At 42.3% G+C, this 576,716-nt stretch overlaps 1 protein-coding gene across 1 annotated transcript; it reads right to left on the reverse strand.

Moving 5' to 3' along the window:
- Nucleotides 1-2,143: 2,143 nt before the first annotated feature.
- LOC126470802 (uncharacterized) lies at nt 2,144-475,468 on the reverse strand. Its single transcript, XM_050098815.1, has 4 exons — nt 475,400-475,468; nt 459,478-459,630; nt 18,014-18,223; nt 2,144-2,467 (listed from the first exon to the last, which is right to left on the reverse strand). The coding sequence occupies exons 3-4, from the start codon at nt 18,218-18,220 to the stop codon at nt 2,144-2,146; spliced, it is 531 nt and encodes a 176-aa protein (XP_049954772.1). The 5' UTR covers nt 18,221-18,223; nt 459,478-459,630; nt 475,400-475,468.
- Nucleotides 475,469-576,716: the final 101,248 nt, after the last annotated feature.

Genomic DNA, 576,716 nt, shown 5'->3' on the forward strand with positions numbered 1-576,716 from the left:
CTAGATACTTCTCTACATAGCCGCCGCTCCGACTTAGAGATTTGTCGTAGCGTTGTACCAACTTTCCAATGCCCTCGTCATAGAAGGCAGCCGACTGTGCTTTCCGCAACTTGACTGCACTGGTGCAGTTTGTTGTCAGTGCGAAAATATTGTCTTCATAGCCAGCAGTTCATGTGAGCAGAGATGAACATCTGAGCTAGCCAAGTCCCAGTTGCACGGTGGGTGACGAAGCACCTTCCGTGTAAACACTGCAGTGACTTCCTCATTGCCTCTCCAGTGTGCGGCCGTGAACTGTCATGACAGCGCAATGCATGACAGTACATCATGTGGGGTTGCATGAAATCAGGCGAAACCTAGCAGCGGGCACCCATACTTAGCGGGAAACACTATTGTTTGAGGCATCTTTACGTGCTCACTGTGTGCTCAGATCTGGAATGAGCGACGTGACGCGATCGACAAACATACTAGAGACGCTGTCCAACAAATCTGTGCAAAGCTTCATCGGATTTTCGCTGTCGTTTCACTTTGGCGACCTATCAGACCTTACTTTTCGAATATCTCTCGTATAAGCACCGACGTACAGGCAAGGGGTTAAGACGTCGGCACACGGACCATGCATCCGAACGTTGAGCGTTGAGAGTGCCGAATTTCTGACGTCATAGCGTGGAAGAGCACGTTCTGGAGTGTTTCCGAACGTGCTTAGGAATGAATATCTGGCATGTCAGATATTCTGAGCGTGCGTCTGAGCGTTGACCAATGAGGTGGAACAACGCCACCTACATCACACGCACGCCATCTCCCTTCAGTACAGAGTTGTAAGGAGCCATATTGACAGTCATTTCAAGCCTATATGTATATATGCCGTTTCTGAGCACCAGCAAATTGAGAAGCACTGGAAAATCCGTTGTTAACTGTGTGATTCATTCCAATAAAATAATGAGAAACATCATATTCGTGGCAAAAGAATTATTGTAACTTGCGTATTATGAGAGTAGGCTATTTGAAGACAGCCACACACTGAAGATCCACCCAAAACGCATTGTTCTTGGTACAATTTGTCATAATTAAATATCAATTAGTAACATATCTACGATTAAGGTTTCCAGCAAGGGTAACATAATATGATTAGCTCCTCAGGGTTTGATGTTGGTTTAGCGTGCCGGCACGGTAGCTCAGGGTTTTCGGTCAGAGGGCTACGTGCCCTCTGAAAAAAAAACGAACTGAGTTAATCGATCATCAACGAACATAAACGGATGTCTTACGACGTCCGCCCCGAGCAGATGCAACGAACAAAACGAGATTTAAAAAAAAGCGTAGCGAGCAGCGTTACTATCCCACAATAAAATGTTTGTTGGGGCGGTGGTTCGCGTCTTGACATTGCCCATTTTTTTGCGTTTTTATTAGATTCTGATACTTTATTATTAGTTTAATATAAGTATATACTATAATATTTGATGTTATGTAAATATTAGTTCACCTCTTTTTGAGGGGTGACTTAGTTCGATTGGCTTAATTTACAGGAGAGCTTGCGCTATTTGTACAAAGATATTTTGATCCTTTTTCTTTTACGCTTCGTAATTCACATGTTGCAAAGATCCTGCTACTGGGCGGGAACAGTGATCAAGTACGCGGAGAAGTATTCCAAATTTGTACCGCACTGTTTCTAACGGAACTTTTGTAGGGCTGTGTCCTTATTGATTGGACATGGTACTTTCCTTTTCGTGGACGATAACGGAAATGTGCGTTTTAATAGAGCTAACGTGGGAATTTTACTCTCGCCCCTCGAGTAAACAGTGTGATTTACGAACTAGAAACATCCCTCAACTGCAGCTGGAGTGCGTTGCGATCGCGTATACCACGTTCGGGCCCACGTACCGTATGAACAAGTCGTATCGTTCCTGAACGTTCAGCAGCACGTTGAACTTGGCGCGCTCAACGTTCACGTTCGACAGCACAGTCCGTGTGCCGACGGCTTTAGTGCGGCCTTGGAATGGGAACGTTTTGATCACCCCATAGAACCAAAGGTTTCGTTAAGTCGTACATCGATGGAAAAAATGAGTCGCATTGAAGGATGAATATGAAGAGTTCAATTTCGCCTCACAGTATTTAATACAAAGAAATATGTCGATAGTGTGACATCAACTTACGAGAAGTCTGCTGCTGCGACGCAGTCACCGTTGAAGGAGCACTCGAGCGCGTTGCAGGTGTGCGCGTGGACGGGTGCTCCGACCTCGAACGTAATGTTGAAACCGTAGACGTCGAGCAGCGTGTCGAGCACGCGCAGGTGGTGGCCTTCGAGTGCGTCGAGCTGGAAGTCGATGATGAGCGCGGGGTAGCCGGACCACAGCCACTTGGTCTCCGTCACGTTTTGGTCCGTGACGCGGTGTACCACTTTGCGCCCGTAGTTGTACGACTCGCTCTCGTAGTAGCTGTATTCCGTCACACTCAGCCCCGACGTCACGTACACCTGGTAAAAGCATTCACTGTCAACAACTTAATAGTGCTAATAACCATCTTCGGCGATTTTATTTCAGATGTGTAACTAGACTGAACTTAACCCTTTAATGCGCTACTTTCCACATCTGCAAAGCATAATTTGAACTGATTTTTCTCTGCTGTGGGTCAGAATTTCACATTGAAGATTCTTTTGATTATTGTAACTGACGATGCCCTAAACTGGTACTGCTAAATGTGACCACCTACACGTAGTTTCGCAGATACGAAAAATTATTTTAAATAAAGTGAAACATTGTCGATAATTTTTCCTATATTCCTTGGTAATCCTGCACGTTCTAACAATACCACCACTTGCAAAATTGTTAGAAATCAGATTAATAATGTTGCTCACGCAGCATATGTTCGCTTTATCGGGCAGCAACAAAGTTATTGACTGTGAATGGAATCGTCAAAATGGAAATAATGAAGTCACTATAAAAGTCATTAATTTTGGCACTTATCTTGAATGGATTCCCACGTAGATTTCGTCGAAGTTGTTATGGCTCATGTTGTTGATTCTAGGGTGATTCCACTTTGACTGCTAAAAGGTTCAGATCTGTATTTTAGCAATATTTGAAGACCTAACAAATGCGGTTTTCAGGAAATTATTAATGTCCAAACAATCCCAGATCAGAACAATCGCATGGTAGAAATAATTTTCGACTTGGTGTTCACGATCCACATTTATATTAAAATTCTTGTAAATTCACATATACTTCTTCTTAATTGTCACATCATCAAGAAAAGTTTTGTATTAATCTTCATTATTTAATTTCCACTTTTACCAAACACAAGACTTGACTGTGCTTTTACAACGCGAAATAACAACTTAACTTCTGCAAAGTGAAACAAAGACTGCTCTGTGCTCATTCGCGCCAAAACGGTTACAAGTAAGCCAAAGATTATGACAGTCTCACAGAAATGAATATACACAAGAACCATATCACTCTAATATATCGATACATCGGAGTACCTATACATTAATAAAACCAAATGTGAATATTGTCACAAAAATATATCTGTTACTTCGCAGAAAAGTAGTACGATATTACTGGTATCGTGAACTGGGGTTGGAGTGCCGTAATGGTAACGTAAATAAAGAACCATTACAACGTGAAAATAATTATTAACGGTCATTTAAAGAAAATGCAGAATAAAGGGTTAAACGAGCTTTCATCTTCCAAACTTTATAAATGAAATGACAATTTCTGTCTTTATGAAGTAAGTAGCATTATCGTTAGATAACAACCGTTAATAGATCTTATCATACAGTTCAACTTTATTCAGACAAATGATGTAGCGAGCGAGACAACATTCCTGGATTCATCAGATGCTGTCGATACATTACAATGAACTTAGATTTCACTCTTGTGCACCACGGACCGTTACTTGGGACGAAAAATTACAATAGTGTCTAGGTGGAGAACCTGAAATGTTGGCAGATGCCTAGAGTGCTGCATTTGTGCCATTTGGATTAATAAATCGTCGTTTCCTTAGCTGGAAGGTGCTCCCACCGTTCACATAGTCTCTTTATAAGCTATTTTCGATATTTTTCTTTCTTAAGCAATATCAGAAACATCAGGTCTGTGGTATTACTTCTTGTAATACGGTTTTTGCTTTGGAAGCAAGTAATGGTCGTGTGACTACATACTGTGATCTCTTAACTGATATAGCCGTTTATAAACTGTAGAACACATTACCTGATCAGATGTATTTGGACACCTATATGTAGTGCGGAATCGACCACTACACGTTACGAGAGGCGGAACCGACCGTCTAAAAGGAGTCAGGGACTACTGTGTTATCAGCAGAAATGCAGTAACAGCAAAATGGCTGTATCAAGAGAGCTCGGTGACTTCGAACGTGGAATAGTAATTGGATGTCACCTGAGTAACAGATCCATCAGGGACATTTTATTCCTTCCATAAATGTCATTGTGAAATGAAAAGGTTAATGAAAAGTTAAACCAAGGCCAGGCAGACCTCATGTGTTGACGGAAAGGGACCATAGAGCACTGTGCAAGGTGGTAGTACAAAATCGCATGAAAAAAGCTGAAGGAACAACTCGTGAGTTTCAGAATGCTACTAGAAGTCCAGCTTGTACAATGACTATAGGAATACATTGGTCGAGGAGCTCCTTGTAAGTCACCCAGTTACGTAGTCAATGCTGGGCAACGCATCGGGTGCTATGGAGGGCGTCGTCCTTGGACAGTACATGACTGGAAACGGGTGATTTGTAGGGACGAATCACGCCATGCCCTGTGGAAGGGTTTAGTGTTAGTGAATGCCTCGAGTAAGTTTCTTGCCAGCAGTGAAATATGGAGGAGGGGGTGTTTCGTAGGTTTTCGTGGTTTGTACACTACTGGCCATTAAAATTGCTACACCAAGAAGAAACGAAGATGATAAACGGGTATTCATTGGACAAATACATTATACTAGAACTGACATGTGATTACATTTTCAAGCGATTTGCGTGCATAGGTCCTGAGAAATCAGTACCCAGAACATCCACCTCTGGCAGTAATAACGGCCTTGGTACACCTGGGCATTGAGTTAAACAGAGCTTGGCTGGCGTGTACAGGTACAGCTGCCCATGCAGCTTCAACACGATACCACAGTACATCAAGAGTAGTGACTGGCGTATTGTGACGAGCCAGTTGCTCGGCCACCATTGACCAGACGTTTTCAATTGGTGAGAGATCTGGAGAATGTGCTGGCCAGGGCAGCAGTCGAACATTTTCTGTATCCAGAAAGGCCCGTACAGGACCTGCAACAAGCGGTCGTGCATTATCCTGCTGAAATATAGGGTTTCGCACGGATCAATGCGAACAAGAGGTGACCGAGAAGTGTAACCAATGGCACCCCATACCATCACGCTACGTGATACACCAGTATGGCGATGACGAATACATGCTTACAACGTGCGTTCACCGCGATGTCGCCAAACACGGATGCGACCATCATGATGCTGTAAATAGAACCTGGATTCATCCGAAAAAATGACGTTTTGCCATTCCTGCACCCAGTTCGTCGTTGAGTACACCATCGCAGGCGCTCCTGTCTGTGATGCAGCGTCAAGGGTAACCGCAGCCATGGTCTCCGAGCTGATAGTCCATGCTGCTGCAAACGTCGTCGAACTGTTCGTGCAGGTGGTTGCTGTCTTGCAAACGTCCCCATCTGTTGACTCAGGGATCGAGACGTGGCTGCACGATCCCTTACAGCCATGCGGATAAGATGCCTGTCATCACGACTGCTAGTGATACGAGGCCGTTGGGATCCAGCACGGCGTTCCGTATCACCCTCCTGAACCCACCGATTCCATATTCTGCTAACAGTCATTGGATCTCCACCAACGCGAGCAGCAATGTCACGATACGATAAACCGCAATTGCGATAGGCTACAATCCGACATTTATCAAAGTCGGAAACGTGATGGTATGCATTTCTCCTCATTACACGAAGCATCACAACGACGTTTCACCAGGCAACGCCGGTCAACTGCTGTTTGTGTATGAATAATCGGTTGGAAACTTTCCTCATGTCAGCACGTTGTAGGCGGCGCCAACCTTGTGTGAATGCTCTGTAAAGCTAATCATTTGCATATCAAAGCATCTTTTTCCTGTCGGATAAATTTCGCTTCTGTAGCACGTCAACCTCGTGGTGTAGCAATTTTAATGGCCAGTAGTGTATATGGATTCCTGGCTGTGTTTAAAAATTATTGAATGCAGAAGGATATCAACAGATTTTATACGATAGAGACATTTCGGAGACGACAACTGTACCAGCACCAAGTGATTTGTGGTCCATAACATCCTTGAATGTAGGTGCCTCCCCAGAGTCCTGACCTGTACCTAATGGAACATCTTTGAGATAAGTTAAAACGTTGACTTCGCTCCGGACTCTAACGTCCAAAATCACTACCTTCTCTGGTTTAAGTCTTGAGGAACAAATGACAGCCAATCCTCCAGAAACATTCAGAAACCCAACTCAAAAGTGCCCATAGCAGAGTTAATGCCATCATAGAGGCGAAGAGTGGACACACCACATATTAATGTCCACTGATAGGTATCCGGATACTTTTGATCAGATGATTTATAAGCACAATTACTAGATACGGAAATCTTAACGGGTAGCATTTGTTGGTGTTTCTTTTTTTTATTTAACTTGTAGAGCAGCCCTGCTTTGACCTTCGTCAATGTGAAAGCCAGCCTCAAAACTAGGTTATTACTGTAAATAGTCTTCACGGGTTTGCCGCCGGATCACGTTGTGAAAATTTCACAATCAACTGTCCAACATCTTCAGGTGGTTCAACCCTGCTCGTGGCTAGGTACGACTGACGGTATCCACACACCGACGTCCCGTTTTTAGAACGCGCAAGAAGAATGCGCAGCCACGGACATCGCATATGCGCAGTGATTTGCCATATTCAAACTCCCTCTGCCGAATATCGCAGAGCGGCTCTCCCGCGCGTGCGCTCTGCGCTGCGTTTGTCAAGAGTGCGGCCAGACGTTACTCACCAACGGCCGTACTAGGCCAGTGTTATAATGGGCCTGTTATCGAATAATCTTGATCTTCGCGTCGTGATTTAATAGCAGCCAACGCAGAGTTCCAGGCTGTGCTAACCTGAAATCCGGTATCCTTGTTGATGAGTTTATGGGCTGTACGGATATATATTGCTTCCTTAACGACGCAGTCCCAGAAATATGATGCCGTTGAAAAAACTTCCGTCTTTTCATAAGTCATACAATGTTCTGTATTCAGGCAGTGTTCCGTAATTGCCGACTTATTATTATCAGTAATTGCCTTCACTTAACGAGTCCACATCGTGATTGTGGATTTACAGCGTTCAATAGCGAGGTGACTGGTGATCTTACTAAAATAGTCTGAGACGAATGAAATAAAAACATGTGAAACTATAAGTATACAAAGCACTAACCATCTTACCGAAATTAGTTTCGCATTCTCCTCTCACATTGACCTACGCAGTCAAGCCCAATAGCACAGATTGTAAAAATATGCAAAACATGTTGTTAAGATCTTAATTTACATAAAAAGTAAAAGCTAAACTAATAACTCATTACTAGCTTATCACATTCATCTCATCGTTTAATAAACTAGAGAGCAGGTCACACGGTAAATTAGCCTTTGTCCTTCGCAAACTGAAGAATCCTTTCGTCGGTGCAGAAAGAAATGTTTCGTTGGTCTGTGCACTACCTGCAGTTGAGTGAGAAGAATTTCTTCGTCTCGCCTCAGTGGCTGGAATGAACTAGCCATAGCTGTGTAGTTGATTTTACTACCTGCAGATTTTTGTCTCACTTCCAGCCACTCTGCTTCCCACCGCCATAAGGCTCGGTACCTCAACACGATTGTGTTGGGTATAGAGGGACGACACACTGATGCACGGAGGTTTTCGTACAAGGTTCCTTACCTGCCACGACCGCTATTAATTTCTCTGAATTTTTACGTGCCCAGATATTCAGCAGAATGACACCTCCTTTCTCAGTAATTGTGGGGGGGGGGGGGGGGGGAGAGGGAGGAGGGGGAGGGTGTTAGGCAGATATGTTCAAATGGCTCTGAGCACTATGGGACTTAACTTCTGTGGTCATCAGTCCCCTAGAACTTAGAACTACTTAAACCGAACTAACCTAAGGACATCACACACATCCATGCCCGAGGCAGGATTCGAACCTGCGACCGTAGCAGTCGCGGGCAGATATGTTCTAAAAGTATTTTTTTTTATGGCTGCCTGCAATGTGTAGACTAAAGGACACATAGATGGTCAAAGCAGACGACGAATCTCACAGTGCAAATACTTCCACCTTCAACAATCCCCTCAAGCTTGTATGTAATGACGACTACGGTAAACTAGTTTGGTAGACGAATTTTGAGGCCACACTCAGGGAAAGCAGCCAGGAGCGCCTCCCTTCTTAGACCTATCTTCGAATATTACCGTATAATAGTGGTACTGTTTTAGAATGTCTTGAAACACTCAGTTAAAAACAAACGCAGCAAGTCCAATCTTTATTGCAGCACAGTAATTAAAAAAAGACATGGGCAGCCAGACTTCCAGGTTTTTCCAACCCTAGATTTGGGTTGCTTTTTATCCTGAATCAAATGCCACTACTGGGTGCCTAGCATTGATCTCAAACACCCTCGTCACTCGCAATTTCCTTTGTCGAAATGTGCATTGATAACGGGTGAGCACAGGTTTAGTGTGATACTTTTTCTGGAAGAGCAAAATCCAATAAAATTGAGGCATCAATACTAGCTTACGCCAGACGGAAAGTGACGGCTTCGCAGTCTCATAAGTCACAAAACATACCTGGTTAGTCCTAAACGCCAACGTAATTCACGTGTGATGGACAGCGATTAATACTCTTGTGATACGTAGGTGTCGCTGATACATAAACCACGTGTCCATAATCTAGCCAGTACCTTATGAAAACTTTATAAAACTGAAGCAGACGCATCTTGGCTGCTCTCCGGGACCTATGTCTAATTTACGTCGAGATATCTGCTGCAACTCGTAAGTCATTATTTCAACAACTCGATGTAAACGAAAAGTTTGGACAGAAAAAACCATGTCACATTGATGAAGAATATTGTGATTTCGTACGCCTTTCCTGCGTGAAAAAATATTATGTGATATCTTCCAGAACAACATATTTCGGAGTAATCTCCGACAGAATCAGGGCATGGTTAATGCAGGGAGACATCCTGAGTCCGCAGTGATAGGAACTAAGGAGTTTGTGGTCATTAGGATCAGGACCTGGCAACGGTTTAGCATGTGTTCCAACGAAGGAAGATAGGGTTTAGCATCCCGTCTACATAGAGGTCATTAAAGACGGAACAAAAGCTCGGATTGTGTCCAGGATGGTAATGCATATCGGGTGTGCCATTTAGAAGACCCAACCAGGCATTTGCCATTGCGATTTAGGTAAATCATGGAAAATCTGGATGGCCGGATGTGGTCTGGAACCAATGTATTCTCGAACGTGAGTCCAGTGTGCTAACCACTGCACTGCCTCTCTCGGTCATATGCTCCAAGATCTTTCCTGCCCATCTAGTTAAGGCAACACTTCACAAGCAACAGGTGCATGTAACGTACTTCACTGATTTCAAGAAGGAAAGCAAAATTGCATTCTCTATTAGCGCACTACAACACAGACTTAAAAAGTTCGGATTCACTGGTGTGAGCAGTGGAGCTATTAATACTGTGAATGTAAACACCAATAGTAGGGCAACAAGGACGCCAGCGCGTTTTGTTAGTGTGGTTGCCTGTATCAGGGGCAGGTATGCACTCAGGGGCTAACTTATTGTTCTGCTTTGATTGACAGGTCATTAACCTATTGTTCACCTTTGATTGACAGGTCCTTAACCTATTGTTCCTCTGCCCCCTCACCCTCCCCCACCCTCAGGAAACCTCCAACCCTCCCAATCCCCTCACAGCTAAAGCCACACTTTCAGGTCTGAGTTATTGGAATAGCCCCTCTTATCAATTTAATTGACAACTTGATTAAACTGATCAATTAATTAACACCTCCCTATCTGGTAAATAGCCCCTCCCTGAAATTGGCAGGAAAAAGACTCAGTTGATCAGTCATTTGGAGGGAATTCGATCGCAGTGTATGGAATATTGTTTAAACAATTTAGACAATGTGTGGAATATTGTTTAATTAAAAAATTTATGGGTTTCAAAGCAGTGTATGGAATAAATGGAAATTGATGGCTCTGTGGTGGAGAGGATGGATCTCGTAATAGGAAATCCAAGGGTATATTGTTTCCTTATAAAAAATTCAGTTTGCGGGGGTTAGATATATCTTGCTCATCATTCTCTGCTGTTTGGAATGATTTAGGGCTTGTATGAAGAAAGTATATGGGAAAAACATGTTGCATAACCTAATGTTTGTCACTGTAGTCTGGGTGTCTTAACCTAATGTTTGGCCCTTTGTCGGCAATTTACGTATTGTTCTGTTAAGTGGTTTTCAACGTCACCCCCATCCATTTAATCTATTTAACCGCCTTTGATACCAAATTAAGTAACTAGTTATGTCCTCCAACCATTTTCTAGTACATTTCTTGAATTTCAAACGTTTTAGAACGCCATTTCTGGCGCACTCTTCTTTGTCACCCACCCACATCCCCTTAAATTGTTGTACTGTGTTTTACAAAAAAGCTTTTGCAAATTAATTATGCAGAGTAATCTATTGTTCTGCACTTAGTCTGCTCTTCTGCTCCTTTTCACCCACCCTCCCACCCCACCCCTCAACTACTGTACCACTAACACCGTACTGATATAAAAAATTTATGCGAATTAATTAAATCGATGTCCTTGACATGTGTGGGGTACTTTTTATAATTCCCAACATCCTATTGGTGAGGGAAATCGATGGAATATAGTGTAAACAAAAGATCGCTAAAAAAACATCCTGCCACCCAACACTTGACCCCGCCGAAACGCCGGACCACGACCCACCACTCTCAGGCCACTGCCATCTGCCACCAGCAGATGAAAGTCGCGTCTATTTTCAGCTATACAGTTTGAATTCTTCGAGTGTTATACTGATGTCACGTTTCTATGTAAATAACAGCCATGTCCCCCTCTGTATGCGCTATCAAAATACGGGTCATTCCGTCTCACAAGAGAGACACGTCGGCCGCGCCCACGTGTTTACCTGCTCTGTATGGCTGACGCATAGAAGCGAGATGTGTGCACAGTGTGGCTGTAATTTTCGTGGTTCTACAGCTACTGGTCTGGAGTAGCCCTAATGCCACAGTGTCAGATGAGGGACAGCATCACGCCAGAGATGGATGCTCTGCCTCAACTTGTCTTTGAACACATGAACAAAGAATACATCATATAGGTCCAAAAAGAGGGTCACTATTCTTCCAACTGTCTAGTTTAAACTACTTTTCTAGGTTATCCAACTACCCACTTTCCACAACCGAAATACATGCCCATGGATCATTGTATATAGGACTTGTCAGAAGATTTTTGGTAGATTAGCGAAGAAGACAAACAAATACTCTAATACCAAATCTTTATTAATTTTTGCATTTACATTTACGTACAGATAACAACTCTTTCCTTAGTTTTGTTAGGTGTAGTTTTAATAATATTCAATTTCATTTTTAAATTATCAGTTAAATTCACGTCTGAATCATCTGTTTCTTTATCGAGCCACTAATTTGACAAATACGAGGAAGGTATGTTTTGGAGCTCCAATATATATCTAACTTTTTTCCTGCTAATTATCTCTTTTATGGCTTTGCCAATTAGTTATTTTCCATTCGGCAGTTTTTCTAGACTAGAGCATTAGGGACCTTTAATTTTTCCTCTTATTTTATCCATGACACTGTTGTTATAACACTCCACATCCTCCTGGGTGTAAGCTGCAAGTTCTTCTGCTGCACATTCTTGCTTAATTTCGGGATGGAACTGTAAGTTTACAACTTTTGCAAACGAATTGGCATTAAAAGAAGTTATTCCGTTCGTTTTAAGCTCAGCAAATGGTTGTTCTGTAGCTGTGTGTATGACATTGAGCTCATCACATTTAGCCAGCCGAAGTGGCCGAGCGGTTCTAGGCGCTACAGTCTGGAACCGCGCGACCGCTACTGTCGCAGGTTCGAATCCTGCCTTGGGCAGGGATGTGTGTGATGTCCTTAGGTTAGTTAGGTTTAAGTAGTTCTAAGTTCTAGGGGGCTGATGACCTCAAAAGTTAAGTCCCATAGTGTTTAGAGCCGTTTGAACCATTTGAATCATCACATTTCAATGTAATGTATTCGCCCTTTTCAGCAGCTCCAAGGAGGAATGGAGATTGATAAAGATATATGGGAAATGGTATAAGTCTGTGTGATACATGTACTATTTTCCTTAGGACTTGTGGAATGAGGTTGTTCATGTCAAACAATCCCAGTTCTTCAATACCTACATTGGCCGGTACTGTGGAGAACAGTGTTCTGGACTGAGAAAAATAATTTACTCCTGCTTTAACATAACATTTTTGTATATTCCTTATATGGTCTTTATTCGAGTCAGAGTTAAGAATGTCCACGTAGTTTATAGGTAGATAATAAAAACTGTATGCAGACAGAACATAGCTGATAAGCTTTTCCCTGTCTGGAGTATCTGGAAGACTTACTTGTACACCTGTCAATTTTCGGGTGTTCGTGTTACCCCACTACACAAACTGTAGAACGTTATTAGACACAACACAACAGTTATTCTGTACGTTACAGGTTAAATGACACCACATGGAAGCAAGTGCCACAGAGTAAAGTTGAGCAAATTGTAAATACTGTTCATTGGTGTCTAATACACTTGAACACTCTTGCACAGGGTCGAATACACAATCCATTCTGTAGTTGTATATTGTAGCCTCCAACATAGAAATGTCAAGCTGTTTTGACAAGGAAGATCTAAAAGTTTCTCGCGGTCCCATGTGTGGACACTTTATAAAATTTACAATTTCCCATTGTTGCTGTACTGGCAAGCAGTGCTGACTCAAAGCTGATTTATTGCAATTTATGCTACTCAGAATTCATCATTGAACTCCTGCTGCGACGGGGAAGCTATTTCAGATACGTAGGCCAGCTTAAGAATCTCGCTAATTGTGGGTCTGACGATCCCAGTGCCAAACTTAAACTCTTTGTCCGGAGCCAGTCTGACGAGTACGTGTCTAATTAGTGTCTTGATAAATGAAGTGTTGCAAGATTTACACAAAAATATACTGAGCTGTGAGAGACCTTGCAAATCTGTGGCCCACGCTGCGCAAGACTGGCCATACTTAATTGCACATGGTTTAAAGTTGAACCTTGCAGTCACAATGCTGAGTGAAATGTTCGCTCAGCAAATCACATAATTCTTCGAACGGAAGACTGTATGATATAACTGCTTAAGACAATAAGAAGGAAGTTTGATATTCACGATCCGAAATGTTACTAACATTGCAATAGAGAAGGAAAAGACCGAGATAGATCTCCTGGTGCTTCCATACGTTCACATATCTTTTATCCAACGTTTCTACGTATCTATTACAGTGTGGGTAAGGTCCTTTTCCACAGTTTAGCAGCGCAGTAGAGCGCAAACGCACTCGTAAACTTTCAGATTCACAGGCGAGAGCAGCGGAGCTGCGAACACTGCGAACGTAAACACCCGCCTAGCAGGCTGGCTGTTCAGGCTGTGATCAGAGCAGCATACGGAGAACCAGTAATAGAAGTCGTAGTTGTCGTATACCAGACATAAAATTCCAATAGCAGACAACAAGAAAAACAAATAAAATATCCCAGTCGATGTAACAGGTCTAATATGACGCGTAACTATAAGCTTCATTCAGAGCTTTAGTGCGCCGTGAAGCCGGCTTTATATCCTTGTCTCCAGCAAAGAACGTAGCTAATGCAACCGCTTCTTGCACCTCCCTGTGAAACAGGCCTCAATCCTAGATCGCTATAGCTTGCAGACGTTGTCAGTATCTTCTGTATGACACTGAGGTGTCACAAGTTCCCCCTTTACGAGTTGGGCAGCTAACTACTCTGTCATATCTTACTAAAAAAATTTGTAGAAGCATTTTCTTTGATATCTCTCCAAGGTACCGCAATTTGCTGTACTTTATTGGGTTATGACTAGGCATTTTCTGCAGACGTTGTCAGTATCTTCTGTATGACACTGAGGTGTCACAAGTTCCCCCTTTACGAGTTGGGCAGCTAACTACTCTGTCATATCTTACTAAAAAAATTTGTAGAAGCATTTTCTTTGATATCTCTCAGCTCCCACATTAGTAGCCGGCAATTGCGTGCCTCAGTTATACTTGACTTGAGATCCACTTGACCTACTTCTACCATCGCTTGATATTGACAGGATGTTGGATCCAGAATGGCAGTAACTATTTTCATAGTGAAATGCTGCGCATTGTCTGGGCGATGTGTCTGGGTGTTGTCTGACGACATAGCTCATTCATTACAGCTGTTGTACATGTCTCACTGGGTTTTCCGGATATTCTAATTATGGGTTTCCATACTTGAGCCGAGTTAGTGGAAAGATTTAAATAGTTTGGGAATTCTTGCTACTTCCCCTTCTTGATTTCCTGAGTGCTTGAAAAATTAGGTAGAATTTGGTCCTTGACGTTAGAAATGTTTGGGGATCTTTGCAGTTGGTCTGCAACTGAACCCGCAGAGAATCACCTGCTATAACTTGATCACAGTGCAGCACTTCTCATTCCAAAAGAGTACGGGAGGTGTCCATAAGCAACCAGAAGACTTTGGGGGCGATACACTAATCGTTTAATAAATCACCACCGTACTCTGTGTCGATGCTCGAACAGCCATTTGGCTGTGCAGCATCCAGTGACTCTTACTGAGCATCCAATTTGGCGCCTTATTGTCAGACACTGCTTGTATACCATAAGCATTCATATGTGGAAACTACCATTGGAGTAGAAAACATTTTCCGTTTCCCATTAAGCAGGGTTGACCAGAGTACGAGATCTATTTTAGTGACGGACCCAATAACAGTTCTGAATTGCGTGCTCTATTCTTTGCTCATGAGGCGCAACACTTCCAAGCAATAAGACATGCGTCAAGTGATGGAAGTATTGTGGTAGATTTTATAGCACACAACTTGGATTTAGATCCAAACACAAGAGCAGTGGGTGGGGGAGCTGTGCGCCAGATCCCTAACGCAGCCAAGAGAGGCAATTCCCTGAGAATGATAGGAAGGGTCATATGAAGCTTCAAGGAAGCGTTAAGGAATCGGCGAGGATTAATCCTAGTCTTCTTTGGGTGTATTTAATTCATTAAATCTGCTTGACAACCACTGGTGACCACAGTCAATAACACAGGTTCGCTGAAGTCACTCAGAGCTCGTTTTGGGCTACACCCATTTTTATAATTCAAAGAAAATAGTGAGAACAACGCACTATTTTGTTCGTTATACGATCGCATGAGGTGAAATGCACATTTATTAGATTTTTGTACATTGAAGTCGTGACAGCGAGAATAGTTCTTCACTTTCCGTGATTCAAGTAACTGTACAAAGCATTATTTTTATCACGGACAGCAGGAAAATGACTCGTATTCAGAAAGGCTCGAATTGAAGTAATTAAATTATGTGCGAAGGAAAGATGTGATGAACTTCTTCTTTACGGGGGATATGAAAACTGTGAATGAAGCGCTTTAATTGGAGTATGATTTAGCTGGAAGATGATGACCGCCAGACAATAAGGCCCGTAAGCTTTTCATTGGATGCATACAGTCTCTGGCATAGGGAAATATCCACTATGTTTTGAGACTAAGTTTCTGGTGTAACTGCTAGCAATCGAGTTAGTGTTAATGCTGAAACAGGACAGAGACAACCAGAAAAATTTTCATGATGAAATTTCAGAACTGACTTGTCACATTTTCTGGAAAGTGACCGATAATCAGCGCTAAGAGCTACAGACAGACAGAGCACGTTCATTTATCTTCTTAGGTTATTTGACGAATGTGGTGATGTGATGGGCATCTCACAACCAAGTAAAATAAAACAGGTCTACCAAATCATGAAAAACAGAGGACACCGTACAACGGAATAAACCCTATAAAAGAGAGAACGTGAGACCGACAACGTTTTATGTCGAAAAAAAGGCTGCATCTGTCTAGTTAGTTTAATGAGGTCTCTGGAAACGTATTCTGTTCGAGAGTAATCTTGAAGGAAAGTGCCGATACGACTTTAAGAAAGATAAAAGTAAATGATCAAATACCTCCTGGATCACCATTTCTTTTATTAATGACACCGATTTTGAGCTGCACTGTAGATCAGATTTGAGGCCTTAAAGGTGCGCTTTGTCAACAGTGGGATGAATGATATTCATATTAGCGTTGACAAACTGCACCTTGCGGTGCCAGATCTTAAGATAATCTGCAATGGAGATCAAAAGTGGCAGCTGTTAATAAAAGAAACTGTGATCCTGGCGGTGTTTGTTGATTTATTATAACCACTGAGATCACAGACCCTGAGTCATAGCCTCAATTACGAAAGATAACAGAACTTATTTTAATGGAAATAAGTACTGTATACTACTATTCTAGATTACTGCTTGCATTCTTCAGACCCTTTTCAAAGATGTGAAAAATTTTTAATAGTACCGCTGTGAAAAGTTTCCACGTGTAACGATAATCACATGGTGATGGCTACTGCCTTCGAAGAACGGTTAATAAAGGAACGATTTAATATGGAGAAACAGGATAAAATTACTGAGAGACTATCCATCGCCGTAGAGACGGCGAGGTAACTGTTTTTCAGCCAAATCTATGCTCTTTACTGTACAAATCCTTGCATCTTGAACTGAATCACAATTTTTTTCGACATCCTATCCTTATGAACCTAGTACAATTTAGAGGCGAATACAGTTCAAGCTGTTTTTAGAACAAAATCACGTTAAGAGCGCAGTGTCTTTAGTAGTCGCGAACGAATCACACACTGTAAAGAAAAAAAGAAAAAAAAGTCAGCTTCCTGTTTGGATATACGAAAGCCAAACAAGTCTATAGTTTACACCACTGCTCGTTAAAGTAATAACGCTTGTGTTCGTAATTGTTGCTCATGGTATTAACCAATCTTAAAAAATACTAAAGTAAAATCAGTTCCTTCTAAATCCTAAGACTATCTAAACTCTTTTTTATCATTTCTCCGTCTTCCACTCCACCTGATCACATTAAGTGACTAGAAAAAATAGTTTCAGTACCAGTAAGGTAGTCGACAGAAACTGTAGCCGTTTGATTGTGTCATTGTGACTGACAAGTGGAAATAATTTATAAATAAAGATTGTTTCATGTTGCAGCTGATTTTGCAAAGTATACCGTAGTTTGATTAATGGCGCTAATGTTTTGATCAAACAAACTTGTCATTTCAGTAGAGTGGAAAATCTTGTACAGTAACAGAAATTCTACAGCAAATACTTTGAAATTCAGAGGTAATACCAACAGGCAAAATAAAAATTTTATTGTGTATAGCCAGTGATGTGATGAAGCATTCATAGAAAGACATAGAATTCCTTTAGGGTAGAAGTTTTGCGGGAATATTCATATTTTCACCAATATTAGGTGCTTCAGCTGAGTCACCGAGCGAGGTGGCGCAATGATTAGCACACTGGAATCGCATTCTGAAGGACGACGGTTCAAATCCGCGTCCGGCCATCCAGATTTAGGTTTCCCACGATTTCCCTAAATTTCTCCGGAATGGTTCCTTTGAAAGGGTACGGCTGATTTCTTTCCCCGTCCTTGACAGAATCCGAGCTTGTGCTCCGTTTATAATGACCTCGATGTCGACGAGACGTTAAACCCAATATTCCTCATTCTGCAGCTGAGTCTGCTCTTTGTGTTGTGCCGAAGAGCCGTTACCAGTTAGGAAATTCTAAACATCTATTAAGAAACAAAATGTACGTCCAGAGCAATTTTAACGACAAGTTCGCATTAATTTACAGTTATACCATTCATCAAAGCGTCTGTGGTCAGAGTGCTAACACTATAAACGCATTGATTATTACCTGAGTGAGATAGACGACAATGCTGGGCGAAGGCGAGTTTGTGAGGATGATCCAGCGGCAGCGGATCGGCACGGGGAAGGGGCGCGGGAAGTTGGGCGTGTGGATGACCCCGCGCGCGGAGCTGTTGAAGAGGCCGCCGCACGCCTCCTCCGCCCCCACCGCCGCCGCACCCAGCCACGCTGCCCACACCAGCATCGCCGTCCTCATTTCCTGCGCAGACAAAGCCCTCTGCAGGTATGTGCGGCTCCGGGGCGAGGAGCAGCGCGCGTTCCGCCTTACGGTAACACTGCACACACAGACGAACCGCCTCGGCACCTCTCCAATGCGACAGCTGTCTCATTCACTGCGTCAGCCATTGTGTGCTAAAATAATTCATTAAGAGGTGTGTGGATAAGGAAATAACTGCTTAACAACTTGTTTGTTGACGCAGCCAACGCTGTTACAGATGTTATACTACTGTCAAAGTTAAAGAGGTAAATGCTCCACAAGGTTATCTAGTTCCTACAGCCCTAGAACTATCTATATCTACATCTACATCACTACTCTGCAATTTACACTTAAGTGCCTCCAGAGGGTTCACGGAAACATCTTCACACAACTTCTCTACCCTTCCGTTCTCGAACATTTCGCGAGAAAAACGAGCACTTCAATGTTTCCGGGCGCGCACTGGTTTCTGTTATTTCATTACGATAATCATTTCGCCCTATGTAGTTTGGCGTCGGCAACGTATTTAGACATTCGGAGGACAATTCTGGCATTAAAATTTCATCCAAAGATCTCAGTGGAACGAAAACCGCCTTGTTCTACACTGAGTTGGCGAAAACCATGGAATGCCTACTAATATCGTGTCGGATCTCTTTCCGCCAGACGTAGTGCAGCAGTTCGACGTGTTGTGGACTCAATAAGTCGTTGGAAGTCCTTGCAGAAATACTGAGCCATGTCACCTCTACAGCCGATCCTAATTGCGGACCTTCTGATGGTGCAGAACGTTGTGCACCAACTGGCCTCTCGATTATGTTCCATATATGTTCGGTGGGATTCGCGTCAGGCGATGTGGGTGGCCAAATCATTTGCTCGAACTGTCCAGAATTTTCATCAAACCAATCGAGAACATTTGTGGTCCAGTCACATAACGCATTGTCATTCACAATAATTCCATGGTTGTTTGGCAACGTAAAGTCCATGAATGGCTGCAAAAAGTCTCCAAGTAACCGAACATAATCATTTTCAATAAATGACCTGTTCAGTTTCACCAGAGGATCCAGTTCATTTCACGTAAAAACAACCCACACCATTATGGAGCCATCACCAGCGTGCACAGTCCCTTGTTGACATCTTAGGTGCATGGATCCATGGGATCTGGCTACACTCGAACCATAACATCAGCTCTTACCAACTGAAGTTGGGACTCATCTGACCAGAAGACGGTTTTCCAGTCGTCTAGGGTCCAAAAGATAAGGCCACGAGCCCACGAAAGGTGCTGCAGGCGATGTCGTGCTGTTAGAAAAGGCACTCGCGTCTATCGTCTGCTGCCATAGCCAATTAAAGCTAAATTTCGCGTCACTGTCTTAACGGATACGTTTGTCGTTCGCCCCGCATTGATTTCTGCGGTTATTTCACGCAGTGTTGCTTGTCTGATAGCACTAACAACTATAAACAAACGTCGCTGCTCTCTGCTGTTAAGTGAAGGCCATCGGCCACTGCGTTGTCCGTAGTGAGAGGTAATGCCTGAAATTGGGTTTTCTCGGAACACTCTTGACACTGTGGATCTTGGAATATTGAATACTCTAAATATTTCGGAAATGGAATGTCCCATGTGTCTTGCAGCAACTACAATTCCATGTTCAGACTCCGTTAATACCCGGCGTAAGGCCATAATCACGTCGGAAACCTTTTCACGTGTATCACCGGAGAAAAGCTCCGCCAATGCACTTCCCTTTTATACGCGATGATACCGTCAGCTGTATATGTGCATGTCGCCATCCTATGGCTTTGGTCGCCTCAGTGTAATTGTTGCCACCCAACCTCTTTTTTCACGTCTGTGATGCTCTCCTCCGTATTTCACGATAATAGAAAACGATCTACCCTTTTTCGATCACTTTCGATGTTCTCCACCAATTATATCCGGTGCGGATTCCATAGCACGCAGCATTACTGCGTAAGACTGATGAAAAGCGTAGTGTAGACCCGCTGCATCTTCGAAGTGTTCTGATAGCGAAACGCAGTCTTTGGTTCGCCTTCCCCACAACGGTGTCTATGCGATCGCTCCACTTTAGGTTGTTCGCCACTATACTACCTAGGTATTTAGTTGAGCTTGTAAGTGACGTGCACTTAGGTGGTGTTTATGAAGTGAGTGGAGCCCTGAGCCATATTCTGATGGCTATGAAAGCCACACGCAAATGGAGACACTAGCTGACATTAAAATCACAGTAAAAGACTGGGTCGCCACAAACTCTAGCCACACGATAAACAAGAGGTTCGATTGAGTTGGAAAATTAATTAATTTAGTCATTAGAAAAAAACTCATAAAAGAACATTCGTTGTAATGTCATAAAAATTGAACGCAATTATTAATATGATCCAGGGACTGTTCACATACGTCAAATATTAAATTAAAGTAAAAAGTGCGTGAACGCTGTGAATAAGAGCAGCTTGCAGCAACATTCCTGAAAACAAGATCTATTCTAAAGAATTTGTTTTAAATAAAAAGGAACACTAATTATTGGACCTGTGCCCATGGAAAAGCTATGTATGGGCTAACAAGGAAACTACAAGGTGAATGGCGTAGGTAAAAAGAGACGTAACATCGGCACACTGGATAAGACTTGAAACAAAATTATATATTTCTTAAGACAATGATATAAGACATCTATATAGCTGCTGTTGCCTGGTAACTATGTACGATTGCTTGTGAAACGCTATACAATTTACAACAGAATTTCTTAATTTAGAATCGCGGTCGGAATTAGAGGGTGGCAGGAAAGGTTTAATATTCGCATTCAGACCCTCGGAGAGCTAGAAGTAGACAGCCCATCTCACACTAAAGCTTCTCCCACGAAACCCCGTGGCCACGAAGCCCAGAGATGAGGCTTCCGCCACCAACCTAACCCCGGTAACTTTCACACTAGGGGAACAAACCTCTTTTTGCCTACCTTAAAACTACAAGGGTAGGCCATTCTATAAGACTACCGCTGATTCTCTGCAGCAGACAAAACCACCGTAAAGTAAAATGAAACACACCCACATTCATTTACTCACGCATACCAGAGAGATCTGGAATAGGAGAACAAGGGGTAAACATTTTATGGAAGCATAGTCGTGAGTTGGGTTACATATAAGAACATGGAAGACTTATAATTTCATACTACCGTGTAACCTAAATTTAACGGAGTCCTGTTAGTACTCACGCCGATGACATCTCACTTTTCATTATTTAGAATCAATTGTCACTTTTCGCACCACTCAGATATCTTGTCTAAATCATTTAGCAGTTGGTTTTGAGGTTCTGTAGACTTTACGAGGCGGTAAATGACAGCATTATCTGCAGGCAGCCTAAGAGGTCTCCTCAATTTACCTGCTAAGTCGTTTATATAGATAAGGGGCAACAGAGGGCCGGTAACACTTCCCGGGGGAACGCCACATATCACTTCTGTCTTATTAAACGAATTTTCATCAATTTCTATGAACTGTGATCTTTTTAATTGGAAATCACGAATAGAGTCACACAACTCAGAAGATACTCCACAGTCAAGCAATTTGATTAGTAGTCGCTTGTGAGAAACGGTGTCAAAAGCATTCTGAAATTCTATAGATATACAGGGTGTCCCAGCTATCTTGTCCACCCAAAATATCTTTGGAACAATAACAGCTATTGGAAAACGACTTTCACCGTTATCAATGTAGGGCTGGGGTCCATGAATGTACATATTTGGAAACATTCTAAAACGAAAGCATATGTGTTTTTTAACAGAAATTTATGGTTTTTTTTTAAATGGATCTCCTATATTTTTTCTTCAGCAATATATAGCATGACAAAGCACATACACAATGGCTTTGATTGCATCGCAATATTCCCATTACATCCCGAGATATTAAGACGCGAATTTGACGCTTGAAACACCCGACATGCGCTGCTAGCGCACGTCCTGAGGCTCAGGCGTGAACCCCATGCTGCCCGTAATCGCGATGTGATTGACATGTGTAGTCACACCTCCATACTTATCAAGAGGTCCGAAACGAATAATACGGTCTGCTGCCATCAACTCTAATAAGCACATAATGGTTTACCTCTTGCACGTATTATGTATCTACGTACACAATATGAACCAGTACCGATAGGTGTACACCCGTCAGGTTGTCTTATTTATCCTGCACACCCAAAATAAGGTTTATCTAATGCGTTGTATGACCCATTGTGCCTGTCGCGCAGGGCCTGGCTCTACCTAGTCAAGTGTCCAACGTAGTTCCCACTACTGCCACAGTTACCACTTCGCCTTGTTTATGATTTGCGACCCATGCAAAGCCTGTACTCCACCACCCTCCGAGCATCCCATTTATTGTTGCTTTGGCGTGCAGTACACCGCTTGCCAGTGTAGTCGTGCATCAGAGTAATCTAGTGACGGCACGGAGGTAGTACACATTGTGAATAAACGTTGTGTTGTGGAACTTATACGGTATAGTATAATGTACACACATGAAGATATGGTAGAAATGCTGCTGATCTATGCAGAATGTACATTGACGAGAAATACGTTGTGAGATTGCTTGTTTGTTGATAGTACTGTTAGCGAACATTATGATTATTACGTTAGTACGTCTGTTTTCTACCCTACTCTACATACCTGTACTGTACCCTGTTGTAGGTGGACGAAATGCTGTTCAGGCAGAACGACTGTACAGAAGACGATTCCCTGACAAGCCATCGCCTTCGCGCCGGATGTTTGGTCGTCTCACATCTCGTCTACGTGAAACGGGAAGCTTAAATCCAAGACCTCGACATCGTCCTAGAACACGCACAGATGAACGTGCTGAAGTTGCTGTGCTCGCTACCATAGCTGTGAATCCTCAAATCAGCACACGTCAAATTGAACGTGAAGTTGGTGTGTCGAAATGAAGTGCACAGCGTATTCTTAAACGTCATAAATTTCATCCTTACCATGTTCATTTACACCAGGATCTTCATGGAAATGACTTCCGCAATAGGGTAACATTTTGTCGGTGGGCTCAGCAAAAACTTCTGACTAATCCAAATTTTTTTGCAGACTTTCTCTTTACCGACGAGGCATCATTCTCCAACAAAGAAATTGTCAATATGAGGAATATGCTTTATTGGTCCGCAGACAATCCAAAATGGCTCCGTCAGGTAGAGCATCAACGTCCGTGGAAAGTTAATGTTTGGTGTGCGATTATTGGAGATACCATTATCGGACCTTTCTTTATAAATGGCATCCAAAATGGCAGACAATACTCCAGATTTATCCGACACAATCTTCCTGCTCTCTTAGACACCGTATCTCTGAACCAGGGAATGGTCATGTGGTATCAGCATGACGGATGCCCTGCACATAACGCCTTACGAGCACGACGACTTCTGAACCGTAAGTTCCCTGGTAGGTGAATTGGACGAGGTGGCCCAGTTAGGTGGCCTGCCCGATCTCCGGACCTTACACCGCTGGATTATTTTCTTTGGGGAGCAGTGAAGGACGCTGTTTACCAACGTGAATCAACAACACCAGAGGGCATGAAGCAACGCATTATTGATGCTTGTACAGCCATCAAAGAGGAAACAGTAGCACGAAGTAGGGCATCCTTCATCCGCAGAGTGACCCTATATATGCAAGCCAATGGGCATCACTTTGAGCATGAGATGTGAACGCTATGTTTAGTATGTAGTGCTGGTATCACAGTGGAAGTTTCTACAAAGGGCCATTTTACCCAGTGATGTTAAGAAACATTTGTTTGCAACAGTTTGTCATTTAACGCATTAGATGAACATAACATTGATAATTATGTGATAATAAAACTAATTGGTTAAACATGTTTGCATTCATCTTCTATGTCCTACCTGAACTTCCCAAATCAAAACATTTTTACCTAAACAACGGTAAAAATTTTAGTCCACTTGCTCGTTTCACTAAAACCATCAACATGAATTTTACTATTACGAGTGAATGATTAACTGTCACTTGCGCTAGATCTACAGTAAAGTAAAGTTTTAACGTTGAACGGCATTACCTTTTTAGTAACGGATTAACGAGAAGCGAAGTTAACTTTGTGAGTAACGTTGCGGTACACAGATATGTTACAGAACCGCATCACCCGTAGCCTATGGGATAAATTCCTGCTGGAATGTACGACGTTAATGCAGGATGGCAGCAGACCATATTATTCGTTTCGGACCTGTTGATAAGTATGGAAGTGTGATTACGCATGTCAATCACATCGCGATTACGGGCAGCATGGGGTTCGCGCCTGAGCCTCAGGACGTGCGCTAGCAGCGCATGTCGGGTGTTTCAAGCGTCAACTTCGCGTCTTAATATCGCGGGATGTAATGGGAATATTTGGATGCAATCAACGCCATTGTGTATGTGCTTTGTCATGCTATGGATTGCTGAAGAAAAAATATAGGAGATCCATTTAAAAAAAACATAAGTTTGTGATAAAAAACACATATGCTTTCGTTTTAGAATGTTTCCCAATATGTACATTCATGGGCCCCAGCCCTACATTGATACCGGTGAAAGTCGTTTTCCAATAGCTGTTATTGTTCCAAAGATATTTTGGATGGACGAGATAGCTGGGACACCCTGTAGAATCAATTTGCGAAATCACTAATTAGCTGGGGCAACCGGCTTCGCTCAGGGAGCTGATAGTTGGAGTAAAAGGATGAACTTTAAAGTATAAGACATAAAAAATTACTGAAAATATATTCTAACTGCTTACAATACTTGTTTCTAAACAACATTCTTCATTTTGTTATACGAGATACATACATTTAAAAAAGTTTTACATCACCCCGGTTCCCAGAACTCCTGAAGATAGACGTTGAATGTTGATATTGTATCACAGACACAGTCCCTTTGACTGCTCGGAGGTGTCACTAAACACGCCAAAAGATGTAAACAACTATGCATGAGCAGCGCCTATTAGACGGAAGGCGCTCGACAGCCGATCAGTTCCAGTCATTCCACCAGGAAGGAGGTACACGGCTCGTGTTGTCTGTAATTCAAGCATGACTAGACGATTAATACCGTCCGCGTCCGCATTGTTACTTTGTGTCAGGATCGGCTCTCGACAAGGGAAGTGTCCAGGCGTCTCGGAGTGAACCAAAGCGATGGTGTCAGGATATGAAGGAGCTACAGAGAGACAGAAACTGTCGATGACATGCCTGGCTCAGGTTGCCCAAGGGCTACCATTGCTGTGGATGACCGCTACCTACGGATTATGGATCGGGGGAACCATGACATCAACGCCACCATGTTGAATAATGCTTTTCGTGCAGCCACAGGACGTCGTGTTCGACTCAAACTGTGCGCATTTGGCTGCATGATGCGCAACTTCACTCCCGACGTCCATGGTGAGGTCCATCTTTGCAACGAAGACACCATGCAGCGCGGTACAGATGGGCCCAACAACATGCCGAATGGACCGCTCAGGAAAGGCATCATGTTCTCTTCGCCGATTAGTGTCGCATATTCCTTCAACCAGAAAATCGTCGGAGGCGTGTTTGGAGGCAACCCGGTCAGGCTGAACGCCTTAGATGCATTGTCCAGTGAGCGCAGGAAGATGGAGGTTCTCTGCCACTTTGAGGTGGCATTATGTGTGGCCGACGAACGCCGCTGGTAGTCGTGGAAGGCGTCGTAACGGCTCTACGATACGTGATTGCCATCCTACGACCGATAGTGCAACCATATCGGCAGCATGCTGGCGAGGCACTCGTTTTCTTGGACGACAATTCGCGCCCCCATCGTGCACATCTTGTGAATGACTTCCTTCAGGATAACGAAATCGCTTGACTAAAGTGGTCAGCAAGTTATCCAGACATGAACCCTATCGAACATGCCTGGCACAGATTGAAAAGGGCTGTTTACGGATGACGTGACCCACCAACCACTCCGAGGGACCTATGCCGAATCACCGTTGAGGAGAGGCACGATCTGGCCCAACAGTGCCTTGATGAACTTATGGATAGTATGCCACAACGAATACAGGCATGCATCAATGCAAGAGGACGTGCTAGTGGATATTAGAGATTTCATGAGAAAGAAGAGGGCGGAAATCATTTTTAAGTTGATCTCTATTCCAATTTTCTGTAAAGGTTCCGGAACTCTCGGAACTGAGATGATGCCAAACCTTTTTTGATGTGTACAAATATGAACAAATTATTCGAATATTGGAGAGGAAGCCACGTATAGGTAACCGTGAGAAAAGCAGTAGTCTTTGAGGCTGATGCCGCAATGTTTTAAAGGTAACCTTTCATTTTGATAATTGTAAAACTGTAAGCTAATTTGATTGGAAATTGCAGTCCTTCAAATAAGAATGCCTGTTTAGTAGAGCTTGCTGGTATTTTGGAAATAAACAGTGTGTTCTTTTTTCTTTCCAGATGTTGTTAGACTGCTGATTGACGATCATCCTTGTTCCATTACATAGTTTTGGTGAGATGAGATTTTTAAGTAGTATGATCGGAAATCTAATTTTAGTCGAAGACCGTGTAATGGAATTCCTGGTACCTGCAAAGATTTTAGAAATTCTGGTCAACAGTTACATCGTGTAGATCGATATGTATATTCTCCCTTCACCGGGAATTTTCTTTTGACTATTAAGATGTAGTGAAAGCTAGAGGTGATTATCCTCATGACTAAGAGCCAATTTTCATTTATAAATAGTAAGTAAATTAATCTTCAGACATACTCCTAATTACATATGAGACCCTCTCAGTACTCCAGTATTATGTCGTATTTGGACCACAATTTTGCAGTTAATATTAGATAGACAATTAATATATTAAAGAGATATGAATCACTTCGTACATTATCGTCTTTGCAACAAATGACCGTTCAGTGATGCGGTTTGCGCCAACAAGGGTATCATAAGTATGATGGCACAGTGTTGGGGCGTATGCGATTAACCTCGTTCATCTGAAATCACAAAAGACTAAATAAAGCGTTTAGGAATATTTAATATGACTTGTGACATTTTAATAATATTTGTTTTTCCGTTACAAAATGGTAGAAAGTTTGAATTTTGACTCACAAGGCTAATAGTGATTTTATCGCGTCGCTTTGACGGCTTATAATCATGTTAACTACTAAAACAATAACAAACAGAAATGTGGAACACAAACAGGGAAAACAATTTCTCTCTCCCCCTCTCTCTATCTCTCTCTCTCTCTCCCTCTCTCTCTCTCTCTCTCTCTCTCTATCTCTCTCTGCCCCCTGCCTCTCTCTTCCTCCCTCTCTCCCTCGCTCCCTCACACTCACAAACAAACACAAATACACACACACACACACACACACACACACACACACACACAGAGCAAATCAATAAATATCAAACCACACACAACACAAAGAAAAGACGAAAGATAAACGCACAGTGACCGTTGCCAACACTACATACTGCACACACACACACACAAACACACACACACACACACACACACACACACACGTTCAACACACAATGAAAAGTGCAAGTGAGATGTTGTAATAACTGCCGGTGAAAAAACGCCAGAAATCGGCCATCTGGAGTATAGGGACTGAGAAAATATATCTCCAAGACCACACACATGGACCAGCAACATTGGAAATCGTATATAACACCAAACGGTAATTTAACCTCACGAAACTTGTCCTGCAAAAGTTTCTTCTAACCTGCAAAACAATCCTACCACATAATGCATATACTAAACATATTAAAACCGGCCACTGAAGATGCTTTAGAAGTTAAATAAGGGAAACGAGTTTTGTAAAAAACAAAATGCCTTTCATTTAACTGCAAAGACGGAACATTCCTCCATCAATTTTGAAGCGAGTAAGGAACGACGGAAAACTGCAGAAATGATAACTTCTACAATGCATACAATGGAAGCATTTATGGAAAGTGATTGAAGGACGATGACACCACAAGCAGGCGACAAGGTGTTGGATGTCAACACCTCATCACAAATTGTGGAGGCTGGAGGCTTGCCCGCTCTGTAAATTAGGATAGACGGCGATCTGCGGCAGACGCAATAGCAGACTAGAATGTGGGCACAAGAGTTGCGGATCACCGTTATGTACAAGTTGTTGAACATAGAGCTCCACAACAGACAATCCCCATGTGTTCCCATGCTGACCTAATGGCATCGTCAATTACGACTGCAAAGGGTATCGATCATCGATACTGGGCCCTGGATCAATGGAAATGTGTCGCCGGTTTCCATGATTTACGTTTCTCGTTACACCACATCGATGGCCGTGTCCGGATGCGACGACATCCACACGAACGCCTATCGAAACATTCACTGCGCCACGCATATAGGCAGGTGGCAGCTGTATTATCCTATGGGAGACGTTAGCTTGGGCTATCATGGGACCTTTGGTAGTAATTGACTACACTGTGACGATTGCGGACCATGCAAACGTTAATGATTAGCACCTGTATCTCTTCATGCTTTATGTCTTCTCCAATGGCGATGGCATCTACCGAGAGGTTAACAGTCCCTTCTACAAAGCCAGAATCGTACTAAAGTGGTTTGGGGAGCTTAATAGCGAACTCATGTTTATGTTTTGGCCATCACATTCACCTAATCTGAACTCAATGGAACGTATCTGGGACGCTTTCGTGCCCCAGCTCCTCACCAAAATACCACCGACCAGTAATACACGGGAACTGCCCAACCTGTGCGTAGACACATGGTACCAGATACTACCTGAAACCGACCAAGGAGTAGTCGAATGGATGGCACGTAGAATCTCTACAGCACTGCGTTCCAAAGGTCGACCAATACGCTATTAAGCAGATGGTCATAGTGCTATGGCTTGAGGGTCGTCAGGGCGTTGTCAAAAAATGGTTCAAATGGCTCTGAGCACTATGGGACTTAACATCTGTGGTCATCAGTCCCCTAGAACTTAGAACTACTTAAACCTAACTAACCTAAAGACATCACACACATCCATGCCCGAGGCAGGATTCGAACCTGCGACCGTAGCAGTCGCGCGGTTCCGGACTGAGCGCCTGAACCGCTAGACCACCGCGGCCGGCAGTGCGTTGTCCATCAGATGGTTATTTTACTGCCTAAATGTTGGAAGTGGTCTGTTAAACAAAGTAACAAAGATTTTTTGTTAAGTTAAAAAGAATAAATAATTGTACGTCTTTAGAGTTTTACTTTCAATCGAAGTAAATCGAGGCCTTAGCAGGTACTGATATTTTCTAGATAGTAAATATGGTGCAAGCGGATTTATTGTAAATCCTACCTTTAAGAAAAAGAACATTTCTGTAACCTTATGAATGTTGTAGTTCGGAGGATGAAAAGTATGACATCAAACGCAACTGAATTGCATTCAAGAAGAGCCAATATTTACAACGACAAAGTCACTGTAGTTGAGATAGAGCCGCAGTGCCATGTACTGCACACAGACCAATTATATCCTCAATGATAGCACAAAACAGAAATACTCACAAATGGTTAAAATGGCTCTAAGCACTATGGGACTTAACATCTGTGGTCATCAGTCCCCTAGAACTTAGAACTACTTAAACCTAAGTAACCTAAAGACATCACACACATCCATGCCCGAGGCAGGATTCGAACCTGCGACCGTAGCGGACTGAAGCGCCTAGAACCGCTCGGCCACAGCGAATACCCACAAATTTCAGGTCACATGAGCTGCTTCATATATTTCATGACGAAGCAAGTTGTGTCGAAGTCCATATATTGTCAACCACCACAGAAACGATGATTCAAATGCTATAAGGAAATGGACATCCAGAAAAAACAAGAAGCCATTTGCTGTAGTATATGATCAACATAATTGAAAAATGATGTAAGAATCTAGAGAAAAATCCGGTGATGTTGACGTTTGGTATTTAAAATAACTCCGCCCGGACAGGTGATGAAGGAACAATGGTACCGACCGACTGCCGCGCCATCCTCAGTCTACAGGCGTCATTGGATGCCGATATGGAGGGGCATGTGCTCAACACACCGCTCTCCCAGTCGTTGTCAGCTTCCGTGACCGCAGCCACTACTACTCAGTCAAGTAGCTCCCAAATTTGCTTCACAAGGGCTGAGTACACCGCACTTGCCACCAGCGCTCGGTATACCGGACGGTCATCTAGCCAAGTGCTATCCAAGCCCGACAGCGCTTAACTGCGGGACCTGACGGGAAACGGTATTACCACGGCGGCGAGACCGTAGGCGACTGCCGATATTTACATGACGTTACTCGTCACGAATTTCCCCTGTGTGACCTTCTACGATGACACCGTTGTATTGCAGCTATCAGCGTTGATTGTGGTTTGTGCACCTATCTGTGCTGGACTTAGGTTTTTATCTTAAGAATCGAACTGAGATTCGATTTCTTTTCTACTTCCTCCAAATGAGGCACTTACGGCTGGAAATACCTGAATGTGTATTAGCTCTTATGGCGTGGGTTAGGAGGTAGAAAAAGAGGTACGCCGGTCGCTGTGGCCGAGCGGTTGTAAGCGCTTCAGTCTGGAACCGCGTGACCGCTACGGTCGCAGCTTCGAATCCTGCCTCAGGCATGGATGTGTGTGATGTCCTTAGGTTAGTTAGGCTTAAGTATTTCTAAGGTATAGGGGGTTGGTGACCTCAGATGTTAAGTCCCATAGTGCTCAGAGCCATTTGAATCATTTGAAAAGAGGTACCATCTTCCTACAAGGGACATTTCATAAATAATGCACACAAATATTTTTGAATATCTGTTTACATTGCTTCAGTATAGTCTACTAACTTTTCTATGACTGAATCGTAACGTCTCGGAAGCTCTGTTATTCCATCCAGGACATCACTTCTGTTCATTTGTCGAATGGCTCGGGTATCGGCGATAGAAAGCTCTTCTGGAGAAACATAATGACGCCCACGCATAGGTTCTTTCAACTTCGGGAGCAAGACGAAGTCTGGTGGACTCATTTCCGAGCTATACATAGAATGCGGCAACACTTAACACTAAGTATTTGCGCAGTTTTTGGGCCAGAACATTGTGGGATAGCATTGTCGTGGAGAATGAGTGACCCAGCTTCGAGTAATTGAGATCGGGTGTTGTGCATTTTTCTGCGCAGGCTTTGCATGAAGTTATGATAATACACTGGTGTGACACTTGTTCCACCTAGGGCTCTATCTGTCATGATAATTCGTTGGTAATCATAATCAAAAATCATCATTTGCTTGAGCTTTGATTGGGAAGATTGACTTTATTTTATTTATTTATTTATTTATTTTTGACGTCGAGGACCTGCAGCTCTCCACTCATTAGACTGTGATTTCCACTCTGGTTCAATGTCTTTACTCCACATTTCATGAATAGCGACAATTCGACACTAGAATGCTTGATCTATACAGTCGAATCATTTTTTGAGCAAAGTTGCAATGTCCAGGCGTTTCTGCTTCTCTTCAGCTATCAAACAGTGTGGGCCCCACCTCGCAGAAATTTTTCCCTTCTTCAAATCTATTTTCAGAATAAGGAATAATGATGTTGGGAGAATTCCCGTGGCTTCAGAGAGTTCCTCACAAGTGGTACTGCGCTCTTCTTCAAGGGCATCTGCCACAAGTTTCACACTTCGTTCATTGTTGACGTTCTTGGCCTTCGCTGTCTCGGATTATTGCTTGTGCTCATACGATCGGCACGAAAACGATTAGCCCAACGTGAAACTGTACTATAGCCCTCTGTAAACTCGCCACAAGCTTCACTTAACACGCTGGATTTCTGTCGGGTTCTTGCCGCGAAGGTTTGGATCTTGATATACGACCTCTATTCTTCAGCAGTCACAATACCCGAGACCCTTGTAGGGTCCAGTTCTTCTCACCAATTTTATGTTAGAGTACATAGAGTAAAAACAAAAACAGATGCTTCTTCCTCAAGCTCCCAACTACATCTGACATAATTTTCATTGTTGTTGCATTAGACAATCCAAAGTAATACTAACCTGTGAATTATTTACGAAATGTCCCCCGTACAAACTGTTGGGGAGATATGGATGTCTGTCTGCGTCGAAATCTGTCAAGGTCGGCGTTGTCGACGAGGAGCAGCTTAAACTGGTGGTTTTGGTAGTGTCTTCTATGAAGACCCCGGGCAGAATAAGGCCCAGTAATGTTCCCAAACTAGGAAGTGGAAGAGCTGAAGCTGCCTCTGTTCTGGCCATGGTCTAGTTGCGGTAGGCACTGGTTGTAACTAGAAGGTGTAGGGAGTTGGCGGTGGTGTTGTCTAGTGGGTTGCAAAATGTTCAAATGTGTGTGAAATCTTATGGGACTTAACTGCTAAGGTCATCAGTCCCTAAGCTTACACACTACTTAACCTAAATTTTCCTAAGGACAAACACACACACCCATGCCCGAGGGAGGAGACGAACCTCCGCCAGGATCATCCGCACAGTCCATGACTGCAGCGCCTGAGACCGCTCGGCTAATCCCGCGCGGCTCTAGTGGGTTGCGTTGTGGTCGTTTGTTCTAGGCTACGGTGCCCGCCGGGTAATAACTGCTGGCGACTAAGGCTGCGGTTGTCGCTGGAGTGGGTACAGCGTCTACCGCTGATTGAGGCGGAAATTTGGAAATTTATGGTAAGGTCTTATGGGTCAAAATTGCTGAGGTCATCGGCCCCTAAGCTTGCACACTATTTAATCTAACTGAAACTAACTTACGCTAAGGACGACTCCCACACACCCATGCCCAAGGGAGGACTCGAACCTCCGACGCGGGGAGCTGCGCGGGCCGTGATGTGACGCTCAGACCGCGCGGCTGATTGAGATGGTGGCAGAGTTGGCTGCCCTCAGTGGAGACCACCAACATGTGGCGTCCGCGGGACTGAGTAACGGTGGCGGGCGTCCAAACACATCTGTGCCCAAATGTGTGAGCTCAGAGTGGCGGGAACAGTGTTGTACCTTGTAATGCTGGACAGGTTCCAGCGGCGTCGGATACAGTAGACAGAAGAAGGAGTAATGTGGCCAAGAGTGGACAGTTTCAGTCGGGTTTCTTTGCCAGTGTAAAGGTGTGTAAGAGAAATATAAGAGCACTCTTTCATGTGAAACGTTATACTACCTTGAATATGTGTGCGTAAAAGGATTACACTATATGCTGTTACATGAGCTGTAACATTGCGAGTGTAATGAGTAGTTTTGTGATACAAACTGATGGCCTTTGTGGATCATGACAATTAGAGAAAAGTACTCAGTTGTGTAGCATTTCATCAACGTGGTTATTATTCCCTATAACGTGATGGAAGCCTCACAGGTGTAACAAGGGCTCTTCAATAGTGTGGTGACGACAGCAAGGTACATAGCGTTGAGTGGTGGCCACACGTGGTCTTAATGGGCGTGGTGTAATGTTTCACCGAAGATAGGCCACAGTGAACAAGACTGCGACGCTGTTACTAGCCGTGTTGCGCACTACGTGCACGCCTTAGCGATAATTTCAGTTTCAGTGCACACGCATTAAGTTTTTCCCTGATCATCCTCTAGTTGCTACAGACAACCAATCCATGTACACAAAGTCGGAGGGATGACTAGTCAGTGTTTTGCATGTACCGCCCTCAGAAACAGGATCCATTGCCATTCGGTGCGAAGGGTACAGTAGTTGTGCAGGACTGGGTTGCTTGCTGTCGAGATCTCTCATTATGTTCTTAAACGTCATGCGGACACTTATTAGCGGGATAAAATTAACGATTTACGCTTCAGGGAACACTGCCCAATCGAGGTTCACGTGGCAGGTAGAATAGCGACACAAAGAAAACCATCAGAATGCAAGCTCACAATGGCTACCTACATGCAGTACTGCCAGCTGGCTATATTTAAACATCGCGACAGCGTTCAGGAATGGGGAAATCACATTACGAAAGTGATCCATTTCGCCTCTGAGGCATTCATTCTATAGTCTTCAGGCCAACTACAGAGGCAGACTGTTTCTGAAGGAACGACCAGCGTCGAATTGCTAACAGGGGTCGGCGTCCAACTCTGCAAAGGTAATATTGCCGACCAACTTCAGAAACCTCGTTGCGTATCGAGTTGCGATGGCAACAGTCGATGTAGAATAAAGACAGCTGAAACGGGTTGTCGCAGATGCTCCTGGACAAAATTAGCAGTTCCACTACATCAGTAAAAGTATGGGAGGCCCTCAGGAAACACAGACTGTCAAGAGAAGCTGAACTGCGGAAGGAGGGCTTCGAAACAAAACATGTAGATATCAGAAACCAGGAGAGCATTTCACTGCCATTGTCGATGTGGATCTGCCAACTGTGTCTTCTATGTGATGGCGGTTGGTCACGAAATCTAACAATCCTGAGACCTACAACAGCCCCTTCACCATTTGGGAGATGGATCGGTAACATTCGACGCTCGCGTTTCTGCACATGATCACGACATAATAACCGTTTTTAATATAATACACCGGTGTACAAAATTTAAAGACGAAAGAAACTTTTCCAAAATGTGTCACTACCAAGTAACATATGTCAATGAAACTTGGACCATACGTAGAACGAACTGCTTCAGTATAATACAGATGGAGCTGAAAGAAAGTGGTATTTAGTCGGCTGAACGACTAGTCCCTTCCATTCGCCGAGTGAGCTGTCGTTCCAAAAACTCCTCCAGTTCCGCTGTTTGATGTGGTCATGTATTGTCGTCCATAAAAATAAAGTCATGGCCGTATGTACCCCTGAAAAGACGCACATGGGGAGGAATAAAATGTCAGAATAACGTTGACTGGTGAGAGTACCGTATCCAAAGATTTCAACTGAAAGACTTAGTTTCTATTTTGAAAGTGCAGTTTCGTAAACACAGGTTGCTGTTTTTGGACGAATGAAGACCATATAAACGACAATGAATAAATCGCAGGACTTCAGTCATTCAAGAACGTTAGTCAAGTTTCCCGTAGGAAAGGCTTTGGCAATAATGCGAGTGCTTGCTGAAAAGTAATGCCTCCGAATTTGAATGCGAAAAGTCTTAAAGCGTTTTAAATAAAACAAATGTTATTAACATCGTACAACTTTATTCTTCATGTCTATTTATTTGCGACACTCTGTCACTCCGAAATGTAGGATGTAACATGGCGGTGTGTAATGTAATTACATCGGTGCGTGAAATGCAGCATGCTGTAAACGGGTTCCGAATTCAAGGGGTCGTCCACACATGGAGCACCCTCTCCTTGAGCGTCAAAACACCAGACCACACATGAGAGCTGCAACATCTGCAACAACCCGACGTCTTGTGTTCCCTGTCGATCATAATTCATACAGTTCCGAATTGGCCCACCAGACTTTCAAGTATTTCCAAAACGTAAATAACACCTTCGAGGACCTCTTTTTGATAGTGATGAAGTGGTTCAAGCAGAGGTGAGGTTCTGGCTCCGTGAACAAAGGCAAACATTCTACAGTGATGGTATCAACGGGGGAGAAATGTGTTTGTCACCAGAGAGACTTCGTTAAGAAATAAATATGTAGACATGAACAATAAAGATGTAGAATGCTAATAACATTTGTTGTATTTCAAATGGTTTAAGAGCTTTCACGTAAAATATCCGAAGACATCTCTTTTCAGCACCTCCTCGTAGTTTCCTCTCTCACATATGACAACAGGGAAGTTCTTCGTGGCAATACCGTAAGTAGAAACGTGCGCTGTTTGTGCAATAACGTATGTTTTATTTCATATGCTTTAAGAGTTTTCATATAAAAAATCCGGAGACATTTCTTTCCAGCACGTACTCGTAGTTTTCTCTCTTACACATGACATACACAGAAGTTCTATGCGGCAATTCTGTTAGTAGAAACGTGCGTACTGTGTGTTTTTGACGTCTTCGTTCATAGCGAAAGACTGTATACTGCCTAAATTCACCTTACACATGTCGTTAATGAGTGTACACCTGCAGCAGGAGACATATCGATGTTAAGTAATTTAATGGTTGTAAGGAACTCGACGATGGGCAAGTAGTAGAAAATTTTGATTAACTTTCACAGTAAACATTTTATATCCACTTTCAGGTGGACACAGATGCGTCGCTTCAAAGTTGCACTCTCAATTGTTAAAAGACAGTGACTAGCAGATTCCTAGAAGCTTGCTATTTTATTCACCGGTCCCTTTTAAAAGAACTACTGGTGCACTATCAAACTTGTTACTCACACAACGAGTTTCAGAAAATACCTGAATATCATTTCTGCCCTCGGGTGATCTGTGTCGCACACTTGGAGAGATTCTTCTGCACGAATGAGCTCGGGTAGCAACATTTGTATCTCATATCAAGCTACAGTCACAGGTGGCAATATCTCCTTTTATCTGCACTCTATCCATCCCATGTACCATTAAAAAAGACATGAAGTCAAAATTTGACCATTGCTCTAGCTTGGCATACTGGAGTTCATAATCTCTGTCACGCTGATTGCTCCTCTTCATCTTTAAAAGAAATGCAGTGGGGATTTACAACCGTGTAGACGTGAAACCTACCATTAAGACGCTTGCAGTAATCGGCTCTTATCCCATTTCGAGGCCTTATGAGCTGTTTGTCACGTTAAAGGGAAGCATAGTTGTGCAGAAGTGGAATTATCGGATGCACCCAACGCGAAGGATCTGAAAACCGTTATGAGGGTTAACATGCCACGCCACTGTCGCTATCGACGTTCGCAACTCTGGATGACCATCATACCCCTCATACTCTAAAGACTGTTTGAACAACTGTAGGGCACATACTGGCCTGAGTGAACGATGAGCAGCAGGAAGATATTGTAATGAAGAGCACTCCAAAGCAATAACTCACACAAAATTTGGATACACTGTTTTTCACAACTGCGAGTCGCCAGGGTGATGTAATATTAACAAAATACAACTTTTTTCATCATACTGTTGAATGGCTTGGTTTCTTCCAGCGACTGTAGAGGATACAAGATGACTTAGAAGAAAATTCTAGCCGGTTTGATGAATGACAGATAGCTCTAAATGTAGAAAAATATAATTTTACGCGTAATGTTAGAATACAGCATTATTACTGTGCTGCTTGACACAGTCACGTCGATTAAACATTTAGGCGCAGCGTTCCAAAGCGATATGTAATGGAACGAGCATGTAAGAATCGTAGTAGGGAAGGCGAATGATCGACTTCGGTTTATTGGGAGAAATTTAGAAAAGTGTGGTTCATCGATAAAGGGGACACTAGTAAAAGCCATTCTTGAATACTACTTGAGTGATTGGGATCCGTTCCAGTTCGGATTAAACGAAGGCATCGCAGCAATTCAGAGGTCGGCTGCTATACTTGTTGTGGTGTCACCGCCAGACACCACACTTGCTAGGTGGTAGCCTTTAAATCGGCCGCGGTCCGTTAGTATACGTTGGACCCGTGTGTCGCCACTATCAGTGATTGCAGACCGAGCGCCACCACACGGCAGGTCTAGTCTAGAGAGACTCCCTAGCACTCGCCCCAGTTGTACAGCCGACTTTGCTCGCGATGGCTCACTGTCTGCATACGCTCTCATTTGCAGAGACGACAGTTTAGCATAGCCTTCAGCTACGTCATTTGCTACGACCTAGCAAGGCGCCATATTCAGTTACTATCATTACTATCTTCAAGAATGTATTATGAACAGATAATACAGGGTGATTCAAAAAGAAAAGCACAACTTTAGGAATTTAAAACTCTGCAACGACAAAAGGCAGAGCTAAGCACTATCTGTCGGCGAATTAAGGGAGCTATAAAGTTTCATTTAGTTGTACATTTGTTCGCCATTTCAGCCAATAAAGTTTTTGGTCCCTTTTTCTTCGAAGGTGCTACTGTAACTGGACTACAGTATCTGGAGATGTTAGAGAATTGGCTGTTCCCTCAGCTCGAACAAGAAGCACAACAATTCATATATCAGCAGGATGGAGCGCCACCACATTGGCACTTATCTGTCCGTAACTACCTGAACGTCAACTACCCGAGGCGATGGATCAACAGCCAGGCAGCCCGTGACAGAGCACTTCATCACTGGCCTCCAAGAAGCCCTGATCTTACCCCCTGCGATTTTTTCTTATGGGGGTATGTTAAGGATATGATGTTTCGGCCACCTCTCCCAGTCACCACTGATGATTTGAAACGAGAAATAACAGCAGCTATCCAAACTGTTACGCCTGATATGCTACAGAGAGTGTGGAACGAGTTGGAGTATCGGGTTGATATTGCTCGAGTGTCTGGAGGGGGCCATATTGAACATCTCTGAACTTGTTTTTGAGTGAAAAAAAACCTTTTTAAATACTCTTTGTAATGATGTATAACAGAAGGTTATATTATGTTTCTTTCATTAAATACACATTTTTAAAGTTGTGATATTCTTTTTGAATCACCCTGTATTGTGAATCATGTACTATCAAGAGCGACGTTCATCATTAATGGATTAAAGTTAAGAATCAAACTAATTACGTCCGCTTTCTGAATTCTCATTCCTTGTCAAGTTCTAGACCTCACGTCAGTATAGTTCATCCCTCCTCACGCCAGCCTGCGTGATCTAAAACGCGTGCATTTCGGCCTCCACTCGTAACAAGGTGTTGGCTCTTCTGCTAACACAAACCTTGTTACCGGTATGCTTGAACAACACGCCATTATTACAGTAATTCTTCTCGAAGTCAATGCGAAGTTCTTTCCACGGGGCACTTTTGAGGAAATGTAGAGGACCAGCGTCTGAGGCTGACTGCAGAAGGATTCTACTGCCACCGACGTAGATTTTGTGTACGGATAACGAAGATAAGATATGAGAAATTAGGGCCCTCGCGGAGGGGTATAGATAATAGTTTTTCTCTCGCTCTACTTGCGAGTGGAACATTAATAGAAATGACTAGTAGTCGTATAAGATACCCTCCGCTACAAACCTGACTGTGGCTTGCGGTGTATGTTTGAATATGTAGATGTAGAAAGTAGGGTATAAAGCCAATCAACTACATCTTGTAGCAACAGGCTTTCTACCAAAATCCTATCGGCGGAAATGATTACTGAATCTTCCGCCTATAATAAAATAACATGTGGGCGGCTACTTTTAAATTCCGCGACCTGTGTTTGAGTGTCACTTTCATTATCTTGTGTCGAAATCAACATTCACATATAAATCAGCGTGCACTTTCTATTTCCCACTTAACGGAAATTTTACGTAATATCAAAGCACTGCGGAAAAGAAGCACATTCAATTTGGATGTCAGGATTCGATGGGGATGTTCAGTTACTGAAAGACAGATTAGGTAACCCGTTCTATGCTTTAAGCCGATCTACTAATATGTGAACCCAGGTGCTCTTTTACTCTTTCCCGTGGGCCCTGATCGGGAATTCGATTCTTCGGAGGTGTTCTGCTTCCTGATAGTTGCTAAAGCTTTTGTACTATCAAGAGCTTTCTAAAAGACGGAAGCCACGGACAATGGTAACGCTTCACGGGAAATCCAGCTACTGGGTGTTTGTAAAAGTACGTCTGAAAGGAAGGGGGTTAGCCGGCCAGTGTGGTCGAGCTGTTTCAGCCGGCACGGTAGCTCAGCCTGTTCGGTCAGAGGGCTAGCTGCACTCTATAATAAAAAAAAACTGAGTTAATGGATCAACAACGAACTGAAACGGGTGTCTTTCGACGTCCGCCCAGAGCAGATACAACGAACGAAAAAACGAACAAAATGAGAATTAAAAAAAAAAAAGTGTTTCTAGGCGCTTCAGTGTGGAACCGGGCGACCGCTACGGTCGCAGTTTCGAATCCTGCCTCAGGCATGGATGTGTGTGATGTCCTTAGGTTAGTTAGATTTAAGTAGTTCTAAGTTGTAGGGGATTGATGACCTCAGATGTTAAGTACCATAGTGCTCAGAGCCATTGACGGGTGTTAAGACCCACCTTTGTCAACATATATCGTTTTGCGCTAGACCTTTCATCGTAATAGCAAGTGATACTGATAGAAATTACTGTGGCTACTTCTCACTTTTCTCTTTGTTATGTGGTACACGCTACGCCACTTTGCCCGTAGAAGAAGAATATCCAATACTTAACCTATACAGTCTCGGCTGCTGATGGCATGGTTCTCGTCACAAATTAACACTTTATGCTAGGGATTTGCGTGTGATGCAAGTTTTATGGGCGGCTTTGGCACTGTTCCGCAATTTTCCTGGCCATTAAATGCTAGCACAGCGTGTCGGAAAACACTCGTTCCTAAAATATCATGAAGTATTTGGTGTATAGGACTGGTTTTTTAAGCTGATTATGTCTGCTTTCTTAACACATATAGCAGATCTTGAAAGCTGCTATAATATTGCTTCTAGAGTTCACAGTTGACTTTTTAATAATACTTCGTTAGTCAGTAATCCTTTGGCTCTCTATGTAATTCGTTAGAGGACGAGTGATGGGCACGTGAAGGTTTTTTAGGTTAGAGAAACGTATCTGTATACCGGATTCGCAGTTGGAAACAGTATGCCACAGAGAAAATATCGGTAAACCGATTAGTGGACATTTATAATGGGTGTGGCTACCCTTCGTCTTCATGGCGCCTTGAATAGAATCTTACCTGTCAAGATTTCAAAAACCTTAAAACGTTTTAGTCACGCGTAAAGTCAGTAAGTGGACCAATGTCTTTTGTTTAGCTACTCGTCGATCATGGAGACACCAAAACGAAGACATTGACATTGAGGCCAAAATAATAACTGTGGTTGACGAAACTGCTTCACAGACAAAGATCACAAAGCAGTCTCGACCTTCGGCAGCCTCACTGGTCTAAAAATGACACATATACAAGTATAAACGTGCATACCACGAAATCAGAAAGACTCACTCAATACAGGAAAGGCGACTCAGTTTGATACAGTGCTCGTTAAATTCTATATGGAAGATGTGAGAAACTGTAAAGCTATCATACTAACGTCAATATACCAAAGACTTATGGAAACATTCTGTGCTCCTATACAGTAGATTTACTATAATAATGCACTTAATTTCCGAAAGCTCATACATTTCCTTTACGATCTTCATATTGCAGTGGGTAACGAAGCGCAGATTCATAAGGTGATACTTGAATCTAGAAAACAAACGAAACAGAAGTAGCTCCTGACCGTCAACCACTAAACAAAATACGTGTGTACAGGATATTCGATTACTTGTGCGATTGGGTTGAGGGCATCGTGGCGAGCACCACCAGACTTATTTATCGTAATAGGGAGATATCCTCACTGGCGGAAACAGCGTCCTGCATACCTCAAATTAGTCTTAAATTGGTGTCAAATTGAGAATCAATTTTTCAAACTTCGATAAATGTAAAAAAATAAATTTTTGAGGAAACGCATTTTTAAATATCATACGCAAATACTATTTATATATACGAGACAATTAAACATTTACAACGCATTCGTAGGCACAAGTCTGATTGTGCGTTTGATTACTCTAAAAGTTTCATTTTTCATACCAGAGTATCAGAGTTTTTTAAAAGTCAATAAATTCAAAGATGGAAGTTACGGATTTTGTTAATATACACATTCAAGGTTTTTTCTTTATCATTTTTATTTTCAACATTAATTAGAGAGAAGGCTACATTACTGTTAAATTAGCATAGACATACAATAATACATGGATATCATATTTTTCCGTAAATTTTTAATAAGCACAACTGCAAAACAGCAATAAACGTTGTTGAAATACAACACAGACTACTGGTTATAAGAATACTAAACTGGAAATCTATTAATGACTTTAGAGCACTGTACTTCCCTATTTTTATTAGTATGCCATGTTGTTCCAACACTTTATAGTATTCAGTCGGTGAAAGAATGTATTCCATTCTTTGGTAGCCTTTCCCCACTCTACCAAACACGTTGGTAGGAGGCCTATAGCTGTGACCATGAATAGGGAAATAATACCCCAGCTAATTAAATTTCCAGCTTTCTTCTAAGGCCGTTAGTAGGCACATCATTACTGCGTTTTCATTCTGAATTCCTTTGTCTGTGCTCAGGAATGAATCGTAATGCACAAATAGTATAGCCAAATCTGTCTCGAATACAATATTTCACCTCAGGAGAGCTTTGGTATTGGCTGATTCTCTTGCATATCAATATATACTTGAATCAGATTTGGATTTTTGCATAGAATTTTTTTACATGAAGTTGTGCAACCAGTGGTGTGTTATTAATTTTTTCTTTTTCTCCAGATTAAGTTCCTTTTTTAATGTCAGTAGACCAATCCAACTTATTGAGTATGTATCTGTATGGGGAGTTTCAAGTCACAAATTAAGGCAGTGACAAAAAATATGTCTGTACATCAAGGAAGAGCAGGTGGCAAGGCCTGGTGAGTCCCTCTTTTTTCAGAAATGTTTCCACGTTTTTATTGTATTCAGCTCAGATGGTAAACACCCTCATTTCAACTGTTTCTTGAATAAGGGCTACCTCTTTACCTATATGTTTCTATATAATCTTTTATAGCTTCTATAATTTTCTTAACTTTATTATTGGTGTAGTCTCCCCCATAGTTTTCAGTCAGTAACTTCTCTATTAAATGAACTTTATTGGCCAAATCTGAGAGTCTGTTTTAAGACATCCCTGATGTTGCTTGAAATGTTGCGGCACATACGGGTACTACTCTCTGGCCATTTTCTTTCCTTATATCGTACTTCATCGAAACAAAATTCTTCCTTTTGGCTTCCTTCTTGATGTCTTGCAGTTTGGTGATGTGATTAACAGGTATTTTAGAAATAATTCATCCTGGACTGTTTTGCTAAAACTGTTCACATGATAACGAACAGTTGTGATATTATCGTAAGTGAGATCAGCTGCTCTATATTCTTCTCTTCTTAAGGATTTTCAGTTAGCTTGTATATCTGGTATCCCATGTGGACAGGCAATAGCTGGCGTTTTCTTCTTCTTCTTGGATGCTTTCACTCTCGACCTGTACCTCCTACCACCTGAGCACCCAGTTACATGCAATTAACCTCCATTTTATAGTTTAACAGCCTCCTCTTTTAGTGCAAACCTCTCTCTGACAAAGCTGGCTGATGGGACTTAACGTAGTTGTGTATATATATTGTTGGTTCTGGTGGCACGAGCTTGGCCACAGTTTATGCTTCTTTCCGGGAGACTCTCTCAAATCATCATTGACGATGGTGTCCTACATTGTTATTCTTCCTTCTGTCTTCAGAAGCAAAGCACAGATTGCACTTATCTACTTTTGCTTTTACTAGCTGCGAGACAATGTAGGGTTTTTCCAGAGTCGTAGTTTTCAACACTCTATAACAACATCAGGTATTAAATTTTGACCAGACCGTTTCAATAGATCTCGCATGGCTACAAACTTGATTTGTAAGTACAAAAATATGAATTTTGAAAACCTGAACATTTATCGGCTTTTGAAAAAACGCTCTTCAACTGTTAAGAACTGCAGAGAGACTTGTTGATAATAGACGTGTACCGCAAAAACTAGCAGCTGACTGTCAACATACGTAAATACAGAGTTATTTATGAAATTACACAGGAAATAAAGATTCTATCATATTTGAATACATAATCACTTAAAGTAATCTGTCGCAACAGTCAATGTCTAGATGCATACATCTGGATTTAAGATGAAACGACCGCATAAACCTTGTCGTGAGGAAAACCGGATATATTAGAATAATCCTGCGTACGTATAACGGTCGTGTGAAGGCACTCATATACAGCACCTTCGTCTGGCATGTTCTTAGTATTTTCTGACCGTCTGTAACGCTCATCAAGTTGAATTAATCGTGTTCATATAAGGTGACAAGATTTGGCACCTTACAGTGCTTTCGAACCACATTGTGACAGGTGACATCATTTGACAGGCCTGGTGCCGTTTTATTATGAAAATAGACTATCATTGACATAGTCAAGTACACCTTGGTACTAATAACTGAATTTCACTTGTATGTTGGGTGATTGGATTTAATGTAGCGTGGCTTTGTAAAACTCAGTGGAGAGAAGCGAAACTGGTTTCACCGTCGCCGTGCGGCGAGGCGTTGGGGCAACAGAAGGCACAGTCGGGAGTCGGATGGCGACAGGCGCTCAAAAGCCATTTCTGCGGAGGAACTCAACTCCAAGAGATCTCTAGGGACAAGCAGCCGACCCGGGTGCCACCGAAGGCGCCAACTTTCGCGAGGATACGACCATAGCTAAATCCGAAGGCAGTATACACTCAATGACTGCCAGTGGTTGGTTGATGCCGAGAAGTCTGGACACAAACCTTTTAAACAAAGCAGAAGCAGTCCGGAATGTGTCGAGCAGCACTACGGCGTCACCAACCGTTAGCACGCTAGCACATCCGCCAGCCTGTTTCCACTATTTTATCGCGAACGTCTTCGAGTACTGTATTTGTATGACTAAATGGAAGAAGGAGTTCGTCACAGAAGGTTCAACTGGAGAAACAAAACTTGAGTAAGTGGTTGGCTGGAGCTTTTTAGAGTGAGAAGAGTGGAAGTACGAACTGGGGGTACTGAGAGTGTGATTCTCCCGTCCTTACTTAGGGAAGAGATAGCGTGAGGTGAGCTGGAAAATGGTTCAAATGGCTCTGAGCACTATGGGACTTAACAGCTGAGGTCATCAGTCCCCTAGAACTTAGAACTACTTAGACCTAACTAACCTAAGGACATCACACACATCCATGTCCGAGGCAGGATTCGAACCTAAGACCGTAGCGGTCGCATGGTTCCAGACTGATGAGCTGAAAGCCAGCAGTTATAGAGAAGAGGACTTCTGTCTGAGCCTCCAAACTGGGAGGACGTCTGTTAGCGGAGTGGCCGCGCGATTTGAGGCCCCATGTCACGGATTGCGTGGCCCCTTCCGCAGGAGGCTCGAGTCCTCTCTCGGTCATGGGTGTATGTGTTGATCTTAGCGTAAGTTAGTTTAAGTAGTGTGTAAGAGTCTAGGGACCCATGACCTTATCAGATTGGTCCCTTAGGAATTCACACCCATTTGACATTTGAACATGTGAACACTTCTGTAAGAGCCCCCCCCCTTCCCCCGCCCCCATTCCCGAGCTAAAGAGGACTTCTGTTTTCTCTTCCAGCTTTCACCATACAGTTATCGGCGTAGCCCTTTTTTGTCTATACACTTGTGTGTGAGAGGTTCCTGGATTCCGACTTCGGCTGGGAGTTCCCGTCTTACGTTTGTTGTTGACAATGAAGAGATTTAGACAGAATTTGGACTTAGCGGTTTGTGGACAGTGGTCTGCTGTATGACGGTTTAGGTTTCAGTGCACTGAAAACATTGCGAGACTGCAGCCTTGTCTCACAGTGCACGATACCTCAAGAGTTGTCACTGTGTGCTGTTTTAGACAGTGAAATAGGAACCCACTCCGGCATTCAGGGAAGACAGTGTAAACTGCTGGGATCAACTGCAAAAGTTTTTTCACTAAGGTTTTAAGTCAACTGATTACAGTAATACAGAAGCGAGGTCAGTCAATCCATGTAGTGTCTCAGATCACATTATTCACAACTGAGCAGAATTAGGTAGCAGAGAGCCACTATCAATTTATTGCAGTCACTTAATGTTTTTTTGTGTTCGATGGATATTTTGTAACTTGTTTATTGTTCATGTTGACTGAACTGGTTTATTTTCAAATAAATTGTATAGTCAAGAGTAGAATTTGTTCATTCAGTAGAAGCATAGTTTACCATTCGTCATTTGATGTGCTGTTATTGCGCTTACCAAGTAACGTTCAAAGGAAGTAGTTGATTTGTATCAGTAGGGCATGAAACTGAGCATTTGGCATTTGATTATCCTCACATTAATTGGGACAATCCACAAGATAATTTCGTTTTGCAAGGTACTCATATTGTGGAACAATTAATGTTTTATATATGCACTAGACCAGGGCCGACCACAGCGTGCCAAGCTTCACACGTGCCGTTTGTGCGTGCCACGGACGGGTCAAGGCACGGCCATTCACTCGGCTTTACTCGATGCTTCTCGGAAGTACGCCGTACAGCGCGACATTTCATGTAGCATTACGGTGCGGCATATTTCAGATGGCACAGCTCTCTGAGTTCAGCAGAATCTTGCTGTCAGCGCCGTTTACCCTTCGCTATTTGTTCGTGATACGAACGACGTTCGCAGGCTCAGTGGCTATTTGCACAAAAAGTGAAGAGACTTAGAGTTTAGCGGTTTGTGGGCAGTTGTCTGCTCTCTGACGGTTTAGGGTTCAGTGCACTGAAAACATGGCGGGGCTGCAGCCTTGTTCACAGTGCACGATACCTCAAGACTTGTCACTGCATTCCGGCAACACACAAAAAGAGGCAGTCCTACAGATCTGTCGTCGCAATCCTTTAAAACGAGTGGAAATGACACAAGAGAGGAATGAGAATTCTCAGTACTGCTGATTTGCTATGAAATGAAATTACAATACCATGCAGAAAGAATTTAAATATTTAGCTGATAATGAAAGAGCAAAAGATTACAACGATCGGCAGACGGGATTCATTGTTCTGTATATCAACAAGCACACTGTGTTAATTTTGCAGACCTAGCATACGTGAAGTATTTAGTGGTAGAAATACTAAAATTTCTGAAGTCAGACGCATTGTATCATTCTCAGTTGCAACCGTTTCCAATGGAACTGACCGATGAGTTTATATATTCATATATTCTGCAAAGTACATTGGTTAAGTCAGAAATTATGCCTGGAACGATTTTTCGATTTAAAACTCGCTGTTGTTGAATTTACGAAGGAAAAAGAAGTACAAGAACGAAAACTAGAAAATCCAGAATGGAGTGCAGAATTTGCATTTAAGTGGACTTGACTGCACACTGCCCGCACCGTTTGCCGTTTCAGTTGAAAGCACCCCAGTGCATGTGCAGATGTAACTGATCTGCAAGGTAATACCAGTTTTAACGACAAACTTTTTTACGTTAAAACTGTCCACGCCGTCTACAATTCTTTCGTCAGGCAGCGTTCCAAAATCTCTATAATGAGGTTGAAAAAGTTATACAATATTTCGATCTACATATTTGTGTGAAAGACCTTTTTTTAAGTGTGAAACCAAGTTAGTCACGCTTACGTGGTAACGTGAGACGAAACTATGAAATGGTCCATTTGCTGACAGTTAGTACCAGATAAAAATTATACTCGTTTTTAGCGCACCAAAGGTAATGAAATAATTCCGGAAGCGTTTTTTGTTTGTGGTCTGCAGGGTGCAATGCTTAAATCCGGACAAACCTCAATTTGAATTTCCCGCCATATCGTTGTTCCACCAGAGGTCGCGACTGGCGTTCTTGAAAGCCATAGGCATATAGTAAACAGCCAAAACCTCAGAATGGCCGAGATGTTAAGGACAAGTGCGGAGTACAACTGAAGAGCTGCGATTATCGAGAACATTCACGCTTGGTGTTCGCGCACTGAAATAGTTCGATTCTTCGGGTGCATGAGATCAACTGTTTATGATATAGCGGTCAAGTGTAATGCTTCGGAGAAGTGTGGGAAAGAAAATCTCATTCGAGGAAACGCGTGTCACGAACTGCTGTAGTCATCAGGCGCTGATCTCGGAGGACCCGGGGCAACAGCTGAGGATATTGGCGTCAGTATTGAATGTCAGCGAGCGAACAATGCGTCGGGTGCCAGAGGAGAACCTCATATGAGCCATTTAGTCCAAAACTGGCTCTCGGCTAACGTTGACATATTCTGGTCAAAGGAGTTCTGACCTACGAATAGCCCGGATCTGAACACCCTCGACTCTATGTTTGGAGGTTCTAGGCGCGACAGTCTGGAACCGCGCGACCGCTACGGTCGCAGGTTCGAATCCTGCATCGGGAATGGATGTGTGTGATGTCCTTAGGTTAGTTAGGTTTAAGTAGTTCTAAGTTCTAGGGGACTGATGACCTCAGGAGTTAAGTCCCATAGTGATCAGAGCCATTTTCTATGTTTGAAGCGTAGTCGAAAGAGTTACCAATAAGACGAGGCACCCTAATATTGTATCTCTACTTACCGCTACCGATGCAGCAAACACGAATATGGACAGCGCTGTTTTTATGAGTTCGTGCGATCGCTTCAGGACAAGATTGGAGGCGGTCTGGCAGAAGGGGTTACATCGAATAATGTTACTCTTGAAAGATACCGCTACTAATATGTAAGAAGATTTTCATTTTCATTTGGATTTTGTTTTAATAAATTTGCTTTCAAGGAAAGTTTCATTTTTCCAGATTGAAGTGCCGCACCCTATATGTTGATGCAAAATGTGAAATATAAAACCATGCACTTCGCAGTGCGACTGCACTGCCATTTTAATGTGGCACAGTTTCCCCCTCTTCCCAATCCTCATAATCACACAGCGTGGCGTGGCGGTGGGGGAAATGCGCCAGCCAGGTTGAGCGCTTTGGCACTCTTGCAGTGGCACAGCCGGGAGCCAAAATCTTACCACCTCTGCTCTAAACATCTCCTCCAGAGAGTATTTATGGGTGACAGGGCCACTCTGGTAGTAGGCTAAACGATGTTCTACACCACTTTTGATATAAAATTGATATGCAAATTAATTAGATTGTTACAGCTGATTGATTTATGACCATAAACTACTTTTCTGCTGAGTGGATTTTCATGTAAAACTCCCCCTTCCCCTCCCCTTAACCTATTGTTGTGTTAATTGATTTATGACCCCTGCGGATTATCCGTCCTTTTGAGAAACCCCCACCTCTTCCCCTCCCCCTCCTCCTTATTTCCTCCCCCCTAGGAAATGTCTAGCCCCTTTCCCATCCCTCTCGCCAATAGATGCACACTCTTGATGTCAAATGCATTGACTAATTAATTAAATCGATCAATTAAGTAACCATTAACCCTCTGGGAAATCTCTCATCCATCCCCTCCGATACTTCAGCCACCCTCCCCTTCCCATATGAAAATTGGTGGCAAAAGGACTCATTCTGTGATAGAGGGGAAGGATCTCAAGGTACAAAATTGAAGTCATTGTCAATTACATAGCAGAGGATACACAGTTTATTTATGAAATTCTTCTTCCAGTGGCTGAATCTCTTTATTTGGTGGGGAAAGATCACATCTAGCAACTACATGTCCTAATTATATAATTACACTGCTAGACATTCGAGGTGTTGTCTTGTTGGAAAATTTTTGTGTGTGTTACCACGTTGACATGCAGGGATCAACTGAGCTAGTTCACAATGCCACCACCAGAGGATGTCCCATCCCTAACCCTTACACCCTCCCTCTGCACCTCTTCAAGGAAAAACTGATAGGAAAAAAGATGGAGTCTGTGCTGGAGAGGAAGTATCTCACAACACAAAACGCAAATCAATGTCCACAATATATTTATGCAGATTTTTTATTTAAGCAGTTTGCGAAAGAGAGGGCTCCCCCACATGGATAGAGCTCATGTCGACAACACCCACCCCCACTTCTTATGATGTAATAACTGTAAGCATCGAGGAATGGAATGAAGTACAGTGTAGTCGCCGCCGTTTGAGGTCCCCCTGTGCATGTATCTGTCGTCTGTTTGTCATCACAGAGGTTACACATTGTCCTAATTACAGATCACAATACTGAATACCACCAACCATAGACCGAATGTTGGCCTCCTTTGATCTTGCGACCACAAAACAATTTTAAAGTGGCGGCATTCTAATGATTGGAAAATTCCAAACTCGCTTCCTGTTGGTGTCTCTATCACTATAAAAAAAAAAAAAAAGTGTCTCTCTCAAGTGACTACTCCCTGTTTGTGTGTGTGAACTAACGTCTCCAAATACACAGACGGAGATTCTCATCTTTCCTCAGAATACGTCTACATCTACATCTACATACATACTCCGAAATCCACCATACGGTGCGTGGTGGAGGGTACCTCGTACCACAACTAGTATCTTCTCTCCCTGTTCCACTCCCAAACAGAACGAGGGAAAAATGACTGCCTATATGCCTCTGTACGAGCCCTAATCTCTCTTATCTTATCTTTGTGGTCTTACCGCGAAATGTAATTGGTGGCAATAAAATTGTACTGCAGCCAGCCTCAAATGCTGGTTCTCTAAGTTTCCTCAGTAGCGATTCACGAAAAGAACGCCTCCTTTCCTCTAGAGACTCCCACCCTAGTTCCTGAAGCGTTTCCGTAACACTCGCGTGATGATCAAACCTACCAGTCACAAATCTGGCAGCCCGCCTCTGAATTGCCTCTATGTCCTCCCTCAATCTGACCTGATAGGGATCCCAAACGCTGGAGCAGTACTCAAGAAAAGGTCGTATTAGTGTTTTATAAGCGGTCTCCTTTACAGATGAACCACATCTTCCCAAAATTATACCAATGAACCGAAGACGACTATCCGCCTTCCCCACAACTGCCATTACATGCTTGTCCCACTTCATATCGCTCTGCAATGTTACGCACAAATATTTAATCGACGTGACTGTGTCAAGCGCTACACTACTAATGGAGTCTTCAAACATTACAGGATTCTTTTTCCTATTCATCTGCATTAATTTACGTTTATCTATATTTAGAGTTAGCTGCCATTCTTTACACCAATCAAAAATCCTGTCCAAGTCATCTTGTATCCTCCTACAGTCACTCAACGACGACACCTTCCCGTACACCACAGCATTATCAGCAAACAGCCGCACATTGCTATCCACCCTATCCAAAAGATCATTTATGTAGATAGAAAACAACAGCGGACCTACCACACTTCCCTGGGGCACTCCAAATGATAACCTCACCTCCGATGAACACTCACCATCGAGGACAACGTACTGGGTTCTATTACTTAAGAAGTCTTAGAGCCACTCGCATACTTGGGAACGAATCCCCTATGCTCGTACCTTAGTTAGGAGTCTGCAGCGGGGCACTGAGTCAAACGCTTTCCGGAAGTCAAGGAATATGGCATCTGTCTGATACCCTCCATCCATGGTTCGCAAGATATCATGTGAAAAAAGGGCGAGCTGCGTTTCGTAGGAGCGGTGTTTCTAAAGCCGTGCTGATGCTTGGACAGTAACTTCTCTGTCTCAAGGAAATTCATTATATTCGAACTGAGAATATATTCGAGAATTCTGTAACAAACCGATGTTAAGGATATTGGTCTGTAATTTTCAGGATCTGTCCTTCTGCACTTCTTATATACAGGCGTCACCTGTGCTTTTCTCCAGTCGCTCGGGACTTTACGTTTGGCAAGGGATTCGCGATAAATGCAAGGTAAGTAAGGAGCCAATGCAGTAGAGTACTCTCTGTAAAACCGAATTGGAATCCCATCAGGACTTGGCTATTTATTTATTTTCAACCCATTCAGCTGCTTCACAACCCAAGGGATGTCTATTACTATGTCCTCTATACGGGAATCTGTACGAGACTCAAACGGCGGTATGTTTGTACGATGCTCCTGCGTGAAAGATTTCTCAAATGCTAAATTTAAAATTTCAGCTGTCGTTTTGCTGTCTTCCGTTGCCAGTGTGTGACTGGATGGAAGCCTTCGACCTGCTTACCGATTTTACGTAAGACCAGAATTTCCTTGGGTTTTCAGCAAGATCTTTTGCTAAGGTATGACGGTGGTAGTGGTTGAATGCTTCGCGCATCGCTCTTTTTACAGCAGCACGAATCTCTACTAACTTTTGCCTGTCCTCATTCTCCCGATCTTCCTTGTACCGCGAGTGCAACTGCCTTTGCTTCCTGAGCATTCTCCGAATTGCGCTGTTAAACCACGCTGGGTCTTTTCCGTCCGTAACCCACTTTTACGGCACATACTTGTCCAATGCGTGATTTACAATGTGTTTAAAATTTGCCCATAATTCTTCCACCTCCATCGTACCGGAAGTAAATGAAGTCGATTCATTTACTAAGTGGGATGCTAACAACTGCTTATCTGCTCTTTCTAGTAAGAATACTCTCCTAGCCTTCTTGACCGACTTTTTAACTTTCGTAACCATAGTCGTAATGACAACATCATGATCACTAATCCCTGTCTCAACACTGACACCGTTGATGAGGTCTGGTCTGTTCGTGGCTACCGTGTTCCTATTGGCTAATCCTGGGGACAAAGGGAGACCTGATGCCATCTGATATCAAAAACAGAGGGAAATATTCCATTTGCACTAACCTACCCAAGTAATTGTATAATAATTGACAGGAGCCAAAAAGATCGCATAAAATACTCACCACCATGTTACGATGACCCTTATTTATAATAAAAACATATTCTTAACGTTTGAGTATCACACACAAACATTATGAAGATCAACTAATTTAATTTCCGCCACAAATGGATCTGAGCGCTAGATATATGTGAGGTCCTGTATGCACCAACAGTTTAGGACACAAGCATCCTGCTTCGCCACAACATTGCTACTACACATATCTGGCGAAAACATCCTACCGTTCACACACATTAGCGATCGCAAAGAGTGTGCTGTCTGCCAACTGCTAAGAGCAATGGCCGAGCAGCTGACAGGGACATTGCATATTCTCACGGAAGCTGCTCAGGAAAGACCCACACATGCATTGGCCACGCCGACAGTTGCAGGGCCATCTCCTGGCGTCAATTCACTGACCCTGCTGAACACTCAGAGGTCGGAGGGACTGTCAACATCAATCTGCTTGGAGGGAATTATCGTCCAGCTCAAACACCCATCATAGTGAACCTTCTCCTGCAACACACGTCCGCTTCTGTCGCCTCTCATCCAGCATGCTACACACTTTGCTAGTCAGTCATCCAGGGAACGCTGCCACCAGGACTTGTCCCCACTGCCACGGGCAAGAGTCGAAATATCGGCGCATTCTTTGGAGCTAATTTGTGGCTTCAGGTCGACCGAAGCCCTGTCCACATTCTTGCCGCCGGCAACGTTGCACTGTGAGACAAGCAGCAGCAGCTTGGATGTACACCCCTTATTGCAGTTCCACCCAACGCAGACTCTCCCCAGTTTTAAAAAGCCACTTTACTCAATCCGAGACAGGGATGTCGTTGACCATAAACCTTGAATTTTTCACGTGAAATGTAGATTCCTCTCTTTTATACAAGTTATTTTCGAAGGCAGAAGTAATCATCAGGGCTTACATGCATTTCCTTAGGCTATATTTCCACTAAGTATTCTCTCACAAGGTAAAAAAAAAAAACACTATTCGAATTAGCTTAATATCTGTTATGTCCTGCATCACAGAACTGGAATATTAATCTCATTTTTGACTCATGACGGAGAGCTAAGATCTACCTCTGTCACAGGATGCTCCCTCACTTCCGAACTCTCTTAAAATAATCAAATGCTTTGTCACATAAGAAGTCTCACAAGGTAACATGGCAGAAAATTGTAAAAATCAGGGTTATACTATGTACCACATTGTAAATTCAGTAATACAGACAAATTAGGGCTCATAAAGAGGCATATATTTAGTCTGTGCACTCGCTCTATCTGCGAGAGGAGTAGGAAAGGGAATGACTAATAGTGGTACAGGGTACCCTCCGCCACACACCGTATGATGACTTGCGAAGTAAGCGTATAGATATAAATGTACTCTACACATTAAGATTACATTCCATCCAGCTGTAGGCCCATAAACCTCACAGAATAATGTTGCCTCCTATTAATCGAAGAAACAGAAGATGGAGCCTCTGCATGTAACCTCCTTCATCCTAATCGGCCTACTGGATTGTAATATAACTGACCATGATCACATTTGCCTAATGAAACTTTACACTGAATAAGGCTTTTGTTACCGAAACAAATAACGGCAGGTAGTAGGACAAATGTACAACAGACCCTTCTGAAGGAAGAATCTATTGTAAACGTAATCTAAATACTGACGATAATTTTGAAATGGGTGGAATACAGTGCAATCGCTCATGAACCTCACAGGGGGAAAAGTGTACCACGTAATATTTACTATAAAAATACTGGTGAAACAAAGAATACTGATTAGCTAAAAAGAGGATAATTAAACAGTCGCCAGCCCACTAAGGCAATGAATCGCCAGAATCTTAAGAAGGGTAATGGCAAAGAAATTTGAGGAAAGAATCAGTGGCATGGCAATAGAAGGTTGTCACACTTTTCCACAACGCAACAGTTTATGAGAAAATAAATGAGTGAGAAATCACTGAGTTTACAGTTACTTATTCTGAAATACTAAGTTTTTAAAGTAAAGTTAAATGAAGTTATTGGTTAAATAAATGACTGGCAACAACTTAAATTTTGTTACATAAAAAATGACTTTCAGTAACCTCAGCGTAACTTAATACAGAATTTAGAAGAAAGGCAAACAATTTACTTTTGGCTATTGAAAAACTGAATTGAATTTACTTTAAGTAAATGGCCAACAGATTATTTTTAATATAACAACTGTAAAATGCATACCAAGCCAGCAGAAGTCACTCGCTAAGCTACGTACAGAATAAATGAAACTGTGCACTCTTAATGTGTGTTGCCGGCCAGAGTGGCCGTGCGGTTCTAGGCGCTACAGTCTGGAACCGAGCGACCGCGACGGTCGCAGGTTCGAATCCTGCCTCGGCCATGGATGTGTGTGGTGTCCTTAGGTTAGTTAGGTTTAATTAGTTCTAAGTTCTAGGCGACTGATGACCTCAGAAGTTAAGTCGCATAGTGCTCAGAGCCATTTGAACCATTTTTAATGTGTGCTGTATTATGTTATTAGTTTGGGCAATGAATTTTTATGTTACTTTAAGCGAATGAAGTTAATACTAAATACTGCAAAGTAGTTAAGCCTCTGTTATGTAAGAGAAGAATGAACAGTTACTGGTGTACAAAATTTAGACTGAAACTGGTCATTAACAAACAAACAACACTGGTAGTAAACAGTGAATCAATTTTCATAATCTTACAATAGTCCGTGATTGCATGGAAAGGAAAGGACCCTGCTTGGTAATGCTGTCTGAGGACAGTGACAACACAGGTGTCCTACAAGTTTTAACTATTGCAGGTTATTATTCAAGTTAGTCACACTTTGTGAAAGAAATGCGACAGCATAATGCATCCACAATGTTACTTACATTTTCTCACTTAACAATCTTATGACGCTGTAGCAGTTAGGATGATGAAGAACGTGGCCAATGACAATGCTGAGCTGCTGCTGTTGTTGCTCCAGCTGCTGGTTAAGAACCCGAATTGCCTTCAGAGTCATGGATAATTATGGCACAGGCAACAGTTAAAACTGAAACTTCCTCTGCCTGTCCACTCCAACCGTGCTCTCAATACTCGCTGGTAATGAATTAGGTGCGCCTACACTGCTGCAATCATAGCTGAACATCGCATCTGTGGTAGCTCCCAACAACCAATTCCTCAATCTTTCATGACTCAAGCTGCTCTGGTTCCTCTGTGCTCATAGTGTGACACAAACACTCCATACCATCAACTTCGTCGATGCTATCGACACAGTAAAAATAAAGTTCCCTTGGCTATTACCCAGCAATTAACGTTATTTACGATATACTTTCAATCAATTATACATATTCAGAAATACATACACTACTATACCCATTACCTATTAAATATAGTTTCTGTAAGAAGGCATACAGATTCAGAATTAGAAGAACAGTAAAAGTTTTCAATGGATATTCAACGCCGAAAATTTCTGGATGGTACAGAAAGTATTTTATCTATGTATTCGGTATTACATGCTGCTGATTGTCTTTCAGTAAAAATCTTCTTATTAGCTCCCTGTTTTCTCACTATGGTCACTTCTTCAGACATATCTGAGCGTTTGTAACGCAGGTGCCCACAACACGTAGAAGAACCGAGACAGAGCTCACCTCAAACCTCCCCTTTCGTCAGTGTATCATTATCTGATGTATCTCACGAATCTTCCAGTCTTTGATACATAGCATTTGAATCCACATGATTTAAATGAATAAGAGATGTGCCCCGCCAAGTCTCAGACCCCTACTAATCCTCTTGAAATCCCATCACATTCTGAGAGCACTGTTACATTTCCGTTAGCTAATAAGCTGTCTAGTCCTCCACCTGTCACTGACTGGCAGAGAGCTATCACACCAAGAAAAATAGCACATTAACGTACAGGAGGAAATCCACAACCACGCTGAGTACACACGGATTGCATAAAGAAATTCAGAAGCGAAACACCTACAATTCATAGATATCGAATGACGGTTTATAAATATCACCTTGTGAATGTCCTGACCTCCTTTATCATATTCCTATGATTACTACATTGGAAATACAGCAATGCAATGGTGTCAGAGACTTCGTTGACAGCACAGTATCTCTCTCTCTCTCTCTCTCTCTCTATCTCTTTCTCCCTCTCTCCCCCCTCCCTCTCTCTCTCACTCTTCTCGTTATTTTTATAACATCCAATGGAGTAAAACTATGAACTATAAAGCTTCACTAACATCACCCAGTAGAGAACTCTATGAGGTATTAACACGTATCTGTCTTCCGACATATCAAGTGCCCTTTAAGCCACAAAAATGAATGGTGGTGTCCAAAGATTTGGTGGTCAGGATGACTGCCAACTAGGACCCCGAAACAGCAATCTTATACCTTGGTGCGACAGGCCCCACCGGTTCCAAAAATGGAACAAATATTTGTCGATAAGAACCACCGCCTATGTTGTTGGAGCAGCTCAACTTACACCATGTGATGTCCAGCTTTCTATGAGAGCCGATGGTTTGAAATGTGTTAATGCAGGTGTAGCACTTGATGCAGACCTCAAAGTCATGGTGGAAATACAAAAGTATGGCTTTGTACAAAGCTGGAATCACACACTGCCTGGATGTTTTACAGAAGAAAAACATTGTATCAAACTGTGTAGGAAATAATGACATAGGAACCCTCTCTTGTGACTGATGGTCTGTGGAATACGGCCGACAGAGCTTTACGCAAGTCTGTGCAAGCGATGTCGAGCATTGGCCACATGCTCCAATGGACCAATAAATTTATATTTGATGTGCTTGACGTCAACATACAAATGGTGCTTGTTTCTGACATATCGGAAGAGAGAGATGTGTTAATATATCATCGACTTCTCTACTGTGTGACATTAGGGAAGTTTTTATAGTTGATAGTTTATCTCCGTTGGATGTTATAAAAATAATGAGCAGAAGAGAGAGAGGAAAAGAGAGAAAGAGAAAGATAGAGAGAGAGAGAGAGAGAGAGAGAGAGAGATTGCTGTCAACGAATTTCCTGATGCCATTACACTGTCGTATTTCTAACGTAGCAATCATAGGAGTACAACAAAGGAGATCAGAACATGTACAGGGTGATGTTTATAGAACCCCATTCGATATCTATGAATTGTAGGCATTTTGCTTCTGAATTTCTTTGGTCAGTCCGTGTATGCTCTGTATTGTTGTGAACTTCCCCATATACGTTAGGGTGCCATTTTTCTCTTTGTGCTGGCTCGCTGTCTACTCAGTGATGGGTAGAGGACTAGATAACCTTTTAACTAATGGAAATAGAAAAGTGCTGTCAGAATGTGATTGGATTTCGAGAGAATTAGCAGGGGTCTGGGATTTAGCTGCGGACATCACTTACCCGTGGAAATCGTGTGGATTCAAATACTGTATATCGAAGACTGGAAGATTCGTGAGAGTATGGCAGATAAGCGGTACACTGACGAAAGGGGAGGTAAGAGGTGAGCTCACTATCGATTTATCTAAGTGTTGTGGACACACATATAACAACATCTCACATACATATCGCAAAGTGATCGCAATGAGCCAACTGGAATCTAATACGAGGATTTTTACTTAGGGACAATGACCAGCAGAAGTTCCATCTTTTGTTTTATCAATAACTAGAAGACAACTTTTTTCTGTGATGTTTGTGTGCCTATAAACGGATGGAATAACATCTTAATAGGCAGAGTAAATTTACATTTACATCTATATGCTTACTTCGCAAGCCTTTGTCTGGTATGTGGCTGAGGGTTTCCTTTACCACTACTAGTTATTCCCTCTCCTATTCCACTCACTCCTTATGGACACTAATTTCTTGTATTTTAAGTTCGTAGTCATTATATTGGCGGTGGTAGATTCATTCTGCAGTGAGCTTTAAATGTCGGTTCTCCGTAGTGTTCCTTGATAAGAACATCTCCTTCCCTCCAGGCATTTCCATTTGAGCTACTGGCGACTGTAATCAGACAACTGGAAAAGAATTATTCACCATGCAAAATGACTCTCATGATCAGATTAATTAACTAGACTATCAATTTGATACCATTGATGTGGCGTCAGGTTGGTGGAGGCGAGGGCTAGAGTACCACCGACATGAGTCGTGAGCTGGAGTGATAATCAGGCGATTTTTCGTTTTAGCGAGATCTTTTAACGAAATTTCAATTTCCCATTTACACAGGAAAAGATCCATATTACCGAATGTTTAATGTGATATGAAGTAGAAACCCTATATTCACAACTTCTCTGTGCTGTTACTTAAGGGATTTCATATGTGACAAAGCATTTGATTACTTTCAGAGAGTTTGAAAGTGAGGAAGCATCCTGTGACAGAGGTAGATCTTAAAACTTCATCGTGAGCGAAAAGTGAGTTTAACACTCTAGTCCTGTGATGCAAGACGTACCGGATATCAAGCTGATTACAACATTTTTCTTTTTAACCCTATGAGTGAATAACTAGAGGAAATATGGCCTCTGCCATATTGTTACAGGATTTTCATAACAAGTAACGGTACTTTAGCAATATGAAAAGGCGTGTAAGCCCTGATTTCTTCTGTCTCCAAAAATAGCTCGTATGATAGTGAGAGAACTACATGTCGCATGAGAAATTCAACGTGTATTGTCAACAACATCCCTGTCTCGGATTGCGCCAAGTGGATCTTTTAAACTGGGGAGTGTCTATTTTGGGGTGGAATTGCAACTAGAACTATACATCCAAGCTGCTACTCCATGTCCTATACTGCGCCTCATCTGGTGACAGAAGTGGCCAAGATGCTTTGGTCGACCAGAAATCACTGATTAGTTAAAAATTGTGCGCCAATCTGTTGGCTCTTGCACGCGGCAGCAAGGACAAGTCCCAGTGGCGGCATTCACTAGATGACTGACTGGCAAACAGATTAGTATGGCCGGTGAGTGGCAACACAAGCAGACGTGAGTGTTGTGTGGGAACATTCAATATGATGGGTGTTTGTGCTGGACGGTTATTCCCCTATGTAGACTGATCAGTTTACCGCTTGGTGACAGTCTCTCTGACCTCAGAGCATTCGGTAGGGCTGGCGTGTGGATGCTAAGGGACGGGTGTGGAGCTGCCAGCATGGCTGATAGGTGTGCGGGACTCTGCTGACTGCCACCCATGAGACATTACGAAATCTCTGGCGATGGCGCGGCCACAGTTATCAGGAGTCAGCAAGGGTATGAATGCTCTTCTGAATCACGAGTGTGTGTGATCGGAAGTATTTTTCACCAGATATGTTTAGTGGAAAAATTACGGTGGTGGAGGGTGCTTGTGTTCTGAAACATCAATGCATACAAGACCTCAGAAATATTTGATATATATTGAGGTGGAAATTGTATTACTTGATTTGCATAATGTTTGCATGTGATACTGAAACAATCAAAATATGTTTTTATTAGGAAGAAGGATCATCATAAGGTGGTTTTCAGTTTCTTATGTGATCTGTTTGACTCCTGTAAATTGTTAAACAATTATTCTGATAGGGTAGTGCAAGTGGAATATTTCCCTCTATTTTTGGTATCAAAATTGCATCAGTTTTCCCTTTGTCCCGAGATTTAGCCATGGGAACACAGTATTCTTCTTGCTTCTTTGCATATGTTGGTTCATACACATAAGCAGGAAGCAGCTGCTTGAGAGAGACAGGAACAGGAAGCGAGTCTGGAATTTTCCAATCAACAGGATGCTGCCACTTGATGCCTTGTTCGGGGTCGTGAGGTCAAAGAAGGCCGACATCCGGTCCGTTGTCGGTGGTATTTAGTACCACTATCTGTAATTAGGGCACTGGCTGCTTTTGACCTCTGTGGCAGCGCCTCACAACAGACTCACATGTGGGTGACCCCAAACAGCGGATACTATACCGCACTTCATTCAATTTCTCGGTGCTTACAGTTATTACACCACTGGCCATTAAAATTGCTACACCAAGAAGAAATCCAGATGATAAAGGGGTATTCAATGGACAAATACATTATACTAGAACTGACATGTGATTACATTTTCACGCAATTTTGGTGCATAGATCATAAGAAATCAGTACCCAGAACAACCACCTCTGGCTGTAATAACGGCCTTGATATGCCTGGGCATTGAGTCAGACAGAGCTTGGATGGCGTGTACAGGTACAGCTGCCCATGCAGCTTCAACACGATTCCACAGTTCATCAAGAGTAGTGACTGGCGTATTGTGACGAGCCGGTTGCTCGGCCACCATTGACCAGACGTTTCCAATTGGTGAGAGATCAGGAGAATGTGCGGGCCAGGGCAGCAGTCGAACATTTTCTGTATCCAGAAAGGCCCGTACAGGACGTGCAACATGCGGTCGTGCATTATCCTGCTGAAATGTAGGGTTTCGCAGGGATAGCATGAAGGGTAGAGCCACGGGTCGTAACACATCTGAAATGTAACGTACACTGTTCAAAGTGCCGTCAATGCGAACAAGAGGTGACCGAGACATGTAACCAATGGCACCTCATACCATCACGCCGTGTGATACGCCAGTATGTCGATGACGAATACACGCTTCCAATGTGCGATCACCGCGATGTCGCCAAGCACGGATGCGACCATCATGATGCTGGAAACAGAACCTGGATTCATCCGAAAAAATGACGTTTTGCCATTCGTGCACCCAGGTTCGTCGTTGAGTACAGCATCGCAGGCGCTCCTGTCTGTGATGCAGAGTCAAGGGTAACCGCCGCCATGGTCTCCGAGCTGATAGTCCATGCTGCTGCAAACGTCGTCGAACTGTTCGTGCAGATGGTTGTTGTCTTGCAGACATCCCCATCTGTCGAGTCAGGGATCGAGACGTGGCTGCACGATCCGTTACAGCCATGTGGATGCCTGCCATAACGACTGCTGGTGATAGGAGGCCGTTGGAATCCAGGAGGGCGTTCCGTATTGCCCTCCTGAACCCACCGATTCCATATTCTGCTAACAGTCATTGTATCTCGACCAACGCGAGCAGCAATGTCGCGATACGATAAACCGCAATCGCCATAGGCTACAATCAGACCTTTATCAAAGTCGGAAACGTGATGGTACGCATTTGTCCTCCTTACACGAGGCATCACAACAACGTTTCACCAGGCAACGCCGGTCAGCTGCTGTTTGTGTATTAGAAATCGTTTGGAAACCTTTCTCATGTCAGCACCTTGTAGGTGTCGCCACCGGCGCCAAACGTGTGTGAATGATCTGAGAAGCTAATCATTTGCATATCACAGCATCTTCTTCCTGTCGGTTAAATTTCGCGTCTGTAGCACGTCATCTTCGTGGTGTAGCAATTTTAATGGCCAGTAGTGTACATAATGGGAAATGAGGATGGAGGGATATCTACGCAAGAGGGGGAGCCCTGTCTCCCAGTAACTGATTAAATAAAGAACGTACATAAATATATTATTGACACTGATTTGAATTTTGTGTTGTGAGATGTTCCCTCTCCATCACAGAGTGAGTCTTTTTCCAGCCAATTTTTTCTGTGAGGGGTGGAGAGGGATGGGGTGAGGGGTGGGGGGTTGGTCATGGTCTGGTGCCGGCATTGTACACTAGCTCAGTCAACCCCTGCATGTCAGCGTGAGCACACTTACACAAACTTTCCAACAAGACAACACCTCCAATTTGTAGCAGTTTAATTACGTAATTAGGACATGAAGTTGCTTGCTGTGAGCTTTCTCTACCAAATAAGGAGAATCAACCCCTGGATATCGAATTTTATAAGTAGAGAGTATAGCCTCTGCTCTTTAATTGACACTGACTTCAATTTCATATCATGAGATCCTTCTTCTCCAGCACAGACTGAGTCCTTTTCCCGTCAATTTCCAGAAGGGAGAAGCAAGGGGGAATCAGGCATTGGAGGGGATTGCTGTGGGATTTCGCAGGAGAGAAGGGGTTGATTAACTGATCGATTTAAATAATTAACCAATTATTTTGATATCAGAATTGGGCTTGTAGCGGCGAGGGGGAGGGAAGAGTAGTTCGAGCTTCCCAAGAAGGGTGGGAGAGGAGGAAAGAGAAGGGAAGGAGTGAGGGGTTTCTGGGGGTCATAAATCAATTAACAAAACAATAGCTTAAGAGGAGTTGGATAGGGAGAATTACATGAAAAGTCACTTACCAGAACAATAGGTTATGGTCATAAATCAATCAGCTGTTACAATTTGATTAATAATATCAGTTTAATATAAAAAATTTTCGTAGAAAATTATTTACCCTACCACTCACCCTTAAATATGCCATTTAAAATTACGTTGCGTAATGAATACACCGACAGATACCCTTAGTTTGCATAGCTAGATACTGCTCATCAGAGAGGTATAAAATTGCACACTCAAGTTTGTTACGTCTGCATGTAAGTGAGAGACACTACTAGGGAGACATTGCCTATCACGTTGAGTATTACATTACAAAAGGAGTTACTATGTATAATAATTTATCCATAATATATCGCTTGTAATTACCAAGACCGTAAAATTAAAGAAGTAGGTGCCTGTAGGTAACGGTATCGACAGTCTCTTTCCCTGCTTACTATTGGCAACAAAGTACCGCCCGATAGCTAAGCGCGTTTAAGTGATCGCTAAGGGGAGGCGCGCCGACCCTGGATCGAATCAGTCCGGCGGATAAACAACAAGAGCCAATGTGCCGGCACCTTTAAAGTGGGTTTTCGGCCGATTCCCAGGTAGGTGAACAGTGGGGTGATAAGCACATCGCGCCTCAGGTACACGATTCGTAAACACTTAAAAAACGTTCTTACACTTGCAGATGATGTAACACCTGACACAGACAGATGGGGTATCAAATTTCGTTTCGGAGGGATGTGGTGGTGTCAGGGTGGGCGTTTGGGCACCCACTTTCACAAACAATGTCAAACGTAAAACATCATAGCGACCCTGTGTAGACACGGGATAAGGTCAACAGGAGGAAAAATCCGCAAACGCATCATACCCTAGGAGAAATCATTCTGGGTACACAGGGCGCTATCCACCGCACGCCATATGGTTGTCGACAGTGTAAAGATGTAGCTGTGGATGTGGGTGTAATTAAATTATATTCCCGCAAGTCAGGTCTCCTAGTTAAAATTATCTAGCTAAATACAAGGCTGTTATGGAGCTCCGTCAGTCTGCGGTACGCACCGGGCCGTTTATCATTATACACCAGTGTAGATCCTACAGCTACACACCGCAAGACATCTTATGGTGTGTGGAGGAGGTTATTTTGTTTTCCACTGTAAGTTCTTTCCTTTCCTGTTCCAGTCGTGAATAGTGCGCTGGACGAACTACTGTTGCCAAGTCTCGGTGTTAGGTCGAATCTTTCTAATTTCATTTAAACTTAACTCGCAGTGACACCACTGTGTCCCTCTTGTAATGTTTGCCACTGGAGTTGGATGCGTATGTCCGTGATACTTTCGCCATTAGTAAACGATTCTGTGACGGGATGCACCGGTCTATTCTCTGTTTTCCTGGTCCCAGACTGACGAGCAATATTCTAGCATCATTGGAACGAGGCTTTTGTTAAATTATCTCCTTCGCGGCTGGACTAAACTTTCTCAGAATACTTTAAACGAATCTCAGTCTGGCATCTACCTTATTTTCGATTGGTTTTGTGTGGTCGTTTCTCTTTAAATCACTCTGTACGCATACTCGCATTTCTTTAACAACTGTGATTGCTTCCAGTGATCGTTCTGCAGTCCTATAATGATACAATAACCTTTCTTTCAGTCTATACGTTATATTCGTATATGTTGAAGGTTGGCTTCCAACACCTGTTCTTCCTCAGTATTCTTGCGTTGCTACTTAGCTATATATAAAAGCATCATCCGCGAACAGTCTCATGGGGCTTACGACGCTATCTGCTTGCTCATTTTTATCCAGGGTATTCCATTTATCTTGGATTCCCACCATAACATCTTATCCACAAGCAAAATAAAAATAAATGTATTGATTAAATAATGTTCAGCTTACAGCCAGTCATTGGCAAGCAAGATTATCTTTTTTGTATCCTTGTTCGTTACGAAGATATGAACATCAGTATCTCTGTTTAAATAGCACCCTATAATTTTTATTCTGTAATCCACTTCCTCTCCTCAAGACCTTTTCTATAGTACTGCAATCCATTCTGAGCACAAAAATACGTAGAACGTCCGTAGGTGTTGAAAGTGGTGATCATGGACAGTGATATATTCATCCATGCGTTGGATGAAAGAATTCATCGTTGCTCCCAGTGTTGCCTCTTGAAGTGAATTACAAGCAAGCACTATACGTTGTTGCATGTAGTTTGGGTTGTTGAAATATCGAGAAAGATAACGTCCTTTATGCATACCCAAAGAGTAAAATGAAAAGTACCTAAGTCAGGAGACCGAGAAGCCGATGCACTGTTAGTCAACGACCAGCCCATGTGGCAGGATATCTCAGATTCAGAACATGACGTGCACGCAAGGCATAACGTGCTGAACATCCATCGTGCTGGTACCACACAAGCATCTTGGTTCATAGCGGCACTTAATCTACAAGACGGCGAAGAGTTCTCATAAGGAAATTGGCATATTTCCTGCCATTTAGGTTACCATTAATGAAGTAAGGGCCAATAATTGTATTACCAATCATCCAACACCAGACAATAACTCTCAACTGACGCTGATGTTCCACCTGTCTAAGGCATCGTGGGATTCCGCTGTACCAATAATGCATATTCTCTGTATTTACCTGTATTTTGTTTGAGAAGGAACATTCATCGGTAAAAAGAACATCAGAGAAAAACTTCTGATTGGTGAGGATTTGATGCCGTGCCCACTAACAGAACTGTACACTATCCTAGAAATCATTGCCATGAAATTCTTTGTTTAAATGTACATGTTAAAAATGGAACTGGTGACATGTTAGAGTGCTATGTACACCGATTTTAAGAATGCTAATCGCCTGTCCTAGCTTTCGTGTGCTAATATGTAGATTCATCGTAACAGAAGCGAGAACATTAAATTCAGCGGCTTCGTCTGAGGGAGCTCTACATCAGCGATGCCTTGGACTGAAACCACCCGTTTCGTAAAATGTTGCAAAAAGAAGAAAAAAAATCCGTCAGGAGGTAATGCCTGAAATTCGGCATTCTCGGCACACTCTTGACACTGCGAATCTCAGAAGACTGAATTCCGTAACGATTTCTGAAATGAAATACCTCAGGCGTCTAGCTCCAACTACCATTCTGCGTTCGAAATCTGTTTATTGCCATCGTGCCGCCATAGTCACATCGGAAACCTTTTCACATGAATCATCTGAGCACAAATGATATCTCCGCCAATGCATTGCCCTTTTATACTTTGTGTACAAGACTAGCACCATCTGTATGCGTACATATCGCTATCCCATGACTTATGTCAGCTCAGTGTATTTTCGTTTGTTTGCTGTTAAGTCCAACAAGTGGACGAGTTACGTTGCCCTGGGTATCTGCACTGTGTGCAGGCTAGATTGGCCGTGTGGTTCTAGGCGCTACAGTCTGGAGCCGAGCGACCGCTACGGTCGGAGGTTCGAATCCAGCCCCGGGCATAGATGTGTGTGATGTACTTAGGTTAGTTAGGTTTAATTAGTTCTAAATTCTAGGTGACTGATGACCTCAGATGTTAAGTCGTATAGTGCTCAGAGCCATTTGAACCATTTTTTTGCACAGTGTGCTAGTACTGGAGGTTCAGACTACGTTTTCTGTTACGTTTTCAATAACATCATGTTTACATGAATCATACACAGTGATACATTTTTGAATAAATCTTGAGGAGAGAATATGGGTTATCGAATAAAAAATACGTGGTGACCTTTAAAAAAGACCTACTGCTGTTCATATCTCCGTAATGTACAAAGTTATAAGTCAGGCAGTCACGTTTGGTTGACATCCCTCTGGTAGATAACAGCGTTTGGGCTATAGATTCTTTTACTTTTCTTCTGGACAAAAAACTTAATTTGGGGTGGTCAGAGGTAACTGGGAACCCTGTATGGCTCGATAACACACCATTGAGGTAAGCTAGAAGTTAATTTGAGATCTGTATATTTCTCTCCACTAAGGATGGCGTGAGGTGTGTAGCTTTCCAGAAAAGTAGTACCTCTTTGGAGACGTTTCACTGACTTCAGAGTACCTGGTACCCCACACAGCGCTTTCAGTGTATAGGAAGGTTACAGAGACCCTAACCCACTCTGTAGCTCAGGTCGCTGACGCTTGCGTGACCAGTGGTTGTCGACTGAGAGACAGCCAGTTCGGACCCTTGTGATGGCAGTAGTTTTCACTATCTGCATTTGACAGGCAAACGGACAACAGCTGGTGGCGCGAAGCTCCCGATCACCAGACTTAGCGCCAATGTCGTCAGTTAAATTCCAAACAACTTCACATTTTCTAATCGAACGAGGGTAGGTGAGACTTTTGATGGTGATCCATCAGTCGGTTAGGGTCGTTAAGCCTGGTGGTCAGCTTGGTGCTACAGGAGAGGAGTAGGCTACGTGCCGCTAACGCGTTTCATCCTCTCCCTTCCCTCATCGTTATACAACGTAAAAATCACACTACATCACGTACCCGCTCAACAGTCGCTTACACACAACAGATAAACTTAATAACTTTCAAATGTCTTGACCACACTTTTATTATTTCCAAAATTGCCTTACGCGTTTCGTCATTCCGTTATTTTCAAGGACTATGAAATACAATACAATGATAATATCAAAATATATGATAAATATGTTACATTTAAACCTTGATTGGAGACATACAGGGGCTATTCGGAAAGTAAGGTCCGACCGGTCGCGAAATTGTAACCACAGTGAAAAAATAGTTGTTTTATTTGCAACAGTTTGCATCACCTTCCAGCTGCTTCTCGATGTAGTCGCAGCTCCGACTTAGACGTTTGTTGTGGCGTTGTACCAAACTTCCAATACCCGCGTCTCAAAAGGCAACCGTCCGTGCTTTCTGCCACTTCTCTGTGCCGGTCTGCAATTCGTTAGCTGAGCCAAAATGTTGTCTTCATATCCAACGGTTCATGTGAACAGAGGCGAACATCAGGGCGAAACAATTTCAGGCTGTATGGTGAATCATCAGACACATTGCCCCTGCAGTGTGGTCTGAGAATTGTGATGAAGAAGGAAACGCATGATAGGTACATTATGTGGGGTTTCCTGAATTCGGGCGAAACCTCTCAGCAGGTACCCACACTTGGAGGGAGACGTGCTCCAGTCGACTGCGCGATGCCACGCAGGACAGACCGAGTCACGCGCGCAGTCGAGCACACTGTCCGCCGCCGGCACCATCGGCCGCTCCAATTAACATCCGAGGCAGCGGCGGACTAACAACAGGTTATGAAGTCAGGCCTCGCCCTCTCAGGCAGGTCGCACTCGGGAGCCCAGCATGCGGAATCAGGCAGAATGGTTGGACTACAATCACACACTACTCCTTCCCAATTCAATAGCTGTCGACGACACCAGACCTCCGTATCACTGGACAGGACACAAGACTCTGAGATGAACGTGGTATAGGACTCGCCAGCCAGATACAAAATGATGCCGTTTACTTTGTCAAATGGGAGGACATAGCACTTAATGCAGCGGAATCGCCAAGGTACAAGGTTCATCATATTCTGAGCCATCAAACATGTCGTAAAACGACGATTCTCAACCACCCAATCAGGACGAAGACCAAGAGTTACAATTTATTGTCCGTCAACAATCTGGAAGAAAACGGGAAAACTTGTATGAAGAGGAGGACATCGATAAACGACAGCACCCTCTGCCCACTTCACACAAATACGCACCGCTATAGCCTGACAACATTCATCAGATGGACATGTCAACAGAAAAGAACACAGGTGGAAAGAGAAACGACTCAAACCCCGCACCCTCGCAAAACCCTCCCGTACCACCAGCGAGGATACCATCAATTACCAATGAATACTCAGGGCAATACCTACTCCTTGTAAGTAGGCTGTTTATGTTTTCTTATTGGCAACGTAACGTAGCGCTCTGTATGAAAATCACTGGCTGTGCTGTGTGCAGTCTGTGGCTAGTTTACATTGTTGTCTGCCATTGTAGTGTTGGGCAGCGGCAGCTGGATGTGAACAGCGCGTAGCGTTGCGCAGTTGGAGGTGAGCCGCCAGCAGTGGTGGATGTGGGGAGAGAGATGACGGAGTTTTGAAATTTGTCATGAACTGCTATATATATACATATGATGATATTAAGGTAAATATATTGTTTGTTCTCTATTAATATCTTTCATTTGCTAACTATTCCTATCAGTAGTTAGTGCCTTCCATAGTTTGAATCTTTTATTTAGCTGGCAGTAGTGGCGCTTGCTGTATTGCAGTAGTTCGAGTAACCAAGATTTTTGTGAGGTAAGCGATTTGTGAAACCCATAGGTTAATGTTAGTCAGGGTCATTTTTTTGTAGGGATTTTTGAAAGTCAGATTGCGTTGCGCTAAAAAAATATTGTGTATCAGTTTAAGCACAGTCCTGTATAAATTGTTCTAAGGGGACGTTTCATATGTCGACCCTTAGCCGAGGATACCTCACTGGAATCTTCTGATTTTTTTCTTGTAGTTTGTGTAATTAGTGTAGCTATTGTTTATTGCTAGCGCGTAATTGTAGAGAGAATTTCCTTTGTAGTTGTAGTTTTTCATTCTTGTACAGTAAAACAGTTGTGGCATGCATGTAGATTTGCACCAAGTATTTCGCAGCTGCGCTTGCAATTAACTAGATATTATTTTCAGTGCTATGTTAATGTGTTCTCTTATTTTTGCTCTTCAAATTGTGTTTTTCTGTGTTGTCGTGTGAAATATTGTGACAATAATGGCGTGTGAAAAACGTAATACTAGGCTCCAAAGTAAACTGAGAAATAACAGTGAAGACGAAAGCAGTGTGTTAACGCCACGATGTAATGAATTAACAAATATTCAAAGTAGTAATTTGGGAACTGTGCATAGGGAAATGGAGCGGGCGTCAAATAATGGTGTAGGCAGTGAAACAATTAGTGAACAGGGAAGCATTATCGACCCATCGGTCGGCAACAGCTCGCCTCAGTGTTCCGAAATGACAGGACACAATCTGGTAAATACTGTAGATCCAGGTTTTGCGTCCTCACCCTTTTCTCAAATAAGTCAAGACACATTTTCTGCTTTTCAAACTGCGAATATTGCCGGTTCAAATGCATTGCCGAATAGCACTGAGGAACATGTTTCAGACACCAGTGCATTGTTTTTACAATTAAAGCAACAAATGGGACAAAAGCTTCAAAAGTTAGACACAATGGAACAAAATCAGACACAAACACAGCAAAAGTTAGACACAGTGGAACAAAATCTCAAAAAGTTAGACACAGTGGAATAAAATCTCAAAAAGTTAGACACAGTGGAACAAAATCTCAAAAAGTTAGACACAGTGGAACAAAATCTCAAAAAGTTAGACACAATGGAACAAAATCTTCAAAAGTTAGACATCACACTTGAACAAACACGTGAAGATTTAACTACTGAGTTACATAACATTGAATCGAAATGTCAAAAAGTCTGTAATGACGTAAAAACACAAATTTGTGAGCATTTTCAACCTATTTTTTCGCGGCATGAAAATGCATTACAGAATCACGAAGCAGCCATAAAAGAACTGCAAACCATTGTTCATGAAAATCATGAGACCTTGTGGGCTAAAATTGACTCAGTTGCATCTACCGATTCGGTTATGCGACTTGCAAAAACTCAGGAAATCATGAAGGACACAGTAGATTCGATTTCAACACAAATGGACGCTCTGAAACTTGGTTCAGAAAAACACACTGAGGAAATGTGTTCACTATCGAAGAAAGTAGCCGAACTTTCGGATCAGGTCACTAACTTATCTACAAAGGTAGATGATGATCTGAATGACACAAGACCTGTAGCCTTCACTGACACAGAAGAGTATGAACAAATTAGAAAATTCAAACAAAATCAACATCAAATCAATACACAGTACAAAAGAGAAATCCGGGAAGTACAAGATCAGTTGACGCAGGTAATACAAGAATTACATATTTCAGAGGACACTCGCGCTCCAGTACGGGAAGAGGGACATAGAAATACGGAACAACCACAAAATAATAACACAGTACACTTCGGAAATTATGAAAGAAATTGACAAGGCGCATTGGATTTTGAGATGGAACCGCCGACACGACGTAACAATGACCGATATGCGACTCGCCGACATGATGATTCTGACTATAAGCTGTTCATTACTACACGTAAATTCAAAACATTTAAGAATTCTGGCAACGACATTCATCCACAAGCATGGCTGCATCAATTCTCTCATTGTTTTCCTCCCAACTGGTCGTTAGAACACAGATTAGAATTTATGTGTGGCTACTTAGAGAATGAACCAGCTGTAAGAATGCGATCGGTCATTCACGATTGCCACAGTGAAGGAGAATTTTACCATGCCTTCCTCTCAGCATATTGGTCTCAAGCCACACAAGACCGAGTAAAACATGGCATCATAATGATGAAACATTTCGAACAATCTGAATTCTCCAGTCTTGTGAAATATTTTGAAGACATGTTTCACAACAATCAGTACCAGTCAAACCCATACAGCCCCTCAGAACTCATCTGCATTTGCTTAATCAAATTACCTGAACATTTACGACATATTATTTTAGCAGGACGTTGCAAAGAAGACATTGAGATTTTTCAGGGACTGTTACAAGAACTGGAAATTGACACTGACAATCGGGGAACGCGGAAACAGGAGCACAACAATTACAGGTCACATCTGTCACAATTCCGCGATGAAAGAAATAATAACTGGACACGACAAGGCTATTCTCACAACACATATCGTGACCAAAACAGACACCACCTGTATGACAACCGTTGGCAGAGTAGTAATAATTACAGGGAAAGATCACCTCTCCGCGGTAGTGACTATCACAGAAACAATCAAAGAAACAGACAATTTGGGAACCAAAATAATTATTATCAAGGCAGACAGAATAACTTTAGACGCAACGGTCCAGCGCGCAGTTACGATTCAGGGAGAAATTCTCCACCATTTAACCGACAAGAAAGAAACTACAGGAACTACCGACATGACGACAGATGATGTGATCGTAACGACAGATCTGAATTGCATCAGAACTGGCGGGATTTAAACAGGGCAGGACCCTCTCATTACCTTTATCTGCATTGTTGTCTTTAGTGTACTATTTTTTCTGCTTGAGCTTTGTCATGCTTAGGTATACGTTATAGCATTTACTGCTCCTGCTTGCCAGGCATAGTGCTACTGAATTTTAATTTGTGATACTCTGCTAAGCCAGTTTACTACTGATTTATTTTTCTTGTTTGCTGCTCATTGCCTTGTATTAGTTGTAATATTGTTGCTTACTTTGCCAATTTGATTTTTTTTGTCATTGCTGTTTGTGTTAATTGTTTTGGGCTGCTGCATTGCCTCGTCCCTTAGTTTAGCATCTGAGCTCAGTAGAGTTAAGTTAGCTTAAGAGGGGATAGCCTATAAGAGAATGAGTTGCGATGAATTTGAAGAAATGCACTGAGAGGTTATACGAGAAAAATACAGAAAGCATGCTTGGATAGGATTTTTTTGGCTGGAGCAAATATCGGAATAAGACGAAAGATCTATGGAATGAAGTTTTGGGTTGGACTGCAGTACCAAATGTTACACTGAAAACGAACCCTGTCCTTTCCTTTTGTGTTATCCCACTATGTGTTTGTGTACCATTGTGTATTTGTTTTCTTCCTGTCTCTGTGTAGTTTCATAGAATTTTTTCTTCTTCTAATACTAAGCTACATTCACTATGATGAGGAATACTGTTATCCTCATATATAATTGGCATTAATAATATGTTATTTACCTTGTAAATATGCTTAGACATTATTTATTCTGTTTTGTTTTAATGCTCATGTGTAAAGTTGATGTTCCAAAAGTTATTCTGATCTTTTATGTTTTTACTTATGTCATAATTCCTGTAACACTGATGTATATGTTAGTTCGATTCTTTTGTAAAGCCTGTACTACAAATATTATCTGTATCGTTATGTTCTTTAATGATGTATTTTGTACCTTTGTAATTGTATTCTTATGTTATAATATTGTAATTGACACCAGTTCATCAAATTAAGTAACTTGTAAGTTACATTTCACTGCACACGTTTCTGTTGGTCATAGTATATGGACAATATGTGAGAAGTAGGGACTGATAGTGTTTGCACATGTGTTAATAATTCAGCAAGGGACTGGTTAACAGCATGGCTGGTTCTAAGGACAATTCCAAAAACTTTGTGAGTGCACAAGTGGTGGTTATGGACTTGCTATATTATCCGCAAGACTCTTCAATGGTGTTTGTGCACCTGCACAGTCACAACAGATGGCTGCTGGCCATTTCTACAAGGACTACAGTGGGTCTACACCTTTGCTGACTCACCAGTACCATTATTTCTACAAGGACTGCAGTGGGTCTGCACCTCTGGTAGCCCACCAATACTGTAATCTCTACCAGGACTACAGTGGGTCTGCTCTGTGATGACCTACCTACCAATACTCTTCAAAAGTTCGACTGACTCTGCTGTGGGTTTGCTCTGTTGTGGCCCATTACCTGTCTGCATGTCAAGAGTCAGCACTGTCTTTCCATTGGAAGGACAACACTACTTCTTCAAGACAGCATGGAAATCCACTACTTCTGTGTGCATTTTCTTTTACTGCTCAGACTTTGAGAAAAACACTGCTATTTTACTGTGATGACCGATCAGGACTGTTTTTATGGACTGTGCGAAAATTTTAGCTTTTGACCAACATTGTATTAATAAGTGTGTGCATTTGATATCTTTCTTACTGTAATTATGAAAAATTTTATCAAATAATTATTGGCCACTGCCCAAAACAATTTGTAAAATTTTTTGTGGGGAGCATGGGGGCTATGTAAGTAGGCTGTTTATGTTTTCTTATTGGCAACGTTACGTAGCGCTCTGTATGAAAATCACTGGCTGTGCTGTGTGCAGTCTGTGGCTAGTTTGCATTGTTGTCTGCCATTGTAGTGTTGGGCAGCAGCAGCTGGATGTGAACAGCGCGTAGCGTTGCGCAGTTGGAGGTGAGCCGCCAGCAGTGGTGGATGTGGTTAGAGAGATGGCGGAGTTTTGAAATTTGCCATGAACTGCTATATATATATATATATATATATATATATATATATATATATATATATATATATATATATATGATATTAAGGTAAATACATTGTTTGTTCTCTATTAATATCTTTCATTTGCTAACTATTCCTATCAGTAGTTAGTGCCTTCCATAGTTTGAATCTTTTATTTAGCTGGCAGTAGTGGCGCTTGCTGTATTGCAGTAGTTCGAGTAACCAAGATTTTTGTGAGGTAAGCGATTTGTGTAACGCATAGGTTAATGTTAGTCAGGGCCATTTTTTTGTAGGGATTTTTGAAAGTCAGAATGCGTTGCGCTAAAAAAATATTGTGTTCCAGTTTAAGCACAGTCCTGTATAAATTGTTCTAAGGGGACGTTTCATCCTCAACTATGAACTGAAGAAACATGTCGAGAGACCCATAAGGGTGATTTATAAGGACGACACAATAAAGTATCACTTCTCAAATACCAGTTTTTACACACTAATCGCCAACCGACAAGTCTCTCAAAGTCATTATCAAGTATCTTCCCGCCGTAATCACAGAAGAGGAGGTAGCACAATATCTGTACGACACTGGTTTTCAACAAGCCAGGATCCATCAGTTTAAATCGAGAGACGACAAAACCAGCAAGCCAATAGCACAGTCAGTCCACTGTGTGACTCTGCCAGAAGGCCCAACCAGCGAGTCAGTATATGATGTCAAACATCTTCTCGATACCAAAGCGGTAATTGAAGCATACCGATTAAAAGAGGGCCTCCACAACGCAGAAGATGTCAAAGTTTCTTACACGGCCAGTCATTTCCACCTGTTACCTCAGTGTGTGACGTGGATGAGCCATCACCCGTCCAAGCCTTGCCAAAAACCTCCAAACCAAAACCCAAAATGTGTAAATTGTGAAGCAAACATCATGCTACATGGAGAGGATTCCCAAAGTTCGAAGAGGCACTGCGGATTTACACTGCGCAGGGACAAGCAGCACAGACCAGATAACAACCGCTTGCTACCCCACTCACCTGACTATTGCCAACGAAAATTAATCCCTGTCCTTGCTCGGAAAATGAGAAAGTCCACAGCCGCCTGGCCCATTTCAATTGGCAACAGAGGAAAACAACCTAGCGCGTATACAACGGACGCACATTCCCAGTTCTACTTCTCGGAAGCCATGAAGATGGTTACTGACGCAACAGAATTTTTAACGACTCTTCGCCACAAGAACATTTTTTATCGTCATTCAAGAGAAGCACCAGACTTCCTACAAAAACTAGTCACCCTAGCAAATGGAGCCATGAGGATATTCGCTCCAAGTAATGGCCCGCTGACCGACGAGGCTGGATAAGCTTTCGCTTTTTATATTCAACGCAAGCGGCGCCCACACCAAAAAGGTGGAACTCGGGGATTTCCTTACGCATTTTGTGTGTGTGTGTGTGTGTGTGTGTGTGTGTGTGTGTGTGTGTGTGTGTGTGTGGTTTCCTAAGGGACCAAACTGCTTAGGTCATCGGTCCCTAGACTTACACAGTAATTAAACTAACTTAAACTAACTTATGCTAAGAACAACACACACACTAATGCCCGAGGGAGGAGTCGAACCTCCGGTGGAAGGGCCGCGTAGTCCGTGGCATGACGCCACAAACTGGGCGCGTTTTAAGATCGACTTTCTCTTCCTGACGAAAATGCTCCTCCCTCTCACCTAACCTTTCAACTCACGCAAAATGGTGGACCAATAGACGAGGGGGCGGCATGACCTTATATAGCAAGAGATCGATTACACACAGTCCTCTCGCACTGCCACAGATTTGCATCTCTGGAAGCAGTTAATATCTCCACCTGTTTTGGCGTCATTTCATTGGTTGCGGCGTATCTTAGCCTTCAGAGGCCTTTCGTCGAGTTTGACTCTTTGCTACTATTTGCTCGAACCAAGAGAATTATACTGTGTGGGGATCTGAACGCCAAGCATTTCGCGTTGAATTCGCGTAGTACCACTCCACGAGGGAGTCAGCTGTATGGCTTGAGGAAACGACTGGAAGCCATCACATATGGGTCGGACGATCCAGCTCACGTTCCAAACAATCTGGCCCACAGACCCAATGTGTTGGACGTAGCTACCGTGAAAAATCTGACTCGATCTGCGCCTCGAAACCATTAACGATCTGACGTCCGACCACAATCTGTTGGTCAGTATTGTCGCAGAGGTACCAGCACACCTACACACTCCAGTATAGTAGACTACGATCTAGGACCAGTACTAGACGTTCCTTAGCAACGATGTTCTTCCCACAACAGACGTATAGACAACAGTCCTCATAGAGGAGGCCGTCTTTGCACGGACCGGAAAGAATCGAAGGGCCTAGCGTCAATCTACAGTCACAACTGTTTGGCGCACTTTCTAAAATGGAAAGTTTTCACCACTGCTCCAAGACTTGAAGAACCCTAAAAACAACGTGCGAAACTGATGGTAGTGGTACCGTAACCCCTAGGACCGATAAGAGCTTAAACATCTCTCTCGGGAGTTACATTATAGAGCCGTAGAATTCTGCCAAAGAAGCTAGGAAAGTAAGATGGCTATTCTCACCTTATACACCAGGGATGATTGGAGCTTGGTCTAGGGGTCCGAAAGTGGTGCTTCTGGGACCAGTTTGATTCACTGAGCAATGCTGAAGTTTTTACCACGACGTATGCGGCTCGAAATATCTTAGCACATGAAGATGCCGCCGCAGAGGAGAGGATAACAATATGACGACAGGCAGAAGGCATACGACGACTAGGCAACCACTCTGTCCATGGTCTGGACGATATAACGAATGAACAGCTGAATAACTGCCCCACAAACTACTGGTATTGATAATCCTCATCTTTAATAGTGGCCTCCCACTACAATACTTGCTATTCCACTGTAAGATTGCTCGCATAGTACCACTACCAAAGCCAGGGAAGGCCATCTCCAACTCAAAACCATCGGTCCACGAGCCTCCTGCCAGCACTCTCCAAAGTACTCGTACCCGGATTTCTTGATTATAGCGAACGTTCGCCTTACCATCAGGCTATCTGAGCACGACTCACGTCGAGTCCCAAACTTCCATATATTGTCAATCATTTACTATTATTTATCTGCAGACTCCGGGCAAGCGACTTTCATGTAAAATGTCTCACTGGTATGCCAATATACGTAATGGATGTACGAGTACAAGTTGTAGACAAATGGAAGTTTAGGTCTGGTCGCGAGTCGTGCTCGGACAGCCTAATAGTAAGGCGACCACTAGCGATAGTCGGGAAATGCAGGTTCGAGTCCCGGACCAGCACAAATTTTCATCGTCGTCATTCCATTATGCAGCTGATGGTTGTTCGTATTCGCAATTACGAATAATTTCATGCATTTCATAAAGGCTGTAGTCGCCACAGTGCCTATTCCTTTGATCATGCATGCATATCCGAAGGAACATAGTATCGTAATTCGGAATATTACAGGCACTGCAATATAGTATTTATCTGCTGACACTGGGCATTTTGGACAAATGATTGACGACATATGGAAGTTTGGGTCTGGCCGTGTATCGTGCTAAGATAGAATAATGCATACGCCGAGGAATAGAGGCGGAAGATGTGGAACACTAACCATCGACCCAGAGTGTTGCCCTCACTGTAGGGGATGTCCTATTGGTGAATGTTTACGGAACGTCTGGCTCGACGAGCAGACACGAACCCACAACCTTTTACACAGAGGAAGTGTCACCGCTATTTCGAGGACGCCAGAAGAATTATATTGTCAAAAAATGGTTCAAATGGCTCTGAGCACTATGGGACTTAACATATGTGGTCATCAGTCCTCTAGAACTTAGAACTACTTAAACCTAACTAACCTAAGGATATCACACACATCCATGCCCGAGGCAGGATTCGAACCTGCGACCGTAGCAGTCGCGCGGTTCCGGACTGAGCGCCTAGAACCGCGAGACCACCGCGGCCGGCAATTATATTGTCGGCGGTGCTTTTAACTGCCTTCCGAGGAACGTGAACCAATGCCCAGACTTACGATTCAACGCCTAAATGGTAGCTCTGCTATGTGAAACAAGCTTTACAAATAACGTTCACACGATATGGCCAAGATAAGTCACACTGGCAACGGGCGACTTCCCAATTTTATTTCACAGTCCTACGTGGGTTGGCGACGCAACCACCTTCTCCCAACCGTCGGCAGGCTGTCCAACGTATCGAAGCTCAACTGCTGCGTCTTACGGCAGTGAAGATGGAAGGAGTTAAAGTAACTGCGGGGATGATCGATGGATTACACACCGAAGGGCCGTCATTACACTATATAATGAGAGAAACGAGGCAGCGACTACGTACACTCATTCGGGATGTCGCTGATGGATCGTGGGGTACATTACAAAATGGTTAAAATGGCTCTGAGCACTATGGGACTTAACAGCTGGGGTCATCAGTCCCCTAGAACTTAGAACTACTTAAACCTAACTAACCTAAGGACATCACACACATTCATGCCCGAGGCAGGATTCGAACCTGCGACCGTAGCAGTCGCGCGGTTCCTGACTGCGCGCGTAGAACCGCGAGACCACCGCGGCCGGCGGGTACATTACAGAAGGATATTGCACGTGCTCTCGCTCACCACTATCGCAGTTTCTATGTGGAGGACCAACTGGACAGAGCAGTACTCGCTGACGTGCTTCGCGAAATGCCAGTGGCCGAGCATCCCATTGAAGTGGACGGCCTTATGGCTGAAATCACCATAGATGATCTGGACGCTGCCCTAAAGTCTGGTGCGTTAAACAAATCTCTTGGGCTAGATGGGCTCCCTCTTTAGTCCTACCGCACCTTTACTCCTCTGATGGAGCCGTCGTGCGTACAAATGTACAACGAACTCTCAACACCTACCTGATGGGTCTCTACCGAGTTCACGGAGTGTATCATGAGAAGCGTTCCAAAACCAAGTGGTGGTCGTAGACCACAAGACAACTAGCCTTTGACATTACTGAACGTAGACCACAAAATCTTTGTACGTATCCTTCTTGCCCGCCTTCAAGCGGCGATAAAGGGCAAAATACATTTAGATCAAAGGTGTCGAGATGGGAAGAGCAATGTACATACAGTTCTAGGGGATTACAGGGATGTCATAGCACTGATGTCGGCATGTAGATTACGAGGAGCCCTAGTGGCGATCACACTTTCGACCGAGCGGACCATGTGTTCCTAGGTGCAGTCATGCAAGGGGTGAGAATCCCCTTTATGTTTGTGGACACGACCTTTAGGTTGATTCACGGCGAGCATTCCATAGCATTAGTGAACGGAGCCAGCTCAGAACCTATCACGATCCAGTACTCAGTGCGGCAATATTTTCCCCTTTCGGACATTTTATTTGCAGTCGCTCTTCAGACTGCACTACACGGCCTCCGACGACGCCCTGAAGGTGTCCCACGACGGACCGCATCTTTCCAATGCCGCGTTTATGCCGAAGACGTTGTTCTTTTGGTCAAGTCAGGAGATGAAATCCAGGTGGCGCTAGAAAGGCTTCAGCAGTATGGAATGGTGGCGGGTAGTGTCATTAACCTACGAAAGACCCACTGTATGGAAGTGGGCAGAAGGCTGTCACCAGGGACAGCAGTGTCCAGCACCAAGGTCGCATCTCTCACGTGTCTGGGAGTGGTGTACCACGAAAACATACGACGTACAGCAGCTGGTAATTATAGAGGACTACTGTGACAGATTCGTGCATTAGTACAACACGCACTGTGCGCCACAGATGTATTCCAGCGCACACATTATGTCAACGTCTATTTGGCGCCAAAAATCAGTCACTCGACACACATACTGCCGTTGCCCACCACGGTCGAGTCAAGACTGTAGTCGCCCTTCGGACATTTGGTGAGTGCTGACCTCCTCTTTAAAATTCTCTACGATACCTTGACGAAGCCACCGAGAGGGGGAGGCATCGAACTCGTAGACGTGAGTAACATGGCGCGAGCGTTGTTTCTTAGTAGGACGCAACGATATTGGAGAACCGAGCACGTCACCTTAATGGGCTCTGTGAGCAACGAAGTGGCCCCCCCTATTGACTCCGTTCACCAGCCAATGTTGGCCACATCACGGCATCACTCGCACACCTTCGGGACTTCTTCGTCAAGTATAGTTACGTTCAGGACAGTCTGCCAGAGACCAGACTGTCCACAACGAATGACGTATATCGAAGCTCCCTTCGGCAACAGTCTCGCAATCTGGTCGAACAGAAATACCCGGCGATGCAGTGGCAGTGGCCGAGGTAAGTGCGTTGTGGTATGTAGTGGTGAACGGCAAATCCCGAACCGTCAACGATTACACTCTATTCATCTGAGCGGCAGGACGATATTGCTCCGTCGCGCGATCGTCGACTCGGACGAGCATCGTTTGGTTTTTTGGCAAGGAAATCGACTGTTGGCTTCTAACGAGAAAAATGCTGGCCCTTTTACTCCGTACGGCGCACACGGTCATCAAAGCTGACGACCTACTGTTCCCAGACAAAGTATACTTTCCCACCGCCAGGACAAACGTCGTAAACTGGATAAAGGGGATGGCGACGTATTTTCTGTATCGCACCGATTACAAGAATGTCATAGACCTTGCGGCGACACGTGACATATAGAACGTGTTTTCCAACTACTTTTGGGTTCGTTATTCACGGACTCTCCGGCTAGCTGGGGTGTTCTTGGTGTCCGGATGTGAGAACTGAAATGAGTCGATAGCTCAACGCTCAGGAACTTACGTTCATGTCTGATATTGTTTCTCAGTTAGCGAGAAGCCGACCTGGGTCTTTGCAGGGTCCCGTTTTTCCTTTGTTAGTGAATTCTTTAAATCTAAACGGCGCTGGGATCCGGGTTACGTTTGACTGTGTAGAATTACACCTTCAGTTTCTGTATTTTATGTTTTGCACCTACACAAAGCAAAAAAATAACCAAACAATCAATTAAAAATGAAATAAAAATTTAAAAATAAATAGAACACATTTCATCCCTTGGACCACATCCCCAGGAAAGGGAGAGAGGAGACATTGTGACCATGCTTCTGGTTGCGGCCCCTGACCACCCTGCCTTCGCCAACCCAAAAGAAAAAAAAATGGTAAGGCAACCGCACGCGATAAGCGGGAAATCCGAGTTCGAGTCCCCGTCAAGAACAAATTTTGACTGTCGTCATTCCACTATGCAGCTGGTGGTTATTGATATTCGATAACTGCAAATACATGTCATATATTTCATAACGTCTGTAGTCGCCGCAGTCCCGTTCCTTCGGACATGCATGCATGTCCCAAGGAACATCGCATCGTAATTCGTAATAACACAGGCATCGGAATACCGTATCGTATCGCCCAGCAATGACCGAATGGGATGTTGTACGCCCAGACCAGTTCGCCTTCCAGCCACGCCTGTCGGTCGAACTCTAGCTCCTCCGCGTTACGGAGTAGACAGCATATAATGTGAACCAAGGGAACTACACAGCGGTGGCGTTTCTCGATGCTGAAAAGCCATATGATCGAATATGGGAAAATAAGCTACTCACCAGACTGCATGTCGTTCTCACCTACCTGGACTACTGCATGAATATTATTGACAGCTGTCTTCAGTATAGGCGATGCTTTGTCCGAATTGATGGTCAGCGGTACAGCGTTCAATAGCTGCCGCAGGGCATCCCTCGAGGCTCAGTTATGTTCCCGATTCCACATGAACTGCCGTTACTTCCACAATCTGACCTTGGGGAAATCGCGGACGATACAGCGACCCTTACCAGTAGCAGGAGCGATAGGGGGCCTCGTACGTCAGCTTACAGTTACTCAATTATGGACTGCAGCAAATAGCATAACCCTGAATGAAGAGAAGACACAGGGCATTATGTTTACTCGGCGTCAGCCAGAACTCGCAGAGCGTCTTACATTACACAACATCGCATTCACTTGGACAAATTGGGTGAAATTCCTGGTAGTGGTATTGGAAAGGAGACTCCTCTTGAAGGACCATGTTGAGGGAAAACACAACTGCTCCATGCGCCTGTTTCACCAATTATACCCACTGCTATCGCTTCAATATCTCAACGTGAATACCAATCGACACCTTTACCGAACAACGATCCTGTCGTCAATCTTATATGGATACTCCTCCTGGGGGATAACCCCTCACAGCAATCTCAAACCGCTGCAAACCCTACAAAACCGATGCCTAAGGTTAACCCTTGGAGCATCGAGATGTGCAGGGACCTCCATCAGGAACTACACATGGAAACCATCATGGACGTAATCATATCATCCACACAAAAAGAGCCCTCTACCATTGAATCACGAAAGCCCACTACAAGATATCCCGATTGTGTGGGGTCTGTCGCATCTGAGAGGTAGCATCGCATCATAGTTTCCCGCACCATCATCGAGTCACCCCAAGGACATATCAATGTAATGCACGTTTATAAACAGAAAAAGGAGAAAAAATAATGTAACGTTGTGTGACAGAAATGTAAAGTCAACTGGAACAGTATGTAACCTTAAGTGAAATTTAATAAAAAATGGTTCAAATGGCTCTGAGCACTATGGGACTTAACATCTATGGTCATCAGTCCCCTAGAACTTAGAACTACTTAAACCTAACTAACCTAAGGACAGCACACAACACCAAGTCATGACGAGGTAGAGAAAATCCCTGGCCCCGCCGTGAAATTTAATAAAGTGACCAACACCTTAGATGGGTCAAAGGACCTAGTACCCAATACCCTTCTCACATGGAAATAAAGAGCAAATTATCCCTTCACTCTTTGCACCCAGGAAACCCAACCACGAGGTGGGAGTACCTCTGTGATACCATCTTTACGTGCCCACTGTGTGCCCAGAACTGAAAAGAGCGACACGAGTCGATCTAAAGGTATACTGGAGACACTACCAACGTATTTGTGCGGAGCTTCATCGGATCTTCACTGTTGTTTCCATTTCGCGACATGTTGTAGCTTACTTTGCGAATAGTCCTCGTAATATAGTGAGTAGAATATATTTTTTTAGCTTACTAATGTTACGAAAACTGTAGAAAACTGTTCAATAGATGCATTTTATCTCGTCAACAAGGATAAAATTAGAAACCAAGTGGACTAAATCGCTAGGTGGCGCCTGATAAGAGGTACGATGCTGCATTTGTTTGTTCACAACGTGTCGTGTCGTTCCCCTTCATGACATCTTATTAACTATTTAATCAGTGAACAGTTCATGGAAATCAGCTTTCATTGTTTTACGATGTGTGTGTATATATATATATATATATATATATATATGGTTGTTGACATTTCTGAAAACTTACAGCGTATAAATTAATAGCATCAGTAAAAGTTCATAAATATATTTCTATAATTACTTACAAAATAAAGAAACATCAGTTGAGGCATGCATCACTCAATTCTGAATAACAAGCGGCGCCTACGCATAGCCATATCCGACAGTGGGAGCAAATGCTTATGCGCCGTACAGGAAATTCAAACAATTTGAGATGGCACAGTCTTTGAACTCCATACATCAGTGTCATCAATAGTATATGGTGTCTATCCCAGAATGCCTTTTCTATTCTTAACCCTCAAACATCAGTTTAACTAAAACACAACTTCTAAACACCGCGTGGTAAGGGGTTTTGCGCATGGAGGAAGGAAACTCTTCCCGATTACGTGACTGAATCTATGCTTCAGGATCTCCCAGTAAGTAAATCCATACGACTCTTCATTTCTATCTTCGTGATTGTGTGGCCGTTTTTCTTCATTGTCTCATATATGATAAAAATCTCATTTTCTTGGAGCTATTACGCGATGTATGCTTACATAGCACACCACTCCAGTGCAGTTAATACAGACTATGTTGTAACGTTTGCCTTTAGAAAAGTAGTCATGAACCTTTTCCAGGGCCGTTGCTATATGTTTTGTCACCCTAGGTGAGAATTGAAATATGGTCTCCCCATTAACTCTCCCCCTATACCACCACCAACATGCAACGGCAAATCTCCTATTATACTATTAACCATTAGACTAACGTGACCAGACGTCCTCATTTTCTGGGGACAGTCCTCAGCTCAACTGACGCATGACATATGATATGCAGGGACAAAAACAAGAAGAGGAACTGAGGAAGATATGGTATCTAGTAGTGACAAGCCAGTGCACGAGCCCCGCTTCAGTGCTCGCCAGAGATGAACCAGGTCATGTATGTTTCCGTTTTGTGCTCAGTAGGGGCTGCTTTAGTTTCGAGGTAGGTAGAGGCAATGTGTTTACTTTCGTGAAAGTAAATAGATTTATTAAGTGGCTGTTCCGCACATTTTTGAGAAAAATTCGTCGTTTTAGTTGTTCTTCTATTTAATTTTTTTTCCTCGTTAACTCACTTTTATCGCTGTCTGATTTTAATTTTCCACTCTTTGCCAATCCTAAAATTTTGCCACCCTCGTCGTCTGGCTAGTTTCGCCTAATGGCAGAAACAGTCCTGATCCTGTTCCATAAATGCTTCGTAAATAAAGTTATAAATTTGTAGTCTGGCGCTTTTGTACCAGTAGAATATGTACAACGTAGCTGTCTCAGCACGTAAGGTTTCAACTTTTGACTCGAACTTCACTTTTACCACCAATCAAGTTGTCGCGTTCACTGCAGGGGTCATGGCATCGGGTATTGCCTCTGCAAGCCTCGCGGCCGTCTCTGTTTGTGTGCGGGCACTGCACCAGTGAGCAGCGGCCGGTGGCGGCGGCTGGGTGCGGGGCTCCCCGCAGGCCGCAACGCCGCCGTGGGAGCGCGCAGCTGTCGAGGCGGCCCGAGACGCAACTTCCGCTGCGGCCACCGCCAATGCCCTCACAACTTGCCCGCGCTACGGATGCGGTACAAATTACTCCCCAAGAAACCCAACGAGCGTCAGTGACAACAGCAATTATTTCCAATACACTGCAAACTAAATGATTTAATTTCACTTATTTTTCCCCAAAGGAAACCTCCTAGTAGATTAAAACTCGAGGCTCGAGCCCGGAACGTAGAACTTACTGTTCAAGCTATCCAGGCACGATTCACAGCGTCAGTTCTGCCATTACTGCTCTCCTACTTCCAGGCTCTCTAGAGTGCATTGCAGGGCCAAAACCACAATAAAAAATGATATCGCGAAGAAAGTGGCCAGCCACAGCCTGAGGAAAGTTTCCAGAATGAATTTGCTACTCCGACGAAGAGTGCAGAAAGGCTGATGTGCCAGGAAGCTTCAGTTACTGTTGTTTTACGTTTAAATCTCCGTTAACTAGTACGTAAAACGCGCTGATGTCGACTGTCCTTCTGCACTGCCTTGGTATTTATTACGTCACGGTTTATATTTGGCCCCTACACCTATTGATCCACACCTAACCTGGTCGCTTAGCCTGGTGCGCTAACTGGAGGGGCGCAGAGCCGGAGCCAAACAGGATCGAATCCGTGCGCTCTACTAGGTATCGTTGTTTCCACAAAGATTGCATTGGTTTCCGGTGGTGGAAGGTTTGGCCGTTGTCCGATTGGGCAACTTTTCCGGGGAGCGCTGGAATTTTACTTTCTTCTGTGTAGCATATAAGTAAAATGCACACGTGGAGGCACCAGATAAGCTGTCCAATAGCAAATGGGGTGCCAAACCTACCGTGGTCAGAACTTCAGCCCAAGCTTTGTGCTTCTCAACTGCCGAATATGCCTGCCCGGTATGGTGCAGATCCGCCCACGCAAGAAAGGTAGATATTAGCTTGAATGAAACATGCAGGATAGTGACAGGCTGCATGAAACCAACCCCCATAGAAAATCGTCACAGGGCCGCAGGTTTCACAAACCCTGACTCACGTAGGAAAGCCCATGAACATACAGGGAAACTAAAACAAACTTTTGAAGCCCGTCACTCAATATTTGGCCTAGAGTGTAGCCCCAGAAGACTCTAATCCAGACGCCGTTTCCTAAGTTGCGCCTTAGATGATCCCCCCATCCACTATCCACTAAGAGAGGATCCACCAGGCGGCGTTTCTGGTGATTGGAAAACCTGGAGAATGCTTAACCGCATCATAACTGGGGTGGCTCCTGTGAAATCTAATCTGATCAAATGAGGTTTGTTGGACGAAATTGACGACAAATGCGACTGCGGCACTCGACAGGACATGGAACATCTTCTACAATGCCCTGCCTGCCCCCACAGATGCACCCTCGACGATCTATGGCTGGCTAAGGAAGAAGCATTGCACATTGCCCAATACTGGGCAAACAAATTGTAGTTTCCGGACACGAAAAAGTAAAAGTAAGTCCACAAACATGTAGCTCATGTGTCTAGGAAATTATCCTCCTGAAGTAAAAACTCATAACACACTGAAAACACTAATACATTTCACAAATGGACGAAGTACCCGTAGTATCCGATTTACCCCCTCCTCTACTTAATCGTGACTTACTCTGGACGCTGAAAGGAACATAACTATTATGGAGAATCTTCTCAGACCGCCTTGTTATTTATTAAAACCACTGTTTCGCTAAATACATTTTTTGTTAGTTCCTGTTGTTCATTTCACTTTTTGTATATAGGCCTTATGGGAATCTGAATTTGCACGAGTTAAAACACTTTTACAACTGAAAGACAACAAAATTTGAGTATATTCTTATTTCATGTGTTACTAAAATAAAAGTAAATAGTTACCTCTCTACTCATTAGCAGATCATCATCAGAGAGATAATATTACAGATTCACAATATAACTCCATGGAAAAATACATTTCAGTTATGAGGAATTGTATGTGAAATTAACTTTGAATTTACTACTCATTGCTTCAGCGTACAGCGGCTATTGCATTCAACAATACTATGAAGTGAGAAAGTTTGTCACATTTTAATTTTAAAAGATGAAAGTAATTATGCTGCAAGAGGCTGTGAATCATATTTGAATCACTTTCAGGCTGTAAGCGTTTCCTGCAGACTTTCCTACAATATTCCAGACAAATCGGAACATCACAACTACACACGGATATCTTGTTTTGCGTTTCAAACGAGGACGGCAAAAGGCACAAGTTTTTCGTTTTCAAATAATTCTTTCTGTGTTTGAGCGTCATACTACCAAACCAGAAAGGCTTTCTCCGTATATATTACTTTTTTCTCCTAGATTGTCTTCCAGATAGTATTTTTCTACTTTTTTTCGCCCAGAAAAGTCTTTCAGGCTTTCCAGTGAATGTCATTAGGCTTGCTTGGCTTTGAAGTATTGTAAGTAGGCTGTTTAGGTTTTCTTGCCCGTAACGCCACGTAGCGCTCTGTATGAAAATCACTGGCTGTGCTGTGTGCAGTCTGTGGCTAGTTTGCATTGTTGTCTGCCATTGTAGTGTTGCGCAGCTGGATATTAACAGCGCGTAGCGTTGCGCAGTTGGAGGCAAGCCGCCAGCAGTGGTGGATGTGGGGAGAGAAATGGCGGCGTTTTGAAATTTGTAAGACTGGATATCATGAACTGCTATGTATATTATGATTTTTCAACACTATTAAGGTAAATACATTGTTTTTTCTCTATTAAAATCTTTCATTTGCTAACTATGCCTATCAGTAGTTAGTGCCTTCCGTAGTTTGAATCTTTTATTTAGCTGGCAGTAGTGGCGCTCGCTGTATTGCAGTAGTTCGAGTAACCAAGATTTTTGTGAGGTAAGTGATTTGTGAAACGTATAGGTTAATGTTAGTCAGGGCCATTCTTTTGTAGGGATTTTTGAAAGTCAGATTGTGTTGCGCTAAAAATATTGTATGTCAGTTTAAGCACAGTCATGTATAATTTTTCTAAGGGGACGTTTCATATGTCGACCCCTAGCCGAGGATACCTCACTGGAATCTTCTGATTTTTTTCTTGTAGTTTGTGTAAGTAGTGTAGCTATTGTTTATTGCTAGCGCGTAACTGTAGAGAGAATCTCCTTTGTAGTTGCAGTCTTTCATTGTTGTACAGTAAAAGTTGTGGCATGCATGTAGATTTGCACCAAGTATTTCGCAGCTGCGCTTGCAATTAACTAGATATTATTTTCAGTGCTATGTTAATGTGTTCTCTTATTTTTGCTCTTCAAATTGTGTTTTTCTGTGTTGTCGTGTGAAATATTGTGACAATAGTGGCGTGTGAAAAACGTAATACTAGGCTCCAAAGTAAACTGAGAAATGACAGTGAAGACGAAAGCAGTGTGTTAGCGCCACCATGTAATGAATTAACTAATGTTCAAAGTAGTAATTTGGTAATTGTGCATAGGGAAATGGAACGGGCTGCAAATAATGGTGTAGGCAGTGAAACAATTAGTGAACAGGGAAGCATTATCGATCGATCGGTCGGCAACAGCTTGCCTCAGGATTCCGAAATGACAGGACACAGTCTTGCAAATACTGTAGATTCAGGTTTCGCGTCCTCACTGTTTTCTCAAATAAGTCAAGACACATTTTCTGTTTTTCTAAATGCGAATATTGCCGGTTCAAATGCACTGCCGAATAGCACTGAGGAACATGTTTCAGACACCAGTGCACTGTTATTACAGTTAATGCAACAAATGGGACAAAGGCTACAAAAGTTAGACACAATGGAACAACACCAGATACAAACACAGCAACAGTTAGACACAATGGAACAAAATCAGAGACAAACACAGCAAAAGCTTCAAAAGTTAGACACAACTGAACAAAATCTTCGGAAGTTAGACACCACACTTGAACAAACACGTGAAGATTTAACAACTGAGTTACGTAACATTGAATCGAAATGTCAAAAAGTCTGTAATGACGTAAAAACACAAATTTGTGAGCATTTCCAACCTTTTTTTTCGCGTCATGAAAATGCATTACAGAATCAAGAAGCAGCCATTAAAGAACTGCAAACTATTGTTCATGAAAATCACGACACCTTGCAAGCTAAAATTGACTCAGTTGCATCTACCGATTCGGTTACGCACTTGCAAAAACTCAGGAAAACTTAAAGGACACAGTAGATACGATTTCAACACAAATGGACACTCTGAAACTTGGTTCAGAAAAACACACAGAGGAAATAATTTAACTATTGGTTAAAGTAGCAGAACTTTCAGATCAGTTCACTAACTTATCTACAAAGGTAGATGATGATCTGAATGACACAAGACCTGTAGCCATCACTGACACAGAAGAGTATGAACAAATTAAGAAATTCAAACAAAATCAGAATCAAATGGTTGGCTCTGAGCACTATGGGACTTAACATCTGAGGTCATCAGTCCCCTAGAACGTAGAACTACCTAAACCTAACTAACCTAAGGACATCACACACATCCATGCCCGAGGCAGGATTCGAACCTGCAACCGTAGCGGTCCCGCGGTTCCAGACTGTAGCGCCTAGAACCGCACGGCCACAGCGGCCGGCTAAATCAGAATCAAATTAATACGCAATACAAAAGAGAAATCCGGGAAGTACAAGATCAGTTGACACAAGTAATACAAAAATTACATATTTCAGAGGACACTCGCGCTCCAGCACTGGATGAGGAACTTAGAAATACGGAAAAGCCACAAAATAATAACACAGGGCATTTCGGAAATTATGAAACAAATTGGCAAAGTGTACTGAATTTTGAGATGGAACCGCCGACACGACGTAACAATGACCGATATCCTACTCGTCGACACGATGATTTGGACTATAAACTGTTCACTACTACACGTAAATTCAAAACATTCAAGAATTCTCGCAACGACATTCATCCACAAGCGTGGCTCCATCAATTCTCTCATTGTTTTCCTCCCAACTGGTCATTAGAGCACAGATTAGAATTTATGTGTGGCTACTTAGAGAATGAACCAGCTGAAAGAATGCGATCGGTCATTCACGATTGTCACAGTGAAGGAGAATTTTATCATGCCTTCCTCTCAGCATATTCGTCTCAAGCTACACATGACTGAGTAAAACATAGAATCAGAATGATAAAACATTTCGAACAATCTGAATTTTCCAGTCTTGTGAAATATTTTGAAGACATGTTGCACAAGAATCAGTACCTGTCAAACACATACAGCCCCTCAGAACTCATCCGCATTTGTTTAATCAAACTACCTCAACATTTACGACATATTATTTTGGCAGGACGTTGAAAAGATGACATTGAAGCTTTTCAGGGACTGTTACAAGAATTGGAAATTGACGCTGACAATCGCGGAACGCGAAAACAGGAACACAACAATTACAGGTCACATGCGTCACAATTCCGTGATGAAAGAAATAATAACTGGACACGACAAAGCTATTTTTACAACGTAAATCGTGACCAAAACAGACACCACCCGTATGACAACCGTTGGCAGAATAATAGTTACAGAGAAAGATCGCATTTCCATAGTAATGAATATGACAGAGATAACCGCAGAAACAGACAATATGGGAACCAAAACAATTGTTACCATGGGAGACAGAATAACTTCAGACGCAACAGTTCAGAGCGCAGTTACGATTCAGGGAGACATTCTCCACCATATGACCAACAAGAAAGAAATTATGGAATCTACCGACATGACGACAGACGATATAATCGTAACGACAAACCTGAATTGCATCAGAACTGGCGAGATTCAAACAGAGCAGGGCACTCTCGACAAGGTGAATTTGTAGAAGTTAGGTCTCCTAATCCCAATAACGACGCGCGCCAACAAAGGAACAGACAATGACTCGCACCGCAGGCAGCCGCGTGCGCCGGCTGGCTCAGAGAAAGATAACATAGACGCTAACCTTAAGAAAAATTTTAGCATTCCTTACCGACATATACAACATGATAATTGCTTGAAGCTGAAACTCTGCGTACTAGGAAGAGTAAAGATTTACACCAAATTTCACATGTAAAACAGTTTATTGATAGATAATCTGCTTTTTAACTTTGTCTTTGCCATAAAATTTTTCACTTCACGCAACTTGTACAATTTGTCACACTGAGAAACTGTTAACATGTAACTATGTTTTAAAGTTAACTATCCAGTCAAGAACCAAGAGAACTTATTTAAACAAAATTACGAATGCATTGTTATAGTGGAAAGACGACACAGTGTTATTGTGTGTACACATTCTTGCTTGTTCGTGGCACGATTACATAACGACCATAAGGCTCACATACTTAGAACATGTACCGGTACTGCTAATGAGATTTTAATGCAACATTTTGGTTTACTTGAAAATACATTCTGGATTTAAAGTACTTTCTGAGAGATATCAGATGACACAGTGGTTAGTTAATTTGACAGCTACACGCTTATATCACGACACTACTAATGAGTGACACAATTTATATTATTGCTTTTGCGCTATATCTGCTTTATATCTGCACAGTTTTTCTGTATTATTCTGGAAAGTAAAACACGTTTTAGTAGTAACTTTTGTGGTATAGCTACAATGACACGGCCTTTTCCGTAGCACAACAATACGTTACATTATAGTACTTTCTTGATCACGTTACGGTACGTAATAACTACGATACCTATACGGAAAGAATTTCACTTTCGTTTATGATGAGGTAAGTACATTGACTTCAGCAGAACTTTGCTTGCAGAGGATGATAACTACGACACTCCCACAGAATTATCTTACAACAAGACGCACATTTAGCGCTACAGGACACGTATTTGAGTGATTAATTTTGTACTTAAATCATATATTTTTAAAGATGTTTGAAGTACAATGATACAAAGGTTTTCCGTGATACATTTCATTCCATTGCTGTAATCTGTAACACCTGAGGGTATAATTACATTAATCCTCAGGGGCGTACATGCTTACTTTGTGTACCATGTGTTTGGCAAGCACAAGGAGCCCTAGCTAATATGGTATTTGCTTATACAACTTTACACATCGGTACCATATTTCTCTAACACACAAGTTACACAGCTATCTGATCATTTAACTGAGAGATAAACATTTTTTACTACATCAGTGACACATGTTAATGCAATTACACAGTTGGGTAATTTCGCACTTATGAAATTGTATTTTGTCTGTACTTTGTGAACTGTTCATATTTTTTCGGAACCATTGTGATACTATGAGAGCTTTGAATGATGTATTTGGTAAGGGAGCATGATTTTAAAGTACATTTGAGGTAGATGACACTATTGAAATGAGCAGAGAATTTTTTTTTAGGTTTTGACATTATTGGAGAAAGCTACGACGTTTTTGAGATTTGACTGTGGTGTTATGATGTTATTTTTATGACGACGATGTGTATTATGCTTTTGGGGTATGTTTATGATCAATAAGATGATGCTACCGTATATGAGGAATTTGATTATGTCACGTATTTATTATGATGAAATATTGAAGAAGTGTCGACGAATACGTATATCAATAATGAGTAGTGGTTAGGGACTCTGATTTGTGTAAAAGGATGTTGGAAACCAAGAATCGTGCTTTAAGAGTTATGAAATGCGTGTAAATGCGTGAATGTATCACAATGCCGACGAAAACGTTTTGAACACTGTTATATTCATAGGATTTTGTTTCTACACATTTGCAACGCAAATTCTCGATCTGTGAAATTTTTTATATGAGACTGACACTCTAATGCAAACTGGTGTCGTAAATATTTCAGTAAGAAAGTTAAGTGACCACCTTCACGTAATGAGTCATGGGCAGCCAGCTGCGCGACAGTCGCCTGGAAAAAAGCCATTAGTGTGTGCCTTTCAGAGGCGCAGGTGGAGAAAAAAAAAGGGGCAATTATCCTCGCTATTGACATTCCTTTGTACAAAGCATCGCAAATACGACACGCTCAAACTTGAAAACATATGGTAACACTGTGGAGCTCTGGTGGCCCACCAACACCATAATCTCTACCAGCACTACAGTGGGTCTGCTCTGTGATGACCTACCTACCAGTATTCTTCAAAACATCGAATGACTCTGCTGTGGGTTTGCTCTATTGTGGCCCATTACCTGTCTGCATGTCGAAAGTCAGCACTGTCTTTCCGTTGGAAGGACAACACTACTTCTTCAAGACTGCATGGAAATCCACTACTTCCGTGTGCATTTTCTTTTACTGCTCAGCCTTTCAGAAAAACACTGCAATTTTACTGTGATGAATGATCAGGACTGTCTTTATGGACTGTAAGAAAATTTTAGCTGTTGACCAACATTGTATCAATAAGTGTGCATTCGATATCTTTGTTATTGTAATTATGAAAAATTTTATCAAATCATTATTGGCCACTGCCCAAAACAATTTGTAAAATTTTTTGTGGGGAGCATGGGGGCTGTGTAAGTAGGCTGTTTAGGTTTTCTTATTGGTAACGCCACGTAGCGCTCTGTATGAAAATCACTGGCTGTGCTGTGTGCAGTCTGTGGCTAGTTTGCATTGTTGTCTGCCATTGTAGTTTTGTGCAGCTGGATGTTTTGAAATTTGTAAGACTGGATATCATGAACTGCTATGTATATTATGATTTTTCAACACTATTAAGGTAAATACATTGTTTGTTCTCTATTAAAATCTTTCATTTGCTAACTATGCCTATCAGTAGTTAGTGCCTTCCGTAGTTTGAATCTTTTATTTAGCTGGCAGTAGTGGCGCTTGCTGTATTGCAGTAGTTCGAGTAACCAAGATTTTTGTGAGGTAAGTGATTTGTGGAACGTGTAGGTTAATGTTAGTCAGGGCCATTCTTTTGTAGGGATTTTTGAAAGTCAGATTGCGTTGCGCTAAAAATATTGTATGTCAGTTTAAGCACAGTCATGTATAATTTTTCTAAGGGGACGTTTCAGTATCTCCCAATAATCTATGTAGTTTGACGGCATCAATGATTTCTCTCGCTGCTAATATTTGCGGCCTCAAAGACCTCACCTTTGCATATCTATCCCACTAAAATACCACTCGATCCGATGTCCGTCGAGGAGAGAGTTATGTACACAGTCTCATGTAACGCTTTCATCCATCCTGTACAAATGTACAGCATAGAGACACTGGCAATAGCGAAGTGCAAGTATAAGGGACAGAGCCCTATAATTAGTCATTACAATCAGCAGAAGTTCGCAGTGCCATACTATTACCATTTTTTCAACAGGATATTCTTCTTTTCCGTTTGGTATATGATAACGGAACAAGTATCGATCTAATCTTATTTAACCAACTAAAGCTATAGCTCTGCAATTACGGATCCTGAGTCAGCAGAAAATCTAATTGCCTAAATTATCTCAGAGCTATATCGAATATAGTTCTACAGAAGAGACTAGCAACATAGTTTGATGACTTCAGTTGCTCATCACGGAAACGGTTAATTTTTGTATCGCGTTTCATAAATATCTCTTTTCGACGGTGTATGACTACCGTTGGTACGCGTTTTTCTCTTTCTGTCACGCGTATTTCGAATGTGTCTAGCCACAGTAACATATAATATACAGAGATCTCTCCCTTTCTCGCTTTCCTACACCCACATACACACAAAAAACACGGTGACACAAAGTTATAAGTTTGGTAACGCCCAGATGTAAGTACTAGTACCACGTAGCAGAGTAACAAGTGCTTTGTATTACAGGAGCACAGCCTATTCATCACTAAAATGTCAGTAAAACAATTTGCACGAAACAGAATAAACAAGAATGGTTCTGTATACACGTCCGAAAGAAAGTAGGTTGAAATAATGCCACAAAATGTCAGTAGAACGCTAAATATATGTTGCTCGTCAAGATGAACTGGTTACCCGGCGGGAAATAGCTTGCTCATGTGGCGAGGCACAGTCACGTTAATGTTAAAGGTAGGGTACTTTGTTACCTCGCAGTGTCAGTTCGAAAAGAATTCGTGGATAAAAAGGTCACGGGAAGCCGTAACAGCTTTCTTTTAACCTCATTAATTTCACTGACAATGTAAACGAGAAAGGTGTGATAGTGCCGACTGAATGGGCAACGGGATGTGCAAGCAGAAGTTCAGTAAGTCATTCGTACTCGAATTATGGAAAGAGGGTTGCGGTACCTAGTAGAACAGGGTTCAAATACCTGCCCCATAGCCGAATAAGTAAAATGCACACAATAAATTTTTATCGATGATGTAGATAAATCTTCGTCAAAAATACAAGGAAATGCCATTTTTGCAAAAATTTCACAGATTTTGCCGAACAAAACTGGACGTAAGGGGCTAAAAAGAAAAAAAAAAAACACTCCAAGAAAAACCTTTCTATCTATGGCATGCGGACGACAGCCCATACTTGCGAAAAGGATGTACTACATTAGATTTTCTACGAAAAAAATAAGGCATCAAAATTAAAATGTGTCCAGTGATTTATATGAACGTACCATTGATTCAGATACACTACACTATGAATAAATGTAGCAAAGTGACAGTGTGCGAAGATTATTGTCAAAAACTTGTTTCAGGCAACATTTCATTCTTATGAATAGACCGTTTCATTTCATGATCACTTCTTCTCTGTGATTATAACAGGGAAACTTCGGACTACCATGCAGAATTTCGTTGGAGCAGCACCAGAGGTCAATAGTGGCAACAAGATCGTTGCAGTTATGCACAATACATCTATTTAAAAGAAACACAGGTACATATTCGCTTGATGCCTTCCTAAGAGACCTAAGAGACAGTCTCCACACTTACCAAATTAACTACGTAAGTAGAGAACTGATATGGCTTAAATGTAAAGAATTAGTATCGCCGGCAATTGAGAGATTTATGCAAAATAAATTAACAAGAGACGTAATTCATACCAAATGGTACACTAAACACGTCAGGCCAACGTTGCAGAAACAACAAGAATGGATATCACATTTAAAAGAACACAGAATCTCCAAGTTTAGTGATGCTTTACAGAATTTTCAGATTTAGCACGGCCACAATGCCAGATGCTTTTAATAGTTTCCACAACGAACCTCTGTCTGTACATCTGTCAGAAAATCCAACGAGATTCTGCTCGTTTGTTAATTATGTCAGCGGCAAGACGCTATCAATATTTTCATTTTGCCATAGCAAAGGATATGTTAGTGATGTTTTCAGTGCTTCTTAAGTGGAGTTACTGAAAGCGGTTTCCATTAAAAAAAGAAGCATTTTTTAGATTTTTTTGCAGATGATTCAGGCATTTACCGTCTAGTAAAGTAATCATAACATGAAAACCACTTGCAAAATCATATATACAAGATATGTGAACGGTCTGAAAAGGTGCAATTGATTCTAAATAACGAAAAGTGCGAGTACTAAAAGGAAACCGTTAAATTTTGGTTGCACGACAAATGATACAAATCTAAAGTCTGTCAATTAAACTAAATACCCTCGGATTAAAATTACATATAAAATGTGGGAAAGGTGAACCAAACACTGCGTTTTATAGGCAGAACACTCAGAAGATGCAACATATCTATCGATAACACGCTCATTCGTTCTCTTCTGGAATATTTCCGCGTGGTATGGGAACCTTACCAGACAGGATTGACGGTGTACATACAAAAAATTCAAAGGGCAACTCATTTCGTATCGTCTCGAAATAGGGGATACAGTGTCACGGATATGCTACGCAAGTTGGGGTGGCAATCATTAAAACAAAGTCGTTTTTCGTTGCGGCGATATCATTTGACAATATATCAATCACCAACTTTTTCCACCTACCGCGACATTTTTTTGATGCCCGCTTACATTTGGAAAAATTATCATCGTAATAAAACAGGAAAAGTCAGAGCTCGCTCGAAACATTCAAGTGTTCGTTTTCCCCGCGCGCTATTGGAGAGTGGAACGGTAGAGGAATAGTCTGAAGGTGGTTCGATGAACTGTCTGCCAAGCACTTAAGTGTGAATTGCAGAGTAGTCATGGAGATTAGTTTGAAAGTACGTAGACGCAAAGCAAACTTTACTTTTGGCATTAAGCAAAGAGCACCAACAGTCTCCTCTTTATTCCACTGACAAAACTTTGCAAGACCGTGTTTCATTTCCTACTTCCGCCGTACTACTTAGAATTAAATCCAACAGAACTTGGCTGGAATCTCAGACATAATAAGACGCGAGGCCGTAATACGTCAAGCATCTCGCTGTTTAACGTGAAAAATAACTGGTAATGCTTTTGCTGCTAATAAATAAACGTCTTGTGTCAGCTAACCTGCTGCAAGGCTTTCGACGTAATGCTTCTTAGGCGACTTACACTTCAGTTTTGTTGCCTTTGTATACAAGCAGCTTCAGTTGGGTTCAGAAGGCTGAATGGACCTCCTTCCAGACCTTTCAACCGGACAAAAATTGAGGTGGCCACCAGTAGTCGAACCTGGACCTCGTCAATACCAACAAAAAATGTTAACAACTTTTTTGTTTCTTTCCTTTAACGGTATTAGTAAATTAGTGAAACACTTCTTCAGGAGGGGAGGGTGAGGGGAGAATTTAAAAGTGTAATATGAAAACTAAAATCCTTTTTCTTTTTGGAGTGACAATTTCATCATAAAAGGAAACATGAAATGAATCATTTTTATCAGTGGAAAATAAATAAGAAATCTCAATTTCCCATAAGAACGAGGGTCTTCACTTATAGCAAATAAAAGAGTACAAGAGAGATAATGACAAAATATCGTTTTCTAAAACGGATAAGGCTAATAATTATATAACTGATCAAACTCCGCCTAAGCCGGTCCCAAGCCCGGTTGTAAAAGGAGGAGGGGGAGGAGTAACACCTCGTAAAAAAACCTTGGTTCACCTGGCCCGGGTGATAGTACCTTGTGAGGGTCCCTTGCCAGGGATACGGCGAAGACCTCAACGGTAGTGAAGACGGAGATGAAGATCATCGGTACGGCGGAACTGGCGGAAGAGGCAAGCATTATCAACAAGATAAAGCATATTGAAAAGCCCAGACACGTCTGTGTGGCAACCACCGGTACTCTGGCCAGCGTCTGTTCACCATGTGAGGTGCGGCTGAACACCAAGCTCCAGGAACTAACAATCCCTGGTTCTAACTACCCAGCATTAGCTGGAACTTAATTACAAGCAGTATGATTCGTACACGTAAAATTAATATTACCCCAGGTGGCCAATCCACTCGCCCTGTGGCGACAACCAAGCTATCGGATTCTGGGGAGCTTGGGCTCGTACGACAGAGAAAGTCGGAGTTCTCTAGTAAACGTCCACGAAAGTCCCATACATTTATTGGCACTTTTAACATTCAGACACTAATTCAGACAGGCAAACTTCATAATCTTACAACAGAACTCAACAAACAGAAAATTCAAATCCTTGCTCTCCAAGAGACCAGATTCACTGATTCAGAAACAATAGACTACAACAATTACCGTATCTTTAAAAGTAAAACAGACAAGAAAATTGGCAAAGGAGCTGCAATATTTGGCATGGCTTTTATTGTAAATAAGGACACCCTTGACTCTGTTATAGACATGAATCAAATCAGTAACAGACTAATGACCATGCGAATCAAGCACACCAACAAAATATATACATTTATTAATGTTCATGCACCTACCAACATTGCCAACAAAAAAGAACCGGAGAAGACGGAAAAATTTTGGGAAAAACTCGAAACTGAAATGTCCAAAATTCCAAAGGAGGATGTAAAAATTCTTCTAGGGGATTTCAACGCGCAAATTGGCAAAGAGAGGAAATATAAAAAAACAGTCGGTAATTACCCTGCACACAAATTCACAAACAAGAACGGCATGAGACTCATCGAGTTATGTCAGCAAAACAACCTAAAAATCGTGACAACATCACTTCGAAAAGACCCCAAGAAACAAAAAACATGGAGATCACCAAACCTTCAGCTTGGTGAATTTCAAATAGACCATGTTGCGATCTCCTATGACTTCCAGAAAGAAATACACGACGTTCAAGTCCGCAGAGGGGCAAATATAGATTCTGACCACTACCTTACCAGAGTTAAAATTAAATTCACTCCAAAAAGGAAACGCCAAAGGAAATCACCACTAATTCCCAAATTTGACTTGAAAAATATCAAGGAATCAGAAATTACAGAAGCATGGGATAAACAACCAACAAACAACTGGAAAGATTTCCGAACGAAAATTATACAGAAAGCAAGAGATTTGATTCCGTTAAAGAAAATATCCAAGCATCCATGGTGGAATTCGAATTGTGATAACGCATTAGAAGAGAGACAACAAGCCTTTTTAAATTACAATTGTGACAAATCAGAAACCACACAACAAACATTTTTCAAAGTGAGAAAACAAACAGCTAAAATACTTAGACAAACTAAAAGAAAATACCTTAATGAACAGCTAAACACAATTGAAGAAAACTTTAAGAACCACAACACTCAAGATTTTTATAAAATATTCGCAAATCAAATCAAAGGATACACTCCACAAAATCTCTGCTTCCGGAAACAGAATGGAAAATTGGCACTAACTAACAAAGAAAATTGCCAAGAACTAGCTAAATATTTCTCACAACTCCTAAATTGCCCACAACCAAGTACAAGATTCCCCAGATTACAACCAGAACACACGAATGAGACTTCACTACCACCATCTCAAGAAGAAATTTATAGTCACATTAGAAAACTCAAAAATAATAAATCATCGGGAGAAGATGGAATTGTAGCTGAACTACTGAAAAACCTTGGTCCAAATTCGTTAAAAGAGATCACTAGCATCATCAAAGAAATTTGGCAGACAGAAAATATCCCAGAGGAGTGGAAGTGTGCACTAATTCACCCATTGCACAAAAAGGGAGAGAGATCAGACGTAAACAACTACAGAGGCATTTCACTTTTACCAGTTACCTACAAAATTCTATCTGCATGTCTCCTAAAGAGGGCACAAGAACAACTAGAACATACAATTTCAGACTACCAAGCAGGCTTTCGTCCTAATAGATCATGCCCGGAACAGATATTCAACCTTAAAACTATTTTAAAGATTAAAGCAATCAGGTCAAAACCAATAATCTGCACATTCGTTGATTTCAAAAAGGCATACGATTCCATAGACAGACAGTCTCTATGTCACATTCTCGAAGAACGAGGCCTAGACACTAAAACCCGAAAACTAATTGAACAAACACTAACAGAAACCAAATCAAAAATTAAATTCAGAGGGGAAATTTCGGAGCCATTCTCAATTAAAACAGGAGTAAGACAAGGAGATGGGATCTCACCACTATTATTCAATATAGTTTTGGACAAAGTTATGAAAGAGTGGGAAGTAACACTAAGGAAACAAAGCTTTTGGAAGCCAATTGAACTAGGAAGAGGTAAAGGAAAATTGAACATCCCTTATTTAGCGTTTGCAGATGACTTGGCAATTATAACTGACAGTGAAGAAACAGCAGTAAAACAAATTGAGACACTTAAAGAATGTGCTGAGAAGGTTGGCCTGCAAATCTCCTTTGAGAAGACAGAATTCATCTGCTCAAAATTAGATATTTCGAAACTAAAAACAAAGTATGGTGAAATAACTAGAGTCAAGCACTTTAAGTATCTCGGTGAAGTTATTGAACCAACAGGACTTGAGAAAATAGCACAAAAAAACGATTACAGAAAATCAAGAAAGTATTCGGACTTATTCAAAATATATATAACAAGAAATGTCTATCAAAAGGCACTAAAATCAGACACTACAACACAGTCATCAAACCAACAGTCACATATGCAAGTGAAACACTCTCCCTGAATAGAAAATTAGATTTACACGAAATTAAGAAAGTAGAGAGAAAAATTATTAGAAAAATCCTAGGACCACGATACACACAAGATGGATACAGGCTGCAGACTACCGAGACAACCGAAAAAATATCAAACATCGAGGCAGATATCAGGAAGAGGCGCATGAAGTTTTATGGACATATAGACAGATTACCTGGAAACAGGTTAACTAAACGTCTATTGGACTATATGACATCACTTAAGGCAACAATACCCTGGGTAACTGAAGTTAAGAAGGATTTGAAAAAGGCAAAAATTGACATAACAAACACATCAGACCGGGATACATTCAGAAGAAAAATCGACAAGTGGAAGTTTACTCCAGAGACGGAATCTAAACCTTTCCGACCAAAGTGGACCGAAGAAAGGAAGAAGGCCTTTGGGGAGGCAATGAAGAAATACTGGGGAAATAAGAAGAACATTAAGAAATGTTAATCACCTGCTTATCGTTCTCCCATGGGGACATTCGCTAATAATAATAATAATAATAATAATAATATAACTGATCAAGAAATAACATACTGCGGATTAAAATATTTAAAATAACTTAGAAAAGTAGCTGCATCCTTATGACCATACTCCTGTACCTCAGTACAGCACTTCGCATATAATCATTGAACTTTTTGCCTGCCTGTAATTTCTAGAATCTTTGTTTACCTTTTTTGTACCTTTGCTTGATGTTGTTTGGTAAGATACGTCCGTAATTTGCTTGGGTTTCTTTCTGTCTTTCTTCATAAAATACGTTATGCTTCCTTTAATTGAATTATTAGTATTCCTTTTTTAAGTGTGGGCAACGTATTACTTCTGGATTTGCGAAACATACTGGCTTTACAACGTTTTGGGACGTTCTGTCAATGCCGCCAATTTTTTGTATGGCGGGGTGTCACATTTCTTCCAAGCTTTTGGATACAAATATCTTTTCTTCAATATTTACTTAGTTTCGAGGGCGTGCTAAACCGTAATGTTTCCGAATTTTTAATGTGAAAACACTTAAAGTTTTTTGAATAAAACAAGCGATATTAACATTCTACATCTTTATTCTCCATGTCTACATATTTCAGTCCCTCTGCTACTAAAGGGCTCCGAATTTTAGCGCGTAACATAGCGGCGTGTAACGTAACTATATCGGTGCTTGAGAAACAGCATGATGTAATTCAATTTCGAATTGGAAGACTTCTGCCACACACGGAGCACCCTCTCCTTCAGCATGACAATGCCAGAACACACACGAGCACTGAGAAATCTGCAACAATCTGACGCCTTGGCTTCACGGTCATCGATCATTCTCCATACAGTCCCGATCTGGCCCCATCCGATTTTTATGTGTTTCCAGAACTTAAAGAACACTTTTGAGGACTTCACTATGATAATGATGAGGCGGCGAAGCAGAGGTGAGGCTGTGGTCCCGTCAACAAAATCAAACATTCTCCCTCGACGGTATCAACAAACCGGTCTCTCACTGGGAGAAATGTGTTTGTCACCAGAGTGTCTGTGTTGAGAAATAAATATGTAGAAATGAATAATGAAGATGTAGAATGTTAATAATGTACGAGATGTGATTAAAAAGTGTTATGAATGGGATTGTAATTGTACAATGGTGGTACTTACATGCTGCTGTGATGCATCTCCTTCAAAATAGTCCCTTTCTGACTGAACACACCGACTCCAACGGTGTTTCCACTTTTGGAAACATTCCTGGATTTTTTTTCCTGGAGTGTGTTAAGGACGCTCTCCGTATTTGCCTGGATGTCTTCAGTTGAGTCAAATCGCTTCCCTTTCAGTGAAAATTTCAGTTTAGGAAACAGGTAGAAGTCCGCTGGGGCCATATCAGGTGAATATGGCGGTTGTTGAAGCACAGGAATTTTGAATTTGGTCAAAAATTCAACGATGCAAAAGGCACGATGCGCCGGAGCATTGTCATGGTGTAGTATCCAACTTCTGTCTCTCCACAATGCATTCTAGGCGCGTCAGTCCGGAACCGCGCGACTGCTACGGTCGCAGGTTCGAATCCTGCCTCGGGCATGGATGTGTGTGATGGCCTTAAGTTAGTTAGGCTTAAGTAGTTCTAAGTTCTATGGGACTGATGATCTCAGAAGTTAAGTCGCATAGTGCTCAGAGCCATTTGAAACATTTCCACAATGCGGGTCTTTTCTTCCGCACCTTTTCGCGCAAACGCTCAAGGACACATTTGTAGTACTCCTGGTTCATTGTTTGTCCTGCAGGGGTAAATTCATGATACACAATACCGGCAGAATGAAAAAAAAATCAGCAACATTGTCTTCACCATCGACCAGCTTTGCCGTGCCTTTTTTGGTCGTGGTGAACCTGGAATCTTTACTGTAAAGAATGTACTTTGGTTTCAGGATGATACCCATATATCCACGTTTCGTCACCTGTAATTACCCTATTTAACAAATGCGGGTCATGTTTAGCCCGATTAATCAGTTCTTGGCACACTTCAAGCTGGTATTGTCTCTGGTCACATGACAACACTTTTGGAATGAATATTGCGCACACTCGACACATGTTCAGATCTTCAGTTAAAATTGACTGAACTGCATAGAAACATAAATTAAGTTTGTCAGCAATCTCCCTAATTGTAAGTCTACGATTAGAAAGCACTAAGTCGCGAACTTTCAGAACATTTTCATTTGTCTTTTGAGGTTGGAGGACAGCCTGACCGTGGTTCATCTTCAAATGATTCGCAATGATTTTTAAATCTGTTGAGCCTGACAAAAACATTTGACTGGCTCATACAATTACCTCCAAAAGCTGTTTTTAATATTTCGTAAGTCTCAGAAGCAGATTTCCTGGTTTTAAAACAAAATTTCACACGAACTCGTTGCTCCATTTTTGCATCCATTTTCACACAGACAGAATCGGGCAACAAGCCCTAACAGACCCGCACTCAACCAGCGACCCCAACGAACTAAATAAAGGAAACGCAGTTTCCTGTAAGAGGGCGTTCAAGGACAAGGCAATGACTCACTCCCCAGCCTCGATGTACCTGCCCGCCGAACCAGTAAGCCTATTGAAGACATCAGTGAATCATATTGTGTAGTTCTGAGTTCGTAGCTATTTTCCTCTTAACAGAGATATACCTGGTAGATTTCACTTTATACTGTGGGTCACGGCTGTTGGCGTTCCTCCACGTTGAAAACAATAAAAGATTTGGTATTTCTATGCAGTTATATTGCCATCCTTGCCTTCCATTGCGTTCTTGTGTACATCTTTCACTTTGGTCCTGTCCTTTCCTTGAATTTTTAGCTGAAAGTAACCATAGTGTATTAAAAGATATGTTAGGTAATAAGTACTCTGCGACAAAAATTTTACTCAGGAAATCTAGGAAATCAAGTTCTCGTACATATTATTCTTTCATATAGAGATAAGGGTAGCTATAGATCTCCTCCAGTGGCGAACAGGTCTGTTCGAAAATGGCATTAAAAGTCGGAGTCCAGGTCTAGGAGCCAGTTAATATCAACATCCCGAACATCGGTTTTGGTTCTGCAGTGACGACGATCCTAAGAGACAAAAATCGCTTTGTACGAGACCATGGCTTTACGAGGGGAATTATAACGCAGTAAATCTGAAACGTCAATTCAAATCATGCGAAACCTAGACCGTTTACGGTCGGGCGGTGTACTGCAATAACATGACATCAGTATAAAGTAGTTCCACCAAATATGCTCCTGCAACAATTCCAGCTTAGCGCATTAGCTGGCAGCTGGCACGTTTATCCATGTATAAGGAAATAGAGTAGCACCACACCATGCATGTTCTAAAACATTTTGGTTTTAAATGTCTTCCTGGTTGCCTTGTTTTCAACTGTAAAGGGCGACCGAAAAGGTGGAGGGCTTTACTGCATCTTATATGCAACGTAGCGCGACCTCTACCCGTATATACACAGATGAACCAAAATATTATGACCATTATGACCAATGCCCACTGCGTGGTTGTATGCAGCTTGGAGGCGCTGAGAGTTCGTGACGCGGTAAGTGAAGTATATGAGCGGAGCAGACACTAATGAGGAATCATTCTAGGGACGATACGTGGCGAAAAGGCGGGAATTCGCCGACTTAAGCGACTTTGACGAATGGAAGCGAGCATCTCGGAAACGGCGAAAGTTTTCGGCTGTTCGCGTGCTACTTTCGTGAGCATCTACGGAAAGTGGTTGAAGAACCCTGAAACCACGAATAGGTGACAAGAAGTTGGACGTCCATAATTCATCACAGAACATAGGGATCGGAGGCTTGCCCGCTATCTACAGCAGGATAGGCGGCGATATGTGGCAGATCTGCCGACAGAGTACAGTGCTGGCGCAGGTACAAGTGTTTTGAAGCACACCGTTCAGTGCACATTGTGTTCCGCAGCAGAGGACTCCCTCGTGTTCCCATGCTGACCCAACGACATCTTCAATTACGATTACAGTGGGCGCGGAATCATCGATATTGAACCGCAGATCCATGGAATGATATCGCCTGGTCGGGTGACTCCCGTTTATTTTTCAACAGATCGATGGTCGTGTCCAGATGCGCTGTCATCAAGGCGAACGGCTGCTTGAAACATGCAGTGCGCCACGGATGCGGGCCGGTGGGAGCAGTATTGTGTTATGGGGGACATCACCTAAGCTTCCACAGTACCTGCGGTAGTCATCGAAGGCACCACGAGAGCTGTGGCCTATGTGAACATTATTAGGGACCACTTGTAAGCCAGCCGGGGTGGCCGAGCGGGTCTAGGCGCTACAGTCTGGAACCGCGCGACCGCTACGGTCGCAGATTTGAATCCAACCTCGGACGTGGATGTGTGTGCTGTCCTTAGGTTAGTTAGGTTTAAGTACTACGTTCTAGGGGACTGATGACCTCAGAAGTTAAGTCCCATAGTGCTCAGAGCCATTTGAACCATTTTGATCCACTTGTAACCCCTTATGCTTGATGTCTTTCTCAACAACGATGGCGTCTTCCAGCAGGATAACTATCCGTGTCACAAGGCCTGAGTCGTGCTGCGACGGTTTGTGGAGCATAATTGTGAACTCACGGTGATGTCCCGTCCATCAAATTCGAATTACCTGAATCCGATGAAACCCTGCTAGGACGCTGTTGGACGTCAGCTCCGCATTAAGAAACAAACTGCCCGTGAATTACCTGTCTGTAGGCGTCTGGTGTCACGAACCTCTCGAAACTTATCAAGTACCCTTAGAATTCATGGCACGCAAAATTACTGCTGAATGAAATGAAGTAACACGCTTTTAAGTAAGTGGTCATAATGTTTTGGCTCATTAGTGTATACTCTGAGGTGACAAAGTCATGAAATAGCGATATAAACATGTACAGATGAAGGTAGTATCGCGTACACAAGGTATAAAATGGCAGTGCATTGTCAGAGCAGTTATTTGTGATCGGGTGATTCAGGTGAAAAGGTTTCCGGACTGATTATGCCTGCAGGACGGGAATTAACAGACTTTAAATCCTGAATGGTAGTTAAAGCTAAGCACATGGGACATATCATTTCGAAAATCGTAAAGGAATTAAATATTTCGAATCCACAGTGTCAACAGTGTGCCGAGAACACCAAATTTCCGGCGTTAACACTTACCACATAAAACGTAGTGGCGACGGCCTCCACTCAACGACCGAGGGCAGCGGCGTTAGTGTGGAGTTGTCTGTGCTAACAGACAAGCAACCGTGTGTGAAATAACCACAGAAATCAATGTGGAACATACGACTAGCGTATTTTGACGTTAATGGGCTATGGCAGCAGAAGACGACTGTAAAACCATGGTATTGTCAGATGACCCCTGATTTCAATTGGTTAGAGGTGATGGTAGGGGTCGAGTGTAGCGTAGACCCCACGAAGCCATGGACCCAAGTTGTCAACAAGGCATTGTGGGACGGGGCCATCTCGTCAAGCTAAAACGATCATTGACTGGAAATGGTTATGTTCGGCTACATGGAGACCATAATATGTAGCCATTCATGGTCTTCATGGTCTTCATGTTCCGAAACAACGATGGAGCTTTTATTGGGCCACAGTTGTTGGCGAATGGTTTGAAGAACATTCTGAACAATTTGAGCGAATGATTTGTCCACCCAGATCACATGATATGAATCTCACTGAACATTATGGAATATAATCGAGAGGTCAGATCGTGCACAAATTCCTGCACCGCCACCACTTTCGCAATTATGGGCCTCTATAGCGGCAGCATGGCTCAATATTTCTGCAGAGCACTTCCTACGACTTGTTGAGTCCATCTACTTCGAGTTACTTCACTTCACCGGGAAGGAGGAGTTCGGACATAATACTGGGTGGTATCCCACGACTTTTGTCACCTCAGTGTAAGCACCGACGTGAAGGCAAGGGATTAGTATCACATTCGTGTCTTTCCGCTGTGCGTGCGGTAAATGCAGTAAAGTGAACTGTAGTGACATTATAACCAAATACACTCAAATAGGACCAAGATGGTGCTACTCTTTTGTCACCCGGGGTGGTCGAGCGGTTCTAGGCGCTGCGTCTGGAACCACGCGACCGCTACGGTCGCAGGTTCGAATCCTGCCTCGGGCATGGGTGTGTGTGATGTCCTTAGGTTAGTTAGGTTTAAGCAGTTCTAAGTTCTAGGGGACTGATGACCACAGATGTTAAGTCCCATAGTGCTCAGAGCCATTTGAACCTTTTTTTTTGTTACTCTTCTCTTGATTATCGAAATACAAACACCGTTACACATCCGTCGGAGAATGAAGAATGTGTATGTGACAGTACATGCGTCGAAAACCAGCAGCGTAAAAAGCCCCCGATGAGCAGTTTGATACGACACACTTGTTATTGGTCAGCTGTATTGCAATGCAAATTTCGTTCAATGAAGTTCATTAATGTATTGAAACACTTTTTTGCGGCGTAGCGCAGTGTACTGTGTCAGGTGAGGCCGGGATGAGTCGCTCACATTGACGCTGGTGTAATAGTTCACTGTCCAGTCACATTAATGTGACCATCTGTAAAAAGATCGAATAACCACATCTTGCAGCGTATATCGCTGCAAGACGAGCAGGAAGAGAGCCAATGAGGTTTTGAATGGTACCGAAACGGATGTGGAGCCATACGGGCCCCACTGATATTGCCATCTGCACTAGATTTCTCAGTTGAGGATCCATAGCGTGATCGAAGTGATCCCACAGATTCTAGATTGTGTTTACACCTGGGAATTTGGTAAAGTCATCCTGGTGCTTTTTGAAAGATGCCAATAGTCTGCCAGCTGTGTGGCACGTCACTTTTTTCCTGTTGACAGATGCCGTAATGGGGATGAAATATGGCTTCAAATGGTTCAAATGGCTCTGAGCACTATGGGACTCAACTGCTGAGGTCATTAGTCCCCTAGAACTTAGAACTAGTTAAACCTAACTAACCTAAGGACATCACACACATCCATGCCCGAGGCAGGATTCGAACCTGCGACCGTAGCGGTCTCGCGGTTCCAGACTGCAGCGCCAGAACCGCGCGGCCACTTCGGCCGGCGGGATGAAATATAAACCGGACGTAGGGGTGGACATGTTCCCCAGGGATAGATGGATACATTTACTTGTATTGATCCATTGTGCTTTCCAGAAAGATGAGATCACCCAGGGAATGCTACCAAAATATCCCCCCAGACCAATCGCCCCCTCCTCTGGTCTGGACCTCCACGACGGTTGTTTTTGATGATGTTTACTTTCAGTCCGATGGAGCATAAAACGTGATTCATCAGAAAAGGCCACTTTTCGCCACTCAGTGGACGTCCAGTAGCGGTACTGGGACGGAAATTCGAGCTTTTGTCACCGATCAGCAGCAGTCAGCATGGGTGCATGAACCAGGAGCCTGTAGCGGAGGCCCATATGCAGGAACGTGTGCTGCATGGTCATTGAGGAGACACTGTTGGTAGCCCCTTGGTTTATCTGGTTGGTCAGTCGCTCAACACGTGCACGTCTTTCTTCCATACACATATAATAGCCGTTTTTCACACCTGTGTTGACTCACTGTTGCCTCAGCACCGGTTTTTGTATAGCGCTATTTTACCATGTACGGCGGAGAAGACGAAACTGACAGTTTTGTTGACTCTCATATTATCTATATACAGAGTCTTCCTTAATTTTTTGTTAAAGATTACCCACTAGTGGTTGCCAATATATGAAGTACCTGTAGGCGTTTTACTTCTTGAGAATTACATTTGGCTAGTCTGCCAGTTTCACTGACAGACACCAGATCAAAGCGGGCCAAAGGACACCATTAAATTAATGCCGTTTGTAAAAGGTGACAGCAACGCCAGGTAGGACAGCATTCGCTAAAAGACTGTTGTTTGTATTGGATAGGAGGAAGGGACGCTCCCTGTGAGTTGACACCATGTGGACAGCGGGTAATGCCACGTCCATCTGCCTGCAGCTACTACATTCCTAAAGCGTTGTGAATTACAGTTAAGGTCCCGGAAGGAGGGCAACAATAGACACTGGGTAGAGATTGCAGAGAAGATGGCTCCAGTCTGCCGATAGGAGAGCAATGAACTGGTGGACACTTTGCAGGCTCTGTGAAAGCTACAGGTATCTATGGCTCTATGCTCTCAGCAGAACACGGCAGGAAAGGTTCAAATGGCTCTGAGCACTATGGGACTTAACTTATACGGTCATCAGTCCCCTAGAACTTAGAACTACTTAAACCTAAGTAACATAAGGACACCACACACACATCCATGCCCGAGTCAGGATTCTAACCTACGTCCGTAGCGGTCGCGCGGTACCAGACTGTAGCGCCTAGAACCGCTCGGCCACCCCGGCCGTCGGCAGGAAAGGTGTGAGACTAACTTTCTCACCCAGTAAATACCCGTAGCTGGCCAGTCATGTTTGTAAAGCAGATAGGAACCTTAGGAGGGTCATAGGAAATAACATGCTAACACGCTCCTTTGAGGCACTGACAGGACTGAGCCAAAGCACATTCCTTTCTTTAGATGCAGGCCTCTGGGCGCGAAACTGCAGGAATTTCACTGGTCAGCCTGGTCTGACATAGCAGTTTTGGAAAATTATTGAGAAGTACGAGGACGCTGCAGGAAAATTAACAGTTGTCATTGAATTACTGCTAGTGAGAGACTAGGATTGGCTCTCGAAGAAGGGACGAATCTTATGAAGGAAGACAGGAGGAAATAAGGTGACATTTCGTCCACTGCTAGTGAGAGAATCGCTTTGAACTCTGAATGCAGAATTCGGTGTGAGAAGTAGTAATTTCACTTTGCAGCCCCAACTGGAGCATGATGTAAAGTTTGCGTTAGGTTTCTTTTCGAGATTCACACGCATTGTCCAACACAGTGGCTGCCAACAGCAGCACTGACGGACAACACAACGATCTACATCTACATCTACATCTACATCTACATCCATACTCCGCAAGCCACCTGACGGTGTGTGGCGAAGGGTACCTTGAGTACCTCTATCGGTTCTCCCTTCTATTCCAGTCTCGTATTGTTCGTGGAAAGAACGATGCTGTTAAATAAAACTTGTAAGATCGTGCAATGAGCTTCAGCGTACATAGGTCGCTACGTACTCTGTAAACGGTAGACTGTTAATGAGTAGGAAGAAGACGCCCTTCTGGGATGCATAATTTTACGGACTCAAATTCTGGCAGTCAGTGTCGTCAGATCGCGGAAATAGATCAGTGTGCTATTAATGTAGCAACCTACCTATCGGTTCCTTGTCTTGAATCTCCGCCAATCTTAGTTACTTGTAACTGTTTCATGTTCTTGTGATAATTTGTCAATGAATAGGATGTTATTAAGCATGTTTATGTTACACTTCAGTGCAACTAATGCACTCGTTTTGTGTGAGGATTTATGATAAACAATAGAACTTTTGAATTTCTATACATACGTGTCTTACCTTTTCACAAAATTGAATTACAGTGTCACTATTCCACTACCCTTTTGAAGTCTGTAGCGCCATAATTAAGTGTTAATAAAAATTCTAGCATAAAAATGATTGTGTAAAGTCTTCATTGGGCATCTACAAACCGATACAGGTTAATTGACTAAAGGTGTAGGCGGTTGGGTAGTACAACAGTATACATACTTTAACCTCTGAGGCAGGCAAACAGTTTACAAACTTAACCGTTTCGGAAATGTTTCCACCCTTCGCCCATAAGCCGATGATCATGCACATTTGGACGTAAGATAAATCTCTCTGTTATTTATTATACGACAACGACTGCATGTTGCCTGTGTCCCCAATCCCCCCCCCCCCTTTCCCCTTGCCCTTACACGCTTTCTGTACCATCTACTACTAGTGGTGCCAGTTGCTGTCTGTGTGTGGTTACTGCACGTTGACATCAACACAGGCGTTGCTCACATTAATGTGACTGGGCTGTGTAACACATACCAAAGAGCTTGTCTGAAACACTTGGGCGAGGCGAACGCAAATTATTGAGACACGTGCATTGTAGAAAAAGGGATCAACTTCATAGATGTACGTTTTTGTTACTTTCGACAACTCAGACTTCAAAAATAATTGACGCTAACTAAAAATGTCAAGTATTCACGTTCTGCTAGACGATTAGTTCTCATTAGTGTAAGCTGTTGTCAGTTACACACAAATGACGAAAACAGTAATTATTTTTTTAGAAATGGCTTTATACAGGATTACGACACAGAAGATCTTACTTACAGTTTCGTGCTTCGTTTATAAGTTTCTTATACATAAATGTTGCTTATTTGGAAATCTAAAACACGTTCACCTTTGGAAGCATTTCTCCTGAAATATATTTAGAATGCATGACTTTTTATAACAACACTACAACAGTTGCCACGTGTATTGCTTTCCTGAGGTCAAAAGATTATTGAGAAACAAATTTTTGATAAAGAAAAATCTGTGCAAGTCATGAGTGTGGTGCAAAATTCCGTATGAGTGGTTTATATACAGGTTGGAGTCTCAGACCTACGACACAAAACTTTTTCTCGGAAAGGAAATGTGTGTGGTTAAATAGTGCTCTCAAATTTCAACGTGTTTTCTTCAGACTGCTCTTTGATATCTCGCACCAGTTCCAAGAGAGACTGTGTGGTGTTGACAGATTTAGAAACGCTTGAGATAAGAAAAAAAAAAGTTGTGTGTGACTTGACGTATGTTTTTCAGGTGCAGCGAATGAAAGACGTTCTACCGTAATTCATAATTTGGACACACTTAATGTCTCGCATTTTAAATTCAATATATTCTCTCTTGATTTTAGAGGTACTATTCATGTTTATAAATTACATTTACAATTTTTAGTTTTCGCTAAGACCATTTCAAAAAGTTTTTCACCTTCTTGTAAACAGAACCACCACACTCCAACGTGTATGTAAAAGAGACATCGAAGCAGGCAACGATTAATAAAACTACCAATTCCATTTCTACTTTTGCTTGAAGATTCTGTTGTGCTCTTCAGTCTGAACACTGATTTGATGCAATCCTCAACGCTCGTCTGTACTCACGGAAAAAAGTCTCAGCACCAAGGAGGAGTCGTAAGACATAAACGAAAGCTGATAAGCGTGTTTCTACATTTTAAATATGAGGTCTATTCAAATTTCGTGCCAGACGCATAAGAGTTAGGTTGTTTTGGGGGGAGGAGACCAAACAGCGAAGTCGTCGGTCTCATCGGGTTAGGGAGGGACGGGGAAGGATGTCGGCTGTGCCCTTCGAAAGGAACCATACCAGCATTTGCCTGGAGCGATTTAGGAAACTCTCAGTAAACCTAAATCAGGATGGCCGGACCCGGAGATTGAACCGTCGTCTTCTCGAATGCGAGCCCAGTGTGGTAGCCACTGCACCACCTCGCTCGGTCCCAGACGCATAAGAGTGGCGCTAGTAGCGCCATTATGAGGATGCAAATCAGATTTGCTTTATATACAGGCTGTAAGGATCGTGAGCGTTAGTTACCTTTGAGACTGGACGTGGTGAGTTGATGTTAGTCAATAATTTCCCTCAGGGTAACAAAAATGCCATTATCAACACCTCAATGAGATAGAATGAGGTCGTGTAATAGCGCTACAAGAAGCTGGATGTTCTTTCTGCTACATGCCGGGAAGACTTGACAGGAATGTAGCCACTGCACACAATTACTGGCATCGGTGGTCAGTAGAATGTACGGTTGCAAGAAGACTGGGCTCCGGACGGCCACGTGGCACTTCCAAGAGGAAAGACTGTTATGTTCGGCGTATGGCTCTGGCGCACCATATTGCATCTGATGCAGCAATTTGAACAGCATTTGGAATCACAGTGACAGAACGAAATGTTAGAAATCGGTTACTTCAAGGACAGCTCCAGGCCAGAGGCCCTGTAGCGTGCATTCCACTGACCCCAAACCACCATCATTTGCGACTTCAGTGGTGTCAAACGAGAGCTTATTGGAGGGTAGGGTGGCGGTCTGTTGTGTTCTCTGCTGAAAGCTGGTTGTGCCTCAGAGCCAGTGACGGCCGTGTGTTGGTTAGAAGGAGGTCAGTTGAAGGCTTGAAACCAACTTTTCTGCGTGCCAGACACACTAAACTTGCAACTGGAGTTATGATCTGGGGTGCGATTTCGTATGACAGCACACTGACTGCAAAACCGTACATCAATCTAGTGATTCGAGCTGTTGTGCTGTCATTCATGAACAGCATTCCAGGTGGTGTTTTCCAACAAGATAACGCTCACCCACGTACCGCTGTTGAAATTCAACATGCTCTACAGAGTGTCGACATGTTGCCTTGGCGTGCTCTATCACCAGATCTGTGTGATATAGAGCACAGGTGAGACATCATCGGACGACAACTACAGCGATATCCAAAAACAGCATTAAACGTCCCTGTATTAACCGACTAAGTGCAAAAGGCGTGGTGCTGCATTCCACAAACTAACATCCGGCACCTGTAGAGCACGATTCATTCACGTTTGCAGGCTTGCATTCAACATTCTGACGGTTACAACGATTATTAATGCAGTGGCTAATCTGGGGCTTACATTAACGAGTGATCTTGCAATGTTAATCACTTACATACGTAACCTAGGCAAATGTATTCATAGAATTTAATTACTATACATTAATTATTTTTTTGGTGTTGTGATCAGAGTCTATACAGGGTGAGTCGCGTAAGATGTAACACCCCGTTTATTCCGGGGGCGATTGCACGTATCGGCATGCGGTTTTCGGTGAATCATAGCGGACTATGGGGCACATACGTTGGTACATGCACAATAATCACAACGTTTATATTGACCAAGATAATGAGGCAAGTGCATGTTTTTTAAATGGGACGCAATACATTTTTACCATCATTCGAACGCTCTCTAAAAGCCGCGCATAGTGATGTAACGCATGTTGCTATTGTGATTCAAACTTTGCTTAAAAGAGGGCGGATGAGGATTTACCTACGTAGCGGAGGCCGTGCATGCTGCATAGAGCACGGCAACTCGGCCTGCGGGTCGCGCGATGCGTGTTTACGGTCTGCAGCCGCTTCCGACCGCCTCGACCTTCAATCGTACAATATTTCCCAGCGTCTTTTAAGCGAAGTTTTAATCACAATAGCAACATGCGTTACATCACTATACGCGTATTTCCCAGAGCGTTCGAATGATGGTAAAAAAAGTATAGCATCCCATTTAAAAACATGTACTTGCCTCATTATCTCCATCAATATAAACGTTGTGATTATTGTGCATGTACCAAAGTATGTGCCCCATAGTCGGCTATGATTCGCCGAACACCGCTTGTCGATAGGTGCAATCGCCAACGGAATAATGGGGGTGTTACGTCTTACGCGACTCACCCTGTATATGGTTTCCGTTTTTTCTGACATGCCCGAAACAACAGAAACCACATATGATTCTGCTGCCTTTGTATGATAATTAATCAAAGGAATAATGACATTACCTGCTACTGGGCACTGAATTAAATCAGTCGGAAAAGTTGAAAATTTGTGCTGAACCGGGAATCGAAGCAGGTTTTACCGTCTCTTACGAACGGTCGCCTTGACCGTCTATTCTATTTTTTTTATCTCATTTCGTTCATTATTAGTCGTCGTATTTGTTCCGGGCGGACGTCCCAAGACGCTTGGTCAAGTTCATCGTTGATCCATTCTCCCAGGTTTTTTTGTTACAGAGGGCACCGAACACACTGAACTACCGTGCCGGTGCCGTTTTGCTATCCGGACACGGTCCCTGACCGACAGTAATACCCAACCTATCCACACACTGCTGACGTACGACCGCTACCCATTACTTCACTAGTCGCAGCAATCGCTGATTTTGGCAGGAATTCGGGATTGGTTGTGCATCGACAGCGAAAGGATGATTGGGCGTCGTTGCGAGTAATGGGAAGGGGCACTATGTAAGTAGAGTATGGATATGAACGAAATTTAGGTCTGTCAAGATTCGTGTCCGATAGCGAAGGCGTTCAAGGCGGCCGTTCGCGAGAAACGGAATAATCCTGCTTCGGCCATCATCAGCTACTTTGCTGCCAAAACATCGAAAATCATCAACTGCTCTTAGTCTCATTTCGTAATCTGATCTCTTCAGCATCGTTTATTTAATGCGACAGCGTTCCATGACCCTTGTTGTACTTTTGTTGATGTTCATCTTATAACCTCTTTCGGTTCCGTCCAGCTGCTCTTACAGGTCCTTTGCTGGCTATGACAGAATTACGATGTTACCTTATTCCCAAATTCTCACTGGTCTCTTTTACTGCTTATTCAGTACACAGATTAAATAATGTCCACGATACACTGCAACCTCGTCTTACTTCCTTCTGAGCTATTGTTTTCTTTCCATGTCCTTCCACTATTACAACTGCAGTATGGTTTGTTTACAAACTGTATATAACCTTACGCTACCCGAATTTCTTTCCTTCTGAGTTCATAATTTCAAAGAGGTTAGCGCATCAGCACTGTCAGAAGCTTAAGAATACAAATGCTATAAATGCACGTTTTTCTTTCTTTAATCGATCTTCTAAGATAAGTCGTAGCGTTAGTATTGCCTCACGTGGTCCACTATTTCTCCATAAACCAATCTTATGTTTCCCGAGGTCTGCTACTACCTGCTCTTCCATTCTTCTGTAAGTAACATGTGTCAGTATTTTGTAACCACGATTTATTACGATAACTATTAGGTAATTTTCATACCTGTCAGCCCCTGCTTTCTTTGAAACTGGAATTATTACATCCTTCCTGAAATGTGGGTGTATTTTGACTTTCTCATATATCTTGTACACCAGGTAGAATAGTTTTGTCATGGCTGGCTCTCTCAGGGATATACATAATTCTGAGGGACTGTTGTCTAATCCAGGGTTTGGTTTCTATTTAGATCTCTCAGTGTCCTATCAGATTCTTCTTTCAGAATTATAGCTGTCTTCTGATCCTCGTCTACGTCTTCTTCCCTTTGTATAATATTGTCTTCAAATTAATTTCCGTTGTAGATCCCCTCTATACATTCCTTCCTCTTTTCAGCTTTTCCTTCTTTGCTTAGTACTGGCTTGCCATTTGAGCTCTTAATATTCATGCAGTTGCTTCTCTTTCCTCAGAAGGTCTCTTTAATCTCCTTATAGGCATTAATTAGTTTTCCCTTAGTTATATATGCTTCTACAGCATTACATTTGTCCTCTAGCCGTGCATATTTAGCCATTTTGCACTATCTACCAATCTCATTTTCAAGACTTCTGCACTCCATTTCGCCTGCTTCATTCGTTGTATCTTTTATAAATTTGGCTTTCATCAATTAAATCAAATATCTCCTGTGTTATGTAAGGATTTGTTCTAGGCCTTGTATCTTTACTTACTTGATCGTATTTGCTCATCTGCTGTTTTCATTATTTCGTCTTTCAAAGCTACGCATTCGTTTTCTGATATATGAGGGTTGTCCAGAAAGTAAGTTTCAATGGGTCGCAAAATGGACACCATAGTGAAAACCCGATGAAGCTTTGAACAGATGTGTTGGGTAGTGTCTCTACTATGACCGTCGATCGCATCAAGACGTTATTTTCAGTTGTGAGCCCCCTGTGAGCGAAAAAAGGTGCCTAGAACAACTATGTCTCCCGTCAAGTTGGAGAGCCCACTGAGAGGTTTCGCCTTAATGAATGCAGCCCACCTAACACATCTGCCACGCACTTCCTTCTTCGTGGCAATTCTCAGTAGCACTCTGCAGGGGCAGTGAAGACGCTCCTGCAGCCTTTTCCATGGGAAGTGTTCGATCACAGCCCTAATTGGCTCGTCCTGAGTATCATTCTCTTCACATGAAATGCTGGATACGAAGACAACACTTGGGCGCAGGTTAAGCGCTATAGACCAGCGCAGAGAATTATCGGAAAGCACAGGCGGCTGCCTTCTTGACGATGGTGTTGTATCTGGAAAGTGTAGCTAACTCTTGCAAATAAAATGTTTCTGATTTTCACTGCGGTTTCCATTTATCGACCGATTGGAACTTACTTTCTGGACAACCCTCGTATTCCCCTCCCCTGTTTCAGCCAAACGTTTCGTAATGTTCTCCTTGAAACTCCCAATAATGTCTGGTTCTTTCAATTTATCCAGATCCCATAACCTTAATTTCGTACCTTTCTGCTGTTTCTTAAGTTTCATAACGAATAAATTGTAGTCAGACATGACATCAGCCCCTGGAAATGTCTCACAGTTTTAAGTCTGATTTAGAAATCTCTGCCTTATCACTATGCAATCAGTCTGAAACCTTCCAGTGTCTTCAGGTCTCCACCACGTGTACAGACTTCTTACCTCATTCGTAATAAAAGTCTTAGTAGCGACTAAATTATGCTCTGTACAGAATTCTAGCAGGAAAGTTCCTCTTTCTTTCATCTCCTCTAGTCCATATTTTCCCACTGTTTATCCTCCTCTTCCATTTCCTGCTACAGAATTCCGGTCCTTTTCACAATTATATTTCTCTCTCCCTTAGCTTCCTTTTATCTCATCACACATTCTTTCCATCTCTTCGTCAGATGTTTGACGCACGAATTTGTTCTACAGTGACGGTTGTTGGCTTCGTGTCTGTCTTGGCTACGATAGTGCATTGACTATGCTGTTCACAGCAGCTTGCTCATATTCCTATTTTCTTATTCATTATTAGACCTACCACTGCATTACTCCATTTGATTTTGTATTTATAAACGTGTACCAGCCTGACAGGAGTCCAGATCTTCCTGTCATTGCACTTCACTAATTACATTACATTTAACTTCAACCTATACATTTACGTTTTCAAATTCTCTAATCTACCTACTGAATTAAGGGATCTCATAGAATACCAGTTTTTTTTCGAGATGACGATACCTTCTGAGGAGCCCCGTCAAAGAGATCCAAGTGGAGGAATATTTTACCCAAGAGGTTGCCATCATAACATAACCACAACGAAGAGTTAGAAGAGATGCACTTCTTCGGAAAAAATAACGGCTGTAGGTTACCCATAAAAGCCGTTAGCAGTACGAGAAAAACAAGGCTACGTAGGCTAAAGTTACAAGGCCAGATAAGTTAGTCATGCAGATTGTTGATCCTGCGCTACTGGAAAGTCTATTGCCCTCTTCAGAAACCAAATGCTTGTCTGGTCACTCCACCTATACCCCTCTGTTGTAATTGCATCTACGGTATGGATATCTGTAGCGTTGAGGCCCTCAAGCCATCCCGCTTCAGCGAGGTCCACGGTTCCTGGGGAAGGGGGGCTTGGTGGTTTAAGGTATCGAAGAAATACAGTGTCTTCCATACATCACCGACAAAAGTAATCCACCAAAGTTAAGTTCATTCCTTCCCTTGCTCAATCCATCTCTTAGATAATAAGTTTGATCAGAGTATGTGAGACTACCAAGGAACAATAAGCAGGGCCTTCTGTATCGAAAAAGACACGTTATTATACTGCAATAATTTTGAAACGCAACAGCTGCAGAATCGTCAACTTCTTAAAGAAAAAAACTTTGACCATGTTGTTCAGGCCCATGAGAAAGCAGATTGTGAATCATTTAAAGAAGTGAACGGTTTCCTCGGAAATCGAAGAGTTAAAAACTACTTTGGGACTCCGAATTACCTTCTAGAAAAATACCATCAATTAGGCTGCAAATTGTCACTTAAAATCCATTTCCTACATCCGGACTTCTTCCCTGATATCTGCAGTGCTGTAAGTGACAAACATAGAGAGCGATTCCATCAGAACATTTCGCAAATGAAACGTAGGTATCGGGCAAAATGTGGACAGTCTAGGACACTGACTAGAAAAGACCCAGAAAAGGAGTACAAACAATTAGCAAATAGAAGACGTACACATAAATGAGTCCTTATATTTGAAGTTAGTGAAGCCGTAAGACCAGAGTTAGACTTACTACAAAATATCTAATATCGCATTTATTTTCTCGAACACGAATTTGGGTAGTTTAGCTATTTGCAGAAGGGAAAGGATTTTGAAATGTTGGTGATAATTCATCCGGTCGTGAAAGCCTTCATTGTATGATTTTGAAATGTATTTTTAGTATTTCTTCTTGAAATTAGTGTATCTAAAATACTGCAGCTAAAAAGGAAAATATTACGTCACAGTCGTTTTTCTCGATCCAAAATTAAGGTAATTTCGATGTTTTTAGGATGTCAAGAATTCCAGAGTGCATTTTTGATTAACACTGTTATCGGTAATAGGCACACATCATATATTGATAGTTTTTGTTTGGCCTGGAGCCACAGTCACGGTAAATATTTTGAATGATGCTGCTATCATTTGTTTCTCATTAGTGTGTCTCGATAGCTCAGCGTATACCTATTTATTGGTTAACAGTTTTATATAACAGTTGTGCTTTAGGGTCCAGAAGGGAAAGTCTGTAACATAGTTAAGCGTTTTAGAGATGTTCGCACTTTTTATAATGACAGATCTGGGCTATATGACAAGATACACTTTTTTGACAAGGATTTGTACTTCGTGACAGTTTGATGTCTTCTGACGTATAAAAAAGTTTTTGTGCTTGAAAACGGCATAAGGCCGAAGTCTGGATAGAGAATAATAAAATAAAAATTATTACAGTCAACTGGCGGCAGCATCATTTAAAAAAAGTAAAAACCCTCTTCATACATCTTGACATCTTATCTGTTCTTCAGTATGTTCCTGGGTAGCAAACTTATGGTTGGAAGTTGACGCTGCAATTCCTGAACAACATAAAGACGAACATTTAGCCACGTGATAACTACAGCGGGCGTTTAAAATGTCGACAGTCCGTTAATGACGATCCATTGCTGTACGTCAGTTAAATGATGCCGACATGCCATTGTCTGCTATTTCCGCTGCCTTCTTTCTCACCCACAGCATAAATTGCGATCTTACTCTTAAACATGTAGTTCTCTGCTAAGGCAAAATACTGAAAGCGATTCCTTACACTCTGCTTGCAGTGTTGTGTGTTTCAGCAAACTAAATGTGATAACAAGGTGCCTCTGGTAAAGAAATAAATTCACTCAAGAATGAGGCACACACTACGTCGACAATGACCAATCTAAGAATTAAACACTTACTTGTAAGAGCGGTTATGATATTTTTTACTGCTATTAGTCTATCTCAGGGACATTTATCATTACGTCATTCTTAAACATACATGGAAAAGACGCATATAATGTGACAGAAACGTGTATCAGTTTCCTCACTAAGTAGCTGCCTCAAAGTATAGTATCACTGAATTAGAAAGTGAACGAGAATTTGCAATTATCTTCTTTCAATCAGCAAATAAATGACATCTAAACGACTCCATGAGATTGGTACGTCATTAGCGGCACGTAATAGTATTACTGTCATTGCTAAATACAGTACTATTCAGTCTCCTGTCCCCACATATAACGGCGAATATAATACGCTGTTATGACGTTAGTCATGCTCTGATTACATGATATTTTCATATCTAGAAATCTCGTAGTCAGTGAGTTCATTCTGGGTGTGCCAGGAGGAGGTTCAAAAACTACACAGCCATTAGAAACAGAACGTACAGTTGCTCTGTTGTTGACTCATTACATGTAACACAAATGTAAGCGTAACAAATGGACTTATTCAAGTAAATTTCGTCCCATATGAACGAAGATAATGACTACTACATGTGTCTAAATATGAACTGATAAAGTATTATTTCCTTAAATCATCATCCGTCTGTCCTCAAGTAGCTTTTTATGTTGTACTACTACACAGTTTTGTGAAATACAAGTCGTTGTAATTACTCCTCGCCGTCATTTGCGTAGTTCGATCTTCATCCTCAGCAGACTCCCTCTTTTTTCTTCTTTAATGCAAGATATGGTGTACCACTATCTGTTCCATTTAATGTTAACAGATGGTTCAAATGGCTCTGAGCACTATGGGACTTAACTTCGAAGGTCATCAGTCCCCTAGAACTTAGAACTACTTAAACCTAACTAACCTAAGAACATCGCACACATCCATGCCCGAGGTAGGATTCGAACCTGCGACCGTAGCGGCCGTGCGGTTCCAGACTGTAACGCCTTTAACCGCTTGGCCATCCCGGCCGGCCTAATGTTAACAGCATGCAATAGATGTCGTTACAGTGACTATTACTTACGTTCGTTAATCATGTGTAAAATAGTTTATGGTTATCCGCCAGTGACTGAAAACGAGCATCTAAACGATACAGATAACTACTTGAAGATCATATGTGCAGCACAAATTCTATGGAGAATCTCAAGTCAACAAAACAATACGGCAACCCATTGCTTCCAGATTCTGGTAGATGCGGCACTCCATGAGGATGAAGGTACATTTAATGAGTCCGTCCATCTTCAATCAGAGTTTTCAAATGAATTTTCCGAAAATCGGCCTGACTGCAATAAGATACCTCAATTCCAACTAATATGATTAAAAACTTTTGATAAGTTAAAGATCATCACCCTGTCTAAATGGCAGGGTACAGCCTGTGACTATGTACAGACACTAAGCATTTCAGTTCTGTTACAGCTAAACACAACTACTTCCAGATACCATAACGGAAGCGAAAAGTTTGGGAAGTAACATATTGCTGAGTGTGAAGACACAGGAGACCACTACTTACCATAGGAGAATGATGATGGATTTCTGCCACTGCCACGCTTACATACTCGTAGTTACTGTGACAGCGAAAATCCTGTACATCGGCAAATGTTTTACCAAATAATGATGTTACATGTTACTGGCGTAAAACTTTACCTGCACTAATTGGTGTTTTATATGAATTACGCCACGCGGGATTAGCCGAGGGATCTAAGGCGCTGCAGTCATGGACTGTGCGGCTGGTCCCGGCGGAGTTCGAGTTCTCCCTCGGGCATGGGTGTGTGTGTTTGTCCTTAGGATAATTTAGGTTTAGTAGTGTGTAAGCTTAGGGACTGATGACCTTAGCAGTTAAGTCCCAAAAGATTTCACACACATATCACTGTCAAGAGAGTAGCGTTAAATCAGACAGTGAGACGGAATACAGCCTTTTACACCATGAGCATGTCACCCATGTAATGCATACTACTGACGTAATTGGGAGAAGCAATATTCTCCACAGGAGTTAAGCTTGATCTTTCTACTGTTCATATATCCCACGTCTGCCTAACGGTTTTATCTTTGACATCCAGACAACAATTGCAATGGAGTGCTGCAGAAGTAAATGAGACGATTTGCAGAAAATGGGACACTGGAAGTAGTAGGCTGTTGAGACAGCAAAATAAGGGACGATGGCGAGAGTAGAAAGTTGTAAAATGTAGATGGCATCAGCAAGTAAAGCATTTCTCGAAAGAGAAATTTGTCAACATCTGAAATAAATGTAAACGTTAGGAATTTAAGAAGCAGGCATTTTTCTGGAAGATAGCCTTGTAAAGCAGTGTAACGTGTGACATAAAGAGTTCAGACGAGGAGAGAATAGAGGTTTTTAAAATATGGTGCTACAGACGAATGCTAAAGATGATACCTGGTCACCAACGAGGAAGTAACGAGTGGAATTACACAGGAATGAATCTTAAGGCACAGCTTGACTAAAAGAGAGTATCGGTTAATACAACAAGGAATCGGTAATATGATAATGAAGGGAAATGTGTGGGGTAAAAACTGCAGAGGGAGACCAAGCAGTTTCAAATAGGTACATGTCGCACTAATTGTGCAGGGACGAAAAAGCTTGCACAAGATAGTCTAGCGGAGAGAGCAGTATGAAACTAAACTTCACAATGACGACCACAACCAACATTATTTTCTGCAAACAACTATTTCAAATATAAAACTAATGTTTTCAACTATATCTCACACCAATCACTCTCAAATGACTGTGTTATCTATTTTCTACCACTGGTTAAGGCAGAGTCATCTCGTCAAACAAATTTCTACTAGCATCTTGTTGTTCTAATTATTGCGAAGTAATACGAAGGTCCTTAGTAGAAAACTGGATTCAAAATCTCATCTTTAGTAGACCTAGCATTAAGGACAGGGCAGTTGATGTAATTTCTCTGTATGAACCTTATGAAGGCTATACTTGTGTTTATGATATAGATACTCTTCGCGTATTTGCTGCTCTAAATAATTATAAAAAGAGTTGTTATTAGGTTATTTTTAAACATTTACAGGTGTTATAAATATAATATAAGCGTTGTTAAATTAGTGGAAATGTTAGTGAAGTATAAAATAAGATTAAACGGGGTAAGAAGCCTATTTTTCTTCTCGCGCCTGCACCCCGAATCCTAGGCCTAATTTCACGCGCGCGAATCGTAAGTAAACAGTGAATTAAACTTATATGTAATCATTAGTTTTTTTATTCAGTACTCTTTCAATTTATTTATATCTGTCCTGAATAGTTCCTAGGGTCCTTTGTTTACGTTTTAGTCAGTACTTAAATCAGTTTATACGATTTTTGTTTTTACCGTGAGTGAGAAGAGTGTGACATGCCGTAGGATCGTTAATTCCGGGGTATGGTGTGATGGGTGCTGTAATTTCTTTCATTGGGGCGAATGTAGTGGCGTGGGAAATGGGGACATAAATGAGGCTCACCAGTGGTATTGTAGTATCTGCAGTAGAGATAGGAAAATACTGGAACAGGAAGGGAAAATTGCAGCTCTTCAAGCTGACCTTGACAAGGCAAGGGAGGATCTGGACAGGCTAAAGAAGGAGAAGGGTGAACAGAGGTGGGAAGTGGCAACAGGTAATAGGGGGAACAGGCAAAAGAGAACATCAGACAGCTTTGTCATAAATCTTGAAATTAGATTTGACCTGTTGCCTCAGTCAGAATCGGATGAGCCTCATTTAGCTGAGGCTGTAGAAAGGGCACAACAAGCTTTCAAGAACTTGAAAAAGGTAGGGAAATTTGTAAAGAGAAAGAAAGTTCTGTTGTTAGGTAGTTCCCATGGTAGAGGTGTTGGCCAACTACTGCAGGAAAATCTAAGTCCAGAGTACCAGGTCACAAACTTTTTCAAGCCTAGTGCTGATCTGGGTCAGGTAACAGAGGATTTAGGTACTTTATGCAAGAATTTCACAAAGGAGGATGACGTGGTTATAGTGGGTGGTCCGGGAAATAGCACTGACAGAGACTCTGAATATTCCATAGAGAGTGACCTGGTGAAGATAGCATCAGCAACGAAGCATACGAGTATGGGATTTGTGTCTGTGTTGAGACGCCATGCTCGGCCTCATTTGAACTCTTCCGTCGGGAGAGTGAATTTGGAGTGGGAGTGGCTGCTTAGGACGGATATAGGGTCCCATATTGGTTTGATTCCTGTGGATGCTATCGATCGGTGGCACTACACTAGGCATGGCCTTCACCTCAGTAGGAAATGGAAGGGAAAACTGTCTGGGTTGATTGGAGGAAACGTAAGGGGGGACACTGTCACAAGTGGTAAAATACCAGTGGTCACAGGTGTCAGAGGGATGCCTTTTTTATGATAGGGAAGGGGGAAAGAAAACGATTTTCAAGAGAGATTGGCAAACACGCGCAGTTTGAGGAAACAGACGAACAGGAGTCAGTTTTTAGCATACAGCCTCCATTTAAACAATGTTTAACAGAAAGTAATCAGAACCTGCCAGGTCATCTTCGCCAAAGGATGCAGTATCAGTATGCAGTATCAGTTATCTTTATTACACCAGAACATTCCGGGACTCAGAAATAAAGTTGATGAACTAGTCACTTGCATCGATGAAATGAATTCATCTAACCAAATTGACATAATCTGCCTCTCTGAACATCAAGTGACCACTGGTATAGATATGTTAAACATTTCAGGATTTAAGCTAGCTTCCTACTTCTGCAGATTAGATATGGATGGAGGAGGAGTTGCCACATTTATTAAAAACTGACATCAATTCAAGAACATTGACATTATTAAATTTTGTTTAGAGCAGCATCTAGAAGCATGTGCAACAGAACTAGAGTTCCATAACAGATCCTATATAATAGTAACTATTTACCGAGCACCTGCAGGAAATTATAATCTATTCCTAAATCATCTAGAAGCTCTTTTGGGTTATTTAACAGGAAGAAACAAAGAAATTTTGATTGCTGGTGACTTTAATACAGATTCTCGAATGTAATCTTCCAGTAAACATTTACTGCAGTTAGTAATGTTGTCTTTCAATCTAACTCACACTGTAAACTTTCCAATTAGGATCACTAAATCCTCAAGGACAGCCATAGATAACACTTTTATAGACAAATCAAAGGAACAAAATCGTATCATAAAATCTGGAATAAATGGACTATCAGATCATGACATGCAGCTCCTTGTTTTAGATGTAAATTCTAAGCAGATTATCAAGACTGCTAAATCTGAGTTCAGGAGAGTAGTCAATCAACCAAAAATTGAGTGTTTTAGAAAACTGCTGAAAGATATTAACTGGAAGGATGTTTATAGTGCTCATGACATGAATGAAAAATATAACACATTCATGAACAATGTCAGTACCATGTTTTATAACGGTTTTCCTCTAAAAGTTACTCAAATTAAACAGAAGTCTATAATAAAACCATGGATTACACATGGAATAAAGATTTCCTGTAAGACAAAAAGGAAAATGTATCCATCGACCAAGAATAGCTCCAATGCTGACGATTTAGCGAAATACAAGGATTACTGTAAAATATTAAAAAAAGTAATTCAGACATCTAAACAAATGCACTACGAGAAGAAGATAGCAATGTGAGGGAACAAAATAAAAACAATATGGGATATATTGAAACAGGAGACTGGTAGAACCAGAAAGGAACAGGAGCAAATAGCACTAAGGGTAGATGACACATTAGTAACTGATGGGCATAGTGTGGCAAATCTATTTAACAAGTACTTTATATCTGTTACTGATAGAATGGGATTGTCAGGATCAGTAAATAATGCCCTTGAATATCTGAAACTAGCCTTTACAAATAGCTTCAGGTACATGAAGATGTCACTCACTTCACCAAAAGAAATAACTTCCATAATAAAGTCTTTAAAAACAAAGCATTCCAGTGGTTACGATGAAATATCGACAAAGTTAATTAAGGCATGTTCTTGTGAATTTAGTACAATTCTAAGTTACTTGTATAACCAGTCAATTATAACTGGGAAATTTCCTGACTGGCTAAAATAGGCAGATGTTAAGCCTCTATTGAAGAAAGGGGATAAAGAGATACCATCAAACTACAGACCGATTTCACTTTTGCCAGCATTCTCAAAAATGTTAGAAAAAGTAATGTACAGGCAGCTTCTCAACCATCTGACCACAAATAACATATTATCAAGAACACAGTTTGGATTTCTGAAGGGTTTGATATCGAGAAGGCTATTTACACCTACAGTGAAAATGTACTTAATTCGTTAAATAACAGGTTACAAGCAGCAGGTATATTCTGTGATTTGTCAAAGGCATTCGATTGTGTGAACCACAACGTCCTTTTAAATAAATTAGAATTCTATGGTGTCAAAATGGTTCAAGTCATACCTCACCAACAGGAAACAAAGGGTGTCAGGGCACGGGACTAATGAATTAAGTCATCAGTCATCATCAGAATGGGAAGAAATTACATGTGGTGTCCCACAAGGATCCATCTTAGGGCCATTGCTTTTTCTTGTGTACATTAATGATGTCCATCAGTTACACTGCCAGAAGCAGAGTTCGTTTTGTTTGCAGATGACACAAGTACTGCAATAAATAGTATGTCGAGTGTAGTTCTAGAACGATCTGCTAATAATATTTTCATGGATATTAATAAATGGTTTAAAGCCAACTCACTGACATTAAACTTCGAAAAGACTCACTATATGCAATTCAGAACCTGTAAGAGGTTTCCACCCAGCATATACATAAAGTATGAAGAAGAGCAGATAGAAGAGGTCGACAGTCTTAAATTCCTGGGACTACAACTTGATAATAAATTGAGTTGGGAGGAGCACACCACAGAACTGCCTTTACAAATCTGTATTTGCAATTCGAGTGTTAGCAGACATAGGCGACATAAAAATGAAAAAGCTTGCATACTTTGTCTACTTTCATTCCATAATATCATATGGTATAATATTTTGGTGTAGCTCTTCAAGTCAAACAAAAGTTTTCAGAGTCCAAAAGCGTGTAATACGTATTATTTGTGGAGTAAATTCACGGACGTCCTGTAGAAACCTCGTCCAAGAACTGAGTATACTAACTACTGCCTCTCAGTATATTTACTCCCTAATGAAATTTGACCTAAATAATATATCTCTTTTTCCAACAAACAGCTCAGTTAATACATAAAATACCCGGAACAAAAATGATCTGCACAATGGCTTAAAACCACTTACTTTAGTTCAAAAAGGGGTTCACTACTCAGGAACATTCATCTTCAAAATTTTGTCAGCAAACATAAAAAATTTAGTTACAAATAAAGATCAGTTTAAAAGGAGCCTGAAAGACTTACTAGTGGCCAACTCCTTCTACTCCATTGACGAATTTTTTAATAGAAACAAATGATGTATTGTATATATTCATACTATTAGTATTGTTATTTCAGCTTTTAAAAAAATAGACATGTTCCACATCCACAAGGATCTCCTCAGCACGGATCTATGGAACGAAAAACTAATCTAATCTAATCTAATCAAAGAATATCTAAAACTCACAGTGATATTATGTATTTTTAAGAGTGTTTAACGAAGAGATTAATGGAGAAAGTGAATTTGCGCGATTCTTGACAAACGGCTAGGTGAGTGTTTCAAGGTAATCACCTTCAACGGAAATGAAGATGAGCAAATTAGAATTTTATTACGTTACTTCCCGAAAAACCTAGTGATAGAGGTGGCACAGTGCCTAAGGCAATGGATTTGCGTCCTTAAGGAAGGGGTTAAAATACCAGATTGACAATAAACATTTCGATCCTCATGGTTCTCTAACTAGATTAATGCGAATACGGTGACGGTTCAGCTGCAATGAGACTCGGATGCTCTGGCTTGGTCGAAAGTGCAATATCTTTCGACAATCCTCCTCTAGGTCCTGGTAAGTTCACTGACTATCCAACACCCTGTCGTTCAGATACTGTTACCCCTACAAAACCGATGTAATGTGCTCAGTTGACTGTCGCATGGATTTATTTTTCTTGTGTTGTTACAGAGAAAATCATGAGTGGAATATGATAGGCACTCACATTTGACACGTGCATTTGAGAGGTGCAAACAATAAATTGAAATTGTTGAGAAATGATGATGCTTTACAACTGCATCCAAAGAAAGTCAGTTTGAAATATAGTTTCAAGTTCTGGTTAAGAAAAACAAAACAAAAAAAAAAAACAAATTACATATCTAGTTTCAAACATTGACAACCAATCTATTTAAAGTGAGAACATGTTGTCATAGGTGGAGTGGCGCATCTCTGTTTTGAGTGCAAATTATTTCATAGGTATTATTTGTTTTCTTCCATTCACAATCCGTTATGCTTGCGTGTAAACAGAGCTATATTTATGTTCGACAACCAGAGATTATTTCCAATTTTTACCACAAATGCAGAAATTGGGTAGTTGTCTATGGCTATTTTAGGTTAAACGTAGTTTTATAAAACACAGAAGATAAGTAAAAGCGAACAAGGTGATGTACTAAGCTTAGAGATGGTTGGTCATCGGAGAAAAAAAGTTGTTTTGAACGCACCCCTCAATGTCTAGGTCGTATCAAAGCAATTTGCCAACAATTAATTAGAGTCATTGTTTTATCACCCATTATTTTCTACTCATTTATTTCTAGTTCAATTAGCAACTCCACTAACCAAATATATTTCCAGTTATGTATTTATGTGGAACATGCCAACGAAAATCGTGTTACAGTAAAGAGAAGTATAAGAGGAACGTAATTAAGAATATGTTACTAACGTCTGAATTCCTTCTGGAAGCAACTTTACGGAAATATTATGTGCTTTAGATTGGAAAACTTTATCGCATTTGCTTTGGAACTCGTTTGTAAGAGACGCTCGTTAACAAAAGCTACAAAAGACGTTCGCTTAATAGACACAGCTTTTTTAGTAGAGAAACATCGTTGCTCTTACTGTTTCACTGAAATGATGGTATCACATTTAGCATGCTGACTGACCTTTGGCAGTTATAGAGGAGATAACGTAATTATCAATACACAACCAAACTGTTACTATTACATTACTTATTTCAGTATAGAAGCTTTTTGGAATTTAAAAACTACGTTGCGTATTAATTTTTCTGAATAATTACACTTTAGGTAGTGCCAAATACTGCACACCATTGCTTAATCTCTAAGGAAATACTGGAGAGTGTGGGACCACTTCGAAAGAGACATTATAAGCTGTAAATATGTTACTTTCATTTGACTCAGTAATTCAGCAACATTCTGGATGGTATTAGTGATCGAAACTGAATTTCAATAACTTAGATGTTTTTTTAAGCAACGTTTAGTTCGTTGTCTTGACCTTAGCAGCACCACGATACGTCTTTATGGCAGATATAATGCAAATTACATGTACAGGTATTAGTGCCGGGCGCTGTGGTCGAGAAGCTCTAGGCGCTTCAGTCCGGAACCACTCGGCTGCTAAGGTCGCAGGTTCGAATCCTGCCTCGGGCATGGATGTGTGTGATCTCCTTAGGTTAGTTAGGTTTAAGTAGTTCTAAGTGTATGGGACTGATGACCTCAGATTTTAAGTTTCACAGTGCGCAGAGCCATTTGAAAACAGGTATTAGAGGCTATAGAACAGATTTTCGTATACGTGAGAGACAGAAGATGCAACATTTTTAGCCCACGATTGTGATGGTTGCACTTCATTTATGGAATGCTCAGGAATACCCAGGTACCTCTGTCGAAGGGCAAACATTAACAACTAAAAATGTCAGTGAAATAGCCATCACTGGAGTATACAGACCAAAAAGTCGAGAAATATCTTGTTATGTACGGAAAGAAAGTGAAATGGTTGTAAGTTGAATTAATTTAATCCGCTGACTGTACAACGTAGCTCCGCGCAACGCCACGAATGGGACAGTCGACCGGCAGTCTGGAGCCACAAGATGCGGGTGGACGAAGCAGCCGCTGTGGCGTGGCGACAAGTGTGTCAGCTTCTTCTGATAATGTAATGGAGACTGCAGGAGCACTAAAGCTATTCTACTTTTAAACGTTTGTTCAGCCATAAACTTAATTTCTTCCTGAGTTGTTCAGTAAAAAATGTACCAGTACTAGATGACAATGGGAGCTTCCTGCTATTTTCTCGGTATCGACATGATGCATGGCGAAGTGGCCCTATATGCAGTTATATAGATAGATATGGGCTGGAAGTAACTGCTACAGGAACACTGATATAAAACCACATTTTCTTAAAACTAACATTGTAGAATTTTGGGACAATCGCAGACACAGCTTCTGTTAATGACTGAATGACGGGCTCACGTCTAGTAACAAAGGAGATTAATGACTTTCTTAATTCCACGAATCAGAGTGAAACGTTAATAGTGCTCGTGTTTCAGAGGTAGTTTTGCTTTTGTTACCGTACGATAAAGAAGATAACTGATTACGTTTGTCACAAAACGAAAACTGAATTTAGTTATTTGAAAAATTTATCGCTTTTTTTGAGTTCAAATAGGGGCTATTAAATCTGTAAAAGACTTGGAAATGCGGCACTTTGATAGAGACATCAATACTTGACATGTGCTTGAAATTTATCGTATTACCGCAAGTTCTCAACGCCATTAATTTTCTTCAGAGTGTTGCTTTTTGCAGAACTGCATTGAATATAAAGATTTAGGAGCCTAAAGCAAAAGGAAAATGAGAAGGAATCTACTGACAAGAGGAAATGCTGAACCATAAGAAACTTCCGCTTTTATATTCACATTTACGTCTCTGAAGCTACCAGAATGTTGGATCTATTTTCATCACTATTTATGTGTGTAAGGGCTCCCAGAATCATAATCTTCATAGTGGAGCCTGTGAAGCATATACTGAGGAAAAGAAAATATAGGAAATTAAGTTGCTGACTCTTGTACCTCAAATCTCTCCTGCAGTTAAAGGAACTACACACAGGAAAAAAACTCGTATCTAGATCGTTCAGCTGACAGTAACACATACACATACGTAGGCATATTCCCCTGCAATCGTGGACCTGCTGCCGTTCAAAGTGGGATCTCTGTAGAAAATAACATCTCACGTCTCATGGAACATTTCGAGCAGGAAGAAAGGTATATAATCTCATTCAGAAAGGAAACTGTTTTTTTCTTGAAAGAAAAACGGACTATAAAATGAAAGTAATAATAAGGCAATTAAATTGTAGAGCTCGATTACATTGGTACTATCTGATGTGTTAGAAGCTGATCGTTTCAGGGGCAATCTATCAGTTGAGATCCTCTTCTGGATGAGGTATCGAATATATTGCTTGCCCCTACTTATACCTCCCGAGGAGATCACGAATGTAAAATTAGAGAGATTCGAGCGCACACGAAAGCTTTCCGGTAGTCGTTCTTCCCGCGAACCATACGCGACTGGAACAGGAAAGGGAGGTAATGACATTGGCACGTAAAGTGCCCTCCGCCACACACCGTTGGGTTGCTTACGGAGTATAAATGTAAATGTAAATGTAAATATAAGGCAATCGACGAGTCCCTCAGCTACCCCTCCTGTATCACAGGGTTCCAATTCGCAGAAAACAGCGAAAGAAAGAGAAAAGTCTCACCACTAAGAGTACATTCATTTATCACAGACAATGCACATAAAGTGCACTTTGGACGTACATATTAGGAATATGCATAGTGATAGGTTTTGGCACACTTATCAGCTCATTCTGTTCCCTTCATCTACTGCATCTGCATTTTTACTCCTATTTCACTTGCTGATGCAGCGAGGAAGAATGCTAGATATAGATCTCTGTACGCCACTTAATCTCTCTAATCTTATAATCTTACTCCCATGTTCCCCCTCCGAGATGTACAAAGAAGGCAGGGGTCTTTCTCCAACACCGTTCATCTAAATTTATCTAATAGGAACATTCTATCGCAGTTTCAACAGCAAATTTCTGAATTAGTGCAAAGAGAGCTGCCATTCATTAGACCAACTGGATGTACTGTCCAAGGCCTTCATAATTTTCTTATGATCGACTAGTGATGATAGTTTCTAATTTTTTCAACACAACCGTCGGCGAACAGACTGATTGTGATGCTGGTCCTTTGTGATAAATTACTTAGACTATCTGAAAATGGTTCAAATGGCTCTGAGCACTATGGGACTTAACAGCTGTGGTCATCAGTCCCCTAGAACTTAGAACCACTTAAACCTAACTAACCTAAGAACATCATACACATCCATGCCCGAGGCAGGATTCGAACCTGCGACCATAGCAGTCGCGCGGTTCCGGACTGCGCGCCTAGAACCGCGAGACCACCGCGGCCGGCCACCCTATCTGACCGAAAGTATCTAGACACGTGTTATTCGACATTAATATGGGGTGTGTCCATCCATCACCTTCTGACTCCTTGAACTCTGAATGGGATACTTTCAGTGAGATTTCTTAATGCCTGTGAAGGAATAACAGCGCATTCTTCAGAAAGAGCCGAAACCAGATAAAGTAGTGATGCCAGACTGTGGGATCTGGAGCGAAGCTGGCTTCTTGACTCATCCCAAGCGTGTTGAATTGGATTCAGGGCAAGACTCTGGAGAGTCCAGTACATTTTAAAAATGTTATTGTCTATAAGCCATTGCTTCACAGACACTGTTTTGTGACTGGGTGTATTGTCATGCTGATATAAGCAAACATCGAATCCGAGCTGTTCCTCTTACTGTATGCGTTACATATGGTGTGAAATGTCATCATATATTTCCGTATTTAGCTTTTTCTTAAGCGCTACAACCTAACCACGTATCATAACACTATGTTCTCCATACTTCCATGTTGGTAATACGTATGATGGCAGGTAAGAATCTCCAGGAATTCGACATACCCAAACCTTCCCATCGGATTCCTACAGGTTATGTACCATGATTCATACTCCAAATCACTCGTTTCTAGTCATCCAGTGACCAATGAAGTCGCTCCTTACACCATCTGCAGCGTCACTTAGCACTGACTACAGAAATGTGTGTGTTATGAGAAGTTACTCAATATTCTAACCCATTATCCTTTTACTTCCTATGCATAGTCATTGTGCTTGTTGGACTGCTGTTAGCAGCTCGGAATCCAAGAGTGATTTCTTCCGCTGATTTAAAGCGATTTTTTACAACTACACTATGCAATGCTCAACGCTTCCTGTCTGTCTGTACAAGAGGTCAGCCTGGTACTGATTCAGCTGTGTTTGTTCCCTCACGTTTCCACATCACAGCTACGTCACCAATTGTCTACCTGAAGAGTTTAGAAGGGTTGAAATGTCCCTGATTAATTTGATACTCAGGTGATATCCAATGACTCGTCCACATTCGAGATCACTGAGCTCTCCTGACCGACCCATTTTGCTGTTACTGCACTTCTACTGACAACACAATACACCCCCCAGTCTCCTTTTACACTGGCGGTCATCTGCCCTGGCATCCAGTGGACAGTTCTACATTAAATAGCGTGTACGAATACTTCTGATCAGATAATGCTCGTATCATGAGAAAATCAATGATGCCATTATAATTCCATAGTTTACACCCAATGTTTCACTTCCAATGAACATTCGCCGTAAGACATAACGTGTGAGTTCTGTTAGTTCCTCCAGTCCACAGCCGGCCACGGCGTTCCAAACTTAACGCGTGCAGTGTATGCGGGCAAAGGCCCGGCCTGTCACCCGGCTTTGCTCGGTCCTTCTCTGAAGTCCCTGAAACAGTGCATAAGGTGCTGACGATCTAACCAAGAAATCACCAAATGCTGTACATGGATGGGCACCTAAAGTAGTTAATACGTAGGATTAGTAATAAATAGGATAAGCAACATAATTTATCTACTAATAACCATTTGAGTGTGTGTGTGTGTGTGACTGGCGGTCAACGGCTGGAAGAAACGATTCCGAGGTATTCAACGTCAGTCACATTCGGTGGTGGTACTAACAAATCTCTCCTCTATCCCATCTTCGGTTTATATTCTTCTTAAGAAACAACAAAATTTTATTGATATTTCAACCTTAAATTATTGTTATTTTGAAAAGCATCATACTTTGTAAATCTTGTAGATAAAACAAAAGAAAAGAAAACTGTAAAAAGATGAAAAATGAAAATTGTAAGATGTACGACCTGTTTTAAACATCAGGTAACAGGTCTATAGTTCGGAAATAAAGAAACAAATAAAAAAAACAGCGCGACGTTTTATTTAGCCATTTAGCATTGCGGTGCGGCATCTTGCGGTCCGCATAACTCTGAGTTCGACAGAATCGTGATGTCGGCGCTGTTTACCATTCGCTACTTGTTCGTGGTATCAAAGGACGTTCACAAGTCCAGTGGAGTTTGCATGGAAAGAGGCAGTCTAGCGATCTCTTGTCAGAAGCCTTTAAAATGCATGGGAATGACAGAAGAGAAGGATGAGAATTCTCAATTTGCACAAGCTACGGGTACTATTTATTCGCTGCGAAGTGACATTATGGTACCATGCAGAAAGAATTTAAACATTCAAATTACAGTGAAAGAAAAAAAAAAACATTATAATTATCGACAGATTGGATTCAGCGTTCTGTACATGAAGCACTTTGTGCTACATCTACGGACATGGAGCACTTGAAAAAATTGTAGGTACGAATACCTTAAATTTCTGAATTCACTCCTATTATTCCATTTTCAGTTGCAACAGTTTTCAGTGGAATTGAACGAAGAGCATGGAGACTTCATTCATTAGAGCAAAGTCCGCTGATTAAGGCAAGGGGCATGCCTAGAACGATTTTTCGATTTAAATCTCCCTATTGTTGAATTTATGAACGGAAAAGGAGCGCAGGAACGAAAATTATAAGATCTGGAATGGATTGCAGACTTCGCATTTTAAGTGGACTTGACTGCACTTTGCCCACGGTAAGACATTACGAGGTAACTTCTTTCTGATTTGATGGGGTTGTATTTAAAAGGAAAATCGCGTTGTAGAAGGGACACATTCTGACAAAGACACTCCACTTCCCGTAAGCTCACTGGTGTTAAAGAAAAGATGAGATTTGAAGAATCCATTGTGGTCTTGCAAGAACTACAACGGTAATTTTATAGAGGTTTGAGGAGACCGTCACTCTTACATATATTTTCGAGACCATTTGCCGTTTCAGTTAAAAGCGCCCTGTGCACGTGCAGATGTAACTGACTGACCTGCAAGGTAGTGCCAGTTTTAATGACAAATATTTTTACGTTAAAACTGTCCAGGACGTCAACACCGCTTTCTTCATGTAACTTTTCCGTCTCCGTAACACGGTTCCAAAAGTGCTACAATAAGTCACGATTCTGTGCAACTTTAGTGCTTTTCAGTATGTCTCATTTGTGGGAACATGCAGGAGTTAAATATTGGTATGGAAGTATCTTCATATCCAAAGAAATTTTTAATGCCTCTTTCTGTGTATTATTTTCAGTTACAAGGTAAGATGGATTCTCAAGAGACAGGATTTAAGTTTTGAATCAGTTCACTGATTTTATAGATAACGAGAGCCTGCTAGACATTCTGGTAGATTTTCCACCAGGAGCTGATATTGAAACTGTAGGTTTCTTTCATAGGTTTTCTTACGGAAGTTACCATTAAGTTCCAACAGTCTAGCTCCCTACACTCCCTTTTGAGACAGGAGTGTTACTATATCTGTTTTTCGTAATATTCTTCGAATTTTATCGTTAGATCATGGAGGTTCTTCACCATGTTTCATTATTTTACGTAGCATGAACTCATCTAGAACGCGATTTATGATACATTTTAGCTCTAGCGACAATTCTTTCGCGTTTGTCGGATTTGAAATATATGTTTTGAGTATATGTTTGAAGTAGGTTGTTAGTAACTATGCATCTGCTCCAACAAATTTTAAGACTCTTCTAGTGTAGGCTGATGTGGGCTGATATCCATAGAAAAGGGAACGAACTACACTCATTCGTTCCTTTATGATTTCTTTGGCTGTACTCTTGCAAAATTTTTTCAAGTATACCCAAAGTTGCCCTTGTAAGAGATACTAGGGCCCTTATAAAACTGGTATATGTTAGAACTCTGTTACGTTATCGGTTTGCTGAAATTAGAACGACTTTAGTAAGTAACGAAGCAGCAAATACTTCAGTTCTTAGGGGGAAGCTCCGATGACTGGTCCTCCTCCATTGTCTCAACGTCGTAAGTAGCTACCTGAAACCCGTTACGTATTTTCGAGCCATCTTTGAACATTTTGTTTCAACAAGTCCAATAACAGTATAATAAAGGCCAGTTTGCTAAATTTAAACAATTCGCAGATAGCGTCACATTAGTAACTTGACTACCATTCGCTGAATAATGAATCATTTTTTGGGACCATCTTTCTCTAGCAAACTTGAAATTTACTTTTGACTGAGAATTTATTACGACCACATCGTACACTATGACATTAGTATTAAAGGCCTGGATTTCTTCCTCTGAATCGCAATGTCTTACATATGATATTTTGATGAACGTGTTTTCCATTGTTATGGATGATTATTCGTGTAGTAGCTGGTGCGAGAATCACCAGTTCCTTGTTTGTGACTGAAGTAGCTATCATCCTAAGAAAGACTCTAGTGACGTGTAGGATATGGGATTCTAGGCCATCTAAAACTTTCAGTCGAGACAAAGAAGCAGAGCTGTGCAGCGCGCAACCAAATTTCGTTACGTTACGCGTTAAAAGTTTTTAAAGTTGTAAACTGATTTCAGCATCAACTGATCTAGTTAGAAAAAGCTAGAACCCAGAAGATCTGATTTCTCTTGTGGATTTTGGGCTGGAGCTTTCCAATATGTCTCTGCCACCAAGGCGAATATGATGCCAGTTTTGTTTGTTGAATTACTGGGACTGCTGAAAGGAAAATACATCTAAAGCTATCTTGTGCCTGATGAAAACGATCCGTTCTCTTCTACTCGTTATTACTTTCGTGTATGTATCGTTGATATTCTACATCTCCTCGTTGACAGGATAAAGTAATCACTCTCTAATATTTGAAGGGTCAAGCTGAAAAGTAAAATGCTGAGGGATATAGTTTTCCTTTGGGAAAGATTCCACTAAATATCTGACCATCCGCAGTGTGTGTCGTACTTGTATTGCGTAGGTAATGGTAGTAACATTTGCCCATTTTACAAGTAATGCTCTTGTCACGTAAGTCCTGTCGAGCAGTAGAATTTGAACTTTATTATAGGCATCTTTAACATCCAAAAAGGCTGAAAGTATGGGCAAATTAAAAGCCTGATTCAGCTGTGTGTATATTAGAAATCGTAGAGCTTTTTTTCTGCAAATAAATAAATAAATAAATAAATAAATAAAATAAAAAATAAAAATAATGAACATAATATATTATATAGTCTGTAACAGCGCTGTACAGATCGTTTTAAACTATCGTGTTCCGCAAAATCTTGCAGAGACTAGACATTAAACGTTAGACGTGAATGCTGATTACGAGCACTGTTTTCTCATTCTGTTTTGGCAGGGATGCGATATGAAATATCCTCCACTGTTTAGGTACCTGAGCCTTTCGTGATAAATCACTACACAGCTCAAGAAGTACAGGTTCCAGAGCAAAGGAAAGTGGAGATCCATAGCACAGCTAAACTTACTTGGGCGGTTTCTATTTCAGGCATTTAAGAATTTAATACATTCTAAAAGATATGTCTAACTATAAAGCAAAATTGGAATCCTAACGCCGCAAAAAAATTTGCGATTCATTCATACAATGTGATATGTAAGCCACCACAAATTGATCCATGAACGTCTCTGTATATTTTTAGCATGATTGTATTATATTTTTATCATGGGTGTTGTACTGTGCGTTCATACAGCGCGGTGGTCGCACGTAAGACGCAGCCACCGCCTTCTCGAGCACCGTGTGCCAACGCTCCAGTGGCAGCAGCGCGGCATACCTCAAAGGGCTCACAGTGGGGACGCCACAAGAGATGCAGCAGTCATTCCGCTGGAGTTGACGGAGCCAATCAGGATGCAGGCCCATGTGATTAAGTCGCGTCGTCGCGGCCCGGAAGGGGCGTCGTCTGGGGGGCTTCCTGGAGTACAGAGTAGGTCACCTCTCAGTCGAAGGGCTGTTGCTGTGATAGAGTTTACGGGAGATGAACTTTGGCTGTGGACTTGGACACGAGTGGTTGCGCTGAGTTACGTTTCACCTTGTTTTCAGAATAAATCTTCTAAGCTCTAATTAATTCCAACTTTTCATTCGGCAGTTTATACTTGGGACACAACAACGAGTATGCTCAGCAAACAATCTATTTTTATATAATACTTGTGAGAAAATATGAGATTTCGGGACACCGGATTAACTACGATCGCCTTTATTGCAAATCGTATCCTTCCTAAACGTGAAAACGTTTTCATCTCAACTGTGGATTGAGATAATGATACCTAAGAATAACTGGCATAATCACAGAGTGTTGCATAGACTTTCTCAAACTGCGTGTAGGTTCTACTTAAGGTGGCACAAGGTCCCATGATTCGAAAAGCTTGTTGCCTGACAGCCTCATAAATCGGTATGCTTGCTACAACAAGAGGAACCACCAAACAGAGAAGGGCAGAAAAGGTGACAGAAATTTAAATGAAAAATTGTCATATCTCAACGGTGTCTGAAAGAGGCACCCTAATATATCAGTTAAAAGACAGCCGCTGAAATGAAAAACATAATCAACACTGCACAACACAGTGAAAGGGTCACGTTTTGGAAACCCCGTAATTTTCTCCCTTTGCGAAGTAGGAGTTCGAAGTTTGGTTTACCTTTGTAATGGCCCAAAAGCGTGGCTCCCTGCGAAATCACCCTCAGGTTCGGCAACGCATCAAACAGCCAGGCATCGACACATGCGGAAAAAGGTCAGAGCTCAGAAGTTCATGCGAGGTGTAAGGTGTATTAATGATGTCACATTGGTACCAAATTTCACCACAATTCTGTACAACGCCACCGCGGACGAGGTTCACGATATCTTTCCTATATCTCACCCACACTCTTTACGTGTTTGCTGTGGAGTTCAGAATCGCGACACCCAGCGCCGAAATAAAGCGGTTTTCCTACGTGTGGCCGAGGAAATCTTTTCAGACACATTGCCGTTCAGAATCGACAAAAAACGCCTTGGGAGGTGGAATAGAGGGCGTCAATGACACCACCCATTTTCTTGGGTCGTTCCTTTACACACATTTTGGGGTCGGAAATGGCAGTTTGTAGTGCGATTTGCAGCATAACGGCGTTCTTGAGAACCTTAGACACTGCTGACGTCCCCCAGACGATTCAACCCTAAGGCCATCTTGGGACTGCAACAGGACTGAACGAGATGTGATCTCTTTGGAGCATAGCGCGACATTTTTTCTCCTGGGTAAAGAGTGGAACCGTTAAGGTCCATTCAAAACCATTAAATCCTTTCGACGAAATCTGTATGTGATCTGAAGCGGGAAGGAGCCTTTATCGGCCCTCATGTTTCGCGCCCTTCTGTGGGATGATCACGGTGGGAGTGGGGTGGGGGTGTTGAAACATTGGTACGAGCGTGAATTAAACGGCAAAGACTCCCTCCGAAACACATCGTTTCAGAGACACCGTCGATGACGCCCACTTCCCTTTGCTGAGCACTTTAAAAATGTTCCTGTACAGAGACACAGGACACAGCACTCACTGTTGACGGTGGGATAGGCAACAGCTACGACATTCCTCACGTTTTGAACGCAGCGAGCAGGCTCCATGGCAGCAATAAAGCGACAATCCGTTGGGGTTGTGTCGACTGGTTACCAACCCTGCAGTCACACAGTCATCGATAAATGCATGTCTCTGTACAGAGAAATTTGTAAAATGACCATCAAAGGTGCATGGGTGGCACTCAAGGTGTCGCCAGACTGGGAGGTCTTAGAGGGACCCTTTGCTATTTTGCTCATATACTTGTCAATATCGCTGTCTCCCGTGATCATGCCACAAGAACTCGCAAAACGGGAGTGCTGAAAAAGTGTGAACACACTTCGATGCCTCGGATCACATTAAAATTTCGTCAAATGGTTTTGAGCCCCTTTATACCAAAACAAATCTGGAGTCGCAAACTTCTCCAAAGGGTGTTTACTGGGGCTGCAGCCCCACGATATCATTAGAGAGGGTTTGAATCGTCCGGAAAGTGTAGGCAGTGAAAAAGGTCATCAAGAACGTCCTTTCGCTGCACATCGCATTTCTATCACTAAATGTGTGTAAATGAACATTCCAGAGCAAGGAACGGTTTATTCCCGATGATTTTTTGTGTCGATTATGAACGATGATGTGTCTGAAATGTTTTCCTAGGTCATTCATAAGAAAACCCCGCGAATTCAACGCTGGACGTCTTGTTTCTGATCTCCGTAGCAGATGTGTCAAGAGAAGGAGTGAGATGCGTGCAAGGGAGAGGGGGTTGACCGTCACATCGTGTGAGACGCCCACTGTGATATCTACATCTACATCTACATTGATACTCCGCAAGCCACCCAACGGTGTGTGGCGAAGGGCACTTTACGTGCCACTGTCATTACCTCCCTTTCCTGTTCCAGTCGCGTATGGTTCGCGGGAAGAACGACTGTCTGAAAGCCTCCGTGCGCGCTCTAATGTCTCTGATCTTACATTCGTGATCTCCTCGGGAGGTATAAGTAGGGGGAAGCAATATATTCGATACCTCATCCAGAAACGCACCCTCTCGAAACCTGGCGAGCAAGCTACACCGCGATGCAGAGCGCCTCTCTTGCAGAGTCTGCCACTTGAGTTTGCTAAACATCTCCGTAACGCTATCACGGTTACCAAATAACCCTGTGACGAAACGCGCCGCTCTTCTTTGGATCTTCTCTATCTCCTCCGTCAGACCGATCTGGTACGGATCCCACACTGATGAGCAATACTCAAGTATAGGTCGAACGAGTGTTTTGTAAGCCACCTCCTTTGTTGATGGACTACATTTTCTAAGCACTCTCCCAATGAATCTCAACCTGGTACCCGCCTTACCAACAATTAATTTTATATAATCATTCCACTTCAAATCGTTCCGCACGCATACTCCCAGATATTTTAGAGAAGTAACTGCTACCAGTGTTTGTTCCGCTATCATATAATCATACAATAAAGGATCCTTCTTTCTATGTATTCGCAATACATTACATTTGTCTATGTTAAGGGATAGAAGGAAGTATGGTGAAATTTGGTGCCAATGCGACGTTATTAACCCATCTCACACTTCACATGATATTCTGAACACTAGCCTTTTTTCAACATGTGTCAACTCCTTGCTGTTCGAATTATTGATGGGTCCGACGGTGACGTCGCTGACCGCCACGCTTATTCACCTTTACATAAATCAGCTGTAGGCACATTCGAGCCAATTTCCAAACTTCTGAGTCCCAATGGGAGGAAATGACGGGGTTTCAAAAAGATAAACCTCTAACTGTGTTGCGTAGTGTACTTGTACTTGTCTGTTATATGTTTAGCAAAACTAGATTTGAAAGACCGATTGATTCCGTTAAAATCATTTACCCATTCAATAACCAGTCAATTTCGTGAGTTCAGATCGCCAGCAAGGTTGTTTATATCTGGAACTGTGTGAACAAGCTTGACAATTGAATGGCTGTAATAATCTAAATATCTAGTAATATCGTAATATCGAGTGGTAGCATATCAATAAATCTCGCCATCCTGATCTCTCTCTCCCTCTCTCTCTCTTCCTTGGGAGGCAAAATTGTGCCTGAAACAAGCATAGATAAAGGAAGACCGATGGAAGATTAACGTCATCTTAAAAGCCTTTTTCCAACAAACCCGGGGAGTACCACATAAGGGGCCTTTTTCAAAGCTAAAGTGAGGACTGCAATTATCTGTGAGTCGAATGGAATCAGGCGACCGCCAACAAAGCTCGAAGAGCTCCTCTGTGGGTTATGGTTGGTACACAGTGAAACTTGCTTCAAATTGCAGACAGTCAGAAAATTTTGAAGATGTCGCAGGCGATGGATAAATGGTATGGCAACTTTGATGCTACCTTCAGGCATGACTGGGATGATTTTAGTGACTACAGTACAGAGATATGGAACTTGACAAACCAATACCACAGTTTCTCTGGTTACTAAATGCAGTTCTATATTAAAATTCAATAGTTTCTTTCTCTCTTCTGGAGGTAAAATAGTTCTCCCATTCGAGTCTCCGAATGGGGTCGTCAGAGAAGAAATACTGCTGATTAGAACGGACACGTGGTAAGCTAGAACGCCGAGGTAATACAGGAAACTAACGAATCTAGAGGTATTAATCGAAAGGGTACAGACTGAAATTTAACGAATCAGTGAAATGGGATGGCCAAAATAGAAGGATGTTGTTAAATGGGAATTATAGGATTAATCACACTAAGTTAGATAAAGACAGAATGAAGAGACATAAGAAGGTTAAGATTTAACATCCCGTCGTCGACTAGGTTACCAGAATATGAATGGCCAGACAAGGATTTCTACCTCAATCCTCCGTTCTTCCAAATGCGATTCCAGTGACTTCCATTGCACGATTTCGCTCGGGAGACAATGGGAAAGCATGAGTAGGAATAATAATGAACAGTGAAACTATCAATCAAGCAGACTGTTGTCTCCAGGTAACAGACAAACCAAATATAGTGAAACTGAATTTATGCCCCACCAAACTTTGTAATCGGTTAAGTGCACATGTTAATCGCAGATGTGGATGGCAAAGTGAAGAAGTGTGCTAATCGTAAAATATGTCAAATGTTAAGATAACTTAAGTCATTAAGTGAAAAATATTTTTTCCAGTACACAATGAAATAAATTTCAGCATTAGATCATGTTCTCTTTGGGAACATTAATGAATAAAGCTGCTCAATTTAATATTCATTTCTAGGACGACCATGAGATATAGAGTGGTAAATATTCCTAACAATGAATCAGGAGGAAAACAACTATGCATGGTAGATCCATGGTAATTATAGCAGTGTATACTGAGTGGTAAGAAACAGGCTGAAAAGTCTGTAAAGGTGTTACTAGTTATTTAGTTAGTTAGTTACACGTTACATAGATATTTTAACGACACCATCATCAAAATGGTCTGGAACGAATCAGTATGCAGAATACGCACATATGATTAATGTTATCATTAATGAACACAGTTTTTTTTGTCTTACTCATTCATCGTACAACTGCACACAATTTCTTTCTTACTGGCTACCAGTTTTTAAGTAGAAATTCGTCAGTGGAATGGAAGTTTTCCAAGAGGAATGGCTTCAATTGGATTTAAAACTTGCTTCGTTACCTGTCAGGTATTTTAGGTTACTGGACTAAACAACAAAAATTTCTGTTGATGCACATTGAACTCCTTTATGAGTCACTGTCTGTGTTAACAATTGGCAATAAAGATCATTTATCTCTCTAGTGTTGTAGACAACACTGTTCTTCTCAAATTGTGATGGATTATTTATGACGTATTTCGTTAGCAAATAAATGTATCATGACAGTGCAGTTTAAATGCCTAGCCCCTTGAAGGGATGACTACAGGACGCCTGTCAGTGAACAGCACATATTATTCTTACTGTTCATTTGTGTGCAATCAATACTTCCTATCTAAGTGATGAACTACCCCAGAAAATTATTCTGTAAGATATTGTACAATAGAAATATGCAAAATATGTCAGGAGGCTGATACATTTGTATCCAAGATTAGCAATTATATTAAGAGCAAAAGTAGCTCAGATCAATTATTTGAGAAGTTCAATTTCTTCCACTACAAGTTTTCATCAACATATACACCCAAAAATTCGGAACATTCCACCCTATTTACTGACTCCTGGTCATGTGCTACATTAACTGTTGCTATGTCTATTTCCTATACAGAACTGAACGTAGTGTGTTTGTTTACAATTTAGGGAGATCCAATTTTCAGAGAACTATCTAATAATTTGTTGGAAAATATCACTTACCAACTCTTCTGTTGCTTTCTCTCTAATGTGATTTACTATAACACTAGTATTATCTGCTAAAACCATCAATTTTGCTTGATGAATGTTAAGTGGAAGATCACTCACATATAAAAGGAATAGGAATGGACCCAAAATTGAACCTTGTGGGACTCCCTCAGTGAATTTTCTATTTTTCCGACATTGTCTAAATTATTCAGCACAACAGTTTGAATTTTGTTTGTATTAATTACGCCAGTTGTGCATAAAGTCATCAATTACATAAAACTTCAGTTATTTCAAGAGAGTAAAGCGATCTAACAATCAAATACATAGGAATGATCCCAAAAAATACTGACTGGCGATATATTATTACTTGCTGTTTGATGAGTGAATGTATAAATAGCATTCTCAGTAGAGTAAATGTGGTGTCATCGCCAGACACCCCACTTGCTAGGTGGTAGCCTTTAAATCGGCCGCGGTCCGTTAGTATACGTCGGACCCGCGTGTCGCCACTATCAGTGATTGCAGACCGAGCGCCGCCACACGGCAGGTCTAGAGAGACTTCCTAGCACTCGCTCCAGTTGTACAGCCGACTTTGCTAGCGATGGTTCACTGACAAATTACGCTCTCATTTGCCGAGACGATAGTTAGCATAGGCTTCAGCTACGTCATTTGCTACGACCTAGCAAGGCGCCATTATCATTTGCTATTTATCTTGTGATGCATGTACCGTCAGACCGATGTTCACCAATTATGGATAAAAGTTAAGTATTCCAGAAGCTACGTACTTTTTTTACTAGACTCAACTCCTTTAACTGTTCCAGACCTCACGCCAGCCTCCGTGAGCTTAAATGCGTGCCTTTTGGCTTCCTCTCCTAGTGGCTTGGCTGTCTTGCTAAGTCACAACAGTAACACTTCTTAAATCCAAACTGTGTTAAGCTAAGTAAATTATTTCCACTTAAGCATGCAAATAATCACGAGTACATTACTTTATCGAATATTTTGGAAAATGATATCAACAAGGAAATTAGATAATTGTTTATGTCTGTCTTGTCACCTTTCTAAGTAATATATTTAACAACTGCATATTTTAACCTGTCTGCAAAACTTCCCTGTGCTTTGTATAAATTACTAAGTACATTACTTATTATGTTGGAACAATTTTTCCATCAATGAGATACGAACTTTCGTGTTTTAGAATTTTTATAATTGTGTGAATTTCAGTGAAGAATGTTGGTGCTACTTCTAGTTGCTTAAAGTTGCGTGGAATAACATTTTTCATAGATTTTCTTGCTATGGTAATAAGAAAAAGGTTTGGTGTTCACCCACAGACATCATGTAAGTATCTCTTCAAGGAGCTAGACATTTAAACTGAACCGTTTAATCGTATACTTGCTGCTGCATTTAGAAAGTGCTTGCTAAAAGTACTTGAAAATTGTGAATTATCAGTCACAACATTCTCATTTCGTTTACTTACTATGGACTCTTGCACATTAATGGGCAGTCCTGTCTTCTGTTTGACAAAGTCGCATATACACTCCCGGAAATGGAAAAAAGAACACATTGACACCGGTGTGTCAGACCTACCATACTTGCTCCGGACACTGCGAGAGGGCTGTACAAGCAATGATCACACGCACGGCACAGCGGACACACCAGGAACCGCGGTGTTGGCCGTCGAATGGCGCTAGCTGCGCAGCATTTGTGCACCGCCGCCGTCAGTGTCAGCCAGTTTGCCGTGGCATACGGAGCTCCATCGCAGTCTTTAACACTGGTAGCATGCCGCGACAGCGTGGACGTGAACCGTATGTGCAGTTGACGGACTTTGAGCGAGGGCGTATAGTGGGCATGCGGGAGGCCGGGTGGACGTACCGCCGAATTGCTCAACACTTGGGGCGTGAGGTCTCCACAGTACATCGATGTTGTCGCCAGTGGTCGGCGGAAGGTGCACGTGCCCGTCGACCTGGGACCGGACCGCAGCAACGCACGGATGCACGCCAAGACCGTAGGATCCTACGCAGTGCCGTAGGGGACCGCACCGCCACTTCCCAGCAAATTAGGGACACTGTAGCTCCTGGGGTATCGGCGAGGACCATTCGCAACCGTCTCCATGAAGCTGGGCTACGGTCCCGCACACCGTTAGGCCGTCTTCCGCTCACGCCGCAACATCGTGCAGCCCGCCTCCAGTGGTGTCGCGACAGTCGTGAATGGAGGGACGAATGGAGACGTGTCGTCTTCAGCGATGAGAGTCGCTTCTGCCTTGGTGCCAATGATGGTCGTATGCGTGTTTGGCGCCGTGCAGGTGAGCGCCACAATCAGGCCTGCATACGACCGAGGCACAGAGGGCCAACACCCGGCGTCATGGTGTGGGGAGCGATCTCCTACACTGGCCGTACACCACTGGTGATCGTCGAGGGGACACTGAATAGTGCACGGTATATCCAAACCGTCATCGAACCCATCGTTCTACCATTCCTAGACCGGCAAGGGAACTTGCTGTTCCAACAGGACAATGCACGTCCGCATGTATCCCGTGCCACCCAACGTGCTCTAGAAGGTGTAAGTCAACTACCCTGGCCAGCAAGATCACCGGATCTGTCCCCCATTGAGCATGTTTGGGACTGGATGAAGCGTCGTCTCACGCGGTCTGCACGTCCAGCACGAACGCTGGTCCAACTGAGGCGCCAGGTGGAAATGGCATGGCAAGCCGTTCCACAGGACTACATCAAGCATCTCTACGATCGTCTCCATGGGAGAATAGCAGCCTGCATTGCTGCGAAAGGTGGATATACACTGTACTAGTGCCGACATTGTGCATGCTCTGTTGCCTGTGTCTATGTGCCTGTGGTTCTGTCAGTGTGATCATGTGATGTATCTGACCCCAGGAATGTGTCAATAAAGTTTCCCCTTCCTGGGACAATGAATTCACGGTGTTCTTATTTCAATTTCCAGGAGTGTAGTTTTAACGTTGTCATTTGCACTATTTATTACTGTCAGCACATGCATACTTTAAAGAAAGTCATTAAAATATTAAAATATTTTTTGCAGCAGGCAAGTAATGTCGGATCTTGACTTACTCAGGCCTTTACATAAATTTCCCTCTTTCTCTTGCATGAAATTTTAATTCCTTTAGTTATCCACAGCCTATTTGTTTTGTTAATGGATCTTCTGTATAACATATTAGGAAAACAATTTTCAAATATTGACACAAATTCACTGTGAAATAATGTAGTTGATATTAGCATGTCTTTCTTCATATACCTCATCTCTCACAGCTCCTTTTAGCTTACTCTAAAATTCAATGTACCATGTTCTCATTAATAAGCCTCACTGCTTTGTATCAACCTTCCTCACGCTCGTAAGGTGCCATACTGTTCATTTTCAGTAACTATGAATCATGCTGAGGAACTCCATTCACAAGTGGTTACTCGTTAATGGCTTCAGCCTGAGCACTATCTACAAGAATGTTATTCGTCAGTGTCCTACTATTTTGCGGCATACAAGTTGAAAACTGACTACTGAAATTAGATTGAAACGCCCAAATAATAATTTCAGTTCATCCTTCCTGTCTGTATCTTTTAAGAAATTTACACTGAAATCTCCAAGACTACTAACTATTTCTTCATTTCTGACAGGTAGCTCAATAATGCATCCAAATTTCTCATAAATATCTGAAAGTATCCCATAGGTGATCTGTGGACTGTTACAATTATCAGAGTAGTATTCTGCAGTAACAACTCACAAGCACATGCTTCTTGGTTCTGATCAACATGGAAGCTATTTGTTTCGATATTTCTGGCCTTTTGCATAAGTTCCAACTCCTCCTTCTTCAATGTTAACCCTACTCGAAAATTTTGCTAGTCTTTAACCCCTGATATTTAACTTCTCCATCCCTGTGATTACGTGGTATTTACAGAGACATAGAACATCTATTATTTCATAATTTTCCGCATCTTCTAGCCATAAAATAAGCCCAGGTATTTTGTTTTCCAACCCTCTAACGTTGTGATGAAAGAAATTAATTTTATTCTTCTGGAAACTATCGTACATATTATTTTACTGCTCTAATTTCTTTAAATACTCCCTGTCTGTATCCTGACTCTAATATAAACAATGTGCCGCTATTGATTCCAACAATCACAGGGATTTCGTCTTGTGTGCTTGTGGCCTCTCTTACACTTGCTGCAAGTTGCCCAGCTAACCTTTCCCTCCCTCTTCTAGTCAGGTGTAGGCCACGATCAGTGTATTCCTATCTCCCAATCGCAGCAATGGAGACAGCACAGATATAAGACTTTGTTTCAGTCAAAAAAACTCGCTCAGCTCTTTGTTCACATGGCTAACAGATGTTTTAACGCAGGGCTGGTCGTGTCGCTGCAAAAACTAGACAAATCGCACTCGAGTGTGTGCTGTAGCTGCTCCTATTTTCTCTAGGTCACCTCAATACTATAAGGGCTATTCGATGATAAGGTACGATCGGGTGGGAATGGAAACCATGGTGAAAGTTCGATGAAGCTTTGGACAAAGTCCCCAGTATGCCCATCGAATGCACCACATCACTCTTTTTAATTCTGAGCACAGAATTAGAACGTAAAGATGCCTAGAAAGTAGTGTCTCCCGCCAAGTGTGGGGGCATGATGAGAGATTTCGCTTGACGCCATGCAGCCCACGTAACACAGGTGTTTTGCGTTTCTTTCTTCAAGACAATTCTCGGAAGCCCTCCGTAAGGACAGTGAAGATGTTCTTGCAGTGTTTTCGATAGGAAGTGTTTGATCACCCACGATACAACCTGTAACTGGCTCCCCCTGAGCTTCACCTCTGCCCACATGAAGCACTGGCTATGAAAAAGACATTTTGGCCTAGAAGCTGCAGACCAGTGTAGAGAATTGGCTGCAAGCACAGGCGGCTTCTTCCTATGACGAAGGTACTGGAAAGTTGGTACAACGCTGCAACGGAGGTCTAAGTCGAAGCGGTGACTATATTCAGAAGTAGCTGGAAGATGTAGCTAGTTGCTACAAATAAAACATTTTAGATTTTCACTGTGGTGTCCATTTCGTGACCAATGAGACCTCACTTTTCGAGTGGCCCTCGTATATTCTAAGTTGGTAGCCGATCTGTTTCCTGTTCCTCCTAATATGTGTATCTTATTGTCACCATCAAAATCTCTGCCCAAGGCCCGTATGTTCTTTGTCACCTGGCTAAGCTTGGTACTAGGTTTCACGATGCTTCTGGCCTTGTATCCTGCACATCGCTTTTCCTGTAGTTCCATAGTAGCAAGCCAGGTATTTTTTTCCAACGTAACTTTTCTTCTGAACTAGACTTAAAGTCGTTCCTACGAGTCTGTTGCACCCTATTAATCTCAAAAACTGGTTGAGGCTCTTGTCCTACTTTAGATAACAAGTCAAACGGATTGTAGTGTAGGCTGTGCTGCACCATTTCCGAGTTACTTTGCACCAAAATTTGCCATTCAGGCTGTTGCGCGCGTAAATTCAAGCGGCCAACCAGATACAATTGGTGTCAGTCGTTCTCATAAGGTGGGTGGTAGCGCACAAACAGCTCTGCCCTTGGCTCGAATTCGATCCTTAACTACCGTCCCATGTCTCATTGTATCGTTCTCTTATTCGATTTCAGAAAATCAAATGAAGAACACGTTTCGAGACACCGTCTCTGAGGGGCCGCTTGAACTTTCCCTCGTAACGGTCTGATTAGTTAATTTCAATGCTCATTAACTCGGAAACGGCGCAACGTATCAATTTTTCTCTTAACAATTATTTCTCAGCACAAACTACTATGCAACACCCTTACAAGCTTTCGAGACTGTTTCTGACCACCCTGAATGTCAAATCATATTGTAAAGCTCTAATGCAGTCGTCGCTGAACACAGGGAGCAGAAAACAAATAAAATGTTTCGTCATGGGAAGCGAAATTAGAGGGAAGAACGAAGAAATTTATTCCAGGCAAAAGTCAACCGCTGCAAACACTATCTTCGAGAGCCCTTGAGAATGATCTACATATAAGAACAAGGAGATAGAAGAAAACATCAGACTTACTATATTTTGCTGAAACAAAAATTCAGGATCAAATTATAGACAGCAAGATTGTTCAGGTGCTGAGAATAACAGTGACTATAACACAGTATTAATAATCTGTCAGTTGAAATTTGCGAAATTAATGAAAAGGAATGTGATACGTTGGAAATCAGACAATCTGAAGGCAATGAGATATCAGACTGCCTTCCAAGAACTTGTCACATAACAAATAATGGCCCTTCTGGGAATTACTGTTAGGGAAAATCAGTGTAATGTCCATAAATGATGAGTAGTAAATGTAATAGAAAAAGTTCTGGGACTGAAAAAACTCCGAAAATAATACCAATGGGCAAAAGATGAGATACTGGAATTAATAGTGGTGGATGCAACGGTACTGCGCGCTGCCTTCTAGAAGACAACTGGGAGATCTCTGTTGACCACACGGTAAGCAGCTGGGTAAACATTATTAATTTGGATACTAGGGTTCCATTACGAACAACAATGCAAGTCTCTAGCACTGTGACGAGTTCGAAATGTGGCCAAGAGAAAACGTGAAACGATGCCTGTATCAATGACATCTGCTCTTCCATGTGTGCGGTCCCATACTGGGAAGTGGGTCAATCACGTTTTGAGTTTTGAGCCAATATTATATGTATCGCCATATCATAGGTCTGTATGTCGCCGTCTTGGGAAAGGTAACGATTGTAAACTGACGGAATAAAAGCCTTCCAGATACTGGTCAGCCCTATAGGCTACATTTCTGTGATGGGCTCGTCTTTCAAAACGAAAACGCCGAACCATGTCGTGTCCACTCCCTGAATACCTTCCGCCATGGGCAAGTATCAGCTGAATGGAATTACATGCGATACATGCTGACATGAACCAGACTGAGAGGCATTGGGACCAGACGGAGATTGTACTGTTTCGTCACAGGAACCTTAAGGTACATTCGATAACTTCAGGAGGATAGCTTCCAATCGTATTGAAGGCTTCGGCAGTAGTATCTCGACCACATTGCGGGCGATACGCCAAGGAGGATCCAAGTATGGTACAGTGCAGAATGCGGAACAACACGGTATGGCATGTTACCAGGAGCAGATTTTGATTTCGCAAGTGTGAAACGATGAGCACTTCTGAAGATAAAGCTTTATTTCGTCACTTCAAGTGTCCTCCTGAAAAATATTTCCTTCCCGCAGTGTTGGTAACTAAAATGAAAAGACGGTCATTCAAAACCAACTGCCGACCTACTGAATGATATACAAACGAAATGCTAAACAGTGAGACTACATTGCCTCACGCTGTGAAATCTCCAGTCACAATGATTAATTTTATTTGGTTATACGATTTCTATTGATTATCCCTTAAAAATACACAGTCAGTTAACCAGGTTTTGCTCGAATGCAATTCGACCTTCTGTTCATTATGTCATTCCATTTCTTTTTGTAGTTACGCGCAGCTCATTCGAAATTAATGAATGGTACGTTTTTACGTTTAATATTGTGTCCACTGCATGTCATTGTTCATTTGGCTTTATAGACGTTTCGTACTGATTTTGATTGCTGATACCCCTGGATGCCAGTTCTCGCACGACGTGCGTGAATGTTGCACTTGACGCTTCTGCATCTGAGTGTAAGTTGTTATTTTCTTAAAGTAAAAACCCTCTCACATCTTAATCCTCACCAGAATGTAATATATTCTCCAGAAACCTGGCTCAGTAAATTATCTGATATAATGCAAAACAGTAAGAGTCATTTACCTCTCGCATTCTCTAAGGCACATCCGAAATCACTTTGTGTGAGTGTATAATTTCTATGCAGACTAACTAGCACTGCAACAAAGAACACTGTACCTTCAGTTTACCCTAGGCATACTTCGAAGAATGAGGAGAGCATGCTCAAAATGTCTTCCTCACTCCAAGTGTCCTCCTGAACAATATTTCCTTGACAGACTGTTTGGAACTAAAATGAGAAGACGTTCATTCAAAGTGAAGAGTTCACCTGCTGAATGATCCACAAACGGAACTGTTAACAGTGAGACCACTTTCCCTCACCCTGTGGTATCTCTAGTCACAATGATTAATTTTATTTTGTTGTATGATTTTGGAGACAATATATACTGATTCCCTCACAACCTGCGTGGGGAACGATACTAGCATCACACCCATTACGACTGACGGCCAGGTACCTCCAGCTACCACCGAAGTCGTTGCACTCGTCGTGAAAATCACACCCGCAATGGCGATGTATCAGTAATTTAAATGTGGACGCACTCCGCTGAGTCACCAATACTTCTACGCATTCTCATTCCCACTTTCAAGTCCGTCAGCGAATAATGAGAAGCCAATTAAGCAGTGTGGAAGCCAGCCCCCAGTTGGGTTTATCGATACATGTCGCGGATCACGCCGGACAGCCGTAGTGCCAACGAGGTGTTTATTTTCTTACTGGCGCCACCGGCTTACGGCACGCTTAGCAGATACGGTGTGCAAACATCGTGCCGAACCTGTATCAACGTTGTACTGTTCTAAGACAGATTATTTAGTTAAGGGCTTAGACTTCCTATGTACCTGATAAAATAACTAAATGTTGACCAACAATATGAGATTGTGGGTCCGATTTGATGCAAAACACTTTTGTTTTTTATTTCTTTACTTCCCAAACTAGTTTCATCGGCAATATCGCCATGATCATTGAGGTCTTTAATTCTAAAACATTCAGAAAAGCATAGTTACAAACATTCTAAAACATGACTTGGGTACTGTTTGGTTCCAAACATTTTGTTCTGGGAACAGTTTCTGAACGCCTTATTTACTCTAGGTCACAGCATGGTTTTTACATTTCTTGATGCTGTTTCCAGCATATTTTCTGTGTTTCTTCGACATACAGCATGTCATCTGCAAATGTGTGAGTGGCTGTCAGCAAACAAATATGAAAAGTGAACTTAGGTATTGTCAGCGTTATAATCCTAGGATTGAAATAGTGTTAGAGATACGGCTGTGTTGTGTGCTAGGTTGTTACGTAGTTTCTCATGTACTCAGATTTGTTGGGCGGCTTGAATCTGCTTTTAAATATACAAAAAACATAACTTTTGCACTTTGTTCGTAATCCGAAATCATTGTGCCATCTCGCTGTTCGCGCGTGTCACGTGAATGTGTCGCATAATCTGAGAAGGTTACGAAAATTGTAGCGGGTGTTTCTGACGAATTCTGTTCCTGGTTGTGGCTTTTATTTACTACCGTCCTGGAAAAGTGGAAAGTGTTGCTGTCACCCTTCAGAGCTCTCATGTTCTCTGTGTACCCTGTTCGGAAGTTTCCGCTTGTTTGCCTTATGCACTGGGCCTGACAGGCGTTACATTTGAGTTGTTGTGTTCTAGAACAGATGAATTTGTCTGAGGTTGTTTTGTCTGCTCTTACAAGGGAACCTCCCCAACGCACCCCCCTCAGATTTAGTTATAAGTTGACGCAGCGGATAGGCTTGAAAAACTGAACACAGATCAATCGAGAAAACAGGAAGAAGTTGTGGGGAACTATGAAAAAATAAGCAAAATATACAAACTGAGTAGTCCATGCGCAACATAAGCAACATTATGGACAACATGAACTGAGGGGCGCCATGGTCCCGTGGTTAGAGTGAGCAGCTGCGGAGCCAGAGGTCCTTGGTTTGAGTCTTCCCTCGAGTGAAAATTTTACTTTCTTAATTTTCGCAAAGTTACGATCTGTCCGTTCATTCATTGATGTCTCTGTTCACTGTAATAAGTTTACTGTCTGTGTTTTGCGACCGCACCGCAAAACCGTGCGATTAGTAGACGAAAGGACGGGCCTCTCCAATAGGAACCGAAAACATTTGATCGCAAGGTCATAGGTCAACCGATTCCTCCACAGGAAAACACGTCTGATATATTCTATACGACACTGGTGACGGCATGTGCGTCACATGACGGGAATATGTTGTCGATCCACCTAACTTGCACACTTGGCGAATGGGTAAAAAGATTCTTCTACCTTGCCCGATTTAGGTTTTCTTGTGGATGTGATAAACACTCCCAAAAAAGTGATGAAAACATAAGAGTTTGTCACATAAACTGCAACAAATAAATGCAACAGTTTCACAGTCGCACAGTTTTCCCTGTGCTCTGTCAAAACACGTTTTTTACGTTTTCAAATGTTTCCGTCTGTAGACCGTCAAATCCTGCATATGTCCAAGCAAATCTAAACATGTCCTGGAATTTTGGAGAGCGAAGTTGATTAAGTGTGAGTGCCTGAACTTTGAGAATTGTCTTAAAATAAAAAATTAAAGTTTTCACTCGAGAGAAGGCTTGAACCAAGAACCACTCGTTCCGCAGCTGTTCACGCTAACCACGGGACCACGGCGCTCGTAAGCTTACACTTTCCTTGATGTTGCGTATCTTGCACATGGACTACTCAGTTTGTATATTTTGATTATTTTTTTCATAGTTCCACACAACCTCTTCCTGCTTTCTCGATTGATCTGTGTTCCGTTTTACAAGGCCTATGCCTGGGCCAACTTATAACTATATCTGAGGGGGGTGCGACGGGGAGGTTCCCTTGTTAGCCTTTGTTGAACTGTGTTCTTTGTACCGAATGTTGCTGGGATCCCTTGCTTTTTCAATATGTTCCAAATTCTATGTGCTATTTTATTACTGTATTAGTGTGTACCATCCGTCTCTGATTCAGGGTGTGGTCCGGTCTGCTATTTTGTGAGCGTGTTCTGCCTCGGTGTTTTCAGAACCTTTGGTTGTGCTCTTGAGTGGGGGGCACTATTATTATCTTTCACTTTTACGTTGTTGTTGAGCTTGTCTGTGGTGTCTGTTCTGTAATCATTTTCAACAGCAATATGTCTGATTACATTTAATTGGTCCGCAGCTCGTGGTCGTGCGGTAGCGTTCTCGCGTCCCGCGCCCGGGTTCCCGGGTTCGATTCCCGGCGGGGTCAGGGATTTTCTCTGCCTCGTGATGACTGGGTGTTGTGTGATGTCCTTAGGTTAGTTAGGTTTAAGTAGTTCTAAGTTCTTGGAGACTGATAACCATAGATGTTAAGTCCCATAGTGCTCAGAGCCACATTTAATTGCTGTGTGTAGTTTACTGGCTTAAGAGGTGTTCTGTTTATCCTGAGGAGCTTGTGTGTGAAACTGGCATAGTTCTGAGGTTTAGAGTGGCTGGATGAGCTATGGATTACAGTATGTGTGTATGTAGATTTTCTGTACACGGTAAATTTATAATGATTGGGTGTTACTTGTAACTGTAAGATCCAGTAAATTTACTTTCTTTCTTTTTCTTTTTTTCGGTTTCGAATGTAAAGTGGGTTTGTGGGTGTGCTGTGTTGATGTTAGCTCGTCTACCGTGCCTTGTGTTTCATATATAAGACAGATTATGCCGTGCGCGTACCGGTAGCAGTATATTATTTTGTAACCTTCTTGTTTTAAAATGCTGTTGAATAATGTGCTCTCTATCTGATCCAACAAAATGTTGGCTAAAGTAGCACTGATGGGGGACGCAGTGACTAGGTCCTCTCGTTGCAAATAAAAGTTACTTCACTTTCAACAATTACTTTTATTTGCAACAAGTCGGGCTACCCATCGGGTCCCCCATCTGTGGAACCTTAGCCAATATATTCTTGGATCGTATAGAGAACACAATACTCAAAAACACTGTAAAACAAGAAGGGTACTAAATAATATACTGCTACCGATATGTTGATGGCATAATCTGTCTCATAGATGAAACACAAAGTAGAGTAGAGGAGCTACATAGTAATATCAACACAGTACACCCACATGCTGTATGCCAAAGAAACGGCAAAAAAAAGCACAGAAAATATGACGGAAACAGCGGCAAGAAATTAATAACCATACTGCCACATACTGCCAAATAAGGCATTTTCAGACTGTTCACAGAACACAATATTTGGAACCAAAGGGTACTCATATAATAATGATCTACAATGTTTGTAGGTATGTTAATTTTTCTTTTTTTGCATGTTTTAGAATCAAAGAACCCACTGATTATGGCGATAGATACTAATTTAGGGAATAAATAAATAAAAAAGGTTTTTTGAGTCAAAGTGACCCACAGTGCCATATTGTCGTTTTTTATGCAAATATGGACCAATGGTAGAGTTTAAAGATGAAATGATTGTAACTAAATGTTTCCGTACATCTAGGGCTAAGACGCTATGATGTAAGACAAATATTTTTGTTGTAAGATAATACAATCTGAATTCATTATCACTGCTCGGGTGAAGGCTTCAAGGAGAACGAACTTTACCAGAATGTATTCATCAGCGGCATATGGCCCAGAACCTCGCTTGGCGGTATGTGGTGCCACTGGATACACAGCACCAGTACAACTGGTTCCCTATGGCACTCTAAAAAACGATAATGTATATCTTACAACAAGTTGTGTTGACTGATGTTAAAAAACAGAATCCCGCTCAGCAAGAGAACCTATGAAAAAGAAATGAGTAGAGTCATGCAAATAGCTAGGAACAATGGGTATGACACACATGGAGTACACAGGCTCAATCAAAAAAGAAAAACACAAATACAAAACAAACACAACACTTCCAGAACACAAGAGAACTCACAAGCTGCAAACCTACAAACACACACGATGACACCACCACACAGAAAAGAACCAGATGGTACACTGTGACTTACACATATAAATTAACACACAGAGTTTCGAACATCCTAAAGAGACAGGGCTTCCAAATAGCATATAAGACTGAGCAAACCCTGCAATCACACCTAAGCCAATCAGCTACTAAGAGGTAAAATTACAACGATCAGGAATATATAAACGTGAATGTTGAAGTTGTGATGCAGTATACATAGGCATGACATGCAGGAATTTTAAAACACGATACAAAGAACATATCACGTGTTGGAAGTACGAAACAAACATAGAACAAGAAATGAAAATAATGAGAATAAGCAACCATGACTAACATCTTATACAAATGCAAGAAAACTTCCACATTCAGAAAGCCATCGCTGAAAACATACATGTGATAAATAAACAAACACACATCAGTACAGGCTCCCTACTACACTTAATAAAAGAAATGAATAGATAAAAATCGTCCCTCTCACGCAGGCAGGAAAAAAAACCGTATCTCCTCCTTTTCGCCTTCTGGACACACACACAAACACACACACACACACGAGCGCAAAAGAAAATGCGTACACCAAATACAGATCACAGATACACTCGAAAGTTGGCAATAACATTCGATCTTTGGCAATAACATTCGACAGTCGGCAACACAAACCAAAATATTGCATCAAAACAAGTGCTCAGTTCCTAGCGCTGTGAAATGTGGGAAAAAAAGCGCAAGTTGCATTTATAAGAAGGGGAACCGCACCAAAAATTGAACAGAAGCGTAATATGAAGTAAATCGTCCGCGAAACATGTAAGTACAGCTCAAAATACTACTACATAATAACAAAAACCAACCACCAGAACTGTTTATAACCTATAGGTACATTGCCAAAAATGAAAACTAAATAGTAAAAATATGTACATATTCCAGGCCAATGAAGATGACTTGCAGATAATAAAGGTGAACTCGTATGGCGCCGGCCGGTGTGGCCGTGCGGTTAAAGGCGCTTCAGTCTGGAACCGCGTGACCGCTACGGTCGCAGGTTCGAATCCTGCCTCGGGCATGGATGTGTGTGATATCCTTAGGTTAGTTAGGTTTAATTAGTTCTAAGTTCTAGGCGACTGATGACCTTAGAAGTTAAGTCGCATAGTGCTCAGAGCCATTTGAACCATTTTGAACTCGTATGGCACGAAAATTGTGTTTCATTCAGTTGTACTCAGACGGTCCAAAAAGTAAAAATTATGAATATACCGTAAAATTTGGAAATTTCTGTATGCAAAAATATAAACTCTTTGCACAAAATGTTATTTGGCCTCATGAACACTATATCCCTCCCTTGAATATGTGACTTCAGGAAAGAAAGGGTCGCTCACGTATCTGCAGGTTGGATGTGAGGACATTTACCTGAGTATCACCGCTGGAGGCGCATGTGCTGCATTAACGGTGAACTGGATGCACATATTCCCTAAATTTTTAAACTGATTCAGCAGAGGGCGTTACTTGAACTCCTACAAGCAGACTTAAGTGTTCATTACTGCACAACGGTAGCACGAATCCTGAGCACTTAGCCAGATGTTCCAATCACCAACAGTCAATGGGTGATTTCAACTGCAAAGTAATTGTTTGAAAAAATTAATACAACACCTTTTAAATTCGACTACAAGGTGCAAAATAATTCTCCAATACGAATGCAAATCCCCAAACCTATTCAGACTGCCCGGTTAACTCGTGTTTGTAAATTTTTAATAGCTACGAAACTGTTTCTAAGGTTTCAAATAGAAAACGTGGGGTACATGTAGTGCAAAGCTGATGCACGAACAGTTCATTATCAACTGCATGCTCCCCACATTTTTGTGCTAAATCTTACAAGTATTTCGCAGGATTATCTGTGTGGGGTTAGGAATTTGTATGGACTAAGAGAAATTATTTTATAATTTTTAGTCCAATTTAAAAACGTGTTATATTAAAAATTAATATTCGTTTAAGCAATTATTTTCTGCTTCTTAGTCTTGTTGGTTTGACGTTTCTAAATGGATTTTAAAAGTTTTGACGAGATTATAAGAACTAAAACTGTTAAATTTCACAGGGAGAATGACTTTTTATTTAAATTTTTATAAGACTTTAATTTGAAAGCTAGCTTTATATCTGCAGCTTCGCCATTGTAAGTGAATGTCAAATGTATGGTACACATCTCCTCCTCCCTCTCTTTCTGTCCATCTTCTCCTACTCACTCTCTCTACCAACCTCCTCCTCCCCCTCTCTCCTCTCTGTCTCTCTCTCTCTCTCTCTGTCCATCTCCTCCACCTCCTCCCACTATTTCTATCCACCTCATCCATCCCCTCTCTCATCATCCATTTCCACCTCTTCCCCTCTCTGGTCAGCCCATCTGCACATATACTCCCGGAATCACATTCCAATACAATATGCACAACATCCCAGTTGTGCAAGGCAGTCTAGATGTGAGGTGTTACCAACTGTTATCACGCACGTACCTTCGCCTACCAAAGAACTCAACAGATCGACCAGAAAAGGAGCTAATATTGCGTTGTCACAAAGCTGTAAGCATTGTTAAGAATATCAGGTCCCTAGCTCGTAGAAAGGTTAATTTAATTTGTACCAAACAGACAGACAAACAAGAACGCGGCCTAATAAAAATGAATTAATAACTTGTATTGATTTGTGAACTCTTGTGTTCACCTGTGTTATCTGGCAGTTGTGCCTGCCTATAACATTTCACTAGCTTAACGTTATGGACAGTGGATAATTAATGAATAGAATAATGAACGTTATGCAGGGATTCATACTAACACCAGGCGGCAGGATTCTTGATGTTAAGGGAACAGGCTGTCATGGAACTTATCTCTCAAAGGTTTGTGTATGGTGATGTTGAATCTGAAAATTATATTCAGTGTTGATCAAAAGGGTTATTTTGTTTCTTAGTATGTTTACATTAATTTACACATATTTGAAATTTCTTCGCATCAACTGTGAGTTAGTTTGTGACAAACTCTAATTTCGCAACCTTTCTCATGCTGTGATTACAGTAAAACAGTCTTTGTAACAGCAGTTTAATTTCAGGTTTATTTGTGTTGAGAGCGTGAAAAATACTATCGTACCTAACGTGATGCCTGTGTACACAGGGAAACATGAGAGGCGATGGGGAGCAGCCTTTATGTCCAGTGGAAGCGTTCTCTGCTCTCCAGACTTCGCAACGCCTAAGGTCGCCGTTACCCGGTACAAAGGGGCTCGGCTGCGCCGTTGGCGTGCGAGCAAGTTTGTCCGCCTGAAATCAAGCGAGAGGGCGCTGGACGAATATGACACCAATAGTTACAGCACATTGGTATTTGAAATGTTGTTATATAGTATTTATATCACAAAATAAAGCTCAATGATGAGAGATTCTTCCTTATTCATAAAGACGTAGTGAGACTATGCAGCAAACGAAGTATTAAAATAACCACGATCGGGAAACGAAAACGTACTTGCTGGCTAGCTCAACCTCTCTTCATATGGACTGCAGACTACACTGTCTACTGTCCTGTAATGTTACACCGTGTGTCTTTTCATGTAATGTGTAAGACGTTTGCTCTGCAGCTTATGGTAATAGTAATATACTTAACCAATAATGGTCTTTCTGAGTTCCTGTAGTGAAGTACATATTTATGTGAATATTTAAATGGAATGTTGATGCACTAGCTGAGTATATTTAGAGTGATCTCTAACCATCGGTGATACATTAGGTTCTAGAATATTTCAGTTACACCCAGGGAACATGACACGTTCTCCTTGTTTCATATTTTCAAATTTCATGAGCGCTAATGTTTGTAGTATATTCACACCTATTAATTCGTGCTTAGAAAAAACAACAAGTTGTTCCTGGTGCTTACGTCCACGTTTATCATGTTCGCGCTACTGAAATTTAAGGAGGAATTTGGTTGTCTGATCTTGGATGTTTTTAACTCCAGACAGGTTATGAAGGCGTTCTCATTCTTGCTGTCAGAAATAAACCAGAAGTTATGGATCGTTTTGTGTTCAGTTCACTACAAGACTTAGGGTAATATTTTCGATATTGTGCATACAATGGTGCGGACATGACCCTGTATCTACATCTACACCTACATCTACACTCTGCAAGCCACCCGTACAATGGGTGAAGAATAAGGATCAAATTTGTGGAATTCCTAAGGGACAAAACTGCTGAGGTCATCGGTCCCTTGAATTACACACTACTTAAACTAACTTATGCTAAGAACAATACACACACCTATGCCCGAGGGAGGACTCGAACCAAGGTGGGAGTGACCGCAGAATCTGTGACATGGCGCCTCTAACTGCCCAGTCACTCCGTACGGCTAATGGATAGATAAGAGTAGTATGTATAACACTGTCACGCTTCCCTTTCCTCACCGAGTGAGGTGGCGACTGGACTCGTATTCGGAAGGACGACGGTTCAAACCAGCATCTGGCCCTCCCGATTTAGGTTTCCCGTGATTTTCCCATATCGCTGAAGGCAAATGGTGGGATGGTACCTTTGAAAGGGAACGGCCGTATTCCTTCTCCATCCTTCCATGGTCTGAGCTTGTGGTTCAAATGGTTCAAATGGTTCTGAGCACTATGGGACGTATCATCTTAGGTCATCAGTCCCCTAGAACTTAGAAATACTTAAACCTAACTAACCTAAGGACATCACACACATCCATGCCCGAGGCACGATTCGAACCTGAGACAGTAGCAGTCCCGCGGTTCCGGAGTGCAGCGCCTAGAACCGCACGACCACCGCGGGCGGCATCTCAGCTTATGATCCCTCTTTAATTACCTCATTGTCGACGGGACATTAAACACTAATCTCGTCCTCCTGTTATTCTCTCCCTGTAACACTATTACTGATGCAATCTATAACTACCTTATTTAACTTATTTGTCTGTTTTTACTTAGTGTGACTTCTGTATAACTGTGCTATTTGATGTAGCACACATGTAAATGTTTTATTCATTATTCATGATAATTTTTGTAATTGTAATTAATCTATGGAACTAATTTGAAAAGTAATGTACTGTAAAAGAATGGAAATGTTAAAACGTTGCTAGTAATATTGGTTCACGCATAGGGCAAGTACGTTTGTAATCATGTAAAACATGGAGGGAAGCCCCTCTGCAACGAAACTGGCTTGGCAGGAACAGAAAAGGTGGATTGGTAAGGTAAGGTCTTTTGGGACCAAACTACTGGGGTCATCAGTCCCTAAGATTACGCATTACTTAAGCTAACTGAAACTAACTTACGCTATGGATAACACACACACGCACACACCCATGCCAAAGGAAGGACTCGAACCTCCGACGGAGGGAGCCGCGCGGACCGTGAAAAGGTGCTCTGGACCGTGACAAGGTGCCCCAGACCGTGCGGTTACCCCACAAGGTGGATCTGGCGGTCGAGCCGTGAGGTTCTTTTGTGGAAAGACCTAGTCCGTAGCTAGCAGGTTAAGTGTTCGCATTTTGTGAACTGAAGAAAGCAATAAGAACAGCAAAATTATAAAAGATACATCGGATGTGGGAGTAATTTGGCTTATTGTTCATGGCGTACATTTGCTAGCTCTGTACTACGACAATCCGACGCTAAGAAAAGAATTTTCAGAGCAAGAAGTAAGAGCCATGGATACTTTTGCCGCCTGTTTTGAATAGCCACAGAAGATCGACACTGCCACCACCTTCGTCTCAAATTATCAGTTGAGTACTGTATAACTGTGAGAACCAGTTATGTGGTTTCTTTTTCAATAACAAATTTATGTCCTTCCTTAGTCACTTACCTAGACAGGGTACAATCACTAGTACAAAGATATTTCCGAGTATTCTAATTTATTGAACTGGAAAGTCATGTCAGAAAACTTTATATTAAACTGAATGGAAGTCCAAATACGCAATAGCTCCCCGTTACAGAGCTGGCCACACACTGAATCTATTTGACGCTTGCCAATACATTGTAGAATGTTGGCAACACCCACGGATTGTGTGCCTCTTAAGTCTTTTTTTGTCCCGCGGATTTTGACGACGATTTTATGCTATGCTATCCGAGCACGTCTTTTGACAGAGTTTTAGAGATGTTTTACTGATCATGCACGGTTCGGATCGGATGTCCATCTGCCGGTTCACCCATGGTTTTACCAAGGAGTGACATGTTTTTATACGCACTTGCACCTCGGAAGTCGTGGAACATAAAGTATTAGTTTTATATGACCTGGAGATATACCTACAGGGTATGAAACCGATCGTCATACAGAGAGAAACACATTTATACAGCTATTGCGTATTTGGACTTTCACTCAGTTGAATATAAACAAATTTAGAATCTTTTATTTTAAATTGTTTGATTGTCCTTCAGATTATGTACATTTAATATACTTTGTGGAGTTGTAAGTTTCATAATTACTCATTGCGTGTAAGTTTGGATGTACACCACGTGGTTTTCATAAAATGATAGTTAAAGTTTCACCAAAGTTCAGTTGCAGGAAAATATTTATAAAATTCAACTTAAACATTGCTCTTATTGAAATTTCTGTACAGAATTACATGTACATGAAAAAACGGTGATGATCTAGAACTGTTACTGGTTAGTAGACTTTGAAGGTCCAGCATAAGAATTAATTATTATGCAGCTTTGGAAGTAATAGTGTTTATAATTTCGTGTGTGTATTGTTAACAGTTTTTCTCATATTGTGTTTTGACTAAAATATTCATCCTTGATCTAAGGCTACTGATAGATTAGTTTCTGGGTCCCCTAGCTAACTGTTGAGCCGGATTTAAGTTTATTTAAGTTTTATATTACAATTACAGCATTAATGATGTTCACTTGTCAGCTCTGTAACATCTGTGTGCTATATTAAGTAGCTGACTACGTCTACTCAAACTATACTGGATCAAGGTATCACATGTTCCATTTGACCTAAATGGTAAATGATCCTTTAGAATACAAATAATAATAAGGATATAGAACGTAGTTACCTGACAACCATTTCAAGGACAGTCTTTTCCAATACGTAAGCTGATAAAAGAACCTCTTGTAAAAGACAATATTGCTCCACCATTAGTAGTTACCTAAAATACTCAGTATCTTTCTGCTTTAATATACAGATAGCGTCACTGAGAGCCAGTTATACAAAAAATGGTTAATATTCCTTCTGTGTTATTTATGCCAGTCATGATGCTTGATGAATTGCGCTAGTAATTGGGATCTTGTTTGCAAAACATAATTTCCGTATGAAGTAAAGTCAGTCCAAATAGTTATATTATACGCATGATTACGGTCAAATTAAAATCCTTTGGCAGGAGTAGCATTATCGGTGTGTTGCTAATTTAGTAGCAGCCGGTAGTGTATAATTCCCCTCCCCCTACTTTTTTTTGTTCTTTCTTGTTCCAGTCGCGATGGTTCGCTGGAAGATAGATGCTGGTAACCCTCCGCGTGAACACGAATATCTTACGTTTTACCTTAATGGTCTTTTCGCTAGATATACCCAGGAGAGTAAAGTAGTGTGATTGTGACTGACTCTAGCAGGAAAATACGCTTACGGATTTTAACGGTTAACCGCACAACGATGTACAGCACTTCTCTTGTAAGTGTGTCACTGTAGTTGACTGAGCGCCAGCGTGACGCTTTTGTGTTTTTGCGAGAAGAATCTGTGTAGATATACACTTCTCTTATTTGGATCTTCTCTATTTAGTCTATCAATCCTTTCTTGTACGCGTCCCAAACTGACGACCAGTATTCGAGTTTCGGTCGGACGAGGGTTATGTAAGCTACCTCCTTCGTGAGTGAATCAAACTTCCTGAGAATTCTTCCAATGAATTCCAGTCTTTCATCTGCATGTCCTGAGATTTGTTGCATGCTATTCTTCCACTTCAAGCCACTAGCGGGCGCGTGCATTCCTCCAACATTAGTGGGTACGCGGCGTACTTTGTACTCCATACGAATACAGCACTACGGTGCAGCCGTGTTTAAGGAGTACCTCATTTATTAGTACTCTTATTATTCCGAGTTGTTTAATTCATAGTATTTGTTATAAGTGGCTTCCCTGTAGTAGAATTATGTATAGGGGTTCTCAACATTCAATCCGTAAACCGGTTTTGTTTTACTATTTAACTTAAATGGCTTCTCTCGTTAAGATTCACAGTTTCTAACCTTATTGTAATAAACCAATGTGCTTTCAGAATATTTTTTTTTGTTTACCTTTTATTGACATTGCAGATTTTCTTCGGTTTACTCTGTCTCCTCCTATGAAATACATCTCATTTGCAAGCCCATTATATCTTCACTATAATCATCTTCAGGATAGCATTCCTGCTCAATTTGTGAATAATGTTCGTTATAGTCAATGGCTTCATCTTCTTATTCAGAAATGTATTCATCCCCATCTGAAGAGGTCTACTCTATTTCAGCATCGAGAATCGTATTGGATAGCTCATAAACTTCGTCAGCTGTTATGTTTTTACACGATCAGAACGAAAAATCATCTTTTGTACTTTATAGGACACGTGCATACAAAATCAGACACAAAACACTAGCTATATTAGTGAAAGGAGAAAAAATAAGCAGTAGAAATTTTACTTACATGATCAGGCTCGTAGTGCATTTTTTACGTCAAACGTGACACAATCAACTTTAAACTTCTGACAGACGTGCTGTAGTTGACCAACAGTGGAAAGAAACTTATCAGTACTTTATCAGAAGGAATGATGAAGGAAGAGCTGTTTGCCCAGGCCCAAAAACGATGTAAACTTTCAAAAATTAAATTTTATTAGCGTTTTTTATACGCCAGCGCGTCCGCTGGAGAGTTGAATCACTCCATACACATACTGCCAGATATTTGATGGGTCTTGCAGCTTCCAGTGCTTTTTTGGCAATCGTGTAGTCATACAATAACGGGTCATTCCGCTCATTTATATGAAAAACGTCATATTGGTTTATGATGAGGTTACTCTGCAATTTCTTGCCATTGCGACTTCTCTGAAAAAAGAAAGGAAGAAAGAGTACGGTTTAACGTCCCGTCGAAATTGAGGTCATTAGAGACGTAGCACAAGCTCGGACTGTGCCGAATATGGGGAAGGAAGGTGGCCGAGCCCTTTCTAAGGAACCATCCCAGCATCTGCCTTCAACGACTTACGGGTATCACGAAAACCACTAAATCTGGAATGCCGGACGAGGATTTGAACCGTCTTCCTCCCGAATGCGAGTCCAGTGTGATAATCTTTGCGCCTCCTATCTCGGTAATTTCTCTGCAAAAACAAGCAAAATCCGCGGACTGCCTCATGCAGCTACCGTTGTTATCCACTAGGCCACTTACTTGTGAAAAGTAATAGTCTTGTAACATTCCCTTGTGGAAAGCTCGAAGTTACCTTTGCATCTGAAGATTCCTCTTCGTTAAGAATGACGTGCTGTGTTGTATTTGTTAGGAATTCCTTCGTTCAGTCACAAAGCCGATTTTATATTCCGTACTTTCCCTTCTTGTTCGTAAGGCGACAGTGTGATACTGTATCGAGCGCCTTCCGGAATTCAAGAACACGGCATCAGCCTGGGCGCCGAAATACACCGCCACCTGGGTCTTGGGGAGAAACAGATCGAGCTGTGTTTCACACGATCATTGTTTACGGACTTTATGTTGATTCCTACAGAGGATACTTTCAGCCAAATGAAAAGCCGTAATAAGCGAGCATAAAACGATTTATACAAGTTCTGTGCACATGTTCGACAATCTTTCTTGGAACGAGAATGGCCAGTACTTTTTTCTTAGGAACGCTTCGTTTTCCTACCTATGCTAGGTTACTATGCAAACACTTTTGGATTGAAGGACACACATACACACACACTCACACACACACACACACACACACACACACACACGCACACACGCCTATGCCCTTCCAGCCAACACCATGTAGGGGCGCCTGCGCACGTGCGTGCGTGTGTGTGTGTGTGTGTGTGTGTGTGTGTGTGTGTGCGTGTGTGTCTGTTTCACTCTAGCTCGTCAACGGATAACTGCGAAGCTAGCAAGTTTTCTTTCTTTCGTGTGTGCTTATCGACAATTCAACGCTTATGTTATTCGGTGAGTGGTCTCCTTTAATCCAAAAGTATTTACATTCTAAAGAACTTTCCTACAACGCTTCTGCATTTCGTTGAGTAGTGTCCTTTAATCCAAACGTATTTTTATGGTAGGTTACTGCTAGAACAGGAACCTGAAAGCCTTAATTCGTATGCTGCTTGAACCTAAGACCAAAACGTTTTAGCATTTTACACCAGTTTGCTAGTCAGAATAGTAGTTTCGTATTCGTTGAGAGCTTAGAACATGTTTCTCCTTGCCCTAAATTTTAGCTTCGTTCTTCTTTTGTTTGGCTGCGAGATTTAATCGTACAATGAAGCCGTCTTTGATTTTGTAGCAGCTGTTTAGCATGTCTGTCTAGCCACTCCAAATCGTTCCCATCCCTTACGATTTTGCTGGATAAATACTTCTTTAAGGAGTTTTGTCCAATACTCTTCATCTTTGTCCATTTATTCTCAACATTTTCGGACTCAGAGACGAATGTTTCTTGTTGACTACTCAGGTAATTTGAACTCTGTTCTTTGGTTGGTTGATTCAGGGTAGGGGAGCAAACAGCGAGGTCATCGGTCACGTCGCTTTAGGAAGGATGGGCAAGGAAGTTATTGGCGCGGTTTTAAAGGAACTATCGCGGCATTTGCCTAAACCGAGTTAGAGAAGTCAAGGAAAACCTAGCTCAGGATGCCTAGACGCGGGTTTGAACCGTCGTCCTCCCAGATGCGAATTCATATGCTAACCATTGCGCCACCTCTCTCGGTAACTCTGTTCTTTGTCACATTTAGTAAGCAGAAGTATTCTCCGAATTTTCCTTACATTCCTTTTGAAACCAGAAGTCAGTGACGCTATAACTATACTACGATATGTAATCACCTGCCCTACGTTAACTGAATCGAAACACTGAGACCTATTTCTAGCCAGTAAATGTAAGATTTTACCCTCACTAGTCGGACGCTTGTTAATTCTCAAGAGAATTTCCGGAAAAGGCATTCTGAACAATCCCATGCGATTTCCTGTCCCTACTACTCGTCCTAATTATTCGAATCTCCCGCTCTAGAGCTGGTAAGTTGAAGTATCGCAGTAATACAATAATGTGATCAGGAAATTTTCCCTGAAAATTTCCATCCTACTGCTCCTGAAGTACGGCGTCTATAAATGCATCTTACTACCATGTTTGACTAACCTTAAACGCTAACTTCATCCAAATATTAAACTAGTCGGATTCCGTACAAATTTCACTAGATAATATCGTATGGTTACATTAACCACCGGCCAACACCCTATCATTGCGGTATATACTTCTCGACAAAATAAAAAAAAGAAGGTACACACGGAATGGGTGGAGGAAACGAATTTATTTTATTTTATTTATCTATTGCTGTTAATCTGACTCCGCCATCGTCTGTTCCTAAGGCAGATCGTTATAGCCTACAGGGTGTTACAAAAGGTACGGCCAAACTTTCAGGAAATAGTCCTCAAACACAAATAAAGAAAAGATGTTATGTGGACATGTGTCCGGAAACACTTAATTTCCACGTCAGAGCTCATTTTAGTTTCGTCAGTATGTACTGTATTTCCTCGATTCACCGCCAGTTGACCCAACTGAAGGAAGGTAATGCTGACTTCGGTGCTTGTGTTGACATGCGACTCATTGCTCTACAGTACTAGCATCAAGCACATCAGTACGTAGCATCAACAGGTTAGTGTTCATCACGAACGTGGTTTTGCAGTCAGTGCAATGTTTACAAATGCGGAGTTGGCAGATGCCCATTTGATGTATGGATTAGCACGGGGCAATAGCTGTGGCGCGGTACGTTTGTATCGAGACAGATTTCCAGAACGCAGGTGACCCGACTGGAAGACGTTCGAAGCAATTGAGCACGGAACATTCCAGCCTATGACTCGCGACTGGGGTAGACCTAGAACGACGAGGACACCTGCAATGGACGAGGCAATTCTCCGTGCAGTTGACGATAACCCTAATGTCAGCGTCAGAGAAGTTGCTGCTGTACAAGGTAACGTTGACCAAGTCACTGTATGGAGAATGCTACGGGAGAACCAGTTGTTTCCGTACCATGTACAGCGTGTGGAGGCACTATCAGCAGCTGATTGGCCTCCACGGGTACACTTCTGCGAATGGTTCATCCAACAATGTGTCAATCCTCATTTCTACATCTACATCTACATTTATACTCCGCAAGCCACCCGTCGGTGTGTGGCGGAGGGCACTTTACGTGCCACTGTCATTACCTTCCTTTCCTGTTCCAGTCGCGTATGGTTCGCGGGAAAACGACTGTCGGAAAGCCTCCGTGCGCGCTCGAATCTCTATAATTTTACATTCGTGATCTCCTCGGGAGGTATAAGTAGGGGAAGCAATATATTCGATACCTCATCCAGAAACGCACCCTCTCGAAATCTGGCGAGCAAGCTACACCGCGATGCAGAGCGCCTCTCTTGCAGAGCCTGCCACTTGAGTTTGCTAAATATCTCCGTAACGCTACCACGGTTACCAAATAACGCTGTGACGAAACGCGCTGCTCTTCTTTGGATCTTCTCTATCTCCTCCGTCAACCCGATCTGGTGCGGATCCCACACTGATGAGCAATACACAAGTATAGGTCGAAAGAGTGTTTTGTAAGCCACCTCCTTTGTTGATAGACTACATTTTCTAAGGACTCTCCCAATGAATCTCAACCTGGTACCCACCTTAGCAACAATTAATTTTATATGATCATTCCACTTCAAATCGTTCCGAATGCATACTCCCAGATATTTTACAGAAGTAACTGCTACCAGTGTTTGTTCCTCTATCATATAATCATACAATAAAGGATCCTTCTTCCTATGTATTCGCAATACATTACATTTGTCTATGTTAAGGGTCAGTTGCCACTCCCTGCACCTAGTGCCTATCTGCTGCAGATCTTCCTGCATTTCGCTACAATTTTCTAATGCTGCAACTTCTCTGTATACTACAACATCATCCGCGAAAAGCCGCATGGAACTTCCGACACTATCTACTAGGTCATTTATATATATTGTGAAAAGCAATGTGGCCGTGCGTTTCTAGGCGCTGCAGTCTGGAACCGCGAGAACGCTACGGTCGCAGGTTCGAATCCTGCCTCGGGCATGGATGTGTGTGATGTCCTTAGGTTAGTTAGGTTTAACTAGTTCTACGTTCTAGGGGACTAATGACCTCAGAAGTTGAGTCCCATAGTGCTCAGAGCCATTTTGAAAAGCAATGGTACCATAACACTCCCCTATGGCACGCCAGAAGTTACTTTAACGTCTGTAGACGTCTCTCCATTGATAACAACATGCTATGTTCTGTTTGCTAAAAACTCTTCAATCCAGCCACACAGCTGGTCTGATATTCCGTAGGCTCTTCCTTTGTTTATCAGGCGACAGTGCGGAACCGTATCGAATGCCTTCCGGAAGTCAAGGAAAATAGCATGTACCTGGGAGCCTGTATCTAATATTTTCTGGGTCTCATGAACAAATAAAGCGAGTTGGGTCTCACACGATCGCTGTTTCCGGAATCCATGTTGAGTCCTACAGAGTAGATTCTGGGTTTCCAAAAACGACATGATACGCGAGCAAAAAACATGTTCTAAAATTCTACAACAGATCGATGTCAAAGATATAGGTCTATTGTTTTGCGCATCTGCTTGACGATCCTTCTTGAAGACTGGGACTACCTGTGCTCTTTTCCAATCATTTGGAACCTTCCGTTCCTCTAGAGACTTGCGGTACACGGCTGTTAGAAGGGGGGCAAGTTCTTTCGCGTACTCTGTGTAGAATCGAATTGGTATCCCGTCATGTCCAGTGGACTTTCCTCTGTTGAGTGATTCCAGTTGCTTTTCTATTCCTTGGACACTTATTTCGATGTCAGCCATTTTTTCGTTTGTGCGAGGATTTAGAGAAGGAACTGCAGTGCGGTCTTCCTCTGTGAAACAGCCCTGGAAAAAGGTGTTTAGTATTTCAGCTTTACGCGTGTCATCCTGTGTTTCAATGCCATCATCATCCCAGAGTGTCTGGATATGGTGTTTCGAGCCACTTATTGATTTAACGTAAGACCAGAACTTCCTAGGATTTCCTGTCAAGTCGGTACATAGAATTTTACATTCGAATTCACTGAACGCTTCACGCATAGCCCTCCTTACGCTAACTTTGACTTCGTTTAGCTTCTGTTTGTCTGAGAGGTTTTGGCTGCGGTTAAACTTGGAGTGAAGCTCTCTCTGCTTTCGCAGTAGTTTCCTAACCTTGTTGTTGAACCACGGTGGGTTTTTCCCGTCCCTCACAGTTTTACTCGGCACGTATCCGTCTAAAACGCATTTTACGATTGCTCTCTTTACAGATGAGGCTTCATTCCAACGTGATCAAATTGTAAATTTTCACAATCAACATGTGTGGGCTGACGAGAATCCGCAGGCAACTGTGCAATCACGTCATCAACACAGATTTTCTGTGAACGTTTGGGCAGGCATTGTTGGTGATGTTTTGATTGTGCCCCATGTTCTTCCGCCTACGCTCAATGGAGCACGTTATCATGATTTCATACGGGATACTCTACCTGTGCTGCTAGAACATGTGCCTTCACAGGTACGACACAACATGTGGTTGATGCACGATGGAGCTCCTGCACATTTCAGTCGAAGTGTTCGTACGCTTCTCAACAACAGATTCGGTGACCGATGGATTCGTAGAGGCGGGCCAAATCCATGGCCTCCACGCTCTCCTGACCTCAACCCTCTTGACTTTCATCTATGGGTGCATTTGAAAGCTCTTGTCTACTCAACCCCGGTACCAAATGCAGAAACTCTTCGTGCTCGTATTGTGGACGGCTGTGATACAATACGCCATTCTCCAGGGCTGCATCAGCGCATCAGGGATTCCATGCGACGGAGGGTGGATGCATGTATCCTCGCTAACGGAGGACATTTTGAACGTTTCCTGTAACAAAGTGTTTGAAGTCACGCTGGTACGTTCTGTTGCTGTGTGTTTCCATTCCATGATTCATGTGATTTGAAGAGAAGTAATAAAATGAGCTCTAACATGGAAAGTAAGCGTTTCCGGACACATGTCCACATAACATATTTTATTTCTTTGTGTGTGAGGAATGTTTCCTGAAAGTTTGGCCGTACCTTTTTGTAACACCCTGTATAGCACACACTTGTAAAACCAAACCCCCTTGTATTGTAGAAGCTCTTGGTCATAATTTGGAAAGTGCCGAAATAATTATATTCAAATTTGTCACTGATCATAGTTTGTCACTAACTCACACTTGTGTGACAAGTAACATCGCTGTTACGAGTACCTCATTAACAACGTGTTAATACACATTTTGAACCCAATATAGCAGCAATTCTGCGTGGATTCGGCAAGTTTTCGGAAGTATGTGGTAAGTGGGAACAGAAGTTCTGTTGCTGTGTGTTTCCATTCCATGATTAATGTGATTTGAAGAGAAGTAATAAAACGAACTCTAACATGGAAAGTAAGCGTTTCCGGACACATGTCCACATAACAAATTTTCTTTCTTTGTGTGTGAGGAATGATTCCTGAAAGTTTGGACGTACCTTTTTGTAACACCCTGTATACATTGCCGTTTGACAGTGAATATGCAACATTAATAGAAAACGAAATGGAACTTCTTAGGTTGAGCGGGTGTGTGATGTTATTTCAGTGATTACAATGTCATGTCAAGATTACAAACAACTTGGCAGTATGGAATAACCCAACACGCCCAATGGCCTGGATGATGCATTCGGTTTGAAGGGAGACATAAAGCCATTGTATTCTCTCCTGAGGCCACCTGTCCCAGAAAATGGTCCTTGATATCCTCGGTATTGGTAGTGGAGTTTACGTCCGCGCTGGTTCCACACATGCTCTATCGAGGACATATCTTTGGATCATGCTGGCCATCGGAGTACCTCAGAGTCACGCAGACAGTTCACAGAGACAGGTATCACGGGGGAACTAGCATTGTCCTGTAGATAAATGGCACCACGGTACTGTCGCATCGGAGGTAACACATTAGGACAGAGATTGCCCGTGACTTGCATTCGGCCGTCAGTTTTGCCTCAGTCACTACCAACTGTGACCAGTAGTAAAACACCCGATGACTTTTCACACCATGACGCCACACCAGCCGGCCGAAGTGGCCGTGCGGTTAAAGGCGCTGCAGTCTGGAACCACAAGACCGCTACGGTCGCAGGTTCGAATCCTGCCTCGGGCATGGATGTTTGTGATGTCCTTAGGTTAGTTAGGTTTAACTAGTTCTAAGTTCTAGGGGACTAATGACCTCAGCAGTTGAGTCCCTTAGTGCTCAGAGACATTTGAACCATGACGCCAGTAGTAACACCGCCGTGCATCTCCGAAACAATGGAAGAGTACACTCTCTATCCAGGTCGCCGTCATACTCGCCGACGTTGATTACCCTGGCTAGAACAGAACTGTAATTCGCCGCTGATCACAGTGCGACGCCATTCGTGAGCAGTTCATGATTTCCAGTCACGGCACCACTCTAAATCCATCCGTTTGTGTTGTGATGTTAACGGCAGCCTACCTAATGGGCGGTAAATCCCTAGTCCAGCTACATTTAGCCTCCGACCAATGGTGTAGGATGACACGGAATGTTACAGGAAATGAATTACTTGTTCTCGGATGACAGGCGCAGATGTGAAGAGGTTACAATTTGGTTTATGCACAACATGGCTATCCTCCCTTGTGATACACAAATGTCATCGAACATGACTAGTAGATGAAAATGCCTGCACTCACCTTACCATACAGTCCAACATCTGACGACTGTCACTTTACAATGCCTCACATATCAGATACTGCACGACAATCCGGCGAAATGCAGAGTCACAGTGAGGCCCCTTAAAAACTCTGTTTGGTGCTGATAACACTGTCTCGCACGATTGCGCGCCGTGTCCATCTAATGTAGCACTCTACATGTGACCCAGCACAAGTTGATTATACAATGAGGTGAAAAAAGTAAGCCGGCCGCGGTGGTCTCGCGGCTCTAGGCGCGCAGTCCGGAACTGTGCGACTGCTACGGTTGCAGGTTCGAATCCTGCCTCGGGCATGGATGTGTGTGATGTCCTTAGGTTAGTTAGGTTTAAGTAGTTCTAAGTTCTAGGGGACTGATGACCCCAGCTGTTAAGTCCCATAGTGCTCAGAGCCATTTGAACCATTTTTTGAAAAAAGTAATTAGGCAGCGATGTGCACATAGACAGATGGCGATAGTATCGCGTACACAAAGTGTAAAACGGTAGTACATTGGGGGAGTTGTCATTTGTACTCAGGTGATTCATGCGAAAAGATTTCCGACATGATTGTAGCCGCACGATGGGAATTAACAGACTTTGAACGCAGAATGGTAGCTGCCGCTAGAGGCACGGGACATTCCTTTCGGAAATCGTTAGGGAATTTAATATTCCGAGATGCACGGTGTCAAGAGTTTCCTGAGAAAACAAAATTTCAGGAATTAGTCTCACCACGAGCAACTCAATGGCCGACGGCTTTCGGTTAACGACGGCGTTTGAACAGAGTAATAAGTGCTAACTGATAAGCAACACTAAGTGAAACAACCGCAGAAATCAATGAGGGACGTACCATGAAAGTATCAGTTAGGACAGTGCGTCGAAATTTGGAGTTAATGAGCTATGGCAGCAGATGACTGACGCGATTGCTGTTGCTAACAGCACGGCATCGCCTACAGTGCCTCTCCTGGGGTCTTGACAATATTGGTTGCCACCAAGACGACTGTAAAACTGTCAGGCGAGTCCCAATTTCCATTGATAGGACGTGATACTAGGGTTACACTGTGCCACAGAACCCACGAAGCCATGGAACAAAGTTGTCCACAAGGCACTGTGCAACGAGGCGGTGTCTCCATAACGGTGTGGGCTGTGTTCGCTTGCAATGGACTGGGTTTTTCGGTCAATCTGAACCGATTATTGACTGTAAAAGATTATGTTCGGCTACTTGGAGACCATTTGCAACAATCGATGGACTTCATGTTCACAACCAAAGATGCAATTTTTATGGATGAAATTGCGCCATGTCACCAGGCCACAATTTTTGCGATTGGTTTTTTAAGAACATTCTGGACAGTTCGAGCGAATGGTTTGGCCACCCGTGTCACCCGACATGAATCCCATCGAACATTTACAGGGTATAATTGAGAGGTATGTGTGTTGACAAAATCCTGCACCGCCTACACTTTCGCAGTTATGGACGGCTAGAGAAGTAACATGTCTCAGCAGTTCTGCAGGGGACTTCCAACAACTTATAGAGTCCTTTCCACGTTGATTTGCTACTCTATGCCGGGCAAAGGGAGGTCCGACACGATATTAAGAGGTATCCCATGATTTTGTCACCTCAATGTGTACGCTACCATGCCTGATAACAACACTAAACACGAACAACACTAATGCACTCTGCTGGCCATTTTACCTACCACAGAAACTTGCACCTTTAATCATTTACATGTGCGCCGTTTGTGTATACTCATACGAAGTAAGAATGACATGTGACCATGTCTTTAGGGTGCTTCAATTTTTCTTGTCAGGCAGCGTACATTCCAGTGGAAATTCAGAATTTTATTGCTATCTAGGCGCCTTACCAGGACAGCTGGTTTGTATCTTGGGTTATTCCCTGGTCTTACACTAGTAATTACTGCCCAACGCACTTCGGTGGCGGCTCGGGATAATGAAACCAATAGAAGTCTTATTTTCCCATTTGTTGCCCCTGCGTCCTCTTTTTGCGTTTACTGTGGCACGAAACCACGTGGAGGGAAAGAAATGAGTCGAAGAAAGCTCCCACCCCTCCCCCAATCACCTGTAGAACGCCAGAAACATCAGTAGTTGTGTGGTCAAAGCTGCGAGTTGATTCTGAAAATACATGTCCCTTAAAACATTGTTAACAAGTACAAGTGGATACTATTTAGTACAGATGTGCTGCACCGAGATTTTCTATCGTAGTTGGCATGTAAGAAACAAAAATTCTTCATTATAAAGTGGCTGCTGCATATCTCGTCTGGAACAATTGAAGTCACCGAAGTAAAAGATCATAATCAATTTCAGTACAACATACTCATCGCTAAAACTGTCGAGATGGTGCGGTGGTTAAGGCATTAGATTAACATGGGGCCGAGTGTGGCTCAAATTTAGATTTTCCGTGCTTTCCCTGAAGTGCTTAAGGTAAATGACGGTATTATTTATTCGAAATGGAAAAATAATACGTCCGATCGCCTTCTGCATCCTTGTCGTATCCGAACTTGTGCTTCATCTCTAATAACCTCAAAGTCGACAGGATGTGAAACCAGAATCGTCACTCCTTTCCTCCCTTTTCATAAGTTGTCAATGATGCTGTTCTTCTTGCGCTAATCTTTGCATTTTGGCCTGCCCAGGGATATTCCTAGAATGATATCACTACATACACTTATTCTGGCTTTAGCTCTAAGCCGGTACAGCAGTCGCACTACACGTACAAGCTTTATGAAGAAGTGCGTTTGTGGCAGGTGTGCGGCCGGCCGTGTGTGGGCCTGGGCGCGTATTTGCGTCGCGCAGCGCAGCTGGCGTTTTTGCGCCTGCCTTGCGGCGGCCGCTGCGTTATCAAAGCCCACTGGCCGCGTCTGTAAACATCCCAGTAATGTTGCCACCGTACAAACATCAACACGCGTCCGAAATTTCCAGCTTGACACTCACCCTTTGCTTTCATTTTTGCTGACCGGAGGTAAAATACCACAGCACACAGATATTCATTTATTAATTGTCTTAGTAGCACCTGCATAGTCGTACGTAGTTTGGCATGTTTATTTTCAAATAAGAGCATCTTCAGTATGAAAACAGTTTGTATAAGGTTTGTGTTTATAGTTTTGAACCACGAGAGTCGGATTCATTACGAAAAGAAGAACCTCCCGACAGTAATTTATTTAGTTTATACAACCAGGAAAACGAAAACTCAGCCCCTTTAATACTACACTACTGGCCATTAAAATAGATACACCACGAAGATGACGTGCTACAGACGCGAAATTTAACCGCCAGGAAGAAGATGCTGTGATATGAAAATGATTAGCTTTTCAGAGCAATCACACAACGTTGGCGCCGGTGGCGCCACCTACAACGTGCTGACATGAGGAAAGTTGCCAACCGATTTCTCATACACGAACAGCACTTGTCCGGGGTTGCCTGTTGGAAAGTTGTTGTGATGCCTCGTGTAAGGAGGAGAAATGCGTACCATCACGTTTCCGACTTTGACAAAATTCGGATTGAAGCCTATCGCGACTGCGGTTTATCGTATCGCGACATTGCTGCTCGCGTTGGTCGAGATCTAACGACTGTTAGCAGAATATGGAATCGGTGGGTTCAGGAGGGTAATACGGAACACCGTGCTGGAGCCGAACGGCCTCGTATCACTAGCAGTCGAGATGACCGGCATCTCATCCGCATGGTTGTAACGGACCGTGCAGCTACGTCTCGATTCCTGAGTCACCAGATGGGGACGTTGCAAGACAACAACCATCTGCACAAACAGTTCGACGACGTTTGCAGCAGCATGGACTATCAGCTCGGAGACCGTAATTGTGGTTTCCCTTGACACTGCATCACAGACAGGAGCGCCTGCGATGGTGTACTCAACGACGAACCTGGGTGCACGAATAGCAAACCGTCATTTTTTCGGATGAATCCAGCTTCTTTTTACAGCATCATGATGGTCGCATCCGCGTTTGGCGACATCGCGGTGAACGCACATTGGAAGCGTGTATTCGTCATCGCCATATTGGAATAAAACCTGGCGTGATGATACGGAGTGCCATTGGTTACACGTCTCGGTCACCACTTGTTCGCATTGACGGAACTGTGGACGTTGCATTTCAGGAGTGTTATGACCCGTGGCTCTACCCTTCATTCAGTCCCTGCGAAACCCTACATTTCAGCAGGATAATGCACGACCGCATGTTGCAGGTCCTATACTGGCCTTTCTGGATACAGAAAATGTTCGACTGCTGCCCTGGGCAGCACATTCTCCAGATCTCTCACCAATTGAAAACGTCTGGTCAGTGGTGGCCAAGCAACTGGCTCGTCACAATTTGCCAGTCACTACTCTTGATGAACTGTGGTATCGTGTTGAAGCTGCATGGGCAGCTGTACCTGTACACACCATCCAAGCTCTGTTTGACTCAATGCCCAGGCGTATCAAGACCGTTTTTACGGCCAGAGGTGGTTGTTCTGGGTACTGATTTCTCAGGATCTATGCACCCAAAGTGCGTGAAAAAGTAATCGCATGTCGGTTCCAGTATACTATATTTGTTCAATTAATACCCGTTTATCATCTGCATTTCTTCTTGGTGTAGCAATTTTAATGGCCAGTAGTGTATTTATCAATAGAAACCCATTAATAATTACAAATATTCAAATTCCAGGAAAAATAATCGAATTATAGAACAAATGTTACGTAACGCATTACTTGTTTCATACATACGTTTTTGATACATATTTATTACCGCACTTAGATCTACCATAAAATAGTTTTATTTATCCGCTGTTGAATACTGAACTTCGACATACTGTTGTTGTGGTCTTCAGTCCTGAGACTGGTTTGATGCAGCTCTCCATGCTACTCTATCCTGTGCAAGCTTCTTCATCTCCCAGTACCTACTGCAACCTACATCCTTCTGAATCTGCTTGGTGTATTCATCTCTTGGTCTCCCTCTACGATTTCTACCCTCCACGCTGCCCTCCAATACTAAATTGGTGATCCCTTGATGCCTCAGAACATGTCCTACCAACCGATCCCTTCTTCTAGTCAAGTTGTGCCACAAACTTTTCTTCTCCCCAATCCTATTCAACACCTCCTCATTAGTTATGTGATCTACCCATTTTATCTTCAGCATTCTTCTGTAGCACCACATTTCGAAAGATTCTATTCTCTTCTTGTCTAAACTGTTTATCGTCCATGTTTCACTTCCATACATGGCTACACAACATACAAATACTTTCAGAAACGACTTCCTAACACTTAAATCTATACTCGATGTTAACAAATTACTCTTCTTCAGAAACGCTTTCCTTCCCATTGCCAGTCTACATTTTATATCCTCTCTACTTCGACCATCATCAGTTATTTTGCTCCCCAAATAGCAAAAATCCTTTACCACTTTAAATGTCTCATTTCCTAATCTAATTCCCTCAGCATCACCCGACTTAATTCGACTACATTCCATTATCGTCGTTTTGCTTTTGTTGATGTTCATCTTATATCCTCCCTTCAAGACACCATCCATTCCGTTCAACTGCTCTTCCAAGTCCTTTGCTGTCTCTGACAGAATTACAATGTCATCGGCGAACCTCAAAGTTTTTATTTCTTCTCCATGGATTTTAATACCTCCTCCGAAGTTTTCTTTTGTTTCCTTCATTGCTTGCTCAATATACAGATTGAATAACATCGGCGAGAGGCTACAACCCTGTCTCACTCCCTTCCCAACCACTGCTTCCCTTTAATGCCCCTCAACTCTTATAACTGCCATTTGGTTTCTATACAAATTGTAAATAGCCTTTCGCTCCCTATATTTTACCCCTGCCACCTTCAGAATTTGAAAGACAGTATTCCTGTCAACATTGTCAAAAGCTTTCTCTAAGTCTAAAAATGCTAGAAACGTAGGTTTGCCTTTCCTTAATCTAGCTTCTAAGATAAGCCGTAGGGTCAGTATTGCCTCACGTGACCAATATTTCTACGGAATCCAAACTGATCTTCCCCAAGGTCGGCTTCTACTAATTTTTCCATTCGTCTGTAAAGAATTCGCGTTAGTATTTTGCAGCCGTGACTTATTAAGCTGATAGTTCTGTAATTTTCACATCTGTCAACACCTGCTTTCTTTGGGATTGGGATTATTATATTCTTCTTGAAGTCTGAGGGTATTTCGCCTGTCTCATACATCCTGCTCACCAGATGGTAGAGTTTTGTCAGGACTGGCTCTCCCAAGGCCGTCAGTAGCTCTAATGGAATGTTGTCTTCTCCCGGGGCCTTGTTTCGCCTCAGGTCTTTCAGTGCTCTGTCGAACTTTTCACGCAGTATCATATCTCCCATTTCATCTTCATCTACATCCTCTTCCATTTCCATAATATTGTCCCTTGTATAGACCCTCTATATACTCCTTCCACCTTTCTGCATTCCCTTCTTTGCTTATAAATGGGTTTCCATCCGAGCTCTTGATATTCATACAAGTGGTTCTCTTTTCTCCAAAGGTCTCTTTAATTTTCTTGTAGGCAGTATCTAACTTACCCCTAGTGATATATGCCTCTACATCCTTACATCTATCCTCTAGCCATCCCTGCTTAGCCATTTTGCACTTCCTGTCGATCTCATTTTTGAGACGTTTGTATTCCTTTTTGCTTGCTTCATTTACTGCATTTTTATATTTTCTCCTTTCATCAATTAAATTCAATATTTCTTCTGTTACCCAAGGATTTCTACTAGCCCTCGTCTTTTTACCTACTTGATCCTCTGCTGCCTTCACTACTTCATCCCTCAAAGCTACCCATTCTTCTTCTACTGTATTTCTTTCCCCCATCCCAGCCATTTGTTCCCATACACTATACTATACTATAATGATGAATTACAATTATAGGTGATGGCCTTTAAAAGCCACTCTCTGATACGAGCATGTCTGCACGAGAATGTAAATATTCGTAGAGGACCATTTACAGAAGAAATTAAACGCCTCACTGTATGCTAGAATTGTCGAATAGTCAAACAGCGCGGAACGAATAAATATATACGCTTTTTCTTTTGCCCTCACACCACAGCATTTGTGTAACTGCACAAGGACCATAACTGGCCACAATGACAGTTAACACTTCATCATTCACGCTTTTCAGGTGTTTCGTCAGACCTTAGTAGCATCATCCGAGACAAACTCCGTCAGAACAGCCCTTGAAAGCCCTACGGTATCGAACAACCACCGTGTCATCCTCAGCCCATAGCCACTTTCAAAATAGACTATCACATTTCCACTGTTCTTGTCATGATAAACCGACGAGACAACTGCGTTATTTCCTTCTGTTGTTGGTACTGATTGGAGGAACACTCATCGTAAAGCACTACGATTAAGTCCTCCGACTGCCAAATCAACAAAGTATTGCCGGCCGCGGTGGTCTAGCGGTTCTGGCGCTGCAGTCCGGAACCGCGGGACTGCTACGGTCGCAGGTTCGAATCCTGCCTCGGGCATGGGTGTGTGTGATGTCCTTAGGTTAGTTAGGTTTAAGTAGTTCTAAGTTCTAGGGGACTTATGACCTAAGATGTTGAGTCCCATAGTGCTCAGAGCCATTTTCAACAAGGTGTTCAGAAGTTGCTTTCCAGGGAGACAACATTGGAGGATACAAACGCCGCCCCACAACTACGAATATAATTTTACAAGACGTCTTGGGTTACATGGTTCTTCTCTTCAATCGAACATTCTGGTTATCTAATGACATACTCTCATTCCAAATATTACCACCACAACATTAGGAACTGTTAATGCGTCGATTTGAAGTAAAACTGTAAATACGTTCCAATATTTCTGTTTTGAAATTTCAGAGTAAGTTTCCTCGCTAAAGAGACAAGCTCGTATGGGCTGACAATGAAACTATCACATGATGGAGATACAATCAAGAACCACAACAACACAATTATCTGCTTAAAAGCGCGTTTGTGCGCATTTAGAACGCTGTGATGCAATTAATCTGATTCGCATGGATGTGGCAGATTCTTGGTGGGTTTCCGGATGCATATGTCACCAAAAATTCAAATACAGTTCACGCGATTCCCCGTAAATTATAGTCCTGTGGTTTGTGGATGCAGAGATAACACCAGATAGCGCCCCAGATGTGCTACATGGCTTTCGGATCAGGTTTATTTGATGGGCAATGTCAACGAAAGTCCACTGTCTTGCTTTTCAATCCACTGTAGCACGATTCTTGCCTTGTGTTACGAGCAGTTATCCTGCTGGGAAATGTCATCATCGTTGAGGGAGACTTCAAGCATGGAGGGATGCAGGTGAAAAAAATAGATGATTAGGGTCTAACGCCACTTTAAGGTCTTTAGAGACAGAGCACATGCTCGAACTGTTTAAAAGGCTGGGGATGGAAATCTTCCATTCCCTTTGGAAGTAACCATCACAGCATTTCCCTGGAGCGATTTAGGGAAATTGCGGAAATACTCAATCTGCAAGGCCGCTGTCCTCCGGAATAGGTATGCAGGTGGCCAGCCATAATATTCACGTAATCTACAGCTATTATAGTGCTTTCAGTTACTACCATAGCTTCCATGGCCGACCAGATGAATGCTCCCCATAGCGTAGTACTTCTTCCACCAGCCTGCAACCGTGGCACGGTGCATGTTACCAACAGCCATTCACCTTGATATGACGTATTCACACACGATCTCTGAAGTGGTGTAGCAAGAAACGTGATCATTCGACCAGATCATGTTTCCATTGATCTAGGGTCACACTTCGAGGGTCACGCGCCCACTGCAACTGTAACAGACGATTTCATTGGGTCAACACTGCAATACGTAAGGGTCGTTTGCTGTGGAGCCTCATATTCAACGATGTGCGTTGAATGGCGTGCCCTGAAACACTTGAGCCTACACCAGCGTTGTACTGTGTTGTCGGGTCCGTTTGACAGAGTGGGCAAACCCTCTCACCTCTACTGTCTGTAATGGGGCGTGGCCGTCCAACAACGTGTCGCCTACACGTGGTGTCACTGTCCTTCAACCACTATCCATATACGATCTCGACAGTTGTGTACGAACAGCCATCTAGCCTCCCCATTTCAGAGATGCTTGCTTACACGTGTCTGGTCATAGCTGTGTGTTCTTTGTTAATTTCGCTTTGGCAGTGATTTTTCCCATGTGCGACCTGTATCGTTGCACGAACGATTTCTCTCTCGTCTCTTCCCAGATTACATACTTTCGTTAATGTCACCAGGAGGCATTCAGTCTCGCGGTGGGCATCTGTCATAACACTTTTGATCACTGGTGATTTAAGTCACTAAAACTACGACATAGCATTAATCTGAAACATTGGTGGGGAAAGGAAAAATTTGTGCAGCATATCTTACCCACTCTTTGTTTGTAAGCTTTATTACGATGTGCATAAAAAATAATAACAGTATCGCAGTGCCGCTATATACAGCTAGTTAGCTAGTTAGTTTCATGTTCCATGGATAATTTACATGATAAATTGAGAGAGGACAAGTCACTCTCTCACTTAGGTTCCTGTTCAATGCAACACTTTAATCACTTTAATGTTGTTATTAGAACCTAGACATCAGTTTTGTGAGATATCAGGAAGTTATCAACATTAGCAAACTTTGATGTGAGCATGTACATTGTTAATGAATGTGGGATCTTTATAGTAGCTCTCCTTCGAGTAGCATCGTCTGGAGTTAAGAACAAGTGGGTAGTTTGTTTATCCAACAGTAAATCTTACCCTGGACATTTGGGGCTGGGAAGCTACGTGCAGCTATTAGGGAGAGGAACATCTTGAAGTAGTTACTGGTGACAGAACGCTGATCCCAAGAATTTCTTCCACCAGTGGGAGGAGAATGCTTTCGGCCAAAGAGCCGAAAAATAGCCTACCTAGGTCTACCTATTACGTGTTTCTGACCATGTCAGGGAGATGGAGGCAGAAGAGAAAATGATTGCCCATTCAAGGCATTTTAACAGTGTCGTAAATGCCCATTGTGTAAAGGGATGGTCACCATAAAAAATCTACGAGTTTCCATGTTCAAACTTGGACTGGACACAGTCGATGGAGACATCAGGTGGTGTAATCCCTCTGCCAGCCGAGTTTTTAGAGAAGCCTCAGGCCTTTGGAGGAATTTTAGGATACAACGCAACATTTATAGTGGCAGTGAAATAGTCTGTGTTGGGACACAAAAGCACTTCTCTTAGTTTAGCCAAGGCCTCTGGCCGGACATGCTGTAATGTTCAGCCAGTCCAGATAATGATCTCTGGGATAAATGTGTTTTTCACTTTAGGCTTAAATGGAAACTCAAAACACGCTGCCTACGGTGGCCGTGGAAACACAATTTTGAAACTTACCGTCTTCTCCTCCCTGTGTGGGAATTTACGAGTCAGGGAATGGCTGTCTCTCCAGCAGAAAGAGGAAGTAATTAACTTTGTTTTGGATTGGCCAGAGGGCAGAGCAGACAAACGAGAGGAAAGACATGGCATTTGTGGAGCCTGGTAGCTGGCACGAAACCCTTGTGGGGACGTTTGCGTGGGTGTCTTTTCGAGTTTAGTAAGGTTTTACGGAGAGGGAGGAGAGGAGAAACGGGACTGCCGATTGAAACTCCAGTCTGGAGAGGAGATTCTGGTCCAAATGGTTCAAATGGCTCTGAGCATTATGGGACTTAACTTCTGAGGTCATCAGTCCCCTAGAACTTAGAACTACTTAAACCTAGCTAACCTAAGGACATTACACACATCCATGCCCGAGGCTGGATTCGAACCTGCGACCGTAGCGGTCGCGCGGTTCCAGACTGTAGCGCTTAGAAGCGCTCGGCCAATCCGGCCCGCAGGAGATTCTGGACTTGATTCTTGTTATGAGTGGGTAGCTCTTGGGACACTCGTTCTGAGCATGACTTCACACTTGCGTTGGTCTTGAACGGGCAACCTGTGGTGAAGCCTAAGCTTTACTGACAGTTAAGGCCTCAGTAATCTCGGACACCTCATGGTGCTAAGGAGTCTTATTTGTATCAGGTCTGCTACCTTGATGTTTGATCTCCTTGTGTGCACCGCCATATGAGTGTGTCAAACCGGTCCATGGTATGACTTGCGAACAGGAGTGTCACACTCTGGAATCAGCCAAGATATCAGGGCTCCTTCAGAGATTAATTGCAATGCATCAATCAGATCACCAGCCCATGACTTTGCATATTTCGTGCAGGCCATAATGAATTACAGGCGACACATATCACCACTCTGCAGACGCTTGCACCACAACTATCACCTGAGACAGCACTATACACTGAGAAAGAGTTATAGCATTGCTGCTCCAGCTTATTCGGGCAAACAGAATCACAGTCTTGCCACTTATTCTCAGCTGCACTAATGCTGTATAACTTCTGTTTAGAATAGATCCATCAAAGTCTACTCAGTGTTTGAAAATTTCAGATTGCTTTATCCACGTTTTGAGCCAGATGAACCTTAGTCTTTGCCAACCAAACGCTATCCAGTGGAGTGCTAATTATTTGTGGTTTCTATTTGTATTGCCAACACTTCATGATTTATTTGTCAATTCACTGATTTGTGTTGTTCATCCTATTTTATGATCGATAAACTTTTGCCACTTTTATAAAAAAAAATTAATGCTCCGTTGATACATTATTCAGCAATCAATAATTGACTACAATAATGACATGGCCACCATTTCATTAAATTGTTTCAGCATTGAAGGTTTATTTAAGTGATAAAAGTGATAACCTCCAATGCAGACTAGAAACAACTACCACTGTCAGAGGGCAAAATCAGTTTAGCAACTGTATGGTCAGGTAGACACATGGAAGACTTACAAGACAAAATGATTGCCATCAGGCAACTTACAGTTGCGTGTAGCCTTCCAAGTCAAACCGCAAGACCAGTGTAGTCCTCCATAATCTTAACGATGTGGAACAAATCGCTTTACATTAATATCGCAAATTAATTTTTAAATATCGCAACATGTTGATATTTATAAGTTTTATTTGTTTTTTATGGTTTTGAAAAATCTTGCGTGTGTTTAAAATGGTTACCCTAACAAAAAAAAATAATTAAAAGCTGAACACACCTTTAAGACTCAAGTTTAATCACTGTACAGAAACTGATTACCTAACATAATGAATTTTTGGCCTTAGCTGTGGATCCTGAAAAGGAGAATTGCATAACTTTAAAATGAGGTTAAGTGAAGGTGTTATGAGAGACAAGTTTTAAATGAACACATGAATTTATTAAAAAAAACCAAACATGAAATGCATCTGACTATCTAGCAACTTCAGTTAATATTACATAGCTGCGCTACATGGATTACATCGCTTGAATCTACTGGTTCTCAGAGTTACTTGAAAGTTTTGAGTAATTGCCCATTAGATGCAAGTGACATTCTAAAAATGCCCCTCCAGCTTCTAACTGAACGGACACAGTGACTGTTGGACTGACAGCCAGACTGAGCAATACAGGCATTTACCCAAAACACCGCTAGACTTCAGACAGATATCTGCATTGATCTGACGAAATTCTGACCAAGGGTTGTCGTAATGTGCTAGTCTTTCTCATAATGCTCGCATGAACTACCAGCATGAGGCGTGCAGAGCATTTCCGGCGTGACTGTCCCTCTGAAGTATAGGGTGAGGGACATGGTTCCGCCGATACGAACTCTGAACCTTGGATGAACTCCTAGATTCACTCTTGTCTCTGCCTCTTGACAAACTCTTCGATGTCCACTCGCCCCTGTCCCAAAGCAAACTCCTAATTTTGGTCTGAATTGTACAGCTTGCTCTTTCCTCCCGCTAAAAGAACACTCATCTGCCAGTGCTTTGACTGATTCCTGTCCAAAAATCCCACAAAAAAAAAAAAAAAAAATACACGTCACGTTAAAACTCCAGTGACGTTTCTATCCACCACTCCTTTCCAAAAAATTTCTCCCTCTGATCCATCTTTCTGATGTCATAAGTTTTTTTACAATCATGTGCTTTCACATCCAGAAGTTAGCCCCACATCAGAGACGCTCAGGAAGCAACAAATTGCGCTAAATGCTAGTCTCTTATTTTGTGGCATGCTACCGCATTCCTTTAGGAAAGTGCTAGATTGATGTCTGCTGAAGTCACTCTTCAGAACACGGTAGAGTTCCCGTCTCCCGCTGACAAAAGGGCCTCCCCTCTGCACTGCTCGGCCGTCAGGCTGGGGACTAGTCATAAATGAACGATATCACTGTTCCCCCAGGGCTCGCTCGGCGCTGCTGCTTTCACAGAGACAACACCTTCTGTTACCTGCTCTGTGCGAATGCCAGAGTCCCTGTTGGCTGCTTGGGCCCACTTTTTTGTTACTTTAGACGAAGCGTTGCTTCTCTCAGATCCAGCGTACACCCTGTTTCCAAGCACTCCGAGAGAGCAAAGGAAAAGAAGACCTGCACCATATAAAATGTAGTTAAGACGTGACATTACTTGGAGATCAGTACATACAATAAATGCAATCAAATTCGCTTTTATAAGCCTTTGTTGTTATGTTGTGCCTCCTTGTTATCCTCTTAGTACAGTGTAATTCTGATATTAAATGAAAAGGGACATGCCAAATGGCTTACTGCTTTTCAGTTTTATTATTGTTTTTATTGTTATTATTATCATTATTATTATTAAATACGGAGAAGTGAGTCAGTAATTCCTAGCCACTACTTTTTACACGGTACGCTAGTAGTAATTCTTCAACTGTATAGAAGGAGTTGTCAAACAGAAACTATTTCAGTTTGTTTTCAAATTTTACTTTGCTGTATGTAAGACATTTTATATCACTGGGTAAGTTATCAAAATTTTAGTCACAGCATTGCAAGCCCCATTTAGTGCTAAATACATTCTTAATGTGGAGTAGTGAATATCATTTTTCGTTCAGGTATTGTAATTATGTACATTATTGTTCCTTTTGATCTGCAATGGGTTATTAAAAACGAATTTCATGCTGGAATAAATGTACTGTGAAGCAGTAGTCAGAATGCCCAACACCTTAAACAGATCTCTACAAGATGATGATGGATGAGCATGACATATTAGTTTCACAGCAAGTTTTTGAGCAATGAAGTCTTTCTTTCTGACAGATGAGTTACAGAAATGGCTCCCTTTTGTTTACATTGTCTAAATATTGTACACTTTGAATACAATGATTCCAACCTGGTGACCAAATTTTTACGGCAATGGTTGTAGTGTTAACTGCGTGAAAGATTTACCTGTTTCTAAAATGTTAGAGGCATCATATCAAGAAAACTCTGGACGAACTCACCGAGGGGTATCAAAAATAAGTCGGAAAGCACTAGTTAATAGAAACCTACTGTAAGTCGCAATTTTAACCGCGAGCTTGTGTTATTCAGTTGCCATGTTAATTAATACCAATCTCTGGCTCGATGTTTTCAATATTACCTTCCCTTTCTGTGCATTAAAAGTAACAATTACCTGCTATAGCTGTTCCGTTTCGAACTTTCTACTAACAGACCTGTGTATGATACCAGTGAACGTTCCTGTACAGTGTAGCGTTCCCAAAGTAATACCAATCTCTGGCTCGAAGTAGATCCTTATGTTTTCAATATTACCTTCCCTTTCTGTGCATTAAAAGTAACAATTACCTGCTATAGCTGTTCCGTTTCGAACCTTCTACTAACAGACCTGTGTATGATACCAGTGAACGTTCCTGTACAGTGTAGCGTTCCCAAAGTAAGGCTTTATTTTCACTTTTCGAAGTCCTATTGACATTGTGTTGCGTTAAGTTGCATCACTAAATCAACTGAGAAAAGACCGGGTAAGGAAATGTCGACAGCCTGCCGAGGCATCCATGCTGTCGTTCGCCAGTGATGATTTACGGACAGAATTGCTATAAGAAATGAGGACTCGACAATGTTACAAAAACAATAACTCCCGAGTAAACGCTCAGTGTGACATTTCACTTAATACAAGGCATTTTAAACGAGTACTCTCACTTCATTATTCACATATCAAATAGCATGTTATTCTGAAACTTCCTGGCAGATTAAAACTGTGTACCGGGCCGAGACTCGAACTCGGGGCCTTAGCCTTTCGCGGACAAGTGCTCTACAATCTGAGCTACCCAAGCACGACTCATGACCCGTCCTCACAGCTTCAATTCTGCCAGTACCTCGTCTCCTACCTTCCAAACTGCTCTTCTGCGAACATTGCAGGGCTAGCACTCCTGGAAGAAAGGATATTAAGGAGACATGGCATAGCCACAGTCTAGGGTATGTTTCAGAATGAGATTTTCACTCTGCAGCGGAGTGTGCGCTGATATGAAACTTTCTGGCAGATCAAAACTGTGTGCCGGACCGAGACTCGAATTCGGGACCTTTGCCTTTCGTGGGCAAGTTCTCTACCATCTGAGCTACCCAAGCACGACTCACGACCCGTCCTCACTGGCAGAACTGAAGCGTCCCGAGTTCGACTCTCGGTACGGACACAGTTTTAATCTGCCACGAAGTTTCATATCAGCGCACACTCCGCTGCAGAGTGAAAATCTAATTCTAGTATGTAATTCTCTTCATGTCCGAGTCTAACTTTGAAATCTTCACCGATGACATTGAATAACTTTTAGGGTGTATCAATAATATGTTTAAATTCTTCGTCCTGCAGTGAACACCGTGTTGTAGTAAATCGTCTTGCAAGGTTAGAGTTGTGTTCGACTCTTGCAGTTCACGATTAATGATCTCACCAGAAGGAGCACTCGAATACAACCAGCAACCCGCCAATATATCAGCAGAGAAGTACCTGCAGACTGGAGCTGTGGGCGTAAGATGTGAGTAATCGTATCTGGATAATTCATCCAGTGCTGTGTCAGATGTTCTCAGTCTGTTGTTTCTTTAACCATCACGTATACAATAATTATCATAAATGTCCATTGTTGGGCGTTCCATTGTTGCGCTGTGTAAGGACATCGCTCAGCGATAAACTTTTACGCTAATTGACGATGGGTACTACTATGGCTGACAGATCAATGCTCTCGGATATTCTAAATGTGTGAATGGTTGATAAAGTCTTTTCCGTCATTACTCCGCTCGTTTATGTGAATAATGCAACCATGTATCGATATCAGTTGCGATATATCTTAAAATAATTGGTTTCGGCTGACATATTTTTTCAGGAAAGACATAGCAACATCATTTCTGAAAATAATTATTTCGAAATTTTTTCTTGTGATACTTTGTATAGTCCTAAGTAGTTAACGAACGATTAGTTCGGAAACATGGACTACGTAACTACCGCAGCATGCATTAATTTATATTACGTCGCTACCACACGTTTAGTGGGCCTTTTTTTCCCCTATCATTGAAGTATTTTAGGTCAACGACGACAGACCAGTTTAGGTGTGGCCATGCGGCGTATTTTAAACTCAGTGTACAGATTCCTTAAGGTCTACCACGTCGTCATACTATTGATATTGTTTGTCATTCGTAGAACTTCACCAAATAACACTGAATTTTCAAATCCACAGGCATCTAGTAAAGTATTTGACTTTTCCGTTATCGGATGTGCAATTGGCGAAAGTATATTTGACTTCCTTATCGATAAATCAAGCAGGAAATTTCGAAATTCCATATAGATTAATGTAATGTCGCCAAAACGTGCAGTTCATCGCTGTGATGCGAGCATGTGGAAGTTGCTACCAAGTTTACGCACACGTACGAACAACTTGCTGTCTTTACGTGAAACATTTCGCTGCCGCAGTGGTACCAAACTTCAGTGTTTTAGGAAAGAACCCAATGAAGGCTTTGCAGAAATTCCTCTTGCCAGACCTTAATATACATGTTAACGATGTACAAAATGGAAATTTGTCTCACTTTACGCCTCTTAAGATTGAAACATTGCGGTGTTGAATTGTAAAATACCGTCAACGCTCTTTTTGACTGATCGCTTTTGGCTTGTGCTTGTGAGTAAAAAATTACACAAAATTATTTGAAAACTCTCAGTTATAGAGTACATAATATTTGTGACTGTGGTAGACATGATGGCATTGATTACTTAGTTTAACTACAGGGAAAAATGGAAATTTGTGGAAGTACTACGAGACCAAACTGCTGAGGTCATCGGTCCCTAGGCTTACCCACTACTTAATCTAGCTTAAACTAACTTACGCTAAGAACTAAGGACAACACACACACACACACACACACACACACACACACACACACACACACACACACACACACACACACACATGCCCAAAGGAGGACTCGAACCTCCGAAGGGAGGAGCCACGCGAATAACTACAGGAAATTCCTAGTCCTGAGAAGTAGAACTCAGCCAGTTCGATGAAATGGAGGAACCCATGTCAGTTTTTTAAAATTTTTCTCCAACTGAATGCCTTTCATTCCTTTGGAACAGATTTATTGCCAGTCTCTGACGAAAATTTCGCTAAGCAAAGTTATTTTGGCTGAAAACCAACTGTCATCTCATATATTCCAGTTTTACGACCATGAAGAAGCATCAAATGCCTTTGTAAAGTGTCAGAACATTCTCATCTTTGAAGATTAGTCGGTAATAGTCAAAGTCTAACGCGCAACTAAAGGCGAAGTGTATCCCAGTATGCACAGATCTAAGACACTAGTACACAATGATTGTGTGTCTTTAACACTCAATACACACTTACGAAGCCCGTTCATTTATGTATGAGCCAGTGATGTGATTCCCCAGCCTTTCTCAACACCTTCAAAGATAGTCATACATTATTTGCACCAGCTTACTAACCTTTGTGCTCATATTATGCAACTTGACATTACTTCAAATGATATATGAGGATTATTCCACAACTGGAGTAGGTCTTCATAAATGAAGTGTTTTCACATGTGATGTCAGTCTGCCAGTCAACGACCGGTTTACTGTCCTATCGGCAAGCACTGACATACGTACTTCTTTTTAAACAAAGTCGCAAAACATATTACACTGCAGTTATTAGACGCATGTGTGTTTATGTGAATATCAATTGACAAACTGGCTGTATATCCCAATGATACAAATTTTACGTTAGTTAAAAGTAAACGTATTTTCTCCGTAAGTATATAGATTCATGGGTGGAGCTGACGAAATACAGGCTGCCTGCTGTCTCCACGTTTTCATGCGAACTAACTTATGGTGCATAAATGAGTGTGGAATCTGAACTGCGCAACGAATGTAGAGGGAACATAACTTATCAAATTTTGAGGCTTACGGAACGTTACATATTAACACAGCTTTACGTCTTTTGGGGAAGTGTTGGAGCTATTCGGACACGCCCATTACGCAACACACACCCTAGAGCCTCTCTCCTATCTCATCACACATAGATTAGCGACAGATAAGAGTCTCAGCATCATGGATGTTTACTTGGTACGGGGCGGCTTACAGGGCAATCGAATCGATAAGCCACACCTGTCTCCTGAGTCCTGCAAAATGGAAAGTACCTAAGGGAATTCGGCTACGCTTGGCATTTACGAGTTTCTGGGGGCTCCTGGGCGCCGCAAGTACTCTATGCATGTTTCGGAAACTGTCATGTGACGTGGTGTGTTTTTCATAGGCAATAGTTGCCTTGGCTTAAGAATCTGTAACACGAGGATGGTACAAAGTCTACAGAAAATCTCTTGGCTTCAGAACGTGCAGTAACCTAAGCACAAAAGCAAGGCTTTGCCTCGAGTGATCTTTATTTCACTGGAAACACCTCGTTTTCAATTCCTCCAATGGATGGGTACACTGCCAAGAAGCATTAAATACTCGGTCAGCTACACAAACACAGATAGTTCTTGAGGGAATCTTACCAAACTAAATTACAGTTACGTTGTTGAACTGTGGGCGACCCAATGTTACAAATGGACTCCAAAACATTCCGAAATTTGAATTTTGCACGCGCATAAACTGGTGTGCAAAACTTAAGTTTGAAAATAATTTTCGTTTGATTTCCTTTTGCCATTTCAGTGGTTCAACATGCTCCATTACAGTATTTGTAATGTTAAATGTTTAGATACCAAGATGCATTAAGAGAAAGTCTAATTATAACGAGTTATAATAGTATGGATGAAAAGTATTCGAAACAGAAAACGTACAAAATTTTCGGGTATAACATGATAAAAATATACTAATACGAGGGGCGTTCAGAAAGTAAGCTCCAATCGGTCGCGAAATGGAAACGACTATGAAAATCCGATAAAGCTTTGCACAGATGTGTTGGGTAGTGTCTCTGGTATAACCCCAGTTAGCATCACGTCGCCCTTCTCATTTCTGAGCTCGCAATGAGTGCGTAAAGATGTCTAGAAAATAGTGTCTGCCGCCAAGTACGAGGGCCTGGTGAGAAATTTCGCCTGAAGCTATGCAGCTAACATTACATAACTGTCGTGCTGTTTCGTCTTCACGACAATTCTCAGCCGCATTCTGCAGGGGCAATGAAGATGCTCGTGCATCGTTTTCAAATGGAAATGTTAGATTACCCACAATACAGTCCGCAAATGTCTCCCCCTGAGTTTCATCTCTGGTCACATGAACCGCTGTCTTTGAAGACAACATTTTGACACAGACAACGAGGTGTAGGCCAGCGTGGAGAATTGGCGGAAAGCACTGGCGGCTGCCTTCTATGATGAGGCTATTGAAAAGTTGATACAACGCTATGACAAAAGTCTAAGTCAGAACGGCGACTACGTAGAGAAGTAGCTGAAAGGTGTAGCTAATTGTTACAAGTAAAACATTTCTGATGTTCACTGTGGTTTCAATTTGGCAATCAATCGGAGCTTACTTTCTGAATAGGCCTCGTAATTACATTCAAAACAGCAAACTTCTTTATGATCGATATGAAGTTTCCAGGTAATTTTCAATTGATGTGACACTGATACCTCCTGCTGTAGGTTCGAGTCCTCCCTCGGGCATGGGTGTGTGTGTTGTTTGGCCGATCGGTTCTAGGCGCTACAGTTTGGAGCCGCGCGACCGCTACGGTCGCAGGTTCGAATCCTGCCTCGGGCATGGATGTGTGTGATGTCCTTAGATTAGTTAGGTTTGAGTAGTTCTAAGTTCTACGGGACTGATGACCTCAGACGTTAAGTCCCATAGTACTCAGAACCATTTGTGTGTTGTTCTTAGCATAATTTAGTTTAAGTGTGTAAGACTAGGGACCGATGACCTCAGCAGTTTGGTCCCTTAGGATTTCACACACATTTGAACATTTTGACACTGATAAGTAACGCAACTCGATGAAACTTGGACCATACATGGTAAGAATTGCTACAGGGCAGTAAAGAAGATAAATGCAAAAAATACGGAATGAAACGAACATAAATGACCCTTTAATTCAAAGACAATAATTTAACAGAAATCACCGCATTTTGCGATGGTCCCCCTGACATTACAAACAGCCAGACAGGATTCTGAATAGGGAGTTTGATCACTATGGTGAAAGTGCATGCTGTGCAACGTGCTCCAACGCTGGCCACAAGATTGGAAAGGAGTTCTTGTCTTAAGGAGCCCTACTCCTCCAGCACCGTGGTTCACAACTACTGGACGGTTGTTGATGCATATCGACCTGTTACACTACGTCTTCCCAATGCATGAAGTTGGGGGAAATGGCATGCCAGTCCACTGGCTCGAAGAGCTCCTCCACCTGCGCTGTTTAATGCAGTTGCACGTTGTCATCAATAAAAAGGAAGTCAGGGCCGAATGCACCGCTCAAAAGGCACACATGGGGATAAAGTATAGGGTCACAATAACGTTGACCGATGTGTGTACTATGTTCAAAGATTTGCGATAGTGCCAAGAGCTTATGGACTGGATCAACGAGGAGTGCGGTCGTCGTCTCGGATATTTACATCTACATGTACATCTACATCTACATCCATACTCCGCAAGCCACCTGACGGTGTGTGGCGGAGGGTACCTTGAGTGCCTCTATCGGTTCTCCCTTCTATTCCAGTCTCGTATTGTTCGTGGAAAGAAGGATTGTCGGTATGCCTCTGTGTGGGCTCTAATCTCTCTGATTTTATCCTCATGGTCTCTTCACGAGATATACGTAGGAGGGAGCAATATACTGCTTGACTCTTCGGTGAAGGTATGTTCTCGAAACTTTGACAAAAGCCCGTACCGAGCTACTGAGCGTCCCTCCTGCAGAGTCTTCCACTGGAGTTTATCTATCATCTCCGTAACGCTTTCGCGATTACTAAATGATCCTGTAACGAAGCGCGCTGCTCTCCGTTGGATCTTCTCTATATCTTCTATCAACCCTACCTGGTACGGATCCCACACTGCTGAGCAGTATTCAAGCAGTGGGCGAACAAGCGTACTGTAACCTACTTCCTTTGTTTTCGGATTGCATTTCCTTAGGATTCTTCCAATGAATCTCAGTCTGGCATCTGCTTTACCGACGATCAACATTATATGATCATTCCATTTTAAATCACTCCTAATGCGTACTCCCAGATAATTTATGGTATTAACTGCTTCCAGTAGCTGACCTGCTATTTTGTAGCTAAATGATAAGGGATCTATCTTTCTGTGTATTCGCAGCACATTACACTTGTCTACATTGAGATTCAATTGCCATTCCCTGCACCATGCGTCAATTCGCTGCAGATCTTCCTGCATTTCAGTACAATTTTCCATTGTTACAACCTCTCGATACACCACAGCATCATCTGCAAAAAGCCTCAGTGAACTTCCGATGTCATCCACAAGGTCATTTGTGAATAGCAACGGTCCTATGACACTCCCCTGCGGCACACCTGAAATCACTCTTACTTCGGAAGACTTCTCTCCATTGAGAATGACATGCTGCGTCCTGTTATCTAGGAACTCCTCAATCCAATCACACAATTGGTCTGATAGTTCATATGCTCTTACTTTGTTCATTAAACGACTGTGGTGAACTGCATCGAACGCCTTGCGGAAGTCAAGAAACACGGCATCTACCTGTGAACCCGTGTCTATGGCCCTCTGAGTCTCGTGGACGAATAGCGCGAGCTGGGTTTCACATGACCGTCTTTTTCGAAACCCATGCTGATTCCTACAGAGTAGATTTCTAGTCTCCAGAAAAGTCATTATACTCGAACACAATACGTGTTCCAAAATTCTACAACTGATCGACGTTAGAGATATAGGTCTATAGTTCTGCACATCTGCTCGACGTCCCTTCTTGAAAACGGGGATGACCTGTGCCCTTTTCCAATGCTTTGGAACGCTACGCTCTTCTAGAGACCTACGGTACACCGCTGCAAGAAGGGGGGCAAGTTCCTTCCCGTACTCTGTGTAAAATTGAACTGGTATCCCATCAGGTCCAGCGGCCTTTCCTCTTTTGAGCGATTTTAATTGTTTCTCTATCCCTCTGTCGTCTATTTCGATATCTACCATTTTGTCATCTGTGCGACAATCTAGAGAAGGAACTACAGTGCAGTCTTCCTCTGTGAAACAGCTTTGGAAAAAGACATTTAGTATTTCGGCCTTTAGTCTGTCATCCTCTGTTTCAGTACCATTTTGGTCACAGAGTGTCTGGACATTTTGTTTTGATCCACCTACCGCTTTGACATAAGACCAAAATTTCTTAGAATTTTCTGCCAAGTCAGTACATAGAACTTTACTTTCGAATTCATTGAACGCCTCTCGCATAGCCCTCCTCACACTACATTTCGCTTCGCGTAATTTTTGTTTGTCTGCAAGGCTTTGGCTATGTTTATGTTTGCTGTGAAGTTCCCTTTGCTTCCGCAGCAGTTTTCTAACTCGGTTGTTGTACCACGGTGGCTCTTTTCCATCTCTTACGATCTTGCTTGGCACATACTCATCGAACGCATTATGTACGACGGTTTTGAACTTTGTCCACTGATCCTCAACACTATCTGTACTTGAGAAAAAACTTTTGTGTTGAGCCAACAGATACTCTGAAATTTGCTTTTTGTCACTTTTTCTAAACAGAAAAATCTTCCTACCCTTTTTAATATTCCTATTTAGGGCTGAAATCATCGATGCCGTAACCGCTTTATGATCGCTGATTCCCTGTTCTGCGTTAACTTTTTCAAATAGTTCGGGTCTGTTTGTCACCAGAAGGTCTAATATGTTATCGCCACGAGTCGGTTCTCTGTTTAACTGCTCAAGGTAGTTTTCAGATAAAGCACTTAAAAAAATTTCACTGGATTCTTTGTCCCTGCCACCCGTTATGAACGTCTGAGTCTCCCAGTCTATATCCGGCAAATTAAAATCTCCACCCAGAACTATAACATGGTGGGGAAATCTACTCGAATTATTTTCCAAATTATCCTTCAGGTGCTGAGCCACAACAGCTGCTGAGCCAGGGGGCCTATAGAGACATCCAATTACCATGTCTGAGCCTGCTTTAACCGTGACCTTCACCCAAATCATTTCACATTTCGGATCTCCGTCAATTTCCTTCGATACTATTGCACTTCTTATCGCTATAAACACGCCTCCCCCTTCACTGTCCAGCCTGTCTCTGCGGTATACATTCCAACCTGAGTTTAGGATTTCATTACTGTTTACGTCTGGTTTCAGCCAACTTTCTGTCCCTAGTACTATATGAGCGTTGTGACCGTTTATTAATGAGAGCAGTTCTGGGACCTTTCTGTAGACGCTCCTGCAGTTTACTATAAGAGGAGATTCAGTCTGTGTAGTGATTCTGGCCATACCCTCATACGGCGAGAGTTGTGAAGACGTAGTCCACCCATTTATATTGCCGAACATAATAGTTTTGGTGGACCACGTGGGGAGGCATAATGTTGTATCGATATATTGACCCCCAAAGACGTGAACAGAGTGCACTCATCAGTAAAAGTTATTGAGATACTGTTCTCCTTCACCATGTGCGCTTTTTGACGGGTTCATTGAGCCCTGAAGTCATTGGTTGGGTTCCGTATCTCAACAGGAAACACGGAACCGTCACACGATCACTTTGTTGTCTGTCTATCTGTCCATATGTCCGACTGTTAAGACCCTTTTTTCTCAGGAACGGGTAGAGGTAACAAGTAGTAATTTGTGTTCGCATTGTAAAAAATTGAAGCTTTTATGTCAATGCAATGAAAAGATGCAGCTTTTATGTCATGTATTTCGATACTTACAAACTCACCCACCAAAACCCATAGCGCATTTGCCGTTGACCTAGAATCATGAAATTTGACAAGAAACAAGATTTCACAGTACACATAAAGGAAAATAACAGAACATTGTTGATTTATAATTCTATCACATGAAAAACAGCCGGCCGCTGTGGCCGAACGTTTCTAGGCACTTCAGTCCGGAGCTGCGTGGCTGCTATGGCCGCAGGTTCGAATCCTGCCTCGGGCATGGATATGTGTGATGTCTTTAGGTTAGTTCAGTTTCAGTAGTTCTAAGTGTAGGGGACTGATGATATCAGATGTTAAGCCCCATTGTGCTTAGAGGCATTTGAATTTGAAAAGCAAATTTGCCATTTGTTGTCCGTCCGTCTTTCTGTCGTCTGTTAAGACCCTTTCTTCCGAGGCACAGGTAAAGGTATCAAGCTGAAATTTGTTGCGGGTACTAGCGTCTACGGACCCTTGGCAGCGTGAAAAATGTAAGCTTCTAAGTCAAAGCAGTCAAAAGATATGGCCGTGTATGGCACATATTTTGATATTCGCAAACTCACTTATAGCGCCTAGAGTGCACTATTTAAATACACGTCGTGTTTAGTAGTATAGTGGTACAGAGCGTGCCTGGGAATCGAGCGGTCATGGGATAGAACCTCCGTAGGAACATGGATTTTTCAGTCTTCGTTTTAACTTACCCTCACCTCTGAACGATGTGACGTATCGCCAGAAACAAAACGTGGTTCGGATTTCACGTTAAACTCTAGGTCCCCTATCCGTAAGTGAGATCGGTCAGCAACGCGCAAGTCGCCGAAGTAGCGTCCAATAGAAAGACTTACACCAAGCCTATTCAGAGAGTGAGCCCAACTGCAATTGTCCGGTTTTTGTGGATGACTGTACGTGACCGCATCGAACAGCGCAGGTGGAATAGTTCTTGGAACGAGAGGATAGTCGGTGAATGGACTGGCCTGCCCTTTCCCATAGACTACGTGAGGGATGCGCCAGGGATACGCAAACACGCAGCAACAATCATCCAAAGGTGATGCTGGAGGATTGGAACGCCCTTCTGCAAGAACTTCTTACCAACTTTGTGGGCACCGTGGGGGCACGTTGCAGAGTATGCACTGCTGTTCTTGGAGATCATATACCCTATTAAGAACCATGTGTCGCCTTCTGAAATGTCCAGGGGGTCATAATGAGCCGCGGCGAATTCAGTGTGACTATTGTCTTTTAGTAGAAATGTCATTTCTTCTCGTCTTATTGCGTATTTCTTTGAATTACCTTGTGTGTTGTACTGTAGCCGTTTCATCTATGCATAGTCCAATTTTCATGGTTCAAATGGCTCTGAGCACTATGGGACTTAACATCTGTGGTAATCAGTCCCCTAGAACTTAGAACTACTTAAACCTAACTAACCTAAGGACAGCACACAACACCCAGTCATCACTAGGCAGATACACTTTTCATCTATCTCTGTTACTTCGCAGTCACACATCATCAGAAAGTTAACTTCGTCCTTAAATTTTGCACACCAGTGAATTTAAGAGTACACTGAAATACCACTAGGTGTCTATCGATTCAGCCATCTTGCGTCGGTGTCCCTAGTCTCTGCGAGCTAAGTGGTTTGGTTGATTTTTGGTGAGAATATTTCCTTTGGCTGACTTGAAAGAGCAGCGGAATTGTATAAAGTTTAGTTTTAAACTCCCGTGGGAGAGGGAGGAAGGGGTGGTGATTACATAAGACGTGCTCAGAAGAGTACAATTAAGTCATCAGGACCACCTGAAGATGGTAACAAATGAGCTCGCCGGAATATCGCACAATTTGAACGACGCCTTCCGGCTAAAAAACGCCATCACTCCGATGTTAATTAAATCATCTGCGGTATAGCCCAGCCTGACGAGAAATAAAAACAGTAACACAACCACCATACTGAGGCTTAATACAAAAGCTACCGACTGATAGCACTGTTCCTATCGTAGTGATATGTAATTACGGTGGCAGAACACCAGCGTACTTGGAGACAGTCGCCAAGTGTCGTAATTGCATACACACCTTACAGGAAAAAATTTAATAAAAAATAATAATATTGATGACAGCTATAAAACAGGGTCTGAAATGTACGGTATTAAAGATCCAGACAAATTATTAAAATGTTATATAAGGAGACATAGCCCGCCTCTCGTGGTCGTGCGGTAGCGTTCTCGCTTCCCACGCCCGGGTTCCCGGGTTCGATTCCCGGCGGGGTCAGGGATTTTCTCTGCCTCGTGATGGCTGGGTGTTGTGTGATGTCCTTAAGTTAGTTAGGTTTAAGTAGTTCTAAGTTCTAGGGGACTGATGACCATAGATGTTAAGTCCCATAGTGCTCAGAGCCATTTGAACCATTTGAACCATATAAGGAGACATAAAGTGTTATACGAATGTAATTGGGCAAATAACTCTTAAAATAAAAATCAGTCGTGGTGTAACGAACACTAAAATAGGTGACGTGAAGGCATAGTCATCACTTAAATTAACAATATACAATACAAAGTTTTAAAGCAAAGAGAATCTAATGTATGTAAAACAGAACAGGAATTTCTTAGTCTTCGAGAAGAGGATAAATAACAGACTATGCTTAACTTGCCAAATAGGCGTTCTACCAAGACGCTCGCTAGTAGAAAAATATGATAGTTAATATCCGGCACTTGTTGGCACGAATCACAAAAAGGAAGCGGCAGTTATAATACAATGAGGTGACAAAGCTCGTGGACAACCTCTTAATCTCGTGTCGGATCTTATTTTTCCCGGTGTAGTGCAACAACTCGACCTGGCATGGACTCAACAAGTCCTTGGAAGCCCCGGCACAAATATTGAGCCATGCTGCTTCCATGGCCGTCCATAACTGCAGAAGTTGCCGGTACAGGATTTTCTGCACAACTGACCTATGTACTAAGATCCATAAATGTTATATGGAATTCAAGTCAGGCGATCTGAGTGGCCAAAGTCATTCGATGGCATTATCCAGAATGTTCTGACATGGCGCATTGTCATCCACAAAAATTCCAACGTTGTTTGGGAACATTAATTCCATGAATGGCTGCAAATGGTCTCCAAGTAGCCGAATATAACCATTTACAGACAATGTTCGGTTCAGTTGGACCAGAGGACTCGGTCCATTTCATATAAATACAGCTCACACCATTGTGGAGCCAATACCAGTTCGCAAGTGCTCTGTTGACAACATGGATTCATGGCTTCGTGGTGTCTCCACCACACTCGAACACTACCATCAGCTCTTACTAAGTGATATCGGGACTCACCAAACCTTGCCGGCCGCGGTGGTCTAGCAGTTCTAGGCGCGCAGTCCGGAACCGCGCGACTGCTACGGTCGCAGGTTCGAATCCTGCCTCGGGCATGGATGTGTGTGATGTCCTTAGGTTAGTTAGGTTTAAGTAGTTCTAAGTTCTAGGGGACTGATGACCACAGTAGTTAAGTCCCATAGTGCCCAGAGCCATTTGAACTCACCAAACCAGACCATGGTTTTCCAATGGTCTTGAATCCAATCGATATGGTCACTATCCCAGGAGAGGCGCTGGAGGCGATATCGTGCTGTTACGAAAGGCATTCTCGCCGGTCGTCTGTTGTCGTAACCCATTAACGCCAGATTTCGCCACACTGTCCTAACGGATACGCTCGTCGTACGTCCCACATTGACTACTGTGCTTACTTCACATAGTGTTGCTAGTCTGTTAGAACTGACAACTCTAGGCAAACGCCACTGCCCTCGATCGGTAAGTGAAGGCCGTCGGCCACTCGGTCGTCCGTAGTGAGAGGTAATACCTGAAATTTGGTTTTCTCGGCACACTCCGAATAATGAATTCGTTAATGATTTCCGAAGAGGAATGTCCCATGCATCTAGCTCCAGAAAATATTCATAGTTCAAAGTCTGTTAATTCCCGTCTTGACTACAAATGAACTACCCTTTTATAACTTGTGAATTTGGTACTAGCGCCATCTGTATATGTGCATAGCGCTATCCCATGACTTTTGCCACCTCCGTGTTCATTGTCGTATGGCGAAAGACATGTACTTAGAACAATGTCACTGTGTCCAGTAAGAATCCTTTTGGTTTTTCTTGGATTTCAACGAATATCAAGACATCTTTGTGCTATACCTTGGGTTTTGTATGACTTCACATTTGTTTTGAGAGTACATTGTTACTATTGGTTTTAGTCTTTGATTTCATGAACTTTAATGTAGCTGTCAAAGGGACATCGTATGCTAAGTCAGTAATCATTGACGTCCTGCGTCTACCGCAGTAGCCGAGAGGAGCGTCGCATCAGATGAGTGGAGCAGGGCGCTGCCAGACGCCAGGCGATACAGAAGCTCAACCCGCTGACTACGCGAGTCGCTCAGCGGATGCTGACGGTGCGCACAGAACACAAGGCACAGTCCACTGCTGTGCCTTGAGTCGGCGACGCACATCCTCACGCTGATAACTGTGTCCTCGTTGTAACACACGTAGTCCTGTGACTGATGCCAGCTGCCATTAATACACTGGTGGAAATGTAGTGTTCCACCATGAGGAACCATTTGGATACTTATCCAACTTTGAGGACATATTCATCACACACCAGGTATTATTCGATTACACAATAATTCCACTTTGAACTAACATCCGTATGAACGTTAGTATGAGGCGTAATAGGGATGGTGAAGAACATACGGTTTTTTTCGTGTGGAATGGAAGTAAATAGCCTGTGAATGTCATCTTCAGGAATTTCATGACATTCATGAAACAAATGTTGCGTCAGCTCATCAAGATTGCTCGCTGAAGGCTGATCCCTGCCGTCTCTTACAAAAATCAATATAAATCTGCGAAACAACGTCCGTTGCTGCTGATCAGTTTTGTGGAACTGCTGATTACGGGTGATATGGAAGGGATGAAACGTATGTTCACGCAGTATTCGAAGGACGCTTAATTGACAAATTTCATGTTGAGATATCTAGATATCTTTATTTCGGTTGATTTAGTATTTAGTGTTTAGATATCTTTATTTAGTAGTAGTAGTAGTTGTTGTTGTTGTTGCGCTTTCACTCCAAGGACTGGTTTAGTGGAACTCTCAATGTTATTCTGTCCTGTGCAAGTCTCTGCAGCTCAGTAACGATTGCAATCTACATCCTTTTGAATCTGCGTATTGTATTCATCTTTTGGCTTCCCACTACTATTTTTGCCCACCACATTTTACTCCAGTATTAAACTGGTCATCTCTTGATGTCACAAAATTTTTTCTATCGACCAATCTCTTCTTTTAGTCAACTGTTGCAACAAATTCCTTTTCTTCACAATTTTGTTTAGTATTTCATTAGTTTCAGGTTCTAACCAACTAACCTTCAGCATTCATTTTTAGCACCAAATTTATAATTTTTTCTGTTCTTCTCTTGTCTGAACTGTTTACAGTCCACGTTCCACCTCCATATAAGACTGCAGTCCAGACAAATACACACATCAAAAAGTTTTGCATTACCCCGGTTCCCAGAACTCCTGAAGGTAGACGTTGACTGTGGATATTGGATCACAGGCACAGTCTCTTTGACTGCTCAGAGATGCAACTAAACCCACCCAAAGATGTAAATAACCATGCATGAACAGCGCCTATTAGACGGAGGGGGTCCGACAGCCGACCAATTCCCGTCATTCCACCAGGAAGGAGGTACACGGCTCGTGTTGATTGTAGTTCAGCCATACCTAGACGGTCAATACCACGGTTCGATCGCATCCACATTCTAACTTTGTGCCAGGAAGGGGGGAAGTGTCCAGGCGTCTCGGAGTGAACCAAAGTGATGTTGTCCGGGAATGGAGGCGTACAGAGAGACAGAAACTGTTAATGACATCCCTCACTCAGGCCGCCCAAGGTCTACTACTGCAAGGGATGACCACTACCTACGGATTATGGCTCGGAGAAACCCTGACAGCAACGCCACCATGTCGGATTATTCGTAGCCACAGAACGTCGTGTTACGACTCAACCTGTGCGCAATAGGCTGCATGATGCACAAATTCACTCCCGACGTCCATGGCGAGGTCCATCTTTGGAACCACACCAGGCAGCGCGTTGCAGAATGGCCCAACAACATGCCATATGGACCACTCAGTGTTGGCATCACGTTCACTTCACTGATGAGTGTCGCATATGCGTTCAACCATACAAACATCGGAGACGTGTTTTGAGGCAACCCGGTCAGGCTGAACGCTTTAGGGACACTGTCCCGCTAGTGCAACAAGGTGGAGGTTCCCTGATGTTTTGGGGTGGCATTATGTAGGGCCGACGTACGCCGCTGGTGGTCATGGAAGGCGCCGTAAAGGCTGAACAATACGTGAATGCCATCCTCCGACCAATAGTTCAACCTTATCGGCAGCATATTGGTGAGGCGTTCGTCTTCGTGGACGACAATTCGCGCCGACATCGTGCACATCTTATCTTTCAGGATAACGACATCGCCCGACTAAAATGGCCAGTATGTTCTCCAGACATGCACCCTATCAAACATGCCTGTGGTGGATTGAACAGGGCTGTTTGTGAACGACCAAACATTCTGAGGGATCTACGTTGAATCGCCGTTGAGGAGTGGGATAATGTGGACCGACAGTGCCTTGATGAACTTGTGGATAGTATGCCACGACGAATACAGGCATGCATCAGTGCAAGAGGACGTGCTACTGGGTATTAGAGTTACCGATGTGTACAGCAATCTGGACCACCACCTCTGAAGGTCTCGCTGTATTGTGGTACAGCATGAAATGTGTGGTTTTCATGAACAATGAAAAGGGTGGAAATGATGTTTATGTTGGTCACTATTGGCGTTTTCTGTACAGGTTCGGTGAACTCTCCGAACCAACGTGATGCAAAACTTTTTTTGATGTGTGTACCTTCAGAAAAGAATTCCTAACACTGAAATCTATATTCTGCCTTAATAAATTTCTTGTCTTCAGAAATGCTTTTCTTGCCAATCTACATTTCATATTCTCTCTGCTTTGGCCACCATCAGTTATTTTACTGCCCAAATGTCCATTCTCATCTACTACTTTTACTGTATCGTTTTATAATCTATTTTCCTCAGCATTTTATAGCGATAAACTATGAAACTGATAGTCCGGTAATGTACAAACCGGATTTCTTTGGAATTGGAATTACTACAGTCTTCTTGACAACAGGTTCGCTATGCCATTCGTAGCACGTAAACCGCATTCCTATTTTCTTATACATTATGAAACCCACTCCTGCATTACCCCCACTTTGATTCTGTGACTTTTATGTGCTATAAATTGCTATTATTTGCTGTGAATTTTAAATAAAAAGGCATATAGCTACCAGTAACAAATTATTGGAAGTAATTTTCTTCTAATGTAAATGTCAAAAAAACATTACAGTGTATAACTGTAACTAGGGCCTATACATGGCAGAAAAACTGCTAGTAATTATTTGTCTCCTGCTTTTTGTAAGTTACTTATTGCCGACATAAACGTCCTCGCACGATGTATGAGGATGTGAAATGTGATCCATCTGTCTTTGCCAAAAGGACAGTGAATTAGCCTACCTACAGATCTTTGCTGAACTTGTTTTGGCATCCTGCCTTTTGGCCTCATTTCTGAGTCCCTACGTCTCATGCATATTAAAAGGTTGGAATCCTGGAGGCGGAAACAAACGTAGACTTACAGGGAACACTCCTTCGGCTACATCATTGCCAAGACGGAGACTAGATGACGACATGTAGGAGAAACAGTCTTACCTTGAAGGGAGTACACGAGAGAGAAACCGCATAGTACTCCTGTTATATCCTACAGTAAATATATCGATTTACGAGATTGCAAATCTGCGTAAATGTTTTGGCACTGTTCTTGACGTTAAAGAATGGAGAAGCAACAATAGAAATTTTCATTATTCTCATTTAAGGGAACATATTAAATCTAACTGATTAGTTAGAGCCGAACGATACTGAGAATACCTAAATGCAGTAGGCTACAAAACTACCTGTAGCGTGAGCGGGATTATTCATTTTGACATATCACATGTCGTCTATCCTTCACAATTGTATGTTGACATAAATAGTTTGCGGCTATTATTTTAATGAACTCCTGATTATAAATGGAGTCGCTCTGGGGACCACAAGTCACTAAATCATCTTTCTACTTTGCCACGTACAATCCAGTGTCTTATCTTGGTCAGATCAGATGAGAAATTTCTTATCACAGCTGAACTTCACAATAACTGGAAAGAATGAACTAAAGAAATACTGGAGTACTGATTTGCAAGCTACTTATATCGAATAGCTATTAAACCAAGATGTGAGCTCTGTATTAGCAAGCGACTATAATGGAATCCAGAACCTAAGTCCAATTGCAGTTTGCCTATCTAAAGGTTTCCTGGGGCAACAAAAATTCGATTATCATATATCTCGCATAATTACTGACCGAATTTTAAAAATTTAAAATGGCGTGTTTATCTGCTCATTAAGATGTATGATCTTATGTTGAACGTTTAACACAAGACAAGTACTACAGTTAGAAACTGTTTGTGTGTCTTGAGGTAGCGTAATTGACAGCGTATAGATACCCGGATTATATTCATGCAGTATTTGAGAATGAGGGCATTTAGCCACTTCCGACAACTTTACACACAATTTCAAATCTTTATGAAACTTTTCATGACTGACACAGCCCCATCGCATCCCCCCACAAAAAACATACACACACCATTTCAGAAGTGTACCGCGAGTATCAAGGATCTGTTAAAACATCAAATCTCCGACATTGCTGCGGCCGGAAAAAGATCCTTTAAGAGCGGGACCAACGACGACTGAAGAGAATCGTTCAACGTGACAGAAGTGCAACCGTTCCGCAAATTGCTACAGATTTCAATGCTGAGCCGTCAAAAACTGCAGCGGGCGAACTATTTAACGAAACATCATCGATATGGGCTTTCGGAGCCGAAGACCCACTCGTGTACCCTTGATGACTGCAGAAAGCTTTACGCCTCAGCTGGGCCCCTCAACACCGACATTGGACTGGAAACATGTCGCCTGGTCGGACGAGTCTCGTTTCAAATTGTATCGAGTGGATGGACGTGTACGGGTATGGAAACAAGCTCATGAATTAAAGGAGCCTGCATATCGGCAGGGGACTATTCAAGCTGATGGAAGCTCTGCAATGGTGTGGGGCGTGTGCAGTTGGAATGATATGGGACCGCTGATGCATCTAGGTACGACTCTGACAGGTGACACGACCGTAAGCATCCTGTCTGATCACCTGCATCCATTCATGTCCATTGTGCATTCCGACGGACTTGGTCAATTCCAGCAGGAATTGCTACAGGGTGCCTCCATGAACACTCTTCTGAGTTTAAATACTTCCGCTGACCACAAAACACCCCAGACAGGAACATTACTGAACATATCTGGGATGCCTTGCAACGTTCTTTTCTAAATAGGTCTCCGCCTCCTCGTACTCTTACGGATTTATGTACAGCCCTGCAGGATTCGTGATATCAAGTCCCTCCAGCACTACTTCAGACATTACTTGCGTCCACGCCACGTCGTGTTGCTGCACTTCTGCGTGCTAAAGGAGGCCCTACACGATATTAAGGAGGTGTACCGCCGGCCGGGGTGGCCGAGCGGTTCTAGGCGCTACAGTCTGGAACCGTGTGACAGCTATGGTCGCAGGTTAGAATCCTGCCTCGGGCATGGATGTGTGTGATGTCCTTGGGTTAGTTAAGTTTAAGTAGTTAAGAGTTCTAGGGGACTGATGACCTTAGAAGTTAAGTCCCATGAAGTCCCATACTGCTCAGAGCCATTTGAACCATTTTTTTCTTCCAGGTGTACCAGTGTCTTTGTCTCTTAAGTGTTAGAGCTCTTAGCAACTTACAAAAAAATTTATACTTAATTTTCTATACTTTTTCTCGCTTACATGTTTATCGTCAACTATTTAACCCATATACATTACAAATAAGTTATTAGACGTTTTAAGCTATTTTTGCTTTCATGTTACCATCGTTAACTTATAGTTTTGGGAAGATGAGTGTACTCACTCCGCGCCACGAGAAAACACTTCTTACGAATACAGAGTTTTGTAGAGGTGGCACAGTGCCGTGTTGACGCCAGCCTCTGTGCGAATGAAAGGCCACCGGATCTGATGGGGTCCTTTCTCAACAACCTGAAGCGTTGCTCTCATGAGGCGCTGTGAGTCCCATGCAAACCGAAAGTAAACACAGATGGTTCCTGTTCTTAGGAACGGTTCAAGGAAATATCCATTAAACCTTAGACCATATCTCTGACGTGTATTGGTGGCGCTTTCGTAAGATGACACTTATCGAAGACCAAACAACAACTATGCATGATCTATGTAAATTTCGCAAGCATGGATCGTGTGAAACTCTACTGGCTTTTTTTGTCCGGTGCCTTCTTTTTACTTAAGAAAAGTCCTTGATACAGTTCCGCATTGTTGAGTAGTAAACAAAATGTATATTTACGGAGTTTTATATCATATATTTAATTAGACTTTTAGCCTTTGAACAAACAGTACTCGCTGCGACGTTCTTCACTTAGAGATATAGTCAAAACTGAGTATTGCATCACAATTAAAAACGATTACACCTAAGTCTAACACACCACACTATCACGCCGAAGATTGTCAGAGATAAACAAAGTAATAAGTGGAAAAAAAATTATACTTATGGCCACAAACACATTTCAGTTTTCTCTGTTTCACTTGGAAGCGACTACTGTACGTCGACTGGATCAACACGCTATTACAGGGTCTGAAAGGTGAATGTGACCAGATCAACAGCTTCAGTCGTATAAAATATGAAGAAATACAAGACACGTTTTATGAATTCATCGACGTTGAGTAGGAAGTAGAAAATGTTATACCTCATGACAGCGACTCCGTGTAAAATCAAAGAACATAACTACTGGTAGCACTTATTATTTTAAGGCAAAAATCAGAGAAAGACTGAGTTTTAGAACAGATATTGATTTTATTTTTGACGTGGTTTAATTGTACGCTGATACGCTATCACCATCTTCTGTTAAAGTTAGCCTCTATATTGTATCTCTGGACTGTTTTCTGGAGGGTACGCAAAATAACAATCTGTTACAAACATAATTCCATTACTGAACTCAAAACTTTCCCATGTAAAACTTTCGTCTGTTGTGGAAATCGATGGATGTGACAGAGTGCCAAATATAGTGAATATTTCGGGTTTTTCACCTTTCCTACTTCAAATATCTCAGTTTCGCGGTTGCCAAAGACCTTTCCGGGACAGATGTATTATCTTGACAAAACATGAATTTTTATTATGGAGTTCAGTCCTCTTCTCACACAGATTTTCATCTACAAGGTATTTTGTATTCTTCATAAACTAATCAATAAGTAGATTTCATTTCATTTCAGTAAACACTGGCCACAACAGTTCAGTTTCACTCATTTTGCAAGTCCACCAGCTTTCACCCATTCTTTTGGTTGCCGTTTCGTTCCTTACGTGGAGTAGTTGATCCACTTCATATGTACGGTAACAAATCGGTGCAAGAAGCTTAAATTATTTCTTAAATCGACCGAAACGTACGTAGAAATTTTACCAGCTTTCAACAAACGCAGCACCCAATTTTCACAAAACTTCATATTCTTTCTGATATGCCTTTGGCGTAGGCAATTCTATACGTCTATAATCTCGTATCGTCCAGTACGATATTGTGTGTTTCCTCTGTTTTCATCTGGGGATACCAGTGTCTGACGAATTGTTACAAGCGTGGGCTGGCTGAATAAACAAGGCAGACACGAGCCAAGGCAGCAGCTCTGCGACGTATACAGCATCTTATCTGGGGCTGGAGGGACAGAAGGACCGCAGCTCGTAAACAGTGCTGTCACGCAACGCGGTGCGGTATCTACAGCAGGGAGCAGGGAGCACGTCTCCGTAAGCAAATACACGTGGCATCCAGGGGGCTCAGCTCAGACGCACGCGGGCCTCGGACGACGGAATGGACCGGCCAGCCTCCAAGGCCGCCCCAGTGAACCGACAAAAATACAGATTCTTTGTGAAATCGTAGGAGCCAGCAGGTTGGAAATTTATACGCCTTCAATTTATAATCATCCCTAATAATCCCCTTCTGTTCTATAACATTAAATTTCGATCTGAACTGTACGAATGCTCTTAAAGATATTCACATATCTATCGTGACATTTTGTTGTCTAATACTGAACTGTTATCGAAAGCATTGCTGTTTTCTTTCTACAGATTTATAAATGCTATTACAGACACGAAACAAACACTACTGGCCATTAAAATTGCTACACCACGAATATGACGTGCTGCAGACGCGAAATTTAACCGACAGGAAGAAGATGCTGTGATATGCAAATGATTAGCTTTTCAGAGCATTCACACAAGGATGGCACCAGTGGTGACACCTACAACGTGCTGACATGAGGAAAGTTTCCAACCGATTTCTCATACACAAACAGCAGTTGACCGGCGTTGTCTGGTGAAACGTTGTTGTAATGCCTCGTGTAAGGGGGGAAATGCGTACCATCATGTTTCCGACTTTGATAAAGGTCGGATTGTAGCATATTGCGATTGCGGTTTATCGTATCGCGACATTGCTGCTCGCGTTGGTCGAGATCCAGTGACTGTTAGCAGAATATGGAATCGGTGGGTTCAGGAGGGTAATACAGAACGCCGTTCTGGATCCCAACGGCCACGTATAACTAGCAGTCGAGATGACAGGCATCTTATCCTCATGGCTGTAACGGACCGTGTAGCCACGTCTCGATCCCTGAGTCAACAGATGGGGACGTTTGCAAGACAACAACCATCTGCACGAACAGTTCGACGACGTTTGCAGCAGCATGGACTATCAGCTCGGAGACGAAGGCTGCGGTTACTCTTGACGCTGCATCACAGACAGGAGCGCCTGCGATGGTGTACGCAACGACGAAACTGGGTGCACGAATGGCAAAACGTCATTTTTTTTCGGATGAATCCAGGTTCTGTTTACAGCATCATGACGGTCGCATCCGCGTTTGGCTATATCGCGGTGAACGCACATTGGAAGCGTGTATTCGTCATTGACATACTGGCGTGTCACCTGGCGTGATGGTATGGGGTGCCATTGGTTACACGTCTCGGTCACCTCTCGTTTGCATTGACGGCACTATGAACAGTGGACGTTACATTTCAGATGTGTTACGACCCGTGGCTCTACCCTTCATTCGATCCCTGCGAAACCCTACATTTCAGCAGGATAATGCACGATCGCATGTTGCAGGTCCTGTACGGGCCTTTCTGGATACAGAAAATGTTCAACTGCTGCCCTGGGCAGCACATTCTCCAGATCTTTCACCAACTGAAAACGTGTGGTCAATGGTGGCCGAGCAACTGGCTCGTTACAATACGCCAGTCACTACTCTTGATGAACTGTGGTATCGTGTTGAAGCTGCATGGGCCGCTGTACCTGTACACGCCAGCCAAGCTCTGTTTGACTCAATGCCCAGGCGTATCAAGGCCGTTATTACGGCCAGAGGTGGTTGTTCTGGGTGCTGATTTCTCAGGATCTATGCACCCAAATTGCGTGAAAATGTAATCACATGTCAGTTCTAGTATAATATATTTGTCCAATGAATACCCGTTTATCATCTGCATTTCTTCTTCGTGTAGCAATTTTAATGGCCAGTAGTGTATCACTGCCATTTCTCTCATACCCCCTGAAAATCTAATATAAAATACATAGCTACTTCTCTTTTGTTAATGCCATTGGCAAGCTGAAAAACTATAGTAATGTACAGTGATATTTTCAATACACATTGTTTACAGTTTTCAGGTAAATGACATTTTTTTTCTCAGTCTTATTTCACTTGTGTGACTACATGCATTCCACATCCTTTAAATAACTTCTTTTAGGTTATAACGAACTTTTAAAAGATTGGTAGCTAGCCACTTTAAGCTACACAGTCTAGTCACGCAATCGTTGTGCTCGTCCCAGATTACAGATGAGACTAAGAGGAATTTTTCCACTTTGAATACGTAAATTTTTTACCCCTTTGAATTTCTGATGAAGCCAGTGACTGTTATAAATGATCATATGTCCCTTTTTTTGAGTTATCAGTCTCCGAGAGATCTGATGCCGCCCGCCACGAATTCCTCTTCTGCGCCTACCTTTTCGTCTGAGAGTAGCAACTGCAACCTACGTCTTCAACTATTTGCAGGATGTATTCCAATTTCTGTCTCCCTCTACAGTTTTTACCATTTGCAGCTGTCTCTACTATCATGGAAGTTATTCCCTGACGCCTTAACCGATGTCCTTTCATCCAGTCCCTTCTTCTTGTCAGTGTTTTCCATATGTTCCTTTCCTCGCAGACTCTGCGGAGAACCTCCTCACCCCGTACCTTATCTGTCCACCTGCTTTTCAACATTTTTCTGTAACATCACATCTCATATGCTTTGATTATCTTCTGTTCCACTTTTCCCAAGGTCAATATTTCACTACCATAAAATGCTGTGCTTTAACCGTCCATTAACAGGAATTTCTTTCTCAAATTAAGGTCTATGTTTGATACTAGCAGGAATTCCCTTTTTGCCAGAGCTTTATTGTTCCCCTTGCTCATCCGTCGTGGGTTATTTTGCTCCCTAGGTTGCAGAGTCCCTTAACATCATATAATCGTTTTCATCAATTCTGATGTTAAGTTTCTCGATATTCTCATTTCTGCTACTTCCCATTACTTTCATTGTTCTTCGATTTACTCTCAGTCCGTATTCTTGTACTAATGAGACTGTTTATTCCAGTCAACGAATCCTGTGGAGGGTGGCAGTGGCTTGCTGCGAACTGCGTCTCCCATTCTCCGCGCTACCACTGCCGGGAACGAACCTTACTGTACAGGAACACTTTACATTTTCTCGTTTCTGTGAAGTGTTACACACCTGACTCATTTGTTGGCCACCGTCTTTGTCAATTAGACCATCTCGTACCTTAATTTCAACTGCCTCTTTAATGACACAATCGCAGAAGTAGGAAAACTGCCAAAGTACCTTGGATCTGTTGTAATCGAAACTATGGTCGGATTTTACACTATGGTCTGCCACAGCTGATTTGGTGGTCTGGCGTATTCAGCGTCGTGTCTCTCTTCTACCGTGCATATACACTGTCCAGTCACATCAGTGTGACCATCTGTCAAAAATCCGAAAATCACCTTTTGCAGCGTGGACAGCTGTGAAAAGTGTAGAAAGAGCGTCAGAGAGGTTCTGGAAGCTACTGACAGGGATGTGGAGCCATGGAGACTCAGCACCGAGGTCAGCTGCGCTAGGTTTCTCGGTTGAGGATGCATGGCACCAGCAGCCCTATTCTCGATTGGGTTTAAATCCGTGGAGTCTGGTGACCAGGGAGTACAGTAAACTCATACTGGTGCTTTTCGAACCACGCGTGTACACTGTGAGCTGTCTGACATCTTGTATTTTCCTGTTGGTAGATGTCATCGTGCCGCGGAAAAGAAACTCCCGGTAGGGATTGACATGGCCCCCAAGGATGGGAGGATACTCTTGTTCATCCAGTGTGACTTCCAGAATTACGAGACCTCTCAGGACGGCCACAAAACAATTCCCCATACCGTAACGGTCCCTCGATTGTTGCAGTGTGTTTCCTCTCAGACGTTTCACGCCGTACGCGCCAAGAACCATTTGACCAATGAAGCACAAAACATGATCCATCTGAAACTGCCACCTGTCACCACATAGCAGACATTCAGTTGCGATACTGGACTGCAAATTCCAACCTTCGTCGCCGATGAACAGCAGTCAGCGTAAGTGCATGAACCGGGCTCCTCCTGCGTAGGCTCACACTCATTAGCTGAGCGGTCAGATGCTCATCAGTTGCACGTCTATTCGCCTGTAAAAATCTCCTCAGCCACCGTTCGTCCCTCTCATCTATGGCCTGTGGAGCAACAGAGTTGTCACAGGGACAATTCTGGATAGCGTCATACGGAGGCATCTGAACAATTTGCTGACATAGCCGTTTCGGAAATGCTTCCACCTTTGCCTCGAAAGCCAATGATCATGCCCTTTTGGGCGTCCGATAAATCGCTCCGTTTCCGCATTACGACAATGCGTGTTCCTCCTGACACACTTCGTTCACCCTGCACTACTAGTGCTGCCACCTGTCGCCTGTTGGTGGTTATTTCACGATGACGTCGATTCGAGCCGGTGGTCACAGTAACGTATCTGGACAATGTGGTTACTCGAACATATGCCTTGCCGCGGGGGATTTGTAGACCTTGGTTTGATAAGGCTTATACATATTTGACACTATGTCCCTCTAAGATTTTGCTGAATTTTCTTGTCACCGTAAATTTATACAAATGGCATGTGATTTGTGCTAATCTTTGTTTCCAGCTGCGGTCTATCTAAAACCTGTCTACATGCGCTTCCTATCTGCTTGCTCGCAATGTTGTGACCAGGTAGTTCAACTTAGTTGGAAGGCTATCTTGATCTCAGATCGACTGCGCCATGCGCATAAAATGGCTTCCCGCTGGGAGCTGCGGTGACTACTTGGGTTGCATAAATAAACATCAGTGGGAGTAGGTTTTCTGTACACACAGTGTTCCAGCTTGCCATCTGGTTTCCGTTTCACCAGGATATCAAGACACGGGAGGACAACATACTTTGCATCTCAATTGGAAACATACATGTTGCAGTGGAGCGAGTTGAGGTGATTGAAAAACTCACCTAATCTGTCTTGTTCAGATGGCCAAATGACGAATGTGTATTTCTAGTAACGGTAGATAAAGGTTGCTTTTAGATAGGTTTGCTCCAGGACCTTCTCCTCGAAATTTTTCATGGATTAATTCGCTATAACCGTCTCCGAGTTCATAATAGTTTCCATCGAACAAGAAGCAAGTTGATATGATCACACTCTCGCAGTCTGAAATATCTTGCTTGTCAGTCCCATCGGACACTGAATAGAACTACAAATATGTCTGTTGTCATTCCGCCACAAATGGACGCAGGATATCAGCAAGGTATTTGGCCTAACTTTATGTAGCTGCTCCCATATTTCCGACTATAGGCCATATCCCATACAGTCGTGGCACACCTGCTGATCATGGTCAAGGTTTCTTGACAATATTAGCGCCGAAGTGACCGTGAAAAAGTTCGTTGGAGTTTGTTTGAAGGTTACTTGTCAGAAATCCTCCTGTTTTCGTGTACTGTATATCACCAAGACCCATATACCTTCTGTCCGTATTCTGAGTGCAAGAGCAACGCCGTAGCGCTCCCCAATGTTAGTGGGCAGGACGACCAAATTTGGATCATCATATAACTTAACTTGGGGATGGCCGTTCTTTCAGCCTTTGAAATGTTGCTCTTCGGCGGTGCGGCTCTGGTAATCGCCGGCGTGTTTCACTGAGCGGACACAAAGCAAAGCGTTTCCGTAGAGTGAGACCCGCGTGCGGTGGCGGTAGAGTGAAGACTGGGGACCACAATTCGCTGCCCACCATCGCTATGCTCCACCGAGGCTAACGGACGGACAGCGTGAGGAGCAGAGTGGTGATGGGAGGAACGGACAAAGTATATATAGGACTCCAGCACAAACAGAGCAGCAGTCGTCTGGAACCAACTGAGGATGGCATCAATTCTGTTTCCCAAAATATCGTGCAGAACTTACGACGTGACCCGGAACGGCACCTGAGATTTTTACAAGTTAGAAAGAGGTCACAGAAAAATTTCGTTTCTAGAATTAACTTTAACCATTTAAAGCTATTTTTTGCACCAAATAATATCGATATGAATAAATAATAATGACGTAGTCCAACACTACTTAATTGAGATTACTAAAAAAATGGAAGCAAAATGATACAATAAAAATATATTTCGATGTTCGTAATAAATTAATAAGCTGCAGAAGCCTCAGAATATATCGAATTATTCTGATTTACCCATCGTGCGTGTTTCCCGAGTTCTATGTTAGAGGGAGTACTGTATTTTATCTCTCTTCTTGGAATGAACATTCTAGAATTTTAAAAGTTAGTATGCCGACGATGTTATAAACTATTTCACTGTCGCGAAGACGCGCTTTCACAGAAACGAAAGTCAGTGGTGATATCCACTCGTACTTCTCTGTAACGGTCCACGAAAGACAACGGGTTCCTTAAGCCAAAATACTCAGAATGTATTCCAAACCATCCTCTGAGATACTGTGATAGAGCTCGGGTTCACTGTGTATATTAATCCTATCTGGTAAGTGTCTTACACAGACGAACGATACTTAAGAATCTGTCAAATGTTTCGTAAGCCACCTCTTTCTTCCGTGAGTAACACTTGCTTAGGATTCATGCAGTGGGTCTCAGTTTGATTTGTGCTTTTTCTGCCATTAAATTTATGTGGCAGTTCCGCTTTAGGTCGCTTCGAGCAATTGCTCCCTGATATTATATGGCTGTTTCTGGTTACAGTAATTTGTCACAAATAGCGTACTCACACAGTTGTGGAACATTGGACTTATTCATGCGTTACGTTTATACTATTTGATCAGAAGTATCCGGATACCTATTACTGGATATTAATATGGAGTTTGTCGATCTTTCACCTTTATGACGGTTAACTCTACACGGGACACTTGCAGTGAGTTGTCTCAAAGTGTGTGGAGGAATGGAAGCCCATTCCTTCTCAAGAGACGAAATCAGAGATGGTAGTCATGTTGGAAGTTGGAGTGCGGAGTGAAGTCTACGTTGTAACTCGTTCCAAAGTTGTTGAATTGGGTTCAGGTCGGTAACCTGGCCAGGCTAGTCCATTTAAGGAACGTTAGTGTCCACAAACTGCTGCCTCACTGATACTGTTATGATAGTGAGTTATGCAATGCTGTTAAAAATAATCATCGTCTCCGAACACTTCTATTTTTATGCAGTGCTCAATGTTGTAAACTGTGTTCATATCCTTCTGGATGTAGTGTTTCCCTAAGCACAATATTTGGACCAGACCCTAACCAAGAAAAACACCCCAATGCCGTAACATCACTTCTTACGTACTTCGCTGTTGGCGTTATAATTGATGGCAGATAACGTTCTCCAGGCATTCGCCAAACTGAAACCCTTCCGTCGGACTGCGTCAGGGTACAGCGTGATTCAGTATTCCAAATCACTCGTTTACAGTCATAAAGTCCAGTGAAGGTGCTGTTAACACCACCTCAAGCGTTGTTTAGCACTAACTACAAATATGTGTGGAGTATAAGGTGTTCCACGACCACTGCATTTAAATCTTTTTAACTCCCTAAGCACAGTCATTGTACTAGCTTCATGGCTGGTAGCACTTGGGAACTCACGAATCATTGCTTTCACTGATTTCATGCGATCTGTTACAACCACCGCCGGCCGGAGTGGCCGTGCGGTTCTAGGCGCTACAGTTTGGAACCGCGAGACCGCTACGGTCGCAGGTTCGAATCCTGCCTCGGGCATGGATGTGTGTGATGTCCTTAGGTTAGTTAGGTTTAAGCAGTTTTAAGTTCTAGGGGACTGATGACCTCAGAAGTTGAGTCCCATAGTGCTCAGAGCCACTTGAACCATTTTTGTTACAACCACCCACCTCAATGTTCGACGGTCTCTGTCCTTCAGTACATAAGGTAGGTCAGTTCTTCTTTTAACTGGGATGTTTCTTCACGTTTTTACTTTACAATTACATCGCCAATAGTCGAATTGGGCTGTTTAGAAGGGTTGTGCTTACCCTGATGGATTGGTTGCTCATGTGTCATCTAATGACTAGTGCACTTTTGAAATTCCTGAGTTCTCTTGAACGACTCATTCATCTGTTACTACTACTCTGCTGATGACACAATACTGCCCACCTCCCTTAATAGTGGCGGGTCTGCGTCTGAAGGCATCTGCTGATCAATTCTGCATTACATGGAAATGTCTCTACACTTTTAGCCCGTTAGTACCTTTTCGTTGAAGGTTAAATGGGCTGGCCGATGTGGTCGAGCGGTTCTAGGTGGTTCTAGGCGCTTCATTCTGGAACCGCGCGACCTCTACGGTCGCAGCTTCGAATCCTGCCTCGGGGATGGATGTGTGTGATGTCCTTAGGTTAGTTAGGTTTAAGCAGTTCTAAGTTCTAGGGAACTGATGACGTCAGATGTTAAGTCCCATAGTGCTCACAGCCATTTGAACCATTTTTTAGGGTCAAATGGCATTCCCATACACTGACGTTCCGATGGTATCCAGCATTCCTGGATCCAGCCACAAAGGTAGTCCGATATTCTGTATGCTCGTATCATGTTTACTAAAGACAGTGCGGAACTCTGTCGAATGCCATACGAATGTTAAGAAAACGCCGTCAACCAAGTGCAACCCTCTATTTTCATACACAATAAAGTTGCGGGTCATGGGAGAAATTTATTAATCTTAAATGAAAAGCGTATCTGTCTACTTCCAACAAGCGATGTGTTTACCTTTATCAGATCACAGGTCTAGGCGTCTGCTGTTAATAAAGTCGTAAAGCAACTTCATTTTGACCTACTTCTATAGCCTCGTGTGGCTCTTGGTGTCATGGAACATCAGACAGGGAGCTCTGCAGACGGCGATAATAATACTGTCCGAATCGTCGAACATAATGATTTAAGTCGACACAATGGAGTACATAATAAATCACTCGAAATAATGCTAATCAGCCAGAACATTATGACCACCGACCTACTATCGATATAAACTCGTCCAGGAGAGCAGCGTAACCTGTCAAGGAGTGACTGCTAGTCAGACACACGCACGGTGCGTATGGTATCTGTGAGCTTGCTGTCCGTGTGTAGAATGGGGAATGCTCGCGATCTATCTGAGTTTTACCGATGGAAAATTGTGATGTCCCGGAGACTCAGCACGACCATTTCGGAAAGTGCACGACTTATCGGGTATTCGAGGAGTGCTGTGGTGAGTGTCTTCAACACGCGGCGAAACCAAGGTGAAACTACGTCCAGGCGTCGTGGGGTTGTGCGGCCACACCTCATTACAGATGTCGGACGCCATAGGTTGGGCAGACTGGAAACACGGGACAGGCGGCGAACTGTGGCGGAACTAACATCAGGCTTTAATACTTGACAGAGTACAAGTCTGTCTGAACACACAGTGCACCGAAGACTGCTAACCATGGGCCACCGCAGCGGACAATCCATGCATGTCTCACTGTTAACACCATAACATCGGCAACTGCGGCTGAAATGTGTACGTGAACATCGGCACTGGACGTTGGCGCAGTGGCAGAACGGTTCATGATCTGATGAGTCTCGATACCTTCTTCATCACGCCGATGGAAGGGCGCGATTCCGTCGTCTTCAAGGGGAACAGCTCCTTGACACCTGTACTGCAGGAAGGAGACAAGAAGGCGGCGGCTCCATTATGCTCTGGGGAACACTCACGTGGGCATCCATGGATACAGTGAAGCTCGTGCAAGGCACTGGTTGCAGTCCACGTACACCCCTTCATGACGATCATGTTCCCGACGACACTGGCATTTTTCAATAAGATAATGCGCCATGTCACAAGACCAGGAGTGTTATAGAGTGGTGCAAGGACCACAGTGACGAGTCCCAATTGATCTGCTGGCCCTTCAACTCACCAGGTCTGAACACGATCGAACACATCTGTAATGTTATTGAACGTGGCGTCAGAGCACATCGTCCCCCCCCCCCCCCCTTCCTCCACGTAATTTACGGGATTTAGGTAACTTGTGCGTGCGGATGTGGTACCAACTCTCTCCGGCGACCTACAAAGGCCTCATTACTTCCATGCCACTACGCGTTGCCGCTGTTATCCGTGCCGGAGGTGGACATACCGGTTATTAGGTAGGTGGACGTAATATTCTGGCTGATCGGTGTATATCCAGAACTGTCCTTTGCAACAACGTACAGCACTTAAAATACCACAATTTCGGGCAAATCAGTAAACGCATAATTATTGTCTATGAAAAAGTGATGTTAATTTTGATGAGATCTGTGTACTGCTAGTATTTCCAAAGCACTTACTAGTAGGATGTGATCAAATTGTACATAGTGCAACATATATTAACAATTGATACCAGACGGTTCAAAGTGATGTTTTGTTTAATTAATCAATTCCTTCTTAAAAATCCAAACATAACAGAAATAATTTTCTATTGAATCAGTTCTTACTGACGCAACTAAAGTAGAACGGCATCTTATTACTCCCGCTGTTCAACATTGCCGAAAGGGGGAGGGGGGTGATATGATACAAGGCGACATTTAGTTGGTAACCGTCATTCAGTTCCGATATGGCTTAGTGTTTGTGGATAACTCCCTCAGTCGCGTGGACAACATACCACAGTTTTCTTACTTGTTAATTAATAAGTATATACAGTATTTATTTGAATAACATTGGAAGGCTCCTTGTTTAATGTACATAATGTGTACAGTACGAAATTTAAAGACAAATATGAAAAGGAGTGAAGTTCGCAGTTCATAACTGCTACAAATGTTGTTAGGATTTCTTAGTGCTAGGAGAAGAACAAGCGCCATAAAAAGGCGTCAAATACATCATTGCGATATTTTTGCTAACTTGCAAATTCTCAACTCAGACATTCAGGACGGCATGTGTCCCTGCTACTGGTATAGGGGTCACTTTCTTATAGCGGTCTGAGAACCGTGCTTAACCACACTTGCAGCCAAAATTAACATTTACCTATACAGCTATTTTGAGCTGGAGGTTCCGTTTCTTAGAGCACTTACTTTAAGGAAATGATTGTCGATGCGGTCTGCAACAGAACTAGTCGAGACATTTGGTTTTAACTGGAAATTCTTACGCCTTGTAAAACCATCCTAGGAGGAATTTTAAGCTATCTCGCTCCATTCGAAGGCCTTTGGACAGTTTGATATTTTGTGATTGTGTTCGGTTGCTGTTACCCAAGCTGTTTAGAGTTGGTCAGTTGTATAGTTTTCAGTCACTAACCACTAACATAACGGATCAGTTACCCAGAGTTCTGCGTCTCTGACGAGAACGTGGAAAATCCAGCGCTACAAGTCTATAATTCAACAGCATTTGACGTCGATCACATAGTCATTGTTTTATATCACGGTTCACATTAGCACAGCTTATTTTAATTATTTTATATTTTCCAAGCTAATCGACTATTTATTCACTATTTTATGAAGTTCAGAGCTTAACAATTGCATACATTTACAATTCTTATGTTGTAGTACACCGAAATAAACTGTGCAGACACAAAATTAGGGATTGTATGCAACGTATACAATTCCATTTCCTTTTCAAAAACAGAATTGTCTGTTTTGTGTACGATACACCAATGTTCGGAAAAATAAATGACAGCTTATTTCAGCAGCTGATATATTGCACTACTTAAAGAAGTGTTTGACGTTAGATCTGCACGTTGTACCTAATCTGGAAAATTACGTTATTCAGACACTTTACTAGCTTAACTTTGAAATATCGTATATTCCGCAAACTGAAACGGGACATGACCAGATGAGGAAGCATGACGTGTGCTATAATATGATGAAACACTCATTTACAAAGTACAAGAAAAATATTAATTTTAGTTACCCAGATAACGAATTATGGGACGTGAATTAACGTCACAAAAGAAACAGATTTAAATTTGCGTGTCTCATTTGGAGTATCCCCACTACTAGGAAAGCATTTTGTGTGCTATTTTATGAAAAGACAAAACAAGATGGTCAAAAGAAGTTCAGAAAGAGGACGAATATGAAGGAGTTCAGTACTTAAGTATCTAGGCAATTGTAGGTGACGAAAAATCTTACCATAATATCAGACGGAATAAAGGTGAATTTCTAAGGAAGACCGCTATAGTGAGTTAAAATATGCATATGTATAATGTTTACTAGAATTTACAGCTACAGTGGTATTTACCATAATATCAGACGGAATAATTGTAAATTTCCAAGGAAGACCGTTATACTGAGTTAATATATGCTTACGTGTAATGTTTACTAGCATTTACAGCTCAGTGGTATACAGAAGGAAAGATGGGAAAGGTTTGCCTCATCCAAAAAGTTATTCTTGGTTAATTAATTAATTAACTGACGGATTTTGGCAAAGTAAAATAGAACACGGCGGTTTCCATCACCATTTTTATGCAATTCGAGGGTGTACTTGGTGTTAAATGAACCTCTTGCCGACGTAACGATAAACCCTAATTTTCCCTCAGTTTTTAGTTTTACTTTTTCTTCAAGCCATGTTATGGGGCAAAGTGAACGTGTCCAAGATCTACGCAGCCTATACAAATATCCTGCACTTTATGTATGGAACATACTCACTAGAAACTAAATAATTTGTCCAAAGTTGTCTGTAACTGGTTAAACTTTTAGGATATACAATCATAAATAGGAAAATGCCACATTCCATCGGGTAGCCGTCATATAAACAGTAATCTTGAAGTTCTTATTAAATGGGCTACTAGGATGATCATGCACTGAAGGAATTCCCTAACTTCATATTCAAAAGCAAACAGGAATAGAAAAATGGCTCTGAGCACTATGGGACTCAACTTCTTAGGTCAAAAGTCCCCTAGAACTTAGAACTACTTAAACCTAACTAACCTAAGGACATCACACACACCCATGCCCGAGGCAGGATTCGAACCTGCGACCGTAGCAGTCCCGCGGTTCCGGACTGCAGCGCCAGAACCGCTAGACCACCGCGGCCGGCACAGGAATAGAATTCAGTGGGCTGTCCAGGACTAGACATACTGGATACGCTTCTATGTGCCATAATTTAAGGAAGGCTGGTTGGTCTAAGTTTATTGATATGTTGAATTTTGAGGTCTATACTAAATCCACAACAAGATTACCACAATAAATTAGTTTCAGCCGTCAATAACTGTTCAAGAATTTCCATAAATTGCAATTGTCCCTCTTCATGTAGCCCAAGGTTCGGACACTCCACTACACGTGGTAGACGTAATGCTACTCTATTCTTTGGAAGATATATAATTAGAGACACTGTTCATCAATAGTACAGGTATATTATTTGTCAAAATTAGTAAACGAAAGGAATTTAGTACCTTTTAATGTGGTGCGATTGTGGGACTTCTAAAGTTCGGACATTTCGCCAGAAAAATTTCGCAAGTGTTAAGGGTGTTTCTTTCATTTGGAAACGTTCTGGAAATACAAAACCATTCATAGTCCTGGTATGCTTAGGAGGTTAACTGACAAGGACCACTAAACACTAAGGTGCGAACCATTCTTGTCAAATATTCCACATAACTTCCGTCACAGCTATGGTACTGAGGTTGTTAATTGAAGGATCTGTCGAGCTGCGGTAATACTTATTTTCACTGCAGTGTTGTTGTGAAGACGCCACAAAGCAGGACTTCCTTTATAGTGGTACAAACAACCTCTGTACCGAGTCTTCGCTGAGAAGAGAGGCTGTGACTTTAGTTTCACAATGAATGCAGTTAACAACTTGCCAGAAGTGACTCCGACTCGTGATACGTTACTAAGTCGTAACGTAATCAATTACAGCATTTTACGGCACGTCATTCCTATCATAGGCTCCGACTCGCGATACGTTACGAAGTCGCAATATAATCAATTACAGCATTTTACGGCACGTCAGTTCCTATCAGACGGAGATCCAGACCAGGCTGGTGGGTTGGAACTTCTTGAAGAGTTCAGGAATATACATCACGATCTCTTTTCCCTCTCCTCGGTGACTCCGGAACATTTGGCTCTTGCTACCCCGCATGCAGCGAGATTCTCAACAATTGCTTGGTGTTGGAAACTATGTAGAGTCGCTTGCCTTTTCCTGATTGCAGAACTCCACTCCACCGTAACAGGTACAGCCGTCGTAGCCGTTCTCAAAAAGTTGGACTGTATCAATCAGCTGGTAGGCGTATCACAATAGTTACGTGACCCATCTGTTCTTGGATGCTGCCTAGATGTTCAAATGCAGCCATTATGCCAACGATAATGCATACCTTGATAGGTTGTGAATAGAAACCAGTAGGCAATCACCATTTTCAACATGCCAAATCAAATGTGCACGCTTGAAAAATTATGTGATTTCTTAATTATCGGCAGCAGTAATGATCAGGCAAGTAGTTCATTACGTATTTAAAATGTTATACTATGTCTTGCAAAATAATCATATTATTGAAATCCACAGCGTTCATTTAAGTCGATTGAAAATTACACGGCATGAAAAAACGAGACAAAAGAGAAGAGAAACATTCAAAATGAAAAACAATAGATTCTTTTTCTCATATTTTGTGCAGGAACATCCACAGCAGTCAGATTTATTCTCGGAGAAGACGACACCTGGCGGGACTGTTACGTGTACAGTAACATCTGCACGTTGTAAAGACCTTGTTCTGTAACGCGCGTTTCCAGCTTTGCAAGAACGCAAATGTGTCCACATTATTATTTTCATGGAAGATGGGGCGACCCTACATATCGCTTGGCAGGTGAAAAATTTGCGTTGAGAAACCTTCAGTAACGACCACATCGTCTCTATGCAATTACAAGACGTGTGGTCTTCCAGATCCGCCGGCCTAATTCCATGATATCGGAAAGAGATAGATCCGGACACATACTGATCTGAAGGATACCATGCCCACCACATATCACTCTGATTACACCGAACATGCTGCGAACAACTGTATCCATGCCATGTTGCGGATGCAGCATGCTGCTGAGTCGGGAGATCATATTGGTACATCCTAATAAACGTGCTAGAACCATCGTAATCATGTGTTTCACCGTACCTCCCATTTTTCTGCATCCACACGAAATTCTGACTGCTTAGAGCGCCATATTTTCACCTGATAGCAAAAAGTGGAACTATAATTCTTTCAGCGTACTCCACGAGTACGCCGATTAATGAACATACTATAAGTACTCGACTCATACAACTAAGGTTAGTGATAACTTCAATTTACCCTCGATACGTCGGCGAAAATGTATGTTTAAATCAGGAGGTAAGCATGCAACATCATCAGAAATTGTGCTAAACACGTTCTTTGAAAATTATTTCGAGCATTTAGTTCATGAGCACATTTGAATAGTAGATGTTTGTGAAAACATATTGGACCTCTTAGCAACAAATAATCCTGAGCTAAAAACGAGCTTCAAAGTGGATACAGGGATTAGTGATCGCAAGGTTGTCGTATCGAGACTAAATATCGTAAATCCAAATTCTCCAAAAATAAACGAAAAATATACCTATTCAAGACAGTAGATAAAAATTCACTTGATAAATTTCTGGCACACAATCTCCACTCCTTCCACACTAACGGTGTAAGTGTAGACCAGATATGCCTTGAATTGGAAAATTGTATCGATAGCAATTGAAAGCTTTATACCAAACAAATCCAAAAACGACGGAGTTGATACCCTATGGCACACAAAACAGGTCAGAACACTGTTACAGAAACAACGAAAAAAGCATGCCAAATTTAAACGAACGCAAAATCCCCAAGGCTGACGATCTTTTCACGAACTCGAAATTTAGTGCGGACGTCAATGCCAGATGCTTATAATAGTTTCCACAACGAAATTTTGTCTCTAATCCCGGCAGAAAATCCAGAGAGATTTTGGTCGTATGTAAAGTATGCTATAGGTAAGACACAATCAAGTCTTCTCCGCGCGACAGCAATGGAAATATTATCGATGACAGTGCAGCTAAAGCAGAGTTACTAAACACATTCTTCCGAAATTCCTTCAAGAAAGAAGACGAAGTAAACCATACAGAATTCGAATCAAAACATGTGCCTACATGAAGTACATACCCTCAGAGTAGTGAAGGAACTTAAATACCTTAATAAAAGTAAATCTTCCTGTCCAGACGGCATACCAATCAGGTTCCTTTCAGAATATGTTCATACAATATCTCGATACTTAACTATCATATACAACAGCTCGCTCGATGAAAGATCCGTACGCAAAGGCTGGAAAGCTGCACAGGTCACACCAATATTCAAGAAAGGCAATAGGAATAATCCACTAAATTGCAGGCCTATATCATTATCGTCGATATGCAGCAGGATTTTGAAACATACATCAAAAAGTTTTGCACTACCCCGGTTCCCTGAAAATAGACGTTGAATGAGGATATTGTATCACAGACACAGTCTCTTTGACTGTTCAGAGGTGTTCACTAAACCCGCCCAAAGATGTAAACAACAATGAATGAGCAGTTCCAGTCGTTCCACCAGGAAGGAGGTACATGGCTTGTGTTGTCTGTAGTTCAACTATGGCTAGACGGTCAGCACCGCGGTTCGAACGCATCCGCATTGTTACTTTGCGCCACGAAGGGCTCTAAACGAGAGAAGTGTTCAGACGTCTCGGAGTGAACCAAAACGATGTTTGGGCATAGAGAAGATGCCGAGTCCAGTGGATGACCGCTACCTACGGATTATGGTTCAGAGGAACACTGACAGCAACGCCACTATGTTGAATAATGCTTCTCGTGCAGCTACAGGACGTCGTGTTACGACTCAAACTGGCGCGCAATACGCTGCATGATGCACAAATTCACTCCCGACGTCCATAGCGAGGTCCATCTTTGCAACCACGACACAGTGCAGAGCGGTACAGAAGGATCCAACAAGATGCCGTATTGGCCGCTCAGGATTGGCATCACGTTCTCTTCACCGATGAGTGCCGCTTATGCCTTCAACCAGACAGTCGTCGGAGACGTGTTTGGTGACAACCCGGTCTGAACGCCTTAGACACACCGTTCAACCAGTGCAGCAAGGTGGAGGTTCCCTGCTGTTTTGGGGTGGCATTCTGTAGGGCCGACGTACGCAGCTGTTGGTCATGGAAGGCGCCGTAAAGGCTGTACGATACGTGAATGCCATCCTCCAACCGATAGTACAACCATATCGCCAGCATATTGGCGAGGCATTAGTCTTCATGGATGACAATTCGCGCCCCCATCGTGCACATCTTATCCTTCAGGATAACGATATCGCTCGACTAGAGGGGCCAGCATGTTATCCAGACATGAACCCTATTGAACATGCCTGGGATACACTGAAAAGAGCTGTTTATGGACCACGTGACCCACCAACCACTCTGAGGGATCTACGCCGAATCGCCATTAAGGAGTGAGACAATCTCGACCAACAGTACCTTGATGAACTTGTGGATAGTATGCCATGACGAATGCAAACCTGCATCAATGCAATAGGACGTGCTACTAGGTATTAGAGGTACCAGTGTGTACAGCAACCTGGACCACTGCCTCTGAAGGTCTCGCTGTATGGTGGTCCAACATGCAAAGCGTGGTTTTCATGAGCAATAAAAATGGCGGAAATTATGTTTATGTTGATCTCTCTTCCAATTTCCTGTACAGGTTCCGGAACTCTTGGAACCGAGGCAATGCAAAACTTTTTTGATGTGTGTATATTGTATTCGAACATTATGAACTACCTCGAAGAGAACGGTCTATTGACATATAACAATACGGATTTGGAAAACACCACGCTTGTGAATCACAACTAGCTGTTTACTCACACGAAGTGTTGAGTGCTGCCGGCCGGAGTGGCCGAGCGGTTCTAGGCGCTACAGTCTGGAAAGGCGCGACCGCAACGGTCGCAGGTTCGAATCCTGCCTCGGGCATGGATGTGTGTGATGACCTTAGGTTAGTTAGGTTTAAGTAGCTGATGACCTCAGCAGTTAAGTCCCATAGTGCTCAGAGCCATTTGAACCATTTGTTGAGTGCTGTTGACAGGAGACTTCAAAATGATTCCGTATTATTTTTCCAGAAGGTTTGTGACGCTGTACCTCATAAGCGACTTGCAACAAAATTGCATGCTTATGTAATATCATCTCGGTTATGCGACTGACTTCGTGATTTTCTGTCAGAGAGGTCACAGTTCGTAGTAACTGACGGAAAGTCATCGAGTAAGAAAGAAGTGATTTCCGGCGTTCCCCAAGGCCGTACCTCATCTATATAAACTACTTACGAGACAATCTGAGCAGCCGTCTTATGTTGTTTGCAGATGGTGCTATCATTTACCGTCTAGTAAAGTCATCAGAAGATAAAAAAAAATTACGGAACTATTAAGAAAATGATATCTGTATGGTGCAAAAATTGGCAGTTGACATTAAATAATCAAATGTGTGAGATCATCCACATACGTGCTAAAAAGAATCCCTTAAACTTTGATTACACGATTAATCATACATAAGGGCCGTAAATTCAACTAAATACGTGGTAATTACAATTACGAACAACTCAAGTTGGAAAGAACATATTGTGCGGAAGGTGAAGCAAAAATGCCTTTTTAATGTCAGAACCCTTAGAAGATGCAACATGACTAGTATAGAGACTGCATACACTGCACTTGTCCGTCCTCTCATGGAGTACTGCTGCGCTGTCTCGGATCCTTCTCAGATAGGATTAACAGAGCACTTAGAAAATTTTTTAGGAAAGGCATCACCTTTTGAATGATCGAGAAATAGGGGAGAGAGTGCCATGGACATGATAGTGGCTTTTGGGTGGACATAATTAAAACAAAGGCGAGATATTCTCATGAAATTTCAGTGGCCAACTTTCTCCTCCTAACGAGAAAATATTTTGTTGACGGCAACCTATATAGGGAGAAGGGATCATCATAATAAAATGAGGGAAATCAGAGCTCACACGGAAGGATATATATGTTCGTTTTTCCCACGCGCTGTTAGAGTGTGGAATTACAGAGTGTTATTGTGAAGCTAGTTCGATGAACCCTTTTCTAGGCACTTAAGTGTGATTTGTAGAGTATCCATGTAGATGTAGGTGTAGACGTAGATATTTCAGAGTCCTGCAATGTATACAGCCTGCAATGTACACATCCTGCACTGCAGCATTCACAACATTGCAGTTTCAAAATGTTCAAATGTGTGTGAAATTTTATGGGACTTAACTGCTAAAATCATAAATCCCTAAGCTTACACACTACTTAACCTAAATTATCCTAAGGACAAACACACACACCCATGCCCGAGGGAGGCCTCGAACCTCCGCCGGGACCAGACGCACAGTCCAGGACTGCAGCGCCTAAGACCGCTCGGCTAATCCCGCGCGGCTGCAATTTCATTACAACCATTCTATATGAAGGAGTGATCAGCAGGAGGTCACTGCAGGCTCTGGCCTAAGAGCTGATGGTTTCAACTTCAGCATTACTTGATTCGCTGACTTCACCATCGTCACTCCCGGAATTTCCTCCTGCTCCCCCATTCCCGTGTATCAATCACCCTCCCCCATATCCCCATGGCCAATGGCATTATGCTTATGCAGCGTTGTCATCATGTTGCCGGCCAGTCACTATCGGTCCCCAGAGCACGAACGGCGTGCAAGCTCAGTACCGCATTCCTTAACCGATTTTAATTTTTGTAATTCGATTGCCTGAGTGTCATCATTCGCTACCTGAACTTCGTAGTTACATGACTACTATTACGTGCCAGAAGCAATCACTTGGGAAGAAGAAGATAATCGATAATAATTTATCAGTTCTGTGTGTTTCAACAATATGGTTACTATTAACAAAGTCAATCTGTATGAGGGCAGCACCTAACGCTGTGTTGCTTCCATGCAAGACGTAGAGGAGTACAGAATTTGTTTTTGGTAGTGTATGTGTATTTTACAGACTTGATGACCTATTGTGATAAATTAATAACGTCATAGCAGTATCTGTGTGCGCTATGTATTTAATGTTTATATTTAGGTTTGGTTGTTATTGTTACAGGGACCGGTCTGGTGCTGGCAGAGCCACAACAATCTCCATAGGCAAGACTGAATTTAGAAGTAATTCAAGCGAAGTGACAGTGGGCTGCGTGCCATCAGATGTATGCAATGCAATTTAATCAGCCACCATACCCAAAGAGCAGCCAATAGCATATTATTTTATTATTATTATTGTTATTATTATTATCATTATTCAAATTACGTGACACTCTATAGAAGAGCAGAGTAAAAAAATCCGGATGTAAGATACTTTGTCAGCATAAAATTATGACCTCATAGTGAAGTGTGCAAAATGTTAGTCGAGTGGTACCAAACCTGGAAAATCGTAGTATTGGCTGTACTATTGGCAGAGTGGTAGGAGACTAAATCTGGAAACTAGATGTAAAATTGGAAAATTTGGAAGGACGCGAAATCTGGAAATTGGTAAAACTTGTAGGATAGGTCAATATGCAGATGCATCTACCAAAAGAACTCTCTCGGATACGTAAATGCGTCAGTTCCTGCAGATGCGCATTTACGTGGCATAGTCAAGTGCTATTCATTAATGATTGCTGCAGACAGACTAAACAGCTGGTGTCTCCATATTAGAGTACGACTTTCTAAAGTATTCGTTTAACACACGTGCCACTTAGGCAGCAGCAGCAGACCTGAATTCGCATTGTTGCAAGCCTCAACCTACCCCTACACACACACATTTCTACCAAGCCGGTAACTGCTAATAATACTAAGTATTTTTGTAAGATGCAGCTTGTCAGGACTAATTGCAGACTAATATTCTGTCTTCTGCAGTGTTTAAACCAGCACATTTGAAGCTATGCAAGTTTTATGCAGAAGCAGCAGGATAAAAATATTTTTTCACCACAGTGATCTCGAATGAAGATTTTACTGAATTATAACAGAATCCTACCAGCAATATTATTTCGTAGATCAGAAAAAGAACCAGTGTATCTAATACAAACTATTATCTATGTATCTACTGTCTTATTATTTAACAAGGAAATCGAGACACTGTTATACAGGCAGCTAACACCACGACTTGTAGCATACGGTTGACCTATTTTTTGTGTTAAGCATCGGATTGCGATGTTTGCCTTTCACGTACGAAGAAGATATTAATTGAGAAATCTTATCCTTACGCCCTTTCTTAGATATTATACTACTGAAGTGCGGGGACACTGAAAATGATGTTAACATATCCACGCGTCGTCCTGTCCAAGTGTGATTAGCCATAAAAAGTAGTGGTTACCTTTAACATGAACAGGGGCCTTGCCTCCAATAGAAAGAAAGAAGAGCGTTTACTGCTTACCAAAGCGTTGACGTGATGTACCAGCCCAATGCAAGACAGTCACCTAGTGACTACTTTGAATGAGGGATGTTTCTGCGTAAGCATACCCCAACCTCTCTAGCCAGTCTAGTATTAAGATATAAGCGGAATATGTACGAAGTATGTACTTCCTACACATGGGTAGCAGACTTTCTGCGCATAATTACAAATGCGTCACCACAACGTTGCGCTGAAACCGCGGACAGACACCATTGCCCCACTGGTCCGCTTCTGGCAGATGCACTGTGAGCCAACACTGAGCAGCGGTACGTGGCCATGAGAGGTATCCAGCATCCCACATGTGTCCTATATGCAGCTTTTCTCGCTAAATGACATGCTCCTCCCAAAAAAGGCCACAGCTACGTCTTCTGACAGATGTGACGCACGAAATCAGAACCACATCACAGCACATATCAGCCACTTAGAATATTTTCCTGCTTTAAAATGTAAAATCAGTAACACAAATGGAATTACGTAGTTTATTATAAAAATATATATAACCACTAGAGCGTACACCAGTGTAGTGAGGGTAATATACTTACTGCCCTCGAGCTAATTTACAACGGACATTGTGTTTATAGAGTTTATTGCGTTGAAATTTTATACCGAATACTAAATATGGTATTTAACGTTATATATGAACACTGACAGAAAGAAATCGCAACACCGAGAAGGAGTTGTGCGATGTAAACGACAGTCGGTAACTGTGTTCCACAACTGAAAGATGATGTCTACTTAAATTTCATAACAGTCGAATAAGAGTGAGCCTGGTAGCAGCAAGGTGGGAATGCAAATCAAGTTTGCTTTAAATACACACGGTAAATGTCGTGAGAGTCAGTTACCTCTGAGACTGGACGTGGTGAGTTCATGTAAATCAAGATTGCTTTAAAGGCGACAAAGACGCCATACAACTCACTGAGTTTGAATGAGGACATGTAATGAGGCTACGAGAAGCTGGATGTACCTTTTGTGATATTCCACAAAGACTTGGCAGGAATGTAGCCACTGTATATAATTGCTGGTAGCGGTGGTCACTGAAATGTACGGTCGCCAGAAGACCAGATTCCGTATGGCCACGTGGCACTACCGAGAGGAAAGAACATCGAGCTCGACGTTTGGCACCGGCGCATCATACCGTATCGTCAGCAGCAATTTAAGCAACGTTTGTCGCCACAGTGACACAAAGAACTGTTACAAATCAGTTATTTCAAAGTCAACGCTGAGCCAGAGGTCATGTAGCGTGCATTCCATTGACCTCAAACCACCGCCATATGCTATTTCAGTACTGTTAAGAGAGAGCTCATTGGAGGGCAGAGTGAAGGTCTGTTGAGTTTTCTGATGAAACCTGGTTCTGCCTCAGTATGAGTGATGGCCGTATGTTGGTTAGAAGGAGGCCAGCAGAGTGCCTGCAACCAACCTCTCTGCATGCTAGACACGCTGGCAATATACTTGGAGTTATCGTCTAGAATGTGATTATTTCGTATGACAGCAGGAGCACTTTCGTGGCTATCTCACGCACCCTGACTGCAAATCTGTACGTCAGTCTGGTGACTCGACCGACTTGTTGTCCTGCCATTCATGAACAGCGTTCCAGATGTGATTTCCAACAGGATAACGCTCGCCCACACACACCGCTGTTCTAACCTAACATGTTCCCAGAGTGTCAACAAGTTTCCTCGCCTGCTCGATCATCAGATCTATCTGCAGTGGAGCACACATGGGACATCATCGGACGACAACTCCAGTGACATCCACAGCCAGCATTAACAGTCCCTCCATTGTCCGATCAAGTGCAGCTTACATGGAACTCTATCCCACAAACTGACATCCGGCACCTGTGAAACACACTGTATGCACGTTTGTATGCTTGCATTCAACATTCTGGTGGTTACACCGTTTATTAATGTACCAGCATTTCACATTTGCAATTCCTTATCTCGCACTTACATTAAACTGTGATTTTGCAACGTTAACTACTAACATATGCTACCTAGACAAATGTATTCCCGAAATTTCATTACTCTGCGTTAAGTATTTTTTATCGTTACGTTTTTTTCTTTGAGTGTATTAAAAATAGTCGATAAAGTCACTTCCAGGGAACACGCGATCAGTACTGCGGAGTTGCGTGTGTGAGTTTTTTTTTCTTTCAGGGCCCCCTGATCGACTCGAAATGTTTTGCTGTTGAACTGTTTAAGTTAACATCTAATTATAACAATGCAGACGAAGTGGGACGATCTATAGTGGGACATTTTACGTAGAAACGTGTTCTGTGACGCATTTCCTACCCATGAAAAACACTTCGAACAACTCTTGCGCTACTATGCGTCAAACCATCTTTTGAAACATTGTCGATGAAAGCATATCTCCTTCTTTCAATGTATAAACGCTGAGCCTGAGAACTAGGTAACCTGGAACATATCCTAGTTGTACAGAGTGGCCCTTTGTACACATTCTGGAGTGGCATTGGTTCGAAGCCATATAATGATACCACCAGTCTTATTCTAGAACTGCATTAAAAACAACCGCCGATTGTGGCAGGCAATGTTCCCGCAGCTTGCGTTTTTCTCGCCAGGCATAGAACGTATGTGTGGCTGCTCTAGCAGCTGAAGATAGGCAAACACTATTTGCAGGTGACGAGGGATGTGCCTGACCACCATGTGCTAGAGCAACCTCGTGGCCGAACTTGTGTCGAAGTTTCTGCTGGGTACAAATTTAACGTGCTTAAGAAAGATGTGCGGGCGACATCGAGGATGTTGCTGAACTTTGTGATCTTAGAGGGTCACTCTTTCATTTCATTCACGTGTATTACAATATCGATTCCTCCCGTTATCACGACACAGGAGGGCGTGAAAAAAATTGATGGAAAAGCACAAAAACACGTTACTGCTTCGGATCACGTTCAGCTTTCATAGAATGGTTTTGGATGGAGTCTAGTGATTCCACCCCGTATAGCACAGAAAAAATTACTGTCACTGTACATTTCAAAGGGGTGAGATCACGTTAAGTGGAGTTTCAGACACGCTATGTTTATAGAGAAGAGTTGAAACGCCCAAGCGGTGGTAGCAGTGGCCAGATTTGTTAAGAACATCGTCATGTTGCTCATCGCACTGCGAGCTGCCGTTCTCGACCGCGAAATGTGTGGGAATCAACGCGCCAAGGGAAGGAGTGGTGTTACTGACGACCTTTATGCAGCTCTCAGAGGACTTTTCGTGTCTATTCTGAGCGGCGGTCTGTCTCAAATGTTTTTCTCTGCCACCCATATGAAAACCGCGTGATTTCAACGCTGGATATCACGGTTCTGACATCCATCGCAGAGACGTAAATAAAAGTAGTGAAATGTGGGTAAGAGAAGTTGTGACGACCTTCTAATCGTGTGACACCTCCATCGTGGCACTGGGCAGAATTGTGACAAAATTTAGTGGCAACATAGCATCATCAACTCATCTTTCAGCTCGTGTGAACGTCGGAGTCGTTGCCTTTTTTCGCATGTGTCGACTCCTTGCTGGTTGGAGCGTCATCGAGCCCGAGGGTAACGTCGTACGGTAACATCCTTTTAGGCCGTTACAGAGGAAAGTTGTAAGCAGCTTAGGATCAAAATTCAAATTTATGCCTTATAATGAGAGACAATTACGAGATTTCGAAAACGTGATCATTTAATTTAATTGCGGCGTGTCTTAATGTAAGGTGCAGTGATATTACAGTGTGTGTGTATTCTACAGAACTTTGAGTCCTCTAGTGGATTTTCTGCGACTGAAACTAAAAATGTTATCCAATACTACCATAATTAATCTCTCTTGCCCCTTAATTAACACAATTAGCAACAAAATATTGAAAATTTTCTTTAAATACTCCGCAAGTATCCTTTCTAAGTACGAGACCGTCTAATGCATTTATATTAAATATTCGGGTGCTGTGAATATGCCTTAGTCATCAGTTACGTTATAATTATTATTATTTATTTATTGGTGTCACCTTCTAAGGAGCACGTGGAACCATTAATTAGCGCTGGCCCTCTTAGCTTTCTTGTTCTTCTTTTCTTCCCAAAACTTCCTCATTCTTTCACTATGGGCCTGTCTTCTTTCTTCTGTGTACGCGTTTTTCAATTTCAGATTCTTTTCCATCGGGTTTTTGGTTGTGAACTTACGAGAGTTGATTTTCTGTCTGTACGCAGTCCGTGTGCTTTCTAATGGGTCAATACTGAGTTCCGTAAGATCATTTTGGGTTTCTGTTAGCCAGCGTACCCTGGTTTGTCGAGTTCCTCTGATGATAAGGAAGATTTTCTTCGTCATTCTAGAGGCGTCCATTCTTGCTAAATGTCCGTGTTCAGTCTTTGAGTACAGTTCTTCAGAGCTTTTGCCCATCCAGATACCATCTTGAATCTTGGGTCCAAATATTTTCCTGAGTATTTGCCTTTCCATTTTCTCAGTGTCTTAAATGTTGATGGTTAATGTAGATGTTTCAGTTGCGTATAGCGCTTCTGGAAGAGTGACTGTATGATAGTGGTGAAGTGTAGCTTGGGTGGATAGCGATATCTTATTGTATGTGTTCCAGGAAATTGTATAAGCTTTACGTAATTTTTCTGTTTGTGTTTTGTGAGCTACGTTTTCGTTGCCATTGTTGCTGATCATTTCAACCAAGTAAATGAAGTACTTAACTTGTTTGATGTCACCATGTTTTGTAGCAAGTGGTTTCAGATTTGAACTTTCGTAGTCCATGAATTGTGTTTCTTCGTAAGAAATTTCGAGTCCAGTTTTGATGGCAGCCTCATGAAGTTTCTCGATGGCATGTTTGGCTTCCTCGGGAGTCCGCGTGATTATTGCTAAGTCATCAGCAAATGCAAGGCATTTTATGTTGATTCGTTTGTCCCTTGTTCCCATATTTATTCCAGGTATTTCTTTCTCCCACGTCTTGATAATCTTGTCCTGTACCAGGTTAACGAGGAATAGGGACATCCCATCACTCTACCCTGTCTCACTCCTGTCCTAATTTTAAAAGGTTCAGAATTTTACTTTTGAGGTTGTGTCTGTTAAAGTCTGCTGAATTAATGAAGTAGTTTTATTATCTACACCATATTCACGAAGTGCACTGAACAAACTGGTGCGATGAATCGAGTCGTATGCGTTCTTTAAATCTACGAAGCTGACTACTGTGCAGTATGACTGGCGGTGTTTCAGTATCATCTTCAGGTTCCAGATCTGTTCTGCGCACGATCAATGTGGGTGGAACACTACCTGATATTCACCGACCATATGTTCTGTCTGTTGTTCTAATCTGGTGAGAAGAGCATGTGAGAGCACTCTGTAAGCGACTGGTAGGAGGGCAATGCCTCGACAGTTGTTGATCGGTCTTGTCGCCCTTTTTGTGTAGAGGGTGAATCAAAGCAGTTTTCCAATCTGCTGGTATGACTCCACCTTCCCATATACTTGCTATGATAGTTTTTAGTCTGTCAATCAAGAGTTCGCTTACGTTATAATATTTGTTCGACAATTAGGTCACTGCAAGCGTGAATTCACTTTTTTTTAAAGTCTCAGCCCGTCCTAAATATGAATTTTTTCAAGCCCCAGCATGTCAGGATTTGATGTAGATGAATATTCAAACTACTGTCGTGTGTAAATCGGTGCCATTGGGCTCCTAGCATCAGTTAAGTTGTACCAGAAGCCTGCTATTCGTCAACACATAATGTCATAATGTAACTGCTAGCGACTGGCAGTGTTAGTCCATGGACTCATCTAGGCGTGCTACTTAAAAATGGTCAGCAATTTTGCTAGAATTAATGGCTACATTCAAGTTTCGTATCTAGCAGCAAAGTATTAGGCACTTTACTTTAAGCACGTCCCTAATATATAAACTAAATGGCAAATAAGCAACTACTAAGAGCAGACACATCCTCAAACGTATAAACCAGTAAACGACAATTATGTCAATAACGCAATAGTGTACGTTAAAACGGGTGTGGTGTCCTATCGCCAGAATTATGAACTATGACCACCGCCCGTCTTTTTCTTCTACATATTCGTGCGTTAAAGTGACACCCATGTTACATCCTAACGCAGTAAGACGATATCTACAACAAAATTTCCATTTATCTGCAACGTTTTGATGACTGTTTTTCGTTCTACCACGTGAAATCCCCATCAACACATAAGACACACGTTCTCGACGTCACGATCATCTCGCCCGCCAAAACTGTTAGCTGAGCTACCCACTGTAGACAGCCTTCAAGCTGGGTAAGAGAAACGTCATTTCATAATAGTTACGTTGTTCACATTCTTAATGAGCTATTCGAGTGTGTAATGACATTAGTGCACAAATGTAAACTTGTTTTCTAGAAGCGCGCTCTGCCAAAAGAAATACTGGGGCGTTTCCATAGCGCTGTGCTGGCTACGAGTGTGTAAAGCGGCGTGGTAAATTAATGTCGTTCGCGATAATAACGTTTCGGAACACTGGAATAAAACGCGTCCTGCATCCATGTATGTGTCAGAACCATATGTTAACGCACGGAACCTCTCGTACAGCAACTCGTCGCCATGCCACACACACACACACACACACACACACACACACACACACACACACACACACACCTAGAGATTTCACTGGTCTTGATGATACGCGTGAAATATAATGGGTGGCCGGCAAGCATCTTGAGTAATTGCATACTCATTCCAATTTACCGATGTAAAAACCGCATAAACAGTGTGTATCGCACATGTATATGAACTGGAAGGCCTCTTGAGACACAGCCACACTTTCAAAATATTGAACAGCTACCGTTCGCAACAGTGTAACCTACCGGCTTAGTCAGCAAGCATTCCTCGTGGCTTTTTTGTCCGGCCCTCTATACATGGTGGTTAGTAGTCAATAAACAGCAGGCGCTCTCCCAAACGTATATCCATGTAAGCAACAAACTCAGCAGTTTCTCATTCACATCAAAGTCCAAGGCATTATATGCGTTTCGACAACTCCAGTACATTCATACTGTCGATGCAACAACCGACCGTGAATAATGGTTAGTACAACGTTGTCGTGATGACGCTGCATCCCCTCTAACATTACAATACACGTAAAACACGAAGGATCGGCGACATGTGTGCAGAATTAGCTAGAGCTATAGTCTGATAATTGTTCAGATGTAGTAATGTGTAAACATTGGTCTGGTTTATCATCACCACAATAAAACAGGTTCTCATGGAAGAGTTACAACATATTTTTCGCGACAATTATACATACATTAATCGAACGTGGTAAGTGTCCCGGGATGATGGACCAACCCAGCCCAGTATTTTGTACATAACGCACCACGAAAATCCGAAACATGTTTTGCAGGTGATAAACAATTATAGATTGGATCGAACAGGACAGGTAACTGGGGGAATTTCATTACTGGATATTAACATTGGTACAGTGTGGTGGAACTGTAACACGTTTACACATACAGTGTTACCTGTTGAATCATTAGAGAACTAAAATGATGTCATGATCATGTGACAAACTTATAAGCTTTTAGTAGGTGATGCTGTAAGTCTGCTCGGAGAGATGTATACCTATTTTTTGTATTCCCGTAGTTACTGACATGATGGAGGCAATGTCTCATATTAGATATTTTTAATTCTTGCCACTAGCAATAAAAGTCCGGAAAGGTAGTTCTTCTGCCTGCCATAGTAACCAAAAATAACAGTTATATTCCCAAGTGTCATCATCTTTCCCCCTCTTGAATCTGTAGCTCGTATCCCACCTAGTAACGCATCTGTCTAATCAACCTTCTGCCACTAGCAATATTCCGTTAAATGCTGCCAGTCTTGTACAGCGTGCATAAGTGGCAGTAGAATGAAAACGAGACCGATGGGAAAAAAGTGAGTACTTATTATATCACAGGTAATCGCCATAGCTGTTAATACAGTCATCCTGCTGTGTGGCAAGACAGTCTTTATGGATAAATCTTAGCTCTTGACCACGGAACAATGACAGTACCTTGGCGTACACCTCTTCCTCCAAGACCAATATACTTCATGAATATCTTCGTCAGGGCTTGAAAAACATCGAAATCGCATGGGGGAGAGATTGAGACTGTATGGAGCAAGTGTCAGGGCTTCCCAACAAAACTTCTTTAACGTAGTCGAAACACCTTGGTAACATGTGTGGAACCACATGTTGCGAAGGCTGTACCGAGCACGCTACAGTAAGTTTCGCTGGGAAGGCCTTACACATCCTCCATACAATTCCGATCTCTTCACATGCATGTACCATATATTTCGAGTCCTATTTGCTTTGGACGTAGTGACGCGTGCCTGGGTATAATCATGGTTCGATAGGCAACCGCAAACATTTTCCCATGAAGGCTTTGACTGTCTTCACTCACAGTGCCACAGAAGTATTAACGGTTATGGCGATTACGTTTGAAATAATAAAGAGTTTAGTTAATTTTTTCCCATCTCTATTTTTTTTATTTTTCTGTACCTTATACATCTCATATTGAATTTCAAATGTAATTTGCTTATGACAGACAGACAGTCATCCGGCAGAGAAACAAAGAATATCATCAAGAAACTGTCTACAACGCGACTACCTGTATCTATGTTAAAAAATGACTAAATTCCTCCAGCTGTATTAAGGTGTTAGTTTTATTAGCAACTCGTTTCGATGTTGTTACATCATCATCTTCAGTCCCTAAATACAAGATACCATAGCTAAACAACCAATGCAACAACAGTAATTTATGAGATATTATACAAATCAATTCTATTATAATCATATTGCATAATGGATAATTTTAATGAAACTGATTATATTTTTGGACATTTCCGTTAAAATGCCATCACTCTGGACATTAGCCATTTACGTGGTATTACTAAATGCAAATGAAGCTGTATATGCACGATAGTTATATTATAGGTTAATATCAGGTATTAAACAATGGGAGTATACAAAAGCTTAAGCGACAAGCCGTTATTCTAATGGATAATAATATAGGCGTGGAACATTGCATTTTAAAAAAAAATAATGAACTATAAAAAGGAGAACATACGCATTTATATTTCATTATTAAAAAAGAAATACAATGTTCCACATCTATATTACGAACATATTGCGACTATAAATTGACTCAGCTGTTCGCGCCACATTAAAACTTGTGTCACAATACAATGTCCTTCAGACATTCATGAATATCTGAAGGAACAGAGACTGTCACTGACGACTACAGTTGTGATAAACATTACGAAATAGATCCGCATACTACGATTATACAATGAAGTTAGCCGTTGGTGACTCATGATAATTTGTGCCAGACTCGGACTTCAACTAAAATTTCCCGCTTATTCCGAGCAGTCGCCTTAACAACTTCAGCTGCCCAAGCATGCCTCCAGGACACAACCAATCTTCCATATGTCACGTAGTCGCAACACTTACACTCGCACAAGTCATGAATCTCACACAGGGAGAAAAATCATATTATAAATGATGACAGTGTCTGTGTTCATGTAACAACGGCATTTATTCCAATATAATGTCCTTCAGACATAAGTGAATGTCTGATGGACACTTTACAATGAAGATAGAGACACTCTACAAACACAGACATTGTAACCATAAATGAATTGTTTTTTTAAGTACAGTTATATACCAACATTACTCTAAGAGAATATAACTGGTCGAATATAACTGTTCGAAAGCTGTTGCCAGGAACTAGGAACTACTGTTTGACATGAAGATGCGGGAAAGCCTTTTGATGCCTAAAATTCTGGACCAGGGCATTGAGGGTGCTGTAATTGATGGTGGACTGCATGCTGACCACATATAGGTAGTTAGAATAAGCGTCCATAATAATGAACCACATGTAACCACAAAGGGGTTACAGAGTCAAGGTGAATGTAGTCCAAGGGGCGACGGGGGGTGGGGCGGGAAATGAAAGACTGGAGAGGGACAGCTTGGTTTTGGGCACATGCAGAACAGCATCATACCATGGCCCCCACGTCTTTGTTCAGGCCCAGCTAGTAGCACGCCGACTTGCAACTTGCAAGGCCTTGCGTCAGTGACATATCTCAACACCTACAATGTAGGAGTTGCAAAATGTGAGGGTGCAGGGAAGATGGGCTAACTACACAACGAGCATACACCTCCGCATCAAGCGGGAGAACATTGGAGACGACCGACAAACTGTGGGAAAAGCGACCCTAGGCCCAGAGTTCTGGATGTGGGACTTGTAAAAATAAGGGGACCACCTATACAGCACATAGTGCATGATGCACCAAATGACATGGCCGTGGCATGTGTCTGTAGCAGTGCAAGTACTTGTAATGGGAATCGCATCCAAAGCTTCTGTCGTTCGATGTCAGTGCAAAAACAGGATATTTTCCTGTTGGTAAAATGCTGGGCAAAGCCACAAAGGAAGATGAGAAACAGCACCCGCATTTGCGTGTTGCATCGTTGGCTTGTATATAAAGTTACAACTGTAGGAGCTGAGGAAACGTGCCCAATGTTGGAGCCATTGTGCTGTGTGCCGGAAGTGGGGTACAAGGAGTACTGCCAGTGGTTCATAGTCTGTAATGAGGGTAAACTCTGTCGTGAATAGATAACCACGGAACTCTTTAATGGCATAGATATTGCCAAGGCCTCTTTTCCGATTTATGAGCAGTTCTTTTTTGCGGATGCGAGCGGTTTCAACACATAGGCAATCAGCTACTCAGTACCGTCATTGATTCTATGATCCAGCACTGCACCAATGCCATATGGAGAAACAACAGGAGCCAAAATCAGTGGATGTGACGTAGAAAAGGGCGTAACACAACAGACACTTCAGCTGTGTGAAAGTGTGCTCTCAGTCAGCTGTCCATCTGCACTGAATGCCATTCTTTCACAACTAGTTGAGGGGATGTATAACGTGGACGGCTTGTGGAAGGAACTTAGAATAATAATTCACCTTTCCCAGAAACGCCTGCAGCTCCTGCAAGTTTGGGGGGTGGCGTGGAGTGTCAGTGGCAGTAATTTTGTGATCAGTGGACTGGATCCCTTCACAATTGAATTAGTGTCGAGCTTTCCCACATGCTCCTGAAAAAACTGGAATTTGTATAAGTGGCCCTTCGTATGCAACACTGTAATGAGGGCACTAAGGTTGTGCAGGTGGTCACGGCAGGAAGCGTCCATGACAGTTAAATACAAGCAGGGAAGGACGTGACTAACTGTTCCACGTATCTGTGGAAAATTGCCAGTGTGGAAGACATTCAAAAGGACAATCTATCGTATTTGGATAAGCCAAATGGAGTGTTTATAACTATAATGTGATGTGATTCCTCATCCGGTGGGCATGCAAGAGTGTATCGGCAAGGTCAGACTTAGAAAAATATTGACCCCGAACAAGCTTCATGACGAGGTCCTCTGCATGTGGAATGGGGTAAGTTTCCACTCTTGCCTGGGCATGGATTGCCGATTTCAAATCTCCACATATCTGGAGGGAGCCGTTGGGTTTCGCGGCCACCAACAGCGGAGCGGCCCATGCATTTGTTTTGACAGATTCAGTTACTCTTAGTTTGTGGAAGCGATCAAGTCCATGCTTAACAGCTGCCTTTAAGATGCACCTGGAATACACCTGGCAGAAATTGGGCACTGGGTCTGTACGTAAAGAGATATGAGCCTGGAAATCTGTGGTGCATTCCAGACCAGGTTCGAACAGAGCCGCAAGGGTGGTACATAGATCATCGCACTCTTGGAGGGGAAACATATCTGAAACTACCTGAACCAAATTGTGGATGGAACTCGAAAGAGTGAGAAAGCATCCTGACGGAAAATGTTGGCAGCTGAGCGAAAATCGACAGCAGAGTTTTCAGACGTATGGCCTTTTCATATGGAGAATTGATTGTGAATTGACAGTGGAATGGAATCAAGCTTTCACCATGCACGATCAACGTATGGGAAGGCAGGGCCAGTGCGGGGAAATAAAGACGAGCACGGATTTAGATGTGAATCAAGGAAACGGTAACCCTGTGTCAGCGTCTAAACGGACATCCTGATCAGATCAACAGCATAGGGAACTCATTACCGACTGCAGAGATGCTGCGCCACTGGCTTTGAAGAGCAGGCATGTCCTCCCCTTGGTGCTTGCAGCGGAGATGGTAGCTCTCACAGACTGCAGAAGTGCCGTCTATCGGCCGTGATCGAGGTCCATGCCTGCCGGTGGGATTTCATACTCGCCAGGCAGGGATAACTGAATATGCTTTACAGAGCTAGCGAACAATAGGTGGATAATATACAGTACGTGGACAGTGCACCTCGTGCTGCTGTAAGCATATTATTATTAAAATATGACATCGGATCGAAAAATCTCATTAATTTGCTATTCTGCATACTGCTGTAGATTAACTTCACTACCCTACTGGCTGTTGTTTGATACAAGTGCAAATTGTGGTATCGGTGCATCGCTATGGGAACAACTACACAACTTGTATCCATACCTCTGTGTATAGCTGTGAATGCAGGCTTGAGGACTGACACTGACTGCATTTCCCCGGGAATGTGCTATGGTGCGCATAGTAATAGTATTAAATAACACTGTGCTTTAGCTAAATATTTTTAACAACAAAATGCTTCCCATACTGAGTACATCTGTAAAGCATACAATTTAAATAGCGAGAGGAGGAGCCTATGTAAAAGATTAATTACGCTAAGATGTGCAGCGAAACGAACCATCGTTTTTTATTAATGCCTGCTAACAGAACAGTTGTGGCGGTGGGACCCATGTTGTACAATATCTTTCTTCCTCCTCACTGGCACACAAAATCACTGCTTCCTAAAGGCGTTGTATGGTGGTTAGTAGAATCAATGAGCACCCATGTATTAGCACGAAAATATTTTCTGCTGAATTAGTGAGAAAACAAATGTATCTGACAGCAGATGTTACTGCATATAGACATTCATTTCTCCCTCGCTCTATTTGATGGTGGGAGGGGAAAGGAAATGACTAGTAGTTGTACAGGGTACAGGGTAGCTGTAAATGTAGACGCTGCTGGTCAGTGCTGGCGCATCTCTCCTATGAGTCTCGCAACTGTTGTAGGTGTAGCAAGTGTCACGTTCGTGCATTACTGGTGTCATCTCAGTGACGCAACGGCGTCACATCGGCGTCGCACCAGTGTCATGATGGCGTCATGTCAGAGTCACACCAGCATCGTGTTAGTGCACTGCTGCCATGAAATCTGAAGCCGATAGTATTTCATCATCGTAAGTTCCAAGACCATAGCATTGTGTGTGTCTGCTACCACCAGAAGCTAGCAGTTACAGATAAGTATCATCAAAACACATTTTCATATGGGTTCATCACTGACAGTCTACCCACTGCAATGTGTATCAGTTTGATAAGCTGAGATTTCTAGCTATGCATGTTTACATGCCAACAACACAGTATTTACAATAGGCTCACTGTACTCTGTACCAATCAATCCCATGTTGTGCTATAAATTGTAATACAGATTCCAACAAACACGTATAGTAAAGTGTGTGTTTCTACTAATAACTCACAAAGTAATTAGTTAAGATGGAGCTGAACTGCTGACACCTAGGTTCACTGGTGACCAGAAATAAATGTATTAGGTAGCTGGAGAGGACATGGGGGAAATGACAACAATTTTTGTAGGGAATATATTTTGGTTCATTTAAACATACACATTTATTTACAATCATTGCATTGTAGCACAGTATTTCACACAAAGTTGTCACCCATAATCCTTAAATTTAGCCTTTATTGCACTGAAAAAAATCAGGCATGAGTACATACATTGGGATACCACCTGTGAACTCAGCCTCTAAGAACTTAATAGGTTTGACACACAGTTTGGTACAGGGGGACTGTAGGAATTGAGACTTTGCTCCACTTGATCCATGTTATGCTATTGTTGTGTAGATACTCAACAAATTCATAGTACACTCCTCCGTACATATGGCACAAAGGGCACAGCCGACCTGTGGCAACTGATTATGGACGATACAAGCCTTTATGTTTAACAACACCTGAATGTTTCACATACATGTTCATGTGTCATGAAGTTCATTAAAACATTACCTCATGAAACATGTCTACCACAGACACCTCACGACCAAACTCACGAATGTCAATCAGAGTATGAGATGGATCATGCTCGTCTGTCATCTTCCTCTCTCTATATTACATCATACCACTAATATAGTCCCACTTGTGCCATGAATACTGAACTTTAGCATGAACTATTTGTGTATTTTCCACTCCTATTCCCAAGCCAAAAGCACAGTCCAGTGATATTCCCACATTAATGAGTTCAGGCCCACTGGTTGTCACATTATATGTGTCAATGGAAAGCATCACTCTTGAGAGGCTGCCTGTGCGTTGGTGAGCTGTGTTGCTTCCAGAGGCAATTGCTGCTGCTGTGGCTGTGACGAATACTTGAATGACACTGGGTTTGTTAGATCCTGTAGGGAGTGATTGTTGCTACTGTGATTATAGTAGGTTGTGGAAAACATGAACGTCCTCGTTCAGTATCAGATGGTAGTCTATAACAATAATAAAAATAAAAAGTTAGTGTAACGAAACACATATACAACAATAATAATAATTAGATGTGGATGGGCAAAATACTTAGTGATGGTCTTCTTCTTTCCAGCTGATCACTGATGCTGGTATTTCATAGTGGTCATCTGATTGCAAAATGTAGACAGCAAATGATGGCGTTCACGCAATTGAATTATAAACATCAAAACTGCTAAAGGGGTGGGGGCTGAGCTTACACGCCACTAGCACAAACGTCAGTGTTCTTAAGGCCCTCCAGTGATTGGCTGACAGCATGATGAGGCCAAGGCACATATATAATCCCGCTGTCCACGGCGGAAGGAGGGAGGAGAAGGGCGAGGAATATCTGAGAATGTTGATGCTCAGGTCAGAAATTCCAGGAATACTGATGCTGACATCAGCAACTATTGGGCCAGATGTTATTATCATTCCCTTTGCAGCCCTAAAGCCAGCCGGGGTGGCAGAGCGGATCTGGGCGCTACAGTCTGGAACCGCGCGACCGCTACGGCCGCAGGTTCGAATCCTGCCTCGGACATGGATGTGTGTGATGTCCTTAGGTTAGTTAGGTTTAAGTAGTTGTAAGTTCTAGGGGACTGATGACCTTAGAAGTTTAGTCCCATAGTGCTCAGAGCCATTTGAACCATTTTTTGCAACACTAAATATATGCCTGGGCACAAATACGCTCTGTTTGCTTTTGATTCTTAGGCTGCTGTAGCTGAATAACAACTGGAGCTCTCTTTTACGGAACGGCTTGAGTCTTTTTTCAGAAAAAAATCATGATACCAAAAAATAATTAATGCAGAGTAATGAAATTTCAGGTCTAGGTACATATGTAACTGATTAACATTGCAAGATCACAGGCTAATGTAAGAACAAGACAAACCATTATAAATGTGAAACACTGCCACATTATCAACCGGTGTAACAGCTAGCATGTTGAATGCAAGCATCTAAACGTGCATGCATTGTGTTGTACGTGTGTCGGATGTCAGTCTGTGGGATGGTGTTCCATGTCTGTTGGAACAAGTCGGTCAATACAGGGACAGTTAACACTGTTTGTGGATGATGCTGGCATTGTCGTACGATGATGTCCCATATGCCCTCAGTTGGAGACAGATTTGTGGTCGAGCAGCCAAGGCAAATGTCGGCACTCTGTAGAGCATGCTGGGTTACAACAGCGGTACGTGTGCGAGCGTTATTCTGCTGGAAAACACCCCCTGGAATGCTTTTCATGTATGGCAGCACAACGGGTCGAATCATCAGACTGAGGTACAATTTTGCAGTCAGTGTGCATGGGATAATCACGAGAGTGCTCATGCTGTCATACGAAATCGCACCCGAGACCATATCTCCAGGTGTAGGTCCAGTGTGTCTAGCACGCAGACACATTGGTTGCAGGCCCTCAAGTGGCCACCATCTAATCAACACACGGCCATATCAGGTACCGAAGCAGAACCAGTTTTTATCAGGAAACACGACAAACCTCCACACACACTGCCCTCCAATGAGCTGTCTCTTAACTCCACTGAAGTCGCAAACGGCTGTGTTGTGGCGTCAGTGAAATGCACGCTAGAGTGAGTTTGGTTCGGAACTGTCCTCGAAGTAGGCGATTTGGAACAGTACGTTGTGTCACAGTGACGCCAAACCGTGCTCAAATTGTTGCTGCCGATACAGTACGATGCGCCAGAGCCGCACGTCGAACACGATGGTCATCCCTCTAGGTAGTGCCACGTGGCCATCCGGACACAATCTTCTTGCAACCGTACATTCCCGTGACCACCGCTGTCAGCAATCATGTACTGTGGCTACATTCCTGCCAAGTCTTTCTGGAATATTGCAAAAAGAACATCCAGTTTCTCGTAGCCCTACTACACGACCTCGTCCAAACTCGGTGAGGGGTTGATAATGGCGTCTTTTTAGCTTAAGAGACAGTCTTGCCTAACGTCAACTTACGGGGTCTATTCTCAAAGGTAACTAAGCTCCCGACCGTTACAGTGTGTGTTTAAAGCAAACCTGGTATGCATAAATATACATGACTGGGAGAGAATTTGAATATACAACTTTCAGATGTACAAACACGCCTACCAACTTTCATGTATGTCGCACAACACCTCCTTGGTGTTCCGATTTTTTCCGTGAGTGTGTATTCATAACTTTGAATATCAAATTTTGTTTTTGGTGCTAAAGGTTAACGCAATAATCTGCATAAATACAACGCCCATTGTCAACTTGCATAAGAGCTGTGGGTTTCTACGTCCCACGACGTTGGTGTATGCTCCAGTGGCTATACCTTGTTACATAGTAAATTATACAATTCCATTGGTGTTACAGATTTTACGTTTTAAGGCCGGAAAATATTCTAGTTGGCTGATTTGTGCTTTGCAGTGGTGCTGACATTATCTTTGTGATGTAGAAACACGCTTACCAACTTCCGTTTTTCTCGCAAAACCCCTTCTTGTTGTTGTGGTATATTTTCCGTCAGTGTGATATTAGAAAGTACATGATGTGCTTGGGACTTAAAAGTATATTCAAGAAAAGCTCTGCTTCCATGAACAACTGAATTGTCGTAGGTAACTCATAATTTGACCACTATTGTCTGTTTTGCCTTAACAGCTAACGCCCGACTGACATGTAGCTTTTCTAGACGCTAACAGTTTTTTTTTTCTTTTTTTTTTTTTTTGTGGAAGTCTCTAGGAAAATGCATGTGTACTTCAGGCGGGACGAGTTCCTTGAGGGGCTCGCCGTTTACGCTTCCCACAATCTAAGAGAATGTTACAAGTATTACCACACACCCTCCTCCTTTTTCACCAAGATACTGAGGATATCAATAAAGCACAATGTACAATATTTCTGACCTTTTTTATTGCCTGAACGTGTGAGTTTTAGGTCTGTATCCAGATCCCGACACAAATAGGCAAACTGGCATCTGCGGAGGGCGTTTGAATTTTGGCGTTGGATACTGTGTTTGGATGACATTGCATAGCCTTAAACACTTTCCTCGTCTATGTGTTAGGTAATCTGCCTGTAAGACCTAGTTCATTACTCTGTGAGTCTTCCAATTAGACTGAGCAGTTCTTACTTCACACCGCTTGTTGAACTGAACAGTCGACATGTCACTGCAGTAAGTCTGACTCGTTTGCATGCATCCCACATTTTTAAAAGTTTACTCACTGTTATAGGGCTGGTATATGTATGAAGATAACAGAAACGTGAAGCGATTCAATTCATTTTGTACCTACTAGTGGATTTCTAGATCTATGCAATTAGTCTTGAGATAATCAAGAAAACTTGTTAATTGACCGAATGTATCGAGACAATTGTCTTTTTAGTCTCCAGTTACTTACCTTACATTGCTGTTTTGGATCTGCATTCATAAAGCGAAAGCTTATCGAAATACTCTTGCTTTATATGAGTGCGTTATGCATGTAATATTTACTGTACAATCGGCAAGTTCTTCGCTCTAGGAAAGTTGCAGCAATTGACCGTATGTCACTGCATATATCACCAGAACGTCAGTGCGTGATTTTTGATTTAGAAGATTAATCAAATCTATCCGCACCCATCAACACGTAAAACTGAGACGTTTCAGTAAATATGCCCTTTCCTGTTCTCAGGTGTAAAGCCAGGTAACGTATTCGTCTTGACACAATATTTCAACGGACTAACTGGCTGGCATCTTCAGTTGTGTATGCTCATGCATAATCTCGCCGGAACTCAGTTTCCAATGGAATCGGCGACTTCTTTATGAAACGCGGCACCGCTGCTGCCCTTAAGCACAGCTGAGCTAGTAGGGCACTGGTGGAAGAAATAAGCGAAACGACACATCGCTAGCAGAACACTATTTAAAAGAATTCACTGGTCGAGATGAAGACCGTTGTTAAATATCAGATAAAGCTCGGATTCCACGTCTTACTTAAAGGGAAACCCTTATCCCTATTAAAAATAATATCAGATAATCGAAATTCAATAGATTCCGTTGGAACACATTCCCATTAGCGGGAAGCAGGTGTGGTCATATGAGTCTGATTATACATCTTATGTCCTCAATTAAGACAGTGTTGTGCCACATCGTATTTCTCCGGCTTGAGCAAATGAGTGAGACGATAGAGATTATACAACGGTGGTGAATGGTATCCCACAACGACAAGGAATTTTGTTTACTCCTGGTTTCCTCAGTCCCAATTCAACTTTTGCAGATCCAAGAAGCGCTCTACTCTAAACCGGTGCCATAAACACGCTTTTGATGTTATATCTTCTTTAAATTCTTGAAATTTTCGAGGCTATATTCCCAGAAAAAGTTAAAAACAAGCAACAGGTTTACAAGTATCATCTTATGGTTTTCCCAGCGGTCCTAACAGAAGAGCACGACGTATTTCTTGCTCAACAGAAACATTTTGGTTAATAACAACTTTAAGAAGATCCATATCCACTATCAAATTTTCTGAGTCAGAAATGGCATAGGTTCTGCGCGCATTCCTTTGATTAGTATTCTGCTAGCGACATATCGTTTTGCCTATTTCTTCCACCGGTGCGCTTCTATCTTACTTGCGCTTGAGGGCTGCAGCGCTGCTGCTCGAGCTCACGCTGTGGTCCAGTCGCTCATTCTGTCGGAAATTCAGTTCCGGCGAGAATGTGCTTGAGCATACTCACCTTAAGATGGCGGCCTGTTGGTCCACTGAAATATTGTGTTCATCCTGAGACCAACCCCAGTAACAAACGTAAATCAGGCAAAGTCAGACCTCTGACGTTCAATGGCGCATACCTAAAGGTTTCGGTGACTAGCGGCAGACTGGTTAGCAACAACCGAGCCCCAGCATTTAGCGCTAAACAGTCGTCAGAGGCCGGTGCCACCTCAGTGCTGCCGCGGTGGACGCGTCTGGCGCGGGAGCAAACTACGGTTATTACCTGGAGCCCGATTACTACTGACGTGTTCTCCCTTCAGAGCCTTGAGTCACGAAATGTGCTTGTTTGCATCAAAAGATATCCACACGTACAGTCTGACGACTTCCGGAGCACTAGGGTCTGGCAGCACAGTGAGCATTGTTGCGGCTTCCCTTGATGCGGAAGCAGAGTGTGTTGCGTTGAGCCTGCCGGAGTGGCCATGCGGTTCTAGGCGCTACAGCCTGGAGCCCAGCGACCGCTGCGGTCGCAGGTTCGAATCCTGCTTCGGGCATGGATGTGTGTGATGTCCTTAGGTTAGTTAGGTTTAATTAGTTCTAAGTTCTAGGCGACTGATGACCTCAGAAGGTAAGTCGCATAGTGCTCAGAGCTATTTGTTGCGTTGATAGTGGTGCGCCAAATGACAACAAGGAGCCACACCACGTCATCTATACAGATTGATCCTCGTTCTACTTACAGCACCACGACGGAAGAATCCATGAGTGGAAAATCCATGGAAAACTGATATTGGTAGATTGCACTGCTAATCGTCAAACGGGTTCAACTTCTGGCGAAATGGTAAGGGTTAGCAACTGGATACACAAGACGAGCACCACTGGTTCATATAGACGGCGATTCGGACAGGAGGCGCTAAATCTCTGACGCGTTAGCGCCGGTGCCTGTGTTGCATTTTCGAGTACTTCACAACGTTATATTTCAAAAATACAGCACAAGACCTCATGTTGCCCGTCCTGTTATGACTAGCTCGATACAGTGGAGTTTCGATTAATGTAGTGGCCTGAAAGCTGTCCAGATCTCGCACTCATTGAAATCATCTGGTCATGGATTGCCGCGATACGGGATTCGCATCCTGTTTTCCCCCAAATCACTTAAAAATTTAATAGTGTCTTCTTATTATATTTTACAGGCACAAGCGACATTTCGTTATCTGCTATCTTTCTTGGTGCTGCAGTTTTAAATGTCCACAGTGTACTGACTTCGGGATGAGTGTTAGATCGATGCCTCCTTGTGACGTTGCTGTTGAAACCAACTGTAGCCGAGCCCTTCGGCTAGTATGTGACTGGTCAGAAATATCGAGAGCCATTTGCGTTCTTGCCATAATCAGTGTAAAAGGAGAGAGTATCTAGATAAAGCTACCGTTATCCGAGTAACTATGAAACAACTGGGCTTCATGAAATGTCCCATGCATTGCCACTAAATTACTTCAATACCCATACATCCCATTAGTACTCAAGTCAACTTTTTGAGAATTTTGTGCATTTGTCTCGATTCATGGTGTTAAGCAAAGGTCATTTCACTCCGAGACATGTAATGTCGCATTTTTGCGCACGATGGTGATCTCTGAAGCTTAAGCAGTGCTTACGCACTAAAGGACTGGGAGCTTTTACGGCAAGGCACTGAGCCACAAATTCCTTACGCACAAATCCCACGACTGTCAGGCGATGGCTGTACGGCTTGACCCCGAGGGCAGTGGAGACTATTGAATGCTTTGGACTCGACATTTATTTTCTCGCGCCCTCCCTTCGAAGTTGAATATCTAAAAAACTTATAATAATGTTTAGATTAAGGTTTCTGCGAGAGCGTCTATGTATTTACGAATTAGGAACCTAGTAAGGTTGCGCATGCATTCTGACTACATAAAATATGAAGACAGGCAGATGGTGGTACTTAAACTCTCGTGGTAACACCTGGTTTGAAGACATTTCAGAATACCATTAAATAATGTATTTCGGCAGCGTTGGACGATTATCTGATCAGCGTAGATTAACAGATATAGGAAATGGACATCAAAGTAATTAATGAAAATTACGGCTCTTTAAAAAACGGCAAGAATGGTTGTCAAATAGCGAACGTTACGCTTCAGAGAAAACAATGCGCATTACCGAAATCGGACACTGCTTGCGTGCATGTTCAAAAATGGCTCTGAGCACTATGGGACATAACTGCTGTGCTCATCAGTCCCCTAGAACTTAGAACTACTCAAACCTAACTAACCTAAGGACATCACACACATCCATGCCCGAGGCATGATTCGAACCTGCGATCGTAGCGGTCACGCGGTTCCAGACTGTAGCGCCTAGAACCGCACGGCCACTCCGGCCGGCTTGCGTGTATGTGTGTGTGTGTGTGTGTGTGTGTGTGTGTGTGTGTGTGTGTGTGTGTGCGCGCGCGCGTGTGTGTGTGTGTGTGTGTGCGTGTGTGTGTGTGTGTGTGTGTGTGTGTGTGTGTGTGTGTGTGTGTGTGTGAGAGAGAGAGAGAGAGAGAGAGAGAGAGAGAGAGAGAGATGGCAGAAAATTGCAATTTACTTCCACTTGTCGATGAGGTCATTAGAGACGGGCATTAGCTCGGAGAAGTCAATGTTAGGCTTGGAAATCAACCGCTTCATTTTCAGAGGAAAAACTCCTGCAGTCACTTGCTGTAAACAATTTAAAGAAACCAAATGGTTCAAATGGCTCTGAGCACTATGGGACTCAACGTCTGAGGTCATCAGTCCCCTAGAAATTAGAGCTAGTTAAACGTAACTAATCTAAGGACATCACACATACCCAAGCCCGAGGCTGGATTCGAACCTGCGACTGTAGCGGTCACGCGGTTCCAAACTGTAGCCCCTAGAACCCCTCGGCCACCCCGGCCGGCCAAAAGGAACTACAACATGCGTAAATTTTGATGTCTGTTCATAGTTGTGAGAAACAGCATGAATTATGAGGTATCTTTACTGCAATAGCGGTGAATGAAAGTTGACTCCTCGAACCAAATTGTACGTTCCTTTCGTTGGGTGTCCCGGCCTCTGTGATTCTTGCCCCACTGTAGCTTATTCTTTGCATCCACCAGGTTGAAGATCGGCAACACTAGCTCTAGCACAGATGTTTTCGTCTTGTAATTCGCATCCCAATGTTCTCGCTCACACTGTGTTCTAGATTACATTCAAGTCCACGATCACTTCCGTGGCAGTAGTAGAAGGAACGAGAGTAAACCAGAATATTGCTACTTTTTCCCACGATTTATGGTTTTTCTTAGAGTTTCAAAGGCGCACGGTCAAGTAATAGGACACTTGTTTCCTTTCTCGATATGCGACCTTCGAAAGTATAAGACTGTGCGACCATTGGAAGTCGAGGCAGTTGGGCTACAAAATAAGCACCTGTTTTAAAGGATTGGTGTATTTCTTTGCGCTTAACTGCGTCCTGTTATACGTTAAGTTACGCTGTATGCACTTTCTTATCAGTGCTGTTGACGATCTGGTCTTGCCTAGCCATTTCGCTGGCTGCGCGGTACGATTTCCCCAAACCGCGTGCGATCAGGACGCTATACACTGACGAGCCAAGATATAATGACCACTGTCCACCGCGAGACTGAATATCGCCGGGAGGCGTTTCTACGTATAATGTGACGCGGAAAGAGAAATATGTAAGCGGAGCAGAGGCGAATGGACAACCATTCTACTGACGATACGGGCGCAAATGCAGAGACCAAATGACGTAGCGACTTTTGATATAGGACACACTGCTATGGCCAGGCGCCTGGGAACGAGCATCTTGGAAACGGTGAAGCTGTTCGGCTGTTCGTGTCCTCCTGTCTTCAGCATATATGGAAAGTGGTTGAAGGACAGTGAAAGCACGACTAAGCAGCAAGTTATCAGATGTCCACACCTTTTCACAGAACGTGGAGGTCGGAAGCCTGCTCCCTCTGTAAAGCAAGGTAGTCGGCGATTTGTGGCAGATCTAACTACAGAATATAATGCTGGTGCGAGCGCAGTTGTTTCGGAGCACACTGTTAAGCACGCGTTGTTGAAGATGTTGCTCTGCAATAGCGCCCCCGTGTGTTCCCAGCTTGACTCAAAGACATCGTTAATTACGATTGCAGTAGGAATTAGATCATTGACACTGGGCAGTGCACCAACGAAAATGTGTCACCTACTCGGACGAATCTCATTTCCTGTTATACCACGTCGATGGTCGTGTCTCGATATGCCGTCAACCAAGCGAACAGCTTCCTAATCATACACTGTGCCATGGACGCAGGCTGGAGGGGAGTGTTATCCTGTGCGGGATATTCAGCTAGGTATGCACTGGACCTGCGTTAATAATCGAAAGCATAATGGCAGCTGTTGCTTACATGAATACTACTACTGCCCATCTGCATCTCTTCAAACTTGACGTCTTCCTCGACAGAGATGCCATACTCCAGTAGGATAATTGTCCGTGTCACAAGGCCAGAATCATGCTATACTGCTTTGTGGATCATGATGGTGCCCTGATATCGATTGCTTGGGTATCGAATACGCCAGATCTGAACACGGTTGAACATCTTCGACGCTATCAGGTGCCAGCTCCACGCCCACCATCCATTGGTCTGTAATTTACGGGAACTGCATGAGCTGTGAATAGACATCTTTTGCCATATGTTTCAAGAAGCCTAACGAGGAATAAATGTTGTACTGTGTTCCAAAGCAGGTTGTCATAACGTTTTGTTCGATCACTGTACATGGCCGTACCGGCCCTACTGGGCACAATATGGTGCTGAGAACTGCAGCGCCGTCTGCGCTGAGTCGTTGTCATCACAGTCTCTTCTGCATTTATTCTCATCAATAAATTATTAAAATAAACTGTACTATGATTAATCTTTGTCGTTGAAATTCCTAAAACTGGATAACAATACAAAGAGCGCATTTCAAAACAGTTTTTTTTTTTTTTTTTTTTTGTGACACTTTCGAAACAAGGCAGAACAATTTGTTCCACAGAACATTGTTTGCAGCTGTAACGCGATTCCATTCTATTTTATTGTTGCCATATATGATGCAACTCCTTACATGTCAATTTTTTGCGATACAACGGTGATTGGAAAGTACCTTTGAACAATCTGCAATGGTTTTTCTCGTCTGATCGACGAATTTCTGATACTTTTCTCACTTTGTTATATGTTTCTATAATGTCACTAATAAGGCTGAAATGAAATTCGACGACTGAAGAATACTTTCCGGTATGAACCTTGTAAACAGTGTGGGAATTCAGCATGCACATGTTCAAGGAATGGTTATAATTATAGGTACTGAAATCTGGCTAAAGCCGGAGATAAGTTCAGCCGAAATTTTTTTTCGAAGAACCTAACGGTGTTCCGAAAGGATAGGCTAAACACAGTTGGCGGTGGAGCGTTTTTTGCTGTTAGAAGTAGTTTATTCTGTAGCGAAATTGAAGTAGATAGTTCCTGCGAGTTACTATAGGCAGAAGTCATTCTTGACAACCGGAACTAAATAGTAATTGGATCGTTTTACAGACCTCCCAACTCAGATGATGCAATTTACGAAACGTTCAAAGGAAACTTGAGTTTAATCTCAAACACGTACCCGACTCATACAATTTCAGTTGGTGTTGACTTTAATTTACCCTCTATATATTGGTGAAAATACATATTTAAATCCGGAGGTGCGCATAAAACATCATCCAAAATTGTGCTGAACGCATTTTCTGAATATTATTTCGAGCAGTTAGTGCATAATCCCACGTGAAGAGTAAGAGTAAACAGTAGGAAAAACACACTTGAACTCTAAGCAACAAATAATCCTGAGCTAATAATAAGTATTAAAACGAATACAGGGATTAGTGACCACAGGGTTATCGTAGCGAGACAGAATATCGAAATGTTGTAAACCCATAATCCTCCAAAAGTAAAAGAAAAATATACATATTCAAAAAAGCAGATAAAAATTCACTTCACACCTTCCTGAGAGACAATCTCCACTCCTTCCAAATTATCAAAGTAAGTGTAGACTAGATGTCGCTTGAATTCAAAGAAATAGTATTTACAGCAATTGTGAGATTTATAACAAATAAATTAACTAACAACGAAGCTCATCCTCCTTGGCACACAGAACGGGTCAGAACACTGTTGCAGAATCAACGAAAAACGCATGCCAAATTTAAACGAACGGAAAATCTGGAAGACTGGCGATCTTTTACAGAAGCTTCAAATTTATCGCGGACATCAAGGTGAGATGCTTTCAATAGTTTCCACAACGAAACTTTGTCTCGAAAACTGGTAGAAAATCCAAAGAGATTCTCGTCGTGTGTAAAGCACGCTAGCGGCAAGACACGATCAATGCCTTCTCTGCGCGATAGCAATGGAAATACTATCTGAAAAAGCAGCGTTACTAAACACAACCTTCCGAAATTCGTTCACCAAAGAAGACGAAGTAAATATTCCAGAATTCGAATCAAAAGCCCCTGCCAACATGAGTAACGTAGAAGTAGATATCCTCGCCAAATCTTCCGGTGCATACTGTATACCAATTAGGTTCCTTTCAGAGTATGCTGATACAATAGCTCCATACTTAACAATCATATACAACCGTACCCAAAGACTGGAAAGTTGCACAGGTCACACCTGTATTCAAGAAAAGTAGTAGGAGTAATCTACTAAATGGAATGCAAATATTATTAACGTCGACATGCAGCAGGATTTTGGAACATATATTTTTTCGAACAATATGAATTACTTCGAAGAGAACAGTCTATTGACACACACACTCAACACGGATTTAGAAAACATCGCTCTTGTGAAACACAAATGGTCCAATGGCTTTAAGCACTATGGGACTTAACATCTGAGGTCATCAGTCCCCTAAACTCAGAACTACTGAAACCTAACTAACCTAAGAACATCACACACATCCATGCCCGAGGCAGGATTCGAACCTACGACCGCAGCAACAGCGTGGTTCCGGACAGAAGCGCCTAGAACCGCTCGGTCACAGCGGCCGGCTTGTGAAACACAACTAGCTCTTTTCTCACACGAAGTGTTGATTGCTATTGAAAAAGGATTTCCAATTGCTTTTGTGTTTCTAGATTTTCAGAAGGGTTTTGACACTGTACCACACAAGCAGTTTGCAGTGAAATTGCGTGCTTATGGAATATCGTATCAGTTATGTGACTGGATTTATGATTTTCTGTCAGATAGGCCGCAGTTTGTAGTAACTGACGGAAAGTCATCCAGTAAAACACAAGTGATTTCTGGCGTTCCACGAGGTAGTGTTCAGGTCCTCTACTGTTCCTTATCCATGTAAACTATTTACGAGACAATCTCAGCAGCCGTGTTATGTTATTTGCAGATGATGCTGTAGTTTATTGTCTAGTTAAGTTATCAAAAGATCAAAACACATTACAAAAAAAATTTGGGAAAGGTATCTGTATGGAGCAAAAATCGGCAATTGACCCTAAATATCGAAATGTGTGAGGTCATCTACATCAGTTCTAAATGAATCCGCTAAACTTCGGTTACACGACAAATCAGTCAAACCTAAAGTCCGTAAATTCAACAAAATACCTAGGAATTACAATGACAACAAGTTAAACTGGAAAGAACGCATAGAAAATGTGTGGAAGGAAAACCAAAGGCTACATTTTACTGGGAAGACACTTAGAAAATGTAACAGATCTACTGAAGACACTGCTAACACTACGCTTGTCGACGCTCTTTTCGAGTACTGCTGCGCGATGTGGGATACTTAACAGATAGGATTAACGGAATACATAGAGAAAGTTCCAAGAAGGGCATACGTTTTGTATTATAGTGAAATAGGGGCAGAGTGTTACTAATACGATATAGGATTTGGGGTGGACATCATTAAAATACACGCGTTTTCCGTTGCGGCGATATCTTCTCGCGAAATTTCAATCACCAACTTTTTCCTCCGATTGCAAAAATATTTTGTTGACGCCGACCTACATAGGGAGAAACGATCTTCATAATAAAATAAGAAAGTCAGAGTTCGGTCGGAAAGATATAGGTGTCCGTTTTTTCCGCGCGATGTACCAGATTGGAATAATAAAGAATTATTGTGAAGGTGGTTAGGTGAACCCTCTGCCAGGCACTTGAAATGTGATTTTCAGATTATCCACGTAGGTGTGCCATTTCAATGCTTTGTGAACACATTCCGTTGAGCTAGTTAGCATGTCGTATTTGTCGACTGTATCCGTCATACTCGTTATAATTCAACACACATTTTAGTTTCAATTTTTCGGTATTAGTTTGGCGGTCCATTTACATAAGTGATAACTGCAGCTGTATGTTAAGTCGTCAGCATACATATGTCTTTTTTTGTCACGTCACTTCAAAGGCATCATAATGTCTGTTGTCCTACATTCCATCTCATCTCTTTACACTTTGGCATCACGTTTCGGCGTACCTTTCCTGTTCATGCGAACTCTACCTACGGTATTTGCTCTTCTTTCATGCAAGTAGTGGAAGAGCATGCCTCGGGCATGGATGTGTGTGATGTCCTTAGGTTAGTTAGGTTTAATTAGTTCTAAGTTCTAGGCGACTGATGACCTCAGAAGTTAAGTCGCATAGTGCTCAGAGCCATTTGAACCATTTTTGTGTGGACAATGGAATAGAACAATATGGCCACCCAAAATATCATCGAATCCCTCCATCTTTCTCTCTTACCACGTTAGAAACACTGTGAAAAAAGACTCATCTGACCAAAAGACATTCTTTCATTGCTTCACAGTCCAGGTTTTATGGCTTTGGTACCACGTTTTGCTGCTACGGGCATTTGCATCATTGACGTGCTATTTTGCTCAGTTCGCGCTGTGTTGTTGCTGACACGTTTTGTGAGTCCGAAATTAAGTTCTGCAGTCACTTTTTTCAGCAGTTGTCCTCTTAGTTTTCGTCACAATCCTCTTCACTGACCGCCTCTCATGATCACTCAACACGCGCTTTTGTCCGTATTGTGACTTAATGGATCATGCTTTTCCGCTTTCGCTCTATGCGGTATATATCTTGGATACGGTGCCTCTAGAAATAGCAAACACGTCGGCTCATTTGGTTACCTACACAGCCGCCATACGAGCGCCAACAGTTGGCTCGCATTCAAATTCTCCTAGCTGTGACGTGATGCATTCGCGACTACACAGCACACTGTAATGATCACGACAGACATATGCAACATGTTAAGGATACTGCATAGTGCCGTTCGTGGTCAAATACAACAGCGTAACCTGCAAGTTTGGCTAACATCTGTATTGATGTTCAAGAATACATTTCTCTCGGTGCTTCCATTTCTTTTTCCAGCCTCTGTACGTCATTAGCACTGGAGGTACAACAAATGTACACGGATGTATACGTCCCTCGCTGTTAACAGATTAATTGAGAATGTATGATACACGATCCCATAGAAATGGTATGAGACACTGAAACCGGGTATGGAGTTAAAAATAAATATATTATGTGTCCGAGGTGGCAAGAATGATCCTCTCACTACGTTGTTTATGTTTCTTTTACTTTAGCTTTCAGTGCTGCCAGTAGTGCACCGCTTTCCGTTTTTCTGAGAATGAAACTTACTTTACTTGAATTTTTACACTAAACTTTGTCACAACTACGTTAACTAAAAATAATGGCACGAATAAACTTAAGCTAAAACGATGAGTAAAACAGAGTAGCGGCAATGTGTAAGTAACATTGCAAAGCTGTTAAATATATACAAGCGTACATATGGCCCGTTCTCGTGTGTCATCGGAATGGTTAGTGTTACATTAACATCGGAAGTGGATGTGCGTCAGACGAAGTAGAAACTTGAAAGCAAGTACCACGATGCCGCGGAGTCACGTCAAAGAGGACAATAGAAGCCTTTGATTGAGTTCAGTCTGCGCACAGTGATTGGTTTCCAGTAAATGGATTTGAGTGCATTTCGGCTCTTGCAGTGTATAGAAGAGGGATGCACTTGGAGAGGGAATACTAGACAATGAAATGCTCGACGCTGGGCACTGCAACGAATGAAAACGCGTCGGCTATGACGTCTGCTGCAGGCCCAATTGCTGGCAGCCCTTTCGTTGCGATGGATTCCATTCTCGTGAAACTACAATCGCCTCAGACTGCAATTGGCACGTCAGCGACAAGCAAAGCGACAAAATCAAGTGTTTTCGAATTCACTTTACCTGTTTTGTAATGATGGTCAACGCATTCACTCTCGGTCACAAAATATGACAACCCCTGCTGTTGAGTGACTTAGCGGACAAACACCAACAGGAATAGTATGGGGCAGATTTTTACCTCGACTACTAATTTATGGAGGAAAATCTGAATAGCAGTCATTATATCAGAATAAGTGTTAGTGTGCGAACTACTATTCCGGTTTGAGACAACTTTGCATACCTAGTTTATCACCGGGATATTAAAGTTCCTGGAAACTCTTCGCGTCCTTATACAAAGTGTTACAAAAAGGTACGGCCAAACTTTCAGGGAACATTCCTCACACACAAAGAAAGAAAATATGTTATGTGGAGATGAGTCCGGAAACGCTTCCTTTCCATGTTAGAGCTCATTTTATTACTTCTCTTCAAATCACATTAATCATGGAATGGAGACACACAGCAACAGAACGTACCAGCGTGACTTCAAACACTTTGTTACAGGAAATGTTCAAAATGTCCTCCGTTAGCGAGGATACATGCATCCACTCTCCGTCGCATGGAACCCTGATGCGCTGATGCAGCCCTGGAGAATGGCGTATTGTATCACAGCCGTCCACAATACGAGCACGAAGAGTCTCTGCATTTGGTACCGGGGTTGCGTAGACAAGAGTTTTCAAATGCCCCATAAATGAAAGTCAAGAGGGTTGAGGTCAGGAGAGCGTGGAGGCCATGGAATTGATCCGCCTCTACCAATCCATCGGTCACCGAATCTGTTATTGAGAAGCGTACGAACACTTCGACTGAAATGTGCAGGAGCTCCATTGTGCCTGAACCACATGTTGTGTCGTACTTGTAAAGGCATATGGCCGGCCGGAGTGGCCGTGCGGTTCTAGGCGCTACAGTCTGGAGCCGAGTGACCGCTACGGTCGCAGGTTCGAATCCTGCCTCGGGCATGGATATGTGTGATGTCCTTAGGTTAGTTAGGTTTAATTTGTTCTAAGTTCTAGGCGACTGGTGACCTCAGAAGTTAAGTCGCATAGTGCCCAGAGCCATTTGAACCATTTTTTTAAAGGCATATGTTCTAGCAGCACAGGTAGAGTATCCCGTATGAAAGCATAGCGGTGAATCGAGGAAGTACAGAACATACTGACGAAACTAAAATGAGCTCTAACATGGAAATTAAGCGTTTCCGGACACATGTCGACATAACATCTTTTCTTTATCTGTGTGTGAGGAATGTTTCCTGAAAGTTTGGCCCTACCTTTTTGTAACACCTTGTATATCACGGTTCAAAAATGGTTCCAATGGCTCTAAGCACTATGGGACTGAGGTCATCAGTCCTCTGGACTTAGAAATACTTAAACCTAACTAACTTAAGGACATCACACACATCCATGCCCGAGGCAGGATTCGAACCTGCGACCGTAGCAGCAGCGCGGTTCCGGACTGAAGCGCCTAGGACCGCTCTGCCACAGCGGCCGGCATATATCACGGTAATGTTCCTCCTTTAGGCAAATTTCAGTTGAACAATGTGCAGCCACAAGTGGCGTTGTATTTGCAAGCCTTGTTCTCAGAGCGTTTGAGGTACCACTTTGGCCTACGGATCTTAGTGGGGAACTTTTTTATGCGTTTCATTTCCTCCTTTAGGCAAATTTCAGTTGAACAATGTGCAGCCACAAGTGGCGTTGTATTTGCAAGCCTTGTTCTCAGAGGGTTTGAGATACCACTTTGGCCTACGGATCTTAGTGGGGAACTTTTTTATGCGTTTCAACTAAACGTTAAGATATTTTTATGTGAGGCTTTAAGTAAATTTCGAAATGTTATACTGAAACGTAGATCAGTAGCGACTATAATAGACGTTCCAGTCTCAGTGTGAATACCGTTTAAATTCGACGCCAGCGTGTAATAACCACTTACAGACGGTAGGTGGCAGCACTGGAGGGCACTGGAGGATACATAAAGTGTATAGGGGCAATGTGGTGAAGAGTGCAGACGTTGTATTGCGGAAACGAAGCGATTGATCTGACATCCAAAAGGGCATAATCATTGGCTTTCGGACCAAGGGTGGAAGCATATCCGAAACGGCAAGGTTTGTAAACTGCTCGCGTGCTGCCACGGTTAAAGTATACCGTGCATGGCAGAATGGCACTATCCAAAACCGGCGCTGACGCAAATGTGGTGCATCACGGACCATAGATGACAGGGATGAACGGCGGCTGCTGAGATTTATGTGTGTGAATATACCTGCTACTGTTGAGCCACTGGCCGCCCAGATTCACCATGGGGCTACCCACAATGTCTCCTCGACGGCCGGTCGGTGAAAGCTTGTAGCATACGGGCCTCAGCATCAGGCGCCTTGTTCATGCAGCCATGTTGACTGCTGTTCATCTGCGACGAAAGCAGACATTTACACACCAGTACTACAACTGGACGTCCACTGAGTGGCAATAGGTGGCCTTCTAAGATGACTCACTGTCTATTCTCCATCAGAGAACAATTGACGGAAGGGTCCAGGCCGGAGCAGGGAGCGTTATGGTCTGGGGAACGTTTCCGTGGCATTCCCTGGATGATGATCGTGGAATCCATCAACACACGTATACACCTGTTCGTGGGAACCATGTCCACCAGTGCATGCAGTTTATTTTATCTCGGCACCACAGTATCTACCATCAGCACAATGTAGCGTGTCACAGCTTGCAGTGTACGTGTGTGGCACGAAGAGCACCAGGATGAGTTTACCGTACACCACTGGCTACCATACACCGCGGATTTAACCCAAATCGAGTATCTGCGGGACCATCTCGATCGTGCTGTTCGCGCAATGGATGCTCAACCGAGTAATTTAGCGCATCTGGCCACAGCACTGGCGTCAGCATGGCTGCACGTGCCTGTCAGTACCTCCCAGAAACTCACTGACTTTCTTCGTGCACGCCTCGCCGCGGTCCGACCTGCAAAGGTGGTTGTTCAGGTTTTTGACAGCTGACCACATTAAAGTGACGGGGCAGTGCAGTTATACACTCAGTAAACTGGGAGAAATAAAAAAGTATAGCAAAAAATACATATACTTCACATTATCACGATACAAAGTAAATCGTCTACTATGACGCATGAGAGAGCAGAGGCGAGTGTACAGAAATAGTGTGAGAACACTAAGAATATGGACTGCAGATGCTGTTGTACGCCAACCCAAGACACGACAGAGCCAGAACAGCTGCAGCTGAGCTGACCGCTAAAACTAAAGTCCATGATTGTAATAAATATTGTGAAGAGTCAAACCACTTCTCCTTGGTCCGTTTTAGAGATTATGCGATACGGTTTTTTTAGAGTTTTGCCTGATCCAACACATCAAGCAACCTAATGAATGAGGATCTGGACTTTTATATTACAAAGCAACATTGTATGCGATGGAGCATACTTTCAACCTCTGATGTTGACGTAGGTGCTAGAGTCTAATTTGTAACATATTATTGAAAGTAACAGTAGTAGAGTCAGTGTGCAGGTAAGGAGGCAATCCGTTAAAGGTGATAAAAGCTTTTGTTTGTCTTGTAGGAATAAAATAGGTAAGACCGAGTAGTATTTCTTTCGATTTTCCTTTTGAGCAGGAGGGATAGGATGACGATAACTAGAGAATTACTGGAATTTCGAGTTTTTTCCAATGACTCAACACCATGCCAGCCAGTGTTTTAATTTGAAGGAATAAATGAACACTGGTCCAGTTTGCCTGTTGCTTATTTGGTATGTACATTTAAAAAGAGTGAATGTACAATAATTAAAATTTTATAACTGAATAAGAGAAATATGACCACTCTAAAACTAAATTTTTGATGAAAAAATAACTTCACTGAAAGTAGATTGCTAGGTATGTATGCTAACTTATTTTTACCAATAGTCCAGTTTCGTTATTCAGTGTCACAGTTTCAATTAACTCAGAATAATCAGATGCGACTCAGTTTTAAATTATAAATTAAAATATTTATATTCTTTTACATGAAATAAAAAAGTTTTTGTCTTTTTTCTGTGAAAACAACTGCACTGTAATATCGCTCAAACAGAGATAGCATTCTGGCAGCTACTGGCACATTACGAATTATTACGATCCAAAGTAGGATTAGGCATCATTCATGTTAAAACTATAATCTATTGGTCATTAATAAGATAGTTCAGTCGTGGTGGTATAGTTTTGGTGAAACTGTTTAATACGAGGTCGCACTGCTGTTGACGTATCTCGTAAATAAATAACAAAAAATCCGAATGATACATCGTAGTGGCATTGGGCGATTATTGCTCGACGCTTCTGCCTGTGTACAGTCATATTGGTCCCCCCCCCCCCCCCCTGGGCGTACTAGATATCACCTTATTACAAATAAATAGCAAAATATTAAAAACGCTATTGCGACGAAATTAATATTAGTCGTCACTGTCACGTTACGGAGCAACAGCAAAAAAGAAACGTTATCTGCCAAACGACGAACACGTCCCCTTATTATGTCACCTGTTAGCAGGTTTTGGATATAACAGGACGAAAACATGATCGTTGCGATCTTTCAGCAACGATTAAGATGCTTTGTTTGTCGGTTACTGTATTCTTCTACTCGGAGATCGCGTACATTTCTGAAGTCGGGGAGAGTTTTGTACCTTGGAGCACTCTTCAGACTTTCGTCTCAAGCCATCCCTGTAATAGAGGTTTAATATATTTTCTTATTCTATTTTGAAACACGAGTATTCGTTTTATGTCTACTGCTATCTTTTTCTGAAATTACAAAAAACAGACCGGAAAAGTAAAGTTTTTCAAATGTGAAAAACTATTCCAAGGTACAACTGATCATTTACCTAGGTACAAATAGTGTATTCAAATTTAAAGTATTGCAATGGAGGAAATTTTATTAATACTGTATTTATTAGTCCATGCGTTACTTTATAACTATACTTCACAGCAATAACTAGTAATTTAAATCAGATTAAGAAGAAGTATTATCAAAAAGCGATTATTGTTAGAAACAACTGGAAAGAGAAGCTGTAAGAGCTAACACAAATTTCCATTTTCATGGGGGAAATTACTAAGACATTAAAGAAACTCAGTTCATTTGCAAATGTCACGTCTCTCATGGTAGATGACCTCCTTCCTTTTCAAGGTACAGGATGGTGGAAGACCGTGGAAGTAAGATTTAATCGTTTATACATTATGTATCCTGTTTTAAGAAATTACAGAACTTTGCATACCACAAAACTCTCTAATTAAAGAATTAACAACATCTTCTAAATAACTTTAATATATTATACGTCATTCGAACACGTAGCGCTCGTAATATTAACAAAATCTGCAAAAAACATAACCTCTTATCTCACAACGACATAAATAATAGAAAATGCCAGAAACTGCTTCTCGAGTTTCATGTGATTCTAAAATAAATTACTAGATCAAAACAAGGCCCAGGCAACTTCATTTGTTCCTAAGTACACTAACCTTCAGCTACAAGTCTCTCCCATATTGATAACTTCTATGTTATCTTGAAACCAATAGGTCGCATCAGTCACATGCATTCTTCTTTGGACTGCAGTTTTCACTACCTTCACTGTGTGTTATATGGGGCATCACCTCATAAAATGCCTTACGTCCTTGAAGAAATGCCAATCATGTTTCATTTGGAAGGGAAACAACGGTCTCATCGTTAGGGAGCACAGTATTTAAGAAGAGAATATAACTTTTGCCATTCTCTGAGACTTATTTTCTTCGTCTCGTTTGTATATTCATGTTTTACGTGCAGAATGTGAACATATTAAATAATTTCCTAAGCTTTTTGTCATGTTTCTTCATATTGTTTCCAAACTCTCCAGTGCTGCTCTATGTTGGTGGAAATCCGTGTGTAAGCTGTGCGAGAACGAGATTTCCCTGCCTTTTTAGAGGATTTTTATAAGCTGAGAATGATCGACCTCCATGTTGTTTTCTCTCTGCGTTTGACACAGAAAGAAGAACCTACCTCGAACACCTAAAACCGAATAAAAAATTTATTTCATCCATTGGAAGTAGTTGATGAAAACCTGCGACTGTTAAAATAATAGTCTTGTTTATGAAAACACTTTTCTGCTACCAGAAATGAATTTATTTTTAGTTACATTTTGCGAGACGCGTTTCAGAAAATCGTCCCATTTTCATGCTACGCCACTTATTCGTGGTGTTTTCGATGCATGATCTGTGGCATTGTTCTATTAGGCCAGACAACAGTACCATGTAGCACCTAACATTTCGAAAACATCATGAATAAATTGTAGAGTACACAGGAAACGCAGGCGCAAATGGGAATCATTTCACTAAACGCGTCTTGCAAAATATAAATAAAAAGAAAGTCGTGACTTGTGGCAGAGAAGTTATTTCGTACACAAACTCACCGAATAAAAAGAATTTCAAAATACGAATATACGTCTGTTATACCAGCCATAAAGTTCATTTGGCTGTAAAGCCCTGCTTTTGTATACACTCGTTATTGAAGGCTACTGGATGTAAGGGCTACATAAGCACATGTCGCTGAAGAGACTAACATGTAAGAGACATTCATAGGTCTTTTAGAACGTACAAGTTCTAGGTTCTGCGTCTTGTAGATTTTGTACACTTGCTAACCGAGAAACAGTAGCTCGCGATAGATAATCGATATTCCGTTTTCTTACGTCACTCTATTATCTACACCCAGATTCCTGCTCGGCTGTACCGGTTACGTTAACATATGCATGCTAAATATCTGGCTATGAACTGGTATTCATGTTCGGTCATTTAATAATGTGGTCACTGTTATTGCTAATACTGGACTACAGCAGTGTACATTACATACACCGAGGATGAATTAGCACGTCAACGTCTTTCCCTTATCAAGTGGACACACTGTTCCATTCCTCTTTGTTTTAATCACTTATTTGAAAGTTCACATTTTCACTTTGATGACGAATAAGGGACGAACATACGCCAGCACCGAAACCTCTATTTTGATAAATAATAATGTGCAAGTACTGCATATGCCACCATATAATGTTTGAAGTAGATATTTAGTTTTAAAAAAAAAATAATATTTCATTTATGACTGTTGTGAATCTTGCGGTCACAATCATCTCTTTCACGACGTTATTTAGTGACTTGCGCTTATTTAGCGATTTACATTTCTGTTGTCCCTAGACTCGTTGACCTTCCGAGATCAACTTTTCACAAATACAGAGTTTTGTAGATTGGTGTTAGAACATACATAACTCCGTATTTTATAATAATTTTTATGTGAGCTGCAAGAAAGGTGTAATTGTCAGTACCCCGCGATAAGAGAATAAGATTCATTTAACCAGAATAGCATTTTGATGCCGAACGCCTAAGCATGGTAAATTTCGAGCAAAACTGTAAAAGATATAATCAGTGTCTTCGTCCCAAAGTGCGAGCAGTAATAATGACAAAAAACAATGTACTACATATTTTGTGTCGTGCAAGATGTCATTTTCACCTCGCTCGTTATTACCTAGATAAGTGTAGTGAAACGTTACTACTCTCCGAATACTGGTGTATTTAGACGAATGGCTGTAATATCCAAATCTGGTTCTTGTATACTGTTATGACGTTCTGTTCAAAAAAATGGCTCTGAGCACTATGGGACTTAACATCTATGGTCATCAGTCCCCTAGAACTTAGAACTACTTAAACCTAACTAACCTAAGGACATCACACAACACCCAGTCATCACGAGGCAAGACGTTCCGTGTGTATGGTACTTACAGACCTGTCAAATATTCAATTCTCTATCCGCAGCTTTTGAGACAATTCTTACCGGACATACAAAAGTACATTTTTTAACTAATTTAGATATACAGTCATTAATCTAGGATGAATTGGGAGGATCCTTAATGTGTTACCAGCAGGCTTTTTGTAGTATAGCTCTGCGTACACTGTTTTACATTTTAGTCTCGTTTACTCGTTTCACTATACCGTGTATGTAAAATTTGTTTTACGTCGGAAACTGTCTTTTGTTAAGCCTATGTAACTTCGTACCAGGATACGACTTAAACTAAAGTATACTCTGAATTGTGAAAACAAACTGTATTATAACATTTCCAGTGTTGAGATTGCTGTATGAGCACGTTCCGAAAGCCAATAAATGAAGAAATTAATACCCTAAATTTCTAGTATTTAACCCAATAATGTAGAAAAAGAAAAAGGCAGCAAAAGAATTATGTAGCGTATTTGAACGTAACTAATATTAGAAGAGAAAACTTGTGGTTGTACTGTTTTAGGCAGTATTAGATCCTTTGCGTGTGTGAAGATACGGCGATACTTATTACAACTGTAACTGGAAGCACTACATAACTTCCTGGTAATGATTTTTTCCATTTCGAAATCAGTGTCTTTTTCCGATTCACGAAGCACATTTACACGCGGTCAACTTTAATAGCCCATCAGCGAGGGAGGGCTACATATGTACGCAACAAAATCGATATCAAAAGAGCCATTAAATGGAAAACAATAATGAGTAAGCCATTCCGATAACTGTAGAACAGTGCGTTTTGGAGAGACGGGTTTAATTACCGGTAAAGTCATGTGACACTGGCAGGTGTGACACGAAATGATGTGATTGGGTACCAGAATTGCAAAATGTTTTCTGTCACCCGCGCTATTGCAACGATTAATCGCGAAATATCGGTTAGCGTCGATATGTGAAATTGCTCAAAGTGGATTACTGCCGAGTGTGTGGAACCTAATGTTCCTTTTCTGTGCTATTTTTGGAGATACAGGTGATAACAGTGGACGGTATCAGTTTCTAGACAGATCTGACATATTAAACCTGGGGTTTCAATCCTGAACCTTGGCTTTATTCGGTGAGTCTACAACCAAATAATATCTGCAGGGACAATCTACAAATGAGCCGAGGACTTTGGCCTATTAGTATTTATCTCCTCCGGCCGCGGTGGTCTAGCGGTTCTAGGCGCGCAGTCCGGAACCGCGCGACTGCTACAGTCGCAGGTTCGAATCCTGCCTCGGGCATGGATGTGTGTGATGTCTTTAGGTTCGTTAGGTTTAAGTAGTTCTAAGTTCTAGGGGACTGATGATCATAGTAGTCAAGTCCCATAGTGCTCAGAGCCATTTGAACCATTTTTTATTTATCTCCTCTTATCCGAGTTCCAGGAACATCCTTCAAAAGTTTCTCCCAAGATCGTAAGTTCTAAATGGCGTAGAGATTGGAAAGCGGTTTAGAGATGCTGATACACTGGCTGAATGTTTGACATGGGTCACTATTCGTACAGGGAGAACTGCAGAGTAATCATGTAGATGTAAACGTAGATGTAGAAAGTTATTTTCCCTGTTATCAATTATTTAGAAAATTGTGCACGAAGTAAATCCACGGGAAACAAATGAAGACTGTGATCACAAGAACGTCAGTGGTTAGCACGTAGGTCAGTTTCAGAAATAAAATGCGTTCATTGGGAAAGTATACAACAAATTATTTAATCTAGGAAAATCATAGTTTTCTGTCTAAAATTCTTACTGGTCTGTTGATATTTCAGCTAGTGCAGTCAACAGGTATAATCCTCATTGGGGTGTCCTCTGACTATTACCCAAAACTGGTGGGCAATGGAAGAATAGAGGCTTATACCTAGAGGCTGGACGAAATATTTGCACCTTTTTGAAGGAGCAGTGGGAAAAGTATAGAAATATTTCTGCATCTCTCAAATGGTAAAATGAGTCTAACGCTCAGTTTTCATATCATTACACACGATCATGATAAACATTTGGGAACTGTATAATAAACTTAATTAGGCACACATATAAGATACGGCGCTGTATTTGTAAAACCCCTGAAGCATTAATTAATTACTTGCTTACCATGCAATTTCTATTCTAGTTCTAGTTTTATTAATCTTTACTGCTGACGGGGCACCGACGGAAGAAAATTCTAAATGAGAACTAACTCGCATTGGCCAGTTGATAACAGGTTTAACACACAGACAGGCTAAGGAAGAAGCGTCTCTTGCTGTGCTGAGTTGAATGAGATAGAGTGAACTTTCGACAAAAAACGTTTGAGGATAGTGTAGTTGCCTTGTAAAGTGGAGTTCTCGGGTTCGTTTTCAGGCTTGGACACAGATATAGATTTCAGAAACGCCAACGTATTCTACAAGCTATATTTTAATGTAAATAGAAGCTTTTTTTAGTGGCACGCATTCAGCTAACATAGTTTCATTCTTCCAGAATGAAGTTCAAGTCTGCATCGGAGTCTGGGCTGATACGAAACTACATGGCAGATTAAAACTTTGTGCCGGATCGAGAACCGAATCCGGGACCTTACTCTTTCATCGGTAAGTGCATTACGAACTGAGCTACGAGAGCGTGCTCCTAGGTTTAGTTACACCAGTACATCATTTACTACTTTTCACATTTCACAGAAATTCTCCTGCATAATTTGCGGGACTGGCGCACCTGGAAGAAATGATACTGCTGAGACATGGCATAGCCGCAGCCTCAGCGTTGTTTCCTAGATTTGAGTCTCTGTCCGACACATAGTTTTAATCTCGCTGTAAGTATCTGTTTCACACTTGTTTCAGGCAGTACTCTGTGTCTCACCAAATGACACAAGTCCGAAAAAGTCTGTGTTGGACGTTTGACAATATAAGGAAAGCTTCTATTCCTCTTTAGAAAAAAAGGAAGCTTGTGCAATAGGTCGTATTTGAATCCAACTTGTAGATACTGACTGAATAGAAAATGCCCCAAGAATAATTGAAACTAGAATGTATACTCCCCAGTTGGTAGTTGTCTCATTGGAATGATGTAATGGTAGCACCGTACGTGAAGCTCTCGCGACTACAGCCCAACTGAGGACGCAGTTTTGCGAGATCTATCTGGAATAGGAATCATGATCATCAATTACGAGGCATTGTGTCCCACAGCATCCTTCAAACAGCTCTAATACGCATGCTGGGACATGGTTGTGAATTGTTTCCATTTGATGCCTGACTTGATGGGTTCTTTCTGTGAGATTTCTCAGTCATCTTGACATAATATCGTTTTCCCGTATGTATCAACTAGCAGCAGTATGTTATTCCATCGTAATAGCTCAATACTGGAGGAACAGCTGTGTACTAAGGGTACTGTGAACTCTACTACACACTGGTAACTTTCATGTATGGATTGTAGCAAAGACTGTTGATTTCTTACCTCCATCATGCTACTGAACCTTATATAACAACAGGGTTCCCATATTCAAGAACATACATTTTCATAAATTGCCAGCAACCATTAAAAACTTGGTTTCAGATAAAGCGTAGTTTAAAAAGAGTTTCAAACATTTTTTGGTGGGAAATTCCTTCAACTCTATAGATGAATATCTTAACAGGGACTGTTAAACCAGCTTAAGTAAAAATGTCTGCGGCCCCTCCCGTCGGAGGTTCGAGTCCTCTCTTGGGCATGGGTGTATATGTTGTTCTTAGCATAAGTTAGTACAAGTTAGTTCAAGTAGTGTGTAAGTCTAAGGACCGATGACCTCAGCATTTTGGTCCCTTAGGATTTCACACACACACACACACACACACACACACACACACACACACACACACACACACACAGACACAGTACTTGATCAGAACAGTCAAGATTAGGTATTTTTTGTATGATAAACTTATTAAAAGGGCATAAGTGTGTTTCATTCTGACAGTGTATTAATTCTGTAAATATTAGCAGTTCCAGTTTACTGTGAAGTATTCACATATTTTGACGATCTCCTGACAAATAATCAGAGACGTGATTATTACGTTAAAATCAAAAATGGCTCTGAGCACTATGGGACTTAACATCTTAGGTCATCATTCCCCTAGAACGTAGAACTACTTAAACCTAACTAACCTAAGGACATCACACACATCCATGCCCGAGGAAGGATTCGAACCTGCGACCGTAGCAGTCCCGCGGTTCCGGACTGCAGCGCCTAGAACCGCACGACCACCGCGGCCGGCTACGTTAAAATGTTCTATATTTTTATGTTATACTTTCTGAGATATCCATCCCCACGAGAATCATTTCATTTATGTGTGCATGGAACGCAAACTGAAACTGATCTAACCTCTCTAAAGGATATCACATATCGTCTAGAATTTGAAAGATTTTATATCCTCCTAAGCGAGAAGTTAACGTTAGGATAAAAATTATGCTACAAATTCCATGCGTTGCCGAGCTAATAAGTTTCTCGAACGTCACGCTAGGTCCGGACCAGGCTACATGGCGCAGGTCTCATGGGATGCGTCCGAGGCAGTAGCCTCACAACTGACCGAGACGTTTCGAAGACCACCCACTACCCATACCAATGTAAAGACTGGAGATGCCAGAAACGCACCATCAGCTTCATCATCCGTTCTCAGGAGCGTCACAGAAATACGTTACGCATGTCCATACACATCCAGGGCTCCTGATGGAGACTAGGAGTTGATGTGGAATCTCATAGAAACTCAACCACTCTCTCCAACTATGGAGGTCTCCAGCCAGACATCTCCAGCTAACAGTACCCAGCGCCTCTGATATCCCAGCCTTGGCCGGAGATCTGCTTCATTACAAGCCGGAAATGGTCATGTCAGTCAAAACAACTCCAGCGGCCTATTCCCTTTGCTATCGACCCCCCACTGCCCTCATCGGTTAGGTAAACGGGGAAATGTTCTCGTCTCATCTCCCATTGACGACGAGGCCAGTGGAGACTGAATACAAGCTCCGACTGGACAGGGAGAGGGAATAAACGTGGAATTTCCTGTTAGCGATTTAAGGAAACCAGCGAAAACCTGACTTTCGGCGGCTGCGGAATTGCCCTACGCATCCACATGATGGCAATTTTACGAGTATCTTGTATCTCTCATACCTTGCAAGGTGTATTGGTTTATACACTGTCCTAAAATTGGAGTACCACTCTGACATATAATTTCTGTGACTTTCTTAAATGATTAATTTGGAAATAACGTGGTTGAATACCTTTGTAGTCCTCCGCTATTCATTTACACAGGTACAAAAGTCTTGCATCACCCCGATGGGTTGTGCAGGCGTGCTGCTACTGTAACTGTTCCTGTACCGACCAGAAAGTCACCCCTGTCGTTGTTCATAAACGTAAAGACAGTTAGCAATGAGTACTAGTTACGTGTGTGCCGCACTCTAGTGGACTGCAGCATTTCAGTTGAAAATAAAGCACGAGAGTTATAGACATTTGTGAAACAGTAGGGTGAACATCCATCACGCCACGAACTACAATCGCGACCAATGATCGGGTCCGCATCATCACGTTACGTGCAGAAGGCTTGTCCACCACGAAAGGTGCTCGACGAGTGCACGGGAGTCAGTCATGTAGAGCGCATATAGCAGCTATTCCGACTGACAAGTACTTTTGAGGACTTACTCCACACAGGTAGCCTACGTTCGACAGGTGCACATCATGATCGATATGTACGGTTTTTGAGTCAAATAACCGTGGACTAAGTTCACCAGAACTGAGGCCAGAATTCGAAGAGGCTATACGACGTGTTGTATCACATCGGATTGTTAGGAGACGACTGAGTGACGCAGATCTCCGTTGCCAACGACCATGGAGAGTACCACATAGTACACCATAATATGAATTCAGTTACAGATGGACAACAAATCATGCAAAATGGAAGCCACTCGATTGGCGTCGAGGGTTGTTTACGGGTGAAAAATGATTCAAATGGCTCTGAGCACTATGGGACTTAACATCTGAGGTCATCAGTCCCCTAGAACTTAGAACTACTTAAACCTAACTAATATAAGGACATCACACACATCCATGCCCGAGGCAGGATTCGAACCTGAGACCGTAGCAGACGTGGGTTCCGGACTGAAGCGCCTAGAACCGCTCTGCCACAGCGGCCGGGTTTTATGGGCGAAACTCGGATCTGTTTGTACCCTGATAATCAAAGGTCACATGTTTGGAGACAACCCGGTTATACTGAACGCCTTCAACACTGTGTCCTACATACGCAACAAGGTGGTGATAGAGCGACGACAGGGGTTGGCATTAAATGTAGCCGCTGTACACATCTCACTACTCTACAGTACAGGATGAGATTCTAGAACCAGTAGTGGGATCGTGTTGTCAACATTTTGGTTACAATTCCATCTTGACGGATGATACCCTACGTGCTCATTGTGCTGTTTTCATGAATACGTTCCTTCAACATGCCAGTGCTACATGCCAGGTTATTGCTAAAATTGTCTCCCAACGTATTTCAGGATATTACACGCTGATCCCCTTGATAAATGTAGTCATTCTCTTACGCTACTTCATAATTGCAGCCAATATTCACTACCACGGGTGACAGTAAAATCTACTGCTTTCTTTTATTTTTTTATGTGAGGAAATGCACAGTTGAAAACCTTCGAATTGGCTGGGAAGAGATACGACTTCTCTTAAAACGAACAGGCTGGACCATAAATTCATTAAGAGTCCAAAGATGAGTTAAGCCCAGGTAGCCAAGATGGCAATCGCGCCACCCAACCCCCGCACTCCTGGCAGGGTAAGAGACAGTTATCAGCTGAAAAAATAGCATTGTTCAAAGCATCATGTAAAAAGATCTAGCCAGGTGTCACTTTCCAAAGGCCAGTGTGAGAAATGTCATTGCCTCTGAGGCCATACTATGGAAGAACAGTCCTTTTAAACTTTTACAATCAAGCGTTCCCGCTGTTCATAGTGTTACGTTCTGTAGAACCAGTACTTTCTTGTGCGTGCCTACATGGGAGCCTTTCAACAGGTCCACTTCATAATCACATTATGGAGTGGGAGAAGTCCCCTAGCCGGCCGCTGTGGTCGAGTGGTTCCAGGCGCTTCAGTCTGGAACTGCGCTGCTGCTACGGTCGCAGGTTCGAATCCTGCCTCGGGCATGGATGTGTGTGATGTCTTTAGGTTAGTTAGGTTTAAGTAGTTCTAAGTCTAGGGAACTGATGACCTCAGATGTTGAGTCCCTTAGTGCTTAGAGCCATTTGAAGCATTTGAAGAAGTCCCCTGCTTCCTCCCAACGCCACAGCGGTACTGGTTAATAATAACGAAATCCACAAGAGGAGGTGCCTGTTTAACATTATTACTAAATGTTCACTGGGTGGAACTCGGAACGTCTGCCACAACTGGATGGCGAGATTGTTGCTCTATCATAAACAGCTAAGTGTGCGAGAGGTAAGTTAGAGCACACTTGCTGCTAAACCACAAAGAGTAATGACTTGGTGCAGAGAAATCGTGGAGTTCGTTTCTGTCATATTGAAGGGTGTCTCCACTTTAGCGCTGAGTACAGAGGGTGAACTGAAGTCTATCCCGGGCCACTACCGTCGCTGCCTTCCACAAACACGCGAGACTAGTTTGGGAAGATGGGCCAACATTGCAAACACCAAAACAACAGATACAGAATGTTAGTAAATTCCCCTCGAGTGTCAACTGCACATTTTTAATGTCTCATAGTAATTAGCTGTTTTCAATATGCACTTTCGCAATCTTACTAATGTTTGCACTTACTTTTCCATGGTGTTTCTATAATCAACTAACCACTCTTTAAATCACCGGTCATGTCCATGAAATACTTTCATAATTATGCTTTCATCATGCCCACCCACCTTTTCCAAGGTTAGATTTTACCATTACAGTCCCTTGTCCAACTGTTAAATGTTCAATCAGCTATATTAGCTCGTAATTCAGATCTTGAAGTTTTACATTAATAATCAGATTGTTATAATGACAATTTGTTTCCGTTACATACGGATGATCTCTTCTCTCATTAATGTGTCTCTGTGTGTAGTGTGGTATCCATAGTCTAATGCCTGACTGGGCAACACCTACTAAATATTTCAGTAAGACATTTTGTCGCGAAACAAGCGCAGTATTATTGTGAGACATACAGTGGCGAGCGAGTGTGCCGGGACTTATCCCAGTTCACTACTACAAGTGCCATGCCATCAAACGTGCCTGCGCGTAGCATAAAAAGTACTGCGGCATAATCTAAGAATGGCATTAAAAATTAAAATAACTTTTATAAAATTTGTTAGTGTATGCTTCATTATATTAATGTTAACATTGTGAAGTCACAGAATGTTGTAAAGAATATGTTTAGCTAAATATATTATTTTAAGAGAAAATATGTGGCGCTGAATAATGAAGCTAGAAAGCCAGAATAGTTCAGAATGTGCAATTGTCTGTCGCAATTAAAAGTTACAAGTCGCAATTTGATCAGTGTATCATTTTGGTCGAAATGGCGTTTTATGGAAACTTGAAGGCGCTAAGTATTATTGCCGGCCGAAGTGGCCGTGCGGTTAAAGGCGCTGCAGTCTGGAACCGCAAGACGGCTACGGTCGCAGGTTCAAATCCTGCCTCGGGCATGGATGTTTGTGATGTCCTTAGGTTAGTTAGGTTTAACTAGTTCTAAGTTCTAGGGGACTAATGACCTCAGCAGTTGAGTCCCCTAGTGCTCAGAGCCAAAAAAGCGCTAAGTATTATATTCAGAAACATTATATTCGTATACCGCCTCAGTTTGATATAAAACCGCGAAATATGTAACGCCAATAAGCTACCTCTATTAGTTTTCAATTTATTTATTGAAAGCAAATTTTGGAACGAAAACGGCCCTATTCATAATAGCTTAAGTATAATTTGTATTTGTTATAGAAAGTTCTAATTACAGAATTCGATTACTCTGATGAAATAGTACAGCTGTATCAAGTTTCAAAACTTTTGTGTAAATAACAATCATTACAAGGAATCTAAAAGAGGTTTTTCAGAGGTCTTGTTCTGCTGTCGGTTCCGCTCTAAAAATTCGAGCTGGCAAAGTTTACTTGCAGTCGAGCCAAAACTGTAACTGAAGCCAACTTAACTCCATTCATATAAAAATTAAGAAGGTTCTAAATTGTTACACAACAGAGGTATTAATTATTACGTGTCCAAGAAAGATGCCATTTTGATGCTGCTGCATGTGCCTAGAGCGGTTGATAGCAGACGTTCTGTTCGGCAGTTTACTGCGCCCATATATAAATATGGACGGAGAGGCAGTAGAGGAGACACTTCCCACAGAGCTATCAATCTCTCCGTGTTAGTCAAACGCCGGCATACACTGCCCCTCGGGTGACGTGAGAACTAGGCACCTACCAAACGCATGTTTTCTTGTAAATGTAGGAAGTGAATTCGCGAGGACTGCACACCATCCTGGATCGCTTATATATCCCGGAAGCAACTGTGTGTGTGCAGCTGTAATGTTGACAAAACCGCGTGGCAAGTGGCGAGATTATTTTTCACTTTTAAGGCGAGCAATTAACTTCTGGTGATTAGAAGTCAGGGCGATGGACCATTTTACCTGTAACTTACTGTAGAGGTCGCCTCTGAACGGCTAATAGTGCTATTCCTAACAGGGACATTATTACTGTTATTGTTATTATTATTATTAGAGATATTATTATATATTGTATGTGTAAACGTTTACTGAATATATCAATCAGTTAAAACTCTAAACATTTATTTATAGTGGTCGTTTCCTGATACTGTTGAGTAAATAGCAAAAGGAACATTTTCTTTCAGTGAGTACGAAGATAAATGTGGATTTGCAGACTGACACTTACGGTCAGTATGTTCGCCATCGCTTTCAGGCTATAGTAAACAGCCACTGCCCTACAATTTCTCTTTATGTGACCCTATCATTTCATTTAAACTCATCTTAGCGGTCTTATCGGCTTCTTCCCTAAGTCACCATAGATCGGACTACAGCATCTATGGTAAGTTGAACCGCACAAATTTCAGCCCACACTACGCTCAACAGAATGGAGTGGTCTGCCTTTTTCCCACGCGTGAATCCAGTCGAACAAGTCTGGGACAAAAAACCATGTGAAACAAACGAATTTTTCATTACACATTTTTTTAATTTACTTTAAATTTTTTATTAGATTGTCTGTATACTTTGCAAACGAATAAATACGTATATGTCAGTCATTGTTTTTGTTTTCTGTGCCTTTAATTTCGAAATAAATGGGTGATGGAAAACTTTGATGGATAACTGTATTTACATCTCTGTCTCTAATAGCCTTGTCAGCTCTCACCTTTCTCTCCAGACCAGCGCCACGTCTATTGTGTCATACCATACAAGACTTTGGTCCACAACTGAGGAGTCTCATTTAGACTCGACTCTTCTCGACTCAGTGATTCTTTGTGGAATATCAGCGTTCATCACGTATAACTCTCAGATCAGCTAACTATTATGTAGCACACGCACCCATGCACAGTGTATTCCGTGCACTATGTGCAATTTTCTTGTTTATTAACTTTTTTGACGCTAGGACTGTGAGTAGGTTCCTCTGTTGAACTTAATAATGATAATCTCCAGAGCTTGTAAATGCGTGTACACATGTATAGCATATGCATTAGGTTTCAGTATTAAAAAATGATAGCAATAGTAGTAACAGATATCTCGCAGTATAGTGGAGAAGATACAGTATGACCGTGAACTTTATTAAATATCTACTAACTACTTACTTTTCATCTGGGAGGTCACTGCCAGTAACGAAAAATGCATGCAAAACCAACCTGCACTCCTCGCCATTTACACTGCGCTCAAAATGCACTAAATTAGTGTCTATTTCTGATAATACAATCATCCCGCAGCTGTATTAAAATCAGCCCGTTGTGTTACCAACACCACAGAATGCACAAACGACTGAACGTCCTGGTGTTCACGACCGCAACAGAAAACACATAGTTACGTATTCGGATTTCAATTATCGCACATTCAGAAATGAGTCCGCTGTGTTACACCCACTGTGAGAAGCTGATTAAGGTAGCTTATGGAACGAGTTCAAATATTCATCGTCTGGCTGTGCTACGTGCACACGCTTCTGCTGTACTTAGCCATATGCTTTTGCTAATATTTACTTAATGTTGCTCCGAGCGCCAAGTTTACCAGTAAAATATATATCGTTATATGTTTATGATACTATACAAATTAGATATACACAGAGAGATATGATAAACATGGAGCCAATCACGTTTAATTTGTATTTACTGTACTTTCTAAAAAAACATGTAAAACTTTACGGAGAGATATCTTGATTTAATACGACAAAAAAGTGATTAGTTCGATAGCATCTATATAGCCTTCTTATGCAGACTTCCTGTTGTATAACAGGAGACTGTAAATGAGTCACAGAATATAAAGTAATGAATTGCAGATACAGATTGTCCTATCACAAACAACTCATAAAAACTTTGCAGACATAGCGAAATTGACAGGAACGCTTGGAACCCACATACTGAACGCAGAGTGTCCTACGACGATTTGGTTGCTTTCAATCTACTCCTTGGTAAAAGAAGATGAAAATAAAATTATACCAAAATAATACGTCTAGAAACCCGTTCTTACACTGTTTTTTAGTAAAAATACATCAGTATTCAGGTATACACATACCATACTTCTCTACTGAAAAGTAATTTCATCCCTTTTCGTAACACAATCGAGCGATTAATAATTCCTATAGTTTTCGTACCGTTCATGAATCATTGTCGCCAAGGAGAAGGACATTCGGAGAAAAGGCATACCCAGTAGCGACTAGTCTTCTGGAAGATTTATGTTTTCTTTCATAATCCTGTCGTTACCGATTCCACTGAAAATTGACGAGGAGATAAACTTGCGACGGAAAAAGTGTGGTTGAAGAATGTTTCTCTGTGTGTTATGTGTCATGCTGGAGACAACACTGCAACAATAGACTAATTTTAAAGGAGTAATTTGAATGAACTGTGATGTGGAACTGCTGCTTCTCTCGAGCAAAAAGTCAAAATTCGAAATAAAATTAATAAAACAGTCCGCCACACAACTTGAGAAATTAATCCTGGTAGAAGTAGTGACTGTAGTGTGTGTGTGTGTGTGTGTGTGTGTGTGTGTGTGTGTGTGTGTGTGTGTGTGTGCGTGCTTGAGAGAGAGATAGAGAGAGACAGAGAGCTAGTCAGTATTTAATTTTCTACTTACTAACACACCAGAAAATCTTGTTCTGGACTTCTGTTTCTGAAAGTAATTAAGCTTTTTTCCTAATACTTTCAAAGTTATTCATCTCGAATTTGAGTGAAGAAAATGTACCATTCACTGATGCTAAAAGAAACTCTGAATTAGCAACTCAAGGGAATGTGTTCATCAGGTTTTTGAGCAGCACGTTTCGAACAAACAGTTCTCCCGGTTGGTGAGCGAGAGTTAGTTATATACTATGTTACTGACTTACCACTGTATATGTTCCCGTGTAGATCGTATTACTAGTGAAGAAGCACTGAATGGGAGTTTATGGCACAACATGACACACTTCCCAATCTTCAGTCAATTGATGGAGGGAAGAGTGGCAATATAAAATTTTAAGTGAAAACTAAGGTTTGACTTGAGTAACCACATTCAAACGGATGCAAGTTATAGAAATTAAGCAGAAGATGAAGAACCTTGTACTGGATTCACTACTGTAAATACCAGAATGAAACCAGTCTTAGGACAAGAGAAATGCAACGTGTTTCAGCTTTATAGCGCTCAGCGCGCTTGAAAAGTATCCAAGTATGGCTACAAACGATGAAAGAAATCTAGCCCGTTTGAGAAAGGAAGGTACCCAGTCAAGGGTACAGACGAAGAAGAGCAATGACTTCGACATTGGATTTTGAAGGCAGTCTCATCGGTGAAGGTGGTAGAAAAGTCTTTCTTCCTTCCGAACATAAGTTCAGCCACACCTCTTCCCCAATCAAACATTTTTGTGGTCAGCGTCAGTGGATCCTGTTTGAACTTCTGAAACAAAGTACTTGGTTAACTTCATCAAACTTAGCCGTCAAACAATTATTCACGATGCAAATATTCAGTGGGAAAGTACTCCCAGTGGTGAATATAAAGGAAGGTCGGTCATTATCATAGGGAATGCAGCTGGACTTAAAAAAAGATCCAGGACAGCCGAAAACACCATCCGAAGATATGTGGAGAATCTCGAAATACAAAGCAAAAATCATGAAAAGTGTGGAGCATTAAACTTCAACTCGATACTAAACTCCGATAGATTAAAACAGCTAAACTAAATCTAGGGAAAAGGAAAAGAAACTCATAGTTATCGCATTATAAGAAAAAAATTGATTGATGAAAATACAATTGACGCGGAGAAGTATAGGTTCTCCAAAGAAAACCCAGGCAGAAGAATCGTGAGGAATATGTCTCGTCCTGGAAATGCATGGAAATGCATTTTGCAGAAAGAGGTACATATTATGCTCCATTACAAAATTTTAGTACCGATGTAAGAGACTAAATTTTAAATACGAAGAAACTTTAACTTATAATCAACTACACAGTCTCCTTCAAAGAAGAGAGAAGAAAAATGCCAGAAGAAATATAATAAATCAAGAACCAGTTGGAAGACGAAATAAGTAATATTTAGAAAGCCAGTGTCAAAATGATAGTGGGGGACTTGCATAAGTAGGGCACAATCCATCACTCATAAGAACTGATAAAACTGAAATAAGATAGGAAGAATTTTGCAAGGCCTTCAGTCTAAAATTTGTGTCTACGTGCTTCAGTAACCCATTCCTGAAAGAAGACCTGGGCATCACCAAAATGGAACTTAGAAGGTGTTAAATACATAAAGAGGTAATACCCAGACAATACCAGAGTAACACTAAAGATGCCAAACAGTAGGAGGGAACCCCTATTGAAACAGATTACTGTCTGTCGAAAATAAAAATTCGAATAACCCCTCAAGGAACCATGAAGAAGGAAACTGATATTCACAACTTCAGCTCAAACAGTTAAGACTGGAAAAACAAAATAACCCAAAATATCACTAAAACAGCCAAAGAAGTATTTCCTCTATGAAGATCTATAATACACAGATGGTGAAACACAACCTCTGTCAAAGCCCTGAATAACAAAATCCAATCGTAGAAAAGGTGGTTCTCTGATAAATCCCATAGAAGTGTACAGAATACCGAGAAATAAAATAATAAAAAAGAAAAACTGCAAAAGCATTAAGAAATGCCGAGAAGGAAATTCAAAAAGGGGCAACTCTAACGTATCAAAGAATCTTTTAAAAAGAACAATGCAACAGATTCCACGAAACTTAAAAAAGAAACTGCAGAAATATTAGTCCCCAAACCTGCACTTTAGAAACGGTTCAAAAGGCTCTGAGCACTATGGGACTTAACTTCTGAAGTCATCAGTCCCCTAGAACTTAGAACTACTTAAATCTAACTAACCTAAGGACACCACACACATCCATGCCCGAGGCAGGATTCGAACCTGCGACCGTAGCGGTAGCGCGGTTCCGGACTGTAGCGCCTAGAACCGCTCGGCCACTACGGCCGGCTTTAGAAACAGTACTGGAGTCCTGTCACTCAGCAACAAATAGAGCTGTGCACTACTAGTGAGGTACATTGAAAAACTTCTGATCTATGAAAACAACGATAAATCTTTATCTTACGAGAATCTGAAAACCTGTATCCCTCACCCTTGATTTCAAAGAATTGCAAACAATAACACTAGGTATTAGGAGAAGATGAAATATTAGCAAAATACTGAAATTAACTAGTCCAAACTTGAAAATAGTCCTACACAAGCCAGCTCCAAATATGCAGAAAAAGAAGAATGGAAATCTGCTTTACTCTATCACTTTACAAGAAAAGTGACAAAATATGTAGAAATATCTATAGAATTATCTTTCTCCTGCCACTAAGTTTTAATTTTGTTGTTGTTGTGGTATTAATCAGATAGGAAAAGCAAGTCAATAAACACACAGGGAGATATGAGGCAAAATTCCGGGACGGAAAATAGTGTGTAGAAAAAAATTATATCCTCAACTCAGTCAGCTCCAACACAACTCAGTATCAAAACAGTAACTTCGGATGACTTTACAAAGGCCTATTCTTCTCCCGACAGATCAACGCTGCTCTGCACACACCACGAAACCAGTGTAGATGATAAAACGAAAAATTTTATTAATCAGTCTCTCACAAGCACTAAATTTGAAGTGAAATTCCTCGGTGTACCTCAGAACCATTCTAAACAGGAATTGGGGCCCGATATGAGGAAGTAATATCAAGCGTTGCCTTTCATTTTGTCTCGAAAAAAAAATTCCAGGAATGGCAAAGGCACTACAAAAAGCTGACATAGATCATTAAGTAAGACTAGGACAAAAATCTAAACGTACCAAAACAACTGTCTTGCAATTGCAGATGACATAGCGATCTTCGCTAAAGATAGAAATTGAGCCATAATTCTACTAAACCTTTTCGGAAAACAGGTGAGAAAAGAGGCTGAGATATCTATACGCAAAACTAAATACATATGTAACATCTGCGATACTCCGAAATCACTAGAAACAGACTCTGAAAGGTCCGAAAAAGTACAGGATTCAAAATATTAAATAAATCATTCAGACCAGTTACTTACATAAGGAAGCAAACGGCATCGGTGCAGGAAAGGCTGAGACAGCGCAACAACTCTCCAAGACATCGATACAAATTATAAAAACTGATGTACGAACCTATGTAAGCATGTTTGTACGTTCCACATCTCCTCCTAAATCACTAGGCCGATTTCAGCTGAACTTGGCGCACACATCATTTACTGTCTGGGTAGAATCACTGTGGGATAAGAATCATTCACGTATCAAAGGGGTGAGGGTGGGTGTGAAAAAATAGTGTAAACAACGACGCGGGAATACCCACCCTTTACCCATCTAGGTTTTAAGAATGAGAGCACGTAGAGAATTGCAAGAAACTTTACATAAATTAGTAAGCTATACGAAACTTTTCGTCTCTGACGACCCACACAAATTACGAAAAGAAAGAAGTTTATCGCTTGCAGTAAAACATTTTCACTGTTCATGCAGAAAAACTGCAACATGAGACAGACGTTTTATTTTATTAATTATTAACTACCACCTTTAAGCGAGACACATTTACTGTATTCACATATAGCACTGAATGTACCAGAGAAATTGCATCATTTTATGACTCTTAGGTCACGAGATATGACGTCATAAACACTGAGATGCCTGAGAAACCACCGCGTCATGCAAGATTTTTAAATTTATTATTTCGTTGCTACTACTCTATTCGCAACACTTTTCTCAGAGGGTACCCGCATTTGCCACTTTCTATGCCAACAAAACTATATCATACGACACATGGCTCAAATACTGAGATGCATGACAAATTGCCGCATTATGCACGACGTTTTAAATTTATTAATTCTTTGTTGCTAACTCTATTCACTACACATTTCACAGATAGAGTAGCCACATATACTACTGGATGTACCTGCAAAATTATGTCACTGCACAGCACATAGTTCAGAAGATTCGACGTCATAAACCTTGAGCTGTGTGAAAATGAAACTGCAGAGCGAAATTCGCTAGACGTACAGATGAAATATGTACACGAATACGCGTGAAATATGTAAAATATGTAAGAAATCTATGTGACATGTTCGTATGCGAGCAAAGCCACGTATAAAGAGATCATCCTAAACCCCTGAAACTATTCCAGTCAAATTTGATATACATATTAGTTACATGCTGGAAAGGAGTGAGAACCACCAGCATCCTACTGGGGTGAATGTGATAACATGGAGGGAGAAGTGATTACAGGGAGACGGACAGACAGTGATGGGAAGGTGAAGATAGTCACAGACAGGAGGAGGAGGAGATGGACAGTGATACAGGAGGGGGAAATGGACAGAGATAGGATAGAGGGAAATGGACAGAGAAAGGGAAGAGGAGGAGATGGACAGAGACAGGGAAGGAAGAGATAGGCAGTGCAATGGGGAAGATGAAGAGACAGGGGGGGAAGAGGAAATGGGCAGAGAAATGGAACAGGATGAGATGGACAGAGAGAGGGAGAGGAAGATATGGACACACAAAGGAAAGAGGAGAGATGAACAGGGAGAGGGATAGATGGAGATGGGCAGAGAGAGGGAGAGGGGAAAAAGGAGAGGGACAGATAGTACGGGTGGACGACGACGACAGAGAGAAAGAAACGGTGGTGGAAATGGAAACAAAGAGGAGGAAGGAGGAGATGGACTAATAGAAAATTGTACTAAAAACATACCCAGGCAATGCTGGGTACTCAGCTATGCAACAATTAGAAAATCTATATCCACGATTACAAAATTCGGCCATAATTTAGCTCTCCTCAGAGTCGAATGCACTAGTCTACTCATAGTTGCAGAAATCGAGGAAATACAGACACATGAGGGAAAAAATACTTTGAAAACCTCTGTAAGTGAGGCCTAAAGAAGGTGAAAAAAGAAAATGTAAATTAAAGAAAGATATAGAAAAAGATATAGAAAAATAGAAAGAAGAGAAATTTGTTAACATCCAGTATTGATTTAAGTGTCAGGAAGTCATTTCTGAAAGTATTCGTATGGAGTGTAGCCATGTATGGAAGTGAAACATGGACGATAAATAGTTTGGACAAGAAGAGAATAGAAGCTTTCGAAATGTGGTGCTACAGAAGAATGCTGAAGATTAGATGGGTAGATCACATAACTAATGAGGAAGTATTGAATAGGATTGGGGAGAAGAGAAGTTTGTGGCACAACTTGACCAGAAGAAGGGATCGGTTGGTAGGACATGTTCTGAGGCATCAAGGGATCACCAATTTAGTATTGGGAGGGCAGCGTGGAGGATAAAAATCGTAGAGGGAGACCAAGAGATGAATACACTAAGCAGATTCAGAAGGATGTATGTTGCAGTAAGTACTGGGAGATGAAAAAGCTTGCACAGGATAGAGTAGCATGGAGAGCTGCATCAAACCAGTCTCAGGACTGAAGACCACAACAAACAAACAACATAGAAAGCTATAGAAAGCTATAGAAAATTACGAACACTCACAGACCCAACGCGGTAAAAAAACTATGATACTTTTATTGGACATATAAAACGGGTGGAGACAAGCAGACTAGCCAAACAAATATTTGAATACTTCAACAATAAAAATAAATAGATCAATGAAACTGAAAAACATCCAGAAGAATAAAACGAATGTGTCAGAGGAAGATACACAAAACAGAAAAAACTTCATAAGAAAATTAAGAAACTTAATTGTTTTCACGAGGCAGAAACAAGAAACAAAGAAAGATACAAGATTAGCGACTGTTTCTCGTCGACGGTGCCATTACTAGAAACAGAACAATCACTCAGTTACAGAAGATCATAGAACACATTATCAAAGGAACTTTAGATGGACCCTCCTTAAGTGACAACGAATACTCCTGCATACGAGTCCACTGCTTTACTCATTGTGTTAGCTTTTTCTGAGTTAATAACAAAAGGAATACGATTATCATATGTACGAAAACTGAACCACACAGGAATAACAAATACATTTTAACGGCCACGACACATCGGAAACGTGCTGAAGAATCAGTTAAAAATTCCGTAAGAATAGAATTTAAACTAACGTTGGATATATTCACTCGTAATGGTCTCCCATATTTACTATCTTTACCTTGTATAAACTTGTTCCTTTTAAATACGTTAATATATAAAGGCCCATCATTTCGGTAAGCAAGAACGAATTTAGTAGCATATTAACGGTATGAAAATGCATAACTCTATTTCACATTGTACTGAGAAGACAGTACTAGGTAAGCTAAAAAGTAATCCTGTGTTGAGGAAACCACTATGAAGACGCTTTTTATGGCAACATAAAAAGGATCGTAGGAAAAAGTTAATATTTTCAAATGAGTACCTCCACGCTGATATAAGGTGAACGTGTCTATTACAACGAGAACGGAATTCTCGTTGTGGAAGGAACATCACACCGTAAAAAATTCTGAAAATCTTAATTCATGGCCTAAATTCACAGAGAACTATGAGCAGCTCTAATTGGAAAATTATCTGGAAAACTGTTCGTACAAGTAGCGGAATGGATACGCAGATGTACAGAGTTATTGCATCGATTCAAAACTGATACCAATTAGCTCACACCAAATGGTCCGGAATGTTTAGCATTATCTGTGCTGTGTTGCGTGCGGTGCGATACAAATAAGCAAGCGGCGACAGTAATTCGACTGAACGAGAAAGGTAGTCATTGGCAGAGAAGTTTCGTTCATTAATTTTAGCTAGCAGCATTGCATTAGTTCCTCTAATCACTCACTTTGAAGTGATCGGAAATGGCCTTGATGCGAATATGTAGATGGCTAATCAGTTATTAAAAGGCACAGGCACTGAATTAGTAAATAACCGTCATTATTCGTTTAAATGGCGGTGAAATTAATTAACAGTTGACTAAAAATCGCAAAATATAGCAGTGAAATTACTCCTAGCATTGTCACTGGAGATAAATATGAAGCAGGAGGTGAATATAAAATAGACTTTCGTCCATTTCTTCTGCTATTTCATTGACTCAGTTCTCTTATTTGATGTCTTGAAGAAAACCTATGGCTGCTATGTTTGTTTTCTGTAGACTTTGAGGTTGTTCACATTTGAGAATTGGGTAATGAGGTCTGACAGGAAAGGCTAAGCTAGCTACTATCACACATGTGTGAAATTTTGTTCTGCTTAAATTTCTCTTTGCAGTGGGAACACGAAATTACTGGTGAATATAAAGACTGTGGGTCACATACACTGTAAGAGAGAGATTACTGTAAATAACATGTCACATCCCAGACCACGAGGGCCCACGTATGAGTTTCTCTAATCGAAGAAACGCTGAACCAGACTGAGAGGTACTGAAAACTTCTAACCATTAATTGTTACAGACTTAACAATAAACATCATAAAAACGAAAGCTTAGAATTCCACAACATGCAGTTTGTTTCCATAGGATTTATTCATGTTCAATAGCAAGCCGGGAGTTAACATGGAAACATCACTTCTCTCTTTCGGACAGATGGAGCTGTTATAATTGAAAGTAGTATAGTGAATGTAAAAACAACTTTTACGAAACAATTCACATGTGTATTACTTCTTCTGGAAAGCAAATGTCGCCCACCAAGTTTAATATGAAGTTTCAACAGACCGATTACGACGATCAGTATTGTTGTTTTACTCCAAGATACGTTGCAAGGAGCTCAGGCCGTAAATCAGGACTATGTTGGTCAATATGGTGGTGATAATTCATGCACCGCTAATTTTTGTGCTTGTTTCCCGCAAGACTGTTTCAATGAAAACTCTTTCCACTACTATAACTTACTGGCTGCCACAGTTTAGATGATTCAAATGGCTCTGAGCACTATGGGACTTAACATCTAAGGTAATCAGTCCCCTTGAACTTAGAACTACTTAAACCTAAATAACCGAAGGACATCACACACATCCATGCCCGAGGCAGGAATCGAACCCACGACCGTAGCGGTCGCACGGTTCCAGACTGAAGCGCCTAGAACCGCTCGGCCACACCGGCCGGCCCACAGCTTAGAGTTCACATCGTCACCATAATAATATACATGGAATATTGACTTTCATACTTGAAGACAGCCTTCCTATCCATTTGTATTCGTGAAATCACGACAAACAAGGGGCATAAAATATACTCCAATGGTTTTATACGAGGCTAGGACAAAATCGTATAAGATAGTGTAGGGCCACATCTAATGTCCAAAAATGTGTGAATTCTCCCGAAGGTAGATGAAGTTCAGTCCTGAATTAAGGTCAATAGAATATCATGCCATTCTTCGATAAAAAGGAATCATTCAATCTTCTTAAGAGATGCTGGGTGTTGGTCAGGGATGTAAAACTGATTTTCGTATACAGACCATAACGTCCTGATAACACTCACGTATCGTGGTTTGGGCGACCAGGAAATATTTGTTATTTCGTCTTCAAATCCTTGAAGCTAATCTTGAAGAGTTCCAATTATGTTATACGACGGACAAGCTCACTGAACCAACATTGTCGAGAAATGTAGTTCACATACATGTTGTCTTCTTTGTTTTTTGCCTCTTTTTCCCGTAATAGGAGATATGCTAGTTAATACACCGTATTTTACAACTGAAATGGGTCTTATTAATACCAAACGCTTTTCGCTTGATCCTAAAGAATTTTCAAAAAAATGGTTCAAATGGTTCTGAGCACTATGCGACTTAACTTGTGAGATCATCCGTCCCCTAGAACTTAGAACTACTTAAACCTAACTAACCTAAGGACATCACACACACCCATGCCAGAGGCAGGATTCGAACCTGCGACCGTAGCGGTCGCGCGGTTCCAGACTATAGCGCCTAGAACCGCTCTGCCACCCCAGCCGGTAAGAATTTTCAGTGGTCACTGTAACGATAATATACTTGTCTTGCAATTTGGTATGCTAGGATCATGAATACTTTGAATGCCTTACTTACTACTACTATAAACAGTGTTAGTTCTTATCCTTACTCACGGTTTTTTGCCGTTTACATCAGTCTTCCTGTTCTCTCACAATGTTGTGCTAGATTTTAGCGTAAAGCACGTTCATTAAATTAAATATATTCACATTTCTGTGTTGTGAAGAACAAGTGTCATCTTGCCATTTCTTGTGTTTCATTTTGCTATTGCGGGAAGCTTTTATCTGTTGCTTCTTTTGGTGGTTGTGAAAGCATCTCAAATGGTAATCGCTCTCTCTCTATCTCTCTCTTTCTTTATCGCGCGCGCTTTTGTGTGTGTGTGTGTGTGTGTGTGTGTTTGCTTGTAAAGGGAGCTAACATGATCTAACTACAGTGTGTGTAAATTATTGCCTTACTATGGTACACTGGTGGATGAACTTCGATGTGGATACTGCCTATCGTGTGATATTATTTTTTGACATCTAGAGGAGTTGTTCTTTCTCTGCAATATAACTCAGATAACTTAAATATGGTTCATAGGCCTTATCAAGTACCTCCACTTGAACGAGACTGTAGGAATCACTGGAAACTACAATACGTCGTCCAAACTACTATAAAACCTTCACGATGGAAAGGAAAGACGACATAGTAGTAGTTAATGGCACATCAACAACTAGGCCAATAGAGACATAGAACACAGAACATGGGTGGAGAAAGGAGCGGGCCGTTTTCTTGTCGATGAAGCCATCCGTGACTTCTCTTACCTGAATAGATTTAGGAAGACCGTGATAAAATTAATTCTGGATGATTGGTTCACAATTGTGAGAAATCTTCTTGATAGTATGCACTTCACTGCGTGAGATGACGCAATGGTTAGCACAATGAACTCGCATTCGGTAGGACGACGGCCCAAATTCGGGGCCGGCCTTCCTGATATGGATTCTCCATAGTTTCCCTAAATCGTTCCAGGCAAATGCCGATCGATTTTCTTCCCCATCCTTGAAACATTCCGAGCTTGTCGTGAGCTCGATGTTGATAAGACGTTGAACCTCAGTCTTCCTTCTATTTTAAGTATGCCTCACGACGTGTTCTCCTTAGCGCACGCGTACTGCCGTAAGAAACAGCGTAGAAGTAGATTAGTCGACTCAGATAATATGGTTCAAATGGTCGGCAACTTTGGATTTGTAATTCTTATTCACCGAAACTTCATCCTTGGATTCACGTGTTTGACATTGGACAATAGCAGTACTAAGCTTATTGTTCTGTTTATGCAGTTCCCATCGCATTGCTGTCGGTTACACAATGTTCTTTAGCTATGTGCATGATAAGCACGTTCGTAACGATGACCTTCGAAGTAGAGCTACCATCCTTCCGCAATGCTGTCCTGACGCTATTAAAGATTTTCATTTTTCGTCCATTATTATGTTTAGTGAGCGAAGTTTTCTCATTAAGCTTGTATAATGTTATGACTATATTCAGGGTGATTCCGTGATGATGTTACAGACTTTCAGGAATGATGAAGAAGGGTAAACGTATCAGTTTGAGGTGAGGAACCATGGTCCATAAACGAGAGAGTCGAAAGTTATAAGCTAAAAGCGATCCGATACCAGCGGCATTCGAATACATGTACCGAAACTGTTGTTTCTAAAACTGTAGTGAATGTAACTTACAGTGGTGGTAGTATGGATAAAAAAATCTAGCAAATAAGAGCTCTAAAATACATACCCTAAGAGCTACGAGCAATTGTACAGTATATGAGATGTTTCACAGTAGCGAAGATGAATACGTGCTCATAGCTTTTAAGGTATGCATTTTAGAGCCCATGTTGACTAGGTATTTTTATTTTGTTTTGGAAAATTGACCACCTCTGAAATTTAAAATCTTAGCAGCAACAGTACCGGTACATGTATTCCGCTGTCAGAATGCAGTACTTTTGACTCTGTCGTTTCCGAATCATGGCTCCTTACCTCGCATTAGTACATTTACCCCTCTCCATTAGCTCTGAAAGTACGTAACATCATCACGCAGTCGCCCTGTTTACACCATCTCTACATAATATATAATGCATTTGTACCTATTATCATGACTGCAACAACCTAAAAGGTACTGAGATTTTGATCTCGTTTGAGGTGTAAGGTACTTCAACACTGCAATCAGCACATACCTAATGGCTGCATATAAATCTTCCAGGAATGTAAAGGTACATGGGTGAATGAAAACATAAACAGAACCATAGTAAATTATATATGTTTTTATGAGATGCGCGTTATTTTGCGCAGCCCCTGTAATCGATAAACGATCCATAAATGAGATTTACATTGCCAGACAGAAGAAAATAGCAATATCCTGATGGAATCAACTAAAAAGTATCATGTTTTTCAAGAGGAAAAATATAATTCATGTAAATTTATGTCCGTGATTAAATGTTCAGTCCTGTAACAGTGTACCTCTTCAAAATGCCGTATTTGTAAATCAACTTCTAGGATGTGGGTGTTTACCGTTATAGAACTGAATCACGGTTGGAACTTTTGTTTTCAGTAAATTATCCACCAGGGTGTTGTAAAGCACGACAGAACAGTAGCCACGTAACCATAAGGTAAGTTGTACATTGAGCGAGAATAGTGGCAAAGAAAAACTGGTTTCTGCTGCGCTGCAAAGAATATAATGTCGTGGTCTCACATGGTTGAGCATTGTCTTGCTGAGACACAGTAGCGGTAGTGCGCCGAATGAAGCGTTTAACGTAGCATCTATAATTTGTGATAGTGGGCATTGCTGGCAGTATACTCGAGTCCCATCCGTCTTTATCAAAGATAAGATCATGCCCGCTATTCGTTCAGTGAAACACCTTCAAGATATACTGGTCATCGGGGCAAACCGTCCCCAACTCGGGGCACAAGGAACGTGGGAACACGGCAAACAGTATGCAGTGGGTGACAGTTCACATTTCGGAAGTGACCATTTATACATTCAATTATTGTTATGCTTCAGTACACATTCAAGTGTCCGTCATGACATAGACGCCATGGGACGAGGTGGAAGAAAGAACAGTAACGAAAAGAAAGAGCTCCAGTAGGTTCGTGTGTTAGTGCTCGTAACTGACATCGCGGGTGATAATTTGAGAAAAAAAAGTCATGTAACGCTGAAGTATACCGACTGAAGGCCTTATGAAGTTGTTGCACTAACCTTTGCTTTTATTAAAGGTCTGAAGGAAAAGTAACATAAGCACTGCTGGTCTTGGTAGTTTTCGAATGATTATGACATTCACGACCTGTATGATCATTCCACTAGATCTAATTTTAAACAATAGATTATTTTCTCAATAGGCGTTACCTTAGATTTTGATTTAAAAAATTTTTAATCTTTACAAATGGACCTACAGTCATCCGACCGGCTGTCGGATCGTGTTTGTTATGGGTGACATCTTTCCTGAATTGGAGAATTAAACTAGGTGTTTGACTGTGTACCTGCTGGAGTATCTGCCAGTATTTTCCTTCTTTCTCTCCTCCCTCTTCTTCTTCTTCTTGGAGCCTTTATTCCTTCTTACCCACCACCACAACCACCACATCACTTTAATCATGTTCTCCCATTTTTCCATTTTCATATACATCTTTGAAGTTGTTGGTGGTAACATTGCCTTCACATGTAACTTTAATGCTACCCATATGACAGGTTTGGAATAGCTATCTGTTTAGAATTAGGGCTATAATGTTCCTTATAGTGGTCAACTGGATTTAAAACTTTTTTCAGTGCAGATTACAGCTGTCCTTATTTCCTGAAGCGCTCTTATCCTTTAAGTGTTTCGTTAAGGTTTCAGGACTTATGGATACGAAACAAATCTTCCTTAGGGGCTGTCCAGAGTGGGATTTGAGCAGTAACATCGCTAAAGATCGTCTAGTTACATGAATTGCAATGAAAGTGATGTGTAAGTGACCTCCTCGATGACGACAAGAAAGTTGGCGGGGATGCTACCATTTTCTGACGGTCAACTTTTCATCATAACGACGGTATCTTAAACGTATTGTACTGTGAATCGTATGAAGACGTATCTCTGAAAAAATGACCTTTCGTCTCAGAACTGATTACACTATGACGAATGAGTAACACAATAGCTCAGGAAAAAAGACTTCAGCGACAAAATCAAATAACGCCATAAATTATGATAGCCGCCGACAGTGAACAGACAAAAAGAGCGCACCTCGCTAGTTTTTAGTAATTCAGTATCTTAATATCTAAATTATCAACGACACAATTCACCCAGTAATTGTGGCATTAATTAATTGGGATAAATCCTTTAGATCAGCTGAAGGGACAGCGTTACACAATGTCGCTTTTGGAATAACAGTAGCAGAAAACAGTTCCTTCCTTATAATCAGATATGAAAACGGAAGTAATTGTTGTAAAAGCATACTAAAAATGCCGTTAGTTTCCAGGATATATCGCTGTATATCATATTAAAAAACAGTAGATGAACGACTAAGAAAATAAAATGTAATGTATTATCTGAGAAAAAGTATCCGGACATCCCTATGTTATGCGTAATTGTGTTGTGGACTGGCAAGACAGCCAGGCTACTAGGAGGAAAGCCAAAAGCCACGCGTTTAAGTTCACGCCGGCTGGCGTGAGGTCTGGAACAGGTCAGGGATATGAGACTAGCAAAAATAGTACGTATCTGTTGGAATACTTAACTTTAATCCATAATTGGTGAATATCGCTCTTGACGGTACATGTTTTACAGCATCAATAGTAACTGGTAATGGCGCCTTGCTAGGTTGTATCAAATGACGTAGCTAAAGGCTATGCTAACTATCTTCTCGGCAAATGAGAGCGTAATTTGTCAGTGAACCATCGCTAGCAAAGTCGGCTGTACAACTGGGGCGAGTGCTAGGAAGTCTCTCTAGACCTGCCGTGTGGCGGCACTCGGTCTGCAATCACTGATAGTGGCGACACGCGGGTCCGACATATACTAACGGACCGCGGCCGATTTAAAGGCTACAACCTAGCAAGTGTCGTGTCTGGCGGTGACACCACAAATTGACCACCAGATATCACGAGAGATGAACCCGCCAGTAGGTGGGGAGTATTGTGTTGTCAGTAGAGAAGCTATCACAGCAGAATGGATTTTTCTGGTGAGCGCAGTGCCTTCTAACGTGGACTACTTATTATGTGTCACCTGAGGATCATATCCATCAGGGACATTTCAACCCTTCTAAGGCTGCCGAAGTCAACTGTGGTGTGACGGTGGAATGGAAACACGAAGGAACCACCACAGTTAAACCAAGATTGGTCAGACCTCATTTACTGACAGACCGAGACCATCGAGCATTGGTAGGGTGGTTGTAAAAACTGTCTCAAATCAGAGGAAGAAATCACTCGTGAGTTCCAAAGTGCTACCACCTGTCCAGCTAGAACGATGGCTGTACGTAGGAAGTTATAAGGAATCGGGTACAATGGTCGAGCAGCTCATAAACCACACATCCTCTGGTCAGTCCCAAGCAACGCTTCACGCGACAGTGGATGACTGGAAACGAGTAAATTGGAGTGATAAATCATGCTGTACCCCGTACAATCCATCCGATGGATAGGTCTGGTTTTAGCGAATGCCTGGAGAACGCTCCCTGGCATCGTTTGTGATGCCAGCAGTGATGAATGATGCATCTGGTTTTACGGTAATGGGATGTTTTTCGTAGTTAGGTGGTGGCCGCCGTATTGCGCTTAAGGATATACTAAATGTGGAAATATGAACACATTTTACACTACCGCATACTGCATACAGTAGAGGAATAATTCCGAGATGATGGTTGTAACAGCATGACAATGCAGCATGTCATAAAGCTGCATCTGTAAGGCAATGGTTTGCTGACAGTAACATTCCTGAAATGGATTGGTCTGACCAGAGTCCCGAACTGAATCAAACTGAATGTGATGTATGCTGAGCTATCCCCTGCATTTTTCCGCCACCACACTAGCGTGTATGCTTTGCGGGACAGGTACGGCCCCCGCTTGACGTTGGGGGTTGTTTGTAAAAAAAAAAAAAAAAAATCATGGTACTAATCAACCACGATATTATTGCACTTCGGAAAGACGCGGTGATGTTACGGTACAGCAGTACAGCAGTGACTAAGGAGAAAGCATCGCACTGTCAATGCTTTCAGATCAATTGTGCACATACTGGCAATCCCAATTCTGTGCTGACTTACGGTAAGCCGAGTGAAAAACCCTCACTCCCAGGTGCAATAATATTGTGGTCGACGAATTCTTTATACGGTCAAGCCGTTAGCACCCGCCACAGCGTCAAGAGTGCCAATCTCGAGTAGAGGCAGGGTTAATGTCGGTGCAGAAAGGGCTTCGGGCATAGCGCTACTTCCCTAAGCTACGACACGTGCCCTCGCCGCCGGACCGTGCTGGAACAGTTCCGTTCCAGGGCTTCACGTCGGCTGCACCAGTACGTGACAGTACGGGGTCATCGTCCTCGCCGTGAACACCTGCCGGTGACGACATGCAGGAGCGCCGGCTGCCGCTCGCAGGTGGCACGACACGCTGCACATCGCCCCACCGGTGGCTGTCGTCGTCCGAGGTATCGCCTCCGACATCTGCTGACGCCCGACGTCCTGGAACTACTGTAATCCCTCTGGCAGCTGTCGTCGTCCGAGCTATCGTCTCCGACAACTGCCAACGCCCGACGTCCCCCAAGTACCGTCATCTGAAGGCCATACTCCGAGTGTCAGGTTGGATCCTGACGTCAACCATTCTCGGCTCCTCGTGCTTCGCCGTGTATTACGAATCGTGGGCTTCGTCATGTAGGCTCATCTCAGGCAGCGTCTTAGAGAGTCTTTCTGTTGTCCTTTAGTTGTGTTGACATTCATCCAAGGACTCTGTAGTTGAGTTATGCCGATGATTAACAGTGTTACTATAAAGTGTCTTTCATCACTCCTCAGTACAAGGATACTTCGTGGAACACTTCTGGGGTGAGTTAGAACGCCGACATTGGTCCACAATTCAGCGTTCTCCATCACTACCTTCTCTGGTTTCTGTTCTTGAGGAATAATTGGCTGCCATTCCTCCACAGACGTACAGAAACGCTATGAAAATTGTCCCCATCGTAGTTCTGGCCGTATAAAGGCGAAAGATACACACTTTCCATAATAATCTTCACCAACTGGTGTCCGAATACTTTTGATAAGATAGTGTATTTATGACTCATCGAGGTAGCACGGTTACTAAACTCGTATATGGGATAGACAAATACTTGCTCATCCAACCAAGTTTTTCGCAGTTCCCTGGACCACTTGAGGCAAAAGCTGGGATGAGTTCCTTAAAGAAAATCACTACCAAAATCGTGCTTTGTCTCTCAAGGCCTCGTCCTAGAAGCGATGTTAATCTCTAACCTTCTTTCTTTCCTTCTGTATAATCTTATGATCACCCATTTGCAGTCATGGTCCTGGATGCCACAGACATTAGCAAATAAAAATTTTGTTCTGTCTCTGAAATATGTGCCCTTGCTTAAATTCTGTAGAAAGTGAAAATTTGTGTAGTTTATCCGTTTATCCGTTTTGTATGGAAGAAATCTGAAAACATTGTCCGCGTGGTTATGTGTTGGGTACAATCCACCTTAAACTGACAATTTTCAGCAACAATTAACTCACTTTTGGATCAATATTGATCACCGATCTGCGTACGCAATATAATTAACAAATAGAGTGCTAAAAATGCACTAGCAACAAAATGACAATAACGCGGCATTGAACACAGAAAAAAATCATTTTTCCGTGGGTAACTTGACGAAAGTCCTAGAAAAGCTAGGATGTGTAATGTAATAATCCTCAAACGGCGCCAAGTTATATGCTGTTTTTATACCGGTACTCTATCATCTGTATCTACAGAACAAAAAGGAATAATGGCCTTAAAATGGTCAAGTCACTAACAGCTAACTTCAGCAAGTAGTCTTTAAAAGAGAATTTTTATGCCATCCATTACTTAAGAAACCGCATTACGGAAATATAACAAATGAATGGACAGTAATATCTGTGGAAATTTTAAACATCCAGAAAGAATGGATCAATGAATACAGACTCGGTGTATGGGTCAGTTAGCGTAATGATAATAAATGACTAACACTGCAAAGATATCCTGCACACGTAGGCCCGACTAAGCCTCTTCTTGTGTAACTGGAAATGTCTGTGTTATAGTGTGAACTGTAAATTAATTGCACAACGAAGATGAAATGCTACAGTGAGTGCCTGTAACGCTGCTTCATCGTCGAGGACCACGATATCAGCTTAGAATTTACATGGGAAGAATGATCATTCTCCAAAAAATGAGTTTATTATATTGTGATAATTTGTCTCTAACATGGACGTCGTGCATCGGTACGACAGTAGTGCGCATGTAAAAGTAGTAGATACAACAGCGTCTTATGAATCGACCAGCGTATACTGGACCATGAAATGTTACCAGCACAATGGACAACCAGTTTATTGTTCGTCCGATTATAACAAACAGTTCAGTTTCATACACAGTGTTGACTGAAGCTGGGAATTGCAAAGTTTGTGGACTTGTCTGTAACGGCATTTGTTTGATGCTGACTGAGTTGGTAGTGTCCGTGTTACAGTGTCGGCATCTGTTGTCTATAAAGGCCGAATGCCTCATAATGTAATGTACATGATAATGTCCTCCCTTGAATGCTAATCTCAAAAGGTGGTATATTCATACGAATCCTACGCTGATTGCTACAAGCTTATAAAGTCCACTGAGAAGCGGACCGGTGTGACCAGCTAGTCGCTGCAAATGGGCAGCCTGATTTTCTAGCTGTGCATGCAGATGGATTCCAGAGGCCGCTCGTGGCACCTGAAGATCCGCTAACTGCATACACAGTATCAGATTACGCCTTCTTCACTGTCACTGGGTCCATTAGAATGGTTGGGAAAACTATAAACATTTGGAAGCCATGGTCACATTCGTGACAATCGTCCATCGAGTCTATCTGCCCGTGTGAATAAGCCCATTTTGATGTCGCTTTTGTGACTGTATTCCGCTAGCTTGCACTGTTCAGAAGGATACACACTTGCTGTAAAAATGTCCACTAACTGGTGTCATAATCCTTTTGATAAGTTGGTGTATTTATGGCTTTTTGAGGTAGCGCGGTTACTAAATTCGTATTTGGAATAGACAAATACTTGCTAATCCAACCAAGTTTTTCCCTGAATCACGCAAGGCAAAAGCTTAGAGAAAATCACTGCCAACGAATGTCAAGTTTGTGAGTTTGGGCCACCACTCGACATAACATGCGATCTCCATGTCTACGTACTGAGGACAACTGATATACATTGAAGGACTTGGAGGCCAAGGTTCTGTGTCTTCTTCAGTATACATTATAGGATACTTTTCAGCGGGATAATATCATGTTACATGTGACGTCTGGTGTTCAATTCTTCAAAGAAGAACTGGGGCACCACTGCTTCCCAGGCTTTCACGGTTACTTGTCACCCGTCGGATCTGTCTGCATAGTCAACAATGTGTTCATCGTCGTGAGAGACAGCATATGTAACTGGATTTCTGTTAGGACGTTGCCTTATCAGATCGTTAGAATCGTGAATAACAGCTAAGTCCGCAATTCATTACTGGAAACTGCTGCAAGTTTGCAAAGTGTCGTTTATTCCTCCTTGAAATAAGTATATGAGCATTATGAGAGTGAAAGTTTCTAATTGCAGCTAGATTTTCGAAACTAATGAATAAGATATACAATGTTTCAAGGAACGTACAGTAGTAAACTTACGATTTATTGTCACTGTAGCTAAGCAGATTTCAAGTTCTGTTTCATAATTTCAAGTGTCAATTTAATATGGTTTTGTAGATATGTTGTATCAGTATTGTCGACTGAGTCACCAACAAACAGGTAAAGGGCTCATAAAAAAGTAATAAACGACATTATATTCGAAACGATGGACTGTTTGTAAGAAATTTTGCGATGGGTGCGGAAGAAGATTCTCACAGGACAACGATATTGCAATACACATTGTATATCTTAACTTGAGTAACACATTGTAAAGTGGCATTTAGTTACGAAAGTTAGCAAAGAAGCTATTATTGTACGCTTTAATACGAAATAGCGAATGCAAATGATCTCTGGACGCTTTTGCCGCAATCGTTGCCACAGTCCTCTTCCAACAGTAAATATTTGGTTATTAACCACTGCAGCTCCCCAATCAGAGTTAATGAACGTCTGTTTTAATGCGCTGTGTAAAACGCTGACGAGTTAAAACAATGTAACTGGCTAACAGGCCACATTTTTCACTCAAATTTCGTTGGCATACGAATAGAGAAGAGGAAGTAGGGTACAGACAGGCCGAAGTATGGTTTTTATTTCAATCGAAATCATTGTATTTATCATGAAATGCCACGCAGAGCAGCGCTGGAAACCAAACATTGGCATTAATGATCCAAATGAGTTTTTGGCATGTGCTCCACGTAACTTACATGGACACAAGTACACATAAAAGCAGTGTAAGTAATAAAAAAGTTGCGAACTAGATTCTAGAGCACCATTACCTTACCTGTTTCGCAGACGAATGTTGACTTTCCATACATAGTAATTCTTGAAGTGCACTCATCTTAAATCTGTATGAGCCACGGTTCCATAAATTCAGTTTCGGGTTTAGAGAGATGCAAGAACTGTTAGTTGAGATTTCAGATGATTTTAAATTCCATAACACTCATCTGCAACAGTTCAGGTATTCGGCGACCACAATATTGTTTGGGGACAGAACCTTGCCATCAAGGTCACAGTGATAATATATGGAAGACTAGAGTCGACCTGCAAGCCATTCTTGAACCTTACACAAGCTAATGATTGTTCTATGGACATAACGGTCGTATGTTCCAATAATGATGTTTTATACTCTGACGATCACCAACACATTATGTCTCTGTGAGCCTTACACCACTCAAAAAATATCTACATGAACATTGAGGCAATCATCCCATCGATGCACTACGTTGGAGATACTCGTTTGGTAAAACACTGTCCAGCAGCCTGAAGAATTCCGTAACTGCCCTGCTCCACGTCCTGTCCGACAGGAATCGTTGTATAATTTTGGAACACGTATTATGTTCGAGTACAATGACTTTTATGCAGACTAGAAATCTACTCTGTAGGAATCAGCATAGGTTTCGAAAAAGACGATCGTGTGAAACCCAGTTCGCGCTATTCGTCCACGAGACTCATTGAGCCATAGACACGGGTTCCCAAGTAGATGCCGTGTTTCTTGAATTCCGCAAGGCGTTCGATACAGTCAATCTGCCAGCGTGTGCAGTGCCAACAGTAAAATTCGGAGGCGGTGGTATTATGGTGTGGTCGTGTTTCTTATGGAGGGGGCTTGCACCCCTTGTTGTTTTACCGTCGCAGTATAATAGCATCTTTTAAGCACCTTTTTGCTTCCGACTGTTGAAGGGCAATTCGGGGATGGCGATTGCATCTTTCAACACGATCGAGCACCTTTTCATAGCACACCGTCTGTGGTGGTGTGGTTACACGACAATACTACCCCGGTAATGGACTGGTCGATAGCTCTCCTCAGTGCACCTCTCCGTGAAGAATGGGCGGTCATTCCCCAAGAAACCTTCCAGAACCTGATTGAACGTATGCCTGCGATAGTGGAAGTTGTCATCAAGGCTAAGGGTGGGCCAACTCCATATGGAATTCCAATATTACCGATGGAGGGCGCCACGAACTTGTACGTCATTTTCAGCCAGATGTCTGGATACTGTTGATCACATATTGTATGTTCGGAGTCCCCAGGTGGTGGCGAGGACCGTCGGTTGGTGAAGAAGAATACAGACATCTCAGGCAATTGTCCAGGTCTACGATAAGAGACATAAAAGATAATAATCTTTAGATTGAGCCAACTTCTTCTCGGCACTGTAACTTTTAATTTTTCAGTTTCCCCTCATATGTACGACTTCTCGTTAGCTTTCAGTCATTGGTAAGAAGTGATATTTTGTTCCGTTAATTGTAGAAGCTGTTACATCTCGTTCGAACTTCTTGCTTTCTGTCAGTCTATCAGCGATTCTATTGCTCCCCCCAGGTTCGTTGGGTTTCTCTCTTTTGTTAAGAGCAGACCTCACACAACAAGGCAGGAATCGCCGGGTGGAACCCGATGCTGATCCATAGTCAACTCCTGCTGCTTTGCGACAAGCGGGCAGCTGAACTTAACGACCCCACCCGACTGATAAATCACTGAGTGTCACATGTCCCCAACTCATGAAACATTCACAGAAGGTTAGTAACTTAAGGGTACTGGAACAAACGCTGTTGATTAGCATCTCCCCGAGATATAGAACTGAGGCGTAGTTGAACATTCTTGGCAACGTCTGGGCCCGCTAACATGTTGCCAAGGTTGTTTCGATTATGCTACAGAAATTTTGATGGAAAGGCCTTACACAGACTCCATACAATCTCGACCTCTCCCCACGCGATTTCCATGTTTCTGAAGCCCTGAAGAAAGAATACGTGGCCTTCGATTTGCTTCGGACAAAGAGCTGCACGCCTAAATACAGTCATGGTTCCGTAGGCAACCCCAAACATTTTTCCATGAAGGCACCGACGATCATGTCTCACAGTGAGATAAATGTATTTACACTTATGGCGATTTCTTTCAAAATTAAGAAACAGTTTACTTACTTTTTCCATGCGTCTCGTTTTCATTTGACTGACACTTATACCTATTTTAAAAATGCTGTCAATGCAGAAACCATACCGACAATTATCTAATAGATATATCATAGTATTCACAAAAGACTAGGTAACTTGCAGCTTGGACGTAGACGAAAAACGTTGCGGTACGAGAAAACCAGTGACATGAAATGAAAGCGACAGTGAAATAGTTACTGCAGAGTGGACTACGTCACGATTGTTGAGTTGAAGACGAGACAGCGTAAGTCACACAAATATTTGATAAGGAAAGAATGGAGCTATTCTCAAGTTTATCAAGGATAGAGTGACGAAGGAAGAGTGGCAAGAACTTAAAGTATTCAGGAATAATAAGCTCAAATATGCACCGTGAGAACTACATAGAGAAAACTTGCTACAGGCTCATTTAAAAAAAAGAGTGATGTCAGGTCAAGAGCTACAGTTGAGTCAAGGTCATTTACGCATCCCACATTCACGACAGCACCTATCCGGAAACTTAAAATCCATACGGCAAGAGGAGATCCCTGAGAGTTGAAGTGGACTTCGCATGGACGCTTCACGCCTCTCCCACGACCAATCACATAAAGCGATTTTCATTACTTTCAGTTGGCAACGACTCAGTGTTGCCACAATGTTAGGCGGTTATGGATTCCAATTAGTGTTTCGGTAGGAGTTTTGCGTTTAGTGGCTGAGAGTAGTTATCAGCACTGCTAGTTGTCAGGGATCTGGAACAGTCTCGGTTTTAGTAACTGTTTAGTGTAGAATTTAATATTGGCAGAGACTGTAACAGCTGTGTTCGGATGCAAGCTAAGTTGCTGACCCTTTGCTCACAGCTCAAGGCAGTGCTAACCTCGGATGCAGCTTGAGGCTGTTATGGATGAGGTTCACTGTGAGGCGCCGGATATGGGGATCTCCAACCTTCTCCCTTGAATGCAAAAATACTTTACATGACGCCAACCAACATAAGGAGAAATGATCATCACGATAAAATAAGAAAAATCACAACTCGCACAGAAAATTTACGTGTTCGTTTATCTCGCATGCTGTTTGAGAGTGGAACGGTGAGGAAGTAGTCTGCAGGTGATTCGACGGACCCTCTGCCAAGCACTTAAGTGTGAATTGCAGTGTATTCATGTAGCTGTAGATGCAGATCTTCTTTCGCTGTATCAAGCATAGTTCTGAGCGAAGTGGCTTAGTGTTTCAGGCACTGGATTATGATTCTTCGGTAAAAGTAACGACCCATTTCACTCTTGATCCTTTCTGATCTAACCTTAATCTTCCAAGAAAATAAACAGGATTCAGAATTTTAGTGTTGGCATTACACACGCTGGCAGATGACGTTTACTGGGCATTCGCCATACCCACACACTGCCATCGGATCGCGACATTGTATATTCTGATTCCTCACTCCACACAACGTTTTTCCACTGTTCAACCGTCCAATGTTTACGCTCCGTACACCAAGCGAGGCGTCGTTTGACTTTCGCCTGCTTATGAGCAGCCGCTCGACCATGAAATCCAAGTTCTCTCATCTCCCGCCTAACTTTCATAGTACTTGCAGTGCATCCTGATGCAGTTTTGAATTCCTGTGTGATGGTCTGGACAGATGTCTGCCTATTACACATTACGACCCTCTTCAAATGTCGGCGGTCTCTGTCAGTCAAGAGACGCGGTCGGCCTATACACTGTACGTGTTCCTTCACGTTTCTTCTTTACTATCACATCGGAAACAGTGAACCTAGGAATGTTTAGGAGTGTGAAAATCTCTCGTACAGACGTATGACACAAGTGGCACCCAATCACCTGGCCACGTTCGAAGCCCGTGAGTTCCGGGGAGTGCCCCATTCTGCCCTCTCACGATGTCTAATGTCTACTGAGGTCGCTGATGTGGAGTACCTGGCACTAGGTGGCAGCACAATGCACCTAATATCAGAAACGTATGTTTTTGGGGATGTCCGGATACTTTTGATCACATAGTGTTCGACAGTGGCGCAGTGGGACCTGCAGAACCCTCAAGGCTTATCCACCGGATCCGGGGTGCCCGGCAAGGAACTCTCGCATTTTACCTGCGCCTCACAGCTCTCAGCTCGTCGAAAACTATCCGTCTTGGGTTACACGACGCATTCAGGACCTAACGTGGCGTAGTTATAGTTCAATAAATTTTCCACCCAAGACAAGTTACCTTGTGACATATTGAGCAATTGTCAAATTTCCTTTTTTGTTTGAAAATTCATATTAATAATGTACTCGTTTGTTTTAATGTGTGTGGTTCTCTATCATCAGCTTTTCCTTCATGTAATTTGTGCCTTGCGGCATAGATGTGAACGTTGCTGGAAACCATCAAATCGGCTGATAGTTCAGGAACACAGCCTCGGCACTGCAAAAATAATTAATGCATAATTTGGCAGCCGACATGTTCCACAAAAGGAACGAATACTTAATTTGACGCTCAGCGTCAGGCACAATTTTTAAATTTTTATTTTACTTTCTGACACACATCTATAATAGTCATCTATGTGTCAATAGCGAACGTTAATCCCTAGAAACTAAAGCTGTCCAAATATCGTCAACTATAAAGTTTTCCATCATCCATGAATTACATAAGTAAATGAAACTTGTTGGTGTTGTAATTCGAAATCTACTTCTGCCTCCATCCACATACTTTGAAAAACAGTGTGAATTGCTTGTCAGAAGGTACTTTGGACTGTAACACATATTAGAGTTTCTTTCTGTTTCAGCTGCGTGTGGAGCGCCGGAAGAATGATTGCTTAAATTCCTCTTTGTGCTCTGTAATTTGTCAGTCTTGTCTTCGCGGTAAGTACGGGAACGATACGTCGGGGCCTGTCGTATATCTCCAGATTCTTCACTTAAAACTGGTTCTCTAAACTTTGTAAGTAGGCTTTCACGCGGTAAATGGCGTTCATCTTCAAGCGCTTACCGACTGAGGTCTTTCAGCATTTCCGTGACGCTCTTCCGTGAGTCAAACGAACCTGTCACTACTAGTTTCTTCTTCAATACTATTTAGCTGTATCCTTTTACCGATTCCCGCAGTTACTCAACAAAACTGCAATTTGCGGTCTTCCCTGGTTGTGATCCCACAGCTATATTTGAACCATCGTTGTATAATGACCTTATTGGATCTGCATATTCCCTCCATCTGGTTTTCGAACTGCGTAACATCTTCCCGTTTTCGTCTGTGTTGGTTCATTGGACTCGATGTTGTCTTATAACTTTGAGTAGATTTTCCCACATAGCCTCTGCATAGTATTATCAGTTTTGCGCTGACAGTTTTTGCGAGTATTTCTAGTCACAGGTATTGCCTTGTGCTGGCTGGTGTGCCGGCATCAGTGAGTAGGGGAATTTAGCCATTACACTCCTATCGCTTTTAATTTTCGCTTTAGCTTTTCATTTGTATTCCCGATCGAGATACTGTGCAATATCACGAACCTGTGTACATGTCGTTGTTGTGTTCTTGGTACTGTGTCCAGTGTACTGCATCAAAAAATGGCTCTGAGCACTATGGGACTCAGCATCTTAGGTCATCAGTCCCCTAGACTTAGAACTACTTAAACCTAAGGACATCACACACATCCATGCCCGAGGCAGGATTCGAACCTGCGACCGTAGCAGCAGCGCGGACTGCATCACAGTAAAGAGAGAAACTTGCAGATGACATTCTATACGAATTACAGAATGCCACTGATTGGATGTCGCCAAACGTGTCGCATACTAGTTTTCCCCAGCACCACCTGCTTAGATGACCTAAGCTCCTGGCGCTAGGACATACTGTCTGGTCCTTATACACAGTGAACATTAATAAAACCGAAAAACTGGGAATGGAGGAAAAAAGGTCCTATGAAAATGTGTCCAGAGATGGATGGTGTGCATGCAACGACAACAAATCGTTCCGGAACACAGTACAGAGCTGCATCGAATCCACGTCACAACAGACGTTCAAAGTGGCCCCCGTGGGACTACTGGTGACAGGGATACATATAATCGTACTTCGGCTTACATCATGTTGGCACATCATTTGCCTAGTCCTCGTACTACGGTTCCTCTCAGTATCCTATAGAATCCGCTCCTCCAAATCTAGGGTACGCACAGTCCGCCGCCTCCCTGCATGTTCGTCTGTCTGAAAGGTCACATGATCCCACAAACGCCCAGAAAGGGCTTGAAATGTTATGTGATGTGTTTAGTGTGTGTGAGGGTACTTGGTTTGGTACAGCCGTGCTGCCTCTCGACCGTTTCCATCTGCTTGGCCGTACGCAAACACCATCTCGGCTTGTTGCTGACATGAATACCGGGCCGTTCTGCTGCTTACAGTGCGCTGCATCAGTCACACAGCCTGCAACACACAAGCTACACGCGGCACGTGGTTAGAGGAACTGTCATTCGTCAGTGCCGACTACCGTCTTAACGAAACGTTTCCGGACACATTTTAACAGGACCTTTTTCCTCCATTTCTGTTAGTAATCCGTACCTGCAATTTGTCGGTTTTATTAATGTTCGCCATGTACTTATTTCCGTGTAAGTATACACACTGTGGAAACGCCTTTCCGTAAAAAGTTAAAATACAAGTTTGTGATTTTTTTGTGTGATCAGTGTTAGCAATTAAACTTGGACAACTAACATAAAAATATATTTCCAGAGGGTGGAGCCCCACGGTTCATATAAATATTGGAAAAACTTCATTTTACCGTCTTGACGCACAGATGTTATAGACTGAAAATGTAATATATATTACGATATGATAACAATGTACATTTCACGATTTTATCACCTACATCTACATGGATACCCTGCAAATCATATTTAAGTGCCTGGCAGAGGGTTCATCGAATTACCTTCACAATTCTCAATTACTCCAATCTTGTACAGCGCGCAAAACACGAACGCCTATATTTTTCCGTACGAGCTCTCATTTCCCTTATTTTATCATGGTGATCGTTTCTCCCTATGTAGGTTGGTGTTAACGAAATATTTTTGCATTCGGAGGAGAAAGCTGCTGACTGGAATTCCGTGAGAAGATTCCGACGCAACGAAAAACGTCTTTGTATTAATGATGTCCAGCCCAAATCCTGTATCATTTCGGTGACACTCCCTCCCCTATTTAGCGATAGTACAAAACGTGCTGCCCTCCCAATAATGATTTTATATTTCGCCTAAAAAGGTGTTGTGAATAATTTTATGAACTTGATGATGGTCGAACGATAGAAAGTGGTTGTGTAAATAAAGTATTTTACAACCAGTTCAGGGTGGGAATATTACGTTTTTCAATGAACGTCTCTTTCCTCACTCACAAAATTCTCTATTTGCTCATCCATGTACATGTGGCGTGTATCACATTTCATGTGGCAAGTTTGCTTTGGGATGTTAAATCAAGACATCCTTTCCCTAACTGCCACTGCAACATGACACTATTTGTCGTTACTCCAAACTTATTTCATCCTCATTTCCATTGTTCCCCGTTTGATTCTTACTAAAGGTCTGCCTGTACATTTCTGTCACATTTTAATGTAATATTTTTGAAGCATCGCTAGTTAAATTTCCAATATTCATGTCAAACACTTCTCCATAAACAATTCACGGATCGTTTTCTCTCATTTCACGTAACATTTGCTGTCGTCCGCAATTTCTGGTAATCACTTTCTGGTTTGCTATACCATTACTGCCGAACTGTTTTTGCACATCATCTGGTCTTTTCCTGACAGTGGTACAGTCTAAATGTTCGTTGCGATATCATCCACAGCGCCGCATTACATCGTACTCCCAGCTTCTACGACAGCATCTCTTATTAATGATAACCACAGTACTTCGCTCTTAGGCTTCCGATATGTCGGTGATACAGTTCCTCTCTGTTCTCAGCACACAGTGGTGTCGCAGGAATGTAGATGTCTCAAATTACACGTATTCAGAAATCGACTTCACTTTGAAATACACGAAGGAGGATGGGCCACTAGTTGCATAGCTACTTATATAATCCAAAGAATAACTACAGGGAAAATTGCAAATTTGAGCAAATACATGGTATGTCACCTTACACCGAATGAAAATGTTTCCCGAAAGATGTATCACAAGTGAGAAACATAATTCTATCTGTAGTCGTAATGAGGTGGCACATTCGACACATATTCATAAAAATGGTGCAACATGTGCGATCCCCTCTCCGTTTACGTTGGTGAAGTGGATCCATATCATGGAGGTATTCTCGCCAGATCATCCTTTGCGTGCTAAGGTTTCGATTTAATACTGTCATTAGCCTATAGTTACTGTTGTGAAGGGCACTGAAAATGTATCCAGGAGTGTCAGGTGATTGCTACACATGGAAACAGATTTTTTTTTGGGAAAGCTCGCTTTACGATCATAGAGAAGGTTGCAGACACGGATATACCTCGTACATGTGTGAAACCGCGTTACCACCACTTGACAGAGTTTAAAAAGGACCTCACTAAGGATCTCCATTTGCCCGTCTCATAGAATAGTGCAGTATACTGATTTGTGAGGCTTTCGGATGTGACAGTGACTCGCTGTTGGACTGCATGGGAACTTGATGGCAGGCATAATCGTCGTCAGCGTTCAGGCCATCCACGTGTGATCACCAAGATAGAGGATTGCCGTACTGTGTGCCAAGAACTTCGTGACGCCTTCACATCTGTGTTACCATCCGGGGATAAGTAATGGACTCCATTACTCCAGATGACCAAAGTCGGTAAGTATGGCCGTGACCTGAGGAGAGATCCCATTCTTCCATTGTTTTGGAAAGCCACTCTTGGCGCTATAGTGTGGTGAGACAATAGGGATGACTTCAGGTCACGGCTGGTAGAGATAGAGGGCACACTGAAGGCTCAAAGGTACGTCAAGAACATCCTGACTTCCCATGCGTGACGTATCATGCGAAAATATCGTGGTGCCACACTCGAGGAAAAAAAACCACAATGCCAAAAGATGGTGTGCGACAGAGACGAAAGTTGATAGGCATGTTTCTACATCTGAAAGATGACGTCTACTCTTATCTGTCGCCAGTCGCTTAAGAGTGGCGCTAGTAGCGTCACTATGAGGATACAAATCAGGTTTACTTTAAATACACTTTGTAACGGCAGTGAGTGTTAGTTACCTTCGAGACTGGAAGCGTGAGTTACTATTAGACAAGAATGTCTTTAAGGTGACAAGGACGCCATTATCACCACCTCACTAAGTTTAAACGAGGTTATGCAACTTGGTTATGAGAAGCTGGATGTTTCTTCTGCGATACTGCAGAAAGACTTGGCAGGAACTTAGCAGCTGTACATGATTGCTGGCAGCGGTAGTCACGAGAACATACAGTCGCAAGACCGGGCTCCGGGCGGCCACTTGGTGCTACCGAGAGGGAAATCCATCGTGTTCGGCGCATGGTTCCGGTCCATCGTACTGCATATGTAGCAGCAATCTGAGCAGCAGCTGGCACCACATTGACACAACGAATTGTTAAAATCGGCTATTTCAAGGATAGCTCCTAGCCAGACTCACTGTAGCCTGCATTCCACAGACCCCAAACCACCGCAATTTGCTACTTCAGTGGTGTCAATAGAGAGATTGTTGGAGGGCAGGGTGGGGGTCTGTTGTGTTTTCTGATGAAAATTGGTTCTGCCTTGGTGCCAGTGATGGCTGTGTGTTGAATAGGAGGAGGCCAGTTGAAGGTCTGCAACCAACCTGTCTGAGTGCAAGACACACTGGACCTACAGCTGGAGTTATGGTCTGCGGTGCGATTTCGTATGACAGCAGGGGCACTCTCGTGTTTATCCCATACACCATGACTGCAAATTTGTATGACAATCTGGTGATTCGACCTGTTGTGCTCCCATTCATGAACAGCAACCAGGAGACGTTTCCTAACAGAATAACGCTCGCCCACATACCGCTGTTGTAACCCAGCATGCTCTACAGTGTGTCGACACGTTGCCTTGGCTTGCTCAGTCACCAGATATGTCCCCAATCGAGCACATATGGGACATCATCGGATGAAAACACCAGCATCAATCGCTAACAGCATTATCCGTCCCCATATTGACCGATCAAGTGCAATAGGCATGAAACTCCATCGCACAAACTAGCATCCGGCACTTGTAAAACACAATGTATGTATTTTTGCAGCTTGCATACACCATTCTGGTGGATATTAATATACCAGCATTTCACATTTGCAGAGGCTTATTTCGCGTTTCCATTAACCTCTGATCGTGCAATGTTAATCACTTAAATATGTTACCTTGAGCCGCGCGGAGTAGCCGCGCGGCCTAGGGCGCCTTATCACAGTCCGGGCGGCTCCCCCCCGTCAGAGGTCCGAGTCCTTAATCGGGCATGGGTGTGTATGTTGTCCTCAGTGTAAGTTAGATTAAGTAGTTTGTAGGCTTAGGGACCGATGACCTTAGCTGTTTGGTCCCATAAGACCTTACCACGAATTTCCTATTTGTTACCTACACAAATGTAGTTCCGAAGTTTCATTATCTGCATTAATTGTTTTTTGCTGTTACCACTTATTTTTTACTGTCAGTGAATTTTTAAACACGTCTCTCTCTGAACTATTTGCATCACAGTGAGGTACTCACGTGGCCATCAGGGTTTCCATAACTGTCATAAACATAACATGTGTGACCAGCTCGGTCTCAATGATACTACCCAGCTTATCAAGGACAAGGTACAACAATTATTGGCCAGTTTGCCTCAGGATAGGATACAACGGCTTTATAACACCGTTCCCAAACGAATCACTGCATACAACTAGGCCAGAGGGCATGCAAGCGCTATAAAAATAAGTCGACTCATGCACCCGTGCTTTTTCAGCGAAAATATCTCTGGAAAAAAGATAGATACTGAAAACGATTTTCACTGGTATGAATGTAAAACAGGGGCTCATGAAAATAAATGCTAGGAGACAGTCTAAAATTTAAGCATATAACAGTGCAATACAAACTTACGTTTTTTAATGGACATCCCATGTTATTTCTCACACAATCGATAACATGGAAACCCACCAAAAGAACAGCGTTTCAATTGCAATACATCAATTACGTCCCGCAAAGCGAAACACGCCGCTATTCCACATCTCGAGATGCTCATAATTGCGATGCGATTATCGTACGTAATCTTACTACCACTGTTGTCACTAGGACCAAAAGCAATAACAGGGTTTCCTACCACAAAGATTGATAAGTGGGATAACGCTTGCATCTCCGGATGTGCATAAGCGGCGCCTTTCGTTCATTTCAAGCGTCAACTTCGCATTGCAGTTCCTCGGGATGTAATTGAGGTATTGCGGTGCAACCAGCGCAGTTCATTTAGTGATTTTTTATTTTATTGTTTGCATAAGGAATGATATGGGGTGTCCATTAAAAAAAACCTAAGTTTGTGTTGAAACTTATATTTGCTTACGTTTTAGAATGTCACATACTGTTTACTTTTATGAGCCCTTTCCTTACACACATACAAGTGAAAGTCGTTTTTCAGCATCTATCTGGTTCCAGGGATATTTGTGCTGAAACGTTTAAGTAGGCGACCCTGTATATACAGGGTGACTTACATAAGAGTAATCAGAAGCATTTTCTCTGGTGTCTCGACACATATTTTCAATTTCGTTTTTGCAACTTGTAGCTGGTGTCAGCCCAAACAAATAGTGCTCATCATATGTTTCATGCGACGCCCAGCGTCGACAGAATGAGAGGGGTGAGAAATCGTCAGGAATGCTAGTTAGATCGTTGCAGGGTAATTATTACCATCCCATGGCCAATTTTTGTATCGTTCCTTGTTCAGGGAAATAAACGATGCACACGAGTGACGACGCCGTCTCTGACACGCCGCTTGAATTTGACCGCGCAATGGCCCGATTGTCTATCTTCAATGCTAATTAACTTGGAAAAGGCATAATGAATCGAATTTTTTCAAATGGTTCTGAGCACTATGGGACTTAACATCTGTGGTCATCAGTCCCCTAGAACTTAGAACTACTTAAATCTAACTAACCTAAGGACATCACACACATCCATGCCCGAGGCAGGATTCGAACCTGCGACCGTAGCAGTCGCGCGGTTCCGAACTGCGCGCCTAGAACCGCTAGACCACCGCGGCCGCCAATCGAATTTTTTCTTAACAGTTATTTCTTAGCACAACCTACCCTACAACACCTTTACAAGCTTAGCGGACTGTTAACTTTAATCCATAATGGGGGGATAACTCAAGATGGAGATGAGATACAGAAAAATGTTTTAGACAAAGTTTTTTAGTAGTAAAGAGGGTCACACATTGCTATTTATGGCTGTGACCTTGAAAGTGATTTTCAAGGTTATTTAGAGGTTAAAGTGATTTTTTTAAATTGTAACCCTAATATTAGATTTAAGATTTGAAAAGAGCGACAAATTGTACACACAAAATGATAACTTATTCGAAGTCATGGCGAGGTTCAATGAAAAAAAAGGTCAAAACGGCTGACAGGTTTTTAGCTGTAGTTGGGATTAACCTGGAACAGAGGAGGAACACAATAAAATACAATGTTAGATACAAATTGGAAGGAGAGTAAGAGGTCACGTGTTATTACCAATAAACATGATCCTAAATGTAATTATCGAATTGTTTCGCAGGAACCCCTGTTTATGGCGTCGGATTTAGAAGAACCGAAGAGAAAACTCAACTCCCAAGTTTTCATTAACTTGTTTACTCACAAAAAGAAATACATCATAACGTATAAATGTTATTTTGCCATTTGCAATAAAGAAAAAAATCATATATAAAACGTAGATTATTGATTTACTTGATTACCTTCATTGAACCTTGCCATGACCTCGAATAACGTATTATTTATACGTAACATTAGCCGCTGTTTTCAAATCTTAAATCAAATATTAGGGTTCACATTTAAAAAAAAATCACTTTGACCTTCAACTCATCTAGAAAATCACGTTTAGGGTTAAGGCCATTTCTATCAATACGTGTCCTTCTTTGCCACCTACAACTTTTATGTAAAACGTTTTGCTGTATCTCATTTTTTTCCCAAGTTACTCCCCATTATGGATTAAAATGGTCCACCGTTTATATGCCAGTGCAGAAAATATATTATATAGCAATTTTCTGCACTCGCGAATTCTGGTGATGAAACTAAGCTCTATCGAGAGAATTCATGTGGAGTGCCGTGGAGTTGAACGCTATCCGTGATTATGCTGAATCATGGGGGACGTCAAGAATCATTTGAAGCGAGCTATCTGGGCAGGATTAAGAGACTGAACTGGCATTCACTCAGGCAAGACGAAGTAAATCTAAATTTTTGGCTAGGAAAGTTACTGTGTACTCAGGGTTGCTGTCTCACAAATTCTTTTGCGTACGTTATCTGCTATACAACAAAAAAATGGTTCAAATGGCTAAGAGCACTATGAGACTTAACATAGGAGGTCATCAGTCCCTTAGAACTTAGTACTACTTAAACCTAACTAACCTAAGGGCATCACACACATCCATGCTCGTGGAAAAATTCTAACCTGCTACCGTAGCGGTCGCGGGGTTCCAGACTGAAGAGCCTAGAACCGCTCGGCCACACCGGCCGGCGCTAGACAACATATCCTAGCTTAATGCTTCAGACTTCCCTTTTTGTGCTGTATTTTTCTCAGCAAATTATAAGAGAAAGGCATAATAGTGATGTATTATATGTTTTGTACAATAGGGTGAATGTGAAAGGAAGGAAGATTAGGGTTTAACGTTTCGTGAGCGATGAAGTTATTAGAGGCGGAACACTACTTCGGGCTGTGGAAGGATGAGAAGGCGATCGAGCGAGACATTTGAAAGTAACCACCCCCGAAATCGTCTTAAGCTGATTAGGGAAATCAAAGAAAACCGAAATATGAATGAGCTGACGAGAATTTGAACCGCCGTCCTCCAGATCACGAGTCCAGTGTCTTACCACAGCGCCAAATTGCTCTGTCAGGATGAATGTGATACAGAAAGGGACTGATTGAGAGGATGATTGTGGGAGAATTTATGGTATCAGTTTATGAGGTTTCAACATTATTATAAGGATATTTCAATAAGTGACCTAATGACCGTACGTTTATCGCCGAGTTTAAGAACATATACCGTTACTATCTGGCAGACGGAAACGAAATCAAACAACGGAAAAATAGGTTTGGTACTATTTTAAATACGCATTTGAAGAAAGATCTCCAATAGTTATAGATGAAAAATTTATGTGGTAATAGATTCTTTCCACTTTTACATTCGTATGCTTCACGGAAGGGCTGCATGGAGACTGCTGTATCTTGGTGTTCTAGAGTAAGTGGCTTCTGTGCTTTTGTCGTATACTACTGTATGCAGCTGCTAGACGATTTTCTTACGGGTAGGATCAAAAGAGCGTATTAGATGCAAAGATATGGAGATGACGTGACAATAATGGTATAAATTACTCGCTTTCAAAGAGCGGCCCGAGCAGGGTACTGATGTACGGCATTGTAACTCTTTGGGAAGTAAAGGAAGCTATTCCTTTGTTTTTCCAGTTGGAGAGCAAAAACCGATACGTTTTCTAGTGAAGGCAAGAGAACTACTCGCAGCAACGTAAATGGCTTATCAAAATATAACAGTGAACTACCAACAGGTTCTTTGGCATGGTGTCATATTTTACGGAATGTGTCCGATATTATTACGGATATGCCATACGTGGTCTGTAGTGATGCATATGTTCTTGTAGAAAACAGCTTTACACTTGGTCAGTATTAAACTTATATGTTAATATCAGCACCGTCTAATAGTTTTTCACTCGTACACATTTTGTGTTTGAAATGAGTAATTCGTTCACTTGGTGGACGGATAAAATTTCACAGCTTGCGACGAGTTCTAGAAAAAATATTTTATTAGTCTTATTGTCGTGCTATATATGCAGTAAAAATAGGTAGATGCTAAGTGTCAATAAGCCGGCCAAAGTGGCCGTGCGGTTAAAGGCGCTGCAGTCTGGAACCGCAAGACCGCTACGGTCGCAGGTTCGAATCCTGCCTCGGGCATGGATGTTTGTGATGTCCTTAGGTTAGTTAGGTTTAACTAGTTCTAAGTTCTAGGGGACTAATGACCTCAGCAGTTGAGTCCCATAGTGCTCAGAGCCATTTGAACCATTTAAGTGTCAATTCCTTCCACATTTACTTACATACGCTTCACTTATAATGTAATACACAAAATGTATTATTACAAATGACTAACAAACGCCGGCCAGTGTGGCCGAGCGGTTCCAGGCGCCACAGTCTGAAACCGCGCGACCGCTACGTTCGCAGGTTCGAATCCTGCCTCGGGCATGGATGTGTGTTATGTCTTTAGGTTAGTTAGGTTTAAGCAGTTCTAAGCTCTAAGGGACGGATGCCCTCAGATGCTAAGTCCCATAGTGCTCAGAGCCATTTGAACCATTTGACTAACACACTAATGTAAACATCTACATTTTGAATGTGCCTTATACAACGTAGAAACACAGTTGCAGTGAAATATGCAAGAATCGGTGTTCGTATCACAACGTTAGGAATATTATTCAAATGATTGAAAGGGCTCTGAGCACTATGGGACTTAACATCTGAGGTCATCAGTTCCCTATAACTTAGAACTATTTAAACCTAACTAACCTAAGGACATCACACACATCCATGCCCGAGGCAGGATTCGAACCTGCGACCGTAGCAGTCAAGCGGTTCCAGACAGAAGCACCTAGAACCGCTCGGATACACCGGCCGGCCAGGAATATTATTATTATCTCTCTCAATATGGATTTACAGCACCCATAAACAGCACGAAATATTCATTCAGAAATGTTATTTCAGCTAATGGCAAGTGTTACATTCCGTGTACTGTTATTGGACATTTCAGTCACAAGTATAAAAGTTAAAAATTGTTTTTCATAATTCAGCACCATATCATGAAAGTTTGTTTCCACTACATTTTGTACTTTTAAATGAAGCCAGAACGTATTCCAACATACACTGCGAACTCCCAAGCCCAAGTACGAAAATTAGCCGCAGCAAAAAGTTTAAACATTCGAACACGGCTCAAAGTCATAGACAGTTTGGTTTCTACTTTATAATTTTCTCAGTACGTTATATGGTACTGTGGAAGTTATTGAACTCTATTGAGGAAGGTAGTGAACTCGTAAAAGCTGTGGGGATGATATGTTTCAGTGAGTAACAACGATCCTGGATATGATAGAGAGAAACGACTGTTGCGTCTGCGAGTTGCCTACACGCCACAGTTCGGAAAAGTTTCTAGTGTTGCTTGACCACGTTGGTCAGAGTGCATGTAGGCTAGGAGCTTCATTTTAATAGCATACATTTTTAACTAAATGGTCGCTTGCTCGGCGTATTGGGCGGCGGGTGGCAGCGCGGAGCGTCCAAGTTGCGGTGGCCGTTGGCCGGTGGCACGCGGAGGAGCATAAAACCACAAACAGCCGTCGCACGCTCAGATGATACTCCGGGGGCCGCGTAAGCAAATTACGCAGCATACATCACCCGCCGGCCACAATTAACGCCCAGTCTACAGATTACACGAGGCGCTGCGCACTGCGCGCGGCAATTTAAACACTTGCCCCCGCGCGAACCGATGCGCTCTGTACGCAAGAGCACATTTTATTGTGAATTTATTTGCACCTAGGTACAGTCATAATACGGTGACGTGTTTCTCTTGGACACAGTTAGGATCGAGCCGCAGCGATACACTCACGTAGTGTTTAAACGAAAAATATGGCTTAAAGTCGCCGGTGAAAATAGTGTTCCCCATTTGTTTTCCTCGGATATATAACTTGAACGGAGTAATCGATGTATGGGAATGACCGAATGAAGAATCATAGCACAGAGTGTGAACGCGGTTGCGGCCTACTAGCAAAATACGATTTTAGTGCATGGAACGTCCCCTACCAGGTGACACTGGACAGTTATTTCGCAGAAAAATAGGTTCAAAGTCTCGCTCGTCTGTCCCGGCCTTTGGTTTTCGCGGGGTTACCAAACCCCGTCGAATGACACGAGCAGTGATTCCTCCTACGGTAACACCATTTATTGTTACATAAATACGACTGAAAATAGTGTACAACTTCCACTCCAACTTTTCTGGAGTGTATGTAGACATTCTCTGTGTGACACATTGAGAACGTTTGCTGTTTCGTATTGATAGCACTTATAATGTGCTCATCGGCGACCATACTGAAGTACTATCAGACAAACATTTACAGAAAAGCATAAAAATGATATAATGATAAATTTAATTTATAATTCAATGTAGTAACTGATCTCGATTTTCACTCACGTCTACAAATGTAAACCCAGTGGTACATTGGTCAAAACAATTTATGCAAACCATGTTATGAAAATAAAATTAAAATAACAGGAAAGTTGCTAAATTCTCCAAATGCTAATGATAAAAAGTTAGAAAAAGTGTAATCTGATGCCACGTAAATTACAGAGAGAGCTACACAATGCCGCATTTGAATGTAATGTAATGTATGTGCATGGGATAAAATACAGGAATTAAAACACAAATTGAAACATGTACAGAAACAAGACTGAGTCACAAAACATGAAAAGGAGGTGGCAATTGAGAAGGCAGTCTGACAGGGTTGTAGCCTATTCAACGCTTCCTACCCCCCCCCCCCCCCCAACCACATATGTTTTACTCAGTCTTACCATGAGCGAGTACTACAAGAAACTAAGGGCGAATGTGTTGTATAAAGAATTAAAATTCTCGGAGGATAAACAACTTTTTTAAAGATGTGTCGACATCTCTACTCTGTATGAGACAGAAAACGACTTCGACGATTAACTGAACGATAGGGAGAATGTCTTCAAAAGATGGATACAATGGAATTAAAACGAATTCCGCCATTGCTGGTCACAATCCTGGGACATCATCTCACAAGTGATGAAGGAAGAGCAGTAAGTGTATGAGGCTCGTTAAATCCACGCACTTCCCGATGGCAGCACCCGGTCTGTGGTACTATGTGTAGGTGGTCAACTCTCTCGAATGTGAAAGACGAGATAGTTATCAAGAACGTAGTGGGAGAAAGAGCCTTGGGGAACGAATCCTAAAGAAAAACTTAAAATCCAGATGCGTCTGTTTCCGTATCGGGCGTGCGTCTACTTTCATTTCCGAGACAGCTGTTCTTTCGCAACTATCAATCTTACAAAATTTTTTTCATTACTGGGTGGGTCATAGAACCTCTCCACAAACATAATCGCACAAAATTACTGTGAGGCAAAACATACTGAGTATAGTACTGCAGGTGGTTTAGTCGGGGGCCACAAACTGGTCCTTGTAGGGCAATGGATCCTGGGGACCCTACATCGTATATCAGAATGAGAACCCATAACACTAAAAACTCAGGAAAACATGCAATAACAATGTAAACACTAATTTGTAACATAATGAAGACAATGAATGCTTTTAAATACCCAAAGAATATTACATTAAGTTACTAGCGATTGATGGAACGATATATCCACCGGGCACAAAATGAAAACAAAAGACAAGCATACTAGAATGTAGAGGGTGACATTTCTTGAACTGTAGGAAAAAAACGTAAATTAGTTAACAACTAGGGCGTGCACACACTTTATGCAACATGTAAACCTCACTACAGATATTCGGATTTAGGTTGTGACATTTTCTGTATGCCTGCCATCATTGGCGATGAAGCGGCGCAGACGAATAGCGAAATTCTGCATGACCTGTTGAAGTGTCGGAAAATCGATGCCGTCAATGGCCTCTTGAATGGCTGTTTTCAGCTCAGAAATAGTTTTGCAATTATTGCTGTACGGACCCGGAGAATATAGCGGCCAATCGATGCCCATGGCAGTGGCCTCTGGGTACCCCAGAGCCAGAATGCGGTTTGGGCCTCTGCTCCTCCAGGACATCAAACATTCTCCTGCTACGATGAGATCGAGCTCCATCTTGCATGAACCATATCTTGTCGAAATCAGGGTCACTTCGGATAATGGGGACTAAATCATACTCCAAAACTTTCAAGTACCGTTCGGTAGTCCCAGTGCCATCATGGATCATCGCACCGATTATTCCGTGAGTGGCCGTTGCACACCGCACTGTGACACGTTGAGAGTGAAGAGACTACTCGATCGCGAAATGCGGATTGTCTGTCCTCCAAATGCGCCAATTTTGCTTATTGACGAACCCATCCAAATGAAAGTGGACTTTGTCTCTACACGATCCGTGCATGTGCATACTAATTCCCATCATGCCCCGCTGCCAACCGTGACATTCGAACGTCCTAACATGAACCGTTTAGAACTTATGACAATTTGATTTCATGGAGTCCAATAACTGTCATCCTGAATGAGAAGATGCTCTAGGAAAACGACCTGAAACTATGGAGAAGTAGAATTCTTCCATTAGACACATTTTTGAAGAACTGGAGAACAAAAAGAAACGAACATTTTTGATCTTCAGAAACGCCAAACGGAAATTCGAAAACGATCGTCAACCAGAAACAGAATAGAACTTAAAGGAGAATAACATTATAGTGTAGCAGCACCACGGTTTAGGATAGGGAAAGTTAGTTTTGTGCAATATTCTGAGATGAAGTTACGTGACATGAAGCGGCACATATGGCAAAACAGACGAACAGGCGTGTATAAATAGGTGCTGGTTTCTAAGGAGATTAATTCATGTATGGCAGCTCTCCTAGACGGCTGGGCGTGTCACACCACTAGTTACACGCAGCAGCAAATGGGACGCCAACATTCCAGTACAGGGTGGGTCGCTAGTTTGACCCTCTGCGGCCGACGCGGGGTCCGTAGCCAGCGGCGGGCCACTCCACGGCTCGTTACCGCAGTCAGTCTCCCTGGGTTCCAACACACACCGGAGGCATCCTGAGGCGAGGGCCGCCGATTCGGACTTCGGGTCATGGGTGCTTGGTGTTGCTACGACCTTAGCCATGATGGCGAGAAGCAAGCAGCTGGCCGCCTGCAGCTCATACCAAGTGGTGCTAAGTTGGCGGGGATGCAGACCGCTGAGTCAATTGCCAGCATCCTGATGATGCCGCAACTCCACTGCCGTACAAGGCCGAAACACAACAGTGCGTGCACGGGTCGCTGAGGAAGCCATTCCGTTCCAAGCTGTTTTGCAGACAACACAGTGGTGTCCTCAGCATTGCGGGGCCCAGTAACACAGATTGAGAGGAACGGGGCACTGTTATTTGAATCAATAAATCACTTGGAAAGCTCTGACAAGTCTTAATATGGTGCCCTCTACCTCTTCCTGCTACATTTGGTGTTGCTGTTACATTCGGTGACAGAAGTTGCCACTACATCTGGTGTCAAAATACTGGACATTGTCTACCCAGTACGACGTTTGAGCCCACCGCCCGCATTACATTCACAAGATGTGATGAGTTTTGACCAGTTTTCTTTTGAATATTGGACGTTTTCTTGCCTTCTTGTGTTTTTGGGTATGGCTCATGGCAGGCCATTTTACATGTTTTGCGTAGGCATATTATTTTTCTTTTGTCAGGGTAATTGTTAGTGTGTTTGGGGAATTAAGATTTATTATTTTTTTCGTGGCATTCAATTACTGTTGTATTGGTTTTAGCATGATGTTACTGAGTATGATGATACTGAGGTGTAGGGAGTCAGGCTATTGTTGTACTTAAATATTTTGTTTTAGGACTAACTGGGAATGAAAGCAACACAATGACAGAGTCAGGGACGTGAGGTATGTGGAGATGGTGGCTATACCAAATCAACAGGCAGCAATGGTCGCGGAAGCGTTAGTAAATAACTGGATTTTGAAGTTTGATGTACTGGAGACAATAATTACTCACCAAGGGACCAACTTCACTTCGGATTTAATGAAGGAACTGTCTAAAGTGTTGACTGTAAAGAAGTTGAGGTCGAGCGCATTGCATCCACAGGCCACCGGAAGGACAGGACGAGTACACAGAACAATTGGAAAGATGCTGAGTTTTTATGTGGATTCTCATCTCCGTCAGTGGGACGAGTATTTGAAGCATGTTGTATTCGTGTGCATACAATGCAGAAGTCCATACAAATACCGGTTTGTCTCCATATGAGGCAGTGTAAGGGCAAAAAATGCCATCACTGTTTGATTTGGTGAGGATACAGAAAGGAAGGACCGGCGAATCTGTACGTCAATTCGCAAGTACAATTTGGGATGTTTGGAAACAGGTACAAAAGGCAAACAAAAAGGCTTTGGAAAGGCAAGAAGACGCTGTAAAGCGGAAAGGAGGCTTACCGCAGTATAGAGTGGGGCAATGGGTAATACTGTCCAGTCCCTATACTCAAAAAGGTAAAACGAAGAAGTTCCTCACGAGCTATCAAGGGCCATACCAAGTTGTTGGCCATCCGCTGGTGGCCGAGCGGTTCTAGGCGCTTCAGTCTGGAACCGCGCGACCACTACAGTCGCAGGTTCGAATCCTGCCTCGGCCATGGCTGTGTGTGATGTCCTTACGTTAGTTAGGTTTAAGTAGTTCTAAGTTCTAGTGGACTGATGACCTGAGATGTTAAGTCCCATAGTGCTCAGAACCATTTGAATCAAGTTGTTGAAACCACATCCCCCATTACTGTTAAGCTTCAGCTGCCAACTAGAACACCGATAATACTCACTGGGCGGTTACGGCCATTTAATGGGTGCCCGGATGTGATTCCAGGCATGTCACAGGAAGGAAAGAGGAACAAAGAGAGAGTGAAGAGAGCTGCTAAGCACAGAGAAAACCAGGAAGATAAAGTACAGCATGAAGTACCGTATGCTTTGTGATCCAGAAAGTAGTAGAATACTTGCAGTTTTTTTTGTTTTCGTTTCATGTATCATTGGGTTTGTGTAGAGTAATGAGGCATTGTATTTTCATATGTTGTATGTATTTTCGAATATAGCCTGCTGCGGACAGCAGTCCTTTTGAAGAGGTAGGAAGGCTGATGGTGATCCCTGTCCTCAGGTCACTAAAAAGGGGAGCGTTGAGCAAGTTTGTTGAAGTGAAAACTAAAGAGGTATTGCTGATTTTGGCAACTAGAAACCGGTACGCCAAGATGGGAAAGGAGAAATTACGAAGCTGCCATAAAGGGAAGGTATGGCTTGTCCAGCCAGACACATGCCCGATGCAGTTATTTTTAGCCACGAGGAAAGGAACATCATGGAGCCAAAATTGAGCTTCAACAGGTCGGGCTGTATTGGATCTTCTCCACCTATGAGGATTTGGTAGTAGTATCAAGTTTTTTTGAGCGGGGAGTATTTGCAGAAGCGAAACAAATAAAGCTATAGGGAGCCAAAATTGAGCTTGCGACGGGTTGAAATGCATTAGATCTTCACCACTGACGACAATTTGGTAGTAGTAGCATTTTGTTTTGAGCGGGGACTATTTGCGGAAGCAAAACGTATAAAGCTCGAGGGGAGCGTAATTTTAATTAATGACACTTAGTGTAACATGATAGGTTAAACCTTCCACCAGCCAGTATCAATTTCAGGAATCACACAATTGACTGTTACACAGCCACAGATGTACTGGCCAGAAGCCACTTTACAGTTTTAGCCAAGGCAGAATCTGACCTTGTTAAATGAAACTCTGGAGCCAGGTCTGATGAGACCCGGGGAAACCAGTTCATTTTAGAGCAAGAGGGGCGCATATCAGCATAACAGCTTGTGCAACATGTCCCTCAGTATAGGAAAAGGCAATGGCAAATAACGATCATTATGAGCACCTCTGTGCCAAGTGTCATCACAGCCGTAACTTTGTTATGTGTTGTTTTCTCTCTGATTGGGCAGTGAGCTAATTCCAAGAGGGAACCAAGGGCAGTCCAAGTCCCAGTGGGCGTGGACGATGACCGCTGAGTCAACTGCCTGCATCCTGACGACGACGCAACTTCGCTGCCGTACAAGGCCGAAACACAGCAGAGCGCGCACGGGTCGCTGAGGCAGCCATTCCGCGCCAAGCCGTTTTGCAGACAACGAAGTGATGTCCTCAGCATTGCAGGATCCAGCGATGCAAATCGAGAGGAACGGGGGCACTGTTGTTGGAAACAATAAATCACTTGGAAAGCTCGGACGAGTCTTAATACGGTGCCTTCTACCTCTTTCCACTACATTTGGTGTTGCTGTTACATTCGGTGGCAGACGTTGCCACTAAAATGGACTTAAAAGTCAAAACTTTGTAGTTATTCACGGTGACATTTCTGTTTCAAGATTTCGGTAATTAATTTTTAAAGACAAAGAGGACTGTCGCCTTCATGCCAAACATTTCAGTTACCAGTCAACTGCGAACCTGTGGAGGACAGTCGTCTTATTGATTAAACTGCATACCACCGGATGATATGGAGATCAAATAGATCATAAAAAGCCTAAAAATAACAAAATATCCGACAAGCATTAAGCTGTTGCGCAGCTTCATTAATGTTCTACGAGAAAGTAATAGAATAGTCAGTGAAACTCCTTAAACAGATCAATGAAGTGCAAAACTTCTCAGACGCCTCGACTGTTAGACATTCACCCATTACATAAGAATGGGGATAAAACAAATCTCATCAACTACGTAGACATATCACACATTTCAGTTTGATGGTACATATTCTCCAAGGCACTACGGAATAGAGCTGAGCGAGCGTACCAAGAAGGATTCAATAAAGAACCGTCATGCAAGGAACAGACCTTCACCTTAGAGAAGTTAGTGAAACCAAAATAACTAGCTAGAGATAAAGAGGCAATCATGAGATTTCTTGATTTGAAGAAGGCATATGGCTCCATACATCGAAATAAATCTGTCAGTTGGCCGGGGTGGCCAAGCGGTTCTAGGCGCTACAGTCTGGAACCGCGCGACCGGTACGGTCGTGAGTTCGAATCCTGCCTCGGCCATGGATGTGTGTGATGTTCTTACGTTAGTTAGGTTTAAGTAGTTCTAAGTTATAGGGGACTGATGACCTCAGAAGTTGATTTCCACAGTGCTCAGGGCCATTTGAACCATTTTTTTGAAATTTGTCAGAGTGGTGAAGGAGATTGCATTAAATGACAAGGCAAAATAACGTATACAAGAAACACTGAGCAACGCCACAAAACAAGTTAAATTGTTGGGAGAGCTATCAGAACAATTCCATATCAGAAAAGGAATAAAACAAGGCTACGGTTCCTCACCAAGTCTGTCTATTTTGTGTCTTGGAGAAGGAAATCCGGAAATAGCAGCAAGAAATGACACGATATGACATCTTCAGAAGGTATCATATTAGGTTACAGTGTTAAATTCAAATTCCTGGTCTGCGCAGATGGTTTGCACTGGGATAGCAAAAGGCATGAGGTACCTCCTAATACCGCGCAGGACTTCCTTTGTCCCGACGTAGTGCAGCAGCTCGACGTGGCATGGACACAAGTCGGTTTAAGTTCCCTGCAAAAATATTAAGCTGTGCTGCTTATATACGTATGCAGAATTCCGAGTGTTGCCCGTGCAAAATATTGTGCACGAACTGACCTCTCGGTTATGTTCCATAAATCTTCGATGGGATTCACGTTGGGCGATTTGGGTGGACAAATAATTCGCTCGAGTTTTCCAGAATGTTCTTCAAACTAATCGTGAACAACTGTGGCCTGCCCGCAGCTCGTGGTCGTGCGGTAGCGTTCTCGCTTCCCACGCCCGGGTTCCCGGGTTCGCTTCCCGGCGGGGTCAGGGATTTTCTCTGCCTCGTGATGGCTGGGTGTTGTGTGATGTCTTTAGGTTGGTTAGGTTTAAGTAGTTCTAAGTTCTAGGGGACTGATGACCATAGATGTTAAGTCCCATAGTGCTCAGAGCCATTTGAACCATTTGAGCCAACTGTGGCCCAGTGACGTGCCGCATCGGCATCCACAAAAATTTGATCATTTTTTGGGGACATGAAGCCCATCAATGGCTGTAAATTGTCTCCAAGTAGCCGAACATAACCATTTCCAGTCAATGATCGGATCTGTTGGACGACAGGATACGACCCAGTCCATTTCATGTAAACACAGCCAACACCATTAAGGAGTCACCACCATTTTGTACACTACCTTGTTGTCAACTTGGGTCCATGGTTTCGTGGAGACTGCGAAACTCCCTAGATCCATCATCACTCATACCAACCGAAATCAGCGTTCATCTGAGAAGACTACGGTTTCCCTGTAGTCTGGGGTCCAATCGATATGGTCACGAGCCCAGGGGAAGCGTTACAGGCTATGTTGTGTCGTTATTAAAGGCACTTACGTCGGTCGTCTGCTGTCATAGCACCTTAACGCCAAATTTCACCGCTCTGTCCTGACGGATACGTTCAAAGTCTGTTAATTCCCGTCGTGCAGCCATACCCACATCGGAAACCTTTTCACATGAAACGTCTGAGTACAAATGACAACCCCGCCAACACACTGACCTTTTATACCTTGCGTACGTGATACTACCGCCGTCTTTACATGTGCATATCGCTGTAACATGACCTGTCACCTCAGTGTAATATCATTGCAACCAAATAAGTAGAAGTCACAAAAGAAACAGCGGATAAGAAAGCATTATAAATTTCTATTAAAAAGACAAAGTACACGAGCACAGATGCAATAGATTCAAAGTATACCCTGAAGAGAATGTACAGTGACAACCAAAGTACACGGAAATTCAAGTACGTAGATGAGATTCTTAGTGAGAAGCGAGTGGTGAAAGACAAAATCCAAGAAGATTCACACTATGTCAGAACACCCAAAAATCTAAATCCCTATCTTGTGTATAATTCAGACACTATAATACCATAGTCAGGTTTCAGAGCAAAACAGATAGGAGTGGTGGATCTGTCTACCAAGAATGCAAAATATTATCGGAAGAAGAGTGAGCGAATGTGCGTCAGAGAAGGCGGTAGTATAATCAAAGCACTTTGTTGGCAGAAATCACGTAATAAAATAAAATAAAACTGAAAGAATGAAATAAAACAAAATAATAAAGTAACAAAGATGTGTACTGGAAGAACTACCTTCGAAAATGAGGCACTAAAATTAACAGACGAGAATGGTTCAAATGGCTCTGAGCACTATGCGACTTAACTTCTGAGGTCATCAACAGACGAGATTTTCTATTTGTCAGCAAATAACTGACGATGGCAGAAGTGTTGTTGTTGTTGTGGTCTTCAGTCCAGAGACTGGTTTGATGTAACACTCCATACTACTCCATCCTGGGCAAGCTTCTTCATCTCCCAGTAACTACTGCACCCTAAGTCCTTCTGAATCTGCTTAGTGTATTCATCTCTTGGTCTCCATCTACGATTTTTACCCTCCATCACTAAATTGGTGATCCCTTGAAGCCACAGAACGTGTCCAATCAACCGATCACTTCCTCTAGTCAAGTTGTGCCACATATTCCTCTTCTCCCCGATTCTGTTCAGTACCTCCTCATTAGTTATGTGATCTACCCATCTTATCTTCAGCATTCTTCTGTAACACCACATTTCGAAAGCTTCTATTCTGTTCTTGTCTAAACTATTTATCGTCCATGTTTCAAATCCATACATGGCTACAATCCATACAAATACTTTTACAAAAGACTTCTTGACATATCTATACTTGATGTTAACAAATTTCTCTTCTTCAAAGACGCTTTTCTTGCCATTGCTAGTCTACTCTACTTCTCTACATCGACAATCATCAGTTATTTTACTCTCCAAATAGTAGAACTCATCTACTACTTTTTGTGACTCATTTCCTAATCTAATTCCCATAGCAGCACCTAATTTATTAGACTACATTTCATTATCCTCGTTTTGCTCTTGTTGACTTTCATCTTATATCCGCCTTTCAAGACACTGTCCATTCCGTTCAACTGCTCTTCCAGGTCCTTTGCTGTCTCTGACAGAATTACAATGTCATAGGCGAACCTCCAAGTTTTATTTCTTCTCCATGGATTTTAATTCTTACTCCAAATTCTTCTTTTGTTTCCTTTACTCCTTGCTCGATATACAGACTAAATATCATCGGGGATAGGCTACAACCCTGTCTCACTCCATACCTAACCACTGCTTCCCTTTCATGCCCCTCGATTCTTCTAACTGCCATCTGGTTCTTGTAAAACTTGTAAATAGCCTTTCGCTACCTGTATTTTACCCCTGCCACCTTCAGGATTTGAAAGAGAGTATTCCAGTCAACATTGTCAAAAGCTTTCTCTAAGTCTACAAATGCTAGAAACGTAGGTTTGCCTTTACTTAACCTATCTTCTAAGATAAGTCGTACGGTCAGTATTGCCTCACGTATTCCAACATATCTACGGAATCAGAACTGATCTTCCACAAGGTCGGCTTCTACGAGTTTTTCCATTCGTCTGTAAAGAATTCGTGTAAGAATTTTGCAGCCGTGACTTATTACATTGATTGTGCTGTAATTTTCACACCTGTCAACTCCTCCTTTCTTTGGGATTGGAATTATTATATTCTTCTTTAAGTCTGAGAGTACTTCGCCTGTCTCATACATCTTGCTCACCAGATGGTAGAGTTTTGTCATAGCTGGCTCTCCCAAGGTTATGAGTGGTTCTAATGGAATGTTGTCTTCTACCGGGGCCTTGTTTCGACTTAGGTCTTTCAGTCCCCCGTCAAATTCTTTGCTTTGTACCACATCTCCCATTTCATCTCCACTTACATCCTTTTCCATTTCCATAACATTGCCCTCAAGTACATCGCCCTTGTATAGACTCTCTGTATGCCGCTTCAACCTTTCTGCTTTCCCTTCTTTGCTTAGATCTGGTTTTCCATCTGAGCTCTTGATATTCATACAAGTGGTTTTCTTTTCTCCAAAGGTCTCTTTAATTTTGCCGGCCGCGGTGGTCTAGCGGCGCTACAGTCTGGAACCGCGCGACTGCTACGGTCGCAGGTTCGAATCCTACCTCGGGCATGGATGTGTGTGATGTCCTTAGGTTAGTTAGGTTTAATTAGTTCTAAGTTCTAGGGGACTGATGACCACAGATGTTAAGTCCCATAGTGCTAAGAGCCAGCCATCTTTAATTTTCCTGTAGGCAGTATCTATCTTACCTCTAGTGAGATTAGCCTCTACATCCTTATATTTGTCCTCTAGCCATCCCTGCTTAGCCATTTTGCTCTTCCTGTCGATCTCATTTTTGAGACGTTTGTATTCCTTTTTGCCTGCTTCATTTACTCCATTTTTATACTTTCTCCTTTCATCAATTAAATTCAACATCTATTCTGTTACCCAAGGATTTCTACTAGCCCTCGGCTTTTTACCTTCTTGATCCTCTGCTGCCTTCACTATTTCATCTCTCAAAGCCACCCATTCTTCTTCTATCGTATTTCTTTCCCTTGTTCGAGTCAATCTTTCCCTAATGCTCTCTCTGAAACTCTCTACAACCTCTGGTTCTTTCAGTTTATCCAGGTCCCATCTCCGTAAATTCCCACCTCTTTGCAGTTTCTTCAGTTTTACTTTACAGTTCATAACCAATAAATTATGGTCATATCTGCCCATGGAAACGTCTTACAATTTAAAACGTTTGTTTCTAAGTCTCCGTCTTACCATTATATAATCTATCTGAAACCTTCCAGTGTCTCCAGGCCTCTTCCACGTATACAACCTTCTTTCATGTTTCTTAAACCAAGTGTTAGCTATGATCAAGTTATGCTCTGTGCAAAATTCTACTAGGCGGCTTCCTCTTTCATTCGTTATCCCCATTCCATATTCACCTACTTCATTTCCTTCTCTTCCTTTTCATACTATCAAATTCGATCCCCCATGACTGTTAAATTTTCGTCTCCATTCACTATCTGAAAAATTTCTTTTATCCCATCACATATTTCTTCAATATCTTCATCATCTGTGGAGCTTGTTGGCATGTAAACTTCTACTACTGTGGTACGTGTGGGCTTCGTGTCTATCTTGGCCACAATAATGCGTTCACTATGCTGTTCGTAGTAGCTGACCCATGCTCCTATTTTTTATTCATTATTAAGCCTACTCCAGCAATACCCCTATTTGATTCCGTATTTATAACAATGGAGTCACCTGACCAGAAGTCTTGTTCCGCCTGCCACTGAACATCACTAATTCCCACTATATCTGACTTTAACCTATCCATTTCCTTTTTTAAATTTTCTAACCTATCTGCCCGATTAAGGGATCTGACATTCCACGCTAGCATCCGTAAAACGCCAGTTTTCTTTCTCCTGATAACGACATCCTTCTGAGTAGCCCCCGTCTGGAGATCCGAATGGGGGACTATTTTACCTCCGGAATAATCTACCGAAGAGGTCGCCATCATCATTTAACCATACAGATAAGCTGCATGCCCTCGGGAAAAATTACGGCTGTAGTTTCCCCTTGTTTTCAGCCGTTCGCAGTACCCGCACATCAAAGCCGTTTTGGTTAATGTTACAGGGCCATGTCAGTCAATCATCCTGACTGTTGTCCCTGCAACTACTGAAAAGGCTGCTGCCCCTCTCCACGAACCACACGTTTGTCTGGCCTCTCAACAGATATCCTTCCGTTGTGGTTGCACCTACAGTACGGCTATCTGTGTCATTGAGGCACGCAAGCCTCCTCACCAACGGCAAGGTCCATGGTTCATTAGGGGGGGGGGGGGAGATTGGAAGAAGTAAAGAGGATATAAAATTCCGACTATCACTAGCAAGAATAGCTTACCTGCAAAAAGTGTAATATGCTAGCATCGAAAATCAATTTAAGTTTTAGGAAGCCTTTTCTGGAATCAGTGGTTTCTGGGACTGGACACATATGGAAATCATATGCGGACGATTATCAGAAGTGGTAATAGGAGAACAGACGCTTTTGAAATGTGGTGCTAACGAAGAAGGTTTTAAGATTAAATGGTTATATGGAATAACTTACGACGAGGTACTGAATTAAACTGGAAAAAGGACTTTATGGAACAAATTGACTAGAAGAAGAGTTAGTTTGATGGGACACAACTCGAATAATCAAGGGACAGTTAATTAAATAAGTTTTCGAGGCAAAAATTGTAGAGGGAGGCCGAGGTTTGAATACACATATCACGTTCAAATGAATGTGGAGTGCTGTAGCCACGTAGCAATGAAAAGCCTAACACAAGATACAAAAACAACGAATCTGGCTGGTTCTTTTTGTGTGTGCAGTGACGTGGCGGTGAAGAGAAGAGGAGGTGATGGAAGCTGAGAGGGGAATAAGCTCCTGAGAGGTGTTACTAGGACGTCTACTTATTCCACGTGCAAAGGCAATAAACACCATTTGTCCCTTGTGCAAGCGATTCGGAATTCCTTAAACACATGCAGGAGGAGTCCATGTCCTGTACTTCGGATGATAGTGGACCTAAAATTTTCCGTAATTTGCAAGAGATGGCTCATTCTTGCCGGCTGTGCTCTACACGAAAACCTATAATTATAGAATAATAACAAACAAAAGCAACTGATTGGTGTCTTTAGCGGTAAGGTCATAGTTTAAATGGGCCTACCAGAACCGTGTTCATTATATCAAAGTTAGCAATTAGCTGTGGGGAAAAGATGCCGTGATATTAACCGAGCAATACACTGGAGCGCGTGAGCGCGCGCGTTCACACACGCTCACTTACATACACACACATACATACACGCGCGCTCGCACGCACACACACATATGCATTCTTCAAGCAACATAGGAAGAAAACATTGCTGCATCACAGCTGTTCACAGTAAGCAGTGATTTGTCAGGGCCTAACCGGGCTTGAGAGGATGGAACATGCAGCAAGGTACGGTAATGACGAGACGGGTTCACGTTGAAGCCGTGACGTCGATCAAGATGCGCTGAGAGCGACTGACCAACTGACCTCTTAACGATGAGACGCTAGCGGCTTTAGGGCCTATAGTTTCGCCGTTCAAGTTTTACCGCTGAGCGGCTCTGTCACTACTTGGCTCAGGATATCAATTAAAGCGGGAGTGTGCTGACGGAACCACTGCTGACTGTTGCTCTACACAAACCAGTTGCAGTAACCTCCCACAGCTAGCAAGACGCGGCCACATAGAGTCGTAGGCAGCGGATGCGAGTTGAGAACTAAACCCTTGGATCCTACTAACTTGTACATTTGCGTTATGTCTGTTTGAAGAGAGGGAAGAGCTAGAGTTCCTATCAACCATATGTAAACAAAGTACTACGTATATAGTAGCAGCCAGTTTGAAGACGGTTGTGAAAGCCTATTTTTATTACCGACTAATTCATATTCATGGATATACATATATAGAGAATCAAGATGGTTTATCTGTGTCATTTTGTCACGTGAAGGGAATCTGCAGTATAGGAGTGCATATTTATTTCATGTATCGATCAGCTTCCTTATCGCCATCCTCTCCATTTCCACAGATAATTTCTGGTTAGTCAGTTTCTGTGAGCATGTTGGTCCGACTTGACTGGCGAGGGAAACAGTGGTTTCTTGTGTAGCTCGTGCTGTAATATCGGTTCTGTCAGCTTTTTGCAGAGCAGGATCCTAGTTCTTTATCCACGAATCAGAGCACTCCCCAATTTATGATACTGGTAGCTTCCTCTAGAAAGCGGGTTCGTTCTCGACTAATCACGACAGTTCCCGCTTTTCAGCATCGGCATTTTCAGCCGTCCAGGCCCCACCCCTGTAGAAAGTGCTCTCCGGTGCCCATCGCCTCGACTGGACATCTCAAGAAGGGGAGACGTAGTCCAGAGGTTGAAATGGTACGACTTTTTGTTTCCTTGAAACATAGATATATTCATGCTTCAATTGGAGCGACCAGGTATTATTTGAGTAGGAGAAGTACATTTCATTCTGTCTCTAGAACGTTCGGTAGTGTTTTTATTTCATTTCAGTGAATCGAACTAGTTTATGTGCAACAGAAACATCTAGATAAGCACTTGGCTTCGTTCACGATGGAGGCAATCATGTCATTCAGCAGTCGTCTCTCATTTGACTAACTATGTGCCGCGTATTCTTGATTACCGCGTATCACGTTAATCCTGACAAAATGATACCCGGATTCTGGTTCATTGTTCTCTTCCTCTGAACGACCATTTTTCTAATTGTTCAAAATTTTATTTTACACAGGTAGTTCCGCAAGACCAAACTGATGAGAAAATCTCCACGATTATGGAGCGAGTCAGTACATGAAATTAACGTTTATAAAATAAGATTTAGACGAATTCTATGCAGATGACAAGCTGCGAGTATATATTATCATAACCTACAATACAACATAGTAACGAGCTTAATTTTCGTCCAGGAAGGACAGAATAGAAGGATTGATCCCAGAGGAATTCTTCAGTTTGGTCCGGAATGTGCAAGGATTACAATTAATTTTTTTTAAATTCTTGTGGTAGCTTACTGAAAATGGGTGCAGCAGAACACTGTACGGCTTTCTGCACAAGAGGAGAGACTGGATTTCTGCCTAGTATTAACTGAGTGAAAGCGGCTAATTCTTGGAAATTCAGAATTAGCCATTGTCAGAATTCCCAGACTCGAGAGCAAGGGTCCCAAGAGGTTTGAGAATTTACACTACACACTGTTCGAACTGCTCTGAGCTAAAATTACTCTATGCGAATGGGAAGACCTACCACAGAATATAATTTCGTTTGTCACAAGCGAATGAAAATAAGCAAGTTAGACTAAATTTCGAGTTGGACCCACACTTATTGCAAATACTGTTATAATGTTATATAGCAACACTGAGTTTGTGAAGAAGATCCTAAACTTGGGCTTTCCATGACAGTTTACGATACACACTTCTATAAAAAGTCAGTACACCATTTTAGAGATTTCCAATTCACTGAAGATTTATTGTTGGTGCAGTGTATATTGATTACATGAAATGGGTATAATTACAGATGTGTAGCACAAGCAGTTCTGAGGTACTAGGTACCGATCCATGTTGAAACACCTATGTTAGTAGGTGTAGCCTCCACGACTGGCAATGGAGGCGCTGACTCTCGCATGCAGTCGATCGTATCCTGGGATACCGCGTTCTAGTTGTGGGGTACCCAGAGGCCATTGGCATGAGCCTCGATTAGCCGCCATATTCTCCGGCCTTGAACACATGCGACTCCTTTTTGTGGAGCTGTATTAAACAAAAGGTATACAACAACAACCGCAAAACCATTCTTCTACATCTACATCTACATCTACATCTACATCTATACTCCGCGAGCCACCTTACGGTGTGTGGCGGAGGGTACTTATTGTACCACTATCTGATCCCCCCTTCCCTGTTCCATTCACGAATTGTGCGTGGAAAGAACGACTGCTTGTAAGTCTCCGTATTTGCTCTAATTTCTCGGATCTTTTCGTTGTGATCATTACGCGAGATATATGTGGGCGGTAGTAATATGTTGCCCATCTCTTCCCGGAATGTGCTCTCTCGTAATTTCGATAATAAACCTCTCCGTATTGCGTAACGCCTTTCTTGAAGTGTCCGCCACTGGAGCTTGTTCAGCATCTCCGTAACGCTCTCGCGCTGACTAAATGTCCCCATGACGAATCGCGCTGCTTTTCGCTGGATCATGTCTATCTCTTCTATTAATCCAACCTGGTAAGGGTCCCATACTGATGAGCAATACTCAAGAATCGGACGAACAAGCGTTTTGTAAGCTACTTCTTTCGTCGATGAGTCACATTTTCTTAGAATTCTTCCTATGAATCTCAACCTGGCGCCTGCTTTTCCCACTATTTGTTTTATGTGATCATTCCACTTCAGATCGCTCCGGATAGTAACTCCTAAGTATTTTACGGTCGTTACCGCTTCCAATGATTTACCACCTATGGCATAATCGTACTGGAATGGATTTCTGCCCCTATGTATGCGCATTATATTACATTTATCTACGTTTAGGGAAAGCTGCCAGCTGTCGCACCATGCATTAATCCTCTGCAGGTCCTCCTGGAGTACGTACGAGTCTTCTGATGTTGCTACTTTCTTGTAGACAACCGTGTCATCTGCAAATAGCCTCACGGAGCTACCGATGTTGTCAACTAAGTCATTTATGTATATTGTAAACAATAAAGGTCCTATCACGCATCCCTGCGGTACTCCCGAAATTACCTCTACATCTGCAGATTTTGAACCGTTAAGAATGACATGTTGTGTTCTTTCTTCTAGGAAATCCTGAATCCAATCACAAACCTGGTCCGATATTCCGTAAGCTCGTATTTTTTTCACTAAACGTAAGTGCGGAACCGTATCAAATGCCTTCCTGAAGTCCAGGAATACGGCATCAATCTGCTCGCCAGTGTCTACGGCACTGTGAATTTCTTGGGCAAATAGGGCGAGCTGAGTTTCACATGATCTCTGTTTGCGAAATCCATGTTGGTTATGATGAAGGAGATTTGTATTTTCTAAGAACATCATAATACGAGAACACAAAACATGTTCCATTATTCTACAACAGATTGACGTAAGCGAAATAGGCCTATAATTATTCGCATCTGATTTATGACCCTTCTTGAAAATGGGAACGACCTGCGCTTTCTTCCAGTCGCTAGGTACTTTACGTTCTTCCAGCGATCTACGATAAATTGCTGATAGAAAGGGGGCAAGTTCTTTAGCATAATCACTGTAGAATCTTAAGGGTATCTCGTCTGGTCCGGATGCTTTTCCGCTACTAAGTGATAGCAGTTGTTTTTCAATTCCGATATCGTTTATTTCAATATTTTCCATTTTGGCGTCCGTGCGACGGCTGAAGTCAGGGACCGTGTTACGATTTTCCGCAGTGAAACAGTTTCGGAACACTGAATTCAGTATTTCTGCCTTTCTTCGGTCGTCCTCTGTTTCGGTGCCATCGTGGTCAACGAGTGACTGAATAGGGGATTTAGATCCGCTTACCGATTTTACATATGACCAAAACTTTTTAGGGTTCTTGTTTAGATTGTTTGCCAATGTTTTATGTTCGAATTCGTTGAATGCTTCTCTCATTGCTCTCTTTACGCTCTTTTTCGCTTCGTTCAGCTTTTCCTTATCAGCTATGATTCGACTACTCTTAAACCTATGATGAAGCTTTCTTTGTTTCCGTAGTACCTTTCGTACATGATTGTTATACCACGGTGGATCTTTCCCCTCGCTTTGGACCTTAGTCGGTACGAACTTATCTAAGGCGTACTGGACGATGTTTCTGAATTTTTTCCATTTTTGTTCTACATCCTCTTCCTCAGAAATGAACGTTTGATGGTGGTCACTCAGATATTCTGCGATTTGTGCCCTATCACTCTTGTTAAGCAAATATATTTTCCTTCCTTTCTTGGCATTTCTTATTACACTTGTAGTCATTGATGCAACCACTGACTTATGATCACTGATACCCTCTTCTACATTCACGGAGTCGAAAAGTTCCGGTCTATTTGTTGCTATGAGGTCTAAAACGTTAGCTTCACGAGTTGGTTCTCTAACTATCTGCTCGAAGTAATTCTCGGACAAGGCAGTCAGGATAATGTCACAAGAGTCTCTGTCCCTGGCTCCAGTTCTGATTGTGTGACTATCCCATTCTATACCTGGCAGATTGAAGTCTCCCCCTATTACAATAGTATGATCACGAAACTTCTTCACGACGTTCTGCAGGTTCTCTCTGAGGCGCTCAACTACTACGGTTGCTGATGCAGGTGGTCTATAGAAGCATCCGACTATCATATCTGACCCACCTTTGATACTTAACTTAACCCAGATTATTTCACATTCGCATTCGCTAATAACTTCACTGGATATTATTGAATTCTTTACTGCTATAAATACTCCTCCACCATTGGCGTTTATCCTATCCTTGCGGTATATATTCCATTCTGTGTCTAGGATTTCGTTACTGTTCACTTCCGGTTTTAACCAACTTTCCGTTCCTAATACTATATGCGCACTATTTCCTTCAATAAGAGATACTAATTCAGGAACCTTGCCCTGGATACTCCTGCAGTTTACCAATATTACGTTAACTTTTCCTGTTTTTGGTCTCTGAGGACGGACATTCTTTATCAACGATGATAATGTCCTCTCTGGTAAGCCGTCAGGTATTTTATCGTTTCGCCCAATTGGGGGTCCCTCTAACCTAAAAAACCCCCGTGTGCACGCCACACGTACTCTGCTACCCTAGTAGCAGCTTCCGGTGTGTAGTGCACGCCTGACCTGTCTAGGGGGGCCCTACAGTTCTCCACCCAATAACGGAGGTCGATGAATTTGCAACCATTATAGTCGCAGAGTCGTCTGAGCCTCTGGTTTAGACCCTCCACACGGCTCCAAACCAGAGGACCGCGATCGACTCTGGGCACTATGCTGCAGATATTAAGCTCAGCTTGCACTCCGCGTGCGATGCTGGTTGTCTTCACCAAATCAGCCAGCCGCCGGAAGGAACCAAGGATGGCCTCAGAACCCAAGCGGCAGGCGTCATTCGTTCCGACATGTGCTACTATCTGCAGCCGGTCACACCCAGTGCGTTCAATAGCTGCCGGAAGGGCCTCCTCCACATTACGGACGAGACCCCCCGGCAAGCACACCGAGTGCACACTGGCATTCTTCCCCGACCTACCCGCTATTTTCCTGAGGGGCTCCATAACCCGCCTAACGTTGGAGCTCCCTATAACTAATAGGCCCGCCCTCTGTGACTGTCGGGACCTTGCCGGAGAATCGGCCACTGGCCCAACAGGCGAGGCACCCTGTGGTGGCTCGGAAACGATGTCATCACCACTAGGAAGCACCCCGTACCTGTTGGAAAGGGGTAAGGCAGCTGCCACGCGGCCAGATCCCACCTTCGCCTTTCGGCCAGGCACGCGCGAGCCCACCACTGTCCGCCATTCACCCTGGAGTGATGGCTGACCGGTAAGATGCTCACTGCCGGAAGACGCAGCGACATCAGGGGTTCCATGTGATTCCAAGGCCACCGAAGTAGGCATAGGTCTCACCACAGTTGCCCCAACGCCACTACGAGCCGACGCCTGCGCCTCGAGCTCGATGAGCCTAACAGACAAAGCCTCCACCTGCCCCCGAAGAGTGGCCAATTCTCCTTGCGTCCGCTCACAACAACCACAGCCCCTACACATGACTATGTTTACCCTACTCTATACGGTGACAAATTCCCAAGATAATCTTCTGATGAGCTACTCTGATAATCAAGAAACACTCACTGAAATACGAGACGCGAAAACTACGCTAGGTTTTCCCAGAAAAACTATTTAAAAGCTAAGCGCAGCAAATAAGTACAAAAACGCTTTATACAAACAGTACTCGCTGCTGCTGGTGCTGTCGCTCTGGCTGTCACAAGACAACTGCTGATTCAAGTGACTAGTGGCTAACGGCCGCGAAACAAACAAAAAACGGTTTTAGGGCGCTTTCTGTTCTAAACGATCAAGAAAACACTAAGAAATCTAACACGAAAACTACGTAAAGTTTTATCAAGAACTGTTAGTTACTATGCAGAGCAGATAAACACAAATAGAACCCCTTCCTTAGTGGAAGGTCGTAAACAAAATGCAAAATAAACGCTTTATACAAACAGTACTCGCTGCTGCTGGTGCTGTCGCTCTTGAGCTGGAAACAGCCATTCAGGAGGTCATCGACAGCATCTATGTTCCGACACTTTAGGGGGTCATTCAGAACTTCGCTATTCGTCTGCGCCACGTTATCGCCAATGGTGTCAGGCATACCGAACATACCATAACCTAAATCCTAACATCTGTAGCGACGTTTACATGTTGAATAAACTGTGAGCACGCCGTAGTTTGTAATTAATTTACGTTATTCATATTTTTCAATAATTGTCGCCGTGTACAACTTGCATCTGTGTGTACAGTAAAAGTCGTATATTTTTGTAATTACTGCCTGCTACTTACAAATGCTACCAACACACAACAGTCATTCGTTGCTGTTGTAACTGTTGCCTCCTTTCCTACTCAGAAATCAGTGTAGGCTCCACCAATGAGAAAGTTACAACTGTTCCCTCTAATTATAGAAGATGGAAAATGTATTGCAGAAGGTGGCACAATATCTGATCATGGCGGGATCATTAGACGTCGTGAGAGAGGAGAATGGGACGCTGCGCGGAACTCTCGGACCTCGAACGTGGTCAGGTGATTGGGTGTCACTTCTGTCATACGTCTGTACGCGAGATTTCCACACTCCTAAACATTCCTAGGTCAACTGTTTCCGATGTGATAGTGAAGTGGAGACGTGAAGGGACACGTACAGCAGAGAAGCGTACAGGTTGACCTCGTCTGTTGACTGACAGAGACCGCTGACAGTTGAAGAGCATCGTAATGTGTAATAGGAAGACATCTATCCAGACCATCACACAGGAATTCCAGACTGCATCAGGATCCACTGCAAGTACTATGACAGTTTGGCGGGAGATGAGAATACTTCGATTTCATGGTCGAGCGGCTGCTCGTAAGCCACACATTACGCCGGTAAATCCCAAACGACGCCTCGCTTGGTGTAAGGAACGTAAACATTGGACGGTTGAACAGTGGAAAAACGTTGTGTGGAGTGACGAATCACGGTACAAAATGTGGCGATCCGACGTCAAGGTGTGGGTATGGCGAATGTACAGTGAAAGTCATCTGCCAACGTGTACAGTGCCAACAGTAAAATTGGGAGGCGGTGGTGTTACGGTGCGGTCGTGTTTCTCATGGAGGTGGCTTGCACCCCATGTTGTCTTGCGTGGTACTATCATAGCCCAGGTCTCCTTTGTTATTTTAAGCACCATCGTGCTTCCCACTGTTGAAGAACAATTCGGGGATAGCGATTGCATCTTTGAACACTATCGAGCACCTGTTCATAATGCTCGGCCTGTGGGGAATGGTTATACGACAATGACATCCCTGTAATGGACTGGCCTACACAGGGTCCTGACCTAAATCCCATACAACACCTCTGGGATGTTTCCAGCAGGTGTATCCACAGTGGGAAGTGGTCACTGGAAGAAGGTCCTCATTTACTTCCCACTGAGCTGAGTCTGCAAGAGATGGAGAGCAGAAAGAGAGGTCGATGGTTGACGATGACCCAGTATCAGCCGCGAAATGACTGGGACTGCCTGTGTTGAGGATGCACAGCTCCTGATACATGATGAGATTCACCGAGACTCGACCCTTGGGGCAAGTATAGGTCGAACCCCATAGTACATTATGGACACTGAAATCACCTAGAAGGAGAAATGGGCAAGGGAAATGTGCTATAATATCTATGAGAGCCTGAAAGTCTATTGCATCCTGTGGAGATAAATACAGGTAGCAGATAACGATCCTTTTATCCACATGGACAGTAAAGGCTACTGATTGTAAGTCAGTAACCAAGGCGAGAGCAAAGGAGTGGTGTGTGGTTTTGACAAAAACAGCAAGGCCTCTCTTAGCCTTGCAACATTTGCCACAATTGGCTTCACCCTTACATCCTAAGGTGGTGTGCTCCAAATGCTGGAATTTAAAACAGGCCACTGAGTTGGGGACTATGGCCATACACTTAGGTGAAGGAAAACTGCCTTGATATGCTCTGGGAGCTTCAGGCTATTGAAGATAACGATGAAGGAGTCAGATTTTATGAGATCCCCATTCACCCTTTTCGGTGTGTTTTGCACATAACGATCCAATCCTGAGTCCACTCAACTTTCAATTTCTCTTGCAAAAGGTTCAGATGGCTCTGAGGACTATGGGACTTAACTGCTGAGGTCATCAGTCCCCTAGAACTTAGAACTACTTAAACCTAACTAACCTAAGGACATCACACACACCCATGCCCGAGGCAGGATTCGAACCTGCGACCGTAGCAGCAGCGCGGCTCCGGACTGGAGCGCCTAGAACCGCCCGGCCATGGATTGTTAAGAAAATACAGGGTAAAAATAACTAGTCACTATTGATAAAGCTATTTATTTACACAAATAACGCAATAGCCTGTTTCTCTAGAAGGCGGTTCACGTCTCGATACATATTTTTTGTTGTTTACATAGATTATAGCTCTGTATTCTCCTTTTGGGGTGATGATGCCATAGAGCAAAATACGGTATTAGAAACGGCCTATCTAAACGTAACTACCTCTAATAACGACTGGTCACGATGTCAGCCAATTTTCAAGGTTGAGTAGTTCTAGTTTACCTAAGTCAATAATCTAGCGTCATTTTGTTGCAATGTTGTTCGCTTGAGTTCACGATATAGTGCAGACTACACAGAGTGGACAAAAACAGTCTCGAAAGTTTGTAAGCGTGTTGCAGTGTAGGGTGTGCTGAGGAATAATTGTTAAGAAAAAAAATCGATACGTTGTGCCGTTTCCGAGTTAATTAGCATTCAAGTTGGCAAATCAGGAGCACCAAAGACGATGTCGCCAAACGTGTTCTTCGTTTCGTTTCGCAGAGCAGAACAAGAGAGCGATACAAAAATTAGACATGAGACTTGACAGGACCAGTTATGGTTGTGCACTGCACAGTTAGTAGATACATGCATGTAGTTCAATGGACCCCACTGCCATGTGATGGACTATTGTCATGTGACAAAATGATGTCCTTCTTTTCAACGGCGAGAAATAGGAAACGGACGTCTAAAAATAAAAAGGAACCTAATGACGATTCGAATCATAGCTACAGGGTCGATGACGGTTTGATGTCCCAGCACTCTACTCAATTTTTTTTCCCCTTTTCTTTCTTTAAAATTTGTGCCAATTCATGACTCGAACCCAGGTCTCCTGCTCCATTTTTTTGTAATCGCAGGTGTGAACATTTTTTTTTACTTAGCATGGTTCTAATTTTTTGTTATTCTTTTAAAGAATACAGTTTATGCACGGGAATATGGAAATACCTATCAGCATGTTTACATTAGTTACATTTACACAATCTTGACAGTCTTTCCCTTTTGCGAAAAAATGTCGTAAGAAAGGAAGCGAAAACATGAAAGGCCCTTCCAGTTTTATAAGATACGTGATTGCCTTCCGGAACACATTTCAAAACGTGGAGACAGAAGATATCGAGACGCGCGGGCTGTCCTGACTCGCAGCCGTGTTCTCCATGCTTGTATAGTAACGGTGAATTCGGGTGGTGGCTCTCTGAGAATGTTCTAGTGTCAACAACATCATATTCGGCGGTTTATAATATACAGTACACAGTAACTTCCTTTAGCAGGTGTTCTGCATTTCCCTTCATTCTCGGGAATGTCGTCAGGGTAATGTAACGACGACACTGAAATAGTATGAGACGCGGTTCGTTAGAGGAAGGCCAATATGCAGAAGAGCAGTTGCTACACTTCCTATGCCGCTCCACAAACCAGTCGGTGGATGTCTGTATCATGCATGTGGTAGGTCTAGCACAACAGTGTTGCTGTGAGATGGATTTTGTGCAGACGTGATCGCATGAGGTATTTTCCGTTCACATAATAGTACCATGTAGTCCACACCGCCATCTATAAGCTGGAGTGGGGGGGGGGGGGTGTATATCTTACATCAGATTGCATTCCAGGCACCCGTAGGACATTTGATTTTGATCAAGTTCTGTTACTGCCGCAACGTGGGCTACCGTACACCCTGCGAACCGTGGGCAGATCGTAAATGCCCAGCATCTTCATGAGTAACTATATTCTAGCAGAAACGTACGGCAGTGGGTCAATGCTGTGGGGACGTGGTGAATATCTGTCAGTGGGTCCACGTTGGGTGGCACAATTTCCTTGAGGAAGAATGAGGTCAGACTGCTGTGGTAGCGTTTCCAGTGCCATAACGTCAGTCGCACGAATAACGCCAAATCCTTGACGTACTCATTCGTTGAGTCCTAGGCCGCCGACCATCACGGGGAGAGTGAGCGTTACGTATCTCACTTTGAAGACATGTCCTTGGTTCACGTGATATCCGATGGCTACCTGGAGTCTGTTCGCTGTCGCTCGCGGAATTGGATAGATTCTTGCCAAATGTGTAAACTTCGGCGCCAAGAAGGTGTTAACTAAGTCAGTCTTTTGGAGCGCATCAAGGATCGCCAGGAGAGTAGGCGGATACAGGCGCGGATGTTGGTCAAGAGAAGTTTGTAGTTGAGAGCTATTGTATGGCGTGTTGTATCAGAGCACACCACCCGCAAACATTTCATGTAAGTGACCACCCTAATGTACCCATCCGGTTGCGCAGGTAACCCACGACCAATGTTTATGATTCCCGATTTTGTCTGTTGATGTGTGCGTCAGACGATTTTTTGTATGTCTCAAGAGCTAAATCTATGGCAATATGTTCGTCCGAGAGTATCAAAAATACCACATCACCCGCTTACGCTCGGTACACAAATTTAACCCCTCGCACATTGATGCCCTGTAGCGTACTTTGGACTTCCATCGACAGCGGATCGATCGCAAGTGCAAACAGGGCCGTGGAGATGGACACCGTTGCCTGACAGAGCCCTGTATCTGTATTGGTCTTGTCAGAAGTCTGCGGACTAAGATCACTAGCTGCAATCCATGAAGAAGTCACATTACTGTCGTGATGAACTGTTGTGGTATGTTCACGGCTGCCATCGTTGTGCACAGAAAGTCATGGCCAACTGCATCGAAAGCTTTCTCTTCTTCGACCGAACGTACCACTCCATGAATTCTTCAGGCTTCGGCGTTGGCTGTTAGATAGCGGTAGGCACATAATGCCAGGTAAATAGCGCGTTTGTCAATGCTGCATTATTTACCATTAGAACAGTATCTGAAATAAGTGACACTTCAACACGTAAAGTAGTCTACTTCGCATATTTTCATACGCTTATGTCGTATGGTATTATTTTTTGGGGTAATTATTCTGATTCAGAAAGGGTATTTTTGGCTCAAAAACGGGCTGTTCGAGCTATATGTGGTGTAAGTTCGAGAACCTCTTGTCGACCCCTATTCAAAAATCTGGGAATTCTGACATTGCCCTCACAGTATATACACTCCTGGAAATTGAAATAAGAACACCGTGAATTCATTGTCCCAGGAAGGGGAAACTTTATTGACACATTCCTGGGGTCAGATACATCACATGATCACACTGACAGAACCACAGGCACATAGACACAGGCAACAGAGCATGCACAATGTCGGCACTAGTACAGTGTATATCCACCTTTCGCAGCAATGCAGGCTGCTATTCTCCCATGGAGACGATCGTAGAGATGCTGGATGTAGTCCTGTGGAACGGCTTGCCATGCCATTTCCACCTGGCGCCTCAGTTGGACCAGCGTTCGTGCTGGACGTGCAGACCGCGTGAGACGACGCTTCATCCAGTCCCAAACATGCTCAATGGGGGACAGATCCGGAGATCTTGCTGGCCAGGGTAGTTCACTTACACCTTCTAGAGCACGTTGGGTGGCACGGGATACATGCGGACGTGCATTGTCCTGTTGGAACAGCAAGTTCCCTTGCCGGTCTAGGAATGGTAGAACGATGGGTTCGATGACGGTTTGGATGTACCGTGCACTATTCAGTGTCCCCTCGACGATCACCAGTGTTGTACGGCCAGTGTAGGAGATCGCTCCCTACACCATGATGCCGGGTGTTGGCCCTGTGTGCCTCGGTCGTATGCAGTCCTGATTGTGGCGCTCACCGGCACGGCGCCAAACACGCGTACGACCATCATTGGCACCAAGGCAGAAGCGACTCTCATCGCTGAAGACGACACGTCTCCATTCGTCCCTCCATTCACGCCTGTCGCGACACCACTGGAGGCAGGCTGCACGATGTTGGGGCGTGAGCGGAAGACGGCCTAACGGTGTGCGGGACCGTAGCCCAGCTTCATGGAGACGGTTGCGAATGGTCCTCGCCGATACCCCAGGAGCAACAGTGTCCCTAATTTGCTGGGAAGTGGCGGTGCGGTCCCCTACGGCACTGCGTAGGATCCTACGGTCTTGGCGTGCATCCGTGCGTCGCTGCGGTCCGGTCCCAGGTCGACGGGCACGTGCACCTTCCGCCGAGCACTGGCGACAACATCGATGTACTGTGGAGACCTCACGCCCCACGTGTTGAGCAATTCGGCGGTACGTCCACCCGGCCTTCCGCATGCCCACTATACGCCCTCGCTCAAAGTCCGTCAACTGCACATACGGTTCACGTCCACGCTGTCGCGGCATGCTACCAGTGTTAAAGACTGCGATGGAGCTCCGTATGCCACGGCAAACTGGCTGACACTGACGGCGGCGGTGCACAAATGCTGCGCAGCTATCGCCATTCGACGACTAACACCGCGGTTCCTGGTGTGTCCGCTGTGCCGTGCGTGTGATCATTGCTTGTACAGCCCTCTCGCAGTGTCCGGAGCAAGTATGGTGGGTCTGATACACCGGTGTCCTTTTTTCCATTTCCAGGAGTGTATTTTCTTTAATGTCGTTTGTTGTTAGCAATATTAGCCCATTCCCAAGAGTTAGCAGCTTTCACTCAGTTAATACTAGGCAGAAATCAAATCTGCACGTAGAATGCACTTCCTTGACTCTTGTGCAGAAAGGAGTGCAGTATTCTGCTGCATCCATTTTCAATAAGCTACCACAAGAACTCAAAAATCTTAGCAGTAGCCCAAACTCTTTTAAGTCTAAACTGAAGAGTTTCATCATGGCTCACTCCTTCTATTCTGTCGAGGAGCTCCTGGAAGAGCTAAAAAATTAAGCAAATTCCAGTGTTACATTGTTGGTTTTCTTCATTTAAACTTACAACTTGTCACCTGAATATGTTTTTTTATATTTCATTTTATCTATTTCTATTATCGTGTTATAATTTCATGTATTGACTCGTTCCATGACCATGGAGACTTCTCCTTAATTTGGTCCCACGGAACAATAAATAGATAAATAAAAAAGTCAAGGGCTGGCTTTAAGCGAAGTGCCAAAATTCTCGCTAAAATGTTGTAACCACTATTGAGAAGTGTCAGAGGCCGGTATTGGCGCACAGGGTATTCCGAAGACGTCTTCGGAACCTGGATGATCAGACCCTGCGTAAAAGTCGCGAGATACGAATGCTACGGGCGTTATCAACTCGAGGAATTGTCTTAACGTCGACGTTAGCTTATCTAGAAATTCCCTGCAGAATTCTGTGGGCAGTCCATTGGGGCCAGGGGATGTATTCTGGCAACTTTCCGCCAGAGCATTCGTCACCTCCTCTTCCGTCACGTCTAATTGCATCTCAGCAGCAGTCTCACGGTACAGTTTGCGTGGCAGTGCCGAGAGCATTTCGTCAACTGCCGCCCCACCTGAGGTCTTATGTATTGATGATCCGAACGTCGATGACCTTAAGTGCTGCTCCTCTCGCAGAAGATAAATACTCGACGTCCGTAACTTCGACACCCTCTTTGGTTAAGATACCAGTGCCCAGTTGTTATGTGGTGCCTGGGTGGATATGAGCATTATAAGCTCCCAAAGAGTGGAGCTCTGCGTCACTCACCTTCTTTAACAAGGCGAATCGACGTCCGCAGCCCATTGCATAACACTTAGAAGCTGATATTTATGTCTACTGCTGATTTTATTGACGTTTATCGCCGTTATTCGATATGCTTGTTGGGAGTTGATTCTGCAAATCTCCGCTAAATATTCTGCGGCTCAACTCACCGTTCTCTATCCAAGAAGGAGTGCGTTTCATATAAATCTACATATACATCCACATGATTACTCCGTACCTTACAGTTAAGTGCCTGGCAGAGGGTTCATCGAACCATCTTCCAGCTGTTCCCCTGCCGTTCCACTCTCGTACAGCGCAAGGGAAAACGAACACTTAAATCTTCCTGTGCGAGCTCTGATTTATTTTATTATGATGATGATTCCACCCTATCTAGTTGGGCGCCAACATAATATTTTCACACTCAGAGGAGAAAGTAGGTGATCGAAATCTCGTGAGAAGAAGACGCCGTAACGAAAAATGCCCTTGGTTTAATGATTGGCAGCCCAATTCAGGTATTATATCCGTGGCGCTCTCTCCCGTATTTCGCGATAATACAAAACGCGCTACCCTTATTTGAACTTTTTCGATGTCCTCCATCGATCCACCACACAGCAATACTCCAGAAGACTCTTTAGTAGACATGTGGCATTATCTCAGTTTTATGGTTTCCTTTACCCACAATATTATCAATGTCATCATTCCCAATACGTTTCACCTGCAACTTATTATATCGTGTTATCCACGGCACCTATGTTTTCGTCTGCGTCCTGTGCTGTCATCAGTGTTTTCGTCGTTCCAGCATCCTGGCTGTCACGCTCAACATCATCAGCCTATCAACAGTGTTGTGGCCAGGGGCGGCTCTGTGTAAGAACGGAATTTGTTGATCTGGACCGCCACGTGGTTCGAGCTTGTCCATGGGCTTCGCATCACTACCTTCACCGCCACACTGATCTCGGGTCATCCTTTCTGTTTGTATCGCTGTTATTTTGCACAACTCGTCGCCGTAGCACTGCGCTGCGGTCGTGCAATTTGTTTGGCCTTTTCTCGATATGAGTGAACTGTCTCGTCGGCATCAGGTGGCGCGATACCTTGTTTCTTGCGTTACTTTGTTGGCTCCGAGGCGCGAATCCTTCCTTCGTATCGAATGTTTGAGACTGTTCCATACATGGAGCTTCTGACTATCCTCTTATCTTGTGAGTCACGTCAGTGTCGACATCCATCCCTTCTCTTCGTATGGAATCATGATGCGTCAGGACAGCGGTACTTGGACTTAGAACGTTTTCCACCCTTCCCTTCTCACTGGCTTAGTGACTACTGGTCCATTCTGCCGCGCTGCTGTATCCAGTGGTCCATTGGTAGGCACCTGTGTGGGGTGCGGGGGTGGGGTGGGGGCAATGGTGCTGTTGGTGCCGTAGTACCTCACGCCGTCTCGACATGTGTGGGGCCATGCTTGGGATTGTTGCATTTCAAGGATTTCTCTCACCGTCTACTGCGCAGTTCGTCGTTGTGAGCATTCTGATCGTACCTACCTTTGGCACGATCGGAGCTCGTGTGATTTCCCCTCAGATATAACGATTGCGCGGCAGCCACAAATGTGTACATAACAGAGGACGTGTTTCAGGAGATTAATTCTGACTTGATATACACTGTTGAGAACAGAATAAGCCTACGTCTGCAGGCCGTGGTGGCCGAGCGGTTCTAGGCGCTACAGTCTGGAACCGTGCGACCTCTGCCTCAGGCATGGATGTTTGTGATGTCCTTAGGTTAGTTAGGTTTAAGTAGTTCTAAGTTCTAGGGGACTGATGACCTTAGAAGTAAAGTCCCATAGTGCTCAGAGCCATTTTTGAAGCCTACGTCTCAAAACACATCCATTTTTCTTCGTAGGGGGAAGACCGTCCCGTATTGCTGCAGAGTCGACGGTTACTTAACTGGTAGTTCATAAGGATGCACTTTTCTTATCCTAATGCCCACCGGCTCTGCCAGGACATGCCTACATTGTCGTCAGAGAGAAGGACCTTATAAGTACCGCCACAGCAATGGTCATTAATAAACTTAACATGTACAGCACTTTCTACTACTGAAAGACGAATGCCGGTCGAGTTTGGCCACTTCTCTCAAATCCATAAAATTTCAAGTGCTTTCCGTCGAGCAAATCAGTTTGCAGATATGAAATTCAAAGTCAGTTTTCGTACAGAGTTAGCCACGTGAACGTCGTCTGTGTACTCTAAATGCTCCGCTGCCGAATAACACTCGCCGCTGCCTCTAAGCTGTTTCTTGCGGCTTGGACGTAAACATCACGTCCTCGCCGCACAGCCTCTCGAGTCAGACTGCACTCAGTGAGCTACGACGGCTGGTCCGGTAGTGAAGGGTGCTACACTTACTCTGTAGATTCCGATGCGCTGCACGATATGACAGTATTGCCAGCGCCTCGTTTTCATACATGTGTAAAATGCACCCGACCTGATTTTGCTAGATAAACTTTTGTCTTGAATCTGGATGAGAAATCGCATACCGACCTCCAAGTGCAGCATTTTTCTTCACCCTATACATCCACACTGCGTAAAGCACAAAACCGCCATGAAGGACACTTACATTCAAACAGTTAGTTTCTAACATCGTCCTTGCTGTAGGAGACCACTACCCCAAGGAGTTTTCACAAGAGGAAAAAATAGCCGAAACCTTATGTAAACATATTCCCTTTAGGCAGTGAGAGACCGTCACCGAGATAGGCATCCAACTCCGGTGGCCGTCACTAGAAAAGGACATTATGCATGACAAGGAACCTTGCTGTTAAAATTCCAAAAGACGGCCATTCGCGAGTGGAATAGGAATTGGGAAGGAGAAGGGATGAGTGGTCTAGAACGTGCCCTCTGCCCCTTACTGCATTTGGGTTGCCGAGTATTAATGTAGGATAAAAACACGGTACAAATTGACTATAGTAAATAAACTTCTGTTTTACCACAACGTGCTTTACAAAAAGGTAGCAGGTTTCCACTGATTAATTTTCCATTTTCTGGTTTTTAATTACCGAAATTAATCCAGTAAGGCCATACGCAAGGCGCAAAAGGCCGTACAGAATTCCAACACGTTAACCTGTTATTGGTTTCAAACGTCATATAACATATTGCTCCAGCAGATATGCGTAATATTTCATAATGTTCTTACTGGTATCATATAACTGTACGCTGGCGGCTATAATTTCCACAAAAATGATAAAAGAGCAATGTTCCGCACGATTAACCTAAAACAAAGCACATTTTAGCAGAGGCTAATTTTACTTCCCATTATTAATAAGTGCTGCTCCATATGTCTATGGTGTTATAATTAAGTATTTCATATACAAGAAGTGACGCTACGTAATACAAAATGTTCTCGGACAGAGAAGGGATCGCACCCTATACCTTCGGATGTGACGTTTGGCAGTTACCCATTAAGCTTTATAATTTCCTCATCGTATTTTTAACAACATCAAAGGAAACTATGTTATACTGTTTTACTTATTAATCAGCCGTGACGCCTTATAACAATGACAATCGACTGCAACGTTACCTTTTACGTATAGCACACCCTAAAATTGCACGAAATTTTTACTCTGTACGATTAGTTTAATATACGGACCATAGAAGTATACAACATATATTATCATATTTTTCTTCATTTTTACCTTGAGTAACGATGAGGAGGGAATTTGGTATTTCTCATAACAAATGTGAATCAAACACAAGTTTCTTTATTTTTAAGTAGATGAGTAACCGGCGTTGCCCGGGTATGTACTCGTATTTTTTCCAACTTCTCTTAGTTCATTTCCTCATTCCCCCTCTCTCTGTCCATCTCCACCACTCCTCCTCTCTGTCTACATCCTCCTCCCTCACTTTCCGTCCACCTCATCTTACTCACTCTGTCTATCTTCCACTCCCCCTCTCCCTGTTACATCTCCTCCCCGTTTCTTTCCTTCTGCATCTCCTCCGCTCCCCTCTCGCTGTCAATTTCCTCCTCTTCCCTTTCTCTGTCCATTTTCTCCTCCCCCTCTGTCTGTTCTTCTCCTCTTCCCCAGTCTCTCTGCCCATCCCTTCTTATCCCTATCTGTCCATCTCCTCTTTCCTTTCTTTGTCCATCTCCTCCCATCCCCTCTCTCTGTCCATTTCCCCCTCTTCTCTCTGTGTCCATTAACTCCTCTTCCTCCTCCTCATCCTCCTCTTGACCATGCCTATCTCCTCATTTCCCCTTGTTGTTTGTCCATCTCCTCGTCCTCCCTTCTGTCTCCACGTTATCATACTCAGCCAAATAGGAGGCTGGTAGGACCTACACCAAAAGTATTTCTTTCCAGATTGTAACTAATACTTGTACCAAATTTGATTGAAACCTTTCCAGGGGTTCACGATGTGATTTTCACCTGTGGCTTTGCTCGCATACGGACATGTCAGATACATTTCACACATATTTTACGAGTATTTATACACCTATGGCTCAGGAATATCTAGCGAATTTCGCCCTTTAGTTTCATTTTCAAGCAGGTAAATATTTATGACGTCGTATCTCCTGAACTATGGGCTGAGCAATGAAATAATGTTGCGAGTACATCCAGTGGTATATGTACCTACTGTCTACGAAATTTATTGTGAATATAATTAGTAGTAAGACGTCATGCATAATGCTGCAGTTCCTCCCGTGTCTCAGTGTTTATCACCTGAACTGTGTGTCGAACAATGACATATTTTTGTAGGTACATTCTGCCACAAATGTGGATACGGCCAGCGAAATGTGTTGCGATAAAGGTAGTAGCAAAGACATAATAAATTAAAATGTCAGGCAAAATGCAGCAGTTTTTTCTCGCACCTCACTATCTGACGTCCTATCTCCAGAATTATGTATCGTATAAATATATATTTTGGTAGGAAGATTAAAACATCTCGCACGATGCGATAGTTTTAACGTATTCAGTGTTTCTGATGTCGTTGCTCCTGAACTCAGTCTCGTACAGTGACGTATTTTTTCTGAAACATTCACTGGTACGTGTGAGTACCGTCTTCAAAAATTTGTCCGGAACACAGTTCGTAGTAAAGCAGCAGTAAATTGAAACGTAGTGCTTCATGTGGTAATTTTACTGCATGAAGAGCTAAAACATAGTAAGAGACATTTTTTTTCCTTTTATCATTTTATGGGGGTCGTTGGCAAGAAAAAGTTTCATAAAGTTTCAAATTATGTGTACAGTTTTTTAAAAGTCTCTAAGTGCTCTCATTCTGAAATACTGGATGACTATATTATGGGTATTCTCACGTCGTGGATTACACTTCTTCGTTATCCCCACTCCTCTGATGGATGGGTTGTTCTCTCCCCCTTTCCAGACAGTAAGTGATATGTGTACCACGTTTAGTTGAAATTGCTCCAGTGCTTTAGAAGGAGATGTGGACCGCACATATACACATACATCCAGTTATATAACTTGTAAGAAATTTTTATTTTAACGATACTCATTATTTCATGTGGCTTCTATAAGAAACTCATTTATGACACTATTCATCCATCTATCCAAGAGGTTATGACATTAACGTTAACCGTAATTGTTAACCTTGGTCTGCTAGCTTTCAAAAGTAAGGAATTGCCAGTCAGTGTGAAGGAGCTCTATCTGGTCAAGCATACTAGCCACTCAGATGGTAAGGCATGAAGCCAGATAGTAAAGGTTAGTATATTAGGTAGTCACAGAGACGGGCGTAAACGTGATCCACTTCGGTAGCAAACGACGCTGGTCAAGAGTTACAAAATTACAACTAGTCACCAAAAATATGAACAGTGGTATAAAAAGAAACGAAGCACACCTACTGCACTGTACCAGTGTGACAAGTGCAACGAGACTAAGATCTCGTCTGTATTGCCGAAACTGTGCGCATTACAAGTAATTTAATCGAATAATGTAGGTACAGTTTTTAACATTTTGGCTTATATCAGGACGAGGAGAAAAGTAATGCTTCCGAATTTTTTATGTGGAAAATCATAAAGTTTCTTAAATAAAACAAACGCTATTAACTGCTATGTCTTTATTCCTCACGTCTACATATTGGCAGCACTCGGCCGTGAGAGGTTCAAATGGTTCAAATGGCTCTGAGCACTATGGGACTTAACACCTGAGGTCATCAGTCCCATAGAACTTAGAACTACTTAAACCTAACTAACCTAAGGACATCACACACATCCATGCCCGAGGCAGGATTCGAACCTGCGACCGTAGCGGTCGCGCGATTCCAGACTGTAGCGCCTAGAACCGCTCGGTCACCCCGGCCGGCAAGACACAGCAGAGATTCGCGTTTGATGACACGTACCCAGCGCCGGCAATACGCTCCACTCTTTTTAATAGAGTGTATCTTGTGACGTTGTGTAAAGTCACCAGAAACAAAATGAAGTTCAAAGCGCTGAACAAGATGTTGTACCGGATTTCCTGTGCATTAGCGTCATTTCAATAGAGATTTATTTATTAAGAATATGGCATTACATATGAACCGCGACTAGCAGTTTTGGATTACATAGTTTTACAAAATTTTACAAAAGTATATTAAATTCATAATTTATAATTTAAAGAATCAGTCTATAAATTAATATATAATTTGTCGATCCATTCAAGCGCCGCTAATAGAGATATTCAAATTAACACACAGGACTGAATTGCAGTACACGTATATACTGCAATAAACTTGCTGGAGCATGTGGCCGCCCGCGGATTCACGGTGTCAAGCGTGAACCTCTGCTCTGTCCGCCGGCGGATTCGTGGCGGTCAACATGTTAACTGAAGAGTGATACGTAAATTGGACTTCATTAACCTGAATACGAACGAACGCGGATAATCTCGGCCGAGGTGCCATTGGACAGCATTTATGACTGAATACTATACATGTAAAAATATACAGCAAAGATGTAGCCATAATTGAGTAGTGTTAGAATTCATGCCTTTTGATATCCAAATACGATCACACTGCACACAGACGCCACATTATCACAAAAACGAGCAGGAGTGCAAAATTCGGAAAAGTACACTTAACGAAGAGCATTGCTGTAATGAATAGTGATTAAATTTAGCTGTAATGAGCATAAGTTGCGTTTTCATCATTAGATTATGTTGCAGTGCCAAAATAGCGAAAAAATTACAAATAATGAACTCGTTACATCAAGTAAAATTCATAATAATGCACTGGATGTATTGACCGTAACCATGCAACACTTCTTATTGGCGTAATTTAGGTTTGCGTCCATTCGTTTCAGCTCTGTTTAATCCTCACAGAAAAAGCACAATGTGAGATGCCAAAATGATCGGTAGGCTAAAGTGCCTACTTTGAATCTCTGAACATCTGGCTGATCATATAACATACTGTAATGAACTTAGGGTCTAGACTCGTAAAGTGTAGTTTTTGCAACGGTAGCATGACAACCAACTGGAAGTGGTAGGCAGCACCCATAAACAGGGGCGGAAAGCAGAGCTCGTCACAGTCCGGCAACAGAGATAACTTCCCTACCACTAAGTATCCTTGTAGCCGGCATGAAATATCGCTGTTGACAGTACAGGCCCGTGAACAGCCCTACCGCCTGCCCAGACTGAGGCACGATTCACGATGGTTATACTAACCCTTTTTGCAGAGGTGACACTACACTATGGGCTAGCAGTCACGATCGGAAAGTATTCAAGTATTTACATATAGTTTCACGGTTACATGGTTCTGGAAATGTTTTCTCCATTGAAAATAGCGTTTCCTGTCCTCAGTATGTCTGTCTTCTGTTAGAGGTAACTCAAATTACAACAATGGTGACGATAATGCAGGCGTCACTCCATTGAAATACGGAATGTGATCGTATTGTTTTGCTTGTGGTACAAGCAAATACTATACCACTGTAAACATTTAAGTTGCAATGGCGAATACGAGCAGATTCACAATTGAAGAACGTCTTCTTGTTTTCATATGGGTGCATGAAATGGAACAAGCGGGTGAGACATGAATGAAATTAGGAATAACGTTTTTAATTGTTTCAAGAAAGAAGCTCCAACGGAGGCTAATCTTCGGAAACTGGAAAGAAAGGCCTTTGCAACTTGGCCTTTGACAGATGCAGTGGAGAACCCAAGAAATATGACGACCATAATGAAGGTCAAATGGTTCAAATGGCTCTGAGCACTATGGGACTTAACATCGGAGGTCATCAGTCCCCTAGAACTTAGAGGAGGAGGAGGAGGAGGAGATTAGTGTTTAACGTCCCATCGACATAGAACTTAGAATTACTTAAACCTACCTAACCTAAGGACATCACACACATCAATGCCCAAGGCAGGATTCGAACCTTCGACCGTAGCGGTCGCGCGGTTCCAAACTGAAGCGCCTAGAACCGCTCGGCCACTCCGACCGGCGATAATGAAGTCACTGATCGCTTAATTGCTTCGTTAACCAGCAAAATCGACATGGAAGCGGTCGACTGAGATGAACATTCCCTGAATCTCCATTCGTGTTCCGATGAAGAAACAACATTACCGTTCAATTTCGACTCGCCAGCATCAATGAATTAAGTGAATATGATATGAATACCCATACAAGGAAAGTTTGAAATATTTAAGACTTATGAAAGAAAATTCGTTGCTACGTTATTCCGTTCTTTCATGTATCTTTTTCCATTAAAAACAATTTCTGCTGGAGCTTGGGAGTCGTTTCATGTTCCTGTCTACCTTCCATATTGCTTCTTACTTCGATACAGTAAAATTAAACGTTTCCTACTGCGAGTTTTGGCCCACCCGTTTGAATTCTAGTGGTGCTGACCATGCAACTGCGGTGTGAAGGGACCGCACTCTTTTATTTTAAAAAGAACACCTAGGCATTTTTCAGCGAGTAGTTTTCGGAGGTAGTTTGGGTGGTCGGCAGGTTAAGACACGTTGTGGTGGTCTGTCGTCGGCGAATTTTAGAACATTGTTTGACGATGATAAAACTTTTCCGGTAGCTATCGCACTTAGAAATTTTCGTGGGGCTATGAACTGCTATGGACAGTAATGGATCGGCGTAGTCTGTTCGGTGAACATTACTACTGCCTTGTAGTGCTACTGAATCTGTGATGTGTAGGAATTAAAATAGACCCAAGTTTAAACTTTAATACTTCAGTGGAGGTTACATCATAGTGCGTGCTACATCAACAGTGATTTCTTAAATCTAATTCCTCATTTACAGACTAGTTTGCATTGGAGTAACCAGATACTGCAGCTCACCGTAATAGATACTTACTGCGTCGTTTGTACAGTCTCCCCCTTTCCCACAAAGAATCCTGTGGCAGTGTACATTTTGGGAATCCACGTGGGATAATTAGTAGCCTCAGGTTTAATACGAGTTCTTAAGCAGTATCAGCAGCTGGAAAGACAGCAACGTCGCTGAAATTTTGAAATTTTTCAATGCACCCACATTAAGAAAGTCATTTTCGATTATACGTTAACAAGAACTTGCAGTTACTGACAGTTTTAAACATAGATACCTGCTGTCAGTGTAATCACCCTTCACTTAGCATATTATTGTGAAAATAGATTTATTACTACCCTACCACTTAATCAGTATTTTTGCTACATCTTCTGAATTTATTAGTGTTAATGTTTGGAATCAAACTGGATTACTGTGCCTCAGTGCTGAACGGAATTGGCTACTGACGGATGTCACTATCAGGTAGTGAGCCTTTAAACTATAAGGGGCAGTCAAACGGAAATTCCTGTTTCGTAGTAAGCGTTCGGCCGCTGAAGGTATCACAACCACACCCGCTCTTGCACTTTCTAATCTGACTGAAATCGACGTCTACGCACGTCATTCTTCAAGTTTCCAAATATGTGACAATCATACGGTGAAAGATCTGGACTGTGCGGTGGATGTTGCAGAGTTTCCCAACCAAATCGACGAAATGCAGCCTTCCTCCGATTGACAGTGCGAGGGCGGGCGTCATCGTACAACGGAATGATTCAGTCCGACTGCATTTCTGGGCCTTTTGACTTTACGGCATGTCACAGTCTCTGTGGAGTGCCTTCATGCCGTTGAACGCTGGTTGTCGTTCCACGATCGAGCAACTCGACGAGCAGAGGGCCACTGCAGTCATCATGACCTTACTCGAACTTATGTGAACAGCTTTGGATTTCTTTGGCTAGAGAAAAGTGGAATATTTCAACTGTAGGCTTTGCCGCTTGCCCTCAGGCAGTCAGAATGCGCTCGACCGGAATAGTCCTGTTGCACGATAACGCCCGCCCCCAAATTGCCAACAGGACTTAGGGCACGCTTCAGAGATTTGGTTGGGAAACACAGCAACTTCATCTGTACATCCCGAATCTTCCACCGTGCAATTTTAACATCTTTGCTGACCTGATAAAAGTCATGCATGGACGTAAGTTTTAGTCTGACAAGAAAGTGCAATATTGGATGAGTTTGTGCGTCCGTCAACGGTCGACCACGTCCTACAAAACAGGAATTGATCGTCTCGTCTCTTAGTGGTATAATATATTCACGTTGGTAGTGATTGCTTTTGAATGGAAAAATTACATAGTCCCGTAGTGGCGGGTGTGTTGGTTTTCATTTGACTGCTCCCTTGTACACACATTTCCAACAGGAGACATTTCATTGCATAGAGAGCCGATCTTCAAATTCCCTTACAACTTGTAACAATTTTGTCAGTGAAATGACTTTGACTCAACTAGTTCCACAGAAGGCGACATGCTAGGTAAACATCACTATGAATCAATAATAATGAGCCTGCTTGATGATGAAAATTTCGCGAAGGTGTATGCTGCGTAACGGTGATAGACAAGTCTCACTGTATGCTGTTCAAACGTGTGGGAACCGCAATGAAATTGTTAGTTGAGCGACTGGTAACATAACAGGCAAGTGAAATGGGTCATCTTATTGAAAGGCATTAAAGCAAGTTCATTGAACAAGAGATGAACCGTAATGAAACAAACACACTGAAATTTTTCCAACTGGATCCACTTGCAAAAATATTTCTGTACCCTACTTCTCTGAAAGTACGTAACACTACATAACAATATTTGCGTCATTATTATTGTGGAGTAGCACTTCAAGATGTAACAGTAAGAATCGGTGTCACAGCAACGCTGCCTTTATACGGTAAAATGAAGGTAACCCAAACTTTCAAAACAGTTAAGTGGGGAAAGCAATATGAGCTGCAGCACGAAGTAACGGAACTACTAATATCGCAACCAGGCAATGATGGCAAGGTCACCCGTAACCGATTTTCGCCTTAGTATTAGTTACGCAAGAACATAAAGAACACAAATCGTAAAAGCTATAAAACTGCTCCGCTTAATCGTACTGCCAGATAGCCTATTTCATTGCTTGCACTTTTATTTGCTGAGCACGTTAACGTACTCCACAACGCGTTCCAGACAGGAGAGCCAGCAACCTTTTTATTTTTGTGGCAAATGTAAAGATCGTAGTTCCAGAGGTTTCACTGCCGACGAATCTCACCTACTACTTCAGTAATGAGAGACATCTAATAATCCAAAACAATTAGGTTCTATCGAAAAGCCGGCCGGAGTGGCAGAGCGGCTCTAGGCACTAAAGTCTGGAACCGCGCGACCGCTACGGTCGCAGGTTCGAATCCTGCCTCGGACATGGATGTGTGTGATCTCCTTAGGTTAGTTGGGTTTAAGTAGTTCTAAGTTCTAGGGGACTGATGACCTCAGATGTTAAGTCCCATAGTGTTCATAGCCATTTGAACCATCTATTGCAAATAAGATCTGTAAGTTTTCCTCTTCACACAGTAGGAGTTTTGAGATCAACACCAGCAATTAGAATTTCATCAAGTTGTTTTGGATTCGTTATGGTGCTTTTCATAATTTAATTAATACTGTCACCAAAATTATTGTGGTTATTTAGTTTTCATTCTTTTTAGTCTTCTGCGACCTAAAACTTACGTTCAGCTAATATCTGTGTGGTGTTTATAGTCTCCTGTTTACGTCCGTCCAAGATCTAGAACTTAACTACACAGCTCATCGGAAGATAAATATTCACCAATTATTTCTTAGTTGCAGTTTCAGAAAGTCTTTCTATTTATCGGTTTCGTATAAAAAAAGTAGGGCCAAGTGCGATAAATGTGGATGTTGTTAGTATGGGAGAAGCATATCGGGACTATGAGCTGGAGTTTTACTGGGAGGCCAATAAAATGTTAGATCAGGCTCTCACATGGAACTTTAGATTGTGCAGTCTCGACAATGAATTCGTGGAAAAGAGGAAAAAGAGCTGTGCCTTCACATAAAATTAGAATTGACAAATTCTGAGTTAGCTGGGTTGAAAGGGGAAAAAAACAATGGAAACTGGGAAATGTAACAAATATTTAAAAGAAAGAGAAAGTAGACTCCAGCAGACTAGTAGTAGCAACTGTGAGTCTAGATCGGTGGAAATCTGCAGCAGAAAGAAAAGAGTCCTGGTGCTAGGAATCAGTCACCAGAGGGGTGCAGGTCAAATACTAGAAGAAAAGCTACCGGTAGAACACCAAATCACATACAGCGTGGAACCTAGTAGCAAGTTTAGCCTGGAGACAAAGAAGAAAGCTTTGTACACATCTGGTAGTTACAATGGAAGGGGTGCGAAGCAACCTCGTTAGCAACGTAGAGTATAGTATTAAAGGTGACCTGGAGGAAACAGGAGCCACAACTGTGGGCATTTGTGTGGGGATTGTGGAGGTATTACAGGCCCATGACCATAACAGGGTTAACACAGCTGTCAGCCCTGTAACCAAAGAGCTGAGTGGATTGCCTTTCACTGAAACAAAGTCTGATATAGTGCTGTATTTGAGAGCTGGGATACATACAGCATGGGGAATTATAGATTAACTTCGTATTTTGCAGTAAGTATAAGGGAGGCCACAATCACAAAAGGCCAAATACATTTCGTTAATGGGTCATAAGGGCACAAAAAATGAAATTATCGTATGGTATTGTTGGCCGGGAAGCCCCATGTGGGGAAGTTCGGCCGCCATGTGCAGGTCTTACTGAAGTCGACAGCACATTCGGCGACTGGCGTGATGGTGATGATGATGAAATTATGATGAGGACAACACAACACCCAATCCACGAGCGGAGAAAATCTCGAACCCGGGCCCGGTGCCTGTGAGGCAAGCACGTTTTTCTTTAGGATGGTCAGGCCGCGTGGTACACGCCGCACTAGCAGTGGGGTCTCTTCACGGCACTGCCAGTGCGTTACTCAGCTAAGCAGGCGGACATAAACTTACGATTTTTAGATTACAGACACGTTATGACAAGATAGCCTTGAAAGGTTTTAGATCAGAAAAGTTAAATTAGTTCTTTCCTTCAGAATATTTGAAGGCTAAAAAGGAAGGAAGATGAGATTACTGTGTGTCCAGAATATGTGGAATATTCTGATGTGATAAACTTTCAATGCCTCTTGGAACGCCATGTAACCATAGGGATAGATGAGTTGTATGTTGCTGATCACAGAATAGCATCATTTTCGTTGAGAGTGAACACACGTAGAAGTTGGACACAAAGCGAAACATATTGAAACAAGCAGTTTTTGTGTAGATCGGACAGTAGTAGTAAGTGCTTGTTAATTGTGACTTTAGAATAACTACCTTGTAGTCTATAGATTCCCACAATGCCACTTCCAGGTTTTTATAAGAAAATTAAATGCGTTAATGAGCCATCTGTCAGACAAAAAGGAACAATTGGTTGTGGAAATTTCAATGTACTGCTAGGAAAAATTCACTGGAACCATTATTTGGCTGTTTCAATATGAGTTCTGTACTGAATTTTCCAGTTCGAATTAACATAGTGACGACTAACACTGTAAACCAACTGGGTGAAGGAAAACATAAACGTCAAGAAACTAAATATCTCCTCATAAGACATAACATGTAGAAATGCAGAGAAAAATATTAGAATACAGAAGTTTGAGCTAACTCCTAAAGAGAAAAAAAAAAAAGAAACGGGAAAGAAATAGACAGAAGAACGTAAGTAGAAAACGGAGAACATGTAAGAGGCTCCTGAAAAGTAACAAGAAAGAGAGAGAAAAATGACCATGGAAACTGAATGTGTTTTAGCGATCTCTTAGACAGGCATTAGCGATAGCAGTAGTACATACATGAAAATAAGTTCTGCATCAGCCCTATTCCCAGAGTTCCTGAAGATAGACGTTGATTGTGGATACTGTATCACACACACAGTCCCTTTGACTGTCCAGAGATGTCACTAAAACCGCCCAAAGATGTAAATAACCATGAGTGAGCAGCGTCCATTAGACGGAGTGCGTCCGACAGCCGATCAGTTCCAGTCATTCCACCAGGAAGGAGGTGCACGACTCGTGTTGTCTGTAGTTCAACCATGCCTAGACTGTCAATACCGCGGTTCGATCGCGTCCGCTTTGTTACTTTGTGCCAGAAATGGCTGTCAACAAGGGAAGTGTTCAAGCGTTTCGGATTGAACCAGAGCGATGTTGTTAGGACGTGGAGGAGATACAGAGAGAGACAGGAACTGTCTATGACAAGCCTCGCTCAGACCGCCCGAGGGCCACTACTGCGGTGGATGACCGCTGCCTACGGATTGTGGCTCGCAGGGACACTGACAGCAATGCCACCATATTGAATAATTCGTGCAGCCGCAGGACGTTATGTTACGACTGAAACCGTGCGCAATAGGCTGCATGATGCGCAACTTCACGCCCAACGTCCATGGCGAGGTCCAACTTTGCAAACCACGACACCATGCAGCGCGGTACAGATGGGCTCAACAACATGCAGAACGGACAGCTCAGGATTGGCAATCATGTTCCCTTCACCGATGAGTGTCGCATATGCTTTCAGCCAGACAATCACCGGAGATGTGTTTGGAGGCAAACTGGCCAGGCTGAACGCCTTAGACACACTGTGCAGCGAGTGCAGCATGGTGGAGGTTCCCAGATGTTTCGGGATGGCACTATTTGGGGCCCATTTACGTCGCTGGTGGTCATGAAAGGCGTCGCAACGGCTGTACGATACGTGAATGCCATCCTCTTACCAATAGTGCATCTATAACGGCAGCATATTGGCGAGGCATTCGTCTTCATGGACGACGATTTGAGCCCCATCGTGCACATCTTGTGAATGACTTCCTTCAGGATAACGATATTGCTCGACTGGAGCGGCCAGCGTGATCTCCAGACGTGAACCCTATGGAACATGCCTGGGATAGTTTGCAAAGGGCAGTTCATGGGCAACGTGACCCACCAACCACTCTGAGGGATCTATGCCGAATCGCCATTGAGGAGTGGGATAATCTGGATCAACAGTGCCATGGTGAACTTGTGGATAGTAAGCCACGACAAATATAGGCATGCGCCAATGCAAAAGGACGTGCTACTGGGTATTAGAGGTACCAGTGTGTACAGAAATCTGGACCACCACCTCTGAAGGTCTCGCAGTATGGTGGTACAACATGCATTGTTTGGTTTTCATGAGCAATAAATCGGGCGAAAATGATGTTTGTGGCCGGCCGCTGTGACCGAGCGGTTCAGGGGGCTTCAGTCCGGAACTGTGCTGCTGCTACGGTCGCAGATGCGAATCCTGCCGCGGGCATGGATGTGTGTGATGTCCTTAGGGTAGTTAGGTTTAAGTAGTTCTATGTCTAGGGGACTGATGACCTCAGGTGTGAAGTCCCGTAGTAATTAGAGCCATTTGAACCATTTTTTGGTGTTTATGTTTAGCTCTATTCCAGTTTTATGTACTGGTATACCAAGGATATCATAACCCGTCCACACTGCGCCTGCCATCCGAAAACAACCAATGAGCTGCCTGCAACATTCTGTGTCACCCCGCAGCATTGGTCGGAAGACAGCAGTAGGTGCACCAAGGAATTACGTTCGCATGCCTAGGCTACCGTTAACACCACAACAGGAATGGCTGCGTTAGAAGTGGTTGCATGACTGATGAACAGGATCGCACTGCTTTCAACGATGAATCGCGGTTCTGCACTACCCCAGATGACCATCGTCGGTGAGTGTGGCAGCGACCTGGGAAGATATCCTAATCTTCCAATCTTTTGGAAAGGCACAGAGGTGTTTCTCCTGGCGTCATATAGAGGCGCGTCATCGGGTATGACTTCAGGTCACGGCTATTAGTGATTCAGGGTACTCTAACGGCACAATGGCACTTCACGGACTTCCAGTATCCTTACGTGTTACCTCTCATGGGACTGTATTATATTTCCTTTTTTCAATAAGACAATGTTGATCCACACATGACACATATCTCTATTTACCGTCCGCTAGCCGGCCGCTGTGACCGAGCGGTTCTAGGCGCTTAAGTCCGTAACCGCGCTGCTGCTACGTTCGCAGGTTGGAATCCTGCCTCAGGCATGGATGTGTGTGATGTCCTTAGGTTAGTTAGGTTTAAGTAGTTCTAAGTTCTAGGGGACAAATGACCTCAGATGTTAAGTCCCATAGTGCTCAGAGCCATTTGGACCATTTTAAACAATTTATGTTTCCTCGGAGTCTTTCACGGTGGCATACTTCTATATAATCTTCTCGATTTGCAGTCGGCGTCAGTTCGAATAAAACACACGAGCTCTCGATAGCTGTCTCCATTATCGTCATCAAGAGTTAAAATCACTTACTGCTGGGGCCGCCACGGTGTTCTGCTTATACATATGGAATGGCAGCGTCTGGAACATTCCAGAGTGGCCGGAGTGAGGAATGCGCGTAAGGCAAGTTGGGCAGCTCCTTGCGGCTCCGTGCCCGCTAAAGCAAAGGCGTAGGCGTAACTCTTGAAGGGACTCGAGACCGATAATTTCAAACGTGCGGCAGGCCCTTGCGCCATATGACATCACTCGGACCCGCGGCGGGTCGGAGCCGCTAGGACCCGTTCGGGCGCGACACTGAAGTCAATTCTACTCCAGTCGGTGAGGTTCCAGTCCGAAGACGTGTCTGGAAACGCTCCGGACAGCGGTGGGATGCCAGCTTGACTGTCGCCCGCCATATGACTCGATAACCGGGAGCGATGATCTGGGGTGCCATTTCTTTTCATAGCATCTACATCTACATCTATACTCCGCGAGCCACCTTACGGTGTGTGGCGGAGGGTACTTATTGTACCACTATCTGATCCCCCCTTCTCTGTTCCATTCACGAATTGTGCGTGGGAAGAACGACTGCTTGTAAGTCTCCGTATTTGCTCTAATTTCTCGGATCTTTTCGTTGTGATCATTACGCGAGATATATGTGGGCGGTAGTAATATGTTGCCCATCTCTTCCCGGAATATGCTCTCTCGTAATTTCGATAATAAACCTCTCCGTATTGCGTAACGCCTTTCTTGAAGTGTCCGCCACTGGAGCTTGTTCAGCATCTCCGTAACGCTCTCGCGCTGACTAAATGTCCCCATGACGAATCGCGCTGCTTTTCGCTGGATCATGTCTATCTCTTCTATTAATCCAACCTGGTAAGGGTCCCATACTGATGAGCAATACTCAAGAATCGGACGAACAAGCGTTTTGTAAGCTACTTCTTTCGTCGATGAGTCACACTTTCTTAGAATTCTTCCTATGAATCTCAACCTGGCGCCTGCTTTTCCCACTATTTGTTTTATGTGATCATTCCACTTCAGATCGCTCCGGATAGTAACTCCTAAGTATTTTACGGTCGTTACCGCTTCCAATGATTTACCACCTATGGCATAATCGTACTGGAATGGATTTCTGCCCCTATGTATGCGCATTATATTACATTTATCTACGTTTAGGGAAAGCTGCCAGCTGTCGCACCATGCATTAATCCTCTGCAGGTCCTCCTGGAGTACGTACGAGTCTTCTGATGTTGCTACTTTCTTGTAGACAACCGTGTCATCTGCAAATAGCCTCACGGAGCTACCGATGTTGTCAACTAAGTCATTTATGTATATTGTAAACAATAAAGGTCCTATCACGCTTCCCTGCGGTACTCCCGAAATTACCTCTACATCTGCAGATTTTGAACCGTTAAGAATGACATGTTGTGTTCTTTCTTCTAGGAAATCCTGAATCCAATCACAAACCTGGTCCGATATTCCGTAAGCTCGTATTTTTTTCACTAAACGTAAGTGCGGAACCGTATCAAATGCCTTCCTGAAGTCCAGGAATACGGCATCAATCTGCTCGCCAGTGTCTACGGCACTGTGAATTTCTTGGGCAAATAGGGCGAGCTGAGTTTCACATGATCTCTGTTTGCGGAATCCATGTTGGTTATGATGAAGGAGATTTGTATTATCTAAGAACGTCATAATACGAGAACACAAAACATGTTCCATTATTCTACAACAGATTGACGTAAGCGAAATAGGCCTATAATTATTCGCATCTGATTTATGACCCTTCTTGAAAATGGGAACGACCTGCGCTTTCTTCCAGTCGCTAGGTACTTTACGTTCTTCCAGCGATCTACGATAAATTGCTGATAGAAAGGGGGCAAGTTCTTTAGCATAATCACTGTAGAATCTTAAGGGTATCTCGTCTGGTCCGGATGCTTTTCCGCTACTAAGTGATAGCAGTTGTTTTTCAATTCCGATATCGTTTATTTCAATATTTTCCATTTTGGCGTCCGTGCGACGGCTGAAGTCAGGGACCGTGTTACGATTTTCCGCAGTGAAACAGTTTCGGAACACTGAATTGAGTATTTCTGCCTTTCTTCGGTCGTCCTCTGTTTCGGTGCCATCGTGGTCAATGAGTGACTGAATAGGGGATTTAGATCCGCTTACCGATTTTACATATGACCAAAACTTTTTAGGGTTCTTGTTTAGATTGTTTGCCAATGTTTTATGTTCGAATTCGTTGAATGCTTCTCTCATTGCTCTCTTTACGCTCTTTTTCGCTTCGTTCAGCTTTTCCTTATCAGCTATGATTCGACTACTCTTAAACCTATGATGAAGCTTTCTTTGTTTCCGTAGTACCTTTCGTACATGATTGTTATACCACGGTGGATCTTTCCCCTCGCTTTGGACCTTAGTCGGTACGAACTTTTGTTGTCACCCGCGGTAAGCGCAGCGGTACGTGGACTGTATTCTATGTCCCGATTCGTTGTCCTTCCAGGCAAGCCATATTGGGCACAAAATTCAGCGACATAATGCCTGCCTCTCACTGCGAGAGTTCATACTGTTTTTCTTCATGCTTGCCAAAACTTACCTTCGGCAGCAAGATTCCCGGATCTCTCCCCAACTGTGAATGTTTGGAGCATTATGTGCAGGGCACTACCACCATCTTGGGATTTTGTCGATTTAACACGCCAATTGGACAGAATGTGGTGCAGTATACGTCAGGAGGACATGCGATAGCTCGATCAATCAAATTCAAGCCGAATAACTGCTTGTATGTGGACCTGAGGTGGACCAACGCGTTATTGACTTGCTCAATTAGTGAAGCTCTCTCTATTGAATAAACTATTCATTTTTTTCTGAAATTGTAGTCATTTGTTTGCCTGTACATGTACATCACATATATCGATTTCCGTCCCAATGAGCTAATTTCTTCGCGGTGAGTTGATTTTTTGTCTTAGAGTATACGTAGCATAACAATAACATAATAGCTGATCGATTTCCGTCCCAATGAGCTAATTTCTTCGCGGTGAGTTGATTTTTTGTCTTGGAGTATACGTAGCATAACAATAACATAATAGCTGATACCTCCATGAATTTTCTAGAGAAAGTTTGTATTACATTTTGTGCAGCCCACTGATGTTACGAGTAGGCGTCATACGCTGTGTTGGTATACAAAGGAAATTTTCTTAATTCTTTTTCATTAGGCATAGTAGTAAGCTGTGTTACTTCTTTTCTTATTGTATATACGCTTCCGCTGTGCTTTGTTTACGACGAGACTCCACGAAGAGGCGATGTGCAAACAAAGGTATCGTATAGCACTGCTGTATAGTTAATTCATTAAATGTTCTTGTTCTTTATGTGTATTATGACCTGCTTTCGAGAAATTTTGCAAATGCTTGTTTTAGGAGTAAAGCATTGAGGTTTCTTATTATAACAATTTAATTGGTGGGATAATGGGCCCCTTTAGTAGACTTAGTGTACTAAAAGCAGGCCTATGTAATACGGCGTGTTTACCATTCCCCGTCAAGAGAGGGACTATTTTCTGACGCGCACTCGACATTTTGTGATCCGGATGAAAACGACGATAAAAGCCGCGGAAGTACTGAAATATCACGAGAGAATTTAACCGAAATGAAACCACGCAACAGTCATTACTCATGTGGAAGCGAATAACTGCAGTGTGGAAGAAAGGACTCCCTGTGGACCGCAGGAAATACTCTCAGCTGAGAGAAAAAATTGTTCTGCGCCTTTGTTGTTGCGAAAGAACTCTTAAATAAAAAGCAAAGTGTCATACCGTTGCCGGCAATTGATTCTGGTGGGTTTGTTTCTGTACGTAAGCGTTCCGTAGTACACAAAATAACTCAGTTCAACAGAATTTCTCACCCCTCAATACTCCATTTCCTCAGTGCTTTACATTACGTTACTGCTCTTTCGTAATTGCCTGGTGGTCTATTGGTAGCGACTAACGTTTTAAGACATGTACAGCCATTCGATTATGCCTGTACACGAGCAAACGTCTTGGAACGCACTTGACAGGTACCCTTCTCATGTACTTCCACGACGATAATGTTAGAATGGCAGGCCATTGATTATTCTTTTACTCCATTCTCTAAAAAATGAATTTTTTTTGTTTAGTCGTCGCTGGATGGACTGCTTCAGTAGTACTTACTAATAGTATACGTGTTGATTGAATTGTATACTGTGACCCCATTTTAATAGCTTCCCATTCTGGTTGCCATTTGTTGTAATTCATGGTACAGCGTAGTTATTAGCAGCAATTCTGGGCTGTTGCTTGTGTGGTAAATGTAGCGTTAGAAGTGTGTTAAAAGCCAATACAAAATAAACACTCTAAACGAAAGCTAGTCACACAAAAATTCAATAGATAATATAGGAAAATGGTTTGGCTGACTCATGACTTTGTAAAAAATCTGCAGCAGCCAGTTTGCAATGTAAAAACATTTAAGTTACTTCTGAAACTGTGAAATTGCAATTTCATTTCAGAGATAATCATTGATGAAGAAATAACCCTTTTAATCGTTTGATGTATCAAATGCTAGTGTAGCTCACCAAACTCTGAACACTGTTTAGGTAATCAGAGGTAATACATAGTTCCTGAATGTAAAACCATATTTAATTAAGTGTACAAAGTTAAAATGTAACCATATCATTGTCTACAAATTCCACTCGAATATATAGAGTCGTCAGAAACAGTCTGAAAAGCTTGTAAAGTTCAAATGGTTCAAATGGCTCTGAGCACTATGGGGCTTAAACATCTCAGGTCATCAGTCCCCTAGAACTTAGAACTGCTTAAGCCTTACTAACCTAAGGACATCACACACATCAATGCCCCAGGCAGGATTCGAACCTGCGACCGTAGCGGCCTGCGACCGTAGTGGCCGGCAGCTTGTAAAGTTTTTCTCAGGGAAGATGTGCTGAGAAATAAATGTTAAAAAGAAATTGGATACGTTGTGCCATTTCCGAGATACCAAGAAATGAAATTAGCCAATCAGGCCGTTGCGCACGTAACTTTAAGTGCGCCGCCAGATACAATGTTTCTCATTTCTTCCAATAGCGTAGATGATAGCTCCCGAGACTGCTCAGTATTCGGTTCTGGTTCCATCCGTACTGCCATCCCATGTCCAAATATTTTTGTATTGCTCCCATGTCCAAATATTATTGCATCGCCCTCTTGTTCTCATTTAGAGAATCAAACGAAGGACACGTTTAGAGACACCGTCACTGGCGGGCCTCTTGAATTTGCGCGCGAAACGGTTTGACTCGCTAACTTCAATGCTAATTAAGTCGGAAATGGCACAACGTATTGAACTTTTTTTTGACAATTATTTCTCATCACAATCTATCCTGCAACACACTTAACAGCTTTTCTGGCTGTTTCTGACCACGCTATAGATAGTGAATGTTTGGGGAACAATTGATTTAAGTATGTTTCTGCTCGATGGAACGAGGTAATGAACTACACCCCGTAATTTTAAGAGAAAAATATTGTCTTCTGACTTGTTTCGTTTCTTACCGAGACATATCTGGCATTTATGTAACACCATTAGTGGAACTCAGTTTATTTCTGTGGAAAACTGTGCTATATATTTGATTTGTTTTTAATGTTATTGATAGATTCCTAAAAATAGTTTTTCGTGTTTGATGTGTTTGTACATCTTCACGAGAATCTTTTACGACTTAGATTTAAGAAATTGACATGTAGCAGGATATTTTACTGCATGCAACAATCAGTCATAAGTAGCTAATTCGATGGTGAGCGATCATAACAGAATAGGAGCTTTTTCTGTTTTTTGATCTCAAATAATAGCACTGAAAACCAATCGAAGCTGTGATATATTTTGCCACAGCAGCTCGCTGATAATAGCACAGAGGTGTTGAAGCAAACTTAAGTAAAAAAAAAAAAAAAAAAAGGAAATAATTAGTGGCTTGCAAAACGTACAGTCCAAAACCCATATTTACTTGGAAAAGAAACGAAAACAAAAAGTCTACATGACGTTCCAAGCTATAATTATAAAAGCCTAAATACATGGAAAACATTGGAAATAAAATAGACAATAACTTGGTGAGAAACTGGATTATAATGAGAAGTGGGGGAAGAACTTACGAAAGAAATGTTGTATGGATTACTAAGACTAATAATGTGTGTCAAAGTTTCGACAGTGGCGGCGAGCGAAGAGGCTGCTGTTCCCAGTGTCACCCACTGGTGAAGTGCTGCCAGTGGTGCGGACAAAATGATCTGGACGATTTGCAGCTGCGATATTTCGCACTCTGCAGAGGAACACGAGAAAATCAATTTTGTGAATACGATGTGGCTTACTTTCCCGATTTTCCACTTTGTCGTCAACCAGTCGTGGACAGATCTACAGGATGCTCTATTTATCGTGACCACACCAAATAATTTTTTGTTCAGGAGTAAAATAAAAAAAAGTGTAACAAGAGGGACACTACTCATGTAGTTGTATTTCTAGTATCCTTCTGCGTTTCAAAGACATGAACATCAGTATGTCTTTTGTTTTTTGTTCCTTAATTCCTTAATCCATTTCCTCTTCTCAGGGCCCATTCAATAACATACGAGTAATAATAGACACAACAATAAACTCAGTAAGCAACTGAAACGAGCAATTTTAATTACATTGTGTAGTACTGTAATTCATTTCGCCCTTAAAAAGTGGCATTATATTCATAGGTGCCCAAAGTGTTGTCTATAGATAATGGTACGCTGGTCGAAGCGTTGGATGACAGAGTTTGTCGCTTTTCCATTGTTGCCAACTGAAGAGAATTACAAACTACTGCGATGTTTCCACCTATTCTTACTAGAGTCGATATATTCATCACGAGAGAATCAGCAGCTATAGTGCTACTTGAAACAATTCTCATTTATTCTTGTCTCAGCTACACATTTTTAACTACATGATGTATTTAGAACACTCTGGATCATCTTCAGATCCAAAACAATTCAAAATTAAAATTGTACCCGTAATATTTTACAGTAAGTGCAAAATAATTGTACATGAATATAGAATTTAGCTAGGTAGTTGTGTCAGCAGCCCGTCTTCTCTGCGTCAGAACTGACATCAGAGTACTCTGTTTTGTAACTGTCATCAGTGTTTTAAATTGGTGTCTGGTACAGGTAGGGGATAGTAGAGGGTAAAAGGGGGGAATAGTGACATGGAAAAAATTGATTCAGGGAAAATAGAATAATGTAAAAGTTCTAATTAAAATGTTAATAGTATAGAATAACGAGTGCGTAAATTGCATCAGTTATGAAATAGTAAAACTATAAAATCGAGCGAAGAAACTGAGAGCGGGAAAAGTAGAAAGGGTGGGGAGGAGGGGCGGTCATGAATTCTGGGTATGTTACGAGTTTACCAAGAAAGGGTCTTAAACTAGAACTGTAAAAAGTCAATTATGTAAAAAAAAATCGTTCAAATATCAAGGCTGTAGACCAATGGATGTGTAAAAGCGTAAATGATACAAAATAGTAAATTATACAAGTGGAAATAAAGTAACTAAAATTGGGTTAGTGTCTTAAAGCATAAAAAAGTGAGAAACACTTAAAGTATAAAATCATAAGTGTCATGCTCTGAAAGTATAGAAATTAAATGTTATAAAAATTAACGTTGAAATATTAAAAATATAGAACAATCGATGTATAAATAGTAAGAGACATAAAGATATTAAAACTTTAGAAGCACAATTATATAGAGTACTTAGAACTGAATTGTCATTAAATATTAAGAAATTTAAAAGAACGAAAGTATAAAACCATGATTAAATATAAAACAATACATTATAAAAGTGAAATTATGTGTAGCAACTGAAGCTACAGAGAACAGGGTCGCTCCTTGCAACGCCGCCAAGTAGAAACAAATGCAATTAACCGTAACTATCGCATCCTGTTCTCTGTTGCTCCATTTTATAATTTTACTAGTTTATACTGTTCACAGTGTACACACTCATTGTTCTACACTACTAATATTTTAACGATAATGTTTTCTTAATTATCCTTTTTTGTGATTTTAGCGTAAAACACTCTTTTTAAAGTAATGACATCCCTACCACTCCCCTTCGGTGCTTCTTTCCCCCCTTCCAATCACCCTCGCTCCATTTTCCCCTGCTTCCTCTTCGTCCTTTCCCCCTCTCCTCTCCTCACCAATACGTATACCAGATACAAATCTAAAACACTGAAAGCAGTGCAAAACACAGTATTATTATATGGCGTTCTCAATAGGCAAGACGGTGTGCTGACGAAACTACTCAGGTAAATTCTACATTTATGTACAAATCTTTTCTACTTACCGTAAAATATTATACGGTAATGTTTAGTTTTACTTTGTTTCAGATCTAAAGACGATCCAGGCTGGCCGGAAGACGTAACATAATTAAAAATGTCAAACTGAGAGTGATGATTATATGAGAACTTCTTTTCTGCAGTTCTCTGGAGTTGCTGGTATACCGCGAGGAAATGTCTTTTACGCATACTAAAATGGTTCAAATGGCTCTGAGCACTATGGGACTAAACATCTGAGGTCATTAGTCCCCTAGATCTTAGAACTACTTAAACCTAACTAACCTAAGGACATCACACACATCCATGCCCGAGACAGGATTCGAACCTGCGACCGTAGCAGTCGCTCGGTTCCGGACTGAAGCGCCTAGAACCGCTTTTTTTAAATCTCATTTTGTTCGTTTTCGTTCGTTGTATCTGCTCGTGGCGGACGTCGCAAGGCACCCGCTTCATTTGGTCGTTGATGCATTAACTCAGTTTTTTTTATTACCGAGGGCAGCTAACTCTCTGACCGAACATGCTGAGTTACCGTGCCGGCGAACCGCTAGCCCACCACGGCCGGCTTTTATGCATACTCAAAGAAGACAGTCGAAAGGAGTTAAGTCAGCAGACCGAGAAGTCGAGACCTCTGTTCCTCCATGGCAAATCGATCTACATCTACAAATACACAGATACTCCGTAATCCACCGTACTGTGCATGAGAGAGGGCACCCTGTATCACCACTAGCCATTTGACTTCCTGTTCCTCTCGAAAACTGAGCGAGGGAAAAACGACTATATGCCTCCGTATGAGACCCAGTTTCTCGTATCTTTGTGGTCCTCAAGCGCAGTGTATGCTGGCGCAGTAGGATCGTTCGGCAGTCAGCTTCAAATGCTGGTTCTCTAAATTTTCTCAATAGTGTTTCTCGAAAAGAAAGTCGCCTTCCCAACATGGATTCCCTTTTAAGTTCCCGAAGCATTTCCGTAATACTTAATTGTTGTTCGAACCTGCAGGTAACAAATCTAGCAGCTCATCTCTGGATTCCTTCGATGTTTGCCTTCAATCCTACCTGGCACGGATCCCAAACACTCGAGCATTAGTCAAGAATAGGTCGCACCAGCGTCCTGTATGCGGTCTCCTTTACAGGTGAGCCCCCCTTTCCTAAAATTCTCCCAATAAATCGAAATCTACCATTCGCCTTCCCTAACACGGTTCTCACATGCTCGTTCCATTTCTATCGCTTCGCAACGTTACCCCAAGATAGTTAACCGACTTGACTGTGTCAAGCAGGACACTAGTAACGCTGTATCCGAACATTACAGGTTTGTTCTTCCTACGCATCCGTATTAACTTACATTTTTTCACATTTAGTGCTTGCTGCCATACACCATACCAACAAGAAATATTGTCGAAGTCGTCTTCTATCTTCCTACAGTCACTAAACTTCGACACCTTACCGTACGTCACAGCATCATTAGCAAATATCAACGGATTGCTGTCCACCTTGTCCGCCAAATCATCTGTGTAACATCAGCGGTCCTGTCACACTGCCCTGGGGCACACGTGACTATACCATTGTCTTTGATGACCTCTCACCGTCGAGCACAACTTACGGGGTTCTATTACTTAACAAGTCTTCAAGCCACTCTCATGTTTGTGAACTAATTCCATGTGCTCGTACCTTCGTTAAAAGCCTGCAGTGGGACATGTTAAATGCTTTCCGGAAATACAGACATATGAAATCTGCCTATTACCCTCCATCCATAGATCGCAGTATATCGTGTGAGAGAAGGGCAAGCTGAGTTTCGCACGAGCGATGCTTTCTAAGACCATGCTGGTTCGTGGGCATAAGCTGCTCAGTCTCAAGAAAGTTTAATTTATTCGAAATGAAAATATGTTCAAGGATCCTGCAGCAAATCGCAACTAAGGAAATTGGTCTGTAATTTTGCTGGTCCGTTCTTTTACCCTTTTTATATACTGGAGTCACCTGCGCTTTTTTTCAGTCAATTGGGACTTTGTGCTGCGCGGGAGATACAAGATAAATGCAGGCGAGGTAAAGGGGTCAAAGGCGTAGAGTACTCTTTGTAAAACCGAATTGGTATTCCATCTGGATATGGTAATTATTTGCTTTCAAATCTTGCAGATGCTTCTCTACACAGGGGATACTCGTTACTCTGTCGTCCATATGGCAGTCTGTCTGATGGTCAAACGATGGTAAGTTTGCACGATTCTCGTGTCAGAACGATTTCTTGAACGTGAAATTTAAAATCTGGGCTCTCGTTTTGGTATTATCAACTGCCACACCAGACTTGTCAACAAGGAACTGAATTTAAGCATTAGACCCGCTTAGCGATTTTATATACGACCGGAATTCTCCCGGGCGCTCTGCCATATCCTACGCTACGGTGTGCCGGTTTTAGTTGTTGTATGCTTCGGGCATAGATCTTTTCACAAACGCTCGAATCTCTGCTAACCTTCGCTTGTTGTTATTTTTGCTTTCTCTCTCGAACCGAGAGTCCAACAGCCCCTGATTCCCCATCATCTTCCGAATTTCGTTATTAAACCATGATGGATCTTTTCCAACCTTTATGCACTACCTAGGCACATAACTCTCCAGGCCACGATTTATAAAGTTTTAAAACTTTGCCCATAGTTCTTCTGTGTCCATCTTACTAGAAATAATTAATGTCAATTCACTGTCTAAGAAAGATGCTAACAACTGATTATCTGCTCCGTCTAGCAGAAGCACTGTCCTAGCCCTCTTGACTGATTTATTAACTTTCGTAATCATAGTTGCTATAATGAGATCACCATTGCTAATCCCCATTTCTGTAGTGACATTGTCTACATGGTCCGGCCTATTTGTAGCTACCAGGTCTAAAATATATCAATTGCGTGTGGGCTGCCGAGCTAACTGCTCAAGACAGTTTTCAGGAAATGCGTTGAAATGTATTTCGCATGACGGTGTCTGTACCTCTGCAATGAATCCATAGACATCTCAGTCTATACTCGGTAGGTTAAAGTCGTCTCCAACTAGTATTGCATGTTCTGGGTATTTACGCGCTACTGACCTTAGACCTTTTTTGAACGGCTCTAGAACTCGCACAGCGGAATCGGTTGGCTGGTAAAAACAACCAGCAATTAACTTGGTTTCACCTACACCTGTTATCCCCGACCAGACAACTTCACTGTCACACTCAACTTCGGTCTCAATAGAGATAATATTTTTCTCAACTGCGATGAACACTTGCCCTATACTCTGTCTTTTCGATGTACGTTCCATTACTCGAAAAATATGTTAGAGCTTTCCACCTCGGGTTTCAGCCAAGAAAAAAAAAAAGAAATGTTCAAATGTGTGTGAAATCTTATGGGACTTAACTGCGAAGGTCATCAGTCCCTAAGCTTACACACTACTTAACCTAAATTATCCTAAGGACAAACACACACACCCATGCCCGAGGGAGGACTCGAACCTCCGCCGGGAGGTTTCAGCCAGCTCTCGGTCCCAAAAATAATTTCACCGTGAGAACTTTCCTGGAGGACAGTAAATACGGGAACTTTATTGCAAATATTTCGACAGTTCACTGATAAATTTTTGAGGGTGGAAATGTCTTAATTCTGAATGCTGTCTGAATTCTCTTGCTGCGTATCGACTGGTGAGTGTTCATCAGAGCACCTCAAACTACCGTCTAGCCCAAAAAACCCTCATGAGCACTGCACAAGTACTCTGCTACCAGAGTAGCTGCTTCCTTTGTGTCGTGCACCCCTGATCTATCAAGGGTCTCCTAAAAATTCTCACACGACAACGCAGGTCTAGAAATCTGCAGCCAGGACCGTTACAGAGTCGACGAAGCATTTGGCTGAGATCCTCCACTCGGCACCAAACCAAAGGACCCCGATCTCGTCTGGGAACGATACTACAAATGTTGAGCTCTGCTTGCACCCCACGCACGAGGCTAGCAGTCTTCACCACCTGCGCCAGCCGCCTGTTTGAATTGAGAATGACCTCAGAAACGATGCGATAGGCGCCCTTGGTGCCGACGCGAGTCGTAATTTGCATACGACACACCCTGCACGCTCTGTATCCGCAGGCCAGGTCGTCTCCATATCTCGGATGAGGCCAACCGGCAGATATACCGAGCACAAATTGGCTATTGGCCCTCCGAATCGAGCGATGGGAACGCATTATCACACGACACTCACCCTGTTGTGAGGGCGGATCCGCCGCGTCGGGTGCACTAACAAGTGCTTCGGAACAGAGCCAGCGAAACCAGCGAAACCTGAGGTGTCCAATGCGACGTGCCAGATTCTCCGCCACCTCTACAACCCGAGGCAGCAGGCTGAATGTGACTGACCACAGCCAAAAGCGCACTCAGCTGTTTGCGAATTGTGGCCAGCTCCTCCTGCATCCGCACACAGCATGCAAACATCCTAACCGTCTTAGCAAGACTAATTGAAGAAGTAAATTATAAAAACAGACAGAATCTTAGATTTGCAACTTTCTACCCTCCTGTTGTGTCACTGATGGATGCTGACGCGTTAATGAGCTATGTAGCTGACTGTTCAGTGAGCAACTACTGAGCTACAGAGTGAATTAATTTCCACCTACAAAAACGCGAGATTAATAGCCTTAAACAGAGAAACACGCACGAAATTTAATAAATATTGTACGAAGACAACACAGAAAACGATAAACACTTAACTTACTGCTCTGTGGACTTATATCAGTCGACAGCTGGAGCCTGACTGACTGGCTCGCTATAGGAACAGACGTTTGCTTTCAAAACGAAACAAATGCGTAGCTACTGAGCTACAGATTGAATAAACTTGTACTTACAAAAACGCGAGATAAGCCTCTTAAACAGTAAAGCATGCACGAAGTTAAATAAATATAGTGTGAGTAAAACACAGAAAAAGATAAACATTTAACTTGCCGTTCTGTAGATGCATATCAGGGTACCTTGGATTCAGAACAGGACGTGCACGCGAAGCGTTATGTGCTGGATATCAATTGTGTTAGTACCACACAACTACTTTGGTTTTTAGCGGAACTTAAGCAAGAATTCGTGTGAGAAAGTTGGTGTGAGCCTTGTGTTTTAGTTTACCGTTGATGAAATAAGGGCCAATAATTGTAGTTCCAAACATACCGCACCAGACAGTAACTCTCAATTGACACTGAAGTTCCACGTGTTTAAGCCATAGCGGTTTTCATTAGGCCAATAATCCAAAATTTATTGGCATTTGTCTGTTTTTTGTGAAGGAACATTCATCGGTAGAAAGAATATTTGAGAACAAATTATGGTTGAGGAGGATTTGCCGCTGTGCCTACTGACAGAATTGTACAAGATCGTGGAAATCATTCCCATAGAATTCTTGGTGCAACTGATAAGGTTGGAACTGGTGACATGTTAGAATTTGATGTACACTGGTTTTAGGAATCTCAGTCTCCTATTCAAGCTATCGTGTGCTCACGTGTAGATTCATTGCAATACAGGCCAGAACGTAAAATTTGGCGGCTTCGTCTGTGCGAGTTTTACTACGATAGAGTTGGCCTGGGTTCAAACTTCCCGTTCCCTGAAGTGTCACAGCAAGAATAGAAAACATATGTCGGGAAGGTGGAATCGTGTCAGGATATCTATCTCTGTAGGATTTCTCAGCCTGAGTAGCATTACGGCTCCTTTCAACCACAAAAAAGTGAAGTAATGAAGAATCTTTTTTTGATCAACTACTGTCTTTACTGTACGCAACTTGTCACTTGAGAGTACTAGATTACTGTATATGTACCCGTATTGTACACAAAAATTATTGCAGTTATTGTTCTGCCAACATATATTCTCCATAGACGAGTACCATTTCTACCTTCTCTTCGTTGATACACATTGTACTCACGCAAAACGTACAATTGAAGATGGCTGGCTGAACCATCGGTGCGCAGTTTCTTTGTGTTTTCATTTGTTTACTGTCACTTTCAGCAAGTGGAAGAGTTACGTTAACACGCACGGTATGCTAACACAGGAGAATCTCAGTCAGTTTTATGTCACAATTTTAATGTCGTCATGTTCACGTGATAAGTTTCTGATCTCGTCTTGAGGAGAGGAAGCGGATTACCGAGTAAAATAATATACTATTTGAAGAAAGATGTGTTGCTGTTCATATCTTCGTAACGAACGAAGTTACACGAAAGGTACTCATGTTGGTTAATGTCCACCTGTTAGCTAAACCACGTATTCTTAATACATTTCTTTATTTTTTCACTGGATAAAAAGTTATTCGGGGTGCTACAGCTAGTCTTCGGAAAGTGAATACTGACATCAGAAAGGTTACTGGAATAGCTGTACGTCTTATATGAGAAGGACCAGAAACGAATATCGTTTCTGCGCATATCGATATTCGTTTATCATTTATTAGGACATAGTGTGCTTCATGGTCGCACCAAAGACTTTTACAGGTTAGAGTGATTTGTTTACTCTAAAATAATTAAATCTTAAATTTTTTGACATTTGTGCTGAAATGGCCAACCAAATACCAGGGGAGGTACATATCCGGCATCGTATGTTTTTTAAGTTTTTGCACTGGTAGTAACGCAACTGTTGCTATTGAAAACGTTTGCGATGTTTATCCAAGTGCATTAGACGTCCGTAAATATCAAAGGTGATTTTCTAAGATCAGATCCGTTAACTTTATCTTTACGACACGTATCGATAAGGATGACCAACAACTCCAGACAATAGCAGAGTGGCCGCGCGGTTTGAGGCGCCATGTCACGGACTGCGCGGCTCCTTCCGCCGGAGGTTCGAGTCCTCCCTCGGGCATAGGTGTGTGTGTTGTTCTTAGCATGAGGTAGTTTAAGTAGTGTGTAAGTCTAGGAACCGATGACCTCACCAGTTAGGTCCCTTCGGAATTCACACACATTTGAACAATAGCATGTCAACGACGGAAGTGAAAGTAAATCCGTTACAGACAATCGGGAAATATCAAACCCTCTTAACCAAGAACATTTGAAGCAGAATGGTAAGGACAAACAAAGCTAACCGATCCACCACATGGAACTTATTGCTTCAGAGGCACAATAGAGAAGCGATTTTTGATCGCTTGCTCAATGGAGATGACACATGGGTCCTCTATGATAACCGAAAACGCCAAAGGCAGTGGTTCTCTTCGAATGAATAGCCGCGAAGTGCAGCTAAGTCAGGTTTATACCCCAAAATGGCACTTTTCTGCTTTCAGTGGAGTACTCTCGGGGTCATTCATTTTGAAGTGCTGAAACCTGAGCAACTGATTGGGTAACACTATGTTTAATTGAAAAGTACCCAGCGATTATCAACAGAAAAGGTGTTATTCTGCAACAGGATAATGCAAGATCACACTGTGCAAGACGAACAACCGAAAAATTGAATGAATTTGCTTAGGAGGTATCACCCCACACATCACAAACAGCCCATATTGCGGCATCGGATTTCCATTTATTACGATCGCTACAACATTTTCTAAGCGAAAAAAAATTGTAAATGAGGTGTTGTCCAAAATGACATTCCGAGATATTTAGCTCCAAAAATAATCTTTTTATCGATCTGGCATTGAAAATCTGCACACTAGATGGCAAAATGTTGATGATAATTGGGGTAGTTACATCATTGATTAAAAATAAAAACTTGGTAACAATTTATTCAGAAAATTTAGTATAAAGAACGACATTACTTTCCGGTTCCCCTAATACATTCATCTGAATCGTGAGAGAGAGAGCTGGAAAGCAAAATGACTGGTTACTCCTTGGGAATGTCACGAAGCAATGTGAACGTGTTTAACGTGCTCAAAATTTAGAAGGAAGATATCTTTCTGTGATGCATAAATTTTGTTTGCATGAAGTGGATAATATAGGGTTGCGTGATATCAGAAGTAAAAGCGATTTTATGTATGCTCATGGCATCGAATAATCAGTTTCAGTTCGAAATATGTAGTTCAGTCGACTAATTAGATTTAACCAAATGTTGTATGTCTTGTTTGGTGCGCAGCGGCACCTGTGATTAGCCGCTTCCCGCAGTGGCCCACTCCGACGTAATCAGCTGCATGGAGTCTGGAGCAAGAAGTGATTAATTTGGCCGAGAGCCAGGCGGGGACTCCTGCTTAAAGCCGGCCGGCTGGCGGACCGACCCTTGTTATGGGCGATGGGTGATCTCTTCCTGCACCGCGATACTCACTCTGCTACGTGACCAGTCACGGCTCATCCTTCTACGACGGCGATCTACTTCTGCAGAACTTACTTTTTGCTCAACTGTTTTTAGTCCTTTTATCTTCGACATCATTCTTTCAGAATGAAATTTTCCCTCTGCGGTGGAGTATGCGCTAATCTGAAACTTGCTGGCAGATTAAAACTGTGCCGAATCGAGACCCCAATTCGAGACATTTGCCTACCACATGCCCGCAAAAGGCAAAGGTCCCGACTTCCAGTCCCAGTCCAACATACAGTTTTAATCTGCCAGGGAGTTTTTGACATCATTCCTCTTCAACAGAAATCAGCGATTAAACAATTAGTATGGTCCTACAAATAAGTCAACTATGGCAGATCTGTGGGGAATGGAAGCAATATTGAGTTCCCTCTGGTTGCAAGAGCAATAACCGTGCTGAAGTTATGCCGTACAGCTCACAAGGAAAGTTCGGAGAATTTGTGACTGTAGTTTTATGATCCAGGACAAATTACTGTGACTAAATTTCAAATTCTGAGAAGAACGTAATGGAAAATAACAGAGAGCTTAGTAACGAAATTCTGTTGGTTTACAATCTAAAGCTGATCAATTAAAGAAACTCAAGCATTTTCTTACAACGAACGAGAAACGAGAAAGGGAGGTGCTTAACTTAATGCCATTATGATTTCGAAACAATTAGAGACGGATTATAAGAAATACTCGGTATTAGACAAGAGCTTTAATGTACATGCTGAATAGCACTGTGGAGAAGCGACAGTCCAATCTCAATCCCTTTTCAAAAACTCCTTCTCTTTCATCTCATTCGACTTTCCCTGCTACCTTAAGAATTTCTGATGTATGTTTCAGTCCACTCTGTCAAAATCATTCTCTGAAGCTACAAATGCTATAATAATCTTGAATCTATCTTCGAGACGAATCATAGGGTCGGTTTTGCTTCATGTGTTCTTACACTCGTTCGTAAATCAAACCAGTCTTCTCAGTGGCCAGCTTCGTCTTTCCATTCTGCTGTAAACTCTTTCCTGAGTGTTCCTATGATAAATGCACTGTTAAAAGGTGTGGAAAATGAGCGTTTTTGAGCGCTTGCCCATAACATACTAGGGTATGCTGAAAACTAATGCCTCAGAATTTTTTATTTGAAAACTCTTAAAACCCTTTAAGTAAAACAAACGTAATTAACATTCTACATCCCTTTTCTTCGTGTCTACGTATTTGCAGCCCTCTGCCGCTAGAGGGCTCCTCATTGTAGCGGTTGACATGGCGGTACGTAACGAACTATACCGGTACCTGAGAATTAAAGCGCTGTAAACAAGTTTTGAATTCGAGGAATTCGTTCACACATTGAGCAACCCCTCCTTTAGCATGGGAATGCCAGACCACACACGAGCGCTGCAACGTCAGCAAAAATCCGACGCCTTGGATTCACTGTCATCGATCACCCTCCATACGGTCCTGACTTAAGCGCATCCGATTTTCATCTGTTTCAGAAACTTAAAGAAAACCATCGACGACTTCACATGGACAAGGACGAAGCGTTGCAATCAAAGGTGAGGTTATGGTTCTGTCAACAAAGTCAAACATCTACAATGACAGTATCAATGAACGTTTCTCTCGTTGGGAGGAAATGTGTTCGTCATCAGGGTAACTGTGTTGAGAAATAAATATGTAAACGTGAAGAATAAAGACGTAGAACGTTGATAACGTTTGTTTTATCTAAAAAGTTTTAAGAGTTTTCACACAGAAAATTCGAAGGAATTAACCTTTGCACGTGGAGTGTGTCCTGGAAGTTTGTCTGTACCTCTTTGTTACATTTTGTAGTATATAGCAGCGACCTACAACAGTGAATATGGCTGTAGATCAATAATACAAATAGATATAATTAACTGAATGAATTTTTCACTCTGCAGCGGAGTTTACGCTTATACGAAACTTCCTGGAAGATTCAAACTGCGTGCAGGACCGAGACCAACCGACTGAGCTACCTAAGCACGGCTTATGACCCGTCCCCACCGCTTAAGTTCCGTTATTATCTGGTCTCGAGATATATATACATATATGTGTGTGTATACGAGGGCAGTTGAATAAGTAATGCAACACATTTTCTTTCTCGGCCAATTTTGGTTGAAAAAACCGGAAATTTCTTGTGGAATATTTTCAAACATTCCCGCTTCGTCTCGTATAGTTTCATTGACTTCCGACAGGTGGCAGCGCTGTACGGAGCTGTTAAAATGGCGTCTGTAACGGATGTGCGTTGCAAACAACGGGCAGTGATCGAGTTTCTTTTGGCGGAAAACCAGGGCATCTCAGATATTCATAGGCGCTTGCAGAATGTCTACGGTGATCTGGCAGTGGACAAAAGCACGGTGAGTCGTTGGGCAAAGCGTGTGTCATCATCGCCGCAAGGTCAAGCAAGACTATCTGATCTCCCGCGTGCGGGCCGGCCGTGCACAGCTGTGACTCCTGCAATGGCGGAGCGTGCGAACACACTCGTTCGAGATGATCGACGGATCACCATCAAACAACTCAGTGCTCAACTTGACATCTCTGTTGGTAGTGCTGTCACAATTGTTCACCAGTTGGGATATTCAAAGGTTTGTTCCCGCTGGGTCCCTCGTTGTCTAACTGAACACCATAAAGAGTAAAGGAGAACCATCTGTGCGGAACTGCTTGCTCGTCATGTGGCTGAGGGTGACAATTTCTTGTCAAAGATTGTTACAGGCGATGAAAAATGGGTCATGGTTACAGTCTTCTGGGACGCTGAAGGGGTTATTCTGTTCGATGTCCTTCCCCATGGTCAAACGATCATCTCTGAAGTGTATTGTGCTACTCTTCAGAAATTGAAGAAACGACTTCAGCGTGTTCGTAGACACAAAAATCTGAACGAACTTCTCCTTCTTCATGACAACGCAAGACCTCACACAAGTCTTCACACCCGAGAGGAGCTCACAAAACTTCAGTGGACTGTTCTGCCTCATGCACCCTACAGCCCTGATCTCGCACCGTCGGATTTCCATATGTTTGGCCCAATGAAGGACGCAATCCGTGGGAGGCACTACACGGATGATGAAGAAGTTATTGATGCAGTACGACGTTGGCTCCGACATCGACCAGTGGAATGGTACCGTGCAGGCATACAGGCCCTCATTTCAAGGTGGCGTAAGGCCGTAGCACTGAATGGAGATTACGTTGAAAAATAGTATTGTGTAGCTAAAAGATTGGGGAATAACAACGGTGTATTTCAATGCTGAATAAAACAACCCCTATTTCAGAAAAAAATATGTGTTGCATTACTTATTGAACTGCCCTCGTATATATCGGATATAATTAACACTGAAACTAAAAGTTGTGCTAATTAAGACGAGAAATTTCAGTAGTAATGGCAAATCGGATGTTGTGGCCATCGGTCCGAACACTGGTTTAATGGAGCTCTCCACGCTTGCCTATCCTGTGCAAGCCACTTCATCTCTGTATAACGTCCATTTAAACACGTTTGATGTAGTTAAACCTTAGTTCCTCACCACAATTTTTTGCTTCCCCACTTATTTTCTTTAGCAAATTGACTATTCGTTGATGTCTCAGGATGTGTAGCATCACCCAGTCCCTACTTTTAGTCAAATTCTACATCTACATCTACATCTACATTGATACTCCGCAAGCCACCCAACGGTGTGTGGCGGAGGGCACTTTACGTGCCACTGTCATTACCTCCCTTTCCTGTTCCAGTCGCGTATGGTTCGCGGGAAGAACGACTGTCTGAAAGCCTCCGTGCGCGCTCTGATCTCTCTAATTTTACATTCGTGATCTCCTCGGGAGGTATAAGTAGGGGGAAGCAATATATTCGATACCTCATCCAGAAACGCACCCTCTCGAAACCTGGCGAGCAAGCTACACCGCGATGCAGAGCGCCTCTCTTGCAGAGGCTGCCACTTGAGTTTATTAAACATCTCCGTAACGCTATCACGGTTACTAAATAACCCTGTGACGAAACGCGCCGCTCTTCTTTGGATCTTCTCTATCTCCTCCGTCAGACCGATCTGGTACGGATCCCACACTGATGAGCAATACTCAAGTATAGGTCGAACGAGTGTTTTGTAAGCCACCTCCTTTGTTGATGGACTACATTTTCTAAGCAATCTCCCAATGAATCTCAACCTGGTACCCGCCTTACCAATAATTAATTTTATATGATCATTCCACTTCAAATCGTTCCGCACACATACTCCCAGATATTTTACAGAAGTAACTGCTACCAGTGTTTGTTCCGCTATCATATAATCATACAATAAAGGATCCTTCTTTCTATGTATTCGCAATACATTACATCTGTCTATGTTAAGGGTCAGTTGCCACTCCCTGCACCAAGTGCCTATCCGCTGCAGATCTTCCTGCATTTCGCTACAATTTTCTAATGCTGCAACTTCTCTGTATACTACAGCATCATCCGCGAAAAGCCGCATGGAACTTTCGACACTATCTACTAAGTCATTTATATATATTGTGAAAAGCAATGGTCCCATAACACTCCCCTGTGGCACGCCAGAGGTTACTTTAACGTCTGTAGACGTCTCTCCATTGATGACAACATGCTGTGTTCTGTTTGCTAAAAACTCTTCAATCCAGCCACACAGCTGGTCTGATATTCCGTAGGCTCTTACTTTGTTTATACAGTGCGGAACTGTATCGAACGCCTTCCGGAAGTCAAGAAAAATAGCATCTACCTGGGACCCTGTATCTAATATTTTCTGGGTCTCATGAACAAATAAGGCGAGTTGGGTCTCACACGATCGCTGTTTCCGGAATCCATGTTGATTCCTACAAAGTAGATTCTGGGTTTCCAGAAACGCGAGCAAAAAACATGTTCTAAAATTCTACAAGAGATCGACGTAAGAGATATAGGTCTATAGTTTTGCGCATCTGCTCGACGACCCTTCTTGAAGACTGGGACTATCTGTGCTCTTTTCCAATCATTTGGAACCCTCCGTTCCTCTAGAGACTTGCGGTACACGGCTGTTAGAAGGGGGGCTGTTAGAAGGGGGGTGCCATAAAGCTCAATTTTCCTTTATTCGATTCAGTATCTCCTCATTAGTTGCTTCAATTACAGTCTAATTTTCAAATTTCCTTCGTGGTGCAACATTTTAAAAGCGTCCTCCCTATTTTGATAAACTTTTGTGGGACAGGAACGTAAATGTACGATCGGATTTACATGATTTTGACTGAAGAGATGCCATGCCGTCTAATGACCAATGGCACAGCGCTGCAAATCATTTCATAAAGTGGGTGTCACAGGGGGAATGGTCAGTATTCACAGATATTAGAGGAACGATAATTTGAAGCGAAATGATACATATGGGCATATTCCGTATTTCGAATGGTTTCCGAAATCGAATTTTTGTTGCCCCGGCCGGCCGGAGTGACCGTGCGGTTCTAGGCGCTACGGTCGCAGGTTCGAAACCACTTCTTGGGCATGGATGTGTGTGATGTCCTTAGGTTAGTTAGGTTTAATTAGTTCTAAGTTCTAGGCGACAGATGACCTCAGAAGTTAAGTCCCATAGTGCTCAGAGCCATATAAACCATCTTTTTCTTTTTTCCCCTAGGCTGCAATTGGTACGGAGTTTCGGATTCGGGGACGATGTGTGACGTTTTGAACAGTGCGTGTACAAACACAGTTAACTTATGCTCCTCTCTGATACACTCTCAGTCCCACGCACTGTTTCACTGACAACACACCACGGACAACTGCGCGTTGAAACTGCTGTTGTAATGCCAGAAAGACATCCAGGCCAAACAGGTCGAAATCAACGACGTAGGTTTCTTTGGAATAAAACGTCAGAAAGTGAAGGTGGGTACGAAACATTCGTGAGCCCCACTAGCCCAAAAATAGTGTAGACTTTTGTTCAATAACAAATCAACCATATCTTTGCATTATAGATGCTATTTGCTTTGTAAATAAAAACATCGAGTCTAAAGCACATATGTCAAGCTCGGACTGACATATATGAATATTTTTAAATGTATGTAACGTGCCACAGGGAGTTGTTTACAATAAATATGCTACTTACCATGCAACAGCTTGTGTAACGTCCTGGAAGGGTATCGGGGACTTTGGCAAGACGAAGAGCCATTCGCTGCAGCATATGTAAATGTATATAACTGTTTCACCTTTTATCTAAAGAAATGCGGCACATTAGCACTTTTTACCACCAAAGAAACATAAAAGTGACACAAAATATTCAAATATCCTTCTGCAGTGCTAGAACTGATGGACATGTTTCTGCTGAAGACATGTATGTAACTGGAAACGTTAGTCATCTGAAGATGTACATTAATGACCAAAACCGGTTGTGGCTATTAAATAAAAGCATTTGTTTCTGAGCCATCTTGTGTGTTACCTACATCATGGGCAGGTATGCACTCAGGGGCAAACCTATTGTTCTGTTAAGTGCTTTTCCATGTCAACCTACTGTTATGTTAATTGGTTTCCCATGTCAACCTATTGTTCTCCTTTGATTGACAAGTACTTAACCTATTGTTCTGCTAAGTTCTTTTCCATGTCACTGTACTTAACCTATTGTCCCTCACCCTCTCCCACTCCCATCCACCCTCAGGAAGGGGGTGCTGAGCCATTGTGTTAGTGTGGATTGCCTACATCAGAGCAGGTATGCACTCAGAGGCGAATCTATTGTTCTCGTTTAACTGACAGGTACTTAACGTATTGTCGTGTTAAGTGGTTTTCCATGTCACTGCACCTAAGCTATTTATCCCCCATCCCCTCAAACTCCCCTGCCCCCCTCACTGCTACAGATACACTTTCAGGTCTGAGTTATTGGAATAGCCCCTCTCACTCTTATTTATTTGGTTGACCACTTAATTGAGTTGATCAATCAGTTAACCTCTCTGGTGGGAAAGTTCCCTGCCCCTCCGCCACGCCCCCCTGGCGAGAAGTTCAAATTCTATCAGGACAATGCAACCTCTACTTACCCAAGAAAAGGGTGGAACATAATTTAGGTCACATTGATTACTTAATTAAATTGATCAATTAATTAACCTCTCTGGTGGGAAAGTGCCATGCCCTCTATGGCGGGAAGTTCAAATTTCATTAGGACAATGCAACCTCTGCTAAACTATGAAAATGATGGGGAAAAAAGGGCACCTCCACTAACCTAAATCATAGGACCGCAAACTCTTCCTAGGAATTGGTGGGAAAAAGACTTAGTTGATCCATCATTTGGAGGGTATTCGATTGTAGTGTATGGAATATTGTTTAAACAATTTAGACATTGTGTGGACTATTGTATATTTAAACAATTTAGGGGATTCAAGGCATTGTATGGAATATATGTAATTGGTGGAGATGAAGGACCTCATAACAGTAAATTCAAGGGTAGACTGTTTATTTACATATAAAAAAAATCACTTTGTGGGAGTTGGATTTCTCTTGCTCAACATTCCCTGCTGTCTGGAAACATGTAAGTCTTGTAAGAAGTAATTACGTGCAGCATACATGATGCATAACCTAATGTTTGGCACTGTACTCTGGGTGTAATAACCTAATTTTTGGGCATTTGTTGACCCTTAACCTATTGTTCTGTTAAGTGGTTTTCCATGTCACTCCCATTCTAATATATTCTACCGCTATTGATACCAAATTAAGTAATTAGTTATGTCCTCCCACTATTTTCTGGTACAAGTTTCGAATTTCACATGGTTTTGAACGCCATTTCTGGCGCATTCATCTTTGCCACACTCCCCCTTAAACCTTTGTACTGCAATTGACATAACAATTTCGCAAATTAACCTAGTGTTCTGCACATAACTTGCTGTTCTGCTCCATTTCACGCACTCACGCACTCCCTCCCATTAACTACTGTACTCCTAACACCACATTGATATAAGAAATTTATGCAAATTAATTAAATCGGTATTATTCACATGTATGGAGTAGTTTTCCTTAATTCGCAGCATCATATTGGTCGGTGAAATCGATGGAATATAGCATAAACAAAAGATTGCTAATAAAGAACATCCCACCACTCGACACCCGACACTGCTGCCGGCCCCGCCGCAGCCTTTGCCGCCGCTGCGAGCCACCGCCAGACGCAAGTCAGCGTGAGGCATCGCTCCCACACCACTGCTGGTGAAAGTTGGATCTATTTTCGTGTATAGAGTTAGAATTCTGTGAGTGTTATACTCACGTCATAAAACTCGAAGGTGCACTAATGCTGGTCCCATATGCCATGACGCATAGCAATGGTAAGGTCCAGCACCGAGAGAGATGTTCCAATGCTTGCCAGAATAGAACAGGGTGCACATGAGAGACGCATCTAACCCTGCTTAACTGCCCAGCGTGACTGTCACAACACCGCGAAATGCGCCTGCGTAGCTACAAACCTTCACAAGCGCATCTAACAAGGTTCTCAATCTTATACTAATGTCACATGACTATGTAAAAAATAAAAAACCGAGTCGACCTCGCGTAAATTGTATACCGTCCCAGCGACAGTTAAAGCACGCTTTCCTGATGTCTCAGCTTGTATGCATGGAAATTCTTGCATTAACATAACCTATTTACGAAAATAACGCTGAATAACTTCGAATATAGTCATCCTCGCGGACCTAACGTGGTACCCCGTCCATCACGTGTTACGCTTCCTGCTTTCAACAAAAAATAACGGAACCTCCGCTATGTAGAGGCTCCTATATCCCAGCACAAAGGTTGTGAATGAATCGATCATTATGATTGGCTCTTATCAAACTGCTGTTGCTGCCGATATCGAAGTACCGTTCACCTTTTTTCCTTCTGCAGACGAGACTTTCAGCAGTTATCTTACAGAGATTGCCATATTGCACAGGCAATCAAATGTTACAAACTACCTTACATAACCAGAATGAAATTTTCACTCTACAGCGGAGTGTGCGCTGATATGAAACTTCCTGGCAGATTAAAACTGTGTGCCAGACCGAGACTCGAACTCGGGACCTTTGCCTTTCGCGGGCAAGTGCTCTACCGACTGAGCTACCCAAGCACGACTCACGCCCCCTCCTTACAGCTTTACTTCTCTCAGTACCTGGTGTCCTACCTTCCAAACTTTACAGATGCTCTCCTGCGAACCTTGCAGAACTAACACTCCTGAAAGAAAGGATATTGCGGATACATGGATTAGCCATTCAGGAGTGCTAGTTCTGCAAGGTTTGCAGGAGAGATTCTGTACAGTTTGGAAGGTAGGAGACCAGGTACTGGCAGAAGTGAAGCTGTGAGGACGGGCCGTGAGTCGTGCTTGGGTAGCTCAGTCGGTAGAGCACTTGCCTGCGAAAGGCAAAGGTCCTGAGTTCGAGTCTCTACCCTACATAACGTCAAATACGAAAACATTACTACTCAATTACACTGCATTCCCATTGAGGACAGGAGCTTGAATATTAGAATTTGAAACTGACCTCCAATCCATCAATATATCACAGCATACCCTACACTCGGTCAAATGCGAAAGACTCCTGCTCAATTGCACTGCTCACTCACCGAGGAGCATGAATAATAGTGCATGAAACCGATCTCCAACCCAGCAATATATCACTGTGTACTGAGCCGATGTAGTAAATGTCCAATTCATATCCTGCAAAGCATGCTTTGCTTCTTCTGGTCGGTTGCAGATTAATTGGCTAACAGTGCTGCAGGGCAGGTTGGTCAACGACAGTGTGAGGAGGGTCTTTCACTCTTTAATTTTACCCTAAGATGGAGAGAATGCAGTGTGACTCCCATGCACAGAGAGATAGATCGTAAATTAAACACTATTCTCGAGGTGATAGAAATATGTGAAGTGCTGTCTGCTATACTTTGATGACTTATGTGTTCGAGAATTAACACTGAATGGATGTAGTGCACAGTCATCTATCCATTTTCACAATGATACTTGCAAAGTGGAGAAGGGGTGCATTAGCTATGATACTGAAAATGGGAAACATGCTGTCACATTGTTGGTCGGTGTTGAAGTTAATGTAAAGTTGCTAAAATTGTTTGCAGTATCAACTGTGATGCTTATTATTAGAGTACATCGATGGTGTCTTTTCCATCCCATCCGTGCATTGGCACACTGTTTGTTACAACATAATGATTGACTGATATCGCTCTCTTGAGTTGGGGAAAGATTTTAGTGTATGGACAGTACCTTCTGGGGTGGATAGCACCGAAACACTGAACACATACATGAGTGCAATATGAGGAATCAGTTGAAATGGAACGCAGGGCCATCAGCTATTCCATGAGTGTGAGAGACGAGTATAAATGTAGAGACCGTGAATCATCTTCAGACTGTAGTTTGGAGACCTATGCCAACGACATAAAACTCTTCCAGTTTGCTTACGTTGTCACTGTCTTTTATTTAAAATCAGCCTATGTGTGGCGTGTTATGCTGTCTTCCGTATGAACATGATTTACACCATGGAATGTGTAGTTTCCTGCGGAAGGTCATGGATCAGAACTTCTTAATGTCAGTTTAGAACCAGGCACCTGCCTCTAAGGCGTGGCAGAAAAACGAAATGTTTGGCTTTGTTCAAAAGTGCGTTAGAAAACTGTGCTTCAAACAACTAAACAGGACCAGAGGGAGTGTCTTTTGCGACTTAGTATAGTCTGTGGGATACGATCATTCGCCAAGAGTACAGGTGATCAAACTTTAAAGTGGCCTCTGCAGTGGCTGTATATTTAATAGGATCGTGCCACAGAGGCAGCAGTAGCAGCAGCAGTTTGATGTGTAAATTCGGTAAGGGACGGGGTATACCGTTAGGAATGCTCGGAGGGCTGCATGCTGCGCTATTCTGGGAAGCATTGCAAAACCTGTTTCTCCACACTGGACCACACCGCAGTTTTGCGTCATTGCACCAGCATCAGTGCCTATATCGGATGGAGTTAGTGGACCTTTTATAATTTGTAATTTTTCTCTGTTTGGATAGAAAATAACGATGATAGCATGTTGGACTGATTGATTTGAAGGGATGCGGATCTGCTTCGGACTGTAGTATCTGCATCTGTTTTGGATACATACCACCTTGCGCGCATTTCCACCGAATGGGCAAAACACGGTCCTGTTGCGCTAACTCAGGTCGTTCTGTTTCTACGCGGGTTGAAGAAGGGGGTGGATATGCCTTTCTCCGACTTCTCCTAAGTTCCGACTTAAATTGGAACGATCAGATGCGAAAAGCTGTTGAAATGGGGTCAGTTGCAAGATGCGTAGGGGGTGACTAGAACCACGTTGGAATATTACTGTAGCAGCTAGGCTCAGGAAAGGTGACTCATTTCGAGATATGGGAGTGCCAGAAATATGACTGAGTAGTGGTTGTAATCATTAAACGAATTGTCAGTATGATGCAACGCAGGTATGTGCTTGAATGAAAAGACCTGTTTCCAAATCCCAGACATCATTTCTAGCAGATAGCGTATCACTAGCGATCTAAGAAACTAGTGTACATTTTCTTACGACCTCAATCAGCACATCGTCTACTATTACAGTTTGTGTTCCTTCTCAATCAGTCATCGCCCATAATTCAGCGGACATATTGCGGAACCTCTGACATGGTATCGAGACAGAATGCGCTACAAATACTATAGAATTATCTAGCTTGGGCGGCGTGAGGGAGTCGCTAATACCGCTTACATACCATGTTCCTTAGCCGAATCACTTTCAAATTGCTGTAATTTTATCACGAGGTTGCATCGAGGGCTAAGTGTTGGTCTGGTAATAAACATTCCTACGATCACCGTCAGGGTATTTGTCCGGAAAAAACCACCTCATTCAGAGATAATGTAGTACTGGAATTTGTAAAGCGGGTATAGCTTTTAACATGGATACTTGTGTGCACCTGTAGAACTAAGACCACTTGTTACATTAACATACAGTAGTTGTTGAGAATCTGGTTTTTTCAACATCTGGCCGTTTGCATCTTTCTTTCTACGACATAGTGGTAGCACACGCAAGAAAAACCTAAGAGACATGCCCACCCACCGTTGCTTTTCGGTCAGTATTGTTTTGCATTGTGTGGAATCATTTATTGGCCAAGTATTATAATTAGTAGTAGTGGGGGGCGCGTGATACGTTCGCATTTGAGCATCAGGCTTACAATGTATGTGTTTGTGTTCCAACATGTATAAAGGAAATGACTATGTCCAGTCATAAGGAAGGTACAGATATTTCCATTTCCAGAGCCACAGCCTTCAGCAGGGTGTATCTCCGACACTTCGCTCATTGTCGAATGCCGTTCAATTGAGACCGCGATCGTAACATTTAGTTGTAAGTACAGGGACAAAATATATATGAGACTCATTTCTTAGGACGATTGATTCTACCTGAGCATGTTTGGCCTGCAGCGCCTATGACCGGTGCGGGAATGATTCACGTTTCCCGTTAACGGCAGCAGCCGTCCGAATGCAGAGGCCTGTTGGAGTGTAGGAATGTATCTGAGTTAACTTTGCCATCCTCTAGACGACTAATACATAGTATGTGTTTGGCGGCTTCCATGATCAAGTGGAAATTTGAGAAGGTTGTGTATGGATGTGTGTTTGCGCTGGACCGTTATTCCCTCTCATGTAAATTGTTCGGTTGACTGCTTCTGCACATTTCGCGCCGTTATTTAGTTGAGAGAAGGTCGATTGTGGGGTTTGCATCTAGCATGTGGAAGACACGTTTGACGGGTCTCTAGAGATGAGAAACACCTTAGTTGACCTTGTAAATTATAGGGATGATTTCGAGTCTGTTACATCACCGAGATCGATATTCGTGGAAGGAAAAATCAATTTTCGTCTGTTTGCTTCTAGTTACTCTCCGGTCTAGATACGCTCCACCTAGCTTAAGTTTCGGGTTTGTATAGAAATAATTCCCAGTCTATATATTCGGAGTTATCCTGCGATCGGCAGGATGCTGCCTAGTGCCTGATATCGAGAAGTACCACGAAAATGGTGTAATATTATAGTGAACCATGCGAAAATACGTGTGTTCTTGTAATCCCCGAGTCTGGAGATGTGTATAGAAGAGCGAGCAAGCAAGGAAGCATGTTCGGAGCAGAAACATTAACGTGTTTGTGCCGATGGGAAATGATCCCGTATTTGTAGAACAGTTCTGTGAGTGACTTCGGTCCGCTGAGGGTAGTCTGATCATGCGTTGTTGTTAGATGACTTGTGATCGTCGGCTGCGGGAAAATAACTAGTGTTGTGAGGGGTATACAGGGTGTTACAAAGAGGTACGGCCGAACTTCCAGGAAACATTCCTCACACACAAAGAAAGAAAATATGTTATGTGGACATGTGTCCGGAAACGGTTACTTTCCATGTTAGAGCTCATTTTACTACTTCTCTTCAAATAACATTAATCGTGGAATGGAAACACACAGCAACAGAACGTACCAGCGTGACTTCAAACACTTTGTTACAGGAAATGTTCAAAATGTCCTCTATTAGCGAGGATACATGCATCCACCCTCCGTCGCATGGAATCCCTGATGCGCTGATGCATCCCTGGAGAATGGCGTATTGTATCATAGTCGTCCGAAATATGAGCACAAAGCGTCTCTACATTTGGTTGGTACCGGGGTTGCGTAGACAAGAGCTTTCAAATGCCCCCATAAATGAAAGTCAAGAGGGTTGAGATCAGGAGAGCGTGGAGGCCATGGAATTGGTCTGCCTCTACCAATCCATCGGTCACCGAATCTGTTGTTGAGAAGCGTACGAACACTTGGACTGAAATGTGCAGGAGTTCCACCGTGCATGAACCACATGTTGTGTCGTACTTGTAAAGGCACATGTTCTAGCAGCACAGGTAGAGTATCCCGTATGAAATCATGGCGGTGAATCGAGGAAGTACAGTACATACTGACGAAACTAAAATGAGCTCTGACATGGAAATTAAGCGTTTCCGGACACATGTCCACTTAATATCTTTTCTTTATTTGTGTGTGAGGAATGTTTCCTGAAAGTTTGTAACACCCTGTATACACGGTACTGTCTGTATTCACAGTATATGTTCAAATGATGTAAAAGGGATGCTTTTGTTTGGCCCAGGATACGAATTGTACGTTTACTACATCAATACGGTACGCTGTGATGTAATGATGGGTTGTAGGTTGGTTTCACGTCCTAATATTCAAGCTCCTGTCCTCAAAAATGGTTCAAATGGCTCTGAGCACTATAGGACTTAACATCTATGGTCATCAGTCCCCTAGAACTTAGAACTACTTAAACCTAACTAACCTAAGGACATCACACAACACCCAGCCATCACGAGGCAGAGAAAATCCCTGATCCCGCCGGGAATCGAACCCGGGAACCCGGGCGTGGGAAGTGAGAACGCTACCGCACGTCCTGTCCTCGGTGGGAGAGCAGTGTAATTGAGTAGGCGTCTTTCTGTATTTGACGTTATGTAGGTTAGTTTGTAGGAATTAATTCCCAGTGCAATATGAAGATATGTGTAAAATAACGACTGAAAGTCTCGTCTGCAGAAGGAAAAAAGGCGGACGGTGCCTCGATACCGGCGGCAACAGTAATTCGATAAGAGCCAATCATAATGCTCGATTCACTCACATCCTTTGTTCTGGGATATAGGAGCCTCCACACAGCGGAGGGAACGTTTGTGTGTGTTGAAACTAGGAAGGGTAACACGTGATGGACTGGGTACCACGTTAGGTCCGCGAGGATGACTGCATTCGACGTTATTCTGCGTTATTTTCGTAAACAGGTTCTGTTAGGGCGAGAATTTCCATGTATACAAGCTGAGACATCAAGAAAGAAAGCGTTTACTACAGGGTGTTTCAAAAATGACCGGTATATTTGAAACGGCAATAAAAACTAAACGGTCAGCGATAGAAATACACCGTTTGTTGCAATATGCTTGGGACATCAGTACATTTTCAGGCGGACAAACTTTCGAAATTACAGTAGGTACAATTTTCAACAACAGATGGCGCTGCAAGTGATGTGAAAGATATAGAAGACAACGCAGTCTGTGGGTGCGCCATTCTGTACGTCGTCTTTCTGCTGTAAGCGTGTGCTGTTCACAACGTGCACATGTGCTGTAGACAACATGGTTTATTCCTTAGAACAGAGGATTTTTCTGGTGTTGGAATTCCACCGCCTAGAACACAGTGTTGTTGCAACAAGACGAAGTTTTCAACGGAGGTTTAATGTAACCAAAGGACCGAAAAGCGATACAATAAAGGATCTGTTTGAAAAATTTCAACGGACTGGGAACGTGACGGATGAACGTGCTGGAAAGGTAGGGCGACCGCGTACGGCAACCACAGAGGGCAACGCGCAGCTAGTGCAGCAGGTGATCCAACAGCGGCATCGGGTTTCCGTTCGCCGTGTTGCAGCTGCGGTCCAAATGACGCCAACGTCCACGTATCGTCTCATGCGCCAGAGTTTACACCTCTATCCATAGGAAATTCAAACCCGGCAACCCCTCAGCGCCGCTACCATTGCTGCACGAGAGACATTCGCTAAAGATACAGTGCACAGGATTGATGACGGCAATATGCATGTGGGCAGCATTTGGTTTACTGACGAAGCTTATTTTTACCTGGACGGCTTCGTCAATAAACAGAACTGGCGCATATGGGGAACCGAAAAGCCCCATGTTGCAGTCCCATCGTCCCTGCATCCTCAAAAAGTACTGGTCTGGGCCGCCATTTCTTCCAAAGGAATCATTGGCCAATTTTTCAGATCCGAAACGATTACTGCATCACGCTATCTGGACATTCTTCGTGAATTTGTGGCGGTACAAACTGCCTTAGACGACACTGCGAACACCTCGTGGTTTATGCAAGATGGTGCTCGGCCACATCGCACAGCCGACGTCTTTAATTTCCTGAATGAATATTTCGATGATCGTGTGATTGCTTTGGGCTATCCGAAACATACAGGCGGCGTGGATTGGCCTCCCTATTTGCCAGACATGAACCCCTGTGATTTCTTTCTGTGGGGACATTTGAAAGACCAGGTGTACCGCCAGAATCCAGAAACAATTGAACAGCTGAAGCAGTACATCTCATCTGCATGTGAAGCCATTCCGCCAGACACGTTGTCAAAGGTTTCGGGTAATTTCATTCAGAGACTACGCCATATTATTGCTACGCATGGTGGATATGTGGAAAATATCGTACTATAAAGTTTCCCAAACCGCAGCGCCATCTGTTGTTGAAAATTGTAACTACTGTAATTTCGAAAGTTTGTCTGCCTGAAAATGTACTGTTGTCCCAAGCATATTGCAACAAACGGTGTATTTCTATCGCTGCTCGTTTAGTTTTTATTGCCGTTTCAAATATACCGGTCATTTTTGAAACACCCTGTATTTCTGGTATGCTATACAATTCCTTCGAGGTCGACTCGGTTCTTATTTTTTACATAGTCATGTGACATCAGTATAAGATTGAGAACCTTGTTAGATGCGCTTGTGAAAGTTTGTAGCTACACGAGCGCACTTCGCGGCGTTGCGTCAGACACGCTGGGCAGTTAAGCAGGGTTAGACGCGTCTCTCATGTGCACCCTGTTCTATTCTGGGAAGCATTGGAGCATCTCTCTCGGTGCTGGACCTTACCACGCTATGCGGCGTCGTGTATGGGACCAGTGTGAGGGCGACTTGGAGTTCTGTGACGTCAGTATAACACTCGAAGGATTCTAATTCTATATACACAAAAATAGACCCAAATTTCACCTGCAGCGGTGTGAGAGTGATGGCTTGCGCTGGCTTGCATCTGGCGGTGGTTCGCGGCGGCGGCGGCAGCAGCGGCGTCGGGCACAGAGTGGTGCGATGTGTTTTTTATTAGCAACCCTTTGTTTAAGCTATAGTCCATCGATTTCCAACCAATAGGATGCTGTGAATTAAGAAAACCTACTCCATACATATGAAGAATGCCGATTTATTTAATTGGCATAAATTTCTTATATCAATGTAGTGTTAGGGAATGCGTGAGTGGGTGATATGGAGCAAAACAGCAGGTTAAGAGCAGAACAATAGGTTAATTTGCATAATTTCTAGGTAAAACGCAGTTCGAAAGTTTAAGGGTGTGTGTGGCAAAGATGAATGCGCCAGAAATGGCGTTCAAAACCATGTGAAATTCGAAACGTGTACCAGAAAATAGTGGGAGGACATAACTAATTACTTAATTTGGTATCAATGGCGGTAGAATATATTAGAATGGGAGTGACATGGAAAACCACTTAACAGAACAATAGGTTAACTGTTGACAAAGGTCCAAACATTAGGTTAAGATACCCAGAGTACAGTGCTGATAATTAGGTTATGCATCATGTTTGCTCCATAGAATTACTTCTTACAAGACCTATGTGTTTCCAGACAGCAGAGAATGATGAACAAGAGTAATCCAACCCCCACAAATTCATTTTTCTTTTTTAATAAATAAACAGTATACCCTTGAATTTCCTGTTATGAGAGCCTTCCTCTACACCAATTTCCATATATTCCTCACAATGCCTTGAATCCCCTAAATTGTTTAAATAAATAATATCCCGCACAATGTCTAAATTTTTTAAACACTATTCCACACACTACAAGCGAATGCCCTCCAAATGATGGATCAACTGAGTCTTTTTCCCACCAATTCCTAGTGAGAGGTGGCAGTTGGATGACTTAAGTTAGTGAAGGTGCCCTTTTTCCCTCCATTTCCTTAGGTTAGTAGAGGTGGCATTGTCCTGATGGAATTTGAACTTCCTGCCAGGGTGGGCATGGCAGAGGGGCACAGCACTTTCCCACCAGAGAGATCAACTAATTGATCAATGTAATTAAGTAGTCAATCAAATAGACAAGAGTGAGAGGGTATTTTTCAATAAACTCAGACCTGAATGTATACCTGCAGCAGTGAGGGGCGCAGGGGGATTGGAAGGGGTGGGGGGGGGGGGGAAATAGGTTAAGTGCAGTGACATGGAAAACCACTCAACAGGACAATAAGTTAAGTACCTGCCAATTAAAGGAGAACAATAGGTTCTCCCCTGATTGCATACCTGCCCCTGATGTAGGGAACCCACACTAAAAAAATGCACCAGCATCTCCTTCCTTAGGTGGGAGGCTAGTGGGAGTGGGTGGGGGCAATAGGTTAAGTTCAGCGACATAGAAAACCACTTAGCAGAACAATAGGTTAAGTACCTGGCAATCAAAGGAGAACAGTAGGTTGACATGGAAAAGCCCTTAACACAACAATAGGTTTGCCTCTGAGTGCATACCTGCCCCTGATGTAGGCAGCCCACAAGATGGCTTAGAATCTGTCTGCTCCCGTCTCCACCCCACCATACGACTCTGTCATAGTACTGTGAAATATACTACAAATGTTTACAACGTTGAGCCAATTTTCCAACGTTAATAATAAATAAAAGTGAAATCGTAAAGAGCGCTCAGGCACTCATTAAAGTAATAATAAACAGTACAGATTTAAAACGAACAACATCTTATAAAGTATTACACTAGCGCGAATTATTACACAAACACGAATTAATTTTGTTACTAATCTAAAGACACAAGTATTCTGCACATTTTAATAGTAAAAGCTGTCCTTTAAGTTTCGAAGTTAAAGTAATTTACTTTCCGTGCTGATGCGTGTGCAATAAATGATTGTATGACGGTAGTGCTGATTTAAATTCAGACGGTTTTGGCGCGAGTTTCATGCGGATCTGCCATGCAGCCGCAGATTTCTGCCTCTATACTGCCCCAGCGACTTGACCGCTACTAATGGCTTTTCTGAGCAAGTCTGGAAAACAGCAGACCTTTCAATTCTCCGAACTGGAAATTCCGCATACCGTTTACCAATACAGAGAACGTCCAGTCCCGCAAATTTCTCCTCGAGTTCTCCACGCCCGGCTGCGTATTCACGGCCTTTCATTATTGTACATTAAATACATTCCTTTTGGTGTTCCTCGCCGTAATTTAGGAAACACTCCAAGCCCCATACGCACAAGTTTTGCAGAGACTGCGTATCCAGGCCCTTTAGACTTTCATTCACGACACTGAAATTACATGTCCACACAAATCAAAACACAGGTCATCATTTTGTAACCTTTCGGCGTATGTTCTTTTCGTGCCTGAACCATGTATTGTCCACCTTTTGTTTCAGTATAAGGCTACACTTCAGACAATTACTCCCAGAAAAGCCTTCCTGCCATTTAAATTTCTGTTAAATACTAAAATATTTCTCTTTTATGGAAACACATTTCTTGCTACCCTGATTTTATATTTTACATTCTCTCTTATTCGGAACATTGCACTAGCACTCGCGTGAACGATGGATCCTAGTCCGGCTATTCAGATTTAGGTTTTCCACGATCTCCAAAAATTGGAGAAGGCAAATTCTGGGATGGATCCCTTAAAAGGGTACGATCGATGTCCTTCAAAAATGGTTCAAATGGCTCTGAGCACTATGGGACTCAACTGCTGAGGTCATTAGTCCCCTAGAACTTAGAAGTAGTTAAACCTAACTAACCTAAGGACATCACAAACATCCATGCCCGAGGCAGGATTCGAACCTGCGACCGTAGCGGTCTTGCGGTTCCAGACTGCAGCGCCTTTAACCGCACTCGATGTCCTTCCCCATACTTACTTAATTCTATCTTGTGTTTCATCTCTAATGACGTCACTATCGACGGAAAGTTGAATTCTAATCTTCCTTCCTTCCTGTTACCTCAGCCATCGTCATTTGTTCGCTACCTAAATAACAAATCTTATTTACACCTTTTAGTATCTCATTTCCTATGAAGGTCTCAGATCTAAAATTCTGTTTTCTGTGACGAATTAGAGTTGCTGAAAGATGTCACCCATTAACCAATACGCTGCTTAGAATCGCAGTCCCTTGCATAGACATTCAACGACAGGAAGTGAAAGGTGATAAAGTTTTTATAAAAAGAAGGACATACGTGACTTGAAAATTCACTCAGAATCATTTGATTTAATTGGATTACACTCCACTATCTTTGTGTTATTATTTTGATGTTCATGTTATAATTTAGTTTCAAGAAACTATCCACTTTTTCAAATGCACTTCCAAGTCCTTTCCCATATCTGACAGAATTCCGTCATCTCCCTGAACCTGAATTCCCGTTCCAGATATTTCCTTGGTTACGTTTACTATTTGCTCAATGCACAGAATTCACAACATGGGTTGCGGTATACAACTCATTTCATTCCCTGATTTCTCGCCCTTTCATGTCCCTCCACCCTTGTAACTGGCGCCTGGTTTTTCTTTAAGTTGTGGATAACCTTCTACAACCTGTGTTTATACGTCCTACCTTGATATTTTCTAAGAAAGTTTTCTAGTTAACATTGTATAGATATACCTATAAATTTTCAAAGTGCTATGAAGGTGGATGCGACTTTTTTCAGTCTTCTAAGAAGAGTCATAGGAACGGTTTTACTATGCACGCTTCTAATTTATTCAGAGAATCGAACTGATCTTCCCAAAAGTAGGCTGCTGCCAGTCTTCCCAACCTTCGGTAAGAAATTCGTGTTAGCATTTTGTAACTATTATTTATTAAACTAACGGTTTTGTGATACTAATACGTGTCATACACGCCTTCTTTGAAACTGGGGTCTTTACATTCTCCCATACTTCTGCGAGTATTTCGCCTGTCCCATACATGTTGCACATCAGAAGGAATTTTTTGTCAAGGTTAGTTCACCGAAGGATCTAAGTGGGGATAGCTACTTTAGGTGCCTGTATCGACTTAGGTCTCAGGTCTTTTGGAGCTAGGTCAAATTCTTCTCGCAGTTTCATGTCTCCCATTTCGTCTTTATCTACTTCCTTTCCCCTTCACATGATATTCTATTTAGGTTCGTTTCTTTCTTATATCTCTTATATATATGCGCAATTTCGTTTTTGCAATGTGTTTCTAGAGTCACCCCAAACAAATGCTGTTCATTACGTCTTTCATGCGACGCTCAGTGTCGATGTACAGCGTCGGTTTGTTTCCCGTAACAAAAAACTGATTTTTGAAGCGGTATTTTACGTGCCCTTTCGACAGAGCGGTCCCAGATAAGTCTGTTGCAGATGTTTATTGTATCGACATATATTAAGACGGACAGTAAAATATGAAGGATAGCTGATGCTTCAGCAGCGACAACACCACCATTGCCCTCGCCAACTCCTACATGCATGCAGCAGAGTTGCACAGTCGCTTAACCTTTGAATTCAGACTGGTCCACATGCACCAATTTACAGTATTATGCGACATCAGAGGCAAAATGGCTGAAATTTTGTATCCAGAAGTAGGTCGCACTGGCTTACTTAAAAGATGGAGCTCTATGAAGGTCTCAGAACTAAAATTTTGTTTTCTGTGACGAATTAGAGTTGCTGAATGATTTCAACCCAGTAATCACTACGCAGCTTAGAAAGTCCCTTGCTTAGACATTCAACGACAGGAAGTGAAAGATGATAAAAGTGTTTCTACGTTTTTAAGAAAAGTGGGACATATCGGACTTGAAAACATTTTGACGAGAGCTCTGTTTGCGGAACTGATTCATTCTGAATAGAGTAAATGAGGGACTGGTACTGCTTAATTTTACATAATCCCATATAAGATCACATGTGGCCGGTTTTTGATAACTTTTCTGGTGTATGGGGACCCGTCAGCTTATTCCTGGTATCACTGGAGCGTTCTATGTTGTTTTATGCTATTTCATAACTGACGTCCGCTAAACAGCGAAAAATAGCTGACTGTGAACGCTGCGTCGTTCAATTCTCTTTACTGATCAGAACATTACTTGCTTGTATTGCACCAGATGATGCAACTAGAATGCTGCGGATTCGGTCGTGATTATAAACGAATCGGTTTTATCTTAAAAATGGTATATCCAAACTGTGGCTGCCTTCAATGCAAAGTCTCCTGAAGAGAGTAACTTTTGAACACTTCTAAGACCTTTGTACAGTCATTGAATTATTACAATAAAGTCAATATAAAAAAGCCTGAATACAGTACAAGGGCATAACGAAACAGAAATCAGCACATACCGCCATACTAAAAAAAAATAATTGCCTTGATTTTCACAGACTAGTGAGGTTTGTCATATACAATAATACAGGAAACTATTTTACAAGGATATTCTAAAGTCATTTCTCTCAAAGTCATATTTTCTGATTTACTCTATTTATTCACCCATGTTGTCAGTTGCGTGCTTGACTGGGATTTGAAGTCGAAACTTTGAATCCGACCTTATGGGAGCAGCACTGCCCAAGAGAACCAAGAGTTCAGTTTCAGCTTCCTGTCTGCCACAGTGTCTGTCATGATCTGTCATGAAGTTTCATTTTACATGTAAAAGCAATTTGCATGACTGTACGTTGTTACACCTTTGTTTATTAGGAGGCTAACACATTTTTTAATATTTTTATTTTGCTTAATACAGTAAGTACAAATCTGTTCTACATCCAACACGGTAATGATTGCCTGTGTACCAACTGTTTTCTCACGTTACTGAAATACATTTATGCAGATGCACCCTCCTGAACCATTTATTCGCATAACCAATCATCACTTTTGTCACAGCCATGCCGGTAAAAGCGCATTATCCTTAGCCTATTCCAACGAAGTCTTTGGTATGCCGTTTCACATTTTTCTAACTAATCGATGTGATCCTCGTGCAGTGGTTCCCATTCTGTGCCGGAGCGCCTGCTGGAATCCTGCCAGCATACACAGATAGCTGTGCCAGTCGATCTCTCTCTCAATTGGCACAAGTCAGGGTCCATAATAGCCGTGTCACGTGAACGTTACAAGCCTCCGGCCGAGTGGAAGTGCGCTCCAATTGCGTTAATTGGAGAAATCTCATGATCAAGATAGGAAGCCTTAAGATTTACGGAATGTGTCATGGAATGCCTGAAAACTGCATGTATATACAGCCAAGCAAAAGATTTCTTCATGTGTGATATTACATATTTAAAAACGCGTAGCTGAAATGCGTTACTGCCAATGCAATCTAGATGTTTCGTAGGCGTTCATATTTAAGCAAGCAGGAAAAATACGACTCCTTACGGTGGAAGAAGAAGTATGTAGCATAGCATCAAAGTCAGAGGCACACAACGTGCACTTTTAAATCGTGTCCCCTTGCTTGCAGAAAGCGAGCTCCAGTTGGAAAAGTTGGGTACTTCCCGGTTATTCAGCATCAGTTTTTGCCACCAGCTCGCAGAGGAAATCAAAATATTTCCTCTCGTTCATAGAGAAAGTAGACGAAGTAATCCTTAGCTGTCTGACTCACACTGAGCCAATGTGTGGCTTCCGACTCATCAGACGTGCTGTTTCCTAGAGCGCACACAATAAGAATGAGGTCCTGTGTCATCATTCAATCACATCGACTTTTGTGTTGCTTCTACGTTGCCGTGTTCATGTGCTGGGAAGCAAACTGACTTAACAAATAAGGTCCAATACTAGTATTATTTAAGTGACGTGATATAATTCTACATCCTTGTAAGTTACTTAGTTTTAGTGTGGTTTCCTTTAAGCGACCGATAGGTTGATACTGTATGATCCTTAAGGTCACGCACTACTCCTACTTCCTTTTTGTTAAGCTGGTTTATTTTATTATCTACAGCCACTTTTCCGATTACCAGACGAAATACGACACGTTCATACTGCATCTGCATCAGGTGAAGCAACAGGTAAAAATATGTCATTATCCCTGGAATTACGGTTCTCTGACATTTGGAGTTACGATATCCTCCAACTTTTTTCTGCCATATGCTGGTAATATTTTGGTATGACGTGCTCAAAAATGAAGACGTAATATCAGTGCCGTGGCATATGCCATCCCCGGCGCATGCATCTCCTGAGCATGTATGGTGTTCACTTGCAATAGCTTTTGTAACTAGACCGTCATATCTCGCAACTGCCTTACGAGGGGACCATCAGACATGTTAATAATGGATTTTGATGTGTCGTAGGCACGTTGTAGAGAGACCTGTCCTGAGTACCTGACTAGCTGCTTTTAATGCAACGGTCTCTACGTTGAAGTTTCATGCGTACCCATCATAACTATAACGTTAACCGCGTTTGACCAAAGCTGCGCAGCGCAGGTGCTAATGTACATGCTCACCACGCTGGCAGAACGAGTTCAAACACTCCATCTGTATTTTTATATCCGTTTCATTTTGCAGAATATCATTACACAGTATATGTCGAACAACATTATTCATAAATAGTCATTTTCGACGTAGTAATATTATTAACATACACTGATGGAAAAAACAATCAAAACACCAAGAAGGACTTGTACGATATAGGCCGGCCGGAGTGGCCGAGCGGTTCTAGGCGCTTCAGTCTCGAACCGCGCGACCGCTACGGTCGCAGGTTCGAATCCTGCCTCGGCCATGGATGTGTGTGTTGTCCTTAGGTTAGTTAGGTTTAAGTAGTTCTAAGTTCTAGGGGACTGATGACCACAGATGTTAAGTCCCATAGTGCTCAGAGCCATTTGAACCATTTTTTGTACGATATAAACGAAAGCTGGTAGGCGTGTTTTTACATCTGAAAGATGTTGTCTATTCATGCTTCGTACCAGTCAAATAAGATTGGCACTAGTAGCCATTACGAGGATGCAAATCATGTTTGCTTCAAATACACATTGTAAAGGTCATGAGCGTTAGTAACTTTTCAGACTCGACGCGGTGAGTTGATGCCAATCGAAAATGCTTTTAAGGCTTTACCGAGTTCGAACGAGGAAACGTAGCAGTGTTACAAGAAGCTGGAGGTTCCTTCTCCGAAACTGCATTAAAACTTGTGAGGAATGTAGTCACTGTATATGATTGCTGATAACGGTGATCACGTGAATGTGCGGGAGCAGTAAGACCAGTCTCCGGACGGCCACGTGGCACTGCCGAGAGATAAGTTAATTGTGTTCGGTGTATGGCTCTGGAGCACGTTACTGCAACTGCAGCAGCAATTAGAGCAGCAGTTGGCACCACAACGACACAATGAACTGTTATAAATAGCATCCTTAAAGACCAGCTCCAATCCCAGCGCCCTGTAACGTGCATTTCAACTGACACCAAACCACCGGCCGTTGCGAGTTCAGTGGTATCAATCGAGAGCTCAGTGTACAGCAGGATGGAGGTCTGTTTCTTTTTCTGATGAAAGCTGATCCTGCCTCGGTGCTAGTGATGGCAGTGTGTTGGTTAGAAGGAGACCAATTAAGGGCTCGCACCCTACCCGTCTGTGTGCTAGTCGCACTGGATCCACACCTGGATTGATGGTCTGGAGTGCGATTGCAAATGGCAACAGGAGCACTCTCGTGGTTATCCCACGATTTCTGATGGCCAATACACACATCAATCCTGTGATTCGACCTGTTGTGGTGCCACTGATGAACAGTAGTCAAAGGAGTGTTTTCCAACAGGATAACGGTCGCCCACACATCGCTGTTGTAACCCAACAAGTTTTACAGAGTGTCGACATGTTGCCTTGGCCCGCTCGATCACCAATCTATCTCCAATCGAGCACGTATGGGACATCATCGGACGACAACCCCATCATCTACAAGTAGCGGTAACCGTCTTTGTATTGACCAACAAAATGCAACTATATACCAAAAACTGTAAGCCGGCACCTGTCCAGCACAATGCATGCGTGTTGTATGCTTTCATTCAATGTTCTACGGGTTACTAATGTACCAGTATTCCATATTTGCAATGGCTTACCTCTCGCTTATATTAACCTGTGATCTTACAATGTTTATCACCTAAATATTTTACCTTGACAAATGTATTCCCAACAGATAATTGCTACATATTAATTTTTTGCGTGTTGCAATCTTTTTCTGTCAGTTGCTTCAAATGTGTATTCAGTTTGTAGTTCGTAGGTGAAATTCCAAATATCTGGACAGCTCGAAACAGTTCACAACGATGGATGGATTATTACCAGCTGCAGAAGGATTCCAGATACAGACGAACGTACTCACCCTTAATTTTGACCTCGATTATGTATTTCAAAACTCTCAAACTGGGTACCAGTACCAATCGATGTACAACAAATCCCTTGCGAAACAAGGAGCGAAATGTGATTTGAACAAGATTAGACGTTCCCCCACAACACAGTACCATATAATTGCGTCAGGAAAGTAGTCATTTACGTTTTGCTATGTATGCTAGAACTATACGAGAAATTTGATAGGGTTCTTGAAAAAAGAAATGACAAGTAGACCCATAAATTTAGAAATGTAATTCTAACCTGCACGAGATCAAGGAGGTTCATGAAAGTGCTGTACGAATAGTTTATAAAATCATTCATTCTTCCGTACGTGGGACAAGAAAAATATCTTCACATTATTGATTCCTGGGAGGTGGCACACTGATCAGACACTTTACATTCATATCTTTGTGTGTGAAAGACAAGCACGCACTTGCACCGTAAAGCTTATCCCACCCGAATGCACTTCAGTTTACCAACACTGTGATGTTCGTTTTTACAGGCAAGTTAAAACGAAAGGAATTGAAGATACTAGCGAGTTGCTAAAGGCTAATACAGAAATCGCTGCGAGGGAAGATCTGATAAAATAAGTATTCCTTGCTTCTGCATAAATTTCGTGCACCTGTTTCGACAGGAATGATCAAAAATACGTGGCTTGCATCTGAAATGATCGAACAAAGAAATGCCTTTTAAAATTTAAACGATCTGTGTTTTCTGACATCGCTTCTCAAAAATCCATGTGCTTGACAGATAGTAGCTTTTGTTAAATGTGATAGTGCTCTACAAACTTCTGCTTCTGTTCTGTTTTAGCACAGCAAGCGGTAAAGAGTAACATGATTACGTACTTTACTCTGTAACAAACGGAATCCATATTTGAAGAAAGTTTGCTATTTTGATTTATTAACGAAATTACCATGGTGAAAATGACTACATCTGAATAATTTTGCATGACATATAAACTATTTAATGACATTCTGTACGATGAAATTGAAAAATAATAGTACACGGGTGGGATTTAATCCCGTACGGCCACGCACTTTACCGCCGTGCTACGCTCGCTCGATCAAATATGATAAACGTTACGGATGTAGAAGGTACATATAAAACTAAAACATCGATTCTCTCGCAAACCAGGTACGGTCACATGAAAAGCCGCTTACCAGGTACTCAGGAGAGATTCCTGTACAAAGAATCCAAGACCCTTCAGAATTCGTGATTAATTGGTCTGATTGTCCCTTTGTTAAAGCGAGAGAAAGTTTACTAGAGGTAGAAGCTGTGTCTTATTAGCTCAACATGACTCTTATAAAGTCCTTACCACAGAGTTACAAGGCACTGTTGACACTTCGATGTGACCACACACCGACTTACAAGACAACTGCGGTTTCTTCGCTTGCTTCTGAGCTGTTACACTGGTATAAAACTTGTCGTCTCATGTGTTCAGTTTTACAGAAAGGAACTATAAAGTGGTTATGGTCATATTTTCCAGTATATTAAACTATGTTGGAATACAGATTCACAGATGTGCATCATAGTGAATGAAAGGTTTACATTTAGATGTTGTTGTTATTTCGATTGTTCGCCTAAGTATTTTGGACGGTGCAGTAAAAATAGTTTGAACATTCTCTTATGTTATTTATTTAAAGATCGTATAACTTTCGTATCTCACTGTCGTACATAACAGCTAGGCGAACCAACATTTCCTGATATACCGCCATTCTACAGTATATATATTGATGTCTTCATGTTACCCGATTACCCAACCGTCTGTCGCCGTATATACACTGCTGGCCATCAAAACTGGCAGGTAAGGACGGATAGCAAATAACAAAACTTTAGTTACTGTGCATATACAGTTTGTGGGAAGCTGCAGGTGATTAAGGGGAATACCGAATGCGAAACATAGAACACAGAGCTTTCACGTCTGGCAGCAATAACGACTTCGAACCAGCTGGTCTTCGTGTCAAACTCAGCTGCGATGACATTGCCTGCTGATTCAGCTCTGAGTCAGAGATCATCAATACCAATGAATGGCGAGTGGGATATCAGTCTCTCTGCAATCCATGACCAAATTATTTCAGTGGATAAGGCACCTAGAGAAAGTACTGTGAACGGCAACAATGGAACACCCTCTGTATCAAAGTATGTCAGAGCAGCATGGACTACATGCTGTACTGCGTTATGTTGTTGCAAGATAACATCACAAAGATGTGTAACGTGGGGCACTACGACGGGCATTAACATTTCAGAAATGTATCGGCTGCTGTCTAAGTTACTGGCTAGACGATGATATTGCATACCGAGTGATGCCACATACCAGAACACATGGAATGGGCGTGTCTGATGATGTGGAATGCAATCTGCCATCCTTCATTTTACTCGGAGCCTCCTGCACATTTACGTTAATCTTGTTGCTGGGGCTCCTTTGAAGAGGCAACGTGACGCCACTCTCTTTTCAGTGATGTTTTTGTGTGCACCACTGTCCCCGTGCCCATCATCGCTGCCGCACCAAAGGAAGCTGCACCAGTAGTCACTGTGACGACAGTCCGTGGTGCTCCAGACGTCGTCGCACCCTCCGCAATGAAATTGTCTTGCAGCAAACAAGCCCATACCTTGAGTAGAGGTATATGACATAGTGGTAAAATCTTTCGTTTTCGGGCGAATATTTTGCTTGTCCTCTGCTGTGGTAGTAATGTGGGGCTGGTGCGATCAAGCAATGGTGATGAGTATGATCCACCTGGAGTAACTGACTCCAAGATTGCATGAAAGACGTGGGATCCTCATCAATGCGACAAGCAACAGCTTAGAATCAAATTGCAGTCTGTAATGGCCAGTGGTGTAAATTTTCAACATGTGCTGGTAGAAACTTCTCCTTCTTATACGAGGCATAAGATTATCTTCTCACAAACAACCAACATAAATATTAAGGCCATTGCTTAATCTTTCCTTATATACATCAACTCTTATGTACGAAACTGACTTGATGCACAATGATGGAAAAAATCGCTACATCAATAAGAGGTTGTGCAATGTAAAAGAAATTTGGCAGGCGTGTTTCTACATCAAAAAGGTGATGTCTATTCGTACTTCGTGTGAGTCGTGGCACTAGTAGCAAATATGAGGATGAAAATCATGTTTGCCTAAAACACACGCTGTAATGGTCGTGAGCGTTAGTGCCTTTGAGATTGGACGAGGCGAGTTGGTGTTAGTCAATAATGCCTTTAAGGTTCCAAAGACGCCAGTATCAACACCTTACTCAATTTGAACGAGGGCGTGTAAAAGGGCTACCAGAAGCTGGATGTTCCTTCTGCGATACTGCAGGAAGACTTATTATGAATGTAGCCACTGTACATGATTTCTGGCAGCAGTGATGACGAGAATGTACAGTCGAACAAGACTGGGCTTCTGACGGAATGTGGCATAACCGAGAGGGAAGACCATTGTGTTCGGCGTATGGTTATGGAGCATTGCAATGCATCTGCAGCAACAATCTGAGCAGCAGCTGGAACAAGTGTGACACTATGAACTGATACAAATAGGATACTTAAAGGCCAGCTCCAATCCAGGCGCTCTGTAACGTGCATTTCTCTCACCCCAAACCATCACCGTTTGTGACTTCAGTGGTGTCAATCGAGAGCTCATTTGGCGGTAAGATGGAGGACTGTTTCGTTTTCTGAAGAAAGCTGGTTCTGGCTCGGTGATATTGAAGTCCGTGTGTCGGTTAGAAGGAGGTCAGTTAAGGGTCTGCACCCTCTCCATCTGTGTGCTAGACATACTGGATTTATGGTTAAGGTTGCGATTTTGAATGATGGCAGGAGATCTCTCGTGGTTATCCCATACACTCTGACAGCACAATTTTAAGTCAGTCTGATGATTCACAGGTCATGTCATGTCGTGTTGTGTCATGCTGCATTGATGAACAGTATTCAGGCAGGATAACGCTCGCCCACATACCGCTGTTGTAACCGAACGTACTCCACAGAGTTTGGACATGTAGTCTCGACTTGCTTGATCCCCAGATCTGTCTTCAATCGAGCTCATATGGGACAACTGTAGTATCATCCACAAACAGCATTAACCGCCCGTGTACTGACCGACCAAGTCCAACAGGCAAGGAATTATATCCCACTAACTGACATCTCACAACTGTATAACACGATGCATGCACATCTGCATGCTTGCATTCAACATGCTGGTAGTACATCAGTTACCTTGCACTTAAATTGACCTGTGAGCTTGCAATATTAATCACTTAAGTACATTACTTGGACAAATAGATTCACAAAATTTCATTATTCTACATTAACTACTTTTGGAGTTGAGATTTTTTTTATCACTGTTTATTGCATTGTTGCTATTATTTTTTGGGTGCTCCCAGAGAAATAACAGTTGTTCTACGGCTGTGCTGAAAGTCTCACAATGCTGGTAATGTAGCAGAAGCGCATTGCAGCTGCATAACAGGCCACATGGTTACTACAGCATTGAGCCAGAGAGGTGGTAGTGCTAGTTAAGCTGATGGAATAAGTTCTGCAAGAAGCACAGAATCATATGCTGTCTTTGCATAGAGCTTGTAGAATAACAAATAGGAGAGTAGTAGAGTCATACTAATACAAGGCGAGGGAGTATGATGTAGACCAGTATGTGAGAAGTTGGATACAATTTACGAAATGTGCACATATGAATCATAAGCTAGTTCCATTGCAAAGATTACTGGAGGCGACTGGACATTTCAAAATGAGTGGGACGGACACCATCGGACCATTTAACAGAATTCCTGTAGGGAACCATTCTCTGTTAAGTATTATTGATCACTTTTCCATGTATGAAGAAATGTTCGCCATACCTAATCAAAAAGCAGCAGCATTGGCAACAAGCATTGGTCAGCAGCTGGTTGCTCAGATTTAGTGTCCCAAAAATCATAACCATCGACCAAGCGACGAAGTTTATGTCGGATTTGATAAAAACCTATGGAGTGCATGCATCATATTATTAGTAGGATGTTGAATAACTATGTAAATTTGCACCCTAATGACCTGGACATACACGTGTCATTTGTTGTGGCAGTATATAATTCGCAAGTCCATACCAGTAATGTGCTATCTCTGCATGAGGTGGTTTATGGAAGGAAGATACCATTGCCATCTGACACAGTCAAACCGAAAATCGCCAAGTACTGAGTGTCTGTGAAGCATGTTGACAAGCTGTTGAAAGAGGTAAGGAGGCATGATCAAGGCGGCAAACACCAAAACCCTGGAACATCAAGGGCATGTAGGGAATCAGATGGTAAGATTACTACTACATGGTTGTAACAGTGGGTAATGTTATCAAACCGTTTTAACCTCAAAGCTAACACCAAACAAATTGTTGCCTGATATGAGGGACCATATCAGGAAATTGAATAAGTGTCACTAGTTAATGTCAAACTTAAATTAGCGACTCATACAATGACAATTCATGTTGGATGTTTGCAACAATTTCAAGGTGTTTCAGATGCGTTTGTGGGAGTATCGTGAACCACCAGAGAGAAAATGAGCATTAGTAAGAAGAAGGGGGAGCATAAAGGCTTTGTGCTACCCTTTCATGAAATCCCATATGGATTTAGGTCAAGAAAGTAGGAAAGGATATTTAATGTTGTGTACTGTGTTGCGCACAACTAAGCAGAGAAGCTTAATTGTGGTATTAGTTGGGGTGTGTTGTTGTGTAATGGTCAGGAAGCCAATGTGTGGCTAGATCGCATAATTTGGTAGTGAATGTTTAAGGAATAAGTCTTTTGTTGAGTTGTGGGCACAGTACTGCAGTTTTGTGTTCAGTTTTTATTATTTGGGTATTTAAGTAGTTGCTTCTGTGTCTACTGGGCAGCAGAGCTATGCAAAGAAGGGGGGAGGGGGGAGGGAAAGGGAAAGGATGAAATGATTATTTTTCCCTGTTCACAGGTGGCTCCATGCCAGGGGAACAGATGAGGACAATTCTAGTCATGGCAGTGCTTCGTCTCTTTACCAGGAATGGAGTGGGGTGCTGCAAGTACAACCAATGATTTTCAATAGACAAGAGTAGTGGTATCAGGTACAGATGAAGCCATTCTCCATGCTTTGTACTGACAGATGAGTCCAATACTGTTATCACCAGATCAATTCCTGTTATGCATCCGAAAAGCACAGAGGAGGTCTCCACCAGAGTTGGAACTCGATGCAAGGCCGAGCAAGTAGGTCGTAATGTCGCATTATCACAAAGCAACAGCTGATGCCAAGATGGAGCAAACAGACCTTCGTGTATTGATTGCTTTCGTTTACTTGTGGTCACACACTATTCAAATGTTTCGCCATTATTGCTTACTGACTAAAGTAGACGAACTTGGGGAGGTTCCTACAAGTTAAAACAGAGGAAGTATATTTGATTTCAGAGGATGGGGTTGGCACACAGTGATGTCATCTGGAAAACTCCAGCATTGTCAGAGGGAAAGGGTTCAAATCTGCTTGACACAAGTAATGTAGACTAGCATAGCTACATGCAAAATTATTTGCAGCGAAATACGACAGATGGCCAGCATTGTCCATGTAGCATCCTTGAGCCACGACCCCACTACCAGCAAGTGGGGCCACACTAGGTCTGTTCTGTGGACAATGCTTTAGCGGTGGTAGCTAACTGCTACGAGCAGGGCTGGCTCACAAGAGGTATACGACTGGAACAGCATGACAACGGATTAATAAATAACACAACAGAATGCGACATTAAGTGGCCGACATTTCACCTGTCAGCTGCTGTTGTAGGAGAGACCATGTTAAACATTGCCCAGCCACAGTTGTAGTAGCCACATAAGTTCATCTGCATTATGTAGAGGATCGCTTAGCAATGTCACCGTCCAGTAAAAGGGCACCCATGTCCGATGGTAATCCCCCCCTGCCGATGCCTCCAAGTAAAGAACAACAAAAGTGTAGTCAAATGTTTTTCTTTCAATAAAATGATTTAAAAGTCAGTGTTACATAGATTTTTTTGTTAGGGTCGGAACGAGAGCTTCTTTATAACTACTTACAAGTCGCCATCCGTCTTCTAAACTATTAAAAATTCTCCATTCCCTCAGGTCTAGCCTTCCATCACACTACAAGCTATCGTATGGGCGCTCGTGCCTCCAGTGTATCAGATATCACTGGATTCGTTAACTATTCGTACATAAAGTAGAATGGTGGAGTACAGAAATTTCGGGATACGTGTAGATGTAGTAAGAACGGATGAATGTGCGAAACTCGGAGGCCAGGGAATGGGGTTTTGAGTTGACCTTTGGAATGAGCACTATTGGTTGCTCTCATGGGGAAGACCTGTGATGACACAGTGAGTGAGACATGACGTTATTAGCTGTTATATGTTTTTAAGGGGTTTAATGTGTATAGTGTAGTTATTAATGAGAGTACAAGTTCTATGTAATAATGTGTGGAAGGATAAGCAGTATGGATGGCCAAGGAGCCAGTGGGTCAGAACTATAAAGTGAATGTGCAGCCTCTCTACATAGTTGTTCAAGTTGCTTAGTATTAAGAAGAAAACTGTAAATAATGTACGTTAGTGTCAAGCGCGTGGAGTTTTTTTGTTGTAAACCTGTCACAAGTATAGATCCAGGAGCTAGGTTTTCCCAAATGGGGGCGATATGTTGTGCCGCCGATTTTTTCTTTTTTTTGTGCTCCTGGGGAACTGGCATCTCTGATATGGCTGCATTGAAAGCCATGAGCAGCCGATAGGTACTGAGGCATCGGTAAATCTATTTCATCAATAGGCCTGATTATCCACCAAGAGGCGGACCACGCTACACCTCACAATCCTTGTTATGAAGCTGACGTGCAGAGAGCTATGTAAGGTGCTAGGGCGTTACCACATCTTTGAGCCATAGAGGTATCGCGTTGTACGTGGTAGGTAGCATTGCATCAGCATTAAAAACGTATCATTAACCAGTATATATTCTCCTTGACGTTTAGCAGAGACATGGATAGTTTTGCAGCTCCCAGCACAATGCAAGGGCCACGCCTGTTACTAGCAGGTTCTGGGTCAATATGCTGCCAACGCCGGTCTGGGCCACCATCCTCACCAGAATAGCTAGTTGTACTACGTTCTCCACCAGGACATTTAGCACTGTGCAACGGATGAGTGACCTCCAGGCTCTCTTCAGAGGCAGCCGAACTTCTGACATGGAAGGCAACAGTCCATGTCCAGGGTGGCGTCGCCTGTGCACCAACACCAGGTCAAGCGTTCCAGCACCCGCCATCTTCGCTCACTGGGCCGAACTGGTCTTCCGGCTCCTGACGGTCTCCACAAGGATTGTGGCAGTCGTATTCACCGCTGGCACTTGTCGAATGATGCCAGACTGTGCAAATTGAGGCATGTGTTGCTAAGTGAGCTAAACAAGTGCCAGCATGGCTACGTGTAGATGTCACAGAAACTACGCTGCTGGCAGCCGACTTCCGCAACTGTCAGTGGGACCGAGACAGACCTGAGTGGTCGTGTCTGCGGCATCACAGCACTCGAATGTTGTAGCTGCTTTGTCTTCCTAGTATCACTGTCTCCACCACCCGCCACACCTCAACATCAATACCATTGTGGCCCCTCACCCCAGGGCTACCACGGTGCCGTCATGCACATTTTCTCTGGTGTTTCGGTAGATATTTCCAAATTAGATTCTTCAGTGTGTAGCTGGAGTCATCACAAGTAAATGCTGCTCATCACATCTTTCGTGCGATAGTCAATACCTACGGAAAGCGGTGGTTTCTTTTCCATTACAAGCAAAATGACTTCAGTTCAAGAAAGACAATAGGAATAATCCACCAGATTACAGGCCCATAGCATTAACGTCGATATGCAGCACCATTTTGGAACATATATTGTGTTCAAACATTATGAATTACCTCGAAGAGAACCGTCTATCAACACCCAGTCGATTCGGTTTTAGAAAACATCGTACTTGTGAAACACAACTAGCTCTTTACACCCACGAAGTGTTGAGTGCTGTTAGCAAGGGATTTTAAATTGATTCCGTATTATCAGATATCCAAAAGACTTTTGCGACTGCGCCTCACATGCGGCTTGTAATCACATTGCGTGCTTATGGAATATCGTCCCAGTTACGCAATGGATTCGTGATTTCCTGCCAGACAGGTCTCAAAAAATGTTTAGATTTGTGTGAATCCCTAAGGGACCAAACTGCTGAGGTCATCGGTCCCTAGACTTACACACTACTTAAATTAACTTAAGTTAACTTATGCTAAGCGCAACACACACACCCGTGGCCGAGGGAGGACTCGAACCTCCAGTGGGAGGGGCCGCGCTATCCGTGACGTGGCTCCTCTAACCGCGCGGCCATTCCGTACGGCAATAGGTCTCAATTTGTAATAATTGACGGAAAGTCATCGAGTAAAACAGAAGTGCTTTCTGGCGCTCCCCATGATAGTGTTATACGTCTTCTACTGTTCCTTTTCTATTTAAACGATTTAGGAGACCATTGGAGTAGCCACCTCTGAGTGTTTGCAGTGATGCTGTTGTTTATCGACTACTAAAGACATAAGATGATCTATACAAACCTCAAAATGGCTTGGAAAAAAGTGTGTATAGTGCGAAAACTGGCAGTTGACCCTAAATAATGAAAAGTATGATCCGTTAAACTTCCGTTACACGATAAATCAATCAAATTTAGGGGCTCTAAATTTAACTAAATATATAGCAATTACAATTAGGAACAATTTAAATTGCAAAGAGCACATAGAAAATGCAGTGAGGAAGGCGGAAAAAAGACCGCGATTTATTAGCAGTACACTTACAAGATGCAACAGATGTACTAAACAAGCTGCATACACAACGCTTGTCCGTCCTCTTTTGGAGTACTGCTGCACGGTGTGGGTCGCTTACCACATAGGATTAACGGAGTGCGCCGGGAAAGTTCAAAGAAGAGCAGCACGTTTTGTATTATAGAGGAGTAGTGGACAGAGTGTCACGGACATGATACGGGATTTGGGGTGGACATTATTAAAACAAAGGTGTTTCTTGTTATGGCGGGATCTTATCACGAAATTTCAATCACCAACTTTTTCCTCCTAATGCGAAAATATTTTGTTGACGCCGACGTACATAGGAAGAAACGATCGTCATAATAAAATAATGGACATCAGAGCTCGCACGAAAAGTTATAGGTGTCCGTTCTTTTCCGCACGCTGTTCGAAAGTGGAATAATAGAGAATTATATCGAAGGTGGTTTGACGAACCCTCTGCCACGCACTTAAGTGCGATTTGCAGAGTATCCATGTAGATGTATATATAGAGCTAGATGTAAGGTGGGACTTTACCTACTCATTCAATAGAGCGGCTCCGAACTAGTCTCGAGCGATATTTGGTTTATCGGTACGTATTAAATGGAAATTAAAACACGAAGAATAACCATTACTCATGCAGCGACTGAGCAGAGCTGCTGCATGACAGTAATAGTCAACTCAGGCCAGGGCAGTGCTGTCACTGCTGGAGTACCGGTTATTCTTTGTGTTTTACTGTGATTGTTAATATTTATCGATAAAACGGATATCGCACTAGGCTAATATGGAACCGCTCTATCGAATGGTCATGTAAAACTTCGCTTTTAAGGTCGACACTGGGCGTCATATGAAAGTAGGGTTTATTTATTTTTTTGCGGGGATGGGGGGGGGGGGCTGACTTCAGCAAGATATTGTAAAGACGAAGCTGCAAATATCTGCCGAAACACCAGAGAAAAAGCGCCTAGCGACTTATATCCTTCTCTCCAAAGTACCAAAGTAGACCTCAAAGTCATAATAATAATACTGATATACGGTGACTGTGATGGCCACGGGAGATGCGGCAGTTCATCCTTGTGTTAACAAAATTAGGCCTACACGATGCGAGTTGTGTGAACAGCGGCCCTGTTGTCTGGAGCTTACAGCAACACCACTGGGGAACAAACACTGTAGCTTGGGATGGACCTGATCAGTCAAAATGGTCACGTGATCACTGGCAGCAATGGGACCTTGCAGAGTAATCGTGCGGCCCATGAAATACTACGATATGGGTGCCCAAATCATCATCGAACCCTAACATGTTTCACTCTTGGGACGGCAAACTGGTCCAGATGATGGAAAGAGAGTGAAACAAGACTCTTCCAGCCAGATCACGTTCTTATTTTACATAATAGTCGACTTTTTATGCCTTCGATACCATTTTTCCATTTAAGTGCATGTGTACCACTGATGAGTGGTTCTGAAATTCCAGCTCATCCTTCAGCTCCCTGCTTATGGAGCTCCCTTCATGTTGTTTTGGTGCTGACGTGATTCGTAAATGTGGCGACTTTTGCAGACGTCGTACTCTTATTTTTCGTCACAACGATCTTCAGTGACCTCCGTCAGAGTACTCAGTAAACACTTTCATTCGCATTGAGACTTAGTGGATGATATTGTTCTGCTTTTCCCGTATGCGGTTTAAATCTTCGACGCGGTGCCTGTTGAAACACTAAACACTTCGACTACCTTAGTTACTGAAGCACCCCACCATACGAGCACCAACAATTAGCCTACGTTCGAACTCCGACATAATACTTTCCCAACTATACAGAACAAAGTTCTGGCAACGACTGACATTGGCAACGCATTGAGGATATTGCACAGTAGCCGTTAGTGGTCAAATACTAGTGCAACCGCGAAAGATGAGCACTTGGCTGGCAACAGCGCTTATGTTCAAGCTTGCGTTTCTTGCAGAGTTCCCATATTTTTGCCCAACCTCTGTATGTATAGTATCTGTTCTTGAACGACATCGTGTCGGTTCGATGGCTGAAGATGTAATGCAACACATGCCTTCCATGCAAAAATATTTTTAAAATCCAGTCCCAAACACACTAAGTATACTGAAAAAAAAAAATGGTATTAGCTGCGATAAATACTGATCAGTTTGGTATCCTTTCAACATTGCAACAGATTCTTACAATCTACACTGTACTGTATGGCCATCACTTTCTAGATATCTCGTCTGGAGTTATTATGGATTATACGATGTAGAAGACTGTCCTTCGTAGCCATCACACCCTCCACTCTGGCGAAGTAACTTTCGAATAAGTTTTACATACTAATACGTAGCTAAATCCATTCCTAAGTTTTACATCCTTCATGACTGTAAGGTGTATGTTATGCGGTACTATAACTTGCCCCGAGATTCAGATTTCACGATGCCAACGTCAGTCTCAAAAAAAGCTTTACCTTATGCTATAAGCGTTTCATTACTAAGTAAAACATGTCAGTTTCCAGGCTCAGCTCATCGTTAGGCAATCATTCTGAATATATATTACATTTTAATTTTTGTTCTGAATGACCACTTGAAAGTGAGGCGAGGCTCGAAAGTGTGACGAAATGTTCACTGTAAATATTTAATTTTCATTGTTTTGTCATGGGCTCTCAGCCGCGTAACTCAGAAGCACATTTTCTCGTCGAGAGCTACTCACCCGTATTGCGACCAAAGCCAGAAATTCTGCTTTACGGTTTGTACTGCTATTCCTGAAAAATACTCTGTTATGGTCCTTATTTTAAGAATAACTCAGTATTACGAAACGAAATTATTACTTCCAAACAGTTACCACAGCACTACTAGACTAGAATTATTGAACATTCCGTTTACCAACATCTAGATCCTCTCTTCAGGTGACTCACAAGTATGTTTGTCACAGTGCTTTTCAATGTAACTTCGCACTTTCCTTTCAGTTCATAGGTAGAAAACGTGGCGAATAACTGCTTGTAAGCCTCTGTGCGAGATGTCGAGAGTTATTGTATTCATTGTAAGTACTGAAGCGATAAACAAGAAATTCAAGAATACACATAGATTTCCATATTAAAATTAGTTCTTTTTTCTTGTTAGCTACTATCATGAGACAGACAAGTCTGTTAGCATTCGTGCTGATTTTCTTCATACATGCTCGACGTAACACCCAACCTCGATCCCCACAAACGATGGGATTCCAGTTTAGGTTGTACTTATTTCGTAAGAAACAGGCTTTCTCCTTATTTTAACAATAATTCGAATCACCGATCTTTGCACTTAATATCCACAAGCAATGTACTGTTATTGATGCTCATGTGTTGTAACTACCTTTGCTCGTGACTCACGAATCATGTAGTCAGTAGATAATATAGAGGGTAGTCATAAACAGTCTGAAAGGCTTGTAAGTATTTTACAGAGTAGGTTGTGCAGAGTAATATTTATAAAGAAAAAGTTAATTAGTAATGAATTAGTCAATCAAACGGTTACACACGCATATTCAAGCGCCCCGCCGGAAACGGTGATGCCGAACGTGTCACCCGTTTGGTTTCCTAAAACCAAACAAGGAATAGAAAGAAAAATTGGATATGGGACGTTCGTAAAAATCGAACCCTAGCCAAGGGCTGAGCATTCTCGTGCGCTATCACTGACTGTATCTGGCGGGCCCCTTGAATTTGAGTACGCAGTGGCGTGGTTGACTAACGTCAGTGCTAATTAAAAGGGCGCAACACATCTAATTTTTTTTTCTTAAAAATTATTTCTCAGCACACCCTACCCTGCAACACCCTTATAAACTTTTCACACTTTTCCTGACCTCCTTGTATTTTAACGTTTCGCGATGTGTAAAACTTTGCATTTAGATACATTAAGAGCTAACTGCCAGTATTTGCATAAACTGATACGTTCCTACATCCGATTGTATGTGACTATGTATATCTGCAAGTCACACCCTCATAGATAACTGTGCCATTGACTGAGCTTGAAAACAACTGTCCGCAAAGTGTTTACGCAAAACACGATGAGTAAACGTGATATATAATGGTGTACTTCCAAATTCAATGTTCAGTTGACAAAAACTAAGAACCACGACCAAAATACGAAACACTGTTTTATATCCTAATGCCTTCCTTGCCAGCAACAATGTACACTCTAAGTATCGACCATCTATGATTCGTTGTGCCCAACAATGCCCATTCAGCTGACGTAACGTCTAATGTGAGTTTTCACATAACTATCTTTCGCTGCTTTCGATTCGTCAGCAAAGGTTTAAGGGGGTTGGTTGCATCCATCGCTTATTGTTCAATAAGAAAAAAAAACTGCCTTCAAATTCCTCTAACTGCATAAGAAACAAATGCTAAGATGGTGATCGGAAACTTAGAACAAATCACTATTCTCGAAAAACTATTTCTGATAAAAGTCAGAAATTTTATTTAAACCAGATATTGAATATACCGTTCACTGGTGCATTCTGACAGCCAGAAATAGGTAACAGCTAGGAACTATAATCAAAGTCCTGCACCAAGTGTAGTTAGAAATAAAATATTCAAGTATGTAAACTGAGTCATGAGCCCTAATACAATACAGACTACACCGTAAAATTACAAAGTTCTGAGCGTTCATGCTCAAAATAAATTATTGTTCAGCAATGGAAGAATAAACTTAAGTCCCTACTGTTCGTTGTACCACAAAATAAACGTATGTTGCAACTGTGGCTTACACAAATAATTACATTTTCAGGCTATCCAGAATTTTTGTAAAGCCACAAATAAACAGACGACCTGAGTGAGGCTAAAATTAAAAAAAATAATAATGCTTTACAAGCACTCGTAACTGTAATTGTTAAAAGTTCTCGATAATGCACACCAAACATCGGGAATGTCCGAGAATCCACCAACGGCCGACTAAACAGCGAAGTTTTTTACAAATTCTGAGGCTACTTGCGTAAACAGTTGTAAATCTACATAGAATCTGGCGGTTTACATACCGCGTAGAATGATGCAGGTTCGACGTCTACGGTGCCCATAATTGAGTCTCTCCCTGTTGCTTCATACTGGCCCTTCCGGCTGAACCCCTCTTAACTAACTGTCGTTAAGCTCCAAATTTGCCCTAGGTCAAAATTACAGTCCTTAAAGATAGTTAAAACTTCATAACAAATGCTCTTGTGCTGATGAATTTGAGATGTCTCATTAAGTTGAGCGATGAGCAGTTCGTTCACAAGTAATAAAAATATAACTAAAACTATGGCACAATTTTGCTATATTTTAATATTACAGTAGTTAAAATTAATTACTAAGAAACACAGTGGCACACGATTCTTATGGGAAATGAGCTCTTCGTGCTGTTAGTGCAATCAGTTTTGACGTAAGTATGACATAGAATTTAAATTATGGCCAATTTGGTTAAGAAATCATTAATTGGTTGAAAATAACGTAATAAATCATAAGTGTGTATGCATGTAAGACGACGAATTGTCTGGCGTAGCTTATTTTGACTACGGACCACTCCGTAAACTTACCAATAAAATTCAGAGAACAGTGCTACGTAAATGAATGTTATTATTTTCATAGAACTTAAGCTATGTAAGCAGCGCACGCCAAGGAAGTTATCTGGAGGCATGAATGTTGTGTGTTACATATTGAACTGGCGTTTGGAGTGACATCTTATCATGAGGTAAGTAATATTTTTACAACCAACCAACATAAATATTGTATGCGAATCATGGGTATATGTATGTTTGAGTGACTCGAAACACAGGTTGCTCGTAGATTCTCTTTACAAACTCCTAGGACTTGTAGAGGGGAGTGAGTACATAACGCTTTGAGTAGGAACCCATGTCCGGAAACGTCATCCAACGACACTACAGGATGTCAAAATTATAGGCGCCGGCGCCTATAAATGTATGTATGTCCAGGGTGATTCCTTGATGATATTACAAACTTGATGGCGAAGAATGACAAATACATCAGTTTGAGATATGGATCCCTGTACCGGAAACAAATTAGTTGAAAGTTAAAAGCGAAAACCGAACAGTTACCTTTGACAGTGGAATACATGTTCTGGTACTGTTGCTACTAAGATTGTTGAGTAGTAAACGTTCATAGGTGGTAGTATGGACCAAAACTAGAAAAAATGTCTAGTAAACTTGGGCTCTAAAATGAATACCTTAAGAACTACGAGCACTTGGGCAATAGAGGAGAATGTGTTTCACGCTGGCAAAGATGAACATATGCTCATCAGGTATGCATTTTGGAGCCAATGTTTACATAACATTTTTTCTTGTTTTTGCCCTTACTACCACCTATGAAAGTTGCATACCCTATATTCTTAGCAACGACAGTACTGTTGCAAGTGGTATAATGATTTACGCTTGCAAATTTGACTCGTTAGTTTCCGAACCAGGGACCTTTACGTCAAACGGATGCATTTAGCCGTCTTCATCGTCCTTGAATCACCCTGTATATACATACATTTACAGGCACCGGCGCCTATACATTTGACGCTCTGTAGTGTCGTTGGATGAAGTTCCCGGACACGGGTTTCTACTCAATATATTATGTACTCACTCCTCTCTACAAGTCGTATAGGTTTTTAACGGGAATTTCTGAACATCCTATATATCGGAGGCTGGCAGAGGTGGTCCAAATAAAAGAAAAAATATGAAAAAAACCATGCATGATCTGCAAGTTTAGCACTTGTTACAGCACTTCTGAAGAACTGTGATACAATCTTGAGACTCCTTGCCTTAAGTTTTAGTCGTAAACTCCTTATGGCAGGCTTACTCGCCATGTCACGCAAAGAATCGTGTCCAAATCTAGGTTTGATTTAAGGAAAGCAGGAAGTTGAAAGATGATTCACCTGCTGCGCTCCTGAAAGAACGCACTGTATATAAACGAAGCAAAGCTGCTGCAGTAGTTTTTTGGAAAACGTTCTGCTTGAAACATAAAACATATAACATCACATATTTTGGATTCATGTGTTTTGTCGCTGTGCACCTGTTCTCAAATGATTGCAGGGAAACTATTTGTTACAATTATTTAGTTACTTCAAATTGTAAGTCTCACATCACAACCTGATGGGGTTATGTTTTAGTTATTTGTCATATTTATTATGATACTTAAAAGATGAGTGCCTAGCTGCCCGTTGTTCGAAAACTTTGCAGTGAATGGAGGGTGCGAATTGCGATTGCTAATCTGATGGAAGCAGAAATTGGCAGTCTGAAATTGTCATATTTTGAAATGCGTCTCTCAATCAATCATCTGTAGAAGTATTTCGGGATCTCGTGTATTCATCTCCAAGAAATTTCTGAATCACATATAAGAGCATTGTGCACATGTTTTATGATCTTTAAAAGGCCTAAATTTCTTCATCGGCAGTGGAGATTCGTTTAGCAGTCTTCTGCATACCTTGAAAGTGTCCAAACAAATGACATCTTTCGCCCCACAACGCAGAGAGTCATTTTTTTACCCAAGGAAGGCAGAAAGCTGAAACCTGAGGCATCTGCTGGGCTGCTGCAAAAACGCTCTTTATGTAAAAGAAGCAAAGCTAATTCCTTTGCTGAAGTAGATTTTCGTAAAACGTTTTACTTTATGTATAAAGAACTGAAACACATAAGTTTTGGATTAGAATGTATTTTCGGCGTTCAGTTGTTCTGAAAAAATTGCAATCACCTGTATGTCACTTAGGCGACTTGTACAGGGTGGGGAAAATAATAGTGGCCTGGATGAGTGGATACAATCAGACGTGAATTTGTGACAGTATTAACAGAGGGGAGAAGAGCTACAGTTGGTTCCAACGGGATGGAGCAACTGCCCATACAGTCGGTCGAACCTTGGGGCACATTTACATCACCATCACGTCTGAGAGAGTCTCTAGCAGTGGTCAGTCTTGTCGTAGTCTTAACTAGCCACCAAGGTCACTTGACCTGTCAGTGTGCAATTACTTTGTGTGGGGAGCCCTCATGTCTAAGGTGTATCGCAACAATCCTCATAGTCTTCAGGAACTGGAGCAGAACATTTTGGATGAGACTGAAGCAATTCAGGTAGTCCAGCTTCGATACGCCTTCAGAAACTTGCTGAACAGGGCCCAAATGTGCGAAAAGATGAATGGTGGTCACTTCAAACACCTGCTATAGTCTGGTTAGTACTGTATTTGCTTTCCTCTGCTGTGTTTCTTTGTATCCTGGAACTCTGTTCTCCAAACCACTTTTATTTGTCCCATTCTGTATGTCTCTAAGCAGATATCCTACAGGGGAATGGGGAGCTACACTGCAAAGTGCCTTCCGAACCATTTTTTGTGTCTGGCGAAACTCCACACCACTGAGAGGTGAATGCTAGGTTAAAAGATAGACTGAAGAAAAGTGGCCATCCGGAATTGGAGCCCACAACCTCTCTGTTTCCATCCACACGCTCTACCGTTCATCCACCATACCAGGTACGGATTTAGTTATACTAGCTGCACTCTTGAATCACTGATGCTCTCTCGAGTTACGACTGTTGTTCGCTAGGAGGCATTTTCACAACTTATCTTTAATTCGTAGTACATAAGAAAATTTCTACAAATATTTACGAATTATATGCACAAACCATCATCGTGAGGCAGTGTATCTATTATTGAAAAGCGGATCAAATGCTCACTTTAATTCCTGAGATTAGCTTGTGTATACGGGAGGACGCGAAAAGTAAGTCCATATATACGGTACAAAGATGTAAAGGATACTATCCCAGTACGTAACGCATTGTTGCAAAGTATAGATGTCTTTCATGATTAATGAAACAGTGTTTTGATCACAATTTATGTAAAGTAGCGTTTTATCGGAGAAATGTGATATTTTCGTCATAAGTGGGTACATTAGCAAAAGCGTCTGACAAGCTATTTAATTTGACTCCCTGACTGTTATTGTTTCATTATTGGGTAAATACTTACAGATTTTACAAGATTTATCCATTACCATTTTCTTAATGACAAATCCTTGATTAATGTCAGCTTATGTACTTCGTACCTGTACATATTAGGTATCGGTGTTCAACTCGCCGAGCTCTTTAAAATGATGTAATGTGCCACTTTGCATCCTCTACAACTACCGCAATACGGGCATGTAAGTGAAACGCTGGTAATACTAGCATAACACGTGCTCAGTCAATTAGAAAGACAATTTCCGGTCACGCCGAAGCGTGAGGACTCCGTGTGCCAGCTTCTACATGGTCACAGCAGGGCGTTTCGGCTGTGCACTGACAGATCTAAGTCGACACATCACGCCACGCTGCTCTTCTGCCGCGAGCGTCATTTGTCATCTTCCAACACCACAAGTCGAAGGCATCGTTGGCGCCTAGATAAATATGTTTCTCACTTCACTGGCTGGTTTTGGGTAGTAATAACTCCCTGACGTTTTCTGTTATTACTGCTAAACACAGTGATGACGTATCTAAAATTTAACAGAAATGTCATGAAAGGAAAAAGGAAATCTATAGATAATGATATGAACGCTTCTTTCAGCAGCACATAGCTATCTACATACTTCCAACTGACCCTTTGAAATAAGTAAACATTCATTATGTCACCATATACGTACAGACAATGCGCTGGACACCCACTGTAAGATATCACGCAATGTATTCAAAGGTGAATAAGAACACACACCACCCGTAAAATTCATATAATCAATGGAGTAAAATGAGTGAGATCGAATGGACATGGTTGGACGCCATAATAAGTGTATGGCGAATGGAAATTTTGTTATCGACAAATACTGTTTAGATTGTTTAGAGCTGTTTCTCGATTTCAGATCGGACCATTACTTTTGGTCCATGAAAAAATGAACGAAGTTGTTCATGAAAATATTTTACGCAACGGCAAGGTTCACACACTGTGCCGATAGTTTGCAACTTGAACTTTCCTGTAGCAACACGGTATTGTTCCTGTTCTCAAATCAAAGTCGACTGTATTTTGATCCGAAATAAATGCTTAGATGTCCTGCTGAAAGCCCTGAATTGAACGTAATTGTATATCTTAAGGATAAACCATAACGTCGTTTACGTGCCACATAATTTCATTAAAATATCAGTAAGAAGCAATCGTGATGATGAAATGAAGAAAACACCATGCGCAGAGTATCACAACATTCTCGTAAATTAAGACTTGTAGTGATATTAAAAGGAGTTTCTACACTTTGACACGTAACTGGTATGTTCTGAATGGACCACAGCTTGTGTCTGCCGTGTCCGTTCGGTACTATACACACTCACAAATAATGAACGTTGTCGATCTAATTCCTTTTAATGAGAGAGAGGTAAGGAAAGAAGGAGTTTATTAATCGCAAAATAGTATAGTTTAGTTTCACTTTAAGAGAAATGTCATCTGTTCGTGAAACTAAAAGTGTTTAGTGTGGAGCGAGGAGAGTTGCAGTCGTGGTGTGTGAATTAAGGACAATTCATAAGTTTGTTAATGTGAAATCAGGAAACTAGACATTCTGCTGAATTATAATTTTGGGAGATTTAGTATTTCAAATATAAATGACCGCGTTCCCTCAGCGCCTATCTACAGTAAACAGTCGCAGATGTCTTGAGAGATCACTAACGTGAAGATGGACTTGCTCCGTTCCGTACTGTGTTCCCGGCGATCGATAGGGACAGTGTAAGCGTGCGAAAGTTTTGTTTCTCAGTTATGAGTAGTACCCCGCTGTCACGCCTCCTGTGGTATATGGGCAAGTAAATTATTCGATGAAACATGTCTGTTTTGTGTCCCACTGCAGTGGCCAGTGGCGCAGAAAGTGGAATCATGTTAGGTTTAACTTGGACCCTCGCCAGTCTGTGAGACGACAGGCCCCGTTCGCAGTGTACGCCTGCGTATTGCGAACTCTAAGCCACATAACACAGATCTCTGTATCTACAGTCTTCTCTTATTCTTTGTATTTTTATGCAAAGCCAATTTTCCTTTCACACAAAAAGTGATTGTGTATCCACGTAACACTTGACAAGACCGATTCTATTCTTTTTCTTTATCTGTTTTGTACTCTGGGAATAAGTAGGCTAATATTACAGGTTGACCTTACCATGACATCAATTTCTACCTGTCACTTTGCATAAACGAAGCAGCACTGAGCTAGAGTGGGCTTACCCTATCATTCTTCGTTTAGTAGGTCAACATATAAACTTTGTAATCCACTGAACAGAGCGTGGTTGAGAGCACACCTTATTGTAAGCCATTCAGATCACGTATTTATCGAAGACAAAATGACTGTCCACTCACACAGGGTGGCCAGAAATAGTCTGAAAAGCTTGTAAAGGTGCTGAGAAATAATTTTTATGAAAAAAATTCGATATGTTGTGACATTACCGAATTATTTATCACTGATCTTAGTCAATCACGTCGTTGCGCACGCAAATTCAAGCACTTTGCACGCCTTAAAATGTGGTAATCCACAAACATCTGAGGGTCCGTGAGTTACCATTTGTACAAGTGCAATTAAAATGTGCCTTTTACTGAATTGATAAATTTAAGCTGGGTGAGCAAAAGCCACGTTTGTTAGATTTGAGGAAACCAAACAAAGAACAAGTTAGACGACATTGTCTCTGGAAGGCTACTTGGATTTATCCGTGTTATGTCTTGATTGGCTAACTTCAGTATTAAATAAATAGGAAACGGAACAACGTATAATTTTTTTTCTGAAGAATTATTTCCCAGCCCATCCTCCCTGCAACACCCTTACAAGCTTTTCAGACTGTCTCTGACCACCGTGCATGTGCCTCTGGAGGTGCCATAAAATGGTTCAAATGTCTCTGAGCACTATGGGACTCAACATTTGAAGTCATCAGTCCCCTAGAACTTAGACCTACTTAAACCTAACTAACCTAAGGACATCACACACATCCATGCCCGAGGCAGGATTCGAACATGCGACCGTAGCAGTTACTTGGTTCCAGACTGCAGCGCCTACAACCGCTCGACCACCGCGGCCGGCGAAGTGCCATAATCTACCTTATTCTCATTACGGCTATGTGAGATCTATGATGAAAGCAGCAGAATTATCGCACAGGCTTCGTAGAGTTACACTTTTTTGTGTATACTCGACATCATTTCGCAAGACCAACGTCGCCTATCTTCCAACGACTACCAGTTAAGTTCGGCGAGCATCTCTGTCATAGAGAGTGTAGCTAAATTCACTTCACAACTTTTGAGGACAGGTCCGTTACGAGAAGACAAGAAAAAATGGAGAGTAAGCATGGACTCTAAAATGAATATCTTCTTAACTATGAGCACCTCCTCACCTTCGATGCTGTGAGACACATCTCCTCTTGTGCAAAGTCTTAGTTTTCCATATTTTCTGAGAAGCTTGTATGGACCAAAACAGGAAAAAAATTCGTTAAAAATTGGCTCTAACATGAGTCCTTAATAGTAACTTGTTCAATAAAATAGATGTGTTTCACGGTAGCGAAGATGAGCCTGTGCTCAGAGCACTGTTAGTATGGATTTTAGAGCCAATGTTCACTGGACATTTTTTATTGTTTTGGACCATACTGTATCCTCCCAAAATATTAAAAGAAGGAGGGTGCGGTAGATGTATTTCGCAGTATCGAGTGACTAAATGTTCATAGCTCTTAAGGTAGGCAATTTAGAGCCCATGTTTAATGGATACTTTTTTCCTGTTTCAGTGTAAGGAACGTGTCCTCAGCGTCTGTAAAGGGAATCTGCTTACACCCCGTATATTTTTATGAGCTATATCAACCTGTTACGAGCCTATCAGCGGGTCTTCGAATTTGTCTGACGTCTGTTTCCACGCAAACTCTCGAGAAACGGGAACAGCTCTCTAGAATTTTTCGGATGAGATTCTAGTATGGATTAGCTTTACACTTTCTACTTGCTGTTGTTGTGGTCTTCAGTCCAGAGACTGTTTTGATGCATCTCTCCATGCTACTCTATCCTGCGCAAGCTTCTTCATCTCCCAGTACCTACTGCAACCTACATCCTCCTGAATCTGCTTAGTGTATTCAACTCTTGGTCTCCCTCTACAATTTTTACCCTCCACGCTGCCATCCAACATTAAATTGGCGATCCCTTGATGCCTCAGAACACGTCCTACCAACCTATCCCCTCTAATCAAGTTGTGCCACAAATTTCTTTTCTCTCCAATTCTATTCAATACCTCCTCATTAGTTACGTGACCTACCCATCTAATCTTCAGCATTCTTCTGAAGCACCACATTTGGAAAGCTTCTATTCTCTTCTTTTCTAAACTATTTATCGTCCACGTTTCACTTCCCTACATGGCTACACCCCATAGAAATACTTTCAGAAACGATTTCCTGAAACTTAAATCTATACTCGATGTTACAAATTTCTCTTCTTCAGAAACGCTTTACTTGCCATTGCCAGTCTACATTTTATATCCTCTCTAATTCGACCATCATCAGTTATTTTGCTCCCCGAGTAGCAAAACTCATTTACAACTTTAAGTGTCTCATTTTCTAATCTAATTCCCTCAGCATCACCCGATTTAATTCGACTACATTCCATTATCCTCGTTTTGATTTTGTTGATGTTCATCTTACATCCTCCTTTCAAGACACTGTCCATTCCGTTCAACTGCTCTTCCAGGTCCTTTGCTGTCTCTGAGAGAATTGTAATGTCATCGGCGAACCTCAAAGTTTTTATTTCTTCTCCATGGATTTTGGTTCCTACTCCGAATGTTTCTTTTGTTTCCTTTACTACTTGCTCAATATAGAGATTGAATAACATCGGGGATAGGCTACAACCGTATATCACTCCCTTCCAAACCATTGCTTCCCTTTCATGTCCCTCGAATCTTGTAAGTGCCATCTGGTTTCTGTACAAATTGTAAATAGCCTTTCGCTCCCTGTTTTTACCCCTGCCACCTTCAAAATTTGAAAGAAATTATTCCAGTCAACATTGTCAAAAGCTTTCTCTAAGTCTACAAATGCTAGAAACGTAGGTTTGCCTTTCCTTAATCTATTTTCTAAGACAATTCGTAGAGCCAGTATTGCCTCACGTGTTCCAACATTTCTACGGAAACCAAACTGATCTTCCCCGAGGTCGGCTTCTACCAGTTTTTCCATTTGTCTGTAAAGAATTTGTGTTAGTATTTTGCAGCTATGATTTATTAAAGTGGTAGTCCGGTAACTTTCACATCTGTCAACACCTGCTTTCTTTGGGATTGGAATTATTATATTATTCTTGAAGTCTGAGGGTATTTCGCTTGTCTCATACATCTTGCTCACGAGACGGTAGAGTTTTGTCAGGACTGGCTCTCCCAAGGCTATCAGTAGTTCTAATGGAATGTTGTCTACTCCTGGGGCCTTGTTTCAGTGCTCTGTCAAACTCTTCGCGCAGTATCATATCTCCCATTTCATCTTCATCTACATCCTCTTCCATGTCCTGAAGTACATCGCCTTGTATAGACCCTCTATATACTCCTTCCACCTTTCTGCTTTCCCTTCTTTGCTTAGAACTGGGTTTCCATCTGAGCTCTTGATATTCATATAAATGGTTCTCTTTTCTTCAAAGACCTCTTTAATTATCCTGTAGGCAGTATCTATCTTACCCCTAGTGATATATGCCTCTACATGCTTACATTTATCCTCTAGTCATCCCTGCTTAGTCATTTTGCACTGTCGATCTCATTTTTGAGACGTTTGTATTCCTTTTTTCCTGCTTCATTTCCTGCATTTTTATATTTCCTCCTTTCATCAATTAAATTCAATAGATCTTCTGTTACCCAGGGATTGCTACTCGCCCTCGTCTTTTTACCTACTTGATCCTTTGCTGCCTCCACTATTTCACCTCTCAAGGCTACCCATTCATCGTCTACTGTATGTCTTTCCCCCATTCTTGTCAATCGTTCATTAATGCTCTACCTGAAACTTTCTACAACCTCTGGTTCTGTCAGTTTATCCAGATCAAATCTCCTTAAATTCCCACCTTCTTTCAGTTTCTTCAGTTTTAATCTACAGTTCATAACCAATACATTATGGTCAGAGTCCACATCTGCCCCTGGAAAAGTCTTACAACTTAAAACGTGGTTCCTAAGTCTCTGTCTTACCATTAGATAATCTATCTGAAACCTTCCACTATCTCCCGGCCTCTTCCACGTATACAACCTTCTCCCATGATTTTTTAACCAAGTGTTACTTCTCGGAAGTCATCTAATAAATATAAGTCTCTCATTCGCCATCCCTATGGTAAATTTTACCTTATCGTCTTATTTTACTACAATTCGTAGTATTTTCGTTATTCAGACTAAATGAATGGAGCTATATATTCACCGTTGGGACCCTGTCTGGTTTATTTTCTTTGTTTTGGGCATTATCTCGTATTTAAGGAGAGCTTTCATTCATTATATAAAGTGATTTATTTTTTGCATTTCCTTTGGATTATCCAAGCCGACGTTTACAGGTACTCAGCAGTGTTGTTTCCGAAATACTGATGGTGCTGTTAAATCCATCTTATCAACATGTATACCGGAAACGTCAATGAGTTACTACTCTTCCCTGGGGCACTCACGATCCTAATCTCGTCTTTGATTTCTTTTGAACGTTCGCCTTCACGGTAACGAACTGTGATTGAAGAGTTATATATTCATTGAGCCAGTTGTATGTCTCTGTTCGATTTCATCTTGGTTAGCTCTCGACTGTGTGGTACAGTATCGAACACCTTCAGGAAATCGTGGGAGACTTATCTATATATTTCCAGTACCGACTGTTTACAAGAGCTCTCGTGTGAATTAAGTAAGTTATGCCCTACACGAGCGGTTTCTCCTCAGTCCTTCAGATCCTTCAGTAGCAGTTTAATTTCCTTAAGGAATGCCATAGTGTTTGAACATATATTCTAGAATCCAGAAATAAACAGACGGAAGCGATATTGTTCTGTAATTCTGTGAATCAATTATTGTACTCATTTTGTAAATAGGGGCGCCCCGGAATCTTTTCGGGTGCAGCTGACTGTCCATTTCTCAGTATTCTCTTAGAAAAAGCCAAAATATTGTGACTGTCAGAGAGCTTACTGGTAACTGTATTTCATCCTATCCAACTAGGCTTCGGAGCGTCGAATTAAGGGATACAGAGACTTTACACATCGAAGCAGCATCTTCACCATGAGGAATAATGACTACAGGGATCGAATCTGGGTCTGTTCTTGTTCTCACATATCAGTGGTGAGTCATCATACATTCAAAAAGCAATTATGAAAATATAAATAACTATGAAAATTCGTATAAATAAAATTTTCTTTGTGATTCATAACTTGTTCTCTGCATATGGACTGTTGCTGAACTGCGGTAAAACACAGTACATGAAATTCAGTAGTGTACGCTCTCTGATCGGCCTGTTAGAAGTAACAATCGAGAGTGAAACAATAAATGGAATACAACAGTCCAAGTACTGAGATGTTTTTATTCATATGAATCTGAACCGGAAGCCTCATCTCACAGCTCATCTCAAACGTGTAAGTTTTGCAACTTCTGCGCTGCAGACACACTATGTGATCAAAAGTATCCGGACACCCCCGAAAACATAGTTTCTCATATTAGGTGCATTGTTCTGCCACTTACTGCCAGTTACTCCATATCAGCGACCTCAGTAGTCGTTAGACGTCGTGAGAGAGCAGAATGTGGCGCTCCGTGGAACTCACGGTCTTCGAACGTGGTCATGTGATTGGGTGTCACTTGTGTCATACGTCTGTACACGAGATTTCAACACTCCTAAACATCCCTATGTGCAATATTTCCGATTTTATAGTGGAGACGTGAAGGGACACGTACAGTACAAAAGCATACAGGCCGACCTAGTCTGCTGACTGACAGAGGCCGCCGACAGTTGAAGAGGGTAATAATGTGTAACAGGTAGACATCTATCCAGACCATCACACAGGAATTCCAAACTGTATCAGGATTCACTGCAAGGGTTATAACAGTTAGGCGGGAGGAGAGAAAAATTGGATTTCATGGTCGAGCGGCTGCTGATAAGCCACACGTCACGGCATTAAATGACAAACGATGCTTTGCTTGGTGTAAGGAGCGTAAACACTGGACGCTTGAACAGTGGAAAAAAGTGGTGTGGTGTGACGAATCACGGTACACAATGTGGCGATCCGATGGCAGGAGGAGAAGGAGATTAGTGTTTAACGTCCCGTCGACAACGAGGTCATTAGAGACGGAGCGCAAGCTCGGGTGAGGGAAGGATGGGGAAGGAAATCGGCCGTGCCCTTTCAAAGGAACCATCCCGGAATTTGCCTGAAGCGATTTAGGGAAATCACGGAAAACCTAAATCAGGATGGCCGGAGACGGGATTGAACCGTCGTCCTCCCGAATGCTTCCCACTGTTGAAGAGCAATTCGGGGATGGCGACTGCATCTTTCAACACGATCGAGCATAATGAACGGCCTGTGGCGGAGTGGTTACACGAAAATAACATCCCTGTAATGGACTGGCCTGCACAGAGTCCTGACCTGAATCCTGTAGAACACCTTTGCGATGTTTTGGAACGCCCACTTCGTGCCAGGCCTTACCGATCGACATCGATACCTCTCCTCAGTGCAACACTACGTGAAGAATGGGCTGCCATTCCCCAAGAAATCTTCGAGCACCTGATTGAACGTATGCCTGCGAGAGTGGAAGCTGTCATCAAGGCTAAGGGTGGACCAACAACATACTGTATTTCAGCATTACAGATGGAGGGCGCCACAGGTTTGTAAGTCACTTTCAGCCAGGTGTATGGATACTCTTGATCACATAGTGTAATATCAGAGTACGAAGATGAAACAGTCAAAGACTTTACATACTTCTCATTTCTTCGTTCAGTAATGTCTCATAGAATCATATTCTGGGCTAACTCATAATTGTGGAAAAAAAAGCTGTTTGTATCACAGAATCGTATAATATGGATAGAATGTTGTGCCGCACCAGATCCGCCTGTAGACATCTCTTTAAAGAGTTGGGCGTACTGACAGCAGTCTCACAATATAAATTTCTCTCGTAATTTTTTTTGGCAACAGCCAGCTGCTGGTTGAAAATAACGATAACATTCATAAATTTAACACAAGCAGGAGAAATGCTTTACTTTGTACATACATCTCTCGGACGTGGAAGGGAATGGTCCAGTCCGACTTGTCGAAACTTACCCTAAAAATTTTCACGCCGGTAGAATACACCGAAAGAGATGTACTGTCAAAATTTTAGCTGATAAGGCTTAATGAAAATATTTTAAAGTATGAAATGTACTCATTTTAGCGCACGAAGAACCATTGGCGTATGAGCAGACGTAACCGTGACGAGAAGACGTAGCGCCTCGTAGTGCTAATTTCAAAGTGAACACACGTGAAACTCTTGTGCCAGAACCAGCATTGATCTCTGTCTTCAGAGCTGAGTCAGATCGCTGCCTGACATGCTTACAGTCTCTGATGGGGCGTGGACATACAACACCTTGTCGTCTACTCGTTGTTTTACCGTCCGCTAACCACTCTTCTAGATGATAACGACTGTAGCATGTGAACAGCCGATCAGCTTCGCTGTTACCAAGAAGTTCGGCCACAGGCACCGGGTCATAACTACTTATCCTTCGTCAAAGTTGCTTATGTCAGTGGATTTTCCCATTTGCGACCCCTTTCATGGAGCTGCAATGAATCGTCATTCGGATCCGCTACACTTGTATACGTACATTCCTTACCACGTCATGTGCCTTCTGCCCAACGTAGTGATCCGTGGTTTTACGTATTTAGATCACTGTATTTATCTAGACGGCAGTCCCCGTGGTTTAGAGCTTCAGTCACATTTGTCTGCTTTTACTGACATGGAACTTTAAGTTTTAACCTCTTCTTCTAACTAGATTGTTACTATCACCACGACCAAGCAGAGATACTGTCCTGTCTGTACTGAAATCCTTGCTCCGTCTGGTGAACATCACCCCTGAAATTGTGCCATTTTTGCTTATCTTCCTCATACTGTTACGTTTTCCAAAAGATCGGTTCTGTTGTTAGCCAAGAGGTCTAAATTAGTTCTTTCGCATGTGGACTTTATCCGGATTAGATGTTGTTCGAGGTAGTTGTGTGACTGTTTTCAGTATTGCTTCGCCAGGCTCGCTATTTCATCGTTTCTCCTCAAACGTACCTTAAACATAATAGTCTAAACACGTAATTTGGAATCCGAAAACTGTGATACATTCAATTTATGTGTTCTGATTTATTTTATATTTGAGCTGAGACACGAAATGTTGTCGAGAGCGATATCGTTAACAATTCTCTGTTGTATGGGCAATGATTAGATGAAATATTGGTCACGTCCATATCATAGGTCCGATCCAACCAGTCGTCAAAATTTGGATGGAATTGTACATTGGGAGGCTGGCATGAAATTGGCAACGCTATTTCCCTTGCACCTGTAGCACCATTCCATGAGTGGCGTGTTTTGCGTTTTGCTGGTTTAGAGTAAATGACAATGAAAAAAGGGTACAGAGTGTAGTGTTAGGCTTTCGGTTTCCATGACGATGAGAACAGTAAAAGGTGAAATTATTCCCCTGTACATAGTTTACTTTTCTGATACTATTAGAACAAGTTAGCATCAACTGCTTTCTTTGGTTTTTCTTTTTGTAATGAAGAGCTTAGTGCAAATTATACAAGTTCCCCCGCCAATATATGACACAGGCACCTAACCAGTCCGAATCAAATATTTAACTATATAATCGGTTTCCTCCGATCCTTGTACAATGATATAAGGTTAGAAAAGCTTCATTGCGAAGTTAATTAGATTTTTATCGTAATTCATCTACATCTACATATATGTTCCTCAAAAGACGGTACGGTGCATGATGGACAGTTTCAGGTACAACTACTAGCAATTTCCTTTCATGTTGCACTTGCAAGTAGAGCGAGGGGAAAACGACTATCTAAAAACCCCAGTTCGAGCCCAAATTTTTCTCATCTTATCTTCGAAGCCTTACACGAAATGCACGTTGGCGGCAATAGTATCGTTCTGCAGTCGGCCTCAAATGCCGGTTCTCTAAATTTCCGCAATAATGCCTCTCCAAAAGAACGTCGTCTTCCCTCCAGGGATTCCTATATGAGTTCATGAAGCACCTCTGTAATACTTGCGTGCAGATCGAACCTACTGGATAAAAAGGTTTTGTGGAAGACTGCCTTCTCAAAAAATAACTATTTATTCATTTGTGTGACCCAAAACAAAAATAATCCGTATCGAGTCAACAGAATTCAGCAGCAAAGAAACATATTCGGCGCGTAAACGGCTAGTGGTAGTGTTTTGTAAAGGGACATCCTAAGAATAAATTTTTAAGGTTCTACAGTAGCCGAACGTGTTCCATTATGGACGTTGCGGCTCTATGACACTGTTACCGGAGCTCGTCTCATATGATCTTAGTCTTTCACTTACCTTCTGGTCCACAACCTTAAGAGACGTACGTCCGCGCCGACAGAGGCGGGGACTGCGTGACAAGGAGTTTCCACCAGCCGGTTGTCACGGTGAGAACAAAATGATGGCATTTCCCCGTTAGTGACAGTTATTTCCATGAAAACAGGCACACTCCCCAGAAAAGGACAAATTAAATTTTCAGATAGGCCTACTACTGTTTTTAATGATTGACCGTGGAAGTATGATAAACCAATTATTGAAGCTTTCTGCTGCCTATTACCCAATTCGCTGGAACACTTGGTCTCACCTGAACATTTGCTGTTGTCTTGACTTCGTTTCGTCTGCAGCGGTTTCTGACAGCGAAAAAGGATATTTATAGGAGACATCAGGGGATTAAAGAAGAGCAGAAGACAGAGAGATACGGTAAATAAATTATTCCAAAAAACACACTGAAATGCGTGGTCGATTACTACAATATAAAAACGATTACTTCACCCAAATTTAAACCAAAACTTGAAACGTCTTTCTGCAAGTCGTGACGAATAAAGCAAGTAACTAAAACGGAAACGAGCGCCTGAATAACTCGTCCAGCCCTTGGTTAGAGAGAGTGCTCTGAGAGTTGCGTTAAAATGAATAGTAACCAATAGAACTGAGATGACTGAAATACAGGCAGCGCCAGCATAGGCTACCTATAGCGAAATGATGTTTGGCTGTATCACGCGTATCGATCGGAATGGTAATGGTCGCAATACCGATCAAAGTTGTACTAAGTCGTGTTGCGCGGTCCGCGGCTGCTACCAAGAACAGCAAGCACGTACACAGACATGAAAGTGTGACAAACAACTCGCTCTAGTGAGGACAGCGACCTGCTTAAGCCACGAACTGTGACCGACTGAAATGAAATGGCGAGCACTCTCTCTCGTCACTTTTGTTAACGCGAAAACTGCATCACAGTGCGCGTCCGCCAGCAGAAAGATAACTCCGTGGCCAACCTAACGAGGGTGGCAGCTACAATTTGTTCCTGCCAGAGAAGCCACGTCTCACAACTTGTGGGTTTGGGGTACGAAATAGGTGACAATTCTGAGAAGGAAGCGACAAACTAGCGTCCCGGCACCACTGAGTAGCCGTGGCATGAATTTCAAACTAACGGTTCGGCCAGTCTTCATGGATTTTCACCATGTTGCTAAATATCAGGAATAATATATCTTGGGTTTGGAAAATTACTCCACCCCCAAGAGCCGACAGTCCTCTGATTGCGTTGGTCCGTATTTTCCGGAGAACATAAATTTGTTGCCATCTACTTCACAATTAATTCCACCGCAGAATGAGATTTTCACTCTGCAGCGGAGTGTGCGCTGATATGAAACTTCCTGGCAGAGTAAAACTGTGTGCCCGACCGAGACTCGAACTCGGGACCTTTGCCTTTCGCGGGCAAGTGCTCTGCCAGGAAGTTTCAATTCCACCGCATTTTGAAATAATAGAGCAACCCGTGACCGCTATCAGTCGATGCGTAATTTTATGGATAATCCACATCAGCGATCGAAAATCTAAATTATCTGTTAACTAATCACTCTCTTCCTACCAGGGAGCTGGAAAGGGCTGTAGCCGGTTCTTCTACAGAGGCGGCCACGGCGTGCCGCATGCATGGTGTGCGGGGATGGTGCGCGCGCTGCCGGTGGGCCAAGTCTCGTCTTCCTCATCTCTGCTCGTTTCTTCCCACGAGTACTAGGTACAGTACGACGTTTCATTTAGTATTACCGTGCGGCATTCTTGGCCAGCGCGACTCTCTTCAGTTCGGCAAAATCGTGGTGTCAGCGCTGTTTACCTCTCGTTATTACTTCTCTGTTCTGCACAACAAGAAGCAGTTTGTACTAAATTTTCATGCCTGGACCACGTGAAGAAACTGAACGGAAGTTCCAAGTACAGGTCCAGTAACTGTTTGCGCAGAATAGACGCTCTGCCAATCCACCGTCATAAACCTTTAGAAATTAATGTGAATAGCGGAAAAGAGGGATGAGAATTCTCAGTATCTATTATGCAGTTATATAATCGACGTGTACTTCAAATATGCTATGAAATGACATTACAGTACCAAGCAGAGAGGATGAAAAGACTTGTTTAACAATGAAAGAGCAAAAAAATTTCAACTATCAATAGAAAGGGTTCATTGTTCACAACATCAAAAAGCACACTGTAATAAATTTGCAGACCACGTGAAGACATTTAACTGAATTTATGAGGTCGCGAGCACTATTCCACTCTCTCTTGTAACAGTTTTCGATGCAACTGAACGAAGAGTACAGAGACTTTATGTATTACCGTGAAGTACATTAAGTGGCATCCCTGTCACGCTTTTTCGATTTAGAGCTAGCTCTTTTTCATTTCATGAAGCAAAAATAATGTAGGAACGAAAATTAGAACATCCGGAACGGATCTCACGTTCTGAGTGTACTTGACTGTATACTGTCCACAGCGAAACAATGCAAGGTAAGAAACTACGTATTTCTGATTTGATGCGGATGCATTTAGAAAGATTAACGCATGTAAAAGAGACAAATTCAGATAAAAAACACAGTCCGGTTCCATAATCTCACAGGCGTTAAAGAAAAGGTGAGGTTTGAAGAATTCATTATGGCCTTGAAAGAATTAAATTGACGGTTTTCCATACGGTTTTAGGGTCACTTTCAGTCTTACACCTGGTTTTGAGACCGTTTGCCGTTACAGCTGAACGCAACCTTGTGCATGTGCAGATGTAACTGATTGATCCGCAACGTAATACCCGTTTTAAAGAAAAATTCTGTTACGTTAAAAATGGCCAGGGTGACTACACTGTTTTCCTCAGGCAGACATTCCACGTCTCCATAATGATTTTGCAAAAGTGATAAAATATTTCGACCATAATATGTGTGTGAAAAGATTTTTTCGTTTATGAAAGTAAATGAATCACGATCAAGTGGAAACTTAAGTGCGAAAATCTGTGAAGTTGTCTTTGTCTGTATGCCGACAGTTCGTTCCAGATAAGAATTATATTAAGTCTTCAGTGTGCCAAAAATAGTTAACTACTCATAGTACTGATAATTTGTTTCATATGTGATCTATACAGTTGAGAAATATGCACCCAAACCGTATGCAGGACGACTTTCAAGATAACAACAGCTTTGTTTACAAGGCTGCATGCATATATTCCTGGATCAATGAACATACAGTTTCCCTTTCGTACCTTTATCAAGTTTCTCACATGCTTACAGTAACACAGTCCCACAGGTGATATAACAAGCAGTATTTATACCGAAATCTGCTGTTTCTGTGACGTTCCTGTCATCTGTCCTGCTTTGCACAGCCCCTAAGCTGCAAACAGTTCCAAAGGTCTACCCGTATTTTTCAAAAATGTTCAGATATGTGTGAAATCTTATGGACTTAACTGATTAGGTCATCAGTCCCTAAGCTTACACACTACTTAACCTAAATTATCCTTAGGACAAACACACACACCCATGCCCGAGGGAGGACTCGAACCTCTGCCGGGACCAGCCGCACAGTCCACGACTGCAGCGCCTTAGACGAAACCAGTCATCATACAATTACCACGCATTCTCACCTATCCACACTGATCTCAAAGACGGATAAACTTTCTAGGTATTCAAACTGTTGAGCCAAAACATTACGAAAACTGCTTATCACGAGGATGATAGCTGCGTGTTGGCGTTGCAGCCACTTCACGCATAAGGAAAATGTGTAAATGGCTCAGACATGAATGGGAAGTAATTCTAGCAACGACTCAGGTTGAAAATTGATAAATCCACTGACATAAGCTGCTAAGACAAAAGCGAGACTATTATGACCCGGTGTCTGGGAACGAATATCTCGGAAACGGCGAAGCTGATCGGCTGTTTGCGTGCTACTGGCGTGAGCATGTATGGGGAGATTGGTCGAAGGGCGGTAGCACCACGAATAGGCGACAGGGTGTCGGACATTCTTGCCTCATCACAGACCATAGAGGTCAAAAGCTTGCCTGCTCTACTCGGTACGACAGGCTGTGATCTGTGGCAGATCTGACGACAGAGTACAAAGTTGGTGTAGGCGCACAGCCTTGAACATGGGGCTCCTTAGCGGACGCTTCCTACGTGTTTCCGTGTTGATCCAAAGACATAGTCAATTGCGGTTGCAGTGGGCACGGGATCATGAAGTCTGGTGCATTAATCAATGGGAACATATCGCATTTTCGGATGAATCAAGTTCTTGTTACACCAGATCAATAGTCCATCCAACTATGCTATCACCTAGGTGAACGTTTGCTCGAAGCATGCCCCGCTCCGTGGGCGCAGGCCGATGGGGGGGGGGGGCGATATCGTGCATTCACCTGGGCTTCCATGGATCTGCCGAGGTAATAGAAGACCCCATGACCGCTGTTGTGTATGTGAACATTTCTGCTACATTAGTTTGCGAAACTCACGTTGACGTTTTGTGTGCCATACCCACCTGATCTAGACATGATGCAAAACATATGGAACACTGTCGGGTGCCAATTCCGCGATCACAAACCACCGGGCCGTAATTTACGGGAATTACGTGACCTGTGAGTAGAAATCTGGTACCACATACCTCTGGATACCTACCAAGCACTAATCGAACTCATGTCACACAGAATATCTGCTGCACTGTGTTGCAAAGGTAGACCAACACGCTATTAAGCAGGTGGTAGTAATGGCTTGGGTTATCAATGTACTTCATAACAAGCAGTAGGTGCTCTTGATTCTAGAATTCACGCGTAGTTTGTCATGTATCTCGCCTCGTACTGCCCCTAAAATATACACAGTTCCAAAATTCCATCCTTATTTACCTCGTACAAAATGCTGACAGCCACGACTAGTTACTTTCAAGACGCATTCATTTGCCCTCACTTTTTCAGAGTCAACTAAACCTGCTAGGGACTTACACATGGTGTAATTGATATAAGTGCATATATTTTTATAGTATGTTGGTTGCTTTTTCTCTGGGTGAAACAATCTTCCCACAAACACTTCACAAATTCTCTACCTGATTTTCTCTGCATGGTCGTAACTGCACCAGTAAGTACATTACACCTGTCAGTATACACTACCTGTTTTGCGTCCACGTGTTCACACTTCAACATATGACCTCGAGCACAGCGGAATATAAGAATTAGTGACTTGCTCTTGTCACATATATTGGGAATTACTAACCAACCCAGACAGATAAAGCTGTGCGGTGTGGCCGCGAGATCTTAGGCGCCTTTCCACGGTTCGTGCGGCTTCCCCCGTCGGAGGTTCGAGTCCTCCCTCGGGTATGGGTGTGTGCGTTGTCCTTAGCGAAAGTTATTTTAAGTAGAGTGCAAACCTAGGGACCGGTGACCTCAGCAGTTTTGTCCCATAGGAACTTACCACCACCACCAGAGACACAGAACTTAGAATAGCTATAATCATTTACGTCTGACAAAGACGTAAATACTGATCAACGTTGTTCAGTGCGCTGTCTTCAGTCATCAATAGAAATGTCTGCATTTATACACATTACGCCCTATATAATATGCTGACGTTAAAATTCAATCCCATGTATACCTTAGCCACCATACTTACTACCATTAGTTGGCATTTCAGCCGCAAATTTTTCATATTTCATTCATACTAAATCCACCGCTGTTGAAAAGCTGTAAGTCATGTGTGATGAACCATTGTTGGCTATAAGCAGCTTGAAAAGCAATGGCTGCTCACTTAAGAGATTGCCATGACCTTGGACTTTATACAGCTGAGGGCGTGGTTAAGAGAAAGCCAGATAAAAGCTCACGAACTAAATGAGGGGCAGGGACACAGGTATCAGCCTATTCGCAATGTAGTAGGAAAATGTTGGAGTACAGGTAGTGATTCTTACGTTAGAAGTGTTCGAGGTGTCATTAATATTTAAGAGGTACACTACTGTATCTAATAATTATAGCAGTTTGAGCTTCGTTTTCTCAACAACTAAAATGAAGATAATGCAAATACTGTTGTGACACCAATTTCGTTTCTGTGGCGAAATAGTAATTTCGAATTACTTGCACATATGCCTCTACACGCTCATGTTGGAGACTGATATTTTAATGTCATTTATCATCTACATCTACATGGTTACTTTGCAATTCACACTTAAGTGCCTGGCAGAGGGTTCATCGAACCATTTTCATACTACTTCTCTACCATTCCACTGTCGAATGGCACGTGGGAGAAAGGAAAACCTAAATCTTTCCGCTGGAGCTCTGATTTCTCTTATTTTATTACGATAATCATTCCTCCCTAGGTAGGTGAGTGTCAACAAAATATTTACGCATTCGGAAGAGAAAGTTGGTGGTAGAAATTTCGTAAATAGATCTCGCCGCAAAGGAAACCGCCTTTGTTTCAGTGACTGCCATCCCAGCTCATACAGCAAAAAATGTTTGTTTCTTAACATTAAAATTATTTTACACTCTTGTGTTACTCATGTCGCTGGTGTATCATCATGCTTGTCCATTTGATAAAAAATTTTATGATTTTACGTAATTCAGAATGTGTACATTAAGAATAGCCACAAATTCGGCTCGTGAGCCGTACCCAGGCCTGATTACCATAAGAGTTCAGGGAGACTGCACAGTTGCTCCTCCAACACTCCATGCACTCTGAGCGGGCAGAGGGGTGAGAGGGGTATGCGGTGAACGCGCCGTATTCAAACGACAACGCAGTCGAACTACATACGAATTGTGTTCATATTTCTCAATAACACAAATCACAAATGAAACAAATTTTCAGTATTAATTAATTGTTTTTGGCACACGGAAGACATAATATAATTCTCATCTGGCACAAAATGTCGGCATACAGTCGGAGACAACTTCACATATTTTTGCACTCAGATTCCCACGTAATCGTGACTATTTTACGTTCATAATCGGAAAAAGCCGTTTCACACACACACATATATTATGATCGAAATATTTTATCAGTTTTGCAAACTCATTAAAGAGACGTCGAAACTCTCCCTGACGAAACAATGTAGTCGTCCTGTGCAGTTTAAACATAAAAGGACGTTTCTTTAAAATAGGAATTACACAGAGGATCAATCAGTTACATCTGCACACGCTCAGGAGCACGTTGTACTGAAACGGCAAACGCTCTCAAAATGAGACGTAAGATTGTAAGTGGCCTCTCAAACGTTTAGAAAACTATCAATGAAATTTTTCAAGGCCACAATGAATTCTCCAGACCTCGCATTTTATTTAACGCCTGTCAGTTTAGGGAACTGGACTGTGTTTTTGTCCAAATTTGTCCCTTCTACAATGTATTGTCTGTTTAAATGCATCCTCATCGAATCAGAAATACTTTGTTTAATGGCCTTGCAGTGACTCATTATGGACAGTATGCAGTCTGGTCCACTTAGAATGCGAAATCTGATATGCCCTCCGGATGTTCTAATATCCGTTCCTGCATTCTTTTACCTCCAAAAGTTCAACAAAAGCGATCTTTAAATCGTAAAAGCGTTCCAGCCATGCACCTTGATTTAACCGATGTACTTTGCGGTAATACATAAAGTCTCCGTTCTTTAGTTCAGTTGCATCGAAAACTGTTAAAACAGAGACTGGAATATTGTTTGCGACTTTGGAACTTCAGTTCAGTTTCGTCAAGTGGTCCAAGCGTGGCTCTGAGCACTATGGGACTTAACATCTGAGGTCATCAGTCCCCTAGAACTTAGAACTACTTAAACCTAACTAACCCAAGGACATCACACACATGCATGTCCCAGGCAGGATTCGAACCTGCGACCGTAGCTCCCGCATCTCGTGGTCGTGCGGTAACGTTCTCGCTACCCACGCCCGGGTTCCCGGGTTCGATTCCCGGCGGGGTCAGGGATTTTCTCTGCCTCGTGATGGCTGGGTGTTGTGTGCTGTCCTTAGGTTGGTTAGCTTTAAGTAGTTCTAAGTTCTAGGGGACTGATGACCATAGATGTTAAGTCCCATAGTGCTCAGAGCCATTTTGCGACCGTAGCGGTCACGCGGTTCCAGACTAAAGCGTCTAGAACCGCACGGCCACACCGGCTGGCGGTCCAAGCAAGATAATTTAGCACAAACTACTTCTTGTTGTACAGAACAAAGAATGCCGTCCCTCATTTATTGTAATTTTTTGCTCTTTCATTGTCAAATAAGTCTTTTAATCTTTTCTACATGGTGTTCTAATGTCATTTCGTAGCAAATTTTCAGTGCATCCCTCTCCTCTGTGATTCGCATTCATTTTTAAGGATTTAAGATAATGGATTGCTAGATTGTCTCTTTTTGTGCATGAGCCTTTGGACCAGTGAACGTCCTTCATACGACGAACAAATAGCCAAGGGTGAACAGCGCTGACACCCCGATTCTGCTGAACTAAAGAGAGTCGCGCCGGACGAGAAGGGCCGCACCACATAGCCAAACGAAATACCGCGCTGTACCGAGTACTTCCGGGAAGGAGCGAGCAGAGCTGAGGGAGGACGAAGCTTGGCACGCTCACAACCCATGCGGCACACCGAGAAGAACCAACTACAGCCCTTTCCAGCTTCCTGACAGAGAGAGGGAGAGTGATTAATTAACAGGAACGATCAAAGCTGAATCCGGACGAGCCTTGTCGCTCCCGCGACCCGCACACCGTTGCCGCGAGCCGTTTGGCAGGCCGCGGTGGGCCCAGGTGTAGAGTATTAGAACGTTTTCTGATCAGTAACTGAAAGCAGGATGAGAGCAGTTTGGTTGCAACATATTTAGTAGCTGCAGAAAATAGCTGTTTAGTCACGCGTAGGTATGTTAATTTATTTGCATCTGCGAGTAAAACCGAGCGAGGTGGCGCAGTGGTTAGACACTGGACTCGCATTCGGGAGGATGACGGTTCAATCCCGCGTCCGGCCATTCTGATTTAGGTTTTCCGTGATTTTCCTAAATCACTCCAGGCAAATCCCGGGATGGTTCCTCTGAAAGGGCACGGCCGGCTTCCTTCCCCATCCTTTCCTAATTCGATGAGATCCATGACCACGCTGTCTGGTCTCCTTCCCAAAAACAACCAAACAAACCAAACAAAACCATCTGCGAGTAAAGTAGTGGAATATTTGCCAGCCGCAGTGGTCGTGCGGTTCTAGTCGCTGCAGTCTGGAACCGCGAGACCGCTACGGTCGCAGGTTCGATCCTGCATCAGGCATGGATGTGTGTGATGTCCCTAGGTTGGTTAGGTTTAACTAGTTCTAAGTTCTAGGGGCCTAATGACCTTAGAAGTTGAGTCCCGTAGTGCTCAGAGCCATTTGAACCATTTTTTTTTTTTTTTTGGAATATTCGATCACAAAATTTTCGTGGTTCAAATGGCTCTGAGCACTACGGGACTTAACAGCGGAGGTCATCAGTCCCCTAGAACTTAGAACTACTTAAATATAACTAACCTAAGGACAACACAAACATCCATGCCCGAGGCAGGATTCGAACCTGCGACAGTAGTGGCCGCGTGGTTCCAGACTGAAGCGCCTAGAACCACTCGGCCACTCCGGTAATTTTCGTGCTTTTCAAATGTATTACCACCACTTCAGTGAAATGATAAAGAAACTGGTACAGGCATGCGTATTCAAATACAGAGATATGTAACCAGGCAGAATACGGCGCTAAGGTCGGCAAGGCCTATATAAGAGAACAAGTATCTGTCGCACTTGTTACATTGGTTACTGCTGCTACAATGGCAGGTTATCAAGATTTAAGTGAGTTTGAAAGTGGTGATGTAGACGGCGCACGAGCCTTGGGACACAGCATCTCCTATATAGCATAGAAGTGGGGTTTTCCGATACGGAAATTCTTTAGTATACCGTGAGTATATGGACTCCCACAAAACATCAAATCTCCGACACCGCTGCGGCCGGAAAAACACCCTGCAAGAATGGGACCAACGACAACTGAAGAGAATCGTTCAATGTGACAGAAGTGCAACCCTTAGCAAATTGCTGCAAAAAATGGCTCTGAGCACTATGGGACTCAACTGCTGAGGTCATTAGTCCCCTAGAACTTAGAACTAGTTAAACCTAACTAACCTAAGGACATCACACACATCCATGCCCGAGGCAGGATTCGAACCTGCGACCGTAGCGGTCTCGCGGTTCCAGACTGCAGCGCCAAATTGCTGCAGATTTCAGTGCTGGCCCATCAATAAGTGTCAGCGTGCGAACCATTCAACGAATCATCACCGACATGGGCTTTCGGAGCCTAAGGGCAACTTATGTACCCTTGACGACTGCACGCACAACCATGGAGGTTTGTGCGTGCAGTCGTCAAGGGTACACGAGTTGCCCTTCGGCTCCGAAAGCCCATGCCGGTGATGCTTCGTTGAATGGTTCGCTGCACCTGTGCCAGTTAATACCGACATTGGACAGTTGATGACTGGAAACTTGTTGCCTGGTCGGACGAGTCTTGTTTCAAATTGAGCTGAGCGGATGGACACGTACGGGCACGGGGACAACCTCATGAATCCGTGGACACTGCATGTCACAAGGGGACTGTTAAAGCTGGTGGAGGCTCTGTAACGGTGTGGGGCGAGTGCAAATGGAGTGGTGTGGGATCCCTGATGCGTCTAGATTCGACTCTGAGAGATGACACGTACGTAAGCATGCTGCCTGATCACCAGCCTCTATTCACGTCCATTGCGCATTCCGATGGACTTGGGCATTTCCACCAGGTGAATGCAACACCGATCACGTCCATAATTGCTCAGATTGGCTCCAGGAAGACTCTTCTGATTTTGAACACTTCCACTGGCCGCCAAATTCCCCAGACATGAACATTATTGAGAATATCTGAGATGCCTTTCAACGTGCTGTTCAGAAGAGATCTCCACCCACTCGTACTCTTACGGATTTATGGACAGCCCTGCAGGATTCATGGTGTCAATTCCCTCCAGCACTACTTCAGGCGTTAGTCCAGTCCATGCCACGTCATGTTGCGGCACTTCTGCATGTCGCAGTGGCCCTACACGATATTAGGCACGTATACAAGTTTCTTTGGCTCTTCGCTGTGTATCGCCAGAGGTAGACTGTAGAATAGAGATGCTAGGACACTATGGACCAAAGTATTTGTTACATATTTGTTGAATGTAAATGAATAGGTTGGAATTCCATTTTACTGTTGTGCATGCTAACATCAGAAACTCACACTGACTTTGAACTCTAATTGTTTATATTTGCGATTATCAATTATTTGTGTCATTAGATTCCATTTCTCTATATGTTTTCTGCATTACAGCATTTCGCCACCAGTTTTTGTCCACTAGTTGTATTGAATACATTCAACAAGATCCAGCATGGATAAAGCAACATTTAAATTAAATGTAGCCGTGAAGAAAAGTATGATGAGTGATGTAAGAATAAACGGATGAAGAAGTATTTATTATGAGTAGCATCTTTATTCCTCTAATCACTAGCAAGAGTTTTAAGTACCCACGCACAGCGTAGAGGCCTGTAGAATTGCCGCCGCGTACCTAACACAGTTTTGTTGCTTCTTACGTCCATTCAACTAGAAAATAGAAGCTATACTCAAGGAACGAAATTTTTTCTTCCCAGGAGAAAAGTAGAGTAGAAACCTTCTCAGCTATTTAAGAACACGGAATACTATAATTTATTGTAGGAGGAGCGTTCAATATGTAATGCAACACATTTTCTCCGTTAATTTCGGTTGAATAAATGCTGAATTTCTTATGAGGCATCGTGGAATATTCCCACTTCAGCCTCTATAAATTGTTGGAGTTTCGATAGGTGGTGATGCTACGCGTACCCTTCAGGCTGGTGTCTGTACCGGAGGTACGTTCCAAGCAGAGAACTGTTATTGGGTTTCTTTTGGATGAAAGCCAGAGGACCGCAGATATTCATCAGCGCTTGCAAAATGTCCACGGAGACAAAATCAGGGTGAGTCGTTAGGGAAGTCGGCTATCATCATTGCAACAAGGCTGCGCAAACCCGTCCGGTCGCACGCGTGCTGGCCGGCCGCACACAGCTGTAACGCCTGTAGTACTTGAACGTGCAGAAACACTCATTGGAGGAAATCAGCGGATCACCTCGCTGTTCAAATGAACGCCTCTGTTGGTAGTGCTGACACACTCGTCCGCCAGCAGGTTTCTCGCCGCCTAACAGAAGACCATAAAGAGGAACGCCGCACCATCTGTGTGGAATTGCTTGCACGTCACTAGAGTAATCATGACAACGCCACATACGATGAAACATGGTTTTATCAATTCTAACCGGTAATAACACAACAATTCATGGCGTGGCACCATTCCACCTGCCATTCGAAGGAAACGTTCAAAGGCTCACCCTTAGCCTGTAAAGTCATTGCGACGGTCTCCTGATACTCTGAAGGGATTATTCTGTTTGATGTCCTCCCTCATGGTGCAAACTACCAACTTCGAAGTGCATAGTGCTACCCTCAAGAAACTGAAAAAAGGACTTGAGTGTGTTCGTCACCACAAAAATGCAAATGCGTTTCTCCCTCTCCATGACAACGCAAGAGGTCTCACCACAAGTTTTCACACCATCCAAAGGAGCTCACAAACCGTCGTTGGTCGGTTCTTACTCATCCACCCTACATTTCAGATCTCGCACCTTCCGACTTCCATCCGTTTGGCCCAATGAAGGTTCACTCCGCGAGCAGCAGTACGTGGATAATGGAGAGGTTATTGATGCAGTAAGACGTTCGTTCCCGCTTTTCCATTGCACTTCATTGTATTCTAATAGCATTATCCTTTTCCCCCCTGATATGTCAACTAAGATCCATATTTTTAATTCACATTATCAGCAATGTGATACACTGCAATTCAGACACAAAATATCAGTAGTACACTTACCTGTTCCAGTGTCAAAGGCATATACAGATAGTGATGTGAAATACTTGATTATTTCAGGTCTAATCTGTATAAATAATTCCTGAAAAATTCTCAAGAATGCTCTTTAATTTTCTGATTAACTAAAAGGAAGATCACGAAAAATTGTGCAACATGGTGAAAGTTTAACACTTTCGAGACGTTCTCGGGTTTCTAGCCGCGTCAAGTGATTAAAATTACACGAACTTTCGGCCAAGCACCCATCGGCGATTGCCAAGTGGTACGACTGCCAGTGGCCTGCTGGTACGCCCCTTATACAGGGCGAAGAAAAATTCGAGCACTTGGACTTAGCAGCGCTATTTCTCACATACTGGCAGTACAGAAACGTCTCTCACAAAATTTCGTCCTGCACATATTTCAGGCCGTAAATCGACATAAAAGATTGGGAATCTGCTAACACCGTAGTCACATGGACGGGAACTACGACTGCCAGCAGACTGGGCAGAGCTGTGCAGTTGGTGCAGTGGGTGCGTTTTGGGTTAGCATGCATGAGGTCGGGGGTTCGAGTTTGGTTCGCAGCTTATTGTTTTTTATGTGTTAAAAATAGTCTGCGTGGTACGGTATCTGGCGTCTTCATTGTCAGTCAACGATTACAGTGGGACTTCTACAAAATATTTGCAGTTACTTACTGCGAACGCAGAAATGGAAGTAGAATCGTTTTCATTGGGCAGTTTTTATAGAAGCATTTTGCACGCCATGGACTCGAGTTATTTCACACCACTGCATCTACTAAATTCCAAATCTGTCTTATGTGTACCTTCTCCCAATGATCCCATCGAAATTGTTTGTGGAACACGTTGCTAGCCCTGCTGGTGACGTAAGGCCCTAAGGAAATGTAATGGACCTGAAGAATGGCAAGAATAATAGTTTGTATTAACTGGTGGGACCACTGAGGGAGGGTACACAGAAAACAAACTTGGGATCTAGTGGATGCGGTGGTACGAAACAATTCGCGTCCACGACATGCAAATAGTTTCTTTAAATACTCGCCAATGGAAACGATTGTGGTATTTTCGTTTCTGTGTACGTAGCGCTTAACTGCAGATGTCTTGTAGAACATCCACTATACTCTCCGTAGACAATTAAGACGCCACATACCATACCACGCAGACTACTTTTAGCACATAAAAACAAATAAGCCTCGACCCAAAAGCGAACCATTGACCTCCTCCATGCTAATCCCTAACGCTATGCACTGTACCAACTGCATAGCTCTGCTGCTATATTCTGACAGAGGTCGTTACAGTAAACGTGATTACAGTGTTGCCAGTTGCCAATCTTCAACGTCCGTTTACTGCCCGAAATATGCGCATGACGAAATTTTGTGAGACATCTTTGTATTGCTAATATGGGAGGAAGAGTGCTGCAATGTCCGAGTTCGCGAAATTTTCGTCACCCTGTATACACTAGCTGCCGGCTGTGATGTCACTGGTGCTAGTGGCATCGCCACAGTTACGCATACGTTGACTACGCTTTCGATGTGCCCACTTCAACTGCGCAGTAGCTGGATCCCATGCATGCCATGTTCAGCTGCATCCCACAGTCTGTGTTTAGGGTGTTGTCGGTGTTCTTTATTTCAGTGGCTTCTCTAATTATACAATCTCAGAAGCCGTTAGAGTGAGCTGATGTTTCGTAAAGCTATATCCGTTGTACTTTTCTAAAGCATGCGCGACTAAAGCAGATTTTTCGGGGTAGCGTAAGTGATAAAACCTCTTATGCTACTTCCAGCGTTGCCCACCGTGAATACTGTCCGACGTAAGACTGGTAACACTCGCAAGGTATCTTGTAGACCCTAAGTGTTCTGAGGCCTGCTGCACCCTTAAGTGTTCTAAGTAACTGATGGATATTTCTCGGTGGTCTAAAGATTGATTTGATCTTGTATCTTTTCAACAGCCGGCTTATCTTGTCCGACACGGAACCAGAGAATGGCAAGAAATCAAGTTTCTTTTCCTGCTCCTCGTCGGAGATCTTAGTATTGGGATTCTTGTTTGAAATAACTTCATTTATTTGATGAACGTTGTAGCTGTTGTTCCTGAAGGCCTTGTGTAGGTGGTTTAGCTCATGGGGCAGATTAAAAGCGTCTGTTATCATTCTTGAACGATGCTCCAATGTTTGTAAAACAGTGCACCTCTGTGCAGGGTGATGATGGCTGATGGTGTGCAAGTATAGATCCGTGTAGGTGGTATGACCAAGGTATCGAAGAAGGACAATGCATTCTCTTTTTCTACTTCCATTGTGAACTGGATGTTACTGTTAAAGGTGTTGACACGTTTCGAGAACTCGTCAAGTTCCTCACGTATCGAAAGAAATAACTAGGATTTAATGGCGTCATGTCTAAGGCAATATTGTAAAAATTTCCAACAGCTGGAGCTAACGGCCTAGTTATTACAACGCTGTCGGTATGATCGTAATAATGGCTTTGTATGAAATATAAGAAGACGTAAGAGTGTACTTAAATTGCACGACCACGTCACTTGCAAAGAACTGGAATACTAGGTTCAAAGAGTCTTTTTTAGGCATTTTCGTAAACAATGCCACCGCATCAAAACTGACCATAATGTCACCCTCACTAAATCGGGGACGGTTAATTCGGCTGATAAAATATGCTTGGTGTTTTAATATGATGTTCACAGTGTCCCATATTTCGAGCGAGAACGTTCCTCAAGTACTTCACCAGCTTGCATGTTGGTGAACCAATGGTGGATACGATGAAACGGAATGGCGTCCCATCCTTGTGCATCTTCGGTAAAACATAAGCAGTAGGTAAGAATATTCTTCCACAGGTACTTATACCAGCCTACTTCTTATGCTTTACTAAAGATCCACAATGATGGGAAGCCATTCCGCTTAATCGTATCTATCATTGATTCAGTAACATACAAGCTGGCGAAGTACGCGGCCAATCTCTTCGTTCCACATGTGGGACACGGCGGACATCATACTAAAATACTCAGCAGATTTTATCGGCCGAATTATTCGCCTTCGATTTAGTGAGGGTGAAATTATGGTTAGTTTCGATGTGGTGTTACTATTTATGAATGTATCTATCACAAGCTCTATGGACTTAGTATTCCAATTCTTTGTAAGTGACTTGGTCGATCGGTTAATGCACATTCTTCCGTCTTCATATTTCCTGTACGACGGCCAGTATTACAATCAGACGGACGGCGTTGCAATGGCTAAGCCGTTAGCTCCAGTGGTGAAAATTTCTTCATGGAGAAATTTTGATGATATTGACTTAGACACGGCACCATTCAATCCTGGTTATTTCTTTCGATACGTTGACGACACGTTCGTCGCTTGGCCCCACGGACGTGAGCAACTTGACGAGTTCTCGAAACACCTCAACACCATTAACAGTAACATCCAGTTCACCATGGAAGTAGCAAAAAGACAATGAATTGCCCTTCCTCGACGTCCAGAAAAAAGACAACGAATTGCCTTCCTCGACGTCCACATCCGCCGCAAACGAAATGAATGCCTTGGTCACAGCGCTTATAGAAAATCCACCCACAACCATCTATATTTGAACGTTATCAGCCATCATCACCCGGCACAGAAGTGCAGTTTTTTATAAACACCGGTGCATCGTGCAACAACGGCTATAAGGTTGGTGAAATAAATGAAGTGATTTCAGATAAGAATCACAATAATACGATCACCGACGAGGAGCAAGAAAGCAAATTTGTTTTCTTGCCGTTCTCTGGCTCCGTGTCGTGCAAGACACAAGATTAAATCGCTCTACAGGTCTCCGACAAAAATCCATCAATTATTGAGAACACTTAAAGACGCAGTAGGTCTCAGAACTCCTGGAGTCTACAAGGTCCCTTGCGAGTGTGAGTAGTCTTAAGTCTTCAGACAGTGCGCAGAGTGGAACAGCACAGGAAGGAGCAAAAAGGTTTTATCGCCTATGTTACCACGAGAGATTTGTTTTAGCTAAGCATGTTTCACAAAACGGACACCGAATAAAATTTTACGAAACATCCGTCGTGACTCGCACAAACGGGTTCTGGGATTGCGTAATTAAAGAAGCCACTGAAATAAAAATCACCGAAAACACGCTAAATGGAGACGGTGGCCTGCAGCTCAGCACGGAGTGAGATTCAGCGATCGCGTGGGAACGCCGGGTCGACGAATGCCCCACTTGAGTGAAATCACAGCGGGCAGCTACTGTGTATAAGGAGCGTACCGATAGCCCGCTGGTAGTCATACCACTTGATAATGGCCAGCGAGTGCTTAGCCGAAAGCTCTTGTAATTTGATCAGTTGACGCGGCTGCAAACCCAAGAACTTTTTATTCAGTGTTACCTCCGCGAGACTCTGTATTCTACACTTTCGAGACGGATACCGAGGCAACACGTTTTATTGTCTTATCTCCTTTCTAACTGCTCTAATCATACCAAATTTTACAGGCAACAACACATATACTACTGAAGGTATCTGCTGGATTACATCATTGCACGACACATAATTCGCGATATATTACGTCTATGGCTATGGACCATTGCTATAGTGGGACTCACGCCAGTCTCGAAAGTGTGAAAATACTATAACGTCGTCAGCAATTTGTGCATCCTGTCGAGTCGAGCTCCTTGTATGAATATTGGCATTAAATTGGTCATGGAAACTATCGTTGTCATTTGTTCTGTCTCAGGAGAAATTCAGTCTTTATCGTCACATAATGTGGGGCTCAAGAACTTTAGAGAAGTAAATTAATGTCCCTGTTAGCCTTATCGAGAACACTATTGTTAACATCAGGTTTCTTAGGCATCATATTTAGTTTGACGAATTATCATTATAATATAATAATGTATGTTTTTTGCATTATGGGTGTCAGATATTACCTTTGTTCGAACAGCTTTAGCCTCTGCATTATGAATTTTATCCACTAATTCGTTGTTGTTCTAAGCTGAGAAGAAAAGGGGAGACAGAAGCGTTAGTCTTTCTGGTAGTCGTTAGAGACGAAGTGTTTTCCCGTTTGTACGAAGACAGAGAGGAGGATGTATCAAGATATTGTTTAAGTGAATTAGAATAGTTACCACACACACATAGGAGTGCTAGACGTTGCTTTAAGCCTGACACTTCCCAGACTTTCATTCAGGCTTCATTACGTGAGCGCAAGAGAATATAATGCAGGCGGTGAACTCCTACGTCCTTAACCCTACGTCTTTCGTGCTCACTGTAAGAAACATAATGTATGTTAGTATGTATTTAAATGAAACAAGGAATAGCTCCTAATTTTGCTTTTGTATTTTCAACTGTATTAGTTGTCGTCCACTTAAATGTTGTAGGTTGTTTTTCTCTCAACCACTACACTCAGATTCTCGACACATTTAACACTTCCTAAGCAGTATATGATTTTATGGCTGCCTTCCTTTGATTTTACCACTGAACAAAGGAAGAAAAGTTATAATTCATTGTCCTGTAGTCATTGAGACCATTAGACAATTAATATCAGCTAGGATCGGCATATATGTGTAGAGTGTCATTTTGTACATAATTCAAAGAACCACTCCGTATTTCGGTTTAGCCGGCCAATGTGGCCGAGCGGTTCTAGGCGCTACAGTCTGGAACCGCGCGACCACTACGGTCGCAGGTTCGAATCCTGCCTCGGGCATGGATGTGTGTGATGTCCTTAGGTTAGTTAGGTTTAAGTAGTTCTAAGTTCTAGGGGACTGATGACCTCAGAAGTTGGACCCCATTTTATCAGAGTGTTTTTGCTGCGACTGGTTGTTCCTGTTATGTCCTTGAATACTGACAATTCCTCCTGGGACGCCCAGTATAAGGAAATAGATATTTGGGAATGGTTGTATAGACTGAACATTACTCCATCATTTAAACGACTCCGCAAACAACTGCTGACAGTACTGAAAGGAAATATGACAAGTAAGTTACTACTGTAGAAAATAACGAAAAAAGAAATCTCAAAAGTGTGCGTACTTGCAGGTATTATATTTAACATCGTAGATAGTGTATACGGTCAGTGAAAACATAGATTTTGTTCTAGGGGTAGGTCAGCTATAAACAGCTGGTAGCTATTTGCTCCCCACGTAGACAAATTTATCTCATGATTTTTAAATCAAATATTAGCAATGATTGAACTGTAGGGTTATATTAGTACCAAAGTTAGGTGTATCACAGGCAGCCGAATGAAAACGAGACAGATGGAATAAAATAAGTAAATTGTTTATTATTCCAAAGTAATAGCCGTAACTTTTAATATATTTATCACATTGTGAGACAAGACGGTCGATTCCTTCACCGAGCCGAGCGGTTCTAGGCGATACAGTCTGGAACCGCGCGACCGCTGCGGTCGCAGGTTCGAATCCTGCCTCGGGCATGGATGAGTGTGATGTCCTTAGGTTAGTTAGGTTTAAGTAGTTCTAAATTTTAGGGGACTGATGACCTCAGACGTTGAATCCCATAGCGCTCAGAGCCATTTGAACCTATTTTGGTTTATGAGACTTCAAAAACCAAAGGAAAACCTAAAGCAGAGTTGTTCCTTGGGGATTTGATGCTGTCTTCTCCCGAATGGAGCTGCCTTATTTGAACCACTTTACCAGGTCGCTTTGTTTACTCATATGTGAAAAATTGCTTTTTAAATTTGGTTAACATGTACATGAAGGGATAAACTCTTCACAAATAACGCGAACAAGGAAAAATAGTTTTCCCTTGGGAACATGACTCCATTCCATTGAAAATAAACAGTGTGTTAACAAAGTAATTCTGACCCCAATGCGTGACTCTTCACGAAAGTTCTGTTGTTATCTGCGAAAAAGCCGCAGCAGCTGGTATGACGGGCTGCCTGTGGCTGAGTGATCGAAGCCATCGCTCTGTGCCGCCTCATTCCGTGAAGGCGCTTTAATCAGCCGCTGCGACCTAGATTGGGACCCGGGAGATGGGTGGCCCTGGAAGAGGGCGTGCACCCCTTATGGTCCTTCCTGAGTGGCATCATCCCCTACCAAATGCATTCATCCAAGTCGTGGCAAAAGCAGCAATCACGGAAAATTGAGTCTTGAGGAGGGGAGGCGTAAATCAGTTTCTAATATAGTTAGAAGAAGGTAAAGGTTGTTCGTATGCAAAATACATGTAGAACTGTGAAACGATTCAACTCAATTCTAATGCAGAAATTTTTAAGACAACTGCGTTCAATTTGCATTATCAATCTTTCGATTTGGGATCCTCATGACTTAGGTGAACAGCTGAACTGCTTCGGAACTATCTTCTCAGTTCAGTTACTAGCTATAGCTTTCAAACTCAATAGAAGTACATAGTAGAGAAATGTTAAGGTTTTTCACCAGAGATTAATATTGTGTCACAGTTATTTCATTTGTTAACACTCTTATTGGTTCATGAACGACACAAATCATGATCATATATGAAGAAAGAACCAAGTACACGTGTTGGATGACTTACGGATGCTTCTGAAAGGAGAATAAGTAAAGAAATTCATTAATTCATTTCAATTCATCGTTCATCATTCAGTTCAATTCATCGGGTCTACAATATGAATATAGCTCTTTCTAGCAGCAACCTTAAATTACATATTAACTTACGTCAATCATGAATAATAAGATTGTTTCTCATTGAATAAATGATTGAATTCAATAGTCATTTTTCTATAGGGGAAGGTAACGGGATGCTAAAAAGTGCAATGAACAGAAAGATAAACAAAAAGAAAAGATAACAACAAATAAAGGCATATTCGTACGAGGGCATTCGATAAGTAATTCAACACCTTTTTTTCTGAAAGCAGATTGGTTTTATTCAGGATTCCAGTACACCATACTACTATACAATTTTCGGCTAGATAACATTATTTTTCACCAAAATCTCCGTTCAATGCGACGGCAATATACCACATATATAGGAAAGCGTGTTGCCCGCATGGAAAAGGCAGAAGTATAAATACGGATTTCAATGGAGGAGAGGATAATACTATTGGAATACAATGGAGTCTTTTACTGACAAGCAATTTAATTAGCTACATACCTTTCTGCGTTTCGAAAAACTCTGTTTACTCCTGTGGATAACATGTCGTCGTCTTCATCGTGTTGGCTTCCGTACGGTTCACTAATGATACCAAGGTGCGTACCTCTGACCCATTTCAACCTTTGTACAATATCTCATATAATCAGGAACTATCCTATTTGTCGAATTATCTAAATGCTGCCATCGAAGCGTGTCAACACCCGCCTCTAATCACCACTCCAACTCATCGTCCGTACATCGGTTGTCCTCAAAAGTACTTTTCTCTAGTATTAGTTGCAGTGGCATTGATATTCGTATGTAACGGTGTATTCTCCCAAGAGCGACGAGATGCATTTGAATAATACACGTATTATCATAATTCAGCACTAAATTGTAAGATTGTAATATTGTGATTCATTTTCCTGCGGAAACTGACTGCAAGCTTCAATATCATCACAATAATGACCATGACAGAGGACCCTTTTGGGACTAACATTACATAAACTAACGAACTCCTGGTAGGTCATTTATACTACCACCAGCGAAATGCAGAGTGTCCGACTTTGGACACTGAGTACCTCACGATGAAGTCATCTGTCTTATCAGTCAACTGCAATAACTGCCATTTAGACGGCTACTTCAAAGTTTGGTGACATATTGCTGACATGTCAGGACGTCTGTCGAGGTGTGTGCAACGTAAGATTTCTACAGCGGAAGATAACTGTAATTCAAATGCACTTACATGTGCATGCTCTTACATACATTATATTAGCTTCGTACGTCAGTAAAAGAAATATGTGTTTACTAAATAATTTATCTTACTTCTTGCGTTTTCAAAAAAAAAATGGTTCAAATGGCTTTGAGCACTATGGGACGCAACTGCTGAGGTCATTAGTCCCCTATAACTTAGAACTAGTTAAACCTAACTAACCTAAGGACATCACAAACATCCATGCCCGAGGCAGGATTAGAACCTGCGACCGTAGCGGTCTTGCGGTTCCAGACTGCAGCGCCTTTAACCGCACGGCCACTTCGGCCGGCTCTTGCGTTTTCGAATCCTTCACAAATGAATGCTTCGGATAACTCTCCTTAGGGTTAATTTTTCCTACAGAGCTTACAGTAAGTCAGAAAAGTGTCCCAAAGTGATAACCGTGTTTTACGATCCAATGTATTATACATACATCCCGTGCTATCAGGATGAGGATAATTACTAGAAAATTACTAGTGCATCGCTCAAGGTCAAGAATATTCCATTAAAAGCCAATTAACTGCGACCCGCGTGAACAGACCAGATCTAAAGTTTTATGCATAACTCTACAGAAGCGAGTCGGAATATGCCACCGCAGTTGACTCTAAAATTACGTGTACCATAATTCATTCGATTATAGAGAACACTGAGTTACAAGATCATATACTGCAGGGTCTGTATAAACCAGTAGACAGCACAGAACACCGTTTGATGCCGTATAAAGTCATTCGATATGCAGTTGGAACTAACCTGCAGATTAGTTTCAATAATAAAAGTCACCTTCTCATTGTTTACAGTCAAATGTTTAATCGATGTTTCATCAGTTGTGTTTAACTTAACAACTTCATCTTTCTCTAGACTAAACGTTTGAATTAAGAATGATTTGTCATATTGTGAGCATATTTTATTATAGTGATAGGTGTTGCCTGTTTTTGTTTGAAAGGAAAAATGCCCCAAACTAGAAACTTACCTAGCAGTTTAATTCTATCACACCTATATGAGTTTCCTCAAAGAAAAGTTTTCAAATGGTTCAAATGGCTCTAAGCACTATGGGACTTAACATCTGAGGTCATCAGTCCCCTAGATTTAGAACTACTTAAACCTAACTAACCTAAGGACATCACACACATCCATGCCCGAGGCAAGATTCGAGCCTGCGACCGGACCAGCAGTGTGGTTCTGGACTGAAACACCTAGAACCGCCACAGCGGCCGGCAAAGAAGAGTTTTCCTTTACAATAATTTACAAAAAATAAGACAATTTTTTTCGTGCCAGGCTGGTTCTTTAGAAAGGAAGTCTCTCACTTCGTGAATACTAGTCAGTTTCGGCCTTGTGGCTACTTTCAGGTGACTTCTGCAAAATATGCCACACATACATACAGTACATAACTGTATTCTCATTATAAAATAAGTAATGGTTGTGGAAGCTCGTACATGTGTTACATCAGGCTTTTTTTTTTTTTTTTTCTTTGTAGCTGACTAAATGTCTTATTCGTATATGTTACAAGTACCTAGCTGGAAACAATAGACGAGCCAATTATAGAAGCTAACATGGGCACCGTCTACACATGTCAAATAAAACTGAAAAGAAAGTCACATAATTTACCTTTGTCCGATATACGCTGAACCGCCAAAGAAACTGGTATAGGCACGCGTATTCAAATGCAAAAACAGGCAGAATACGGCGCTGTGATCGGCAATGCCTCTACAGGGCGTTACAAAAAGGTAGGGCCAAACTTTCAGGAAACATTCCTCACACACAAATAAAGAAAAGATGTTATGTGGACATGTGTCCGGAAACGCTTAATTTCCATGTTAGAGCTCATTTTAGTTTCGTCAGTATGTTCTTCCACCTACGCTCAATGGAGCACGTTATCATGATTTCATACGGGATACTCTACCTGTGCTGCTAGAACATGTGCCTTTATAAGTACGACACAACACGTGGTTCATGCACGATGGAGCTCCCACACATTTCAGTGGAAGTGTTCGTACGCTTCTCAACAACAGATTCTGTGACCGATGGATTGGTAGATGCGGACCAATTCCATGGCCTCCACGCTCTCCTGACCTCAGCCCTCTTGACTTTCATTTATGGGGGCATTTGAAAGCTCTTGTCTACGCAACTCCGGTACCAAATGTAGAGACTCTTCGTGCTCGTATTGTGGACGGCTGTGATACAGTACGCCATTCTCCAGGGCTGCATCAGCGCATCAGGGATTCCATGCGACGGAGGGTGGATGCGTGTATCCTCGCTAACGGAGGACATTTTGAACATTTCCTGTAACAAAGTGAAGTCACGCTGGTATGTTCTGTTGCTGTGTGTCTCCATTCCATGATTAATGTGATTTGAAGAGAAGTAATAAAATGAGCTCTAACATGGAAAGGAAGCGTTTCCGGACACATGTCCACATAACATATTTTCTTTCTTTGTGTGTGAGGAATGTTTCCTGAAAGTTTGGCCGTACCTTTTTGTAACACCCTGTATAAGACGAGTGTCTGGCGCACTTGTTACATAGGTTATTGCTGCTACAGTGGTAGATTATCAAGATTTAAGTGAGTTTGAACGTGATGTTATAGTCGGGGCACGAGCGATGGGACACAGAATCTCCGAGGTAGCAATGGAGTGGAGATTTTCCCGTTCGACCATTTCACGAGTGTGCCGTGAAAATCAGGAATCCGGTAAAACATCAACTCTCAGATATCTGCTCGACATTAGGCAGGTGTAGCAATTTCTTTGGCTTTTCAGTGTACCTACAAAATAGGTAATGTAGGCGACGTTCCTCCTCGCTCGTTAACAGTGTGCACGAAACGTGAGACGGTATACAAGTACAGACGTATCAGCATCTCGGCGTACCTTTACACGGTTCTGATATCGGGTGCTTATAATTGAAGTGCAGCTACTCACGGAGGTCTAGTTTGTGCTGTAATTATCGTTTGTCAGTGTAACATGGAGGTGTGTTCTGATGCATTAATGTGGAACCGATAAATACTGGAAAAAGGTGCTTCCACTATTGGCCACCAGGTGTAAATCTGACGTTGTGAGTGCACGAAAGACGTATAAAAATATTTCCATATGTTATGGATTAGGAACGGGACGTGGTCAAACAAGTGAGAAAGGCATGATACTATAACACTGTATAGAAGAGAAACGTTCTACTCAAAAATTTTGGTAATGCAAGAGAAGATTTAAATCATTTTTCTCTTTTCAACACAGGTTTTTACTTATAAATTCTGTTCTCATAGTTATGTTGAGGGTTTAACTGCAGCATGCAGCCTTAACTAAAAGGCAGACCGATGCATTTAGCTTCTGTATCTTACACAAATACAATGTGATAGAATGGTGTCATGTATGGCGGCTAGAAAACTGTAATTTGTCAGAGACTACAATTTCCACTTTGTGATAAATAACATATATTCATATAAATTAATGTAACGTGTACAGCAGGTAAGGGTACCGCACGAGCTTGTGAATATTTTATATCATTATTGTGCAAGTGAATGACTTGGTACAACCAGTGCACGTTAGCTGCACATTTAAAATGTGAAGTAATGAGTCAATGTATGTTACTTAACTGGTACACAGAGACAAAATAATCAAAGCCACATGTAAGTGGCTAAGCAGGAATAATACTGTTATGTGAATATGACCTAAACCTCTGTGATATAATAAGTTTGAAGATTACCAACCTGTATAGTCACATATAGCGGTATAATATCAATCTAATACGTCATATACTATGTAAAATAAGCAAATATCTATTTTTCGTGAAAGAATAAAATTATTTCATGATTCAGAACTATAGTACTAGTCACTGGATGGGATCCAGCTTTTCAGAATTATCTAGTGAAAACACTGGGAATTTAAATTAGTAACTTGTATGCGGGACTTCAAACAGAATTCGACAACCGACTCGGAGACGGAATGTCAGCCTCAGTTGTTTTTCAGAAGGTGTACTATACTTCCAAGACAGAGATCGAGAGAGAATTCTGCATGAACATGTAAGATATTAACGGATACCGAAGGAAAGTAATGAGACAGTGTGAAGAGAGATTGTATGAGACGATCTAGCTAAACGAATGTACGGTTCCCTTAATTTTCCCTAATAACAGTCAAAAATGTTCGCACTATTCTGTGTGGAATTAACAACGTAACATATTAGGTGACCGTAACCACACTTCCTAGCACTGCTGTAATCAAGGCAGGTATAGATAAAAATATCCAACACTATTTTTGAGCTCAGTAGGCATGCACAGTATGCATTTGCTAACTTACTCAAATTCCGAGTTGTGGTCTTTCAATGTGGAGACGGTATTTCTGGATATTCTGCAACTGCACCAACTTGAAGACGCGTAAGGTTGCTGTCCGCCAGTGGTGCAAATGTTCTAGGCCTTGTGTTCCTCACAGGACAGTGGAACAGCGTGAGCTCTGAAAACAAACAACTTTCTGTTGGTATGAATGGATATCAAGTCGTCTGAAAAATAACACAGAAAAATTCTAAACATTTATTTCTTTGACGCCATCTGTGTAATACGTAACCATCTGCCATGTTGCAGAAAAGAAGAATCGCCTTGTCATTTCATAATGTTCCTTGAATCCATGCCATTTTGCGTTTGCTACTAACTGAGGGATATTTCACTACGGCTCACTGCAAGTCATAAATAGTGACAGTCAAACAAGAAGACAACGTAATTCAATTCTTCATTCAATAACTTTTAAAGAGAAAAATATTTTTTTGAGTCGAATCAATACGACAAATGTTCATGTAAAGGCTTCCCTTCTTTTCGTAAACGACACTCAAATAAAATTCCAAACCATCGTGGTTTATATATATAGACTTCACCTTAATATCTTATCAGACATCCATAACTTTAGGATCTTTTGCTTCTGGAAGGTACAATATTGTTGAATAATTACCCCGACAGACCAATATCAGTATTCACCCGTAGACTCTGCCCTAGATCCATATCATGCGAAATCAATGTCTTATATCGTTAAAGTAACTGCTACCTGAAAACATAACATTTGCCCAAAAAAATGAAAGTCAAAGAAACCGCCCATAATTTCGAATGCATCCTCTCTTGTTCTTGATCCGTGAAAAATGTTTGTTATTTCTATTGACGATTCTAAAGATGTTACTAGTTCGCCAATGAATGTTGAAACGTTTAGGAAATCACTGGCCTACGACAATGAGAATGTAATGCCATACGTCACTAAAAGACGTAACTGATCTTTTCTGTACATATAATTGCTGGTAATTCTGAAATTTTTGTCAAACTTATCTATCTTACCAGTATAGGTTAGAAATATTTCTATGAAAGAAACCTGCAACTGTGTAGGCTATAACGTGATACTGACGAAAATGAGTTCTGCACTCATCATTATTTCGTATACATACAACAATTTTTGAGCTTATTTTTTATCTGAACATTTGTCGGCTAATAAATAAATTTACCTGGTAGAAGCTATTGCTCCCACAAACAAAACACCATGAAGTAATAAAGCGTAGGATATCCCACAGGAAGAAATGAATATAAACGAGCATTGCAGCATTCCAGCTTATACGTTGGTGGTTTATATTTGACGCTGAATTAAAATTCGTTGGGAAAATTAATACAGAACGAATAGAAACAGAAAGAGGAAATTTGTGTATGTCACAACGGAAGGTGAAGATGGGAATGATAATGGAACAGAAGAACAAACAATGGGAAGTATGGCTAAACCTAAAATGTCCTTTACACTCTCTGTGTACAATATCAAACTTTTTTTCACTGTCGTCTACATAAAATTCTTGATTGCTGTAGACATGGTTACATAAAGTTCATCGCAGATTCCTGTGAATGCCGTAGAACATTTATCTACATACTTGGCTCCATGCTTGAGATAACTGGCGTGTTGTGGAACCAGGTGAGTATTCATTTCTTGTAGAAATTCACCGGCTCCAATGAAAACAAGAAAACCACTTATTGATACTCATGGAAGCAATATAATCGTCGTTGTGAAACATCTATTCCGGCCAAATGTCGTAACAGCCGTCTTCATCCAGTCCTCAGTCATCTACTTCTCTCTTAATTGTCTCATCTCTACTTTGTGCATTCATACCCACTTAAAAAACTTTGATTCACTCATGGTCTCGTCCTCATATATCTCATACTTTTGACCTTGAATATCTGTTGCTGTTATGTCCTACACAATCTTAAATCGAAGAACTGTACGAGTCTCACGCGGCATTAGTGTCGACTTGTCCACATTTATGAGTAGCATTTATCATGCTAGCAGACGTTACACCGTTTATGAGGTGTATGAGCAATAAAGAGCCACATTTTAGTGTTGCCAAGTCCCTTGAATAGAACCTATTTGTAGGGTGATACTAAAATGGAAATGACGTGTGGCTAGGGCCTCCCGTCTGGTGGACCGTTCGCCTGGTGCAAGTCTTTCGAGTTGACGCCACCTCGCCGACTTGCGACTTCGGGCCGTTACGTATGACATTCCGTCGCGCTGACCACTCACCTACCACGGACGGCCCAGGTTGATACTGTATATCGCATATTCTTTCATACTGCGTACACTAGCAAATGGTAATTCTGTACAAATGTTGAAACATTTCCTGTTCTGGTAGAGCCCTACACACTTGCTCTTCCATTTCAAAGCTCATGACAGAAACATAACATCATCGAATGGTAGTTAACTAACCGGGAAAGGAGAAGAAACATTGTAAATTCCGTGAACCTACAAATTTTTCTTACAAGAGTTCATTATTGGTAAATCAATTTTCTGCTGAGGTGGATTATGGAGTGGTAATGAAATGATTATCTATTAGCCATCGAACACTCTCCATTCATCTTCTCCTATATTTTCTATTTCTTCGTCGTGATATAGTGACAATACTTCAAGTCGAGAACAGCACCGCCAGCAAACAATCTGAGAGCAATAAGCATTCTATCTGCCTTGTCGTTTGTAAACAGCTGAAACGGGATTCTATTAATTTTATTCACACCTCAATTGTAAGACATATACACATAGACCAAGGTTTACAGGACGCCTTTCAGAGATCTAAGAAGACAGAGTCTAGGGGCTATAGATTCACACTACGTATCGGTGTTACTAAAACATCGAAACACGATTACAATCGGCTACATAGTACCACAGCCCACTCTCAAGGAAGGAAAGAATGTACATCACAGGACGTATGGGAATGGGGGGAAGCGCAGGATCGTCCACCTGCCAAATATCGAAATTAAGCTCGTTGTTTCTCTTGCCGCATGTCAAGAGATTACTTTCCGTTTTCTGTTTACCCATTTTCGGAATTGATAACGAACCAATCAAGCATATACTCTTTTGACGTCTTGACTGCAGTCAAATGGTTAAAGAGATTTCATCCGCGTCGTAAGGACACCTAAAAATTACCAGTTAGGATGCTAAATACAACTTGAAGAGCTACTTGATCGAGAAGTAGCGGCACCGGTCTCGTAAACTGACAAACGGCCGGGAGAGCGGTGTGTTGACCACTTGCCCCTCCATATCAGCAACTAATCACGCCTGTGGATTGAGGATGACACGGCATCAGGTCGGTACTGCTGGTCCTTCATGGCCTACTCGGGCGGCGTTTAGACTTTATGATACTAAATATGGATAGTGTTTTCATTTTCAGTCATATTTTTTATTTTAAGTCTACTTACTTAAATTCTATACTTCCCTCACTAGTTCTATCACCTTCCATAGTGGGTTCTTTTTACTACATATTTTACCTTGTAGATGAATCATAGCAGCTAGGAATTTGAAATAAATCTTATTTCCTTTCGTGACAAAAATAAAAACACCTACAGCCGTTCTTACGATTTTATTTTATTTTGTCGCTGCCAGTTTCGACGCTTCATTGCGTCATCTTCAGGCTGTTTTGATGCGGTACAGGTTGATACGATCCCCATGCATAACCCATCAGTTGCCAGCATTACTGGATTCACAGCTAATGTGTCAGCACTCCAACCATCAACTGTCAACTCACAGTTCATCTTCAGACGGCTAGTTCACGTTAAAAAACATTTTACATTAGCTTTCAGTTTTTATTTTCCCAAATGATCAAATTTCTTTGGGGTAGTGGTGCTCAACAACCAAACAAGATGTGAGACAAAATGTCTTTTTATTTGTAATTGTGCCTCACAACGATTTTAAATGATGTAAACAAATAATTAAAATGAAGGATGTTTTGGTTACTCACGTTGAAAAATCAGCGCCATTACGTTCCAGTGCTGACTGCTTGTGATCATAGAGCATCGAAGACTGTACGATGCGCTTTTCTTATGTATATGTTAACACATAATCTAAAGCACTACTCACTCACAAAGAGGCTTCATAACATGGAAGTATGTATACAAAGATGGCGATATCGCAACCATAATAATGCGAAAGACATCCACTCTCAGAGATACATACATGTATGTGACAGTAGGTTCAAATGGTTCAAATGGCTCTGAACACTATTGGACTTAACATCTGAGGTCATCAGTCCCCTAGAACGTATAACTATGTAAACCTAACAAACCTATGGACGTCACACATCCATGCCCGAGGCGGGGTTCGAACCTGCGACAGTAGCAGTCGCGCGGTTCCGAGCAGAAGCGCCTAGAACCGAGCAGAAGCACCATCACGGCCGGCTGTGGTAGTAGGAATTTGCAAATTTCGAATGTTCTGTTACTTATTATTTATATGAAAAGAGAACTGATTACAATTAGGATAAACAAATAAATCAAATAGTTTGTTATAAAGTGTTACTACAGTTGTATTATGTTAATATTATGGTATACATTGAAACCAATGTGAAAGAGAAGAGATGGTGTACATAAATAAATATTACAGCGTGCTCATATTATGTAAATACTATGGCATACATCAGAAGCAAAGTAGATGATCTGGGAAGGGTGTACATAACAAAAATATTCCAACAGTGGATATTATATGTATATATAGCTGAAGGTATCGTATGACAAAGTAAGCTGTTATATATTATTCACCATTTCATGTTGGGTTAAGGTCTGCATGTTTTTATTATTAGAGGGAGAAGTGTTTACTTCATTCTGGAAAGCAGGTGAATTAAGTTGTGAAGAAAGGCTGCATTGGCTAACTTGGTCTGTTCATTGAGGAGATCTCGTACGTCAGAAGAAATTTGATGTCTGAGACCATAGCGCGTGGAAAACGTTTCAAAATTAAAAATGAGTCCCTTCATAACAACAGTTTGCAGAGTCCGGTATACCTTTATTTTGCATATTGGTACGATAACAAGTTCGCTACCAAACAGTTGATAAATGGCTGCATTCGACAGATTTATAGTTAATTTAACGGTCTTTGTGGAGAAACGTACCCATTGTTACCTTCACCAAAAGCGAACAAAATGCTACGAGATAATGATCCTTTGATGAAAAAATGATCATTTTGAAAGCAATTAATTATGAAAGTTAACGGTAACGCACCGTATGTTCCAGTCGCCATTGTGTAAACAAAGCTTCTTTCTTCGCATGTTATGATCGCGCATTTGTCATGGCGGTGTTGGTGAAGGACTACACAAGTGATAGATCCAAATACACTCCTGGAAATTGAAATAAGAACACCGTGAATTCATTGTCCCAGGAAGGGGAAACTTTATTGACACATTCCTGGGGTCAGATACATCACATGATCACACCGACAGAACCACAGGCACATAGACACAGGCAACAGAGCATGCACAATGTCGGCACTAGTACAGTGTATATCCACCTTTCGCAGCAATGCAGGCTGCTATTCTCCCATGGAGACGATCGTAGAGATGCTGGATGTAGTCCTGTGGAACGGCTTGCCATGCCATTTCCACCTGGCGCCTCAGTTGGACCAGCGTTCGTGCTGGACGTGCAGACCGCGTGAGACGACGCTTCATCCAGTCCCAAACATGCTCAATGGGGGACAGATCCGGAGATCTTGCTGGCCAGGGTAGTTGACTTACACCTTCTAGAGCACGTTGGGTGGCACGGGATACATGCGGACGTGCATTGTCCTGTTGGAACAGCAAGTTCTCTTGCCGGTCTAGGAATGGTAGAACGATGGGTTCGATGACGGTTTGGATGTACCGTGCACTATTCAGTGTCCCCTCGACGATCACCAGTGGTGTACGGCCAGTGTAGGAGATCGCTCCCCACACCATGATGCCGGGTGTTGGCCCTGTGTGCCTCGGTCGTATGCAGTCCTGATTGTGGCGCTCACCTGCACGGCGCCAAACACGCATACGACCATCATTGGCACCAAGGCAGAAGCGACTCTCATCGCTGAAGACCACACGTCTCCATTCGTCCCTCCATTCACGCCTGTCGCGACACCACTGGAGGCGGGCTGCACGATGTTGGGGCGTGAGCGGAAGACGGCCTAACGGTGTGCGGGACCATAGCCCAGCTTCATGGAGACGGTTGCGAATGGTCCTCGCCGATACCCCAGGAGCAACAGTGTCCCTAATTTGCTGGGAAGTGGCGGTGCGGTCCCCTACGGCACTGCGTAGGATCCTACGGTCTTGGCGTGCATCCGTGCGTCGCTGCGGTCCGGTCCCAGGTCGACGGACACGTGCACCTTCCGCCGACCACTGGCGACAACATCAATGTACTGTGGAGACCTCACGCCCCACGTGTTGAGCAATTCGGCGGTACGTCCACCCGGCCTCCCGCATGCCCACTATACGCCCTCGCTCAAAGTCCGTCAACTGCACATACGGTTCACGTCCACGCTGTCGCGGCATGCTACCAGTGTTAAAGACTGCGATGGAGCTCCGTATGCCACGGCAAACTGGCTGACACTGACGGCAGTGGTGCACAAATGCTGCTCAGCTAGCGCCATTCGACGGCCAACACCGCGGTTCCTGGTGTGTCCGCTGTGCCGTGCGTGTGATCATTGCTTGTACAGCCCTCTCGCAGTGTCCGGAGCAAGTATGGTGGGTCTGACACACCGGTGTCAATGTGTTCTTTTTTCCATTTCCAGGAGTGTACATTGGGGAAACGTGGGTAGGCATCTAACGAAAAGACTTCAGGACAAACTGTTTAGTTTTCTGAGTGTATTTCTTAGTGTGCTATTACGCTTAAAGAAAACTAAATGAATTATTCATAATGGATCGAGTGGTTTACGCTCAGATGAAACTGCTATGCTTATGTCTGAAAGTACAGTCAGTTGAAAGGCGGATCTTCACGAAGTTCAAAACACTAGGTGTAATACCTTTGAGTGAACTTTAAATCGGGCTTCTCTACAGGATGCAAGCAATAACTGTATAACAACTTCCCATAGAGGTGAAGGTGAAGCCGAGACAAACAAACTGGTATAGGAGACCTTTGGTCTATCACGCCTAAAACTGACCTACAAAAGATAACGAAGTTAGAGAGCATGAGTACCGTGCGGGATTTTCTCTAAAATGGTTCTTGAGTATTAAAAAAGACCCTTATTCGAACACCTACAAAAAGTAAACTTAATGTTTGTGTAAATTTTACCTCAAAATATAATGAATTTTAAAGGCGTAAGATTAAGGACTGAATCATTCTGTTTGTCTGGCCTGCTTGCTATGAAGCTACTGTGATCCTAAAGGATAAGTTTTCATCAAAATTTAGGTGTAATTAGTTTTTGCATAACGTTTATAAAAGTCTTTCTTCTTTCGTTACCCTCACGGGAAAGTTTAAATTAATAATGTTAACGAAATAGCCGACTAAGCCGATGGCGTAAGAGAGCAAGAGGTTACTGAAAATCTCGCGAGGCGCTATTGCCAGGTAGCTTGGCTTGCTTTGTAGGCCAATTTGGGTTATCAACTTTCTCAACGAGACTTCAACTAAATACTGTACTACGTTGTAAACAGTTCTCGTTTACAAACTGCATGTTTTGTAGTGGGCGTACGTTTACGACTTTATTTTACCACACTTCGACGATCCAAACTAATTTGTATTTAAGGATGTGAAAACAACAGAAAAAGTTTGACCCATGCACTTAAGATAATCTTGTGAGACAAGAGAAAAACAAGTCGTTTGTTTTACGTAGTATGTTTAAGATAAACCGATTTCATTCAATATTTTTAATACGTTTGCGGGTTCAAATAAAAATATTTACGTACATATTCTGAAGCATTTAAGTGCAACTGAAAATAATAAATATTGTTAAATTCGTTCAAAAAAAATGTCAGTATAGGTTACGAATCGACTGATACGACAAAGAGAGTTCCTACCTGGCATTCGATTCGGCTGATTCTTATAACTGTATAATTTAAAATAAATTATAGCCAGAGTTATGAGAATAAAATATCCCACAGTCGTTTCTTCCGAATGCATCATCTTGCCGTGGAATAATTAAACCGCAACTGTCCACCGAACTTCTCCGCAAGCAGGTAAATGACCTTCGAGCGCCGGACGAATTTCCGTTGAACTGCGGGTCGGGTTTAAGTGGTTCGAGATGAGAACTTTGTCGGCGGTCAGAGAAGTTCTAGAGGAAGGATTTCTAGCGGTACTACTCTGGTGCGACGAAGGAAGAACGTTTGAAAACAATACAGATATTTCCAGAACAGTTTCGATAGCAATTCCACTCTCTTAGTATCAGATCAAACTAATGTTTAGAAATCTTAAGGAAAATTTACTTAGGATTTCTACATCTGTTTTCCCCGTCAGAGTAACAGTAAATTATATTTGACTACTATCACGGACGCAGATTATTTGATAACGAAGACATCATTATTGTTTTGCCATGGTTACAATTACACTTGCAGTCCAAAAGTGTTCCAATACTCACAGTGAGCTGTTTATCGCAGGATATGTGATAACTAAGTATTTCATCGATATTTGCTCATCAAACGAGATTCAAAATTAGGTGTGCTTTCCTCAGTTTAGCAGTCAATATGACGCCCTTTAAGAAATCTTAAATTACATTCTTGCTAAAAATACTCCGTTTGTAACAATACTTCCTAGTCGGCTGGAGTAGTCTCATTTGAACATTAAAATTACTGATAATAGATGTGGGATGGAAGGCATACATTATCACGTTTACCACAAATATACTAAACTCCAAGATTACTTGTAACGCTAAAGTTCTACAAGAAGTCTGTTTACATAATCTTCAATAAATAATAACATGCAGGCGACACCATATCCAACGTGGTATACTATTACCACTTACTGTTAGTTCGTGCAACCAAAGAAAATTTTAGCGAGGTTTCTCTTGTAGCACTATTGTGATCTTGTTATTGACAGAAAATGACGCCCTGTTTACCACAGTAATTTCTACACACTTAACCTTATTTACACCATTATTTGTGATAAATTAGGTTGCGGAGGTATTTTCTCTCACTGATACATGGACATACTAACGTACAGTCGTAAAGGAAATCGGTTTGTCCCCCTCATGTGTTCCTTAGATGTTGCAACAAATGATGAGGCTATTTTCGAGGGTGCGTTACGGTAGATGACAGAGTGTTGGTGCCTAATTGCAGAACTAAGAGAGTTAACCCCGAAGGAGGAATTTGGAAGCAAATTAAAGTGCACGTGAGAAGGGTGAGTAACGAAATATTATCGTCAAACTCTACGTCGATGATGACGACATTAGAGACGGAGCACAAGCTCAGAAAGGCGAATAATGGTGATGGATATTTACAACGTCAACTCTGGTATTTGCCCTAAGCAATTTCAGGAAACTATTAAACACTTTAATTAGGATTGCTGGAACGGGATTTGAACCGCAAGACTCATGAATTTGAGTCTAGTGCCTTGTCACTGCGTCACATCACTCAGCGAGGGGACGTGAAAGAAGTCTCGTTAGCATTGCCACTGCAACCTGGGATAAATTTCTGAAAAAGTAAATGAGTAAGTAGTGCAAGTATTGTACAGGGAGGATGACACCAAAACCATTTATAAATATTTTATATAACAACTGAATTTATTTGTCGGAATATTTATGTTTCTGCTCTTGGTCACGATTCAAAAATGATCCAATTTCATTATTTTCTCTTTGTGATGTAAAATTAAAAATCAATTTAAATACGTATCTCATTCGACAAGTAGTAGTAGTTTTACGTAGATGAAAAAGAGTGAAATGTGTCGTGCATATTAGTAATGGCTGGAGAGGAAGGAAACTTCTTATCACATTTCGTTTCCTGAAAGGCGTCTCAAGAGTATCATGACCTTAACTCCTCACTGTTCGAATTAATTACCAGTTAATTGCCGCTACAGGTCCACTTCTAAACATCGTGTCAACTGATATTTTGACTGATTTAAAGTTACAAGATTGTTAAAAAGCAACAGGCGGTCATTTTATATCTATAAGATGCAAAGAACGCGGGAAAATCTCAGGTTATAAATATTTTATAGTATAATTTTATCGTAATTATAGTCACATGTTACAGAGCTCGTGACTGTCAGCACTTTGTGCAAATATCTTGTGACAGGTGTGTGTGTGAGCATTTTGCGTTTTTTCTAGGGCGTATGTTACGAGCATTTTGTATTATGCAATTCTTGTAGGTGGGGAGCAAAGCGAGACAAACGATTGACGGCGGGACTAAATATCTCAGAAATCCGCAGTGTGACAGTCTGATTACAGCTTACATCGTACATACTTTCCATCAAGAGGAACTCAGTATCTTCATGCTCGATGTAAGTAGAAAGAAGTGTAGTACTTAACGCAGTATTCTGTACGCTAGAAACGCCGCGAAGTTTTCAGTCTTGATCGACAACACTAGATCTTTGCTACCTGGAGCGTTTCCTGTGGCTGTACTCATTCTTTAAGAAGTATAAATTAGATTACTAAAGTAACAGTGTGTCAAATTATTATATTTAAACTACGATACGGAGCACGGACACACGATACTTGTCTTTACACCTATCGCTGAATGACTCCATGATGTGCAAAACAGTGTCTAGAATAGCAAACAGCATATAGCGATACATCGATAACGGTTGTTTTGGTGGACGAGAAACTAGCCGAGAAATCAGTTCACTCTCTCCTCGTTGTCAAAACCGGAGTATATTTTGGGCAGCACATGTTTTTTCTTCATAATATTTTAAAGGTGCTTCAAGAATAATAAGTGAAAAATCAACAAAATTTTTATGTTTGTATTGATATTATGATTGTTATCAAATAGCTTTAAGTTAAAAAAAATGGGTCAAATGGCTCTAAGCACTATGGGATTTAACATCTGAGGTCATCAGTCCCGTAGACGTAGAACTACTTAAAACTAACTAACCTAAGGACATCACACACATCCATGCCCGAGGCAGGATTCGAACCTGCGACCGTAGCAGCAGCGCGGTTCCCGACTGAAGCACCTAGAACCGCTCGGCCACAGTGGCCGGCTAGCTTTAAATGACGTATGTCGGGTAATTTACTAGAAAACATACTGAATGTTTTCAAGCACAATTTTATTTACGAAGGAACCGGGTGTCCTTCACTGCCCACGCTATTTAAGATATTTATAAATGAAATTATCAATATATGCTAAATAAAATGAAGGATTCCAACACACCGAGATGAACAGTTTCTAACTGACACCTTTCTGCAGATGACCAGGCTATGTTCGCGTCTACTTAAACGACCTTCAACGAGCTGATGGTCCTTACATATAATGGCAAAACAAAAGGGTCTGTAATCTAACCACATCGACAAAGAAGACGAAAGTTGTGGTCTTTTGTGGAAAAGAACATCTAAGAGCTAAAACCATAAAAGAGAATAACATATTGGAACAAGTCCATATATTCAACTCCCTGGACTATTATATCACTTATACTAATGACAATGATCGTGAAAAGATCTACACATGTTACAAGAACGGCCCTAAATTTTATCGGCATGCACGCGACAGGGTGTGTTCCTGATACGGATATGTTCTAAAACGCCGCGCTATAAAATCGGTTTTTCTAATGCTCCTATCCCGAGTTATGTTGGTGATCAAAGGGTAGGGACAAGTATTTTGGATATCCCTTGCGCTAGAGACCATTTGTATAGTCAACCGAAGGATCGTCTTAGTGTGGGTATCCTACAATACAGGGTCAAAGTATGAATATTACACACTTCCTCCTGTTTAGGCAAATGGAGCAAATCGGGTGCTTCTCTTTGCACCTGATGTGGCCTACGCTGGGCTTAATGGGTCATATGGGAGCACCATTAGTTCATGGGCGGTTCCTTGGAAAACCCGTCCCAAGAAAGGAGTTAATTTGCTATATTTTCGCGTCATTTGCAGACCCAGCCTAGAATTCCGCGACGGTTGTACATAACAAATGCCTGAAATTGTTACAATATTCCGATTTCGAACAATTTTCTTGATGTCTTTATGCGATTCCAAATTACAGATGTTCAGAATATTCATTCTTCTACATGTAAATTGCGTTATGAAGCTAAATATAAGTAATTAATAACAGCAGAAAATTGGTCAGATTTTAACTTTATATTCTCTAGGCATTTATCTAGAAGAGTGATGTCACCGTTTTCAAAAACCTTTATATGTTATCGAGAAACACCCCAAAATTTTGTTTTTCAGGTACCAAATCCCAGCCGGCCGAAGTGGCCGTGCGGTTAAAGGCGCTGCAGTCTAGAACCGCAAGACCGCTACGTTCGCAGGTTCGAATCCTGCCTCGGGCATGGATGTTTGTGATGTCCTTAGGTTAGTTAGGTTTAACTAGTTCTAAGTTCTAGGGGACTAATGACCTCAGCAGTTGAGTCCCATAGTGCTCAGAGCCAGCCAACCGAATCCCAGCTGCGGATTCCGAGACGGATATACGCAGCAAATGGCTGCAATTTTTACGATGTCTTCCTAACATACAGATCTCGAACAACTTTGAAAAATATCTTCATATCTTTATCGGTTTCTGAGATCCAGTGCTTCAAAGTAACCCAACCTGTACCCGTAAAACATGCATGAAAAATCCAGTGTGAGGCGAAAATGTATTTTATAAAGTATTTCCGCGATCATCTGGGGACCCCATTTGTCGTACTGAAGTATAAGCTATTTTTATTTTTATTTTTTGTCTTTTGTACGTTAAATCATGTCTGATGTCTAAAATTAGTTCTGCGTTATTTCAATATCACGCAGGTAAACTATCTAAATTTTACTGGTCAATAAGTTTCTTTTCATATGAGTTACAGAACCAGAGGAAATGCTAATATTTGAGCACAAAAATTGTGAAAAAGTTCCTCTTTATTTAAAGGAATTTGACTGAAAAGTGGAGTACCAGCTGCGTCATTCTAGCTACTCCAGCCTCTTCAAAAATTTTGGCATACGAACACACGCACTATTTTATGCTGAAAGAAAGGCAGTGGCAGTGGAAAAGACACGGAAAAGTAATAAAACACTGGAAAATGGTAGACAGTGATTGTGTTATCGAAAGAGCGAAGGAAACATTCATAGTGTGAGATAAAGAGAGGGACACAGTGGCAGCGTAACATAGTTAACAGTGACAGAACAGTGCTAGGAAAAGAATGAAGGAAAAAATGCCAGGGATTATTGGGGGGGGGGGGGGGGATAGAGCGAAAAAGAAAGAGAAAGTGGAAGTGGAAGGGGGTAAGAGCCAGTGATAATGAGAGACAGAGTTTACAACAATGACAACGAGGGAGAGAGATGATAGTGAGAAGAGACAGCAGCAGCAGGAAGGAAGGAATGAGATATTAGCAGTAAGAGAGAGTAAGAGGGAGAAAGTGACAGTTAGATGAGACGGTAGTAGTAGGACAGAACGACTGCAAATGTTGCTGTGATACAGGAGACAATGACACAGAGACGAAAAGAAACTATGACGGGAGTTAAGCTGAATGAGTGAGTTGGAATTGCCAAGAGGGAGTGGATGGGTATGAGAGAGAGGTGAGCTGCATGTGAATATGTTCGTATGCGAAAATTTTCGGGTAATTTTTTAAAGATGGTGAGGAAGGTAGAACGAGTCGCTGGTGCCCCACTTTTCAGTCAGAGTCTTGTAAATAAAGAGGAACATTTTCGCATTTATTGTGATCCGATAGGATCATTTTACCGCTGGTAATACTACAACCGTACCTTACTGCTCTGCTAATCCGAAGTATGGCTTTTAACGAGGAAACAGGTACAGAGAATTGAAGCGGCAGTGCCGAGACTTCTAAAATCCTTGGCAGGATACAAATTAGAAGATCACAAAAAGAACTGTGAGATAAAAGAGGAGCTCCATGTTCTAGGAACAGCCACGACAGTCTATTACGTGTAGGCCAAAGTAGGCTAACAGGAAAACCCTGTGACTGCAGACCCAGTGGTATAAGAAGAATTCGAAGACCACGGAAGTGGTGCGACCAGCTTTAAATGCTTCGTTTCCGAAAAGGTAAGCGTCTCTAATCCAAAAATGTGCATTGTGAAGAGAAACTTAAGGACAACATACGTGGCCATTTGTAGCTAATGGGGAAGAAAGAAATAATATACGCAAGACACGTTTTCAAATGTTGATTTTCAAAGCCGGCCGGGGTGGCCGAGCGGTTCTAGGCGCTACAGTCTGGAACCGCGCGACCCCTACGGTCGCAGTTTCGAATCCTTCCTCGGGCATGGATGTGTGTGATGTCCTTAGGTTAGTTAGGTTTAAGTAGATCTAAGTTCTAGGAGACTGATGACCTCAGGAGTTAAGTCCCATATTGCTCAGAGCCATTTGAACCATTTGATTTTAAAAGTACGTCAAATACTGGTCATCGGTCATACTCTGTACGTAGTGTCACATAGAGGGCATATTCGAAAGATTTACACCCCTGGATAAAAACTTGTAACTTTTCCAGAAATACCGTGCATATAATTGGTAAATTAAAAAAAGATAAAAATAATGTGTAAGTACATTTCTTCACTGCCATGTTTTAGTAGTAACGTTTTTGTAATATTTCCTTTCACTACTGTCGGTATGTGGTTTCGAAACACTTAACGTGACACAGTGATGTTTATTACTCAGAAACATTCCAGAATGACTATTTTCTTAATGATACGCTATGAACTTCAGTTACTCGCTAACGACGTTACAACAATACATCACTCGCATTGTTAGTCGTTGTTTTAGAGCACTACATTATTTAAGAAGATAAATATTAAGGGCAGTGTACACTGATATTTGTTATGTTGGGTTGTTTTGGGGGAGGAGACCAGACAGTGAGGTCATCGATCTCATCGGATTAGGAAAGGAAGTCGGCCGTGCTCTTTCGAAGGAACCATCCCGACATTTGCCTGGAGCGATTTAGGGAAATCACGGAAAATCTAAATCAGGATGGCCGAAAACGGGATTGAACCGTCGGCCTCCCGGATGCGAGTCCAGTGTGCTAGCCACTGCGACACCTCGCTCGGTCTGATATTTGTAGCTAATGCCGAAGAATAAATTTACATGCACAAGCGAATGTCGTTGGAATTCCTTTTTCTTTTTAAAAAAGATAAAAAAAGAAAGCAGCGTAAACGAATGGAGAAAAATTTTTTTGTATTCTCCAATAGATCGTTTTGCGATCGCATAATGGCCGCGACAGAACAGGCGGTGCTTCGCTGCCCTGTGAGCTGGACTTATTGGAACTATCGACTCCTGTCTCTGTCTCTGTGTTGGGAGGTAAATTTTCTACTACAGAACCCATATAAACTGTCTGACAGATGTATTCCGGGAATGACGACCTAACAATAACGGCTTTGTTGGTCATATGATTTGGTTTTACGGCCTGCGAATTGCCGACCAGTGCTCTTTCCATCAGTCCAGTTTTCTTAGACATTACAACAGGACTACACAAATTTATGTCGAAACCGCCACTCAAATGTCTTAAGGAATGACAATCCAGCCAGGTCACGCGCGCTGGAACTCGCAGAGAAACGAGGAATTTATAAGGCACCAGAGATGCTACAGCTTTAACCACAGATACCCCAACGTAACTTAAGCCGAGGGTCACATGACGACTACCTACCTTAAACAATGGATGCTCTAGCTGTTTACAGACAGCAGCTATTTAGCCTTGTGTCTACCCACAAGCACAATTCCTACCATACATCAACCTCAGAAGAATGCACTAAACCAAGCGATCCGAGAGTGACAACTACATGATTCTGGCGCTCCTGATAACGTAAAGCTACACTACTGAAATAAGATCCTACAAAGGAAAAAACGGGTGCCGGTGCCTTTTAAACGCCGGTAAGTACGAAGATATCAACACTTTCGCGGGAACGAAGACTCCAGCGACTGTTGTAGTATAGAGGCCAAACGCTACTTACACTATTAAGCTGCCACTTCCGTGCAAACGTAACACAAACAGCAAACGCGTGGGCTGTGTCCCGTGGAGCTACTGGCGAGAATAAATATGGGGTTGTGTGACGGCGGCCGGCTGGAGGAGAAGGCCTGAGCGCAGCAGTTGCGGCTGCGGCGAGGCCACGAGTGCGGCGGGCGTGCTGAGCGCGTGACTCGGCCGTGGGCCGTGCGCTGCTGAAACGCGACGCGCCGCGGTCGCCGCTGCTGCGTGCGGCGCAGCCGGCTGAAAATAATTCCGACGGGAGGTCCGCTGAGCGAGCAGCGAGCAGCCTGCAGCGGTGCGAGGCTGCGCCGCGCCCAGGCCCCTCGCTCCCCAGGCCTGCCGGGCTCGATAACGCCAGCCACAAAACTCCCTGTCACGTCCTAACGAATGAAAGGCCAGTCCCTCCGCCTACTAGCGGCACAATGAGCCATTAACTGGCCAGCTGCCGTTACGGATTCTACACTTATCTATTGGAATGTCTCGTTAAGTTCGTTCGCTTTTCGTTACAGTGCAGTCACAAAGAACGCCTGGCAATATACCACCACGCTGCACAGTTACGACAGAGTGGTTGCTGGCCTATATGCTTACACACTTCACACACAAGGTCGTGCACAGTATAGCTAAACAAAGCGGATCGGTTTTGTAAACAAACAATTTATTTTCTGCTGTATACTCCATTATTTCTCTGGAAGTATATAAATGCGATTTTTCCAAGATGTGGAGATTTTCTGGTCGACGATCTATTCGAGGTTCAGTCTACAGTCCTCCAAGGAGATGAGGCGTTTGCCATTTAGGAAATTCGGTAAGCAATAGAATACATGAAAGTAGGATGGGGCAATGTCTGGCTAATATGGCGGTTGGGTTAACGCATCCTACTCGAAAGAACGCAGTTTGTGACAGGTCAGCATAGAGGCATGTGGTCTGGCGTTGTCGTGGTGAAACACGACTACACGACTTCGGGTCTCAAATTCGGTCGTTTCCCATCAATGGTTGCCTTGAGACGATCCAATTGCGAGCAGTATCTCTCGGAAATGATAGTCTCATCCGGAAGCAATTCGTAATACAGGAATCCTTCACAATACCACCACATGCATAGGAGAACCGTTCTCGGATGCGGCCCTGGTTTAGGAAACGATAGTGGTGGCTGCCCTGTCTTGCGCCGCGATTAACTCTTCCGGAAGTTGTTCTGCGCGATCCACTAGTCATCCCCAGTTACCAGCCGTTCCGGAAAAGGAGCATTGTGACTGCATCTCAACAAGGAACCACAGAGGGACACGCGCTGAATCAAATTCGCTTTCACTCACAAGGGGAGGCCACGACGTTTGGAACGCGGATTTACTGCAAACTTCGCACACTCGTAGTACTCCATGAGGATAACAAAATGTGTAAGCAGTAGCGCGTACTTGTCAAGCGTTATTGAGAAAATCGCAAGGTAATTTCGGTGGTCAAATATATACCTGCGTGTGGCTATTTTTACCATTAAGCTGCGGCAGCCGAGTGGTTAGCGCTCAAGCACAGTAATCGCTGGATCGAGTCCCGACCGTCAGTTTTTTTTTTTTATTTCAACAGAGTCATTTTCTTTACTATTTATATTACAAATGATATAATGGGAAAAATACGTGTAATCGGATGAACTTTTATTAAATTTACAATGTTATTTGGCAGTCTACAAATTTTTATTATCACAAATAATATAAAACACTACTGGCCATTAAAAATGGTACACCACGAAGATTACGTGATATAGACGCGAAATTTAACCGACAGCAAGAAGATGCTGTGATATGCAAATGATTAGCTTTTCAGAGCATTCACAAAAGGTTGGCGCCTGTGGCGCCACCTTCAACGTGCTGACATGAGGAAAGTTTCCAACCGATTCCTCGAACACAAACAGCAGTTGACCGGCGTTGCCTGATGAAACGTTGTTTTGATGCCTCGTGTAAGGAGGAGAAAAACGTAGCATCACGATTCCGACTTTGATAAAGGTCGGATTCTAGCCTATCGCGATTGCGGTTTATCGTATGGCGACATTGCTGCTCGCGTTGATGGAGATCCAATGACTGTTAGTAGAATATAGAATCGGTGGGTTCAGGAGGGTAATACGGAACGCCGTGTTGGATCCCAACTGCCTCGTATCACTAGCAGTCGAGATGACAGGCATCTTATCCGCACGGCTGTAACGGATCGTGCAGCCACGTCTCGAGCCCTGAGTCAACAGATGGGGACGTTTGCAAGACAACAACCATCTGCACGAACAGTTCGACGACGTTTGCAGCAGCATGGACTATCAGCTCTGAGACCGTGGCTGCGGTTACCCTTGACGCTGCATCACAGACAGGAGCGCCTGCGATGGTGTACTCAACGACGAAACTGGGTGCACGAATGGCGAAACGTCATATTATCGGATGAATCCAGGTTCTGTTTACAGCATCATGATGGTCGCATCCGTGTTTGGCAACATCGCGGTGAACGCACATTGGAAGCGTGTATTCGTCATCGCTATACTGGCGTATCACCTGGAGTGATGGTATGGGGCGCCATTAGTTATACGTCTCGGTCACCTCTTGTCCGCATTGACGGCACTTTGAAAAGTGGACGTTACATTTGAGATATGTTACGACCCCTGGCTTTACACTTCATTCGGTCCCTGCGAAACCCTACATTTCAGCAGGATAATGCACGACAGCATGATGCAGGTCCTGTACGGGCCTTTCTGGATACAGAAAATGTTCGACTGCTGCCCTGCCCAAAACATTCTCCAGATCTGTCACTAATTGAAAACGTCTGGTCAATGGTGGCCGAGCAACTGGCTCGTCTCAATACGCCAGTCACTACTGTTGATGAACTGTGGTATCGTGTTGAAAATGCATTTGCAGCTGTACCTGTACACGCCATCCAAGCACTGTTTGACTCAATGCCCAGGCGTATCAAGGCCGTTATTACGGCAAGAGGTGGTTGTTCTGGGTACTGATTTCTCAGGATCTATGCAGCCAAATCGCGTGAAAATGTAATCACATGTCAGTTCTAGTATAATATATTTGTCCAATGAATACCCGTTTATCATCTGCATTTCTTCTTGATGTAGCAATTTTAATGGCCAGTAGTGTATTTATAACCTTGTTTTCCATGTTTTGACGAAAAATACCATCCTGCAACTTGTAATGTGGAAAGCGACGATTAATTGCACATCTTTCGAGAGCCGTGCATGCCGGTCAAAACTTGCACGTAACAGATAGTTTCGGGCTCCTTCCAGGTATAAAGGATTTCTCAAATCACGGACAAGCACACATTTTCAGTATCAATTAATGCGTTTGGTCGTTTACTAGTCGATAGTTCTGAATATTATATTATTTGTGATAATAAAAATTTGTAGACAGCCAAATAACATTGTAAATTTAATAAAAGTTCATCCGATTACACGTATTTTTACCCATTACATAGATTGTAATATAAATTGTAAAGAAAATGACTGTGTTGGAAATGGAAAAAGAAACTGACGACGGGGACTCGATCCATCGATACAGTGATTACGGGGCTTGAACGCTAACCACTCGGCTCCCGCCGCTTCATGGTAAAAATGGCCACGCGCAGGTATATATTTGACGAGCGAAATTATCTTGCGATTTTCTCAATAATGCTTGAGAAGTACGCGTTACTGCTTATACATTGTGTTGTCCTCATGGAGTACTACGAGCATACGAAGTTTTCAGTAAATCCGCGTTCCAGATGTCTTGGCCTCCCCTTGTCAGTTCCAGAGGAACCTATACATCGCGAATATTTACGTAACCCAACTTCTTCAAGTTCCTGGCTACAGTATCACGAGCGACATTAAGCTCCTGTGCCAAAACCCGCGTTCTCATGCGTGGATTGTTGACTATCATATCATTAAAGCGTTCCACGTCGTAACCGTTGGCCATCCAGATCGAGGCTTGTCTGTTGGGTGAAATTCCCTGCTCGAAATCGACTAAACCACTTCTGACACGCTGGAGTCGTTACTGCATCGTCCCTGTATACAGCACAAACCTTTTGGCGGCCTTGTGAGGTGGTTTCCCATTACGATAGTAAAACGGCATAAGATAACGGAAATGTTCCTTCTTGCTTTCCGTAGCTTGTAAACACACATCAATTCTGTTCCATCCAACGCCGGGTACAAACACAAACTGATACATCCAGTGGCGCGTCACGTTGTCGACCTCTACGTCGTAAGGGCGGTTAGGCAACTGTGTTACCCCGGGTGAGGGGGGTCATGGCGGGTGCAGACTTATGAGACAACCCAGTAGTTCCACGTGCGACAGTATTGCGTTCAATGGATCTATACTTCACAAGTCACGTTGCAGTGTGTGGCGGAGGGTACTTTGTGTAACACTGCCACTTTCCCCCTTCCGTGTTCGCAGGATGACGAATGTCGGCAAGCCTCCGTGTGGTCTCGAATCTCTCTTACAAGGGGAAGTCCTCAGACACGGCCAACCGATTCGGCTCAAATTTGGCAGGTCGCTTGAGTACAACCTAAAGCGAAGGAATCTAAGATATTTTGGGTCAACATCCCCGCAATTTTGAGAAAATCGCCCCTAAAGGTTATGACGAGCAATCGACTTAAAATTGGAGGAATCGATAGATAATAGTAAATAGAGCATTTTTCATCATCAGGTATGCGGTCCGCAAACGCAAACTTTTCCAGAAATCGTGGTAAGAAACTTTTACAACTGACGCTTCTGTACCCACATGGTACACGCTTATCGCCGACAGCGCTAGTAGCGCAACGGCGAAGGTAACTGGCCGGGAATCGTATATCCCGGGTTCGAATCTCGTAGAAACCTCGTGGGTGTTATTCTTTTCGTTTGTATTTTTCGATATCTCAATTGGTAGGGATAGGAGGGTTAATAAGGTAAGTATCAATAAGGAATGATAATAATAAGGTAGGCAAATAAATTTCTCAAACCTGTTGGGATAGTAAACAACTAAAATGTTACTCCAGGTCACTTTACAATGGCTCTTCTAGTCACTGTTACGTGTCCTCACTTTTCTTCAAACAACTAGATGGATGGTTCTTGTCATATAAACATTCGATACAAATATACTCACGGCACCAAGAGCATATAATGAACGTAATCTTTCCACAGCTACACAGTTCCTTCCGAAGAGTAGGCGGAAAACAAACTTGGTTTACATTTAAAAATATGCATTTTTCGGGAATTAATTTTGATGCGCACCACGCATGTGATATTATTGCCTGAAAAATCGGTGCTGAAAGTTGGTTATGAATTATGCTGTGAATAGTTATTGCATCCGTGCGGTTGTGCCATCCCCGCTGGGTTTCCAGAAGCACACTGCAACTCTGAAGCCTGGAAATAAAGTTTTTAACCTGGCGATAGAAATAAACATCACACAGCTGGCACACAAGTGTGCAGTTTGGCGGTATTACTTTTACTGTGCACGTCGGCTGACCCTCGTCACATGTTACTTACGGAGGAACACTGTATTCATTCAAAAACGTATTTCATTCGGCGCATTAACGATGGAAAAATCACTACATCTATCCGAGAGGTTTTCTCGGCAGCCTAATGACGGAAAACAACTCTTTCAGATTGACTTCTATAAGGCTCGTGCTGGACAACTTCACTCTTGCAGGTTCACAACTATCATATGACGAAGAGGCAACAGGGACAACATAACTCTCCCATGTGTATTCTGCACCGTGCCTCGCTGTAAACAAGCGTCGTGCTGTTGGCTATCTGTAATCCCTCGTGAGGATTTCGTGGCACTCTTACTCGTAGTTGTTTTCATGTGACAAAGCTTAAAAGTTTAATACTTTACTAACACACGGCGTTTGGGTAATTAGTTTGCCTACCTTATTATTATCATTCCTTATTCGATCACCTCTATTCCCTCTATCAGTCCTATCTAGTACGGATACCCTACTGACGAGCAATATTCAAGCACTGGTCGAACGAGCGTTTTGTAAATCGATTCCTTGGCTGATGGACTGCATTTTCTGAGGATTCTTCTAGTGAATCGCAATCTGGCAGTAGCCTCACTCGCGATTAATTTCACGTGGTTGTTACATTTCAAATCGGTCCGTATGCTTATTACTAGGTGTTTTAGGGAACTAACTGCTTCCAGTGACTGTTCTGCAATTGTGTAATCCTATATTAAGGAGTCTTTCGGCCTATGTATTTGCAATACGTTACATTTGTTTATTGCATGTTGAGTGTCAAATGCCAGTTCCACCAGGCGTCGATCCTCTACATGTCCTCCTGCCTCTCGCTACAGTTTTCTAGCGTCGCGTATTCTCTGTATACAACAGTTCCATCCGCGATGATCCTCATTCAAATTCCGACGATATCTACTGGGTCATGTACGTACATTGTGAAAAATAATGGCCCTATCACACTAACCTGGGGCGAGCCTGAAGTTACTTTTACGTCTGAAAGTTTTTCTCCGTTCAAATATATTGTGCTTTGTGCAACGAATTCAAAGATGCACTATAGTGCGATCTTCTTATGTGAAACAGTTTTGGAAAAAGACGTTTAGTATTTTCGTTCTCCGTTTCACTGCCATTATGGTCACAGAGTGTCTGCTTCGATCTTTTTACAGATTTAACATAAGACCAAAACTCCTTAGGATTTGGTGTCAGACCCGTAGGTAGAATTTTACTTTCGAATTCGTTGAAAGCTTTACGCTTGATTCTTCATACGCTAATTTTGCTTTCGTTTAAGTTTCTTTTGTCTGTGAGGATTTGACTATGCTTTCGTAAGAGTTTTCTGATGCGGCCGTTGAATCACGGCTGGTTTTTCCCATGCCTGATAAATCTGCTTGACACGTAGCTATCTAAGGTATTGCACAATGCTTTCGAACTTTGTCCATTGATATTCAACATTGTTAATGCTAGAAATGAAATTTTCTTGCAGGCAGCTCACGTATTCTGAAATCTGTTTCCTGTCGCTATTGCTAAGCAGAAAGATCTTCCTCCTATTTACAGCCGCGTTCAGTGATGCCGTAACGGCCTTGTGATTACTTATTACCTGTTCTATGCTCAGTCGGAAATTTTGCTTCTGTTTACCACTAGAAGGTCTAAGATGTAATCCTCACGAGTCAGTTCTCTGATTAATTGCTCAAGGTAAATTTCGGATACAGAGCTTTCAACGATTTCACAATGTCATAGCCAACTAAATATTCCACAGATGACACGGACAGGGTTGTTTTACTTCCTCTTCTTCTTCCTCTTCCGCCGTTTCCCCGTTTCTTCTATTGGGTCGCCATTGTTATATGGACTGAGGCAATGCTAGTGGGGTCGTTGACCGGATGTCTTTACTGATGTCACCACTCCCCTCGGGACGGGATCTGTATAGCCCATCTGTTCACGTCTGATGAATCTATGTTCAAGTGTGAGAAAGTTTCTTAAATATTCGCGTAGCGTGCATTTGAGGCGGGAAGTGGGTACCAGCCTGTTATGTTGGATGTGGCAAACCGCCTACACCAGCCGTCGTCGTCCATGCGCGAGGCTGATTCAATCCAGGATAGGCTCTTTGTCCCGCACCCAGGAAGCAGCTCTGTAGCGCCCTCGGATATCAGGGTGAGTCGGACGCTGACAGGGTTCCTCGCCGAAAGATTGTACCCCTATTACACCGAGTATCTGCAGTACACTCGTGGATATTTCTGTCAACACTGAATTATTGCTATAATACTGTGAGAGACTAACAAATGTTCGTAGCATATTAACGAGCAATTCTTAAATTCCGATAGTGTGGAAGAAACCCCTTTTTGCTTTTTACATTCCAAGAGTAAGTAGTATGGACCAAAAAAAGAAAATGAAGATACTCCAAGAGCTATGAATACATGTTCAGAAAAAATGGTGTGTTTCACATTAGCAAAGATGGTTAAGTGCTCATAGCTCTTAAGGTATGTACCATGGACCCCATTTTATTAGAGTTTTTTGCTTCGACTGATTGTTCCTGTCATGTCCTTGAATACTGACAATTCCTCCAGGGATGCCCAGTAAAAGGAAATAGATATTTGGGAATGGTTGTATAGACTTAAATTACTCCATCATTTAAATGACTCCGCAAACAACTGCTGACACTACTGAAAGGAAATATGACAAGTAAGTTACTACTGTAGAAAATAACGAAAAGAGAAATCTTAAAAGTGTGCCTACTTGCAGGTATTATATTTAACATCGGAAAAGATAATGTATACGGTTAGTAAAAACATAGCTTTTGTTCCAGGGGTAAGTCAGCTATAAACAGCTGGCGGCTATTTGCTCCCCACGTAGACAAATTTAGTTCATAATTTTTTAATCAAATATTAGCAATGATTGAACTGTAGGATTGTATTGGCACTAACGTTAGGTGTCCCACAGGCAGTCGAATGAAAACGAGACAGATGGAGAAAAGTTTATTATTCCAAAGTAAAGCCGTCACTGTTAATATATTTATCACACTGTGAGACAAGACGGTCAGTTCCTTCACGGAGAAGTGCATCTCTTCGTCCGAAGGAAATCGACGTCCACAAATATCTTTCTTGGGGGATCCAAAAACATGTAAATCGCATGAGGAGCGGTTGGGGCTGTATTGAGGGTGTGTAAGGCCTTCCAAGCGAAACTTCTGCAGCGCAGACGAAACAACCTTGGCAGCATGTGAACACGCATTTTCTATCAAATAACCCCAAATCTTCGACATAGTAAGATCAAATATAAAGTAAAAAGTCATTAGTGAGATATCTCGCTATTTTTGACCAGAAAATATTTTGTGGAGGACAATATTTTCCTTCTCACTGTCTGCTTTCAGCCACAATAATTTCAACTCAGATTTCGTAATTACTTTGTGTGTAAATTAAAATACACTCGAAACTAAAAATTTTGTCCTTCATAAAGTTCTGAATGTGAAGCTTGCTAAACAACTAATAACTGTATTTATGATTACAAGAAACACATTTGAAATTATATGACGCCCAGTTTTAAGGCTTTAGAGCACTTATGGGAAGGACAGCATCGTTCAGAAGAGAGGTAAAATAGATGGTGCTTGCTTCTTTTCTTCCAACTGTCCACATCATCTCCAGACTACATTATACGGCTGTAAAAGGATCAGTGTGTCAGAAGATACCTGTATGTTTTGTCAGTGTACCTCCTCCTAAATCAAATGACTTAGAGGCTCTCAGCATTTACCACACAGCTCTCCCACCCATTTCTCAGGTGTGGGAATCTTAATACTCACCACGTGCTAGAAGGCTCCCATATCACTTACCTCGTGCGTTCAGTTGTGGAGTAACTCTTGTCGAAAGAGTTCTTATGTCCTATGAACAAGGGATTCACTATACCCTTCAGAAATACTAGGGACCTAACGAGGTGGCGCAATGGTTAGCACACTGGACTCGCATCCGGGTGGACAACGGTTCAAACCCGCGTCTGGCCCTCCTGATTTAGGTTTTTCGTGGTTTCCCTAAACCGCTTCGGGCCAATTTCGAGATGGTTCCTTTGAAAGCGCACGACCGACTTCCTTCCCCATCCTTTCCTAATACGATAGGAGCGATGACCTCACTGTTTGGTCCCCTCGCCCCCAAATCAACCAACCTATACAAACGGGTCATTTTCCATCAATGATGTGCTTGTGCTCCAGTGGCCACTTCTCAGCCTGTATACACCGTGGAGAGAGCTGTCTTGGAAAGTACCCCACCTAATAGAATTTCCGGAATGCAGAACGCCTTACAGTCCACTGGTTAGTTCCGGTTGAGAAACGGATATGTGCAGACGTGCTGCATAATCCGGATTCTAGCTTTGTTGACAAGTTTTGTGTCATCTGCAGGTGTTTCTAATTTTTTAGACAGCATTTTCCTGTCTACTGTGTTATTGGCTGCTAATTATCTATTAACTTCCTGGTTTTATTAGCGAACTTTCTGGCACGTTTCCAAGGAAGATACCGTGCAGCTGAGTTCGAAAAGTTTCCACGCACTGTGCAACTACGTTCATTGAATGTACACGACTGGATTGTTTCTGTTTTCAGCGTAGATGTTGATTATAAAGTTGTTCGTGCCTTTTACCTCAAGCCTGAAGTAGAAAATTTCTGTCTGAAAGAAGAACTAATTAAGTATGGCGAAGTTAAAATTTTTATAAGTGAACGGTGGTCCAGTCAACATACATTGCCAGCTATTAGTGGTGTGCGGTGTATAAAAACGCAAATGAAAGACAATTTTCCGTTTCATGTCATGGTTGCCCGATGGAGAGTGCAGGTTTCATACTTAATCCAAGCTTCTATATGCTTTATGTATAATGAAAGCGGTCGCCTTCGTCGTCCTAAACGATTCTCGTTTTTAAATCTCTTTGTGGCAATAGAAGAAACTAATATTAGCAGAGACCTTAACCGAAATTCAAGCACCTGACGAGGTTCGTTCATCTGGATAATGAAAAAATCTAATATATTACGTGACAAAGATTTGCCGCCGCTGGCAAGGCAAATCGACATCCACCAGTCTATACCTAAACACGTTGCTTCATTGACAACTGCTAAGAGACGACGAACATAAGACGGGAACAGTTTCGGCTACGGCATTAACGGAACGTGCCAGTCATCTAAAAAGGACACTCAGTAACATGAGTCTGACACACTGTTCGATAATAAAATTTCCAGTGATTCCACGACACAGGTTCTCAGTCAGTTACGGGGCCGATAATAGAAGTCGTGCCCACAACTTCCGCTCATATTGCCCGCCACCAGGTGCCTCACCGAATGGAAACAAGCCATGGGACTAAGGAAAACAAATAAGTCGTGGAACCTAGTGACGGTAATCAGACTTCTTGGTGTCAGCCTACCATCGTCAAAATTCCGAGTAGGGTAGCCTGTATATACAAACGGGAGAATAGTGACAGTCACAATTTAAATACAAACCAGTTGAAGGAGAATCCACCAGAGATACATGTATTCTAAGTAGCAGTAAAGGAGCAGCAGGAGGCCGACATCCTCCATCTGTAGAGCGAGGTAGCGGCAGTACACGTAGTCGTCCAAAAGTTCAGTCCATTACCAAGAAAAAGCACCTTAATAAAACACCTAAGTGGATGTCATGAATTTGACACTGTAAAAGATGCACAACCGCAATGGTTCGAGGACTTAAAGTAATCATACAGAATATCAAACCAGCAAATTAAGTAATGTTGCAGGCACACATAGTTCTAATTTTGAACTTTTACAGAATCACAGCGATTTAAAATAGCTGCACTACAGCAATTCATAAATGATCCTGAAACCATTTCCTCTTACAAGAAGTGACACAAGTAAACTGAAATGTACCTGGGTTTCGAGCAATCGTGATCTTCGCCCTCAAAGAAAACACAAGGACGGCTATCCTTATGCATAAAGGTATCTCAGTCAGAGATGCTGAGGAACCTGAATCCGTGAGAGGGATCGCGTGCAACATTTACAGCATCACCCTTCTAAACGTTTACAATACGTCAGGCAGTAACAAAGTGGTGGAACAAGCTGCCTTTTTTAAAGATGAAATAGTTTACCTGCACAGAAAAAAAATGTCTAATCTACTCATAGGAGACGATTTAAACTGACCGACCAGTGACTGAATTTAAACTTCTATACACAATTACATGACCTTGTGAAGAATCTGCGGCTTAAGGATACCTGGGAATAAAAACATCCCACACTCGTGAAATACACTTTTCTGCGGTCGACTTCGAGGATCTGAATCGATGTGATAAACGTAACAGATATCGCTTGTTAACGACTGCTCACTACAGATGTCACCCCCGCTGCAGTTTCAGTTCACTGTGCATTATCTGTGACGTTAAGCACAGACAGCGACCCACAAAAAGGTATTGAGGACAATGGTTGTTAAACGCCTGCCACTTATATGTGACACAGTCAGAAGAAGATGGACCATTTTCCAGCGTTTATTCGACAATTTCACGACAAAAGCCGACCGGCGGGCCAGACTTGCCAAAAGACGCCAAAGAATACCTGTTTGGTGGTAAGTTCCTATGGGACCAAACTGCTGATGTCATCGGTCCCTAGGCGTTCACACCACTTAATCTAACTTAAAATAACTTACGCTAAGGACAACACATACACACACACACACACACACACACACACATACACACATACACACACACACACACACCCATACCGCGCGGCTCCAAAGAATACACCTAGTAATTCACAGAAGATATCAAATCACTGAAGTGATGAAACCGAGGATTGTACTTCACCATCCTTAGACAACTGTACGAAAATCTCAACCATATCAAGGGTAACATGCAACAGATAATGAAAATTAAACCGAAACTCATTTACATCGAAAGCAATCAATTAGATTGTGTGAAAATTAAATCCAAAGGAAGATCTGTAGTAGAAACCGCGACACCATCTATGTGTCGCTTCGTCAAATATTAAACCATTCACAGACCCACATTCCCAGACGAAATGCAGAGGATGCGAATATACTGGCTAATTTAAAGTAATTGAAATACCCTGCGCTAAAAAATGAAAGTTTCTCTTTTCTGAAACCCTATAACTTTCCTCTTTTGAGACAGAAGTGTGAAATTTGGTTCACAGATGTCTACAACCTTCCTCTGAAATTGTGCAGAAACGTGGCACCCTGCAACGTCATCCTTTGGCATGGCAGCTGTTCAAGCAGCCACGTGTCGACATATGCGAAAAAAACATCAGAACTCAGAAGTTCATTTGTGGTGTAAGGTGGGTTAATGAAGTAACATTTGCACGAAATTTCCCCACAATTCTTCCCATCACCACCGATGACGTGTCGCATTATGGTAAGAAAGTCCCCCCCCCCCCCCCCATGTGTCTATCCTGTTCTCCTAACGCATCTGCGATTGAGATCAGAAACGTAATGTCCAGCTTCGAAATCACGCGTTTTTCTTATAGGTGAGCGAGGAAAACATTTCCGTCACGCCGACGCTCACAATAAACGCGAAAAGACCGCAAATACTGGTATAAAGGACGTCAATGGAACCACTTCTTCCTTTGGTACGTTCATTTACACAAATGTCGCGGTCATAATAGTTTACAGTGCACTGTGCAGCCAAACGACGTTCTTGACAACACTAAAAACTGCTGACACTCCCTGGACGATTCAACCCTTCCCGAAGGACATCGTGGTCCAGCAACCCCACTGAAAGAGATTGTATCCCTCAATTTTTGTTTTGGTATACAGGATGGAACCACTAAGGAGCGTTCAAAACCATTCGAGGAAATTCGGATGTGATCCGAGGCAGAAAAGGGTGTTTACGATTTTTCAGCTCCTCTGTTTCGTGCCCTCGTGTAGCATTCATGAATGAAATGGCAAATGGTCGCTCTAAGACCCTCCAGTTTGGCAACCACCTATGTGCCACATGTGACCACTTTAAAACTGTGCCTGTGGAGTACCCCTGACTTATTCATAGATGCCTGCGGGCCGGAAATCCCTTGACCTCATGTTGCTGAGTGGAGCTACAATTATGCTCTAGCACCTTTTTGTGGATATGCGGTGTCTGAGGAATGCCGAAAGAATTGCCTGCCTACAGGTGCTAAGGACTCAGTCAAAATATCTCTGTATCGGTTCATAGCTGTGCTTTATAGTGCTCAGCAGAAATTTGCGGCTGGCACAGAAGGTCGTGCCGAACTAGGCGTTCTTAAAACTATATTCTGCTGTTTTATTCATGTGTGTGTCAGTGTCGTACACCTCCATGACCACCACACACGAGAGCTAGAAATAGGCGAGCTTAAACGGCATAAACCCCTCTGCTGCTTTGAGTCACGATCAAATTTCGTAGAATGGCTTTGAAAGGTCCCTAGTGGTTTCACCCCCTATATCAGAGCGAACATTGTGGTCTCCCTGCACTCCAAAGGGGTCAGTTCAGGTTCAATGTGGTTGTAGCCCCATGATATCCTTAGAGAAGGGTTAAATCTGTGAGTGGAGTGGATATAGTGTCAAAGATTGTCAAGAACATCGTTCTGTTGCACATCACACTGTACACTGACGTTTATGACAGAGAAATGTCTGTAGATGAACGCTTCAGTGGAAGGATAATTTCATTGACTCCTTTTATGCCAAGTCCTGAGGCCTTTTCGTTTCGACTCTTAGCGGCTGTGTGCCTGAAATGTTTTCCTCTTTTGCCCATGGTATCAACGACGAGCGTCGCTGTTCCAGCCTCCATCGCAGAGGCGTCGAAAGGAGGGGTGCAATGTTGTAAGAAGGGCTGTGACAACCTTCTTATCGAGTGACACATCCACAGTGGCGTTGGGCAGTATTGTGGTGAAATTTGGTGATAATGTGACATTACTAACACACCTTAGAGCTTGTATGAAGTTCCGAGCTCTGGCCTTTTTTTCCGGGTGCGTCGACTCCTTACTGTTTGATGCGTTGTGAAGCCCGCCAGCAGTTTCACAGTGCTCGACGTTTTTGCGCTATTAATGAGGGAGGTTGTTGGCATCTGTGAGCTAAATATCAAACTTTTGCGTCACAATGGTGGAAAATGACGGTTTCAAAATGGGACCCTTTAATTCTTTTGCGCAGGGTACAGCTGCATTAATGGAATCTCTACGCCGTGGTCCCACAGATGAGGATTTAATGGGTGAAGCCATACAACTGTGAAACAAAAAAATTACTGATGACGGCAGCAGAGAATTTCTAATTGACTTTAGTGTGGATGAACTACCTGCATTCATTGTTAAATCACCACCTCACGAAGCTCCAAGAACGGACGGAATTCCCAAACAGTTTTATCAAAAGTTCTGGGATATCATCGGGACTTCTTTTAGCGCAGTTTTGTTTGACATAATTCGTTGTGGGATTGTCACTAATGAGATGAATGAGCGCCAAAATTTTCTCATACCAAAGAAGAGTGAACCGAAACACTTCGAAAATCTGTGGCCTATTACACTGCTGAACTTTGGCTACGAAATCGGCACCACAGATATGAACTGCAGGATGGCACTGCTGATTAAAAAAAGTAGTCGAAAAACATCAAGTTCGTAACTCCGGATGTACAATAATATCAACTGTTTCATAATTAGAGACGTCACATCAATATCTGCGCCCTCTTTTTCACTTTTTTCCATAAAACCTTTGATTTTGTAAAACGTAATGAGAAAAATGGAGAAAATTGGTCAGAAAGAGATTGTAACAAAAGTCATTCGGATTATGATCACTAGCATGTCTACTAGGGTACAAGTCAATGGACCGTGAACAAAATCTTTTATCATATAGTGGTATTTATCACAGGGGAGTCCTTTCACTATGTTTCTATTCCGTCAGTTGCTGGAGCCATTGCTGCTGTTTTTTAACAAAACCTCATGTGGTATTTCAATGTCTGATCAACCGCTAGTTGTAAGAGCATATACTGATGACGTTACGTTGTAGTACAAAGACGAGGTGGCACCCATGAAACGAGACATTGACGAATGATACGTCACGTTAGGGCCATAACTCAGTGACTGGAAATGTAAATTCCCAGAAGTCAACGGATTCGGCAATCTAGATATACCGTTACTGTCACAAAACGCTAGGAGACACCTTGGACAAGTGACCTCTTAGAATGGCCACAAAAAATTTGAGATTCGTAACAAACAAAATGAAAAGGAAACTTGTGGGAAAACAACTGGTGTGCCGTGAACATAACTGTACAAATTAAGATCATAAACGCTGAAGTATTCTCCAAAGAAAACTATGTTGCACCGTTCTTTCCAATTCTAAAAGTGAAAGGCACCTGGATAATGCGACTAACATGCAGATGCGTATGGAAGGGAAGCATATTGAGGCTGTCGTATGATACGCCAGCTAAATAGAAGTAGTGTGGTGGCTCGAAGTTGTTCACATCGTCGAAATGGCAACGGTGTTGTTCGAGAATAATAACAGTGCTGAACGGAATTCCTGGAAATATCAGAACAAACTTTTCCAAATCATATGCCCAGAAAGTTTGCAATACCCAATCGACATAAGAAAAATTGACTACAAGTATATATTAGAGAAATATACCTCCAAGTAGGTTATATAGATGTTAGTCTACTAAAGAGGAACTATCTGATAACAAGAGATCTCCATCGCGAACGGAAATAGGCAGAAAACCCAGCAATGTATAATAAAACGACCGGCCTCCGACAGCGAGACTATGTTAACAAACGTAACCCTTAAAATACATGAATACATCTTAAGTTACATCCACATGCTACAGAGCTTTTAACGATACAATTGCAGCCAACGGAAAGCTCGACAGAATAGGGCATAGTGACATGGATAAATGCCGCTCATCTCGATTAGTTGATTCCCACTGTCACCGATTCCCTTGCTATGGTCATTTATGCAACTAGAAATCGATCAGGAATAGAATTGCCCTGCCGATAAGAAGCTCTTAAACCATCTACACAACAGACTTCCTACTTCGACCCGCATCGAAACTGTACCTCACCACAACAAGCAATGCTGAAATGTGGTTGCTCGGACATTGTGTCAGCTACAGGGTGTTTCAAAAATGACGGGTATATTTGAAACGGCAATAAAAACTAAACGAGCAGCGATAGAATTACACCGTTTGTTGCAATATGCTTGGGACAATAGTACATTTTCAGGCAGACAAACTTTCGAAATTACAGTAGTTACAATTTTCAACAACAGATGGCGCTGCAAGTGATGTGAACGATATAAAAGACAACGCAGTCTGTGGGTGCGCCATTCTGTACGTCGTCTTTCTGCTGTAAGCGTGTGCTGTTCACAACGTGCAAGTGTGCTGTAGACAACATGGTTTATTCCTTAGAACAGAGGATTTTTCTGGTGTTGGAATTCCACCGCCTAGAACACAGTGTTGTTGCAACAAGACGAAGTTTTCAACGGAGGTTTAATGTAACCAAAGGACCGAAAAGCGATACAATAAAGGATCTGTTTGAAAAATTTCAACGGACTGGGAACGTGATGGATGAACGTGGTGGAAAGGTAGGGCGACCGCGTACGGCAACCACAGAGGGCAACGCGCAGCTAGTGCAGCAGGTGATCCAACAGCGGCCTCGGGTTTCCGTTCGCCGTGTTGCAGCTGCGGTCCAAATGACGCCAACGTCCACGTATCGTCTCATGCGCCAGAGTTTACACCTCTATCCATACAAAATTCAAACGCGGCAACCCCTCAGCGCCGCTACCATTGCTGCACGAGAGACATTCGCTAACGATATAGTGCACAGGATTGATGACGGCGATATGCATGTGGGCAGCATTTGGTTTACTGACGAAGCTTATTTTTACCTGTACGGCTTCGTCAATAAACAGAACTGGCACATATGGGGAACCGAAAAGCCCCATGTTGCAGTCCATCGTCCCTGCATCCTCAAAAAGTACTGGTCTGGGCCGCCATTTCTTCCAAAGGAATCATTGGCCCATTTTTCAGATCCGAAACGATTACTGCATCACGCTATCTGGACAATCTTCGTGAATTTGTGGCGGTACTAACTGCCTTAGACGACACTGCGAACACCTCTTGGTTTATGCAAGATGGTGCCCGGCCACATCGCACGGCCGACGTCTTTAATTTCCTGAATGAATATTTCGATGATCGTGTGATTGCTTTGGGCTTTCCGAAACATACAGGAGGCGGCGTGGATTGGCCTCCCTATTCGCCAGACATGAACCCCTGTGACTTCTTTCTGTGGGGACACTTGAAAGACCAGGTGTACCGCCAGAATCCAGAAACAATTGAACAGCTGAAGAAGTACATCTCATCTGCATGTGAAGCCATTCCGCCAGACACGTTGTCAAAGTTTTCGGGTAATTTCATTCAGAGACTACGCCATATTATTGCTACGCATGGTGGATATGTGGAAAATATCGTACTATAGAGTTTCCCAGTCGGCAGCGCCATCTGTTGTTGAAAACTGTAACTACTGTAATTTCGAAAGTTTGTCTGCCTGAAAATGTACTGTTGTCCCAAGCATATTACAACAAACGGTGTATTTCTATCGCTGCTCGTTTAGTTTTTATTACCGTTTCAAATATACCGGTCATTTTTGAAACACCCTGTACAAACAATTACCTGGCAACATACTGGAAATAACACTTGACAGAAGTAGAATAGGATAATCCATACGAACACTGAGACAAGACAGAGAAGACAACCAAAACACTTTAGAAAAAGGCATTTAGTTAGAGGAGAAATTAATTTTAACTCTCAAAAAATTATATTACTATTTCTTCTTTATTTAAATTATTGAAGACACGCATTATTTTGTGATTTTTCATGAAGGTCATTACCATTCGTTAACAAAATTATCTGCTTCATAAAACAAGAAAAATAAAACTAGATCTTCGTGAACATGAAACATAGTTCAAGTGAAACACGTGATAACGCCACTGATGTATCCAAAGTTAAGTCATCATATATACATGGTGTTAAAAAAAGGTACGCCCAAACTTTCAGGAAACATTCCTCACACACAAAGAAAGAAAATATGTTATGTGGACATGTGTTCGGAAACGCTTACTTTCCATCTTAGAGCTCATTTTATAACTTCTCTTCAAATGACATTAATCATGGAATGGAAACACACAGCAACAGAACTTACCAGCCTGACTTCAAACACTTTGTTACAGGAAATGTTCAAAATGTACTCCGTTAGCGAGGATACACGCATCCACCCTCCGTCGCATGGAATCCCTGATACGCTGATGCAGCCCTGGAGAATGGCGTATTGTGTCACAGCCGTCCACAATACGAGCACAAAGAGTCTCTACATTTGGTACCGGGGTTGCGTAGACAAGAGCTTTCAAAGGCCCCCATAAATGAAAGTCAAGAGGGTTGAGGTCAGGAGAGCGTGGAGGCCATGGAATTGGTACGCCTCTACCAATCCATCGGTAACCGAATCTGTTGTTGAGAAGCGTACGAACACTTCGACGTGCATGAGCTCCATCGTGCATGAACCACGTGTCGTACTTGTAAAGGCACATGTTCTAGCAGCACAGGTAGAGTATCCCGTATGAAATCATGATAACGTGCTCCACTGAGCGTAGTGGAACAACATGGAGCCCAATCAAGACATCACCAACAATGCCTGCCCAAACGTTCACAGAAAATCTGTGTTGATGACGTGATTGCACAATTGCTTGTGGATTCTCGTCAGCTCACACATGTTGATTGTGAAAATTTACAATTTGATCACGTTGGAATGAAGCCTCATCCGTAAAGCCTCATCCGTGGAGGCCAATCAGCTGCTGATAGTGCCTGCACACGCTGTACATGGTACGGAATCAATTGGTTCTCCCGTAGCACTCTCCATACAGTGACGTGATCAACGTTACCTTGTACAGCAGCAACCTGACGCTGACATTAGGGTTATCGTCAACTGCACGAAGAATTGCCTCGTTCATTGCAGGTGTCCTCGTCGTTCTAGGTCTTCCCCAGTCGCGAGTCATAGGCTGGAATGTTCCGTGCTCCCTAAGACGCCGATCAATTGCTTCGAACGTCTTCCTGTCGGGACACCTACGTTCTGGAAATCTGTCTCGATACAAACGTACCGCGCCAGGGCTATTGCCCCGTTCTAATCCATACATCAAATGGGCATCTACCAATTCCGGATTTGTAAACATTGCACTGACTGCAAAACCACGTTCGTGATGAACACTAACCTGTTGATGCTACGTACTGATGTGCTTGATGCTAGTACTGTAGAGCAACGAGTCGCATGTCAACACAAGCACCGAAGTCAACATTACCTTCCTTCAATTGGGCCAACTGGCGGTGAATCGAGGAAGTACAGTACATACTGACGAAACTAAAATGAGCTCTAACATGGAAATCAAGCGTTTCCGGACACATTTCCAAATAACATCTTATCTTTATTTGTGTGTGAGGAATGTTTCCGGAAAGTTTGGCCATACCTTTTTGTAACACCCTGTATACATATGACTGTGTATGCGTACGTATGTAAGTGTGTGTGTGTGTGTGTGTGTGTGTGTTGGGTGTGTGTGTGTGTGTGTGTGTGTGTGTGTGTGTGTGTGTGTGTGCGCCAGGTGTCCCTATAAATCTGTAGTGAGGAATCTGATTATCTAGGCCAGAAAAGGAAACGTTTTTGAGACCATGGTGGAACACTTTGCTCGATTTTTAACTTCATACATGAAACATCATAACTTCCAAATTCATGGAAAGAATCTATTTTAATTCCGCTTGTGAAAGCTTGGAAATATCGAAAATAATGAAGTAGGTTCTGTTTATCGTAGAAAGCCTTAACTTTACTTCAGGTGGAGGTCGAGCGGTTAATACAAGATGCACAAAATATTTGTTCATTTGAGTAAAACACTTTAATCTAAAATACTTAATTTAGCTGCATTTATGTCCACTTGAATGACAACGTCTGTTTGTTACTGCTGCCGAGTACAAAAAGAAATGTATAAATTTAACTAGCTACGTTGGACACTCACGTGTCAATTTAACTTTAAAATTTGGTACATAGTCCGGATTAATAGTACTCGCACTGCTGGATCCGAGCTATATTGATACTGTTGTATTAATCGACGATCACAGAGTGGGATGAGCCGCGCTGCACTGTGACACAGAACTAGCCTTCAAGCTGCGGCTGCGTATGGATCCTTTTGAGGGCGTCGTCGTCGACGACTGTCATTCATGGCTGTGTCTGGTAGCGACGTTCTTTAGCTTGTGGTGCGTTGTGGACCTTGCTCTTCAGATGACATAATGACACCACATTCCTTCCCCCTAAACCTCTGCAACGTGACGACAAGGGGATGGGAAGCCTGAATACAGACACAGATGAGGGGACAGGGACTGCAGCGATGGCCGTTGGTAGCTCCCTGTCTGCATCCCGGTATCCACCTTGGGAGTGACTACGAACACCGGGAGAAAAACTTGATATACGGTGCACGCCTACATCCAGTGACGTATACGCTGGTATGTGTAGGACAGCAGGACGACTTCCAGGGGCGTTGTGATGGCTGTCCGTGAGAGGCGTCCCCACAGACAGACATCGGCTGTGGCTGCAGGATCTAAGTCGAAGACGGTCTCCATTGACACGTCTTCAGACAGCGCTGACCGCTACGGGCACAGAGGTGGAAATGGCTGTATATGTGGACGCCAGAGGCATGGTGGGTCTGCGGGCAAAACTTCTGTTGCAGAACCACTGACGTAAGAGTGCCGCAGCTGCTGGGAGTCGTTACGTTGGAGCTTCCCAGAGTGATCTTGAACGACGTATAACGAACAACGCAATACTTGTGTGATAGCAACGTGCTCCCAACGCCGTGTCTTGCCCAAAACTTAAAACAAAACTTCTTCCTGTGCCTGATAGTACGTCTGACTCAGTGGAACGAACTGTTTCCATGGTGCTCGCAGAAGATGCAGCAGGATACGGTGACGACGACCGTGTAATAATTTTGCCGGTGACTTCCCGTCATGTGGCAAGGAGTGGAGGGAGGACATAAAAGTCCTTACGGCTTGCTCCCATGAGTGGAAGGAACAGAGTTTCGCTGTATGACGTTTGAACGTTTGAACGAACCATTCAGCTTCAGCGTTAGACCGAGGGGGAAATAGATGACAAAGTTGATACAGTGCAAGCAGTAGTTGTGGATGTCATGGGTTAGACAAAAGGAAACTTTCTGTACCTGTCGACAACCAAAGGCATCATGTGTTCGAGTATGGACCCGGAAAATCTATGTGTATACGTTTCCACGATCTGGACAGACGTGGCCCTGAAGAAAGTATTGCGGCGTAGCGGATTTATACTCCGCACAAACATTGCAATGGGAGGGCATTTGCTGAATCAAGTCGTCTGTGAACTACCAAGTACAGTGACTGTTTAACATTCTGTCCTTTCACTGTTGAAACACGTCCTTCCGTTCTTGCTAACGCACGAAGAGTTCACCTTTCCAGCACACCTGGTTCACTGGAGCTGCAATTTGAGCAGCGTGTGCAATAAACTTAATGTAATATATCAGCTTTCCCAACACGGCCCATAGCTCCTCAATACTACAGGGTGTCGGAAAATATTTGGTCGCTGACAAGTATGAATGAGAAGGATGAATATCCTGCGCGTTTTTGACATGTCTACATTTACATCTACATGGATACTCCGCAAATCACATTCAAGTGCCTGGCAGAGGGTTCATCGAGCCACCTTCACAATTCTCTATTATTCCAATCTCGTATAGCGCGCGGAAAGAACGAATACCTATATCATTCCGTACGAGATCTGATTTCCTTTGTTGTATTGTGGTGATCGTTTCTCCCTATGTAGGTCGGTGTCAACAAAATATTTTCGCATTCGGAGGAGAAACGAGGAGAATGTCCTAAATATTCAAGTTCTCCGTGGAAGGAGCATCTTCTCTTGTTGAACTTTAAGCCAGCCACAGCAAAAATGTTAAATAAACAATCTAAATTTCCCAAATGTTAATCTGGCGTACAATGTGCAACAACAATATCATGCTAATACTTTGTACATGAAGGGGCTATGGCTGTTAATTGATCGAGGAAATGTTGAAAAATAGTAGGAGCTGAAACACATCAAAATGGTAGTCTTAGAAACTGGAACAAACACAGGTGACTGTTGATCACAAAATATTCCTTGGACCGCTCGTCCAGTAGTAACTGTAAGTTAATGCTGTGAGTCATAGTCCTAGAAAGAATCGTCATCCCTGTCTCAATCTGTCTGTTAATTCCTCACGTCATGGGAGAGGAAATGAATCCACGATGGATTTACACAGGCTTTAAAATATGCACATAAAGGGTAAACTCGTTACGTCTTTTTAAGTCGACCAAGACGGATGCCCACTGGCTTGCAGAAACAGGTTCTATCACCCCACTGTCTTTCCATTGTTGCAGTACCTGAGCAACTTGCTAGCTTAGAGGACTCGCGTAGCATGATAATATCGTGGTTGTGCCTTATCTTTAACAGTAATGTGCGCCTCAAATTCTTTATTCCTTCCTACATCTGGTTCAGAATATTCACTGTGCTTATTACACAAGTCAGAAACATTAGCATGACGAACTGAAACACTGAACACTGATTTGCAGCACGTTGTCTTGAATGCACAGGATGAATGCTTGTGATGGTTCTGCACGATCATTTCGGAAGCTTTACGACTTATCGAATGTTCGGAGAGTGCAATGATGAATATCTCAACACGTGAAACCACGTAAAGACGTCGTGGGGTTGGGCGGCCACCCCTCATTACAGATGTCGCACTTCGTAGGATGAGCAGAATCATAAAACAGGACAAGCGGTGAACAATGGAGAAACTAACATCAGACTTTAATGCTGTGCAGAGTAAAAGTGTGTCTAAACACGGTGCACTGAACACTCCTAACGATGGGCCTCCGCAGCCGACGACCCATACATGTGCCAATGTTAACACCACGGCATCGGCAACTACGACAGAAATGGGCACGTGACCTTCGGTACTCGACGTTGGCGCATCGGTAGAGGTTTGCATGGTCTGATGAACCCCATTACCTTCTTCATCATGCTCATGGAAGGGCGCAAATCTGTCGTCTTCCAGGGGAACAGCTCCTTAATATCTGCATTATGGGATGAAGACAAGATGGCGGCGGCTCCATTATGCTGTAGGCAACATTCACGTGGGCATTCATGGGTCCAATGGAGCTTGCACAAGGCCTCATGACGGCCAACGAGTATAGTACACTGGTTGCAGACCACGTACACCCCTTCGTGGCGATCATGTTTCCCGATGACAGCGGAATTTTTCCAATAATATAATTCACCATGTCACGAGGCCAGGAGTGTGATGGTTCGAGGAATACAGTAGCGGTTCCAATTGATGCGCTGCCCCCCCCCCCCCCCCCCCGATTCGCCATATCTGAACCTGATCTGACAAAAATGGGATGTGATTGCACGTAGAGTCAGAGCTCATAGCCCCGTCCCCGGAATTTACGGGAATTTGGTAACCCTGATCTGGTGCCAAATCCCTCCAGCGACGTAACCAGGCCTCATTACTTCTATACCACGACGCGCCTCCGCTGACATTCGTGGGAAAGGTGGACATACAGGCTATTAGGTAGATGGTAGTAGTGATCTGGCTGATCAGTGTACTCGCTTCTTGGTTTCTTTCACCACTATAAATGGGTTGTCCCCTGTGCACTAGCGTATTGTGGTTGTTGTTACAAAAGCGGTAGCTGCCGGACGGTATTCCTTCTGCCCATCAGACAGTTTGAACATATCCATTGTGTATTCACAAAGTCTATTCTGCTTGTCGTATCACTTTCTTTGAACTTAGGACATCTACTTAGTCTGTGTGTTGAACTACAGAATTCACAGTCGGCAGTAGTTGAAAGAAATATTTCTTGGAAACTTTAGCCTCCTGCGCTAGCATGCTTCATGGCCGGCTGCTGCGATTGGTACAGCATTTTGTTTGAATGAAAATGCTAAAAAGGCCGACGGCTGGTTTCTAGAAATGCCACCAAATAATTCAGAGGAGTAAACACTGTTTCCTCACATGATGCAGCAAAATGTGTGACAGTAATACCTGATGCAATGGAATGTCGACTTGCATGCCGTCAGTCACGTTAAGATTCTCATTAGTTTGTTGATCAACATCCAATCTTAAAGTTACTTTCCATAACGGTGGGCTTTCAGTCAGTTTGCGAGATTCACCAGAGACACATGACAACAAATAACAATACCACAGGTCATAAGTTAACGCTTTATTTTAATTACTAATTCATTATAGGTTTAAAAAAATGCATAAATTCTGCATTGCTACGATTAAATTTTGAGCAATTAAATTTCTGCGACCTCTATTTCACGTGCACAGCATGAAGTTGCAGAATGAGTAGGTAGGACATCTGACCGGAGTAATGTCATTATTTTTTATTCACTACCGAACCACAACTCTTCAAAAAGACACCTGTCTATATAATGAGATTCTTCCAATTCGTGAATTTCTAACTGAGTTCGGATGTCTTTGTATTCATCTTTACTTGTAATTAACAATGACTGCCTTGCTAAAATGTCGTTTAGATTTGATACTTCCTGTAAGCTGTTAACAAATGTGGAGAGTCTAGTCACTCGTGACCTGATCACTGCAGCTTTCTTAAATAAACTTTGTGTTTTCGACAGGCTCCGTGATTAATAACATTAGTACAAAGGGGAACAGATTAATGAAACAGGGCCAGACCGTTTACAGAGCAGGACGACGGTACCTGTGATGCGCGTGCTGGGCTGCAGCTACTGGCGGCGTTAGCGATGGATAGCGCTTGTCACTGACGTCGTGTTGTCAGAACTGCGAAGCTGGGTTACGACGTCTGCTGGCTTAAGATGTGCTTCGCAACACGATTCCCACGGAATCTGTAACCTGGGAAGCACTACTGCAGACGTACCTCACTGTTGATACGTTGGAGAAACTCGTAACGGATACTCGTAGTTAATGATATGTAAAACTCGAAAGGAAGTAATATTTGTGACGCAACGCGTTCGAATAGTTTTATTCACACCCGGAGAATAAAAATGTTGCCAGTTGCCGAGCGGGATTAGCCGAGCGGTCTTGGGCGCTGCAGTCATGGACTGTGTGGCTGGTCCCGGCGGAGGTTCGAGTCCTCCCTCGGGCATGTTGTAAAACGCACGGTTGTTCTGCGCTGCCTCACTCTTTCCACAGAGCAGACGAAAGCATACACTTGTTCCAAAGGAAAGGCGGTTGAAAATGAAAGTACGTGGTTGGTAAAAGTGGACTATATATTTAACGCCACACTGTTAGAACAGTTACAGATGCATCCGAGCAGCGTAGTCGTCACAGTCAGTCTTACTTTCCTTAATCCTTGTCCGTCCGCCCCTGTGTGTCGAAGGCCAGGTAGAAATTCTTACTTGCAGCGAGTGTTCGGTCGCACTGCGCCCTTGCAAGGGCACCTTGCACCTATGCAAAACAGGTCACATCTAGCCTAGTTTCCTAACAGAATATCTGAAGCACTCATGTAATCAAACAACAGAATTGTCCACACTTGTCTTGCGCAAGCTTTCATAGCTACCTCGAGTCGTCTGGAGTTTTCAGTAGTTGTTACGTGTTATACTACATCACAGTAGTAAAGATTTGGCAAGAGAAAAGACAGGACCAGCTTTCTATTAATTTGTGATGGAAAATGTTTCTAAATTTTTGGATTTCGTGAAGGCCAGGGACAGGTTTCCTGCGCTCTGAAAGAGTATGTTATTCCCAGTTTACATGTTCATGTAACATCGGCCCCAGATGTTTTATAATTGTTTATACTGAGAAATAATTGTTAAGAAAAAAATTCGATACGTTGGACCGTTTCCGAGTTAATTAACACTGAAGTTAGCCAATTAGGCAGCTATGCGCGCAAATTGAGGCGGCCCACCAGACACTGTTAGTCTCAGTTGTTCTCATATCGTAGACGACAGCGCATGTGACTGCTCAACCTTTGGCTCCGGCTCAATCCTTACTACCATCCCATGTCTCACTTTTGCATCGTTCTCTTTTTCGCTTTTAGGAAACCAAACGAAGAATACGTTTGGCGGCACCATCTCTAACGGGCCGCTTGAATATGCACGCGCAACGGCTTGATTGGCTAAATTCAATGCTAATTAACTCGCAAACGGCGCAAAGTATTGAATTTATTCTTAACAACCATTTCTCAGCTCAACATACCTTGCAGTAGTCTAAAAAACTATTCATACTGTTTCTGAGTACCCCATACACGTTGTGGCTCATGTAGACAACAATGACGCCCGCCTTTTGCTAGAGGAGGTGGTAAAGATTGTTGGACGTACTCGCGGGATTCAAACAGGGGTTACAATTTGCAGTGTTGGACCCAAAATTGATGGAGGTCACTTGATTTTGAGCCGACAGGAGAGGATCCCATCCAGACTCGCTATCCATTCTGGCTATGTTGGCTACAGATTTCCAGACCTTTGTTGTATGGTGAGCCATTGCAGGATTCCCTTTGTCTGATTCTCGTTAAATATTTCAGAGCTTTCTGATGCGGAGTTTTTCCAACTCTCGGTCGCGAGTGTAATCTGAGTGCAACAGTTTACCAGGCGGAACCATAAATTCAGGAACTTTGTTACAAACGCTTTGACAATTTAATGTTAAAACCGAAACGTGAGAAGTGACTATCTTGTACACCATCTGATTTCATTTTTTGCATATTAACTGGTAAGCGTTCATATCCTAGCTCCCCGTCCTCCCCCACACACTTACGTGTACCATGGATGAAGAGCCACAGGCAGAGTCCATATTCCTAAATTTCCGGAAAGCTTTTGACACGTTGCCCCACTGTAGACTATTAATGAACGTACGAGCATGTGGAATAGGTTTCCAGATACGTGAGTGGCTCGAAGACTTGTTAAGTAACAGGACCCGTTACTTTGTCCTCGACGGCGAGTGTTCGAAACAGACAAGGATATCGTCAGGAGTGCTCACCAGAAAAGCGATAGCACCACTCATTTTCTCTTCATGCATAAACGATCTGGCGGAGAGGATGAGCAGCAGTCTCCTGCTGTTTGCTGATAATGCTGTGGTGTACAGGAAGGTGTCGTCGTTGAGTGATTTTAGGAGGACGCTGGATGACTTACAAAGATTATGTTTGTTGCGATGAATGGCACATTGTTCTAAATGCAGAAACAAACAAGGTAATAAAGATGAATCCTGCAACCTTCGAATACAGGAGTAGTAGTGTGCTGCTTGACGTAGTCAGCGTCTGTTAAGTATCTTTGAGAATCGTTGCAAAGCGATAGGCAATGGAACGATTATGTAAGGTCGGTTGTTGGGAAGGCGAATGTTCGACTTCAGTTTACTGGGAGAATTCTTGTAAACGAGATCGCGCACTGAAAACTTGTGCGACCCATTCTTTAGTGTTCGAGAGTTAGGTATCCCCAACGGGTCGGACTGGAAGATAAGGAAGCACTTCAGAGGTGTACTGCTAGACTTGTTACCGTTGGCCCGATCAGTACGCGAGTATTACATAAATGCTCTGTGAACTAAAATAATAATTATATATGAAGGTAGTATCTGTTCCCGAAAGAACAGATACCATTGATGACCTTGCAGCTTCTCTAGAATGAAATGTATATCACGCCTGTTTGCAGCTAGGGTGTCGATTTAATTGTCATTTCATTCTAGAGAATCTGCACGGTCATCAATGGTATCTATTCTTTCGGGAACAGATACTACCTTCATATATAGTTGAAATATGGCTACCCGGCCATTGACCGTATTGTGCGAACCCACACGCTATGCCGCCACTCGTAGGGTGCTTGGTAGATTAATGTGCCTCGAGTAATGAGTCTGATGGGCAAACATCTATTAGGCGCACTACGAATGTAGTGGTGTGGACATGTTGGGAATGTGGCTCTCACGGGGAGAGTGCAAGTCATGTCCCTGCAGGCATACTATCCTCAGTTGGATAGAGCATCTACCATGTAAGCAGAAGATCCTGGGTTCGAGTCCCGGTCGGGGCACACATTTTCAACATGTCCCCAATGATCTATATCAACGCCTGTTTGCAGCTAGGGTGCCGATTTAATTATCATTTCATTCAAATAATAATCCCTAGAGGGGTTCTGTTCGCGTAGCACTATTGACAAAATTTAAAGAACCGGTATTCGCGCAGGCTGCACAACGATTATACAGCCTTCAACGAACATCTCGCTTAAGGACTGCGAAGACAAGATGAGAGAAACCATGGCTCGTAAGGAAGTATATAGAAAGTGGTTTTTCCCTCGCTCCGTTTGCAAATGGAGCAGGAAATTGAATGAGTAGCAGTGATACCAAGTACACCGGCCATGCACCATTCAGTGGCCAGCAGAGAATGTATGTAGAGGTAGTTCAAGAGTGAAGCTGAGAGGAAACGTTATTGACATAGAGATAGAAGAGCAATGGACCAAGTAGTGATCCCCGTGGCACTACAGAGCGCACATTCTTTTCAAGATGACATCACCGGCCTACAGAAGACTGGAGATAAGTTTCTGATGCAGCTGCCGAACCAAAGTACTTCACTGATTCAGAAAAAGCAGCAACTCCATTTTAATAAGTAATAAAACGAAATCATTAGTACCAAAGGCCTTATTGAAATCAAGTCGTGTTAACATGATCGCCTGACGTCTGGCAGTGGCATGTTTGTTGTTGTCAGTCACTTTGATTACTGCATTTGCTGCGCTGTGGTGTTTTCGGAAGCTTACTAATATTTATCTCGAATGAAAGTCCGTCAGCTGTTCATGAACGATGTACTCTAAGGCTCGTGGTAGCTAATACGCTGAACGGTCTATTGTAAGCTGATGATTTTGAATCATCGCTCTTGGCTGATGACACACTAAAGCTTTGCTTCGATTCAGTAGGACAACTAGAAACAGAGAGAATAATGTTGTCTGAGAAGTGTAATAATAGTAACGACTATGTTTCTAATCATACATATACTCACTCCATAATTGCCTACTGTCTCAGAAGAGATTTTCATGATTGCTTTCCGTAATATGTGTGTAGGAATATGTTTTAAGACAAACATGTCTGACGACAAGATGCTACCTTGTCGACGATGTTTCATCGCAGCTTGAGATCTGACTGGTGTTGAGAACAAGTCGTTCAATTCAACTGGATAAGCTCGTTAAAGAGCATTAGATTTTGCCTATTCTATGCCGAATCTGTGCAGTTTTTTCCCGAGTACCACAGGATTCGAAATGACACGTGCAAAGGAACTAGAATGCTTGAGTTTGGCGCTGCTTCCTCTGTTCTTTATAAAGACCAGGTACTGAACTTCGCTGGAATCCTCTACGCGAAGAATCTCGTTTATTCTTTATACGGTGGTGTTCTGTAAGCTGTAATGGATCAAGTGGTCTCTTACTTTGACACAAAGTTTAGAGACATTTCTGTCGTGTACAAAGATATACGTCTGAAATTTAATTCCCGGACTTTAGCGCCTGAAACCGGATCACTGCTCGCGGGTCACCATGGAACATCAGAATAGCACTTCTTAGACCATCGTGATTAAATTGTTTTAAATTTCTGTAGGTTACGGCCCCCATGAACCGTGGACTTAGCCGTGGTGGGGTAGCTTTCGTATCTCAGCGATGTAGGTAATATTACCGTAGCTCTGTAGAGAGGCCAGACTAACGAATGGTTCCTGAAGAGGGACAGATATCTCTGCAATAGTTGATGGGGCAACAGTCTGGCCTTGCAACGTTAGCGAACATGACTTCCTGTGCTCGTACTGCTAACGGTTAAAAGTCATTATTTTTTCACACGGCGTGCAGCTATTCTGAATAGTTGAATTATCTTGGGTAAAATGTTCCAGGGATAAACCAATTTCCTGTTTGTATCACCGGGCGAGGGCTACTCAGTAGTATGTCGTTATCAGAAGATAGAAAACTGGCATCCTACGGGCTCGAGAAGTGGAATGATAGATCTTTTAATCGGGTGGGTAGGATAGAGAATTTAAAAGGCTAAACTGATAAACTTAAGTTAGATATAGTGGTAATTAGTGAAGTGTGGGCGCGGGAAGAACAGGGCTTCTGATCAAGTGAATACAGGGTTACAAGATAAGGCAAGATTATATCTAACAACGAATAAGTAAATAGGAATACCGGTGAGCTTCTACGAACAGCACAATCAACACATTATCACAGTGAGGAGAGACAGGTTGGTTGGTTGGTTGTTTCGGGAAGGAGACCAGACAGCGAGGTCATCGATGTCATCGGATTAGGGAAGGACGGGGAAGGAAGTCGGCCGTGCCCTTTCAAAGGAACCATCCCGGCATTTGCCTGGAGCGATTTAGGGAAATCACGGAAAACCTAAATCAGGATGGCCGGACGGGGGATTGAACCGTCGTCCTCCCGAATGCGAGTCCAGCGTGGAGAGACAGAAAGCCAACACTTAACGCAACTACACAAGTTCATATATCAACTAACTCTGCAGATAATGAAGAGAATGAAAGTATGTATGATAAGATAAAAGGATTGCAGACAACTTAAGAAGGGTCAAATAAATATTGACTGAGTTATGAATTGAGGTTTGTGTTAGGAAGGTCGTCTGACGTATGTTCCGTGCGGTTGTGTTAGCCACAGTGCCAGAGTGGTGTAGTGGATAGCAAATCCGCCCAGTAAAAAGGAGACCCTGGTTCAAGTCTCGACCTTTACACAAAGTTTAATTCATTACTTAAGCTTCTATCCTTATCGAAGACAAATTAATGTGTTAAGAAGTCCTTTCTGAAGTAACTTGTCTGGAGTATAGCCTTGTATGGAAGTGAAACATGGACGCAAAGCATTTCTGACAAGAAGGGAACAGAAACTTTAGAAATATGGTGCAACAGAAGAATATCGAATACTAAATTGGTAGGTTGTTCATTGGTGTGGCCATAGTTTCCGTAGTTGCTTCACAATTCTTGAGGGTATTTTTGTTCTGTCATTGCTACTACAAAAATACTTAGAAGTACGAAAGCAAACAGGATACAGTGGCATATACGTGTGTTGTGATAAACATAAGAAATGCATAGTGCTGCAGCACAGCTAAATATTAGATTAAAGTTACCAGTGCCTAAGCATAAAAGCAACGATGCGCTAGTAGACGGCATTTTCCTATGTAAGGGAGAAATCAAGCGGAAATCAACACCACTGATGATGTTTTACCTCAATATAGCGAAATGCGTCTGATGACCAAAATCATTTTTGTAGTTGCAATGACAGAACAAAAATACACTCAAGAATTAAATGGGTTGATCGACAAACCAATGAGGAGATACTGAATGAATTTGGGGAAAGAAGAAAATCATGTGGCAACTTCATTGTAAGAAGGGACTGACTGACAGGACACATCTTAAGACATGGAAGAGTAGTTAGTTTGGTTCAAAATGGTTCAAATGGCTCTGAGCACTATGCAACTTAACTTCAGAGGTCATCAGTCGCCTAGAACATAGAACTAATTAAACCTAACTAACCTAAGGACATCACACACATCCATGCCCGAGGCAGGATTCAAACCTGCGACTGTAGTGGTCGCTCGGCTCCAGACTGTTTCGCCTAGAACCGCACGACCACTCCGGCTGGCGTTAGTTTGGTAACTGCTGGAAATATATGAGGCAAAAATTGTCGAGGGACATAGAGGGATGAATACAGTAGGCAAGTTCAAACGGACGTAGTTTGCATCAAACCAGTCTTCGGACTGAAGACTACAACCAGAAGAACAAAAACAGTAGTTATGAGTGAGATTTTTCTCTGGTGGTCTGTGTTGAGTACATTAAGAATATCACACAATGGGCAGAGAGGCCTGGGCAGAAGTCTGACTGACGCGAATTACCTACCTGGCCTCTTTGTCGTTACTGTATCTGAAAGGTTGTGGCTGTGTGTCGTGTGATAGGATGCACCCAAGGGTATAAGACTGATTTCTTTAGAGCTCAATAGTCGCCCTAAATTCTGTACACAGGAATATTTTAAAAGCAGGTCTGTATATCTTTCTCCTCTAACGATTACATGTTCGGACTGTGACACTTGCGAGGACTAGACTGACTGGTATGATGATGACGTGCCGATTTTGAGCGGTTTATAGGCTACTCCAGCTACAAAATTCTGACTAGATTATTTTATTTCGAAAAGCAAGAACCACACATCTGTTTAACCGTTTGCATCTGCTGTACTTAATGTCTTCGGTTAAAGATCAGAGTGAACATACGCACTCACAATGCCCTCGCGATGAGCTGCGTTATTAACCCATATAAATGTATACACTGTGATACTGACAGAGTCTGAGGAGATGTTTTGTTTGAGCCACGACAAATGAATTCGAAATTTGACTAGAGTAACTGGTCATAAGACTGGACAAAACACCGAGCGAGGTGGCGCAGTGGTTAGCACACTGGACTCGCATTCGGGAGGACGAAGGTTCAATCCCGCCTCCGGCCATCCTGATTTAGGTTTTCCGTGATTTCCCTATATCGTTTCAGGCAAATTCCGGGATGGTTTCTTTGAAAGGGCACGGCCGATTTCCTTCTCACTCCTTCCCTAACCCGAGCTTGCGCTCCGTCTCTAATGACCCCGTTGTCGACGGGACGTTAAACACTAACCACCACCACCACCACCACCACTTGACAAAGTTAGCTGTGAACCACCGCATGTGGCGTGTTTGACAAGCAGCTCAGAGACATGTTCCATTGTATCACAAGAAGGCTAACCTGCGCCGGAGCTATCTGCCTGTTAGAAGGGACACAAAGGCCTGTAGACAATATGACAAACATTCTGCCGGGGTGTCCTAGCTTAGGCCATCACGATCGTCTGAAGGCTTCAGAGTATGGCGGACAGACTAATAGAAAATACGGAAAATGAGCGGACTGTTTAATGACAAGAAGTAGAGAATAGGAAAAATGGGTTAATACTGTTTGTGGATGACCCTGGAGTTGTCGTCCGATTGTAACGCTACCGCCCTGCTCGGACGTACGTTAGCTCTATAAAGCCTGTACTGCAATAAGTTCACGGGCTTCACCTTATAAACAAGGATTTTAGTACATTAGTTGACCGCGTGTACCTAATAGAAGCAAGATCGGACTTATACTCAGTCAATAACTACAGTGATGCATCAAGCAAATGTAAAGTATAATTACTCTTTCGCATGGACAAGAAGTACACACAGTAGATGCTACCTATAATTAATAATTCGGTCGCCAGCCTACTTAGGCAATGAGTGAGTTTTTCCTTGTACAAGTGGGTGCATGTACAAGCATAACTACACGTAGTAACGTTGCGTTATATGGCAAAGTTTGGAACCAAAAAAAATTCCACTGAACTAAAGTTTTCTCCTTTTGTATTAATTTGGACGAGCTAAAATTACACAACACCACACAGTAATGATTACTACGAACTGCATTTTGTATGTTGAGCAGACTGAAATCGGGCATAGATTGCCCTAGCATCGACAATCTTGAAAGTACACACACAATATCACTATTAATGATGGAAAAACACTAATACACTTAGGATTAATATAGACTTAGTTTTACTGGTCAAATCTGATCAACACATTTCAAGGTTTGAAAGAATGGACAAGAGAAGGGGGGGGGGACCCTGAAACTGTTATGGTCGTTAAACTGAAACTATTAAGTACTGAAGGCAAATTAACACTCAAAATTATCAATCTATGGATAACTACTCTTTTGTCTTACTTCTGAATAATTTAACTGTCATTATTTCTGTCTCAAATTAATTAAATAACATCGCTAACTCAATTCAAAAAACTCTCTTCCAATTTAATCATGCTTTTGTTCTTTACCAACATTTGCAATAACACACAGAACTTTAGACTCCTTTATGGCATAGATTAATCTGCTGATAATTTTCATTAACACTAACATTAAACTTTCAGTTCAGGATACTCGGGTTGCACAATACGAGGTAAGGACCCTGTCTAGGTCAGTGATCAGGATAAGTCACGGCTAAGGCAATGCTGGTAAAAGTCACGTTATTATTGAACAGTCAGAAACATTTTCGACACTGGTCCACACTGATACACTTCTAAAGATGAAACAAATGTTTGACCTGTGCAAGTCGGTGCGGCGGATGGCGGGCAGCGAGATAGGGAGAAGCACGGCACACATGCAAGCACGGCTAAGGCTCTCACTGCAGCGGCACTTTCCTTCTTCTTAGCGTCGTTATCTTTCCAACTTTGTGCCTCAGAATATAGCCATGCCAATTAGTCGTCTGAATCGGTTCATCCGAGGCTCAATGGAATCCACTTTTCCTGGGTAGCCTCCTCGGTACAGTACGTGTACTTCCGAACGATGCCCAAGTCCGACTGTTGCTCGCCTCCGACTGTAATACTGTGCCCGTTGTGCCGAACCGCGCCAGTGTGCGTTTTCCCGCCTCGCCTGCCTCCACCTTTTCCCGCTCCCCTACAGGTAAGGTATTCACCACAGGTTTTCTACTACACATATCCTAATGCATTACCTACGTATGGACCAAGTGTATAAATTACAAGTTTCACATCTTACAATAGTTTTAACATTAAATACACTTTCCTTTGATTACCACATTACTTGAAATCTAACATAAATAATAATATTCATTTCAAAAGTTGCTCACAGTCTCTTTAACATAACGATACGAACCGGAAAAAAGTTCAAAACATTGCTTACATTAGTTTATCTAAATTCATAAAGAAAAAAATTATTATATGTCCAGTTGTCGTTACACGATGATGTCCCATAAGTGCTCAATTGGAGACAGATATGGCCGTTGAATATCCCAAGGATGCAAATCGACACCCTGTAGAGCATATTGGGTTACAACAGCTGTACTTTGGCGGGTGTCATCCTGTTGGAAATCACTTCATGTTCCTGGATGGCAGTACAACAAGTCTAACTACCAGACTGATGTACAAATTAACATTCAGGATGCGGGAGACAACCAAGAGAGTTCTCCTGCTGTCATACGATATCGCACCCCAGACCATAACTCCAGGTGTCGGTCAAGTGTGCCTAGCACGCAGATAGGTTGGATGCAGCCTCAATTAGCCTCACTCTAACCTACACATGGTCATTACTGGCACCGCGGCAGAACCGGCTTTCATCAGAAAAGACGACCGACCTCCACTCCCTCCTCTAATTATCTCTCGCTGACACCACTGAAGTCGCAGATGACGGTGGAATTCACGCTACAGGGAGTCTGGCTCGGAGCTGTCCTTGAAGTAACCAATCTGTAACAGTTCGTTTTGCCACTGTGTTGCCAAGTGCTATTCAAATTGCTGCTGCAGATGCAGTACAATGCGCCATAGCCATACACAGAACACGATGTCCTTCACTTACGATAGTGCAACGTCGCCGTCAGCAGCCTGACCTTGCGGCCATAATTTCCCGTGTCCACCGCTGCCAGCAATCATGTACAGTGGCTACATTCCTCCCAAGTCTTTCTGTAGTATCGCAGAAGGAACATCAAGCTTCTCGTAGCTCTGTTACACGACCTCGTTCGAAGTCAGTGATATGACGATGATGCCCTCTTTGACGCCTTAGGGGTATTCTTGACTAACATCAACTCAATTTGTACAGTCTCGAAGGCAACTAACTCTCACGACCGTTAAAGCATTTATTTAAAGAATTCCTGATCTGCATCTTCATAGTGGCGGTACTAGCGCAAGTCTGAATAGAACTCATCTTTAAAATGTCGGACAACTCCTTCTTGCTATTACGATTTTTTTTTCTGTCAGTGTATTTTGTAAACCTATCTGTGAGACGACGACATTCTACCCTTTGGTTTTTCGAGCGTGAGATCTTTCTTGATAGTATCTCCAGTCTAGGAGTGCTTCCTCTTCTGGCTGTCAGAAGTTCGTGGTCTTGTGGTTAACATCGTTGACTCTCTATCACAGGGCCACTGGTTCGATTCCCATCCAGGTCGGGGATTTTCTCCTCTCGGACTGTGTGTGTGTGTGTGTGTGTGTGTGTGTGTGTGTGCTGTTCACATTATTTCATTCCCTCATCATCGACGCGGAAGTCAAATAATAAGACATGCACCAGGTGTCCGAACATCAGAGATGGAGTCTCTCGGCCAGTAATGCCAGACGCCTAGTTCCTCTTCTAGCTCAACACTTCCGTTTTTTCCCATTATGGCACAAATCTAGTTATTAATGGTCTGTATTTGATTGCAGCTGGTAGTCTGCGCCGTACACAACAGTTTATATCGATATGTTACGTTTTCTCCCGTCGGAGGTCCTAGTCCTCCCTCGGGCATTGGTGTGTGTGTGTGTGTTGTCCTTGGCGTAACTTAGTTTAAGTTAGATTGAGTAGTGCGTAAGTAAAGAGACCGATGACCTCAGCAGTTTGGTCCCTTAGTCCTTATCACAAATTTTTTATGTCACGTTTACCTGCACAGTAAGTTTCTCACGCGCGATAATGACTAACAAACAGTCAGGATTCTTCTGATTGCTTTCATTTTCCCACTTCCACCCGCATAAAACTAGCGCAATCTGTTCATTCCATGGTATTTTTCTAGATGGCAACGGACATTTTATTTTCTGCATCGACAGAGCTTTTCTCGCATTCATACAAGAACTTTCGTAGGGATGGTTTTTTTTTTACTATTATATCCAATCATCTCCTTGATTTTTTTAATGACTGTTGCTGTCATTGAGTCCGTGATTGATTGTGTGGGATGAGCAAAATTTGACTGGCCCGTAAAATATTTCATGCACCTTAAAACGGACAGCCCAGGTTACAACATCCGCATCCGAGGCAGGTGACATAAGTTGGGTTGCCTATCTTAAGGGGAAAGTTTTATTTTTCCCACTCTGTACAATGGAGTATAGCGTGTCGCCGCTGCACAGCGCTGCGCTTACCTGCGTTACGCAATCGTTTTTCCGAAAACAGTCACGTAACGCACGTAACGTATGCAAATATTGAAAGACCAATTTGATAGGAATATTTAATTGATGGCGAGGAATATGATAAACTGCAGTACTAGTGATTGTCAGTAACTGATTAATGCAACTTTATTCTTCTTTCACTCCTGATTCGGCTTTGCAAGACTTGTAGGAGCGAGACACCACTGAAAGCGTCCAGCTATGATGTGAAAGCGTCTCCCGTGGCGTAAACTCGTTGCGAAAACATTGTACAAACTGAGAGCGGGGCGAGATGATTCGCTGTTTAGGAGAAGGTGTTATTGTGACCAAATGTAAGAAGTTGACTGTTTCTCCAGGAAGCACCTTTAACATCTCTATGACGTTTCGGGGTCTCGCAGTTTAGGGTGTTTGAAAACGGGGGACGTCGCTAAATGTGTTGAATCTGCAGAAAAACAATATTTATGCAATGTAAGAACCACGAACATTGGCTAACTTAAATAAACTACAGGTTGGATTGGCGAAAGGGGACCGCCACATTGGTTACAAAGACAGATGGAGACAAAGTGAAGCGACTTTTTTCTGTGGAAGGTGCTGGGACGAACGTAATTGGTTAACCAGCTAAAAGAAGGGTACTAGTGTTTTGTAAAGAGCATTTTCATCGGTCGGCGATAGGAGGAGCGTAGCCAATCTGAATTTAGTAAGAAATGCGAAACGCATCGACGTAGGGTTTCCTTTTTATCAACATTCGAGGAGAAATCACTTCTTCTCCAACTCGAGCTCGATCTTCGGCAGCCTCCGCCGCCAGACTTCACAGCTTTGAGTCGCAGTCGACACAGCCAGTCTGCCGCGCCGCCTGAGTAGATGTATTGGGGACTTGAAAAATTTCGAGCTGATCTGCAGTTAGTCACTAGCAAGTGTCGTTGGTTCCACCAAAGACTGATCCTACAGCCACTTCAGCCTCCACCTGCATTACTATGGTGAGACTGAGCCGCAATCACGAGACAATGCGTACGGATATCAAAGTAATTTCATAGTAGCTCAGTTACTTCAAGCTTACCTCTGAAGGCTTGTATTTTAATGCCAATAAACAGTCTGCTCTCAATTACAATCACAGGCGTGACGTACTCCCTTCTATGGTACTCTCTGTTTTCAGTTAACATCACGACAATCACTGAGCGACAACAATTAATTCACTTGCATTATTATAAACATCTTTCCCCACGACCTCTATGTCAGATATGCCAATGACTTATTTATATTAATGATACTGTTTGTCATTTGTTTTTTTCAATAATTTTATCGGAATAAATGAAAGGAAATGTCACTCGTGTCACATTTGGTAGTCATTAGTTTCTCAAGTCATTATTTTGACGGGCACTCTAATAGTATTGCAACACTTGCTAGATTCACCTTGCAGTTTTTAAATTAAGTTACCTTGCATTTTTGGCGACGCCTGTCTAGGATTTGCTGTTTTGTGATCTCCTAATGCAGTAGTTAGATTTGTGGAACTTAAAATTTCTGAGGATGATGTATGTTACTACCTAAAAAATAATCAAATGCACAAAGCAGAAAACTTTTTTCAATGCTGGCGCGTAACCGTTGATATATATTTTTTCTCAGATATGAAGGAGACGCAGGACGACATTCACGCAATAGATACGAGGACCGTAAGAAGTTGCGTTTCTGAACGAAAACAATGCGGTTAACACATAAGTTCAGGGACAAGGTAGTGACAAGATATAGGAGATAGAAATCAGAGGAGCGACAGTTGGCCTAAAGCAGAAAACGTAGAAGTTACAGGTCACGGAGGTGAAGCACAGAGTGATGAAGACGGCGAACCCATATCGCCACTATGTGTAGTAAGCCTGTTTGACTGGTGGATCTTTTTACTCGAACAATTTAAACAGAGCGACGAAAGAAGCGACATGTGAATTCAGAATTACCAAGAAAATAATGAAAAAATGAAAATTAACGCAAAATTACTTAATAAAAACGAGGAAAGGAATGAGGCATAATTGAAGCAAGTAAGTGAAAGCCTCGAAAAGTGCGACGAAGAGAACGACACAAGATATAATGAAAGCGAGCAGAAACGAGATGCACGATTTGAGGATAATGAGAAACAGTTCAAAAATTCTATCAGCAGGCTATATGAACATGTAGGAGCAACTAGACAGAAACCAAATTACCGCATCAAGAAATGTGAAGAACTTTAAATAAAAAAATAAATTTCTCAAACACATGGTGGTGAGGAGCAGATTTTTAGATGTGCCGTTTGAATCATCTGAAGTCATACAACTTTGCCTGTCGAAGCTCCAACGTCAGATTCAAAAAGAAATACGGATCGCTGCTAGTAACATACACGACGTTAAAGGATTATAGCAGTTACTACCTGAGTTGGTGCTATCACAGGAGCAGGGAAAAGAGGGCGCAAGTACATTCCGTACAGACCAATTTTCCACTGGTACATTAACCAGCATATAATTAGGAATGGGGAATGAGCCAGCCACCACGAAGGATCGGCTAGGGATGGGAAAGAAGGAATTATCGGCAGCATAACAGCAGAAATAATTGGAGTAATGACGACGTAAGAAATAATGACCCGTGAGATGATAGGGAAGAGTAGATATTTTCCAAGTTGAGGACCTGACGTCCGACAGAACCAACGGAATGACGGGCAGAGGAATGACGCTCGAAACTGTTTGGAGAGATCCTCTCCTCAACGAACAGTGCAATGTAGCAGAACACTTGGATCTTTGTACGCAGAGGATGAAGAAATAAGTAATATGTTGTTAGGAGAAGAAGAAGAAGCAGAGATATGATAGTTCCCTATTGAAAATATAGATATTAATGGTAGGTTAGTCCAGTGTGCACCTAGCACAGATAGCCGAGTTCTTAATTTAGACGAAGATATGTGTGATGTTTGTGGTAAGAGGAACGAAGAAGAGTTCAGTATCATAAATAATCGGGAAACGTTAGTGGAAGATATAGACGAGAACCGACATGGATTATGTAAATGAGAACTAAATAGGGAATGCGAGGTGGGAACCTCAGGAACATGGAGAATGTGACCGCACCATTTAAGATTTCGTATATAGTAAGAGAAGAACAATAGTGAAAGAAACGCCCCCTCGATTGTAAAGAAGAGGTAGCATCACTTAGGAGGTAAGAGTTTATTGAGATACAGGAAAATATCGAAGAAGTGTCAGTATTTGAACAGCAAATTTTTGGATAAGTTTTGTTGACCTTAACAGGTACGAGGAATTGTTCACAAAACGTTGTGGAATTGAAGACTTTACGGAGTCTTAAATCAGTAGGGAACCACCATATTTCACACATCAAAGTATTTAAGGAATAATAAATGGCAGAAAATTGAACCTAGGCGTAATATCTACTCTCCAGTTTGTCATAGAGAAGAAACAATAGTATTACCACAAGCTGATCCTATGATTTAGATTAAACATACGGTATGAAGTTTTTGTGGCGTACAGATTTCAACATGTTACGCTTTAACATTCTGTTTTATTTATTAATAAGAGCGCCTGTTACCTGAGGTTTTGGTCTCTGTTGTAGCTGGTGAAGAATTTTTAAGATTTTTTGAACTCTTAGCTCTTCTCCCTAAACTGTTAGGAATTAGATCCTTTTTTTTAACAGAGTCGATGGCTAATCAAATTATATTTTAAATGACCACTCACACGGTAATTCCTGAATTATTTATTTTTTTAGGTTGATGCATATGTTGGTAGCGTTTACGCTTTGCATGTTGGTATTCAGGTTGTTAGTGGTTTATTTATCGATTGTGATCTTTTTTTTTGTAGATCATTGTTGCTATTTGAATTTACATATTGCCACTTTGTCATCCGGAGATTGTGAGTAGAGCTGTGGGCGCTAGAAAATGGAGAGCCAAGTGGAGAAATAGGAGCATTTCCGACATGTTTTCCTCTTTGCGTTCAGTAGGCGGGGGGGGGGGGGGGGGGGAGGTGATAGCAGTGGAGGAAGCCAGAAACGTTTGCACCGTTCATGGACATAATGCCATTGGACAGAGCAGAGAAAATGGTTTTCTCCTTTCAAGCAATATCATTTCGACATTTGTGACGAGCCACGTTCAGGAACACCTTGGGGGCATGATGAATAGTCCACGTCAGTATACTCTAGAACAGGACAATATAATAAACTGTGATCATTCCACCATCGTGCGACATTTGGTGCAATGGGAAAGATTCAGAAATCGGATATATGGGTATCGCATACTCTGAGCCAAAATCGCAAAAATCAGCCGGTGGTCATATTTGCATCTATTCTTGATCGTCCTCAACTGGCTCGTAAACAGCACCGACCATTTCTATTCTGTATAGTTACTAGTGACAAGAAATTGTGTCTTTATGCTGACATAGTGAAAAGAAAGGAATGGTTTTCCCAAACAACGTAGCAACTCCCTGTACAAAGACCTGTGAGCATTTACAAAAAAAAAAAAGTGTGTTGGGTATCTGATGAACAGCGACGGTGTAGCGTACTACGAATAGCTTCCTCGAGGTGCGATCATCACTATTGACATCTGTGGTCAACGCAGTCTAAGAACTACGACGAGGAAAACTGCGTGAAGTGATGCTAGCCCACGATAACGTCGGCCCGCACTATGCTAAACTGCCAGGTTGGGAAGTCATAAGACATCCACTTTATTCACCTGTACTTGCGCTCTCAGAATGTCACCTTTTCCGCTCTCTGTCGAACAATCTTCAAGGAAATTCCTTTTCGAATAAAAATGCGCTCCAAACGTGGCTCGACGAGTTCTTCACTCCAAAGGCACGTGATTTCTACAGAAACGGAATCGCAAAGGTACCCCTGCGAAGACATTCTGTTGTAAATAGTGAATGAGATTGTATTATTGATGATTAAAGTCTGTTTAAGTGTATCTGTTGTGTTTTTTAAATTTGTGGAAAAATGTTAGGAACTTACGCACCAATCCAGTGTAAAACTACACAGGGTTTTAAAATGTTTCAGAACGCAGTTTAAGTTCAGAATTAAATGAGAGAATGTAATACAGTGAGTTGATACGAGTGAAAATGGGAGAGTGATTTCAATTTTGTTGACGTTAGCATTTATGCATTTTTATTTTCAACCGTTGTACGTACAGTGGCGAAATAGGTCCAATGCTAACGTAAAACCTCTAAGAATTAACAGTTATAGCAACATTCTGGTACATTTTGAATTCAGATCGCATTCTGGTGCATTACCGTTTTTTTTTTTTTTTCATTGCAAGACATCTACAATGCCGTGGGCCCAAGAGAAAATAAATTGTTGACTCTAATATCGTACCACACTATGGGGTACCTCCTGCGCTTTATACGCATAAAAATAAAGATGACAAAATTAATCGAAAGTATAAAATTTTACAAACTGTGCATCAAGAACAAAATCATCCCGACATATCTAAAAATCAAGATTAGAGCAACACAAAGATTCATCACATCACCAGAATCATGAACTTCGGATCAAGTCTTTGGATAGAAAATAAAATTAGAGGAAAACTCGAGCAGAAAGACGTTTTAAAACAGAACATGTATGTAGCACACCTAGCTCTATGTAATAACACCAGCCCAGTAATATTTGACCAGCTGTCGAATCTTACAGACAAATTTGTCTACTACACAAGCAAATAAATTCGTTTAAACCATAGAAAAAATTCCAAAATCTAATGATTGCCCAACATACAGTAACATGATCAACACAGAAATACACTTCTTCTTTCCAGTTCTATACCAGAACAAAACCTTTAACAAGTATTAACTTCACAATGTTGATAGATAAAAGTATAAAGTACAATAACAACCAAAACCAAATATCAAACTAGTAAAAAGCGTCATTACAACCACTAAATTGGCTATTGACTCAGCTAAATTGTCTATTCGTCATCAGAATGAAATATCCTTACAGTCATCACATATAATAGAGAAAGCTATAACCCAAAAGCACATGTATAACAAAACAGCAAAGAAAGAGCACGCCACCCTTGATAACATAAACCACAAGCTGATTACACACACTGCAAAAGTAATCGAAACAGTGAAAGCTAGTAGCCTAGTGATAATGGATAAAAATAACCATATTAACAAAACATAGGACTCTTTTATATCAAACGCTATTAAGAAACTGAACAGTGACCCCACAAACAAATAAGCAGCAGAAATTAAGAAAGTAATAAAAAGCCATGACACATAGTTAACTGATTTTTAAAAAAGAGCATGTATAAACACTAATCCAAAAATACCCAAACTACACCGACAACCTAAGGTACATACAAATTTAATTTCGATACGTCCTGAAGTCCTGAAGTCTTGAAGTCTTGTTGATAGTCCAACATTCCAGATTCATAAAAAGCTAAACTACTGACTGGAAAATACTACACCTATAACAGACTATTGACAATTAAAAATTCAAGAAGTGTAGCACATAAAATAAAAGACACAAAAATTCTACAGAAATGTAAATTTCTTTCCTTTGACATCAATAATTTATATACAAACATTCCAATCCGAGAAACAATTACCATCACAGAAGAGAACTTATTACAATATAGGAAGCTATCTACGACTGTAATACAAAAAATCATGAAACTTTTAAAACTGGTACTAAAACAAGATTCCTTTAAACGTAACAATGATGCATACAGCCAAGAAGAAGGTGTTGCAATGGGATGTGGGATGTAGCATTGCAGGAAACGAAGCTGACATCTTCGTAAATACTTTAGACGCTAAATTCTTCAGTCCAACTAAACCAGTAACGACGAAAATAGTATACTATTTCCGGTACGTTGATGACATTCTGGTAATAGACGGATCCAATACAGACATAGAACAGTTACATGAAACGCTGTACGAACTACACCCAAAAATCAAACATACTATGGAACCTGAAAGCAACAAAACTATAAGAATTTTGGACCTGACAATCAAAAATAGCAACAATGAGCACAAATTTGAAATATACCGAAAACACAAATGTTAGACAACATTAATAAAAAAAACTCTTGCCACCCGCAAACACACAAATATGCATACTTTAAAACACTGATTAACAGACCAAAAAATCTACCTTTAGAACATACAGCCATACAAAAAGAATTGGCTGTCGTTACTTACGTACCTCAACAAAATGATTTTGATCTAAGCATAGCGAGGAAAACTATATGACAAATGCCACAAATGTACGTCCATTAAGAACGGTAGGGACATAAAACTAACGAGAGAAATACCCAAAATACAAAAGTTCAAATACACACCGATAAATTACACAGTACAATATCTAACGAACTGAACGCATTACTAAATAAAACAACAGTTAAATTCGCCTGTAGAACCAGACGCAATCACAAAACACTAATCCATTCCGATAAAGCAAAATCACCACTACGCACACAACCAAGAATATTTAAAACAAACTGCAAAATCTGTGATAAATTCTATATAGGACAGATGGGCAGAAACTTTGAAATTAGGTACAGGGAACACACAAGAATTGGCGACACGAACCAATCCACGTTCGTCAACCATTTAAATACATAAAATCATGAAGCTGATCACATAACAAACGCAGTGAAAATCTTACATATAACACCAAAGGGATCTGAACTGTACGTTTTGGAAGAAATAGAAATCTGTACACAATCACGGAAAGATCATAATAAAATAATAAACTAGCAAGTGGAAGTTTTGTAGATAATTTTACTGAAACCATACAGCTCTATTAGGGTTAATCGTAATAAAACAAAAACACAGATATATATATATATATATATATATATATATATATATATATATATATATATATACACTACAAAAACTTAAGAAACATAATAATACCACGCCATAGATAATTACGATACATAGACAAACGAATTAACAAGTTGTAACCATACAGAATCGCTGGATTAGCAGTCAATCATAGCTGTAGAAACCACAACACCGTATACAAGCGATAAAAGACCTAGCTTACACTGGGGAACAACAGCAATTAATAGAGTGTAGCTAAGTTCAATATTTAAAAATTTGACTGCCGTTGGAAACGCACTACGCAGCAATAAGATTATAAGACAGCGACAGCGCCACGACGAAGTATGGAAGCAAGTACCGTACTAGCACACAGTGAAACAAAATTGTCATTAGCTATAACGTTACAACTTTTAACAAAGGGTAGTTAACTGCAGACAGCGTGAAGATGGCGATAGTGCAGAAATTGGCCTATTGCTAATGTAAAACGTCTAGCACATTAATAATTATATCAGCATTTTGATACATTACCGTTTTTATAATACGTCATTTGCAAGAGATCTACCATTCTGCGGGCTGAAGAGAAGAAAAAAAAACAACAGATAAATTGCTGTAGGAGACTAATAACCTAACTATTGAGCAACGTAAACACGCAGACAGGCAGACAGACAGACAAACAAACAAACAAACAAACAAACACACACACAGACACACACAAACACACACACACACACACACACAAACAGACAAGCGCGCATGCGCACGCACATATTTGCCTTTCGTATGAAGTACCATTATTTAATGTAGGTTTAAATACCGTTTTGTAGTCCATGAAACAAATGGATCGTGATAGAGAGAATAATATTCTTTCTCTCCTCTGGGTCTGGGAGACTATAATCATACTTTTAATCCCAGCAGAAAATAAAACGCTCTAAGTCAATTAGTAACAGAAATTCATGTTATAAAATGAGGTGAAGAATGTAAAATTATGATCATTATCGGGGAACTTAGGAATTTCCGAATGCGAGCAATTTAACTCAAATCTAAGGGGGCTTGTCAACAGGCAATGTAACTGAGAGTACTTTCAGCCTACGAGTAGTTCACATCACCTCAAAGTTGATTTCGGATATGTGACAAATTGTAGTCGGTAAAATAAACAGTCAAGTCGAGATGTACCTCCATACAGTCACTTATGAGGCACATTTATGATAGGGCAACGCGACTAACGCATTTTTTTCTAACTCTGCCTTGAGGACAGATCAATCTGTAATTCTTGGGGTATATGAATCTCGATGCATCACGTTTTAGCGGTATGCTTTGATTTTCTGTTGACAAGAGAGCAGCTGGAAATATAAATGTGAATATGCCCTCTATTTTAGCCGACGATGAGATGACCCCTGTGCGCGTTTTAAAATGGTTTCCTCTCAAAGCTTTAATGGGAGTTATTTATATATATTGCAGAGTAGAAGGCTCTCTTGCCTTTATTTGTCTCGCACTCAAAAAGCTTCACATATCCGGCCCATTACTTTAGATATTTCAATTGTTTCCATATTTCAGTCAGTTGTTATTCTGTATTAGCAGACTCAATTAGAACTTACCCGTGTGTGTGTTTGGGCATGCATGTGAGTGGTTTAGCCTCTTCTGAAAGGTTTTAAATCTATTTTTTGAGTATGTTTGAATAATTTATAATTGCAATCTTTTGAACCCTACCAGTTTGTAGCGCAGTGATAGTCTTTTTGAGGAGCTCATCATCAGTAACAGCATTAACAGAGAAATATAGAACTACCTTATCTGTGACAAGAATGGGGTAAGAACTTATATATTTATCGTAGGATAAACGACACAAGGGTTGAGATACTACAATTTAAGGAAGCATGAGAAAGATATTCAGGGAAGGGAAAATAAAACAGGTCATCCGAAATATATTCAGAACGAGGAAATAAAGTGAGGTTTTAGGTACGCTAAAACTGAAACATTTAATTAATCGATTCGGAAGAGACAATATACCATTCAGAATTAGATCTGGCGTTGTCGCAGCACATTGCTGTGTTATATGCCAATTTAGCACTTCGAGAGGCGCCGGTACTTCGTTCTAAAGCTTTTAGCGTAATTTTCCATACAGATAAAAGTTCAGAATTGTTCAATCTGATGATCGTTTCCCGAACAATCGATCCGTCGATCTCCTGATATTCTAACCAAGCGAGGTGGCGCTGTAGTTAGTGCACTGGACTCGCATACCGGAGGACGACGGTTCAAATGCAAGTCCGGCCATCCTGATATAAGTTCTCTGTGATTATTCTAAATTACTCCAGCCAAACGTCGGCGTGGTTCCTTTGGATGGGTGCTGCCTATTTCCTTCCACATCCACGAAACAATCAGAGCTTGAGTTCCGTCTCTAATGACCTGGACGTCAGTGGGACGTTAAGCCCTAATCTTCCTTCCTTCCTTTTTTCCAGATGCTCTATTAAAAATGTATGTAATTATCTGTGTGGAATGGACGGGACATACGTTATTGTTACTTAAGAATGTATGTTAGGAGCTGTAGATACTTGTTACTATTTTGAGTCTGATTAGTTAAATAGGGATCAATGATGCAGTGCTTAAGAAGCTTGCACATCACATCGACAAGCCATGGTCGTTGTTTATTCACTTCTCACAGCCAGCACCCATTATCAACTGGCCAGTACTGTATATCGAGAAGAATGAATTGCCAGTGGTATGTGAAAATGCTTCAGTAACAAACAAAATCTTGCATAGAAACGGCATTTCACTTTACATTTCTCGAAAACATCATTCGGAAAACTGTAACACATTCTGAAAGTCATTATTATGAGGCTGTCGATGGAGCTAAACGTGGAAAGAATGAAATGCATTGGTAGGTACGTTTACAAAATCTCCTTTTGTTAATATCTCTTTTACACTCAAGCCGCTACGTAGTGATAAGTGAAATATTTGTTACCGTCGATAAGATGTTAATTGCACTTCTCTCCTCTATTGCTGTACTTTTCATTGACGTATTTCATTTTTCTCATTTAAATAATCTTGATTTCCCGTAACGTTTATAAAGACAGAGACCCATGGACGATCAGGATTCATGCCATAACGTAAAATCATATCCACTTTATCGACTGTCGAGTGTATTGTGAAAATCCGAGTAGCTTCACAAGCAAGTCCTCTGATCGCTACAACAACCGAACAAAGTCTGATGGATTTCAGATGCACACCAACAGTATCTAATTTAGACAGTATCCTGCCTTTAGTACAACAGAGAAAACGTTTGATCAAGTTTCACATAGATTGCTGATGTCCTCGTCAAAGCCTTTTTCCAGTACTGCAGAAAAAGTATCATAGTTCCATTAAAACAATCTGTTTCATGACTGGCAGCAGTAAACGTAAAAAATTACTTGCGTACGTAGGAATGTTTCTCACGTTGTCTGCTATACTAACTAAGTAAAACCGCATCCCTATAAGTTTACTTATTCAGAATACATCTCTGACATTCGTATTAGCTGTTTCACCCTGCATATCGAATATAGTTTACAACTTTTTTTTCCTTTATTATATTTCAATTCCCCACCGGGGCGGGCTGGGAGCAGCATATGCTCTGCTCTTCACTCGAAAGACAAAGAACAAACAACAGAAGACATTTAAAAAGAACAAAGGAGAAAACATGATGAACATAGATATATAAAAGGGGGAACATCATGGAAGACAATAGACAAAAAAAAGGGGCGACTGTAAAATGGAGATAAAAACCGAAAAAAAGTAGCGCACACAAAAAATCCACAAACTGGGACAATTAAAAGAACACAAGGCACAGTATGACCGGAGCATAAAAGTATCGACGGATGGCGTAGCACGTAACAAACACTGACAGTAGCACTAAGTACAAGGCCAGCAAACAGTTAAAATCACACCTCTCGACGCATAGGAGAAACAGCACTAAACACAACACTGACGTGGCACACTGACGATGATCAAAACGGAGGATCTGCCAGGCGCAAGGAGATGAGGGAGAACGGAAGAATGGAGGGAAGGGAAGAGAGGGGAGAAGACGTGCGGGGGCGCGCCGAAGAGGGCCAAGTAGGGAGGGACGTGGGAGGGAAAGAGGCAAGGATGGGATGCAGGGTCATATAGTTAACAATCGCTATCCATCTATTTGTATCCTCCAAAAGAAACGTTTCACTTCGGCAGACATTTTTCAATCATGTTACGTATTTTTAGTCAGCAACTTTCTTCCTTGCTATTCTGTGACAAAGTGACACTGTATCTCAATTTGCTCATGTTCGCTTCTCGTCACAAGCCATATGCACCTACGATAATTCCTATGCACTGAGGTGACAAAAGTCGTGGGATAGCGACATGCACGTATACAGATGGCGGTAGTATCGCCTGCACTAGGTATAAAAGAGCACTGCATTGGCGGCTGTCATTTGTACTCAGGCGATTCTCGTCAAAAGGTTTACGTCGTGATTATGGTTGCACGACGGGAATTAACTGGCCTTGAACGCGGAATGGTAGTTGGAGCAAGACTCATGGGACGTTCCAGTTCGGAAATTGTTCGGATATTCAAAATTCCGAGATCCACGGTGACAAGACTGTGCCGAGAATACCAAATTGCAGGCATTACTCCTCACCGCGGACAACGTAACGGCACATGACCGTCACTTAACGACCGGGAGCAGTGGCGTTTGCGTAGAATTTTTTATGCTAATAGACAAGCAGGACCACAGCAAGTACTATGACAGGCGGGAGATGAGAAAACTTGGATTTCATGGCTGCTCATAAGCCACACATCGCGCTGGTAAATGCCAAACGACGCCTCGCTTGGTGTAAAAAGTGTAAACATTGGACATCTGGCGATGCGATGGCAGGGTGTGAGTGTGGCGAATGCCCAGTGATTGTCATCTGCCAGCATGTGTAGTGCCAACAGTAAAATTTGAAGGCGGTGGTGTTGTGGTGTGGTCTTGTTTTTCATAGAAGGGGCTTGCACCCGTTGTTGCTTTGCCTGGCACTATCACAACACAGGCCTACATTGATGTTTTAAGCACTTTCGTCGATGACGATTGCATCTTTCAACATGATCGAACACCTGTTCATAATGCACGGACTGTGGTGGAGTGGTTACACGACAATAACATCCCTGTAATGGACTGGCCTGCACAGAGTCCCGACCTGAACCCTATTGAACACCTTTGGACCATTTAGGAACGCTAACTTCGTGCCAGGCCTCACCCACCGACATCGATATCTCTCCTCAGTGCAGCACTCTGTAAAGAATGAGATGCCATTCCCCAAGAAACCTTCCAGCATCTGATTGGACGTATGCCTGCAAGAGTGGACTCTGTCATCGCGGCTAAGGGTGGGCAAACACCATACAGAAGTCCAGCCTTACCGATGGAGGGCGCTACGAACTTGTAAGTCATTTTCAGCCAGGTGTCCGGATTTGTTTATATCGAGTATCACTTGCCATTCGCTACACCATGCTTCGATACTCTGAAGATCTTTATGCATTTTGCTACAAGATTCTAGCGCTGCGACTTCTCCGTATAAAACAGTATCATTTGCGAAAAGCCTCACGTAACTTCCGGTGTTGTCTGCTACGTCAGCCTTATACAGGGTGTCCCATTTATCTTGACTACCCTAGATAACTGTCTGTCCAGATGCAAATTGCAGAATATTTCAAGCATATGTTCTTTAGCCGTCAGGAGGACATCAATCAGCATGATTGCCTTCGTTGTAGCTTTGTTTTTTACAAAGATATGAACAACGGTATGACTTTTTTTTTAAATGGCATCCTGTATTTTTTATTCGGTAATTCATTTCCCCTACTAAAGACCTATTCAAAAATGTATCACAGTGTACCATTCACTGAAACACAACGTTAATAATTACATAACACAACATTGACTTGGAGTCTGGGAGCACAAACTCGTCCACTTGCTGGAGTTGTCAGAAAACAAATGAAAACCAAGTAAAACCATAACACAAAATTGACTTTGACTCTCCTGTACCATTGCCCAGGACTAGAACATTCAAAGGTGCTCAAGAGTGGTGACCCTGGCCACCGATACACTGGTCCACTCGTTGAATGAAAGAATTATTTACTGCTTTCAGTGTTGCCTTCTGAAGAGAATTACAATCAAGCACGATACGTTCCTGCATGTCCTCTGGAGTTATTGGAATATCGCAGTAGACAACATCCTTAATGCATCCCCAAAGAATCACCCTGTATGCTTCTTACAATCATTTCTGGTGCCACTTGGAAAGCTTCCAGCTATAGTTATCGTGTAGTTCTTTCTTGGGAAATTATGAAGTGTCGTTCTGGATATACGGAAGGTAGTTCAGAATCAGAATCAAGTGGTAACTGAAGGAAGCAAACTTTGTCGCACGGTCGACACCAGTGTCATTAGAGGTGCAGCTGAGAAAACATTGAACGAGTCTGGAGTGAACCGGCGGTTAAATTTTTTAGGAAACTTTAGCCAAAGGTACATTAGCGACACCCCGTAAAAAACAAAGACATGAAAACCGGACAGTGCTCTGAAACCATTTCTTCCCGAATAGAGAACACCGACTTAACAGCTATGCTGTTCGTGCTTTGGCAGTAATATTAGTGTAATGTTGACGCCGACGGCATATTTGTGATATATAGCGTTCAAGGAACTACGAACAACGATTACAGGCTTCTTCCGTGATGCTCTATAGAAATTGGTCAAAATACTAAGTAGAAAACATCTAACCATAACAATATTTACTTTTTTTTTACTATACCATAAGGAATTTCTAGATGTTACCACTATGTCTTGGTTGTAATCACTTAGAGGCCTAGTATTAGCAACTGAAATAGCGTTTCAGGAAGATGAGACGGGTTATAAAATCGGAATATTCTTTATCGCACTAAAATCACGATGAAATAAAAGAGTGCCACGTTGTAAAGTATTTTTATTGACTTTGTTCTTCATTTTTAAGTTTCATTATGGCTCTACTCGCACGGAAAAGAATGATGTTAGAGAGAAACCAAAATACTAAATTCCATTGTCCCGAAAATGTTTCACTGAGGGAACACCATAGTGACAGATACCGAAGTAAGTGGCCACAGAACAGAAAAATCAACTAAAACTGCTCAATAGGGGAAAGGCGACTGAGCCTACATAGCGTATGCGAAAGAACTATTTCGTCTTCTATTAGCTGCCTACAGCGTGTCACTCAGTGAGCCTCTTTGCGGATAATGCTGTTGTATACAGAGACGTCGTAAAAATGTAAAATTGTAGAGATATGCAGGAAGATGTGCAGGCGATCGACGAGCGTTGCAGGAGTTGGTAGTAGACTCTCAAGATAAAGAAACTATACGTAAATAGGCGGAATGGCCCGTCATTGTACGTTTAAACGTTTCCCTAAAGCGCAGGGAGCAGTGACATTCATTAAATAATTGGTAGTATGTGTACGGAGCAGTTTTAAGCGAAACGACCTCGTAAAAATAACGGCAATACAAGCCGAATCCACACTGAGATTCATTGGAAGAATCGTCAGGTAGTGTAGTCCACACCCGAAGAAGGTAGTTCATAAGACGCTTTTAAACCAATGTATCCGTTTAGCTCTCTCTGTCTGGAACCCGTACCAAATAATAGCAAATAAGATTCACAGAGGAAACAGAAAAGGTCCCAAGAAGAGCAGCGCTTTTCGTTACAGGCTTCTTTACTAAGCGCGAAAGGTTTATGTGAATACTCATGGAACTCCTGTAGTAGATGTTACAAGAGAGACTTTGTGCATCATGGTGTGCCATATTGTTAGAATTCCGTGAGCGACCTCTCCTAGTAATGCTCATCAGCATATTGCTTCCTCCTACGTACATCTCGGGAAAAGCTTATTACGGTACAATTAAACAGAATCGAGGTCATACGGATTCTTACCAGGAACCACTCTCCCCGCGAACAGCTCGCGACTGGAACACGAAAGTTGAACAGTGACAGTGGTTCCAAAATATCCACTTATTCAGTCTATAACATGGTTTTTGGAACAGAGATAACATCTAAGTGACGTTCTTGAAATGTATGTAATGAGATGTCAATCTTTCAAAGACATCATTACGTAGCAATTCCCTGCAACAATAACAACACACCCTACTGTCAGCAAAATTCCGTTCTCTAATTAGTGTTGAAGAAAACAATAGATGACATGATATAAAATTTTACTCTCCATATTTTCACGCGTTGAGAGAGTAGTCGCAAGCAGAAAACTATCTCGCAATTCGCGTATGCGCAGGTGCAGTGACATTATATATGCATCGAACAGTTGCTCTTCAGGAGCCTGGAATTCACAGTAATCTGTCTTGCAGCAAACGGAAAAATAAGAAAATATGAAGAAGGTTATCCCTACGTGAATAACGAGACAGAAAAGCAGCGACAAGACTATAAGCGAGTTAAGAGGATTCGCGCTGCTCTTATCTAGACAGCCATGCGAAAGGGATTCTAGAGCTGCTGCAGAAGAAAATGAGACGTTCGTGGAATCGCCATTGGTAGAACTTCAGTAAAGAGAATTTCGTCTGTGACAGTACAGTGAAAGAATCTCATGAATTATACGCTCATTTTCTACGAATTTTCCGATTTTGTCACGTGTACTAGGCCACCACATTGCGGAGTTCTGTATTAAGAAATATGCGTTTGAATTACAGGGCGCTATATGTTGTTGTTACTGTGTACATACACACAGTTGCAAGGGGTCAATTTTTTTCGCTTATCCTCGCACTGATTTTTACTCTTTCTCGTTACTAGCAAACCTGCCGTACCACAATTCGGTAATAAAATATGCTACCGTCTGTAAATGACCAAACGAGTACTTCATAGTCATTTTTACCACACTTTGGACATTCCTGTCGTCTGTTAGACATGAAATTTAATATCATATACCAGTTATGAGCAGGCAAGTCTCGCTTCTATGAATCATGATTTCTGAACCTATCGGACTTGCGAGTAGGAAGCTGCAGAACTACACTGAAATATTTCGTAGTACTTTATATTCAACCAAACAGAATGTCAAGATTTAGTGTAATCTGAGTCTAACTATATACTCACTTAATATGTTGTCAAATGTTTTCTAAAAATAACGACCTGGGTGCGTAATATAAAATGAGTCTCAATATATAGTCTGTTGGGGCTCTTCAACATTCTCCATAGTGCTCTGCATCGTCTCTGAGACTCATATACAGATGTAAGAAAAGCAAAAATGGTACAGAAAGTATGTTGTATGAAATTCAATAGCGCAGTAATTGTTAGTTCTTCGGGTTGTTCAATAACATCTGATAACGGCAAAATGTGACTTTTAACTACTGTTATTTCATAACGACTGCTAACTTGTGCTGTACTCCCCCTGAACTGTAATATGTGTACCATTTTGTGTATCCCTGCAACTGACTTCATGTCAATGTATTGCGATGAATAAACGTGATTTGCATTTAAAAAAGCAAGGTAGTGTTGTCAGCTGAAACATGGTAATGTCTACACAGAATGGCTGTCTTTAGATGTAATAGATTATCATTTTATTGTGTAATTATTTATCACTGAAAAAAATAAAAAATAAACAGGTTAGAAGCTAAGTGCCACCATCCAACTTCTACCATAAAGGAAATTTTATTGAACAGATCACTTCTATATTAGCTCACATACTCCAAAATTCATGAAATAAAACTTTACTAATACAAAAGTTAATAGTTATTAGCTGCAATTAAAAGGCATAACTTATCATATTATTGCTGTCAACGGAGGTTTTATGGTCTTTCACTATGGCAAAAGTAAAGTTACGCTTCTGAATTTTTGTTCCTAAACAGCAGTTGAGAGCAGCGGAACTATGAACAAATTGTGTCTTGTTTAAACAGAAGGCTCTCATGCAAGACCGTCTACTTTACCCACCGTAATGCCTCCAGGCAGCTCCCAAGTCTACTCAAGTTGCTGACCCCATTATATCAGAAGTTTCGTACTTCAGGGGATGCTGAAGTCCAGCTGACACATAGTGTCGGCAACACTATCGTCTTGCTGCCATAACAAGCCTTTGTTAGGGCCAAGTTCGACCTCTGTTACCCTGAAGTTTTAACGAGCGTTAGTTATAACTTTGAGTTTTATTTGTTTTCAAATGACATATGGATTACCTAGAGGAAGTTCGGTATGTCTTTGATAACACAGCGTAACAAAATTTAAGCCACGTTTTCGTCTATCGTAATGTTTTAAAGTTTTCTTACAAATTTGTCATGCTGATAAAAGATATAAAACTTTGCTTTGCATAATTTCGATATGTTTACATGTAATTTCAAAATACTCACTCTCACTAAACCTGGACTAATTATAAGCAACTATTGCGTTCAATATATATGTTCGTTTATGTGATGCTATCTTCGTTCCACACATTAATCTCCAGTTATAGCTCCCCTTCATAACTGTACACCTTCTGTGGTGTCATTTTTCTATAGACTGAAAGTCTCGGTGAAAACGTTCACCATGTTCTTCACTCACATCTCCCAAATTCTATCTAAAGAAATCAAAAAGTGCGTTTTAATTGACCTATCTGCATTCAAGGGCAATGTAACCTACAAGAAGAATCAATTACACTACGTTATTTTCAAAAATATTCAAAAAGTACAGCTTTTTATCTGTTTAGTTGCTAATACCTTATTAAGTCCTCCAAATCTGCCTGTTTCGGAAAATATGGTTCCAATGCTCTGTCTTCGTCACAGTCGCTTAAACCAGAGTCATTGTTAGCACCCGGTTGCTGTTCTTGTGATAAATGACTTGGTAGTAGTGGAATTGGTAACTCTTGACTTTGTGGCTCTGGAGCAATAAATGAGGCTACGGTAGGGTGAACCAAACATATTCATTTCTTTGTAATTCCGTAGCTTGATATGTACAGTACAAAAATAACAATACCCACGATGGTGTATCGACTCTCTCCAAAATCTAGAAAACGCATACTGTTTCTTGTCCCACAAAGCCATCCTTCCAATGTAGATTTGCAGTTTCCACATGACACATAAGAAGTCCATGAAATATTGAGATATACAGGGTGTTACAAAAAGGTACGGCCAAACTATCAGGAAGCATTCCTCACACACAAAGAAAGAAATTATGTTATGTGGACATGTGTCCGGAAACGCTTACTTTCCATGTTAGAGCTCATTTTATTACTTCTCTTCAAATAACATTAATCATGGAATGGAAACACACAGCAACAGAACGTACCACCGTGACTTCAACCACTTTGTTACAGGAAATGTTCAAAATGTTCTCCGTTAGCGAGGATACATGCATCCACCCTCCGTCGCATTGAATCCCCGATACGCTGATGCAGCCCTGGAGAATGGCGTATTGTGTCACAGCCGTCCACAACACGAGCACAAAGAGTCTCCACATTTGGTACCGGGGTTGCGTAGACAAGAGCTTTCAAATGCCCCCATAAATGAAAGTCAAGAGGGTTGAGGTCAGGAGAGCGTGGAGGCCATGGAATTGGTCCGCCTCTACCAATCCATCGGTCACCGAATCTGTTGTTGAGAAGCGTACGAACACTTCGACTGAAACGTGCAGGAACTAGATCGTGCATGAACCACGTGTCGTACTTTTAAAGGCACATGTTCTAGCGGCACAGGTAGATTATTCCGTATGAAATCATGATAACGTGCTCCATTGAGCGTAAGTGGAAGAACATGGGGCCCAATCAAGACATCACCAACAATACCTGCCTAACGTTCACAGAAAATCTGTGTTGATGACGTGATTGCACAATTGCGTGCGGATTCTCGTCAGCCCACACATGTTGACTGTGAAAATTTACAATTTGATCACGTTGGAATGAAGCCTCACCCGTAAAGAGAACATTTGCACTGAAATGAGGATTGACACATTGTTGGATGAACCATTCGCAGGAGTGTACCCGTGGAGGCCAATCAGCTGCTGATAGTGCCTGCACACGCTAGACATGGTACGGAAACATCTGGTTCTCCCGTAGCACTCTCCATACAGTGACGTGGTCAACGTTACCTTGTACAGCAGCAACTTCTCTGATGCTGACATTAGGGTTATCGTCAACTGCACGAAGAATTGCCTCGTCCATCGCAGGTGTCCTCGTCGTTCTAGGTCTTCCCCAGTCAGGAGTCATAGGCTGGAATGTTCCGTGCTCCCTAAGACGCCGATCAATTGCTTCGAACGTCTTCCTGTCGGGACACCTTCGTTCTGGAAATCTGTCTCTATACAAACGTACCGCGCCACGGCTATTGCCCCGTGCTAATCCATACATCAAATGGGCATCTGCCAATTCCGCATTTGTAAACATTGCACTGACTGCAAAACCACATTCGTGATGAACACTAACCTGTTGATGCTACGTACTGATGTGCTTGATGCTAGTACTGTAGAGCAATAAGTCGCATGTCAACACAAGCACCGAAGTCAACATTACCTTCCTTCAACTGGGCCAACTGGCGGTGAATCGAGGAAGTACAGTGCATACTGACGAAACTAAAATGAGCTCTAACATGGAAATCAAGCGTTTCCGGACACATGTCCACATAACATCTTTTATTTATTTGTGTGTGAGGAATGTTTCCTGAAAGTTTAGAGTACCTTTTTGCAGCACCCTGTATAACCTGCATTCCAAAGTAAGTTTCATATGCATCACAAACATTTGTGCCTAATACAGTGGTATCTTCAACTTGGTTAGACCCAATTTAATACCCACAGATTTAACAAAATATGTAGCTGGTAATTTTCACCTTGTTCTGCTTGCAATTATTTAAATCATCTGCAAAGACAACGCAACAGCTTACACCCAGTTTTGAATAATCTAGAAAATAGAGGAGTAATTTTGCACATGAATGTTATCTTCTAATTACGTTTGGTACCAACAACGGAAATGAAGGTACAACTGGTAAAATACAAGACACTAGCTGCTGTTTGGTATTTATTTATAGAAGTTTTGTATTCTGTGTCTAACAAAAACAAGTATATAGTAAACACTATAAAAGAGGATTGTTATTTGGACAATATTCTGGTCATTTACGTGTTCTGTAGGACATTTCTATTCAGAAAGTGCTGCTGAATTGACATAAAAAATTTCTTGTTACTTAGTGCAGTGAATCGTAGATTATGCTTTAATTGTCTTATGACGTTCTTAGTAAATGTCTGCATCAAATTTTACAGGTCAGTATTTGTTTACCTACCTCCATCTCTTATTAGATCATAAGATATTTTTGAGTACAGATAGACGTAGTCTCCAATGGTCATACTGTTCGTTTCAAAGATCTTTCTAGAAAAGAGGTCAGCGCAGTTTTTGTGCCAGAGAAAACTAGAATTCAAAGGGGAATGAGTATAATTCCCTGTCACAAATGAGACTGCTCTCTATTGAAAGTTCAGCCTCAATAAAGGTACTAACGTGGCAAATAACCGAGCGACAACATTGGAGCCTACGTCGTATCTCTGTTGTTGATATTATGTGGTCAGCGCATGAACTGATTCAAGCGAGTCACATGTTCATAACTTCAAAACACTAACTTTATCGAATGTGTTCTCAAAGTATGACTATTTTAGCAGGTCACGATGCGAATTCTATGTTTGATACTATAGATGGCCACGCATTACAATGGGATGACACACCATAGTGGGTACTGTTATTTTTGTACTGTACATATCAAGCTACGGAAGTACAAAGAAATGAATATGTTTGGTTCACCCTACCGTAGCCTCATTTGTTGTTCCAGTGCCACAAAGTCAAGAGCTACCGCCGGCCGGAGTGGCCGAGCAGTTCTAGGCACTTCAGGCTGGAACCGCACTACCGCTACGGTCGCAGGTTCGAACCCTGCCTCGGGCATGGATGTGTGCGATGTCCTTAGCTTAGTTAGGTTTAAGTAGTTCTAAATTCTAGGGGACTGATGACCTCAGATGTTAAGTCCCATAGTGCTCAGAGCCATTTGAACCATTTTTTCAAAAGCCACCAGTTCCTGTACCACCAAGTCATTTATCACAAGAACAGCAACAATGGCTCTGAGCATTATGGAACTTAACATCTGAGGTCATCAGTCCTCTAGAACTTAGAACTACTTAAACCCAACCAACCTAAGGACATTACACACATCCACGCCCGAGGCAGGATTCGAACGTGCGACCGTAGCAGTCGCGCGGTTCCAGACTAAAGCGCTTAGAACCGCTCTGCCACCGCGGCCGGCTGACAAAAGTCATGCGATGGCGATATGCACATATACAGATGGCGGTGGTATCGCGTCCACAAGTTATAAAAGGGTAGTGCACTGGCGGAGGGGCCTTTTGTAGTCCGGTAATTCACGTGAAAAAGTTTCCGACGTTATTATGGCCGAACGACGGGAACTAACAGACCTTGAACGTGTAGTGGTAGCTGGAGCAAGATTCATGGGACTTCCCATTTCGGACATAGTTAGGGGAGTCAATAATTCGAGATCCATAGTGTCAAGAGTATGCTGAGAATATCAAACGTCAGGCATTACCCCACACTACGGACAACGCAGTGGCCGACTGCCTTCACTTAACGACCAAAAGTAGCGGCGTTTGTGAAGAAGCAACACTGCGTGAAATACCAGAGCGGCGAAATTTGGCGTTAATAGGCTATGGCAGCGGATGACCGACGCGAATGCCTTTGCTAGCAGCACGACATCGCCTGCAGCGGTTCGCCTGAATTCTTGACAATCTCGGTTGGATACTAGACAACTGGAAGACTGTGGACTGGTCAAAAAAGTCCTGCTTCCAGTTGGTAAGTGTTGACTGTAGGGGCCGAGTGTGGTTCAGACCTCACGAAGCCATGAACCCAAGTTGTCAACAAGGTACTGTTCACATTGGTGGTGGCTTCCCAATGGGGTGGGCTTTATTTACATTTCGTAGATTGGGTCCTCTGGTCCAACTGAACATAACATAGACTTGGAGACCATTTGCAGCCATTCATGGACTTCATGTTCCCAAACAACGATGGAATTTTTATGGATGATAATGCGCGATGTCGGAGGGCGACTGATTTGAAGGACGTTCTGGACAAGTGGAGAGGTCAGTCGGTGCACAAAATCCTGCACCGGCAACACTTTCGCAGCTATGGGCGGCTATGGAGGCAGCATGGCTCAATATTTCTGCAGAGGACTTCCAGCGACTTGTCGAGTCGATGCCATCTTGATCTGCTGCACTACGCCGCGCAAAAGGATGTCCGACACGATGTGAGGAGGAATTCCATGACTTTTGCCGGGCTAGGCCATTTGTTTCCAAAAATTATCGAAATAAGTCTGACGTGCTGTTCGTTATACTTAAATAGTAATGGATCGTCTCAGTTTTGGAAATGTATTACCGTGTTCTGAACTTCAGACTTGAGGAAACATCATGAGAAGAACACCGGCATAGACCAATGGCCTTTGCAATCTGGCCCCTTCAACCCCCACAAACCAAATCCGACATAAAGGTATTCCGCTAGCGAGGAGGATAAACATTGCAGATATGAAAGGCGAATGTGCTGATTGTTCTGTGAGCGTGGCAGGAGTTGACAATTGTTACCCCTGTATATTCATATGTCAATGTTACACACTCCTGTTATTATGGAAAATTAGTTTCGCCGCCCGCATCTCGTGGTCGTGCGGTAGCGTTCTCGCTTCCCACGCCCGGGTTCCCGGGTTCGATTCCCGGCGGGGTCAGGGATTTTCTCTGCCTCGTGATGGGTGGGTGTTGTGTGCTGTCCTTAGGTTAGTTAGGTATAAGTAGTTCTAAGTCCTAGGGGACTGATGACTATAGATGTTAAGTCCCATAGTGCTCAGAGCCATTTGAACCATTTGAATTAGTTTCGCCTGCTCTGCTGTGAACTGTAGCGTTAACTAGTGTCACAACATATCCTTGCACCTATCTCGTTACATAACAGGTGTCGGCCAGTAGCCCTAAATATACAGAATAGGAAGTAGATCATTAGCATTATGTGACTGCGGACGAGAAATCCCTGAGCATGCGGTTCTGAGATTCATTCTCAAAACAGAAGGTAGGAGGTATGAACATCCTTAGGAGGAAACGTCGTTCTTAGAACAAAGAAACACATATGTTACCGAACACTGAAAGAACTATGTACCTGGTGATGAACTAAGATAGTACTGAGAAGATATTACCGGTAGCGATAAATACAGAGGTTTGAGAGACGTTAATATACTATTCGCCAGTAAAATTCCGTCATAGAGGTGGACTGCAACAAAGGCCAAAGTGGTATGAAGTGTAATATTACTACATGCCCTAGCACATCAGCAGCACCCATACAAATTATGTGAAAGTAATGTGATCTACACTCTGTGTTGTAAAAAAAAAGACAAAACGGGTTTCTGACTCAGAAATCTCATTTCAGTGTTGGTTGTTAGTGAGAAGGTCGTGTTGTGCCTCACGTGAGAAGGCGGCATGTCTAGCAGCACGCGTCAGCAATGCGACAGTCCCGTGTCGAATTGAGACTGTCGTTTCTCGTTTCCCGATATTGCTGCTGACGTTGATACGGATCCGAAGATTGGCATGCGTATATAGAGTGAAGCACCTAAAATTTGCACAGCAGATATTGCGGAAATGGAAAGTGCTATTTATCTGCGATTTTCGCAGATTGGACTGTTAGTTAGCGGTTAGTATTTTTCGTCGATACACAGATTGTAGCAATACTTAGAAAGTGTATTTTAGTGCAAACATACACTCTTTTAAATGGAGCAATACCTATTGACATTAACAGACTAATACATCTACATCTACATCTACAGGACTACTCTGCAATTCACATTTAAGTGCTTGGCAGAGGGTTCGTCGAACCACAATCATACTATCTCTCTACCATTCCACTCCCGAAAAGCGCGCGGGAAAAACGAACACCTAAACCTTTCTGTTCGAGCTCTGATTTCTCTTATTTTATTTTGATGATCATTTCTACCTATGTAGGTTGGGCTCAACAAAATATTTTCGTATTCGGAAGAGAAAGTTGGTGACTGAAATTTCGTAAATAGATCTCGCCGCGACGAAAAACGTCTTTGCTGTAATGACTTCCATCTCAATTCGCGTATCATATCTGCCACACTCTCTCCCCTACTACGTGATAATACAAAACGAGCTGCCCTTTTTTGCACCCTTTCGATGTCCTCCGTCAATCCCACCTAGTAAGGATCCCACACCGCGAAGCAATATTCTAACAGAGGACGAACGAGTGTAGTGTAAGCTGTCTCTTTAGTGGACTTGTTGCATCTTCTAAGTGTCCTGCCAATGAAACGCAACCTTTGGCTCACCTTCCCCACAATATTATCTATGTGGTCCTTCCAACTGAAGTTGTTCGTAATTTTTACCACCAGGTACTTAGTTGAATTGACAGCCTTGAGAATTGTACTATTTATCGAGTAATCGAATTCCAACGGATTTCTTTTGGAACTCATGTGGATCACCTCACACTTTTCGTTATTTAGCGTCAACTGCCACCTGCCACACCATACAGCAATCTTTTCTAAACCGCTTTGCAACTGATACTGGTCTTCTGATGACCTTACTAGACGGTAAATTACAGCATCATCTGCGAACAACCTAAGAGAACTGCTCAGATTGTCACCCAGGTCATTTATATAGATCAGGAACAGCAGAGGTCCCAGGACGCTTCCCTGGGGAGCACCTGATATCACTTCAGTTTTACTCGATGTTTTTCCGTCTATTACTACGAACTGCGACCTTCCTGACAGGAAATCACGAATCCAGTCGCACAACTGAGACGATACCCCATAGGCCCGCAGCTTGATTAGAAGTCGGTTGTGAGGAACGGTGTCAAAAGCTTTCCGGAAATCTAGAAATACGGAATCAACTTGAGATCCCCTGTCGATAACGGCCATTAGCGAATAAAGGTGCGTTGCACAAGAACGATGTTTTCTGAAACCATGCAGATTACGTATCAATAGATCGTTCCCTTCGAGGTGATTCATAATGTTTGAATACAGTATATGCTCCAAAACCCTACTGCAAACCGACGTCAATGACATAGATCTGTAGTTAGATGGATTACTCCTACTACCCTTCTTAAACACTGGTGCGACCTGCGCAGTTTTCCAATCTGTAGGTACAGATCTATCGGTGAGCGAGCGATTGTATATGAGTGCTAAGTAGGGAGCTATTGTATCAGCGTAATCTGAAAGGAACCTAATCGGTATACAATCTGGACCTGAAGACTTGCCCGTATCAAGCGATTTGAGTTGCTTCGCAACCACCTCATGCTAGCAGCTGTCCGTGTTTCAAATTCTGGAATATTCCATTCATCTTCCCTGGTGAACGAATTTCGGAAAACTGCGTTCAATAACTCCGCTTTAGCGGCACAGTCGTCGGTAACAGTACCATCGGCACTGCGCAGCGAGGGTATTGACTGCGTCTTGCCGCTTGTGTACTTTACATACGACCAGAATACATGGGCAAATTAGTATGTCAGTGGTGTTTGTTGCAGGATTCTTGTGCGATTCAATTACCATATGCTGCATTTTGGAAAGATTCCACATTGACACTTGTTTATGACATTCAACTTGCGTAGTTGCTAGGTACGACGTTGTCATGTTTCCTTACAGTGTGCTTGTGTGTTCCTTGAGTGCGCTTCGACTGGCTAGTCAGTAGTTGAATGACAGTCGAAGCAGCAGGCCTTGAATGGATGATGGGATTTATCAGTGCAGAAAAGGCCGACATTCTTATGGTGTATGGAGAGTGTAGGAAGAATGCAGTCCGTTCTTGTAAGTTGTATGCGGCAATATATTCCAATAGATGTCAACCACTCGGCAGTTATTTATCAACCTCTTCAACCAGTTACGTGAAAGTGGTAGCTTAACACCTAGCCAACGTAACAGAAGGAAACAAGTGACGATAGAAGGGGAGAAAATTAATTTCATTGCTGCTGTTGCGGTTGATCCGCACGTTAGCTCCTGCGCAATCGCACAATGAAGTGGCATGAGTCAGGCAAATATCCCACGCGTTGTCCATCGACATGGGTTTCATCTCTATCACATCTCTCTCCATCAAGAGCTGCACGTAAACTTCTGTATATGGACATGAAGACAGGATACTCCAGATGTGTCATGTATCTTGTTTAGTGATGAGGTCACTTTTACCAATCATGGCCAGGTATATCGCCGTAACATGCGCTATTGGTCTTTTGACAATCCCCACTGGTTTCGTCAGATGGAACGTCAGCGTCCATATAGTGTGAACGTGTGGTGTGCTATAGTGAACCATCGACGCATAGGCCTGTTTTTCATAGACGGAACACTGGAGGCACACAAGTAACGCAGCCTCCTAACAGACAATCTTCCACGGATGCAAGAAGACGTTCCACTGCAGACTAGGAGGGACGTGTGGTAGCAACACGATGGCTGTCCAGCCCGTAGTGCACAAAGCAATACAGCACGTCTTCACGAATTGTTTCCAGATTGTTGGACTGGAAGCAAAGGACCTGTACCTTGGCCAAACCGTTCCCCGGATTTGACTCCTGTAGACATTTATCGCTGTGGGGAAAGCTGATAGTCGCTGTATACAAGGACGTACCAACAACACTCGGTTATATGCAACAAGTATTATTTCAGCCTGCTCGGACATCTCCGCTGAAATGATAGCATCTGTGTAGTAGTCGTTCCATACCAGACTGGAAGAATGTATTTCCGCTGCCGGTGGTCATGTTGAACTTAATCTGTCATGGTCAATTATCTCGTCACTTGTCGGAATCCACATAACTAGAGTATGCTCTTCTGTTGTTTTTAGTGAGTGCTACTTCGGATATTGTACAAGTGTCGGTGTGGGAACTTTTCAAAATACGATATCTCGTAAATGACTCGCACCTGAATCCTCCAACCAACACCACTACATTATACTTTACCCTACTTTCAGTTTACTAATGTCAATAGGCGTTGTTCCATTTAAAAAAGTGTATGTTAGCTCAAAAAGTAGGCTTCACAAGTTTCATTACAATCTGTTTATTGGCTAACAATACAAGCCCCGGACTACCAATCCCGTTTGGAAAACTGCACATTAATAATGCTTTCCATTCCTGCAATATTTGTGGTGCAAGTTGTAGGTGATTCAACCTGTATACAAGGACGATAATAAAGTTTCCGGGTGAAGGCTTTGCTGTAACCTATACGCAACGTAACGTGATTCTGATGCGGTTATATGTCAATGACGTTATCTTTCAACAACATAACATAAACCTGCACGCTGTCAGTGATGTTTAGATATACTTCGATACAGAGCGTCGTCCACTGTTACCCTGACCAGTAAGATCCTCAAAGTTTTTATCGACTGGCAAAGAAAAGTCATGGGCTCCCAAGAGACTGGCACAGAGGTGAAGCAGCATGGATTGCCATTCCCGTACCTGGAACCAAAGCTCAGTTCACCTCAATGCCCTGACAGATTTGATTCATTATTGCTGCCAGAGATGACAGCTCTGTTTAGCTAATTTCGCACTCTATACACACCTTAATCTCCTGCAAGTTTAATCACGTATTCTTTCTACTATGCTTTATGTGCAAAACGGATAAAGTTTCGTCTTTCAACTGGTCATAAAGTCATGTACAATGTATGGTTTTGTGAGAAAATGTTAGTATATGGAATTATCCAATAATTTATTATTAGCATCCTGGTTTCCGCGATGACCATCTAGCACTTTCCCTACGGAACTATTTATTTACTAAAACGGAAACCGCAAAGCAGCCAGAATTTTTTCTTGTTTTTAAATCACGCAGTTCGTTTTAGACAGTAGCATCAAATGATCCTCTTTTTCATATGACATTGACAGCTTTAATTACATGGTGCCCGTTACACACTGCGTTAACATTTTATCTGCACGGACCTAATCAAGGGTCCAACTCTGCGGGTACACGCCTTGAGGATAGAGGCCGTTCTTTAACGTCTCTCGCCGGCGCTGCAGCACATTTCTCTCCTTCAACTGGAAACCACACACACATTTTTCTGAGAGCTCTGGCACAGAGACGTCAGCTTGTTTGAGACGACTTGTCGGCCTCTGGCACGGCTGCTGCCGCCGAATTTGCTCGCCCACTTGCCAGGATCGATTAGCGACCGCAGCTTCAGCAAACAGAGGTACCTTGCCTCAGACGCACTGTCACCCGGCGAACCATAAGCCATCACTCGCTACCCGCAGTAGGAAGTTAATGTAACTGCGAACTTTGACTGCAGTTAAGCAGCTAACTCTTATCCTTTACGAGTGATGTGTGACTGAAGCCTGGGAAGTGTCAATATATTTCGTACTACGTGAACTGAACCGTGAAGAGGACCGAGCGAAATGTTAATTGAACCATAGTTACAATGACAGCGTTAAGCAGCTTTGGATTTAGTCATCACTCGAAACAGCCAGTACAACGCTGCATTTCATGTTTTAACAATGTACTTGAACGAGGAAAACTTTATAAACTTACTGTGGATAAAACACTGAAATGTGGATGTGAATAACGTGCCATTAATACTTTGGAAACCAGTAATAATATGGCCTATAAATTTGAAGCACACTATATAAGCTAGCCAATCAAAATGCGTAGTGTAGTCACTTTAATTTGGTCACCATGTATGTTCGACGTCAACGTGGAATAACCACTCACAGACGACAGGAGACAACATTAGCAGTGGAGGGCGAATGAAGCGTGTCGTGCCGACGCGGACAGCATTGCAGTCGTTGCAGTAGTGCGGAAAAGGAGCGATTTATGTGACGTCCAGAAGGGCATGATCATTGGCTTTCGGGTCGAAGGTGGAAGCATTTCCGAAACAGCTATGTTTGTAAACTGTTCGCGTGCCGCCGTGGTTTAAGTATACCGTGAATGGCGAAATGGTGCTGTCTAGAAACTATGCCTGGGCAGATGTGCTGCACCATGGCCATAGACGACAAGGGTGAACGACGTGCGTGGAGATGTGGACGGGCGAACAGACGTCCATCTGTTGAGCAACAGACAGCCGAGATGAACCGAGCTGGAATATGCACGGCAATATCGCAACTGGACGTCTGCTGAGCGACGATAGATGGCCTTTCCAGATGAATCACGTTCTATACTCCATGGGACAGATGGCCATTGGCGTGTATTGCGTGGAACGTCTGAAAGCAAACACTGTGCAGTAATCGTCGGAAGGATCCAGGCCAAAAGGCAGTCAATCCGTGATCTTGTCATTCTGGAAGGCAAACTAGATCAGCATAAGAACTCATCTATTCTTGCGGACCCTGTCCACCCCTAGAAGCAATTTGGTTTTCCTAAGCAGGATGGCATCTACCAGCAGGACAATGCAACGTGTCACTCAGCTCGCAGCGTATGTGTGTTGTTCGACAAGCACTCCGTACTCCCTTGGTCACCGAAATCCCCGAATTTAAACCCAGTCGATAATCTGTGGGACCGTTTCGATCGAGCTGTTCCCGCCGTGGATCCTCAACCGAAAACCCAAGCGGAGCAGGCCACCGGAGTAGAGCCAGCATGGCTCCAAATCCGTGTCGGTACCTTCCAGAGACTCATTGAGTCTCCTTCTGTATGTCTCGTAGCGATCAGCGCCGAAAAAGGTGATTATTCAAGTTTTTAACTGATAGTAACATTAGTGTTATTTGACAGTGTATAGTTATCCCCTGGTTGCCTTGCAGGGCACCGAGCGAGGTGGCGCAGTGGCTAGCACACTGGACTCGCATTCGGGAGGACGACGGTTCAATCCCGCGTCCGGCCATCCTGATTTAGGTGTTCCGTGATTTCCCTAAATCGCTCTAGGCAAATGCCGGGATGGTTCCTTTGAAGGGGCACGGCCGGCTTCCTTCCCCGTCCTTCCCTAATCCGATGAGACCGATGTCCTCGCTGTCTGGTCTTCTCCCCGAAACAAACCAACCCCCCCTTGCAGTGCTGCCATTTATGTAGAACTTGTAAGTAAAACATAGCCTCGATGTTATATGTACGTGATAGTCGGTTGTATGAAATTAACACCTTAAGATGGTCGGTCTGGAGGCGTGATAGAGTGGCAGAGATGACCTTCATTGTTTAGAAGTGGCAATGACTACACGGTGAGTGAAGTTGCCCGATTTGTTGGTGTACGATGGCAGAATGTCCAATGTGTGTACAAAGAACGGTGTACCACTCACTGGCATGTAACATGACTTGAGAACAGTGGTTGTAAAACGATCTTAACAGACAGCGACTGAAGATAAATATCACACTTTTATTCTGTGGGTGTGGGGAAGTGGCGGGAAGGGGAGCACATTTTTTCATAGACCTTCACCTCTTCCTCAAATATAGTCTGCTGTCACCTTCATATTTAACGTGATACAGATACCTACGATTTTTGTAATAATAACTACAAACTAGAAAATATTATTTATATCATTGGTTAGTAAGGTACTTTTTCTTGTGGGAGGGAAAATCATGACCTCTATGTAAGCCCCGCTTTGAATTCGCGCCTGGACTCACGCTTTGTCAGTGACACTCGGTTTCATATCAGAGAGGAATTGTTGCTGTCAGTAAATGCAAGTCCATTCCAATCAGATTCCGGGCGAATATTGGATAGCGAACTGCATGCAATGGGCATCGTTCACAGGGCCACATAAAACTGCACATCATCAGAGGGCTAAACAACACAGACATTGGACAGCAGGTGACTGGAGACGTTTAGCGTTGTCGAATGAGCCACCATTTCAGCTGTTTCCGAATAGTGCGAGGTGGCTATTGCGCCTACAGCCAAGTGGCTGTTTAATGTGCAGTGTGTGGAGTGTGTAATACAAACCGGAGGTGCTTTTGTGATGGTTATGGGGTGATTTTCATACTACGACTATGATCCACTTATTCAGATTATCGTAAAAATGCACCACGATATATATTTAAACAGTCTAGGTGACTAGTTATGGTCCTTTCTTCCATATCTTCGTAATGAGTAGACTGTGGACATTCCCAGCTTTCAAGATAACAAAATCTGTGTTCAGCCCTTGTCTCAGACTATTTGGAACAGAAGCAATCAGTTGTCCAGAGTGCTTATAAAATATCGCCTCAGCGCATGCTCCATTTATTTTTTTTTCTTTATTGTATTTCAATTCCCCATCGGGGTGGGCTGGCAGCAGCATAGGCGCTGCTCTTCAGCCGAAAGACATAGAACAAAACAATAGAAGACATTTAAAAACAGCAATGCAGAGAATAAGGTGAACATAGATATATAAAAGGGGGAACATCATGGAAAGCAATAGACAAAAAACGGGGTGACTGTAAAATGTAGATAAAAAACTGTTTAAAAGTAGCACACACAAAAAGCCACACACTGCGATGGTTAAAAGAACACAAGGCACAGTACGACAAGAGCATAAAGGTAGCGACGAATGGCATAGCACATAACGTAACACTGACGGCGAACCTCAAGACAGTACACAATTAAAATCACACCTCTAGACGCACACGAGAAACAGCACTAAACACAACACTGATGTGGCACACTGATGATGATCAATACAGAGGATCTGCCAGGCGCTAGGAGATGAGGGAGACCTGAAGAAGGGAGGGAGGGGAAGAGACGGGGGAGGTGAGCGCGGGGGCGCGCAAAAGAGGGCCAGGTAGGGAGGGATGTGGGAAGGAGAGAGGCAATTATGGGGTGCAGGGTCTCAGGGGAGGGGGGGACGGAGGAAAATCCGCTCTGGGAGAAGGAGGAAAGAGGAAAAGGGGGCCCTGGGGAGGGGGGGTGAACAAGGCCAGGTTATAGTTGGAAGGAAGGGTAGATGTCACGGCGAAGTTCGTCATCCGGGAGGGGGAGGCATTGGAAATTGCCCTGATGAAGGACATGGAGGGTGTGGAGGTGAAGAGAGGGAGGGATACAGCGATATAGGCGTGGCAACGGGCGGGGGGTGGAGAGGAAGGAGGAAACCAGAGGGTGGGGGGGATCAAGCCTGCGAACAATGTAAAGGATGCGGAGATGTTGGAGGAACAGGAGGAGGTGGGGGAAGGGGATCAGTTCATACAGGAGCCGTGTTGGGGAAGGAAGGCGGATACGGAAGGCAAGGCGGAGCGCATGGCGTTCATGGATTTGGAGGGCCTTGTAAAAGCGGGTGGGGGCGGAGATCCAGGTGACGCTGGCATAACAGAGGATAGGACGGATGAGGGATTTGTAGGTGTGGAGGATGGTAGAAGGATGCAATCCCCACGTCCGGCCAGACAGGAGTTTCAGCAGGCGGAGGCGGGAATGGGCTTTCTGCTGGATGGTCAGGAGATGAGGGGTCCAGGTGAGATGTCGGTCAAGGGTGAGGCCAAGGTATATCAGGGTGGGGGTGAGTTGGATAGGACGACCATAAAGGGTGAGGTAGAAATCATGGAGGCGAAAGGAGCGAGTGGTGCGGCCTATGATGATTGCCTGGGTTTTGGAGGGGTTGAGACAGAGGAACCACTGGTTACACCAAGTGGTGAACTGGTTAAGTTGGGTTTGGAGGGTACGTTGAGACCGTTGAAGGGTAGGATAGAGAGCCAGGAAGGCGGTGTCATCAGCATATTGGAGAAGGTGGACTGGTGGGGGTGGCTTGGGCATATTAGCTGTTTACAAGAGATAAAGGAGAGGGGAGAGGACAGAACCCTGGGGGACGCCAGCCGGGGGATAAAAGATACGGGAGTTGGTGTTGTGGAGGGTGACATAGGAAGGATGGTGCGAGAGGAAGGAAGCGACCAGACGGACAAAATTGATAGGCAGGGCGTAGGATTGGAGTTTAAAGAGGAGACCGGGATGCCATACACGGTCATAGGCATTTTGGAGGTCAAGGGAAACAAAAATGGCGGAGCGACGGGAGTTGAGCTGGAGGGACAGAAGGTGAACAAGGTTGAGGAGTTGGTCGTCAGCAGAGAAGGAGGGTCGGAAGCCACACTGAGTAATGGGGAGGAGGTGGTACTGAGCAAGTTGCTGATGGATACGGTGGGAGAGGATGGATTCAAAGACCTTACTGAAGACAGAGGTGAGGCAGATGGGACGATAGGAAGAGGCGGCATAAGGGGGTTTGTTGGGTTTGAGGAATAAGAGGATGCGGGAGGTCTTCCACAGGTCAGGGTAGAAGCCAGTAGAGAGGACGACATTATAGAGATGGGCGAGGACAGTCAGGAAGGAATAGGGGCTCTCGCGAAGGTGACGGTAGGTGACACAGTCGTGACCAGGGGCCGTGGTGCGTTTGGACCGGAGGATAAGTTTAATGTCTTGTGCTGTGATGGGAGTGTTTACGTCGGAGGGGGCAACTGCCCCAAGTACTGGAGACTAGGAGCAAGTGGAGCGACCGAGGTATCGGCACGTTCCATGACTGTGGAGAAAAGAGAATAATCAAAGTGGGGATCATCGGGGATGGAGAAGACCTCGGAAAGGTGGGAAGCGAAGTGGTTGGCCTAACTGAGGTTGTCAGGAAGGGGCGATTGTTATGGAGAAGGGGGTAGTGGGGAGCGGAAAGGGAGCCAGTAAGACGATGGAAGGTGGACCAGTACTTGGAGGAGTTGATAGGGAGGGTGGCGTTGAGTCGCGTGCAGGTCTGGCGCTTGTCGCGGCGTTTCGTTGCTGTAATAAGGTTCCGTACGTGCCGCTGTATTTGCCGGTGGCGTTGGAGTGTATCCCTGTCACGAGTGCGCAGGAAGGAGCGATAGAGGCGGCGGGATTCACGGAGGAGGAGGACAGCCCGCGGAGGGAGAGTGGGACGGTGTGGTTGGATGGTTTTAGTAGGAACATGGGCCTCCACGGCGTCAGTAATTACCTTCTGAAGGAAGGACGAGGCGTGGATGATGTCGTCAGGACGGCGATAGGTAAGAGGGTGGCATTCGACCTGGGTGGAGATGGAATCCCGGTAGGCATCCCAGTTGGCACGGTGATAGTCATGGACGACCTTGGGAAGGGGTTGCTCCATCTAACAAGGGAATGGTCAAATACGATACCCCGAAAAATTTTTCACACGGGGAGAATCCACCAAAAGAAATGAATGCACTGTCAAAATTTTAGCTGTGCACTGCAAGTATTCAAAAAAAAATATGTTAAAGTTACTCAGGTTTGAAGCATGAATACCCGCTTATAACAGCACTTTATACAGCCCTTTCTGTCTAGTTCGGAATCGGCAAATAAGCAGACGCATCCGTGACAAGATAACGTAGCGCCATCTAGCGCGAAATCCATAATGCACACACGTGAATATTAAGCATTTAAACCATATCAAAAATGACTCAAATCATTTAATTCTTGAAAACTTGTAGTTCATATCGACAGCTAAACTGTTACACAAGTGACTAGTGGAGGACAGAAAAATTAAGGCGTTGCGCCATGTCACGTTACAGACGATTTCCTTCAATCAGGCCTTTAACATCTTGACATGAAGAGGTTTCGGATGTAGCATTGAAAATTATTCCTTCCCATGTTCTCAGATTTTGCTACGTTGTTTATAAGAATTCAGCTACTAAATAGTCCTTTTTTAAATCGTTTGTCCTACTTTACCTTGAGGTTCTGGAAGATGGATATAAAGTTCGCTTGTGTTTCAAGCTTGTGCAACAAACTTCACGCGAAAAGATAAAGTATGGTTTGCACACAGTTCTTGCACGAAACGTGACTAATTGGCTTTATACACAGCACTTTCGTGGATAAGAAGAAGCTTTGGCTTCATGTCAGCTACGAATTTCTTTACAGTATTACCTGTTAAAGAAGTGTCCTGCACATGTTTAATTGAAAGAAAATTTGTAATTTCGCGATTCCCTTTTCCGCGTAGTTTCCTGACTCCTTTTAACCAAGTTGAAGAAGCATGGAGGTCAGTAATGTTCATGTCATTCAAAATTCAGAAGACCTAGTGTCGTAGGTCTCCCTTGTTAACAGTGCACACACTCACGAGCAGTTCTAAATCTTTTGAATAAATTTTCTGTCAATCTTTTGCAAGTTTCATTTTGGTGCATATTTCATACTTTGTGTACGTCTTTCTTCTGCTTACACAATTCACTTTCAGATTTTACGAAACGAAACCAGCTTGGCACACGCTTAACTTTAAGTATATTCTCCCCCCTCCTTCGTTTAACCAAAAAATTTAGAAATTTTTCTTTGTCACAGAATGTGAATACTGTACATGCGTTCATTCGGCTGGGAAGATAGTGAATTCTTGTTGTGCACTTTATTTAGCACAATAATTACCGTTCGAACAACAATTCATGCAATTGTCACAGTTATTTCTTGTATTTTTATAGCTGTTGTTCTACAATTTCTAACAAAATGCTGACATCATTCGAGTGGACGTTAAAGAAATGAACTACTAAATGCAAATATGCAGGTCTTCGGGACAAGGTGATCACGCTTGCATACGATGTTCTTCGTATTTCATCGTTGTAAGATTTAAATTGTCATTGGATTCCACGTCACTGTGAAACTCTAGGAACCAAACAAAGACAGATGCTGTTAACAAACATACGCGAAGGAAACACACTGAAAATTAATTGAGCTTTATGATCATTCTTAACAATACCGCAAAGACAATTGCAAATTATTACGGATATTAAATGATTTACAAATTCGAGAGAATAGCAACTGTGAACAATGGTGGCAGAGAAACAATCGACTGACACTGAAATTCACTGTACATATTACGATCGCGTTGTGCCGTGATATCTGTTTACCGTTGTGGCGTCGACCACAGCCAGGCGCCCAGCGTGTTGCGTGTGCACTGTCTGCTACAGCAATGGTAGGGGTGTACAGTCCTCCAGCTGCCTGAAGAGCTACAAATTTGGCAGTTTTCAACATTTTTAAAAAATATTTGCAATGTGTCTTAGCAGCTGAACTTTTGACGTTGTGTTTCTTTCGATGTATTCTTCCTGTATAAAAAATTTCAGGACAGCTTTCGACATACCGGGTTGGACTGTTCCCTTGTAAGTGATATAAAGTAACCAGTGAGGTAAGTGCTAACAGTTCAGCCTCGCCACAGTATTTGTTCAAGAATTCGATGTTTTCGTGTAAGCCAGCTTATAAAGTAATTCGTCGAAATGGAACAACACTACCCTTCTAAGAGCAGATTGAACACTACGAGCGTCAGTGATAATGTCGGCTCTCAAACTACAGGGATGAAACACTGCCGTCTATACTGTAAGACAATCGATTCTCCCGCTGTGTCACACATTGGTATAAGCCTGGTAAACCGAATTTCTATTTAAATCTAGTACGTTTAGATGATCTGATTCAAATCTTATTGTTAATCTAGATGTTGAGGAAGTAGGTGTGATGGAAAAGAATGAAACTGCTCAAAAGCACATTGCAAAATATCGTATCAGGTTTATGAGCCCTTAGACAGGCACTGAATTTATTTGAATTCATAAAAATACATTTGCTATTCGGGTCAAAGCAATAAATGGAACGATCTGATGAATCAACGTACGAGAAACAATGAAAATGATTTTACTTCTTTTACTCGTAGTTACACATGACAAAGTTAATATAAAAGACATGGAAGCCCGTGAGGAAATATTTATTTACATACATCTATCTGGGTGAAGTGGCCTTCAAATTAGTATTTTTCCTGTCGCTCATTGTGCGAATGTGACATATAAGAAGAAGAATACTATTGGCACGGCATTCACTACGGTACTCGTGAAACAGATACTTAGAGAATATGAATTTATATGTAAAACAAGAAGGTGATTTGCTTGGGGATCGACTGCAGTGATACTAGCTGCAAACATTAAGCAAACTGTAGAACTACCAATAATTCTAAGCAATTTTCTGGCAGACGATAATAGTTTTAAAATCTATCATTATATTAGAATATGCCACCAAACGTGAATATAGTATTAACGTTGCGATTTAATGAACATTCGTAGTAGTTTGGCGTTAAAATTCGGCTTGCACAAGATCTTGGTCTTAGTTTCAGTTGAAAATTGCAAAGCAATTCATTGAATTACTAAAAACTGCAGTTAAGCTTCTAAAATAATTATGATTATGACGGCATTAATACTTATAGCTTACTCTCAAAACAAGTGGAGTTTGTGAACTGCTCATTTTATGCAAGTTTTCTTTTATTTTGTTGTAAAAAAAGACCTTAATCTCACGAGAGCAATTATCCACAAATTACGGTAATCCGCTGTAGAGTAGCAGACTACTCGTTCAAATGTTCAAGTGGCTATGAGCACTATGGGACTTAACATCTGAGGTCATAAGTCCCCTAGAACTTAGAACTACTTAAGCCTAACTAATCTAAGGACATCACAAACATCCATGCCCGAGGCAGGATTCGAACCTGCGGCCGTAGCGGTCGCGCGGTTCCAGACTGAAGCGCCTAGAACCACTCGGCCACCCCGGCCGGCACTACTCGTTCAATGAACCACCAGACTACTTATGAAAATGAGAATGGAATAGAGGCTAAAGGTCATGGGCACGCAGATAGTATTAGGAACATTACATGTGTTAAGTGAAGGCCGTCGGCCACAGCCCATTCCGTGATGAGAAGCAATACCAGAAATTAGGTATTTTCGGCTCACGCTTCACACTGTGAGTATCGTAATACTGAATTCCCTAACGATTTCCGAAACAAAATTCTCCAGACGTTTAGCTCCAACTAAATTTCCAAGTTTGTTAATTCCCGTCGTGCGGCCATAATCACGTCTGATGCCTTTTCACATGAGTCACCTGAGAAAAAATCTCCGCCAGTGCATTGCCCTTTTATGCCTTGTGTAGGCGATACTACCCCCCATCTGTACACACACATATCACTATCCTATGAGTTTTGTCACATCAATGTAAATTGACATCTCAAATGGACCTTTTGCTGGGTGCATGAAATAACCTGCCGTTGCAGCGGCTGTAGAAAAGGTGAGCCCAAAATCTTATAGATTTCCTGGTTAATCACGCTGTTAACCTGGATTTAACATTACTGATATCCTAATCAATCAATAGCTTATTAGGCGCTTCGCTGGGTTCTGCCGTTACGGGAGTTAAACGAAACATCGACGCTTGGTTGGGTTCTGCCGTCCGGAGTGTTCTGGCGAACAGCTGCGTATCGGTCCACAGTGCTCCTTTCTTGTTCTGGCACACTGCTGTCGAGTGCGCTCCCTTGCGACAGCCGTGACATGGTCGAAAAAATGTGGACGCCGGCTACGCTCGTGGCGCTTCGAACAGAAGCCGGCACGGTAGCTCAGCGTGTTCGGTCAGAGAGCTGGTTGCCTCTGTAATAATAAAAAAAAAAAAAATGAGTGGAAGGATTAACAAACGAACTTTAACGGAGATAGCATGACGTCCGCAACGACCAAACCCCCCCAAAAAAAACCGTCTGGACAAGACTTCAGCATCAATTGGGCAAATCCGACGCCGAGAGGGAATTTTTCTTATTATCTAAGGAACGTGTGGAGGTTTGCGTCGGTTTACTACGTATATTTAAATCTACTTTGGAGCGGCATGTTCACATTTCGGTTCAGCGCCCCATTATTCTTGATTATCTCCTACATCTGTCCCTGTTGTAGTTGTTATAATCACACGTGTTCCTGCTGTTGCTTCTACGGCATTATTCATCGCTGCCAAAGCTCCAGAAACGTTTGATCCATAGTTACAAGCTATTTCAGACGTGAAAGTCAGTCTCTTTGCCAATTTTGGAACGCAGAACCCGGGCGAGGAAGTGCCAGTCTACGGTTTCTGAGGAAAAGAGGTGAGTGATCGTGCACATTTAGAAACTGACAGCAATCTACACGTAAAACAAAGAATAGTTAACACGGTAAAAGGAAAGCCAGACTACGAAACCGAGAAAAATAAGCAAGAACAAGGTGTTGCCGTGTGCGAATAGTAATGTCGGTGACCTAAAAGCTTCGTATGCATTACAAACGGTCGAGGAATGCGCATACTCTTTCCTCCTTGCCTACATAGCTAAAGAGATTTACGAACGGATGCAGCATCCACACAGCCTGCAGTGCGACCGTGAATCCTGACAACTCTGAACGATCAACGCTGGTGCGTTCATCTCGATATCGATGTCTAAATCCAACGAAATAGTAAATCATGTCTTTTCAGTGAACGACTATCAGCCTGCAAAAGTGTCTCAATATGAGAACTGATGTATGAAAGAGAGATGCTTGGTATAATTACTAAACGATTTCGTTCTGTGCAGGAAAATGCTTTTGGAGTTTTTTTTTAAAGAAACATGCTATTATCGCGTCTTTTGATACTTTAACGAAAAGTGTCTTACCGAAAAATTCTCTTCATGTGTCTCCCACATAAAAACACTTATTTGGGAGGTGCACCCCAGTTCGTGATCTAACAAACAAGAAATTTTATATTACATTTTGGTTTTACAGTACACAATTTACTATATTTCTAAATTCTGAAAAGTAAAACTTTTTCTGTTGCCTCTCAGTACATTTTTATAAGCTTAGAAAGATCTCTGCCAACGGGCTTGCCATCCGTAATGAGGGGTGGCCGTCCAACCCCACGACGTCTGGACGTGGTTTCACCTTGGTTTTAGCTACGTGTTGAAGACACCATAGCATTCCTCGAACACCCGGCAAGTCAGTTTCCGAAAAGATTGTGCCGAGCCTCTGGGTCATAACAATCTGCCCTCGATCAAATCTCAAATAGATTGCGCGCCTTCCTAAGCCTACACAAGGACAGCACACTCACTGATTCTACACGAACCGCGCGTGTGTCTGACTAGCAGTCGTTCCCCGCCAGGTGACGCTGCTATCGCCTAGTCGGATTTGTAACAATAGTAGGTCGTTGGTCATAATGTATTGGCTGGTCAGTTTATACTCAAAGCAATGTTGATTTCAGTGCGGACTGTATTTCTTAAACTTTCCAAACTACTGAAATAAGTAGACTCTTAAGTGTCGCCAATGAAGCAGCGTGCTGACTCATTATCGAGTTACACAGACAAACCACATTGTGCCATATACGGTCTTGATTTCAGTGCAGTGTATAAATTTTTTATGTCTTTTCTGAAAATCTGCAAATTGTCATTAATGATTTTCTTTGGCAGTAATCCAGAAAATCAAATTAAAAAGAGTGTTTTTCAGCAAAATTCATCTGTAGCTCCTATTTTCTCTGTGAAAATCGTAATAACTTCCTTTTAGACCTTGAAGTAGGATTTAGCACTTTTTAAGTTCTATAAGATTAATATCTGAAAATACGTACCCTGTTTATCGCTCCTGATGCTTTTAAGACCACGGAGAATGGATGCCACCCTAATGTAAATTACAAATGGTTCAAATGGCTCTAAGCACTAAGGGACTTAACATCTGAGGTCATCAGTCCCCTAGAACTTAGAACTACTTAAACCTAAGTAACCTAAAGACATCACACACATCCATGCCCGAGGCAGGATTCGAACCTGTGACCACAGCAGCAGCGCGGTTCCAGACTCAAGACCCTAGAACCGCCCGTCCACAGCGGCCGGCTGTAAATTTCAAGCCAAATTGTTTGTTGACTTTAGAAATTTTCAAAGGTTAGTTGAATGATGATGTTAACTGGAAAGATGGTAAAATTTCTCCCAGTAACTACGCAGATACTTACATTCTGTATAATTAAGTAACTTTGTGGCTACCGCAGTCTTTAATCGCAGACAGTGGTTTAAATGCTTCTCGTAGAAATATAATTTGTTTTCTGTGCAATTTTCTAAACACCCTGTGCGAGTAACAGCGTGGATTATTATACGGATGTAATAGCCTTTTGGCGTTTCATTTATTTCTCCCCATTATAGACATGCATTAACACGAGAGCATTCATTAACGCGGAAGCGTGAATGATCACTGTTACTTACGTACGTGTCGTAATAGCGAAGGGATGTATCCTCTGTGTGCTTTTCACAAGCGCAAGGCACACATATAGAGAAATACGGTTGAAAATGGTACGACATATCCTATGAACCTTAACACTATGTTGCATAAAACGATGATTAAAGTGAAATAGATAGAAACTGAACGGAAGCTATCCTACAAGACCCACAAAAGGACATGATACGATTCCCGTTGTGGGTGCCTCAAACGTGACGTCTGCATCGTATTAACTTTACTTGGACAGCTATTGGACTAGACTCAACGATCTGTCCGCCGAAGACGACAACGAAGTGGAAGGTCCGAAACGACTTCCCGCTTTAAAGGGAACCACGCGTAACTGTTTCAGGGAATGAATGACTCGGCACACTTACGTCAATGAATTATTTCGACTCAGTTTCTAAGGAGGTCGATTTAGTATACACCTTAACAACTCATTTTAAATTAATTTATAGGCAGGAAAACTACTTTTAAATTCCTTTATAGGTATGAAAATTACATTTAACTAGATAATCCAAAAACGAGTTCTGTCTCCATATTTTTCAGGCAATTCTCTTTTTCTTTCATTGTCTCCGCCAGTACGCGAGCAATAAAAGCTTTTATCTTCTTACTACGACGAATCAAAGAAGCGCCTAGTCAATTATACTTGTACCTTGCAAACCGCAGTGATGTTTTGGTAGAAGTTACTAACTTCGTATTCGGGAGGACGACGGTTCAATCCCGCGTCCGGCCATCCTGATTTAGGTTTTCCGTGATTTCGCTAAATCGCTCCAGGCAAATGCCGGGATGGTTCCTCTGAAAGGGCACGGCCGACTTCCTTCCCCATCCTTCCCTAATCCGATGAGACCGATGACCACGCTGTCTGGTCTCCTTCCCCAAACCAACCAACCAACCAACTAACTTCGTAAAACCTAAAAACATTCTGAAGCCAAGACTGCATAATTTTTTTAAATTTAAAACAGCAGGTTTTGGCAGGCATTGTTGTCATATTTGGGTCTTAAAAAATATTTTTGCTATGAAACGTGTTCATTTTAAGTTGGACGTCTCGCCAAGTTGTAACATGGATAAAAAACAGCACATTATAAAAGGTTTGTTATAATTAAAATATTTAATAACATAAAGCCCCTTGTGCAAATGGCTATGTCCATACATACACCGCTCACAGATGAGTGCTACGTCACAACGTCACAAAAACACATTACACAAGAGCACATCTGTTTTTTAAGATCTGGAGATTACAAAAAAGTCTGTCGTAACCGGCTGTTTTAAATAAAAAATATTTATGCGATCTTGGCTTTAGAATGATTTTAACAAGCAAATCAGATCGCTCCTCCTGTCTTTTCAAAAGAGAAAATTCAGTCAGTACTAATTTTTATAGGACTGGTATGTACTAACGTCGCATATAGCATACTGTGATTCCAGATAAGACCTGTGTAAAAATAAAAAATTAAAGTAGTTGTGACTGTGATGTCGACCTGCGAAGAAAGCTGTGTCAATTGCAATTAGGTGGAAGTATCAGTATGCATTAATTTTGTCACCCTGAACGCTAAAATTTCGGACACCAGACTGAATAGTACATTAAGCAGTGGTAGAAAGGGAATGTCTGGAGTTATATAACACCTGCATCGACTTGAAGAGCTAAATATATTGACAGTTAGTGATCGTCAATATCTTCGGCATGTGGTGCTCTCTAACCGCCGCGTTCCGTCGGAAGACGCCCAGAAGGTGAATCAAAAACCTCGAGTGCCTTGATTGTCAGCCATCGAGAGAGATGGCGCAGTGGTAAGACACTGCTCTCGTATTTGGAATGATGACAGTTCAGATCGCCGTCCGGCCATCTAGATTTAAATCGTTCATGGTTTCTCTAAATACGGCAAGGAGAATGCTGGGTTGATTTCTTTGGAAGGGCGTTGCCCATTTCCTTCCATACCAAATGTATTTCAAACTGCCAGACACTGATATTTGACTATAATGAATGGCTTGAGTAGAAACTGGTAGAAGAGGTGAAGCGATGGTCCTATTTGCTTATATTTTATGAATGATCCTTGCTCAAGCATTTAAATTGTCGTGGCACGATTCATGACACAGCACATCCATTTTTCTTCTTCTTCTTCCTCCTCCTTGTTTTCTTTTTTTCCTTCAGTTCACGTAATAGGTTTATGCATGCTGTTGTACCCTCCTTTGCATAGAAGGCTTTCGTCCTGAGAATTGATTTGCATCACTCGCATCTGTGAGATTATGCTTTCTTCTGGCTTGGTTGCTCAATGTTTAAGTGTTAGACTACTCTAAGGTGTAGTGTTGGATCCACATTCAGGCTGAATGTCACTCATTGCTTTTATCACCGCTGGCGATAAATGATGTCTGTGAAAAATACCAAGTAGCATCGTGGTCTGTAGATCATATTAAAGTGTTGTTCCCCACATAACTTGCAACCCAAGTCAGTTCAAAGGTCGCAAGAAGCCAAGGGCGTACCGCCCCAAATAGAAGTAGGCCTAATAAAACACCGAGGCGTTTAGACCGTCTTTCACGTTGAAGATATCGTCTGCATTTAAGAGAAAACAAAATAATTAATAATTAAAGAGGGCTGATAGAAGATCATTACGGGTTGTGGAGAAATGTTGAACACGTGATGGGAAAATGATCCTACGATTTATCTTACAAAACCAGTTGATGAAAGATATGGCTTGTCCTCCTTCGCACATTTGGTAAGAGATGGCGTCATTGTTTCTGAAGCGGACACAATAATCAAGAATTTTTGTCGTTTTTCTAAGCGAATGATTCAGCAAGAAGGCACTTAAATCCAACTATGATGACTAAGATTATAAGTATGTTCCGTTGGTAGTTCATCTCCGTGTAAGTGTCTGACTAAGCACTTGAACAACTTACCTTGATGAACTTGTACTGCAGGATCAGCGCGGCAAACGACGTATTTACCTTATTTACCTGCACACAACAAACAATAAACTATCTGTTCAGCTCACAGCGCTCATTCCGGACCAGAATGTCTTTCCCATGTGAAGACATTCCTGCCATTTGTTAAGAACGGTTGGAACTGTGTGTAGAAGGCCTACTCCACTTAATGACAAAGAACGTGTATGCTATCATGAAATAAATTATGTCACGCAGTTATGTAGGTCCACCCTGTCTTTTATACTACATTCACTTGATTTATTCCTCTGTCATCTCAACAGCTTTGGCAGGTACCTATTTAAAATATAGTGTCAACCTTAACCCTTAGCATACTTTTGGACTGATTCCAGTTTTCCAGCCAATATTAACTAAATATAATTATAGTTATCGAAGTAAAGTACCACACTTTATCGTTTGACTATTTGCTCCATGCATTCCTGCCACAATTCGGTTTTTAGGGCCTTAGCAGCTCCTATCACTTTTCTAAGTTTGTGTCGTGTAAGATTCTTGTTTCGACGAAAGACTGGGAAGTTACACAAGTCATCCCAACACTTCAGAGAGGAAATAGTAATAATCCGGTGAATTACAGATCCATATCACTGACGTCTATTTGTAGCAGAATTTTGGAACTTACGCTGTGTTTGAACGTTATGAAATACCTCGAAGAAAACGGTGTATTGACATATAGTTACAAGGGATTCAGAAGATATTGTTGTTGAAACATTAACTAGCTCTTTATCCGCACGAGGTAATGAGTGCTGTCAACAGGGGATCTCAAAATTATTTCATATATCAAGGTTTCCAAAACGCTTTTGACGCCGTTCCTCACAAACAGCGTGCCAATGGAGTATTGTCTGTTGTGTGACTGGGTCCGTTATCTCCTGTCAGACAGTTCACAGTACGCAGTAATAGACGGAAAGTCGAGAATAATGGAAGTGAAGTCTGGCGTTCCCCAAGAAGGCATTATATGCCCACTGATCTTTATGGGTCGCTCCCACTGTTCTCGTTGCAGTTTTCCTCTTCACTGTATAAAGCTCCAGGTTTCCTTCAATTGGGGATTTCAGATATGGGAGACAGCTTTATTGCTATATTTTTAATGCCGCCTATTTAATTTTTCATTCCATATTAATTCTGAGAGACATATGTAGCAGTTTCTGCTTCCTGAGTGTACTGATTAGACACCTTTGATACATATACCAGATGTATCTTCATATGTTACATATATTTTATAAACTTCTTTATTTGTTTTATCTTCATGCAGTTTCTTTTCTTTTTACCTTTTTGTTTTCCCAGTCTGTGATACTACAAAGAAATAGTTAGATCTTATGCACATCTATTAAACACTCTCTGGTTTTAATTTTCCTTTACTTTTTCACTGCTAATCATGTAATCCATTTGAAAACTGTACACTCCAGACGGCTATTTAAATTTGCCAATATATTTCCCACAGAAAATATGTACATTAAATCTTACTGAGCTTTGAAAAATAATTCTGTTTTCATTTTCTGTGTTCTCCACTGTTCCAACTATGTTTGAAATATTAGTATTGACCGCTCTTATATTTGGAATTCAAAGATTTAGTACCTGATTGATGATGTTATATTTATCTGTCTATTATTTGAATCAGTTGTAGACTTTTATGGATTTATCTCTCCTTTTGTCTTCAGAGGTATATGCAGAATTTACCATGGGATCTCATTTTAAAAAACTCTAAGTACAGTACATCGCAAGGGTATTAAAATGGCCACAGGAGTTTGTAGTGTAAGCCCCATTAACTGATTATGTGCAAAGGCAGTTGAGAATCACCATTCAATATTCTGTGAGGGTTCCTACTGGCCGGGCCCGCATCTCGTGGTCGTGCGGTAGCGTTCTCGCTTCCCACGCCCGGGTTCCCGGGTTCGATTCCCGGCAGGGTCAGGGATTTTCTCTGCCTCGTGATGGCTGGGTGTTGTGTGATGTCCTTAGGTTAGTTAGGCTTAAGTAGTTCTATGTTCTAGGGGACTGATGACCATAGATGTCAAGTCCCATAGTGCTCAGAGCCATTTGAACCATTTTTCCTACTGGCCAAAGAAGCGCACAAGCCTTAGTCGTTCCCACAGTGACTTGCTTTTACTATTGCCGTTAATATTCGTGCTACTTTAGAGCGACTGTACAGAGATCACGAAAGAATAAAAGAGCCATCTGGAATACTAACAAGAGATGCAATGTAGTCTATTAACTTTTGTCGATGAAAAGTACTTCGAGCAAGGACACGTTTTCAGACTTGTTTCCATACTGAATGGTGTTTCGCAGGGTACCTTTAGGACTTCCATTCTCTTTATTCTTGCTGTAAACAGTATTTTATTCGAAGTAAGAAGTCATGTTCCTCAATAACCAGAATTTAATTGCAGATCAAATCAGTTAACTAACAGTGTATAAAACCCTTGTTGATACATTATGTGACTACGATTGGCTACTATAGGGATCGGCTGTATCTCACCATTTAAAGACTTGGTTATGATTCGCCATGATGACTTTAGATCGGACTCAGGTACCTACCGAACCCGTCTCATATACAGCCTCCGCTTTGAGAATGCTGAACCGTTTTGTGGTACCTTCTCACGGTATGACAAGCATCCACATATAGGTCGAATGTAAGACAGCTCCTTTTCATCACTATGGCTGCAAAATACATAGAGCGGGTGACAAGCAACATTCGTCGATTAGCGCAACAATCTCCCATTGGAACGAAGGAACACCTTCATATCTGTTTGTCAACAGACATGAATGAAGTATTCTTCATGAATGAAAGTTTACATCAATCTACGCGCCTGTCTTTTTTGTGCAAGAAGTATCTTAGTGAAAGGTTGTTTGAGTTTATCGAACACAAAATGCTATTTAAGGATGAGTCTCAGCAGAGGCCACCCTTGCGACTACTATCGTCTTCTGTTCTCGTGTTATTAGAACTCAATTACTCACCCACTTCATACGCTGAGATGTGGCCGACCTTGGAGGCTCTGGAGCAAATGAGACGTCAAGGTGGTGGAAATTCATTGTCTGTTCTACTCACTTTAACAAGAATTCGGATATATTTACTAAAGGAATAAACTGATTCAAAACAGTAAGATTCTCCAACAAGAGCAGGAATAAGAGGGGATATTCTTCTCGGTACAAGAAAATAAACTGACTAAGGGAACTTACTATGGAACGATCCAATCCGACATGTTGAAACCTGCCGGAAAATTTTCTCAGTGGAAGAATACACAGATAGAAATGCACTGCCAAAATTTTAGCTGCTGAGGCGCACTGCAAGTATTTTTAAAATAATCTTTTCTACGTCATCCTAAAGACAGAGGTGTCATTATGTCCAGGCCAAGAGTCCAGCAGAAGCAACGAATTAAATTCTGCAACTGGTAAGAAGTTGTTTCGGTTAAAATACTGAATATTATTCTCTCTCATTTTTCTAGATTTTGCTATGTCGGTTACAAGATTTTGGCAACTAAGCGGTTACTTATTTTTAACGCGATAAGAACCACTTAGAGCAGGAGTTTATACAGCCCTTCTTGCCTGGCGCGCGAGTCGGCGAATAAGCTGATGCAGCCTTGACGAGAGAACCTAGCGCCGCGTAGCTCAGCGTAGCACCAAGTTCAAAGTGTACACATGCGAATTTTAAGCACTTAAAGTATTCCAAAAATGTCTCACTTCATTAAGTTTTTGAATAACGTGCAGTTCATACAGACAGCTAAACTGTTCCAGATGTAACTGCTACATAAGTGAGCAGCAGAGGTAAGAAAATCAAGGCAGTGTGTGATGTTACATTACAGAAGACTTCCATCAGTCGTTAATTTAAATTATTGACGTAAAATATATTACAACAGTTCCTGTAACACAGTACTTATGATGACTTTTCAATAATGTATATTTTGCTAACAATGAAACATTTCGTTCTTTATTCCTTATAGTTATCACAAAAATGCGAATTGTCTTTTGGAAAACGAAAAAAAAACATTTTCCTCACATTAGGCACACCTGATAAAGGAAAAATTAATGCTTTCAAGCACTTTACTGTAATTATTAATTTTATTTACACAGAATTTTGATGGGGTAGCAAATGGTCGTGACCGTTCTTCATATAATGCTACGTACTAGGCATACGTGATCAAATTTGTAAAACGTGGTGTTGGGAACTGACAATGTACAAACGACTCATGTTTAAGAATAATATCGGAAATTATACTGTCCGACAATTTTCAAAAAAATGATGTACACCGTAGAAATATTTCTTTATCGAGAAGCTGGACCACACTAATACTTCTGAGAGGGATGGCAAACGAGTCATTATGTCCAGGCCAAAAGCGTAACAAAAGCAATGAATTAATTTCTACTACTGGTAAGAAGACGTTTCGTCTGTATAACTAAAAATTTTTCTCTCAGTTTTTCCCAATTTTTCTACATCGATTTCAAGAATTTTGCCACTAAACAGTCTTTTTGTAAATTTTTTGTTCTAATTTGTAAAAATTCGAGTTTGACAGCTAGTTGTTTACTCAAAGATATTTCATATATCGTATAAAATATCTTTAATTAACAACTAAATGTATCAACCGATACACCTGTAAAACTTCACGGTAATATGTATAAATATTCGGACTATGAATGCAATCAGCTAATAATTATCAAATTAATCTATCTTCGGAATCATTTTTGTGCTGATTTCTCGTGATGAGGTACATAACTCGAGTTACCTGCAAAGAATTTCTAACGTTAAGCTGTAGTGAATGGAAATAACAGTGTTTACGTGGTTAATGTGTGTTACTGGTGTAAAAAGAAGAGAATGCTTTTCATGTAATGAAACTTTTGTCTGCACAACATTTGTTGAGACGCCTTATTTATTTCGCAAGACATTACTGGAGATCAAAGTTTCAATTCCAACATCTATCACTTTTTACCACCATACGTAACATTAACTACGATCGGAATGAGGGTAAAAGACGGATTATTTTCAAGCCATTACTTCTGAAACTCATAATTTGCAATAATGAGAAGGCAATAGCCCTTCGTGGAGGTTTCCACGGATCGTTAATTACCTGACATAATCCGTTAGATGACGCTAAGGCTGCAGCAGAATAAATCTACCAAATCCGTAACGAGAAAACTTCACAACACAGAGGAACCTTGGCTAAGTCTTTACTTTTTTCGCTTCTCAATATCCACGTAAATATGAAACATGACGTTTACATCTTCATAACTGAACGCCGTATCGACTATAATTGACTGTAACTGTTCATGTTCATAGTTGAAATGTTCATGCGTAGAAAGAGACAATATGGCGGAAAACTGTTGCTGCTAAATCAACTCAAGATCTATTTTCCAAATGTGTATACACCTCGTTACTTCCTGTTTCCGTATTGTGAAACAGTATTTGAAGTAATCTACTGTTGACCAGCTTTCTGAATGAAGTAAGTATGTATACTGAGGTATTTTCACAGTTTTTGTTACACTCAAAGCCGAAATTTGCCACAACATTTGTGAAGAAATGGTTTGTGTGGTTTTCTCCCGCAACGTTAAGAGATGGAAGAAGCATTAATGGAGAAGTACAAATGTGAGTGACTTAAAAGTTTCTGTTCAGATGATCTACATTTCATCTTACCTCTTTCATTCAGAAATATATGCTGTTCATAATTATACACTACTGGCCGTTAAAATTGCTACACCACGAAGATGACGTGCTACAGACGCGTAATTTAACCGACAGGAAGATGAGGTGATATGCAAATGTTTAGCTTTTCAGAGCATTCACACAAGGTTGGCGCCGGTGGCGACACCTACAACGCGCTCACATGAGGAAAGTTTCCAACCGATTTCTCATACACAAACAGCAGTTGACCGGCGTTGCCTGGTGAAACGTTGTTGTGATACCTCGTATAAGGAGGAGAAATACGTACCATCACGTTTCCGACTTTGACAAAGGGCGGATTGTAGCCCATCGCGATTGCGGTTTATCGTATCACGACATTGCTGCTCGCGTTGGTCGAGATCCAATGACTGTTAGCAGAATGTGGAATCGGTGGGTTCAGGAGGGTAATGCGGAACGCCGTGCTGGATCCCAACGGCCTCGTATCACTAGCAGTCGAGATGACAGGCATCTTATCCGCACGGCTGTAACGGATCGTGCAGCCACGACTCGAGCCCTGAGTCAACAGATGGGGACGTTTGCAAGACAACAACCATCTGCACCAACAGTTCGACGACGTTTACAGCAGCATGGACTATCAGCTCGGAGACCGTGGCTGAGGTTACCCTTGACGCTGCATCACAGACAGGAGCGCCTGCGACGGTGTACTCAACGACGAAACTGGGTGCACGAATGGCGAAACGTCATATTATCGGATGAATCCAGGTTCTGTTTACAGCATCATGATGGTCGCATCCGTGTTTGGCAACATCGCGGTGAACGCGCATTGGAAGCGTGTATTCGTCATCGCTATACTGGCGTATCACCCGGAGTGATGGTATGGGGTGCCATTGGTTACACGTCTCGGTCACCTCTTGTCCGCATTGACGGCACTTTGAACAGTGGACGTTACATTTGAGATGTTTTACGACCCGTGGCTCTACCCTTCATTCGATCCCTGCGAAAACCAACATTTCAGCAGGATAATGCACGACCGCATGTTGCAGGTCCTGTACGGGCCTTTCTCGATACAGAAAATATTCGACTACTGCCCTGGCCAGCACATTCTACAGATCTATCACCAACTGAAAACGTCTAGTCAATGGTGGTCGAGCAACTGGCTCGTCACAATACGCCAGTCACTACTCTTGATGAACTGTCGTATCGTGTTGAAGCTGCACGGGCAGCTGTACCTGTACACCCCATCCAAGCTCTGTTTGACTCAATGCCCAGACGTATCAAGGCCGTTATTACGGCCAGAGGTGGTTTTTCTGGGTACTGATTTCTCAGGATCTGTGCACCCAAATTGCGTGAAAATGTAATCACATGCCAGTTCTAGTATACCCGTTTATCATCTGCATTTCTTCTTGGTGTAGCAATTTTAATGGCCAGTAGTGTAGTTCGTTTCAAAACGCTGTAGAAGAAGAATCACCGCTCAAAGTAACGTCAGATATGAACAGCATAGAATGGCGCAGGGGAAACGTTATGGAACAAAAATCTGACGGAAATTTGACCACTATATGGCTCTGTAAGCGTCAGAATATGCATACCAACAGACACGTGGCACACGGCTGATCCTCAGCCTGCGGTCGAGACGAGCAACATGACTGTATCCGTGAAGTATCGCATGCTGCTAGTAAAGCTCTTTTACAAAAACGGTGACTGTGCACCAGCAGCCCTCCAGAAGTTCTCGACACTCAACGTAGTTAAAAAAGGCTTTGGTCCAATATCTGCAAAGGATATGGGGAAAAGATCACAAAATTCAGAAAGACAGGTTATTTTGGAATGCTATGTGGCACACGAAGAAAAGTAGTTGATCCGACGTCTGGCCCAAGATATGACCACAGAACTACAGGAGTTGTCGAGCGGTGGTGTGTAGATATGCAGTGCATGAGGAATTGCCGGAACGTTGGACACGCCTACGAAACATCCTGCTTCTCTAGCCATACAAAATCATACATGTTCAGGAGTTGCTTCCTGCTGACCTCCCAGCATTGTCAAACGTTCAAATGGTTCAGATGGCTCTGAGCACTATGCGACTTAACTTATGAGGTCATTAGTCGCCTAGAACTTAGAACTAATTAGACCTAACTAATCTAAGGACATCACACACAGCCATGCCCGAGGCAGGATTCGAACCTGTGACCGTAGCGGTCGCTCGGTTCCAGACTGAACCGCACGGCCACTCCGGCCGGCGACAAACGTTCGGTCTGGAATTTTTTGCTCGCGTGGAAGTGGACAATGATTGGAACATTCTGTGGACAGACGAAGCCCATTTCCATCTGTAAGGACGCGTGAATCCGCAGAATTGCAGCAAAACGGCAACGGGAATCAACATCCAAATCAACCGGTACAACTTCATTGCGCACAGGTGACTCTGTGGTGTAGGTTGACGCCGTTGTTTATCGTAGGGCCGTATTTTTAAGAGGGTATGTACCCGACGGGTCCTCTTACCTGTGCCGTCACAGGTAGCCTTTTGCGCACCACCGTTATTCCCACCCTTCAACAGCGTGAATGTGTGGGTAGTATCATTTTCAAGCAGGATGGTACTTCTTCGCACATTGTACTGCCAGTGAAGTGGCTGCTGCAGCGACGATTCCGAATTGCTAGAATTATCAGCCGTCGTTTCCTTACATCCATATCACCTGAACGTAATCCGTGTGACTTCAGGCTGTGGTGTTATCTGAAAGATGTGTTTAGTGCTCGAATTACGAACGTAGATGAATTGAAGGCCCGCATTAAGCAACTCATTCTGAACGTGAACGCCAAGACACTCCGATACATTGTGGAACATGCTGTTTCTCGATTTCAACTTGTAGCAGAAAACGGTGGACAGCATATTGTCTTGCGACAGCCTCACGACGGTTAAACACAAATACCATTTTGCTTTTTATGCGATTGCGATTTTTCGTCCAAGAACAATTAAAATCCGATGTCATTTTGTATTTTATGTGGTTTTGTTCACAGGACAATTAAAAACCGATTTTTCTCATCCTAATCATCCAATTTGGTACGCCCTTACCCTGGTGGACGGGCTTACCAAATTAAAACTGCCACGGCTGTTGACTGCCGAACTTCTGCAGCTATGCTCATTGAACAGTACGGATGGTGAAATATGCAACTCAAACCATAGCCGTCGTATTGCGATTCCGTTTTTTAATTTTTTTATTTTATTTCATTTTATTTCATTTTTTGTCCCGTGACGTTTTCTCCTACGCCAATAATATGCTGTTCAAATTTGACGTCATTTTGAGTAGCAGTTCTTTTTCTAAAGCGTTTTGAAACTGGAACTTTAATTGTGGACACCCTGTATATCCACTTAAAGATTGTGTTTCATCTTCTACTTCTGCACGGGCAGCTACTGAAAAGCTACTGAAGAAATACCTGCGAGTGCTGAAAAGGGAAAGTTCGGTAACAGTTATTATATGTACAAGGACTTGAAGAGTTTATCCGAAGGGAGGACAAGCACTTTCAGAGCTCACAGGCCGAAGAAGAACTTAGTTTCGAATTCCAATAAAGGGAAGGAAATTAAAACTTTATGACCCCATTCTTTTATGCAGTTTAGGTCGGCGCGACGTCTGCGGTCCTCTCCAAACGACTTTGAAAACTAGGAGCCCGAGATTAAGAAGGAACTCTGGAGGTAAGGAAGGCCGCTGTAGGGAACCTCCTTCCAACGAATGTCCGGATTTGGAGGAGAGGTAAATGGCGAGCGGTTCCCTCGATAGTCTTCAACAATAGGAAACTAATCCCTAACACACTTTCCAAAAGATGAGATCATGAACAACAGGACTTTACGAAATTATAAAAGTTGTGTTTAAACATGACATTAAATGTTATCTGCAACTTAATGGCACAACTATAAATTTATTCTTTATGTTCGTTGTCTGCTATTTTCAATAATCCGGAATATCTTAACCATGTCACATACAAGCAAATGTACCGCTAAATGTTTAATCAGTACAGTCATCACCGGGCATATGAAAAAGTTTTAAATCCTCGTGGTAAACATGCGTAACTGAAGATCTGAAAGAGAGATCTGACAGCCATCGCCAGTAAGAATGGTCGCAATATGCAACCATCCCGTCAAATTCCGAGTTTCAGGGGCAATAATGATGCTCAGCCTCCTTCAAATTTTTCAGAAACATTAAGAAAAATCTATATGCAACTGAGTTGTACGCAATTTTAATTTATGATTAGCTGCCAATGAAAAAACATGCGGCATTACACGAAAATTCTACCGCTAGCCAATGGTGATTTCGAGAGGAATGAGCTTCGAAGTATAAAATACCCTTGTATGCAACCGACGTAGCCTACCTCTACAGTTGTACGAAGAGCCTAGTGTGTGGTATAGAGTGCTGTTCTAGAAACATTTTAACCATTTCTTCGAATAATAAACATTTCATTATGTGCACCAGTACGTAGTTCTTTCGATGAAATCCTTAAGCAGCATTTACACAGGAGCGAATAAAATGTTCTTACACTTTTATGTGAATTAAAGCTTCCGGAAATTTGCTAGTAGCCCATCACGCGAAGTTAATTTCTTTTGTTGCAGTATCCTCTGTCATAGTGTTATAGATACTACTCTGACCCTTTCGTAGTACGTTAACATTCCCGCCATTAATAGTAAAAGTGTTTTTTCATGCCTTACTAATTTTCATTTTTATTGAGACGGTAATGTTCTTTGGATGTTCATGAATTCGTCACAAGAAAGTCTTGTAAGCTAGTTCCTTCACTGATAAGTAAAGCTTTCTCAAATGCCTTTCACTGCACCTAGTGTGGCATTTGCTAACATACAACCGTAAAATATTCTCAAATTACGACATGGCTTTTCATTTAATTATGAGTAATGAATAACGTTTCCTTACATTTCAGCTATAACCCAATCATTATTCTAAAATTCATTCTTCAATGTGCAAAACCATTTTCGAGCAGTCTCTGATTTCTCCAATGCCTTTCTCTGCACCTAGTGTGGCGTTTGCTAACATTCAACTCTAAAATATTCTCAAATAACGACATGGCTTTTCATTTAATTATGAGTAATGAATAACGTTTCCTTACATTTCAGCTATAACACAATCATTATTCTAAAATGCATTCTTCAATGTGCAAAACCATTTTCGAGCAGTCTCTGCTTTATAAATTTCGTCATTGCTCATGACCTATCATTGATGAAGGAAAACGTCGTCGGACAAGTCACTTGATTTCGTCTGCTATGTTAAAAGTTGTGATCCAGTCACAGGTTTACAGATTTATGATATATATCTGGCTTACTCTTACGGTTTGAAGACGATACCTCAGCCCATGAAGCACCTGCTACATCCTGTTGAAGAAATTTTCAGTCCAGACACACAATGATATGTTTTCAGGTATTTCGTAGAGTGCAAGAGAATTCATGGCCACCAAATAATTAGCAACAGTGAACACCGCATTCCTCTTTTCTCAAGAAATCGACTAAATGTCCCCTGACCAAATGTATCATATCTAATCTCTCTCAATTTTTTTGATAATAATTTAATCATACTACTTTGAACTGAATAATAAAAAACACTAGAAACAGGCGATGCACCTCATTTTCCAGTCATTATTTCATTTACGAGAGTTTACAATCGTATAACAAATTAAAAAAAACTCTATCTGTAGTTATTTGCCTGAATGATGTGCAGTTCTAGAGTATAAGTTTAAGCATTGCTGCTCTTGGTGAATCATGCAGTGACAACTAGTGTAATACTTCTACAAATCAAAGTGGCTAAAACTAGCCGAAGTTGGTAATGTGTATTCGTATATTAGTACGTAGAGTTGTCGTCGTCTTGCTCAAAACTAGTTACTGACACTTCACTTCCTTCCAATTTGTAACATCTCGACCTGCCTGCTTCCCCTCATCCACTCCTGGCAAATCCTGGATATCACATTCCACCATTCATGAAGAATGCTGAAGATAAGGTGGGTAGATCACGTAACTAATGAGGAGGTATTGAATAGGATTGGGGAGAAGAGAAGTTTGTGGCACAACTTGACTAGAAGAAGGGATCGGTTGGTAGGACATGTTTTGAGGCATCAAGGGATCACAAATTTAGCATTGGAGGGTAGCGTGGAGGGTAAAAATCGTAGAGGGAGACCAAGAGATCAATATACTAAGCAGATTCAGAAGGATGTAGGTTGCAGTAGGTACTGGGAGATGAAGAAGCTTGCACAGGATAGAGTAGCATGGAGAGCTGCATCAAACCAGTCTCAGGACTGAAGACCACAACAACAACAACATTCTCTTTATTCTTACCTTTACTCAATCCAAGCCCAATTGACCTAAATAAAAAAGATACTAAAGATACGAGATCGTGGAATGGATGAAGAATATCTCAAGTATCCACCCTCTCAAATCAGCTATAGCTAGTCCCAAGACCGTTTGAAAACAAATCCGCCCTTTCAACTCCGTTATAGCCGATCTGAAGCCAGGTTGTAAACGTAACCTCTCCCTCACCACTCCTGTTTGATAAGAGGAGCTGACTCTAGGAAATGAGTTTCTGCCAAGGGAATCATGAGGTCACGTTTCTATCAATGCATTTTCTCCCAGTTTTTACTAACTTAAAACTTATTTAATACTGCACAAGTACAAATAACTTTCCGCTTGTGATATGGCGATTTTGAAGCATTTAAAAACCTTCATATTGGTTGGACATAGATTCGTTTAACAAAATGACTGTTAATTATTAACATAATTCATCAGTTTTTCTTGTCCCACTCTGTGTCCTTTCATATCTAAATTCCCACTTCGAGGTCAAACATTTTCATTTTTCATTAGCCGTCCACTTAGAGCCAAAGATGAGGAACTGTCGTAAAGTACAAACAATGTCAATGATGGCAAGCAAGTCTGCTGTAGTGGCTATGCCACTTGAATCCTAGTTCATGCTAGTGCTAATTTCAGGAAACCTACGATATAATGAAAAGTAATAGTATTTTCTGGCCATGAATGACGTTAACTGCGTATCAGTTTTAAACAGATAATGGCAACTTTTAACTGTGGTTGTTGTTGTGGTCTTCAGTCCTGAGACTGGTTTGATGCAGCTCTCCATGCTACTCTATCCTGTGCAAGCTTTTTCATCTCCCAGTACCTACTGCAACCTACATCCTTCTGAATCTGCTTAGTGTATTCATCTCTTGATCTCCCTCTACGATTTTTACCCTCCACGCTGCCCTCCAATACTAAATTGGTGATCCCTTGATGCCTCAGAACATGTCCTACCAACCGATCCCTTCTTCTGGTCAAGTTGTGCCGCAAACTTCTCTTCTCCCAAATCCTATTCAATACTTCCTCATTAGTTATGTGATCTACCCATCTAACCTTCAGCATTCTTCTGTAGCACCACATTTCGAAAGCTTCCATTCTCTTCTTGTCCAAACTATTTATCGTCCATGTTTCACTTTCATACATGGGTACACTCCATACAAATACTTTCAGAAATGACTTCCTGACACTTAAATTTATACTCGATGTTAACAAATTTCTCTTCTTCAGAAACGCTTTCCTTGCCATTGCCAGTCTACATTTTATATCTTCTCTACTTCGACCATCATTAGTTATTTTGCTCCCCAAATAGCAAAATTCCTTTACTACTTTAAGTGTCTCATTTCCTAATCTAATTCCCTCAGCATCACCCGACTTAATTAGACTACATTCCATTGTCCTCGTTTTGCTTTTGTTGATGTTCATCTTATATCCTCCTTTCAAGACACTGTCCATTCCATTCAACTGCTCTTCCAAGTCCTTTGCTGTCTCTGACAGAATTACAATGTCATCGGCGAACCTCAAAGTTTTTATTTCTTCGCCATGAATTTTAATACCTTCTCCGAATTTTTCTTTTGTTTCCTTTACTGCTTGCTCAATATACAGACTGAATAACATCGGGGAGAGGCTACAACCCTGTCTTACTCCCTTCCCAACAACTGCTTCCCTTTCGTGTCCCTCGAATCTTATAACTGCCATCTGGTTTCTGTACAAATTGTAAATAGCCTTTCGCTCCCTGTATTTTACCCCTGCCACCTTTAGAATTTGAAAGAGAGTATTCCAGTCAACATTGTCAAAAGCTTTCTCTAAGTCTACAAATGCTAGAAACGTAGGTTTGCCTTTCCTTAATCTTTCTTCTAAGATAAGTCGTAAGGTCAGTATTGCCTCACGTGTTCCAGTGTTTTTACGGAACCCAAACTGATCTTCCCCGAGGTTGGCTTCTACTAGTTTTTCCATTCGTCTGTAAAGAAGTCGTGTTAGTATTTTGCAGCTGTGACTTATTAAACTGATAGTTCGGTAATTTTCACATCTGTCAACACCTGCTTCCTTTGGGATTGAAATTATAATATTCTTCTTGAAGTCTGAGGGTATTTCGCCTGTTTCATACATCTTGCTCACCAGATGATAGAGTTTTGTCAGGACTGGCTCTCCCAAGGCCGTCAGTAGTTCCAATGGAATGTTGTCTACTCCGGGGGCCTTGTTTCGACTCAGGTCTTTCAGTGCTCAGTCAAACTCCTCACGCAGTATCATACCTCCCATTTCATCTTCATCTACATCCTTTTCCATTTCCATAATATTGTCCTCAAGTACATCGCCCTTGTATAGACCCTCTATATACTCCTTCCACCTTTCTGCTTTCCCTTCTTTGCTTAGAACTGGGTTTCCATCTGAGCTCTTGATATTCATACAAGTCATTCTCTTATCTCCAAAGGTCTCTTTAATTTTCCTGTAGGCAGTATCTATCCTACCCCTAGTGAGATAGGCCTCTACATCCTTACATTTGTCCTCTAGCTATCCCTGCTTAGCCATTTTGCACTTCCTGTCGATCTCATTTTTGAGACGTTTGTATTCCTTTTTGCCTGCTTCATTTACTGCATTTTTATATTTTCTCCTTTCATCGTTTAAATTCAATATTTCTTCTGTTCCCCAAGGATTTCTACTAGCCCTCGTCTTCTTACCTACTTGATCCTCTGCTGCCTTCGATACTTCACCCCTCAAAGCTACCCATTCTTCTTCTACTGTGTTTCTTTCCCCCATTCCTGTCAATTGTTCCCTTATGACCTCCCTGAAACTCTGTACACCCTCTGGTTCTTTCAATTTATGCAGGTCCCATCTCCTTAAATTGCCACCTTGTTGCAGGTTCTTCAGTTTTAATCTACAGGTCATAACCAATAGATTGTGGTCAGAGTCCATATCTGCCCCTGGAAATGTTTTACAATTTAAAACCTGGTTCCTAAGTCTCTGTCTTACCATAATATAATCTATCTGATACCTTTAACTATGGGTCTAAATCGCCTGATGTGCTACTGAAAATACATCATATGAAGTTCAGACACCTCTGTGATAATGAAAATCTACAATACCGAGGGTATGACACGTGGAAGAACCGACATTTAATAAGCTGTTGTATATAGACTACATCATTCCGCTTGTGCTGGTCGAATGAATTGTGTAACATCCTAATTCGTACTGCTTGTATGGAGTGTGTGACTTTATCTTGCAGCGTTGGTGGAGCAGAAGATTCACAGCCAAGAAAAGCATATAATGATCATCATTTGGACGTTTTTTTATTTATAAGCCCAAACTGTATCTGACACTTGTTTCACATAACCATAAGATGTTTCATAAGCTTTATATTTTATCCTATCATACTGAATCATATACACATCAATAAAAACTGTGTCTGGCCTATGAAATGTACAACCATCATATGTACATATATTCTAGGAGTGATGGATCACGTCATGCAAAACGACTTCTGCTAGAGACAAAACCCTAGGCGTCTTTTATAATTCATCGTGCCCGTGAGAGGCACCATCAGTTATGGAAAGATGATAAGACGTTGATACCACAGCCTGTGTGTGATAGTGATATATATGTTTACGTATTTTTCACCATAAAATCACCGTTTTTTGTGTTCTTACACTTTTGATGCCTTGCTGAATTGAGTGAAAGCGCCTAATCTCAAACGTTAGTTGTACAGGCCATGCAATCGTGTGGCAGCGAAATGAAAGCGAAGTATGGGTATATGTACTATCGAATTTCTGCTCTCTTAATTAAGGAGCAAATGAATACCAATATAACGATGCCTACGTACCTGGATAATTGTGTTTGAATTCTCCCATGCATTCTTCAAAACAATGATTTGTTCAGGTATTGATGGTATAACGTACAATTCAATTAGAAATAGTTGTCGCTATAAGCATTAGGCAAAAAAATTAATTTCTGCAGTTTTGATAATGAGAAACAGGAACCAATCTCAGAAGTCTGAAAAGTTGGTCCATGACACACAAGCAACATTTTTGTAACGAAAAAATATACTAAAAGTCATGTCGTCATGTATTATACCGATGACATGAAAAAGATCTGTGGCGACTATGAGGATTAATGTAAATATGGAATATTATCCACTGACAAATACTAAGTCTGAGTGCAGTTAAGTACAGGAGAGGTATCAAGAAATTTCTGCACGTATATTACGAGGGTGTGCTGAAAAGTAAAGCCTCCAAATTGTTAAGTGGAAACCCTTAAGGCTTTTTAAATAAAACTAATGTTATCAACGTTATTCTTCGTGTATACATATTTATTTCTCAACATAATAACCTTGGTGATGAACACATTTCTCGCAATTGGAGACAAGTTTGTTAATACCGTCACTGTAGAATGTTTGAGGAGGAAAGCGGAGGAGATTAGTGTTGAACTTCCCGTCAACATCTAGGTCATTAGAGACGGAGCACCAGCTCAGATTAGGAAAGGATGGGGAAGGAAATCGGCCACTCCCTATCAAAGGAACCATCCCAGCATTTGCCTGAAAAGATTTAAGGAAATCACGGAAAATCTAAATCAGGATGCCCGGACGCGGGTTTGAACCGTCGTCCTCCTGTGTGCGAGTCCATTGGGCTAATCACTGTGTCACATAGCTCGATTTATAATGTTTGACTACATTGACGGACCCACAACCTCACATCTGCTTACACGCATTGATCACTATGAAAATGAAGTCCTCGAAGGTGTTCTTTACGTTTTGGAGACAGATGAAAATCGGATGGTGACAAGTGTGGATTGTATGGAGTATGATCGATAACAGTGAAGCAAAGGGGTGGTACTGTTGCAGATGTCGCAGCGCTCTTTTGTGGTCTGGAGAGAGTGCTGCATGTGTGGATGAACTCTTTGAATTCGAATATCGATTACAACAAGCTGTTTCTCACACAGCGACATTGTTATGTCACACACGGCCACGTTACACTCTACAATTCCTAGTCGATAGCTACAAATATGTAGACATCACGAATAAAGGTGTATAAAGTCAATAACGATCTTCTTATTTAAAAAGCGTTAAGGATTTTCGCATTAAAAATCCGGCGGTGTTACTTTTCAACGCGGCTTTATACTTTGACTCATCACTGTAGTTAACGTCACCTGTGGTGACCACTTAGTCTCACTACGTAGGAATGGGCCTCTTACAGTTTTGCAACTATTCTCGTTCAGGGACAAAGACGTCTTCAGACAAGGGGATAATTACCGCCGGTGCCAGATTGTGGTGTTCTGCGGCAGTCCACACTGATTGCTTCATCAGCGATGTCGTCCCCTCAGAATACCTGGAGATAAGCCCGTGGGTCAGACTGTGACAGCCGTCGCATGTTAATGACGCGTCCTCTGCACTTGCAAATCGTAGCCCGTACCTGCAGACGTGGAACAGGGCTATGGCTGCAGGGTCATACAAGCAACAGCAGGCAGCCAAGTCTGCCATGACAGCGAGCGGCTTAACATTACTTTGGTGAGACTACGGCTATGCTGCAGATGTACTGATTACATACGGAACACCCTTTATCACCAAGGACCAAACGATTCTGAGCCTAATTAATTAAAGAACCAGCCGAATTTTACATGTCCTTTGACCTCATTTGGTCATTAGAATTCTTAATCATAAAATGTATCTGTTACTTTTTCGCATGTAATTCAATGAGTATCCTATACATTCAGGTATTATTCCCTTGAGTTTCCAGAAAGCTTGTCGTCAAAGCAATAAATGGAAAAATTCCTTTTATTGTTATGTCCTTGAGCTTTCCAGATTAATCAAAGTATCCGGTGAATGCGTCAAAGACCTGAAACAAGCAGACAAATTCATCTGTCAAGCTGGAAGTTCTAAGTTTCCACTTACTACATTTTTAACTGTACTTAGCTAATGTTTAGTATATTCTTTACTGGAGAGGGATTCCTTTCTCTGCACAACAACACCCGTTAAATAATGGAATAGCAATGTTTCATACTGCATAATAGTTCCACTTTTAAAAGAATATAGGTCTGTTGAGGTACACTATGTAATTTAACTATCTTATCAAAGAACATTTGTCACGTTTTCTTGTAAATTTTCGTCGTAATATTGATGACTAAAATAAGTGCTCGCTCCGACAATTTACTCAAATTTTGCGGATATCTCACTGTCCTCAGTAGTAACTTTCACAGTACTTTATGTTTTCGGTAGAACTGTGCTGGTAGTTGATTTCCAGTGAATTGTGGTTAATATGAAACTGAATGAAGCCGGTTGTCAGTGAGATGGACGGGTTGGGACGGGTTGCTGCAATCATATATATATATATATATATATATATATATATATATATATATATGTGTGTGTGTGTGTGTGTGTGTGTGTGAGTATACACACACACACACAGAGAGAGAGAGAGAGAGAGTTTCAGAATGACGTTTTAGAACTTTGGGGATAGTTTTCTATACGCCAAAACAAGAAAATATGTGCAGTAAACATGGGTTCTTAAATACATAACTTACGAGCTATGAGCACTTAATCATCGTCGATAAAGCAAACTGAAGGGCTTCTACTGAAATTTCTTTGCTTTCCATGTTTTGGGAGGAGATGTATGGACCAAGAGAAGAAGAAAACGACCAGTAAACATGGGCTCTAAAATCATTGCTACAGTAAAAATATTTCCTCTACTGAACAAGTACTCATAATTCATAAGATATGCATTTTAGGGTCCGTATTTACTGGACATTTCTTTCTTGTTTTGGCTTAAGAAATCTGTCCCCAATTTTCAAAACGTCGTTCTGAGAAACGCAGTATAGAAAAAGAGAACTGTCAGTTTAAAATTCTTTAAAAGGTAATAAGAAATGATCAAATGTGTGTGAAATCTTATGGGACTTAACTGCTAAGGTAATCAGTCCCTAAGCTTACACACTACTTAACTTAAATTATCCTAAGGACAAACGCAGACACCCATGCCCGAGGGAGGACTCGAACCTCCGCCGGGACCAGCAGCACAGTTCATGACTGCAGCGCCCAAGACCGCTCGGCTAATCCCGCGCGGCAAAAGGTAATAGGAGACGGATAGTATCATCACTGGCTACTTCTTCCGCATCATATATCAAAATACTTCGCAAATTCATATCAATGTGTAGTGACTATACAACCAACCATCGAAGAGAATTCCGCGCGCAGACTATGGTCGCTTAGGCATTCGACGTGACGATACATAAAAGTTGAATACTGCTAATCTGTGATACATCACGAATTTCTTCTTTTTTTGCTATCAAGAAGTAATAGTGGACAAAGTTGCTTCACTTTTTAGAGCTGTTAAAACATATTGGTTTCACTGACAAAATGTTTTGCCAAAGTAACTACATTAGTTCAGTACATTCCTGTTTTCATGAATCTGGACGATAATGCTCTATGCCTAGTAGATTGTCAAAGACTTTCTTCGTCAAAATAATGATGAAAGATGTGTTGAATGTTTATGAGGAAATATTCTTTTCCGTGCTAAATTGTGGATAACATGTAGCTTGTGCATAATGGTTGGCCTCCGCTAGTTCCGTCTTGTTATCAATTACACCATCAAAAATTGGTTCAAATGGCTCTGAGCACTATGGGACTCAACATCTTAGGTCATAAGTCCCCTAGAACTTAGAACTACTTAAACCTAACTTACCTAAGGACACCACACACACCCATGCCCAAGGCAGGATTCGAAC

This window comes from Schistocerca serialis, chromosome 3 (assembly GCF_023864345.2).
Source record: "Schistocerca serialis cubense isolate TAMUIC-IGC-003099 chromosome 3, iqSchSeri2.2, whole genome shotgun sequence".
Taxonomy (NCBI): domain Eukaryota; kingdom Metazoa; phylum Arthropoda; class Insecta; order Orthoptera; family Acrididae; genus Schistocerca; species Schistocerca serialis.

Coding starts and splice junctions, on each gene's coding strand:
- LOC126470802 (XM_050098815.1), bottom strand. CDS start 18,220: ATGAGGACGGCGATGCTGGTGTGGGCAGCGTGGCTGGGTGCGGCGGCG. Junction 2,468..18,013: donor TTGTCGTCTATCTCACTCAG/GTAATAATCAAT, acceptor TGCTTTTACCAG/GTGTACGTGACGTCGGGGCT.